Genomic DNA, 510,726 nt, shown 5'->3' on the forward strand with positions numbered 1-510,726 from the left:
TTACATCCTGGCTGTAACTGATAACCGGACGTCGTAAATCGAACCTCCAGTTCCAGCAAGTCCTCCAGCTCTAGCTCCAGTTGATTCTCTTCCATCACGAATGGTCATCATCGTAATTTTCCTCGCCATCCGATATGGAAAAGACAATCGAAACCGATGGTGTCAACGGTTCCAATGCAGAAACGGTGCCCTCGGTTTTCTCGATGTTTTCCATCCATATACAGCTGGACACTTCGGAAAAAATGTTGCCGTTGCAATGCCGAAATGAACCAATCGTGCAGTCAAAAACTGGTCGGCAAATCTGTCCCGTTGGAATAGATCCGGCCTGATCCGGCGAAATCGAGAAGCACAGGTTTCCTTTATGCACCGGAGTGCAACAACTGCTCCAATTTGGTCGGATCACGGGCTTTTCCCCTTGACCGCTTCCTATAAGACATAATACACTCGCGAATAATCTGGACCACACATTTTAAAAGTAATTTGAACTATTATTTCCGAATTTATGCGCGAAAACACCAAAAAATGACGCGAACTGTCGAGCGAACACATTTTAATTTACCGTCCGCCATTAACTGAAGCAAAACATTGGCAGTGTTGCGTGATTTATTATCGCGTTGGTTTTGAATGCAAAATGACATCGAATTTGTGTGATATTACGAAGTGGATGAGAATGACTTGGTTGCAGCTGTTTCTGTGTAATTTTCAATTTGTTTATATGTGAATATTACACAAATTCAATGTACTGGAAAATTGTAACGTTGTTTAGGTGTAATTTCAAGGCGATGTAATATAACATCCAGAAGATGCTATTTTGCATATAAAATTAGCGGTTACATCGGATTTTTTATACATCGACATGAAATACATCGATGCGAATTACATTATTTTTTGCTGTGAACATTTATTTATAATTATTGTTTTCTCAGGCCCCGTGTGTCGCAGCTAATATGTGAATAGTGTGCTGTGTTCATAAAAATCGTAAGAATGCAGCGCCACACTAAAAAACTGATTTCAAAATCGCGCGAGTTGAGGCGCGTCGCGAGTCTCACTGGCGCGATCCAGTTTGGTGGCGATGCGACAATATACACTGTAAGACCAAAGTACCCTTTAAAGGGTAAAAAAGTACCCACTTTGAGAGAAACTAGTTTAACTCATAAAAAGAGTAAAGGGCCTTTACTCATTAAAGAGTAAACGGCCTGTACGTCAGTTTAAGGAGTAAATTTTACCCACTATTCGGATTGGATTGATTTGGATAATGGGTAAAATACACCCTTTAATTGGCTTTCAAAAATAATTTTATTATCGGATTTCAATTAATGCACACATTAATATGCTGAAACTAATCAATGACTTCAGTGACAAACTGATTAACTTTATTCAATCATTTATTATATGCCACATAAAGTAGAATCGTGATAAGATGTTATCCAGCTCATGATGTATACGTCGCCCCAGAACATCGTGATATTCATGTGCCCAATGTGTTCGAGCCGCCGATTGAGAACATTCCATGTTCCGATAGAATATTTTGGTGTATACCCTGAATTTAAACCATAATGTATATTCTATTAGCTTATTTATAGGATAGTCAACAAATTTTATTGTTCTTACCTACATTTCAAACTTGTTGATCCATCGGTCTAAAAATTTTATTCCAACTGTGGAGATGCATTGGCTATATGGACAAGATAAAGTCAATTTTCACCCATTAAAGAGTAAACCCTCGGAACTCGAAAATGGGCAAATAATACCCTTTATTCAGAAATAAAAATTACCCATTATTTTGACAGCTCCATATATCATCAAAAAGTGGGCATTTTTTACACTTTAATGGGTACTGCCGAGTTTACAGTGTAAGCGCCGCAATAATTTTGTTTCTCCGTGCAGGGCTGCAATCATTCCGTTCGTTTTTTGCCTCATCGTTCTCTCGTTTCGCTCGACCGTGTAACGCCGCTTTCGGGCGAAAACAACGACGGCGACGGCGACTCGCCGTCGGCGAGTGGCGAAGCGATTTCTCCGTTTTCTTCTTCAGTATGAGTCAGTATTCCGGTGTGGCATGTTGTGCGTCCGATTCTAGTTTTCGCGTGTGGAATTTTGTCTCCCGTGTCTCTCTTGAGAAATTCAAATTATTGATGGCAGTATAGAAATCCGTGTCCGTGAGTGGGACCAGAAGTGCGTCGCGTAATATTTTGGCGTTCGTGGGCGGTTTTTGTTTGATTGTGGGTGGTTTAGTGTCCTCGCAAGATGAAAGCCAAGTGCAAAATTCGCATATAAATTACTGCTAGAGAGAAAACAAAATTGGATCAAGAAGCCAAGGCGCAGACTTCGGTCGACGAATATTGGACGGGTGTGAGAAAGAGAGGGGTGTGTTGCCCGTTTTTGGAAAACGTGTGCTGGTGCGAGGGAGAGCGGTGTTCTCCACTTGTGTGTGAAGAGTGTTTTCTTCTTGACAACGGGGTCGTGCAAAGAGGTGCCAAGAAGGGGGGAAACTTCGACGGGGCGTTTCTCTTGCTCTGTTGATTTGATTGTGTTTTTGATTTGAAAAATTTAGTGAAAGGAAATTCCTTCCCGATATTTTAATTGTGTGCTTTTTATCAATCGTTTTAAACGGGAATACCAAGATTAAGTTAATGAATGATTTGATGTGAATTTTATGAAGAGTGCAATCACTTTGTGAATAGAATAAAAGTGTCACTAGCAATTGAAACTAGAAGCAAAGTTGTTTTGAAGGATATCGTAAACAATCAGAAGGATTAATTGGCAAATCGGCAAATCCTGCTCCAAGTGACGACAACAATCAGTGTTACTGTATTTCTTTTGAAATAATACAACAGGAACAACATCAGCATCTTCAAAATGGGTTGGGGAATCGATCTATGGGTAAGTGATTTGCATATGAAAAACAATAAACACAAAAATTATGTTCACTTCAGGCATGGACGTAGCTAGGATTTCCATCAGGGAGGATGGCGAGCGACCTTAACTGCCCATAACTGCATATTTGTAACATTCGACAAAAGTAGGCATTGAGTAAATGGAATATCAAGTGTGCATTTTATGGCAGTATGAGAGGAAACTAAAATTTCAAAAAATTACCAGGAACTCAAAAGTGCTTATTTGAGGCTGATATTTTGTACAACTCATATCGCATACTAGGTGAATAGTCAAAAAATAATCTGATACCGTGGACGTACCATATTTGACGCGGTTAAGAAAATTCTAAATTCAAACACTTGTCAAATCGTCTAAATCTATCCGATTTTGTTGAAATTTGAACCTATGATAGCTCAACTATTATAGAATTAGGGAAAAATCAGTAAAACAATATTGAACGATTTTTTCTTTACGTTTGTTTCACTTTTTGTGGAACACATTAGGTTCCTTAATTGACGCATCAATTCTTCAATGTGCCTAATTTGACGCACTATGTTCCTTATTTGACGCACTTACAAATAATTGCTAAAGTTTAAAATATACAAGAGTTTCAGTATTCAAAAGTTCAATTAATTGAAAAAAGCGTTTTAGAGAGGACATAAAAGTTAGAACCTTTGGAAAAAGTTTTGAATGACGTCATTCGGTAGTCACTTTTGCTATGCGTTTAGTTAGTGTAGAAAATAAAACCGGCGATTGAGTTCAATCCATAGTTAAGCATTATTGTTTAGTTTAATGTATTTTCGTCGTGATATCAAACAAGGGAAAGGTTTGGAAACTACGTTGCGCTGGAACGGGGAAGGTAGTTGCTAAAATAAGGACAAATTGGTCAAAAACTAGAACGAAAACAACCGGTTCCAAAAATGGCCGTTTGATAATCTTCGTTACTTATAACACGTGAACTACGCCTACTTGTCCCATGTTCTATGTCACCTATATGGACCGCGGGACAAATATGCGTAGAACCAACGGCAGTATAGGCCTCGAAATAGATCGAGAACCATATATGGGTCATACATTAAGTACGTCATGTTATTAGGGGGAAGGAGGTGTTCTGCAAGATGTGACGAATCATACAAGTTTTTTAAAGGCTTCATATAAAAAGTGTGAAGTAGGGCGGATGGGCGGGGTTTTTGTAGAAAATGGTATGTTTTTGTGACACGTATCTCGTGGACACCCCCTATTGTATAAATTATACGAAACAAACCATTGAACCTACAACTCACCTCCTGACGCATTTATTGAAGCTTCCTTGAAACATTAGGGGACGTCCATAAACCGCGATAAATTGTACAATTTTCAACCCCTCTCAACCTTGGCCACATTTATTTTATGAAAAGTGCGAATATTTTGTACGAATCGTTGCGTTTCTCTGAACCTCCTCCTCTTCCTGAAAACGTGACGTAATCTATGGATGACCCTTTACATGTAATTACATAAAGCCTTGGATTGTTCTGCGGACGGATTTTTCGAATGCAAGCACCATAAATATTTATTTTCCTATTTTCGATTCAACAAAACATGCTGAACAAAATAGCAAATAATTAGGAACATTGTGTGCCTAACTTGACGCACAAGGTTTTCATACAAAAATATGTCTTGAAGCTTAAAAGTAGAAAACTTTCGACGTCAATTCATGAATAAAAGAATATTACTGACTGTTGTTGATGATATTGCTGTAAAACAGCACAATAATTTCACGAAAATTGATCAACAATAGTTAGCACATTCACTTAGGAATGAAAAAATTTACGCACTTGTCGGATGCATTTCCAAATAAATTTTATTTTTTAACTATTATCAATCAAATATAAACTTTTTTCGATTGGAATCCTTCAATAACAAGTAAATAAAGATTAAGCAATACATTTTCGAGTGCTAGTCTGATCTAGAATTAATTTATGATAACATTAATTAGAAAATGCGTCAAGTTTGGACCCGCGTCAAATATGGTACGTTCACGGTAGCAATTTCATTGCTATTACATTACGAGGCTCATTAATAATCTCAATGTGACTGTTATGCGGTTATAATTACCAATGTGACAAAACAACTTGGTATTTTTTTCGAATTTTCTAGAACAATCTTACAGATTTCAATAAGTTGATCGAAAGTATTTATCATTTGATGACTCTCCCCGGTATTAACTCTAATTTGTCAAAAATGTCGAATATGACTGTTATGCAGTTATGGGCAGTTAAGGCCCATGTAAACACGAAGCAAATGTCAAAAAAGAAAAAGCAGTTTTTGCCGTTAAAATCGACAAATCGAAAAAAACAAAAAAATAAAAACAGCCTTTCTTTTTTTGCAAATAAAACAGCTGTGTGTGTGTGTGTGTGTGTGTGTTTTTTTTTTTTTTTTTTTTCATGCAACTAGGAGTTTAAAAATCTTCATAGACTGGCCTGTATTTGTTCGTGCTCATGCCAGTGTAATTTTTGGCGCGGTGTGGGATCCACTTAGTGCCTTCCCCACTAAAAACACTCTCCTAGGTTTAGTACCATCACCATCACCCTCCGGAACTACCTTCCGGTATTACTTCGAAGGGGAGGACAACGTGCTGAGCGCACCACTTCAATTTGTTATTCTACATGCTGAGCCCTTCGGCTCCTGAGCCCTTCGGCTCCTGAGCCCTCGGCTCCTGAGCCCTTCGACTCCTGTTAGCAGTTTTAAAACCGTTCAACGACGTGCCTCATGCTGAGCCCTTCGGCTCCACTCGTTAGTAATTTGTTAATACCTATTTTCGCCCTTTGGCGACCCGTCAATTTGTTAGTACCTACATGCAACATTCTGAGCCCTTCGGCTCCAGTTTGTGCACCACTCTGAGCTCATACAAAGCCCGCACTCGTACGGTTACGGCGACTATCTCCTTTCCATAGTTCAGCTGGTAAGATGCCGAGGTCGGTCCAACGATTCCGGTTGAGCATAACTTCCGGTTCGTAGGCGCCCCGACTATTCAATACCAGCGTTCCGACGTATTCTACTCGACCAGTCCCCGACGGTGGACCTAACCTACACCGACGGAGAGTTCCCCGGCGGTGGAATTTCTCCCGATACCGATTCTTCTACTTCTACGATACGAGCCGACCGGAGGGGTGCCGAAGTCAGTCCAGCGATTCCGGTGGAGCCTAGCTTCACTGGTGCCCCGACGACCCTCAACCGTCGCTATGACACGTCTACTCAACTAGTCCCCGGCGGTGAACCTAGCCTACACCGACGAAGAATTCCCCGGCGATGGAAGTTCTTCCGATACCGATTCTTCTTCTGATGCTGCTACTGCTGCTCTTTAATTTTTTACGGGCCGACCGGTAGGGTGCCGGAGTCAGTCCAGCGATTCCGGTGGAGGCTAACTTCCGGTTCACTGGTGCTCCTACGACCCGGGACCGGTGCTACGTCGCGTCTACTCAGCTAGTCCCCGGCGGTGGATCTAGCCTACTCCGGCGGAGAGTTCCCCGGCAAAGGAATATCTCCCGGAACCGAGCAGTATCACTTTCCCTTCGTCCGCACTTTTAGAGTGTCGAATACAGTCCGGCGCCCTTCTTCGTTCGGCAGGGCTGCCTACGTCATCTGACGCTGCTCCTCTCGCCATGTCCGCTGTAGTGTTGACATAATCTGAACAACAGATCGGTTCACCGCGTTCCACTTATCTTCATTACTACACATCTTTAGGACGATATTTTCCACGTTCACGTCGTCTCCGACGATGGCAGTCATTTCGCTTCGCTGCTGTGCAAACCGTGGGCAAGTAAAGACTACGTGCTCTGGTGTTTCTTCTATGTCTCGGCATTCAGGGCACAACGGTGACCTTGCGTGGCCGAACCTGTGCAAGTACTGCTTAAAGCAGCCATGACCAGACAGGAATTGCGTCAGTTGAAAATTAATCTCGCCGTGCGCTCTAGTGGTCCATATCGACACGTTTGGAATCAGTCGGTAAGTCCACCTGCCCTTCTCTGCGTTGTTCCATTGCTGCTGCCATTTACTAAGCGTGTTGGCTCTCGCTCTGTTCCGGCCTCTCCCTGTGGCTCGATCCCTGTAGCACTCGCTATCCTCCTCCAGTAGAAGGCAGATAGGAATCATTCCGGCTATTACGTGCACGGCGTGCGATGATATCGTTCGATACGCACTCGCTACACGCATTGCCATCAGCCTAAACGTACGGTTCAACTGGGCACGATTTCGTCCTGTCTTCAGTGCCGCCGACCACGCTGGAGCTGCATACCGGATGATCGACGTTGACACGCTCGCCAGTAGCCTCCTCTTGCTACTGGTAATCGCAGAATTGTTAGGCATAATTCGGGATAAGGCCGATATCACCTTTGTCGCCTTATTGCAGACGTAGTCGACGTGACTGTTGAAATTCAAACGGTCGTCCAACATCACGCCCAGGTGTTTCACTTCTCGCTTCGAGTTTATGATGCACTCACCGACCATGATGCTCACATTTTGTACTGCCTTCCGGTTACTGATCATAACCAATTCAGTCTTTTGATGGGCCAACGCTTGCTTCTTCTCTCGCATCCAATTTTCCACGGCATCTATCGCCTCCGTTGCCAGTACCTCCACCTCTTCCCGTGATTCGCCGATCACTACAAGCACTACATCGTCCGCAAAACCGACAATCTTGACTCCTCTGGGCAGGTTCAGCTTCAGCACTTCATCGTACATGACATTCCAAAGGGTGGGACCCAAGATGGATCCCTGTGGAACGCCCGCCGTAACCAACAGATTTCTGATCCCGGCATCTGTTTCATATATCAGTGTCCGGTTCTGAAAATAGCTTTTCAGAATCTGACATAGATACTTAGGCACCCTCAACCTGTGCAACGAGTCGGCAATTGCTACCCAGATGGCGCTGTTGAAAGCGTTTTTAACGTCAAGAGTGACAACCGCACAATATCGGTTCCCTCTCCTCTGCTGCTTCTGTGCCGTCTCCATGGTTTCCACTACCATTCGGATGGCATCTATCGTAGATCTACCTTTCCGGAATCCATACTGCATGTTCGATAGACCGTTCTCGTTCTCCGTATACTTCGTAAGCCTGTTAAGAATCACTCTCTCCAACAGTTTTCCGACAGTATCCAACAAGCATATCGGCCTATATGCAGAAGGATCGCCGGGCGGCTTACCTGGCTTTGGTAGCAGCACCAGCTTTTGTCGCTTCCAAATGTCGGGAAAGTTTCCGTCCTCCATACATTTTTGCAGTGTAGTCCTGAACATGTCTGGATTCTCCTGGATTGCCGTTTTAAGGGCCAAGTTTGGAATCCCGTCCGGACCCGGTGCCTTCTTCACTGGTAAGGCTTTCGATACCACGACCAGTTCCTCGTTCGTTACACGGGTCTCTTCGTCGTGTACATCCTGTTCATCGTACGGTGTAGGTGGCCAGACCGTAGGCTCGTGCGTCGGAAAAAGAGTTTCGATAATAACCTTCATTTTCTCCGGACATCTGTCGGGTGGTATTGCTGGACCTTTCATCTTTGCCATGGCCACTTTGTAGGCATTCCCCCACGGGTTTTCGTTGGCATTGCGGTAGAGCTCTTCCAGGCACGCTTTCTTGCTGAGCTTGATTGCCTTGTTGAGTGCGGCCCTTGCCGCCCTATAGGGCAATCTTCTTTCTTCTCTTTCGACGTTGTTGCTAGCCCTCTGCATCCTCCTCCTAGCTTGGAAGCAATGTGCGCGTAGGTCACCGATCGTCGAATTCCACCAGTAGGCTGGTCGTCGACAGTTTCTAGGTTTCCCCATCCTCGGCATAGTTGCATCGCACGCCCGCGATAGGGCTGCAGTCAACTCCTCTGCGCTTAGGTTTACTAAGTTATTCTCACGCCTCATCGCTTCCACGAACACGTCCTTGTTAAAAATCTCTGTTTTCCACCTCCGCTCGTATATCTGGGCTCCACTCGATTCCATCTGCAAACAGTGCCCAAAGCGGTACCGAATCGCTTGATGGTCGCTGTGGGTGTAATCCTCGCATACTCTCCAGTTCATATCACGTATCATTCCTGGGCTGCAGAAAGTGACATCGATGATAGACTCTCGACCATCCTTACGGTAGGTGGTGGTGGTACCGTCATTGGCGAGATCGACGTTCAACTTAGCTAGGGCCTCCAGAAGGCTGCTCCCCCTTGGGTTCGTGAAGCGGCTGCCCCATTCGACCGCCCAAGCATTGAAGTCTCCAGCTACTACCACTGGTCTTCGGTCGGTTAGCTCTTCCGTCAGTTTGTCCAACATCCGGTTGAACTGTTCGATCGTCCATCGTGGAGGTGCATAACAACTACAGATGAAGACACCGTTGATTTTGGCTATAACGAATCCTTCATCTGCGCAGTGCACCACTTCTTGAATGGGGTATTTTCCCACTGTCCATATCGCTGCAGTTTTGGTTCCGTCTGATATCCAGTTTCCATCTCCGGGTGGAATTTGGTATGGCTCCGAAATTATCGCAACATCGCATCTATGTTCCGCAACAGATTGCCGCAGAAGATGTTGTGCCGTATCACAGTGGTTGAGGTTGATTTGCACTACCTCCACTGGGACTTCGTTGCTCTCGCTCGTTTGGAGGCTGGGCATCTGCTACCGCCTGTAGGGTGTTCGTTATCCCCCGTAGCAGCGCAAATTAGGCATTTCGGAGGCTTCGAGCAATCCTTTGCCTTGTGACCTTCCTCGCCACACCTTCTGCATAGTTTGCTCCTATCCGGCCCTTGGCAATTCCGTGCGAAGTGACCAAAGCCCAGACACTTGAAGCACACGTCCGGTTGCTGGGAAACGCTCAGCGGGCACACAGACCAGCCCACACATACTTTCTCCACTCTCAACGCTTTATTAGCTGCATCTACTGGCAGCTTAATTGATGCTACCTTCGTGCCATCAGGCCCATTCCTGATACGGATGGTCATCTGGACCTCTCCTAGCTCGCATTGCTCCTTCAGGGCTAATTTTACTTCCTCCTCCGTGGTAATCTCGTCCAGATCTTTACACAGGAGAGTCGCTTCCGGGCACAAGGCTCTTACTTCCACCTTGTTTCCGAGAGCTTTCTCGGTAAGCTCCTTGTACGAGATGCTGCCTGCCTTGGGATCTCTTTTCAGCTCAAAGAGCATCTCTCCATTACGAGTGCGCCTGACCTTTTGCACGTCTTCCCCTAGCTCCTTAAGATCCGGGTTCATCCGCATAGCGCGTAGAACTTCGGCGTACGAGTCGTCACTCGCTTTGACGATGAGAGCCTCGCTCTTATTCCTCGTCCTGACGACCTTACGTTTTTCGGGCGGTTTTTTCTTGCTCGCTTTCTCCTTCTTTCTATTCTTTTTGCCAACGACCTGCCATTCAGTGTGGCTGTTTACCACGTCGGTTGCTTCTGGTGGTGGTTTAGCTCCAGTGACACGGACATCCTTGTGTCTCTTGGGACCACCTGGTCTGACATCTCCAGGCGATGCCCTTGGCCTCTTCGGTGTGAAGAAGGGCGTGGACTGCACCCCTGGGGGGATACTTCTCGCCGCGCTGACCTCCCTCGTAGCTGTGTCGGCTTCTGCCCTTCGCATTTCCGCTGCGCGACATGCCTCTAAGGCAGTTTTAACCGCTAACAACTCCTTCTCCCCTGCTTCTGCTCTCTGCACTACGTTTTTCCACTCCTTTACAGCTGAACCAAGAGCGCCTTGGAGCTTAATCACCAACGCCTTGATGTCTTTGTGCACGTTACTTCTCTTATCCACATACTCGTGCAGCTCGTCCACCAACTTTTTCGCTGTCTCTACCCTCGGTTGTTGTGGTGGTTTCGTCCACACGCTATACTGCTGCTGACCCTGCTGCTGACCCTGCTGCTCGTTCGTGGGCTGCTTTTGCACCTGCTGGGTTTGCGGCGGCGGTGTCCTCACCAATCCACTCTTGACAAACGGATTTGTCACTTCTTCCTCAACTTCAATTACGCTTACTTCCATTCTTCAGGGTCCCCCCTCCGAGCCGCTATCTCCATCCGCCGTACGTAGTCGCCTTTACGATCCCATGGTTATCTGTACCTGCAAGCAACTATACCTGCAAGCATTGAGGCCATGCGAGGGTTGACACGGACCCTTATGGGGGCCGGGTACAGTGCCAGATCGGCGTAGATCGGGAATGTTCCATCCGAACCTACGTACTCATCAGAACTGATGGACAGATTTCGAACGTATCCGGAGGCCTGCCAAGGTTTTAACGGGACGGAGGCAATCGAACCATGAGCCCACTCGCCGTTTCAGGTCGGTGTCACCCTTCCTTAATCAGGGAGCAGAATGGCCCGACTGTCAGCCCAATAACGCCATCCAATCCGTGATCCGTAGCTTGTCCGTTGTTGAACGCCTTCACCAGTATACCATAATCAGGATGTTACTGGCATCGATCCTGATGTGCCGGTTGGCACTCCAATGGTTGAGCTATGGCACTTTGAAAGCGGTGCCAGGCCGCTTGTACGGAGTTGCTTGCGGATATGTGGCTTTTTGCAGAGATCCAACAGAGCCCACTGTTGAACCCCCACCACATCCTAGGCATCCTCTGCTTGAGCTAACTGGGAGGAGCTCGGTCACTTCTCGAGAGAAGTGCCAAAAGGTGGTAATCCATACGGATGCATGGAGTTTTTTCGCTTAAGAAATGCTTCCTAAGCTCCCACCCGACTCGCAGAGGGGGGGTTCGTCAAGCCCCTGGACTCCTGTCCCTGCTGCCCATGTGTGTGTGTGTGTGTGTGTGTGTGTGTGTGTGTGTGTGTGTGTGTGTGTGTGTGTGTGTGTTTTTTTTTTTTTCATGCAACTCTAGGAGTTAAAAAAATCTTCTTAAGACTGGCCTGTATTTGTTCATGCTCATGCCACAGTGTATGGTTTGGCACTGTGTGGGATTCGCAATGGGGCGCCTACCCACTAAAAAACAGTCTCCTAGGTACACCGTCACCGTAAAGAATTCTTCTCCGGCACCACCTTGCGGTATTACTTCGAAGAAGAGGCGACACATGCTACGCGCACCCTTCATTAAGCCCTTCGGCTCCATAATTAATTTGTTAGTTCCATTATTAATTTGTTTCGCTTTCAGCGAATGCCATGCCATGCTGAGCCCTTCGGCTCCCATTAATAATTTGTTAGTATTCCTAGTTTGTGATCTAAACATGCCATATTCAGCCCTTCGGCTCACGATACCATGGGTGCCAGAAACTCCCAGGCGAAGGAAGTTCTCTCGGTGCTGGACGCGTGCCATTTAGCACTCCAGGTTCTCACGCACTACTCGGATAGTCCCCGGCGGTGAATCTACCCTACCCCGACGAAGAGTTCCCCGGAGGTGGAAGTTCTTCCGGTACCGATGCTGCCCGGATAGGTGCCAAGGTCGATCCTGCGATTCCGGTTGGTGGATGACTTCCGGTTCACATGTGCCCTGACGACCAATTTGGCAAGACAATTCACACCGTCTTCAGCTCAAGGCTGCACAGACTGAACAATCACAAACATTAGGCAACGGACAACACGAAACACCCAGTAGCCCAATGATGAATTTTTCGTTTGACGAAAAGTTTCTACCGACTGGAGTGGGAATCGAACCCACACTTCATGGCACAATATGCCTAAACGACTGACGCCGCTAACCGCACGGCCACGAAGCCTACAACTTCCGGTGCTTTTCCACGATCTACTCGGTCCGGTCCCCGATCATGCATACCTACCGGTTGGGTGCCGAGGTCGGTTCGGCGATTCCGGTTGGAGACTGAGTTTGTGCGCGGCTCGGGCAGTATACGACCGGGCTACGAAACCCGACCCGAGTTGTCGCCGTGCGCACTTGCTTGTTCCTCCCTCCACTTCCGCTGAAGCAATGACATTATTTTCGTCACCGCCATGTTCACCGCGTTCCACATCATCTCATCGCTACACATTCTATCCACTACGTTGTCTACGGTTACGTCAGCACCGCAGACCGCTGTCATCTCGCTACGTTCCGCAGCAAAACGTGGACACTCGAAAATGACGTGTTCCGGCGACTCCTCTACGACTGGGCACTCAGCGCAGAGCGGCGACTCTGCGTGGCCGAACCTGTGCAGATATTTCTTGAAGCAGCCGTGACCTGACAAGAACTGCGTCAAGTGGAAGTTGACTTCTCCATGGGATCTGCTCACCCATTTCGCCAGATTTGGAATAAGGCGATAAGTCCACCTTCCCTTCTCAGTGGTATCCCACTCGCGTTGCCATTTCACCATCGTGTCGGCTCGGGCAATCTTCCGGGCTCCTCCAGTACTACTAGCTTCGTAGCACTCCTTATCCTCTTCCAAAACGAAGCCGATAGGGGCCATTCCGGCAATCACGCATACTGCCTCCGAAGATATAGTTCGGTAGGCACTCGCTACCCGCATGGCCATCAGCCTATACGTGCTGCTAAGCTTGACTCGGTTCCTCTTCGTCTTCATTGCGGTTCCCCACGCCGGGCTAGCGTACCTCAGGATCGACGTAGCCACGCTAGACAATAGCCTCCGCTTACTGCTGCAAATCGCCGAGTTATTCGGCATGATCCTGGACAGCGCCGTGGCTGCCCTCGCTGCTTTCTCGCACGCGTAATCGACATGGCAGTTAAAGTTCAGCCGATCGTCGATCATTACGCCGAGGTGTTTTAGCTCCCGCTTTGAGGCTATGGTGTGTTCTCCCACTGTAATCTCAGCCTTTTGCACCACTTTTCGGTTGCTGATAAGCAACAGCTCCGTTTTTTGGTGTGCTATCACCAGTTTCTTCTCGTACATCCAGTTTTCGACTGCGTCCACTGCTTCTGTAGCGAGAACCTCCACACTTTCCAGTGAGTCACCAATGACCACAAGCGTGATGTCGTCTGCAAATCCAACGATTTTGACGCCTGTTGGCAGCCTAAGCGTCAGCACTCCGTCGTACATAGCATTCCACAACGTTGGACCCAGGATAGAGCCCTGTGGAACTCCCGCATTTACCGACCTCGACTTCTGTCCTTCGCTAGTGCTGTAGCTCAAGACCCGGTTTTTGAAGTAGCTTCCTAGTATCTTGCACAGATAATCCGGAACCTTCATTTTATGTGTGTGTGTGTGTGTGTGTGTGTGTGTGTGTGTGTGTGTGTTTTTTTTTTTTTTTTTTCATGCATCTCTAGGAGTTAAAAAAATCTTCTCAAGACTGGCCTGTATTTGTTCATGCTCATGCCACAGTGTATGGTTTGGCACTGTGTGGGATTCGCAATGGGGCGCCTACCCACTAAAAAACAGTCTCCTAGGTACACCGTCACCGTAAAGAATTCTTCTCCGGCACCACCTTGCGGTATTACTTCGAAGAAGAGGCGACACATGCTACGCGCACCCTTCATTAAGCCCTTCGGCTCCCTCATTAATTTGTTAGTTCCTAATCCATGCCATGCTGAGCCCTTCGGCTCCCATTAATAATTTGTTAGTATTCCTTTTGTGATCTAAACATGCCATATTCAGCCATTCGGCTCACGATACCATGGGTGCCAGAAACTCCCTGACGAAGGAAGTTCTCTCGGTGCTGGACGCATGCCATTTAGCACTCCAGGTTCTCGCGCACTATTCGGATAGTCCCCGGCGGTGAATCTACCCTACCCCGACGAAGACTTCCCCGGAGGTGGAAGTTCTTCCGGTACCGATGCTGCCCGGATAGGTGCCAAGGTCGATCCTGCGATTCCGGTTGGTGGATGACTTCCGGTTCACAGGTGCCCTGACGACCAATTTGGCAAGACAATTTACACCGTCTTCAGCTCAAGGCTGCACAGACTGAACAATCACAAACATTAGGCAACGGACAACACGAAACACCCAGTAGCCCAATGATGAATTTTTCGTTTGACGAAAAGTTTCCACCGACTGGAGTGGGAATCGAACCCACACTTCATGGCACAATATGCCTAAACGACTGACGCCGCTAACCGCACGGCCACGAAGCCTACAATTTCCGGGGCTTTTCCACGATCTACTCGGTCTTGTCCCCGACGGTGGATCAAGCTTACCTACCGGTTGGGTGCCGAGGTCGGTTCGGCGATTCCGGTTGGAGACTGACTTCCGGTTCACCGGCTTGTTCCTCCCTCCACTTCCGCTGAAGCAATGACATTATTTTCGTCACCGCCATGTTCACCGCGTTCCACATCACCTCATCGCTACACATTCTATCCACTACGTTGTCTACGGTTACGTCAGCACCGCAGACCGCTGTCATCTCGCTACGTTCCGTAGCAAAACGTGGACACTCGAAAATGACGTGTTCCGGCGACTCCTCTACGACTGGGCACTCAGCGCAGAGCGGCGACTCTGCGTGGCCGAACCTGTGCAGATATTTCTTGAAGCAGCCGTGACCTGACAAGAACTGCGTCAAGTGGAAGTTGACTTCTCCATGGGATCTGCTCACCCATTTCGCCAGATTCGGAATAAGGCGATAAGTCCACCTTCCCTTCTCAGCGGTATCCCACTCGCGTTGCCATTTCACCATCGTGTCGGCTCGGGCAATCTTCCGGGCTCCTCTAGTACTACTAGCTTCGTAGCACTCCTTATCCTCTTCCAAAACGTAGCCGATAGGGACCATTCCGGCAATCACGCATACTGCCTCCGAAGATATGGTTCGGTAGGCACTCGCTACCCGCATGGCCATCAGCCTATACGTGCTGCTAAGCTTGACTCGGTTCCTCTTCGTCTTCATTGCGGTTCCCCACGCCGGGCTAGCGTACCTCAGGATCGACGTAGCCACGCTAGACAATAGCCTCCGCTTACTGCTGCAAATCGCCGAGTTATTCGGCATGATCCTGGACAGCGCCGTGACTGCCCTTGCTGCTTTCTCGCACGCGTAATCGACATGGCAGTTGAAGTTCAGCCGATCGTCGATCATTACGCCGAGGTGTTTTAGCTCCCGCTTTGAGGCTATGGTGTGTTCTCCCACTGTAATCTCAGCCTTCTGCACCACTTTTCGATTGCTGATAAGCAACAGCTCCGTTTTTTGGTGGGCTATCACCAGTTTCTTCTCGTACATCCAGTTTTCGACTGCGTCCACTGCTTCTGTAGCGAGAACCTCCACCCTTTCCAGTGAGTCACCAATGACCACAAGCGTGATGTCGTCTGCAAATCCAACGATTTTGACGCCTGTTGGCAGCCTAAGCGTCAGCACTCCGTCGTACATAGCATTCCACAACGTTGGACCCAGGATAGAGCCCTGTGGAACTCCCGCATTTACCGACCTCGTCTTCTGTCCTTCGCTAGTGCTGTAGCTCAAGACCCGGTTTTCAAAGTAGCTTCCTAGTATCTTGCACAGATAATCCGGAACCTTCATTTTATGTAACGCCACAGCAATGGCTTCCCAGCTTGCACTGTTAAAGGCGTTTCTCACATCTATCGTCACGACAGCACAGTAACGGTTACCTCTACGTTTTTTTGTCCTTGCTTTGTCGGCTGTGTCAATCACTGTTTTGATGGCATCTACCGTTGACTTTCCTTTCCGGAATCCATACTGCCACTCCGACAGTCCACGCTCTCCCTCAGTGAACGCCATCAGTCTATTGAGGATGATCCTCTCCAACAGCTTTCCGAGTGTGTCAAGCAAACATATCGGCCGAAACGAGCCTGGTTCACCGGGGGGCTTACCCGGTTTCGGTAGCAGAACCAGTTTTTGCCTTTTCCACTGTGCTGGGAAATGTCCCTCATCTAAGCAGATCTGGAGTGATGTCCGGAACATATCTGGGTTGGCCGTGATAGCTGCTTTCAACGCTACGTTGGGGATACCATCAGGGCCAGGCGCTTTCTTCGGCTTCATTTTCTTGGCCGCCTCTATAAGCTCCTCATTGGTAATGATTGCTCTTTCTTCACCTTCCTGGCCATACGGTGTCGGTGGCCAGACCGTTGGCGCGTGTTGTGGGAACAACCCGTCGACGATAATCTGCAACTTCTCTGGGCATGTTTCAGCGGGTACGGCTGGACCACTGATCTTGGCCATCGCCACCCTGTATGCATCTCCCCACGGATTTGCATTGGCATCGCGACACAACTCCTTGAAGCACGTTCTCTTGCTCAGCGAAATTTCTCTTTTCAGATCGGCTTTCGCCGCCCTCAATGTTACTCTTCGCTCTTCCCTCTCACCATCGGTTTTGGCTCTTTGCATCCGTCTCCTGGCTTGGAGACATCTTTTGCGGAGGTTGCCAAGTGTCTCATTCCACCAGTATACCGGACGACGTCTGTATTTCGGCTCGACCTTCCGTGGCATGGCAATGTCGCATGCTCGTACCATCGCAGCCGTTAACTCCTCCGATCTCAAGTTCAGAACCTGCTCTTCTCTTCTGAGGGCTTCCACGAAAAGCTCTTCGTTAAAACGTTTCGTTTTCCACATCTGCTCATGAGGTGTACTCGCTCTCTGTGAGCATTGTGTTCTTCCACCAATTCTATACCGGACCTCCTGATGATCGCTATGAGTGTACCCATCGCAGACTCTCCAGTTCAGGCCTCCCGTCAACACAGGACTACAGAAAGTGATGTCGATTATTGATTCCCGGCCATCTCTACGGTAGGTGCTGGTTGTTCCTTCGTTACCCAAGTCTACGTCCAGCCTTGCCAGCGCTTCTAGTAGACTACGCCCTCTTGGGTTGGTGAGACGGCTGCCCCACTCAACTGCCCAAGCATTGAAGTCGCCAGCGATGACGACTGGTCTCCGGTCGGCTAGCTTATCGGTTAGCTCGTCCAGCATCTCGTTGAACTGGTCCAATGTCCAGCGGGGGGGTGCGTAGCAGCTACACACGTACACATCGTTAAGCTTTGCAATAACGAAGCCTTCGTCCGCCTGGAACACTATTTCCTGGATAGGATACCTCCCCATCGTCCAGATTGCCGCTGTCTTCGCCTTATCAGCGATCCAGTTACCGTTTCCAGCTGGTACTCGATACGGCTCGGCAAGGATAGCTACGTCGCACTTCGATTCCGATACGGACTTCCACAGCAGCTGTTGCGCTGTGTCACAGTGGTTGAGGTTTAGCTGAGTTACCTCCACTGCGGTTTAGAATTTCTCGCTTGCTTGAAGGCCGGACACTTAGGGCCTCCCGTTGCGTGTCTGTTGCGACTTTTGTCCTTGCAGATCAGGCACCTTTGCTTATTGTTGCAATCTTGCGCCTTGTGACCTTCGTCGCCACACCATCTACAGAGCTTACTTCTGTCTGGTCCTTCGCAGTTCCGTGCCAGGTGGCCGTATTCCAGGCACCTGTAGCATCCCTCCGGTCTCTGGGAGATCTTCAGTGGACATACTGAACAACCGACTCGAATTTTCCCGACTTCCAGCGCTTTGTTGGCTGCGTCTACTGGGAGCTTTATGGACGCCGCCTGTGTACCAAGCGGTGCTCTTCTTAGCCGTACTGTCATCTGCACCGTTTCCAGATCGCACTGCTCCTTTATGGCGGTCCTCACTTCCTCTTCGGTGGTGATCCAATCCAGATCCCGCAATTGGAGTGTCACTTCAGGGCACATGGCTTTCACCTGCACCTTTTCGCCCATGACTCTCTCGGTTAGCTCTTTGTATGTCGAGCTTTTGTTCACCGAGTCTTTTTTTAGCTCGATGAGCATGTCTCCCGTCTGGGTGCGTCTGATCTTCTGAACGTCGGCACTAAACTCCTTTAGTTGAGGGTCCGTCCTCATGGCCCGCAAGACTTCAGCATAAGTGTCCTCGCTAGTTTTGACGACAACAGCTTCGCATTTTGCCTTCTTCCTGATTGGCCTTTGCTTTCTGGCACTCTCCTGTTTGCCTCTCTTCTTCTTGTTCCGGACCTCTTGCCATGGGATATCGCCAGGTCCCCCTCTGAGCACTTCATCCGCCGGTTTTGGATTTACGTTTTTCGGCTTCTTGGATACAGCCTGTCTTTCGTCTCCTGGTGACGACCTATGTCTTTTGGGGGTGAAACTTGGCGTAGTTCCTATTCCCGCTGACCTTTCTTTCCCCTTGCTGTCTTTCCGAGGGGCTATGCCGGTTTTTTCCGGCTGCACTACCGCAGCTGCCAGGGCCTTTTTGGTCGCCGCTAACTCGGTTTCAACAGCTTCAATCCTCTGCATCACTTTCCTCCAGTCCTTGACGGCGGATCCGAGGGTTCCTTGAATCCTTGCCACGAGGTCCTTAATGTCTTTGTGCACGTTGTGCCTCTTATCGACGAATTCCCGAAGCTCATCTACGACGGTTTTCGCCGCTTCCACCTTCGATTGCCTCGGGGGTAACTTCCACGCACTTTGCAGCTGATGTTGCTGCTGTCTCTCACGCTGCTCCTGCTCACTTTGCGACTTATCCCGCCGCTCCTGTTCACGTGTTCGCTGCTCGTGCAGCTCATCTTCGCTCTGCTGGTGTTCCAGCTGCTGCTGTTCCAGCTCCTGCTGTTGGCATTGCTTCGGTGGCGACCTCGGCAAGCCACTTTTTGCGAACGGATTCGCTGTTTCACCTACGTTGATGTTGTTAACTTCCATGCTTAAGGGTCCCCCCTCCAAGCCGCTATCTCCACCCGTCGTAAGTAGTCGTCCTTGTGATCCCATGGCTACCTTTGCTTGCAGTGAGGTCCACGCGAGGGCTGACACGGTCCTTCATGGGGTACCGGGTTCAGAGCCAGATCGACGCTAGTCAGGAATATCCATCTGAGCCTACTTCCACCAGCTAAGGTGGCGAGCTTTGAACGTACTAGGAGGCCTGCCACGGTTTTAACGGGACGGGGGCAACCGTTCCATTAGCCCACCTGCCGTTTCAGAATAGTGTCACCCATTCTTACTAAGGAAGTGGAATAGAGCGATTGTCAGCTCTATAACGTCGTGTTGATACAGTCCTTGACCTTGTCCTTGTCCTTGCAGCCAGTATGCCGTAATTAGGATCTTACTGGCATCGATCCTAATGTGCCGGTTGGCACTCCAATGGTTGGGCTAAGGCACTTTGAAAGCGGTACCAGGTCGCTTGTTCAGGGTTACTTACAGATATGTGGTTTTTTGTAGAGATTCACCAGAGCCCACTGATGAACCCCCGCCACATCCTAGGTAGACCGTGCTTGAGCCCCTGGTCAGATGGACCAGACGCTCGGCCACCTCCCGAAGGAAGTACCAAAGGTGGTATTCCATACGGCTGTATGTATGAGTTTCGCTTGGAAAGGGTAAAAATCCCAAGCTTCCACCTGGCACCTCCTCACTCTAGCTGATGTCAGAAGGACAACAGTGCCCAGGTTGCACTACCAGCTAAGTACGCAACCCTTAGCTGGCGGTCTTTGTCATCGTTAGACCCGTGGAAGCGTGAGGTAGGGGCTTGTGAGGACCAGAGCTATGTTGGACGCTCCTTCCTGGTTGTCGACTCACCATTTTGCAACCCGTGTGTGTGTGTGTGTGTGTGTGTGTGTGTTTTTTTTTTTTTTTTTTTTTTTTTTTTTTTTTTTTTTTTTTTTTTTTTTTTTCTATGCAATGGGGGGATAATCTGCTCAACAGACGCCGTGTGGGGTTAGGGACCATTTACTACATGCAAGCAGTAAACAGGACTACACCCCCGACCCACTAAACCATTTCCATTGCCGCCAAACCCTTCGTCTCTCCGGGACCACCAAGAAGGCATTGCTTCGGAGAGGGGCTATTGCACATCGCATCCTCCAGGTTAGCTGCGTAGCCATGCAGCAACGAACATCGATGACACGCTTAGGGGGGTCCACCAAGGTAGCATGCTGGCGCTTTGCCAGCTTCCCAGGTGGTCCTCACCTCCCGTTGTCCGCTGAAAGCGGGCAGGGTCGACCACTACGCCCGCGCCCAGCTGCACCGCAGGTATCAAGAACTGATACTGCGGGCTTCGCAATTTGACCTACTGAAGGCTCAGGCCCTATCAGCTAGCACCAGCTGGGATTGCTGACGAAGGGGCCTCCACATGCCCCGAACAACCAGAGGCTCGTACCAACCCAGTAGGCCGGCGCTACGACAGCAGCGCTACCAGGATGTTCTCCCCGCGGCCACTTAATCGCTGTAAGGGTCGATTTCGACCGTAGGGCACCGGTATGACCTACGTAGCCGACTGCGAACCCTTGGACCACCTGTTGTTTAGCGTCTGCACTAGCCACTCCTCGAGTCCACTCGCCACCTCCTTTGCAGTTCCGAGACGATGTGGGTGATAGCCGATGAAACGGCATTCCAGCCAAACTCGTCTTCACACATCCTCTGGACCAAATTGTCCGGAGTCGTGTCCCGACCGCATGTGGCTAACATGCGGTCACGCATTGTGCGGAAACGCGGGCACACGAACAAAACGTGTTCCGCCGTTTCCTCTAAACCTGCACAAACTGGACATTCGGGAGAACCCGCATGACCGAAACGGTGTAGATACTGTCTAAAGCAACCATGGCCCGAAAGGACCTGTGTCAGGTGGAATGTTAGTTCCCCATGGCGCCTATTGACCCAGATATCTAACCTCGGAATCAACCTGTGAGTCCACACTCCCTTGGTGGAACTGTCCCACGCACGCTGCCATTTGACCATGGAGGCCAGTCTGGCAGTCCTGCGTATGCCTCTTGTGCCGCGCATTTCGAAGCACTCTATGTCTTCCATGATAAGGATACCAATAGGCACCATACCGGTGATGACGCAGAGTGCATCGTGTGACACGGTACGGTACGCGCTCGCAACCCTCAGGCACATTAGCCTATAAGTACTCTCTAGCTTGCTACGGTAGCTCTTGGCACTTAAGGCCGTGCCCCAAGCCGGGCCACCATACCTCAGTATGGACGAGGCGACACTGGCCAGAAGCTTTCGCTTGCTGGCGTACACCGCAGAGCTATTGGACATCATCCGGGACAGTGCCACAATAGCTGTGGAGGCTCTCTTGCAGGCATAATCGACGTGGCTACCGAAGGTAAGCTTATCGTCGATCATCACCCCCAAGTGTTTGACGGAGCGCTTCGAAGTGATCGTGCAGTCGCCTACACTGATCACCGCTTGCTGCACCGACTTTCGGTTGTTGACAACAACCGCCTCAGTTTTGTGGTGAGCCAATTCCAGTTTCCTGGAGCTCATCCACTCCTCCACAATTGCGATCGAGTGGGCTGCAGTCAATTCCACTTCTTCGATCGATTCACCGTAGACCTCCAGCGTAATATCGTCGGCAAAGCCAACGATGACCACACCCGCCGGGAATTTTAATCTCAACACCTCGTCGTACATGACATTCCATAACACCGGACCCAGGATGGAACCTTGCGGGACTCCTGAGGTTATGTGAAAGCACTTCCGACCCACCTCTGTGTCATAGACTAATACCCGATTCTGGAAGTAACTTCCGAGAATCTTGTACAGGTACTCGGGTATCCCCAGACGCAGGAGCGCATCGGCAATAGCCGCCCAACTGGCACTATTAAATGCGTTCCTTACATCCAGAGTCACTACTGCGCAGTAGCGAATCCCCCTCCTCTTACGCTGGAGTGCTATCTCAGCGGTTTTCTTAACCGTCAGAATAGCGTCTACGGTGGACTTCCCTTTCCGGAAGCCGAACTGGTTGCTTGAGAGACCATTTACACTCTCAGTGTACCTCAACAGTCTGTTGAGGATGATCTTCTCGAGCACCTTCCCCGCCGTGTCAATCAAGCATATTGGTCTATACGCCGACGGGTCACCAGGTGGTTTCCCCGCCTTTGGCAATAGTACCAGGCTCTGCCTCTTCCACGCATCTGGAAATACTCCCTCGTCCAGGCATATCTGCATAGCAGATCTGAACATACCGGGAGCTTCCAAGATTGCGACTTTGAGGGCCAGGTTTGGAACTCCGTCCGGACCTGGTGCCTTCCCCATGCTTAGGGATTTTGCAATCCCTACAAGTTCCTCATCGGTTACTCTATCCTCATCGCCAGCCCCAATCCCCGGCTGTCCTACAAAAGGAGGCCATGGGCTAGGGTTGTGGCGCGGAAAGAGCCCCTCGATGATCCCCTCCAGCATCTGTGGAGATTGCTCCGTAGGAGCAATTGCACCTCTTGTCTTCGCCATAACGATCCTGTAGGCATCACCCCACGGGTTCGCGTTGGCACTCTGACAGAGTCTCTCAAAGCAGGCCTTTTTGCTTGCCCTTATCTCGGACTTCAGCGCGACTTTGGCAGCGGTGAACACCGCCCGTCGTTCTTCACGCTCCTGCTCGGTACGTGCTCGCTGCATCCGCCTCCTGGCCCGTAGGCAGGCACGGCGCAGGTTCGCAATTGCTTGAGTCCACCAGTACGTCGGTGGTCTCCCATTTCTAGGGTGGACTTTCCTAGGCATGGTCGCATCGCACGCACGCGAAAGCACCGCTACCAGTTCGTCCCCGCTTAGGCCGAGTAGGTTACGCTCACGACGGAGCGCCTCCCTAAGTACTTCGTCATTGAAGTACGATGTCTTCCACCTACGAGGGCTTGGCCGTGACCTAGCCGCTTCCTCTACGCGCTGCCTGCTGTTGTTGTAGTCGATACTGTAGCGAACCGCCAGGTGGTCGCTGTGAGTGTAGGCATTGTCTACCCTCCAGTTCGAACTACTCGTTAGGCCAGGACTACAAAAAGTAACGTCGATAATCGACTCCGCTCCGTTTCGGCTGAAGGTACTTTTGGTACCAACATTAGCCAGATCGACATCTAGCACGGCCAGTGCCTCTAGCAGGATTTGACCTCGCTGGTTCGTGATACGGCTTCCCCATTCCACGGCCCAGGCATTGAAGTCACCCGCTATTACTACTGGCCTTCGCCCTGTCAACACGGTCGTCATGCAGTCCAGCATCTGCGTGAACCGCTCGGTCGACCAACTCGGAGGCGCATAGCAGCTACAAAAGAGGACCCCGTTTACCTTGGCGATCACGAAGCCCTCGTAGGTAGTAGACACCAACTCCTGGACGGGGTATTTACCCGTCGTCCATATCGCCGCCATTTTTCCGGATCCATCCACGACCCAGTTGCCGTTGCCGGCGGGTACTCGGTATGGGTCCGATATGATGGCGATGTCCGTCCCCCACTCAGCAACTGCCTGGTACAGCAGTTGCTGAGCTGCGTCACAGTGGTTCAGGTTCAGCTGCGTTACCTGCACTGTGACTTTTCGTTAATGGCTCGTTTGAAGGTCGGGCATCTTGAGCCTCCCGTGGGATGATTGTTGTTCACGGACTTGCCGGAACAAATCAAGCACTTGGGAGGGTTCTTGCAGCCTAGTGCCTTATGACCTTCCTCACCACAACGCCTACACAACTTGGTCCTATCAGGGCCTTTACAGCCCCAGGACTTGTGTCCTGGTTCCCTACACCTAAAGCAGATCACCGGTTGCTCATGTATGTTCAGTGAGCATACTGACCAACCAACCTTGATCTTGCCTACCTTAGCGGACTTATTTGCGTCCGCCACAGGTAGGTGTACTAAGGCCACCTGAGTACCTGCCGGACCTTTCCGTAGCTGAACGGCAGCGGTGGGCACCTGAATCTCGCACTGTTGCCGCAGTGCTGTGACGAGCTCTTCTGCGTTGGTGATCTCGTCAAGGTTCATCACCATCACTGACTGCGTCAGAGCCCTCACTTCGACACCCTCGCCAAGGACCTCTTCCGCCAAACTTTTGTAGGCGGCGCCCTTGCGCTCCTTGTCGCGCTTAAGCTCGAGAATCATTTCACCTGTACGAGTGCGTCTGACACTGCGTACGTCGGCTCCAAGATCTGCGAACTTCGCGTCACTGCGCATCGCCTTCAGGACTTCCGAGTACTTGGACTCTTCCGTCTTGATGATGATCGCATCACCCTTTTCGCGCTTGGCACCTACCCTCCTACTTTTCTTAGGCCTGGTATCCCTGCGCTCCTGAACTTCCTGCTTCTCCTTCTTCTTCTTTCTCACTACGGTTGTCCAGGGGGCGTCCCCCCCCTGATCCGCCCTAACCTGTGGTGATTGAGGACCTCTCAAAGGTCGCAACCCCCTGTTCCCATCACTCCGTGAGGGGCCAGCCTTTTCGGGCCCACCCTTCTCGGCTTTCCGGGACGCCTGGCTGGGGTCCGATTTTCCGGCACTTCTGCCGGTTTTCGGGGTTAATATCCGCCTGGCCTTGCGAGCACCGCCGGGTAGCTCCTCCCCTGACGGCTGCCTCGCGCGCTTCTGCGATTGCTTGTTGTAAGCATTCGCTTCCGCACTTTTGGGGCTACCCGCGAAGACGAAGGGCTCCGTCTGGGTAGACTTCGGCACCTTCAATTCCACGGGTTCTGCCGCAGCCACAGTCGCCATGGGTTCAGCATGGTTCTGCTTGGCCGCGAACATCGACTTACGAAGTCTGAACAGGGCCTGCTTGAGGTCCTTGCTGATGTTAGACTTCGAGGACGCAAAGTCAATTATGGAGTCGAGCTGCTGTGCAGCCACTTCCATCGCAGAGAGCCCATCTCTACTTTTATTGATGGCCCTCATCAACCACGCTCCATCCATAACCTCACCCGATGCGTTAGCCGGGGATGAAATATGGTTTCCAGCACTGGCACTACGTGCACTGCTGCCTCCTCCTGCTTCTGCTCTCCTCAACGGAGACCTAGCTAACCCACTTCTTGCGAAGGGGTTCGCTTCCCTACTACTGCTACTACCTGCACTACTACTATTATTTTGATTTTGGTTTAAGTTTGTATTCATGATTGGATCCCACGAGTAGCACGGGAAAAAAGGTCCACCACGCCAGACCCCTGCATTAACGCGGTAAGGGACAAAATACTGTGAGGGGTGCCCAGGTGCCCCACAGGCTCCGTTAACGGCCGAACATCTTTTTCACCCCTTCGACCATTCATTCCTCAGCACGGTTTTTCGCATCACACCTTGAATTGGGGTTACCCCGTTTGGTGGACTCTTACCACCGGAACAGGTCGTCCGTAGTTCTATTCTATACGCCGGAACTACACGGCTCGTGTGTGTGTGTGTGTGTGTGTGTGTGTGTGTGTGTGTGTGTGTGTGTGTGTGTGTGTGTGTGTGTGTGTGTGTGTTTTTTTTTTTTTTTTTTTTTTTTTTTTTTTTTTTTTTTTTTTTTTTTTTTTTTTTTTTTTTTTTAGTTTTAGAAGGTGGTAAATTACATTTACGAACTAACCCAGCGTTTCACGTTCGATATGGAGGCTAGTCATATCGAATTCGTCCATCGTGCGCCAGAGTGTCGGACTCTTTTATACCGACTAAAGTCCACCTTCGCCCACGAGCCATTCCCCCCGGAACTGCCTCTTGGCATTACTTCATGGGGGAGGCTATTGTGCTAACCACTGCACTGCTCCTTGCTTCTTACGCTCCTGTACTTCCCTTGCTCTCTTCGTACTGCTGGCATCACGCCAGGGCCATGTTTCAGCTGCCGCTTCTGTCATTGCTACGCTTCGTTGCTCTACTGCGACGTGTTTGGGGCTGGCATCTCGCCAGAGCCCTGCGCAACTTTTGCGCCTGCTGCTAATCCGCCGATTCTCGAGTTCTCCAGGTTGGACCAGTTGGATGCCGAGGTCGGTCCACCGATTCCGGTTGGAGGGTAGCTTCCGGTTCACTGGCGCCCCGACGACCCAAAACTGGTGGTTGTCACGATCGCTACTCGGCATAGTCCCCGACGGTGGATCTAGCCTACACCAGCGGAGAGTTCCTAACGTAGGAATGTCTCCCGAAACCGTTAACGTTACGCGTTTGTTCCTTCTTCACTGCTGCTGACCGGTGAAGTGCCGAGGTCGATCCAGCGATTCCGGTTGGAGGATGGCTTCCGGTTCACTGGTGCCCCGACGACTTAAGCCGGTGACTCGCTACGGACTACTCAGAATAGTCCCCGACGGTGGATCTATCCTACTCCGACGAAGATTTCCCCGACGGCGGAAGATCTCCCGAACCGATGCTTTCCGGGCTGATGCCGAGGTCGGTTCTGCGATTCCGGTGGAGAGAAACTTCCGGTTCACAGGCGCCTCGACGACCATTTGCCGGTGCAACTACGCGTTCTACTCAGTTAGTCCCCGACGGTGAACTTAACCTACTCCGAAGCTGACCGGGCAGATGCCGAGGTCGGCCCTGCGATTCCGGTGGAGGGAAACTTCCGGTTCACAGGCGCCCCGACTACCATTTGCCGGAGCTGTTTCGCGATCTACTCGACTAGTCCCCGGCGGAAGGACATAGCCTACTCCGACGCGATGTTGGTCGGTAAGTGCCGAGGTCGGTCCTGCAATTCCGGTTGGAGGATGACTTCCGGTTTGCAGGCGCCTCGACGACTTATTACCGATGTTACGTTACTCCCGCTCTACTCGGTCTAGTCCCCGGCGGAGGATCTAGCCTACTCCGGTCGCGCCCGTAGGTCTCCTTCATATGCTCGCTTCAACAGCCTGGCTTGTCAAGCGCCAAGGTCGGTCCGCCGATTCCGGCTGCCCCAACGATTCAGAGCCATGTGCTGTCCGCTGTGTTGGGTTCCGCTGCTCCTCTCGCCATCTTCGTTGTAAAAGAGACATCATCTGAACGATAGTCGTGTTTACCGCGTCCCATTTCTCTTCGTCGGCACACATTCGTTGGACGATATTGTGCACATTAACGTCATTGCCGACGACGGATGTCATCTCGGCTCGCTCATGCTCGAAGCGCGGACATTCGAAGACCACGTGTTCAGAGGTTTCGTCAGCATCGCCGCACCCGGTGCATAACGGCGATCTTGCATGTCCAAACCTATTGAGGTATTTCTTGAAACAGCCATGACCAGACAAAAACTGCGTCAAGTGGAAATTCACTTCTCCGTGTTTTCTGTTTACCCACGTCGACAGGCACGGAATTAGACGGTGGGTCCATCTACCGTTCTCAGCGCTATCCCACTGCTGTTGCCATTTCCTCATGGTTTCATCCCGGGCTCTTTTCCGAATTCCCCGCGTGCTTCGGTCCCTGTAGCACTCGCTGTCCTCTTCGAGTTGAAGGCTTATAGGGATCAATCCTGCAATCACACAGACTGCCTCCGATGAAATCGTACGATACGCGCTCGCCACACGCATGGCCATCAGTCTGAACGTACTGTTCAGCCGGGAGCGGTTCCTCTTCGTCTGCAGTGCTGTCACCCACACGGGGCCAGCGTATCTGAGTACCGACGTCGACACGCTCGCCAGTAGTCGCTTCTTGCTGCTGCTGATCGCTGAGTTGTTGGGCATGATCCGGGATAGAGCTGATATCACCTTCACGGCCCTCTCACATGTATAATCGACATGGCTGTTGAAGCTCAGCCGATCATCGATCATCACTCCTAGGTGTCTGACTTCCCGCTTTGCGTCGATGGTACACTGTCCAACCGAGATTCTCGCCTTCTGCACTGCCTTTCGGTTGCTTATCATCACAACTTCGGTTTTGTGATGGGCTAACGCAAGCTTCTTCCCTCGCATCCATTCTTCCACGGCGTCTACTGCTTCGGTAGCAAGTATCTCTACTTCCTCTAGTGATTCGCCGATGACTACGAGCACCACGTCATCCGCGAAGCCGACGATCTTCACACCCCGGGGGAAGCTCAGCTTCAACACTCCATCATACATAGCGTTCCAGAGAGTCGGGCCAAGAATAGAACCCTGTGGGACGCCCGCTGTGACTGTCGTGCACCTTTTCCCAGCGTCTGTTTCATAGATCAGTGTACGATTTTGAAAGTAGCTCCTCAAAATCTTACAAAGGTACTCGGGAACCTCCAATCTGTGTAGCGATTCAGCGATCGCAGCCCAACTGGCACTGTTGAAGGCATTTTTTACGTCTAGAGTGACCACACCGCAGTACCGATTTCCTCTCCTCTTTTGCTTCCGCGCCGTCTCCATAGCTTCCACGACCGTTCGGATGGCATCGATGGTGGATCTACCCTTCCGAAAGCCGAACTGCATGTCGCACAGGCCGTTTTCTCCCTCCGTGTATTTCGTAAGCCTGTTTAGGATTACTCGCTCCAGCACTTTGCCAACTGTGTCCAGCAGACATATCGGTCTATATGCTGAAGGATCTCCAGGAGGCTTGCCTGGTTTAGGCAGCAACACCAGCTTTTGTCGCTTCCAAATGTCGGGGAAGTTACCCTCCTCGATACATTTTTGCAGCACGGTCCTGAACATATCCGGGTTTTCTTGGATTGCTGCTTTCAGAGCTACGTTGGGGATACCGTCTGGTCCCGGAGCCTTCCTGGTTTTTAAGGCTTTTGCCACCGCGATCAGCTCATCGTTCGTTACCTGGGCTTCTTCTTCGTCGTTCTCTTGTGCTCCGTAAGGTGTGGACGGCCAGCTCGTCGGTTCGTGCCGGGGGAACAGCACTTCAATGATGGTCTTCATCTTCTCCGGACACCTATCGGGTGGTACAGCTGGGCCCCTCAACTTCGCCATTGCAACTCTGTAGGCGTCACCCCACGGGTTTGAATTGGCGTTGCGACAGAGCTCCTCCAGACAGGCTTTCTTGCTGAGCCGGATTTCCCTGTTGAGAGCGGTTTTTGCCGCCTTGTACGCTGGTCTTCGATCTGCTCTTTCAGCGTCGTTGCGGGCTCTCTGCATCATTCTCCTAGCCCGAAAGCAGCTTGTACGCAGATCGGCAATCGTCGAGTTCCACCAATAAGCTGGGCGGCGACCATGTCGCGGTTTACCTTCCTTCTGCATGGTTGCATCGCACGCTCGTGCTAATGCCGCTGTCAACTCATTCGCAGTAAAGTGCTGAGCATTGCGCTCCAGTCTCAACGCTTCAACAAACACCTCCTTGTCAAACTGCGACGTTTTCCACCTTCGCTCCTTTGATGGAATCGCACGCGCTTCCAACTGCCGTCCGCTACCAATATTGTATCGAAGCGCTTGGTGGTCACTGTGCGTATACTCCTCACTCACTCGCCAGTTCAAACTTCCTGAAAGCCCAGGGCTACAGAAAGTTACGTCAATAATTGACTCTCGACAATCCCGACGGTATGTGCTGGTGGTACCATCGTTGGCGACATCGACGTTTAGCCTTGCCAAGGCCTCCAGTAGACTGCTCCCTCTTGAGTTGGTGAAGCGACTGCCCCATTCTATGGCCCACGCGTTGAAATCGCCGGCTATGACGACTGGTCTGCGGTCTGTGAGCTCTTCCGTCAGCTTGTCGAGCATCTCGTTGAACTGGTCAATAGACCATCGCGGGGGTGCGTAGCAGCTACAGAAGAAGACTCCGTTAATTTTGGCTATAACAAAGCCTTCATCTGCACGATGTACCACTTCCTGGAAAGGATATCTTCCCACCGTCCATATCGCCACTGATTTTGCGTTGTCTGCTATCCAGTTCCCATCGCCGGCCGGGACACGGTATGGCTCCGAGATGATAGCCACATCGCACTTGTACTCCGCCACAGATTGCCTTAGCAAGTGTTGTGCTGTGTCACAGTGGTTGAGGTTAATTTGAATTACCTCCACTGTGGTTTGGTAGCAGTCGCCTTTATGAAGGCCGGGCATCGCAGGCCTCCTGTAACGTGGTTGTTATTCTCTCCGTTAGCGCAGATCATGCACTTTGGAGGCTTCCGGCAGGCTTGCGCCTTGTGGCCTTCTTCTCCGCACCTTCTGCATAAATTACCTCTGTCAGGCCCCTTGCAGAATCTAGCAAGATGGCCGTACTCGTGGCATCTATAGCACGCTTCCGGTTTCTGAGAGACGCTCAGTGGACATACCGACCAGCCTACTTTAATCTTCTCCGTTTTTAGTGCCTTGACGGCCGCTTCAATCGGAAGCCTAATTGATGCTATTAGCATTCCGGATGGCCCCTTCCTTATGCGGATCTGCATCTGCACTTCCCCTAGCTTGCACTGCTCTTTCATGGCAACCCTTACATCGTCGTCCGTAGAGATTGCGTCCAAGTTCTTGCATTCAAGGACTGCCTCCGGACACACGGCTCTCACTTCTACCGTATTACCCATGGCTTTCTCGGCGAGCTCTTTGTAGGAAGAGCTGCTGGCCATCGGGTCTCGTTTTAGCTCCAGGATCATATCTCCGGTGCGGGTGCGCCTGACTTTCCGCACGTCTGACCCCAGCTGTTCGAGCTCCGGGTTTGTCCGCATTGCACGGAGAACCTTCTCGTACGAGTCATCGCTTGCCTTGACTATAAGCGCCTCGCCTCTCTTCCGGCCCTTGAAGAGGCTTTGTTTTTCGGACCTGCTCTTGGTTTTCGTCTTCCGATTTTTTGCCTTGACGATTTCCCATGGGGTATCGTTGCCTTCCTTGGTGGTTGCTGCGTTCGCTGGGCCTGACTCGTTCGCGCGAGTGTCCTTATGTTTTTTGGAACCACCCGGTCTTGCATCTCCTGGTGATGCTCTTGGCCTCTTCGGTGTGAAGGGCACGCTCTCCGTCCTCTGGGATTTGTCCCTCTTTGCGTTGGTTTCCCTCGCAAAAGTAATTGGCACCGCCGTTTGTTGAATCGGCACTTGTCTTATTTCTAAGGCAGTCTTGGCCGCCGACAACTCCTTCTCAGTCGATTCCACTTTCTGTGCAACGGCCGTCCATTCCTTGACAGCTAGTCCAAGGGTTCCTTGGATCTTCAACACCAAAGTCTTGATGTCTTTGTGCACATTACTTCTTTTATCGACGAACTCGTGCAATTCGTCCACCAGTTTCTTGGCTGCTACAACTCTCGGTAGCTTTGGCACCTTCGTCCATGCACTGACCTGAGCCTGTTGCTGCTGCTGAAGCTGTTGCTGCTGCTCTCGAGGCTGCTGCTGCTGCTGCTGCTGTTGAAGCTGCCGCTGTATCTGCTGCTCCTCCTCATTGCGCTGCTGCTGCCCTAGCTGCGATGGTGGTGACCGTACTAAGCCACCTTTGGCGAAGGGGTTCGCCGCGCCTTCTTCGATTTCAATTATACTCTCTTCCATTCTTCAGGGTCCCCCCTCTGGGCCGCTATCATTTCCCGCCGTACGTAGTCGCCTTTCATGATCCCATGGTTATCTTTGCAAGCAGGGAGGCCATGCAAGGGTTGACACGATCCCTTATGAGAATCGTGTTCAGAGCCGGATCGGCGTAGATCGGGGTTTAGTCATCCGAGCCTAGTACTCATCACTTAAGATGGACGGGATCCGAACGTATCCAGAAGCCTGCCAAGGTTTTACCGGGACGGGGGCAATCGCACCATTAGCCTATTCGCCGTTTCAAGATGGTATCACCCAGCTCTGTGTCGCAATGTGGTGTGTAATCCGTAATCCGTGTCCTGTCCGTTGTTCTGCGCCGTGACCAGTATACCATAATCAGGATCCATCCTGATGTGCCGGTTGGCACTCCAGAGGGCTAAGGTACTTTGAAAGCGGTACCAGGTCGCTTGTTCAGGGTTACTTGCAGATATGTGGTTTTTTTGTAGAGATTCACCAGAGCCCACTGATGAACCCCCGCCACATCCTAGGTAGACCATGCTTGAGCCCCTGGTCAGATGGACCAGACGCTCAGCCACCTCCCGAAGGAAGTACTAAAGGTGGTATTCCATACGGCTGTATGTACGAGTTTCGCTTGGAAAAGGTAGGAATCCCAAGCTCCCACCTGGCACCCCCTCACTCTAGCTGATGTCAGAAGGACAACAGTGCCCAGGTTGCACTACCAGCTAAGTACGCAACCCTTAGCTGGCGGTCTTTGTCATCGTTAGACCCGTGGAAGCGTGAGGTAGGGGCTTGTGAGGACCAGAGCTATGTTGGTCGCTCCATCCTAGTTGTCGACTCACCATTTTGCAACCCGTGTGTGTGTGTGTGTGTGTGTGTGTGTGTGTGTGTGTGTGTGTGTGTTTTATTCGAATAAATCGAATCTTTATGGATCAGTCCTTGGATCAGTCTCTATGAAAACTGTTCATAGTGCAGAGATTCTGTGATCGCTTGCGTAAAATTCATAAAATTTATGAAGTTTATTCAATGATTTTTCCAGGCCCAAGTAAAAATGAGGCAAATGCCAAAAATAAATAAGCAGTTTTCGCCATTTAAATCAACAAACGAAATTTACTTTTCCATTTTTGACATTAAATCAAATTTTGATTCCTTAGAAGTTCATTAAATAAACTTCATAAATTTTATGAATTTTACGCAAGCGATCACAGAACCTCTGCACTATGAGCAGTTTTCATATAGACTAATGGCTAAAAATGTTGTCGCCGTCTCTCATGTCATATTTATAAGTTTTTGTGATACAAATTTGATTTTCTGATTCTGTTTTCAAAAAACAAGTTTTCGCGACAAGCTTTTGAATAAGGCCTATAGTGAAATAATGAGTTTTGTTACTAAAAATGTGTATAGGCCACTTATTCAATTGGCTTGTATCCAGTTTTCAACATATTCTGATTCTTCGAAATGGGTTAGGAAATCGATCTATGGGTAACTAATTTCAATTTGCATATGACACAGGGCTGGTAGTAGGTCTCTTTTTAGAGAAAAAAAAAGTCTATTTTCGTCAAAATGGTCTTTAAATTCACAATTTTTATTGACTTTGCTGAAATTAATGATTCGAAATCCAATCAGAAATGTTGATAGAAATTAATTTGATAAAATTTCGAAGTGCTTTTTCAAACTTTGGGGATGAACCTGCATACGGCAGAAAATGGTTTTTCAGGATTCCCTTCCGGATGTTTTCCACCAATTCTTGAGTTCCAACGATTAACACTACTCTAGTAGATCTTTCAAAAATTCTTACAGGAGTTCTTCCAAGACCAACGGTTTAATTAAAAGTTCTTACGTCAATTTTTCAGTTATTTTTCCAGTCATTTTCGTATGAATTCTTTCGTGGATTCATTTATAGTTTTTCTCAGGAATTGTTCCTGGGATCAATACTGAAAGTCTATTTTAATCCTTAACATCATTAAGTTCTTCTAAAAATGTATCTATCAATTTCGCCAACATTTAATCCATGAATTATGTACTCTGCAGTTCGTCTAAACAATGCTCGAGTAAATTTCCAATTTTAAAAACTCCATGGATTCTTCAAAATTTAATGTGAGATTTCACACTAACAAAGACTACAGCAATTATTCCCAAAATTTCTACAAGTTTCTTCAGGGATTCTGTTTAATGTTTTACAAGGAATGCCTCCAGAAAATCTGCAGGATTTTATCCAAATATTGAATTGATTATTGTTTATAAATTATTATCAAATCATCATGATATTGTTTTAAGACTTCCTCAAAAGTGTTTTTACGAAATTCCTCGCAAGAGTCCATCAAGAATTTCTACAGAAGTGTCATAGGATATTACCAAAGGACTTGTTATAGTTATACGTCCAGGTTTTTTTCAGAGATTTCTCTAATTATGTCTTATAAAATGTTCTTAAAAAATCTTTGAAAAAAAAAATCTAAAAGAATTTTATTTGGACTTTCTGCAGAAATGATAGAAGGAATCTTTGAAGTAATCTGTTAGGTATGCTTAGAGAAATGTTTGGTTGAAATATTTGGAAAAAGTGAACCACAATTCTGAAGAAAACCTTAGAAATCAGTGGGGCCATTTCAGGTGAAGTGCTTAACTGCCCATAAACGCATAACTGTCCCATGTGAATAGGAAATCCAGCAAACATGGGACTGACATGCGTTTATGGGCAGTTAAGTTCTTGATAATGTTCTAAACGGATTTAGTTGTAGGCGAACTCCTAGCGAAATTGATTAGAGAATCGCTGAAGGAACTCCAGGATTTTCGTGGGAAATTTGTTAAAGAATTTTTGGAGGAATTCCTGAAAAAATTCATGGTGCGCTTGAATTATTTCTGGGGAAATACTTTAAAAAAATCCAGGTTGAATCCTCAAGCTGAAAAATCTCGGAATCAAAAGATGGCCGATTTGTGCCCCTACTCACGTGTGCCTCTGAGGCACTAAACTGGAGAAATAGTTGGGAAACGTTTCTGATCTTCTTATTTTAAGCTCTCTGCGCCAACATAAAAAGTGTACGGTTGTTGGATGCTTTTTTCGCTAAATTTATGCCTTTGAAGTTTTAGTGCAATCTTAGAAGTTGATTCCTAACTGTTTTACCTTAAAGGTACCTTAAACTGATTTCATGGAGGAATTTCTTTAAAATGCCGTTAATCATGAATTCTTTGGGCAAATACCTGCATTAGCTTCTGATGAAATTTCTGAAAAAAAATAAAAAAAATGCATACAGCAATACGAGCAGTAATATTTGTAGTTCCTAAAAAAAACTAAATATATTCATAACAAATGTGTGACCGGCTTTTCTGAAAATTATCATATTCTGATGACTGTTTGTATTATTTTTTTCGGTCTTTATTTTCAATCATAAGTAAAGTTCCCATTTCAAAGGCACTCAGATGCTACCAGCCCTGATGTCAGGGATAGTAGCGAATCATGTTTCAGTGAGTTAGTCGCAAATTTCAACCTGGTCACTAAAAAGTCATTATGTATTTGCAACAAAAAGTCACTTTTTACCAGTAAACTGGTCTCTATTTTCGTGATCTGGTTATAAACGGATAGACATCGTTATAATTATTTTTTATAAAAAGCTGCTAGACTTTAGAAACCTCTTTGGGGTCGTCCATTAATTAGGTAAGGGTTTATGGGGGGAGTAGGGGCATTTTGAAATTTCTTACGTGCCATACAAATTATTTTTAATTTTCATACAAAAAATCTTACTAGGGGGGGAGGGGGTGTCTAAAAACCCCCTAATTGTCTTACTTAATTAATGGATCGCCCCTTTTCTGACAAAATAGAAGCCAAAAAGAGACCTAACCTGAATCAAGAAAACCAAACGAAACCTAACTGGAACCAGGAGATAAGTTTGATTCCTCATAGAATCAAACCAGACCTCTGAATAAGAATATTTGAAAGACTTTTTTGTTGGGATTTCATCGTGACACAACGTTAAGTAATACTGTTCATAACACTGTATGCTTTTTTCATGTCTTTCGCTAGGAATTGCATGAGCAATTAATTCAAAGAGCTGCCCAAAGATTCAGATACACACTTATAGTTGTGTTTGGCTGATAGTCATGCTTTTACCGAGATCCGCACAGCCGAGCAATCACCAATTGGATTTTGACTGAAATGTCAACAAAAAAGTTTGTTTATGGTAGCATCTTTGGGTACCGCTGACATCAAATGTCACTTTTGCTGAGATGTTAGCAAACGAACTTGAACCGAGATTTGCACAGCTGAGAACGGCATTCCGAGTTAAGTGTGTATTACCCTGAAGATTTCTTTAAGAATTCTTTTACCTCGAGAATACAAACTGGATTTTCTAAGAAATTCTTAAAAATTACCTCAGAAATTCCATCAGCAATTCCTCCAAGATTATTTCAAGAAAGTTGTAAGTCTTTTAGGATAATATGCGGTGATTCTTCCATCGATTTCCGTAGGATATCTTCCAAGATTCCCGCTTAGAACATTAGAATTGAACCAAAAATTTCTCCAGAGATGCCTCCATGAAGTTCTTATAATTTCCAACAAAATTGTCGTTCAGGACATTTTTATTCTAATGATATCTTTCGCAATTACTCTTTATACTTTCTTAGATGTCTTTAGGAATTTCTCTAGTAATATTTTGAGATATTTTTAAAGAAGTCTTAAAGTTTTTGTCATCCTTGAGTTGTCTCCAGGGAAATGCCGAGATATATTTTGGAAATTAAAGTAATTTTTGGAAAAACGTGGGGTGTTTTTTTAAGAAACCTGTGATAAATGTGTAAGTTCTAAAATCACCCTTGATGAATAAGTATTTCTGAAAGAACTCATGGACTCTTTGGGAAGTTTTAGGAGATTTCTTGCATAAATTGGTAAGAAACATGAAAAAATACACGAATCACCGAATTATATCCAGCAGAATTTCCTGAAGAAAATTGTGTAGGCATGAAGGATTTCCAGGAAAAATTTCTTTAGGGCTAACGTGTGGAACATTACACATACTTTTGAAGATTGGATATAGATGTTATGAAGACATTAATTGAGAAATGTTTGGATGATATACTGGAGAAATTAAAAAAAAAAACATATGTAAGCCTTTACTTTTTTTTCTAGATGATTCTTTGTGTTGAATCACAGGTCGTATTTATTGAGGAATTCTAAGAAAAATTCTTAATAGATTTTCTCGAATAACCCACCGTTATTTGTAGCAACTATGGATAAGAAGACGAATGAATTGTATGGTTTTTAAAAATAAAACTCTGAACAAATTTCTTCAAAAACTCTGCAACATTTGTGGAATTTTTGGGAAAAATTTCTGTAGGAATCTTTGGAAGATCTCCTAGAGTAACTACTGGAGAAGTCAGCTAAAGGAAAAGCAAATTAATGAAGTTAGTGCGTTGTAGTGCCCAATGATTTTCTAGGGCAAATTCTGGAGAAATTCCTCTAAGCATCCACAGAAAGATCGCTGCAAAATTTTCTGGGCGAATTGGTATAGAAATCGCTAGAAGAATTTTTGAAGAGATCCCTGTTGGAGTTCCTGAAAGTATTACAGATGAAAATTCTAAAGAAATCATTAGGATTATTTCTGAAGCTTATTGGAGAAATATGTGAAGAAATTTTTGTAAAACTAGTTAAATGGTCACGTCAATCTATCAGTTCGACTATTATTATCTCTTATTTTTTTCGGTTGGGAGAAATATTCAACCTATTTAGTTTCTGAAAGAGTCTGAGCAGAACTCTTTCGGAAGATAAGCTAGAGACTCTCAGGATTTCTAAACGAAAGAAAGAATCAAAGAGTACATCAGAAACTCGCCCAAGAAATATGCTTAAATTTTAGTTCAAAGCTCAGTAAGAAATACGTCCAGTATTTGTTATTTCAGAAATAACAATAGAAGTTTTTTTCTTTTATACAAATAACTTGAACAATCATTTGTAATTGTGTCAATAGTGATATGAATTTTCGACAATTGAAACGTTCAGTTTGAATCTAGATTTTATAATATGCATCGAATTGTTTTCTACTAATGTACAGTCACACAACATCGGATTCGATTTATCGCGAGTTCGTCGAAAATTATTGGTAATCAATTACAATCCATTCTTCCATTTCCCAGCACCATTCTAAGGACCTTTCTAACATTAAGAGGCTCTCTTTGTTCACTTTTGCCTTGATAAACAACTGAGCTGCATTAACCTCTTTTATTGCGTTTTTGTATGAAGCGCTATCCAAAGACATTGTTTCGATCTATAGTGAAAGACTTCTCAAAAGCTTTAGTTTTGCACTATTTTAATCGAAAGAGAGCGAAAAAGGAGAGAAGACGGGGTTGGTGGTCTGATGGCTACCGCTTCTGCTTCATATGCAGAAGGTCATGGGTTCAATCCCAGGCCCGTCCCTTTCCTCGTACTTTGTAGTTGTATATCTCACACTTTGCTTCTATCTTCCATTCTAAATATATCACACTCAAACTATTCGTTCATAGCAAACGCTAGAACCAGAGACGGACAAGTAACCGTTTCCCTAACGCTTCCTTCCTACTTCCACGCGCACGCCTTTCTTACGCCTGATACATAGGCAGTCTGCTAACCACAAAAGCAAACCTCTCTGCCATGCCTTTCCCCCAATCCATACACTCCCGCATGAACTGACGTGGATGCAGTGGAATATACGGTCTACGTGGGAGTCAGTTCAATGCATCATCAATTCCTCCCCCTTCCCCTCATTGGTCTGCATTCTGACGTGGCAGGTGCCATTGTTGCCTAAAAATAGAAGATCACCAGCACTTATACACTGAGGATGCCTGTTAGTCCCAAGCAGTCATTCGGTTGGTTCCTTGTGTAAGTGCAGCTGATCTGGCGATACTGGAGTGCATCCACGGGCGGCCAATCAAGCTCAAGCTCAAGCTCAAGCTCGAAAGAGAGCGAAAAAGGAGAGAAGCGCTGTCTTCAATTCTCCATGGCCATAAGTACATCAATAGATAGTACAATTTATTCTAGAGCATTATCACTTAGCGAGATAAATTTGATCATGAAGATAAAATAAAATCGTCCCTCCCGAAACAGTTGTTACAACCGAATCTCACCCGGACAGATAACAGTTAAGGAATAATTCAAATTACAATGGTTCCTTACATTTAACTTCACACGATATGTAGATGGGTTAATGTCCATGGTTATAGAGAAAGTATTTTCTGCATCTCTTTTTTGGACTAGTGAGGCGGATCCTGGTCTTGGAACTTTCGATTCAATTCTACAGGATTTTTTAAATCTATTGAATTTATATTTGGATACAATATGCTTTTTACCGAAGTACTTTTCATCCCACAATTTTAGACGGTTTTCTTCAAGTAATGATAGTGTCCAAATAGTTCTTTAACCTAATACTTGTAGTTTTGAAGTCACTTTCTAGTAACTATTTGGTCAGTCATTATTTTGCTTATTTTAGTCAATGAAGTCACTACAGTATTTCCGCTTCCAGCCCTATATATGAAAATCAACACAAAATCATGTCCACCTCAAATGATCAAACTGGATTCCAACACTTTCGAGCAGTCTCCCCAAATCCGTGTAAAAATGAGCTCAATGACAGACAATATCGGGAAAAGTGGCGCGGCGATGATGGACCACACGTCCAAGTCCAACAACAGAGAGACAGCACAGAAGGTGCCAGCCAAAAGCGGAGAGTGAAAAAATAAAATCCAGTTCATTGCGAAATTAATTTGAGCCCATTTTGCGCGGCTTCAAGTCGAGTGGTTTCTCCGGTGGTGCCAACACTCTGTCCAATGATTTTATTTCTTTCGGCTTCAAGCTGCTCGAAAAATATGTTTTCTTTTTCGGGATGAATGGGATATGGGTTGAGATCGTGAGAGGGTTGCCAATTTTTGTCTCGGTTATTGTTTTGCTGCTTAAAATTATAGTGCTAGTTTCTTAAAAATCTCCATTTTAAATGGAAAGTCGAAAAGTTTCTTTGTTTTAGCAATATAATATGTAAAATCATAATCTCAATTTTCCGGTATCATCCAAATAATTCCAATATACTTACAGTTTTATTATTAAGTATTATTAAATATCGCTTAACTTTTTAAAAGGACCTATCTAACATTGACAGGCTCTCTTGGGGCCTTCCTTAGCCGAGTGGTTAGAGTCCGCGGCTACAAAGCACAGCCATGCTGAGTGTCTGGGTTCGCTTCCCGGTCGGTCCAGGATCTTTTCGTAATGGAAATTTCCTTGACTTCCCTGGGCATAGAGTACCTGCCCCACGATACGAATGCGAAATGGGAAACTTTGGCAAAGAAAGCTCTCAGTTAATAACTGTGGAAGTACTCATAAGAACACTAAGCTGAGAAGTAGGCTTTGTCCCAGTGGGGACGTAAAGACAATAAGAAGAAGAAGGTTTTCTTTGTTTACTTTCTCTTTACATTAACCTCTTCTGTTGCGTTTTTTGTATGAAACGCTTTCCTAGGACATTGTCTTTTGATCGACAGTGAAAAAAACAATTGGTGGAGAGTTTGCTTTTCAATTTAGTGCTCAAGAGTTCTTCCACAGTTTTTAACTGACAAGGGAAGGTCACGATGGTGTTACACGGGGTTTTCAACCGGACTATTTTTGTTAGATTCTACATGTCGAAATATGAAAAACCCCAAAGCCTTTCGGGTGATGGACCAGTGGTGTAGCCAGGAGGGACTCTGAAAGGGGCAATTTTGTACGTATATTATATTATTAAGCAAATTGCAAATTTGACAAAAATATTTTTTTAGTATCTATTGTGATGGTAGAGAACGGAATTGACATTAATGTATGTTTAAAATGTATTTTCCATGCCATTGGCGTAACTAACATGGAATATGGGCACTCAAACAAATTTGGTTTAATTAGAACAGTATACCAATACTGAACCCATCTCGATTGCGCCTATGGCATGGAAAATACATTTTAAACATACATTCATATCAATTCTATTCTCTACTATCACAATAGATATTAAAAAAATATTTTTGCCAAATTTCCAATTAGCTTAATAATATAATATACGTACAAAATTGCCCCTTTCAGAGTCCCTCCTGGCTACAGCACTGGTCCATCACCCGAAAGGCTTTGGGGTTTTTCATATTTCGACATGTAGAATCTAACAAAAATAGTCCGGTTGAAAACCCCGTGTAACACCATCGTGACCTTCCCTTGTGAGTCACTTGATTGCCTATTTTTGCAATGATATAAAGATAAATCAATTATATTCACTTATATTCTAGATGATTGGCAACACTCTTAAAGCTCTATAAATTTCTGCTGCATCTCGGTGCACCAACACTCACGCACATAGATCTGCTCGAAAAAACCCTTCGCAGAAGAGCCTGCCCATCATACGCTAAAAACATTTTGCAATATTCTAGCGTTGCTCTCGTCTGGTTTATGTATTGGTGTTGGGAAACCTGTCAAGACCTCAAAATATTACGCGATGTGAAGACCCTCGCTGGCATGGGAGTGAATAACCTACAAAACGAAAAAAAACAACAACAATTGAACCAAGATGATGGAGGGTTTAAAGAGAGAAACATCAAACAGGCGGCAAAGAGGTGGTTATGCCCATTCGTGGGATTAACGAGTCCAAGCGAAAAGAGAATGGAATTATAATAACATTAGACCGGGTTTCCAACAGCAGCAGCAGCACCACCACCAACAGATAGCTAGTGCCTACTTACTAGAGCAGGAATCTGTAAATGGGCTCTCTGGGAACTCTCTCGATCCGGCTCACACGGGAGACTTCAGATAGACGAGGAATTTGATGATGTGGACATTCGGAAAATGCGAATGGAATCTTGGAACCTCTAGGGAACTAATAAGTGGTAATGCGGGGGTTTGAACTTAGCTCAATGTGAAAAAATAGCGTTTTATTAATTCTGCAACGCGGAACAAAATCTCTTAGTAATCCACTGAAATTTGTTGAAATGCGAGCTTCGAAATACTTGCCAAGGCTACTTCAATCCAGTGATGTGAGGTCATCCAAACTTATGCTGAACCGCAACCAATAAACATAATTTAGTCGACAGGGCTGGTGGGAAGTTTCGTTTTAGAGACCTTGTCACTATTTTAATGCAAGTCTCTAAAAATATACTCAATTTTTATTGGAAGGTCTTAAATGTCTCTTTTTTCCTTCCAGTTAATCTTTGTGTAAATTCTTGAAGCTCTTGAAATTCCTACGGGTCTACTGCATAGTTTTTTAAAGAATTCCCTCTAATAACGATTCCTAACCTCAAATCAACCTGTTCAACAAATAGAAATTCTTATGGTTCAGCTACGCATTTTTAGCTAATGAGTAGAGAATTCTCGCGTAAATTTTCAACAGGACCTGTGCAATAGGGTGCGGCTTATTTTTCGAAAGTTCTCAAAGCCAAAAATTCGTGTGCTCTTCTGAATTTAAATTACTTAAAAAAGGAAACCTGAAATTTTGAGCCAAAAATATTAAGATTTTCGAGGTGGCGCAAGCGACTTGAAGGTGAATTTTCAAGTTATGAAATATGACTTAAGTGAAGTTATCATAACTTTGTTATTTTTCAACCAATGTTGAAGCATAATTCTCTTCAAAATTAAATTTATGAAAAGTTTGTAGAACATCAAAAATCCTAACAAGTTTAGTTAAAAGTAGTTTTCTCCAAATTTTTCCTCTTTGATAAACAAATTATCTTTGTTTGACCATAACTTCATAAATACTTAACCGATTGCAAAACTTTTTGCATGCTTTTGTAGCAAATTTAGTTGTTTTTACATTGTAGGCACAATAAATCAATTTAAAAAATAGTTTTAACTTAGTTATTCAACAAAAACTGTCCAAAAACATGAATTTTCAGTGGAAAACATCATATATTTTTTTTAATTTTTACCAGTTTACCGTTAATACTTCAGCTAAAACTAGATGTTCTCATTTGTTATAGCTTCAAAAAGGTCTCTGAAGCAATTTTTCATAAATTTTCTATGAAAAATACTTTTTTTTAATTATATGCATCATACTTGTAATTTTAACAAGATGCTTTATGAACAATTATACAATACTCGTTTACTTTTTCAAATCGACGTAAGTAACTTCCTAACGGTTTTGAGAAAATTAATTCAGAAGAATCACAACATGTCTTCTAAAACTGTTTTAAAATGAATCACCTTTTCACATTTTTTCGCCGTGTACATCGCTTAAACTTTGCATACAATCAGCTCGCGTTCAAAAACTAGGTAGTTTCTTTTATTTCCCACAAAAATAATTATAACAAAATGATAAGCCGATTCATTCAATTACTTTCGTCGTTTTTCTACCAGTGTAAAATCGGCTCAAGTAGTGTTTTGTTTTGATTCGTGGTTAAGTCACTTTGTCTCTCCATACAACGGAGCGGCGAATGTAGTGGTTGGGTTGCGAAAGTTCGAAATCTTACTTTCGTCGTTTTGTAAATCCAGAAATTAAACGTTCTAAAAGTGAAAAATCGACTTGGTTCAGAGCAAAATGTGTAGAATTTCGCCTGCGAAACACGGAGAATCGATAAAGTAAGTTTGTATACTTTTTTGACTTGAGTCTGTTTGAATAAGTTATCGAGAATAGTAGAAATGGTGGGCCCAGATAGCCGTAGTGGTAAACGCGCAGCTATTCAGCATGACCATGCTGAGGGTCGTGGGTTCGAATCCCGCTGGTCGAGGATCTTTTCGTAAAGGAAATTTTCTCGATTCCCAGGGCATAGAGTATCTTCGTACCTGCCAACCTGCCACACGATGTACACATGCAAAAATGGTCATTGGCAAAGTAAGCTCTCAGTTAATAACTGTGGAAGTGCTCATTAGAACACTAATCTGAGAAGCAGGCTTTGTCCCAGTTGGGACGTAACGCCAGAAAGAAGAAGAAGAAGAAATGTAATTTCCGGCGAAAAAAAAATACGAAAAAGATTGATATCTTTCATTGAAAAATCACATTTTTGGATAATTTTTGTTAAATAACTAAGTCAAAACATTTTTAAATTGAATTTGTTGTAAACACAGTTTTAGAAAAACTAAATTGGCTTCAAAAGAATGGTAAAAGATCTGGAATCAGATGCGTACTTAGAATTATTATCAAACAAAAAGATAAAACTACTTTTAATCCAGACAAGTTTTGATTTTGGATAAACATGATGTTCTACAAACTTTTCATAAATTTAATTTTGAAGAGAATGATGCTAAGAGCTTTAAAATTGGTAATAAAAAAACGAAGTTATGATGACTTCACTGAAGGTCATATTTCATGACTTGCAAATTCACCTTCAAGTCGCTAGCGCCACCTCTAAATCTTAATATTTTTGGCTCAAAATTTGAGGTGTCCCTTTCTATGTGACTTGAATTCAGAAGAGCACACGAATTTTGGGTGTTGAGAACTTTCGAAAAATTAGTCGCACCCTACTGTGCAAAAATGAGAGATTGTCTCCTCTTTCGCTCTCTTTTGACTATAGCAGTGCAATATTAAGGCTTTTGGGAAGTTTTTGCTATAGATCGAATAAAAAATGCCCTTGGCTAGCATTTCATACAACAACGCGACAGGAGATGGTAATGTGGCTTTGTCTTTGATTAAAAAGAAAGTCCACAGCCTCTCAATGTTACATAGTTTCTTTTGAATAGTTAAGCAAGAATTCCTAGCCAAATCTTTTATTTAGGCTTCATGCTCTAAATAAGACGATGCTGCAATATTTGTATACGTTGACCAAGTAAAAAGGAATATTTTAAGCTTCCACTGTTTCCTTCACAGATTGCTCGAAAAAAAAAGTAAGCTTCAGAGATTTGTCAGGCATCTGTTCCTTAATACATGTAGAAACTCGTCAAGAGATTTCTCGCGATTCCTCCAGCAATTCTATTTCCCTTTGATTTCCTTCAGACTTACTTCCAGTAACTACAGATTTCTCCAATTATTTTCAATAGTATCTTTGAAAAATTCCTGCGGAATTTCCTAATGGAAAATCTATTCAGCTTTTAGTTTGAATTAAAGCAAGTCGTTTAGGAAATATTTTCACAATTATCGCTTAATTATGATCTCGCCCTAAAGGTCATTGGCAATAAAGTATGTAGCTTATTGTTACTGAGTCAACGAAGGGATTTTTAACAACATTCCAATGAAGTGAAGCTCCTTCTCTATCTCCCAGTGGTTATAGTTTTTATCTTGGTCCATTCATTTTCTTAAAAATAACTAGCTACACGTTCGATTATCAATCGCTTTTTGGGCGAGATCATAGGTTATGCGAGGATTACAAGAATTCCTCAAGAAGTCTCTATCAGCTGCCGTGGGAAGCCATATTCAAGAATTGATTGTAACAGGAATTTCTTCTGCGATTGTTTCACTAAATCTTTCAGGAACTCTTCCATGAACTCATCAGCAAATTCTAACATGGCGAATTCCTTATGAAACTTTTCCATGAATTTCCTCCTGAGATTTCTTAAGAGATTTCACCTTCATTTCATTCAGGAACTACTCCTGCAGTCTCTTCAAAGATTCCTCCAATAATCTTTCAGGTAAATTTTCCATTGATTCTTGTTTAAATGGTATTTACGACTAATATGTTGGATGTTTTAGGTTAAAATTGGCAGTTCAGTCTACTGCAAACTAGGTAACGTATACCAGTTATGGCCATAGTGGTTCTTTATTTCGCTATATATTTTTTTGTTATTTAAAACATTAAAAAAGATTGGAAATATGAAAGCGTTCGAAATTCCACGTATGGTCAATTAGGGAACCACTATAGTCATAACTTGTACACTTTTCTTAGTTGTCCAGAAGACCGAACTGCCAATTTTAACCCAAACAATGAACTCTCGAAAATTCACTTAGGGGCTTACGACAGAAATGCTACAGCCATTATTCCTGTAATTCTTCAGATTATTTCTACATGAATGTTAATGCTGCCGTTTGGTAACTTTTCTAATAACTATTTCAGATTTTTTTTTCTAAGAATCATCCAAGACTTCCTCAAAGGTTAAGAAGTTCCTTCAACGATCCTGGCATGAATTCTCTCCACTCCTGAACGAGTTTATTATGTATTTCAGTAATAATTGCTTTACGGATTACTTCAGGATTTTCTTGAAAAAAAACCTTCAGTAAAAAATCCCTGACTTCCAATAAATTCTGAAAAAAAAATCGTTGGCAATTATCTGAAGGGAATTTTTTTTTTAAATTTCTGGATAAATTCTTTGTGGACTTTACTAAAAGATTTTTAAAAGAGTCTGTAAAATAATTCCTGATAGGCCTTTGGGAATGTTTTCTGATATAATTCCTAATAAAAATTGAGAAAATCTCTGTAGGAATCTTTGCAGTAATTTCTACAGATATCCTTAGAGAAATTACTGGTTGAATTCTTGAAGAAGTCCTTAACAAAAAAATAGAGTCCTAAATAAACATAAGTATTTCTCAGAACAATTCCTATAAAAATTCCTTCACAAATTCTTGAATAAATCTCTGGAGAGTGTCAGAAATAATTTCTAAAGGTATTCTTGAAAAATTTCTCGGGTGAATTTTTGAAAGTGTTCGATAAAAAAAAGACGAATTCCTTAGAAACTTCATGAAAGAATCGCTAGAGCGACTCCTGAAGTAATCTTCGGAGTAGGATCTGTATGAAACTCTGAGTAAACAACTAAATTACATTATGATGGTATTACTGGAAAAAGAATCATAGAATACTCGCGGCTCCTGCTTAAAACGGCCAATGATCGGATCTCTCTCTCCATCAAGAGGGCCTACTGTCGGAAAATTTCGCAAACTGTAATTGGGCTAGCATGGTAAATGCCAATAACTCTTTCTTGCTCATTCGTTGACAACCAAAAGGGCCTAGCCTTGAGCCATGACGCGCTAACAAAATTCATGTTGGCCTATAAAAAAGGCCCATGCCTGGTTGAAAATCGAAAAGCAATTAATCTCATCATTTTTTCCACATTTTTTGAAGTTTTCGAATAAAATCGATTAATAACGTGTGATCATAGTCACTCAATGAACAAGAAATCACATTGATTGACTTGAATACTGAGAAATAGGAATTGAAAATGTGATGAACAACATTTTCATCGATTTTTTCATAATCAACGATCTGACCCTTTTTAATTGTTATACAAAGATGGCTGTCACAATGGCCGACTTGTGATCCCACTCGCGTTTTGAAAGGAACTAAACTGGAGAAATCGTAGGCAAACGTTCCTGATCTTCTTATTTTAAGCTATTGTTAGTGCACAACGTAACGCTAGTGTAACGTAATGTCACGAGGAATCCAAAGAGAATTTCGTAGAAATAGCTTCTGAGATATTGGAACCAGGAAATATGTATTCCTAAATTATAACACCCATTACTCAGAAAATCCGGCCAGACGATTTTCTGAGGGATGCGTGTTATAATTTAGGAATATTTCCTGGTCCTAATCTTGTATATTTTTTGGTTCCTATTCAGTCTCTTCTGGGTCTCTTTTTTTACACATGAGGTCTCTAAGATACCTACTATTTAGGCACTTAGTCGCTACCAGCCCTGTGTAAACCGGGAAATGCATCGAAGTCAAGAGTTCAACCAAATTTCTCACCCACAGTTCCGCTTTTGAGAACGCTGTATTTTTTTTTATTTCATTCACGTTACTTGTTTTAAATGTCACGGTCTCATGATTCCCCGATTCTGGTGTTGCCTCTTGACAACGTTTGTATATTCCTGTTTTGATCTGACGAAACGCTTCACTTAGCACCGCTTGAGTCGACTTGATTCTGATGTTTGGATGGATTTTTTTCGAAATGAAGTCGTCAAGTGACGCAGGAATAGAGGCTTCAATTGTTCTTGAGAGAAGCTCGCAAATTGTACGGTATGAAGGTTCGACGGTGAAATTCAATCGGAAAGCTTCAATGCAAATGCACTTGTGTACATTAGCATGCATCATGTTTGGCGTAATCAGTGTAACTGCACTCCCCTTTGGGGGGCCGGATATCTGGCGGTTGCGTAAATGATTGCGTACTGAAGGCATCGACCATGAAATGACGCTTTTTCCGGAATTATTAGAGTCGCTGATAGTGTACAAAGGGTGTTCCATTGCGAACTTTTTCCACTAACCTATATGGATAATTCAACTATGCATGGTAATACTTTGCTTGAATCTCCCCTACCGTGCAGGACTCTTCCTGGACAGCATTCAAACAATGAACATTCTAGAACACTATTTTGAAACGAATCTTTGGTCTTTGGCGAGAATCTGATGGCACAAGTACATTGCTCAACAATGTCTGGCTGCTCTGGCCTTTAATAGAATCCGGAACATGGCTCTCTTAGAAATCTGGACAGTACCGTAATTTCGGGTGAAATTGATCACTTTTCACTGTTTTCCATGTCTATTTTCTATGATGTTGCTAATTCCAAACAACTTAATGCAGAAAAACAAGTACGACGGTGAGCCTCATTGGCTTATATACTGAAATTTTCATACAGTTGTTATTTTAGTGCTGAAAATTGTCTCTAAAATAAAAAATCAAGGAATTCCATTTCGGGGTGAAATTGATCACCTGTCAAAGCAATTATGGTTAGTTTTGAAATCAACTTTACTTATTTGATTTGGGCTTCCTGAATACAAATATGTTTGCCAAATTCTTAACAATGCAAAATTTGTGGAAATAATAAACAATTAATTTTCAACAATACCACAGAAAACGCCTAAATGTAGGCAATTTCAAAAGGAATATTCTGATATCTATAAAAAATTCAATTATTACAACAAAATTAACAAATTGATACGAATGTTGATGATAAAATTCGTTTTGAGGATATATTTCAAGCATCCTTACAAATTTTCAGGTTGACAGCATGTTCAAATCCTTGTTTAAAACTTTAAGTTTATCGATGTCTGCCAATACCACACAGAACACGATTATGGAATTTTCTATTATTTTCATAGAAATAAACATTCCTTAACACATAAAACTTCACAACATGCAATTCGACAATAGTTAAGACAAACAATGTTCATTTACTGTAGGTTGCAATGATTTCTGTGCTCTTTAAGAGGGAAATTAAATCGTGTGACACGGTGATCAATTTCACCCTGCTGATCAATTTCACCCGAATTTACGGTACTTTCAAATAATATTATGGAGATGTTGGACAGAATCCTATGCGGTTTCTTACAAAATTCTGTAAAAAAAACGGCCCAAATGATTTAGTAGTAGAGCGAGTAGTTAGAGAGTCTCTCATTGTTACATAGCTCCTTTAGTAAAATTATGCGTGAATGAAGATAATTCTATAAATTTTCAGCTGGCTATTATTCCATTGCTGGAAATAAATTGACTGAATCAGATCAAAGTGGGCATCGCATGACTTCATTGTCTCTGAGTCACTTGTTCCAATTTTGAAGTGCTTGGTGAAGCTTCAGATCAATTCTTGAATGTTGACTTAACAAAAGTAATACTGAAATCGAAGTTATGTCGCCAAAACATATTTGTATAATACGGAGTCATCACTTGGGTGGCATTGACAATATAGTTTAGACTCTAAGCTTAATTGCAGCATTTTATTCAATGCATTGACATTGCACTCATCAGACTGCTTATAAGAAATGTTTTAAAAGTAGATTTTTTTATATAGAGCTGTAACATTTTCTAAACACACAATGAACCATATAAATTCCAGCTTAAAAATTTAAGGCCTTAGCTTTATTTCTTCATGAAGAGCTGTTACGCAATCTTCGTTACATCCAGTGCAAATCTGACGAATACTCTGCGATCAGGAGAAAATTGCAGCCCATTTTCCATTATTTCCATTAAAATTAAATTAATTATTCAACCGATGTGTTTCAATTTCATCTATTGCGTCTCCTCCATCCAAACACTGAGTATGAGCCGAACCATGATGGTCACCACGGCCAAAGGTCGAAAACCTCCAGCTATGTACACTCACTTGGACTGCTGTCTACCAGTCATATCCACCTTACTTTACTGCTCTCCACTGAACAAATATGTCTGATTCATCGAGAGCACTTTCAATACTGGACTCAGCTGCATTTCTACTGAAGCTGAAGTCATTTTGCTCTTATCGCTCCGAGCATAGCCCGCCTTCGTCGCGGCATTGGTTCGATTTTCATTTCGAACGTTTTCTATTTTTGCTTCGTTTGGTACCTACAAGTCATGGTGGCGCCATCTACTTTTTAAAGGGAACGGACAGCGAATTTTTGGATCGCGCTGCTCTTGGATTAACCAATCCGTTCGAATACCATTAGTTTCCACTTGAGCTGTTCGGAGTACTGACCTTCGAAATTTTCAGTTGCATGTTTGTGCAGCTGGTTGTATTTGACAGGTGCTTCTAAAAATTGGGTCTCGTTCCATTTTTTTTCCAATTCGGTTTATAGTAACCGAAACATTGCGTTCCATGAATCAGTAAACAATGCACAGTTCATTCTACGCTTTCTTATCTCCCACGCTCACGCTGGAGTTGCTTATCGAGACTGGGCTTTTTTACACAAGTATATATGTACATATTTTGTTTTGTTAAGTTGACTCGTGCCGTATGCGTTTTGGAATCGAGGTGGGGTTGAGCAATTTCGAAACAGGGAAATTGATAAGAGGTCTTTTCTCTCTTCGTTGTTTGCTTACTGCACCTTCGTTATGGTAGTTTTAGGTAGAAATAGATGATTAAATTGTTTTACCATGATTCACTTTGCAGGGCTGGAAGCAGGTCTCTTTATAGATCAGGTATCAGAATTTGGGCTCAGGCGGCACGTTCCCCTACAAATGGGAGATTTGTGCCTCGCACGTCATAGCCATTCATCACTTACCCGATGGGAAAAGGACTAGGAAAACAAGGAGAAAGGAAAGGAAACTTGTAAGGGATGATTAGATTCATACAAACACCCTGGAAGGATGCTTGTAAGAATTGATGAGCATCAAATTTCACTTCTGCACCCCCGGAGGGATACTGAAAATGATTTCTAAACAAATTCTCACACTCTATGATGACGTTACATAATCTACCACAGCAGAAGATGCTTTGCCCTTTAGAGTACGAGAACCTGTACTATTTCAGAGAACACGACAAGAAACTATATGAAAACCCGTAGTTTATCAAAAAGTTTCGTCCTTAAAGGAGGATTGAATAACAATCACAAATACTGAAAAAGAACGGAGCTGTCCTTTTCAGTATATGTGTCTTTTTTATCCTTCTGAAGTTTCCAAAACAGCTGAATTATGGGAAACCATACGATTAGACACCGTTTTGATTTAAATCTTCAACAGCAAATGCAGCAAATACTGCACTGGTGAAGATTATAAATTTATTAATGAATTTGTAATCAAATGGCACCTTTTCATTTATTATTAGCAAACTTCATTTGAGCCAGTCTTGGCTTTCCTGGTTTCCAGTTGAAACCAGATTTTCCAAGTCTGAGCTCAAAATCGAAGAATGATAAGATTAATGAATTAGGTGCCGTATGATATTGCAAGACGTTTAAATCCTTCATCAGTTCATCATTCATCGCATTCATAAAATATGCTTTTTAAGCCTTATTTGCAAACGCAATGAAGTTCTTGAACTGCTAGTTTTACCAAACAGAGATTATACCGAACAAAGCAGCTTTGCGGTATTTATCTCTCTGGGTTTTCGCATAGTTTTTGCCTTTGGCGGCTAAACTAAGATCACCACTATTCGTGGCCAAGGGCTTCACACATTGTAGTTCTTTTCCAACATGCAGTATTTCTCCTTTAGCACGTCCAGTAAATGCTTTAGAAGAACTCTCTGAATGCTGCACGGAACTACTAAAGGATTTAGCTAAAAGCTCAGCTATTATACCAAAACTAATATAATCGCAAAGTCAAAATAATCAAACGTCCAGAGTCAGAAAAAAAAATTGCCTACTTCTGATCGTCTAATTATAATTGTTGTTGAACCAACAAAAAACTGTTGGCGAAAAATTGAACGCCAAAAGCTATAGCAAAGAGTCTATACAAAATCATAAACGAATTGCACTACAGGGATAAAGTCAAGGCGCACATTTTGCTATACACCTTTAAATACCCCACGTAGTACAAGAAGCTCAAAAATTATAATGCACTCTTATACTCTCATGTAGAGAAAAATTTAGTTTGCAATACATGCAATAAATCATAACGCTGTATTCCAACCAAACGACGAACATTTACTGTCATACGTTTCCCATGAACATATACAGCTTTATGTTATTTTAGTGGAAATACCAAATAGTGAACAATTTGTAATACAGGGATATTTTACCGACGCACATAATGTCATGCACCCGAAAGATACCCCATTCAAACAAGTGATCATAAAAATAATTCCACTCTTCCACTCTCAAAAAGAGGCTAATCAATCAACAATACTTTCGTTCGCACGGTTATATTGATGTACCATATACCCCCACAGATGCACGCTACCCTGTAGGTAGGTAGTGTCAATAGGAGATACATTGTTGAGCGCATAGTTTTGTACTTCAGCTGCCCCATCGCAGCCAGCTGCGTACAGAACTATGTTGCTCCATCGGGCTGTAGTTTTTACACACGGCTATAACAGAGCCCGAAATAAATGAGTTACACTAGCACATTGAAGATAACTCAGGTCAAGCTAACTACCCTTATAAGTGAAATAAGATGAGATGTTCTCATATACAAGTAAGGTGCCGCACTTTCTACGTGTGAGGTAGAAATTAGCTATTGCACTAAATGACGAAGTTGCGCTTCACAAACTAGAAATATTGCTTTCACTATATTTCTATTTAGACGGGTCAGAGACACTTCACTTTTCTTCACCCGTTAACACAGTGGTAATACACTTTTTAGAACTCATTGCCTGAAGGGCAATTGAAGGATGACACCAAAATAATATTAATTAAACTGGTACATCATACAGCAAGCGTCCACTACCCAACGGCACTACCACATTACTCTGCACTGGGCTGCACCATTTTGCATGAGTCTGCAAAGATTGATCGTTGCTGTTCTTTTATGCTGAAGATTGATCTGAGCTAACCTAACCGTAGCCACTACCCAAACTAGGCAGGATTAAGCTTTTTGCAATCTCAGCACGAAAAAGACCAGCAACGAAAAAACCAGATCGGTATCTATTAAAAGTCGCCAAAGGCGAAAAAGCACAGAATACACTGTGTAAAACGCATAATGCGAATCCATATAGTTGATAATTTAAATTAAATGTCAACATATTCATAATCCCACCCTTATTAAGCCTCAGGATAGAGACTGAAGAAGGGCAGCCGATTATCTCGGAGAAACACAAGGTCACCTGCACCATTGCTCCGGGTAGCACAGGAAGGACTCAATACTGTGGAGGGCGCCCTGGTACCCCACAGGCTCCGTTGGCGGTTAGGTTTTATTTAGACCCCCCTAACCATTCATTCCTAGGCACGGTACGCATCACACCATGAATTAGGGGTCACCTGTTAGGTGGACTTTTACCACCGGAACAGGTAGTCCGTAGTGTTAATTCTTAGCCAGTTGAAACAACCGCTACCGACACTACGCGGCTATCTAGGCTGCTCGGGAAAAGGAGGTTAATATTGATGATTAACTCCTGACGTGCCCAAGCAGCCGGCACAAGTATATATGTACATATTTTGTTTTGTTAAGTTGACTCGTGCCGTATGCGTTTTGGAATCGAGGTGGGGTTGAGCAATTTCGAAACAGGGAAATTGATAAGAGGTCTTTTCTCTCTTCGTTGTTTGCTTACTGCACCTTCGTTATGGTAGTTTTAGGTAGAAATAGATGATTAAATTGTTTTACCATGATTCACTTTGCAGGGCTGGAAGCAGGTCTCTTTATAGATACTTTGTCAATGTAACCAATATTGTCTCTAAAGTTATTTCTTCCTTCTTCCATTGAACACTTGTGTAAAATTTAAGAGGCTCCATTGAAACCTTCCACAGGTTCTTCCGAAAAAAAAGCTTTAGCGTGAGGTTTATCCTCAGATTTCTTCAGGAATACGTTCAAGGACGCCTCCAGGGATCACTGCAGAAATTCCTTTAAATATACCTCCACCAATTGTCCTAGAAGCTATTAACTACAGTAGTTTCCGCAGGGATTACTCTGATCAATTTTCCAGAAGCCTATCCACAAAGATTTGTGCACTGAATCTTTCGCCGATTTCTCCAGTTGTCTCTAAGAGATCTTCGAAAGATTCCTACAAATGTTTGTTCGAGAGTTTTCGATGCAATTTACAAAAATACCTACCGGAGATCCTACGTTGATTTTTTCAGTTATTCTTCCTGCCGTTTTTATATAAATTCATTCACAATTTCTCTCAGGATTTGAATCAGAGATCTTCCAGGAAATCTTCAATAAAGTCGACAAATTCCCCATGGAGTGCCTTCAGAACTCTGGGTATTTCTACAGCACTTCATCCAGTAGTTGCTGTAGCAGTTCATCTAAACATTTATCGAGTAATTTCTCAAATAATTTCTCAACGCATTCTTTAAAAGTTCATTTAACACTTCTCACCAGCAAATACTACAGAAAGTCGCCCAGTTATTCCTCTGACCATTCCTGCACAAATTTCTTAAGGAATTCCATTTTATGTTTTTCTTCAGAAAACCGCGTAGGGAATTTATTCAAGGATTCGATTTATATTTTCTTCGACAATTTATCTAGAAAATCTTCCAAGACTTCCTTAAGAATCCAAAAGTTCCTTCATTATTACTTGGCAAGAGTTTCTACAGAGTTATCATTAGAAATACTTCAGAATTTCCTTTAAGAATGACTCCCTTTTTTAACAATTTTTCCTAAAATTTCTGAGAAATTTCTTTGTTAGTTCCCTGAAGACATTCATAAAATTTTCCTGGATAAATTCTTGAAGAATTTCTTTGGAAATTTATTTCCAGAGAATTTCTGCAAGAACTCCTGTGGAAAAAATAGAAATATTCTTGATTGAAATTATAGTAAAATCCTGAATGACAATTTTGGAGAAAATCATAACATATCTCTGAAGGCATCTCTGATGAAACTACTGATTGATTTTAAAAAGATCATAAACGGAAATATTGTAGAAAGTCCTAGTAAAATCGATGGATGGATGCCTGGAAAAGTTTTTCGGAAATTCCTGGTGAAATCTCTGGAGTAATTTTAGGAGGTATACTAAGAATAAATTCCAGGTTATAAGGTAATCCTTGAAAATCCGTAAATTTCACTAAATGAACTTTTGAACAAAACTTCGGAATTTAAGAGACCAAAGTCAAAGTGAAAGTTTTGTTAATAAAGATAATACATAATAATACTTATCTTCGGAATAATTCTGAAGGAAACTTTGGCAACATTTATTGAATTTATTTCTGATGAAATTCATGGAGATAATTATGAAAAATTCATACAGTAATGCGAGTAGTAATACTTGTCGTAATGCTTCATGGCATTGTAGAAACTCTTTAAAATATTCTTAGTAAATTGTTTGGTCGTATACTGTAATCAATTTTCATAATGAATTTCCTGATGTTTAATTGGTTCCAGCTTAGTCCCTTTTCGGTCTCTTTTTGGTTCCTGCTTGGCTTCTTTTTTTCTGGCATTAGTTAGAGATCTTATTTTCTTATCTCAGTTCCTATTTTTATTTTTTACCTTACACTTGGTCGCCCTAACCAGCCCTGACTTAGCGGTAAAGGATTGTAAGTAAATTTAATCACGTATGTATGGGAAATTTATTGTACTGGAATGCAGATTAGATTACAGCTTTGACTCGTGGGTCCGCTTTTTATCGATTATAAGGCAGTGTCAATTTCCATAACAATATATTTTTCGTTTCAAATATCTTGACAACTATTTTTTAAGCAGTTTGATACTTTCTAATCTTGTTCACAATCCATATGGACCATTATAAATATAATTTGACGAGTCTGGACCAATTCTTGTGTTATCAAAATGTCATTTTAGGAAAATAATAGATAAATAAGCTTGAACAAGGCTTTCTCATTCACACAACACACACGATTTTGTCGTTCGAGGAAGATAATGAGTCACGAAAGAGAAAGAAGGAAGACTCACACCATACTCTGTTTGGTGTCGAACACTGAGTGTAACCACCTGTTACATTCACTGACATCCTGATAAATAAACAAAAGCGAATATATTCCATCTTCTGTACTATGTTTGCAACCGTAGCCGTATTTTGATAAATCAATCAATTATAATTAGATTGCTGAGGATTACATTACCTGATACCATGGAAGTGTCAACCAAATTTAAGCAAAACGTGATCTCCCTTGATCTGGCTTGATATCGTTGTCGTCTGTATGAGCAACTACTCTGGATCGTTCTTTCGTCACCAAGCATGAGAGTGTATACAAATTCGTAGGGATCTCTGATTGCGAAGTGACACAAACTGTTATGGATCACGAATTGTTAAACCAATGTCGCTATAAAAACATTGCCTAATGAAGTGTACGACTGTGGGTGTAATTGTTACTAACTAAAAATTCAGATGTTTTTACACGCTCTAAGACATTAAAAATTTTGCAAGTTGAACAAAAATTTGAATTAACACATTTTTTTCACACAATATCGATGAACGAAATTTTCAAAATGGTTTTGTTTATTACTCCAGTCACCTACACCCGATTGCTTCATTGACAAGAGCCGCGCAAAAATGTCACATCGACAGTGCGGCGCACCTCCTCACGAGCTCATTAAATACGATCCACATCGTAGCAAGTACCTACGGGTAACCCATGTTTCACCGAGTTGCATTTTTTCGCGTAATCCTATCCTCCAGCTTCAGTCGCGTCGTCATCGTTGTCGCCGCCGCCGCCACTATAGTTACTCGCTCGAATGCAGTCCTCGTAATCGAATTATGTAAATTGTATATATTATTGGGCTCACAGTGCTACCGCTCGGTGGCTCAGTCCTACAGGTACATTGGCGTTAAGTCGTTTGTGCATTGGTGCCCAAATTGTGCTTGGAATGGTAAGGGTTCATTGTTCATGTATTTAAAAAAAATGTATTTAAAAAAAATCTAAATATGGCATATTTTGCAGAAAAATTGTTATAGACTCAGGAAAGAGTCATTTGTGCCAGTGATGGATGATCAATTTGGTGAGCTCGTTTTATGTTCTTATTTTAAATGTGTGCTCTAACATTGGGGAAAGAAAGCTACATCTGTTGGTTCCTCGTGCAACTTCGATTATTCTGGTCAACCATGAAGTAGCAATCACGTACCGTACGGTCAATGCTCATGCTCATGTTCATAGAAAAGAATTATTTTGGTAATTTGTATTGTATTGCACAAAATCAATGACAGTGGGAATCGAGCCTTCTCTGTATGCATCAAGCTTGCATGCTAATTTATCTCAGCAAAACAACCAACTTCTATAAAAAATATCTACGAAGAAAAAAAATGCACCCAAAAATCAGCACACTCTTGTATGCAGTAATAAGCAAGAGCCACTATCGAATACCGTTTTGTTTTATATTCCGAACACTTAAGGTTTGCAGTCACTTTTGATGCATCTTATTGGAATTCAATAGCATAATTGCCTGGCATTTTTCGAATATCTAGTTAAATCTCTGTACAAAATCGAGTTTGTGAATTATGAGTCTGTTCGAAATTCAAGACAAAACGGTTTGTTGCCACGCGAAAGCAGCAATCCAATTTCGAACCTCCTCGAATCCATCATATCGCTGTGCGATCACAATTGTAAATAGCGCAAGCCGAAGCAAGTCCAGGTCGCTCGCCATCAGACAGACATCAGAAGGCATCAGATTTCGTTGTCGCGGCTGTCAGATCAGCACTCTTGTTGCACTGAATAATGGATGTACCTACTTGCGCTATAAAATGTAAAGTAACTTTGTTATGATTGTTTCTGGATGGTTGTGCCTTTTCGAGCGGGTTTGTTTTGAAACACTAAATGAGACGTCGAAGGCAATTCGTTAAATGCAAGAGAATAAATAAAACGACAATTATGTTTTAATGTAGTGAGTTCGTAACACTCCCGTTTTGATCCTACTCAAAAAAGCGAAGCACAATATGCTTTCTTATTTTTATATTTTTGTAGCATGTAAGACAGTGGTGTTAGTGTAATGTGGCCCGCACGATTAGATTTCAGGATGACATGGATGGACAACATGTAAAATAATTGAATGATTATCAGGTATTGAAATAAAATCATCTGAATTTCAACTATCAATTATATCTGAACAACGATTCCCTTAGTATCAGCTCCAAAGAAGAGGAAATAGTATGATAGAAAACTTCATAGCTTTCTAAGAATCATAATGTTTGCAAAGGCTGGACCGGCAATGAAAGCACATTTTAGATGTATAATGTTTGATGATTCAGGGGCGAATCTGGTTGTTTTACAGATGTTTCTTTAAATTTGTCTGAGTTGATTGACAGCGGTTGACTGTCAAGCAATTTGGTAATTTGTTAGCTGAATCTTAGTCAAACTTTCTAAAATTTTCAAGTTTCTCCAAGTTTAGGGAACTTTTGTTTTATATTTTGAAAATCGAATTCAAATTCTTTAATGTTTGAATTGAATTGTTTTCGTCATGTTTTGATAAATCTAAAATCTCCTAACTATTAATATTTTTCTGAACTTTCTTGAGGCAGCATACATTTGTAACGTAATACTAAAATTGGAAATGTGACATCCCTTCCCTCTCTCCGTGACGCGATATGCATGAAAAATTATCATAGTTTTGTGTGAATCGTAACGTGTGTGGATATCAACATCCCCCCCTTTGAGCTTTACGTTATTTGTGGACGGTGCCTTATACATGCGGCCCGCACCAAACTCTGTAAGCACCACAGTGACCCGCATAATCAGTTAGGCTGAGGATCACTGATGTAAGAGAACATGATTTTATAGAAAGAAAAAATCAAACGATGCACCAATCGTTTGATTTTCGATAGGATAAATGTACCATAGCTCTTACACCAAGTTTTTATTCCCAGAGTCGGTAAACACAAATTTAGCTAGTAGTATTTATTACTGGCTTCTTTGGTAATCAGATTTTTTTTTGCTGAAATTTTCAGCACATTGTTATCAAAGTCCAGTTTGCCCTCGCATGTCACATTATTGCATTTTTGATTTATACAAATTGAAAGTTTTAATCCTCCGATACAGTAGATAAAGTGCTCAGTAAAAAATTTGAAAGCGATTACTAAACGTCAGAGATTTAAAAAGGAAATTGCTGGAATTTTGGAATTTTTTGAAACTTGCGATGTCATTTCCGTACGTAAAGAATATTAACAAACAGAGAAACAACGTTTAGGTTTGTTTATTATTATTTTTTTTTTTTTTGATTTCTTTATTAGTATCATTCCAAACATTACATTCATTTATATTTCTTATATCTAGGTGTTCTGTGTTATTTGACAACACTATCATCCTAATTTGGTAAAACAAATTTAAGATTTTATTAACATTTTGTTAACAACATATTACATTTCATTTGCCGTAGCAGTTCAGTTTTTTTACAGGTGAGTTGATTTCACCTGCTTATAAGAGAAAAAAACACGTTTTCAATTTACTTAACCTAACTTAACCTAAACATATAACGCATTAATCGTGGCAATAGAAGATTGTAACGATTTTTGCCTGAAATTATTAATGATTGTATTTGACATTTGTTCCAATGTTTCAACATTGGATATTCTATGTAACTCATTGGTACTATACCAGGGAGGAAGCTTCAGAATCATTTTCAAAATTTTATTTTGAATTCTCTGCAGAGCTTTCTTCCTGGTATTACAACAGCTAGTCCATATTGGTACAGCATACAACATGGCTGGCCTGAAAATTTGTTTGAATATCAACAGCTTGTTCTTAAGACAAAGTTTTGATTTTCTATTAATAAGGGGATAGAGACATTTTACATATTTATTACATTTGGCTTGAATGCCCTCAATGTGATTTTTGAAAGTTAAATTCTTATCTAGCATGAGCCCTAGATACTTAACTTCATCTGACCAATTTATTGGAACCCCTCTCATCGTGACAACATGTCTACTTGAAGGTTTCAAATAAAGAGCTTTTGGTTTATGTGGGAATATTACTAGTTGAGTTTTGGAAGCATTAGGAGAAATCTACCATTTTTGTAAGTATGAAGAAAAAATATCCAAACTTTTTTGCAATCGACTACAGATGACACGCAGGCTTCGTCCTTTGGCGGAGAGGCCTGTGTCATCCGCAAACAAAGATTTTTGACATCCCTGAGGTAGCTCAGGTAAGTCAGATGTGAAAATATTGTATAATATTGGTCCCAAAATGCTGCCTTGAGGAACACCAGCTCTTACAGGAAGTCTTTCAGATCTGGAGTTCTGATAATTAACCTGAAGTGTACGATTTGACAGATAACTTTGAATTATTCTAACAATGTATGTTGGAAAATTAAAGTTTTTTTAATTTTACAATCAAACCTTCATGCCAAACACTGTCGAATGCTTTTTCTATGTCTAGAAGAGCAAGACCAGTAGAATAGCCTTCAGATTTGTTGGAACGGATCAAATTTGTTACACGTAAAAGTTGATGAGTGGTCGAATGTCCATGGCGGAATCCGAACTGTTCATTGGCAAAAATTGAATTTTCGTTGATGTGGGCCATCATTCTGTTCAAAATAACCTTTTCAAAAAGTTTACTGATGGAGGAAAGCAAACTGATTGGACGATAGCTAGAAGCTTCTGCAGGATTTTTGTCTGGTTTTAAAATTGGAACAACCTTAGCATTTTTCCATTTGTCAGGAAAATATGCTAATTGAAAACATTTGTTAAATATATCAACTAAAAATGATAAGCTACTTTCTGGAAGTTTCTTGATGAGGATGTAGAAAATTCCATCATCGCCAGAAGCTTTCATGTTTTTGAATTTTTTAATAATAGTTCTCACTTCTTCCAAATCAGTCTCCCAGGCATTTTCGAAAACGTTCTCTTGATTGAGAATATTTTCGAACTCCTGAGTAACTTCATTTTCAATTGGACTAGTAAGTCCTAAATTAAAATTGTGCGCACTTTCAAACTGCATAGCAAGTTTTTGAGCTTTTTCGCAATTAGTTAGTAATAATTTGTTTTCCTCTTTCAATGCCGGTATTGGCTTCTGAGTTTTTTCAAGATTTTCGATAATTTCCAAAAGGGCTTAGGGCCAGGGTCCAATTGAGAAATTTTATTTTCAAAATTTTTGTTTCTTAATTGAGCAAAACGTTTCTTGATTTCTTTCTGCAAATCCTGCCATATAATTTTCATAGCAGGATCGCGAGTGCGTTGAAATTGCCTTCTCCTCACGTTTTTAAGACGGATCAAGAGTTTAAGATCATCGTCTATAATCACGGATTCAAATTTTACTTCACATTTTGGAATTGCAATGCTCCGGGCTTCAACAATGGAATTTGTTAAAGTTTCAAGAGCATTGTCAATATCAATTTTAGTTTCTAAAGAAATGTTAACATCAAGATTGGAGTCAACATACGTTTTATATATATTCCAGTCGGCTCGTAAATAATTGAAAGTGGAGCTGATAGGATTGAGAATCGCTTCTTGGGATATTTGAAATGTAACAGGGACATGATCAAAATCAAAATCAGCATGAGTAATCAGTTGGCTACAAAGATGACTAGAGTCGGTTAAGACCAAATCAATCGTAGATGGATTTCTAGAAGAGGAAAAACATGTGGGGCTATCAGGGTATTGAATTGAGAAATATCCTGTAGAGCACTCATCAAATAAAATTCTGCCGTTGGAATTACTTTGAGAATTATTCCATGACCGATGTTTGGCATTAAAGTCACCAATGACAAAAAATTTTGACTTATTGCGAGTCAATTTACGCAAGTCAGTTTGGAGCAAATTAACTTGCTGTCCAGAGCATTGAAAAGGCAAATAGGCAGCTATGAAAGTGTATTTACCAAACTGTGTTTCAACAGAAACACCTAAAGTTTCAAAAACTTTAGTTTCAAATGATGAAAACAGTTGATGTTTTATACGCCTGTGAATGATGATTGCAACTCCCCCACATGCCCCATCAAGTCGATCATTACGATAAACAAAAAAGTTAGGATCTCTTTTGAGTTTAGATCCAGGTTTTAAATACGTTTCGGTAATAACTGCTATATGCACGTTATTAACCGTAAGAAAATTAAACAGCTCGTCCTCTTTACCATTCAGAGAACGAGCATTCCAATTTAAAATATTTAAATTATTATTTGGATCCATTAGAAAAACGTAATCCAATAACAATTTGATTTGTAAATTTTACACCTACTTGGACTGCTTCAGTCATAGTGGTGGCTTTGAACATTGCATCAATCATTAGATTCAATTGTTCAGTTAGAAAATTAAAATCAGAGGCAGACATGTCATGTGGTTTCCCATTGGAATTTCCGGTAGACGAAGAAGCGGAGTTACCTGTGGCGGTAGGGTTTTTTCCATTTGATTTGAAACAAGTAGAATGGGTACCCATGGATCGAACAGGGGAGGAGTTCGAATTTCCTGCTACGATATCGGCAAAGGATTTACCGTGGGTAGATACATTCGAAATAGAAAGATTCGAACGGCTACCCGACGGATTAAAATTAGTTTGTGAATGAGCATGATTATGATCTTCCTGATGGGTATGATTCATGATCAAGCGATCGTTAACTGAAAAATGAGCATTGTTCGATACTCTACCAGGCAAATTCCGGAAACGACCGTTATCGTAACGGATATTATCTTTCATCTGCCTGGCACGAGCCTCAATGACCTTTTTGCGTGAAGGACAATTCCAAAAATTGGACTTATGGTTAGCCCCGCAATTACAACATATGAATTTGGTGGTATCTTCCTTCACTGGATAGACGTCTTTGGCGTGAGAGCCTGGGCTAGAGGCTGCTTTGATTTGGTGTTCGGAAAATTTGTCTAGAGCATCGAACTGATTGCTCATTTCGATACAATTATTCATTTCACCCTTGGAAGAAAGTTCGCATTCCGGGGAAGCGTCCTTTCTTCCATTCTTGCCACGTGTAGTGAGAGTTTTAAAACCCACTTTTTTGGAAGGAAGTAGTGAATTCAGAGATTCACCCTTCCTTTTGTTTGTTGTTGATACCATGTTTAATTAATAAACGAAAGAAGACGTGACCTTCGAAAGGTTTTTTCCCAAGACGGTGTCCAAGAAGGATTACCACCGCTAGCTTTCGCCAACGGGTCCAACGAAAAATCGAAGGCACGGGTCCAAACAAGGATCGAAAAGGGATCAATAGTAGAAAAAATAGTACTGAAAAGTACTGTTTTAGTAGCACTGAAAAGTACCGTTTTTAATTTTAGCACTGAAAAGTACTGTTTTTGTAGCACTGAAAAGTACTGTTTTATTGCTTTAGGTAGTTTTTAAGAAAACTTCCAAGAGCAGAGAGAATTCGTGTACGCACAGCACGAAGGTACGATGCGCACTGGAGGTTTGTTTATTTATCCTAGGATATAGTTTCCCAAACCGTGGGTTGTAACTCTCCGGCTGTCGTGGGTCTCTGTGACTCTGGAGGGTCTTGAGTAATATTCTTATTTTATATTTGTTCACACAAAGTTGAGTGATATACAAAAAGCAGAATCTTGCAGTTCTTTCTCAAGATGAGTTTTGTTCTAAGTTCACTATCAACATTTTATAAAATCGTCATTTGGACATCAATTTAAACAGTGTTTAACAAATTATTTGGTACCTACAACAAACTGTAAACAAACAGATATAGACTAATATTGAATAATAATTGTATCTTTTCTTGAGTTTTATCATAAGTTATTACTAACTATATTTGATTGTTTCTGCCGTGGTTTGATTTACAATTAAAATCAAGTATTTTTCTACAAAATGTATTTTGATATTTGTGCCACAAAAGAAGTATGTTTCTTAGAGTGTCTCAAAATTTCACTTTGTTGGTAAACTTCGGGGCACAACCTCCAAATGCTGGCTAAGGATATTACAATCAGGCTTGGGAACTGTGACCACTATTTACCACATTTCATCGATTCTGCCAGTCAACCAAAACACGAAGCATCAGCAGCATCAATACCATCAGGCGTTGCGCTGCCAACGGTTCACACACTGCTTGAATGTTTTTGTCTCTCCACTAAGATCGTTTTCGGGCAGCCATCTTGAGGTGAATGAATGGAAAAAATGTTAAATAATTCAATCGCTAATATTTCGCTTGTGTTTTCAACTAATTGAAATCTATTAGAGCTAATAGCAAGAGCACAATCATTCCGTTGCGATACATATAAACAAATTCATTTTCATGCTGCCTTTATCGAGCAAAAATTCAAAACCGCGAAAACCGGAAAAATCGTGTCACCACTGTGCTCGAGTCATTTCGCATTCGGGTTTGAAAAAACGTTGGGAAGAAGAAGATTACAGTTTTGAAGAGCCGTGACATTTTTTTGTTTTGAACGGTCATGGTTTGCTTTGGATTTTGATGGTCGTGTAGAAAAATGTGAATGTCGAGGTGGTAAATGTTTGCTACAGTACATTTCCCATCCCTGATTACAATCATTCTTTTGTTTGGGGGGTACTCTGAGAAATGACGTTTAGAGGATGCCTTTGGAGATTTTTGAAAAAAAGTTGGATTTACGTGAGTAATATCAAACAAATATTTCTAGTTCAGCAAAATTTCGTAAAACTCATTATTTCAATATTTTTTGCAGATCTATTATTGGGGTCAAAGCTACCTTGAAAAAATTATATAATTTTATGTTTTGCACGAAAATTTTGCATACTGATTTTCTGAATGTTCGAATACCATGATTTTTTAACACATTTTTTTGTTCGTCAAAAGTGGGTATCAAACTTTGCGCTTGCATTTTCCTTTATTGAAGGAAAGCATAGCATAGCATAGCATAGCATAGACTGACTGTACATGTCAATGGTTGCTACTCCGTGATTGATCGGAACTGGTAAGAATTGCACTACGATCCAAATGAATAAGGGATGGGAGTTTCTGCTTACTCTCGAAGTGCAATTTTAGCAGATCTAATATTATTGATCAATAACGGCGCCGGCCAAGTCCTTACAGTCAGTTGGGATGGGGAAGGAATGTTAGGGTGTAATGATTGTTGCTTCTAGAGACCGAGAATACCTCTGCATCTCCACAATCACCACGGGAAGGGTGTTTATTAGTGAGGGAGGAAAAGATCTGGGAGTCACCTCTGGTCGGTGATGCGATCCATGGACAATGGGGAAATATACGACTTATATTTAAAGCTAGTTTTGTATTTTTGTCTCGAGAAGTTTTTGGTTTTTGGAAACTTTAAAAAATACGTCAACATCTATAATGTCGAACAATTCAAAAGACGTTTTTATTAATGACGAAAACTGAAAATTTCATGTATGTATTTTAAATTATATGAAACAGGAATAATGCCGACACTTGTAGTGACGAACCATACATAGTTTGTTTGAAAATGACATATGAGTATTACTGTGCATTTTGTCTCGATATGGTAGAAGTTTTAAAAAATACGTCAACATTCACAATGTCGAACAATTCAAAAGATAATTTTCAATAATGTCAAAAAGAGAAAAATATATGTATATTGAAATTGTATAAGAAAATAGCATAATGCCGACACTTATAGTGACGAACCATACAAAGTTTGTTTTAATATAACATAAAAGTTACGCTTTCAAGAAAAAATGTGTTATCATAAGCATGAAACGAACTCACCAGTTGGTAATCCATTCTCGACTGAACATAAAACTGACACTGTCAGCTAAACTTCTTGGCGTTCCGAAAACAAACCGTCTTGCTTGGGCCTTTCCAAATACCTACCCAGCAAGACGCTCCAAAACAGGAAAAAAAAAAAAAAAAAATTCTCCGGCGACGAAAACACGCGAAATTGTGAGCAAAATCGATTGGACGACGCAAAACCGAACTGTCCTGCTTGGGCCTCACGAAGCACTACCCAGCAAGACGCTCCAAAACAGGGGAAAAAAAAAACTCCAGCGACGAAAACGCGCGAAATCGTGAGCAAAATATATCGGACGACGCAAAACCCAACTGTCCTGCTTGGGCCTCACGAAGCACTACCCAGCAAGACGCTCCAAAACAGGGAAAAAAAAAAATTCTCCGGTGATGAAAACGCGCGAAATTGTGAGCAAAATCGATTGGACGACGCAAAACCGAACTGTCCTGCTTGGGCCTCACGAAGCACTACCCAGCAAGACGCTCCAAAACAGGGGAAAAAAAAAACTCCAGCGACGAAAACGCGCGAAATCGTGAGCAAAATATATCGGACGACGCAAAACCGAACTGTCCTGCTTGGGCTTCACGAAGCACTACCCAGCAAGACGCTCCAAAACAGGGAAAAAAACAAATTCTTCGGTGGCGAAAACGCGTGAAATCGTGAGCAAAATATATCGGACGACGCAAAACCGAACTGTCCTGCTTGGGCCTCACGAAGCTCTACCCAGCAAGACGCTCCAAAACAGGAAAAAAAATTCTCCGGCGACGAAAACGCGCGAAATTGTGAGCAAAATCGATTGGACGACGCAAAACCGAACTGTCCTGCTTGGGCCTCACGAAGCACTTTCCTTTATTGAAGGAAAGATGAGAAATTCTGTGTGGAAAGACTTTACCGAAGACATCATACCCCTCATTTTACCAGTTTTATAGTTATTCAAAATTTACTGAGAACAGAAATGTAGTCTTTCTATGTATTTTTTGCAGAATATCATTAAAATTGTTATTCAATTTCCAAAATATGTCCTCATAAACCTGGATAAAATCCAATGGCACATCGTATTTGATATATAATTGTAATTAAGTAAAGCTGGATTCATAATTTGATGGCCAGGTTTTAGTTATGTGGTTTCGTACAAGACAACTTTTGAAATAATATAACAGTTATTTACTTCATGTTAAACGTCGATCATGTCAAATGTATTATGCGAAAAGTTCTTATGTAGAATATGTTTATTCAAAAAGCATCACCCGCAGTTCTGAATACTTGGAAAAAAATTTACAGCTACTTGTGAGCTTACTTAGAGCAGTGGTTCCAAACCTTTTTGGAGCTGCGATCCCCTTTGAAACTTTACAAAAATCTGAAAATGGATATTCCTGAAATCGAAGTTATTGAAAATAAAAGATTTGTCCATAGCATAAGCACTGAGTGAGTTGAACTTAATATAGTTTAAAATTAGAATCAAATTGAATAAACTTACACATCGATAGACATTCACCTAAGATCTCACGAAGCACCCAAAAACATCTAGCACCGACTCTGTTTACACGATTAGGAAAACCGGCCAAGGATCTCGGAATGAATCAAACGGTATACTTGGCAGGCGCACCCAAAAATGACGTATCTTATGAACCTCGAATAATAAAAAAATTCTTCTATGATCCTCTGGAAAAGTGCACCTAAATCCGGCAACAAATCTTGCTGGTCAGATTCTTGGAAAGATTTCAACACAAAATCTTTCAGCAATTCATCTAATAAATTCGAAGGTGTTTCGTAAGGTTTCCTTGAATTATCATAAAAGTTTTGTTTTGTAATATTTAATGTATTTCCTCGGGTATTACCAACCAAAGTTTTGCTATCTTTTTGTTATTATATATTGCATTATTACAAAAGTATTGTTAGGTATCCATCGAACATCGCTCCTGGAAGCTGCTATGCATATTTTTAGAGACTTGCTCATGGTCTTCTCAGAAACAAATTATCGACCGTTAAAAACTTCGAAAACCTTGTGTGGTATTCATCTAGAATCTTCTACAAAGAATTAGATTAAGAAAAACTTGAGTGGAAACATTGAAGAATTTCGTATTTCGTATTTTTTTTCGTAAGGACCTCGCTATAATGCTTACAATATTTTTGGTGTAATTATTATTATTATTTATCTTTATTAGGGAGATTTTCAGCCCTTGGCTGGTTCATCTCCGCTTTCTGGTGTAATCAAGAGTCAAGCCAAAAATGTGCCTAAATTTTTCTACAAATACCTTCAGGAACGACCCAAGTTTCATTTGCAAGTTCGTGCTGAAAAAATATTTGAGCTACGCTGGTCAGGTAAATTTACTTGGTCTGCATTCTCAAAAATTTGTAGCATAAAAGTAATCGAAAGTAACAGTCTTTCGAAAAAATGTGAAAGTTTCATTAGATTTAATCAATAATCAATTTCAATACTAATGTACAATGGCTTCACGGACCCCCTGAAGGACCGCAACCATACCCTGGGGATTCGCAGACCATCGGTTGGGAAACCCTGACTTAGCGGATGAAGCTTAAGCAATAATTATTCAAAACTTGAATGTGAAAAATTGAATTAAAAAGAAATGTAATAAATAAGTTTTTATAATAATGTTAATGATTAATAATTTAACGAGGAAGAAAAAATATAAATAGCTTAAAACCGTCTATCAAATAATGAATCCAGCATCAATAACAAAATTATTTTAAATATGGTGCGCCACTCGATTTTCTTCGGTTTATGTGAACATATGTTGAAAATTGGATCACATTTGTATGATGTACTGCAAAAAAATAAAAAAAAGTCGAAATTTTTGCTCGCAGTAAATCTTGAATAACTCCAAAACGCATAAAACAAGGGGTATGATGTCTTTGACATAGATTTTACTTTAAAATGTTTATGTCTTTTGAAAAGTAATTAATAATACAAGCGTTAAGATGATAAAAAATAAAAATGTACTAAAAAATCATAATTTCGAAAGTTTAAAGAATAAGTGTGCAAAATGTTCGTGTAAAACATACAGTCAAATGGTTTTTCCCAGATAGCGTAGACCTTAAACAATTGACGGGGTTGGTGGTCTGATGGCTACCGCTTCTGCTTCATATGCAGGTCATGGGTTCAATCCCAGGCCCGTCCCTTTCCTCGTACTTTGTAGTTGTATATCTCTCACTTGCTTCTATCTTCCATTCTAAATATATCACACTCAAACTATTCGTTCATAGCAAACGCTAGAACCAGAGACAGACAAGACACCGTTTCCCTAACGCTTCCTACTTCCACGCGCACGCCTTACTTACGCCTGATATATAGGCAGTCTGCTAAAACCACAAAAGCAAACCTCTCTGCCATGCCTTTCCCCCAATCCATACACTCCCGCATGAACTGACGTGGATGCAGTGGAATATACGGTCTACGTGGGAGTCAGTTCGATGCATCATCAATTCCTCCCCCTTCCCCTCATTGGTCTGCATTCTGACGTGGCAGGTGCCATTGTTGCCTAAAAATAGAAGATCACCAGCACTTATACACTGAGGATGCCTGTTAGTCCCAAGCAGTCATTCGGTTGGTTCCTTGTGTAAGTGCAGCTGATCTGGCGATACTGGAGTGCATCCACGGGCGGCCAATCAAGCTCAAGCTCAAGCTCAAGCTCAAGATAGCGTAGACCTTAAACAATCCGCAAAAAATATATAAACTATGGGTTTTACGAAATTTTGGTTAACTAGAACTATGAATTGTGTTTCACTTAACTCACGAAAATCGAACTTTTTTTCAACATTCCTATTGTAACATACTTAGCTACCATGTGAAGGTTGAGCCTCCAAATTTTCCGGCAAAGTGCTCAGCGAATACTTAACGGATTCAAAGGATTTTTTGTCGGTATACTGGTACACATATCTGGTTCCTAGAAGTGGTCAGAGGAACTCGGGAATAATCCTGTGGCCGGAGTTATTCCGGTGGGCCACTGAGTAAAATCGGATAAAAAAGGGCGATTTTTTGGGACATGGAAAGACTTGTTGGATACAAGGCCGTTTTAATTCTATAAAAGTAGTGATCAAACATAATAGTTCACTTAAATGAGTTCCCCTCAGCTTGGCACAGATGTTAAGATACAGGCGGCCTGGGGATCCGAAAATGATCATTTTAGGATTAATTAAACACAGGACACATGGTTATTCAATTCAATCGTTTCTCAAAAGGTCTACGCTGATGCGAATTTCTTAAAACTTCTTGATATAATGACTACATTATAACCGATTCCTGAAATAATCTGTGACTTGAAATTTGCCTACCTCCAGGGGCACAGAGGTATAGAATCCTTGTCACCCGACCTGACCCAGTAACCCACCGGAATAACTTTGGCCACAAAAACATTCCTAAGATCCTTTGATCACTTTCAAAAACTAGATAGAGTAAAGTGGGGCAAAAGTTCGAGTGGGGTAAGAGTTTCTTTTTAAGATTTCTAGCTCAATTCAAAACAAATCTTATAAATGTCGTGGTGGTTCGAATGCTATTCAAGTAAGGTACTTTCATTCCAAATATCATAAAAATCGATTGAGATTTGGAAAAGTCATGGCTATTTGTAGTTTTTCGACGTGAATATTGTAATTTCCGAAAGATTGACGGTTCGCTCACTGTGGATCCCATAGAAACACTGAGTGAAATGCTGAGGACTCACGTCCCTGATTCAATCCCTGAAGCGAGCGTGAACGCTAATGGCGACAGACATGGCGTCTCTGGTCAACAAGAGCTCCTGCCTTATCCTTGTACAGCTCCGTATCTCTTCATGAAGTCTGCGGGAGCGTTTAGCTTCTGCTAGAACCTCCACGTTCATGAGTCCGGAACAACTGCTCCATCTCTAAGCTCTCACTATACTCCAGTAGTCCTCAAGAATGGCTCCATATCGTGGCGACATCCGGTTGCTTTAGCCGCTATAGGCCGTCATACAGGGGCGGCCGTCGGTACCGATCATCGTTGATGATTGATATTTTTTGAGGGCAGTTTGGCCCAGCCTAGGGCTGAACATAGCAATAATAGAGAAAAAAATGTTAGCATCGCGATAGGTCCTTGAGTTGATAATGTCGGAGAAGTGTCCTACATCAATCAGAACGTGGTCTATTTATGATTCTCTCTGCTGTGGTGGTCTCCAGATGTACCGATATTGAAGGCTGTGCTGAATGTAGATACTACGAATGGCCATTTTCTTGGCGACGGCGATCTCGATTAGTCGTAGATCATTCTCCTTCGTCAGTCGGTGGGCGCTGAACTGTCCAACAGCTGGTTTGAATTCCAGTGTCAACTTTTCACACTTCCCATAAGAAATCGATGTAGACAATGAAATAAGGATTACATTCTTCTTATTTTCCTGTCAGAGTCTGCTTCTCAGCTTAGTGTTCTTATGAGCACTTCCACAGTTATTAACTGAGAGCATTCTTTGCCAAAGTTGTCATTTTCGAATTCATATATCGTGTGCCAGGTGCAATCAAGGTGAAACTTCAATTACGGAAAGAACCTGGATCGACCGGGAATCTAAACCAGGCACCCTTGCTTTGAAGCATTACCACTGTGCTAAGGAAGGCTCAGGAATTAAAAATCCGAAATTAAAAAAAATATATGGGATACTGATGCAGGTGACCTCAATTTACAATACAAAAGCTCAAGAACTATAGGTACTATAGACCTATACTTACTCTACAAACACTATTCTAGCTAACGTCGTGTTTCCTTAAGGCCACGAATCGTTGCGCCTTTTCATCTCTCGAATGCTAAAGCTTCTCTCGCTGGCAGAATTATGCCACCGAGTTTGCTTCAATTGAAAACAGGTTCTCCGCAACAACGAACTGCGCGCGCACATACACACAATATAACTGCCATCCAACACATCGCAACTCTTGGAATGCATGCGCGGCGGCGACTTACCATACGAGCGATCGACGAAGGCGATATTTACCTGCTTTATTGCGCTTTACGCGATATGACAAAGCGAATGCGCCAAGACGTGACCAAAACCAACAGACCAGACCGCAATCGACCACAGCTCAAGATCCGTCTCGTTCTCGTTCAGAGCCACGTCCATATTGAAATGTACCCATAATTGGAACTACCTGCTTGTTGCAGCAACAACAACAGCATTCATTACCTGCCACTCGGTCAAACAATTTTTCGAAAGGAACACCTGATTTAATATTTGTTCGCTACCAGGGCAATGCGATAGAGAAGCCGATCGGTTGCGGTGTCCCAGGGCTGGTAACAGGTCTCTTTTTGGAGACTTGGTCACTATTGCAACGTAAGTCTCTAAATCGTCTCTGTTATTAATGAACAGTCTCTGAAGTATTAATTTTAACCAAAAATGGTTTCTAAAGTCCCTTTATAAAGTATGACGCGACTATTGCACAAGTTCTTTAGGAATGTCTTCTCAAGATTCCTTGAAAAAAAGCTTCAAGTTATTTCATGTAGTCGACATCCTCCTAAAAGACAGGGAATTTAATTTCCGACCTGAAATGTCAGAAATTCCTTAACAAATTTAAGCTGGAATTCTTCGTGGAGTTTCTCCAGACATTTATCTAGGAATTCCAAAGTATTTCACATAAGAATTACTCCGGTTCTTAAAACATTTATTCGGTAAAATCACCATGCATTCTTCAAACGGAATTTCGTCTGATGTTCTTCAAGCACTTCCTTCAGATTATTATTCAGAGATTCGAATGATGTTTATCCAAGAAAACGTTTACGTTTTTCACTTGAGTCCAAAAGTTCTTTCAAGAGATACATGTAGAAGTTCATCAAGAGTTATTTTAGAACTTATACAAGTTTAATTAAAGATTATTTGAGGATTTTTTTGAAAAAGATGTCCCGATTTTTTCAAAATACTTTGGAGTTTCTTGTTGTTTATTTCTATTGTCTTTTCGGCTCCCTTTTGGTTCATTTTTTGTCTCATTTTTAAACAAGATATCTCTAAAGTTCCTATTTTCAAAACAGTTGCTGCCATCCCTGCGAACCAACCTTCCGACCAACCAATTGGTCGTGCATTCTAATTGCCTTTCAACGTTTCATGGAAAGTTTGTTCAGGTTTCCGCAGACCGCAGTCGCGTATCTAAAAAGTCATCGCGCTGACGCTGATTATTGATGCGAACCGGATTTGTCCCTAAATGGAAAGAAAGGTCCACACCACCACGGTCAAACTTTAGCTCTCTAGACCTAGACACTAAATGGATTTTAAGGGGTCACAGCAGTGCAACAGGTACGGCTCCGTGGTTGACCTTCACCGGGTGACCACATAAACGGAGCACGATGTTTTGTGATCGAGAGTTCTTGTTATTGACTTGATACACTCGAGTTAAATCGCCGAAGAGAATCGTACAGGGGAACCGGTTTATAGGGAAAAGAATTATTGTGTATAAGCATATTAGTGATGTCTACTGGTTTCTTTGAAACTAATTCAATGGCATTAAATGGCTGAGCAGTTGTCCGAGTTTGCTTTGAACATTCAAGGTTATTTATAACACTGATACAAAAATTATTGCAAATGAGCTAATAAAAACTGATACCGTAGCTTAGAGCAAAATGAATGATTTTCACGATTTTTACATGCTTGGGTTATATGATTCAATCGCAACAAACTAAATGCAAAAAATAAGTACTATGATGATCCTCTTATATTTTGAGTGTACACAAATCTTCCATCAAAACATTATTTCAGTGTTCGAAATCATCTACAAAATAAAAAATTACGGAAGAAAATGATCGTTTGTTCCAAAAATAACTCTTTATGCTAATTTTTGGATGTTCGATTTTGAGTACGCTTGCCAAAATCTTACCATTTAAATATTTGTGGCGAAATTAGGATATTAGGAAGAATATTTCATCGAAATAAACAACCATAACCCATGTAATCTCAGGAAACAATATTTTGAAGAGAGTCTGTTGTGAAAAAATGAAGAAAATTGGTGCAACCGTTTTTCAGTAATGAGCATTTATGTTTCTGACTTTAGCCGTATAAGCATCATGAAAATTAAAAAAAAACATAATTTTGTTATTTTTAATTTCTTGGAGGAAACTCAACCGATTTGTATGATTTTTTCAGAGAAGTTTTTTAAAACTTGTATAATTTATAGAATCTACTAAAACATATTTGCTGCCAAAGAAACTTTCTATGTAAACGTAAATAATTTAGTGATAGAGAAGGGGTTCAAAATTTTCATTCGATCTTCGATTTCAAAGTAATCAGTGTTCCGTCACCTGCGGCTGAACTAGATCTACAGTGGAAATGAAAACCACATTCAAGTTAAATGTGATATTTCACCATTACGAGTGAGAGTTTTTACCTCACTTGTTGAAACCTAACCCGTCATTTTCCAGCTACGAAACGAATAATACATTACGATTCTTCTCGCCGTAAAATCCGGGAAACCATACCATAAAACCTCAAACCATGAAACCACACTTGGAAGTCACCCAGAAAGAGCCCATCATCATACCCAGGAGGTATGATGATGGCCTCTTCGTGCGTGTGAAATACCATTTCATGGTTTCCCATGTTTGCATTCGGTTGGAAATCACGAAGTTGACCGTGACAGTTCAATTCAATGCATCTCGGTGTTCTAATACCAAACTCTTACAATTTAACAACAAAGCCATCCAGCAGAATCCCGCTCGACACAAACGGAGCATCTCTCTACAATCCGATAATTGTATCCAACAAGCAAACTACAGAAGATGACATAATGTTTTAATTATGCGCTACTTTTGTTGACTTGGTCACGGTTTCAGTCACTTCTCATAGTGCACTGTGCACTAACCCGACCAGTGGATTACAACCGAATTGTAACTAGTTTTGTTATTCAGTAAGCACGTTTTTTCTAACACTGCTGATCCATTTATGATATTTTTTTCTGAATGACTATACTATAACGTCCAGCAAAACAATGAAGTAAAGAACGTGTTCAAACATAAATCAAGTACAAAAAAAAGTATAATAGATAGTCATATCGTGAGTTTTGATTTTTGATTAGCTCCTTATGGTCGTTTGTACGTAAATTCGTCGTTCTCCAAGAATTTGTAAAGGTTTTTTCTTGCAAAGACTTCGATCGGTATTCACAGAATAACATATTATAGCAATAGTTCATAGCAAAAAATGCAATTTCATTGCAGCAGTGTTGTCAATTTTGAGAATTTTTCATTGTGCTCAATGTTTTTTTTTTCGCTATTATGCTTTAAATATAATGTATACCTGAATATTATAGGCCCCCAATAAGCAATTCTATAAAAGCGTATGTAATTTTTCATAAAAATACTAAATGAGTACTTTCGTCAGGACATACTTAAACCTTCACTGTGCTGTGTGCCGACATCGAAGTTTAAAAGTAGCTTTGCAATCGTTCGATCAATTTTGATAAAATTATCAGGAAAAATTATAAATGAGTTATACTTTTGATTCATGCATTGAAAATTTCGAATCCGGTGATGGTTTTTGACTTGATTTTTTGGGGTACCTAGTGTATTTCTAAATGAAAATGATGAGGACATTGAAGATAACTTACCGAACTTTTTTTTTTAATTAGTGTAAAATTGATCTGTTTAGCAGAATTTTCGAATCTATGACAAAAGGTCGAAAGACAAAAGGCCGAAAGGACAGAAGGTCGAAAGACAAAAGGTCGAAAGGACAAAAGGTCGAAGAACAAAAAAGAAGGGACAAAAGGTCGAAAATCTTTTTTCAAAGAAGGAAAAATTTCCCACCAAGGAAATCGCTTTCGACCTTTTGTCCTTTCGACGTTTTGTCTTTCGACCTTTTGTCCATAAACCGAATGTACCATCTGTTTTAGTTCGGAGAATGTTGCATGCCAATACGGCAAATGGGGGATTTGCAAAGAAACCACTATAGTCATAAATGTGAAAGAGCTTGTAAAACACTAAATTGAAAGAAGGCTCTATTCCGATTGGGTTGTTAGGCCAAACAGAAAAAGATGCATATAAGGAGATTTATATTCAATTCTGTGCGAAAAATCAATTCAAACCGTCACACGACAACTGCACAACAGCTCCCAAAAGTGGCCATCGCAAGCCTTTCTGTCGTAAAGTTACCACCCTTACACTTTCCTACATGAACTGACGTAGATGCAGGGGTATACCCGGTCTACAGTGGGCCAATTTTAAATGCATCATCAATTCCTCCCCCTTACACTCATTGGTCTGCACTCTGGTGCAGCAGGTGCCATTTTGCCTAGAAATAGAAGATCACCAGCACTTATACACTGTGGGTGTCTGTTAAGACGGTTCAAAATTAAAAAAAAAAAAAAGTTTGAAAATACAAACCCCCATATCTTCCTTATCATCCTTACCATAAAAAAAATGTTGACATGTGTTGATTTAAAGGTGGCCCAAAGACGATGTAGGTTTACATGGAAATTACTATGGAGAAATTTTGAAAAATGTTCCAAACACGTTAGTACTGGAATATAAGTACAAACTCATCACCCTGCAGTATAAACTCATTCTTCAAATCATAATAAAGGAATTTGCTGAAGAGACCAATTAAATCCGACGGATAAGAGAAGAATTATGCATGAGTTTGTTTGCTATTATTTAGCTTCATATGGTATCTTATTCTTCTTCTTCTTTCTGGACGTCCCTACTGGGACAGAGCCTGCTACTCAGCTTAGAGTTCTTATGAGCACTTCCACAGTTATTAACTGAGAGCTTACTTTGCCAATGACATATGGGAACCAAAAAGGATTTGTTCCTTCAGCGACATCCTTCATTAAGGCTCGTAGAAAGAGTCTTCACAATGAGATGATAAATTTTTACTTACATTTCAATGCTAATCTGTTAGCAACATTTTTCAAAATTTCTCCAAAGTAATTTTTATATAAATCTACATTATCTTTGGGCCTCCTTTGAATCAACGCTGAAAAAGTTGAAAATTTTACAGAACCCTATTTTTATGGTAAGGATGGCAAGGAAGATATGAGAGATTAGTTTTTCATATATCTTTAAATTTCGAATCGCCCTACTGTAATAAATTTTTGTAGTAATACACTGGTCGGGAACCGAAATGATGTCTATCCCCTCAGTGCACGCCGACTTGGCCCTGGTACCAATCGGTCGATGGTGCTGCCTTCATGACTTTCAACCCCGTTTCGCGGTACAAGATTTCATCTCTTGTTTGGATGTGCCGGTCGACACCGTTTTCTCGTGATAGTCGGTGCCTCATCATCTCGACTCGACTGCCTGCCGACTGTGTGAAATCACCTTGTAAGTCGCCTCGCCGCCATGTCGCTTGTCCAACCCAAAGTGCATGTTTAGCACGGTGCCTTCGAAAATGAAGTTACGTCACCAAGACTTGGGCGAAACTGCTTGGACCTGAGATGGCCTTAAGGGGCAAGGGTTGGATTTCTGGGAAGGATCGTCAGAATCCCACTCGATTTTATTCGGTTTGATGCGAGGAGCGTGATTCTATTAAATGCCATTCATGATTGATTATATTTGTGTAGACGTGTAGACAGTATACTCATGGTCTGATTTTTCTTCTTTTTTGCAGGTAAGACCCTTTTTTGAGACATGTCAAGGTTGACCGGCCCTCAAGGATTGGATTGGATTAAATGTTTCTGAAATGGGGTCGCTGAAACTTTGTTTGTAAGGCGAAGTGTTTATTACTGATAGGATCAACCAGAAATACGAAAATTTTTCAGTAACAGTTAATAATTCTTGCCAAATCTTCTATTCTATCGCTCATCCAAACACTTATCGATTGACAACTTCATATCACACTTGTTTTTCTCAGGATAAATAGAGATGCACAAACATAATCGTCGTTCTCGAAATAATATTTTTTTTTTTTTTTACTTTTGTTCAAATCTGCATGTTAAGATCTTTCAAAGACGTATATTATCTCTGTACATTCCCACGAACACGCAATACGCATTTTAAGAGTGATTTCGGGTATATTCTGAAAGGGCCTCTCTGATCCTACTTTACTAGCCATAAAAGGGCCTAACTAAAAATTGACACCAAAACTAGATTCTACTCAATCTTTTTTTTTTCTTATTTTCCTTATATTTCATCGTTATTTTGTGTTTTTCTCACATAATCGTTCAAGCATTTTGCAAAACTGCTCAATTATCAATAAAAGTGACTTATCGCAAAGGGCCGTATTGAAACCATATTGATTCTAAGGGCCTAACTAGAACTATGCTGAAACAAAGGGTAAAATTTCTAGGGTCTTACTGATTTGAAAAATCGAAATAGGACCAATCTGAAAGTGATATTGGAATTTGATATTTAAAAAACGAGTTTGAGATGATATTTACGAATAAGGTACAGAACATTTGCACACGGATTTTCTTAATGCTTACGCTAAATACAAAGTTGTAATCAAATTATTTGCTATACTTATTCTGAGCACCACTATCTAAAAGAATACTCTTCACGACCACCGCGTTGGAACAATGCCAAAGCACAAAGTCGCCGTTTCTATATCCGCTCGTCGGTGGTGGTTTCAACGATAGTTTTCGAATTGTCACGTCGCAACTGCAATCTGCAAACGAGCAAGCAAGCCAGCATCCACCATGATATCGATCTTTGTCACCTAGAGGTGCATGTGTACGTACTGTTTGTATCAAAATGTGTCTCTCAACATTGGATCGAATTTCCTCTCTAGTTTGACTACATCGTCGTACCCACGTGGTACCATGCGAAACTACTATGTGCAGCTAGAGTAACATATAAACATAGGCCAGAAGGCATTGAACTGCCGCCATTCAGTCAACACAATATTCACTTGAGTATAAACATAGCCACATGAATACAGTATTGGGCAATAGATTTGTAACTTCCACGTGTTTTTGTACAAACTAGTCATCTTTAGAGGGTTAGATCTGAGCTATGATGGGACCCAAAGTGAATGATTTTTTGTGGTTTTTCATAAATAACTTGAATTTTAACATATGTTTTTAGGTGTTTTTTTTTTTTCAATTACGATTTAAAGCGTAACAATCGCTTGACTAATTTGATTTTTTTTGACAAATTTTCATAATTTACATAACATAAAAAATTGAAGAAATAGTTCCATACTATCTTCAGCAAAGTTATAAGTTTAGACGACATGAACAAGTTTGTTAAAGACAGTTTTTGTGCAGCGCTTAGTTCAAATTTGAGATCTAACCTGTCACAGTTGATCATATTGTATGTAAAATCTATAGATATAATTGCAAATGCACCGTCCAATACTGTATGAGAGAGGGTCCCGCTGCTGGGTTGATGTGAGCATTGGCAGTATAACAATAGAAAGCGCTTCGGCACTCTAACTGGTGTAGATTTGAATCATCGCAGAAAGAGCAGAGAAAATGTATTATTTAAAAATGGCATGTTGCCAATGTCTGTTAATTGAGCGGCTTCTAAGGGCACTGTACGAACACAGTAGTACAGTTCCTGTTTGGGCTCGGCCCACACTCAGAATTGCCGGTTACTATACTCCTACGGGAGATGCAGATCGATGATATTGCTTTTTCCATTTCAAGCATACCGAGCGAATGAAACATGTTTACCTATTAATGTACGATGCTGCATACAGGGCTGGTAGCTGGACTTTTTTTTTTTTTGATACTTGATCATTAGTCAAATCAAAAGTCTGTATTTTTAAGGGAAGGTCAATTAAGTTGCTTTTTGAACCCAAATTTCTTTGAGCCATTATTTTCGTATTCTAAGTCTAAGAGCTCAAAAAAAGCTTCAGAGACATTTATGCGATTATTCTCATGAAATTTCTTCGCAAAAAGAAGGGAAAGCTTCATGTATTCATAACATTTGTGCTAGAAATTTCTCGCGTAACTTTTCAAGAGTACCTATGTAACAATGAGCGATTCTCTCCTATCTCGCACACTTTCGATTATAACAGTGCAATACTAAAGCTAAAGGAAGTTTTTCATTATAGATAGAAAAACAATGTTCTTGGTTAGCGTTTCATACAAAAAACTCAATAGAAGAGGTTGTTGTGGTGCAGTTCTAGAAGGTACGCGAGAAGGATATTAGTATTTTATTTCAAGCACTTCTTCTGGCATCCTTACAGAAATTTCTCGAGAGATTCCTCATAAATTCGTCCAGAAATTCCTCCAAATCTTCTTCTTCTTCTTTCTGGCATTACGTCCCCACTGGGACAGAGCCTGCTTCTCAGCTTAGTGTTCTTGTGAGCATTTCCACAGTTATTAACTGAGAGCTTACTGTGCCAATGACCATTTATGCATGCGTATATCGTGTGGCAGGTACGAAGATACTCTATGCCCTGGGAAGTCGAGAACATTTCCAGACCGAAAAGATCCTCGACCGGTGGGATTCGAACCCACGACCCTCAGCTTGGTCTTGCTGAATAGCTGCGCGTTTACTGCTACGGCTATCTGGGCCCCTCCAAATACATTTTTAATAATTGTTTAGCAAAATTTCTACATGATTTGCTTTGGGAAATAGTCCCTAATACGGCTCAAGGATTTCCTACAGAGATTTTTCCTCCAATTCTTTCACCGATTGTTTTAGATGTTACTCTAGCAGATCTTCCAAAGATTCATACAGGAGTTTTTGCAAGAAAATCTTCAAAAGTTAATACTAAAATTTTTAAAGGAATTTATTAAGGGATTTTCCAGGAAACCCTACAATAATACATCAAGAAACTTCTTCGCTGCTTTTTCTAATTATTTTTTCTTGAATTAATCCATGGTTTGTCTCAGGAATTGAACCGAGTTGCGTCCAGGAATTATTCCAAGAAATCTATTTTAAACTTTTCTTGGAATTTCTTAATAAATTCGAACGGAGGATCCTCATTAAGATTCTAAGTTATTCAGGAAATTTCTCCTAAAATGGGGGAAATTCACTTGTTTTAGTAATACTTCCGTGGTTTTTTTTTTCAGATATTTCTCCAATATTTTTTGAAGAATACCCTCATATAACTCCCTAAAGATATACCTGGATAAATTCTTCGAAATCTTCTTTTGAAATTTAATCAAATAATTGCTAGAGGACATCACGGAGGAGTTTAAAGGAAAATCTATGAAGTAATTTCTGAATGTAACCTTAGAGAATCTCTTGTTTGTAATCTGTAAGAAATCATTAACGTCATTTTTAGAGAAAACTCTTAAAAATCATTACTGGAGAATCTCTTCAATAAAAAAAAAATAATTCAATCCAGTAATTCAATCTCTAGAGATTTCTGGGGTTATTCTTAGAAAAAAAAAACAGATTGAATTCTTGAATAAATCAAAAAGGAATTCTTTAAGAAAGCCGTTAAATAATCACTAAATTAATTTCTGTAGGAATCTTCGGAGCAATACCTGATTTTTTGGATAAATACCTGAATTAGTTCCTGAGGAATAAAATACCTTCCGGTTCCTATTTATATTATTTTTGTTTTCGTGGTTCCTGTATGGCATTTTCTTGGTTCCTGTTTGATCTTATTTTCAAGCATCAGGATTCATACAAGTTCTTATTTTCAAGCCACTCAATCGCTACCAGCCCTGAATGATGTGCTGCATCTCGTTTCCCAGAAGACTGCCACGGAGTAACACAATTTCCTTTCGACGATCAGCAGTAGCCCGGTTTCGGTCCCGTCATCTGTTAGCCATCCAACTCATCATCGTCATCGTCGTCGCCGTCGTCGTCACCGCGTCGCCACCCATAAGAAACCTATAAACAGTCCGCCAACAGTAATACCAATGACTAATGGGAGCATGCAGCCGGTCATGGGGGTTCGAAAATATAATAACCCCTTCCGTTGTTCTCGATGAGTTCAACATAGGTACTCCGGTACTGGCTTATGTAGAACTTTGCTCTGGGATTTCCAATGTAAACAAACCGTTTTATTGTTCTTAGTTGAAACTTGTTTACCAAGTTCGAAAAATGACGCGTCCATGAACGTATAACCAGAGGATTTACTGCATGGTTAGTTATTCATACAGTATTAGACAACATATCTTCAACTTTCTCGAATTTACATAAAAAAATAAAGGCTACACGTCAAATCTGTTCAGCAATATTTTTATAATGGACATAAACAAACAAAAAGCCAATGATTTTTTAGCCGAAATTTTTAGAATTGCTTAAAGTGTTTTTTGTGTAGATTTTGAGGAAAATCGTTTATTATTTTTGAGACCTTAAGAGAAAATAATCTACAATGTATGTGAAGGATTACAATAAAAGGAGGTGTAAATGACAAAAAAACCTTGTTTAGAGGAAAACAACTTTGAAGTTTTCCAGCAATTTCTCATTTCATACAAACTGTAAACCAAAAAACAGGCCAATTTTCTACGAGTTACGCTATTACGCTAAAATACTGTTCGAAAATCTTAAAACAATAGATATTTTTAAAAACTCAACTCAAATCTTTTGCATTTGGATTGTATTGTAAAAAAATGCATTCAAATCGATCCTCAAATCCCGATCCAAAGTTGAAGTGGTCAACTAGTATAGACAACCAAAAATGTTGCTAATATCTTGTCCAATACTGTATGGATGATCAAGTGTTTCAACCAATCGCATCGAACGCATCACAATGTATCGCGGTAGTACTCCGCACCTGAAAACAATTAACATTTTCAATGAGATTTGTTTTTGAGCAGTATTTTGCTTAAAACAAAATGATTTATTCTCGATGTGCTCATTTTAGCATATTATTAACCAACAACGGTACCGGCCAAGTCCTTACAGTCAGTCGGGATGAAGAAAGAATGTGAGCGTGTAATGATTGTTGCGTTTAGAGACCGAGATTACCTCTGCAATGCAGAGTCTGCATCTCCACAATCATCACGGGAAGGGTGTTTATTAGTGGTCGGTGATCCGATCCATGGATATAACCCCTCAATGTCTTGGAAGAGGAACCTGGGAATCTTTGCAAGTCGTTTGAAAAAAAATCCCAGCTCTCTAGCTCAACTTTCAGGACCAAAAAATGGCCATTCGAAATCATTTCGAGAAAACGATGGTAACCATTTTGAAGCTAATCATTGCAAGTCATTTAAAAAAAATCTCAGCTCTCTAGCTCAATTTTCACGAAATGTCCGCTTTTACGAATGTTCCGGATCTTCCGAAGAACCTAGAAATGGCCATTGGAGATAATAACGAAGCTATGATGGTACACTATGGGGCCTTCCTTAGTCGAGTGGTTAGAGCCCGCGGCTCAAAGCAAAGCCATACTGAAGGTGTCTGGTGTAATGGAAATTTCCTTGACTTCCCTGGGCATAGAGTATAATCGTGCCTGCCACACGATACACGAATGCGAAAATGGCAAATTTGGCAAAGAAAGCTCTCAGTTAATAATTGTGGAAGTGCCCATAAGAACACTAAGCTGCGAAGCAGGCTCTTTCCCAGTGAGGACGTTAATGCCAAGAAGAAGAAGATGGTACACTATCTTAAAGCTCATCATCGCAAGTCGTTTGAAAAAAAAACAGCTCTCTAGGTAAACATTTAGGATATGTCCACTTCTACGGGTGTTCCGGATCTTCCGGAAAACAGGCCAGCAAATGGCGATATCATTTCGAGGCAATGATGAATGAATGAATGAATGAAAAACATCCCAGCTCTCTAGATCAACTTTCAGGATATGTCCTGCTTTACGGATGTTCCGGATCTTCCGGAGGACCAAGAAATGACCATTCGAGGTGACGATGATATACTATTTTGAAGGTCATCATTGCAAATCGTTTGAAAAAATCCCATCAATTTTCATGAAATGTCCACTTTTACGGATGTTCTGGAGGATAATTTCCGTTTGCTGTTAACTTAGAGGGGTTTAAACACCATTTATCATCATTGCAAGTCGTTTGAAAAAATCCCATCAATTTTCATGAAAGTCCACTTCTACGGATGTTCCGGAGGATCCATTTGCTGTTAAATTAGAGGGGTTTAAACACCATTTAGGGGAATTAGGGGCATAATGGACACGTTAAGAAAATGTTCTTTTTAAGACCATAAAATGGCAATGTTTTAAATTTATCCCCGGCTAGTTTACAAGTTTAATGTTAGTACAACGTGCTATATTCATTCGTGGTAATAAAAATATATCATATGTCAGAAAAACGAGATAGAAAATTGGGTCGAATACAAGGCTGGTAAAAAGGTATCGGGGCAAAATGAACACTTACGTGAAATTTCGTGATTCCAATATGTTTAATGACTGTCAATCGTCCCGATTTGTAGAAGGGCTCTCCCTTAATCATAATAGCTAAAAAGAACCTCTCTGGATTCGTTACTTCGCTAAAAAATTAGATTCAACAATCGCCTTGCTTATATGACAATTTGAAACTGAGAACAACTCAAAAGTCAAATTTAAAAGGACAATTGAAGCAAAACGTAAACTTTTATACCGTCAGATATTCCAAATGCAATACAGATTTCATGAAGTCTATGAAGTTTTGACGAAGTATGCATATTATCAGAGATCACCCCATGTGTTCATTATGCCCCCAATCCTCCTACTATGATTAATCTGTTCAGAAAAGGAAGTTGATCGATATTTTACCCGACCTGACCCAGAAGGACACCGGAAAAACTCCGGCCATAGGAAATAAAGTGGTTTACTTGTGCCAGCATATGAAACTAGAAGCCTTTGGATTGCATTTAGTGAAAACGCATCTAAATCAGTTGAATTGAACGTTTACAATAACAATTTGAAGAAATCGTAACCCGGTCGGATACGGGTTAATATGCTATCTCCATACAAAATTGTTCGTCTTTCATATGGCAAGATAGCATAAACACTCGCATAATATTTATTGAGTTATGTAGTCAATTATGCAAATAAATTAGCAAATGGCCGGTTAACTGGCTCACAAGCTCACTGAAATCGGTGAATAATACATTGTCAATAGCCAGTAACTCAAAAACCTCCAAAACAGCAATGGATTCTGCAGTGTTAAATTAAGTAATTGCAGTTATATTGTGATTGAGACCAAAAATGCTGTGCTGTGTTATTTACATAATATAAATTTCTCAAGAACTCATTTTGGAGATGAAATGGTCGGCGTTAAGTCAGAGAAAAATGGGTTCAAAGTCTAACGCTCTGTAAGTTTTGAACTCGTTTAAATTTTGGTTCAATATTTCTACACATTTTTTTTTTCTATTTGTGTTACTTTCAAACAATATAATGTGAAGTGATAATCATGAAAAATCATAGTTCAAACCTCTGATAGAACAATTTTTTGATGGACTATGTGTACTTGGTCCACTCTGACTGAACTAAAGACCACCGTTCAGTGAGTTGGTTCACTCTGACTGAACAATTTCTAGAAAAATAAAAATCATTCAATCGGTCAAACTGGGTGCATATCTCTAAGATAAGCAGATTATCAAGACCCTTCGACACCAGTATCATAAATTCGTCAATAATCCATATCGTCAATACCGAAATCATTGGCATTACGATAGCTTGAAAATAATGTTTTTCAGGGTCAGGGCATTGAAGACCAGAAATATTCAAATATGTGTTCAGTCAGAGTGGACCAAGTGAAAATCTTGAGTACCGACCTAAATATACTGGTCCAATAAGCAGGGTCTAGCACATTCCGTACATACACCATAGAACTACCATAAACTTCTATCGGACTCTGAAATTGACTCAAAAAATGCAATAATCAATCTGTTTATTACTTTTCAACACTTGGTCCGCTCTGTCTGCATAGAAATCGATGCAATTTCTGACCACCCATCCAAATATGGTAAATGGTCAAAAATAAAAAATAAAAATTAAGTAATAATTATAAATTTCTATTGATGGATAAGTAGAAGAATCATTCCATGCCGAAAAATCTGACAAATCTCTTGAAATGTTTTACATTTTCTCCTATTCCTCGGCGCGCTGATCATTTTCGCTATTATGGTATTAAGCACTTGGTCCACTATGACTGCACATTTTTATCGATTTTATTGATCATCCAAAGTAAATGTGTTACATATGACGGATTCCATGTCAAATCGGTCAGTCACAGAACTCGACCATCTTCGATTTGGATTAAATTTTGCACATGTTTTTGGTATGGTAGAATAAGTATTTTCCATAGAAAAATTGATTATTTTGACTCAAGTGTAACTTTTGAAAATGGCCTATAATTTTTTGCATGCAACTTATTTGAAAAATTCTAACTCCGAAACTGTTGATTTTAGAGAAAAATGTTCTATGAAGAAGTTGTAGTGAACCGTTTGGACTACATGAAAAAAATATACACTGAAAAAATATTTTATTTATTTTCATAGAAAAATCAAAAATAAAACTAAAATTTTAAATTACTCAAAAACCCCATTATTAATATTTTTTAAATTTTCGCCATAGAATCTTAATAGTAAACAGATGTTTAGCACAAAGTTTCATGATGGAGAAATTTTTAATAAAAAAGTTTTTCTAAGATCAACTTTTGGTCGATTTTCAAAATTTTGATTTTTTGGTAAAATAAATACGTTCTGATGATACAGTAAGCATCTTGAAATGATTCTAAGCCATAATGATTATATGAATAATTTCTCTAAAAGTAGCCATTTTCGAATTATATCGAGTTTAATGCAAAAAATATTGTTTAAAGATTAAAATAGGCCATTTTCATAAGTTATTCACGTTTCTCCATTAAAACTAGTACGTTTTCGACTGTAAAGACCATATTTCTTTCCACTAACTTATTTTTCTTGATGGAGAATCACGAATAACTAATGAAAATGGCCTATTTATTTATTAATATATATTATATAATATATATATATAATATATATATATAATATATATATAATATATATATAATATTATTTAAATAATATTTTTTGCATTAAACTCGATATAATTCGAAAATGGCTACTTCTGGAGAAATTATTCATATAACAATTATGGTTTAGAATCATTTCAAGATGCTTACTGTATCATCAGATAAATACGTTTTGACAAAAAATCAAAAGTTTGAAAATTGACCAAAAGTTGTTCTTAGAAAAACTTTTTTATTAAAAATTTCTCCATCATGAAACTTTGTCTCAAACATCTGTTTACTATCAAGATTCTATGGTGAAAATTTAAAAATGGGGTTTTTGTGTAAATTAAAATTTAAGTTTTATTTTTGAATTTTTCATGAAAATGAATAAAATATTTTTTCAGTGTATATTTTTTTCTTATAGTCCAAACGGTTCACTACAACTTCTTCATAGAATATTTTTCTCTAAAATCAACAGTTTCGGAGTTAGAATTTTTCAAACAAGATGCCTGCAAAAATTTATAGGTCATTTTCAAAAGTTACACAAAAACGCTTATTCTACCATACCAAAAACATGTGTAAAATTTAATCCAAATCGACGACTAACGAGCACGATTTTTATTTTTTTCGACTCATTCTGGATGGAATTCGTCATATCTCTCGCAGTTTACAGCATTCATCAAATCTGGTCAAAGTGAAACGGAGGTAAGGTAATTTCGCATCAAACGAGAGAATAATCCAATTTTCCCAAGTTTTGTACTTGGTCCCCTCTGACTTAACGCCGACCAAATGAAGACATTCTGTCATCATCATTGAAGGAATTCCTTCCATAATATCTGAGGTTATGGCTTTCAGTCTTAAATAAAACTCAAAAACGGATTTAAGACTGAAAGCCATAACCTCAAACATCAACATAACAGACCTCCAAGAAATTTCATAAAATCTTACACTCTTTCATTTAGTTTTAATCATGTTTTAGAAATGTCTCTATATGCCATAAGAAAAAGTAATGTGTGATATAATTGATGAATTCTAAAAGTGTCTCATTAATAATTCCTTGAGCAGATAAGATGGAATTTCTGCAAGAATTCACGGAATATTCCTAGTAAAAATCCGCGGCTTTTCAACAGGTTCATTGGGATTTCTGTTACAGATCCTGTTTGTTGATGATTCATGAGATTTCTAAGTTTAAAAATAACGGACGGCCAAATATTATCTACAAACTGCATCTCATCAAGGTATTTTTCTTCTTTCATCTTTTCGGCATTACGTCCTCACTGGGACAGAGCCTGCTTCTCAGCTTAGTCTTTAATGAGCACTTCCACAATTATTAACTGAGAGCTTTCTTTGCCAAAGTTGCCATTTTCGCATTCGCATATCGTGTAGCAAGTACGATGATACTCTATGTCCAGGGAAATCAGGGGAATTTCCGCTACGAAAAGATTCTGGACCGACCGGGAATCGAACCCATACACCTTTAGCATGGCTTTCTTTATTGCCGTGGACTGCAACCACTCGGCTAACGAAGACCCCTCTCATCAAGGTGCTAACCTATTTAATCATCAAACTGAAAAAAAAACTTTATTGTGCTTTTCAATCTACGATCAACCTGTGAATAGTTCTTCCTGTTTAGTAAGATTCATTCACACAGTAATTCATCCAAAGTGCCACTAATTTCTCATCCACTCCAACGACCTCATTTACCTTTGGATGGTGCATGGGATCGGCCACTCGGTGTTCATAAAAAACTAAACTGATGAATAAAAAGCTTGCCGAAAATTCCAAGCGCCTTCTACCTTCGCATGAATTGTTATGGAACAGGGGAAAAGCACACGCAAACTGGTTCATCAATGATGTTGATTTATTAGTGGTAAGAGTTTTGTATTCTCTTGAATCGGTGATCTCCCGTATCATGAAATCAAAAACTAACCTTAACCAATATTAAATTATGTGAAAAATATACGTTTTATAGAGAAACCCCGACTAAAGGTTCGTCAAATTTGAATAATTATAAAGTTTGTAATACAAACTAACTAGAACAATTTAACTTTTACAAGCAGTTTTCGTGTACACATTCTAAAATGCAATAGCAAGACTTAGTTTCTAAACCACTTCAATATTTCTTACATTAAAATACATCTTTCAATATCGTCATGCATATACCAGAAATACAAAAGTTTGGATCACTGTGAGTTTCCCGGAGGTTGCGTGCACATTTCGAAGAAAGTAAGACGGAAAACCAATCAACCGTAGAAAGGTGCATGTATGTGTGTGTTTGGGTCCGGATGGTAGGGTCAGAGAGACGATGAAAGAAAAACAAACAAACAAATCTATTTCTAGTGAGGGTGAGAGAGGTTAGGAGCGCTGGGAATGGAATCGATTTGTAGAAAATAACAATAACTCTGAATTTGCCGGGAAGCCGGTCTTCGACCGAGTGCAACGTATCGAGTCTAGATGTGTGAGAAAGTCGGAGAATATTTTCCCATGATTTAAAGCAGATCACACCCGATTTTCGGGCAAAGCCGGTCGGAATTCGAAAAAGTGTTTTTTACTACTGGATATGGTGAGCTAATATCAAATGAAAGAGAGTTCGATTCAATGTTTATTCTTTTGGGTTGCGTTATGAAGAAATTTCAAAATAATTGTTGACAGCTCTATATGATTTCTGATAACCCTCAAATGGCCTTTTATGAAATTGCAAAAAAATTGTGTATTCAACTCGCTTAAGCACGCGTCGTAAGCCTCGTTGGACTCGTGCTGTCAGAATCATCATTCTTCGTCAATTTTGAACTTACGGTTAATTTTCAAATCAACCCGGCTTGATCGTTATCGTGTCATCATTCTTCTTCATATAATCGCAAAACCAACGATCTTGCACGACGTAGAATTCTAATTCCTAGCACATGCCACCCGATAAAATTTGCATAAACAGCGTAATTCCAGTGGCTGTGGAATTTCACGTTTCCCAGTTCTTTCTACGATGGGCCGCCGTCGTCCAGCAAACCAAACATTCATAGCCCAGCGAATTGGTTGATTGAAATGCGCACCAACATAATCCGATTTCACAGCATAAGCTGGGTTGGTTTTTTTTTCGACCCTCGCCACATTTATGCCCTATCCATCGATGCCATTGTTTCTAACACCGCGCGATTTATAGCGGTTAAGCGTTTCCCTCACGCAGATCGCATATATTTTCAACAAAGCCCGATCGGACGGCGTGTCAAGTTTCGTTGATTTTCCAACGGTCAGAATCCGATACCTATTGTCTGGTTTGAATCCGCGAAACTTCACACCCGCCGACACCACCCAGGTAAGGTAGATGTACCACTAATGCGCATGAAATCTTTCAGTGTTCATTAAATCGCTTTGAAATTTTGTGGCAACATTCTCAAAAAAACTCAAAAATTACTGAGAAATAAGAAAACAAAAACACTTGTCTTAAAAATTTATCTCATTTACAACTAATTTTAAATTTTGTTTCCTAAATTCGCCACCTTCCACAAGAATTTAATATAGGTGCGAATTCAGGAAACGAAATTTAAAATATGGTGCAAGCGATCCAGTTTGCGCTACTCTAAATTGCAATGCAAAAAAAGCTTTCCTTTAACGTATATACAGTATTCAAAAGTCCTTTTCCTTAGGGTGGCGAATACCGTTGCACCTACCCCATGTCCCGCGGTATTGTAATTCTGCCATTTCGATTATCACCGCGTAACTTTCCTTTTCGTATGTCTTCCTTCGGTTCCTCTATTAAACCGCCCGGTAGTAACCTCCGATCGAAATATTTGACATAAAGTCACGAAAAAGCCACGAGTTCATTCAACACGTACTTTCCGACTGAAACAAAAGCACCAACTCAGCGGTATGCTAAATACGTTATTGTTTTCTTGGGCTGTTACGCTCGTTTGGAACTCAACCACCGCCGTCACGAACGGTGAAATGTTGAACGTTTGGCGGTTGGTAGGGAGGGGCGAACGATATGGTGCCCAAGCGAGAAGAAAACTCGACGAATGAGTATGCTATCATTTTGTTTGAAATAATTTCAATAACGATCGCACAGTGATGTATTCTGAAAATTTCGTTGGTCAAAATCTTGTTCACAAAGGCTAACATAAAAATATGACTGTGATCTTGTAGTGTCCGCAGTCTAAGGAAATCAAAATGGAAAGTTTCGGCATTTTGTATTAGGTCTTTATTAAAGGTTTAATACAAGCTTACGAAACTTTGACCAAAACAAAACTTTTTATTTGGATTTCCATAGAAAGCCAAAAAATCACAATTAGTGTCCTTCCAGTTGAGTATCCTAGACCAATAAAAAATATATCTGCTCTAAGTGAACAACATAAGAACCCACAGATCTAGAATTTGCTTAGGGAGATGCATTAAGTACGTCTCGCAAAAAATGGCTACTTTTGACACCTCAACTGCCCTATGTCACCCCTATGTGACTTTGAACATTTTTTTATGAATAGTCATGCTTTGTTGAGTAAAGTAAATCTTGAATGCTTTATTCACAATTGGCCAAAAGTTCAGGAATTTTTGAGAACGCTCTACAAAATTACATTGAGTTTTTAATTGTTATTAGTAATATTTCAAATTTAGACATATTTTTCAAACCAAATAATGAACGATTTTCTCAAAATAGAAATTGTTCATTCATTCCTTGGTCTCCTTGGCCTTTTGATTTTTTTTTTGTAAATTCAGGTAATCCTTTAACAGTTCAGTACAAATAATTGCAGTAATTTCCATAGGGATCGCTCCAAAAAATCCTGAAGGACTCCATCCGAGATCTACTTTAGAGATTTTTTCACTGTCTTCTAGATACTCTAGGAAATTGATAGAAAGATTCAATTCACGAAGGTTTATTTTAGGGTTTTAGATGGAATTCATTAGATTTATTTTCCAGCAAATCCTACAAGAGTTTCTCCAGAAAATCCTACGCCTATTTCTCCAGTCATTCTACCAGACTACAAACAATTGATATTTCTTTAAAAAAATCGTCTCATGGATTTCTTCAGTATATCATTCAGGAATTACTACAGAAATTCTCAACATATTTGTTCAGGTATTCCTCATGAAGTTTACAACGGTTTGGAAAATCATTAAAATTGTTCTACGGGCAACGTCTCGCTTGAGAAATTGTCTGAAGAATCGCTAGATATATTCCGGTCAAAATTTATTGAGGGCCTCCTTGTTAAATATCTAGAGGAATTCCTTAAAAAATCCTGGGAAAAATCTGTGGAAATAACTTTAGATAATTTCCCGTATGAAAAACGATAGTGTTTGTTTTCCAAAACGAATTCCAAAGTACAACGCGATGATCATGAAAGAAATCCTTGAGTAGTCCATGGAAGTTTCACTGTACAATTCCTGGAGAAATCGTCACACGCTATGTCTGAACCAGACGATTATAAAAATCGAATATACATCGGGTTTTTCCTCGCTAGAGTTTAGTATTTGGGTTATATTTTCATAATCGGAAGGTTTTAAAATATTCCATCGGTGAAATTTAGATTTTTTCCTCTTTTAAGCTATTTTTCATACTAAAACCGATGAAAATCCCATTCTCACTGCATTTCAGCCCATACGAAATGTATGGAAAGAAATTCACCGATAGAATATTTTTAAACCTTCCGATTATGAAAATATAGACCAAATACTGATCCCTTGCGAGAAAAAACCTGATGTACATTCGATTTTTATAATCGTCTGGTTCAGACATAGCGTGCGTCAGTAAGCATCTGTCTGAAATTCTTAGAGAAAAATCATGAAAAAAACATCGCAAAAATCATGAAAAAAACATCAGCAACATCGCATACCCACACGTTTTACTATACATCAAAAAGAGATGTGATGAAATGCTATTGACAAATTCCATCCAGAATGAGCCGAAAAAAATTAAAATCGTGCTTGATAATCTTCGATTTGGATCAAATTTTGCACATGTTTCTGGTATGGTAGAATAAGTGTTTTCCATAGAAAAATCGATCAATTTGACTCGAGAATATCTTTTAAAAATGGCCTTTAAATTTTTGCATGCAACTTATTTGAAATTTTTTTACTCCGAAACTGTTGGTTTTAAATAAAAATGTTCTATGAAGAAGTTGTAGTAGACCGAAAAAAAATGTACACTGAAAAAATATTTTATGTTTTTTCATTGAAAATTCAGAATTTAAACCTTAATTTTAGTTTGAACTTGAGCTTGAGCTTGATTGGTCGCCCGTAAATGCTACTCCAGTATCGCCAGATCAGCTGCACTTACACAAGGAACCAACCGAATGACTGCTTGGGACTAACAAGCATCCTCAGTGTATAAGGGCTGGTGATCTTCTATTTTTAGCGACAATGGTGCCTGCCACGTCAGAATGCAGACCAATGTGGGGAAGGGGGAGGAATTGATGATGCATTATACTGGCTCCCACGTAGACCGTATATACCACTGCATCTACGCCAGTTCATGCGGGAGTGTATGGATCAGGGGAAAGGCATAGCAGAGAGGTTTGCTTTTGTGGTTAGCAGACTGCCTATGAATCAGGCGTAAGGAAAGGCATGTGCGTGGAAGAATGGAAGCGTTAAGGAAAAGGTTTCTTGTCCGTCTCTGGTTCTAGCGTTTGCTATGAACGAATAGTTTGAGTGTGTAATATTTAGAATGGAAGATAGAAGCAAGTGAGAGATATACAACTACAAAGTACGACGAAAGGGACGGGCCTGGGATTGAACCCATGACCTTCTGCTTATGAAGCAGAAGCGGTAGCCATCAGACCACCAACCCCGTCTCAATTTAAACCTGAATTTTAGTTTACACAAAAATGTAATTTTTGATATTTTTCAAATTTTTACTATAGAATCTTGATAGTAAACAGATGTTTGGGACAAAGTTACATGATGGAGAAATTTCCAATTTAAAAAGTTTTCTAAGAACAACTTTTTGCCCGTTTTTGAAAGTTTTGATTTTTTGTCGAAATAAATAAGTTCTGATGAATCTCGAAATTATTCTGAACCATAATGATTATCCTGATCTCTTCTCTAGATGTAGCCATTTCCGAATTATACATAGTTTAATGCAAAAAAAAAAATTAAAATAAATAATAAAATAGACCATTTTTATTAGTTATTCGCGATTCTTCATCAAGGAAAATAAGTAAGTGAAAAAAATATGGTCTTCACTCTCGAAAACGTATTATTATTGATGGAGAATCGCGAATAGTTAAAAAAAATGGACTATTGTAATATTTTAATAGTATTTTTTTCGCTTTAAACCTGACATAATTTGAAAATGGATACTTCTAGAGAAGATAATGATAATGGTTTAGAATCATTTCGAAATTTTTATTGCATCATCAAAACGTATTTATTTTGACCAAAACAAAAACAAAATTTTAAAAATTAAAAAACTTTTTCATTAAAAACTTCTCCATCATGAAACTTTGTCCCAAACATTTGATCACTATCAAGATTCTATGGTGAAAATCAAAAAAATATTAAAAATGGGGTGTTGGTGTAATTTAAAATTTGAGTTTTATTTTCAAATTTTCCATGAAAAAAAAAACATAAAATATTTTTTTAGTGTATATTTTTTTCTAGAAGCCCAAACGGTTCAATACAACTTCCTCATAAAACATTTTTAAAAGTTATTCTAGAGTCAAAATGATCGATTTTTCTATGGAAAACACTTTCTCTACCATACCAAATTTGACCGATTTGTCATGGAATTCGTCTATTGAATTATTTTTTTTTTTTATAGAATAAAGGCATAAAGTATCATTAGACGGTACACAGTGGCACACGGTCGAACAAAACGTCAAAAATTCATGTTCTAAAATCACTTGTTAATATTTTTATAAACTTCTATACCATTGAGTGAGGATTTCTCAAAATTTGAGATTGATCTCTTCTGTTTTCGATTTTTGGCAGCATCGAAAGTGTGGGAAAGTCAGGAAAATTGGACTGCTAAATTTTCATCAATAGTAAACTTCAAACCGCTGTATCTCAACGAAATCATAAACGATTTAAGCTTAATAGGCGTAGTTTTAAGCCTTTGATTTGACTATGAATACATAATTTTTAGCATATCAAGTTATTATAGCAAAAACCATTTTTTTTTTACAATCTATCTCCAAAATGTTGGTTAATTTTCAAAACTTCGTTCATATTTCAAATCTGTATAATGTGTCGTAACTCTTTAAAACTTACTGAAATTACTAAACGGAAGTTTATTTTCGTACCTCTAGTTCAGGTTTATCCATGTTAAATCTAATGTTAAATTTCTGCATTAAAACCATTTTTTTTTGTAAGAATAGCCTTTTTTATTCGTTTGGATGAAAAAACTTAATTTGGACAATTTTCACTAGAAAATCGAATTTTCAAATTGACATTTATTTCCAACGGGATGATATTAGGTATCCAAGATAGTTGATAGATTACAATTATCAAGCGGTTTGGGAAGTATTTGAAGTTTTGTTCAACCTTTGTATGAAGGCCACCACTGTGCGGTGTTTGGTCTAATGGCTACCGCTTCTGCTTTATATGCAAAAGGTCATCGGTTCAATCCATTTCCTCGTATTTTGTATTTATATTTTTCACTTGCTTCTATCTTCTACTTATAATCTATCACACTCCAAACAATTCGTTCATAGCAAACGCTAGAACCAGAGACGGCAAGAAACCGTTTCCATACGCTTCCATTCTTTCATCATTATAGCACGTCTTTACTTACGCCTGATGCATAGGAAGTCTGCTAACCAACAAGCAAGCCTCTTTGCCATAAAATAACCTCCTCTACACCTTCCCGCATGAACTAACGTAAATGCAGTTGTATATCCGGTCTACAGGGTGATTACTATATCCTGTCAGTAAAATAAGTAATCATAGAAAAAAAAATGGTTAAATTAATTTTAATTACAAGTGCTTTAAGTAAGTTTAGGACATCTATAACATTTGTCTTTGCTGTACATAGATAACAAATTATTTTTTTTATCTCAATTTCCAGCCACAAGCATTGTTTCAGAAGCATTACAGTTAACACGCACGTTATTCAAAAGCATAAGTTTTAACTAAAAAATACATATTTTTTTCGCTAAAATTTTCCATAATCAGTCTCATTCTATTCCCTAGTAAGTCTAAAAGATTGTGGTAACATGCTGTTTCAATCAGGCATTTTTTCAGCGTGCCAGGTGCAATGCCTTTAAAACAACACATATGACTAAAAACTAAGGTAAATGCAAAAAGATTTAATCTTTACTTTGTCAAAACAAACTTTATAGATGTGCAAAACAGGATGTACACCGGAAAATAAAATTCATACATACATCTTTTATCTACGAACATTTACTTTACTGACAGGAATTAGTAATCACCCTGTACTGTGGGAGCCAGTTCTAAATGCATCATCAATCCCTCCCTCTTCCCCTGCATTCTGACGCAGCAGGCGCCATTAAGAGGGCCTATAATCGTAAAATTTCGCAAACTGTCATTGCCCTTAGCATGGTGAGAGGCCAATGACTCTCTCTTGCTCATCCGCTGGAGAGCAAAAGGACCAAGGCACGCTAACATAATTCAAGTTAACCTATAAAAAGATCGATGATAGGTTGAAAATCGAAAATAGACCAAGTATTTAAACTCAAAATGTTTTCCACATTTTGGCATTGGCAGTTTTCAGAATAAAATTTATTTTTAACCTGAAGTAATATTAAATCTTCACTCAATAAGCAAGCAATCACATTGGTTGCGTTGAATACTGAGAAATAGGAATGGAAAATGTAGTGGTCAATATTAAACTCGATTTTTCAGAGAATCATCGATATGAGGATTGGACCTTTTGAATTGTTAGGCAAAAACTAGATCTAACGTCTTCCGATTTAAATTATTTTTTACTGTGTTCTTCTCATTAAATGACATCAATGTTATGCTGACCATTGTCAAAAAATCTCAAATCATGTGGCAAAAAAAAGATAACTAGAAAAACATTCAAAGAATCCAATTTTTCCAGTTGAATTCAGCAAATAACCCCTTGTGCAACGTTACGTCACACATTACGACGTAGTGAAAATGCAATCGAAAATTACCGCCAAACGCTGGGTGCATACAAAAATTACAGCAGGGGCACATCGCGTCGGCAGAAGTGCAGTGCCTCGTCGTTGGAGGTTGATCTTCTTCAGATGCTTTGTTTTCTTGAGTGACATGACGTACTATGTATGTATGTATGTGTGTGTATGTGTGTGTGTGTGTGCGCAAAAAAATGCACAATAAATTTGTTTGCCAACCGGCATACATACACATCGCCCACAGTTATCGGTGAAACTGAATGGATTCCGTGTCGTTTTTTTTTTCTTCTGCCAATTGTGTTTTTACAATTGGCGCTATTTAGCTCTCCAAATAGATCGAAAAGGGTGTAGCAGTTTCGGCCCTGCTTTACCCGCGCACGTGTTGATCGTGCTGAATGAGGTGAAATTTGAAGCCAGCTGAGCATATTTAGGAATATTAATTGGTGATAATTGGGCTTTCGTAGTGGAATGTTTCGGAATAGCTGAATCGTGATTTGAAAGGAATGAGAGACTCCTCAACAAGCAAAATTGATACAAGTGATTGGTTATTTGGTGCTGTATAATTTTGTGTCGGCTGCAACACAATTGCCTTAGATTCCTTTGTTTGAAAGAGATCTATACGGTTATTGGTGGTATCTGCCTAAAATTTGAATCATCCTTCAGAATCATGTACGTTTTGCATCGAATTTCCGAATGCTTCGTAAGCCGGAAACTGGCCTTTTTCACGGTGTTTTTCAACCAAATTTCATTTTTTTCGTCTTGAGTCCATAATTAAGATTCTTCTACATTTTCCATGCATAAGAGTTACCGAAAAAAAGTTTTGAAGTAAATTCTCGGCAAAAGCCTGAGGACATTTTTTTTTATTTGTTTATATACTTGAGTTTAGTGACTGCTAGAGATTTTGTTGAATTTCTATGGACCGCGGAATTTGTGTATAATCTCAAAGAAGGACACAACTCTGAAAAAATCATTCAAATTGTCGTAGCGGTAAACGCGCAGCTATTCAGCAAGACTATGGTGGGGATCGTGCGCTCGAATCCCGCCGTACAAGGATTTTTTTTCGGGAAGGAATTTTTCTCGACTTCCCAAGGCATAGACTATCTTCGTATTTGCCAATCAATTGGCAAAAAAATTCTCAGTTATCAACTGTGAAAGTGGTAATAAAAACTGAAAATGAGGCATCAAGTTGGCATGTAACGCCAGGAAGAAGTAGAATAACTCTGTAGATTGTGAACCACTGCTCTAATAATTTACCTGGGTTGCCTACATGATTAGCGTTCCTCCACAATTATTTCTAAGTCTAACCCATAATACTATAAACTATATGTAACCACCAGTAAATCTACACCCAAGCGGTTCTCCTACGACACTGCATTCCAGTGCTAAAGGTACAACATATTTAAGACCCCTTTAGAAATACGCAACTCAGCCAGCTCAGCCAGTTTATAACAGGCTTACGGTACTAACCGGGTGACCATGTTGCATATAACCGTGCCAGATTTATCATAGGAACACGTAAGACTAAGACGCTGAAAGCGTTGAAATGTGCCAATTGACGCTAAACTTGCTGGAACTCTGGCATATTTCTTTGGCACTTCCTCACCGACGTCCCATCCCTGTTTTAAATCAAGAACATCGCGATTCATCACGAGCAGTGACTAGATAGAGTGCTGAACTAAATATGTTGCTGCTGTCGTCACCTTCTGCCTAACAACGTAGTGTTGTGATTTAGCGCTACACTCCAGTCAACAGCTATTTGCGCGATTCTGTTGTAGAAATTTAAAGAGTCACTCTCCACGTTCACACTCGAAAAGCGGAAGTCGTAAATAAGTGAGTCAATAAACCTTGCTCCTTCGGACCAGTTGTAAGATGCACAATTCTGACTGACACGGTGTGGTCAGCGACCCAGTAAAAGACTTCTGTCCCTTCGTACACCGGTTCTATGTATCGCCTTCCACACTGCTGGCGAAAATTACCGGTTTTTTACCTATTGTATCGGCCGAAACCATTCAACTGCAAACGTCGTGTTCCGGAGAGGGGGTCTTAGGGCTACCTTAGGCGTGTCCGCGGACACGTGTGGTAAAATTTGTTGCCTTTTTCTCGCTTCGGTTGCAACAAACCGGGTGTTTAGCTTACTGAACCAATTTTCTCCACGAATAGGCCCGAAGGTTGATAAACTTTAAATCACAGCCTAACCTGGTTCTTGCGCTCGAAGCATATTGGTTTCCCAATAAAGTGGTTGGCTAAACATACACCAGGGCTGATTGCGGGTTTTTTCCTAGAGACTAGGTCAATATTTTAATGCAAGTTTCCATTTTTAATGAAAGTTGTCTACAGATTCTATCTCAACCAAAAAGCCATTTTTGCCCTCGTTCTGCTTGCATGAGCATCGATGACCATACAATTCGTAGTTGCTACTCCGTGTTTGACTAAAATAACCAAAATTGCAAAGGGAACCAATAGAAATAGCTTGAGAGTACCATACTATCTTCAATGTACAATTTCGAGGAGTCCAAGCTTAGTAATGTCGAAAATCGATGAAGAGAAATCGATCACTGCAGTTACGCCCTTATGTTACTGAACGCGAGAAAAGGTAAGGTAGGGAAAAATAACACGGTCTCCCGTGTCACCATAAGAATTTAAGTTTCTGCCACATAGTAGTAACTGTTAACAAAGAGATTCTCAAGGTTTCGATACAACCTCCAACTTTTCTTCTATTGGGTTTTTGAATTTTTCCAAAAGTTTCACATATTTTACACACAAAAGTATTTTTCATTGTTTTTCCACCTATAAATCGCGAGAATTCAGTATGAATCACCAAGAAAAATTGCTTATTGAAAGACGGATCCATTCTGCTTGCAATGAATTCTGGTGCAAAACTCTAGAAACTGTTTTTTTTTCTTTCTTTATTATTGACACTTTCAGCCCTAGGCTGGTTCATCTCATAACTCTAGAAACTTTTAGAGACTATTACTCGACTATTCCGCAAGTTCCTTAGGATTTTTTTTCTCAAATTCTTCGAGGGAAAGCCCCTTCTAGTGGTTTCTTATCTGGTATAATTTTAAAAACTTCCTAAGGATTCCTTAAAAATTCTACCAGACATTCCTGCTACTGTTCTCCAGAATTTGGTCCGAGAAATATTTAAGCTCTCCAAGACTTCGTCTTCCAGTAATTTCCACAGTCTTTGATCCTAAAAAATCCCAGCGAGTATACCAAGATTTTCTCCACACATTTTTCCGCTGACTCTTCCAGCGATGTTTCCAGTTAGTTCTCTAGAAAATCTTCTAAAGATTCGTACAGGAGTTGTTCCAAGAAAATCTTCAAAGAGTTTTTGAAGATAGTTTCCAGGGATTTTTCCTCAGATACAAGTGTTCTACTCTGATTTATTTATAAAATCCTCTAAGCAACTCTAGGGTTTTCAAAAACCTCACTGAAACTTCTGAAACATTCTTTGCATTTCTCTGGAGACATCCCTAGAAGAATTCATAGGGAAATTTATTGAATACTTCCTTGGAAAATTTCTCAAACAATTTCAGGAGGCATTCTTTAAGCAATCTTTAGAGAAATTCCTGGTTCAAATCTTGATCCTGATTGACTATTTTGTAGGAAATCCGAAGAACACAAATATTGGAGAAAGTCTTACGGAAATCGATGGAGGTATCACTAGCAGTGCTGTTCAATGTTAAAATTTAGGAAATTTCAAAATGCTTGTTGCACCCTTGAATGTGGAATACAGCATCAGTAAACATTGCTAATCGATAGTAATTCGGAAAATGTCACCAGCAGTAAAAAACATTTCCTAATTGCTTTTTTCACGGAGAACGATGATATTAGCAATATTCAATTGTTGAAGTCACTTGATAAATTCAACAGCCCTGATTACCACATATATTTTTGGAGAAAAATCTAGAAAAAAAAATCATAGAATCTTTAGAAAAATTCCTGATGAAGTCTGTGAGGCAATTCATGTGGTTCTTCCTAGGGTTAACCTTAAAAAAAACCTTATTGAATTCTCAAAGATATCTAACACAAAATTCTTAGAAATATTACTTAGGAAGTTCGTACTCTTATAAATTCTTAATGCAATTCCAAGAAAAAATCATGAAAATTCATACAGTAATACATACTGTCTTAATGTCTAGAGGAATTCAAAAAAATATATACTTAGAGAAATATCTAGTCTGATTGTGGAAAGAATCAAACATTCAACTCCTGGTTCATTTAAGGTTTGTTAATGTTTTCTTGGTTCCTGTTTGGTCTTTTTTTGTGACAAAGAATTTCTCGCTAAACATTACTAAAGGATCTATGTACATATGAGAGATTCTCTCCTCTCTCGCTCTCTTTCGATTATTAAAGTGAAATACTAAAGTTTTTGGGAAGTTTTTCACTATAGATCTAAAGGCAATTATCTTGACTAGTGTTTCATACAAAAAACGCAACATAGGAGGTTAATGTGACTCAGTTGTTGATTAAAGAGAAAGTGAACAAAGAGAGCCTCTCAATGTTAGATAGGTCCTTTAGAAACGTTGCGCGAGATTTCTAAAGTTCCTATTTTCAAGAACTTCTGTCGCTACCAGCCCTGGTACACACACCGACCTGCTCGAGCTTCAGTATCTAGAGGCAACACATAATTATTTGCTTTTAATGGGCTGTGCACGATAGGTTTTACGGGTAGGGTTTGTCAAGGGGAAGAAAAACACTATTTTCGTCACTGTCGTGTTCTATATTTATGTGCCAGGAGCCTTGATGGATATCGCCAGATTGGTAAAGCACCATCAGCCACTTACTTGCGGAGGAGAAATTTCACCACAAGAAGCTGTCATTACCAGCCACCATAGCCACGAAACATACATTGTAGCAAGTTACAAGAAGCAATGTGTATATTCAGCTCTCGATTGGAACGTAAATAATACTAATAATGTGACACGACATGACCCACTTTTCGTCAACTGGAATTTTCGCCGCCTAGCTTTCAGTGTGTACGCTTGAATGATTTTGTTGGGATAATAATATAGACAAGAAGGATTCAGGTGGAACGAGAGAGCCATACCCGGAAGAAAACCATTTAGTGCTAGTAGCAAGGGTGGAAACGATCACTTGTAGGCATCAGAGACCTATTTTGAATGTATATAAAAGACTGGTGAACGATGCTTTTGATAGCACATTAATAAGACAGATGCACCGGTTTTTGCCATAGAAGGAATTTATTGGATAGACGCACCGATATTCGCCATAGTACCAGTATTCGCCACCCCAGATTAGAACCGTTCTAAGATGTAAACGGGCATAAATAATTTAGTGTGTTTAAAATCATTTTGGACTGTCGTGTTCGCAGTAAAGTATTTATGATAGACCAATAGATTACTCGGCAAACTTTTAGAAGAACTGAAGATCCATCGTTGATATTAGTCATCCGACCGACATCAGTTTTGAAAATAAAACATTTCCATCAATGACTCACCTATGCTATACCAGATGACGTTAAGTTTCGTCAGCAAATTTTTAGTTGCAGCGTCATGGGATACTTCGAACAATTGTGCAAAATACTCCGTTATCACGCAATGCACCATTAGCTTCTAGGAACTTCAGCAAGAAATTTCGTGATAAACATTCACGAACCGATCATTCAGCTTCAAAGTGTACTGTATCCGTAAAGGCATAACTGTCCTTTTTTGCATCGCATCAATCATGTTTTAATATATGCTGTACTACGCATATCGAAATTAACCAACTTTGTTTGAAAATATAATGAATGTAGTCCTATAATGAGAAATAAAGGCATAACAATCTGTATCAGAGGCGTCGCGTCCACATGTGCAACATGTGCACTGCACAGGTGGGAGCTCGTTCATCCTAGCCACCTACAATATGTACTATTTTTAAAGTACAATTCAATAATTTTCTTAATAAAATTTAATTTATTCCTTTTCAATTATCTCTCATTGATAGCTTGCAACGGAATTTTCATCTAGCAAAATATCTGTTGTTAAATTTTTGCTATGCAAATAAAATGAAAATGCTGTTTTGACGCACGATCTGGGACCTAAGTTTTTCTTCGCGCTCATCGCGATGCATGCTACGCAACACTTTGTTCCACGCTACACTTCGTTGCTGTGACGCTGAAAACCAACGCGTGCACTCTCATCGGGAAACGCGCTGCCTTGTATCGTACACGCAGTTCTGTCTATGTGGTAGAAAGCATTTTGAACTGCAAATGCGAGTGTGTAAGTAGCCAAAGCGCAAACTCTGGCCGGTGCACAGTCTTGCTACATCAATCAACTCGATCAGTGCAAGCGTGCGGATGAGAGAGATAAGAGAAAAATCAATCTACGAGAGAGATATATTTCGCTTGCTCTTTTTTTACCCTAGCGCCTTCAGCATTACTAAGCTTGGGGTATGAAAGTAGATTAGGTGCGATTTTTCCGATTTTTCAGGCGGCTGTCGATAGGAAGTTTTTTCAAGCTTGGCACTCAGTACTCGCGCTGCTATTTTCTGTTCAGTACTGGTTAAAAACCTCGCTTTTAACATACAGTATAAGCGCGGTGGTACTTGCAAGCGATAGTCAATCAGATGACAACCTGAAAATTAACTCAAGAGTGGTTGTACAATCATCGCCAGCATCTTGACGCTTGTGGTGTGTTTTAAAAGCGAGCATGTTTCACGATGCGTGCACTCAGTACACGATGCTACCGATCTTTTAATTATATGTAAAGATATGTAAGCTATGATTACAGCAATATTGCGCATTTCTTGCACCACTGGACTATCGTAGAAGTTTTTACAAGTGCGGAAACGTTAATAAAAGTGCGCATTTGCATCTAATCGTGAAGGTGTCTTCGAGGGACCGTAATTTCGGGTGAAATTGATCACTTATCAATGCGATTGTGGTTAGTTTTCATAACAACTCTACATAATAAATTTTAGGTTCCTGAATCCGAATATGCTTGCCAAATTCTTGACAATACAATATTTATAGAAATAATGAATATTTAAATTTCAAGAATAACGCAGAAAGCGCCTAAAAGTATGCAATTTCCTAAGGAATTTCCTGATATCTAACAGGAAATCCATTTATTTCAACCATATCAGCGAATTGGTACGAGTTTTGGTTATGCAATCTAGTTTGGGGATATTGCTTAAGCAGAGGCGTCGCGTGCACTTATAATTTAGTGTCATTTTATGTTTGTCATTATTGGGTACCTTGGGTTCAAACCATTTTTTTTAAGTTAATAAACCAGTGGTCACTGACCGTCGTTTTCGAATACAATTTTCTTCTGATCTTTCAGTTGATTCAAAATATTTAAGACTAATCGAGTTGTTTACTTTAATATGCTTGCCAAATTCTTGACAATACAATATTTATAGAAATAATGAATATTTAAATTTCAAGAATAACGCAGAAAGCGCCTAAAAGTATGCAATTTCCTAAGGAATTTCCTGATATCTAACAGGAAATCCATTTATTTCAACCATATCAGCGAATTGGTACGAGTTTTGGTTATGCAATCTAGTTTGGGGATATTGCTTAAGTATACTCACAAACTTTCAGGATTATACCATGTCCAAATCCTTGTCTAGAATTAGAAGTTTATTGACGTTTGTCAATACTGCACCGTATATGGTTTTGAAATTTTGCATTATTTTCATAGAAATGAACATTTTTGAACGCAAATAAAACTTCACAACACATAATTTGGACATACTTACGACAAACAACGTTCATTCACTGCAGGTTACATTGATATTTGTGCTCCATTAGGAAGAAATAAAATCGAGTGTCACAGTGATCAATTTCACCCTACTGATCGATTTCACCCGAATTTACGGGACTTATTCTTCGCACATCAAAGAATAAGTGCTCTGAAGACACTAACATGATTTGAAGCTATCCCGCACTTTTATTCACACTTTCGCACTTATGAGACTGCACTTCGCAGTCCAGTGGTCAAAGAAATACCCAATATTAGCTAGAATCCATCATACCTAAACCTAAAATTATTTTCATACTCAATTTAACAATTTTACCATAATGATGACTAATCGTTAAAATTGAAAAATTGTTTGTTGAGTTGAAAAATTAAACTAAACAACTCGATTAGTCTTAAATATTTTGAATCAACTGAAAGATCAGAAGAAAATTGTGTTCGAAAACGACGGTCAGTGACCACTGGTTTATTAACTTAAAAAAAATGGTTTGAACCCAAGGTACCCAATAACGACAAACATAAAATGACATTAAATTATAAGTGCACAGGTTGATAATTAGATCACGCGACGCCTCTGATCTGTATACAGTATTGTCCCGATTTTGTCAGCCCCCGATTTTGTCAGCCTATTTTAAATTTGTCTATAAATTGTTATCGTCATGTTTTGAAAAGTAGCAAAATGAGTTATCTGTGCGGTGGTGCTAAATGAATATGGCATGCAAAATGTTCTAGAAAATTATGAACATTTGTATGAGAAGACAAACTACAAACTTTGCGCGCTATATTCTCAATGCCTACTTTTGCCATATGGGGCAGTTATGCTTTTATGGACAGTGTTTGTTATTTTAGTTGAGAAATTTACAAGGATTTTAATATTTTTTTAAAATCTAGAAGAAACTTGTGCCTAATTACTGTTAAATTATTTTTTTTTGTTAAGCGAAATCATACTGGTATATATGTAACGATCCTTAAATATCAGAACCCTCGGTTTTCTTGTTGATTCGTGGTTTATTAGATTATTTGAAACCAAAGGAAATAATAGAAAACAAAAAATTTAAACATTTCAGTTGTTGCAATTCTGGGGGAGAAAAAATCTCATTGTGAATCCGTTTCCAGAAACCTCAATTAGTCTGCTTCCTGCTATTAAATCAAAACAAAAACGTAAACCATTCAGCCTGGCTAAAATTAAAAAGAATACAAAACCAAAAAAAACTCAATTCACTTCTCGATTGGAAGTAACGCAGTACCGTTCCTTCTGTGCGGCGAAACAAAAACAAAACTCCCCGGGAATATGAAGGTAAATATTTACGATAACGTATTCTCTGCAGAGCTGGCTACCAGACCATCGCATCATGCGGAAGAGTGTGAGTGTCTACGCGAGACCGAATTGAATTAATGAAGTTTAACGATCCTACTTTTTCAATGCGAAACGTTTAGCCAGAGAAGTGCTACTGGCAAAATAAACGAACATACACATCCAGACAGACGCCGGTCGGTTTTCGCCCAATGCCGACACCACATCCATGAGCATTAGGGTGGCTTATGGTTGTCAATCTACAAAAATCTTAAGTAACGCCTCCCAAATTTATTCGATTGAATAGAAGATACTGTGAAAGTTTGAACGGAATCCGTCTACTCTTATTTTTTTTTGGTGTGGGGGAGTGGGGTCTGCTGAACGTGATTGAAGTTTGTATGAAGAAAATAGACTAAATATATGAAAAAAAAAACGATTCTAGTTACATTTTCGACCATAGATGGTGTTCTAGTCGATGATTTCATTTTTGATTTGAAGAGTCTTCTCAAATTTTCACAGAAGCTTATGTGGGATCCAAATGAACATATTTGGGGAGTGTTATTTAAAATTATTATAAGTTGGTTTTTTCTATAAAAAGAGCCACCTCAATAAACATCCATAGGGCTGAAAAATAAAGGCGTATTGTGCCGGTCGGCGAGTTGAAGGACCCACCACGAATCGATGCCGAGTCTGCCGACGTCGACGTTGACAGTGTCGTCCACCGTATGGCCATCATCCTTGACTTGATTCATTTGCCTGCGATGTGCGAGGAAAATACGCTGATGGCAATGGGAGACAGTTTGATGATATCACGCTTCAGCCAGACCCGATGTAGACGTTTTCAGTCCGGATGGCTTCGGTATAGGATGAAGCTTGATTGTTCTAAATTCACACAGCGGAAAAAAAGCTACAATTAAAATTCATCTAAAATAAAAATATAAGTTTTAGACGAAATTGTGATATTTTTCTTTATAAGTTCAAAATAAGAAAGTTATCGGCTCATATTACAGGAACTTTCATAAGACATTTTATCGCATTAGTTTTAACAGTGCAGTCTTAGCACGTATAATGTCATTACATACTTTGCAGTTGGTACCACGAATAGTAAATGCGAAATATCCCCAAGCGAAGGTGTGAAAAAATGAAGACAGTTTTCCGCTTCCCTAGCGATAATGCTGGCGACATAGGAAAAGGATGCAACTTTTTATCATTCTCCTCTATACGAAGCTTTTCCTCGGCTCCAGACGGTTCGTTATCAACTTAATTAAACTGAATTTGCCTCGGTGTTCTCGTTGTGGAAACTATTCTTCAAGCGAAACTTTAATCACTTCGAATCGATCTAAACTGTTTAGTAGATATGGTTCCTTGACGTCCTCTCATTGCATTGCTCATTGAGAAAAAAGGAACAATATTGATCAAAGCAAAAAAATTATCAATTTGCATAGAAAACTCTCAGTTAATAACCGTGGAAGTGCGCATAAGAACACTAAGCTGAGAAGCAGAATCTGTCCAAGTGGGGACGTTACACCAGAAAGAAGATGAAGAATATTTCGATCCCTCAAAAAGCTTTGTAACATATAAATGCAAATGCTTCTATAACACCTTTTTTATTGATTGGTAGATCTGTTATCCCGCACGTTCTATAGCAAAAAAAAAAAAAAATTGCATAGCAAAACGTAATACTGTCCAAACCTGATTCATAAAAATGCTCGAAGCTAGCGCACCTGTTTGTATGTACATGAGATAAGTAGCAAAAAGTACCGCAACGCATCTTGAAAGCATACCAATTGATCGAAACTAAGTTGTTTATACGCTTTTGTAGGTTCTGTTTTGATCAAACTGAATAGAAGCCACTGTGTTCAAATGGTTCTGTTATTCACTTTAAAGTTCACATGGGCTCTCTTTAGACTTAGGCGAATATCTGTTTGAAGAGGTTGGGCGACAAAACGTCGAATGCCAACACGTCGAAAAGAAAGAAATTGATGGAAAAGAAATTTCTTGGGAGAATTATTCTCTTCCCAAAGAATAAATAACACTGCGGAATCTGTTTTTGTCTCAAGCACCAAAATACTGCTATTTGCTAAATTAAGGGTTGCAGAATCCATTCCCGGTTTGCAAAATATCATAGCACGTCTGGTTTTTAAGACATTGACTGTTGAAAGTGCAAAATTTGGCTGTTTGCCAGCTTGTATGGCTTTATTCGCTTAGTTTGCCACAGAATTCAAATTTAATGTGTGAAACAATTATTATCAACAAGATCTACAGTATGGCCCATAAAAAAATGCGAAAATTGTTTGAACGTGAATATAGCATCTACAGGCGTTATTTTCATTGTTTTTGATAGTGAATGTCATTTCTGATTATTGTAGTATATTCTGACACAACTTCGCTATCCAGGACAATGTTTGTCATATTTTTCTTACTATCCTAAATAATGTACTTAAGCAAATAAATTCAAATGTTTTGTCCGCCCAAAGCTAGAAACAGCGTCTGATTGTCGTATACTCTGGTGATAAACTTTCCACCTTCAAAAATCACACTTTATTGTTGAAAATTTTAGTTTAGATAAATACGGTGTACTATAACAGATTTTTGAGGATGAAATTTGTTCTAATGGTTAGAGACAACTAATATCAATACTAGCTCATAGGTTTTGAGCAAAACGGAGCCGCTTATCACACTTATATGAACGTTCAAAGCTCTCCAAAATGAGCCGTTTTCTCAAAAATATGTTTAAGTCTTCAATTACCCAGGTATGAACCTATTCTATCATTTGATATGGGTGTATGTTGGAAACAAGGCCTGTGAAAAATCCCACGCCAGCGTGAATGTTTTAGAAGCTTTCATTACAAAGATATTGAACTCGACGTCCGCATAATAAAATTTGAAGATATGCTTCCAATTTCTCTCTGGTAAGGTGAAAGTAACAGATATAAATCATATCCAAAGCGAAAAACTGAGTCTAAATAGTTTTAACAATACAAGTAATGAATAATATTTATATTTCATTCACATTTTCTTATTAAAAACTACCATAAAACATGTTATGACGATTTTCGCATTTTTTATGGGCCATACTGTACAACTTCTTCATACACACATTTTTGGAGAAAATTGAACATTACTTTAACGAAAAACTGAAAACAAAAAAGTTAAACCAACAAAAATTTAGATCCACCCTTTAAAAGTTTGAATTTTGAATAAATTTATCAAGAACAAATAAAGAGTTAGATCAAAAGCCCAGTTGTTCTTAATAACATTTTGAACAAGGTTGCTCAATAACCCAACCACAAATGTTCTCAAACAAAAAAGTTCGATTCCAAATTTAATCCTAAATAACAAACACCTTATCCATTTTTTCCAAATAGATTAATTAATTACAAACACTTCCTAGAAGACATCATCTCTGAAAACAACGAGAACAGAGAAAACATTTTTTTTTTTCTCATTAAATCAAGCATAATTTCTCAAAACGGCGCAACTAACACTCGGAAGGATTCGAGGAAAATGCGATGCAATAATAAAAATAAAATATAAATATAAAATGTTTTGAGTTTTTTTTTATTGCTGTATCTACTATAAATTGAAAAAAGAACACTGCTTCTAACCAATATTAATCAATTCCGATTTGTTTTAAATTAGATTGAAAAACTGGTAGAATCATCAAATAAACCCTTTTGCTTAGTGCTTCCTACATACACCATGATTTGTCGACATCATACCATGATTCTTGCATACGCCTTGCTTGATGCGTCAGTTTGACAGTTCGATTTGCACATGCGTCACATTAGATGAACCGGTATTGTTTTTAAGATGCAAATACGTCAGTTTGTAAATAACTTACTGCAGCACCGCCCGGAGCAAAAGTAGATGGGAAAGAGTTCTTTTGAGAAATTTGGTGACAAATATTGTCTAAAACCTAATACTGATGATGGACCCCATCAGTTTGCCGACCTGTGGGAATCCGAATCTCTCGATTTCCAACATATTTAGTGATTCGGAAACAGTATTACGTACCTCTGAATTAATATTTTATGTTTTGATTCTGCATATAGGTCGCTTTACTATTAGCTGTGCTTGCATGAAAAATGTTGGAAGCGTAGAGTGTATGTAGCCAAATTAAAAACACTGAGTAAAGTGCACATAGGACACAATTTTTTTTTAAGTTAAAAGAAATGTTTTAGGGATACTTTTGTAGACACAATTTGTAGATTATGCGTTTGTCGAGCCCTTGCAAAGCAAATCTCGATTTGTTTATTTTTGCATATACGTCGGATTGAAAAATTATGCTTGAAATTGTCGATTCAGTCCAATTCAGAGCAGCAATCAAAGCTTAAGGTGATTATAGAACGAAGCCACACCTACAATTTTCAAGAGCATAAGACATGAGAACCAAACAGCGCTCCGCGTTGAAAATTTATCCCATTGGTCACCACCAGCAAGCAAGTAATTTGATTGATTTTCAACGTGAACTGTTCTCAGGTTCTCCAGTATTGTGCACTTGAAAATTCGAAGTTTGGCTTCGTTTTATAATTACCTTAAGCTAATGCGCAAAATACGTAATATACGTAATATTTGAATGAACCCTTATGGGATCCACTACACGAAAACATCAACGTTAAGAAAAGAGGACATATTTTCATCTTTTTCAACGTATATTATATGTCTAAGGATGCATTTCGGATACGAAATGTGACACTTTACGCTTTCACCATCATCGATTGTTGTCAGTGACGTCAGTGCCATTGGTATGTAAAGATATCGATCGATTTTTGACGCCGTGTTCAAGTCACAATGATGATTGAGAAATGCTTTTATTTTGAATTGATCCAATTTGCGGCAACGACAAAGCCGTTCGCAACATTTTTAATCGCGGCTCCGTTATTTATAATTAACGCTTTTACAAAGCTCTGATCTGACACTGTTCGAAAGAGAGAAAGCGCATAATAACAGAAGATGTTTTTTTTTAAGCAAATCAAACCGATAGCTTTATCGAACAATGGAAGCGTACGATAGCGAAATTTCAAGTCGCCACGAGCTTGAGTTTGGTAGTATTTGAAATAAGTCACATGTTTTCTGCTATGCGTATTAAGAAAGGAAGTTTGCTTCTGTGTCAGTTGCTCTCGTGTTGCATACCCAGACTCCAATCAACGTAATTTGATTTAATTGAACCAATTACAGTGTGTTTTCTTGGCTTGGTAGTAAACATTGCAGCAGAAATGACGAATTTATGAAGGTACTTGCCCAATCTGATCGTTGTGGTTTGTTAAGTATACAACTGAACGAAATTCTTTCGGATTAAGTATAATCCCAAGAGCACAACTTTGCACGTCATATCAATTTTACTTGACAGAGCAATGTTACCAAGCGCAAAGCGGTAATCTCAAACCGGTTTGAAAGCTATGTGCAATGATTGAACCCCAAATCGCCATGGGACTTCAGCACAGCGCACACCTACCAAGATCATAAACTGATTGGTCAGTTTCATGAGAGCACGATGATGGCAGAAGAGAATAAGCACCAAAACCGTTGCGCAACTCGCCGCTTACCTCTCGCTCTACTGGAGAGCAATTGCTAGATTGCCCCACGCTTAAGCAGAAGATCATACGGTGATGGTAGCAAACGTGGTCGTCTCCTAAACTGTTGGTTTTGGCAAGTCTAGCTAATGGGCTTCTTGCGGTTTACCACTAGTAGCGAAATTAGGGGAGTTACTCGAACCAGCTGAATAATGGCAGCTGCAGAAAAAATGCAGTAAAAAACGCAGGTTAAGGAGAATATGCAAACTTGATTGGCAAAGCTAACCTTGTGCGTATGACGCAAAGCATTGTAGAATTAGTTTTATTTTTTATATGATTTATACTTTTCGCTATATGCTCATGTGAGAAGGATTTCAATAGATAGAAAAACAATCGCAGGCAATTGTTACAAAAACGAATCGTAATTCTACAACTAAGTTACGCAAAACTATACACATAAAACAGAGCTCCTCTAAACCAACATGTATGAAAATTGGAAGGTCCAGACGTGACCGATATTTAACAATAGAGTTTGCAAGAACATTTTTGTAGAAGTTCTCTTTGGATTTTCTGGATGAATCATTGAGAAAATTCCTGGAATCCTGGAGGATTGCAAGTACAATTCATGGAAGGTCTCCTGTAGAGATTATTGAGTCAATTACTGGAGGAGCTCGTGGAGGAATCCTTGTGAAAAGTTTTGAAGAAATTCCTGAATAAAATCTAGGCAAATCGACGGCAAATTATTTGATGAATTCATTGTGAAATCTATTGAAAAAATTTCAAATGGATTTCTGGAGAAATTTCCGAATGAAATCATAAATAACACTAAAAGAATTCTTCCTCGAAGAACTCCTTGCGGAATCCTAAAGGCAATACAGAGAATATTTTTAGAAGAGGTCCCTGATACACACTCTTAAAAATAATGAACATTACTGTGGACGTTATTCTTGTTATGACCAAATGACACACGATGTGAGTGATGAAACGACACTAAAACGTGATCTTGGAGATGTATTGAACAAAAAAAAGGAAATTTACATGTTAAGTGACACGGAAACGATGGCACTATGATCGACATTTATCGAATTAAACATTATCATGGCAAAAATTCTACACAAATATTCTACATTCGTCGCGCTTCTTTTATGTGCATCCAAAAAACGTAAAATCCTAGATAAAATCACACGATTTTTTGAGAGTTTGTAATTACATCAGTAATTCATGGAGGCACAAGTATACGATTTCTAGGAGCAATCCATTTAAAAGTGCATAGAAAAAACTATGTAATAATCTCACTGGACATTCCTTGCTAAACCTTTATAAAAACTACTGGAAGTATATCTGTAGAAACTAGTAGGTAGTAGGTTCATTGAAAATATAGTTGTACCTGAAGAATATGTGAAGGAGTTTGTACAAGAATTTTTAAATTTATTTCTGAACGAATCCCAAACAGAATTCCTGGAAAAATCTCGGAAGGTGAAACCTTTAGATTATCACTTGTATAGATTATTGATGCAAATATTGGAGCTCATGAAGAAAATAGTGGAAGAATTTTTGGAGAATTTCTTGAAGGAATTTCTAGAGGAATCGCATAAGGGGGCGTTCACAAATTACGTAACGCTCTAGGGGACGGGGGGAGTAGGCTCAAGCGTTACGGCTCAGGTGGCAGGGGGTCGAAAATTTCCAAATTTCGCGTTACGTAATAAATGGACGCTGCCTGAGGATTTCATTCCTAGAAAAATCATAGGAAAATTTTCAAAGAAAGGTTGATAGAAACATTAAGCAATCCTTGAAGAAAACAGTGGACGAATTCTTCCATGATAAATACATTAAGAAGTTCCTTGAAGATTGTCTAGATGAAATTCTGACGCAATCCATGATATCCTTGCAGGGATTCCTAAGGTAATTACAGCAGGAAATCATGTGAGCAGGATCCAAGGGGTGCCAAGGGGGCAAATGTCCCAAGCCCCCGATCAAAGGGGCCAACGAGATGTGAAAAAGAGTTATACACAATGAATCGAATTATTTTTTTACAATCATAATTTTAAAGTTAAAATACAAATCCAATACAATTTCTAACAGAGATATGATGCCATGAGAATATGTTATTTTATAGTTATTAGTAATGAAAACCGTCAAGGTTATATCAAAACTTTAAAACTCTTCTCGGGTTAATATACAGCAAACTATCACAGTATTCTGGAAAGATACAATCAACATTACAGTCCTCTATCAGGATAGGATCTTGAAAAGACGAAGATACCGGGTAATTTATCATTTTCTTGATTTTAGTACCATGGTACTGTAACTACTATTCTTACAACCACATCTGTAATTTCATTTTAAATTAGGTTTTTCCATATTCTACGTACTTTTTATAATTTGTGCCAGATTTTCATAATTTTGTATTGCACATTTTCATGGTTGTTGTTTTATTATTGCAAATTGTACTATGAGCTTAGAATTTACCATAATTTTGACCCAAATCTACAAAATTGAAATACATTTATATGATAACACTGCGGAACACGTTTTTGTCTCCAGCACCAAAATACCGCTATTCACTTAATTAAGGGTTGCTGAATCCATTGCCGTTTTCAGAAATATCATAGCACGTCTAGTTTTTGAGATATTGACTGTTGAAAATGCAAAACATGACTATTTCAGGCAACTTGCATGCAAGTTTGCCAGCTTGTAAGGTGAAATATTGGCTTAATTTGCCACAGAATTCAAACTTTATGTGTATAACAATACTTATCATCAAAGTTTGTATTACTTTCGATACAGAAAAGTTATTTTTTGATGGTTTAAAGAATTGTTGTATTTTGCCATATAGAAGAAACGAAGAATTTTGTATGGAGACTGCAAGCATGTTAAAAAAATCGGTTTAATCGATATTTAATAGCGCAATTTCAATCAAATTATGTCTGAAATGAAAGTTTAAGTTCTATTTTGCATGTTTGGTGAATTAGATTACAAAAAAGTTTGATAAATTGTACCTTAAATTTCATGTGAACATTAATAAAACCAGTGTTTTATACAACTTTGGCGACCTGTAGCTAAAAATTGTGACGTGCTGGAACATTTCTTAGAATGGCACCAGATTCAGCAACCCCAAACCTACTAGAGACACATAATTTGATCCTTGAGACACGCAAAAATGTCATTTTTGTTACGCTGTGTAATAGATCTTCGTGCTATTTAGTGTAATATCTAGAAGTAGACGAAAAACCGAATTTAGTACTATACTATTTAATTCCTCTAGAGTTTGTACCCTTTGACAGATACGCGTATTCCGATCTCAACTGTGAAGCCGTCTTCAGTGTCGTGTACTAGACTCGACTTGCATTTATATTTTTCCTGATACATACATTACTAGCCCAAGTGGATAGATTATCAATATAATTTCGCTGTTGTATTTGCAAGATTTTCGCTTGAGGGCTATTTTCAGAGACTATAACATCATCTAAAAGTTGTCTAGTATCTATTCTAGTCTAGTCTAGTGTCTATTGACAGTATCTGGAACATTAAAATTATAAAGCAAGGGGCTAAGACATGAGCCTGCCACAAAAATTCAATCCATGAGCCTTGGAAAAGGCTCATAAATGTAGTTGGTTCTGGAAGTTGTAAGTTTACCGAGAGTAAGCTCAATCGTTTGTTTCTTTACCGTTATAAAAAATCTAGTTCAGTATAGGAAAACATATTGTTCAATCCATTTACGAGAGGATCATTATTTTTAACAATAAATGAAAAAATTTCTACACATTAACATAAGGTATTTATTCGATTTTCTTAATAACGACTGTCGGTTATATTCATTGAATGCCAATATCTGCAGCAAAATTTAAAAAAAAAAAAAGATATTAAAATTATCTTTGCTGTTGTTTTTAAAGTGTCAACGAATCATATAGTCTTAATTTCTTGATTCTTGACTTGATTGAGAACGATTCAGTCAAAATTCAATCTCAATTCAATCTCATCATCTATTATGTAAAACTTTTCAAGTTTTTTATATAGATGATTTATTTTACGCAACATTCACGAAGTGATATGGGTATAGTCAAATTAGAGTAGTACTACAATTTTACTGATATTTTATTTTCATGATATTATTCTTTCATATGCCTAGCGTTTAACGCTCATTTTAAGCGAAGAAACCCAAATCCGGCACTGCATGTGAGCATCAGAGAAAGATATCTTGAAAAAATCTTTGTTGGAAGTCTTGTGAGATTCCAACAGGAATTCCTAACAAAATTCATGTAGTAACTCTTGGAAGTAAAGCCTCTAAATTTCTTGGGATAATTCTTAGAATAATCTCAGAGAAGTTCCTAGAGAAATTCTTAGTGAATGCTTGAAGTAATCAAAAAAATAATTTCAATCAAAGAGGAATCACTCGAAAAAATTTTAGAGGCTATCCTAAATGAATCCTTAATATAATTCAGGTATTCCAGGAAAACTTCCTGAAACTACCTACATTGATACAATGTTGACTACAGCGTAGCGTTACGCCTTTACCGGGCGTTGTGTAGAGCTCCATCTCCGTCGGTATTAGGCGATATTTCTCCAGTTACCTCGAACTACCTGGTTACCTGGATCAATGCTGAACATAAATTCACAATTCTTCCTTCCGACATTCGCACTAAGTGACCAACCCACTGAAGTCTGCCGTATTTTATACACTCTTTAAGCACTTGACAACAAGTTATTCATGCGTTTTTTGCACACACCATTATCCGCAGCACTTTACGTTCGAAAACACCGAAGGCTTTCCGAACTGCCCTTTTTCAAAGTCCACGCGCTGTGCCCGTAAGGAGCCACTGAGAAGCATCAATGTTTTATATGGGACGATTTTTTTCATTAGCAAGTCAAGGAGCATACGCGACCGTGTAATGATAGTACCTTTACTCTGTAGATCATCTCCTTATAACACCCTCGAGTGCAATGTGGAGCAGTCAACTCCAAAGTGCATCTTTTTGCATCAATCAGTCTTAACGCCACAAAGGTTGACACCTTGTCTACAATAATGGATTTCGAACCAGTCAGCGTTGCACGTATTAGTTTCGCCGGAAAACCATGTTCAGATATTATCTGCCACAGTTAATTTCTTTACACTGAATCGTACGCTGCCTTGAAACCATTAAATAATCAGATGCTCAGTCTGCAAGTCATACTTCCGAAATTTACCTGAGATTCATTTCAAGATAAACAATTGTTCTTTGTGGAGCGGCTCTTACAACAACCAGCCTGGTATTCGCCGACGAAGGACTCCTAGAACGGTATCAATCTGTGAAACAGGATGTGTGATAGTACTTGTAAATCGAATTCAGCATGGTAATCCCTCAGTAATTTGCGCACGCAGTCTGTGCCCTTTCATGTAGATTGAGCATATAAGACCAGATGAAGCGTATGAGAAGCAGATGAAGCGAGTTTTTCGGTGGAAACCGGTAAGCAACCGAATCTCTGTGGTAAGAATGAACGGAAGTTCTTCAACTACAGCCTGATAAGCATATATGCGTCAACCAACTATGAGGCCGATGACATGTAGGATGAGTTCCATAAAAGCCTAGATAAGGCCTACGGAGAGTTTCCAAAACACGATGTAAATGATGTCAATGATTTCAGTTGTTCTAAGCATAGGAATCATTCAACGAAGGTCTAACTCTTATCCCGTACAGTAAAAGGTATCTATATGTATGTGGCTTGCGTTACACATGACCACAATACAGTACAATATACCGTCCTCATCTAACCGTTAGAAACATATTCTAATTAAAGCCCACCGAAAAGTCTGCTACCAAAATCACCGAAAGCAAAATATTTATAAATTCAAGAATATGCTAATTACACCCAACGATTGTACCGCTAGCTACATTTACCGGTCGCAGTGAGCTATCTAACTGCTTACTGCCCTTCCGCATTCGCACCATCTGTTTGCGTGACGATACCGTATGTTTCGTTGCGTTCCCGTCACATTAGACGATTCTTTACCGTCTGTCATGCATTTCTTCAAAAACAAAGAAAAAGTAGGTACATGTTATGTGCGCGTCTTACATCTGGGATATCACTTTTCTTGCTGTTCGGTGAGAGGGATTCCCCAAAACAGACCGATTCACAGCCGAATCGTCGTCACCGTGAGCTCCTTTTTCTCCTGCTAAGAGTTTCCCAAAATAGCATCATTTTGCTTCGTTGTCGTCGCCAGACAGATACACTAAACAGATCGCAATATCCGTTACAGGTCATTTGCGGTGACTGTTGCATGACTCGCGCTCTCAAGCAGGAATTTCTCAACGATTATTATTGTCTCGGGTAAGAGCTGCTCCCCCTTTTTTACAGTTCAACATACCTTACTACCCAGTGGATACGTTTGTGTGTTGGAGAGGACAGACTGACCCAGATTCAGGGCTACCACCGACGCTTCATTCTTTCATAATCATCATTTTTACCAGCATCAAAACATACCGTCGACGTCGTCAAGCTCCATTGTCATCATCATCTCGTCTCTCGCCGAGAAGATGGCTTGTTGTAATAAACACTCCGTGATGCACAGCGAGCGCACAACGTACAAATGTTGGTCATAAGTAGTTGCATTGTTTCGTAGCCGATGAAGATAAAAAAATCGATGTTTAAAACAACTCTGATGATCTGAAGATCTGTTTCACTGTGTATCAGAAATAAGAATTCATATATCTTTGTGTAAAATTGCCCAAATAAAACCATAGCAAACCAAATGATTTGGAATATTTGTGACACATTTAGGGGTAAATGATCCTTGAAATGCTTTTCCTAGATGTCTTACACAAGGTTTAAAAAATTCAAAATTTTTGGAGGAGTTTTATGTTAAACAATTTTTGACATTCTCAGATGGAAATCATGTCAAATATGATTTTAAGGTCTACTCGAATGAGACCGATTGATTTGGCTGAGATTTGGTACATAAACAGTGGTTTTATAGAACAACATTCAAAATAGTTGATTTTAGCTGACATTTCTGATTTTTAATGGTTCATGTAAACCTACATGATGTAAAAAATCGAAATATACAACAATCGATAAAAAAATGGAGAACTGCTATTCAGTACAAAAAAAGCCAGAAAAAATATCAGTGAAAGAATTCGCGAACTTCATATTTTTGGCCATCTTTGAACGACTGTGTGACGTGCCGACAGCAGCGCTAAACGCGGGTGGTTTGAATGCGGAATACAAAGCCCAGCTGTAACCCGCAGTCGACCGACCACGGCCAACAACACTACTACAATAACCTCGGAAAACTCCATGGCTAATTTCTTTCTCTTCTCGTTGCTCTCTTCTTGCAGGTGAGTTCGGAACGGATATGGAATATTAATGCGAAGGCATTGCATCATTTGTCGAAGCGGCTGTATTTAGCGAGGTAAAGAAGTGCCGTTTCTGCCAGGAGCTGCTGCGGTCGATGCAGTGGACCAATAAATCATTGTGGAATCTGGAAACTGTGAACGTTGTGCGTTGCACTACGGTTTTGATTGTGTTCATATTTTACGATAATTTTAATATTAGCAAATTACTCATGAAGATATTTCTATCCAGTGAGTATGTTTAGCAGATGATTTTAAACAGTCTCTTAAGGAGTTCAAATAATCATTAGAACTCTTGCATAAATAAATCTAAATTTATTGAAAATTAAACGTAGCTGGAATAGTTTTACCAAGTCACAAAATATCCATCCATATCCAAGACTTATTCGACTGGTCAAAATGGTCAAGATTCTCATAGAAATTTGGAAAAGATTGTTATAGAATGCAGAGCATGAATCAAAAATTTGAGACTATAATAATCCTGGGAGGAGCTATACAGAGTCTTAATCAGGATTTACATAGAATTCCCAAAGAAAATTGATCATGATCTCATAAGGATAGTGGCGCAACCAACCAGGGGTTTTGGGGGTCACAGAGCAGAACATTGTTATAAGAATTATCAAATATATTTTTGAAAATCAACACGAAAATTCACAAACACCGGAGGAGTGAGTAGTATTAAAAATCATGTTGTTTCAAGTTGTGACTTTCTAATTGGAAAACTTTCGTGGTATTTGAAAAAAAAGTAATTTGCTCGCTTTTCTTATAAACAAGTTACAGGTTTTCGAAGAGAAGTTTGTCAACGTGAATTTCCGGAGAATCAATTATTTAGTTTTTAATGATTATAAATATACATCTTATGAGATATTAAAGTAGATCGTAGTTCCTTTGCTACGCTGAAATATTACAAATTTTCGTTTACAATCTGGAAATGCTTCAATATCTTTAATTATGATTTGCCTTCGAAAAACTACTAATGATAGTCGCCATACTTTTTACTGCGCCTTACGCTAAAAGATCATTCTGTTCGTTGAAAAATTTGAAAACTTATGTAAGGAACAGAACAGACGAAGAGTGATTAAACGCTATCACGCCAATGTATGTGCTTGCATCCAAATGTAGCTTGAATGAACTTTCAAACAAACTACTAAAAATGTAAATTTAAACCATATCAGAGCAATCCCGTTTAGCCATCCATATTTTAAAAGTATAATCTAGGACAATGTTTGTAAAGAACAAAATATATTTAAAAAGTGGAATCTAGGAAAATGTTTGTAAAGTAATTTTTCCTATACCCAACAGACATATTTCGGAGAACTTTCAATACATTTCAACAGGTACAACAGATTTTCTTTGAGCAGCGTTGTTAATTTATATAAAAATGTATGCCCAGGGTAGAAACGTAAAGCTTAATTTTGCATATGGTGTTACGTTTTTTCTTCAATGTTAGTCTAGCAGTATTTAAAAAATGTTCTGTACGATTTTTTTTTTACATCTGTTTTACATATGGAAAAAAATATTTACGGAATTCTTAGCAAGATACCACATTGTCCAAACACAAAGAACCCTTGGCAAAGTTTTCTATATTCTACCATCCTGGAAAAAAATCTTGTTTTGAATACTATTTTTCAGGGAACGACGGACGAGATCAATAGAGAATCCTTGGAGGGATACCAGGTTGGCCAACGAATAGGGTAAAACGAAAAAATAAACGGTAATTTGAATCTATCAGAAAAGAGACGGGAAAACCGGGACTTTAAAATGATCACAGGAAAAATCGTTTCGAGGGAACACTTTCAAGCTCTAAATCTACAAACCACCGAAAACAAGTTATAAAAATTCGTTGTATTTAAATATATGTGATCTTGGACAGATAACGTCCATTGGAATGTATTTAATATTAACAATTTACCTTCTACTTTGTAACACTATCAGAAACTAATAGAGACATAGTAGTTGGGTTCAGATTGGGTATCACTTTTAGTACTGCATTTGGTCCCTGCAAAAGTACTCAAGTTTGACAGACCGCAGTATACTTTTCACGGCATTCTAGATTCTGCTCTATTCCCTTAGGTGCCATAAAATTTTGGGCAACTGCAAGAAACACAAAGGTTTCGTCTTTGAAACTATGCTTCTTAAATGTATTTAACTGCTTTGAAAAATTAACAAAGTTTCAAAACTGTTTTTCAAATTTTCCAGTTACTGAGTAAAATTTGTTTTCTCTGGATAATATATAGGTTTCAAATCATAGTTCGATAATTTATTGCAGGAAGTTTTAGCATAGTTGTGTGAGTAGTAGCAAAGTTGTATAAGGTTAAAAAAAACGTTTTAATTACTATTATCATTGCGTCAATCAGTGGTGAATAAGAGTATCTTGTAGTGTTTCATATTGACTACTAAACATAGCAAACTTTGCGATATCAGCGCCATCACGATGCTGCTACTTTTGTTGTCCCATGTCTTAGTTAGAGTTTTAGGTTCTAGACAGTTTGAAATACCAATGTCAAATATCAAATAACTAAAAATAGAGAAAACTAAAAAGTAGATTGGAGTAGCATGTACCTTTTAATTCCGCCCTTAATGCTTATCTTTGACAGATACGCGTATTTCGACTGCTACTAAAATATAGGTTCTTCAAAGTAGCTCAAAAAACCCTGCCGAAGAAAAGCAAAAGTTCCAAGAATAGAATACGACTCCGTATTTGCACATTTGAAAATCGGGAGAAGTTTGCAAAATATACAGAAAAAATCGGTAAAAAAGTAGAAATTTCAAAATGGAAATTTAGTGGGCATCCAGGGATTTGTACATCGTTCAACGCAGGGTTCTGAAATAAATTAACAGGAAAGTAACAACATGAGTCAGAAGCAATATAACTGTCAAAAAATATTTTTTCTCAATTTCTCAAACTAGGTATAGTGTATAGTGAGAAATTTCTGAAGATATTATTTACCGCTTCTTCGCTAGATTCTTGATAACTTCAATGGAAAACCCAATACAAATTTATTTCAAGTTTTTTTTCAGGTATTCTATGACAGATTCTACCTCCCAACGGGCTGGTAATCTTTTTGGAGAAATGGTCACTATTTTAATGAAGGTCACAAAAAAATAAAAACAAACTTTAGTGTAAAGTTTTATTCTCTAGTTTTATTTGATGGTCTATAAAGTATCTTTTTTAACGAAAATATCACTCTTTTCCTTCTTTGAAGTGAATCCTGGTGCTCCAGATATACCTTGCACAGATTCCCGGAGGAAAAGTTGATGGAATTTTTCAATTAATTTATATTACAGATAGAGATATCTTTCGGAATTCCAAGAGCTTCTCCATGGATCACTCTCTGAAATTCCTCTACAAGCCTATCTGAACACTCCACAGAATTTTTAAGCACTCCAATGCTACAACCTCCAGATTCCGTCGATAATTCATTTAAAGTGTCCCCAAGGAATTGCTCTGAAAAGTTCATTACGGGAAAGCTTTTGGGATCTCTTCCAGGAATTATTCTATAAATTAAACCATGAGTTCCTTGCGAATGACCGCATTTGCGGTTAAAGCCTCGTTAAACTAACGAACGAACGAACGTTAGTTTCTTGAAATGAGCCTTCAGAAACTTCTCTTGTATTTCTCCAGAATTCCATCCAGGGATTACACCTGCAGTTCTTTCAATCACTCCTCGAAGAAATGATCAAATAACACCTTCATGGATTCTTTAAAAGCTTCTTGATAGTTTCACACCAATCAATATCGTTCTTTCAAGGAATCCCTTCAGAAAAATCCTGTAGGATATTATCCAAGGATTTGATTTACTATTTTTGCAATTATTATCTTAAAAATTAATCTAGAATATCCTCCAAAACTTCTTCAAGAGTTCAGTGATGCTTGCTGGAATTCATTAGATTTTTTAGGATAGCTCCTTGATTTTTTTCAGTAATTTCTTTGAATTTGGCAGAAATCGAAAATTTTGGATGAAATAGATCCATGAGCAGGAAAATCAATGGATTAATTCCTGTAAGAATTAAGACTTTCTTTAGAAATTTCTGAGAAAAAAAATTGAGAAACTCTAGTCTGTGTAAACATTAAAATAACTTATTTAAGTACTAAATATCCTCTGCTAAACTATCAGTATTTTGCAATTAACTCCGTCATAGTCGTTGTCGCATCTCTACAAAATCGTTTGACGACAAAACGGACAACGTTATCAGTCTGGAAAACCACTTCCCCAACAGTGCAATCATATTCAACTCCATGACGCAAAGTGTCGCAAATGCAACCACGGACATAAAAGGCACTCTCATTTGTTTGCCATGTGTGCAATCAACCATACTAAACCACAAGCAGACGAGTGGTACCTTAGGGCGGTTCATAATTCAAAAAAGTTCGGAAGTCCAATTTCCTTTATCTTTTTTACCAGTCTTGTGATAAAAAATGTATTTTGTCAAGTTTTCAACTTTTTCGCGCTTAAATGTAATTAAACCCTCTGAGAAGAATCTCAATAAAGAGAATCAAAGAAGTAGATTTGAGTATTGTAGGGGGATTAGGGGCATAATGAACATACGGGGCGAAATGGACACCCTCTCAATATCTGATAATACACATATTTCATCAAAAGTTCATTCACTGCATGAAATCTGTAATGCATTTGAAATGCTTGACGGTAAAAAAAAAATATTTTTTGCTTCAATTGTTCTTTAAAATTTGACTTAAAATTTTTCTCAGTTTCAAATTGGCATATAAGCAAGACCGTGGAAGAATCTAATTTTTGAGCAAAGTAACGAACCCAGAAAGGTTCTTTTTAGCTATTATGATTGAGGGAGAGTCCTTTTGCATATCGGAATGATTGACAGTCATTAAATATGTTGGAATAACTAAATTTCATACAGGTGTTCATTTCGCCCCGATACCTTTTTACCAGCCTTGTTTTCGACCCAATTTTCTATCTCGCTTTTCTGACATATGATATGATTTTTATCACTATGAATGAATGTGGCACGTCGTACTAACATCAAACTTGAAAACTAGCCGGGGGTAAATTAAAAACATTGCCATTTAAGGGTCTTAAAACGAACATTTGCTTAACGTGTCCATTATGCCCCTATTTCCCCTATCTTTTAATTCCGCCTGCGAGTAACTGGCAATGAAAAAGACTACAAGTGGTAGTCTAAATACGCGTATCTGTCCAAAGATGGGCAATTAGGGCGGAATTAAAAGGAACAATACTCAAATCTACTTTTTTGATTCTCAGTTTTTTTAGTTGAGATTTAAAAGTGGCCCAATGATGATGGATTACTATGAAGAAATTTCGGAAAAAGTACAGCATTAAGCTGAAAATTTCACAGAACACTATTTTAAACTCAGGGATGGTAAGGAATATAAGGTACCGTGGGGTAAGTGGATACAGAAAAATCAATAGTTAACTTCATTGTTATGTACAGCTAATGTGAATAGTTTAACTCAAACTTTTTTCTGTGGATAACAAATAAGGGACTATTATACTTCAAATCGTCATTTATTTCGATTTTTCTGATTGTTATGTATTGAGAATGAGAGACTTAAAAATTTGCGCCAAATGATCCGCTTGCCGCACCATGGTGGGGTAAGTGGATCACCATTAAAAAAAATCTGTTCTCGAAACAAATGTAGTATGATTATGTTTAATAAGAATGATATTACCCTCGCACTTGTTATTAGTGCTAGTAATGTTACATTTTATTACTTTAAAATTAAAAAGTATCTTTATTTAATCAAAATATAATAAAAAGTATGTATAAATTAGTTCATACTAATTAAAACAAAACAAAAACATTGTAACTAGAAAAATTTGGAGAAAATTCATCCATTTATACGCATAAGTTATTCAGAAGTATTGTGGGATTATTCCTAACGATATTTTCGAAAAGCACTCTTGGTTTAAAAATATTAGTTACATTAACATTTGAATAACAAACTGAAATCCTTCTGTTTTATTTATGAATATATGGGTATCATCTGTCTAGAACAATTTATATGGTAAAATCATGTACGAGACTATGCTTTCGATTGGAAAATTAGTATATTTTGCTCTTTTATAACTCAGCTTAGATAAACCACGAAAAGTTTCGTGTGAATTTTGAAATTATTATTCTTTTTATATTTTTTTTTATACCAGAAAGGTTAATAAAACTTTTAGGTGGATTAATTCAAATTTTCTATGGTCAATTTAACAAATTCAAGCTGGGAATGGAACAAAATAAAGGAAAACAACATTTGCGGGTATTAAAGCTTATTAAAATTCTCCTAAGCAGTCTGCCAATAAATGATAATTATTCTTGATCCACTTACCCCACCCCATTAAAAAGTAGGGGTAAGTGTACCATGTCCAATATATTTGTATTTATTCATAAAAATGACATAGTTTTCATTGTGATTCATTCAATTAGAACTGAAATGCTCACCATGTGTCGAAAAAAATAATAGAATTTGATTTTAGACAGAGATACAATGGATTTTTGATTGATGGAAAACAATTTTCAAATTAATTACTTTTTGCAGCTAACAAGTTTGCTTGTGTTAGTGTACGTGTTGTACCAGTTTTGCAATAGTATCAGTTTGGGCGTAAGAATATAACCTAAAACGAAGCAATGGTGCGAAAACATTCAACATATTCAAGTATTTAGGCTTTATATTGACAAATGATCCACTTACCCCACTGATACACTTCCCCCACTGTACCTTATGGAAGATTCGATTTTCAAACATTTTTGAATCTTGAACTGCCCTAGTAGTACACAGTACATAGAGTCGCGTCTCGCATTAATTCAATTTTATGTTGCAACATTTATGGGCACTGTCGCTTCTACAAACTCGCACGTCCTGTGCACTTCCTTGTCGTGCTGTTTATTGTTATTGGCGGTTAGTTTCTTCGTAGCGTGTCCTCACACCCCATCATGAATGCAATTCCATTTCAATGGATGCATAAAGACTAAAGAGGTAGACTGCAGCAGTTTTATGGCCAACAAAACCATACGTTCGAGTTGTAGGAGTGTATTATAATCGTTTGAAACTTCTTATCACAAACTTTGCTTGATGGTTGCAGCTTGAATCGCTTCCTACGATTCCAACTTCACAATTTCAAATGGAATTCCCTAACTTTCCGACATTCAATACCGTCAGATGAGACTACTTTGGAGACTCGTCATTCGCCCTCATTCAACCACACGCTCGAAATAGTATTGACTCTCAATAGTTTCGAAGACAGCCCTTTTTGTCCTAAAAGTGCTACCAATGCATAATTTTATTTATTGATGGATTTGTATCATATTTTACTCACTTGTTATGTGAATGTACATCTTAGATATATGCAAAAAAATCGAATCCTATCCATATGTTTTACCGTTACCAATGGTTTAAATTGAAGAATGACGAACTAGTATCAAAAGAAGCCCCGTCTGACGGTACTAGCATTTACAATGCGCACACTCTCCAGGAAACTCACTCAAACATACTCCCGTTTCAATAACACAAGTTCAACGGGTTAGTCATCACGCAATGAGTTTCCGCACAGGACGAACAATTCGAGCAGTTTGGGTGGGTGGCCTATATTTACATCGGAGCAACCCCCTGGAACACAGCACCATGATGACTAATCTTTCGCATCTCGCAAAGTTGTGTTTGTGTGTTCGACCTTGTCACCCAACGCAGACACGTATCGTATCGTACCCACTTCCCGTAATTGGCAATGATATCAAGGATATTCCGGTACACACAAGCTCTTCCATAGCTGCGTCGTTTCTACGTCTCGTCTCGCTTTGTTTACTATTAGAGCCATGTTGGAAGGGCTCGGACGAGATCGAAACACAACACTGGATGAGTCATCATCCAGTTGCTTCACGTTTCCCTACTGAGGACTGTTAATTTTATAAAGTGGACGCCTTGTACATGCTATATCTTTTTAATTTATTATTTAGTTTTTATTTTCAAAAAGGGCTTGTACTTTAATTACACTTTCAATAAAAAAGCCCCTTAAAAATATTCAAGTTTGTTCTAGCAATATTTTAAAAATATAAAAAAATAGATTCATTTTATGACGGAAAAATATTTTAATTTGAAAGTATCTGAAATGAGTGGAACTTTACACTCTGATATAAGTAATAATATAGCCCTAATATGAGAAACAACCTACAGACTCCCAAAAAAATCATGTGATTTACGTCTTTTATATGCATTCCATATAATAGGAGCGAGCCGAATAACACAAATTTGTGTCGAATTTTGACTACGTTAGTGTCTGATTCGGGAAATGTCGATCACAGTTCCATCGTTTTCGTGCCCTTTTAACATGTACAATTACATGTTTTGTTCAATTTTCTTCAAGGACACGTTTTTGTGTCGTTCCATTACTTACATTTGTAATTCTGTCATAACCAAAATTACGTCCACATTATTTTCATTTTATTCAATGTTATTTTTGAAATACAATAGAAAATCTTCAAAATTGGCATCACTGATGCAATAAAATCACATATTTTTCTATATATTATTTCCATAACTAGTTATTTCAATGAAAATCAAAATGTTTTTCAAGCTAAAGCATGTTTTAAATCTTCTGATTCTATAACATAGTATAACAATAATTGAAGGAAACCGATTTTGATATCATTCATAAATAAAAATTATATAAACAAAGTGTCCACTTTATAAAATGGACAGTCTTTGACTCAAAGAGGCAAAGCGATAATGCTCGTTTCGAATTTGCTTCCTGATTCTCGGCTGAATTGGAAACAAGTGAGTGAGAAGCTCCTCTTGGTAGAGATGTTATTCGTCATCCTTTATGTTGCGTTTCAACCTTGTGAACATAACAACAATAATGGGATGCAATTTAGCCATTCTTGTGTACGTGTTGAGGCACGTGACCGAAATGATGTTTTGATATCATTTCTGGTTGAACCTGCTTTTCCGAAGGACAATGGAAACGTGAAGAAATTACACACCCGGTATGCTTTATTGGTACTATCGTCTTGCTTGTTTGTTATTCGTTTCCTGGGGGTTGGAAGAAATGCTACTGGGGTTCGCAACTTTTGGGAATTTAAGGGTGCGCCGGAACGAACGCTAACGATGTTTCGTTGATTGGTAAACTGAATTTCATTGATCGAAACGTGCTTATGTGCAGAAACGGGGCTTTCCAGAATAATTCTGTACTACCTATGAAATACTCTGTACTTTCAAACATTACATTCATTAATTATATATAGGTGTTCTGTGTTAGACAACACTAGCATCCTAATTGGACAGAAATAAATTAAGCTTTTAATTAATATTTTGTTGACAAAAAATTACATTTAATTTGCTTTAGCATGGTTTCAACATTAGATATTATAAGTAACTTATTAGTACTATACCAGGGAGGGAACTCCAGAATTATTTTTTGTTTTATCTTCTGCAGAGCTTTCTTCTTGGTATTACAACAGCTAGTCCATATTGGTACATCATACAACATGGCTGGTTCTTTTTTATATTTTTATATGAGTGAATACAGACATTTTATATATTTGTTACATTAGGCTTGAATGCCCTCATTGTGATTTTTGAAAGTTAAATTTAAATCTAGCATGAGCCCTAGATGATTCTATGACATTTCCCGGAATTACCCATTTCCCGGAATGCATCAAAAATAAACTTTTGCGGTTTTTTTTTTTTGGCGGTCAAAATGTCATAACTGAACGGCTTACAAGAGCCCTAATATTCGTAGCGATTAACGCGCAACTATTCAGCTAGACCACAGCTAAGTGTCGCGAATTCCAATCCCACTGGTCGAGGATCGTTTTTGGTAAGAAAACCCTTCTGCTTTCGAGAACATAGAGTTTTTTTTGTCAATTATCGAAGAATATTCTCAGTTAATCACTGTGAATGTGCTAATTTGAACCTAAGACAAGACGTGTCAGGTCAAAGTACAAAAACGAAACCAATTGCCTGTCAAAAAAGATCACTTCTCATTGGTCGTTTTGGCAAAGGCCTACTTTCACATCGATGAGTTGGATTGCAACAGGGCACTTTTTTGCTAGCCTGGCCGTGTTACTAGTTCATAAATGAGAATTTTCATCAAACATTGAAAATTTATCATGAAATATTTTTGTTTCTAACCCATTTATATTCGATGTTAGGTTTACTGCATGTGCTCCTACAATGATAAAATGAATTAAAATACTTAACTGAGAGCAATATAATAGAAATTGCGTCAATTTTCTCTAAAAATTTCGTCATTTTTTTCATATAAACCATGTTTAAAAAAGCATACATCGTCTATTGTACAGAATGCATGAAGCTTGCAAGATGCAACCAAATTTTGACCCATGTTATTTGAATTTGTTCGCCAGATTTGCTTAAAAAGGATACTGGCTTTTGTAAATAAATAAATAAATAGAAAGAAAAAGAAGAAAATGATACCTAAGACAAGACTTGCCAGGTTAATGTGCAAAAATGAAACCAATTGCCTGTCAAAAATACCACTTCTCATTGGTCGTTTTGGCAAAGGCCTACTTCCACATTTTTGAATTGAATTGTAACAGGGAAATTTGTTGGTATTTCAGCAGTGTTGCTAGTTTGTAAACTAGGTTTTCTAAAAAAAGTTTTTACATTTTTCATGAAACAATTTTATTCCAAATCTAATTGAATATAATGTTGTCTAGCCCAACGAGTCCTGCTCATCTCTCCAAAAAAAAAAAATGCAAATTTAAATAGTAAATCAGATTTTTTAAATAGCTTGCATCCTATAGTGCACTAATTGGTCCCCCAAGGAACATCGGAATATATTCTAAACTTGATCACCAATGATTAATATCAACACGGATTTTTAAACTAGAAGAGTTTTTTGAGATCTTGTGAAAAAATTGTTCAAAAATATCGAGAAACAAAAAAAGCTATCGCTATTTGAATATTTTTTAACGGTAAAAATGAAGCTGTCGTTAGAGGGGTTAACTAGGTTTAAAATGTAACAAGGACTAATAAGTGTCCCTTTGATCACTATGACATCCTGTTCTCTTAATTTCAATCTTTACTCCATAACGCACCACGAAAAGGTAATCTACCCGCGTTATGGGTTGTGCTGGTGGTTCCATTGCATGGTTAACATGGTTAACATTATGTTTGATGAGGGGCGCCATCACTGAGTAAATACCCGAGGAGGAACAAATAACTCCCCAATAACTTATGCATACCATTTTTTGGTATCATACCAAAATTAGGTATTGTTCAGTTGTCAATACCTTAATTTGGTATTATAATGGTATTGAAAAAAATCTTTAAAACAATTAAAAATACTTCATTGAGGTATTAAACAGCTATTGAGGTCGGCTGGAGGTATTGAACTACAATTGAAAAATTTCATTTTTATATGAAAATCCATCAAGTATTATTGAGGTATTACAATACCTGATCTAGTTATCAGTTTGGTGTTCGTAGAATATGCTTGAGATATTATTTGAGGTATTTTACCTCTTATGCAGGGCTAATTCATACCTCATTCAGGTATGTAGTATTGGAAATTATCTGGTATGGAATACCTCAATTTGGTATTCAGTAGTTATTTTCTTCTGCTCGAAGAGGAACAAATAACTCCTCAATAACTTATGAGTACCATATTTTGGTATCATACCAAAATTAGGTATTGTTCAGTTGTCAATACCTCAATTTGGTATTATAATGGTATTGCGAAAACTGTTTAAAAAAATCAATAATACTTCATTGAGGTATTCGACAGCTATTGAGGACTGCTTGAGGTATTGAACTATTATTGAAAAATTTCACTTTCATATGAAAATCCATCACGTATTATTTAGGTATTACAATACCTGACCGAATTATCAGTTTGGTATCAGTAGAACATGTTTGAGATATTATTTGAGGTATTTTACCTCTTATGCAGGGCTCATTCATACCTCATTCAGGTTGTTAGTATTGTAAATTGTCTGGTATGGAATACCTCAGTTTGGTATTCAGTAGCACTTTTCTTCTGCTCGGGATTAGATACTTCCGTCAATCTCTGAGGAATCGAAACAAAAACTGTACATAAATCGATACTTCAATACCTTTCAAAGGAAATGGAGTAATGCGACATGCACTATACACTAAGGATATGACTAATGCCACAATGAATGAAAATAATTATTACAGTGGTTCGTCTAAACAGAAAAAGAAAGAACACTTAAATGTGCCATAACAATTTCACACAACTTTCGTATTGTTATGGGCCATTTTTTAAATGAATTTTAGCTAATTTTGTAACATACTTTCAGAAACTAAAGTCAAATTTTGATGAAATCAAAAATGTAGCACTGTTAATTTACACAGAGTGTTCGCCATCATCACTAAACTGTAACCATTCGCTGTAATTGCAGCTCTCTGAATTACTAGCCCTCTCAAATAGTGCATCATAGTTGCGTCTACCCGGTAGGGGAAGGGGTGGTAAAATGAACACCCTAAGAAAAATATCTTGTTTCTGATAGAAAAACGAGAAATTTGTATAGTTCTATCGCACAACATCAAAAATAGGGATGTACTCTATAGCAGAGACATGGATTCAGACTAAAATAGCTAAATTTTCACATATTTTCATCGCTATCAAAAAGGGATGCAAATGTTCATTTTACCTGCACTATGTGGGTAAAATGAACAGCGGTTGGTGGTAAAACGAACACCATGCAAAAAACGTGAGCAAAACAAATATTTCTGAAAATTTTCATTGCCCCACCGAAAATACATCCATTAATGATTGTAACCCATTCAAAAAGAACTCTCAAGATATCAGATTTGACATCATCTTCTTCTTCTTCTTTCTGGCGTTACGTCCCAACTGGGACAAAGCCTGCTTCTCAGATTAGTGTTCTTATGAGCACTTCCACAGTTGTTAACTGAGAGCTTTCTTTGCCGATTGACCATTTTTGCATGTGTATATCGTGTGGCAGGTACGAAGATACTTCTATGCCCTGGGAATCGAGAAAATTTCCTTTACGAAGAGATCCTCGACCAGTGGGATTCGAACCCACGACCCTCAGCATGGTCATGCTGAATAGCTGCGCGTTTACCGCTACGGCTATCTGGGCCCCAATGCCCAGATTTGACATCATATCATAATAATATTCACGTCACTGAAAAACCTCAGGTCTTCCGAGCTAAAAGTTACGTCAGTTCTAATTTTCAAACGTGGTTTTCTAAAATCTTAGCTTTCGTTGATATTTTCACTTCAATTGACCTACATATCAACTCGAACACTCAGATTTATGCTCTAAATCGTCCGTACGTGATAAAAATTAATCGAAATTTGTTTTTTCTCGGTAAAAGGCACGGTGTTCATTTTACCACCCCTGTTCATTTTACGACCACTTCCCCTATTACGTTCTGCACATGAGAGCGAATAAGACGCTCATCCGCCATTCACCGAGTGGGCGTCTGTTTCGCAAGCACAAACAATCAACCAATCAATCTAATTTGCCTGCTTATGCCAGCATGATGGCTAACCCGAGAAGTACGTTCTTCCTTCCTTAAGATTGTCGCTTGGAAGAAAGATAGTTAGTATCTTTTTTACAGACGACGTGGACTGGTCTTGACGAATGTGTGTTTGTATTGAAGTAAAAACCCGATACTTGACATCGGTGAAGGTCAATAGTCATTGAGTAGCATGTAGATACGACCAGCTTGGTGGGGAAATTTCTACGATTATTACAATAACTGATGGAACAGCTTAATATCCATTCCAGGGCTGGTAGCAGGCTTTTTTTCTAGAGACTTGGTCGTTATTTTGACGCGTCTCCAAAATGTCTCCATTTCTAATGGAGAGTCTCAAGCATAGCATAGACTGACTGTACATGTCAATGATTACTACTACGTGATTGATCGGAACTGGCAAGTATTGCACTTCGATCGAAATGAATAAGGGCTGGGACTTTTCGATTACTATCGAAGTGCACATTTTATCAGCTCTCATATTATTTGTCTAATGATTGTTGCTTCTAGAAACCATTAATACCTCTGCATCTCTAGAATCACCGCGGGGAGGGTATTGCTTAGTGAGGGAGGAAAAAGATCTGGGAGTCACCTCGTTGATGCGATCCATAGATAAGGAGGAAAAATACGACTCTTATATAATTTTGTATTTTTGCCTCTTGTTGAAAAGATATTGGAAGAAAATAAAAAAAAAAGTAAATCAATATTCATAACTTCAATAGTTCGAAAGGGTATTTTTTTGTAATGACGTAAAAAAGGTATGTGTATATTAAAATTACATGAAACAGAAATAAGGGTTTATGTCGACACTTGTAGTGACGCACCATCCATAGTTTGTTTGTGAATCTCATAAACATCGTAACATTTCCATGATAAAAATGTGCTATCATAAACATCCTCGACTAAACACACATATTTTTTTTGCAACGCGATCCGGCCACGATTGATCCACTACGCGAAACACAAAAACGCGTGTAATTTATTGAATTACACTGCGGAACACGTTCTTGTCTCCAGCATCAAAATACCTCTATATACTTAATTAAGGGTTGCTGAATCCATTGCCGTTTACAGAAATATCATAGCACGTCTAGTTTTTGAGATATTGGTTGTTGAAAAGGCAAAATTAGACTATTTCAGCCAACTTGCATGCAAGTTTGCCAGCTTGTAAGGCAATTTACTTGCTTAATTTGCCACAGAATTCAAACTTTATGTGTTAAACAATGCTTATCATCAAAGTTTATAATACTTTTGATGCGACAATGTTATTTTTTGATGGTTTAGAAAAGTATTGAATTGTATTTTGCCATATAAGAGAAACGAAGAATTTTGTATGGAGACTACAAGCATGTTGAAAAAAAAACGGTTTATTCTAAATTTAATCGTGAAAATTGAACTAAAATATATCGAAAACGAAAATTTAAATCCTCTCTTGCATGCTTGGTGGATAAGATCACAAAAATGTTTGATAAAATATACTTCAAATATTAGGTAAACATCAATAAAACCAATGTTTTATGCAACTTTGACGATCTGTATCTAAAAATTGTGACGTGCTGGGAAATTTCTGAGAACGGCATCAGATTCAGTAACCCCACATCTACTAGAGACACATAATTTGATCCTTGAGACACTCAAAAATGTCATTTTTGTTGCGCTGTCTTATCCTTTAAAAAATCAAATTCTTGAAGTTATCTTGAACGACAATAAAGGAGTAGGGGGATTAGGGGCATAATGAACATACGGGGCGAAATGGACACCCTCTCAATATCTGATAATACACATATTTCATCAAAAGTTCATTCACTGCATGAAATCTGTAATGCATTTGAAATGCTTGACGGTAAACAAAATTATTTTTTGCTTCAATTGTTCTTTAAAATTTGACTTAAAATTTTTCTCAGTTTCAAATTGGCATATAAGCAAGACCGTGGAAGAATCTAATTTTTGAGCAAAGTAACGAACCCAGAAAGGTTCTTTTTAGCTAGTATGATTGAGGGAGAGTCCTTTTGCATATCGGAATGATTGACAGTCATTAAATATGTTGGAATAACTAAATTTCATACAGGTGTTCATTTCGCCCCGATACCTTTTTACCAGCATTGTTTTCGACCCAATTTTCTATCTCGCTTTTCTGACATATGATATGATTTTTATCACTATGAATGAATGTGGCACGTCGTACTAACATCAAACTTGAAAACTAGCCGGGGGTAAATTAAAAACATTGCCATTTAAGGGTCTTAAAACGAACATTTGCTTAACGTGTCCATTATGCCCCTATTTCCCCTAATTCATTGATAAGGCCATCAAATGATCAACTAATGAAATCCTGAAGAAATTTTTGTATCAGTACCCGAAGAAAACTCTGGGCTTTTGTTACTTTTGATTGACTTCGGCAGGGTTTTGTACCAAACTTATATACCGTTTTGTCTCAAATTCCTAACAGATTTATATTCCAAACACTCGGTTTTTGTATGGCGATGTGGTTAAAATGTTTCGCTGAAATATGTCATCACATTACTAGAAAATTGCAGTCAATTACAATTCAATTTAATCTTCTTCAAATCTACTTTATACGTCTGGAGTAGTGATGATTCTCTAGTTCGAGGCCAGTAAAACTAGCTCAGATAAATTTATTTGCAATATAATTCATATGAATACGATTTATTCGTGCTGTTCGGAATATGAGACAGAATGAACACAGTGTTCGGCATTTGAGTCAAAATGTTGTTCTAAACTTTCACGTAAAATCAATACTAAACAAGTTTACATAAACATTTTTATCGGCTCATCCAACAATTAACAGTTGAACTTCGTGAATAAAATTTAAATTTTCACAAATATGAGCTAATTTATTCCCACCAGATACATTTGAAGTCACTGTTGGCCTTAAGTGTTCAGAAGATGAGTCAAAACTGTACCCTACTTGAATTAGTTTCTAATAAACTTCGAGGAAAAAAAAAAGAAAAATAAAATCAACACTAAGAAAAGCACTAATTTGACGAGTAAAACTAACTACTATAAAAATATGAAACAGCCATAGAGATCCAAATGTCTGGCCTGATTATTATGAAAACATTTATCTCTTTGTTCCTATTTGGATTATCTTTGTTTTTTTTGGTTTCTGTTTGGTTCCTGCATGAAATCTCTAAAGTTCCTATTTTTTAGACACCTAGTCGCTACCAGCCCTGCGTCCCATGCCGGAAGCATTTTGGGCAGATTGGGTTATTTTCATTCCTGCCATTTAGGTTCAGGTTACAACATGCTGGTTGATGTCAATAAAGCCGGCTGAACCGTTATGGCCTCCTTTTTCGCGCCGACTATTTATGACGGACGGCCGGCTACCTACCAAGGTGGTCAACGACTTTCTTGTCAAAAACGCCGCATTGCAACAGGTTTGAATTATCTCGGCCTTCAGTGCCGCCCGATAATAACGTCCCCACTTTGCGTCATCTTCTTGCCACTTCGGTCACCTTGCCTCGATGACGACAAGTGATCATCCAACGCCTCGCTTCCATTCAAAAGTGAACGAAAAAGAAAGTGAAAAAGCGTTTCTCATTAAAAGTAGTCGAGGTAGGGTGGGTGTACCAGTGTTCGTCAGTATTCTAAGAAAAAGCACTTTTTATAAATAAGTCAATTGACCTTTGAATATTCTCATTACACAAAAAAAAAAAAGCTTTCAATCCATGTTTAGTAGGAGGAATATTAGAAATTATCATAAACTTTATCATTGCATTGAATTTAGTTTATTTTCCAGCATTCGCTATCTGCGTTGATTTATTATGGAAGGTGGTGAATTAGGCGGCATCCATTTATTACGTAACGCTAAAATTTGAAATTTTTGACCCCCCCTCCGTAACGCTTTTTGTATGAAAAATTTCAAATTTTTGTATGGACCGTAACGCTTGAGCCTACTCCCCCCCTCCCCCTAGAGCGTTACGTAATTTGTGGATGCCGCCTTAGGGAACAACATGGCGAAATAAGGTGCAAAAGAGAAAAGTAAAATTTGAATCCGTGATTATAGACGACGATCTTAAACTCTTGATCCATCTTAAAAACGTGAGGAGAAGGCAATTTCAACGCACTCGCGATTCTGTTATGAAAATTATATGGCAGGATCTGCAGAAATAAATTAAAAAACGATTTTCACAATCAAGAAACAAAAAAATTGAAAATAAAATTTCTCAACTGGACCCTGGCCCCAAGCCCTTTTGGAAATTATCTAATATTTTGAAAAAAAAAAAACCTCAAAAGCCAATACCGGCATTGAAAGAGGATAACAAATTATTACTAATTAATTGCGAAAAAGCTCAAAAACTTGCTATGCAGTTAGAAAGTGCGCATAATTTTAATTTAGAAAATCAAGTTACTCAGGACTTCGAAAATATTCTCAATTAAGAGAACGTTTTCGAAAATTCCTGGGAGACTGATTTGGAAGAAGTGTGAACTATTATAAAAAAAAATATGAAAGCTTCTGGCGATGATGGAATTTTCTACATCCTCATCAAGAAACTTCCAGTAAGTAGCTTATAATTCTTAGTTGATATATTTAACAAATGTATTCAATTGGCATATTTTCCTGACAAATGGGAAAAAGCTAAGGTTGTTCCAATTTTAAAACTAGACAAAAATCCTGCAGAAGCTTTTAGCTATCGTCCAATCAGTTTGCTTTCCTCCATCAGTAAACTTTTTGAAAAGGTCATTTTGAACAGAATGATAGTCCACATCAATGAAAATTCAATTTTTGCCAATGAACAGTTCGGATTCCGCCATGGACATTCGACCACTCATCAACTTTTACGTGTAACAAATTTAACAAATGGAACGAATCCAACAAATCTGAATGCTATTCTACTTGTCTTGCTCTTCTAGACATAGAAAAAGCATTTGAAAATCTTTGGCATGAGGGCTTGATTGTAAAATTACAAAACTTTAATTTTCCAACACACATTGTTAGAATAATTCAAAGTTATTTATCAAATCGTACACTTCAGGCTAATTATCAGAACTCCAGGTCTGAAAGACTCAAGGCAGCTTTTTGGTACCAATATTATACAATATTTTCACATCTGACTTACCTGAATTACCTCAGAGATGTCAAAAATCCTTGTTTGCTGATGACACAAGCCCCTCCGCCAAAGGACGAAGCCTGCGGTAGATTGCAAAAAAGTTATAAGCAATATTTTTTTCTTCATACTTGCAAAAATGGAAGATTTCTCCTAATACTTCCAAAACTCAACTAATAATATTACCACATAAACCAAAAGCTCTTTATTTGAAACCCTCAAGTAGACATGTTGTTACGATGAGAGGGGTTCCAATAAATTGTTCAGATGAATTTAAGTATCTAGGGCTCATGCTAGATAAAAAAATAACTTTCAAAAATCACATTGAGGCTTGAATGTCCAAATGTAACAAATATGTAAAATGTCTGTATCCACTTATTAACAGAAAATCGAAACTTTGTCTCAGGAACAAGCTCTTGATCTTTTTGAAATTTTCAAGCCAGCCATGGTGTATGCTGTACCAATATAGACTAGCTGTTGTAATACCAGGAAGAAAGCTCCTCAGAGGATTCAAAATAAAATTTTGTAAATGATTTTGAAGCTCCTTCCCTAGTATAGCACTAATGAGTTACATAGAATATCCAATGTTGCAACATTGGAAAAATGTCAAATAAAATAAATCATAATTTCAGACAAAAATCGTTGCAATCTTCTATTTCCACGATTAATGTGTTGTATATTGTTAAGTTAGTTTAAGAACATTTAAAAAAGTGCAAAAGAGAAAAAGAGTAGAAATTGAAAAAATATATATATTGAATAAATTTTAAGGTTAATGAGTATGTTGCTATATAATTTCAAAGTGATTCAATGAATATTAAACAGTTAAGCATATTTGTGCTGCAAAACGGTATACAATCTGGAGTGGCAAATTATGGTACTTTAACGAATACTGGAACATCTACCCTATCTGCAAGCAGACAAAAAACTTCGCTTTGCCTGTTGTGGTGGAGCAATGGCCAAGTCGTCGACTTCGTTGTTCGTGGATGGATTGGATTTTGTTTTATCAACATTCCCTTGTTTATCACGTGCACTCGATCGCGCTGAGTCGTTCAGGTTCAGCAGAGGTTTTGTTCCGCTTGTTTTTGGGGATGCAGAGTCTACGGTTGTTTGGGACCAGAAATAGGAGAAAAAAGGTAAACAAAGCCTCGCTGAAGAAAGCGTCACTGTCGGGCTCTTGGGTGCGACTTACACCATGCCATTACTACAGTTATTATGAGGGCTCAAGAGATTAGCGGAGACCTTTCCCACTCGTATGCTGTAGGCTGATTAATAAAGAAAACATGATGTGAATATTCACTTCATGACCGCTGCCAATATTTGATTGTGTTTTGTATGATAGTAAGGTAAGCTCTTTTATAAACGAGAGTAAAAAGAAATAACTTCGGACTGAGAAAATTGAAATCTAGTCATTAGGCTGTAATAAGTTTACTTAAGCAATATTTTCTGCTCTCAATATCAGTATTGTTGAATATGGAAGAGCTAAAGCAAAGAGAATAATCGATTTTTAGGTGCTCCTTCACGATTGACTAGAACTTCAGCAAAATTCTATAGACTTCAAATTTCTCAAAAAAAAATGATAGCCTAAATGAAAAATCTTCTAATTATTTTAAGACTGGTGGAAACGATACCTAAAATAAATCCAAATCTTGGAAATATTCTAAAAAAATGAGTTTGACTTGAAATTGCTTACACAACTCCTTCACAGATCATCAGAAATTCATTCTATAATCCATTTAGGAACCCCAAAAAATCACCAATATATTTTTTTGTGATTAAAATATTGATAGGAATTCTTCCAAGATTCCTTCAGCAGTTCAACGCAGATCGCTGCAATAATTTCCACAGGCATTCTTTAAGAATTCTTCAACGTATTGCTATAAAAATGGGTCCCACTTTTTTGGAGAATATCCTCCTAATAGTTTGCGGTAAATATACGGTACAAATATACACGGTAAATTCCTGGAAGAAAATAGTTTAGGAATTTTTAAACCTTATAGGAATTCCTCCGAAAATTCTCACTCTTATTCGTGCAATAATTATTCGAACTATTTAAACTGAAATTAAACAAAAAAAACTCCTCTACGCATGACTATAGAAAAAACTAGGACTAGTCCAGCAAATTCTCAAAGTATTTTTCCACCTGATTGCTAAAATAATTTATCCAGAGATTCTTAAAGGAGATCTACGAGATATGCATACAGATACTTCTGGAAGATTTCTCAGTAAATTGTAGAGCGTTAATAGCGTCAAAAGTTGAAAAAAGTGAGGTAATCTTATGAGAATTATTTAAAATAAACCTAGGACGGACGGGAGAAAATTCAGTTTGTGAATGATGTTCCGCTTTTTTCAAATGTTAGTCTACATTCCAGCATTTTTTTTAGTTTGATCCAGCAATTTCTACATTTTTTTCCAGGAATGTATGTTCGATCTAAGTTTTTCCAGGGTTGCGTTGTACACTATTTGAATATTAACACTACATTTCACTTTGCAAAAAAATAAGGGAAAAGGATGATACAATTACTTAAAAAAATACCTAGAAAGATGAGCAAATTCCGTTAAATTCTAATATTTTGTTTATCTTGTGACACTCAGGATGCTTTCCTTAATTTCTGAAAATTATCTGTAGGATAACAATTTTATAATAACCTAACGGGGTTGGTGGTCTAATGGCTACCGCTTCTGCTTCATAAGCAGAAGTTCATAAATTCAATCCCACGTCCATCCTTTTCCTCGTGCTTTGTAGTTGTATCTTTCACTTGCTTCTATCTTCCACTCTGAATCTATCATCTAGTTCATAGCATTCGCTAGAACCAGAGACAGACAAAATAATCGTTTCCCTATGCTGCCGTCATTATAGCACGCCTTTCCTTACGCCTGATACATAAGCAGTCTGCTGTTTGGTTAGCAAACCTCTCTGCCATACAAACCAGCCCTACACTTTTCCGTATCATCTGGCGTGAATACAGGGGTATATCCGGTCTACTGTGGGCCAGTTTAAAATGCATCATCAATTCCTCCCCCTTCCCCTTATTGGTCTGAATTCTGACGAGGCAGGCGCCATTATTGCATAAAAATAAAAGATCGCCAACATTTATACACTGAGGATGTCTGTTAGTCCCAAGCAGGTTGTTTCCTTGTGAAAATGCAGCTGATCTGGCGATAATGGAGTAGCAACCACGGGCGGCCAATCAAGCTCAAGCTTCCTGGTTGAATTTAGGAAGAAATCATGAAAAATAGTCTTAAATAAATGCCTAGGAAGTAGGAGAACATGCTAGAAAATCCATGGAAGAATCGCTGGAGCAACTCCTGTAGTATTTATCAAAGATCTATGATTTCCTCTCGCTGCCAGTGATCAGTTTCGTTGACACGAATGATTTGTGGAACATAGTTCTAGATTCCGTGATGTTTATTCATATTCGTAAAGCTTGTTTTGGAATGCGAAAAGGATGTTCCCATTTTCTCGAACAGTTATATTTGCAGGTGTGACAAACAGTTTAAAATATCTGTAACCAATGCAATATTTAGGAAGGGTTGAGAAGAAGCTATTCATGATTACGAACAACGCGTTGCAATTAATCTGCTTACTAGTAGATACCTTTAGGTGGCACAACCATCATTCCAGTACCTCCCCCAACAGATCAAACAACGACATAATTCAAATGCAATTAATTTCTCTTCATACAGGATAGGCCCTTGTCCCGTTACATCGTCACACATGCATTTTAAGCTACCATGAAAAACCGGTTGACCCGAGAATGTGTTAATAGTTTGACATCAAGGGTAGCATCGCAAGTTGACCTTGCATGCAAATCCCCGGTCCCATTTAGTTAGCCTTACCCATGTTAGCGGAAGTGCGGCGAAATACTTTTAAACCTCTTTACGTTCTCGTCGTTCGGCCATCTGATGCGGTAACAGCTGTTGTCGGTATATATTCCTCTCTCATTGGCTTAACAATTTTCATTGCACATACGAGTCATGAATATTCACAAACGAGGGAATCAAATACCCCTTCCATCGAGTTTATTTAGGGTTCGTACATGATTGCTGAATTATGTAACACGATCTGCGGAAGCGGAGTGGGTAGTCTGTCAGGGGCAAGCATTTGGTCAATCCAGATTTTTTTCAGCGATTTTATAAAAGCATATCTGGAGTACTTCCTTTTCCGTGCATTTTAAATTTGTTATTTTGTCGTTTGAAGCTGATTACATGACATGACGGCTATAACAAAAACACTTCTCTTAAGGATTAAGATTTATGATTATTACACAACAAACTATACGCTTCGGTTATTTCGCGGATTCTCTGTCAAATTTCACCGTATTCTCAACATCTGGACGTTCGATGAAAAATCTGTTAAATAGTTGAACAAAATCATGAAGAAAAACTTGAAAATGGTCCATCCGGGGATTGATCTCTCGGTTTACCGATCTGGATGCACGCTTATTACCACTAAAGCAGCTTTCGCTACGTTTTGGTGGGGTGTAAAAACTGAAACAAAAGTAGCTCATGTCTGTCAAAGCGGCTTTCAAATGTGTATTAGTATTTTACTGATTTATAATAAATTTGTTTGTTTTTATGGATTTTGTCGGTAAAATAATTGATTTTACAGAAAAATATGTATTGTTCTTGTTTAAAGTTCAAATTCGGCGATTTCTTACATAGGATACAGCTATTTATTTTAAGTAGTATTCATCATTATATGTAGCGTGTTAAGTATAATGAAAAATATTCATACAATTTTTTTTGATTATGAGCAAATAAACTGCTCTTGAAATAATAAAAATTGAAGTTTCTTTCAGTTTATTGAATATTTAACTTCCCGGGCATGCTCACCACTATTTAATACGCAAAAGTTATTAAACACTATTGTTTTGAAACTCAATGAAGATGAGCTTTCTTTTCCTTCCCGTGTGCATTTAACTCCGCTTTCCTCTTTTGGCTTATGAATCATTGACTAACATTTTCCAAACAATAAAAACCATTCCTATGTCGTCTTACTCACGAATCACTCGCCGAGTTCTTTGGATCAAAGATTGAGCGGGGCGAGTCGGAAAGCATACTATAATTTTCTTCACAATCGCCACCACCAAGCCAACATGTGACATTGAATTATTTCAATATGGCTGTAGACAGCGCGGAACACACAAGGCGCAAATCCGAGATGACATCAACAACGGGGACACCGGGGGAGTTATTGGTTGATGTGGCTGACTGAGAAAAGGGAAAATCATAAATAAAGAAGCTATTATTCCGGGCGATCGTCGTTGTCTGTCGTCTAATCAACTTACGAAACCGCACATCCACTTTTGTTGATTATTTAGCATTAAACTGTCAACCTCGGGAAGAAGGTACAAGCACGGCTGAAATCGTCATATTTTTAGATATAAACATCTCCATATAGACACAACTTAATATTTCTGACTTAAATACACTCAGCGAAATGAGAATGGCACCACCCAGTTAGCCATGGGGAAAAGAGGGTTAATCATCCACCTTTCGCTCGATTAGTTTACACATACAGCTGAACATAATCTGTGACTAAATGTATAGAATTCCCGCTGAACTTTACTAAGGGACCTATGTAATAATGAGGGATTGATTTTCAATCATAATCCTGTCTGAAGGGTCAAAAACCAATGGCGGACCCGTAAGCAGAAATACTTAGGCGAAATCAGCGAGGGAGAAAAAAAACTTCTTCGTGAAGTAAGTTCCCACAAACAGTCCTACAATCAAGCCCTTGTTTGCCAGAAATACGCAATAGATGGGAAAAAGAGCCCGCGCTTTCTCCACGAAATATTAGCGACAGAAAGTTGACAGTTTCACAGCCATATAATTCTGATTATGCCAAATCTCTGTTATACGAAATATTCACGTCAAATATTATGAGAATGTTCCACCTTTTGCAATTTTTTTCATAAATCTAGACTAAAATTTGCTTGGTCCTCAAAGTCAAAACTCACTACATTCGAATCTATTTTTTACATTATCCGGTGCCAATAAAATAGAAAGATGCAGAATATTGTATTGCTCAGCTTCGAATTCTAATCAATGTACTTTTCCCTCAACACAATCATAATCTAACTTTTCAGCCTTAAAAATGTGTCATTCCTTTCCCAGTAGAATTAAGTGGGGCATAAGTTCGACCTCAGTGGAATAATCAATACTTCCAAATAAATACAACACAGTGAACCTTCAACATGTTGGCTACATTTTTTTCTGAACAAATTTGTGTCAAAATACTTACCCATTATACCTAACTAACAGTTTTAAAATATATTGTCTTAACAAACTTTTGCACCACCGGTGCAAGAGTTCTAATCTAGTTGTGAGGCAAAAGTTCGCTGGCAGAAACACAAAATATTGTTACGTATATGACAGGCATACTTTATTCACGCCATAAACTTTTGTTTGCAGAAAAATACTTACTAAATTTTCATCAAAATTTACCCAAAACAGGGTTAATTGAATTATATCGAAAAATATCAGTTTCTGAGACTTCAGTTTACAAGTTTGCAATTCCATGCAATGAAACTTTGAACGAAAATTACAAAATTACAAAAACAACAATAACTTTTCCAAAACTCAATCGATTTCTTTAATGTTTGGAGTTTAAGTCCCTTACTTGAATAGTATTCGAACCATCATGACATTTGAAACATTTGTTTTGAATTTAGCTAGTGTAGCTCAAGCTGGAGCACATTGCGGGCCAATCATGCTTTTTCATCAGCGCAGCGGGCCGCATGAGGAAATGTGGATCGTTTTATCAAAATATGTATGCATTTCAAGCGTATGCTTGAATTAAGGCGAACGTAACGGTAGTGAATGATCGACTGTCGAAGTTGCTTAGTATTCTTCTAGGCATAGAAAGGATAAAATGTTTTGTGAATTTCGGAGAAAGTTCCGATTTTCGGAGAGTAAGTTCTCCTAGAATGATCAATATATTTTTATAGTTTTATTTTTCTTCTGTGAATAAAGAAGACAAGATTCATGTTTGTAAGCATGTTTCCATCTCAGGACGTAAGATTACTAAGTAAGGCTAAGTAAAAGTTTAAGTTTAAGTTTCCAGATAAGTATATTTACAGTATTGGACAAAACATTTGCAACTTTTTCGATTTTCCATACAAAATGACCAACTTTGGTAAGCTAGATCTCAGTTATTTATGGACCGATTTGAATAAAAATTTCACAGAACACAGAACTTGAATTTTAACATATATCACGAGTTTATAAGTAATAACGGTTTGAGTAAAGTGTAATTTTCGACGAAAAATTCAAAACTTTTTATCTCAAAATCTGATAGCCCTACACAAAAACTGTCTTCAGCAAACTTATTCATCTCGTCAAAATCTACAACTTTGCTGAAGATACCATGAAGCTATTCCTTCCAGGGTGACCAGCACACCGGGAAATCGGGAAAACCGGGAAAAAGCCGGGAATTTCGAATCACCGGGAGAAAACCGGGAAATATACGGGAATTTCAATTAGCACCGGGAAAATTTTGCATACCAAGTAACGTTTTAACCAGCACGATCTATATTTTAGTGGATTTTTACAAAAGCTTCTGAATTCGCATCCCAAGTTAGTCAATAAAATCAAGAACATATTCTTGTATGTTACCACTTGCCCTAATCCAGTAAATCAGTGTTCCTCAGCCTAACTGACTAGGCGGGCCAATCCAATACCTACATTCAAATTATGACGCGGGCCGCCAGTTATGTTAGGATATATTTTAACGACTTTTTTGTGAATCTTTTCTTATAAACAGGAAGATAATATTTCCGAGATCTTCAAAGCTCTCCCCAAAAAAGAGAACATCTTGATCACAACGATTCAGGAAGCGTTAATAGCATTAAATGTCTGGATTCTCGTGAATTTCATTGATTCTTCGAACTTGGTAAATCTTTTATTTTATCAACCAAGTCAAACATAAAAACCAAAGTGCATTTGGAGAAATGTTTGAGGTTTTCTTCACGGCTATGACACATTTTAGCCATAAAAGCTGAATGTTGAAGCGCGAAGCAAAGCAATTTTGAGAAATTTCGAATTTCGCAGCCTCCTTCCTTTTTGGACCAATTTTAAGATTTGATGAACCTTAGATGGTTAAACAGAACTCGAGCTATTCTTAAGCTGATAAATACAGCCCATATCTCGTTGATTCCTGTTAAAGTGAATTCGATTGTTGGACATGTAGAAATGATAATAATTTGCAAGAACGGACTCTTTTAAAACATGTTACACAAAACCGAGCTCTGCTGGACCAACACATCTGTGAGTATGAGTAATTATCACACATGCTAATATATCGATTTTGTGCTGATTTATGTTTCAATTTCACAAAATTTATGTCACATTGAGATGCCTGCGCATAAATTTCATTACACTGTAGGTGTGGATGAGTGTCCTTAAAATGTTTCAGCTCACACGAAATTTGAAAGAATTTCACACAATACGTGTTATGAGGGATGTGTTGGTCCAGAAGAGCTAAATTTTTTGCGAATTGCGAATTTCTTCGTTTAAGCGTGGAAGAAATAAAAAAGTGTCATCAGGAATTTACTACTTGCGGGCCCCTTCACCCTTGACATTAACATTCAAAATCTGTTCGCGGGCCGCACAAAATGGTCTCAAGGGCCGCAGTTTGGTGACCACTGCAGTAAATAATTAGCCAGTAAATTAAAAACTTTTAATGAAGAAACATCTGTTCATGTAGTTTTATGAAGCATTTTATTTTAAAAACTACAATTTTTGGATGTTATAAATTTCTCTAAGCAAGCTTGCATTTCACTTATATAAAAAAATGCGTTTACAACATAAGATATTCATTGAAGATTTGCCATTCGCTACTTGTTTGGGCTTGGTAAAAATAGTATAAAATTCTAATTCATTTCAGAATTATGATTAGAATTATTTTTTATCAGAAACAATTGGCCTGAGAAAATGTTGTGGGGATAAAATATAACAAAACATTCTATGCTGATGACCATGGAACGAAATGTTGAACAATTGATAAATTCATTTTTATGTCTATAAAATCTGTGACCGTTCAAAATTTAAACTGTGATTCATTCGAAGATTGGCTCGATCCTATCGTATAAACAAGGGTCAAATTTTTTTAACACTGAAATTTTCCATACTTACCGTCGTAAAATATTGCTTCATAGATCAAACTGGAATTTAGCAGAATCAGTATAAGCCCAACAAATTAGAATGCGCAGCAGCTGGACCCTGGCAGCACTGGCTGAGGGAAGGTTGTGCATTTTTAATGTGGTACTCAAATAGTGAAAAAATGTGGAAATATCAAAGTAAAATCGACGAAAAATACATATCCGAACGTAGAGAAGAGCAAAGTCGCGAGTGCAAGTTAAATTTCAGTTGGAAAATGGATGAAAAGTTGATAATTTAGAAGTTAAAAAAGTGCAATTGATGTGAAAATAAGAAATCATTGGCGACAGCATGCGCGGGGGAAGCGATTAGTGTATGAGTGAACGCGGTCTCAGTAGTAGTGGTAGTGAAAGGTAGGACGGGTGGATGTGGTGTGGTGAGAGAGGTGAACGTGTTGAGAATTTTTGCTTGCGAGTCTTACCCACACCAACTGATTAAAGTGATCTTTCGGAAGCGGGAAAGAGAAGCGGGTATGAGCAAGATGACGGTACGATAAGAAAACTGGGCATGTACAGTGGTGTTCAATTGGAGTGTTGCAAATTTAATACAGTGCCCGTTCGATTTTGGCAACTCTACCGTCCGATCTTCATTTGGAGAAGCCCAGCAAGCGGTTACAGTTTTCGCATAGCAGAAGTGTTTTTTTGGCTTTCGGTTCGTCGGAATGGAAGTTTTTTTTTCGGTTTTCGGGCAGTGCAGTTTGAGAAGCCCAACAAGTGGATTTGATTTTCGTATCACTTTATCGGAGGAGTGGAAGTTTGTTTTTTTTCTCGGTTTTTGAACAGTTTCGCATAAATGATACTTTAAAGCTAACGGTGAAATAGTTCGACGACATCGTTGCGACGACCAGCTTCAAAATGATACAAGGATGGAGGAAAACCGGTGAGATCTTTTCATGATGACTTGTGGTATTTTATTATATTTCCAATGTTATATGCATTTTGGGTTGGGTGCGACCATCAGGGCACCCGATTGAAGCGAGATGGATAGGAAGAGTGAAACTGTCAACTTCCTATCGCTAACATTTCGTGGAAAAAGGGCGGGCTCTTCTTCCCATCTATTGGGTCTTTCTGATAAGCAAGGGCTTGATTGTACGACTGTTCGTGTGAACTTACTTTTGGAAGGAGATTTTTTTTCCTTGCGGGTTTCGCGTAAGTGTCTCTGCTTACGGGTCCGCCATTCGTTTTTGGCCCTTCAGACAGGAGTATGATTGAATACGAATAGTCATACAATCTTGAACAAATTGTTTTGTTAGAATAGGCCATTGCTACCGGTGGATACCTTGCTACAATAGATGGCAGCCTATAGCATCATCATCACAAATTAGAATGCGCAGCAAAAAATCTGATTTCCGTATACCCCTAATAGAAATGCTTTGGTTTATGACCAAAAAAATATTAAAAAATTAAAAGTCGTTTGAAATGGTAAAAAAAATCGTAAGAATGTTTCTTATCATATCATTAAACCGGGAATATTTTTGAAATACCGGGAAAAAATCGGGAGAAAACCGGGAATTTGAAACTGACTTTTCACTGGCCACCCTGGTCCTTCAATATGTTTAGTTATGTCAATTATAAAAAATCGTCAAAAAATTCACTTTAGTCAAACCGTTACTGCTTTTCAACTTGTGATTGGAAAAATCACTCAAAAATATATGTTAAAATTCAAGTTATGTCTGATATTCTGTGAAAATTTCATTCAAATCGGTCCATAAATAACCGAGATATAGTTTATCAAAATTGGTAATTTTGTATGGAAAATCTAAAAAGTTGCTATTGTTTTGTCCAATACTGTACAGGGGCGCTGTGACAGGGCGAGTTTTCTTTTTACATTTTACGCAGAATTAGAGAAAGAGTCACAGTCATGGAGTAGAATCCTTCATTGCGTATAAGATTTACCTGGGTAAGGATTTGTAAAGTAGATGAATCCTTCCATCTTTTTGTTTTAAATGTCATCTTCATATCGAAATTTTTAAGATCAACTTTGAGGCCTGTGCCATGTGCAGATACCCCTTTTGGGACGGATAATTTTTCATTTTTAAGGTGAAGATGAAACGAATCCAAACCTTAAATTTTCAAGAGCACAAATACGGAGAACCAAACTTCCGTTTGAGCTGAAAACTTAATCGATTGGTCAGTAGCTGGTGGTGACCAATGGATTAAGTTTTCGGTTCAAACTGGTGTTCGGTTCTTCAGATTGATGCTCTTGAAAATTTGAGGTTTTACTTCGATTCATCTTCTCCTTAAGGTCAAACTTCGCTAGGAAAAAACATCAACTTCTGTGACAGAGATACTTCACACAAACCACAAAGTGAAGAAAATATTTTACTGAAACTTTATCCATTCATTGCATGAGCATTTTTACTAATTATCATGAACGTTCACCATTATCAGGAATTTTTTTTCAGTTTTGGTAACATCACACTCAATTGGGTCCTAAAATTTTGAATGAAATCTCGTTTTTATTAAATAACACGAAAGAGCATGTTACTGCAACTACTTTTTCAATTTTTTCCCGCTCAAATAACGGCTTTATCATGTTTAAACTTTAATTTAAAAATTGGGTCCATAAATGAACCTGGACACTTTTAATCATGTTTGAAGTTCGCTTAGTCGACAAAAACACCACAGGGGGTTTAGTTTTAACACTGGGGTTGTTCCTATCTGACATTTCGGAAGGGACACGGAAAACAAAATATACCCAAAATTTGAGCTTAAGCCAAGGGGTGTGACAAAATCTAAAGAAACATGAAAAAATGTTTTTTGGACTTAAACCAACGGAAAACATTAAAAAATTTTGTAAACATGTGTTGTTGGCCTAAACTTGAACGTTTGGCATTAAAATTGGGACAGGGTTTTAGGACCCTATTCTCAACCATTGAGTTGTCCTCGAGAGCAAACTCCCTTGAAATCTGTTTCGCAAAATTCACGCATGAGATTTCGATGCAAAATCACTTGCTCACGTCGTCAAAAATGATTCAAGAATAAAACCTATCAGAAATCTGTTAAAAGCCAAAGTTATTGTTTGTATAAGGAAGGTTTGTAATATGTCTAGCAGAAAAACAAACATTTAATTAAGAATTCAGAATCTCGATTAATTTTAGGTTAGATTTGCATAGCCGAGCTCGAGAAACCAAATGAAATTTTTAGCAATCTCACAAACAACAATAAATAAGTTATGAAAACACATCGTTTTCGCTGCATTTGGGTAGTGAATGCTGCTTAAAATTAGATTCAAATTGTTGTAACATCATGTATGAATAACACATCTTGATTAATAGATTTACGTCGTTGCATATTTTTTCTTGTGTGTATTCAAATATTTTTAAAACAACATACACGATGCGAGTGAACTGTAGCAAAACGACTTCTTTTTCATAGTACATTTTAGCTGTACATTTTGTAATGCTATTTATTAGGGAATAACCTTAATGTATTACTAAATTAAGGAATACTTATATTGTTTATTCGGCAGGTTGGGCACTGACAAATAAACAATATAAGTATAAAAACTGATTACAAATGAAAGCAAAATAGTTTTTGCGTGTACATCTTCACTGGAAAGGTTAATACATTAATACTTAGTAGATGTCACAACCTCATCTAATGTGCCGATGCAATAATTGCTTGTGACGACTAGCGGCGAACGAAATCACACTGTCGAGAAAGTGTATCCTCTCAAATAAGCGGTCGCAACTTCAATCTTCACGGGTATGCGTGCTCCGAAGATCGCCGCATCGTCTGTGGAAAGGGGAACGATCAAGATCATTCATAAATCATTCAATGACATTGAAACGATCGGTCTCTGTGTGCGATCGAGTGTATATGTGCAGGTTTGCGTGGACTTTCAATGATGATGGGGCAGCTGTGGTTATGCGTGATCGAGCGTTTAGCTCGGGAAGTGATGCAGAAGAAATTTCATTATTATTCCTCGACGGTTTCCTTCGTGGAGACGACGATCCGGATGAAATCAGCTCTTATCATATCGTGCCCGCTCAAAACCGATCATCGTCATTATTAATCTTATTTTTCTTTCTGGCGTTACGTCCCAACTGAAACAGAGCCTGCTTCTCAGCTGGGTGTTCTTACTCAGTTATTAACTGACAGCTTTCTTTGCCAACTGACCATTTTTGCATATGTATCTTGTATGGTAAGTACGAAGATACTCTACGCCCTGGCAAGTCAAAAAAATTTCCTTTACGAAAAGATTCTCGCTTGGCCGGATTCGAATTCACGATCCTCAGTTTGGTCTTGCTGAATAGTTGCGCGTTTACCGGTACGGTTATTTGCGTCCCCCGTCGTTATTGATACGTGTATTGATTACCTCTGAGTGGTTGGTGCTCAAGCGTTCAACGAGCAAGTCTCCAAGTGTGTGGTAGATGTTTGGAAAGTTGAATTGACTTCGATCCATTCAACAACAACGGTGTTATTGGTTTACGCATTAATCGGGGCTGGTCACGGTGGTCGCGGCATGCATGTAAGCTATGCATAGCGAATGATTGTAATGGATTGCATACTGGGACACACGCACCAAGGCTGTAATTTTCAATGCGATGCAGCTTCTTAAGCGGTTCAACGGATCAGTGTTTAACATAAAAGTGGGACAAATTGTAGTTATATTCATCTAAATGGGTGTAACTGATTCTAAAAGATGCAAGAGTTACTTTCAGAGAATCTAAAGTGACTATTCCACAGGCTCTTAAGACATGTTTACTGTTTTTTAATGGAACTCTTTAAAGCTCTCTTCAGAAATTTCTCTAGAGTGTTTCCTTCACCAATTTTCCGAAGAATTCGAATACAAATTTCTACAGCTCTTAAAGGATCCATTAGAATGCTTCGAGGATTTGAAATCTCCATAGATTCCTAGTAAAGTTTATTTAAGGTATCACACCAGCAAATAATACAGCATCTATTTGTTTCAATAATTCATCCGATAGGGGACGGACCTGGTGTAGTGGTTAGAACACACGCCTCTCACGCCTGGGATCGAATCCCATCCCCGAGAAAGTCACTAAAAATTTCAGTGACGACTTCCTTCGGAAGGGAACTAAATCCGTTGGTCCCGAGATGAACTTGCCCAGGGCTAAAAATCTCGTTAATAAAGATAAAAAAAAATTCATCCGATGTTTTAAATCGAATTGCTTCAGAAAATCTGGCAGGATATTATCAAAAGATTCGATTGATTATTTTTCCAATAATCATCCTATTAACCTGTCTATAAAATCCTCCAAGACCTCCTCGAGAGTTGAGAAGTGGGAATGTTGAAGTTTTTGGAACCCTAGATGTTTCAACAGAGATAACTTAGTGATTTCCATCATAAATACCTCGCATTTTTTTCAGGAATTTCTGCATCCCGGGAAGAAAAGAAGAATAAAACCTTACTTTTTCCATAGAAAATGTTGGAAGATATTCCTATTACCTAATAGGATTACGGAATAAAAATAAAAATTCCCAGAGAAAAAAGAAGTAACAAACATTCGATTTTTTTCAGGGGAAAGAAATGAATCTCTCCATGTGAACCAAAATATCGAACTCTTTTGCTTCACCTTTTAAAAAAAAAACATCTATTTGGATTCATTTTACAATTTTTTGGTAAAGGTTCAAACTTACTTCGTCTTATAATTTTAGAAAAATTCAAAAAAAAAATGACGAGGGCCCAAACAATATCGCTTTCCAAGTACTCGATCGATCTTCGTTTGTCCGACAATGTGTCAACGATCGAACTTTGGATGTGCGGTCAAGAAGTCAATAAATCAAAAATCTCAACGAAGCGAAACACGCATTTCTGTCCGAAGTCACGCTCACATATTTATTAGACACATTTTCATCGGTTTTACTTTCAAATTTCATCCAACAAACCGAATTTATCACCGAAGAAATGATCAATCGTGACTATTTAGCTGTCCCATCGTGCTTCGCAGCCCAAGTTCCTCCATACATAGCAAATCATTCACCGAAACTCGGTCATCGCCAAATTATCACAGTTTTTCTCCTCCTCTGAGGTGCCAACTTCTCACGCATCCGTGATCACATCGGATCGCTTCTCAACCGATTCGGCGCACAGTGGTCCAAGGCTGCCCAAAAGTAAAAAAATAAGTTTGCCATTTCTTTCGCTGATATATTCCCTTACTTTATTTAGTATCACTCTGTAATTTCTCGAGGTTTTAGATAATTTGGTGTACATTTTGATATTTCATATCAAGTGAACTGTAGAGATGTCAGCTGACTCACCCAAACAGTTGTTTCTGAAACTAAATCGCAACGAAATCTAGCGAAATCGGTCTGACTCTCAAAAGTAGACCTTATTGACGGGATTGGTGGTCTAATGACTACCGCTGCTGCTTTATAAGCAGAGGATCATGGGTTCAAACCCAGGCCCGTTCCTTTCCTCGTACTTTGGAGTTGTATCTTTCACTTGCTTCTATCTTCTACTCTGAATCCATCACACTTAAACTTCGTTCATAACAATCGATAGAACCAGAGACAGGCAAGAAACCGTTTACATTTCTATTCTCCCATCCTTATAGCACGCCTTTTCTTACGCCTTACACATAGGCAGTCTGCTAACCATGACCTTACTCTTATACTTTCCCACATGAACTGGAGTAGATGCAGGGGTATATTCGGTCTACTGTGGGCCAGTTTTATGTGCAACATCAATTCGTCCCCTTGTCCTCATTGGTCTGCATTCTGACGCCACTATTGCCTTAAAATAGAAGATCACCAACACTTATACACTGAGGGTGTTTACTGGAGTACCAACCACGGGCGGCCAATCAAGCACCTATTGTCTATTTTGAAGATGTTTTGAATCTTGTTAGACTTTTGAGAATGATGAAAGAATTCAAGAATCATAAACAGTTTTCTCACGATATTCTACTTCAAATTGCTATGTAAATATTTTTCATTTTTATCAATTGCGACGTTGTTTATGAATAAAGATTTTTAGTCGATATTTGTGAGACTGGTACTTTTGGCCAACATTTGTATGTATCGCGGCCACGGTGGACTATGAGAAGAGTTTCGAGAGTGCAACAAGCGTGTTTGTTTTATATTGTTTTGATGTTTCCTATTTTTTATTCCGAATTTCGTAAACTATCGACCAACTTCGTCTGCAACAAGTCATCGCGATGCAGTCGATCGCTCGACTATGAATATAATATAATAAATTGCAGCAGCTTACTAGGCCGTCACCTCAAAAGCAAGACGGATTGCAATCACAGGTGGTGAAATGCTGTCGAGCTCAAAATCTCGGCCCCAATTTCGCAAAGCAGGATCGCGTGCTGTCGAAAGATTAATCTCCGACGATGCTGGCGACAGGTCTCTTCCAAACGGCAAGTCCAGTTAGAAGTGAAGTAGCCCTCACAGCCGGCTTTACTACGTTAGGTTGCGGAAGAAATACAATCTACACACTGTTTGGAAGAACGCGAGAACAGTTATAACCCGCGGAGGGAAACACGTTTGACGATGACGGCGTCTCAGCTCACTTGGCACTATCTCTCTTCATTGGGGTGGCCCATTTTTATATAAGGAAAAGAAAACTGTAGAAATCTGAAGTTACACCCCTAAATTTATTCACGTTTACCCCCGAAAGCTACTGTGAAAATTTGAGTGGAATCCGTCTATGGTCTTGTTGCAGTCTCTTCTATATGGATTGAAGACTCTTTGAATCAATAATGAAACAATATTCATTGAGTACAGTGCCATCTATGGTCGAAAACGTAATTAAATATGTTTTTCCCATATATTTCGTCGATTTTCCCCATACAAGTTTCAAACTTGTTTAACCCCCCGTTAGAATTGACGGATTCCGCTCATTTTTTTACGATAGCTTCTGGGGATCCAATGAACCAATTTGGGATGAAGCTAACTCAAAATTTTGTAGTTTAATCATTATAGGCCACCCTACTCAGCTATCGTAGCTGGACGGCCTACCACACCAGAATTTATTTTATTAAGTCAAATTAAATTCAACGTTTCCGTCATTGTGCATAGTGTTAAACCGGTCCAGAGGTGGATAAGAGGTGGAACCCTTCACTCTCCCTGGATTGGTGGTGCGCCTATCCAGTTTTGGCCACAAGTAGGACACTACATAGGCAAATCTTATTTGAACTGTGGTAGGACAAGCTGTTGACCAGAGAAGAAGCCCGTGGCTTTAGAAGGCTGTCTACAGCGCATCAGCATCTGTCCGGATAGGTTTACAACACACTTGTCCGAGGTCCGGTCATGTATGTTCCTTCCTACTCGATTGCGAACGGATGAGGAATGCAGGTATGCAGGTATCTATCGGAGATGAGTAGGAATGGATAAACAAGTATCAGAATAGCGAAAGAGGCTGCGATTGCAAAACCTGTAGGAGAATTGCAACGGGAACTTTAGATTCACCATAAGAAGATCATCATGATTTAGGATTACGATGCAACGCAACCTACGTTGGCGTGATTGCGCAAAGACGTATTGATTTGAAAGGCATTATCTAACTATCTGGCCCGATTGATTCGGTATGTTAGGCGAGTATTCAAGTTAAGGATACATTCCGTTTGTTAGTAGAGATACATTTTATTAGTTTTGCTAACAATAGACTTGCACTCCTTCTTTGTAAGAAGATGATTTTCAAGATTTCAGTCCGATTGTTGTATTAAAAACAGCCTTTTATTTTCTTATTTTGACGTTTCGAACCGTATAATTTTTCAAGCTTTCAAAATATTGGATGGTATGAAAAATCTCGGGGTCGAAATTCAAATCTCCTTTTAGTCATTTTTTAGAATTTTTCCAATTTCTATGAGAATACTTCGGTGAATTTTTCTTAGATTCCAGCTGGATATTTTCCGAAATGCTGCAGAAAATGTCAAATTTTTCATATCTCTTGCTTAAGGTGAAGATGAATCGAAGCCCAACTTAAAATTATCAAGAGCACGAATCTGGAGAACCGATCATTTGTTTGAGCTGAGAACTTAATCGATTGGTCACCAGATTGGTGGTAGTGACCAATCGATCAAGTTTTCAGCTTAAACGGATGTATGGTTTTCCAGATTTATGCTCTTGAAAATTCTATGTTTGGCTTCGATTCATCTTCACCTTAAATTATTTCACCCCGCTTTCCCGATCTAACTTCTAATGAATCGAGGATAACTTATTCAACTTAAAAAAATAAATCGTGAACAACTTGACTCCTCCCTTTGACTAATGTTGCATTTCCAAAGTTTTCCTCAAATAAAGTCGTGATTCAAGATTTGTTTGCAAAAAATATAACAGAACTTTGAGTGGCGAACTCGATAATAGCGAAAACCCCTTTAACGAGAGATAAATAATAATAATATAACAAACCTTCCTGGCTAATACAACAAGATTAGACTTTCCGACCGGTTTTACGGTTGAATCAGTTCCTTTGGCCGTGCGTGTGTGAGTGATTAAGCGCGTAAATCTCTAGCATGTATAGGACGTAGATCCCACCAGTTTTTATTTGAGCAATTAATTATCTTTTTCCCATGGTAGCTCCATTGGTTTTTGACGAACTTGAGATAAAGCGAATCAGATAAATACTATGCAACAATTTTTAAGGTTATAGGACATTTCCCAGAACATCAAGCCCCAGAATATCATTCCCTAGATAACCATTCCCCAGCATAGGACATTCCTCATAAACTTTTTTATATTTTTTATAGAGCCGAAAAAAATAAATTTGTTTTTATTCAGTTTTTTTCTGTCGCTTAAAAATGTCCGACGGCAATTCACACAAAATATTTGACGAAATAATATCATTACAGTCAACTCTCCTTTACTCAATATTCCATTTCTCGATATCGAGTTTGAGAACCTTAGTAAAAGTTGGTTTTCATGGCTAACTCGATGGTCCCTTCCATATCGAGTTAAAGAGAGTTGATTGTATTATGGATCTCAAGCAAATAAAATTGGAATTGAGTCCAACAAACATTTTTAAAAGATTCTACCCCATTACACCGAATGCCATTCACCCGAACGCCATTACCCCGAATTCCAAATCCCCGAACGACCCTCACCCCGAATGATATTTCCCCAAATTCCAATATCATGGGAGATAATTGTAAATTCGGGGAAATGGCATTCGGGTCGATGGAATTCGGAGTAATAGTATATTCGGGGCCATGGAATTCGGGGTGGCGGCATTCGGGTAAATGGTACTCGGGTAATGGGGTAGAGGAGGTGGTCTTGAAAATTCAAAAGAAATTGCTATGTGTTCCAGAACCGATTAAAATATTAAGCAGATAACACTGTTTAAAAGCTGTTTAAAAATTTTACAACTGTAATTGTGCTACTTTCACCCGAATGTCGTTTTTCCGAATGTCGTTTCTCCGAATGTCATTTCCCCGAGTGTCCGCTCTCCGAATAACCCGTTTCCCCGAAAGCCATTTCGGGCGGAAAGGGTGATATGTATTGTTGTAATATTCTTTATATTCTAAAAAAATTGATGGCATTCGTATATATAATTTTTTCTTTGCTCTTATAGCATATTCTTCCCTCTTTTGAACATTGGATGTTCTTCCTAGGTTTATTGTCTTCGTAATCATGTAGACTAATGAAACATATTATTTACACTAGAAAATATCCGTTGTCTTTCATAGCAAAACTTAATAGCTACAAAAGATCGTAGTCTGTGTGCACTAGGGTGGCCCGTATGGATCAGACTACAAAATAACTACTGTGAAAAATTGAACAGCATCCATTAACTCTAAGGAGGGGCTAAACGAGCTTGAATTTTTGTAAGAGGAAAATCGTACAAATGTATTAACATCGTCCAAACGGTTCTAATCACATTTCGGACTATGGGTGGCGCTTTATTTGATGAATGGCTTGAATTATTGATTCGAAGATTCCTCCAATTAATGAATAGAAGATTGTAACAAACCGGAACGACAAGACGTTAAAAAAAAAACAAAACAAAAAAGTTTTACCAATTCAAAATAAAATTTGGTTCTCCCCAGATTGTCTAGTTAAATGTATTCACTATTTACTATTCACTATTTGCCTAAATTTTACCAGCACAAAAATCTCTCATATTTTTTTCTGGGGAATGTCCCATTTCTATGATTGACTTTGATATGAGGGTTTTTTCTTGGCCGAATTTTATAAAATTGTGCAATAAGAAATGCTTTGATACGACGAAATTTGCGGCTAAAAAACCCTGCCGAAATGAATCAGAAGTTTGAATATCAGGATCCGACTGCCTACAGTGAGCATTCTTTCAGAGATTTCTCCAAGAAACAGGGTCTCCATTCATCCGGGAAAAGCGGGAAAAACCCGGAAATTACAAATGGACGGGAAATATCCGGGAATTTGGAGAACTCATCGGGAAGATATGTATTTCAAACATAAGACTTCTGGTTTGTTTTTCAATTTCAATCTCTATGGGCAAAACTAGAAAAAAAAATCAGTAGTTTTACTATTGCCAGTCACTCGTATTCGTACTCGTCACTCGTATCATGACCAACTTTTGGTGAGTTGGTAGAGAAATAGTTAGTCTTAATCGATTTTTAAAACATTTCTACAAGGGTACTTAGAGATTCCTGGAAAGGTTCTTGGAATGATGCTGGCTTGATTTCCATTTAGATTCATGGAAAAATTTTAACGAGATCTTTGCTGTAATACTATTAACGGAAATCGAATCGATAATTGACCAGTTTCTTGTAAGTTCATTCAGAAAGATCACTGGAGAGATTATTATTAGTAGATTGCTGACAAGTAGCTAATTTTAAGAAGGTTCTAGCAAAGATTCTTTGCTATTTTTGCTTAAAATTCTTATTAGATGCATAGAGTTTGGCAAAAAGCCGAGCCAAAAACATATTGGACAGATTTATTAGAAATTTTGTTTGGAGGATTTCTGGGATTAATGATAATACAGATTCTTTGCGAGAAGCTTTGTCTGGATTACTAGTTGGACTACTCCTTGATCTATGACAAAGTTCTTATGAGGCGTCTGACGAGATTTTGAATGGGCTTCAGCATATTTCCAACGAATTCTTCCAATCATCTCCAACAAATTTATTGATTTTTCATGAATCAAGATTTATGAGAAGTAAAGCCGTTGGTCCCGAGATGAGCTAGCCCAGGGCTAAAAATCTCGTTAATAAAGATAGAAAAAAATAAAAACAAAAAAAAGGGGGCCTTCTTTAGCCGAGTGGTTAGAGTCCGCGGCTACAAAGCAAAGCCATGCTGATGGTGTCTGGGTTCAATTCCCGGTCAGTCCTGGATCTTTTCGTAATGGAAATGTTCATGACTTACTTGGGCATAGAGTATCATCGTACCTGCATCGTGCAAGTGATCATTGAACACTAAGCTGAGAAGCAGGCTCTGTCCGAGTGAGGTCGTAATGCCAAGATTCGAGATTCGTCTTAATATTCCTGCTTTTTGTAGCTCCATCTAAGATTTCTTCATAGATTCTTCCATCGCGAGAAATTTCTCTGGAAATTTATTTTAAAAAATCCTTTATGAATTCCTCCAGGAATTTTTGTGACAATTGATCCTTTTTTTCAAGAGGGATACCTGCGCAAATTCTGACAGACTTGTTTACAAGGATGCCTCAAGATAATTTTTTGATTGCAAGAAATTATTCCTTGAATATGTTAACAGGTTTTATGAAAGAATTTCTCAAAGAAATATTTCAGGAATGATTTCTCTCAGATTTATTCTGGAATTTCTTCAGTAATTCCAAACCAAATTTCATAGAAATTTCCAGAATATATAGTCAATTGCACTGGGAATAGATTTCAGACATCTCCAGTACTGAATTTTCTTCATAGTCGTGCGTGATCATTACAACTAGGATAAGGAAACACTTTTTCTAAGCATGTACTTATATCCAATTATTTGCGTCAGCACTTGCCCAAATCGCATCTCCGTAAACGGTTTTAAACCTTGATGGGCGGAAATAACGATTCGCCAAATTACATCATTATCAACTGGTTTCCATGTCTCCCCTCTTCAAAATGACACAACACCGATCCAGAAAGTTGGGGAGACGGAACTTAAAGGGTGCGCAGTATTTTTTGTCAGAATATACTGTTTGTCAGTTGAATTATTACCCCTATATTAGCACGAAGGGTGAAACAAAGTGCTATTTGGTTAATTCGATATGATGGTTTCTAAGATTTTTATAATGAGATAACATAGCTAGATTTTTCACAGCTATAATTTTCGCATAATTTGTGAGTGGAGTAGCAACTGCGGGCGATCAATCATGCTCATGCTCATGCTCTTTTGTCTTTCGACCATTTGTCCATAAATCGCTCAATAACGACGATTAAAAAACACGCTATTGGTAGCCATTATGGCGTTATCATAAGTTAAGCGAGAATTGTGGAAGCGTGGTTTTCCAATAAATCAGAATTAAGACCAAAACTTCAAAACTCACTATCTGGTTATTGAATTTTTTGAAATAAAGCATGTGGTTGAAATAAAATGAGCATGAGCATGATTGACCGCCCGCAGTTGCTACTCCGATATTGCAAGAACAGCTGTACTTACACAGGGAACCAACAGATGCTACTTAGGATCAGTAGCATCTTCAATGTGTAAGTACTGGTGCTCTCATTATTATAACAAACAATACCGGCGCCGGCTGCGTCCAAATGCAGGACAATTTGGGAATGGGAGGGAAATGTTGACGTGTTACTTGCTTTATGGAAGCCGAGGAGTCCTCTGAACTTCCACAAGAAAACACTGGGAGTTTGGATATGGGAAAGGATTCGTTTTGGTAAACGATAAAGATATAATTTTAAATGAATTCGTGGACATATACACGGATGATCGATACCGATAGTGCGGTTACTACACAGCCAATTCAGATTACCGACCCCAGTAAAATTTTACTGGGTTTTGGAACTACGGTTTTTTCGGTAATTTTTACCGAAAAAAAAACCAGTAAACCAAAATATGTTTTGATTGATGGAATTTACTGACTTAGTCAGTAAAATTGTAAAGCGTTTTTACTGGCTTTCCAGTTTCACATGCTTCATGCTTTGCTTCTCCGGATACTTTTTTTTCAGAAACCAATACAAGTTAAACCCCAATCGACATGGACATGGACATCGACATGCATTCTTCGTGAGAATAAACATCTACGGTATGCTCATATCTCAGTGGAAGTAATCGAAAAATGTGTGACAAAATCATTATTTGGTTGGTTTACATACAAGCGGCAAACTCAATGATGCAGATGAATTCACCTCTTGTGTGGAAACCAACCAAATTTACCAACGTAAGCAGTTAAATCGTGCTGAGCCTTTTTGGTTGCTTAAAATATTTGAGTTTCTCACTAAATTTCGACTACTTACCACGAGAAAGCGCAAAATAGATGCAGAAAAAGTTTGGTTGCCAAAGCCGTGACTCCCGGCGCCGGACGATTTTACAGCAGGAGATTCTCATTTGACACTTTCCCGCATGCGCATCAGTTTGTTTTGATTTGATTTTGACGACAAGTCAGTAAAAAACATCAACTACTGAATAGTCGGTAATTGTTTTTACTGACTTTTCGGCCTGTTCGGTAATGTTGCAAAATTGCGTCTGACAGCTACCGTAGTTCAGTAAAAAGTAAAAAATATTACTGAACGTCAGAAGTTTTCAATCAAAAAGCTGAAAGTTCGGTATTTTTTATGATTTACAATTCGTACCCAGTATTAAAAATTACCGAACAAGCAAATCGTGATTGAGTGTGTATGCGAACCGGACACGATCCGAATTCCGTCGCTCGCCCTCAAAGGAGCATGCAACAGATTCAGCGGATCAAACACTACTGACGCGTCGATTCTTTTTTATTCACCCGCACACTTTTTCGTTTTTTTTTTTCTTCCGAAAAACGCGAACCGGACACAATTGATCCGGATTTCGTTGCTCGCTCTCAAAGGAGCATGCAACAGATTCAACGGATCAAACACTACTCGCATGTGGTTGAAATAAAATGAAAATTAAAGAAAGACTGAATGCTTCTCTAACAGGAATTACTGCTCACCCTGTACAACCATCGGGCACAATCAACCGAAGGGATTTAGATGGATGCATTTGTTTAACGAGAGATTAATTTATGCGTCCAGTCTCGTTTCGGAATTTGTCATCACCCACCAGATGTAAACGGGTGCCGGACCATGTCGCGTGCTATATCGTCGAATGGCGACACTCCCTTGTGAGTTCTGATATAGCCCCACAGGCGTTCGACGAGAGGGCGCCCACGACGACACGTTCCATTTCAATTATCATATTGGCTGTTTGGTAGCCGGGGTTCTGATTGGTGAACGAGGGGAATTTAATACTCTCAGGAACACGGACGCATCGTGAATTGCCTAATCCGATTATGGTGAGTGAAGGTTTCAATTGTCAATTTATTGGTTAACTTAACTAAAGAGATGATCCAAGAAGGGTCAAACTCATTCGATGGTTTCTTTGATTGATTTCTTCGAACTGGGTGAAGATGATCTGCAAAAATATATTGCAAATTGTGACTGAGGCACGCAATCTGACAAAATAATCTACGAGCTCTTTGTTGTGGCGGGTAGTTCAAAATTCCTGTTTGCGAAGAAGTTTAATGTTCCCCATTCCGTGCTGGTAATTAAGGCGTTATACACCGACAGCTGCCGCTGACACGCCTTTGTTGTTTTGCCCACTGCAATATGTGCAGTCTAGGCTTGTGGGCGCTTGGTCGTCTGGTCCAAACTTGTTGGACATCAGCGATTCTAAACTATATTTCTTTTACTGGATGAAGCGAACATATGTAGGGATGCTATCCCAGGGTGGTGCTCACTAGACCATTATTATAAAGAATATCCGTTAGAAAAAATCTCCATCAAATATGTGCTCACCGGTTGTTTTCTATGATTAAGTTAAGATTACTGAGGCATTCATTGATTATATTTCTGAATTTACTAGAAAGATCCTAGAAACTCATACCGGAACTACAAAAACAAAGTGTCAAAAACAACGGAATATTATGCAAAATGTACAACCCAAACGGATCGCACATGAGGAGAATCAGTAAAATGAAAAATCCAACTCATTCATAGCTTTCAACTAAAGCCGACATAACAGCCCTCAATGTATTCTATTTCCTCATGTTTTTTTTATCCACTAAGTAAAATGTTTTCTTTTTCCATTCAATGTTAAATGCCGGGACCTGACTCTAAAATAAAAACACTGTGAGAATGATAAAAATATGCAACACAGAGCGTGCATTCAAATTAGTCGCATACCAAACCTTTGCTCTACGCACAGGCTGTCTGTAACCTTTGCGCATCCATTGACGACGAGCGTTCGTGTGTCTCGCTGGAGTACACACAGGCCTTTGTTTTTGTTTGCAACCGATTTAGCACTGACACCTGGCAGCGTTCACTTGCCACATACTCACGTTCCATGTCATTCTATTTACGAGGAAGTGATCATGCCCCGAGTAGACGAAAATAGCCACTATTAGATATCAGTGGTCTGAATCTGAAATTTTCAGTATATCTAGGGTAAGTATATCAATCATATCCATAAGGATCTCCTATTTCGCCATACGTGATAATTAGATCGTAATTTTGAAAAGCTTTTCGTGCTTCTGCAGTAAGATATCAATTGATAAGGTGGGTGGTCTAATGACTACCGCTCCAGCTTCACAAGCAGAACGTCATGGGTTCAATCTCAGGCCCGTCCTTTCTTCGTACTTTGTAGTTGTATTTTCACTTGCTCTTTCTTCCGCTCCTAATCTATCACACTTAAAACTATTCGTTCATAGCAATCGCTAGAGCCAGAGACGGACAAGAAATCGTTTCCCTGCGCTTTCAGTCTTTCATAGCACGCCTTTCCTTCCTCCATACTTCTTTCCCGCATGAACTGGCGTGGATGCAGGGGTATATCCGGTGCTGTGGGCCAGTTTAAAATGCAACACTAATTTCTTCCCTTTCCTCTTATTGGTCTGCATTCTGACGTAGCAGACGCCATTGTTGCCCAAAATATAAGATCACCACCACTTATACACTGAGGGTGTCTGTTAGTCCCAAGCAGTCTTCTGGTTGGTTCCTTGTGTAAATGCAGCTGAGCTGATGATACAGGAGTAGCAATTACGAGCGGCCAATCAAGTTCAAGCTCATTCAGTAGTAACATAACAAATATATCTTGAAGCTAACCCATTCAAAATGATTCATAATGTAAAAGTTTTAAAAAAAATCCGCGTATGGCCAAATAGGGAATTACTATGGCCATAATTGGTACACTTACCCAATTTATGAGAGGCCTGTAGGTTTGTATAGATTCTTCAATTTTGTTTTCGTGGAGTTTTTCAAAATTTCTCTCTTGCTTTCGATGCAAGAAAATAACCTGGAAATCCAGTAGATAAATTTCTGTAGCATATTTTAGAAGAACTCTTTGGAAGAATTGCTTGAGAAATATTTTAATTCTTCTTCTTTTCCTGCTTGGCATTACTTCCGCACTGGGACAGAGATTGCTTCTAAGCTAACCAATCGGGAATCGATCCCAGACACTTTCAGTCTTGCTTTGCTCTGTAGCTGTAGATGTTACCGCTAAGGAAGACTTTGGAAGGTCTTTAAAGTAATTGCAGCAATTATTATGCAGAAAAGCAACTATGAAATCAACATCTGATTTCTTTTGTTATAGAATCCTTGAATAAATTCCTAAACAAATATTATCAAAGGAATATCAAGATGAAGTACTCGACAACTTACTATTACTTTTTTTAATTTCTTAAGAAATTCTTGAAAAAATTGTGCCAGTAAGTTCTGCTTATATCATTGAAAGAATACTATTCGTAATACTTGATAGGAAGGGTAAGCGTCACCGGCCAGACAGTGATATAACAGTGACTTTAGTGGCTAAAAAATGCTGTACATGATTCGTGTGGTCATGAAGCGTCGAAAATCACAAAGTCATTTTTACGTCGTTTTTTAATCAACACGGTTTTTTGAATTAACGAGGTTTTTTTACGCAGACGTCGACTGACGTAAAAAAACCTTAGTGGAAATCTCCCTGATATAAAATAGATTGGGTAGATGATAGCCAGTAGAGAGTTTCTGTGAATTCAAAATCCATGAACCCTGGTAAAAAAAAGACTTGTTAAAGATCTTCTGGCGATTTTTTTAAGTGCTTATTACATCATTGATGTCCCAGTTACATGACTGACAGAAACCAGAAATCAATAACAAAAAAGGATCCCATTGTTTTAGGCTTAAGTTGCTGTTTGACGGATTTTCAATCCAGGATTACACTGTTTGTGAAAAATTGACCATGTCGAAAATCGTGATCAAGACACTAAAAATTGACTCGTTACAGTCCCGCTATCTAGAATAAGCCCTACAAGAAAGAGAAACTGCTGCGATAACCTTGAAGAAATCCTAACCGAATTCTTGGAAATCTTCATTTAGTAATCAAGATAGAATATCTGGAATTGTAATGTAGAAAATCATGGCGTAAGTCATTAAGGCTCCCGAGATTCCTACGCGACTTCTCATTGGGTTGCTTCAAAAGTTCCCCACTTTTTAGATGAGAATAAGCTTTAGGAATTCTTTTGGAGATTCGTACAGAGACTCCTTTGGAATACATGCAAAGACTGCTTCATTGATCCCTCCAGTATTTTCTTTAGAAGTTTCTCAGGAACTCTCCCAGGAATTGGACCGAAGTTTCCTCAACGAATTTCCATGGGATACTTAAGAAAATTCTCCAGCATTGCTCTAGAAAATCCTTCGACGGTTCAACGCTGGCATCTCCATTGATTTCCACAGGGATACCATAAAAATTTCCTCTGAACATTATCCCCGGCTTTTCTCCAGAAATTCATTTATTGTTTTTCTACAAACGATTTTCCAGAGCTTCCTGCAGGAATTCTTCCAGGAAAAATCACAAATTATCACAGATGTTTGTTTGGGTTTTTTTTTTCAGAAAAATTCTATAGGAATTCCTTAAAAAGTACCTGTGCTGATTTTCGGCAATTTTTCCAGACATTTAAATTTGATTTCTATCAACGGATTCGTTTAGAAAATTCACACGGGAATTGTTTTTGGAAAATCTATTAGGAGTTTTTCAAGGAATTTCTACAGTGATTGCAACGTAAGATCTCTACAAAAGTTTCTCCAGAAATACTCAATGCATTCGTCCAGGGATCCCTCATGAAGTTTCTCCAGATATTGCTCTTGCAGTTTTGCAGTTTTGCAGATAATGATCTTAAGTTTCATTTAGGGTTTCCACTCTAACTACAACAAATTTGATTATTTACCTACAAATTTAATAAATTTCAATCAAATATCGTTTCTTTACAACACTGAAACGTCCTACTCAAAAATTTTCCTATCGTCTTTATTTCGAATATAAACCTATCGGACGGTAGCCCCAAGTCACACCGAATGTTTGCGCCCAGTATGGTTGCATTTCCATACAGTACCTGTCAGCTACCCGTTTTCATGCCACCGCAATCGACTCTTCCCAGACGACGCCCATAGATTAATTGAGTTGTCCAACAACCTCCCACTCAAAACTCTTCATCTGTCGATGCCCTGTTTTGCAATGATGAGCACTTCTCCCTCCAAAACCGACTGATTGACGGCTAAATCTTGGCGCAGCTTTCAGACGTGCATACACATAAGCAAGCCTCAGTTGAATAACAAGAAACAAGTGATGTCAGCGTTGAGCTTGCTGTCATTATTCGCGTGTGCTTTACTGCACACATGTGTATTTAACTTTTCATTTGACGTGCACAATTTTAAGTGCCAGTTGAGAAGATTAAAATGATTTTCTTCAATCTTCAATCCATCGTCATCATTATGATACACCCCCACCAACAACTATTTGTGGTTTCCCTCCGACCGAGCCGCGTGAAGTTCGTTCATCTTTTCGTTTGTCATTTCTTGCATTCGTCAACTAGACTTCCACGCGCGGATTTTGATCGTTTCCAGCAGCATTTTTTTTTGTCTCGCCTCCTTCATTGAAAATTCCAATGTCAATGTTGAGTCACATACACGCGGAGCTTCCAAGTAGCGAATGTGAATGTACAGTGACGGATAAATCTTTGAGACCTTCTAAAACTAAAATGTTCATACAGTAAGGCACATAATAAACGCGAATATTTTCATTTAATGGAAAATTAAAACGAATCATTAATCTTAAGTTGTAAGTTTAAACTTCCTTCCTCAGCCGAATGGTTTGAGTCCGCGGCTACAAAGCAAAGCCATGCTGAAGGTGTCTGGGTTCGATTCCCGGTCGATCCAGGATCTTTTCGTAATGGAAACATCCTTGACTTCCCTGAGCATAAAGTATCATCGCATCTGTCACACGATATACGAATGCAAAAATGGAAACATTGGCAAAGAAAGCTCTCAGTTAATAACTTTGGAAGTGCCCATTGAACACTAAGCTGAGAAGCATGCTCTGTCTTACTTCGGACGTAATGCCAAGAGGAGAAAAAGACTTACAATCACAATGGCAATATGGCAATAGAGTATAGCAATCCAGCGATTAGGATTTTTTTCATTGAGGTGATCTTAAAATTTTGTCCGTCGCTGTAAATACATACGCAAGGCACACTTCTGTTTTAGGCAACACTCGGCGCGCTCTCTGTTCCGTCAATTTGTTTACGGAGCAAGATTACGATGACGAGACGCTTCGTTTCACCGTTCAAATACCTGCCTGCTGGTGTGTCGAGTGGGATCGTTGCCATTTAGCCGGTGGATCGGACGCGTTTTGTGGTGGAATTTTTGCGAACTTTTTGCGTAGGCCCAAATCCCCTGATCAATGGAGTGCTTGGCGTAGTTTGTGCTGAATATGTATGCGTTTTATACTTGAGATGACGTTATAGGTACGACGGAGTGGAATCTCGGCGAATATTCGCTTTTTTGGCAATGGGGAAGTTTGTGTTTGAGTCACAAGCTTCATAGTTTATCTGACTAATGATTTAAGCGATTGCTGGTGTCCAATATTGATACGTTCGCAGAAATTAAACCTTCTATCTGTGTTACGTGTGTTGGAGTCATTCTTGGGTGATAACTTTTCAAAATTTGACCGTATTTAGTCGTTTTAGGAACAACTCATGGCTTAACATAGTTTATTTCTGAAGGAAAATGTAAGAATATTTTAATATTAATAAGAATAATATGATATTGCAAACAACTTACAAAACAGCAAAATTTTCGAAACGCTTATATCTTAGAAACTTTTTTCATACTTTTATTAGTAGTATTTAAGTTTTGCAGGAAGGGAAGAGCTGCTTTTTTTTAGTCCGAAATTGAGCTTAACTCTCTAATACCCAAATTTTTATTTTCGATCTAAATGTTTAGTTATCTAAAATCATTCTAAACACGTTTTAAGCAGTGATTTATTTTTATTCGCAAATCTATGAATTTTGTTTTTTTTTTATTTTTATAATTTTTATTTCTAAACATCCCTATTCTTTTTCATTTTTTCTTGAAGCCTCTTCTAGTTACTGAGTTTTGGCAATAATAAAAATTCAAGCTTTTACAGCACTTTTAAAAACATTACATTTTTAATATTAAAAAGACAATTTACACCGTCTTCAGCACATAAGCTGCACAGACTGAACGATCACTAGCATTAGGCAACGGACAACACGAAACACCCAGTAGCCCAGCGATGAATTTTTCGTTTGACGAAAAGTTTCCACCGACTGGAGTGGGAATCGAATCCACACTCCGTGGCACAATACGCCTAGACGACTGACGCCGCTAACCACAAGGCCACGAAGCCGTAGAAATATGTTTATTTTCTGTAATTGACGGAAAAACTGGTTTGAAATTATTTTAATACCTTCAAACTGTTCTTCTGTGATAGGTTGAAAAGAGAAAAATATAAAAGGTACGATTTTTTTTATATTACACGTTAAATGATCCCCAGGCATTTGTAAGTTATATAAGAAGAAGAACAGGGGCCCAGATAGCCGTAGCGATAAACGCGCAGCTATTCAGCAAGACCAAGCTGAGGGTCGTGGGTTCGAATCCCACCGGTCGAATATCTTTTCGGGTTGAAAATTTTCTCGACATCCCAGGGCATAGAGTATCTTCGTACCTTGCACACGATATACACATGCAAAAATGGTCAATCGGCATAGAAAGCTCTCAGTTAATAACTGTGGAAGTGCTCATAAGAACATTAAGCTGAGAAGCAGGCTTTGTCCCAGTGGGGACGTAACGCCAGAAAGAAGAAGATAAGAAGAAGAACACAATTTTTCAAACAATTTTCAAAAATACAAAAAAGTTTCAAATGTTATAAAAAACTTTTCTTATATGCGTGTTATGAGTCAAGGTTTAAGCCAAAAATAAAATCATTTTGATTTCCGAGCTACAAAAAAAATACACAAAATCCTAAAGTGTACCCCGTCTAAAGGCGGGGTTGGGTATTAGAGGGTAAATGGTGCTGACACAAAAAAAAATATGTTCAGATTCACGTTAGACGTGTCTGCCGATAACTGCATAACTTTTGCACTTTTATATATTTCGAGTCTATCCAAACAAGTATCCAAAACATGAGTACATGTTACCGTCATAATACAATTTTCAAATTTGTTTATGAAATTCCGATAAAACACCAATAACTTTTAATAACTATAGGGCAAATGGTGGTAAAATTAACACCTCAAGGATTTCATATGAGTAATTCTCGCTGAGACCGGCCCACTATTTACACTTGGTCTTTCAAAATGTTCAAATGTATGCTATTTCGAAAGCTCCTATCGATTAAGTAAAGAAACTGCGTTCGGTTGGTCAAATGGATAGTTATAATTAAAACATTTTTTGAGGATACCTCGATTTTCGTCAATTCTTGACTCACTCAAACTGCCATAACTCAGAAATTTATTCAACAACCTTTTCACAATAACATGGTTTTGGAGACAGAAAACATAGGAGCTTCATTCGAAAAAGTAAAAAGATTTAGTGGCCGTATTGAATTTGGGCGCCATATTGGATTTTATCAGAAAAACTGAATTATCATTGTGTTCGATTGTAAAAGTTTTTGCATCATTGGAAAGCTGAGCTGATTTTACATAAAATATGATACAATTTTCAGAATTTCTAGACCTCCCTTCCTCCTCTCTCAAGACTAATCCCAATACCTGATACATGCATTGTCACACTTTCATTGACCCCTTTCTCTCACATGGACGTCATTTTTGAATGACCCTTAGCAACAATGCAATGTTTATAATATCTCATGTAAGTCATTGTAGAGATAACTTTTTTCAATTCAAATACGTCATAGCGTGCGTAAAGCGCACCACCATTATCTGATCGCAAATTGTACCAGCGCGATAAAAAATTATCAACAAAATCGCACATACAGTATTGGACAAAACATTTGCAATTTTTTCAATTTTCCATACAAAATAGTCAACTTCGGTAGGCTAGTTTAGTTGTTTATAGACCGATTTGAATTAAATGTTCATAGCACGTCAGATATAACTTTATATAATTTTAATATATATTTTTCAGCGATTTTTCCAATCACGAATTCAAAAGCAGTAACGGTTTAATTAAAGTGACTTTTTTTGACAACTTTTAATAATTTACGTAACTCAAAAAGTTGGAGGAATAGCTTTATAGTATCTTGAGCAAGTTTGTTTATTTAGACAATATAAGCAAGTTTGCCGAAGATAGTTTCGTGTGGAATTTTCCTATTTTTAGATAAATCGTTTACAATTTATCGTCCAAAAATTCATTTCATTCATACCTTTATTGCTAATGAACTCGTGATTCGAAAAATCGCTCGAAAATATATGTTAAAATTCAAGTTGTATCTGACGTGCTTCGAAAATTTCATTCAAATCGGTCTATAAACAACTGAGATCTAGCCTACCAAAGTTGACCATTTTTAATGGAAAATTGAAAAAGTTGCAAATGTTTGGTCCAGTATTGTATCTGTTGATCAAAAAACATACACCTCTGATTTTTTCATATTTTGTGCAAAATTAGCTCAGCTTCCCAATGATGCAAAAACTTTTGAAATCGGTGGATACGAACACCATGATAATTCAGTTTATCTGATAAAAATCAATTTGGCGCCGGCGGCCAAATCCAATATGGCCGCCAAATATTTTTGTTTTTGCAAATGAAGCTCCTATGTTTTCTTTTTCTAAAACCATGTTATTGTAAAGAGGTTGTTGAAGAAATTTATGAATTATGGCAGTTTGAGTGAGCCATCGAGGGGTCCTCAAAAACTGTTTCAATCATAACTATCGAGGTGTCCATCAATTTGACCAACCGAACGCAGTTTCTTTACTTACTCGACAGGAGCATTTGAAATAGCATAAATTTGAACATTTTGAAAGACCAAGTGTAAATAGTGGGCCGGTCTCAGCGCGAATTGCTCTTATAGTTTGTAATGTAAAAACGATAGATTTGTATGATTTTATTACACATAAAATCCTAGTTGGACTTTTTTTGTATTTCTTCTAGAGATAACTGAACAGGTTATAAGAAGATAGCTGATAGTGAGATTTTCTCGCTGAAAACAGGCCGCCATCGGCACCCATCGTTAGAATTCCAATTTTATGTCACTGATCGCTAGTTTTCGATAAAACTCAACCTTTCAGTCGTCACGCGGTTCGCCACCGTCAGAACCACCGCGCTGCTGTTGTAGCGAGGTTTTTTCAGCAGTGTTGTACAAAATACAACAGCGCGACGACTGAAGTGTTAAGGGTGGTCCTTTCGGTTTTCTCAAATTGGTAGACCCCTCGTACGCCAGATAGCTAAATAGTTTGCGAAAGAGCCCATTTTTTGATAAATATAGGGTATTTCTTCACGTGATATGTTTCATATTTTGCTTGGAACACATAGCAAACTTAGTGGCATCGTATAGAGAAAGGATATAGCTTTCATTTGAAGTTAAACAAGTTTTGGCGGCTATTTTGAATTGTGTTACAAAAATCGATTTTTTACCGCACCACTCGTGTTGAATTCTGAGATCACCATCAGAAAGGTGAGAAAAAATTAAGTAAGATAGGCTACAAAAACTAGGTGAGCAAAGGTATTTATACTACGAAATGAACGGTTTTCTAAATCATGTTCTACGATTTAAACGTATATGGCAAGTACAATCAATGCAAACATTATTTTTTGTACAACAAAGAAACAAGTTTTCAATCGTTGGTGTATTATTAGAGCTGAGTGAAGAATAAGTGTTTTTTTTTTGTTTTGAGTGAAAAAATCTGGCGGCCATCTTAGATTTTGACGCCATCTTGGTTTTAAATGGTAGAATGAGTTTAAACCTTGATAGCACTCAACATGTCGTATTTTAATGCAACCGTTACACTTACTCTTCTTTTTTTGACGTTACGTCCCTACTGGAACAGAGCCAGCAATTCAGCTTAACTGGCTTCACCCTTAAGTTTTATCGAAAACTAGTGATCAGTGACATAAATTGGAATGGCGGCGTGGTTTCAGCGAGAATTGTTCATATCTTATTATGCCAACTTTTCACTATGCGAAACGTCTTCACTTAAAATTGAGCGAAATGTCCTATCAACAGCCTAAACGTTAAAAGCCTCTCGTTGCTTGTGTAAGTAGGAACCCGAGAACTAAACGTGGTCAACAACACCCTCTACGCCTGTAGTTAATGTAGGACGAGTATCGCGCAACCCAACTCTCTTGCATCGTAAGATTAATTCACTTCAAACTCCCACGATTACGAAGATGACTACGACGTCCGAGGTTGGTTACAATAATGACAGCCAATGTGGCGTTTACTAATTGACCAACAGAATCAAACGGCAGGGGCAGTGAATCAATTATGAAGCGACACGCTCAGTCCCACTGGCATTATCATCTTCATTTAGGCAATCATTTTACGCAACAACAGATTGTCTATACTTGAATAGAATGTAACGATTTTTTGAGCTTTGCATTGAGATTTTTGGTAACTTTGTTCGGGTTGGTTGGTAAACATGTCCACTAAATTTTCAATTGTGATTAATAATAACCGATTTTTACCAAATTAAAAATCTGCAACAAGGTTTTGAAAACAGTACAATTGTAAAGTTAATACCAGATTTAATCCTTTTACGAAACTAAAATTAAAAATACTAAAAGCCAATGGATACAAAATTGGAATTAGATTGTATAGTAGGTATTAAATTGGGTTTTCAATTTCCTTTATCGCGTTTCGCGTATTACACATAATATGTAAAGGTAGTTAACCAGTGTATATCGATTGGAATAAAAAATCGAATTTGCTTATATTGATAGTTAGGCTATTCTCAAATGTTAAGCTGGGTTCACAATTAGACATTGAAACCTTTGGTAGTCACCATTCTCCGAGACAACATCAACCTTGAATATGATTCGCACTTAAACAACTAACTAAGGCGTACAATAGAATCCGAAACCATCATCATCACAGCAAAAATCGATAAACCAACTCTTCCGCTGCCCAAAAGTATGGGTAAACAATCTTAGCGATTGGCAATTTCCTTTCGCACTCGAGCGGACTCATCCGCCAATCATCGGTCTTTCGTCTTTTTGGCGTTACAGTGTATACAAACAACCGCCACAAACTCGTAATGACTTTATTATTAGTCGATCGAGTTTACGGTGCTACCGAACGAATGTGTCATTGATGTGTAAGATTGTAATAGAAATAGACATTAAGTTTAACCGAAATGAGAAAAAAAAACATTTCTTCGTCATCTGCCGAATGCTGCCATCCTAAATACGCTGTGTACAATAACCGACTTTGTAACAACACGTAGTAGAACATCTGACACGCTGTGCCGGCCAATTGGCCTCGGTCGAAAGCAAGCAGCGAAGGAAACGAAAATATAAATCATATCGCTCGTAAAAATCGGAAAACTGTTTGCACTCTCCAACTGTGACTGATTGGTAAACAATCTCTCCTCGCGTATTCTTTCGAGCACTGGCTGCACCACTGACTGCACGAATCTACGTACAGAGAATCGGGTTGTTCTCAAATTATGTGTACATAAACAGTTTTCGTTCGTTTACAGAAGGGGTATTTTATCGTCTTGGAGAGTTTCTTCTTTTGTTGTTCGATGTAGGTTGAGCTCATTTCCGGTGTGTTTTTAAACTGATATCAAATTTTGATTTTTCGTAGTTCTCAACTGTAGAACCAGGAGCCAACCATTGTCAAATTATATGTTCGCATTAGACACACAGGGCTTTGTCTACGCAGGTACCGCAATTTCACAAGATTCCGTAGAACTTGGAAATTGACCTTTTAGTTTAGTTTAGTTTCTGTCACTAAAAATATGCATTCTTCTGACGGGGTTGGTAGTCTAATGGCTATCGCTTCTGCTTCTCAAGCAGGAGGTCGTAGGTTCAATCCCAGGCCCGTCCCTTTCTCATCTTTGTAACGTTCTACCTAATAGCTCTCTATTCTCTCTATCTCTCTGCGCCGTTATGACGCAAACATTATCGGTTCTATCTATCGCTAGAACTGAATATATCGACTTAACCGCTTACCACAGTGGTATCCATACGGTCGAATACACCCATCCATCATTAACAAAACACTCCTACTTCCAAGGTAGCTGTGGGAAATGCAGGAGATTCTCCGGTTTTCTAGTAACAACGACTATCTAATTAACATTCCTTCCTATCCCCGATGGGCATAAGGACGTGGCCGGCGCCGTTATCAATCTAGAAATATCAAGGGTAGTGTAATTGCACATTGAAGATGGTAAAAAGCTAAAACCCAAGCTCCCATCTGAGTGGTTCTCTGTGCAAATATCACTATCCTGATTGATCACGGAGTAGCAACTACGAAGTGTATGTTCCATCAGTTGATCGTTTTTGATCGTTTTTTTTGATCACTAAAAATATGCATTCTTCAGTCAGAGTATATACAAATATTAAAAGGTTTTTTTTATCGAGCATTGAATTCTATTGCAGTAATTGACAAGGATAGCGAAGATGAGAATCGAAAATGGGATTTTCTATAATTCTATACGTATGGAAGTTGCTAACCCAACATTCAAAGTTGGCTACCTTGCATAAATTCACAAAATAAGCCCATGTTGAACGAAAAACAGAATTTTCATTTTTTTTAATGACAGGTCTCTATGATCTCATTTTTAAGCACTTTTTTATATCTTTTGAAGAATTTTTCTTCATTTTTTGCACATTTTTGAGTAATCTCGTGCCAACATTATAGGCGGAAATTATTTAACAACATCTGAACGATTCATGGACAAATTTTTAACCCTCAAAAGCCCGGGACGTAGCTTCAATTTTTAAATGGACACTATTCGTAGACTACAAGATCAATTGTGTAATTTGAAATAAATTCGAAAGTTAATGTGGTTAGTTGGTCTTACAATCTTTGGGTGGGACATCCCGTCTGACCCCTCCCCCTTTTCTGGCAACGAAAAAAGCGTGGACATGAGGGTATTTTTCGGATTCCAATTGTTTATTTTAGATATTTTTGAAACTAAACGCTCAGTTTAAAATGTTTTTTTTTTTTAACAAAATGTTAATTTTTTTTTGAGGACGTGGAACCGGTAGCGGATGTTCTTAATTATGATTTCATGGTGCCATGTTTGATGTTTCTTAGAAACCATATAACGCGACACATCAACTCACATCTACGCAATGAAATACCATTGGAACGTCAAATAACACTTTATACTTTCAATGGCCACATTGGACCGGTTCCGAATGCTCTGGATTGTGATTCAATGGTGTTTGATTACGTAGACACCAGCGGATTCCCCGAAGGTTTATCCTAGAGCTTTGTGAGAAATGTGTTCAAGATTTTTTCCAATTCCTCCATGAGTTCCTACGTTCATTTTTCAATCAATTCATCCAATTTTTTTCACAAAAAATCCTTTAATAATTTCTTCACGGATTCCCTTATAAATTGTTGTAGCCTCAAGAAAATCTATTAAGTTTTTTTCACGGATGCCTCTAGAAATTCGTCCAGAGTTTTCTTATCGAGTTCCTCCAGAGCTTTCTCTGGATTTTTATTTAGGAATTCTTTCAAAGGTGTCGAATAATTTCACGAGTGAATACTCCATTGAATCTTCGAAAGATATCAGGGAATGTTGCAGAAATAATGTAAGTAATTTCTCAGATTATTCCTTCACATATTTATTTTAAGATTTATTCTCACGAATTCTCATATTTATTCTCACGAATTCTTGCAACAATTTCAGAACAAAAAATCACTGACAATTACTTTTAAATTATGGTTTATCGTTCACGACCAACCAGCCGATTGAAAGTTTGAACAACTACCGTAAAACTAAACATTATATTTCAATACCTAATAAATAATGCGCTCTCGCCTAGGCATTGCATATAGAAAAAAAAGCGTTGTCTTCGGATGGGTAGCTATTTCTTCCGAAAGAGGTGCGCTTTGCGAAAGAGGACCATGTGATTATTGCTTTGAAATCAAATTCAAGTTACCTTCTGCATCCATGGATCCCCTCGTGGTGCAGCGGTAACGCGCCCTATCTAGTCAACAGGAAGTCATGAGTTCGATTCTCACCTAGAAGACGTATTACTTTTTTGCAATTTTCATTTCAATTTGTCCTATTTTTTCGATTGCAAGATATATGTAATGTTTAGTTTTAAGGTAGTTACTGACAATTGTTTGAAAGGGTTCATGGAGTTTATAGAAGGAAATCCTTGGAAGTTACACTGGATGAATTGTACGCAAATCTTAGGAAGAATTACTGAAAAAATGGAGCTAAAAATATCTCGATGAACTTCTAGAAGAATACCTACAGTAAATGTCGGATCAATTAATGGAGATATTCACTGAGGATTTCCTTGAGAAATGACGGATTGAATTTCAGAAAAAAAACTCCTGGCGTAAGTTCTGGGAATAACGAGAGAAAATTTTATGGTTAATTCTCAAAGTATTGTAAACATAAATCTTAAAATTATCAGAAAATGGAAAACAAAAACAAAGAAGTTATAGAGATTTGTCATATTTTTAAGTAAAAGGAAAATGCTGATTTGTTTTTTTTTTGCTATTTAATCACGCACGAATTTTCAGCGGATTTAAATCTATTCGGCGTGCGGAATTGGCGCAAAAAATTGTGTGGACCTTCCGTAACGATCCTGTACAACAGAGTGTTACAGAATTGCCCAGCATTAGATAAGTTTCAAATCCACATAATCTCAATTGTTCCGTTGCGTCATCTAACTCGCACATATTTTGACCAGTCCTGTCTTATCCAGCTCCATAGCAGGTTCATTTCGAAACCGTAACCCAAACCGGTCCACAAGATGCTGGCAACTGTACTTGACATCTAACTAATGGAAGACCTTTCTCAGGCTGCGTGGACTGTAACCGTAAACGGCAAACTGCATAGTTTCATCCCAAGCCCCGTACCCTTACGTATTGGACCAGTCCCAACGAAACTAGTTTTATGCATCGCTTAGTATCCCGATTCCGCATCAGTTCCATAACTTCAAATTTACATCAGTTTATGGTTGAAGAGTAGAAAAAAAAGCATCCAATTCACAGTGTCCGTGGCAGAAACCCTGTCGCCACGTTCCGGATAGTTAAACGTCTGCTGAACAGTTGGCAACGATCTGGTCGATGCCCAGAGCTTTGCGCACTTAAACAGATAAGCAGCCGGTGCCAGGCCGCCAAGTGTCCAGCCGAGCCCTGAGTTATTGACCGGAAAAATTAGTTTTCATGGCGTTGTTTGTTGGCGGCGCTCTGCAATCCGGGCTACAAACGACGACGCTTATGGACAAGTCCAGTAGCCCGCGCGAGTGTGTGTAATCGACGAAAAAATATAACCAGCTGAAATGTGTCTCGTGAACGGCGGAGGTGCATGCATTACGCCATGAAGTAAGCCATGCAATGCACAGTGGTCCACCGGGCAGATTTACGAGGAAAGATGCATTTGAAATATTATAAATGCTTTAGACAAAAACTGTCTTTGATATTATATATTAGTTAGGCCCTTTGTTAAGCGTTTTTAAGAATTTGGACAGCCCATATTTTCTTAGTTTCTGGTTGCAAGTTGTGGGACCTAAGCTGGTTACGTAGTCCGTGAAAGGCGTCGTTGTCACATGTCACAAGTGTTCCAAGGTAAACAAATTCTTCAACGACTTCAAACACTACCTCAGAACCTACACCGCCTCTATCTCTACCTGCAAGCATATACTTCGTTTTGGTAGAATTAATAATCAGGCCTATTCTCACTCTCTCCATCTTCAGAGGCAGGAAGGCCTCCTCCAATGACCTGCGAGCGATTCCAATAAGGTCGATATCATCCGCGTCAGCCATCATACCATCCAGCGTTGCACGTATCAGCCTAATTAGTTTCACCGGAAAACCATGTTTAGACATTTTCTGTCATAGCTTATTTCTTTTCACTGAATCGCACGCCACCTAACCAATCGATAAACAGATGGTGTATCTGCAAGTTATACTCCCGGAATTTATCTAGGATCATCCGCAAAGTGAACATCTGGTCCGATGTCGAACGGCCCTCACAAAAACCAGCTTGACATTCCCCGCTAGCATGTTCGAGAAAACTTTTAAAACTATTTAGAACCAGAGCTACAAGTCCATTTCTGATGAAGGTGGATGGTTGTGATGGATATGACCGTGGTTACCATGTAAAGAACAAACGGACAATGCTGTATTGTGACAGAACCGAAGAGGCAGCGCCTTTAACACCGATGTAGGTAGCGGACCCTTGTTAGGTGGCCTATCAGAGACTCTTCACCAAACAAGAAAGGCATATTTAAGATATTTGAATTGAAAACGTTGGAGCCAGAAAACCAGTAAATGGTCTACATTTCATCGTAAACATCGTAAATCTGCTTTCTGGACCATAGTGCAATGACGAAGGCCACGACAACACAACGGATACAGATTGTCTCGTTTTCCAGTTGGCGATCGCCCATCATATGAAAGAGGGCAATGAAAAAATATATTATTGCATACCACTCAAACGAGATCAATGCACCAGCTCACTCGCTGCGATGGGCCTAACTGATGCTGATGACGACGATGGTGATGATGATGATGATAGTACTGATGTGCTGCATGATGAGGTGGCGCTCTCTGGTTTTCCAAAGACCTTGAAAGTCGCCGATGGGAGTTGAGTAGAAAACTGGGAGAGCTGATTTTTTAAAACTAAAAATGGAATGCGCATTGAATTAAAAACACGAAGAAGCACTTTAAAATTATTTTTGTTAATAATTAGTTTGGTATTACTTTATGTAAAATTTTAAATCAGTGCTAAGTTACTATATTGAGAAATAGTTTGTTATTATTTTGTCATATTTAAGCAAGTTTTAACGTGCTACTATTTACTTCACGTTTTCTGATAAGGGACTACATATCTTTGGGATGGAATTCGATCTCAAATCCTACACCTTGTGATAGTATAAATGCTAGGGGAAAGTGGGGCAGTTTGGCCACCTTAAGGAAGTACTGAAAATACTGAGCATAAGCATGAGCATTGATGACCGTACAATTCGTAGTTGCTACTCCGTGATTGACCAGAACAATCGAAATTGCACAAGGAACCAACAGATGGAGCTTGGGAGTAGCTTACTATATTCAATGTATAATTTCGAGAATTCTAAATATTTTTTTTTATTAAGACACTCCGTGCTCGTGGCCACTACTGTGCCGGAATCAGTTGATCTGAAGCTTCCTCTTTACCGATACAGATCTATTTTCAACTTATCTATATTTACATCTTATTTTCACTCTCTCCTACTCTTTTACTCCCACACCGAGCAGGTAGGAGAGAGAGCTCTGTTGTTAGTGAGGCTAGCTGCCTGCGAAGAGGGTCAGTTTGTCTCAGTCACCATCTGATACTGACGGAGGATGGATGTGCTCCCCAAAGCACGGTCCTCCGTGAGGCGTCTTCTGGTGGCTGGACGGGTTTTTTGTGGAGGGGCTGGGAATCGAACCCATGACCTTCCGCTTATGAAGCGAAAGCGTTACCTCAAGGCTACAGACCCCCCTCATTCTAAATATTATAAAGTCAATAACGACGCAGGCCACGTCCTTACGGTCATCGGGGAAGGGAAGGAATGTCAATATGACATCCATTGTTACTAAAGACCGTATATACCTCTGCATCTTCATGGTTGTCACGGGAAGGAGTTTTTGTTAGTGAGAAGGATTCAGAAGCTACACTATCTGGATTCACTTTGGTAAGTGTTGCGATTCGTGTAGCCTCAATTTAAAAAGCTATCCATTTACATAGTCTCCTTAAACTTTATACTTCTGCACTAAAATTTGTCGACACCTTCAGTGACGAACCATTCAAAGAGTTAGTTGCGTTTGGTAAGTGAAATAATCTTCTATTAGTCTGTGGAAAAAAAACGTCGACACGTCGTGTGTCGAACTATTCAAAGTTGGTTTTTGTAATTACAAATAGAGGTAAATGTATGTGTCCTACAATATGTATGATGTAAAATATGAATCATAGTACGCCGACACTTGAAGTGTCGAACCAGTCATTATTTAATGAACACATAAATAAATGCTACATTCATTCCGTTTTTACAATAAAGATGTGAAAAAGCACTGCCCAGCAAGACGCGCGTAAACAGGCAAAAAACAACTACTTGGCGAAAACAAAAACTTCTCGGCCGACGCCAAAACTAACGGCTTTACAAAGCACTACCCAGCAAGACGCGCGAAAACAGGAAAAAACACTTCTCGACCGACGCGAAAACGAGCCGTCCTGCTTGAGCTTCATAAAGCATTACCCAGCAAGACGCGCGAAAACAGAAAAAAAAACACCTCTCGGCCGACGTAAAACCGCGCGAAGACGGAAACTTCTCGGCCGACGCGAAAACGAACCGTCCTGCTTGAGCTTCACAAAGCACTACCCTGCAAGACACGCGAAAACAGGAAACAAGACACGCAAAAATAGGAAAAACACTTCTCGGCCGACGCAAAAACGCGCGAAGACGAAAACTTCTCGGCCGATGCGAAAACGAACCGTCCTGCTTGGGCTTCACAAAGCACTGCCCAGCAAGACGCGCGAAAACAGGAAAAAAAACTACTCGGTGGACGCAAAAACGCGCGAAAACGAAAACTTCTCGGCCGACGCCAAAACGGACGGCTTTACACCCAGCAAGACGCGCGAAAACAGAAAAAAACACTTCTCGGCCGACGCGAAAACGATGCGTCGATGCGAAATCAAACCGTCCTGCTTGGGCTTCACAAAGCACTGCCTTAAGTACTGAAAATACTGTGAAAATACTAATGAATAAATATCCGCATGAATTCTGCTATCTTTACGAATGAATGAATGATTTAAAAAAATGAATTTTTCATGTTGATTTTTTACCATTGGAGTGATATGAGCAACCTATTTTTGATTGTAAACGACATAGTTTAACCAAAAATTTAACTAGTTTTTTCATCACACTTGAAAAATATTGGTAACAGCAGTGGCGATTTCCTAACCTCAAATCTACCTGTTCCACGATTAGAAATTCTTGAACTTCAGCAACAAATTTGCATTCAATGAGTAGAGATTTGTTAGAAAGGACGATTTTGATCATAAACTTTTTGGTTTATGATCTAAATTTGTCGAAATAGTCATTTTTAGGGTCGTAGAACAGGTAGAAAGTGAGGTTACGAGTCGCCACTGGGTAACAGTAATAGTAGTATAACTGTTCGTGCATAACGATCAAATAAAAATACTGTTAAAAATCATAAAATCATGAAATTTGGAAGAAATTTCCGCAGCAGTATACACAGTTTTTTACTTTATTTATTTCTCTTTCTATGAGTTTAGAACTCTGACATATATTATGTCTATTGCTTCATTTCCTTGTTAGCTTCGGGGCTACATGCTATTCATGATGAAATTTTAAGAATTCATGCGGTTTTTAAGGAGTCATCATTCCACTTCAGTGGAGAAATTGCCCAACTATTAATTGAAAAATAGGTCTGAAGAAAAAAAAATAGCAAAAACTCATAGTCGCCATTTATAGTGATCATGTCACATTGAATATCTTATCTAATCTAATCTAAGTGCTTGCACAGCCAATATTGAAAACCATCCTGGAAACACCGAAATATCTTCCAGTATTTTCTTGTCAGCATTAATATTTGTAGTATATCAATGATTTGATACAAATATTAAAATGGCCAGGCCCACTGTTATAGTGATCATGTCACATTGAGTATTCATAAAAAAACTAATAATACTCTACAGCAGTTAAGTATTAGGTATAGATAGAAAAAGTAATAAACGTTACAAAATTTTCATATTTGTCAAGGAAACCACAAATTAGTTCACATTAAAAAGACATGTACATTCAAGTGACTGCCTTCGGCAGACCTGCTTTCTACTAACAGGCGAAACAAAATTTGCATAGCAATCTGACTGCTTTATTGGCTATTTTTCTTAAAAGATTTCCAACCGCAAATCACACCTCTGACAGTCATGTTTTATGCATGGTCGTGGCTCTCCGAGAGATTTTTACGTCGCTTTGTTACAAGGTCGAGGAAAGTGCCAAAAATTTTGGTATTCGACGATATATACATATATTTTGACTAACAAAACTCCATCTCGGATGCGGTAAGCTTTGTTAGCAAGCAGTGAAAGTCAATTAATTTGATAATTTGTGCAATAAATTTGTTTTGGTGGTAAAGTTGTGTCTGTTGATACGAGCTGTGAGCGTGGTGGGAACCCCTGCTTCAAGGGAAATCAATGCAACAGGGGTTATCAACACACTTTTTCAGGGTCGTTCACAATAGTTTTCTCCCGGACAATCTTACCTTTTATACTTGGTGACAAAGCGGACAATACAATAACAAAATGGCGGAAACAAGATTTTCTCTAAATGGAGTAAACTAAGAACAAAAGTTAGGGTTTAGCAGGCCATACATTTTATTTAAAAAAAAGCTAATGTTATGTAATTTTCGTGCACTAATTTCGTTTTATTTACATTTTTTACAAGTTTGGGAGCTCACCGTTGCGGCCGTTTGATGTGATGGTCGACATGCTGGAACCTCGTAGGGGGGGATCTTCTTCTTCTTGCTGGATCGTCTTCTTCTTGCTTCTTCCTCTTATTCTTCTTCTTCTCCTTCTTTCACTCTTACTCCAATTTGAATTAGAACTTCCTATTCTTATTTTCCCACACTTGGCAAGGGAATCTTCACGGTTTACCGACGGTTTGGCCAATGTAACGGGGGCCACAGTTCCGAGTCCGGGGAGCGGTACCAATCGCGCGCGCACTTCACTGTGTGGTCTTTTCCAAGCGAGCTAGCACCATTTTGAGCACGACAGTTCAGTCTTTGCGAAACACCACTTTTTCTATCGGCTCGACCACAATTCTTCACTGCAGCTATTGTTCATTAAAAGTCTTTCACCACTCGCTCGCTTGATTTTTCGTACGTTGGTGATCAAAGAGATATTAACGCGGTTGAGATTAACTTCACAAACATTCGGTGCACATTCTCAACCGTTCGTGGTGATTATCTCAATTGATCCGTACTGTTTAGCTTTTTAGGTGTTTTAATTCAGTGGTGTTTTAGCTGTTTTTAATTACACCTTTTAGTCCGTAAGTTTTATTTTAGATTTAGGATTTAGTTTTAAATTTTATCCATTGACCTTCACTTACGCGAAACTACTACGGTTAGTTATAGAGGCGAACTAAACCGCGAACCGTCACTGTCTTCGCTCCTCCGGACTTTGTACAAAATAAGAGAGCGCACCCTATTTCGAGTGCGCTATTTATAGTTCATGACGATCTTCCATTTCATTGTCAAGGTCTAGACGATCATGATGACGATGACATACGTGGACACGAAGAAGGACGAACGATGACAGTTGATCGGCAAAAGCTTACACTCTAAAAGGGGCTTGGTTGATATCCTATACTAAATTACACACTTACTCCGACAAAGTGGCTGCATGCTTTGCCTTAACAAAATTCAAATTTCCTGCTACTTGTTTCCGCATAATTTAATAATCAAATATATGAATGTAAATAAATATTCTGAATAAATAAATAAATAAATATATTCTTGTAAATAAACAATCTGAGTAAATAAATAATCTGTGTAAATAAATAATCTGTGTAAATAATAATGTAAATATATAATCGAAATAATGTAAATAATCTAATTAATAAATGAATGAATAAATAAATAAATAAATAAACAAATAAATAAATAGGTAAATAAATAAATAAATAAATCTAAACTACGATCGGAGTAAGGTGACAAACAAAATAAATATTTTTCTGAAAGACATCAACCAAGAGACTACTAAATACAAAATAAACGTCACTCAAACACTAATTGAAGCGGAGACAGACATTTATTTCACATTTAGACATTTAAATTTTTAAGACAGCACAAAACATATATTACATCATATTGTTGCTAAACCTCTAACTTGCTTTCTCACCAAGTATTTTATTGTGACCCGAAATGAACGGTCACACTGTAAAGCATGTTCCATCTGGTGTCAACCGATGCCTATCGGATCAATGCGCATACTTAGCGGTGTCATATTTGAATATTACGGTTTATCAGATCTGCTGTAGCTAATCCGTGTATTCTGAACTTCGAATCAAGTCTTTGAGTTGGTATATCTTTGTGGGGTAGGTTGGAGGAATAAAATATGCACATTAGTTATCATTTCGATTGAAATCTTCTCTGCTACTCAGCTTCAAAAGCAATTAGGCCAAGTAAAGGGATTTTAACAGTTATAGGAAACGGTCATCACCTTCAAATTCCAACAGTTAATTGATTCATCTGCGTTACCTATCCCTAACAAATGAGGTCCAATCAAAGAAATTAATAAATATGCCGTCAAGCTGGTACATAATCTACTCGATTCGGTTTGACTCTTTCAACTTGGGAGCTATCTGCGATATAAGCCGATCGGAGGAAATCGTAACGTGACCACAATAATGGCTGCGATGATGAGATATCGGTATTGTTTCGGGTTGCCCGACCTTAAGCTTTGGGCGATTGATTTTTCAGCCGATTGTTAATCGAGGTTTTTGTTAACTCGCGATTCAATAGGCTAATGTTCGGACGTTTCTACTTCAATCTCGTCGGTCCGAATAGATTATTGAAGGAAAAAAGAAATGCTACAAATTTAGCCGAACACAAAGTATCACTGGTTTGGGTTTCCTTCTGCTACTCGTCATATAAGAGTACCTTCAGAAGTGGCAACAATTATTGTTTTTCGATGAACGATCGTTTGATTAACAATCATACCTATCACTAGGAAAATTTGTTCCTACCGCTAGGTTAAGCAATCATTTAAATTTTGTCAATTCGAATGGTGATCCCAATGTTGCTGCGGGTATACATAATTTCATCTCCGCCTCTTCATCAACAGGAAATCCCCGAAAACTCTGCCGTGATCTGAGTATTATTTCACATTACCTAATGTCATTCGTTTGTTTAAACTTAAGCCAAGCGAACTGTAAATGAACTGAAACAATAACAATGCAACACAAGCGAAGCATTTGTCTAAGCTGTGGTCAGAAATAACATATGAATCTATCCTGTTAATTTTTAAAATGTTTGCCAAAAACCATCAACAACACAAGCATCTACGAACAGACGAAATTAATATTTGCATATCCGCTTTTGACTATCCACTATGTGATAATTAAATCTCCGGCGCTAAACCTGCCAGATGGTTTTTTCTCATCTTACTGCGGCTTAAAAAATCTTGAAAATCCGCCAGACTGTGACTGCTAAAAGCCGCAATTGGTTTTCAATTTTAAGTGTTGTTTTGCGTTCGCTGGTCCCGCGAGCTTCTTCCAAGCTACCCATTGTGGGCATGTGTGTATCTTATCTTAATTTCTTTCGTCTGACCGGTCGGTGACGACAACCGGTTCTCCAACCTTCATCCATCCCAGGGAACATTCCACAGTTGGGGTGGTGCACTTGACTTCGACGCCACTGAGCACAGTGTATCGGTTGCGAAATTGATAGTGTAAATTTCACAAGTGTGTGGGGTTCGACTTTCAAGAATGGATACCATTCCTACGTACGTTTTTCGATCTCAAGTGGGTAAACGAAGCTTAAGTAGTTAACCTTTACCATCAATGAGATATTAACCTTGCTGGAATAACTGTTCTGGTATTGGAAACGATGAATGGGAAATTTTAACTTTCTTGAATTGGCTAATTTACACGGAGCCATATAACAACCTAACTTTGACTAAATTTGGCTCTTCCGAGGAATAACCCTAATTTGTCTAAACTGACAGGGTGGCCACCGAACCGGGAGAAACGGGAAAAGCGGGAACAATACGGAAATTTCAATCCATCGGAAAAATACTGGAAAAACCGGGAATTTGAGATGGTCATCAGGAAAATAATTTCGAACGTTTAAGCTCCAAATCTACAGAACCACCAAAAATACAGGGGATAGGCAAAATTTTGCCTAATTTCAAATGCTCATAAGTTTATGAAAACATTATGGAATTGGAAGAATCTGGAAGCAATCGACGAAAAAAGTGGTCTAATTTGGACTTGCTTGGCCATGCATATTGGCCACTGAACACCGAAGATGTTCCGGATTTTCCGAGGTCATGTTTAAATAGCAGTTTTTATGTCGCTTAAATCTATATAAATAAAAATGGAGTGGTGTTTGTATGTCACGAAATGGCTTCCGAACGGGTCAACGGATTTGAATGATAATTGTTCCGTTTTGATTGGCAAGGGTTCCGACGTGTTTGTGCTCATAAAAATCCCAGGTTATTCAACGGAAAAGTTGGAAAACGAGCGTGAAAGGAACTGTCATTCTGTATGGGACATTCCATAGCGTTTTTCAACAGCCTACTTGATGGCAAGACGAAGTTTACATATATTTTACTAGTGGTCCCGGCAAACGTCGTCTCTCCATCAAGTAGGCTGCTAAAAAATGGCATGCGATCCCCACACAAAATGACACCTTAGTTTTCTCGCGTTTATCCGACTTTTTCGAAAACTATTTTTGTTTTTCTACGTACATACGGCGTACACGTACACGTCGAAGCTCTTAATTCAGGTTATAGTTAGAGATTTTGGTAAATCCGCTTACTCGTTCGCAAACTATTTCGTGGCATACACATACCATTTCATTTTTATATATTTTATTAGGTGCTGGACCATTAGGCCAAAGTATCTTCTTCTTGGCATTAACGTCCCCACTGGGACAGAGCCTGCTTATCAGCTTAGTGTACTTATGAGCACTTCCACAGTTATTAACTGAGAGCTTTCTATGCCAAAATTGCCATTTTCGCATTCGTATATCGTGTGGCAGGTACGAATATACTCTATGCCCATGATGTCAAGAAAATTTCCATTACGAAAAGATCCTGGACCGACCGGGAATTGAACCCAGACACCTTCAACATGGCTTTGCTTTGTAGCCGCGGACTCTAACCACTCAGCTAAGGAAGACCCCAGTATGTTAGGTCGAAGTTAGACCGATCGTGTCATTAGATCGAATGAGTTAAAAACGAAGAAAGAATAGCCGATAAAAAAAGGGAACAATTTCTTATTTCTTTTGAGTTTCGAATGTTTTGACCTAATATAACTCATTCGATTAAATTACCAATTCTGCCTAACTTACTTTGGTCCAACGTACTTCGGCCCAATGACATGACACCATTTTATTACATTTAACATAAATTCAATGCCACACAATGTACGGACATTGTGATTATACTCACTCCATGTACATGATAATGCACGGTACGGTTAGTTTGCGTAGTTTTCATATTTTTTACAAAACCAACATCAAAATCTTTCACATCAAATGATGTAAAAAAAAGGCGCTGCCTTGATTGTTCTTAGCTATGCAAATAATTAATCTTAGCTGTGCGGCCGACCCTACCTCAACAAATTTAAACCAAAATCCGTGAACCATCGCCGAAGTAAAACCTTTTAATGGGCCTGTTTTGCTGTGTTCACAACTGAAATCCTAATAAATTGAAGAAAAGTGATATTTCTCTCATTAATATCTCAGCTCCCAGACAATATTTTTTTTACGAAAATATTTCGAATAAATAATGCAATTGGTTTCAGGTGTTAGGGTAAATATGGTACATATATTTGAGATTGAATGCTTACCAAAGCATGACCTGGAAAATCAATTTTCATAGAGTTTTTAAGGTTCTGTAGATAAGTAAAACTGTTTTTAATTTTTCAAAACTAATACCACACGAATGACCAATAGAACTCATAGAAAAATGATAAGACACTAGAAAAATGCTTTTGAATCACCTGCATACAGCGTCAAAATGACTATTCGACAATGATTTTTCATCAGGGCTTACTTGAAATGATCGATTTCTCTTCATCGACTTTCTCTTTAGCTAATAACTTGGCCAAGCAACTGTTTTTGAATGCTATTTTTTATTCAATAAAAGCTACTCATTGTCCTTTATCAAGCTGCATCGTGAAATATTGTGAAAATCGATTGTGTTTCGTGTACTAATCCAAAGAGAAAATCGACGAATAGAAATCAATCACCGCAGATACGCCTGTATGGCACTAAACGCGTGATTTCTCTTCATCGTTGCTTTCTTCACATTATTACAACACTTCAATGTTTTACGACGAAGAATCACCGAATCTTACTATTAGCGTTAGAGAGTTATTATTATCAGCGAAAGAAAGGATCGATGAAGTCAGATAAACCCTTATGAAACAACAGTGTCGAATTTTCATAATTTCCTATGAGAAGATCTAACAGAATCTGGTAGAAACAATGAAGTTGCTTTGTGTTACAAAAATGCTAATTTTTTTTTTTTTTTTAGGTTTGAGCATCATTACTTTTGGAACATTATTTTTTCTGGGACACGATAACCAGTATTCGCAACTTTAAGAAAAAAAATTCTTATTTTTTATATAAATCAATCAAAAGAGTTTTGCATACTGCCAATACGTTAAACGAGTTTCAATCCGGGATTAAAACATGATGATTAATGATCCACTATTCGCCAGTACTGGATCTTTGATCACCATGTTTTTAATCTTAGTTCCTGATTTTGCCACTTAGCGGGATTTGGGGCAAGTGTGCCACCTTAAGCAAATTGTTCTCTAATTTTGTCTAAAGCTTAAAAAACCCGCCAATTCAGCCTCACGATGTTAGTTTCACATCTTTTCATAAGCACTGTGCCATTTAAAAAGAAAATAATTTCAAAAAGTATTAGTTTTGGAGCTCCTCAAATATCATCCAAAATATCCTGATTTTCAACACTATGGGGCAAGTGTGCCACTCTTATGGGGCAAGACGGCCATCGAATGAACATTCAAGTAATTCTACTTGTAATGAAATTTTCATTATTTCCTGTTAATATTGCTAACAAAGCAGAGCCTAATTGACAATTTTAAAAATATTTTTAGGTTTACCGTCATGAGGGGATGCTTTATAACAAGGTTCATCACATGTGGAACTCTCTACTAGTCAATTCGAATAACTAAAATCGTTTTTTTTTTGTCTCCATTCAATGCGATATATGAATTACTCTTTCATTATGGAGGATCTGTATAAAATTACACTAGATCAGCACTAAATAAAGGTAAAATATTGATGAAAATAAGTAAAATAGTTCTTAAAGCGCCAAAAACCATGTTATTATCGAATATTTGGAGAAATAAAATATTGTGGGAGCAAAAATGTTCGCTATTCCTTTTCTACGCTTCAAAAACCACTACTGGTGCCTCATTTTGGTTCATTATCATGATTTGGTTGATGATGTTTACATTTTTATGAATTTCACCCCAACCATTTTTGTTTACCAAATAGGTGGCACACTTGCCCCAAAAAGTATAAATTTCAACCAAAATGGATTTTGTATGTAAATCTAAATATTTTTTTCGTTCAAATGCCACAATTACTTACACATTTGTATAGCTTCACAATGTACAGTACGTTTGAAAAATTCATTATTAATTTACCTCTCACCATGCTATTTAGAAACAACGAAATCTTATAAAAAATCACTGAAATTTTATGGTTTTCACAAAAGTCGATGTAAATACGTGAAAAATAGAGCAATTTGCGTCATATTTTGACCATTGTATTATGGACTATAAGGGAACATATTGTTAAGCTCAAATAAAAAATATAGTTTGTAGTTTTTACAAAAATCAGGGGTGGCACACTTGCCCCTATGGCACACTTGCCCCAAATTCCGCTACATGTATTTCTTCTGGAAGGTGGTTAATTCATGAACACCATAGCGAAATAAGATGCAAAGGAGCAAAATTTTTAAGCAAAATAATTTTTTTCTATGATTCTAAGTTTTTGAGAAAGTTTCCACATGATTTTAAAGTGATCGTGCGCTGTAAAGCGGTGGATATTCCGGGGTAGCCACTGTACCATGGTGATTAACGGTAGGGTAGAATCACCGGTTTTGATCAGCCTAAGGGAAATTAAAAAAAAAAATATCTGGAGAGCCGTACGTCAAATGAAAGCTTTCAATCCATATTATGTATGAAATATGTCGGAACTGAGCCTAAACCTTATTTGAAACCTTATCTAAACATTAAAAAAACGCGTTGGTTAAGGTGAAGATTAATCGAAGCCAAACTTCAAATTTTCAAGAGCACAAATCTGGAGCACCGAACATCCGTTTGAGCTGAAAACCTAATCGATTGGTCACCACCAGCTAGTGACTAATCGATCAAGTTTTCAGTTTAAACGGAATTTTGATTCTTCAGACTTGTGGTTTTGAAACTTTGAAGTTTAGCTTCAATCCATCTACACCTTAATATAGGAACAAGAACCAGTTTCAGCCACATTCTTAACTTCGGCTCTTGAATTGGCCAATCACATTGATTTCTAATGAGAGTGGCCAAATAAAGACCCTGACCAATTTAGGTATATAGAAGTTAAAACTAATGTGAAAATTATGTTTATCTTTCATATATTGGATCGAATCGGAATATAAATGAATATGGCTTTCTCATGTGAATGTGTTCTACTAAACACTTCATGTTTCACGCTAATTGTCTATGTAAAACGGTGTATAATCCACTGTGGCTGCAATTAGAGCTATGGCCTACATCTATCCTAATGGACATTTCGCATAAAACAGTTTTGTACGAAAAGGTTGCACTCTACAGAAGGCAAGCAAATAATTCTCTGTTGACCAAATTTACATAATGCGAAAAAAACATCTTTGTTTTAACAATTATAACATGTACAAGATTCGGCTTTGAAAGTCATTCCTCCTCCTGCTGTTCTTCAGATCGATAAAGCAACTCACAATGGTTTCAACGTGCTCTCTAATCCCACCATTCTAAGGTGATTATAGAACGAAGCCACACCTCAAATTTTCAAAAGCACAAGACTTGAGAACCAAACAGCGCTCCACGTTGAAAATTTATCCCATTGGTCACCACCAGCTAGCAAGCAATTTGATTGATTTTCATCGCGAACTGTTGTCAGATTCTCTCGTCTTGTGCATTTGAAAATTCAGAGTTTGGCTTCGTTTTATAATCACCTTAAAGTTTAGTTTTCCAAAAATAATAGCACTATGGCAGGAATGTTAATTTGAAGACTGCCACATTATTCAATCCAATACCGTCTTGAATGCCATTATCTTCTCAAGCGAACGTCTGTTTATTATCCTATTATTTGGCACTTCTATTCTTTTCCCCTTTTTCGATTTTCCACATAGATTAGCATAAATTATGTGTGTTAAGGACAAGGTTGTGGTGTTTTAGAAAGATTTATCAAAATCGTTGGCTTTTAGTCATTATGCCGTATTTTGAAGAGCACATATGTCCGAAAATTGAGCTAATCTGGTAATCATACTCGTTATTTTCTTACAAAAGACGCAATAGCAATGAATTAACTGATATAGCCAAACTTTAAAATCTGATAACAATGCCTTTGCAACGCCCCTCAACCAGTCTTCCTCTAATCAAGAAAACATCTCACGACACGAACGCATAAAATTTAGCCACAAAATTACTAATCGCTTTCGTCTCGCCTTTTTTTTTCTCCCACTCAATTTCAGGATCAGTACGAGAACCTGGCGACACACACACAGAAAGGGATTGATTTTTTAGAACGATATGGTAATTTTATTCGTGATCGAAGTGCCATTGAAGTCGAATACGCCGGAAAGCTAAGGTGAGTTTGCTGAATTTGGAACTTGTATGTGTATGGGTTTGTGGTTTCATAAACTGCTGGTGACCTAAGAACGCGCGATGATTTATGGGATGGAAGCCGGATAATTATAGTACCCAAAGCCATTGGCCGCGTGCGCGTCGGAACGAATTTTGGGTGTTTTGTTTGAGTTTCGCAGGGTTTGAATTATGAGCTCTCTTCAGAGCGAAAACGATTTTTTGGGTGTGCCAGTAAATGGACCTAAGGCAGTTTATCTTTCTCAATTTCTGACCCTGAAAGCGGTAGCTGGAAGTGACAAAGCTATGGGCACACGAGACCATTGTTAATTATCTGGACAGTGGTAGTTGATGAAGAATACAAAGTGATAATTTTAATGAAAAATTATCTTCGCTTTGTGGCATTTTAGGGTCCATGTATTATTTTGGTCTTATTAGATTGCACAATTTTGAGTAAGGGTATATTGTTCCAAACACTTCCATTTGAGAAATATTTGAAATTCAATATTATACCATTTTTTGTCAAAAAATTGCGATGAAAATTTCCGGTCGACCCTTTAAGACAAATTTTCAAAATCAGCGCTGTTAAATGTCGTGGATATCACTTGACGTTGACAATAGAATTGAAATCCAAACAAAACAATTCAGTAGGCATTGGCTGTTTATTTCGCCCCGTATTCTCCATATTCCGTCAAACAATTCCTACCGACATGTTCATCCAATTCAACACTCCGATTGAAATTCAAAATTTACCATTCACGTAAACTACCCACCATAAGTATAGGATCGCGTATTGCAACACTCATACTGAATATTGCAGCACCTTTAAAAGTTTAGCATCACCTAAAATGAATATTGTCTCGTGATTCTGAAGTGCTAGATCATTGTATTTTTGAGGTCATCTTAAAAAATACGTCTTTAAGGTGAAGATGAATCGAAGCCAAAGTACAAATTTTCAAGAGCACGGATCTGGAGAACCAAACATTCGTTTGAGCTGAAAACCTAATCGATTCTTCACCACCAGCTAGTGACCAATCGATTAAGTTTTCAACTTAAACGGATGTTTGGTTTTCCAGATCCGTGCTCTTGAAAATTTGAAGTTTGGCTTCGATTCATCTTCACCTTAAGCCCCTGCGATTTTTATTTTTATTGAAACAATCTTTATCATAGGATTTTGGGTGATGCTAAACTTGAAAGTGCTGCAATACTCAGTATTGCAACGATTCCATATTTATGGTGGGTAGTGTACCTACTTAGCATTCAACTAAAAGTGATAGTATTTGCACGTCCTTACCATTTGCACTCACACAATTTCCCTTTGCGAATCGCATTTATTAATCCACCGGAGCGGTCTGTTTGGCACTTGAACTCATTTCGTCGGGTTTTATGACTGGCGTGCCCATTCGTTGCATTTCGTTAGGATTGGCAGTAATTCACACTTTCTGCGTGCCTCGCCGGTCTGACGGTTGAATATTCCACTCGGTCGAATGCGTGCGTCGCCGTGTTCCCAATGTCAGCCTCATTGCATTTTTTGGCACCACCCAGGAACGGTACATAAAGCTTTCAAGGCTAAATGCAGTCGGCAACACTTCGCCGTTTTCACTCCTATCCAAATGCCTGCGGGGAAACTCTCCCAGCTAGTTGCGAATATTTATAATTACATACAACGTGAGTTGTTGGGTTGGTACGTTGATGCGCAGTCCGGCTAAATGTGCAGCTAAATATCCATGAACCATATATATTAGGGTGGCCTATAATGCATGGACCATGGTCAAACTACCAATATACAGTGCTGTTCTGAATAATAGCAGCGCATGTCGATTTTCATACAAAATGCTCAACTTTGACATGCTGTAGTTTTGTTCCCTTTCAAGCAATCGAGCTGACTAGAGTTTTCATTCCCGAGAACATTTCCCGGGAATTTAGATTTCCCGGGATTCCCGTTTCCCGGGAAATGATTTTCTGTTTCCCGGGAATCCCGTATTTCCCGGGAAGCTTTACAAATAAAGAAATTACTATCTATTTTCGAACAAAACCATCGTATCATTTACTTATCATATAATTGTAACCAATGAACTCACTACATCACTAGTTATATTTCGATGCTGATTTTTTGTTTTTTTTTTTGTAATGAAAAACATGGTCATAAAATAGATATCGTTTTTGACAATCATAAAATAGATATCGTTGTGACAACAGTCACAATTTTTAATATAAAGACTCAAGTTTGATCAAGAATAAACTCTACGAGGACTTTAACTTAATGCTATAAAATATGTTGTTCTGAAGCCTAGCGTTTGAAATGAAGCTAACATTTCTTTAGAGAAACATGAATAAATTACTCACAAAGAAGAGAAATAACCAACAAATTTACTGGTATAAAAAACATATAGGGTCGACGAAACCGCATGACTAAGAACAAATATTCGAATAAAATCGAAAAATAAAGCCAGTGCACAGTGGGACGGATTGAGGTTTTAGGAGGAAAGATGGAACTCACGCCTTCAATTGCGATTTTACGTAAAAATGATGTTCTACAAAGTTGTTTCTATTATAAAAACAATTTTTTTGGTCGGAACGAAAATTAGGGTGGCCCTATGTAAAAAAAGATAACCATCAAAACTTTTTTATTTTAAGGAACACTGATAAAGTTTGTTCTACAAAGTTGAATATCGAAAAATTTCAAGCTGATTTGATAAAAAAAGTTTTTTCCTAGCTCAAAAATTGACCGTTTTAGAGCATTTTTCGCTATTGTTTTTATATAAGAAACAACTTTGTAGAATATCATTTTTACGTAAAATCGCAACTGAAGGCGTGAGTTCCATCTTTCCTCCTAAAACCCCTATCCGTCCCACTGTGCAGTGGCATTGTTTTTACGTCTGAAAGCTTTTTATCACGGTTTTGTGAAAAAAAAATACGAAAACAATTTTTCTTGTATTTATTGTCGCTTGTGCTACTATAGCCTATAATACAAAGCAGAATACAAATCAAAACCGTGTTTTAGAAAACTTTTACATATTTGCTTTAAAAAGTGGATCAAAAGATTCAAAAAAGTTCTAATTTAATTAATTATTTTGTTTTATGAAAAATAGTTTTTCTTAGTACAATAGGTTTCCTAAAGATGCAAGGGAGCTAAAGTAAATTAAAGTACGATCAATTTTTTTTAACAAAATCGAGTTGTGTATCAATGGTACTTAGGTAAATGGTTCCTGAGCTTCATGTTAAAAATATTTTGCAACGATTTGTAGTAAAACGGCCGTAAAAAGCTACTAGTGCGAGAATAGGGGATTGTCTACTAAGGGAACCCCGACCCTACACGAAATACGAATAATTTGAAAAATAAAATTCCACCTAATTTGCTTTATTTTCACGTTTTTCAGAATTTCCCGGGATCCCGGGATTTCCCGGGAAATGGTAATTTTATTTCCCGTTTCCCGGGAAATCAAATCCCGGGAAATTTGAAAACTCTAGAGCTGACATTCTCTCCACAGAACTACAAATATGATCAATTTCGTAACTACAAAATTTCAGTTTTTTCTGAGACCCTGCCGAAAAGTGAGACACTAGGTGAAATTTTTCGAAAAAATAGCAGTTTTTCATTTTAAAAATTTTTTTTCTACAAATATTTGAAACATTTTCGTTTTAGGTGTAGGTTTGATAAGTAGGAGGAGATTGTTCCAATGGTAAGTGATATACAATTTAAAACTCTAATGTCAAGCCGAAATTCAAATTTTTAAAACTGCTATTTTTTCGAACAATTTCACCTAGTATCTCACTTTCCGGCAGGGGCTTAGAAAATTTTGAAATTTTGTGTTTACAAAATTGAACATATTTGTAGTTCTGTGGAGAAAATTTCAACTCGATTGCTTGAAAGGGAACAAAACTACAGCATGTCAAAGTTGAGCATTTTGTATGAAAACCGACATGTGCTGCTATTATTCAGAACAGCGCTGTACGTCCATATATGTTCATTTAGACCACCAGCAGCTACTGTGAAACTTTAAGTGAAATCCTTCAACTTTAAAGTATGTTGTAAAAAAGTTTGAAGTTTACAGAAAATTGATTAAAAACTGGCAAAAATTACATTTTAGACGAAAGGGTGCACTGTAAACGATGAAATTCTTTCGTTAGTGACTTGGAAATACTCCTATCAATAGAGAATAGATTGCATCAATTTGATACAAGAGAGAAAAGGCTGCAACAATTGAACTCTCGAAAAAAAAATTATAAATGTGATATTGGGTCTTATTACTTTCTAATGTAAGAAATAGTTTCTATTACCTACCTTTAAAGCTTTGTTTAACACTTACAAAAGGTTTCTGTTTCTAAAGTTTAATTAATGCGTGAATAACTTATGTGTCAATCCTAGAATTAAAACGCAACAATGCTTCATCATCCAAATATGTTACATGGTACTTTTCATTCAAGTTCTCGTTTCTTCGTTTCAAAACAAAAAATAACTTGAAAATATTATGAATTTTGTCTTTAAATATTGTTTGACATATAAAGTTTGAATACTGTGGTAAATTGAGTTATTTAATCGCCATACATATTGATACACTTGCATACAAGTTGGTTGAAATCGACATATTCTGCATTCTCAACAATACCTCAGAAACTAGATGTGCTATGATATTTTGGAAAACGGCAATAGATTAAGCAACCCTAAATTAAGTAAACAGCGTTATATTTGTGCTTGTCACAAAAATATGCATTGTTGTAAAAGGATATAGGGTGTCTCCAAAAGTATGGGCACAGCTTTGATAACTCAAACTTATAATATATCAATTTCTATGTTAGCACTAAAACTTCAAAGGCACAAATCTCGCGAAGAATGCATCCAACAACAGTGAACTTTCTATTTTGACTTTGTGCACTAGCAGAAAGTTTAAAATAAGAAGATCAGAAATGTTTGGTAACTCTAGTTTAGTGCCTTTGAAATCGTGAGAAGAGGCACAAGTCGGCCATTGTGACGGCCATCTTTGTATTCCAAGATGTTTCATCTTAAAATGGCAATATGGTAAACTCGTGCCCATACTTTCTGGAACACCATCAAGGATTTCGTAATAGTAGTTTACGGATCAAGTTGCAGAATAATGATTTTTACAGCACGATTCGTAAAATTATCCTTGTTGAGTAGAATAATTACGTCGAGTGCTGTAAAAATCGAGTTCTTTAACGAGTTACGTACAACATTTTTTGCAATTTCGTAGAAGACCACTTGAGAGTATCAGAAATAATATCGGAATGCATTCACCATCATTTTACAATTTCTGAAAAATGGTTTTGTAATGATTCATTACGCAACTCAAAACATGGCTACTTTTCACACTTCTTTATTTGATTAGCGGTTCTTTCGAGTTTTACCTTCCTCAGAATTTTTGGCAATATGTTAAACACAGAGAATGATCACTTTTCATGGATTATAGTTAATCATCACTTTTAATGGATTATAGTTAATTTTAGTTCAGCACCCTGTCACCAAAGACTATTTTTGCACCTTTTTGAACTGCATTACTTTTCGGGGAAATGGCTTTCGGGGAAACGGGTCATTTGGGAAACTGGCATTCGGGGAAAAGTAGCACAATCGTTTTGGCCATACGCCAGTTGTAGCCATACTGGATTATACACCGGCTTCGTAGTCGTGCGGTTAGTGTCACCGAGGCATTTAGCCGCATCGTGCTAAGGAGTGTGGGTTCGATTCCCGCCTCAGGCCGAAAACTTTTCGAGAGGAATGTTTTCCGATTGTGCCACTGGGCGTTGCATGCTAGTCCGTTGTCTAGTGTGGTGCTTCCTTCAAAGGGCAAACAGCCCACTGGAAGCATTAACGTGTAGTGTCTTTAAATAGCCAATCAGCATGAAACCTTTTGCGTTCAGTAGATCACATTCACATGATAGAGCTACATTAATTTACTCGTCCGGATTGTTTTAAAACATAAGAACAACAATTGATTTATCTTATAATGTTAACTCCCATACACCTAATTTACCTAGGGTACTCCTAATATGGCCACTCTCCTAAGAAATCAATGCGATTGATCAATTTAGGAGCCCAAAATAAGTATCTGGCCGCAACTGGTTCTGGTGGTCTATATTGACCAACAATATTTTCGAAGCGAAACGTTGGTTTTAGCTCAGTTTCGATATTTACACACATAATATGGATTGAAAGCTTGCATTTGACATATTTACAGTATAAATACAACTTCCCCTATATTTTTTATTAACATTTTCTCTTAGGCTGGCCAAAATTTTCCATGTATTCCGCAACAAAATCGAGCTTCAATCAGTAAATAATAAGGAAATTATTCTAATGATTCCTCCGATGCGTGTTATATGAATGCAGGCGGATAAATGGAATGAAATTATGGCTCGTGTGTCAATGATCGTTAAATTTTCCAAAGCCTGATTCTGCTGAGTATCTCTGCTGAAGGCACCAACCTTCTAGCTAATGAGCATCTTGAGGTAGAGACGATTGAAGATTTCTTTTTACTTGCGCCACCTAGCGGGAGAATTCTCAATCAGATTTTTAACCGCGGGATAGCTTTTGATCTGCTGAACAGCTTTGCCGAAGACATCAACCTTCTAGTTGAAAAGGATCTAAAGATACAGACAATTAAAGAAAATTTGTTGCTAGCGCCATCTAAGGACTGTTCATTTAAGAAAGTGGACACCTAAATATTAGCATTTTGTTGTAAAAATTCCATAAAAACATGTTTATTTTGACAGCAGACAAAAGTTGACATAAAAAAATTATAAATTCTAAACGATGGGTCGAATTGACATGGCGACTCTCAATTTTTTTCTGCACAAATGGTGTACAGAAAAACTGCCGTTCCGAGATTTGGCTTAAATCGCGAAGTGTCCAAATTGAATTTTTTCAACGCTGTGGCCAAAACAGATATTCCTTACGACGTACGATACATCCCAACAGAAAAATTTGGGAAAAATGATTTGGTATGGCAAGTAGTTTGCTCCTGCGGTATGAAAGTACTACATATTTCACGACGGGTTCAATCAACGGCGAAAATTACAGAACTGAATGCATTAAAAAATGGCTTCTGCCCATCTACTGAAAGCATACCATGCCTCCATTGTTTTTGCCAGACCTAGCATCGGCTCACTATGCTTCAGCTACTTTGGAGATGCTCAAGAAGGAACAAGTCGAATTTGTAGAAAAATGATCGAATCCATCAAATTGCTCAGAACTACGCCTCATTGAAACATATTGGGCAATAATCAAACGGCATCTTAAGAAGGATGGAAGAGAAGCAAGCTCCATGATTTTTTCAAGAAAATGTGGTCAGCAGTTCAAAAAGCAGTTCGAAAAGTTCCGAAAAAAGTTGTGCAGAATTTTATGGGAGGTATCAAAAAAAAGTAAGAGCATTCTCCAGCAATGCTCAATAAATGTTCAAATTTATGTGAATTTGATCGAAATTACGTTGATTTCCATGTATTTTAGGTAAACTCATGAATTTGTTCGAAAATAAACAGTTTACTGTAAAAAACACGTGTCCACTTTCTTAAATGAACAGTCCTTATCGGATAATTATCATTCATACTTTTCACCGTCATATAGCCCTAATTCTGCTGAACGGCTTTGCTAAAGATACCAACCTTCCAGCTAATAACGATCTTAAGAAAGATACAGGCAACTGACGAAAATTTGATAGCGCCCCCTAGCGGGAAATTTTGTTCAATTGAATTTTTAACCTCCAGATAGCCATAAATCTGTTGAATATCTTTGCCGAAGAAGCCAACCTTCTAGCTTTAAAGGATGGTAGTAAAGATTGAAGATTTCTCTCTACTAGCGCCACCTGGCGAATGAATTTCCAATCAGACTATATACCGCCAGACTGTTCTTGATCTGCTGAACAGCTTTGCCGAAGACACCAACGTTCTAGCTGATAAGGATCTTGAGATACAAATGATAGAATAAAATTTGTCACTATTGGATGCGGATGAATTCTCAATAGGGATTTTTAATCGCCAGATATCCCTTTGATCTGCTGAATAACTTTGCCAAAGACACCAATGTCTCATTTTTTATGTCATTCTTGATCAAAATCCATAAAAAATTATCAAGTAGTTTAATGTCGAGAGGAATCGCTAGAAAATAATTCTTAATCCTTTATTTTTTAATTTTACAAGCAGGTAGTCTACAAAGTCTCTGGTTCCACAGCTTGATTTTTTTTTCATATGAAAATGGGCCACCTATACATAGTATAGATTGAAGTGCAAATGCCCCATGACCACGTAGGACACATCATGTTTATTAACGTCCAATGCAGATAAGGGTCTTTGATGGTCTAGTTTTCTAGATGATGCACTGCCAGTCAAAAAATGTCAGATTCGTTTTTCAAACTGCTAGATGATATTTCAATAGCGAATAGAATGTATCATGTATCAACTGTGCAAATGATCATTGCAATACTAAAGTGAAGAGGCAGTGCGAGTGTAGAACCATAAGATCGCATCTATTCTGCAGCTAGCTAAACAGACGTGAGACTTATATTTAGAATCCACTTGAACTTGGCAGTACGGTTGAAATTGAAGGTGGCGCGCATCTGCCAATTAATGACCCGGAGAAAACTGGAATGATCGTTTGTGCTTTTTTTGTAAAGTTATTGTAAGGTATTTCACGTCTTCGTCATCTAGGAATTCTTTTGATGGCACCAGATTTTCCTCGATCGAAGTTTAGAGAATGCCAAAAACATGTCACAAGAAACCCCGGCTGACGGTACTGAAATTTACGAGAGTCTACGATGTTGTCAAACTTGGACATTAAATGACTAACACTGAATTGAATTCCATTTGCGATATTCAGAGAAGTCGTAAACGAGTAATACCATTCAGACCAAAACGAATATTTGCTTCTAACAAACAATAAACAAATGCTTCGCTCGATTTCGAAGACTCATGGATACCTTGTCTGTCGCTGTTTTCTAACCATTTATTTATCGAAATGAGTGATGTAGGTGTCTGTATTGTAAATATTTGTTTACTCGCGATCCGACATGAAACGGTGACTCATTAAAATTCCATTCATGTCAACCGTAATACTTGCAAAAAGTGGCAGACTATCAACACGGGACAATCATACTTTGAATAGTGTTCAAAATGTGCAGACTTAAACGAGAAAAACTCGGTTACCGAACCAATCGAAATGATTTATGATCATAGCTTTGTAATTGATCTTCTGAATGTGTTAAAAAATCTTCTGGGCGTATTTATCCATTTGTGTTCTGCAGATTTCCACAAGCCTTTACCTACCTCACTATTGTTGAATGTAAGTCGGTTTTTTTTTCTCCGTCTGCAAATTGTTTATTTATTTAACATCTTCAACCCGGTCACGCAAAACACATCACATAAACAACGAGTGACGAACTTTTGTTTTCATCCACTTTTGATCGTGTCATGGTATATTGAAGTTTTAAGTACAACTAAAATTACACGAATAATGCAGCAGTGAGCGGTAGTCCCCGGTCGTCATCATTTTGTCCTCGTCGTTTGTTGCACTGTTATGAAATTGGCACATCAGCACCATCAGCCCGCACATTTTGAACTGTACGCTATGCATAGTTAAACGGTATTATGTCAGACTTCACTCAGTGACTGAGTTTCGTGGAATAGCATTATTTACGACTTTTTGTCTTTGCTGTACAACGATGATTTGTACTAAAAGTTCTCAATTCAGTCAAAATAGAAGTACAAAGGGATAGGCAACTTAAAATAGTTCATATTATTCGCATAAACATTGTGACATTTTTGTTGAACCAACAATCACGTTTTGTTGAATTGACTATGATACTGATTAAATCTATGTCAACAATCATTCTTGTTCAATTATATCTTAATAGTGTATATTTCCGGATAAACGATCATGATTTCGACAAAACTGACAAAATGTACACAACCCTAGAAAGTATGTTATTCAAACTGTAGCTTTAATTGTTGATTAGCTACACATAAACTTTTTCCCTATCATATTTTTTTTGTTTAAGGCACTCCGTGCTCGTGGCCACTACTGTGCCGGAATCAGTTTTATCTGTATCTTCCTTACCGATACAGTTCTATTTTTAACTATTTTACATCTGCTTTCACTCTCTTCTGCTCTTTTGCTCTCACACCGAGCAGGTAGGAGAGTGCTCTGCTGTTGGTCCAATCGAATTTCCATAAGCCATAGTCCATTGCTCTTGCGGTGGTTCGTTTTGCCGTGTTCCTGAGTCGTTTGAGGCTAGCTGCCTGCGAAGTGGGTCAGTTTGTCTCAGTCACCATCTGATACTGACGGAGAATGGATGTGCTCCGTGCGGCGTCTTCTGGTGGCTGGACGGGTTATTTTTTGGAGGTGCTGGGAATTGAATCCATGACCTTCCGCTTATGAAGCGAAAGCGTAACCTCAAGGCTACGGACCCCCCAACTTTATCATAAATTTGACAAACCGAAATTTGATAGAGACGAGACATCACTTCATGCTAAACAACACATTTCATTGATTACGCCTGTGTTTCTGTTTGTCAAAGTGATGGACGAATATGATAACGAAATCAAAACACGGCGATAGTAAACGGCGACATTGCAAACAAAAGTTCTGACATTCTCGAGTACGTTACAGGCGAAACTTAGTGAACATTTTTTTTTACCGAAAAAGCAAAGGAAACTGGAAGAGATATGTGTGGTATTCTTATGGGTTTCCAAAATTGAATTTATGAAATGTGAGTTTCCCTAAAGATTTGAGTTCGAGGATATGTTCTCCAATTGGGATTTGAAGTTGTACTTGCCAATTTTATTCGTCATTTTCTCATTATTATTGATTTGTCAATTCAGCCCTAACCGCAAATCTCTCTCGATATAAAGTATTTAGAGTGATTTACATCCTAAACTTAGAAAGTGCAAATTTTATGGGAATTTAGGTAGACACGTTTTAGGCGCAACCAATTCAGTAAGACCAAGCTGGGCATGGACACTATTGTAGTTCAAGTCTCCTAAAAGTCTATTAATCGTAGGTCTCTAAAGTATCTTTTTTAAGCAAAATGGTCTTTACAATCACTTATATATTTTTCACAAATTTCACATAAAACCACTTTTAATAAAATTTGAGATATTTCTTAAAATGTGAAATGGAATTGGTGCACGAAATATTGCAGCATCTCCGAAATATCAAAATTATCGGAAAAAAATCTTCGAGTAATCAATTGAAAACTCAAATTCCGGTGTGGTTTTTAAAAGCCATTTATTTATATTATTGACTTTATTTGTAATAAATCTTCGAGCTGTTTAGTAGTGAGTGCTTCGTGAAGCCCAAGCAGGATGGATCGTTGTTGCGTCGTCGGATAGGTTTTGTTCTCGGTTTCGCGCGTGTTTTCGTCGATGGAGAAAATTTTTTCCCCTGTTTTCAAGCGTCTTGCTGGGTAGTGCTTCGTGAAGCCCAAGCAGGATGGATCGTTGTTGCGTCGTCGGATAGGTTTTGTTCTCGGTTTCGCGCGTGTTTTCATCGTCGTCTGAGAAAAATTTTTCCCCTGTTTTCAAGCGTCTTGCTGGGTAGTGCTTCGTGAAGCCCAAGCAGGATGGATCGTTGTTGCGTCGACGGATAGGTTTTGTTCTCGGTTTCGCGCGTGTTTTCGTCGTCGGAGAACTTCTTTTTTCCCTGTTTTCGCGCGTCTTGCTGGATAGTGCTTGTTTGTTTCGGGACGCCCTGTTTTCGCGCGTCTTGCTGGATAGTGCTTGTTTGTTTTCGGGACGCCAAGAAGCTTTTCTGTTCGCACTGTGTTGCGAAGAGATATTTGTGTTCAGTCGAGGATGGATTACCAACTGGTGAGTTCGTTTCATGCTTATGATAACACATTTTTTCTTGAAAGTGTAACTTTTGTGTAATATTAAAACAAACTTTGTTTGGTTCGTCACTATAAGTGTCGGCATTATGCTTGTTTTACACAATTTTAATATACATATATTTTTCTCTTTTTTTACATTATTAAAAATATCTTTTGAAATGTTCGACATTGTGAATGTTGACGTATTTAAAAAAAAAATTCTACCATCTCGAGACTAAAATGCACAGTAATACTCATATGTAATTTTCAAACAAACTATGTATGGTTCGTCACTACAAGTGTCGGCATTATTGCTGTTTCATATGATTTAAAATATATAATGTAATTCTCAGTTTTCGCTATTAATAAAAACTTCTTTTGAATTGTTTGATATTATAGATGTTGACGTTTTTTTTTTTTTGAATCTACTACTAAAAACTTCTCGAGACAAAAATACAAAACTAGTTTTAAATGTAAGTCGTATAATTCCCCCTTGTCCATGGATCGCATCACCGACCAAAGGTGACTCCCAGATCTTTTCCTCCCCCACTAATAAACACCCTTCCCGTGGTGATTGTGGAGATGCAGAGGTATTCTCGGTCTCTAGAAGCAACAATCATTACACCCTAACATTCCTTCCCCATCCCAACTGTCTGTAAGGACTTGGCCGGCGCCGTTATTGATCAATAATATTAGATCTGCTAAAATTGCACTTCGAGAGTAAGCGGAAACTCCCATCCCTTATTCATTTGGATCCCAGTGCAATTCTTACCAGTTCCGATCAATCACGGAGTAGCAACCATTGACATGTACAGTCAGTCTATGCTATGCTATGCTATGCTAATAAATCTTCGAGCTGTTTAGTAGAATACCTATAAGTAGATGAAAAAAACGAATTTAGTACTATACCATTTAATTCCACTAGAGTTTGTATCCTTTGACAGATACGCGTATTTCGACCTCAACTGTAAGGCCGTCTTCAGTGTCACTGCGACACTGAGGACGGCCTTACAGTTGAGGTCGAAATACGCGTATCTGTCAAAGGATACAAACTCTAGTGACTTTATTTGCTTCAGGGAATTCTTTTATTGACGCTTCTAGATCTGTCTTAGCCTCAGGAATTCATCACGCCTTAATTTGGCGTTATTATGGTATTGAACATATTATTGAAAAAACTATCTCATTGAGGTATTTGAAAGCTATTGTGGACTGCTTGACAGTATTGGACTACTGTCGAAAAAAATCACTTCTGTATGAAAATTCATTATGTATAATGTTGGTATTGCAATGACTGATCCAAATTGCATACCTCATATTCAGGTGGTAAATATTGAAAATAATCTGCTGGGCTGGAAGGAAGTCCCTTCTTAGTGACATGGTCACTATTTTTGACCTGGTCAATAAAAAGTCAATATTCGCAATAAAAAGTCACTAAAATCGCTTTTTATTACAAAAATGTCCCTATAGATATTTGGGGTCTGAGGATAAAAACAAACTATACTTTGGTCTAGCTTTCTAAATTTAGACAGCTCGCGTGACTTGCTCCTGCGGGCGCGGGTGATGTGAGCAGGATCAATCGTGTCGCTCGTCGCTCGCGTGGCATGATTAATTAGTGGCGCGGATCGCGAAGCAGGTAGTAGTGTTTGATCCTTTGCTCGCGTCAAAATATTTATCATGGTCTAATCGCTAATCAAAGTGAATCCTGTGACCCAACGATCCTCCCCATTAACAAACATCCCTCCCAGTAACCTTTGTGGAGGTGCAGAGGCAAACACGGTCTCCAAATAGCAAAGGTTACACACTAACATTCCTTCCTCTAATCCCACCTGACTGCAAGGACGTGGCCGGCGCCGTTATTGACCCTGTATAAATAGAGGCACTGAATAATGCACACTGAAGATGATTATGGCCAATCCCAGCCGAACTTCTAGTGCATTTTCACTGACTTCGGTCAATCACGGAATAGCAACCATTGATATGTGTAGTCAGTCTAAGCTAAGCTCTAGCTAAGCTAAGTGTTGGGGCAGGTTCGCGATTTCCGTTGGAATTGGAACGGTGGAGAAAAACGGCCACTTGCTGTCGCTAGTCGGCAAATGTTTTATTCGCCTATATTGAAGTCCAGTGATGAAAAATTTGGTATCTTTGAAAACAATAATCAACTATAGGAGATATTTTCGCAAAAAAACTTATTAGCTGGGAATTGCTTTTATGTGCGAAACATCAAGGAAACAGTCAATAAGAAATTGGTCTGCCTAGATCAAAACAATAGATACTTACTATCTAGTCGAGCAACAATCGCTTATTTCGGATGCAATGCTCCTTATATTTCTAGATGAACCCTGACACCATTTATTGAAGGCTAAAAAAAGAAAACACATGTTTTCTAGCCGTCGAATGAAGAAGATAATCTTTTGAAGGGAATGAAGAACGAAAAAACCAACAAATTGACTTATCCATCCATGAACTGAGCTCTAAGGGTGAAGGGCGGGTGTCAAATGAGAGTAAAATTGAATAGCCGCCAACCTCAGTCCAGAACCACTTTTATGGCTTAACGTGGAAAAGTAAAAATTATTATACGCAAAATTACAGGTAATAAATGCGCTGGAAAAATATTGTTTGCAATCAGTTATTTACTACTCGCTACTGCAGTGCGTTGTTGCCAATTTAATCAGAAAATTCTACTAAATTCCCAAAATTAATATCTTCGAGAAAATTGATTACGCCTTCACCACTGTTTGGTCGTATTTTTGTATGGTTGTTTACTTTTTAGAACCAGCGACACGTTGAGGTAGCAGTAAAGAGCCTCCCTTGCTGAACTCACTCGTCCAAGAATTGTGACATTTGAGCGGGCATGCTCCCCAGCTATTCTGGTCCGCTCTACAGTATGGCCCATAAAAAATGCGAAAATTGTTTGAGCGTGAATATAGCATCCACAAGCGATATTTTTATTGTTTTTGCTAGTCAATGTAATTTCTGATTATTGTAGTATATTCCGACATAACTTCGCTATCCAGGACAATTTTTGTCATATTTTTCTTACTGTTCTAAATAATGTAATCAAGCAAAGAAGCTCAAAGGTTTTGTCCGCCCAAAGCAAGAAACAGCGTCTGATTGTCGTATACTCTGGTTTGTTTGATATCAGAGGATGGAGGAGTGCTTGAAAAACATGTTTTTCATGATCACAATAAAATATTTTGCCAGAGTCATAGTTTCTAGGGCATTTGCGTCTTATAGGTTTGATATGCCTTTATTTTTTGTTAAAGTTGAATAAAAAATATATGCGGAGGCCTGTAACAGATTTTTGAGTATGAAATTTGTTCCTTCGGTTAGAGACAACTTATATCAATACTAGCTCAAAGGTTTTGACCAAAACAGAACCGCTTATCACACTTATATGAAGGTTCAATCAAAGCTCTCCTAAATGATCCGTTTTTTCGAAAGTATGTTTAACCCTCTAATACCCAACCCCGCCTTTAGACGGGGTACACTTTGGAATTTTGTGTAATTTTTCGTAGCTCGGAAATCAAAATGATTTTATTTTTTGCTTATACCTTGACTCATAACACGCATATAAGAAAAGTTTTTTATGACTTTTGAAACTTTTTTGTATTTTTAGAAATTGTTTGAAAAATTGCATTCTTATATAACCTACAAATGCCTGGGCTTCATTTAATGTGTAATATAGAAAATCGTACCTTTTATATTTTTCTACGATTAACCTATCACAAAAGAAGAGCCTAGTGGTATTAAAATCATTTCAAACCTGTTTTTCCGTTAGTTATACGGAAAATAAAATACGCTCCGAAAAAAAATTAAAAATTTAATATTTTTAAAAATACCGTAACAATTTAAATTTTTATTATTGCCAAAAATCAACAACTAGAAAAGGCTTCAAGAAAAAATGAAAAAAGCTAGGGATGTTCAAAAATAAAAATTATAAAAATCAAAAACCAAAATTTTAAAATTTGCGAATAAAAATAAATAAATGCCCAAAACGTGTTTAGAACGATTTTAGACAACGAAAAATAATACTCAAATCGAAAATAAAAATTTGGGTATTAGAGGGTTAAGTCTCCAATGACCCAGGTATTAACCAATTCTATCATTTGATATGGGCGTATGCTGAAAACAAGACCTGTGAAGAAGCTGACACCATCGTTGATTTTATAGAAGCTTTCATCACACAGATATTGAACTCGACTTCCGCATGATAAAATTTGAATGTATGCTTCCAATTCCTCTTTGGTAAGATGAAAGTAACAGATAAAAATCATGTCCAAAGCGAAAAACTGAGTCTAAATAGATTATACAATACAAGTAATGAATAATATTTATGTTTCATTCACATTTTTCATGTAAAAACTACCATTAAACATGATATGACGATTTTCGCATTGGACTGAAGGACTATCTTTTGATTAGCACTAACGAAATTCTGATATTGCCAAATATATATTTCGATCGCTGTCAGATCCGAGCCACATTGTATGGTACTAACTTGACCCAGAAAAAATATTTTGATAGTTATGTTTTCATTATCAGCTGGCAAGTTTTAAAGAATCTTTTTCAAGACTATTCTGAAACATCTGTAGGTTAATAATCAAATTGTTTGACGAAAGATTTTATTTATTTTTGGTATAAAGGGTGTAAGTGTGCAAATTTGTACATGTACATGTATGGAAATGTATGTATGTCTGTATCTTACTTACGTGGTAGAGCAGAAAATTGAATTGAAGTCAAAAAATGATTAAGTTCTGGCATGCATCTTTCGCCTCTGAAATTTGTATTCTTCATGTTGCAATTTCTTTATCAGGGTACGTCCATAAATTACGTCACACAAAGTTTCGCCATGTTCATCGTCCTCTATTTTCCTCTATATCACACTTTTCGCATGGATTTCAATTTTTATATGGGTAGTCACGTTTCCTTGTAATCCCCTCCTTCCTCTTCTGTACGTGACGTAATTTATGAATTTTGTTTTGAATAGAGTTAGAAATCTTAAAAAGAAACTTTTGTCCCACTCGAACTTCTGCCCCACTTTACTCTGGGACAAAAATGTTTTCTTAGCATTTAAACAAAAACTTATACACTACTACGCCCTTACATAAGAAAAAGGATAAGATTTTATTTTCCATGCAATGAAAGTTCAACCACAAATTCATCAACGAATTTTTAATTATTCTATCAAAATTGATTCCACTGAAACGATTTTACCCCGAATGCCATCACCCCGGATCCCAAATCCTCGAACGACCCATAACCCCGAATTTAAATATAATGATGGAATGTCATCAATGTCTTAATGTCAAGATGATTGTAAACTTGTGGAAATAGCATTCGGGGTGATGACATTCGGGGTAATGGGGTAGAATCGTAATACGTCCAGAAATTCATTCAGGAGATCTTGCAATGATTCCTATAGAAAATTCTCATGGATTTCTCAACAAACTCGTTCTCTTATTGACCTCATCTCAAACGCTCATCAAGGTTTACAAATCCCAGTGAACTCTCAGCAGCTGTATACTTCGGTGATCTAAATTCAAGAAACTTGGTAAATTTTTAATGTTTGAATAATTGACGCTTCAGGCTGTGATTTGCTTGCATTTGTTCTCTTATGGAATAGTATGAATCGTGTATCCTTGCTTTTCTGTTTTTCAACCGTTCCAACCCCAGAATTCATTCATCACTCAATGCAGCGTACAGTTAGCAAAGTCAGGAATTACCCACCCTTCCGTCGCAGGTACCACGAGAAACATACCATTGCCTAAGTGTAACTCTGCTGAAATAGAGCACAGGTTATTGCCCCACTTTGCACTACAGGGCCCAGCTATGAGGAAACTTTTTTTTTCCATGCTCTCGTCAAAGCCGCCGTTTGGTCGCAGTTCGTACAGTTTGTTGACCGCCGTGTGGTGGACGCACGCGATCACTTCAAAACATGACAAACCGCGACCAGTGCAGTACCTACAGTTGATTCGAAAAAGAAATTATACGAATTAAGCGCATACATGTTGTAAGAATTGCTCCTGTTATTATTGCTGTTTGTCGGTGAACCCACGCACTCAACTACCTGGTGTGGTGTTGTAGATATGTGTTACTGCTACTAACCAGCATGTGTGACTGAGCTAAAACCCACCTCCACCTTGCACATAAATACAGAAAGTGAGAGTTGTTGCCTTCCTCCACAATCATAACAAACTAATGTTCTTGTTTTTGTCGGCGTTTTTTTGTTGTTGAAGTTTGTTACAAGCTGTAACTTTAATTGATAGCTAGATACAGCACTTCGTTAGAATTCAGCGGAGTCGGCACTCCCAAACTGTCAACAGTTAGCTATGCAACCAGCATCAGACGAGTCGAATTTGATTAACTGGGAAATGTACTTTTAAATTTTCACCCGTATGTACTAAGTTCATGAAAAAAATACAGTTACCAGATGATGATAAATATTTGTTGTTTAATTAATTATGTTTTATCTTTCATTAACTTTTATCAAACAGATTGTTTAAAAAAATTATTACTATGACATTATTTGATAGCTTTTTGATTTGTTGCCATAGAGAATGGTGCTCTTACCGATAACTTGAATACTTTTAAATGACATTTTTGATTTTGGAGTACTAATCAACTCCAAGAAGCATTGGCGCAAACTGTGGAGAAGTGCAACAAACTGGTTTCCAGTTCACACCTACACCTAACGCGTCACGTCGGTTTAGCTGAAGTGTTGTCGTGCGAATATGATATTGATACAACTCAGGAAAGTTTCTCGTTTAATTTCGCCATCACTCGAAATAATTGATAGCTACAACCATCCGGTACGATAGTCTTTGTTTTTGTTCAGGAATTACGTCAATCGGGCGAAAGACGCCTATAAGTTGCTAAGAGTTAATTTACAAGCGCGGTGATAAACGATAGTATGCAATAGAGTAAAATGGGACAAAATATCGAACTTAGTGGAGTATTAAACATTTTCAGAAAGTTTCAAAGTAAGAAATATCACACATACACACAGTGGAACAAACTTATGACCCATTTCGAGCCAAATCGTATTCCGCGCTGGCAGCTTCCTCTCAAATTTGAATGAAAGTTTCTGAATGTGTTGAACTTGACTAACTAAGCCACTTTGAATATTTAGTTTTTTTTTTTCCAAAATTAATGAGGACCATCATTTGAAAAGGGCCAATCTTAGTTTTTTGAAAATTGTTCGAAAAGTGGTAACTCATACAAAAAAGGTGTGGTATGGATGACTTGTGGATAATTGTCTTAAATTTTGAGTAAAAATAGTGAAAATAAATCTCATTCGTGACCTACACTGGAATAAAATAGTTTTCAAAATTTAAAGAAGATCCAAAAAAGTTGTTTTGTTTTTATTTTGATGAATTTTGTCTAAAGACAGTTTATGATGGTAACTATCAACCGTCCATAAATCGCAAGATTCGCTTTTAGGGAAAAAAAGTTTTTCTAACAAAAACTCTTTCTTGTCTTAAATAAAATTATTTAGAATATAATTTGCATACAAAACTAAACAAGTGAAATTCTCAATTATCTCAGAATTCATTGATGTTCAATAAGGGAGTCAATTTGGTCTAATCAGTTTACTCTAAATAAACAGGAATTTCATATAAAAATTGTCTAATATGTGGCCCACTGAAAAAAAATGAGTTTGAATGTTTAAAATCGAATGAAGAGAAAGGTCAGTTTTCATTTAATGAAATTTTGTCTCTTACTACCAACTGTCCTTATATCGCAAGATGGACTCGAGGGAAAATGTGATAATATGTGAGAAAAACAAAATGCTATTTCATTTTTCAATTATCTGATATCGGTTGGATATCGACAATGTCATATCCACCGAAAAGCTAAACATTACATATAATTTGCAATTGGATTAGATGGACAAATTGATGTGAAGATTTGCGAAAAAGTTACACGTCTTCTCAGTGAGAATCGAACTCACGACTCCCTGATCTCTAGTTAGGGCGCGTTACCCCTACGCCATGAGAGGACTCATGAACGCAGAAGTTGACCTGAATTCGATTTCAGCTCAATAATCACGTGGTCCTTTTTCGCAAAGTGCACCTCTTTTGGGAGAATTAGATGCCCATCCAAACACAACGCTTTCTATATATGTATCCAATGCCTAGCCCGAGAGCGCTTTTTTTTAGGTATGGAAATAACACACTACACTAGCCAGCAACTGCGCTGACTGAAGTTTCTATTGTGTGGGCTTCCAATGGGTCGCGACGTTCTCAAACGACCGGTTACGGAACATGAGTCCGTTGCTCGATAAATACTTGTTTTTGGGTAGTTGTTTAACTTCTACTCGGCTGGTTAGCCGTAAACCACGATTCATAATTAAAAACGCGTTGGCAGATGATTTTATAACCTTACTAAGGGGTGGAATAGCACGGTTGTCACCTCTGTAGCGTGGTTCCTATGCGTGGTCCGTAGTCGTGTCCATGTTCTTATGCTGCCAGTCTGCCATAATCAGGATTGCTGGCCTGGATCCTAATGCGCCGGGTGGTGATAGGCTAAAGTACTTTGAAAGCGGTACGGGTCGGTTGTACGGAGACTTGCTTGCGAACCTATGCGATTTTTGTAGAAGTTCAACAGAGCCCTGCATTGAACCCCCTCCACGTCCTAAACAACCTCCCCTTGGGCTGACTGGAAAACTTGTGGGCTTCGTAGCCATGCGGTTAGCGGCGTCAGTCGTTTAGGCGTATTGTTCTACGGAGTATTAATTCGATTCCCGCCCCAATCGGAGATAATTTTTCGACAAACGAAAAAATTTTCACTGGTCGTTAATGCTAGTTATGTTCAGACTGTGCTGAAGACGGTGTAAATTATCTTAAAACAAACGGTAAACCGCATCCAGGGCCCGGTCAAGCGGGAATGTTTCTGTGGCCGGAGTTATTCCGGTGGGTCAATGAGTCAGGTCGGGTGAAAAGGTTGTGCTTTTTGTGCCCTGACAAAAATATTCGAATCCGTTAAGTACTCGTCAAGCGGTGAGGGTTTTAGTATTTTTGCTTTCACTCTGACCTATTCGGATTAATTACATAAGGGTTTATAAAAGGAGGGGGGTTTGAGATTTCTTACGTCTGATACAGGGGGAGGTGGTTTTGAAAAATCCCTAAAAATGTCTGACAGCCCCTTGAGAATAGAGTATATGTGTGCTCACCACACGACATGCAAATTCAGAAATGACCAATTGGCTGAGGAAGCTCTCACTTGATCAATATGAAAGTGCTCATAGAACATTAAGCTGTGAAGCAGGTTATGTACCAGTGGGCTTGAAACGTTATAAAAAATAGGAAGAAAAAGCAGAAAAAAGCTCTCTAAACAGTGAAAATACTAACTAGAACGCTAAGCTGAAGAGACAAGCCAAGTTTCAATGTGGACGCAAACTTACAAGTTGACTAATCGAATTGGAATCCAGAAAAAGATACACTATGCATTATTTTATTTGTTTATCAAAAACAAAGTACTCAATTGAATCACCATACACACTTGAACTTGAATTAAGGTTCACAATGGATGTCTACCGAGCCATCGAGGGCGGCATAGTAATCAAACCCTGCCAACCTCTAAGATCCCATTCAGGCATAACTGTAGAACATGGTCGACTATTCATGGGGAAGGCGTGCTTCCCTGGAGCGCGTTTTAGCTAGCGCCCAAGCTGCAGTATTCGCTCGTCATTGTCATACCGTGCGCCAACTTCCTCAGTGTGTCACTCAGCTTGAGGTGGAAGTTCCGTTCCAATCGAGTTGTATTACCCTACACCATGACTAAAGAATGCAACGAGTTTCACGCTTCCCATCAGACATGTCCGAACCGGTGTATGTATCCAGTGCTGGATTTGGGTTATGGGGGCCTCCATATACTTCAAGCACACAATTAAAGAATTTTGTCAATTTATTTCTAGGGAGCCCCAATAGTTTTTGAAAACTAACTCTAAAACAATGTTCAAGATATATAATTTATGAATACATTGCCACATGAAATCATAAATGAAAGATGTTGATTGACCAAAACCACATTATGAGATTCAGATACAAAGAATGGAAAGTATCTTTTCAAATAACTATTCTACCTTTGTTGCAAGTTGATATCAACTATTGACTTTCACGCGAGAGACCCTCTAATCGGAAGGCCCGCTCCCTTTGCCCCCCCCCATCAAATCCGGTTCTGTATGTATCGTACATTTCAATGTCATCATTGCCATCACCATCAAAGTAATTTGTATTAGCATTGGGTCTGTGGGACACCAGTAATTTGTAAAGGTGTTTTTTCTCTATTTCCTTCTGCTGGATTATCAAGACTTCACCATCGGCATCGTCGGCGATGCGAAGAGGTGTGCACGAGTTGAGCTTTGGGGCTAAAAATGACGGATCTTTTCGGTTGATTGGACACGATCTTCACCGTTGTCATTTAACCCACGATATTCACGTTTCCACCGAGAAGTTCTAAACATAGTCATCAACCTCGAACGGGAAAATGTATGAACCAACTCCGAAGGCGCTTTGGGGCTTACACTTTACTTAGGTAATTGCAGTAATGAACCTAGATTGGCGACACCTGATCGCAACCATTCGCAGGTTGCGCTAGCTTGAACGTGTTGCCCTGCTTAGTTCCCTTCAAATAACTGTCCCTAACAGTTATGAACCACAGCTATTCAAAGAAATATATTTTTATTGATTTTCAATATCTTTTCTTCAACAATTTATACTCATTGAGCTTTTCTTTTCTTCCCATTCCAGGCGGCTTGTCAAAAACTATCAACCAAAAAAGAGCAAAGAAGACGAAGAAAACGAGTAAGTATTGCTGAAGTGAAGGGGAAATAGTGATGTGATTAAAAATCCGTTAGAGACCATCATAATAGTAACTGACTGACTGATTGACTTACAAACCACATTAACTGGTGCTAGGGTCGCTTTGGTTGAGCCCTTTTGAATGAAGGTTTTTTCTTTGTTCAGATTAAATTTCGAACGGGAGATGGAATGCTTCAATGCGTAAGAAGCTCAATCAAGTGCAATAACTGGATTTCGGTGGATTAATATGCCATGGAAACATTTATGTGAGCGGGATTTTGTTAATTTGGTTTATTATTGGGTGCGAATATATTATACCTGGTTAGTGGAAGATGAGACATTCGATTTGATTGATTGTCTTTGAGTGCTTCACGTACAATTATTTCACATAGTTACGTTATGATATATCATGGAAATTGCAAAGAGCAAAGAGAAGATACAAAATGAGAAAAAACAAAACTGGGAAAATATTTAAACAGCATTGACTTATCACCTTTTTTTAGTTTAGTATCATTCCTAACATTACATTCATTTCTTATATTTAGGTGTTCTACACTATCATCCTAATTTGGTAAAACAAATTAAATATTGTATTAACGTTTTGTTAACAATATATTACATTTTCATTTGCCGTAGCAGTTCAGATTTTTTACAGGGATTTCACCTGCTTATAAGAGAAAAAAACACGTTTTCAATTTACTTAACCTAACTTAACCTAAACATATAACGCATTAATCGTGGCAATAGAAGATTGTAACGATTTTTGCCTGAAATTATTAATTATTTTATTTGACATTTGTTCCAATGTTTCAACATTGGATATTCTATTCAACTCCTTGGTACTATATCAGGGATGAAGCTTCAGAATCATCTTCAAAATTTTATTTTTAATTCTCTGCAGAGCTTTCTTTCTGGTATTACAACAGCTAGTCCATATTGGTACAGCATACAACATGGCTGGCCTGAAAATTTGTTTGAATATCAAAAGCTTGTTCTTAAGACAAAGTCTTGATTTTCTATGAATAAGGGGATAGAGACATTTTACCGTTTTGACTCATATTCCGAACACTTAAGGTCAGCAGTGACTTCAAATGCATCTGATAGGCATAAATTAGTTAATACTTGTGAAAATTTAAATTTTTTCACAAAGTCTAACCCTTAGCTGTTGCGTGTACCGAAAAAAATATTTATTTAAACTTGTTCACTATTGTTTTTACGTTAAGGTATGGAACAACATTTTGATTCAAATGCCGAACACTGTGTTCATTCTGTCTCATATTCCGAACACCTTGACTCAAATTCCGAACAGCACGAATAAATCGTGTTTAAATGAATAATTTCGCAAATAAATTTATCTGAGCTAGTCGAACTGGTCTTGAACTAGAGAATCATCACTACTTCAGAGCTATAAAATAAATTTAAAGACGTTAAAATTTAATTGCAATTGACAGCCATTTCGTAGTAATTTGATGACATATTTCAGCGAAACATTTCAACCAAATCGCCATACAAAAACCGAGTGTTCGGAATATGAGTCTGTTCGGAATTTGAGACAAAACGGTACATATTTGTTACATTTGGCTTGAAGGCCCTCAATGTGATTTTTGAAAGTTAAATTCATATCTAGCATAAGCCTTACTTAACTTCATCTGACCAATTTATTGGAACCCCTCTCAACGTAGCAACATGTCTACTTGAAAGTTTTGAATATAGAGCTTTTGGTTTATGTGGGAATATTATTAGTTGAGTTTTGGAAACATTAGGAGAAATCTTCCATTTTTGCAAGTATGAAAAAAAATATCCAAACTTTTTTTACAATCGACTACAGATAACACGCAGGCTTCGTCCTTTGGCGGAGAGGCCTTTGTCATCAACAAACAAAGATTTTTGACATCCCTGAGGTAACTCAGGTAAGTCAGATGTGAAAATATTGTATAATATTGGTCCCAAAATGCTGCCTTGAGGAACACCAGCTCTTACAGGAAGTCTTTCAAACCTGGAGTTCTGATAACTAACCTGAAATGTACGATTTGACAGATAACTTTGAATTATTCTAACAATGTATGTTGGAAAATTAGGGTTTTCTAATTTTACGAGCAAGCCTTCATGCCAAACACTGTCGAATGCTTTTTCTATATCTAGAAGAGCAAGACCAGTAGAATAGCCTTCAGATTTGTTGGGACGGATCAAATTTGTTACACGTAAAATTTGATGAGTGGTCGAATGTCCATGGCGGAATCCGAACTGTTCATCGGCAAAAAATAAATTTTCTGATTGGATGACAGCTAGAAACTTCTGCATGATTTTTGTCTTAAAATTTAAGGTTTTAAAATTAGTACAACTTTAGCATTTTTCCATTTGTCCGGAAAATATGCAACTGAAAACATTTGTTAAATATATCAACTAATAATGATAAGCTACTTTCTGGAAGTTTCTTGATGAGGATGTAGAAAATTCCATCATCGCCTGGAGCTTTCATATTTTTGAATTTTTCAATAATAGTTCTCACTTCTTCCAAAACAGTCCCCCAGGAATTTTCGAAAGCGTTCTCTTGATTGAGAATATTTTCGAAGTCCTGAGTAACTTGATTTACTATTGGACTAGTAAGGCCTAAATTAAAATTATGCGCGCTTTCAAACTGCATAGCCAGTTTTTTTAGCTTTTTCGTAATTAGTTAGTAATAATTTGTTTTCCTCTTTCAATGCCGGTATTGGCTCCTGAGGTTTTTTTTTAATATTAGATAATTTCCAAAAGGGCTTATTTGGCTGATCACCTATTTTTATCTTCCCTCCGCCTCCTCAGATTCTCCTCCTTCCAAGCATTCAAATGTGTCCTCAAAGAAGTGGCAGACCTCGCCGGGCAACGGGAAGTTGTTGCTGAAAACCTCCAGTTACAAGTCCTCCAGGGTATTAGTCTATTGGCCAAAAATCTGCGCGATGAGCGCAAAAAGTCCCTCACCGAGGGTGCTCTGCTCACACAGAACCTCAACAGTCAAATAGCAGCCTTAGACCGAGCGAAACGAAACTACGAGAAAGCGTTTCGAGAGGCAGAAAAATCTATCGATAGCTACCAGAGGGCGGATGCTGACCTGAACCTGAGTAGGGCCGAGGTGGAGAAGCAGCGAAACAACATGAACATCCGCTGTGGTCAGTCGGAGGATGCGAAAAACGAATATGCCAACCAGCTGCAAAAGACCAACAAACTGCAGCAGACACACTTTGAATCATCGTTGCCAGAGGTATGGGTTCGGATCCACAAGCGAAAGCTAAAGGGCTCACAGTTTGGAGAAATTAGATTAACGATTTACGATCATGTCTTTGACAGGTTTTTAACCGATTACAAGAGCTGGACGAGAAGAGAACACGAGGACTGAAGGAATTCATTAAGGGTGCAGCGGATGTGGAATCGGCCGTGGCACCCATCATCGCGAGGTGCCTTGAGGGCATGGTCAAAGCAGCGGACGCCATCAACGAGAAGGAAGACTCACTAAAAGTCATAGAAAAGTAAGTCGACTTCGAAATTGAAAGTTTTGCTAGGTTTTTAGGGGTGATATAATTTAACGATTTTTTCGCCGTTTCGGAAAAGGTATCAATCGGGCTTTCAACCTCCGGGGGATTTGCCGTTCGAGGATCTCTCGAAGGCGGACTCGGACACCTCTAACAACTCGCAAACCTACACCTCAACTGGTCGACTGAATCACCTCACGGCGAAAGGCACGACGTCCCAGAAGCTGAAAAAGCGCGTTGGAATCTTCGGGTATTTTGCCAGCAATAAGGTAAGATAGTCTTTTTCTTGCGTGTGTGCCGGCCGTCAATATTTTGTTATAGCTTGATTTAAGAAAAGGCTTTTGATATCGTTCTACCCCGTGTCTAACCATAACCTGTTTAAAAACCATCACTGTTGTCCCATATGTACAGATAAACAACATCAATATTGTACCCAGTAGATTTTTTTACTTAACCCTCTCTTCCCACGACTTTGATCGATATAAAACTATCATCGATCATTTGATATTAATCTCCTATATGCATTTTTCAAAGATTGTCGTCATCATTATCATAATTAACTTTTTGGAGAATTCTTGGGATGTATCATCTTACCATGAATAATGCAAAGCTGGTAAAAATTCGCTACGAATATTACGAAAAATCTGCCAAAAAACTACAAGTTTTTGCCAGGAATTCTCCGCGGATTTCTTAAGTAAATCACCCATGGATACCACTACGAATTCCCCCAAGAATTCCTCTAGGGATTCCTCTCTAAGTGATAATATGGTCCATTGGAAGCATCAACGTGTTGATGTCGTTTAACAAAATCTATGAATTTTCCAGTGATTCCTCCTGTTAAGAAACCTAAACTGCCTCTATTCGCATAACTGTCTCATGTATATAGAAGTTTCCATAGAACATGGGACAGTTATGCGAATATTGTCAGCAAAGCTTCTTTTGAAACTAGGGATTTTTTGATGACATGTAAGAATTTCACATAAGGAAGTCTTCTACTTATTCGTCAAAAAATTTATTAAGGCATTCCCTTTATAATCAATCTAAAAATTGCTGTCGGAGTCCTCTTGGGTTTATTACCGGAATCAACATAAGATTTTTGCAACAAGAATAGGAGGTGACAATGTCTTTGTTGCTGCGTGTTAGGTGACAATTGATTCACTGAGCAGGAGAATGATTGCTGAGATAGGGTATAACAAGTATTTTAGTGAACATAAGAATACTAAGAAGACTTTTCATCGTACAGTGCCCGTTCGATGTTGACTCGGTTTGAATTTGGCAACACAGAAATCCATGTACACAAAAATGGATCATGGTCAGTCACAAATCCTGTCAATCTCAATGTTTCTGTGGGCCTTTTTAAGGCTTACCATATTGAAAATAGGTAAATTTAACTCGTGGTAATTATTACGGTGATACAAGTTTTAATAAAAACAACATAACATTTTGGAACGGTTCAATTCAGGCAACATGAAATTTTTTTGCATGTTGCCAAAATCGAACAGGCACTGTATACTCTTTCAGTTTTTGCGATGTTTTTACACTTATGTTTTACAAAATACAACAGCGTGGCCTTCTGTAATTCGGCTTTTTGTGATTCGTCCTTCTGTGATTCGGCCTTTTGTATGTTTCGGCCATTTGTGCTTTCGGCCTTTTGTGATTCGGCCTTTTGTGGTAGACCCGTTATAACTGCTTTGAGCTTTGATACTAGAACTGCTCCTCATGTTGAGATTCCTAAACTAATTTTATTGGAAGTCATCATGTAGAAGTTTTCTCTAATTTAGCCAAGATCTCTTCACAGGATTTGTCCAATCTTTGGAGATATGCTTGAAAACCAGCCTAAAGAAATTAACGTTAGATTTCGGAGAAGTTTCTGAAGGTACCTTGAGATTTTAGTGATCAAGGAGATTTTTTTAATCTTAGAATAGTTGCTTGTGTTGATGTTGAAACAATTCCAGAATTTTGTCCCACATAATTTTAGAAGGAATAATTCGTGGAGGAGTACTTTGGATTGAATTTTGAACTATTGGATAGATTTAATTCTTAACCTCCAGAGAAAGGATTCGTGGAGGAATTCTTTGTACCATTCATGGAGTACTAAGTTATGAAAGAATCCCAGAAGCATTACCAAGTCCGATAAAATACATTATAGATAATTCAAAAACAAAGAAATATACAAATTTTAGAGTTTTCCTCTGACCAACACCCAAAACGAAAGAAAAGGCTGAAAATTTAGTTATACGTCGGAAAATCAGCTATCTATAATTGACGAAGTAAGATTAGCCCCAAAAGAACAGTCTCAAACACGTAAAGCCGTAAACCAAGAAATCGTTCAAGTGGCCGATTAGCAAAAACATTGGTATAGCATGTCATACGGACATGAACACATTTTCGCTCATTTTCCTATCGTTGGTTGTTATCTTGTCACATTTCTTTCTACCACCACAAAAGCTGATAAGAATGTCGAGAGTATATTTGAGGTAGCAGTACAAACAGAAGCTTGTTATAAATTTAGGAGAATTTATCGATGCTTTTCTGCTCCGGTACAAATAAATGCGTTTCCTTTTCACCAATTTCTGACCAAAAACGAACATCTCAATCTAAAAACGTGTTTACATTTTCCTTTCTTTCGCCCTGGACTTTGCGCCACTGCATCGTATGTCTGTATTTTGGTTCCGTTTGGCGTGATGCGTGGATTGTGTTCGACTAACCCGAATCACGTGATAACATGAAAACAAACTCCTTCGTCTTGCTCGCGTATCGGAAAAAAAATCGACAACGACCAAAAACCGAAACGCAATCAACCAACTGTTGTTTCGGAACGCTGTGAGTATTCCTTGTGCTGAGTGTTTAAGTGTGCGTAATTCGAACTCCAGCCGCTAGACGGCTATCACATACTGCACTTTTCGCTTACTTGTGATAACAGACAAAACACACAAAATCAAATCAACTTGCTGCCTCGTGGGGTGGTGGAAAGGCTCTACCTATCAGTTCACCGAATCAAACACAGTTACAGACTTAAATACACCCTCTACGACACAGTTATGGCAAGCCGTGAAACTTGCAGACGCTTTCAATGTTGTGATTTTTGCTCCTTATCGCTTTTATGCTTCATTCACTTTCCATATCTGGGCATTGAGAGGGCATTCGAATGTGGTGCGTGCTGAATAAACTATTGCATTGTGTGGATGCAAACATATCCGGAATTGTGTATGTTATATTTCGAGGTATAGATTTTTAAAGCTAATATCTTTGTACACATGTAGCATTTTCTCTTGTTTGAAGAACCGTAAATAAATATTTTGTTAATAATGTTACAATTGCAGGTGTAATCAATCAATGATCTAATGCTGTTGTCAACATGCGATAATTTGATAGCAATTTTGGGTTTATGTAGAAGTACACTTGTATCGTCATTACCAATATTGTGATGAATTTATATCACATCCACAAAATAATAAATAGAATGATGAGCTAATTCCCGTCGTATTTAGCTCCGATCAGACCAGTTAGGTTCAAGCTCTCGCTGCAACCAGACGTGTTTTCAATCTCCCTCCGTATCGTTTTTTTTTTTCTCGTCTCGCTTCTAGTCTCCCACTGCGGTGCGGAGAACGTTTCTAGCGTCAGACTTTTTGGCGACAATAAGTATTGTGCTATCCAACGCGCTAGCAACTATGACCGCCGTGCGTGCCTGTGAAAATACTTTCAAGGTAGACTTGTCGAACTTTCCCAAGCGCCCTTCGTTCGAAGAAATCCATGGATTCATACATGAGACGATTGGTCTAACCGTGAAACAAGTGCTGCGCCTGCAGATGAACCACGCACAAAATTGTGCGTATATTAAGTGCCGTGACCTGAAGACTGCTCAGGATGTGGTTGACCGTCACAACAACCGACACGAGTTCGAAGTTAACATGCCTCAGTTATTAATGAAAGAGAAAGTAAACAAAGAGAGCCTCTCAATGTTAGATAGGTCCTTTAGTAATGTTCCGCGAGAAATGATAAACACCGTTGAATTCGCTTCTACTGCTGCTGTTGCTGATGCTGCCAGTGCCACTGCCCCCGCTGCCACCGATGTCACTGCTGTTGATGCTGCTACTGCTGTTGTTGTTCCTGTTGTCGCTGATGGTACACTGGTGGATCAATCCACCCAACAAGATGCGCAGACTCGCCCTGATGCCAACGTTACTGCGCCCTGTCATGTGAGTGCGTTTAAGATTCCCACAAATCCCAGAGAATAACGAATCGTCCACCGAAAGTGGACCAGTCACAAAAGTCAAACGTGCAAGGGGGCGTCCGAAAAAACAGAAACTAGACGTCACTTCACCCGTATTTGTCGATTTTGCCTAAAAATACTAACGACTTTCTAAAAGTTATCCGATGATCCTAAACTAATCATATCCTAATTATTAACCTCGAGTCAGCCGCGAGTATGTTCGGCTCCCCGTCTTGTAACACGATATTATGAACCACCCTATCCGAAGCTACAATATTGGTTCGATCAATATCAACGCTGTGTCCAATCCAAACAAAATTGCTTCTCTCCGCTCATTCGTTCGTTTGGTCGATTTAGATATTTTTCTCCTATAAGAGGTTGAATCCACAAATTTGTGTATCCCTGGTTATAACGTTATTACCAATATAGACGAGAACAAAGGAGGAACCGCAATCGCTCTAGAAGTCCATATACCTTATTCTAATATCAACAGAAGTCTAAATAGTCGTATCCTAACAGTTAAGGTTTCTGATTCCATTACAATCTGCAATGTTTACGCGTATTCTGGCACCCAAAACTTTTCTGCTCGTGATAAACTATTCAGAGAACAGCTACTCTTCTACCTGCAAAATGCTGCCGCACATCTAATACTGGGCGGTCGTGATCGCTGCCAAGGACGCCACAGGGACAAGCAATTTTAGCATGTCTCTGAAGCATTTAGTAGATAGCTCCATTGATTACAGTTTTATTCGCCCAAACTCTGCCTCTCGTTTAGATCGGATATACGTTTCAAGGTCGCTTGTTCCGCATCTCCGCTCTTCTGAATTGTTAGCTTCGTCCTTTTCAGATCATAAGGCGTGTGAGATTCGTTGCTGTCTTCCAAATCTTGGCAAACCACACGGAAGAGGTAATTGGTCCATCCGTGCGCATGTTCTCAATGAAGAAAATTTAGATGAGGTTCGACAAAAGTGGAATCGTTGGTTGCGCGACCGTCGTAACTATAACAGTTGGATGTCATGGTGGATTGCATGTGCTAAGCCGAAAATTAGGTTTTTTTTCAGATGAAAACAAATGAATCCTTTCGAGAATTTTACGCAATCAACGAACTGTTGTATCGTCGACTACGAGATGCGTATAGTGAATTATACCAAAACCCCAAACTATCTAAAGTCAACGAAATTAAAGCCAAAATGATGCAAGTTCAAAGCCGCATCTCCAAAGCATACGAACGTTTTGTCTGTGGCGAAAAAGTATCTGTTTTCCAAATAGCTGAATGTTATAGGAAGAAAACTGTGATCAATTCTATTCGACATCAGGAGCATTGCCTCACAGATGTTTCTGAGATAGAAAATCATGTTTATGAGTTTTTCAAAGATTTGTATACTGCAGAGGCCCTCGATGATAATGAAAATTTTCCAACCACTCGAGTGATCCCTCCAGACTCTAATACAAATAATGCCATGATGAACGAAATCACAATCGCGGAAATTTTCTTCGCAATCAGAGAAAGTGCTTCTAGAAAATCACCCGGGAACGATGGAATTCCTAAAGAGCCTTCAATTTTGATATTATTTATCCTCAACTAAACTTGATTATGAACGAAGCTTTAAGAGGAAACATTCCTGCGCATTTTGTTGAAGGAGTTATCGTTTTGTGTAGGAAGAAATCGAATGACAAAACGATAAAAGGATATAGGCCAATCAGTCTCCTAAACTATGACTATAAGCTTCTCTCAAGAATTCTGAAACAGCGATTAGAAAAAGTTATGATTGAAAATAATGTTCTAACTTCTAGTCAAAAATGTTCAAATTCCGAACGTAACATCTTTGATACGATTCACTCCATCAAAGATCGTATTGCTGAGCTCAATTGCCGCCGTGTTTCCGGAAAACTGATTTCGTTTGACCTCGATCATGCATTTGATCGAGTCAGTAAAGATTTTCTATTGGTTGTGATGCGGAACTTTCATTTGAATCAAAAATTCGTAGAACTCTTAGGGAAGATTATGTCCGCTTCAAGCTCTCGCTTGCTCATAAATGGAAATCTAACTCCTAAGTGCCCAATCCAACGCTCCGTCCGACAAGGAGACCCCCTGAGTATGCATCTTTTTGTCCTTTACCTCCATCCCCTCCTGGTCAAGTTAGGCACCATCTGCAATCACCCGTTGGATTTAGTAGTAGCGTATGCTGATGATGTATCGATTGTGAACTGACATACGCAAACTGAACATCATTAAGCATGCATTTCTGGACTTCGGCCGGTGCTCAGGGTCGCTTTTGAATTTCGACAAATCGTTTGCTGTTAACATCGGGATCCAACGAAGCAACAATGATTCTGTCTGGCCACGAGTGTGTGAATCCGTCAAGATACTTGGAGTAACATTCTTCAACTCGCAGAAGAAAACAATTCATTGATTTGAACTGGAGCGAGGCTATTAGGAATACGTCTCGGTTAATGTGGTTGTTCAAACCAAGAAATCTAAATCTACAGCAGAAGGTGGTGGTGCTTAATATGTTTGTAACATCGAAGCTATGGTTTCTGGCATCTGTGATTAGTATTCCAAATCAAGCAGTGGCACGTATTACTTCTCACATAGGAAACTTCATCTGTCCAAAAACCTGGGTGGCCTCAACATGCATCTCCCGATGCATAAATACAAGGCTTTGCTGATCACGAGGTTTCTAAAAGAACAGCAACATACACCTTTTGCTAGATGCTTTAACCACTACCTTCAGAATCCTCCCAACGTATCTGCGATCGCCGCACTCTATCATTGTTTGAAAAGCATTGCAAAGATACTTCCCTACATTCCTGGGCAAATTAAGGAAAACCCTTCGACAGCTGCTCCCGTGAAAAATTAAAACAGCCAAAAATAGTTGAAGAAGAATTCAATTCAAGAAGAATTTTTGCCAGTGACTATGAATGTGTCGAATGACTTTGAGTGTCCATCAATCCGGAAAAACGAAAAAAAAACGGGAAATACAAAAGGCTGGGAAAAATTCGGCAAATACCCGGCAATTTGAACGAACAACAATTTCAAGCTTATGGACGAAACAAGAAAACTGCCTGACAATTCGAAACTTGTTATTTATTTTATCAAAATCCTAAGTAGGGAATTGTTCGATTGTAGATTATTCTAACAATTCTTACCGATTTCTTGTGAAATGCTTTGTAGATTTATTGCGGAAAGATATTGAACAAATTCAAAGGAGATTTTATAAATCATCAACATTTTCCTGGCAATGATCTTGGTGAGAATCCTAGCAATGTTCTTGGTGAGATGCTTGATAGATTTCCATTTCGATTCATGGCAAATTTTTGATAGGATCTTTGCAGGGATCTTCACAGGAATCGAGGCAGTAATGGAACAACATTTTGATTCAAATGCCGAACACTGTGTTTATTCTGTCACATATTCCGAACACCTTGATTCAAATTCCGAACAGCATGGCATGGATCAAACGTATTCAAATGAATAATTTCGCAAATCAATTCATTTAACCCGTATAGGCCTGAGTGAAAGCAAAAATTCTAAAAGCCTCACCGCTCAGCGAATTCTTAATGGATTCAAATGATTTTTTGTCAGTATACTGGCACATATATCTAGTTTCTAGAAGTGGACAGAAGAACGCGGAAATATTCTTGTGGTCAAAGTTATTCCGGTGGATCACTGGGTCAGGTCGGGTGAGAAGGGTACTGTACGTATGTGCCCCTTGAGGTAGGCAAATTTCAAGTCATATATTTTTTCCGGAATCGGTTATAATGTGGCCACTACATGACGGAATTTTAAGAAAATTGCATCAGTGTAAACGTTTTGAGAAACGATTGAATTGGATAACTATGAGTATTGCATTTGATTTATCCTACAAATGAGCATTTTTGGGTCCTTACATGCCTCAAACTTACGATAACGTGGCCAATTTGTATCTGAACATCTGTGACAAGCTTATGGGAATGCAATTTAGTGCACAATTATGTTTGATTTCTTCTTTTCGAGAATTGAAACGAATTAGTATCCAACAAATCTATAGCCGGTTCTCCCAGGCATTACGTCCGAATGACCACATCCGGTATATTTTAAACGGTGCACAACTCTTCATTTATAATGTTGAATGTCAATTCTTAATGATTTATGCAAATGAAAATGATTGTCATTGCAAATAAATAAAGGTAACTTTGCATGTCCCAAAAGACCAACCGAAAGTGACCCACCGGAATAACTCCGGTCACAGGAATATTTCCGAGTTCCTCTGGCCACTTCTAGAAACTAGATTTGTGGGCCAGTGAACTGACAAAAAATCATTTGAATCTGTTAAGAATTCTCTGAGCGGTGAGAGTTTCAGTATTTTTGCTTCCACTCAGGCCTATACGGGTTAAGCTAGTGTTACTGGTCTCGAACTAGAGAATCATCACTACTCCCGAGGAATAGAAAAGATTTGAAGACGTTAAAATTGAGTTGCAAATGACTACCATTTTCTGATAATTTGGTGACATATTTCAGCGAAACATTTCAACCAAATCGCCATACAAATAGTGAGTGTTTGGAATATGAGTCTGTTCGGATTTTGAGACAAAACGGTATTCTTGGGCAGTTTTTTTAGTTCTAGATGAGATTCTTGGCCAAATAAATTCACCGGGGAATAGTAAAATGCATTGTTGGCGAGTTGGCTATTCAACTTTGCCGTTTTGTGAAAATATATTATAAATCAAGAAACACAGAGCAAAATCAAATTTTACTTTTGCGCCCATGAAGCTGTCTAAGGTATCCAAAAGACCCATGAAAATGAATGGTGCATAGTTTTTTATTTGCACGAGAACGCAGTAGTTAATAAAACTTTTAAGAAGAAGCATACTGATGCACTTGAAAGTTCCGTTCAGTTAACGATCACTTATAAACGAAATAAAAAACTCCATCATTGAAAAACATAATTTATTTGAATAAAACTTAAACTTTCATAATGGAATATTTGATATTGGAATAGTTTCAGCATGCGTTAAAAAATGTCTTGAAGTGTATGAATTGCTATTGAATAGAAAACATTTTAAAATGTTGTAGCCATACAAAATGAGAGTATTTCTTGAACCTAGAATTATTTTGTGATTCCTGAAAAAACCTGGAAATATCAGGGAATTTAATTTCGGTAAACGAGTAGACACCCTGTCTTGGCACTTTTGATTCACTTCGGCAGTGGGTTTTTTGAAAGCTACATTATATTTTTTTATATTTGGCCACAATATGCGTCGTACTAAAGTGCTTCTTATTGCAAAATTTTAGACAATTCGGCCGAGAAGAACCCCCCATGCCGAAGTAAATCATGGAAGTGCCCAAATAGCTCTCTACTCTAAATTAAAACCGTCTGAAACCAAACATTTTTTCTCCATATTCATTGTTGTTCATTACATGAAGTACTTACAAAAAAATGCTACCGCGTTTAGAATTTTTTTCTAAATTTCTTAAAAGTAAGTTACATATAAACCTGCAACGTCTTAGGGCCCACCTTGAAACTACAATCAAAACGGCTGGAAATTTGACAGAATTCAGTTTCGTCATGAAGACTGTAAGTCAGGGGGGAAACTACGTTGTAATTTGGACCCCCCCCCCCTCTTTTACTCTGCATATTATTTTGTGATAAGAGTTGGGCGTGGGTGCGAAAGTAAGAGTAACATCACAGACAAACAGACGTAACCCTTTCATCATACAGCAAAAGAGTATTTTCATCGTACAGCTAAGTAACGTTCAATTCTACTATATTTTTGGTAGTTGGCTAGTGCCTCCCTTGTGGCGCCCGCATCGTTTTTGCTTGAGTTTCATGGTTGCACATTACCGCCGCACCAAGTTCTCGGTTAGCCAAATACAGTGTTTCTAGCATTGAGCGTAAATGTTCGCCTGACAATGTTTACAATTGATAACACTTCTAGCTATTACGTCTGTTTGTCTGTAACACTACAGCTTGTCGTCATCGATGACGATGTGTAAGCATCGTCATGAGCGACGTGACCAGCCAGACCGGACACATTTGAGGGCAACCGGAAGCAGCGTTTTCCGACATTTCGCTTCATAACTTTATTTTCACGCCGCGTCGCCAGACTAGTTGGCTCTTTTGCGTTGTTAATGCGATCTCATCGCATGACGCCACTCCACAATAGCTTTGCAAAGGGATTCGATGGGCCATATAAAACGTACCATTTCTGACTGAGAATGATTTGAATTGATTTGAAACATTGTCAGCTTCGATGTAACGTGTAACTGAATATGTGTCATTGTCATTTATTGGTCTTTTTCATTGATTTAAAACATGGTCAGGTTCAATTTCGGTAATTACTGAATATGTTTGAATCAGTTTTTTTTTTTTTTTTTAAGGCACTCCGTGCTCTTGGCCACTGTGCCGGAATCAGTTTATCTGTATCTTCCTTACCGATACAGTTCTATTTTTAGCTAATCTATATTTACATCTGCTTTCACTCTCTTCTGCTCTTTTGCTCTCACACCGAGCAGGTAGGAGAGTGCTCTGCTGTTGGTCCAATCGATTTCCATAAGCCATAGTCAATTGCTCTTGCGGTGGTTCGTTTTGCCGTGTTCCTGAGTCGTTTGAGGCTAGCTGCCTGCGAAGTGGGTCAGTTTGTCTCAGTCACAATCTGGTACTGACGGAGGATGGATGTGTTCCCCTAAGCACGGTCCTCCGTGCGGCGTCTTCTGGTGGCTGGTCGGGTTATTTTTTTGGAGGGGCTGGGAATTGAATCCATGACCTTCCGCTTATGAAGCGAAAGCGTTACCTCAAGGCTACGGACCCCCCTATGTTTGAATCAGTTGAACAAAATAATACATGTGCTACTGTTTCAAATATGGCATATTTCAGAGACATTTTCATCGATATTAAAACTTTTTATACGAACTCTCTTTAAATCGAAATTCCATATCTGAATATCGAATTATAGAATTGTAGTAATGAATAAGCACCGGTTGTGGCCATAGCGTCAATAGTAGTGGATTAAACATCGATTTACACAGCAAATTAGCATATAGCATTTCGTGTTTATCAGAACACATTCACATGACAGAGCTAAATGTTTTTTTTATTCGTCAGTATTGATCCAAAAAATAAAAGAGAAAAAACTACAACAAAAAAGGTAGATATTGATGACTGCCTGGAACGTCAGCAACATTTGAAGAATAATATGTTGTGTGGTAGCGCTCAGAAGTTATTGTGGTAATTATTTTTTTTATTAAACTTATTTCCTCTACTCAATAATTAAGGAAAAATAAATACAATTCAACTAATTTTACGAAGCTGAGGGAAAGACTGAGTTGTCTAAAATTTGAATTATGTGGTTTAACAGCCCACAATATAATCAACCTGAGCCTAAGCTTGAGCTTGAGCTTGAGCTTGAGCTTGATTGGCCGCCCGTGGATGCACTCCAGTATCGCCAGATCAGCTGCACTTACACAAGGAACCAACCGAATGACTGCTTGGGACTAACGGGCATCCTCAGTGTATAAATGCTGGTGATCTTCTATTTTTAGGCAACAATGGCACCTGCCACGTCAGAATGCAGACCAATGAGGGAAGGGGGAGGAATTGATGATGCATTGAACTGACTCCCACGTAGACCGTATATTCCACTGCATCCACGTCAGTTCATGCGGGAGTGTATGGATTGGGGGAAAGGCATGGCAGAGAGGTTTGCTTTTGTGGTTAGCAGACTGCCTATGTATCAGGCGTAAGAAAGGCGTGCGCGTGGAAGTAGGAAGCGTTAGGGAAACGGTTTCTTGTCCGTCTCTGGTTCTAGCGTTTGCTATGAACGAATAGTTTGAGTGTGATATATTTAGAATGGAAGATAGAAGCAAGTGAGAGATATACAACTACAAAGTACGAGGAAAGGGACGGGCCTGGGATTGAACCCATGACCTTCTGCATATGAAGCAGAAGCGGTAGCCATCAGACCACCAACCCCGTCTAATATAATCAACCTGAGCCTAAAAACTTAAAAGTTAGGAATAGATTTTAAACGTTTCCACTGCTTGCCATAACAGCTTATCAATTGCGCACGTTCAGATTCCTACAAAACATGCTTCAAATTCTGGTAAAATTGTCAGTTTGCTTGGTAGTCTTCCATTCTAATGACTTTATTGTAATTGAAGATGTAAAAACGAAAACCGTATATTTCCCTTATTAATTGTGTCTCTTTCTTGCTTTCTTTTTTTTTCCTTTGCGGTCGACCGACCTTCGCCAAATCACCGTATCGTGTTCACGTGTGTTGATTGCTATGATAATACCATGCATAAAAAATATATATTTCGGTAAAAAATCATTGGACCTCCCAAAAATTGTTTCGAAATTCAAAATTGACTCGTCTTAACCTTGTTATGATACGTATACCAATTTGTAAATAACAGAAGATTGTTGAAGCCTGCATCCAAGTGAAGGTATGCTAATATTTGTTTGCCGTGATGTTAATATTATTTTTCTTTACTTTGGAATCAGCTCAGACAGAAATGTGAATGCTTTGAGTGATGATTGAAACTGTACTGGTGCTGTTCTGAATTTAGTTCCCAAATATCTCCTGAATACTAACATGCCTCAAACTCAAACCTGTATCGTGTGTGTGAGAGCGTCAGTATATAAGTTGTGTTAGAAGTGTGATGTGTTTCGTGTTTATTTATCACTAACTTTCGTATAGTCAAAATTTGTGTGAATTGTACAAAATTTTGATGCATGAAGCAAATTTTCCGTAAATTTTGATTTTGTTTCAGCGTGTAGAACCCACTTCCACTGACAACTAATCCCTTTTCGTTACTATTCCAGAACAACCTCTCGACGGACGGTATGAAGGAAGATTTCAGTGATCTACCACCGACGCAGCGGCGGAAAAAGCTAGCCGGGAAAGTGCAAGAACTGCAGCAGAAAGTGGCGCAGGAGCAGGCCGCCAGTGAAGGACTGATGAAGATGAAGGGAGTTTACGAAGCCAACTCATTGCTTGGTGATCCGCGATCGGTGGAAGAACAGCTAAACGAATCGGTCAACAAGCTAGACAAACTAAGAATGGAACTCCAGCGATATCAAAAGCTGCTCGATCAAGCCAACAGTCAAACCATCGTACAACACAGTCCGCAAGCGAACCGAGTGATACAAAATGGACAACGGTCCTCCAGGTAAGTGCGAAACAACGGAATGGACAAGAATGCACGCATGTTACCACAAACGACTAACCCGTAACCAGTCTTTCAAATTACAGACATTCCAACGGGAGCAATCATCACGACCACCATAATGATGACCACGGCGAAGACCATCCCGATCACGACGCTGGCAGTTTAAGCAGGTCAGCATCAGAGAGTAGTGTACAGCAAGCGCAAAATGGGCTTAATATTAACAATAACGGGTATAAATTGAATTCTTACAATTTTTATACATACAGATTTCCATCCTTGGCAAAACCAAAATATTTTTCTGCATCGTTCATTTTTCATCCAGATTACTGTTTGATAGAGTTATTCATTATTCCCCTTTTTTTCCTCATCCAAATCAAAAGACCGTATAGTTTTCCGTTGCATTCGTTCATCAGTCATACATTGAATCGATTAGTAGATATTGGAGTCATGTTCATGTAACTAACCAAATCATTTTCATATTGTGATTGCATGTTTGTGCAGTGTGCGAATTTAAACTTTTGTTCTATTTTCGGGTATAGGTACCTACTTGTTTTACTGCATCAGTTGTAGTTTATATTTTTTTATATTCGATTTCAATAGATTAAAATAAAAGTAAAAGCATTTTTTGCAAGAAATGTTGAAGAACCTCAAAAAAGGCCTAAGGTGTAGAGACTAGATGGGTCATTTATGCAATATATAGGGAACCCCAATAGTCATAGCGGTAAACGAACAGCTAATCAGCAAGGCCATGCAGAGTGGCGAGCGCGCCATTTTGCATAACGGAAATTTGGAATAATCAAAATTATACACGCAACGAACAGCTTTAGGCATCGCTTTAGCATTTCCCAATTTCAAGACCTCAATAGGCACGTGGCGTATGCATGGACCTATCAATCGCAAAGTTCTTGGATTGATCCCAGGTCGCCACGAAAACTGTTTTTGCTTGAAAGTTTTCGTTTCTTAAGCCAAGCTTATGAAATTCTATGTGATTGAAATTGAGTTAAAAAAAAAACTAAAATGTATACAGGTAAGGAAAAATTAGCTTTGGAGGGTACCTAAATTAGAAAGAACCGCTGGAGCATCCAGCATATTCGTTGTTCTGTTAATCATCGAACAATATCTAAAGCCCCTTTTTCATGTTTCGCATTGCAATGAATCTTAATTAATTTACATTGAGACTCCAGAGGTTACGACGCGACTATTCCATAGATTTCTCGTGGAATTCTTCAGGAATTCTAGAGACTCATTCACAGGGTGTCTACTTCCTGGAAAAACCTGGAATTATCAGGGAATTTTATTGATCCTGGGAAAAACCTGGAATACTCAGGGAATTTCAGCCACAATCAGAGAAATTATTTTAAATCACTAAATGGAATTTGAACATTCTGCACAAAATATAGATAAGTATAAAAAATCGGCTGCATCAATTAAGTGTAGAACTAGCCCTCGTGCGTTAAAATACACTCAAATAAAGAATTAAAAAAAAAAAAAAAAAAAAAAAGGCTGCATCAATTTGGGCTGTTCAGTTTTGGGTATTAATTGTTTAGTGACTTTGTTTAAATTCCTGTTGTTTCAGGACTTTAGATTATCGAGCTGGTAAAGGCCAGATCAGTCCCCAGTTCCATTTGAGTGTAGTCCATGGTTGAGAACTTTCCAAAATTTTCTACAAAAATGCTTTTAACGCCAATTTAAAATAATAAAATTTGTAGGTAAGGGCAAAATTAGAACAGGTGCAAAAAATAGTTAAGATACTCTCTTAGATATCATTTAGCGAGAAATTCAAAACGTCCTCCAGAGAAACTTTCAGGGTAAGGTACCAAGGTCCATAAATCTCATTCCCATTTTAACAAAAATATTGTTGTTTTTAGCTCATATTCATAAAAAAAGTTCTGTGATTTACAGATATGCTATAAATCACACAGATGCAGGAAAGCTTTCCATAAAAAAATGAGAAGATCAGGGATGGTAGCGACAGAGTGTCTCAAAAGTAGGAACTTTTGAGAACTCATACTTCAAAAAGAGAGCAAAAAAGACCGAAGTGGGACCAAAAAAAACACAAATATACGAATTGGATTTTTTTTTCAGAAAATATGGCCAGACAGTTATCTATGGAATAGCGACAAATAGTACTTGTGACAAAGCGATAAATATTAGTGTACGATTTTTTTCCAGATTGTTTCCAGGAATTTCAACTAAAAATAATTCAGGTATTGGGCCAAAATTTCCTTCAGGCATTACTCCGATGCTTTCTTCAGAAATTGATCATTGAAGGTAACTTTTCCGGCGCTCATCGCACCAAAACAAAAGCGCCACCGTATGTGGGATTTAACATTGTGACAGCATTGCTGTTCTGATAAACACCCAAGACTACGGTGGCGTTATCTATGCTTTTCGAAGTGGCCGTTTTGGTTATTTTAATGATCCATTCATTTATTGATTGTTGGACGGCCTTCTTAAAAAAATTAACGTGCCTTATATAGTTTATACTAAGAGATTTCTTCAGAAAATCCAACATTAATTTTTGCAGGTATTTCTCTTAAGTTTCCTAGTTCTAAATGATTGCATTTGTAAAGTCAATCGAGAATTTTTGGAAAAAAATGCTATAGTGATTTGTAGACGAAATGTTAAAGAAATTCATAGGAAAAAAACTGAATGAATTCCTGGAAGAAGATTGATTGATTGATTGATATCCTGCAATAATCCAAGTATATTTTTTTAACAATTGCAATGTTTAAACCAGTAGTCTCAGTAAATTCGAAAAATTATTAGGATTTCTGAATACCTATGTCATTTTCCTCTGATCAGACTTTACTGATTATTAGTGCTTTCAGATCATTTGATAAGTTTTCCTAGTATTCGAATAAATTAAACAAAAAGCGCTCTTATTTTTTTTCATTTTTTATGCCGTTCAATCATTTTGAACAAACATTTTTGAATTAAAAAGACAAATAAACATTTTCTATCAACTGAAAAGTTCATATATTGAGTTTTTCTTTGTAGATTTCTAAATTTTCTAAAATTTATCCAATAACCATGATGTTCATGACAAATGAATGAAAACGCTTTGAAATTGAACATAAGTTATTTTTATATAAACATATAAAGGTAATTTTAATGAATTTTTAGTCATTTTGAATCAAGTGTTCTTTAACTATTCATGCCTTTCAGAATATTTCTTGAACCGGGATTTGTTTTGTAAAACCTGGGTAGACACCTCAGAACTTTCTTCAGGAATACATACGTACAAAGATTGCTCCAGGGATCTTCCAATAAAGTTTATAAAGATTCCTCTAGCAATTTTTCCAGGAATTCGCCTTGAAGTTTCTTCAAAATTTGCTCCAGAAAATCCTTTAGCAATTCAATATTCTTTTTAAAAATCTTGTACCAGTTTCTCCAGTTATTACTCTGAGATACCTAAAAAATATTCCTAGAAATTGTTCCAGGATAATTAGCAAATATTTATTGTAGAATTGAAGCTCTCGTGGTCATTTTTCAGAAACAATTATAGTCGTTTTCAGGGCCAGCCCTTCAAAAATTATCCCACAGATAATCGCAGGAATTGCTCCATAAATTCTTCCAGCAATTTGGGTTAATTCTAAGAGTGGCGTGAGGTGATAATTGTCGGCCTCGTATAGCGAGGTGACAATTGTCGACTCGAGTGAAGTGACTCTCCATTTGATTTGTACCCACCGTGCATTTCACTCGAGCCGATAATTCTCATCTCACGCCACTCGTGGAATAAGCCCAATTATTCCACAAAATCTATTGGATCTTCTTCCAGGAATTTCGCAATAAGTGCAACCACGGATTCCTCATTAATTTCTTCAGAAATTTAGAATTCTTTCCTTGAATTATTATTAAAGTAAATTCTTCATGGATTCTTCAATTCAAAAATTCATTAAGGTTTTAATATTATTAATTTCTCCAGAAATCTCGAATTCTTCCAAAGATTTCTTGAATTATTTTTGAATTAAATTCTCCATTCTTCAATTTAAAAATTCATTCAGGGTTCAACAATTTATAATGTATTTAATCAGTGATATCTTTAGGTCCTAAAGTTTAGGATTTCGTTTAGGAACATATGTCGGGTTTGTTTTCATGAATTTCCTCCAATTAGTTCAGAATTTGTTTCTTAGCATCTCCTTGGACAAATTCCTAGATATATGTAAGAGTTCTTTAAGGACTTTTTTGGGAAAATTTCTGAGGGTATCATTGGAAAATAATCTGATTGAATTTTTCATGGTATCTCAAACGAAAATCTTGGAGGATTTCCTTGAAAATTGATGAAGAAATCGCTGAATAAACTCTTGAAGAAATTTTCGAATTTATAGCTGTTATACGAAACTTTTATCAAATACCTGTACAATATTATGATGATTTTTATAAGAAAATCATTTAACACATGTAGTAATATTTGATTTAACGTCCCGATATATCCACTCAAAAACTTTTAGAAAGACGCTTCGAGAGATGTCTGGCCGGATTCTCTGCAGAATGTTTTTTGAAACATGGTTCCTGTTCTGTCTCTTTTTGGTTTAGTAATTTAGTCATGTGGTCTCTGAAGTACCTATTTTTAGTCACCCAGCCCTGAAGCGATCGCATCGGCATATTACTCTTCATTAATTGACATTTTGATTACTAAATAAAAATTTAAAAACGACTCCAACAATAGATGAACACTAGGTACGTTATTCTCAATCACAAATCCTTACCATGATCGAAAATACCTATATTCTTGTTTCAATCAATTGACAAGTCACATGTCGATTGTATGCTGGCTTAACGGCACGCCCCTATTTTGAGGGGCCCCGTACTTCATTTCACACCGGGCCCCAAAAACCCTACTTACGCCACTTAAACCGGCTCCAGCTTGGGCTCAGTTTATAGCTACTATGCGATCTAGGTCCAGTTATGGGAAATTCAATAATCTGAATATTAGAAATACATGCATTTTCTTATTCATATTCGATTTCATGTTACAAACCATCCATTTCTGTTGCTTTTCTTGATAAACTTTCGCTTTAGCAACGTTTCCATTCTCACTAAGTAATCAATTAGCATGCATGCCAAAAGGAATGCGAGCCATTGAAATGAAATGGTAGTCAAACTTTACCAACGTTTCGCATTTTTCGACCATTGCAGTAGTTCAGCTAGTCCGGAGAGTGGTCTTGGAACGTCCCATACGTCACTACCCGGCTCCGGTCAGGGTAGCACCAACGATCAGCCCATCAACGACGAAATGTATTACGAAGCCGAAGCTTTACCACCGTTAGGCACCTGCAAAGCATTATATCCATTCGATGGTAAAAGAACGATTCGTTGTAAACGGGGCGCATCTTGACGCAACTTTTATTTGAATCTTTCAGCGACGAGTGAGGGAAGCATTCCAATGTCCGAAGGCGAGGAGCTGCTGGTGATAGAACTGGATCAAGGGGACGGTTGGACCCGAGTGCGACGGTTATGCGGTCCCAACGGCTGGGAAGAAGGATTTGTTCCAACTAGCTATATTGAAAGTACGCTATATGCGTAGGTGAGTATCCTGAAGCATTTTCAGACTGCTGGAAGTAGCTAACAAAGACGAGTCTTTTTCACAGTGTTGATCACAACGCATCATCGAACCGTAATGCTTAGTAAGTCGTAATGATAAGCGATAGTAGTATCGTGTTTTATTACATTCAACTGTGCTTGTTAATAACCACGAATACACAACAGTGTGGCAAATGTTGACGTACAGCAAACGATGCATTAACTCCTGTAAATATCTAAATAAATTCCTTAAGCTAAAAAGTGCAAACTTCAAAAAGAAAGCTACTATGAATGAGATAGTAGGGCATACCTACCAAGGAGCGTTCAGAGTTGAGAACCTAACAAAATCAATTAACATGTAAGATTATGATAAATTATTACTTTTGTATTTGTTCTGGTAAATGTGCAAAACAGTCAACTGCTCTATCGGTTGGTTCAGAAAGTTTCAGCTTTCTTTATTTGATGGGCTAACGAAGGAACGAACTCGAATTCGCTGCATCGTTAACCGAGAAAACCTTATTATTACAGTATACTTTAACATGCGATAGTAGATCAATTTAGCTTAGTTATATGACAAACGGTCTGTTTTTATTCAATTGAACGTGCGCCTGAACGAATGAGCGAGTCGAAAGGAATGCTAGAAATCGCGAACATCAATGCTCAAAACGATAAGATTTATTTTTGTTTTATTAATTTTGTAATATAGTAAACATTAAAAATCCATTAATCAATCAAAAAGCGAAAGAAGGAATTGCAAGTTCATTTCTTTCAGAAAATGTCGCTAACATTGCCATTAATCATTACAAAAATGAGAAAACAAAATTTAGAAAAGTCATTTAATTTTCCTTTCTTTGAAAGAAATATTGCATATTAAAAAGCTTCGCCCATATCTATAATTACAAAGTAACAATCGAAACAACTGTGTATGACAACAAGATATAACTGCTACCTACTGAATCAGATGTGAAAAAATAGAGCATTATATTGTTACGAAACATCAATACCTGAGCAGTCAGAATACTATTACCTATCTGTAATGCAACGATTAGGACTACAGATTGTTTCAATCCCATTCACAACCGAACCTACAGTCATCAAGACCTGCATTGGAACATCAAATAAACTCAAAACAAATATCCAATTGAATCAACGGACAGGTTACGAATTATTGGAAAGAAATGTCCTCACTATAGTAGCAGTTTTTATTAATGTCAAGTCGGTTTTTGTTATCTCAAATTTCGACAGTCAACGGTGAACTTTCAAATCGAAGCTCAAACTTCTATATTAGGATGAAGGTTGTTCCTATAAAAACGATTTTTGTCTGATAACGGCGAATTGCGTCGGATACGAATAAAATTGTACAGACGACCGTCTCAAGCTCAGAATCAACAGGATAAAAAACTACTTTGACACTCTCATGATTCACTTTGATTTTCTGAAATCTTGCAATAAGGAGCACTTACATACAACGCTTATTTTTTGTTTTTAAAATCTTAAATGTTAATTGTCGTCAAGTCTTAACAAAATTAGGCTGTTTAATCATAGTTCTAGTTCATTTTCTTTTTCTTGTTTTTGAAAGTATTTATTGATCATTACGTTAATATGTGCTTAAAGAGATGAGTAATTTTCCTTGTCTGTTCGGATACTTCTCAAATTTTCAGGGATTAAATATGTTTTGGCATAATTTATCTATTGAGGCCCCCAAGCTGAATACTCGTACATTTCTCTTAACACTGCTCATTAGATCTTGGACGAGGCTTTGCCCAACTTTCTTACACAATTTCTCCCAGTTTTTCTTCAAAGCTTCATCGGTTTTGAATGTTTTTCCGGTTTTCTTCAACTTCTTCTTCATTATCGCTCAAAACTTTTCGATCGTACGAAGTTCTGGTGTATTTGACGGGTTCGCCTCCTTCGGGACCACATTAACGCCCTTCGCTTCGAAGCAATCCATTACAGGCTTGGCGCAAAGGCACGAAGCGAGATCCGGCCAGAACAGCGTGGGACCACGGTGAGAGCGGAGGAAGGACAGCAAGCGCTTCTGCAAGCATTCCTCTCGATAAAGCTGCCCACTTATGGTGCAGGTTGTAACAAACGGCTTGCTGTACTGTCGGCACTCACAGATCGCCTGCCACAACAGGTACTTCTTCGCGAATTTGTCCATCTTTCTCTTCCGGGACCTCCATGCGGGACGTACCGACAAACACTTTGTTTGGTGCCCGCCTTGATGTATGTCTCGTCGTCTACGACAAGACAGCCTGGCTTGACCATCCACTCACGGCACTGCTTCCGCGCACGCAATTTGGCCACCGTGTTTTGCTTGTCAGTCCGGTTTGGCGCCTTCCTGAACTTAAAAACACGTAGCCCCCAGCCCGCTTCATGGTCTGCTGGACGAACCACTTCGATGAATTGACCTTTTTGGCCACGTCTCGGGTGAAAAGGATCGGGTTATTCTTAAAGTACAGCCTTGTCTTCCGCGCCTTCTCTGGGTATTTCGTTTTCGACCGCTTCAAGCGCGCCGCTCGATGGTCTTCGTCTCCTGGAACATCTTCACAACGCGGGACACGGTGGAATAGTGGATTCCAAGCCTTTTGCCTATCCATATGTGTGACTGACCAGGATTACCGATCACCGCACCCAAGATTTGCTGGTGTAGCTCTGCATCTTGAAAACTACTTGACATATCGCAGTAAAATCTCGCACACATTAACATAACAGTCTAAACTAGTATTACCCAAAATTCATTTACCCACGAGGTAGAAAGTTACACCCAAAACAAAGTGTCGTATTTTTTTCCGAGTTCAATCTTTATCTATCCATCATATTCTCTATATCCAGATCGAAAATTTTTGTGCAATAACCAAGTCAGTTGAAATCGAAATATGCATACAAACTCTAGTGGAAATAAATGGTGTAGTACTGAATTAGGTTTTCCTTTATTTGTTATGGGTTTTTTGTTTTTTTGTTTGTACATTAGTGATGCAAATTTTGAAATGTATGCTCCCCTATGCTTAAACGACTTATATTATGGTAAATAGCATCCTCCCAAAGTTTGATATGAATCGGAAGAAATTTGACTGTGCACAGGCCATTTGAAGTTTATACGGAGATTACTATGGAAAACGCCATCCTTTTGTGTTCAGCCCTCTATCTCTTCGTCATAATGATTTATGGAAAAGTGATCACAATCTTCTCATGTGAAATCCTTTCAGCTACAACTTTGTCGAAGACTACATTTTGATTGGACGTCAGGATAAATTGCTATTAATAATCAAAAACTGGGTATGCATTTTGCATGCTAAACCAACCGCCCGGCAGGCAACAGTGGTGCTCCTGGTGGGTAGAATACATCAAAGTAATCCAGGCTTCTATGTTCTGCAGCAAAAAAGCAGTGTTGCTCAGAAAGTAAGTGACTGATGGTTAAGACTTTGTTATCAAGAATAACAAATTATCCTTACGTCCCATCAAAATGTGGCCTTTGGCAAAGTTGTAGCTGGGAAGATTTCACATGAGAACAGTGTATTCACTTTTTCATAGTAATTTCCATATAAACTTCAAATGGCGTGTGTACATTCAATTTTCTTTCAAATCACTTCAAATTATGGGAGAATGATTTTCATCATAATTGACACCGTCTAAGCATAGGGCAGCAAAAATTTCAAAATTTGCATCAGTCTAGTGTACATGTAACTTTTGTAAAGAAATTTGCAAGCAAGGTCTTATGACTAGCACTAGGATGATATCCAGGTTTTTTTCGATATTTCTATCGTATTATTTTTCGCAATAATAATCCGAGTCAAACAGTCGATAACCAATATAGTTTGAGTAATATTAATCGATCCAGAATGCAACTTTTCATTCAGAAACAGCGTGATCTGATCTCGTTGGCTTTCATTCAACAGTATCAACGAACTAAAGATTGCCCTCAGATATTGGTACCACTTATCATGAGCAGAATGACGTCCTATGGTGAGCTTTTTGTCTACTATTCTTTCCAAAATCATATTGGGTAATAGCACCCGTGAAAGAATGGTGGAAGCGTTGGACTGGGCGTTCATATTCGTTGAGTTACTAAGTACCGAGATGAGCAATTCTACGGGGAAATAGTCCATGAGATGTGCATCGATAATAGAGGGTGAGAATAGCCGTTCCTCGAGGGCTTCTACTCGTTGTCTGCGAATAAATTCTGCTTTCCATCGGAGACCACATTGCTTGAACCATTTGAGACGTGGTATAGTAGCTGGAAGTAATCCGAATATATTCTGGCTGCCATCTATTGCTACTAGCTGACGTAGATGTTCTTCAAGCTCGGCACCATATGGGTTTAACATATTATGATCGTTGAATTTCTGCAAGTAAGACACTACAATTAGTCAAACATTCTTATTAAGATAATTGGTTTCCTTACCGCTATTGCCTCCAGTACATATTTCTTAAGGAATTTTGGAATCGTGTAATGCTTGAGAGAACAAATCTTTAACAGTGTGTTGATATTCATCATAAGACTCGTACATCTTACTGAATCGCAATTCCACTCATTGTGGGCCGTCTCGAAGTAGGTAACCAACAAAATCAACCATAAATTGGAAGCTGATGTAGCTTGTGCTGATAGATAACAAATTTCAAAATTGCTCGTCATTACCTCTGGCCAATTTACGCCGAGAACTATGCCATATATCATAATCTTCAGATCTACGAATGCTTCGTTTTCTGTACCGTACTCAAACTGCCATACGTAATGAGATAGAATAACCGATACTACATCATTGAAAGTTGTTGCTTCCAACGGAAAGATTTTATCCGTCACATATCGATAAAGCATTTTTATAGATTCTGCTAAGCCATTACCACGATCCAAGAGTTGTTCAATAATAGAGAGTTTCAGACCCAACTCCAATTCTTGTTGCAGCATGTTGTTAACGATTTCCAACAATGACTCGATGATCTCCGGATTTTGTGGCAATTCGCATACATATATATCAAATATGATACCGTAGATGGTGATAATTCGGTGTTCCATCCAATAATATCTTTGATCTGGATCAGGAATCATAAAGACCTGCATCAAACTGAGGGCAAGTTTGGACAGATAAGAGCATTTGGTCATAAGATTATTACAATAAGCACGAATTAAGGAGCAGCCTGCGGTTATTATCTTCCGTAGAATTTTGAGATCTGCTGTTCCACGTGCTTTGGGTGTCATATGTTGTGCAACGTTCAGGGTCTGAAGGATAAGTTCTATTACATGTTGTTCTTGACCGTTCATTTCGCCTATCTGTTCAGAAATGAGCATCACCAAATGGAACAGCATCGTGAATGGAAAATCAGAAACCATCTGTCCAATCAAGTGGCATTTCTGATGGAACCTGTTGAAAAAGGTGATCAATTAGTTTGAACTCAATGCAATTTTTATGGTGGTTCTCTGAAATAAAAAAAAAATGTTAGTACTTCCAGGATAGAGTAAGGCAGAGAAAGATAGCCTTGTTTTTTTTTTCGAACAAATGGGACGTGAACACCGTTTTTAAGAGTAGTTGTTCGACAATCTTACAACATGTCCTTCCCAGCATACCCTTCCAGCTTTAGCCAACATCAGTATACTTCGCCGTTCGCCGTAGAGTTTAGTGAGCAGGGTAACGGACGTATTATGGACCCATTAACGCGCAATCATTATCTTCATCGAAATTTCAAGTTTTTCTGCACAAATTTGAAATTTATTCGCTGAAAATATGTACATTGTAGGGCCTTCCTTAGCCGAGTGGTTAGAGTCCGCGGCTACAAAGCAAAGCCATGCTGAAGGTGTCTTTGGTTCGATTCCCGGTCGGTCCAGGATCTTTTCGTAATGGAAATTTCCTTGACTTCCCTGGACATAAAGTATCATCGTACCTGCCACACGATATACGAATGCGAAAATGGCAACTTTGGCAAAGAAAGCTCTCAGTTAATAACTGTGGAAGTGTTCATAAGAACACTAAGCTGAGAAGCAGGCTCTGTCCCAGTGAGGACGTTAATGCCAAGAAGAAGATGATGTACACTGTGTTTCGGTTGGAGAATAGAATACAGTAAACACATTTTCATTAAAACTTTGTTGATTTTAAACAAAAAAAAAAGGCTTTTGAAAATTCTAAAATTGTTGACGGATCCTGTCCCATCTCATAAATCTTCCGAATGGCTCGATAGCATTGGTGTCTGTGAGAGTTACTGCTTCTCAACAGAGCTGTCAGATAATTTGACAAAATATCTATATCCACCAGATTAGAAAATCTGTGTCCATATAAAAATTGTTGAAAGAAAATTGAATCAGTGTCAGAATAAAAAAAAAATCTGTGTAATACAGATAAATCTGTATATGTGGCAGCCCTGTTCCTCAACGCTTTCACGTCACGTACCATACGAAAGAGTGAATAGAGCTTAGTGACATTTGAACACGCACGTAGACTAGCATACGCTCGTCATACACAGTTTGTTTTTGTTTTCCTCAAAGAAACTTGCACACGCTTTCCAGACTCATCAAAATGCATAAGGAAATATTACCCAATTTGAAAAATTTAAACCCGTTTTCTGCGTGTTTTTCGAGACTGAGTGCTACTACATCTACATTAGGGTACCCATACCATTCTAGGACAGGACGTGACAGCTCAACTAAGACTGCCCCGGCGTTGTTTTTCAGTCGATAACCTTGACGATATAAAAGCCAGTGCTACCAGTATCCTTTTTAAATAAATCTTGTGAACATATTCAAATATCAAGATTCATAATGTTGTTGTTTACTGCACGCTTCATTCACACAGTGCAATAGAGGATGTTATCTTATTTAAAAATCAGGCTTATATTCAAAACCGGCGAGATTTTTAGAGAAAGTTGACACAATTTCCATTATTTTGCTTTCATTTATGCATGTTTTAATTATTTTTGCATTGTAAAATCACATGCGGTAAACTTAACATCGAATATAAATGGATTTGAAACAAAAAGATTTCATGAAAAATTTCCTAACTTTTGATAAAAACTCTAACTTATGAACTAGCAACACGGCCAGGTTAGCAACAAAGTGCCCTGTTGTAATCCAACTCAACGATGTGAAAGAAGGCCTTTGCCAAACCGACCAATGAGAAGTGGTCTTTTTTGACAGGCAATTGGTTTCATTTTTGTACTTCGACCTGACACGTCTTGTCTTATGTCGAATTCGTTTTTGAACCTAGGTTGGAACTGGCGCAACCCGTTCTGAATCACAGTTTCCACCCCAACCCGATTCAGGTTCGACGGAACTACAATTTATTTGACATTGGTTTGTTTATGTGTTGATCACCGACCCAGTTCCTAAAAACGAAAACGACATTAGATACCATTGGGCGTGAAAACCACTATAGAACCTTCATAGGGCTCTCCAAATGTGATGTGCCATTAACTGGTATGCTTCACGAACTGTTACACTCCCTGATTATGGTTCGATCGGCTCATTCGAATCAAAATCCAGCAAATCCATACTCTGCTAAAATTTTTCATAATTTGCATAATTCAGTGCAGTAAAGTAGCCCGTTACATGACAGATTGGCGTGATGAAAAAACAACCTATTAGATGAAAAATTGCAAACAGTAGTAGTAGTAGTTAGTAGAGCCCCATAGTGGTTTCTGCGCTCGTGTACATACACGGTATATGTTACCAACACTACTTAAAAATTGCTGGTGGAAAATATAAACAAGGATCAGCTGTTCCCAGCAAAATCTAATGACAGTATTTTCAACCAGCAAATTTGCGCTTGTGTTCGTAACACCGCTCGGCGAGAGCTCAATAGGCCTCTGCACAAAAATCTTTCTCTCTCGTTTACTCCTTCACAGAATTTGTAAACAACAAGATCAGTAAATGTCAAAATCCCATACAAAATCAAAACATTGCAGAGCCCCATGGGTCACTGCACAAAAACTTCATCTCTCACTTTCACTCTTACAAAAAATGTGTAAACAACAAGGCCAGTAAACGTCAAAATCCCATGCAAAATCAAAACAGTGCGGAGCCCTAATATTACGATTAACGCAACAGCATGGTGCAGGTCGTGTATTTTATCCAATGAGGCTTGTGGATACAATGACATAATGACGGTATTTTTATGATTTTCATGCTTACCGTTCTAGACACTGTGTCAGCAGTTGAATAGTTTTCACTCTCTCACGATGAATGTCCTCGCGGCTGTGAAAGAAAAATGGCATGTAACGAAAAAGCCGCCTGAACACGTTTATCGACAGCGCCACGAACGAGTCACATTCCATCAGTACGCCCAGGATTTCGCTACTCAGAAGAATTGCTTCCGGATCCGAAGAGAAACAGCCTGCCAGCGTTGCTACAATCTGTTGATGGCCAATTCCAGGCGGCGTGTTGAGTTCCATAACTTGCCTGCGTAAATCGCGTAACTGTTTTTTCTTGTCCGATAACGATGGAGGTGCGGTTTTCTTTATATTTTCCATTTCTCAGGATTTACAGCTAAGAACGCAAGGATTTTCAAACACGTGTTCGTTTCAAAATTTGAAAATACACTGTGACTGCAGAAACTAACACGCTTAAATAAAGTTACACAAAATTGACAATTCGCACAAAATCAAGGTCTTCTGGACCAACAACCCGAATGATTAAAAAAGCAATTGGCTTGTTTAGGGGTATCTTGTTTCTTATATATTCTGATTCTACGTTAAAAACTGAGCCAGAATCCAAAGTTTCATAATTTTCCGTGCGTTGAAACTATTTTTAAAACACGTTTGAATTTAGTATGTAAATCGCGTTTGAATCACCCCTCTTTTACTCCGGGACGAGCTGTCATTATGTAAATGGAAATGTCATTGAGTCGACGGAATTAAATCTATTTTAATCACTAGTGGTCCCGGAAAACTTCGTCTTGCCATCAAGTAGGCTGTTGAAAAACGCTATGGATCGTCGCATATACAATGACGGTTCCGTTCACGCTCGTTTTTCCCCACTTTTCCGGTGAATATCCTGGGATTTTTATACATACAAACACGTCGGAACCCTTGAGGAACAAAACGGAGAAATTATCATTCAAATACGTTGACCCGTTCGTTAGCCATTTCGTGACTTACAAACACCACTCCATTTTTATTTATATATATATATTTACTATATCAAAATTAAGATATTAAAGCGCAATAAAATCGTGTTACACTTGGAAAGCTGTGGTCTTTCGAGCAAGCTACAAAAAAATGCGATTTTTTCATCACTTAACAACCCAATTGGATGTTCAGTTTCAACCATTATGTAATGCATACGCGATTCAGTCGACGTTTTGAAAGTTCTTCAAACTTAAATTTGAGTACTGCATTTAGTTTTCACCCACGGTTGGGTTGTTTCGCTTCTCTCGCAACGGAATTGTTGTCAACAAAAGAGAGAGACGCACCGACCCATGTCCGTGGAATAAACTAAATTTGAGTTCTTTCGAGCTTACCTAAGTTTAAATTGTTTTAACCCTCTACGGAGACTTCGAAAGCTAATGCTGGGTAGAAACTTTTTTGAATTGAGTTGTTTTTTTTTTTCGCTGAAACGAAAACTACCCACTGAGAGCTAAATGCCAGCTAATACCACGTTCAGACTACGCTCTATATATCTGTATATCACGTAATATAGCAAGATGATATCCCATTGGTGATCTAACGCAAAGCTATAATGCATAGATGGCGCTCTTCTAGAATAGGGATTAGTGTATCCTAATCAAAATTTATAGTGGTAACTTTGGAAGAAAAATCACCTCAATCATTTAACTGACAAGATTTTTGCAATTTAAGGCACAGGAAACCGTAAATATTCATTTCAATTTGAAAAACTTTCGCAACCTAACCTCACTTTTGATCGCCAATATTATGAAAGGTGTTCACACTGCGCTGAGATGATATAACTTGAGTTTATCTTAGCGACCAAGCATAACAATAATATTGATGTGAAAAATGTTTTGAGGGATTTGATCTGAATTTGCATTTACTTCATTAAAATATGCAACCCCTCCTTCTGGGATTCTACCGGACTCTTTTTGGAGCTCTTCTAGATTTATATTGGATTACTTGCGGACTTCTTTCGGATTTCATGTGGGATTTTTCCGAATTCCATCTGAGGTTCGTCCGACTTCATCAAGATTTCTAATGGAATCGTTCGGGCATACTTCCGGAATCCACCTGGGATTTTTTAAACTCCCTCCGGCATTGAAGAATTAGTTATCTGTAGGATTCTCATGAAAATCGTCCAAAATGCTTCCAAAGTGCTTCTTGAATCATTCCAGGATGCATGCAGGATCCTCTAGAGATACTTCCAGAATCGTTTCTGGTTGTTTCCAGAATCCTTTCGGATGCTTCTAGAATCGTTTCAGGATGCATCTACAATCCTTTTAGGATGCTTCCACAATCGCTTCTAGAATCCTGTCAGGATGCTCTCAGGATACTTCCAGGATGTTTCCAGGATCCTTTGAGGATGCTTCCAGGATCATTTCAGGATGTTTCCAGGATCCAGTCAGGATGCTCTCAGGATCCTTTGAGGATGCATTCAGGATCATTTCAGAATGCTTCCAGGATTATTTCTGGATAATTACAGGATGCTTCAAGGATCCTCTCCGAATGCTGTAGGATTCTGCTGAGAATTCTTCTAGTATCCTTTCAAAATACTAGAAGAATCCTCTCAGAATGCTGCAATGATCCACTCATGATGCTAGAAGAATCCTTTCAGAAAACTAGAAGAATCCTCTCAGGATGCTATGATAATCTACTCAGGATGCTAGCAGAATCCTTCCATGATGCTAGAAGAAATCTTTCAGGATGCAAGAAGAATCCTTTTAGGATGCTGGAAGATTTTTTTTTCTGGATGATAGAGGAAATACTCTTAGGATGCCAGAAGAATACATTTGAATGCTTCAGGATCCTTTGGGCTCATTTACATATTTCATAACGCTGAAGGGGGTGGGTGGGTGTCATCATGATGTAACGGCTCATACAAAATTTGCGGAATACTCATACAAAAAGTGTTACGAGGGGGTGGGTGGGTGTCAAAAAAGGCCATTTTCAGCGTTATGAAATGTGTGAATAAACCTCTTCGGGATGATTCTAGAATCCTTCCAGAATGCTTCCAAAATTCTTAGATGTTTTCAGACTTCCTTATGGATGAATCCTTGCGGAATGCTCGTGCGGAATTCTGGTTAAATTTCAGAAAAAAAAATCGTGGATGAAATTCGGTATAAGCATTAAGAAAATTTGTTTAAATGTTCTAGAGGGATTCGGGATGTGACCTGAAAGAATTTAGAATATTCTGGAACTGCCTATTTCTATTACATAGTACAGGTCCTGAAAAAAAAATTAATCATTCGTAGAAGAGAATCGTAGAAACTATCCGGATGAAAATGTTGATACGACTGAGCTGACAGTGTAATTATTTTTGTTCGTTTTGTTTTGATTCCGCGCGAAGCACATTTGCTAGCATAAAATATCGCCCAGCGCTATGTAGGCCGAGCTGCCAACCATGAATTTTCGATGCTATATCATGATCGGAACGTGATATCAACTATATCATGTTGGATTCGTAATATTGAATGACAGCTGATTTGTATGGGATATTAGGTAATATAGAAGTTGATATAGCTCATATATTACGAAACCTTCTATATCACGTAATATAAGTCCTAGTCTGAAACCCAAAATTTGGGTTAACCCACGGAAGAGCCGTATTGGCTTGTTTGTGGGTATCCTATTTTTACATATTCTGATTCTACGTTTAAATCTGAGCCAGAATATAAAATTTCATAACTTTCCGTGCCTTGAACTATTTTTAAAACACGTTTGAGTTTAATATGGAAATTGCTTTTGAATCACCCCTCGGCAAATTTTACTTCGGGACGAGCTGTCATTATGTAAATTGAAATGGCATTGAGTCAACGGAATGAAATCTTGTTTAATCATTTACTATATCAAAATTAAGATATTAAAGTGCAATAAAAGCGTGTTACACTTAAAAAAATGTACTCTTTCGATCGAGCTACAAAAAACTGTGAATTTTTCATCATTAAACAACCCAATTGGCTTATTTAGAGGTATCCAGTTTTTCACATATTCTGATTCTATTTCTATACGATAAAAATTGAGCTAGAACCAAAATGTTTGTTTTAACACCTTTGGAATCAGTATAGAAATCGCTTTTGAATCACCCCTTACTATTTTAGCTGAATATTCCCATTCTTGGAACTACCATACAATTCCAGAACAAATAACTATGTTTGTAGTACATCCCACCACAGTATGGTTCATTCACAAATTTCATAACGCCAAAAATGGTCATTTTTGATACCCACCTACCCCCTTGCAACACTTTTTGTATGAATATTTGGGGTGGTGTATGAACACCGTGCTTTTAACCGCCAAAAATCTAATTTGAATGAATTTTTATCACGCACGGATGATTTAGAGCATAAATCGGAGCGTTCGGGTTGATACGGTGGTCAATTCAAGTGAAAATATCAACGAAAACTAAAATTTTCTAGCCCAGGGCTAAAAATCTCGTTAATAAAGTCAAATCAATCAATCAATAAAATTTTAGAAAACTAGAACTGACGTAACTTTTAGCTCGGGAGTCTCGAGGTTTTTCGGTGAGGTGAATATCGTTACACAGACAAAATCGTTATGTTATGATGTCAAATCTGATACCTTCATATTTCCTTTTGAATGGGTAACAATAATCAATAGATATATTTTCAGGAATGCAATGAAAGTTTACAAAAATATTTGTTTGGCTCACTTCACACTCACACTAAAATGATCATTCACAACGTTTTTTGCTAGCGATAAAAAATATGTAATAATTCAGCTGTTTCAGTCTGAATCCGTATCGCTGCTATAGATAGCATCCCTATTTTTGATGTTGTGCGATAAAACTATAAAAAATCCTCGTTTTTTCTATCAGAAATAGATGATATCTTATGAGATGAACCGGATTAGGGCTGAAAGGGGTCATGCACAAATTACGTCACGCTCCGAGGGAGGGGGGAGAGGATCAAGGCAAGTGTGACAAGCCTTACAAAAATCTCGAAGGACTCATACAAAAAAGTGACAAAGGGGGGGGGGGTGAACAAAGTTGAAATTCAGCGTGACATAATATGTGTACCATTCCAAAGTCTCAATAATAAAGAAAGAAAATAAAAAAGATATCCTTAACCCTTCAGTCGTCGCGTGGTTTTCTACCATTAGAACCACCACGTGTTATTTCACCACTGTTGTACAAAATACAACAGCGCGACGACTGAAGTGTTAAGGTGTTCATTTAACCCCTTCCCCTACTGACTTTTGACAGGATCATTTTCATCAATTTGATTTTGACCACAGACATGGTAAAATAAAGCGCATTTTGATCTGCTGAATATTGCCGGCGCGAGCGCTTAAGAGGAAAATAACCATCATCGTTTTAGAAATTTTCAAAACCAGTTTTTTCGCTCAAATTTGAAGCAATGTTCATGAAAATCTATCATTGCATTACACTTGCTATCTATAATGCAATGATAGATTTTCATGAGAATTTCTTAAAAATTGAACGAAAAAACTGGTTTTTCATTTTTGATGATTGCTGATGATTGAATGATGGATTCTTGAGCCTTAAGATGAATATAAAACGAAGACAAACCTCGAATTTTCAAGAGCTTGTCTAGACAATCAAACAGCGCTCTGAGCTGAAAATTTGTTCGAATGACCATATATCATCAGTATGCAACCAATCGACCAAATTTTCAACACGAACGGTTTTCTGGTTCTCTATCTGTAAGGTTAAAAAAAATAGTTTGGTTTCGTTTTGTAATTGTAGTTAATTTAGAAGCGTCTTCTCGAGCCAAGATTAGACTAATAACTGACAGTATTTTTTTTTTTCGTTTCCATATCACATTTTCTCTAGGCCTGCTTATTATACGTTGTTGATTGAATAGATCATTTGTATTCTATTCATTACTTCCTCACATTATTCCCTTTTTCTACTCTTTTCCGAGTGTGTTCAATTTCCCATGTTTTATAATTTACACATTATACATACTTAAATAATAACTTATTCTATATTCTTTAAAAGGTTTGCTCAACTCGCGATTCGTTTTGCCAATGGACCTTTATTACTTTGATCGGTATAGGATACACACGTACATAAAATATTCAACTCAAAGCTAAATTCTTTGCATTGGTATACCTTTTGAGAAGCTTTCATAATTCATGTGAAGAAATTCGATTTGACATAGAAATTGGAATCTATGCGATAATAGAACGCATTTTCGTACTCTCTGATGTACTCGCTACTGCGTTGATTAACTCTGACAAAAACTAAATACTACGAAGAATTGGATTCCAAGAAAAGGTACAAATATGACCTTGCTGAGAAGATTGCAAAGTTTAACATCATAGTCTTCTGAGAATAACATTTTTATATCTTTGAACACAAGAAGACTTAGTAATCTAAACTGTTTGTCATCGAACTCAAATCGTCACAATTTTTGCTATCGATGTTCGGAATTCAGACCATAGAGTACTTTTTTTAAATTCTTCGTCTGTGTTTTTTTTGGATCTCTTTCCGATATATCTGCTTAGAGAATTATTATCTGCGTATCATTGGAATAGAGCAATAACATTTTCAATTATTATTTATCCTCTTTCTTATCCTCCTCCGACGCTAGTTGAGGTAATGTAATCTATTGTTGGGCTGAAGAACAACACGGCTGCGGTAAAGGACGAGTTCCGGTCCAAGCTTGTCGAACACGTTAATAAACACGAACTTCTTCACCGTATCATTTCGAAGATATGGGAAGAGCAACAATAGGGTCCTAAAGCCCTGTCCCAATTTTAGTGCCAAACGCTTAAGTTTAAGCCAAGAACACATGTTTACTCAATTTTCTAATGTTTTCCGTTGGTTTGAGCCCAAAAAACATTTTTTGAGATTTTGTCACATCCTTTGGCTTAAACTCAAATTTTGTGTGTATTTTGTTTTCCGTGCCCCTTACGAAATGTCAGATAGGAACAACCCCTGTGGTGTTTTTGTCGACTAAGCGAACGTCAAACATGATCAAAAGTGTCAAGGTTCATTTATGGACCAAATTTTTAAATTAAAGTTAAAACATGATATAGCCATTATTTGAGCCGGAAAAATTGTCAAAGTTGTTACAGTAACATGCTCTTTTGTGTTCTTACATAAAAACAAGATTTCATTAAAAATTTTAGGACCCAATTGTTTTCTAGTTGGTAGGATGGTCTCATTTACGCTTTGTACAAGAAAGTGCAACGACTGAAGCGTGCAGCTACCGAAATTTACCACACATAATTCGGCGTACAAATCATGTCTGGAATTCTTTTAAATAGATTGAGACTGCTTGAGGAGTCCTACGTCGGTGTATACCAAGCTGGTTTTTTTTAAAGAATCAATCAATTACCCTGTGTCCAATACTATATAAATTATGGGATTACAACTTGCAGACTAATTATCTGTTTGTAGCTTTCAAAGGTGCGTATGGATTAGTGAAGACAAACTATGGCCGAACATGGATTTCCGGCAAAGTTGATTGGACTGATTCGTGCAACGATTGTAGAATCGAAATCATATATACGATATTTCGTCATTGTTCATAACTTAAGATGAATTTAAGCAGGCTTAAATTTTAACAAAGCGCTCGAAGGTGTCATTATTACACGTTCCCAAAAAACAGTACCATTATCCTTATATGCTTCTTGGCTTTGCGTACGATAACGATTCATCGGGATTGGCCGTCGAGGAGTGGACGAAGTATTCCTGCCTTTCACGAGAGAAACAACGGACTCACTATCAGCACCACAAAGACGAAGTACATGATAGCTGATGGTCAGCGCTGGCCCGGTCGGACGGAGGTGGATATTGTCAAGCGTATAAAACACGGTAGGCTGCGATTGACTGGTCACATTGCCCGTATGCCGGAAGAACGTAAATCAAATAAAATAGAGATCAGAGAATATTTTATAGAAGTAACGAGTCTTAACAGAGATCTAGGAGAGAAAGCATATTATAGCACCCGTTGTTTTATTCTAAGTTTCCATAAATTTGTCCGCCTGTCCCGCCGTCAAGAGCCTTCCCAGTTGCTATCTGTCGTCTTTGTAATTAATTTAGAAGCGTCTTCGCGAGCCAAGATTAGACTAATAACTGACAGTATGTTTGTTATTTCGTTTCCATATCACATTTTCTCTAGGCCTGCTTATTATACGTTGTTGATTGAATTAGTAGTTTACGGAACAAGTTGCAGAATGATGATTTTTACAGCACGAGTAAAAAGTGCTGTAAAAATCGAGTTCTGCAACGAGTTACGTACAACATTTTTTTGCAATTTCGTAGAAGAGCACACGATGGTATAATAAATTATATAGGAATGCGTACACTAACTTTTTACAAATTGTTGTGATATGATTCATTACGCAACTCAAAACAGTTGCGTAATGAGAAAGCGTTGCGTAATGAATCATTACAGCACTGGTTTCAGTTAGGTAATGACTATTTCCGTACTGCATACTTCAGTGCAGGAAAGTAGGCCGTTTCATGACAGATTGGCGTGATGAAAAACATTTGGTGGGTGGGTGTAGAAAATGACCATTTTTGGCTTTATGAAATTTGTGAACAAACCCATTACTTCCTCACACTAAGTTAACCCTAAAATGTTTGTTTTTACAGCACAGTTTTTTTTGCGTGCAGATGTCGCAATCTCAAAATTTGTACTTTTGTTTTTCCGTGTAAAACTTTTGACACGAGTCTACTTTATCGGCTTTTGTCTCATGTAGTGGTGCTTTGTTTACACACTGTAGTAACTTGTGTGAGTGTCGACTTGCTTTGCTTTGCTTACGCGTGTTGTTTGCGTGCGTTCATTCGTTCGTTCGTTTCAGTTTGAGTGCAGCTTTCAGCCTTGACGTTTCTACGATTTTATTTTGTGAACCGTGTGCTCGAGCGAGTGTATGGGAATACTTACCTACCTTCTTGATTTTACTTCAAACTAGTTTAATCGAAAATAAGCTCTGGTCCTCGCGTAACAACTCGTGACGATTATCTGGAACGGGATTTCTGTGTCGGGAACCGCGGGTCGCTATTATTATTGGTGAAAAAGGTGATCCCGTGGGCATATATGCGATAAGAGTTGTGTTCGACGGCAGAATGCTTCCGGGTGCTTCCTGATTTATGTGGATTTCATTATTCCCCCATCGCAGTGGTATCGATATCTTCCGTCGAGGCCCCACCAGAAGCAGCTTGAAGTCTGCTCACGTCGAGTGTGTTAAGGTGTAAACAAGCCATCAGAGAGGTAGAAAGGAAAAGGTGCTGAATTCAAGGTGAAATAAAACTTTCCAGCTTCTAGCTAATGCCCTGAAGAAAGTTTCTTGGAAGAATAGAATCAGCAAAGGTAGTGATTGTGATTGTGATCCTCTGGAAGCGAAGTGCACATATTCCTCAAATACTTGGAATCCATCCTAATTCTTTGGGACCGTAAAAAGTGGTTCCGCATCGGTGCTTTGCTGTGAAACTGAAACGACAACCAGGAAACGGTGGCAGTCTAACCTGAGATTCGAGCAAGATGGCAGATCAGGAATCGGACATGGAATACTCATCCGATAATGACGAGTTTGAGGATTACTACAATTCAGGTGAGTGTCCTATCATTTTCGCTTTCCTATGTAGGTATTACGAAATTTGTATCGTAACCCGTTTCAACAGGGAAAGGTTCACAACATATATTGGAACTTGTGTATTTTTTTCTTCTTGTTTCTGACGGGCACGGTCCGTAGGATACGGCAGTGCTTCCAGATAGGTCTAACTTTGGAATTTCAATTCAAGTCTTTGAAAAGTCTTTAAGTCATTTAAAGTCCCTTTTTCAACTCAAAAGGTCTCTATTGAGAGGTGAATTATTCATGAACAAAACTTGTTATTTTGTTATTTATTTTGTTTGAAATAAGAGTTCTCATAACTAAAATTTGCTCCTGAATTACCATTTGAATGGCATTCCAAACCAGTGTGCATCGTGATCGTACCCTCGTGTTGGGCGTACACAAATTCTTTCTGTTTTGGAAGTTTTTCAAACTACCTAAAGCAATAAAACAGTGCTTCTCAGCGTCCCTTTTTTCTACCTATTGATCCTTTTCGATCCTTGTTTGGACCCGTTTGCGAAAGCTGGCCGTATTAACCCTTCTCGGACACCGTCTTGGGAAAACATCTCTTAGAAGGTCACGTTTTCTTTCGTTTATTCACTAAACATGGTTGCTATTACAAACGAAATGAAGGGTGAATCTCTGAACTCACAACTTCCTTCCAAAAAAGTGGGATAACAAACTGTCACTAAACGTGGCAAGGATAAAATAATGGACGTTTCTCAGGAATGCGAGCTTGCTTCCAAGTGTGATGAAATGGTTAATGTTGATATTTGCGTAGATATGAGTAATCAGTTCGAGACACATTTTCCGAACATTAAATTGAAGCAACCTATAGTCCAGTCTTTTTAATTCAAGTGAGGAAGCAATGAATGCTACCATTAATTTGGGGGATTTAAGCAGGAGATCTTGAACTTCATTGGAGGAGTCAAGGTTCTCTCCAAAATAGCAAAGAAAAGAAACTGTCGTGTTTTGCCAGAAACACTTATAGATCGCAAACTTCTTCTCGAACGTCTTGAAGAGATGAAGCCCAATTTTTCTACTTATGACGACAAAATTGGACGTTTGTTCAAGGTCCTCTGGAAAGGTCTCTCATGTGGCTATAAGTCACCTGAAGAGATCAAAAATAGAATAAATGATTTACTTGGATTTTACCCAAACCAAGTAATTATTATGAAAAAGAGAATCCAATCTGGCATTGTTATTATTATTATAGCTTTATTAAGGAGATTTTGTCGGCTGCTTGGGCACGTCAGGAGCTAATCATCAATATTAACCTCCTTTTCCCGAGCAGCCTAGATAGCCGCGTAGTGTCGGTAGCGGTTGTTTCAACTGGCTAAGAATTAACACTACGGACTGCCTGTTCCGGTGGTAAAAGCGTAAATGCGTTTTACACAGTGTATTCTGTGCTCTTTCGCCTTTGGCGACTTTAAATAGATACCGATCTGGTTTTTTCGTTGCTGGTCTTTTTCGTGCTGAGATTGCAAAAAGCTTAATCCTGCCTAGTTTGGGTAGTGGCTACGGTTAGGTTAGCTCAGATCAATCTTCAGCATAAAAGAACAGCAACGATCAATCTTTGCAGACTCATGCAAAATGGTGCAGCCCAAGTGGCGCTAGTTCAAGAACCCTACTTTCGTAGAGGAAACTTCTATCTAGGTAACCTTGTGGACCCAGTTTTTGCTACTTTCAGCAAACTTGAAATGGCAAACTCGCGCTCCATGCCCCGCGCATGCGTGCTCGTAAATAAAGCAATCGTTGCTACACTCATTTCTGAGTTGACGACCAGAGATGTATGTGCTGTCACAATCGATGTTTCTGTTGGTGACCTCAACAGGAAATACGTCTATTGTTCGGTATATTTACCACATGATGAACCATCCCCAACGGATGACTTCAAACGAGTTGTCGTACACTGCGTAACAAAAGGCCTTCCGCTGATTGTAGGCAGTGATGCCAATGCTCATCACATCATCTGGGGCAGCTCAGATATCAATTTGAGAGCCTCCAGTCTGATGGAATACTTAAGTAGTACAGACCTTGGATTACTTAACATAGGCAATCGCCCAACCTTCATGGTTTCTAATAAAGAAGAAGTGTTAGACATAACGCTCTGCTCGAATAGAATCAGTCACGAGTTGACGAATTGGCATGTATCAGATGAGGAATCATTATCTGATCATCGCTACATCTTCTTTGAACATTCAAATGTAACTGCGCAGACTTTGCGTTTTAGGAATCCCCGATCAACAAACTGGGAACTCTATATTGAATTGGTTGCGACCAAATTTCATGGATATTCTCCGTCCATTGAAAATCCAAGTTATCTGGATGATGCCGTTGATACTACAACATCCTACATTATGGAAGCTTTTGAAGAAGCATGTCCTCTGCGGTCTGTAAAGACTACAAGAGGGACCCCATGGTGGAATTCCGATCTGACTAGACTCCGAGCTAGACTCAGGAAACAATGTAGAAGGAGTTGGAACAGACGCCGTTCAGCTGGATCAGAGTCGTTCAAGTCGGCTCGCAAGGCTTACAAGAAGGCTCTTCGTTCTGCTGAACGATCCGGCTGGAAAAACCTTTGTACAAATGTTTCCAGTTTGAGTGAAGTCAGTCGGCTGAACAAAATCCTTGCAAAATCTAAGGATTTCCAAGTGAACGAAATTCGCTTACCTAATGGTGACTTTACTTCTTCCGATGAAGAAGTTTTAGAATGTCTATTCAATACACGCTTCCCCGGATGTGTGGACATAGCATCTACGGATGAACCAAATGTCTTTTCATGTAGTTACGAGTCTCTGGCCTCGGTTCGCAGTATCGTAACTACTGAATCGATTCAATGGGCACTTAATAGTTTTGCTCCTTTCAAATCTCCAGGAGCGGATGGGATTTATCCTGTTCTGCTCCAAAATGGGTTTGAGTTTATCAAACATGTTTTGAAAAAGCTACTTGTAAGCAGTTTTGCTACCGGGTATATTCCCAGATCCTGGCGTGATATTACTGTAAAGTTTATCCCGAAAGGAGGCCGTGCGTCGTATGAAGAAGCGAAGAGTTTTAGACCAATCAGTCTGACCTCTTTTCTTCTGAAATGTCTGGAACGCATTATCGCTCATCACATCCGTGATGTTTATTTGGCAAACATACCTCTTCATGTGAATCAACATGCTTACCAATCTGGAAAGTCCACGGTGACTCTTTTACACAAAGTTGTATACGATATCGAGAAAGCATTCGCTCAGAAGCAATCCTGCTTGGGTGTTTTCTTGGATATTGAGGGTGTCTTTGATAACGTGTCTTTCGATGCCATATTGGAAGCAGCACAAAACCATGGGCTACCTACAATGATTACCAATTGGATTCATCAAATGCTCAAAAACCGAAATCTCTTCTCGACATTGCGTCAAGCAGCGATTCGAAAATTGAGTGTTTGCGGATGCCCCCAAGGGGGAGTCTTGTCACCACTTTTGTGGAATCTCGTAGCAGATACGCTATTGAGGCAACTCAATAATAGCGGTTTTCCAACATATGGATTTGCCGACGACTATCTAGCTCTGATAGTTGGTATGTGCATAAGCACCCTATTCGACCTGATGCAAAGTGCTCTTCAGGTAGTCGAGAATTGGTGTCGCCAATATGGCCTTTCGGTTAACCCGAATAAAACATCTATTGTTCTTTTTACGGAAAGACGAAACCGCGATGGAATTCGACCTTTACGTCTTTTTGGCACTGATATTAATGTGACTGATTAAGTAAAGTATGTCGGAGTCATTCTAGATTCCAAACTTTCATGGACACCTCACATTGATTTCAGAGTCAAAAAAGCTTGCATGGCCTTCGGTCAATGCCGGCGAACCTTTGGTAAAACTTGGGGCCTCAAACCCAAATATATCAACTGGATTTACACAACAGTTGTTCGACCAATATTGGCATATGGATGTCTTGTGTGGTGGCAAAAGGGCGAAGTGAGAACAATCCAATCAAAATTGGGCCATCTCCAAAGGATGTGCTTGATGGCGATGTCTGGTGCGTTCTCTACAACTCCCACAGCAGCGCTCGAGGCCCTTTTCGACGTTGCGCCACTACACATATATCTTAAACAAGAAGCACTTTCTTGCTCTTACCGTTTATGGGTACTGGATCTACTGGAGAAAAATCCAGTGAATCGTAGATCTACACACACTTCGTTGTTTCCACTTTTGGTGAATTGGGACAAAATTGTCCTTGCTCCAAGTGATCTCACAATTGCTTGTCACTTTCCTTTCAGGACATTTATCACACAATTCCCTTCACGGGAAGAGTGGACGTCTGGCTATTTGGAAAGAAGTATATCAAACAATATAGTATGTTACACTGATGACTCCCTTCTTGAAGGTAGAGCTGGTGCAGGAGTATATTCTCGTGAGCTAAGGCTGAATCAGTTTTACTCACTTGGTAGAAACTGCACCATTTTTCAGGCGGAAATATTTGCCCTTATGTGTGGAGTGCAATCAGCACTTCAACAGCGCGTAATGGGTAAAGTCATATACTTCTGTTCAGATAGTCAAGCTGCTATAAAAGCTCTCGCTTCGGCCAACTCAAGGTCGAAGCTTGTTATCGCATGTCGAACTCAAATTGAGGAACTGAATTCAGTCAACTCTGTAACTCTTGTATGGGTACCTGGCCATTCTTCCATCGCTGGAAATGAATTGGCTGATGAGCTAGCTCGCGATGGAGCATCGCATGACTTCATTGGCCCTGAACCGGCTATTCCAATTTCGAAGTGCTGGGTGAAGCTTCAGATAAATTCTTGGGCGGCAACTCAGCACAAGCAATATTGGAATAGTTTGGAGTCATGTCGTCAAACAAAATTGTACATTACTGAGCCATCTCCAAGGGTGGCGAAGTAGTTAACAAATCTGTCAAAGCAGAATTGCAGTCTCTTGGTCAGAGCGTTGACAGGCCACTGCCGACTCAACTATCACATGGCAAATATTCAGCGTGCTGACTCATTTGTGTGTGATAGTTGCAACTCCGATTATGGAACTTCGTATCACCTGATATGTAACTGTCCAGTTTTTGCGCAAATGCGATTCCAATTACTTGGTAAACACTTATTAAGTGAAACTGAATTCAGAAGCCTGAATCTTCAGGACATTCTGTTATTCTTAACCCGCTGTTGTAATGAGCTATAGGCTCTCTTTACGCTCTTGCGTTTTGCAGTGTCCTTTTTAGGGTGCTGTTCGAACCCATTGTGGTATGGAGCTACATGCTCTCAATTCGCTTATGCGATTTTCCCTCTTCAAGGGACCCCACTCCTATTTCCTCCCATCTTTCCCTTCCCTTTCCTCTCCCATCGGGTAGATGATGAAATAGGCTCAAATATGGCGATGGCACAAATCTCCCAACTGGTGGGGAACGTGCCTTTGGAGCCGGCCTTCTGATACCTGATACCACCTGAAGAGATCAAAAATAGAATAAATGATTTACTTGGATTTTACCCAAACCAAGTAATTATTATGAAAAAGAGAATCCAATCTGGCATTGTTATTATTATTATAGCTTTATTAAGGAGATTTTCAGCCCTAGGCTGGTTCATCTCCGAATCTGGCATTGTTCGGAAAGGGCTTTCTCAAGAATATTATTTAGTTCACTTCAACAAAACTGATCTAAATAATATTAGTGCTTTAGAAAAAGCAAGACTTATGTTCGATGCCCTTGTGACATGGGAACAATTTCAGAAACCTTGATGACTCAATCAGGGTGTCTACTACCTGGAAAAACCTGGATCAGGGATTTTTATTCAACCTGGAAAAAACTGGAATTCTCAGGGAATTTCGGCTACACTCAGGGAAATTATTTTGAAACAGTTATAAATTGTAGAATATGTTGTTTTTATAGTACAAAATCTCCTCAATCACAATTCTTCTTTGGTGTTGGTCTCTAAAGTCTGTATTCCATAAAAAATATCGCTTAAGTCACTTTTTTAATCTGCTTGCAGTGAATAATGGTGCAAAATTCTAGAGAGACTCCAGAAAAAAACTTACAAAAACTATTAGACGACCATTTCACAAGTTCTTAATGACATTTTTCTCATATCTTGAGGAATGCTTTAGGCCAATGTCAGGAGTTCTAGTATATTTTTCCATTGATTTCAACTTGAATATTTTCAGAAATCCTAAAAACCCTAAAGCACTCCAACGCTTCCACAAAAGTTTATTCCAGAGGTTTTGGAAAAACTTTTTCGACATTTCCACGAAATCCTACAATAATTCCTAAGCCGATTTTTTCATTTATTTCAGGCATTTGCATGAGGATTTTTTTTTTCAAATATTCATCTATGATTTCTCACAGGAATAGCTCCAACAAGCCTTCAAGCATTATTCGATGATACCTATTATATTTTTTCCCAAGAGTTCCTCGATAAATTTGACCTAGAATTCATTATTAAGTTCCTCCAGAAATTGCTCTTGGAATTTCAAAATATTGTTGCTGCAGTTCAAACATTTCTATAACACATTTTAAATTGCATATAACACATTTAAAATTGCCTAATTCATCTATTGAAATTTATCAAGGCGTACTTAGAACTCACACAAGTTTTATCTTGGATTTTCTTTCGAAACTCAAGGCAGATTTTTTTTATTTTCTCCAGAACAATCTATAAAAATCTTTGAAATGAATACCAGCTTTCCCTGGATGAATGACCACAAAAAAATATTTGAAGACTTCATTGATAAATTTTTCAAAAGAACTGGTGGAATTCCTGGAGAAATTGATTTTTTGAAGATGCTCTGAACGGGAATGCTGGAGGAAGTCCTAGGGAAGTCAATGGAATAATTTTTTGATGGATGATTCCAGATGTGGTTATCCTAGGAAAAAATCCAGATTGAATTACACAGTTCGACAAAAAAAAGTTGATCTGAATGCACAGAGACCGAACAATATTACTTTTGTAGTAACCCATTTGATTTATTTTCATATTATGAATAACATGTTAAAATAAATAAAAATGCATCATCCACCATTCATCGAAATTTAGAATGGTTGCGCCCCTCGGTTTTTCGTCTCCTTCAGTTTGACAGCAGCGAATGCGCATTTAGACCTCGTATCTCTGGTTTCACTATTATCAGCTTCGCCGTTTTGCTACGCTCTTTCACACGAACCATCATCACTATCGCCCTTCTGCACTCTCAGTTTCAAATGCGGCCCTGCTGCCACACTCAATGTCAAATGCGCCCGGGGAGAAGATGGGCGAAATTGACATCAAAGTTCGTATGGAAAGAGAAAATTAAATGCACCTTTACGTTTTTCTCATCTTTTTCGCATAAAACGTTATTTTTTTTGTTAGGTGAATAATAGTAGTGGGCTGATAAAAAACGGTTGATTTTTGTTGTTGTCAAACTTGTTTTTTTTTTCAAGTGGGTAGCTAAAAATCATCTTTTCAAACATTACCGCACATTCGGCCGTGATATGTTTCTTCATTCAAGTGAAAAACAAAGTGAAATATCAATGCAAGGTGAAAATGGATAACTCAAAATGCGATTTGGTTAGAAGTATTTTGTGTAACATTTGTGGTTTTAACATGCCAAGACACAAGCAAATAAACTTCAATCCACTGGTAAGTGACAAGAACAAATACAAGTACTTTAGAAGGGATCCACAAATCAAAGATTTGTCTAAAATGAATCATTGTGTTTGCGATTCTACCCCATTACCCTGAATGCAAAAATTCTAAAGTGACGGAGCATCTGAAGGATCTTTTCCCAAAATTAAGTCACATGAAAGTTGAGATGGGCCTAAAATTCGAAATATATTTAAAACCACTGATTTTGATAACATATTAACAATTGATAAAAAATCTGCTTACCAAAATTTCAAACTTTTTTGTGCTGGTTTTCTGGGGAACCATAAAGCTAACAACCACAAAGAACTTACAAGTATCATGATGGCTAGCTATAAAATATTAAACATTAATGTTACATTCAAAATGCATTCTTTGATTTGTCATCTTGCAAGATTTCCTTCAAACCTTGGAAGTTTTTCAGACGAGCAGGGTGAGCGAGCACATTTAAATTTCAAGGACGTTGAACGACGGTTTAAAGGAAAAATAACGTCAATGCAATGGTAACATATTGTTGGGGATTAGTTCGACAAAAATATCCAGAAGGACATTAAAGACAATCACCAATCAAAACAAAATATTTCGTTGTTCAATACATGTAGAAAAAAGGTTGACAAAAAGTATCATGAGACATATATTCCATTTTATTTTTCTTAATCCGAAATTCTAATTTAAATTGTAGCAAAAGTATAAAAACGTGATGTACAAAAAATAATGCAGAAGATGATGTAGCTGCAAAAAAACTCTACTATTATCTCAAAAAATTGTAAAACAAACAATAAATTCGTTTTGAAAATGTATATTTTTGATATTTGTGAAAATGCTTAAAAGTCCAATAGCTGGTGGATGGTAGAATCACTAAAATCGCTTATTCCAACCTAGGACAGGACGTGACAGCTCAACTAAGACTGCCCAGTTGTTTTTCAGTCGATAACCTTGACGATACAAAAGTCAGTGCTACCAGTTTTCTTTTTAATCTTGTTTACGAATTCAAACATAAAGGCTCATAGTGCACGCTTCATTCATTTAATGCAATTGAGGATGCTATCTTTTGTAAAATTTGGTTGTATGAATGGAACCGGCGATATTTTTAGAAAAAAAATGGCGCTATTTCCATTATTTTGCTCTCAATTACGTATTTTTTTAATTTATTTTAGTATTGTAGGAGAGGGATTCCACGGAGGCATGCAAGTCGATTCTGATCGACCATTTCAAAAATATCTGAAACTTTGCACAGTTTTTCAGTTCCATCTAAATCGTCATTTTCCGATATCAAATCTTCAAGTTGAGTCACGACTAACTTTTCAAAAGGGTGTATGTGAAAATGGTTCAAAAATATTCAAAAAGCTGCACAGCAAAAACGGTTCGTTCGATTGTTAGACAACTAAAGAAACAAAGTTAGACAACTAAATAAAGATTCCAAAAAAAATACACACAGTAAAAAAAAAATTTTTTTGCATCAAAAAACATCATTTTTGTCACAAAAACTCAAATATCTCAAAACCCTATCGGAATACCAACGTAATTTTTTGAGGGAAAACGGTCCATTATATTAGCTATCTACCATAAAAATTTGGTGATGGTAAGCCAATAAACAAAAAAGTTATGACATTTCAAACATTTCACAAATTTGACACTTAGTGAAATTTTTTTTTTTTCATTGTTAATTTTTTTTAGGACCGCAGTTTGTTCCTGATTTTTTTGTTAAGGGTACCACATGAGGTTAACAAGTTGTTTTCATGATATTTTATTTAATTATTAATAAAATATCATGAAAACAACTTGTTAACCTCATGTGGTACCCTTAACAAAAAATTCAGCAACAAACTGCGGTCCTAAAAAAAATTAACAATGAAAAAAATTTTTTTTTCACTAAGTGTCAAATTTGTGAAATATTTGAAATGTCATAACTTTTTTGTTTATTGGCTTACCATCACCAAATTTTTATGGTAGATAGCTAATATAATGGACCGTTTTCCCTCAAAAAATTACGTTGGTATTCCGATAGGGTTTTGAGATATTTGAGTTTTTGTGACAAAAATGATGTTTTTTAATGCAAAAATTTTTTTTTTCTGTGTGTATTTTTTTTGGAATCTTTATTTAGTTGTCTAACTTTGTTTCTTTAGTTGTCTAACAATAGCATCTATTAGAAAGTTAGACGCGATCCAGTGTTGTGATCTAAAGTCTTGATAGTGTCATATTTTTTATTGTACGTAACTGAAGAAAAATTCTCTCAATAGTGTTGAAACCTTTTGATAAAAGAAACCTATAAGAAATCTAATATTGAAGACAAAAGCTACAAAAAAAGTTTTCTATACAGGTATACGACTAGTTTACCTGCAAAAAGTTTACCTCGTAGAGAACAAGGCGGGTCTATACCCAGGTGATCTAGTATACGTAAAGCAGGTCGGTTTTCTCGGCGCTGGTTTTCTCCACAAAGTTAAAATCTGATTACACCTGGGTATAGACCCGCCTTGGTAGAGAATAGACTTTGTTAATCATATTTGGGAGAAAGCGAGTAACTTCAACAACATCAAAAACATGATAGGTACATACTATGAACATACTCACGAAAAAGCTAAAAATATACTACCACTATGGTTATAAAAGATTTAATAGTAAAATTTTTCTTCAGTCAAGCAAACGACACCAAACTAGTCAGTAAAAACTTAAAAGTGATTTTGTTTATTAAAATCTAACGAGCAACATGAGTAGTCGCTTTCTCAACTGTTGCAGGCCGTTTGCAGAAAAAAAGTGTTCGAAAGAGCTACGAAATCTCACCGAAAGCACCATAGATAAACTGAAAGCGGCTGGTTATGCTCCAATGTCTACATTGAATACAAATTTACGCATTTGTACGTCCTGCCGTTTAAACGTTGACAAACGGGCAATCTGTACATCATCGGTGGATCAGGTTGCAGGAAGTTCGAAAACAACAACAACTGAGGAATTACTAGATGCACCGACAACAACTGAGGAGTTACCAGAAGTACCAAGTGCAGATAGTCTTGCCACGGTACCATCAGCGACATCTGTTTCAACAAATCAATCAGAAGATGAGTGCATCCAGAAGGTCAACATCGAACGCTTCAACGAAGGGATAGCTGGAATAAAAGTGACTCCGATTAAATGGACGAAGATGGGTTACGTCAATTATTCCGAGAAAAAATACCGTGAAATCAACGAAGCTGTACGAAGAAACCTCTTCAAATTAGGACCTGAGGATGTGGAAAATACAGACTACGATGAGGTAATTATGAATATGAAGGAAAGGTTCTCGAATCTAGCCACGACAAGGAAAGAAAAATTATTGATTTTGTCGATGCTGCCAAGCTCGTGGTCTATTCAAGACGCCATTGATGAGATCAAAACAAATAGAAATACAGCAAAAGAGGCAAAACAATTCAAAAATAACTGTCTTGCAACCAAAAATGCTAGGTCGAGTACTTCATTAACAGATGAGACAAAAGAAAAAAATAATTCAATATTTTGAAGACGATGAAGTAAGTAGAGCTATGCCTGGCCAAAAAGATTATGTATCTGTAAAAAAAGATGGAAAGCGTCAAGCAATCCAAAATCGATTAATAATGACTACTTTGAAAGAAGCGTATACACGCTTCAAGGAAATCAACGAAAATATTAAGGTAGGTTTTTCCTCATTTGCAAGCCTTCGTCCAAGGCAATGCAAGCTTCTATTCAATTCAGGAACACATAATGTTTGTGTGTGCACAACACACGAAAATATTAACCTAATCTTACATAGTTTGAAAAGAATCAATTTATCAAAGGATATTAAAATGTTAACTGGTAGTCTTTTGTGTGAAAATACAACATCAAATTGCTATCTACGATCTTGTTCGGATTGTCCAGATTCTTCATCATTGGAAAATACTTTATTCGCTGAGTTTGAAGAAAATTATATTGATCAGTTATCATTTGAGCAATGGGTGACCACGGATAGGTGTGACCTAGAAACTATTGTAAAACCTGTAGATGAGTTTGTGTCATTTTTTTGCTTGAAATTAGAAAGTTTAATTCCTCACGACTTTATTAAAACAGAGCAATCCCGCTTTTTAAAAAATACGAAAAATACATTTTTAGGTGAATTTTTAGTCATTTGTGATTTTTCTGAAAACTATAGCTTTGTATTGCAAGATGAAGTGCAGTCCCATCACTGGAACGTACAACAAGCTACAATTCATCCATTCGTTATTTATTTCAATGGAAGTACGCAAATTGAACATTTTAGTTTTATTGTAATTTCCGAAGATTTAAGACACGACTCAGTATCTGTAAATTTGTTCATTGCCACAATGATTAACTTTTTACGCGTTGATAAGGATAAAGAAATCAGAAAGATATTATATTTCATGTCTGATGGAGCAGCATCGCAGTACAAAAACCGTAAGAATTTTTCGAGCCTATGTCAATTTAAATCAAAGTACGGAATTGATGCAGAATGGCATTTCTTTGCTACGTCACATGGTAAAGGTCCTTGTGATGCTATTGGAGGAACCATAAAGCGCATGGCCACAAGAGCAAGTTTAGCCAAAGAACGTGAGCATCCAATTAAAACTGCAAAAGAACTATTTGATTGGGCGAATCGCAGAAAAGAAGAAGATTTAAAAAAATTAGCATTTTGTTTTACTACTACTGAAGAGTACGAATTAACGGCATCAGAGCTCAGCGAGCAATATAGTAACGCGAAAACGATCCAAGGAACCCAAAAATTTCACTGTTTCATTCCATTGTCAGAAAATAAAATTAAAGCAAAACTATACTCCAACTGTACTGATAATGATGCAAAAGTGTTCGATATTGTAAAAAAATTGAATAACAATAAATAAATAAATAAGTATTAATAAAATGTTTTCATGATCTCATAACGCATACCCAAATCCAAAACTTTTAAAGTTTATATATAACATTTAGAAACTCATCGATCATACTCTAAAAAAAATATCCTGGTAAACAAAATTTATTTTCGTGTAATCTGTTAATTCATTTTAATTTATACATATATACATATACATATAATATTTATACATATACATAATATTTATACATATAATATACATAATACTAATGAATACATGAAAACGACTTGTTTAATTCACGCAAGGTCCTTAACAATAAAATCAGCAACAAACTGCGGTTCCCGTAATAATTTACACCGAAAAAAAAAAAATTTCTACTAAATGTGAAAATTGTGACATGTTTGAAATGTCATAACTTTTTTGTTTATTGGTTTACCATCACCAAACGTTGGTATTCTGATAGGGTTTTGAGATATTTGAGTTTTTGTGTCAAAAATTATGTTTTTTTAATGCAAAAAAAAAATTTTTTTTTACTGTGTGTGTATTTTTTTTTTTTTTGGAATCTTTATTTAGTTGTCTTACTTTGTTTCTTTAGTTGTCTAACAATCGAACGAACCGTTTTTGCTGTGCATCTTTTTGAATATTTTTGAACCATTTTCACATACACCCTTTTGAAAAGTTAGTCGTGACTCAACTTGAAGATTTGATATCGGAAAATGACGATTTAGATGGAACTGGAAAACTGTGCAAAGTTTCAGCTCAATAGAAAAAAATGAATTAAAAAATTTACCAAATTTTGGTGCTGTTGCTTGGAATCACTCAGGAGCACAGTCAGTGCTACCAGTTTTCTTTTTAATCTTGTTTACGAATTCAAATATAAAGGCTCATAGTGCACGCTTCATTCATTTAATGCAATTGATGATGCTATCTTTTGTAAAATTTGGTTGTATGAATGGAACCGGCGATATTTTTAGAAAAAAAATGGCGCTATTTCCATTATTTTGCTCTCAATTACGTATTTTTTTATTTATTTTAGTATTGTAGGAGCACATGTGGTACACTTAACAACAAATATAAATAGATTTAAAAGAAAAAGGTTTCATGAAAACTTTCCAAACTTTCGATGAAAATTCTAATTTATGAACTAGCAACACGGCCGGGCAAGCAACAATGTGCCCTGTTGCAATCCAACTCAGCGATGTAGATGTAGGCCTTTGCCAAAACGAAGTGGTCTTTTTTGACAGGCAATTGGTTTCGTTTTTGTACTTTGACTTGTCACGTCTTGTCTTAGATTTCAACTATTTATATAAAATATTTCATCATTTGCAATACTTAAAAAAGGGGGTGTGGGGGAATCCATTCAAATCTTAATACACTCTTCATATTGAATTTCAAGTTTAAAAAAAAATATGGCACATGAATTCTGCTATCCTGAAAATAAAACACTGTGTCGGGTATAAAAGTATACAGGTTATTCTACTGGTCTTGCTCTTCTAGACATAGAAAAACGACAATGTTTGGGATGAAAGCTTGATTGAATTAAGAAAAACTTTAATTTCTCAACAAACATTGTTAGAATAATCTAAAGTTATCTGTCAAATCGTACACTTCAGGTTAATTATTAACAGAACTCCAAGTCTGAAAGATATCCTGTAAGAGCTGGTGTTCCTCAAGGCAGCATTTTGAAAACAAACATTTGGATTTCATCTCGCGAGATTGTTAGTTCTGAATGCAGCATTCGATAAGGAAATACATAATTTTATAATCGCATAAGCCACCAAGTAAAATATGAATTTTAATTTTGCGACGTCACATCCATCGACAATTTCTTTTGTGACTGTTCTCGTCGTTCGTGCGCGTTTGAAGCAAACTGGTTTAGTTTATTTCAAGCATGCACCTACAAACCATCAACAAAAAAACTTCTAGAATCTAGTCTACGGCTTAAAGGTTCCCGCGTTTTTCAACAATAGCAGTTGTATTGGACTAGTCCGCTCACAGTGACGATGTGGCGGCGGGCTTTGGCTGAAAATTAATGAGAAAAAAACTAAACGTTTTGCTTCTGGTTTCGTTCCATGTTTCTGAGAGGGAAGACATCATATTGGTAACCGCATTCAGCGAACGAAAGCGAAACGACGCGTGTTGTTGCTGTGTTATGCAGTCATAACGCAACTTTATGTATATGTTCCCCTGCATTGTGCTGTATTTGCGGCGGACATAAATTTATCGTTTCATGACATTTACATCCCTCTTCAGATCCAACTGCGCAACGTGTGCAGTGTCAGGTGTGGTATATGCTGGGGAAGGTTTAATCGTAGGTTCTACCTGTTGACGTGCCTATGTTTCTGTCGGGATGCATAAACTGCCTCCCGACAATCAATGATTGTCTGATAAACATATTCATCAACTAGTTTTATGTGGGCCTTCCTTAGCCGAGTGGTTAGAGTCCGTGGCTACAAAGCACAGCCATGCTGAAGGTGTTTGGGTTCGATTCCCGATCGGTCCAGGATCTTTTCGTAATGGAAATTTTCTTGACATCATGGGCATAGAGTATCATCGTACCTGCCACACGATATATGATTGCGAAAATGGCAACTTTGGAAAAGAAAACTCTCAGTTTATAACTGTGGAAGTGCTCATAAGAAAACTAAGTTGAGAAGCAGGCTCTGTCCCAGTGAGGCCTAATGCCAAGAAGAAGAAGGGCTGGTAGCGACTAAGTGTCTTGAAAGTTCAAATACCGACGAATACAAACCTGAGTCATTTCTTTTTTGAAACGTAAAAAAACATGAAGTCGTCGTAAAAAATAATACCGTCGTTGGGGGTGAGAATGGGTATGTACAATTTATTTATTGAATAACTATCGCAATTTAACTCCAATAAGCTTCAAATTTGGTGTGTATGTACTTTGATGGTACATTAACAACTGTTCAAAAAATTAAAGAAAAATATTTATTCACAGCGGCACCACAAGTGAATGAAAAATGACCCAATCTCACCCCATAGAGGGGGTGACATTGGGTCACTGTACAAGGTGTCCGCAAATTATCCGTACAAACATTGAAGACATGGCTCTATACAATCAAGCATTATAAATTCAATATTCTTGCATGGTTTTAAACATTGACTTATTATAGTCTTAAGAAATAAGTTTGACACATTTCCAATTTCAAACATTTGCAAAACCAAGTCAAATGTATTGAAGTGTCTTAAAATGAGCTGTTTTTCGAGCTTTAAGACGGAAGAGAAATGTCCATAGAACTTACTGGATCTGAACCATATAATTTCCTATTTTCAGTCTAACTTGAAGCCACTAAACTGCAGATAATTTCAAATGATAATAGGACATTTGGATTCATCTCTTTTAGATTTTAGGGATAACACACCTCCACTATAACTAGCGGCCCTCAGCAAAAACGTCTTCGAAAAATTTAAATTTGCCTATCTCTGTAACAAGCAATCATTTCGAAATTATTTGAAGTTGTATTTTGTGTAAACATATAGATGTATTATAAAAGGAATATGGACATTGATTTTTCATTGCTTTCAATGCGAAATCATCTTTCCAATATTTTGCTGTTCGGATAATTTGCGGACACCCTGTAATTAAAATAACTTGAAAAAACCGAATTTAGTAGTATACCATTTAATTCCACTAGAGTTTGTATCCTTTGACAGATACGCGTATTTCGACCTCAACTGTAAGGCCGTACTAGACTCGAGTCTAGTACACGACACTGAAGACGGCCTTACAGTTGAGGTCGAAATACGCGTATCTGTCAAAGGATACAAACTTTAGTGGAATTAAATGGTATAGTACTAAATTCGGTTTTTCATCTACTTATAGGTATTCTACTAAACAGCTCGAAGATTTATTATAAAATAACTTGTTTTTGAGAATATGATTGCAAAACCATTCACAGCTGAGAAATATTGATGAAATACGATGCAAGTAAGACGAAAAGATATCTAAAATGTTTCACAAGTATGATAAACCCACTTAAAAGAACGATTTTACCAACAAATTGAAGAGCTATGAGAAAAAATATATAAAACCCAACATTTACCGTCAAGTTTACATAAATTTTCTTATTTTTTCCCTCAAATTGTCTTCAAAGTCTCATCCCCTTTGCCATAAACCATATTCAGTTTCCCCAAAGGTGTACTGAAACAGTGATTATTTTAAACCTTCGCAAATAGTTAAATTTCGGTGCGACATACAACGATCAATACATTTCAGGCAGAGGTTCACATCATAATCCCGGTATTTCAGCGATCCAACTCATTTGTACTTCCGTGAAATGTTTGTTTAACATGAGAACACTGATAAATAATTAAATTCCAAAATAAAATCCATTTGATAAAATTTTACGATTTTGCTGCGCACGAAACACAGTTGCTGGTTTGAGAAATTGTCAAAATGCGTTGTATTGTCGTTCAATGCACGGAATACTCAAGTAGACTTGTTTGAAGTTTCAGAGATTCTGTGTTTAGAAAGAATAAACACATCTTAATGAAAAAAGAGAACACAGGCACCGTAAAATGTCAAAAAAGTGGACTTTCAATTTCATTTACTATCGCTCTTGCTTGACCCAATCTCACCCCCTTTTTTATGTTTTAGACACCGTACCGAAAAAAATGAAATTTTGGTGGAAAAATCAAATAGATTCCGGAAAATACGTGTGAAGTGTCATGGAGAGACTTTCTACCTGCTACTAATATAACGATAGAGGTTAAAGTACGTGCGTGATCCTTTGCACAGGAGAAATTTATTGTTGTAAATTTTATCTAATTTTAACATACAAGTTTATTGATTTAGTAAATAAAAACTACTATTTCTAAAAATGTATATTGTGATGCATTCCATGTAATAATATGTTCCCTGACATATGAATAATAAATTTTAGTAATATCAGCGTTATTAGCTGAAATATTGCATAAATCATATTTTTCCGTTTTGACCCAATCTCACCCCCTAGACCCATTGTCACACCCATCGACGGTACTCAAGGTTCTTCAAGGTTCTTACTTGAGAAAATCTAGTTTGATTTGAAGATTTTTTCCATAATCATTTCAACAATCAACCTAGAGAAACTTCCAAGACTTGCTCTGAGTTCATCAGATTTTCATACAGGTTTATCAGCGGTTATTTGAGAGGGTAGAAGCAAAGGGGTGTGTATGTGACCAAAACTATTTGTCAGAAAATCCACAATAGAAATTCAGCAATTTTTCATTCCATACAAATTATATGGAAGTAAAAAAATCAAAGGTATCTACACCTTAATGCTTTCCGTGGGCCCTTTGTTTGAAGCACACTACTAGACAAAGGACTAGCATGCAACGCCCAGTGGCACAATCGGAAACCATTCCTTACGAAATGTTTGCCGGACTGAAGCGGGATTCGAACCCACACTCCTTGACACGATACGGATAAATGCATGATGACACTAACCGCACGGCCATTACGCCCACAATATACATTTTTTTACCTAACTCAAAACCGACCAAAATGTCACTTACACCCCTTTTAACGATTTTCTTTTAAAATACTCTCGGATTTTTTTTCACGTATTCTCCTAATAATGAACTTAACTAAAGGACCTATGTAACACTGAGAGATTTTCTCCTGTCTCTTTCGATTATAACAGTACAATACTGAAGTTATGGAGAAGTTTTTCACTATAGATTTAAAAACAATATCTTTGGTTTGCATTTCATACAAAAGAGGTTAATGTGGCTCAGTTAATGATTGAAGAAAAGTAAGCAAAGAGAATCCCTCAGTGTCAGATAGGTCCTTTTGAAAAGTTAGGCGAGAATTCCTAGAGGACTTCCTTAAGAAATTCCGGGAAGAATATCTGAAGTAATTCCTGCACAGTAAAAAATAAATTAATATCGGTCGACGTACGTCCTATTTTTAATACGTAGCTAAAAATGTATCAACAATCGGACGTAAGTGTGTTTGACCACATCAATTATACAACAACAGTGCGCATCGTACCTTCGTGCTGTGCGTACACGAATTCTCTCTGCTCTTGGAAGTTTTCTTAAAAACTACCTAAAGCAATAAATCAGTACTTTTCAGTACTACTAACAGTACTTTTCAGTACTATTTTTTCTACTGTTGATCCCTTTACGATCCTTGTTTGGACCCGTGCCTTCGATTTTTCGTTGGACCCGTTGGCGAAAGCTAGCGGTGGTAATCCTTCTTGGACACTGTCTTGGGAAAAAACCTCTCGAAGGTCACGTCTTCTTTCGTTTATTAACTAAACATGGTATTAAAAACTAACAAAAGGAAGGGTGAATCTCTGAATTCACTACTTCCTTCCAAAAAAGTGGGTTTTAAAACTGTCACTACACGTGGCAAGAATGGAAGAAAGGACGCTTCCCCGGAATGCAAACTTTCTTCCAAGGGTGAAATGAATAATTGTATCGAAATGAGCAATCAGTTCGATGCTCTAGACAAATTTTCCGAACACCAAATCGAAGCAGCCTCTAGCCCAGGCTCTTTGTTTCAAGTGAGGAAGCAAAGAGTGCCGCCTATCGTGGTCAGTTGTTCCGAATTTGCGGGATTTAGGCAGGAGATCTTGAACTCCATTAGGGGAATCAAGGTTTCCTTCCAAATCGCAAAGAAAGGAGACTGTCGCGTTTTGCCGGAAACTCTTAAAGATCGTGAACTTCTTCTCAGACATCTTGAAGAGAAGAAGTACAATTTTTTTACTTATGACGACCAAACTGAACGTTTGTTCAAAGTTGTCTTGAAAGGTCTCTCAAGTGACTATAAGTCACTTGAAGAGATCAAAAATGGAATAAATGATTTACTTGGCTTTTCCCCAGTCCAAGTAATCATTATGAAAAAGAGAACCCAATCTGGCATTGTTCGGAAAGGGCTTTCTCAAGATTATTATTTAGTTCACTTTAACAAAAAAGAACTAAATAATATTAAAGCTTTAGAAAAAGCAAAACTTTTGTTCGATGTCCGTGTGACATGGGTACATTTACAGAAACCTGGAGGAAATTACCAGAACCCCACTCAGTGCCGTCGGTGCCAAAAGTGGGGTCATGGTACAAAAAATTGTCGCATGGATGCTAAATGCATGATTTGCGGAGGTTCTTCTCACGCTAAGGACGTCTGTCCTGTGAAAGAAGATACCAGAAAGTTTGAATGCACCAATTGCAAGGGCCCTCATAAAGCTAACTTTTGGGAATGCCCTTCACGCAAGGGTCATTGAGGCTCGTGCCAGGCAGATGAAAGATAATATCCGTTACGATAACGGTCGTTTCCGCAATTTGCCTGGTAGAGTATTTAAAACCTGGATCTAAACTCAAAAGAGATCCTAACTTTTTTGTTTATCGTAATGATCGACTTGATGGGGCGTGTGGGGGAGTTGCAATCATCATTCATAGGCGTATAAAACATCAACTGTTTTCATCATTTGAAACTAAAGTTTTTGAAACTTTAGGTGTTTCTGTTGAAACACAGTTTGGTAAATATACTTTCATAGCTGCCTATTTGCCTTTTCAATGCTCTGGACAGCAAGTTAATCTGCTCCAAACTGACTTGCGAAAATTGACTCGCAATAAGTCAGTAGTCATTGGTGACTTTAATGCCAAACATCGGTCATGGAATAATTCTCAAAGTAATTCCAACGGCAGAATTTTATTTGATGAGTGCTCTTCAGGTTATTTCTCAATTCAATACCCTGATAGCCCTACGTGTTTTTCCTCTTCTAGAAATCCATCTACGATTGACTTGGTCTTAACCGACTCTAGTCATCTTTGTAGCCAATTAGTTACTCATGCTGATTTTGATTCTGATCATGTCCCTATTACATTTCAAATATCCCAAGAAGCGATTCTAAATCCTGTCAGCTCCACTTTCAATTATTTACGAGCCGACTGGAATATATATAAAACGTATGTTGACTCTAATCTTGATGTTAACATTTCTTTAGAAACTAAACTTGATATTGACAATGCTCTTGAAACTTTAACAAATTCCATTGTTGAAGCCAGAAGCATTGCAATTCCAAAATGTGATGTAAAATTTGAATCCGTGATTATAGACGATGATCTTAAACTCTTGATCCGTCTTAAAAACGTGAGGAGAAGGCAATTTCAACGCACTCGCGATCCTGCTATGAAAATTATATGGCAGGATTTGCAGAAAGAAATCAAAAAGCCTTTTGCTCAATTAAGAATCAAACATTTTGAAAATAAAATTTCTCAATTGGACCCTGGCTCTAAGCCCTTTTGGAAATTATCTAAAATCTTGAAAAAACCTCAGAAGCCTATACCGGCATTAAAAGAGGAAAACAAATTATTACTAACTAATTGCGAAAAAGCTCAAAAACTTGCTATGCAGTTTGAAAGTGCGCACAATTTTAACTTAGGACTTACTAGTCCAATTGAAAATGAAGTTACTCAGGAGTTCGAAAATATTCTCAATCAAGAGAACGTTTTTGAAAATACCTGGGAGACTGATTTGGAAGAAGTGAGAACTATTATTAAAAAATTCAAAAATATGAAAGCTCCTGGCGATGATGGAATTTTCTACATCCTCATCAAGAAACTTCCAGAAAGTAGCTTATCATTTCTAGTTGATATATTTAACAAATGTTTTCAATTAGCATATTTTCCTGACAAATGGAAAAATGCTAAGGTTGTTCCAATTTTAAAACCAGACAAAAATCCTGCAGAAGCTTCTAGCTATCGTCCAATCAGTTTGCTTTCCTCCATCAGTAAACTTTTTGAAAAGGTTATTTTGAACAGAATGATGGCCCACATCAACGAAAATTCAATTTTTGCCAATGAACAGTTCGGATTCCGCCATGGACATTCGACCACTCATCAACTCTTACGTGTAACAAATTTGATCCGTTCCAACAAATCTGAAGGCTATTCTACTGGTCTTGCTCTTCTAGACATAGAAAAAGCATTCGACAGTGTTTGGCATGAAGGTTTGATCGTAAAATTGAAAAACTTTAATTTTCCAACATACATTGTTAGAATAATTCAAAGTTATCTGTCAAATCGTACACTTCAGGTTAATTATCAGAACTCCAGATCTGAAAGACTTCCTGTAAGAGCTGGTGTTCCTCAAGGCAGCATTTTGGGACCAATATTATACAATATTTTCACATCTGACTTACCTGAGTTACCTCAGGGATGTCAAAAATCTTTGTTTGCGGATGACACAGGCCTCTCCGCCAAAGGTCGAAGCCTGCGTGTCATCTGTAGTCGATTGCAAAAAAGTTTGGATATTTTTTCTTCATACTTGCAAAAATGGAAGATTTCTCCTAATGCTTCCAAAACTCAACTAATAATATTCCCAAATAAACCAACAGCTCTTTATTTGAAACCTTCAAGTAGACATGTTGTCACGATGAGAGGGATTCCAATAAATTGGTCAGATGAAGTTAAGTATCTAGGGCTCATGCTTGATAAGAATTTAACTTTCAAAAATCACATTGAGGGCATTCAAGCCAAATGTAATAAATATGTAAAATGTCTCTATCCCCTTATTAATAGAAAATCAAAACTTTGTCTTAAGAACAAGCTTTTGATATTCAAACAAATTTTCAGGCCAGCCATGTTGTATGCTGTACCAATATGGACTAGCTGTTGTAATACCAGGAAGAAAGCTCTGCAGAGAATTTAAAATATAATTTTGAAAATGATTCTGAGACTTCCTCCCTGGTATAGTACCAATGAGTTACATAGAATATCCAATGTTGAAACATTGGAACAAATGTCAAATAAAATAATAAATAATTTCAGGCAAAAATCGTTACAATCTTCTATTGCCACGATTAATGCGTTATATGTTTAGGGTAAGTTAGGTTAAGTATATTTAAAGCGTTTTTTTTCTCTTATAAGCAGGTGAAATCAACTCACCTGTAAAAAATCGGAACTGCTACGGCAAATGAAATGTTATATGTTGTTGACAAAATGGTAATAAAATCTTAAATTTGTTTTACCAAATTAGGATGATAGTGTTGTCTAATAACACAGAACACCTAGATATAAGAAATGAATGTAATGTTTGGAATGATACTAATAAAGAAATTAAAAAAAAATTATGCAACAATATTCCGCTCAAAACCGCTTGGAGTAGCAACACAAAACTTATAGCAAATTAAGCTCACTTCACTTAGCGTGGTGAGATGACCGAAAGCAGGTATCGGACGCAACCAGGGTTCAAAATTTTTGCAATTCTTCTTCTTCTTGGCATTACGTTTTCACTGGAACAGCTTCTCAGCTTAGTGTTCTTATGAACACTTTCACAGTTATTAACTGAGAGCTTTCTTTGCCAAAGTCGCCATTTTCGCATTCGTATATTGTGTGGTAGGTACGATGATACTTCATTCCCAGGGAAGTCAACGAAATTTCTTTGCGAAAAGATCCTGGACCGACCTAGAATCGAACCCAGACACCTTCAGCATGGCTTTGCTTTGTAGCCGCGCACCTTAACCACTCGGCTAAGGAAGGTCCCCTTAGTTTTTGCATACACTCAAAATAATCCAAACGTCATTGTTACGTGAAAACATACGGGGTTTTTTTCCATCGCACTTTTCACGTAGCTCTTACGTTAATCATAGGTAGCCCAGAATGAACGCATGAACTTTTGAACTTCGTTCATTCCACCGGCGCTACATGTAAGAGCTACGTGGATTTTCCGGTAGCCTTTACGAAGCGTTTTAATAGGACCTAGTTTTGCATTAAATTAACTAGAATAAAGACCAACCTTATCTCTAATAGGCTTTGGAAGAAAACTCATTCCCAATTGGAAAATGCAAACAAAACTAAAAGATTATGATATTTTTATATTCAATCTGAGCATTGTCAATCTTGTTTCCCAAATGTAGTGAGTTTGTTCTGTTTTGTTGCAGCCTTCGCGTGCTATAATTGATAGAGGTTATAAATCAGGTGTAAAATATCAAGTAATGCAGGGGTTCTTCGGTATTCAAAGCATATTTACCTTAAAATCAATCTAACACAGGATTTAAAGCTCAGCAGCTTCTGAAGTTCTGCAAAAAATCAAGCGGGCGCCATCTTAGGATTTGCGCTCAACACCGAATGTACGTACAATATGCAGATGTCAAAATGAACTTAGGCACCTACGTGAATTTCACGTAAGTGCGATAGGTAACCTCAGTAACAATAACCGATTCATTATTTGATGGTTATGAACGGCTTAGTGATCTTTATGTTAGTCAGGTGAAGTGGAGGCAAAATGAATTTGGAATGATCTACGTGATTATTCACGTAGCAATGACGTTTGGATTTTTTTTGAGTGTATGTATTGTCGATTTCTGAAACAAGTTCTATCGATTGCTAGATCTCGATTTTTAAATGTCATGAACTGGTTCTGTACGTTAATAAGGTGTTTGCGACGAAACTGATGTGCTTAGATCTCCAGAAACAAAATTGAAGAATCTCTAGAAATATTTTATAATTAATTCATAAAAATATACTAGGGAAATCTATGAAGACTGACGACTTTCATGAGAAATAAAATGAAGTAATTTTGGAAAGTAAATGTCCTTCGAAAAAAATCCAGGTCGAATTCTCGGAGTCTCGGAAAACTTGAAGGAAGCACTAGATGATGTTTTGCAGAAATTGTCGAAGTACTACTTGAAAGAATCGTTTCAAAATAACTGATGAAATTAATGGACAAAACCCTAAAAATATCTCTGAGTGGTGCCCCAGAGAATTCTAGTCCTGCCTATTTTCAAAACTGATTCTCTGTGGCCTAGGGTGCGGCTTATTTTTCAAAAGTTCTCAAAACCGAAATCGCGTATGCTCTTATGAATTCAAATCATATTAGAAGAGAAACCTCAAAGTTTGAGCCAAAAATATTAAGATTTCGTGACGCTTGCGGTCTTGGAGGTGAAATTTCAAGATATAAAAAATGGCCTACAGTAAAGTCACCATGTAAAAAGATTTAAAATCGGTTGAGTATGTATGAAGTTATGGTAAAACAAATATGAATTTAGTTTTTAATGAAAAAACATTTGGAGAAAACTACTTTCAACTTAGACTAGTTTCGATTTTAGACAAATTTGATGTTCTACAAAGTTTTCATAAATTTAATTTTTATGATAATGGTGCTAAAAGTTTCAAAACTTCACTGAAGGCCATTTTTTATAACTTGAAAATTCACCTTCAAGACGCTTGCGCAACCTCTAAATCTTAAATCTTAATATCTTTGGCTCAAACTTTAAGGTTTCTCTTCTAATGTGATGTGAATTCATAAGAGCACATGAATTGTTGGTTTTGGGAAAAAAGTTGAAATTTAGCGTGACATAATTTGTGTACCATCCCCTCTACAATGAATTCAACGGTGAAACAGAAATACTTGAATTCAGCTTATACAACAAGTAGCAGAGTAACAATTTCTGTCCCTGAGTAGTTGTTACGCCAAGAAGCACTATTAGGTGCGATGTGAGTCACAAATAATCTCTGAAAGAAAAGGCTTTTGATACCGGTTCACCTTGTTTAGTTCTTGAAACGACACTTTCTATGATTGGCTTCAATGTTATTCTATTGGATCAACGTTAGCCATTGATTTGCTGGAAGCTCAAAACAAGCTTGCTAAATAGTGCCATCAACTGAAAGTTCCATCGTTGACGCTCCCAAAGAAAATTATACCTATGGACAAACAATACCTTCAAGTGTACTTCTGTAGATTGAACGGTAGTTTATAGCTTTCGTACCTCGTACAATCGACCGTGTTGACGACAAGCACATGGAATCGAATGGGAGAGGTGTGCCATAAAATAGAAAAGAGCGGTTCCCATCACGACCTACCTTGAACTATTTTTTTTTCGTTCACTTCGATTCATCCACCGTCCACGGTTTCTCATCGAGGCTCGACTCGAATTCGGTAGACTTATTATTCGATTCGCCGTCTCCAGGCACTGCACAGAAGAGTAACTGGAATAAGCTCGTGGTCACAATTTCACTACTACTATTCTGAACACAACTGCAGATTAGGCCGTCCCTTATTTTTCGTTATTATAAAGTGCTCGTTTTGGTAAGAAAAAAATCAGGTAATAATTTGAAGTCCGTACGTGGACGCTAAGTGGCCCCCCAACGACCCTGAGGGTATCGGATGTAAATGACCCCCGTGCGCAAAATAGAAAGAAAATAAACCTTTATGCTGATTATCAATGCGCTCAGAAGAAACTGTTACTAGCGGCTTTTCGTACTCATGTTGCGTCCACTAGAGCAGCGAGATCGATTTTGCGCAAGGGGGTCATTTACACCCGATACCTTCAGGGCCGTTGGGGGACCACTTAGCGTCCACGTACGGACTTCAAATTTTTACCTGATTTTTTTCTTACCAAAACGAGCACTCTACAACAACAAACTTGTAACATTTCTCATTTTCGAAAAATAAGGGACGGCCTACTGTAGATACGTTACATTTTGGTTGAAAATTCTGTATCATTATTATAGCACAATTGAGAACTCACGTCAAAATAGAACTAACCTAAACATTCGTTAACCACAAATGGAAAATTGAAGCTCTATTCAAAAAATGTTTGATCCGAAATATCCAAGAACAGCTAAAAATCTAAATTTTCAACAAGGGAGGCTCTCCAATTCGTGCCACACAAAACTATTCCCCATCTGTTGCAAGAATATTTAAAAAATTGATCATCAAAAATAAACTCAAAAACTCTATAATAGCATGTTTTTGAATACAATTACTCACTGATAGTTGGATAGGTGTCCTGTGACGGCTCGAAATCAACCTTAATTGAACTATAACTGTTTTTCAGACAATTTTAACCTTGATTGGTCCCAAATTACTCCTGTGTGGCACTGCTTGTGTGTTGGTTGGGGCTTCTCTTCTTTGCGAGGAGGTTAGTGACACTTAGTTTGCATCGATATCGTTACGTATGGATTTGAACATTGGCAAAAGATTTCGCTTTGATGGTTTCTGCAAATGCTGATAACAAGCAAGCATGTAACACTGCCTGAGCCATTTGTTGCTGTATGATGCTTCACTTCAGTTGGTGTCTTCTCAGAGTTACATTGTGGCGACAGCGTAACATTTTGGTTCATATTCCGCTTTTCTGTGCTAGCACCCATATATTTATGTCTAACCGGTAGAACGGAGGTTATTCTTCGCAATTTATAGATTTATGTATCCCAATTTAAAGTCTGAAGACTGAATTCGATCCATCCAGGTAATTACTGTCATGGAAGCAGTACAAATGCAGAAGCTGAACGAAGCAGTACTCGTCCAAAGTTATACTAATGCTGACATGTTTGTTTTTAGAATTTCTGACGCAATCGCTAATTATAGATCATAAAATTAGATTGAAAATCGGCTATCGATACTGGTGTATAAATGTACTTCGTCGAGTATTACAGTTACCTGGTTTTCCAATGAATAAAGCTTGATTTGTTCATGTTTTCATTCGCCTTGAAAATAGTCTTAAGGTGAAAATAGAACGAATCCTTGTTTTTTTTCCAAGAGCTCAAATTTAGATAACAGTGATTCATTCTGAAAATTTGATTGATTGTTCTCTCGTTGATGGTAATGAATCAATCGTAATATTTTTAGATTTGTTCTCTTGAAGATTTGAACTGTGGTTCATTTCCACCTTAAACGTACATTTCGTACTGACGAAAAGACTTACTCCTTGCATGTACAGGTTCGTTTCAAATGTTACGGCAGAGATTAGGGCAGGAAATGTACAACACCTTCGTTCGCCAACAACATTGGCTCCTCGTAGATTGCGAACATTATGTCACAAAAAGAGAAACCTTTCAGGTGTGTACTTATGAATGCTTTTCAAACAATTTGCATTGTGTCTGGGGACTTGATTGACGCAACCTTCTGCTGTACGGGAAAAGCTGAGTGATGGAGGATGTTAAAGCATCGCGTGATGGTCTATATATTGTGTATTTCTTTCGCCAGTGGAAAGCGCGGTGAGTCTTCATAAGTTCGGAAGTGCGAATAGAAGTACGGAATTGCATCGAGTTGTGCTGATTTTTAAAGAGCATCTAATTGATTTACAAAAATATTGTTCGCATTGATTCAAACGCGCACTTTTAGTTTTTAGACATTACTGCGATAGTCCAATGGGGAATTAAACGGACAATACAAGTCTGCAATGACGATAACTTTTTCTGAGAGCTTTCTTTGTCAATTGACCATTGTTGCATTCTTATATCAGACAGGTACGAAGATGCTCTATTCTCTAACCGGTGGGATTCGAACCCACGACGGTAAGTAGATGATCCAATCGGCCAAATGACCCAGCATTAGATTGCTCAATGCTTTTGAAGTTTTTATGCAAAAATGGGCTAAATATTATGCACAAATGGAATGGTTTCATATTCATTGGACTAGGAGGTGTTGTAGATGTAAGATTTTCACCTTATTACTATGAATTTACGTAGGAATGCTTATGTGTAAGTGTAGTCAGTCTATTTTCTAGTCGATTGATATGATCTACAAAACCTCGGAAGTTAGAATAATCCGATGGTAATATATTGGCTCTATTCTCTAACCGGTGGGATTCGAACTCACGACGGTAAGTAACCTTAGCTTTCCATCTGTTCAATGGCCTCAAAAAATCAGAGCGCATTGTACCTTCGTGCTGTGCGTACACGAATTCTGGTTCTGGTAAGTTTTTTAAAAAAACTTCCTAAAGCAATAAAACAGTATTTCTCAGTGCTACAAAACCAGTACTTTTCAGTGATAAAACAGTAAACGTTATTTCTCAGTGCTACTAAAACAATCTTTCTTGGACACCGTCGTGGGAAACAACCTCTTAGGAGGTCTCGTCTTCTTTCGTTTATTCACTAAACATGGTTCAACAACAAACAAGAGGAAGGGTGAATTTCTGAATTCACAATTTCCTTCCAAAAAAGTGGGGTTTAAAACTGTCATTAAACGTGGCCAAAATGGAAGAAAGGATGTTTCTCCGGAATGCGCGATTTCTTCCAAGGGTTAATGGTTTATGTTAATAATTGCCTATCGTGGTCGGTTGTTCCTAATGTGGAGGATTTAGGCAGGAGATTTACTCCGTTAGGGGAATCAAGGTTTCCTTCCGAATCACAAAGAAAGGAGACGGTCGCGTTTTGTCGGAAACTCTTAAAGATCGCAAAATTCGTTTCAAACATCTTGAAGAGAAGAAGCACATTATTTTTTACTTATGACGACAACGTTTGTTCAAAGTCGTCTTGAAAGGTCTCTCATGTGACTATAAGACTTGAAGAGATCAAAATGGAATAAATGATACACTTGGATTTTACCTAGGTCATTATGAAAAAGAGAACCAATTTGACCTTCGATGGAAAGGGCTTTCTTTAGAATATTATTTAGTTGACTTTAACAAAAGTGATCTAAATAATATTAAAGCTTTAGAAAAAGTAAGACTTATATTCGATGTCCGTGTGACATGGGAACAATTTCAGAAAACTGAAGAAAATTGTCAGAACCCCACTCAATGTCATCGTTGCCAAAAGTGGAGCCATGATATAAAAAATTGCCACATGAATGTTAAATGCATGATTTGTGATGCATCTAATACCAAAAAGTTTGTATGCGCGAATTACGGGACAACCATAAGTCAAACTTTTTGGATTGCCCTTCGCGTAGACGAATCGTAGAGGCTCGTACCAGCCAGATGAACGATAACGTTTTTCGTTTCCGGAATTCCTCAGGCAGAATCTCCTACAATACTCATTTTTTAGTTAACGATCGCTTACCTAATAATCATACCCATCACTTAAATTATAATAATCATGCTCATTCACAGGCTTATTTTCTTCCGTCGGGAAGCCGTTCGAACCCTTTTTATTTCGAATGGATTTACCCACCGAAACTTGTAGAGTAAAGTGGGTCAAAAGGTCGAGTGGGGTAAGAGTTTCTTTTTAAGATTTCTAGCTCAATTCAAAACAAATCTTATAAATGTCATGGTGGTTCGAATGCTATTCAAGTAAGAGACTTTCAATCCAAATATCATAAAAATTGATTGAGATTTGGAAAAGTTATGGCTATTTGTTGTGAATATTGTAATTTTTGGTCAAACTTTCGTTGCATGGAACCAATTGAAGATAAAATCTTTTTCAATATTTTATGTGAGGGCGTTTCTAGGCCTATCATAAGGTTGCTTTGAGGTGTATTAGTTTTTGCATAAATGCTTGAAAACAATTTTTGGACCATAGTGGGGCAAAAGTTCGAATCAGCGGGGCAAAAGTTCGACCCATGTATAAAATCACGGAAACATTTGCAAATTGCCCAAATCCACATATTATCTTCAAATTTAGTTAAATTTGTATGATCGTGCGAAATCTGTCACCAAAAATTTACATTTCTACTTAGTTTTGCGAAAAACTGCTATTTTTGAGTATATTACAATTAACCCGGTTTTGGACATTTTTTTGATGAAAATTTAGTGTGTATTTTTCGTCAAACTTAAGTATACGGCTGGTGTAAATTATGCCTGTCATAAAAGGATCGATATTTTGTGTTTTAGCCAGAGAACTTTTGCCCCACACTAGATTCGAACTTTTGCCCCACCGGTGGGGCAAAAGTTCGAATAAGACAATCAATTTTGAAACTGTTATAACTAAAAATGGGTAAATATTTTGACACAAGTTTGTTCAGCAAAATTATAGCCAATATGTTGAAGGTTCACTGTATGGTATTTGTTTTGTTTGAACTGCTATTGTTTTCCTGGAAACTTTCATTATACCACTAAGGTCGAACTTTTGCCCCACCTTACTCTATGCCAATATTGTAACAGACAGTTTCAACCGTTCTAATTATTTCAAATAATATGGAAAAACCCCTGCCGCTGCAGGCAACTCCTATTCCATCTACGCATTACCAGTTCCAACAAATAATCATCAAATTTTATTAATTTATCATTAATTTTTTTAACGGCTAATAACATACATATAGCAGTTATTGCTGAAACTTATTTGTAACCTGGATCCAAACTCAAAAGAGATCCAAACTTTTTTGTTCATCGTAATGATCGACTTGATGGGGAATGTGGAGGAGTTGCAATCATCATTCATAGGTGTGTAAAGCATCAACTTATTTCGTCATTTGGAACTAAAGTTTTTGAAACTTTAGGTGTTTCTGTTGAAACACAGCTTGGTAAATATACTTTCATAGCTGCCTATTGGCCTTTTCAATGCTCTGGACAGCAAGTTAATTTGCTCCAAACTGACTTGCGAAAATTTACTCGCAATAAGTCAAAAAAAAAAAATATCATTGGTGACTTTAATGCCAAACATCGGTCATGGAATAATTCACAAAGTAATTCCAACGGCAGAATTTTATTTGATGAGTGCTCTTCAGGATATTTCTCAATTCAATACCCTGATAGCCCAACATGTTTTTCCTCTTCTAGAAATCCATCTACGATTGACTTGGTCGTAATCGACTCTAGTCATCTTTGTAGCCAATTAGTTACTCATGCTGATTTTGATTCTAATCATGACCCTGTTACATTTCAAATATCCCATGAAGCGATTTTTAATCCTATCACCTCCACTTTTAATTATTTTCAAGCTGACTGGAATATATATGGAACATATATTGACTCTGTTCTTGATGTTAGGTGTAAACAAAATTTTATATTGACAATTCTCTTGAAACTTTAACAAATTCCATTGTTGAAACCAGGAGCATTGCAATTCCAAAATGTGAATAAAAATTCGATTCCGTGATTATAGTCGATGATCTCAAACTCTTGATCCGTCTTAAAAACGTGAGGAGAAGGCAATTTCAACACACTCGCGATCCTGCTATGAAAATGATATGGCAGAATTTGCAAAAAGATATTCAAAACGGTTTTCCCAATTAAGAAAAAAAAATTCCTGGGAGGCTGATTTGGAAGAAGTGAGAGCTATTAATATAAAAAAAAAAAAACAAACAAAAATATGAAATCACCTGGCCTTGCCAAGGAACTTCCAGTGAGTAGCTTATCATTCTTGGTTGATATATTCAACAAATGTTTTCAGTTGGCACATTTCCCTAACAGATGGAGAAATACCAAGGTTGTACCAATTTTAAAGCGAAATAGAAACCCTGCATAAGCTTCTAGCTATCGTCCAATCAGCTTACTTTCCTCCATCAGTAAACTTTTTGAAAAGGTCATGATGGTTTAAATTAACGAAAATTCCATTTTTGCGAATGAACAGTTCGGATGCCGACATTCGACCACTCTTCAACTTTTACGTATAACAAATTTGAATCGTTCCAACGAATCTGAAGGCTATTCTACTGGTCTTGTTTCTCTAGACATAAAAGAAGCATTCAACAGTATTTGGCATGAAGGCTTGATTGTAAAATTAATAAAAAAATTTAATTTTCCAACATACATTTTACATGTTTCAACATTTGATAGTTTATATCACTCATATTAGTACTATACCAGAGAGGGAACTTCTAAATCATAGCTAGTCTTATTCTTCTTCTTCGTGGTATTACTTCCTCACTGAGATAGAGCCTGCCTATCAGCTCAGCCAGTGTCCTTATGAACTCTTCCACAGTTTGGTTTCTTTACCAAGGTTGCCATTTTCGCATTCGTATATCGTGTGGCAGGTAAGCTGATAGTCAATGCCCAGGGAAGTCAAGGAAATCTCCATTACGACCGGGAATCGAACCCAAACACCCTCAGTATGGCTGTGCTTGGTAGCCGTAGACTCTAACCAATCGGCTAAGGAGGGTCACCAAAAAATGTGCTCGATCTTCTAATCTCTTTGTGTGCCTTCAGCTTGTGCTGCGTAGGTAGTCAAAATCAAGTGCCGTTGATTTCGTTTTGTTCTCGGACGCGCAAATTGTCGGTCGTTTGTGGTGCATTCTATTCGAATGACTTAATATTCACCATGAATGCCGGTGAGATGTTTGTGAACACGGTTCAATTCCGTTTCCCAGTGGGTAGTCCACGACCCTCCTGGGTGGAAATTGCCAACTTTCTGAAACAGTTGGACACGGATCTGATGCTGATGGAATCAGCTTATAAAACGGCACACAACCGGTCGCTGTTCATAAAGTTTGTCTCTTTCAAGGCAATGGAGGATTCGTTGAGAAAAAATGCGGAACCACGGAAATTTTCTTACTCAAACGGTAAATTTGTAGAAGTCCGGATGTCAATCGCGGGGGCCAACATGCGGTATGTCCGTATTTTTGACCTTCCACCGGAGCTGAAGGACGACCGATTAGCATTGGTGCTGGGAGAATTCGGAAAAATTGATCGTGTGATCCGAGAAAAGTTTCCCACGGAACTAGGTCTCGATCACATGTACACTGGAGTACGAGGAGTGTACATGGAGGTCGAGAAAAGAATTCCACCGACAATAGAGGTTGTCGGCCTGAAAGGAAGAGTGTTTTATGAGGAGCTCAAAGACACTTGCTTTTTGTGCCAAGCGGAGGGACACCGGATGAATTCGTGCCCTCAACGTCGAACTCGGAAGAATGGTCAGCAAAAGGAACGACAGGAAAAGCCGGAGGATCGTTCTTATGCTGGTGTTGTGGCAGGAAAGGCCGCTGTGCCAGTTGAGCAGGTGTCATTGGATGAGACGGACAACGAAGTTATTGAAGTCTTAGAAGAAGAACTCATCGACCAGGAATCAGATGCTTCAGATACAGAACAGGATCCCCCCGAAACTAATGTGCAAGGAAGCAGGAGGTGTTACGAGCTAACGGCGGAAAAAGTGGAAATAGCGGCCAAGGCGATCCAAGAGTTGATGGGAAACCCACATGCCAACCAGCGACGAGCTCAATCTGCGGCTTCCCATTCAAGTTCTGGTTCCGGATCAGGTTCACGTCCGAAGAAAAAGTGTGCGCGTAAAGTTTTTTACTAGAAATTATTGAGTTTTTTATTTTTGAATATCTTGTTTAACTAATTGTTAAAAATGAGGTCGGCTCCGTAAAGTTTTTCATTAAACAAATGAGCCTAATAAATAAAACATTGGTAAAAAAAAAAGGAGGGTCACCAGCATACAACATGAACGGCCTGAAAATTTGTTTGAAGATCAAAAGCTTGTTCTAAAGACAAAGTTTCGATTTTCTGTTAATAAGTGGGTACAATATATATTATATATTCGTTTATTTTGGCTTGAATGTAATTATCAAAAGTTAAGTGCAGTTTGAGCGCAAGATACTTAACTCCATCTGAAAATTTTCTCAGAAAACCTCTTATAGTGACAACATATCAATAGAAGGTTTCAAACAAAGAGCTTTTAATTTATGTATAAATGTTACAGGTTGAGTTTTGGAAGCATTTGGAGAAATATTTCATTTTTGCAAGTATGAAGATCATATTGCCTTTAATTCTGATCATGTCCCTGTTACTTTTCAAATTGCCCATGCAATGATTATTAATCCTATTTATTAGTTCTACTTCCAATTTATTATTTCAGAGTTTACTGATTTATGAAACATATATCGTTAGAAATCTCGAACAAAAACTTTCATTGTTGAAGAAATGCATTTCACTACCAAAATGTAAAGGAGAATTTGTCTCAATTATTATAAGCCACGGATTTTGAGGCCTAAATGACCATAGCAGTAAACGCGAAGCTATTCAACTAAACCAAGCAGAGGGTCGCCCCTCGTGATGATGCAGTGTTTTACATCCTCATCAAGTAACTTGCAGGAAGTAGCTTATCGTTCTTGGTTAATATATTGCACAAATGTGTGACTAACAGAAAAGAGTTACAGATTATGTATGATACTATTGTTTTGTTCAGAATACGTAATACACTCCTATGCTAGATATACAGTTTTTAGGATCAGATAAAAGTGGTACATACTACTTATTTAAAAAAAATCAATCCAGTTCGACTAACTGACAAATGCATCCAGATGGCACAAAAACATTATCCGTTTTCGAGATCCTATTGTCATAATCGTATACCTCGAAGCGCACTTGAAGAAAATCCTGCTTGCATACTGCCCGATATCCCGCCCGAAGCTTTGAGGGGTCGATGTACGAGCATTCGCTGTCTTTTGAATTGCTAAAATAGATAATAAAAACTCGTACATACCTACAACCAAAATGATAGAATCATAAAAGATACTTACTCGCAAACTTCTCCGTAGTAAATTCGGTATGATTGCATCGCTGTAGGGATATTGTTTCCTAGTGTAAGATTAACGCGTTCTTCGTATACTCTTGATCTACACACTTCATATTTCGATGAAGATGGCACAATGAGAAGGCAGCAAATTATGCAGAATGCTGGTACAAAACCGCTCCCGCAAAACATTTTGATGAGACAGATTTCAAACGACTTGGACACAATTATTTTTCGTCAGATGTATCAAATATCCTTGTTGATTAATTATTTGTAACAAACCAATCAAGATCACTAATTCGAAGTAGATTACTTACGTCTAGAGCAGCTCGACTGAGAATGAATCAGAATCGGTGTTAAGTAAGAGTATTACTATGCTCGCGAGATTAATGTTTACGTAGAGTTATGTATGCTGAAAGATATCAGCAATCCAAGTACCGTAACGTCGGGCTAAGCTGTCCACTTTTGAATTTTATTTAATACTGAGTTTTACAGCCTCTGTGTTGATTTTTAATAGCTTTCGTTTGAATTTTATAAATAGTTTGCTAATTTTGTAAAAATATTTTTACCTATGGATCTAATGTTTGAGCACTGTGATAAAGCTTGTTAATCATAATGAATCTAGATACTAAATTCCACAAAGGTGTTTATTTTGCCTAAAGAATTTTGGGGCCTTCCTTAGCCGAGTGGTTAGAGTCCGCGGTTACAAAACAAAGTCATACTGAAGGTGTCTGGGTTCGATTCCCGGTCGGTCCAGGATCTTTTCGTAATGGCAATTTCCTTGACTTTGCTGGGCATAGAGTATCATCGTACCTACCACACGATATACAAATGCAAAAATGGCAACATTGGCTTAGAAGCAGGCTCTGTCCTAGTGGGGACGTAATGGAAAGAAGAAGAAGAAGACTATATTTTCCCTGCTTGGAAAATAGCAAAGATAAATAGAAAGCAATGCCATTTTGATCTTTAAACTTTAAACAATTATTCGCCTAATATGTATGTCATACCTTTAATCCGCTGTATCAATGAAAATAACACATGGTCAAAAAACTTCAATAATTTTCATGAACAGAATTGTTGTTTGTTATACGCGCTTATTCTATGAGAGAAGTGAAGTGAGAAATCAAGTTCTCGTGGTGACAAACTCCACTCAACATGACATTGTAAATCAAATGGGAACTGCCACTCATTGGGTGAGACCGAGCTTTCTTACTTAGCTCCGTGGAATAATCCCAGTTGACAATTTCGCAAAAACCTACGGTAGTTTTGGTCTCTGCAATCATACGGAGTTTGATAAGTTCCCTGATTCCCTGTGTCACCATTAGGGTGGTTCAAAATTCAAAAAAGAATCTAATCTCCCATATATTCCTTACATCCTTGCCATAAAACTAGTGTTCTGTGACATTTTCAGCTTTCTAAGTGGTGATTTGAAGGTGCTATCAATTTGTGTGATTTGTGCTAACGTAAGAACAACACGACATTCATGAAACGCGACGCGAGACAAGACATAACACTTATAGTTCTTGTCTCGCGTCGCGTTTCGTGAATGATTTTAAAGTGGATCAAAGACGATGTAGGTTTATATAAAAATTAATATGGTACAATTTGGAAAAAGGTTCCAAACACGTTAGTACTGGAATATAAGTACACACTTATCATCCTATAGTAAAAACTAATTCTTCAAACAATGATTAAGAAATTTGCTGAAGAGAGCTATTCAATCCGACCGATAGGAGAAGAGATATCCATGAGTTTGTTTGCTATTATTTTGCTTCATATGGGATTATTGCCCTGCAAACATCTTCAAAAATCCCAAACAAAATTAGCTCAAAAGGGATTTGTTTCTTCAGCAACATCCTTCATCAAGGTTTGGAAAAAAGAGTCATCAGGTTTATGATGATCAGGTTTTACTTGCATTATACTGCCGTGAATCGCAAGTCAGTCCCAACTGTAAAAAGTAGGCATTGAGAAAAACGACTGTGATGTTTCCAAACTCGTTTTCCATACAAATATTTAAATAATTTCAGAGGATTGGAATATGTTCAAATGATAATGTATCTTTTATAATTTGCTTTCCTCTAAGATATTTTTCCGAGAAAAAATATAAAGATTACACGGTGCGGAAAACTGTAGTTGGACTGATATGCGGTTATCTTTCATTAGGGGACAATTTGACTTGCTGTTTTTTTCCTATTTTTTCCAAACAAATCATATTGTCTCAATAGTGAAGCTGAAAGAGCATTGAAAGGTATGTTAAAAACTGAACTAAACTCAATTTTTCAAAAATGCAGATGGGACTGACTTTCGATTCACGGCAGTATAGTACTAGGGTGTTTGGAATATTTTTCAAATTTTTCCCATATCAATTTCCATATAATCCTACATGGTCTTTGGGCCACCATTAACCCTCTAATAGCCAAATTTCTATTTTCGATCTAAATATCATTATTCGTTATCTAAAATCGTTCTAAACACGTTTTGGGCAATAATTTATTTTTATTTGCAAATTTGAGAATTTTGATTTTTATAATTTTTATTTTTGAACATCCCTATCCTTTTTCATTTTTTCTTGAAGCCTCTGCTGATTACTAATTTTTGGAAATGATAAAAATTAAATTTTTACGGTACATTTGAAAATATTAAATTTTTCATTTTTTTTCTGGAGCATATTTTATCTTCCGTGTAACTAACGGAAAAACAGGTTTCAAATTATTTTAATACAGGGTGTCTACTACCTGGAAAAACCTGGAAAACCTGGAATTCTCAGGGAATTTTATTCAACCTGGAAAAACCTGGAATTCTCAGGGAATTTCGGCTACACTCAGGGAAATTATTTTGAAACAGTAATAGATGATAGAATATGTGGTTTTTGTGACAAAAAATCTCCTGAACCATAAATTTTGTCGGCTGCGCCGCTATCAAAACGCTGAACATGTCAGTCCTTTTAACGATTTTTAATTAATCAATATAAAACATGTTTAGACAACGATTTAGACCTTAAGGTTGTCAAATTGGTAAAATCAAGTACAGTTTCAGTTGGGTGTCGTTCATGAGCAGTTGTTAAGTAATTTTTCGCCTATCATACAAAATAAATAAACACCTGGTGCAAAATTCTAGAGGCTTCAGAGAAACCTACAAAACCTATTAGACGACTATTCCACAAGCTCTTAAATATATTTTTCTCATGTCTTCAGAATGCTTCAGGATTTCTAGTAATTTCTCCAGTGATTTCTTTTTGAATACTTTCATAATTTTTTTCAAGGATGCTACATGCGATTTTTCAATGGATGCTTAGAAGAATTTCTTCAGGATTTGTTCCAAAAATCTTGCAGCGCTCTAACGCTTCCACAAAAGTTTATTCGTTTCGACACTTTTCCACAAAAACCTACAATAATTCCCAAGCCGATTTTTTCATTTATTCCAGGCATTTTCATAAGGATTTTTTTTAAATGTTCATCCTCGATTACTTTCAGGAGTTGCTTAAAAGATTCTTCAGGCGTTATTCGATGACGTCTATTATAAACGTTTCAAAGAACTCCTTGATAAATTTGTTTCTAGGATTCCTCATTAAGTTCCTCCAGAAGTTTCTCTTGGAATGTCTCCAGCATATCATCAACATATTGTAGCTGCTTTGATATTTTTTGTGTAAATTTTCCCAATCTCCATAGATTTTTTTAAAACTTCATTCAAGGTTCAGGGATTTGGTCCAAATACTTCAATTAGTTTCTTCAAAACGTCTTGTAGAACATTATTTGGAGATAATATTTGTTTGTATTTTAGGATGAACTTCATCAAACATTTAGGAGGTCTTTTAGAGATCCTCGAAGGAACTCAAGGAAGTCGTACTTAGAACACACTTTCAAAATTCAACGCAGATTTTTTATTTTTTTCAAAACAATCTAAAAAAAATTGCTTGAAATTTTGATAAATAACTAGAAAATATATAAAGATTTCAACGAAAATTGTTCAAAAACCAAAATGGAGGAATTACTGTATGAATTTTTGAAGATACTCTAAACGGAAATGCTGGAGAATGTCCTAGAGAAATTAATGGAGTAATTTTTGGATGGATGATTCCTGATGTGGTTACCTTAGAAAAAATCCAGATTGAATTAATGAAGGTATAAAACAATTTTTTTTGGAAGAATTATTTAGAAACTTAATGAAAAATTTCAAAACAAACTCCTGAAGAGATCTGCGGAGTAATACGTGAAAGAAATATGTTCAATGTAGGGCCCATTCACAAATTTCATAACGCTGAAGGGGGTGGGTGAGTGTCCACATGACGTTACAGTTCATACAAAATTAGTAAAACGTTCATACAATAAGCGTTACAAAGGGTGGGTGGGTGTCAAAAATGTCCATTTTCAGCGTTATGAAATTTGTGAACAAACCCGTAGCAATCAAACGCTCATCTCGTGCTTCCAGTTAGGTATCTCTTATTATTCATAATATATGTGTGGTCTCGTTTTTTTAACTAGAAGTGTCTAAAGTAATAATTGCTAATACAATCATACTACCAGCCTTAATTTCCCCAGAGAAAAAATGCAAAACGCTCTCCAGAAAAATATTGTGGGTACGTCAATGAAGTCCATACATCTGAATCCCATTTTAAGAGAAAGGATATGAGAAAGGCCTTTTCAGATCATTGGATAAACATTCTTGTTTTTTTTTCCTAGATGAATTTATTTTCGAAGATACTTTTTATTTGAAAAAACAAGTTTTTATTCATGACGAATTCCATGTCAAATCGGTCAGTCACAGAACTCGACCATCTTCGATTTGGATTAAATTTTGCACATGTTTTTGGCATGATAGAATAAGTGTTTTCCATAGAAAAATTGATCATTTTGACTCAAGTTTAACTTTTGAAACTGGCTTACATTTTTTTGCATGCAACTTATTTGAAAAATTCATATTCATATTCAAATAAGTTGCATGCAAAAAAATGTAGGCCATTTTCAAAAGTTACACTTGAGTCAAAATGATCATTTTTTCTATGAAAAACATTTTTTCTACCATACCAAAAACATGTGCAAAATTTAATCCAAATCGAAGACTATCGAGCACGATTTTTAATTTTTTCGACTCATTCTGGATGGAATTCCTCTTATCTTAAATTAACTATTTGTATGCTTTGGAAAATTTATTTAACCTGTAATTATTTTTTGAAACCTGGAAAACTCAGGGAATTCCATTTCTGTAAATGAGTAGACACCCTGTAATACCATCAGGCTTTTCTTCTGTTATAGGTTGATTGTAGAAAAATATTAAAGATACATTTTTTTCAAAAGCCATAAAAAACATCCCTTATATGCGTATTTTGAGCCAAGGTTTAGACCAACAATAAAATAATATTGATTGCCGAGCTACGAAAAAATACACAAAATTGCAAAGTGTACCTGTCTAGGGGCCCAGATAGCCGTAGCGGTAAACGCGCAGCTATTCAGCATGACCATGCTGAGGGTCGTGGGTTCGAATCCCACTGGTCGAGGATCTATTCGTAAAGGAAATTTTCTCGATTCCGAGGGCATACAAGTATCTTCGTACCTGCCACACGATATACACATGCAAAAATGGTCAATCGGCAAAGAAATCTCTCAGTTAATAACTGTGGAAGTGGTCATAAGAACACTAATCTGAGAAGCAGGCTATGTCCCAGTTGGGACGTAACGCCAGAGAGAAGAAGACCCGTCTAAAGGCGGGGTATCAGAGGGTTAAATCAACACCGAAAAAGCTGAAAATTTCACAGAACACTATTTTTTATCGTAAGAAAGATATGGGAAATTGGATTTTAAACATTTTTAAATTTTGAACCGCCCTAGTCACCATATGTTTGCTGGAGATAATCCTTGATTGCTTACACATTTTACACTAGACTGGTCCAGCACAACATGTAAGAAAAGCAGAGTTGTCAAAATTCATCCGACAGGCTCAAACCTTAGGAAAAAAGAAAACTATGAAAGTTTCATTTATTTAACTTTAAAATCCCAAAAGTGCGTACAAAATTTCAAAAAGCTTGTAATATCTTGATATCGAGTTACAGAACCATAGTAAAAGTTGGTATTCATGGCTTGGTTGGTTTTCACCATCGAGCTGGTCCCTTTAATATCGAGTTATGGAGAGTTGACTATACTTTGAACACCCTATTTCATAAAGGATTGAAAGCTTTCATTTCATATCTAACTTTAGAACCAGTCTAATGTTACAACGTATGTTGTTCAAGAAGAAACGGCATTGAAAGTTGATATCGGATGGAGACCTCCATCATCGAGAATGATTCATACTATGTACAAGTTCGATAGGTCATTGCATAGCTCACCAATCGGTGGCAGCATCTTTCGGTTCGAAAAAAATGTTATCTATCTTCTATATAAATACACATGAAATTGAATTTATGTGTCACGATTTTACTCGAGAAGTGGTCATAGCCTGTAATGAACCTTAGATCTTTCCGGACAAACATAGGGAAATTGCCAAAGTTTTCTGTGCATTTTATTTTCATTTTTGTTGGATAAGAGTAGAGTAATAAGATGCGTGTTTCAATACTATATATTCAATCAAAATAAAAGGTGCTCTCGTGACATTTTTTAGGATGTGCAGGAATTGGTTTTCCACCGATTGTTGTCAACCTTGATGAAATGTAAAAATATGTTTTGATGAATTACGCGTTTTTATTATGTTGGTCCACTCTTTAATATCCGGGCTCACAGAGACAGTTCGTGACAGCAAAATCTCGGCTCACCTTGACGTACAGAAATTTGGTATCAGTTTCTCCCTCCCAGGTCATAGGAATCGAAAAGTTCTTTAACTGTTTTGTTAGTGTAGTACTGTGACGTGTTGGAAAAGTTGACAAATATGCCGGGAATGTCAAAAATTGGTACTGTCACTTTGTGTGGGAATTTTACTAAGCGTTAGGCGACTTTGTGTTTCTTTTGCCTTCTACTTTGCCAAGTTGTACCTTGGCTTTCTCGTCGTAGTCCTGCTTTCAACTTGAAATAAAACGACTACAAAACAAGGCTTCTGCTCCACACCGCAGGCTACTGACTATTGCTACCACGTCAGCACCTCTTACCTCTATCTTACAATATGTTTACCTCCAGACACCTCCGCTACAGGGTGTGTGATGTACCTGTTCCCCAACACCATCGTCACAGTGTCTAGGCGTTTGTCCACACTATTCTCACTTAAATTGATGTTGGTCGCCTCCTTTCTTGGCGGGAACCTTAGCCGGTTACTGATGGGTCCAGAAGCCTCTCCTTCACATTCCGATAGTTGTTTGTTTTGGTTGATCTCTCTTACACACTCAAACAGACTTTCAGAGTTCGGTAAAGCAATTTACCGAAACAGACCGGTAATTTCTAATATTACAGTTGTCTCGGTAATTACCAGCTAGATTACCGAAATTTGTAAATCAATCTACAGTATATCGGTGATTTCGTCCCATTTTAACGAGTACGGTAATTTAATTCACCGAAAATATCTGTAAAACGGAACGAACTGTCAACTCCGGCCTGTGACAGAAAAAGTCAAATACTTAGTGCAACGCAATTCTCCTGAAAGGCGCAACGAAGGCGATGGGTTACGAAATCAGCGTAATAATTCACCATAATTCATCAGAAACTGTTTGTAAGTATTCTTTAGCTCCGTGATCAGCAAATGGAGACAGATGTTTGTACAATTTCGTCGGTGTTTTCTTTCTAGAAGCAAACGTTCACTCCTCTTTCATCGAGCACCATGGAGGTCGAAATCGGAATGAGAGGACTGGCAAAACGTGCGGCGCTGGTGGAAATATTATACTCAATCGTGTAAAATGAATACAGGAATAAACGAATATTTTAATACAAATCGCATCAAATGGATGATGTTTTTTGTTTTTGTTTTGTTATTCATGGATCCAATAGCTGGGGAACGAAGCGGAAAAAAAATAAATTACCGTATAGATCGGTAGGTGGACCTAAAATTTACCGAAGCCGTCAGCAATTTTTGACGTTTCATGGCAAATCACATTTTACCGACCATTCGGTACTTTTTTCATTTACCGAACGCATTACCGGCTGTTCAGCTGTTGAGATTTCGGTAAACAAATTAACGACGTCGGTGATTTATTCTAAGTGTGTATGAGTCCCCCTTAGAGCCGCTATCCATCGCTTTTATGATCCTATGGTTATCGTTGATGTGATTTTCAAAAATTTATTTTTCAAAATTTTCAATTTCAATTTTCAAATTCTTTTTTTCGAATCCTCTGCAGACGTTTCTTTTTAGTATTACAACAGCTATTTCATATTGGTACAGCATACAACATGGCTGGCCTGAAATTTTGTTTGTTCTTAAGACACATTTTCGTTTTTCTGTTAATGAGTGGTTAAAGACATTTTACATATTTGTTAAATTTGGCTTGAATGCCATCAATGTGATTTTTTTGAAGGTAGTTTTTTATTTAGCATGAGTTCTAGATACTTAACTTCATCTGACCACTTTATTGAAACCTCTCTCATCTTGATAACATGTCTACTTCTTCTTTTTCTTGGCATTACGTTCTCACTGGGACAAAGCCTGCTTATCAGATTAGTGTTCAATGAGCACTTCCACAGTTATTAACTGAGAGCTTTCTTTGAAAATGTTTCCATTTTCGCATTCGTATATTGTGTGGAAGATACGATGATACTCTATGCCTAGGGTAGTCAAGAAAATTTCCATTAAGAAAAGATTCTGGATTGACTGGGAATCTAACCCAGACACCTTCAGCATGGCTTTGCTTTGTAGCCGCGGACTCTAACCACTCGGCTACTGTTTACAATCTACTACAGATGACACGCAGACGTCGTCCTTTGGCGAAGTGGCCTGTGTCATCCGCAAACAAGGATTTTTGACGTCCCTGAGGTAACTCAGATAAGTCAGATGTGAAAATATTGTATAATATTGGTTCCAAAATGCTGCCTTGAGGAACACCAACTGTTACAGGAAGTCTTTCAGACTTGGAGTTCTGATAATTAACCTGAAGTGTACGATTTGACAGATAACTTTGAATTATTCTAATAATGTATGGTGGGCTTCGTAGCCGTGCGGTTAGTGTCACCAGGCATTTAGCCGCATCGTGCTAGGGAGTGTGGGTTCGATTCCCGCCTCAGGCCGTTAAACTTTTCGTGAGGAATGTTTTCCGACTGTGCCATTGGGCGTTGCATGCTAGTCCGTTGTCTAGTGTGGTGCTTCCTTCAAAGGGCATAAATGCCCACTAGAAGCATTAACGTGTCAGCGTCTTAAAAAAAAAAAAAATCAAACCTTCACACCAAACACTGTCAAATGCTTTTTCTATGTCTAGAAGAGCAAGACCAGTAGAATAACCTTCAGATTTGTTGGAACGAATCAAATTTGTTACACGTAAAAGTTGATGAGTGGTCGAATGTCCATGGCGGAGTCCAAACTGTTCATTGGCAAAAAAATGAATTTTCGTTGATGTGGACCATCATTCTGTTCAAAATGACCTTTTCAAAAAGTTAACTGATGGAGGAAAGCAAACTGATTGGACGATAGCTAGAAACTTCTGCAGGATTTTTGTCTGGTTTTAAAATTGGTACAACCCGTTGGTACAAATTTTTCCATTTGTCAGAAAAATATGTTAATTGAAAACATTTGTTAAATATATCAACCAAGAATGATAAGCTAATTTCTGGAAGTTTCTTGATAAGGATGTATAAAATTCCATCATCGCCAGAAGCTTTCATATTTTTGAATTTTTTAATAATAGTTCTCACTTCTTCCAAAACAGTCTCCCAGGAATTTTCGAAAACGTTTTCTTGATTGAGAATATTTTCGAAGTCCTGAGTAACTTGATTTTCAATTCGACTATTAAGTCCTAAATTAAAATTGTGCGCGCTTTCAAACTGCATAGCAAGTTTTTGAGCTTTTTCGCAATTGGTTAGAAATACAGTAGTTTCTCGATTTTATCACTGCTCGTTTTAATATCGCTTCATTATATCACTCTCGATTTAGGCACGGTTTTATGTTCGAGTTTATCACGAAATAATAATTGTTTGAATTTCATACATTTTACAACGAAAAATAACCCTAATCAATCAGCATATATCTATTTAACCCATCTCTCACGTGCTTTTCATTTAGTTCGTTCAATTTCAAATCTTTTTTTCAAAATTTTTGTTTCTTAATTGTGCAAAACGTTCCTTGATTTCATTCTGCAAATCCTGCCATAGAATTTTCATAGCAGGATCGCGAGTGCGTTGAAATTGCCTTCTCCTTACGTTTTAAAGACGGATCAAGAGTTTAAGATCATCGTCTATAATCACAGATTCAAATTTTTGGAATTGCAATGCTCCTGCCTTCAACAATGGAATTTGTTAAAGTTTATAGTGATTATTAAGTGATATTATTAGTTTATTAAGTGATATTGCCAATATCAAGTTTTGTTTGTAAAGAAATGTTAACATCAAGATTAGAGTAAATATATGTTTCATATATATTCCAGTCGGCTCTTGAAAATAATTGAAAGTGGAGCTGATAGGATCGAGAATTGCTTCATGGTATATTTGAATGTAACAGAGGCTGTGGGCTTCGTGGCCGTGCGGTTAGTGTTATCAAGCATTTAGCCGCATCGAGTCAAGAGGTGTGGGTTCGATTCCCGCTTCAGTCCGCAAAACTTTTCGTCAGAGACGTACAGTTGTGTTCAGAATAATAGTAGTGAAAGCCGATTTTCATACAAAATGCTCAACTTTGGCATGCTGTAACTTCGTTTCTATACGAGCAATCGGCATGAAATTTTGGCAGTGAACTACAAATATGCTGAAATTCATTATCACAAAATTTTAAAATTTTCACACTACCGGCTAAAAAGTTAAGCACCAGGTGAAATCGCTCAAAATAATAGTAGTTTTTCTTTTGTAAATTTTTGTTCAGCAACAATTTAGTAAAAAATTGTATTGTCTATACATTTAAAGCTTGGGTGGAAATGGTTGAAACGATGTGTAAAGAAAAATTCTAAAATTCAAAATACAGCAGATATTTAAATTATTAAAACTACTATTATTTTGAGCGATTTCACCTGGTGCTTAACTTTTTAGCCGGTAGTGTGAAAATTTTAAAATTTTTTGATAATGAAATTGAGCATATTTGTTCACTGCCAAAATTTCATGCCGATTGCTCATATAGAAACAAAGTTACAGCATGCCAAAGTTGAGCATTTTGTATGAAAATCGGCTTTCACTACTATTATTCTGAACACAACTGTATTTCGACTGTGCCACTGAGCGTTGCATGCTAGTTCGTTGTCTAGTGTGATGCTTCCTTCAAAGGGCAAAGTTTCCACTGGAAGTATTTACGTGTTGGTGTCTTAAAAACAGGGACATGATCAGAATCAAAATCAGCATGAGTAACTAATTGACGACAAAGATGACTAGAGTCGGTTAAGACCAAATCAATCGTAGAAGGGTTTCTAGAAGAGGAAAAACATTTAGGGCTATCAGGGTATTGAATTGAAAAATATCCTGAAGAACACTCATCAAATAACATTCTGCCGTTGGAATTACTTTGAGAAGTACTCCATGTTTGGCATTAGAGTCACCAATTACAAAAAAAAAAAATTACTTATTGCGAGTCAATTTTCGCAAGTCAGTTTGGAGCAAATTAACTTGCTGTCCAGAGCATTGACACGGTTATATGAAAAATTTAGATTCTCGCTCCAGTCCACTTATTGGATTGCATTTAGGTCCCATAACAACTGTGCAAAATTTCAGCTCGATCGGAGAAACTATATTTTAGCGCCAGCCGTTCAAAGTTTGTATGGGATTTACTATGGGAAAACTTACTTTTGCAAAGAAAAATCGCCCATTGACCTCTATAAAAATTCTGAACACAGATCTCGATAGCTATTTCTACGATGAATAACATTGCCTAAGACTGCAAGACTGTCTTCGGCAATATTCTTCATCGTAAAAATACCTATCGAGGCCTGATAATTTTTATAGAGGTTAATGGGCGACCTCTGACGATTTTTCTTTGCAAAAGTAAGTTTTCCCATAGTAAATCCCATACAAACTTTGAACGGCTGGCGCTAAAATATAGTTTCTCCGATCGAGCTGAAATTTTGCACAGTTGTTATGGGACCTAAATGCAATCCAATAAGTGGACTGGAGCGAGAATCTAAATTTTGTCCCACACTAATAGGCAGCTATGAAAGTATATTTACCAAGCTGTGTTTCAACAAAAACACTTAAAGTTTCAAAAACTTTAGTTTCAAATGACGAAAAAAGTTGATGTTTTACACATGTTTCATACGCCTATGAATGATGATTCCAATCCCCCACATGCCCCATCAAGTCGATCATTACGATAAACATAAAAGTTAGGATCTTTTTTTAGTTTGGATCCAGGTTTTAAATAAGTTTCTGTAATAACTGCTATATGCACGTTATTAGCTGGAAGAAAATTAAACAGCTCGTCCTCTTTACCATTCAAAGAACGAGCATTCCAATTTAAAATATTTAAATTATTTTTTATTGGATCCATTAGAGAAACGTAATACAATTTGATTAGTAAATTTTACACCGATTTGGACTGCTTCAGTCATAGTGGTGGCTTTGAACATTGCATCAATCAATAGATTCAATTGTTCAGTAAGAAAATTAAAATCAGAGGCGACATATCACTTGAAGTGTGTACATTATCTGATGATTTTCCGTTAGAATTTTCGGTAGACGAAGAGGTGGAGTAGAAGTTTCCTGTGGCGGCCAGGTTTTTTTTTTTTTCCTTTGATTTTAAACAATTAGAACGAGTACTCGTAGTATAAAAAGGGGAGGAGTTCAAATTACCTGCTATGATATCGGCAAATGGTTTTCCTTGGGTAGATACATTCGAAATTAAAAGATTCGAACGGCTATCCGACGGATTAAAATTAGTTTGTGAACGAGCATGATTATAATATTCCTGATGGGTGTGATTCTTAAGCAAGCGATCGTTAACTGAAAAAATAGCATTATTCGATACTCTACCAGGGGAATTCCGGAAACGACCGTTATCGTAACGGCAATTACCGTTCATCTGCCTGGCACGAGCCTCGACAACTCGCCTACGCGAAGGGCATGCCCAAAAGTTTGACTTATGATGTCCCCCGCAATTTGCGCATATGAAATTATCGGTATCTTCCTTCACTGGACAGACATCCTTAGTGTGAGAAGAACCTCCGCAAATCATGCATTTAGCATCCATGCGACAATGTTTTGTACCATGACTCCACTTTTGGCATCGACGGCACTGAGTGGGGTTCTGGTAATTTCCTCCGGGTTTCTGGAAATGTTTCCATGTTACACGGACATCGCTTTTTCTAAAGCTTTAATATTATTTAGTTCTTTTTTGTTAAAGTGTACTAAATAATATTCTTGAGAAAGCCCTTTCCGAACAATGCCAGATTGGATATACTTTTTCATAATGATTACTTGGACTGGGGAAAATCCAAGTAAATCATTTATTCCATTTTTGATCTCTTCAGGGTACTTATGGTCACACGAGAGGCCCTTCAATACGTGTTTGAACAAACGTTCAGTTTTGTCGTCATGAGTCAAAAAAAAGTGCTTCTTCTCTTCAAGATGTTTGAGAAGAAGTTCACGATCTTTAAGAGTTTCCGGACTACGAAGCGACAATCTCTTTTCTTTGCTATTTGGAACCTTGATTCCCCTAATGCAGTTCAAGATCTCCTGCCTTAATCCCCCAAGTTCGGAACAATTGACCACGATAGGCGTCACTCTTTGCTTCCTCACTTAAATCAAAGAGGCTGGGCTAGAGACTGCTTCGATTTGGTGTTCGGAAAATTTGTCTAGAGCATCGAACTGATTGGTCATTTCGATACAATTATCAACATTATTCATTTCACCATTGGAAGAAAGTTCGCATTCCGGAGAAACGTCCTTTCTATCATTCTTGCCACGTTTAGTGACAGTTTGTTATCTCACTTTTTTGGAAGGAAGTTGTGAATTCAGAGATTCACCCTTCCTTTTGTTTGTAGTTGCAACCATGTTTAGTGAATAAACGAAAGAAGATGTGACCTTCGAGAGGTTTTTTTTTCCCAAAACGGGTCCTACGAAAAATCGAAGGCACGGGTCCAAACAAGGATCGTAAAAAGATCAATAGTAGAGAAAAAGTACTGAAAAGTACCCCTGCAAAGTACTGTTTTATTGCTTTAGGTAGTTTAAAAAAAAAAACTTCCAAGAGCAGAGAGAATTCGTGTACGTACAGCACGAAGATACGATGCAAACTATATTTGAATCCTTAAATTTTTCATCCGTGCAGCTTTGAAGTAGTTACTCCGTTTGGCAGTATATCAAACATTTTGCTTGATCTGCTTTACACACTAACAACTCTTCTCAAATAATAGCTAAAAAGTTAAACTAATTTTATATAAATCATGAATATAATAGTTTTCTTCTTTTTAAATTTCAACGATTCATGTGGGTTGTCATCTTGCCACTATTTTAGACCGACATTTAAAAAAGAGTTATTAAGTGAACATTTATTTTTATTTTTCTAAACTTTAGATGCTTGGAGGTTACAGTAATAATCTCAAACTTCAATCAGGTCTAAATCGAGCTCGTTCTTGGGCTGCTCATGTTGAACCGTCTGCCACTACATTTATTGAGCATCTGGAACGGTTGGAACGCTTAACATTTTTACTATTGGAGCAACTACTCTAACTAAGTACAAAGCATTTTTTGTATGCTTTACTTCATTGCTGTGTGTATGCTTTACTTCATTGCTATCAAATTTCACTTCAAAACACTATTTAAACATAAATTCATCTAAATTTTTCATAATGCCTTCAATTATTATTAATTTTGTCTATCACAATTTTACATCCAGATGGAATACATTTGGATTTGGATTCGGAATACATTTGAAATGTTGAATTATAATGAAAATCTTTCCCAATGATATATTGCCGCTGGCACACTCCTCGATGTCCTGGTCGGAAACGAAACATGTTTTGTGATGGATACCGGTCACTCGTTCTGCAAAAAAACAATTGGTTCAATGTTTGCATTTGTTTGCACTGAACGTTTTCACTGGCATTTTCCTCGAGTAAACTTACCCACAACTTCTTTCAGATTGGCACAGATCGATGATACTCGATTGTTCCTCCCGATAAAGGCAATCTGTTCGTTCTTGATCAATCCCGGTTTGCCGTTTGGCACTGGTTTCACCCAAATGAAGCATTTGGCGTGAAGCCAAAATTGTATCCAGTGCAGTTAGCATGATTACTAAATTAATTAATCCGTTCACATCCATCTTTGTGAGTTAACTGAACTAAATATGAAATACTTCCTTCCGCGATACTTCCTATCGGTAGCATGTGAGTAATAATGTTTCCGTTTGGAAATAAGAAATGGACTATGATGACGTTCTCAATCGCTGACGTAGAATGTATGACGACATGCCGCTCAATATAGTGACGTGGATCATATCCATTAGAGATCAAGTATGGATTTGTCACCAAGTGTTGGATTGATTATCAGCACATTTTTCATCTGTTGAACTTTGGGGCTTCTTAGAATCTAAAATGCATCGTGTCATAATTAACCAATCTAACGTAATAACTTTGTTATTTTTTACAATAGTTAGATATTTCAATATTACTTAGAGCCCATAACCTACGTAAATATTTCAGACTACAGATTTTGTCCATGTTTAGTTGCTGTTAATTAGTTAATCAGTCGGAACGGCGTTTTTTTCGTGTTAGTTCCATACGCCATTCCCGTTCCAAACTCAGAATACTCCCCATAAAATCATAACTCTCAATTTCCGCTGAAATCGCAGAACACAAATCAAAATTTCTGTTTTTTTACTGGAATCAAAGGATTTCAACTGGACCACCAGAACTAGTATCGCCATTTCCGATCACCAATTAGAATTGGAATGTTAACGATTTCTGAAGTTTCCAATAAATCTAACAATTCATATTGGAACCCTGAGAGTTCCTTCAAGATTTTCAGAAATTCCTTTCTAAAATCTCAGAATTCCAACCCATCGAAATCTCATAATTGTTTTCAGCAGTGGCGCGGGAAGTGGGAAGGACATATACTACGCACGAAAACACTTGGGTAGGACAGTCAAAGTATTGTCCTACTCACGATTCAATCAAACAAAAAACTGGATCAGCAGAAAAACGACCAACTTCGTAAGGTTTTTTAATGTATTCTCATGCATAGCAAAGTATGACATGGTTTCTACATGACCCCTAAAAGTTCTGGCTAGTGAGAAAAACGAGTGAGAATATCTCTAATGAAAATCATGGGAAACAAACTGTAATAATTGAGGGATTCCACGGAGGCATGCAAGTCGATTCTGATCGACCATTTCAAAAATATCTGAAACTTTGCACAGTTTTTCAGTTCCATCTAAATCGTCATTTTCCGATATTAAATCTTCAAGTTGAGTCACGACTAACTTTTCAAAAGGGTGTATATGTAAATGGTTCAAAAATATCCAAAAAGCTGCACAGCAAAAACGGTTCGTTCGATTGTTAGACAACTAAAGAAACAAAGTAAGACAACTAAATAAAGATTCAAAAAAAAAATACACACAGTAAAAAAATTTTTTTTTTGCTTTAAAAAACATCATTTTTGTCACAAAAACTCAAATATCTCAAAACCCTATCGGAATACCAACGTAATTTTTTGAGGGAAAACGGTCCATTATATTAGCTATCTACCATAAAAATTTGGTGATGGTAAGCCAATAAACAAAAAAGTTATGACATTTCAAATATTTCACAAATTTGACACTTAGTGAAATTTTTTTTTTTTTTTCATTGTTAATTTTTTTTAGAACCGCAGTTTGTTGCTGATTTTTTTGTGGGTACCACATGAGGTTAACAAGTTGTTTTCATGATATTTTATTTAATTATTCATAACTATTATAGCATCTATTAGAAAGTTAGACGCGATCCAGTGTTGTGATCTAAAGTCTTGATAGAGTGTCATATTTTTTATTGTACGTAACTGAAGAAAAATTCTCTCAATAGTGTTGAAACCTTTTGATAAAAGAAATCTAATATTGAAGACAAAAGCTACAAAAAAAGTTTTCTATACAGGTATACGACTAGTTTACCTGCAAAAAGTTTACCTCGTAGAGAACAAGGCCTTGCCTTGGCCCGCCTTGGTAGAGAATAGACTTTGTTAATCATATTTGGGAGAAAGCGAGTAACTTCAACAACATCAAAAACATGATAGGTACATACCATGAACATACTCACGAAAAAGCTAAAAATATACTACCACTATGGTTATAAAAGATTTAATTGTAAAATTTTTCTTCAGTCAAGCAAACGACACCAAACTAGTCAGTAAAAACTCAAAAGTGATTTTGTTTATTAAAATCTAACGAGCAACAAGAGTAGTCGCTTTCTCAACTGTTGCAGGCCGTTTGCAGAAAAAAAGTGTTCGAAAGAGCTACGAAATCTCACCGAAAGCACCATAGATAAACTGAAAGCGGCTGGTTATGCTCCAATGTCTACATTGAATACAAATTTACGCATTTGTACGTCCTGCCGTTTAAACGTTGACAAACGGGCAATCTGTACATCATCGGTGGATCAGGTTGCAGGAAGTTCGAAAACAACAACAACTGAGGAATTACTAGATGCACCGACAACAACTGAGGAGTTACCAGAAGTACCAAGTGCAGATAGTCTTGCCACGGTACCATTAGCGACATCTGTTTCAACAAATCAATCAGAAGATGAGTGCATCCAGAAGGTCAACATCGAACGCTTCAACGAAGGGATAGCTGGAATAAAAGTGACTCCGATTAAATGGACGAAGATGGGTTACGTCAATTATCCCGAGAAAAAATACCGTGAAATCAACGAAGCTGTACGAAGAAACCTCTTCAAATTAGGACCTGAGGATGTGGAAAATACACACTACGATGAAGTAATTATGAATATGAAGGAAAGGTTCTCGAATCTAGCCACGACAAGGAAAGAAAAATTATTGATTTTGTCGATGCTGCCAAGCTCGTGGTCTATTCAAGACGCCATTGATGAGTTCAAAACCAATAGAAATACAGCAAAAGAGGCAAAACAATTCAAAAATAACTGTCTTGCAACCAAAAATGCTAGGTCGAGTACTTCATTAACAGATGAGACAAAAGAAAAAATAATTCAATATTTTGAAGACGATGAAGTAAGTAGAGCTATGCCTGGCCAAAAAGATTATGTATCTGTAAAAAAAGATGGAAAGCGTCAAGCAATCCAAAAACGATTAATGATGACTACTTTGAAAGAAGCGTATACACGCTTCAAGGAAATTAACGAAAATATTAAGGTAGGTTTTTCCTCATTTGCAAGCCTTCGTCCAAGGCAATGCAAGCTTCTATCCAATTCAGGAACACATAATGTTTGTGTGTGCACAACACACGAAAATATTAACCTAATCTTACATAGTTTGAAAAGAATCAATTTATCAAAGGATATTAAAATGTTAACTGGTAGTCTTTTGTGTGAAAATACAGCATCAAATTGCTATCTACGATCTTGTTCGGATTGTCCAGATTCTTCATCATTGGAAAATACTTTATTCGCTGAGTTTGAAGAAAATTATATTGATCAGTTATCATTTGGGCAATGGGTGACCACGGATAGGTGTGACCTAGAAACTATTGTAAAACCTGTAGATGAGTTTGTGTCATTTTTTTGCTTGAAATTAGAAAGTTTAATTCCTCACGACTTTATTAAAACAAAGCAATCCCGCTTTTTAAAAAATACGAAAAATACATTACAAGATGGTGAATTTTTAGTCATTTGTGATTTTTCTGAAAACTATAGCTTTGTATTGCAAGATGAAGTGCAGTCCCATCACTGGAACGTACAACAAGCTACAATTCATCCATTCGTTATTTATTTCAATGGAAGTACGCAAATTGAACATTTTAGTTTTATTGTAATTTCCGAAGATTTAAGACACGACTCAGTATCTGTAAATTTGTTCATTGCCAAAATGATTAACTTTGTACGCGTTGATAAGGATAAAGAAATCAGAAAGATATATTTCATGTCTGATGGAGCAGCATCGCAGTACAAAAACCGTAAGAATTTTTCGAGCCTATGTCAATTTAAAGCAAAGTACGGAATTGATGCAGAATGGCATTTCTTTGCTACGTCACATGGCAAAGGTCCTTGTGATGCTATTGGAGGAACCATAAAGCGCATGGCCACATGAGCAAGTTTAGCCAAAGAACGTGAGCATCCAATTAAAACTGCAAAAGAACTATTTGATTGGGCGAATCACAGAAAAGAAGAAGATTTAACAAAATTATCATTTTGTTTTACTACTACTGAAGAGTACGAATTAACGGCATCAGAGCTCAGCGAGCAATATAATAACGCGAAAACGATCCAAGGAACCTAAAAATTTCACTGTTTCATTCCATTGTCAGAAAATAAAATTAAAGCAAAACTATACTCGAACTGTACTGATAATGATGCAAAAGTGTTCGATATTGTAAAAAAATTGAATAACAATAAATAAATAAATAAGTATTGATAAAATGTTTTCATGATCTCATAACGCATACCCAAATCCAAAACTTCTAAAGTTTATATATAACATTTAGAAACTCATCGATCATACTCTAAAAAAAAATATCCTTTTAAAAAAAAAATTTATTTTCGTGTAATCTGTTAATTCATTTTAATTTATACATATATACATATACATATAATATTTATACATATACATAATATTTATACATATAATATACATAATACTAATGAATACATGAAAACGACTTGTTTAATTCACGCAAGGCCCTTAACAATAAAATCAGCAACAAACTGCGGTTCCCGTAATAATTTACACCGAAAAAAAAAATTCAAATTCAAACATGTTTGAAATGTCATAACTTTTTTGTTTATTGGTTTACCATCACCAAATTTTTATGGTAGATAGCTAATATAATGGACTGTTTTCCCTCAAAAAATTACGTTGGTATTCCGATAGGGTTTTGAGATATTTGAGTTTTTGTGTCAAAAATTATGTTTTTTAATGCAAAAAAAAAAAAATTTTTACTGTGTGTATTTTTTTTTTGGAATCTTTATTTAGTTGTCTAACTTTGTTTCTTTAGTTGTCTAACAATCGAACAAACCGTTTTTGCTGTGCAGCTTTTTGAATATTTTTGAACCATTTTCACATACACCTTTTTGAAAAGTTAGTCGTGACTCAACTTGAAGATTTGATATCGGAAAATGACGATTTAGATGGAACTGGAAAACTGTGCAAAGTTTCAGCTCAATAGAAAAAAATGAATTAAAAAATTTACCAAATTTTGGTGCTGTTGCTTGGAATCACTCAATTGCTACAAGAAACTTGTTTAACCATTAGAAAAAATAAATGTAGCATTTCTGAATTAATCAATAAATGGTTCTACGGCCAACCCTGTATATGTCTGGGACAAATTCTCGTGAGCATTCTTGGAAGTAATTCTTGAGAAGTTTCTGGAATATCCATAGATAATTATCACAAGACTACTGTGAAATCTTTGGATGAAGTAATGAATTAATCGAATATCAGTCGCATCGTATTATAAATAGCACGAATGTGATAGTGCTAGAGATTTATGAAAGTGTGATCCCTCTTGATATAATCTACCAAAGCATTGCTGAATCTCTTGACGATTTTGAGAGTAATTTCTATAGAACTCCCAAAGCGCACTGTTTTGAAGTTCTTGGTTGATTCAGAATTGCCGTAGAAATTTCTGGAAGTAATTCTTAGTTAATTCCTTAAAAATTATTTGATCAAATTCCTTCGTGGCATCATTCATAGAAATATTTAGAGCAGATTATGTCGATTTTTCGAAAGAGATTTTTGCAGAATTGTTCAAGAAATTCGAGCGAAATATTTGTTGAAGTTTCTGCGCGGTGAGGCATTTTTCAAGCATCTTCAGTTTCTCCTGCAAACTTTTGCAAATAGCCGGGTCTCTTCTGTGCAAAGAAAAAAAAAATACTCAAATTCACAGAAGTTTTGCTGTTTATCCATTTGTTGTCTTGACATAAATGAGAAAATAGAACAACCACAGTGGTAGTAAAGGCAAGAAGTCTCTACTTCAAACGGAAGGTCGTCAGAGTATCTATTTCAACTAAAATGGTCTCTAAAGTCTCTCTTTTTCCTTATTTCTGAACCCTGATGCAGAATTGTGCAGGCTCTAAAGAAACTTTCAGAGTTCACTAATTCTTCAACCGAATTAACCACTTGATAGTCTTCAAAAAATCCTGCAAAAATTTCTTCACCTGTTCATGTGGATTCCTTCAGGAACTCATTCATGTTTCCTTCCTGAAATCTAAAATTTCTTGAGGGGTTCTTCGAGCAAATCTATTTTTTACAGGATTTTTTCCAGCATTTCCAGTATTACTCCTATAGTTTTACCAACCATTCCTTAAAAAGTTTCTCCAAAAATTCCCATGCAAACTGCAAAGCTTCATTTGAGTCTTCACACCAGTTTATACTGCAGCAATTTTTACAATAAATCCTCCGATTATTCCACAAATTTCTATACAGTTTCTGTCTAATGTTTTTCCAGAGATTTATTTAGATAGAAAATTCTGCAGAATACTATCCCGAGATTCGATTGTTTTTTTTTTATTATATCAGCAAATTATCTGGGAAATCTTCTAAAATTTCTTTAAGAGTCCAGGAATTATTTCAAAGAACCTTAAGAGTGACTTCAAAATTTATCCAAGTTTTGTCGGAGATTACCATACAAGTTTTTTTAATACCTCACTGATTTATTTTTCAGAAAAATTTCCCTGGCATTTCCCTGGAGACATTCCTGGAAAAACATTCGTTTTAACCGGGAATCTTGGAGGATGTCCCAGGAAAATCGATGGATGAATCACTGGATAGAATATTGGAGGAGTTATAACTTTCTTGAAAAATTTCTCGAAGAATTTTTGTAGGAATTCAGATTATTTCAGAAATATTTTTTAAGGAAATCCTGCTGGGGGGTCCGTAGCCTTGAGGTAACGCTTTCGCTTCATAAGCGGAAGGTCATGGATTCAATTCCCAGCCCCTCCAAAAAATAACCCGTCCAGCCACCAGAAGACGCCGCACGGAGGACCGTGCTTAGGGGAACACATCCATCCTCCGTCAGTATCAGATGGTGACTGAGACAAACTGACCCACTTCGCAGGCAGCTAGCCTCAAACGACTCAGGAACACGGCAAAACGAACCACCGCAAGAGCAATTTACTATGGCTTATGGAAATCGATTGGACCAACAGCAGAGCACTCTCCTACCTGCTCAGTGTGAGAGCAAAAGAGCAGAAGAGAGTGAAAGGAGATGTAAATATAGATTAGCTAAAAATAGAACTGTATCGGTAAGGAAGATACAGATAAACTGATCCCGGCACAGTAGTGGCCACGAGCACGGAGTGCCTTGAAAAAAAAAAAAAAAAAAAAAAAAGAAAAAAAAAAAAAAAAAAGGAAATCCAAACTCTTATCTCCTGGCTCCTAATAGATTTTATTTTCTTTTCTTGGTTCGTGTTTGGTTTCTCTTTGATTCCTTTTACAGTGGGATTCCGTTTTTGGCATGCTCCGTTTTTGGCATGCTCCATTTTTGGCACCCCCCGATTTTGGCAACAAAATGGATCCGTTTTTGGCAACATTTTTGATTACCTTTGAAATTTGTGTTTTTTTTGTAAATATCATCGTATCTTTTGTTCTAGTCTTTCCAAAAACCAAGTCAGCTTCAAGCTTACCCGTTCCAGAGCTAAATTGTTATCGATATTCTCTTAAATCGCACCAACCGCTAGGAGTACTACGGTGCTGTTATTTAGTTCTAGATGGTCGTGTGCTAACAACGTTCTATGAAGCCATTAATCTCTATGAGTAGGTACTCTTAGATACAACAAGAGTTCCAAGATCTTTGCTTAGGCATTCACGTTGTATGTCCAGCCCACTTGAGTATGCCGGTAGATGATACAGATAAAAAAAAAATATGTTTCTTCATATTTGGAACAGCTCGTTTGAACAAAGCACAAGAATTGACACAAAAGCAGCAAACCAAGCAAAAAGTCGTGTCTCTTAACTCGCTATGAAATTTAATGAAGTAAATAACGTATTTCAAGTGTCAACACAATACCTAGAGAAATAAATGACCCACCAACTTCTCATATAGACTCCCGTGTATAAGTTTGGGTTCACCCCCTAAAAAACATATAAAAATGTTCAGTCCATATCTCTGGGATTACACGTCCAATCAAGGATGGAAAAAAATCAGCTCTAACGACAAACAACACGGTATTTGAAAGGTCCAAGAGGGCCGTCGCTCTTGCAACAACATGATTTCAACACCTCGCCACACGCGCTGATCATCATCCGATGAACTGTTTGTCGTAGGACAAAGGGTTTGTCGGATATTGTAACATGTTGCGATTAATGCGAAAAAATTTAAAATTCGCGGATAAACTCTCTCACATACCATGTACGATTGACTTTCAGATTGAAGACGACAAGCTAGGAGACAAATCATGGAGTGCAATCAGAAATATCCTCCAAAATAATGACTTTGATTGGCGAACAATTGATCGTCAGCTCACAGACCAAGCGATTCATTTTTCGCGGAGTGGAGTTTGTTGTGATGTCTTGACGACTAATTCCATCCTTGCGTCCAATTCAAACTCTCTAAGCCGCATTCGAAAGGTAAAAGGTTATTCTTACTTCGTATGTATTTTTCCAAAAAACATTTGTTGAATTCTGTATACTAAATTTTTACTCAAAGTTGTGACATTTTTCAAAAAACACACTGAAAAAACAAAGCTGATTTCCTCCGCATTGGATCGACAAAAAAAATAAAATAAGGTGTCATTAGAATCGTAATCTTATATTCTTTGGAGAGCACTCATGAAATTTTTGCGCAAAAATCTGAAAACTATTCAAAATCAATGAAACAATCATTCAAGTCATCATGCAAAAGTTTGGGTTCACCCCTCAGTATGGTGTATCGTGCAAAAGTTTGGGCTCACCTGAGCCACACGCAATTGACATAGATGCTTGGGAAGAGTTTTTTGAAAACTTCTGAAAAAAATGTGTAAAAATATCGAGAAACAAAAAATTATCAAGGTTTGAATATTTTTATTGCGGTAAAAAAATAAGCTGCCGATAAAGGGGTTAATCAAGGATGTGAGCCTCATGAATAAATCAAAATGTTTCTTACGAGATCCTCGTTTCAGCGGAATTTGGAGATTGTTAGTGGTACTCTAGGAAGTCCTTATGAACTTTAGAGAATTTCCGCGATATCACAGCAGAATCTTGCTATTCCAAGCGATATTCGCAAAATTCCTAGCAAGTTATTGGATAGCCTAGCGAGACACTTCAGAGTTCTAGCGGGTTCCTGTGGAATCTTAACGGACACATGAAGATTCTTATTGGCTCTCGAGGATCCTGTAAATTTCTGTTAAATATATATGATTGATTTATAACGTATAAGCTCAACTTCTAAATACAATTAAATATCATTTCAAATTGAAGTGTTTCTCATCACTAATTTGTGTATTCTACGAAATAATGGTCTTCAATTAAGGGGTGCTCTTGCGGCTTGCGGGCCGCATTTTGAGCATCACGGTTCTGTTCTTTTTTTGTAATTAATTCTAGAAGAATCCATATTTCTATGGAAAATCCTTTTGAAGGCTTAGTCAATATTCTGTTTCGAAAATTATTATAGTCTTTGTGTACAGCAATTGATATTAAGCTGTTTCTGAGATGCCTTAGTATGCAAAAAATATAATCTTTGAGAGCCACTGACGCTTGAGCTTAAAATATGAACTGATTTGTTATGTTCAATGAATTAGAATTATCATCCAGTTCTGTAACACCTAGAACTGTTTTTGTAAATACATTCCTAAAGAAATATATTGCATTTCTGTATTCTTATACTATTAAAGGAATTTTTCAGTACTTGAATAAACGTCACTTATGCGATTATTGTTTTTATATTGCATGTGTAAACACATAGTTAATATAAAGTTTACAAAACGTCATTGAAGATATTTCAGCAATGAAAAGTATATGGAACGTCTGTCACAATTTATATGACGGGTTTATAGATAAATAGAATAGTCCTATCCCACGGAAATCTGCTTCGAAATGGATTGTTCGCAAATCTGGTCATCATTTGGTTCCATAATGATGATATAACAACGCCCAAATGATATTCTTGAAATAAAAAATGGGTTCCGATTTTGGCACGGTTCCGTTTTTGGCAACTGAAAATTTCGACTTTGTTGCCAAAAACGGAATCCCACTGTATATCTCTTTTTGGCAACAGGTCTTCTTTTTCCTATTTTTAAGGCACTCAGTCGCTACCCGACGAAAAGTCTTCTTAGTCTTATGGTAAAGGCTAGAATGAAATTGAGCAAAGTGATGACAGTGACAAAAACATAGTTTTGTGATAACACTGTGGAGCACCAAAATACCGCGATTTACTATAAATTAAGGGATGCTGAATCCATCGCCTCAAAAATAGCATAGCACGTCTAGTTTTTGAGATATTGATTGTTGAAAATGCAAAATTGGACTATTTCAGTCAACTTGCATGCAAATTTGCCAGCTTGTGTGGTTATTTAGTTGCTTAATTTGCCTTAGAATTCAAACTTCATGTATATAACAATACTTATCAATAAAGTTCATATTTTTTGCGATGCTCAAAAGATATTATTTGATGGTTCAGAAAAGTATTGTAGTATGCCATATAAGAGAAACGAAAAATTTGGCGACCAGTAGCTAAAAATTATGACATACAGGAACATTTCTGAAAACGGCATCAAATTCAGCAATCCCAAATCTACTAGAGGCACATAATTTAATCTTTGAGACACGCAAAAATGTCATTTTTGTTACACTGTGTAATCTACTTTGAAGTTTTTTCAGCAATTTTTCATTCTATAAACATTGTATGGAAGTCAAAAACATACCAGTCCTCCATGAATTATGCTATTTCGATCGAAATGTCACTTGCACCTCTTTGTGTTTGAGCCCCTCAAATATAGTAGCATTCAAATTCCAGGGTTATAAGTTTTCTGAAATTCAATGCACACAAAAAATACTAACATTTGTCCTACCCATGGTTCCGAACGTGACGCGCCTCTGGTTTTTAGGGTCTATGAACTCCCACCAGAATCACAGAATTCCAACTGGAGTCCTAGGAACTGCCCAAGGAAATTGCCATTAAAATCATGGACTTTAGGCGAAACTTCAAAACTTTCCACCATAGTTTTTTAGGAATCCAACAGTCCTTTCAATATATCTGAGAATTCATCGGAATTACAAGGAAATCCATAGAAACTTCTAAATTTCTACTAGAATCCATGGATACATTAACATCTTGGACATCCTGGCCTAAATATTAGAATACAAAACATAAAATGGGCCTTCCTTAGCCGAGTGGTTAGAGTCCGCGGCTACAAAGCAAAGCCATGCTGAAGGTGTCTGGGTTCGATTCCCGGTCAGCCTAGGATCTTTTCGTAATGGACATTTCCTTGACTTCCCTGGGCATAGAGTATCATCGTACCTGCCACACGATATACGAATGCGAAAATGGCAACTTAGGCAAAGAAAGCTCTCAGTTAATAATTGTGGGAGTGCTCATAAGAACACTAAGCTGAGAAGCAGGCTCTGTCCCAAGGAGGACACATTGTTAAGAAGAAGAATCATGAAATCAGAACTCTCACCGGATCTTCAATCAAAACTTAGCACTCTCAACGCAATCTGAACATTTATACCGGAATCTTAGAACTCCTTCCATTATTTCAGATCGTTAATTCGAATTCAACAATCTCACCAAAAACCTTAGAACATCCGCCAAAAACCACTGGAATTCCATGACTCCCATTGAAAATCCAAAATTTCTTTTGATTGCAATATCCCTCACCGGAATCTGGAATTTTTACCAGTATCCATGGAAAGTTTCTCCAGAATTTCCAGAAAATCCAATAATGTCTACTGATTTTCCACAAAGCGTGCGCGAAAAATGGTACCATTGCGGTATGACTGAAATACAGCTATTTTCACATGAAACCTCCTATGTAAATCCGAATTCATCGATGTCCTCTCCTACGCTGGACTAAGTTCATCATTTTTACTAATTTGGAGGGCTAACAATGGGATGACATTGTTTGTGATGGTAAGTGAAATTACCATGCAAAGACACTAAGAAGCCAAGGTTTTTCGAGTCAAACAAAAGCGGGAGTGGTATGTAGGGTAAAAACCCCCGAAAATGTTGGTACACTAACCTCTTTTCCATATTTTTTTGAGGAATTGGATTCGGGTTATTAATGAATGCGATCGAAGTATTTTTGTGAATTAAGCACTAAGATCCATCCTGCCACTTCACGGGTTTTTATTGGTAATCATAGTACTGAATTATTGATTAATAATAATACTACATATTAGCATATTAGAAGCACAACAAAATTTTGGAGCCCACGTGAGATAGATTCATAAATATAGCCTACCATCACATAATAGGCCAAGTTAGGCCGAACTCCATCTATTAAAAATGCTTATTAAATCGAGCTTCCAAAAATTATTTTTAACAGTAATTATTGGAATTTTAAGCTGTACGAAATACATATCAGAAAGGTAGATTATTATTATTATCTTCATTATCGTGATTTTAAGCCATAGGCTGTTGCATCTCCTAAAAAACAGTAGATGGAGAAGACCAACATACCTACCCCATCCATTTATTGCATCAATTACAGTTTCCTTTTCCTATCTTTCTTATTCTGCAGGCCTAGAAGATTGCGACATCGAGCAGATAGACCCGAAGCGATCTGACCCGGAATATTTCGTGTACGAATGTTTGAACGTCGAGGAGGTGGAAAAGCTGCTGAACGAATCAGTAGAACGACTAAGCAATCAACTTCATATCACACCCTCGCTGGCCAAGGTGCTACTCCACGAGACCAAATGGAACACTGCCGAGGTTGTGGAAAAATATCGAAACAACGCATCCAACCTACTTGTGAGTGCCCGTATCAAAGCTGCCCCATCGGTTATGGCATCGACTTCATCTGCTACCGTCGTACCCCTATTGGTTCCTAGCAGTAGTAGCAATTCGAGTGCAGTGCTCCTTCCAGTGTGCAGTATGATTCCAGCCACCGGTCCCATACCGGGCACTAGTGCGAAACCGACTATTCAAACCATGTCTTCATCTGCATATCGAACCCACCTTTGTCCAGTTTGCGTTACCGTCCAATCGATGGATAAATTTCATAGTCTATCCTGCCAGCATTCGTTCTGTCGGGACTGTTGGGCGATGCACTTCGAAATTCAAATCAGCCAGGGCATTTCCACGCAAATTGGCTGCATGGAGCAACGATGCGACGTTCGGGTGCCAGAAGATTTGGTATTGAACCTACTTAACCGGCCTATGTTGAGAGACAAGTACCAGCAGTTTGCCTTCGCCGACTACGTGAAATCGCATCCAGAGCTGCGATTTTGTCCCGGACCAAATTGTCAGGTAACTAGTTAGGGACGATCTCATGATACTCTTAGTTAGACCAGTGTTTCCCAAACTTTTATGGACTATCGCCCTCTTGAGGTCAACAGTTTTAGAAACCGCTCCTCTGATATGTACTAAGATATTTTTGAACTGTATAGTTTAAAATGATGATTGTATGCCCTATATATTGTCATAAGAGTACTTTTATCAAGTTTCCTCAACTCAGTTGTCCTTAGCTTATATGCTTATGCGGGCCTTAGTGCTTTCAAAACATAGCGCGGGTCGCAAGGTATCGGAGGGTTTATTTTTAAAACTTTTACGATAATGCAAAAAGACTCCTTTTTACTATTATTATTGATTCTTTATTATGGAAAAATTCAGGCCTAATTCATCCCCGCGTTGGAGATATGTCTAGGCTGCAATCTCATACAATACCCAGATAGCTCCTTAAAATGAGGAATTCAAACGCACTGGGATGTTAGTGACATTTCGGTCGGTTTTCATTTTAGTATACTGAATAGGGTGTCTGCTACCTGAAAAAAAACCCTGGAAAACCAGCAATTATCAGGGAATTTTATTCAACCTAGAAAAAACCTGGAATTCTCAGGAAATTTCGATCACAACCAGGGAAATTATTTTGAGGCAGTAATTCATGGTAGAATATGTTCACGACAACGATTTTTTGCGTCAAAACTTAGAGCAACTATTATTTGCAAGAAAATTCTCTTCAACAAAAAAAAAAAAATTGGCTGCGCCGCTATCAACTTACAATATGATCTTTTCAGTGAGGATCCTTTAGAGCATGAAATTTTATCGACTTACCAAAACATGATTCACGTTTTCAATATCTCTATATTGAATCAGTAAAGGAGTAACATATCTAGTGCCGGTTTCTTTTTAGAGAATAATTGGTCTATATTTTTATGCAAGTCTCTAGAAGTCTCTTTTTTATGGAAGATCTATTTTCACCAAAATGGTCTCTTAAGTCTCTTTTTTTCTTTTTCTTGCTTGTAGATAATTAATATGCAGAATGTCATCTCATATTTCTCAAAAACAGCTTCAGGAATTATCCTAGGATTTCATCTGAAATACTATCAGGAACTAGGATGCTGAGCTACTTGGGCACTTCCATAATTAACTTTGGTATGGGTTTTTTTTCTCGGCCTTTCTTCATGAAATTCCTCTACCAATTTTTCCAGTAATTTTTCAAAGGATGCTTAAATGCATTTCTTCAGAATTTATTTCAGAAAATTTTTGAAGTGTCAACGGTACTACCTCCAGTATTTTTTTCAGGGATTAATTTATTTTATTTTATTTTATTTATTTTATTGATGTACAAGGGGGTCAGGGGCCAAGTCTACAGCATAAGTTTGAAAACTCATACCGTCCATAATACACCGGGGGATTTGGAGTTTTGGAAGTAGGCAACGCAACATCTTTGACCAGAAGGTTCTTTAATTTTTGCTTTTACTCTAGACTTCCGCTATACGTATGAATGATGCAAGGTCGAAAGAACATGAATCAGTCATACATATAACGGTAGTGAAGTGTTTTGCCTAAGGACATGTGAAAGGAGGGATTTTGTGTGGTGTTTTGTAAATCGCTCTGTGGAACAAATTTGTTATTAGTTAAATAATAAGTTCATTTGATTTACCTTTCAATTAGTATTCAATGATTACAGAAACTTTATACTTAACAAAGGCGTGGAGTGCAGCAAGCTAGGTGGGCGGATCAAGTGCGTGTCGATTTGGCGAGCGTGGGGCAGAACCGAGGATGGAGAGATGCGACCGCAAACCGACGTTTTCTCGGCCATTACGCTGCCATGATAAGAGATGCCTTTCCTCTTCGATGAATTATTCCTCGAAGCGGATTAGATATGAAAACAAGGATAAAGAGAGAAGGAATGTTAGTGATTGTTACATGCTTTATGGCAGTATTGGCGTACATTGAAGTCATACAAAATTCGCTTTTTGGATTCCCACGATAACAATCCCTGAAACTAGTGATAAACAACAAAAAATGAATCCGAACGAGCGAGAACCTTGATGTTTCAATGTATGACAATCAAGCTTTTTGCATGTGAGAAGTTCTTGGTGATATTCTCACAACGGCCAACGACATGTTAGTAAGCTCAAAACGATTATTGTATTTGCAACTGTTAATTTAAATAGTTAAGCTAAGGGTCAGTTATTGTATATAACTTTATAGATAAGCGGAAGTAAAGCACGAACGCGAATCCATCCCATCTTCAAATACACAACACTTCATTCTGGAACTTTAGAACGTCTATGTTGTAACTTGTTTACACAAGAAATCTGCCTCGACCGAGTTGGCAGAACGCTCCCCCCCCCCAAAGGACAGGGAACTAATTTCCACTACTACGCTCACGGTAATTATGTTATGATCGTTAGAATAAAAACGATAGAGGTTACTACTACATAACAGAAATACTACTCAAAGAACGCTAATGTCGGCAGTGTTGGTGTGATAAATGCAAAGTAGTGCAAAAATGCTTAGAGAATTAAATAAGTTATAAATTACAACATTTTGTTCAACAATATTATATTATAAAAGATATTTAAAAATGAAACATTTCAGTAACAACAGTGCCATCAGTTTTCTAATTATTATACATATATCAGTAACACTACTAAACTATCTCTAATACCGCTACAACCTACCTTACTAAATAACGCAAGACCGTAAAATGCCGTAATTCAGAACATTTTGCAATATTTCTCAAAAATCGTAAATTATTGTTAATGATAATTTTAATTGGAATTATGATGCATTACCAGCATATACAAATAGCGGTATGGGCAAATTTCAATTTTTTCTTAAATTTCAACAAATTTTATACCAAATACGCTTACGGATTTAGGCGATGCGCTGAATTACGGCACCTTACGGTTTTACTAAGGTAATAATTACTACATTGTTAGTAAACCTAACATAAATGCCTATTTTCAATGACCTGTGAGACGCAGAGACCACCCGCACCCACTCTTGCGCCTCGTGGTCTACTGAAAAAGATTTATGTGTATTGAACTAATACTACTATTAGAAATAGTGCTACTGAAGAAGGTGATCGTTGGTTTCCCAGTCTTGTTAGTGATTTGAGTGTTAGTAGAGACTGGTAGTAGGCCCTGCCGGTCCCTCCAGCATTACGCGTAGTTATCTGGTGTTAGATCATGCGACAGTAACTAAACTCATGCTGAAGGTGTGATAAATCAAGTGTAAAATATATTTAAGCATTGAAACACATGTCATTATTTAACTTAAAACTATTAGACTAGCTTACATTTTATAAGTTATAATTACGATAAATTTTCGCGATCAATATATTAGCATTAGAGAAATTTTTCACAATATCAACAATATGTAATCACTTGATGAATCACCGTCAATCCCATCACCTATGGACAGGGCAGCATTTTTTCAGGGATTAATTTGAACAATTTTACAAAGATTATCCTAGGACATCCTCCAGATATTTTTTCACTAATTTTTCAACCGAATTCCCCAGTTGTTGCTCTAAGAGATCTCCATTTTTAGGGATTTCCTCCTTTTTTCATAGGAATTCCTTCACAAAAACCTGCGGGATGTTATCCAGAGATTCAATTGATTTTCTTTTCTTTTTTTTTTCAATTATCTTAGCAATAATCTAGAAAATTTTGTGAAATTTGCTCAAGAGTAAATTTTGTCTAGAAATCCTTATTCATCAAGGGTGACCTAAAAACTTACATAAGTTTTAACAGAATTTACCCTGAGATTTGCTTTAGGAATACGTCACGAAGTCACCCGGCCAAGTAATTAGTCATAGAGAAAATGTCAATATTGAGAAATCGATCACTGCAGATACGCCTTTATGACGCAATATATGGTCAGTGTTGAATCAAACAACCTTGAAAATCTAGCAAAATGCTACATCAAATTGGATTTTTTCGACGAGATGTTTAAAATTCAAACATTAAAATATAGCAGCTACAGGGATTGAATACAGAGAAAATTGAGAGAATCTCTCACGTATCGCTCTCTGTAACTATCATAACATGCTGCACATTATGAGAGACTGTTTATCGTATACTGCTACAACTTTGATCAGATTGGGGGGATAGTAGTGCATGATAAAACACCTCTAAACATGCTCCAAGCCTGGGGGACACTATTGCTTTTGGAAGTTCGTGGATTGTTTATCGTGCTAGTAAAGAAAAACACCTATCCCCAACGGTAAACAAGCGAGAAAAATGGATTTTATCATCGCTCTCTCTTTGGGGCTCTCGCTCACTGCTTCCATTTATCAGACTTGTTACACCTTGCGATACAATGACGATCGTGGACCGTAACAGATGTGATGTTTTTCTTTGCTTGCCTTGATCGTGCTTCATACTCAAATGAGAGCGAATTCTGCAATGCCTGAGCAGCTAATAATGCGATTATTTTGTTATCTCATCTTCTTCTTCTTGGCATTACGTCCCCACTGGGGAGCTGCTTCTCAGCTTAGTGTTTTAATGAGCACTTCCACAGTTATTAACTGAGAGCTTTCTTTACCAAACTTGTTATTTTCGCATTATTATATCGTGATGCAGGTATGATGATACTCTATACCCAAGGAAGTCATAAAAATTTCCATTATGAAAAGATCCTGAACCGACCGGGAATCGAACCCGTACACCTTCAGCATGGCTTTGCTTTGTAGCCGCGGACTCTGTCTCATATTCTTGGATTTGTTTTTCTCGAACCATTAAAAGCACTTTGTCCGGACTGACATAGATATCCATGTTTGCAAGAGCTAATTCGCCAACTTTGGGAACCACTGGAATAGGCAAATGATATTGTTACAAAAATAACGAATCCTCAATAATCAGGTCACTTTTTCAGATAATCATTCGCAGTGCGGATATCAGCCCGAAGAAGGCTATCTGCAAGATTTGTATGACCTCGTTCTGTTTCCGCTGCGGGACTGACTATCACGCTCCAACCGATTGCCAAATCATCCGCAAGTGGCTAACCAAATGTGCCGACGATAGTGAAACGGCCAACTACATCAGTGCCCATACGAAGGACTGTCCCAAGTGTCACATTTGCATCGAAAAGAACGGTGGCTGTAATCATATGCAGTGCTTCAACTGTAAGCACGACTTTTGCTGGATGTGCCTTGGAGATTGGAAGGCCCATGGATCGGAATATTACGAATGTTCGCGCTACAAGGAAAATCCCAACATTGCCCACGAATCCGTACATGCACAGGTATTTTCAAAATTGAGCTTAATATCGAATTAGAAGCGAATTACATATAGGGGAAAGCGGGGCAGTATGGTCATACGGGGTAAAATGGGCCACCTTTTATTTGAGCTTAAAACACAGATTTTGATCTCAATCACCTTAGGACCTTATAAAGTATGCTTCAATTAGTCACCACCGTGAAAACTATTACTATTACTTTTCTCAAATCTAGGCCCGCGAAGCACTCAAAAAGTACCTTCATTACTACGAACGATGGGAAAACCATTCGAAATCGCTCCAACTCGAAGAACAGACACTGGACCGCATGAAGACCCGCATCAACGAGAAAGTCATGAAGGGTCTCGGAACCTGGATCGACTGGCAGTATCTGTTCGATGCGGCCGCTCTCCTGGCAAAATGTCGATACACGCTTCAATATACCTATCCCTACGCGTACTTCATGGAGGCAGGGTCCCGAAAGGATCTCTTCGAGTACCAACAAGTAAGTAACCCGAAACGAGTTGAAAAAATAATGTTACACCAACCAAACTTGGTTGAAGCGTAGCACCTCGCAATTGCTGGACTATTGGAGAGCTACCGTAAAAAGGGGTCAATAGAAAAAGTGGGCGAATAGAAGCAAACCGACCTACAGTTAAAAGTGCGATTATTATGTAATAATAAACATTAAAAACCTATTTATTTTTTATTAGTTCAATAGCAACTATTTTCAAATTAATTTTGCTACATTCCTCATAAAAAAATTAGAAGAAAATATTGAAATCTCATTTTTTTCCGATAGCTTGAAACATCCGCCATTTTTGTCGATCACTAACATGATCAAAAATTGAAATTGTTTTAAATATTTTTATTTCTACGCTAGGTAGGTAAATATATTTGAATGTTTCTTTATGATGGTGTTGAAAAAGTGTTCCAGGTATTGCCCAATACTGAAGAGCCCAAATGTTTGCGCGATAGCTCAAATATAAGAGTATATTTGTAGTTCTCTCTGTGAGTGTGATCCAACTAACACCCACTGTCCGGCAGTAATATTATGAAAAAAAAGTTTCTGCAATGCTTTTGCAGAAAGCTTTAGCATGTACGGCCTCTGGAGTTCCGCAAATGGTGATGCTCAGATGTATGAAGCCGGCCCTTCTTCTATGTTTTCTGTCGATGGAGCTCTTTTGGAGTTTGCTCGTCGCTCTGACATCTTAGAATGGGTCACGTGATCACTTCACACTCCCCCTACCGGATGTCATGGATTTAAGACGTGTAGATGAGGCTTCGGATAGTCGGGGCCCCCCTGGTGCGGAAGTCATGACCCAACCGGAACTAGGGAACACCCTTCGGCGCCCGAAGACTGACTCTAAAATTCCTCGTGTACTAACTGACTCCCAACGCACTTCTCACGATGTTATGATCTACTACCAAAACGCTGGCGGAATGAATTGCGACATTAATAGTTACCTTTTGGCGACTTCCGACGATTGTTTCGACATTATTGTTCTAACGGAAACATGGCTCGATTCCCGTACTTTTTCCAGTCATGTTTTCGGACCTTCATATGAGGTGTTCCGATGTGATCGTAGCGCTAGAAACAGTACCAAATCTGTTGGTGGAGGCGTTCTTGTATCGGTCAAGAAAAAATTGAAATCTAAGCCTATTGATAACGACTCTTGGGCTAGTATCGAGCAAGTGTGGGTGAAGATCGAGTTCTCCGGTCGTAACCTATTTTTGTGTGGGATTTACATCCCCCCGGACCGAACGCGAGATATGGCTTCAATCGAAACACATAACCAGTCCATAATTCATATTTCTGCCGCAGCGAATCCCGAAGACGAGATTGTTGTTGTTGGCGATTTTAATCTTCCCGGAATATCCTGGCAAACTTGCGGCAATGGTTTCATGCACCCAAATCTTGGCCGTTCTTCTATCCATGCCGCTGCGTCCCGACTTCTTGATTGTTACAGTACTGCTACGCTGCGACAAATTAACAATGTACTCAACGAAAACAATCGCTGTCTTGACCTTTGCTTTGTTAGTGCGCGGGATGTGGCACCGCTGATAACTTCGGCCCCCGTCGCCTTGGTGAAGAATGTTGCCCATCATCGTCCACTGATTATCGCTCTTCAACACAACGAAATTCGCCACAGTGAATCCATCTCTCCAGTTTACTACGATTTTCGTAACGCTGACCAACAGAGTATAGCGGAGTTTCTTTCATCTGTGGATTGGCTTCACGTACTCGACTCCGATGATGTTGACACCGCTGCTTTGACATTATCTCACGTAATCGAACACGCTATCGAAAGGCATGTGCCCAAGAAAGTTCATTCTTCTTCGGGTCCTCCGTGGCAAACCCGCGAGCTACGCCATCTGAAGACTTCAAAAAGAGCTGCTCTGAGACTCTATTCCAAACACCGCACGCCTTCACTTCGAGATCACTAGGCAAGAGTCAATAATGCTTACAAGAACGCTAGTCGACGTTGTTATAAACGGTATCAGCAGCAGGTTCAGCTGAATCTAAAATCGAAACCGAAATCATGCTGGAGATATGTAAACAAACAACGGAAGCAATCTGGTCTCCCCTCCGTTATGAAGCTAGATGAAGAGGTAGCTTCCGATTGGTATGATATCTGCACCCTTTTTGCTAAAAAATTCTCCAGCGTTTTCTGCGAAGAGGAGTTATCCGAAGAACACGTTGCGAATGTTGCAAACAACGTACCTTTGTTCGGTGAAATGTTCAACATGCTCACTGTCGATGATAATATGATCATCGAGGCGGCTGCACGGTGAAGATCATCGTTGAACCCCGGTCCCGATGGAATTCCATCTGTTTTGCTGAAGGCGCACATCGTCAATTTGCTGGTTCCTATACGCCATGTATTCAACCTATCGTTAAATAGTGGACGATTTCCTGCGGCCTGGAAAACTACTACGTTTCCTGTGCATAAAAAAGGCGATCGTAAGGATGTCAATAATTATCGAGGAATTTCAGCACTTTGGTGTATTTATAAGCTCTTCGAGTTGATAGTCATGAAAGCAATGCTGTTCCCCTGTAAACACTACATTAGTGAGGATCAACACGGATTCGTATCGGGGCGTTCCACATCGACCAACCTGTTGTGCCTTACTTCACACATTGCCGACAGCTTTGCTGATCGAGCCCAGACGGATGTGATCTATACCGACTTGACCGCTGCGTTCGACAAAATAAACCACGCAATAACTGTCGCTAAGTTGGAAAGGCTCGGTGTCGGGGGCCTAATGTTGCGCTGGTTCAGCTCGTATCTGACTGATCGTCGCTTGACTGTGGAGTTGGCAGGATTCTCTTCCGAATCTTTCACGGCAACTTCCGGAGTACCTCAAGGAAGCCATTTGGGACCCCTGATTTTTTTGCTGTACTTCAACGATGTCAACACAGTAATTAAAAGACCTCGATTATCTTATGCAGATGATCTAAAACTGTTTCTGCGGGTCCGTACCATCGCCGACGCCGTTGCTCTTCAACATGATTTAGATGTTTTTGTAGTTTGGTGGACATGAATCGATTGACAGTTAATCCTGAGAAATGCTCGATTATCTCATTCTCACGCAAACTGCAGCCCATCCTGTTCTGTTACCAGCTCAAGGGAAAGGTGCTTCAACGAGTACAAGATTTTAAAGATCTTGGCTTTATTCTGGATGCTCAGTTGACGTTCAAACACCATCTGTCCTATGTCATCGAGAAAGCCTCCAGGACATTGGGTTTTATCTTCCGTATTGCCAAGGATTTCACGGATCCATATTGTCTCAAATCTTTGTACTGCTCATTAGTTCGGGCCACACTTGAATATTGCTCCGCAGTTTGGCATCCGTATTACCGTAACGGCGTGGAGAGGATAGAGTCAGTGCAACGTCGCTTCATCCGTTATGCTCTCCGTCGACTTCCATGGCGAGACCCGTTCCGGTTGCCTAGCTACCAAAGTAGGTGTCAACTCATTCAACTGGAATCACTGCAGACCCGTAGAGACGTCAATAGAGCGATGGTAGTGGCTGACTTGCTTTCAGGAAGAATAGACTGTCCTGCGCTCCTGGAATTCATCAATGCGAGTGCTCACTCCAGGACGTTGCGTAACAATGCTATGTTGAGGTTACCATTGCGACGAACTAACTATGGCCAAAACAGTGCTATGGTCGGTCTTCAACGCGTGTTCAATAGGGTTGCTGAAGGGTTTGAATTTCACCTGTCCCGTCAAGTAATACGTCGTAACTATGTAGAAATTTTATCCCGACTCTCTGTGTGAATATTTGAGACTTTCATTTGTTTTTTTTTTTTTTGACATTTTGTTGCCTTGTTTTGTTAAGTTTCAACTTAGTATTTTACTGTATTTTTTAGTTTAAAACATCATTGGGGCTTACTGTCTGTTGGTGTATAAATAAATAAATAGATAAATAGAACCCCTTCTGAAACAATAAGAGCACATTTGTAGTTCTCTGTCAAAATTCCATGCCAATTGTTACAGTTTGCAAAATCCCTATAGAAATGTTTGCAGTAATTTCCAAAGGGTTCTTAGAGAAATTACTGGCAGAAAACCTTGGTGGTAAACCTAGGGAAACCTTCTTCAAGAAATTTCCGAGGACATTTTGTTTTGTATTGTATTTTTTTTTTTATTTCAATCTCCTTGACAGGCTCAGCTGGAAGCGGAAATCGAAAACCTTTCGTGGAAAGTGGAAAGAGCGGAAACCACCGATCGGGGCGATCTGGAAAACCAAATGGACGTTGCTGAGAAACGAAGAACCACCCTGCTAAAAGATTTCTTTCCAACCGAAGCGTGAGCCGCCACCAGGGATAGGAACGAGATAGATTTTAAAGCAACGCCTAGAGGTAAATGAACGAAAACTGAGATATTAAAATTATTCCTCCATAACGCCCACCTTGTTGTCCCTGTCGTATTAGTAGGGTTATATGTGCGTCCTTAAGACGCGTGAGAAATATTTTTGTAGAATAGAAATGTGACACTTTTTTTCCTTCCGTTTCGATGTGTGCGTAGTCCCTTAATGAAATTTTCCCCTATTGATTTTGAAACTATTTTTTAAGTGTTCTAAATTTTATATATTTGAGGCGGGGGCAAACCGTTTCTCGATTTGGATTTCGGTTTAGCTCTGTAAATGTAAAAAAAAGTAAAATCACATTTTTAATCATTGAAATTTGTTCTCAAATTTGATATTCCTATGATTGCACCAAATGATCTTGAGGCATAAGATAAACTGTATGATAAAGCAAGATAATGATAACGAATTTTCAATCCGAAGCTGCATAATTAGACGCAGTTAGTTGCCGCCACACCCTAGGCTTCTGACGTGTACTAGATTAAATAAAAAGCAAAATTCGACGTTCGACTTCTATCTCGAAACAACGTGTCGATAAATTGTAAGGCAGTATGAACTATTTATTCATTTATACTACGAACTATGATTGTATATGGTAGCAAAGTAAAGAGTACTTTAATCAGAATTACAGAGCATAAAAATAAAACTTCGAACATCAATGCTAGCCGCATAATTAATAATGTGCTCAATTTATCTAAAACCTACCGAAATCCTATTTTTATTCGAAACTCGTCGGCCAGTGATAGCTTTGGCAAGGATAGATCCCACTAAACAACTATACAAGTGCTCGTGCTCGAACTGTAGCAAAAACATAAATTTATTTTTGAAATACAGTAGGATTTCAATTTTGGCAACAAAGTAGAAATTTTCAGTTGCTAAAAACGGAACCGTGCCAAAATCGGAACCCATTTATATTTCATCAATCGGTTTAAAGAATATCATTGATATTAAGACTTCGGAACTGTCCTTTTTGAGGCTGATTTCTGTAAGGTAGGCCAATGCTATCAATCTATAGACCCGTAATATTAATTATGACAGTCGTTCCACATACTTATTGCCCAAATGTATTCAAGGATTTTATAAGCATCATCTTCATGTATACTATTTGTATGTATGGGTCATGTAAAACAATAATCGCATAAGTGACCTTTAATCAAGAACAAGACGTTTCCTCAAAACTTTGAGAGATCACTCAAATACAATACATGTCATAAGAAACGTATTTACGAAAAAAAAAAAAACATTGTTGGTGTTACAAATACGAATCAATGAGCTTTCAATTCTATGAACGTGCAGTTCATCTTTTGAACTCTAGCGTCAAATTTGACACCATCCGGTAAATTTGAAATAACTTTTCAAAATTTTTGTTTCGTTCAAAGTAAGGCATCTCATAATGAATGATTAACTACAGTTGAAAGATCAAACGAACATCTGAAACCAAATGCTGTCCACAGAAATTATGGTATTTTTTAAACATTATTGACGAAGCTTCATAAGGATTTTCCATAGAAATATGAATATGGATGGCATAGATAAATTGGAATAGAACAGTGGCGCTCATTCTGTGGCCCGCAGGCCAAATAAGGTCCTCATCCATACGGAATCAACGGAAATTCGTAGGATCCTGCTGACAGCCCAAGACTTCAACATTAATCTTTAGATGCTCGTTATGGAACTGCAGAAGCCCGTTAGGACTCTGAAGTATTTCGCTGGGAATCTACAGGATGCCGCCTAGGATTCTTCGCATCTCGCTAAGGATTCTGATAGGAATTGACATCTGCTCAGGAGCTCGATAGGAATTTGGAGGATATTGCTTAGGATATTCGATGCGATGGATATTGCTTAGGATATCGATGCGAAATTCTCAAAAGTCTATTAGGATTACTAGGATTTTATTCGAAATCCTCGAAACTTCATAAAAACTCAAAACAGCAGTAGAAATACAAAATATTCCCAAGGAATTCACAGGACGGCCTAGAAATCTTAGGAGTTTCACGCAACAGCTCAAATAACCAATTATACTTTCTCAGTATCCCGTAAGAAACTCCTAATGGTCGCTATAAGTCCTCAGATTTCACTTAGTAACCTCAAGCATCTGCTCAAAAATCTGAAAAAAAAAATAGAATCCCGTAAGGATTCTCCAGAATTGATATGGCTCGCGTTGTATTCCAGACTGAACACCACAAGTATAGAATGTTGGATCCTAATTTAAAAAAATCGAAAGTCTTGCAGGACCTCAACTAAATAGAGAACGTAGGGTAGATGTACCAGTTATAGCCATAGTTGATCCTTATTTCGCCAAACGTAATAATTTGAATGTTTCCACTTTTCGAAAGATTTTGTGTGTTTTAGCAGTAAGATATAGAATATATCTAGATGTAAAAACATTCAAAAAGATTAAAAATGTGAAAGTTTATGAAATTTGACACATGACCAAATAGGGAACCATTATGGCCATAACTGGTACACTTTCCCTAGCTCTAAATAAGGAACCTAAAGAAGCAACATAAATACTCATACCACAGTCAAATAACTACAAAACACAACTAACTATACACAAAAGGTTCTACTCAGGGTGTCTACTCATTTACAGAAATGGAATTCCCTGAGTTTTCCAGGTTTCAAAAAATAATTACAGGTTAAATAAATTTTCCAAAGCATACAAATAGTTAATTTAAGATAAGAGGAATTCCATCCAGAATGAGTCGAAAAAATTAAAAATCGTGCTCGATAGTCTTCGATTTGGATTAAATTTTGCACATGTTTTTGGTATGGTAGAAAACATGTTTTTCATAGAAAAAATGATCATTTTGACTCAAGTGTAACTTTTGAAAATGGCCTACATTTTTTTGCATGCAACTTATTTGAATATGAATATGAATTTTTCAAATAAGTTGCATGCAAAAAAATGTAAGCCAGTTTCAAAAGTTAAACTTGAGTCAAAATGATCAATTTTTCTATGGAAAACACTTATTCTATCATGCCAAAAACATGTGCAAAATTTAATCCAAATCGAAGATGGTCGAGTTCTGTGACTGACCGATTTGACATGGAATTCGTCATGAATAAAAACTTGTTTTTTCAAATAAAAAGTATCTTCGAAAATAAATTCATCTAGGAAAAAAAAACAAGAATGTTTATCCAATGATCTGAAAAGGCCTTTCTCATATCCTTTCTCTTAAAATGGGATTCAGATGTATGGACTTCATTGACGTACCCACAATATTTTTCTGGAGAGCGTTTTGCATTTTTTCTCTGGGGAAATTAAGGCTGGTAGTATGATTGTATTAGCAATTATTACTTTAGACACTTCTAGTTAAAAAAACGAGACCACACATATATTATGAATAATAAGAGATACCTAACTGGAAGCACGAGATGAGCGTTTGATTGCTACGGGTTTGTTCACAAATTTCATAACGCTGAAAATGGACATTTTTGACACCCACCCACCCTTTGTAACGCTTATTGTATGAACGTTTTACTAATTTTGTATGAACTGTAACGTCATGTGGACACTCACCCACCCCCTTCAGCGTTATGAAATTTGTGAATGGGCCCTACATTGAACATATTTCTTTCACGTATTACTCCGCAGATCTCTTCAGGAGTTTGTTTTGAAATTTTTCATTAAGTTTCTAAATAATTCTTCCAAAAAAAATTGTTTTATACCTTCATTAATTCAATCTGGATTTTTTCTAAGGTAACCACATCAGGAATCATCCATCCAAAAATTACTCCATTAATTTCTCTAGGACATTCTCCAGCATTTCCGTTTAGAGTATCTTCAAAAATTCATACAGTAATTCCTCCATTTTGGTTTTTGAACAATTTTCGTTGAAATCTTTATATATTTTCTAGTTATTTATCAAAATTTCAAGCAATTTTTTTTAGATTGTTTTGAAAAAAATAAAAAATCTGCGTTGAATTTTGAAAGTGTGTTCTAAGTACGACTTCCTTGAGTTCCTTCGAGGATCTCTAAAAGACCTCCTAAATGTTTGATGAAGTTCATCCTAAAATACAAACAAATATTATCTCCAAATAATGTTCTACAAGACGTTTTGAAGAAACTAATTGAAGTATTTGGACCAAATCCCTGAACCTTGAATGAAGTTTTAAAAAAATCTATGGAGATTGGGAAAATTTACACAAAAAATATCAAAGCAGCTACAATATGTTGATGATATGCTGGAGACATTCCAAGAGAAACTTCTGGAGGAACTTAATGAGGAATCCTAGAAACAAATTTATCAAGGAGTTCTTTGAAACGTTTATAATAGACGTCATCGAATAACGCCTGAAGAATCTTTTAAGCAACTCCTGAAAGTAATCGAGGATGAACATTTAAAAAAAATCCTTATGAAAATGCCTGGAATAAATGAAAAAATCGGCTTGGGAATTATTGTAGGTTTTTGTGGAAAAGTGTCGAAACGAATAAACTTTTGTGGAAGCGTTAGAGCGCTGCAAGATTTTTGGAACAAATCCTGAAGAAATTCTTCTAAGCATCCATTGAAAAATCGCATGTAGCATCCTTGGAAAAAATTATGAAAGTATTCAAAAAGAAATCACTGGAGAAATTACTAGAAATCCTGAAGCATTCTGAAGACATGAGAAAAATATATTTAAGAGCTTGTGGAATAGTCGTCTAATAGGTTTTGTAGGTTTCTCTGAAGCCTCTAGAATTTTGCACCAGGTGTTTATTTATTTTGTATGATAGGCGAAAAATTACTTAACAACTGCTCATGAACGACACCCAACTGAAACTGTACTTGATTTTACCAATTTGACAACCTTAAGGTCTAAATCGTTGTCTAAACATGTTTTATATTGATTAATTAAAAATCGTTAAAAGGACTGACATGTTCAGCGTTTTGATAGCGGCGCAGCCGACAAAATTTATGGTTCAGGAGATTTTTTGTCACAAAAACCACATATTCTATCATCTATTACTGTTTCAAAATAATTTCCCTGAGTGTAGCCGAAATTCCCTGAGAATTCCAGGTTTTTCCAGGTTGAATAAAATTCCCTGAGAATTCCAGGTTTTCCAGGTTTTTCCAGGTAGTAGACACCCTGCTACTGTATTTTCAGGATAGCATAGCATAGACTGACTGTAGGGGGGCTGGGGGCAAGAAGGACACCTTAAGATATATAGGTTCAAATCATGTTTGATTAGCACAATTTTTGAAGATTATTCCAGTGTAGGGGCAAGCTCAGCTCTTGTTCTAAATGATGTTATCGATATATTACAAAAATATAAGAAACACATGATGATTTGAGATTTTTGAAAATGTCCCTTCTTATGAGGTTTTTAAACGAGGCACGGGGCAAGAGTGCCACTCGTATGGGGCAAGAAGACCACCAGAGTAAAATCCCACAAATTTTGTATATTTTTATTTCCCCGCCTAAAGGATAAATTGTAGAGTAAGTAAAGATAAAAACTGAGGGATAAAAGTTGACTTATAGTTAAAAAGAAATTTTACGAAATTAATTTAGTTTTCATCTCATTTGACTGTAACAATAATGGTAAACATTTTCAGAAACCATTTTGAATGTCCAAGATGGTTTATTTTGATTTTATTTGGTAGGAAATATTGATTGAATGCAATATTAATCCCTCTACCGGCAGCTTCATTTTTTACCGCAAAATTCAAATTCAAATCGTTAGAACTTTTTTGTTTTTTAATATTTTTGCACCATTTTTTCACAAGCTCTCAAAAAACACTTCTAGTTTTAGGATCTGTGTCGATATTGATCATTGGTCATCAGGTTTAGTAGATATTCCAAAATTCCTTGGGGGACCGACCCGTAACTAAAACCCCCCGTTAATTTCTCAGGCTACAGTATTTCAAACGTATTCGGATATTCACCCTTCAGAACAATACATTAATGAGAGTATGTTGTGAAAAAAATGAAGCAATTTGGTGCAGCCGTCTTTGAGTAATGGCCATTTAGGTTTCTGGAACCACGCTGGCCAAATAAAAATCTTAAAAACTTCAAAAAACATCATATCGTAATTTTTAGATATCTCCAAGAATACTGAACCGATTTGTATGATTTTTTCAGAGAAGCTCCTTATTACCTGGCATTATATAGCCTACATTTTATTTTTTTGATAAATTGATCAAAAACAAAATGGCCGCCAGAGACATTTTGTATGGAAAATGTCGGTCCCCCAAGGAACATCGGAATATCTTTAAAACCAGATGACCAATAATTAATATCGACACGGATTTCGAAACTAGAAGAGTTTTTTGAGAACTTGTGAAAAAATGGTGCAAAAATATTGAAAAACAAAAAAGTTATAACGATTTGAATTTGAATTTTGCGGTAAAAAATGAAGCTGCCGGTAGAGGGGTTAAACAAGAAAAATAAAAGTTCATTTGATTCTATATGAGAAAATTGTGGTGTCCCTCTTGCCCCATAAGACATACTTTTATTATATATGTAAAATTTAATGTCAAAAGGACTTTTTCGAAAAAAATACCTCACAGCCAGGGATTGAATCCTGAGAAAATTGAGAGAATCTCTCACGTATCGCTCTCTGTAACTATCATAACATGCTGCACATTATGAGAGACTGTTTATTGTATACTGCTACAACTTTGATCAGATTGGGGGGATAGTAGTGCATGATAAAACCCCTCTAAACATGCTCCAAGCCTGGGGGACACTATTGCTATTGGAAGTTCGTGGATTGTTTATCGTGCCAGTAAAGAAAAACACCTATCCCCAACGGTAAACAAGCGAGAAAAATGGATTTTATCATCGCTCTCTCTTTGGGGCTCCCGCTCGCTGCTTCCATTTATCAGACTTGTTACACCTTGCGATACAATGACGATCGTGGACCGCAACATATGAGATGTTTTTCTTTGCTTGCTTTGATCGTGCTTCATACTCAAATGAGAACGAATTCTGCAATGCCTGCTCACAGCTATATTAAACAATTGAAAATCATCAATACTGTGCGGAAAAATCAATATGTTTTGTATTTATTGGGAGTCAAACCTTGTTTTCCAGTCTTACATTCTTATAATATTTCGCATATTTTGCGTTGGTGAGTTAAAGACATTTTTCTATTTTTTTGTACTAAACATTTTTAACTGTAATATTTACACAACCCTCAATTAGTACTCAGTTTATACTTATCCTGCGTTAAACATCAAAAAATTGATTGGCACTCTTGCCCCGGGTGTCCTTCTTGCCCCATGTCCCCCTACATGTCAATGGTTGCTACTCCGTGATTGATCGGAACTGGTAAGAATTGCACTACGATCAAAATGAATAAGGAATGGGAGTGTCCGCTTATTCTCGAAGTACAATTTTTGCAGCTCTTATATTATTGATCATTAACGGCGCCGGCCAAGTCCTTACAGTCAGTTGGGATGGAGAAGGAATGTTAGGGAGTAATGATTGTTGCTTCTAGAGACCGAGAATACCTCTGCATCTCCACAATCACCACGGGAAGGGTATTCATTAGTGAGGGAGGAAAAGATCTGGGAGTCACCAATGGTCAGTGATGCGATCCATGAATAAGGAGGAAAAATACAACTTAAAGCTAGTTTTACATTTTGTCTCGAGAAGTTTTTGGCAGAAGATTTAAAAAATACGTCAGCATCTATAATGCCGAACCATTCAAAAGATGTTTTTAGTAACAGCGAAAAGAGAAAAATATATGTATATATTTTAAATAATATGAAACAGGAATGATGCCGACATTTGTAACGAAGAACCATACATAGTTTGTTTGAAAATTACAGAAGAGTAACGCTGTACATTTTTGTCTCGAGATGAAAAGTTTTTGATAGGAGTTTTAAAATATACGTCAACATCCATAATGTCGAACCATTCAAAAGATGTTTTTAGTAATGTTAAAGAGAGAAAATATATGTTAATTGAAATTATATAAAACAGACATAATGCCGACACTTGCGGTGACGAACCATACTCCAGTGCACTGTGACGTCACGCATCAATTTTGACAGGTACTGGTCCTGTTGTTTACAGTTTGGACTTTGTACTTTTTTCGAATCATTCTTAATTTTGTGAAAGTTTGCTGCGAGGAGGGGTCAAATCCACTGCAGATACCCACGGATCGTATTATTCTATCTTCCCACCGTGGAAAATCGTCACCATCAGCATGCATGTGATAAAAATGCGAAGATGAAAAAATGATGGAAAAAACGACTAAGTCCGAAACGTAAACAACAGGACCAGCAGCTGTCAAATAAGTGAGGTTAGGCTCGTCATATGCAGCGCTCTATACAAAGTTTGTTTGAATTTTACATAAAATTAACGCTGTCATGAAAAAATGTGTCATTATAAGCATGAAACGAGCTCACCAGTTGGTAATCCATCCTCGACTTAACACAAGTGTTGGATTGTTTCGCGGTCTTCAGCAATGTGCTTCATCGTAAAAATACCTATCGAAGTCTGTGTTTAGCATTTTTAAAGAGGTCAACATAGAGGCGATTTTTCTTTGCAAAGGTAAGTTTTCCCATAGTAAATCCCATACAAACTTTGAACGGCTGGCGCGTAAATATAGTTTCACCGATCGAGTTAAAATTTTGCAGTTGTTATGGGGCCTAAATGCAATCCAAAAAGTGGACTGGAGCGGGAATCTAAATTTTGTCCCACACTAGTGCACAAAGTCAAAATAAAAAGTGCACCGTTGTTGGATGCTTCCTTCGCGAGATTAGTGCCTCCAGTGCAATCTTAGAAGCTTGATTCCAAACTGTTTCACATTAATGATTTGCAATAAGGGCTGCATTTACTACGGACGAAATTCACCACTCTACTAGCACCATCGATTTCTTCCAACAAAAAGGTTTTCATATTGCGATAAGTTTTTTGTTTTTTTTTTTTTGGCACCATTTTTTTATAAGTTTAAAGAAAACACTTCTATTTTTGGAATAAGTGTCGATTTTATTGATTGGTCGTCTGGATCCAGTGATATTCCCAAATTCCTTGGGGGACCGACGCGTAGCAATAGCCCACGGTAATATCTCAGGCTACATATTTTTTTCTCGCGTTCGGTTGTTCATTTTTTGAAACAATTTATGTCTTAAGAAATGAAACGATTTGGTGCAACCGTTTTTGAGATATGAGCATTTATGTTTGTGATACCACTCTGGACGAAGGAGGATCTTGAAAATTACAAAACACACCATATTTTAATCTTAAGATTGCTTGGAGAAGAATCAACCGATTTGTATGATTTTTTTTGCAAAGAAGCTCCTCATTATCTAACATTGTACAGCTCATATTTTATTTTTTTGATAAATTGGCCAAAACAAAATGGCCAAAGAAATTTTATATGGGTATTGTCCCCCAAGGAACATCAGAGTCAAAAGAGTGGCGAAAATCGTGAATGATTTTCAGAACATTCTGTAAGAAATCCTGACAGAATTCAAAGTTCAAAACCAAACGAAAAATAGAAACTCATGCTAAATTTGTGACATAATTTCTGTAAATTTAAACCAATTCTCTCCAATAAACATTTAGGTGAATGTTGCGCATAAAGAATTAGAATATGATTCCATGCTTACTTCAAATATCTATATTTCAATGGAACGATTCAATAAATGAATTACTGAAAATATTCATCACTCAGTGGCGTCTCGTAACCTCACGTGTTATCTTATCTTCGACCTTGAACATTACTAATGTTTCATGCTTAGATTACAAAGCAAACAGTAACCGATAGAAATCGCATATTTGTGGCTGAAATCAATGAACATGTGGATTTGACGTTAGGTAATCGCCTCTGATCTCACTATTGGGTAATTTTTATCTTCCAACAATGTTCAAAAGTTCATCATAGAAACGTGTTTTTTATAGAAATAATTGAAGAAAGTTGTGGAAAAAAGCAATGTCAAGAGTAAATCAATGGAAAATGTATTGTTTATTCGTTGGAATTCCGAATGTAATTTATGAAATGATTTCCAGAAAAATAAGTACTGGCTGTTAAAGTCCTGGACGAGTTTCTTACAAACTCAGAATTTTTTGGATGTAATTCCTAGCCGTCTCTGGCTTATCTTCCGAAGCAGTTTTGATGATGCTTTATGAGAAAGCTAGTCTAGGATTTCTTCTAAAGCCGTAGATTACTCAGATCAGATATTGGTCTTGGTTTTTATCAAAATTTTATAAAATATTTCGGACGAAAAATTCATCCCAGGGTTGCTTTCTGAGTTTTGCCAGAATCTTCTCCAAAACTTTTCCCAGGAAATTTTTACATTTTCCGTTGGAAATGTCTACGGAATATTTCCAGAAAGTTAGCCAAGAGTATATATTTTTACTTGATTCAAGAATCTTGACGCTTTGATTTTCCAAAACACACTATACCCAACAAACATTAGTAGCTGAATAACAGTTTATTCAGCTGATATATGTTTAAAAGTGGTTGGTTCAACCCTTAATCCGTGGAAATGTTTGTTGGGTATGTAATTGTCTTTATAATAACAAATATCTATTTCTTTCTGTTTGTGTTTGAAAAGCTAACCCAGCCAAAAATATTATATTTCATTATCATCAGATCACGGAAAAAGTGACTTTAGTGACCATTTTCCTGAAAAAAGTGACTTTAGTGACTTTTTGTTGGAAATAGTGACTTTTAAGTGACCAGGTCGAAAAAAGTGACTTGCTACCAGCCCTGGTTATGTAACTTTACACGATTTGAATGATTCCTTTATGTCCATGTGAATTTTAAAATGATTTGACAACAAAGATTTTCTTGAGAATTTTGGAATTTTAGCTAGAAATCTCTATCCTATGAAGGAATCTTGAGATTACAGCAATTGTGGAAATATAAAGTTCCTAACATTTTCAAGATTCCAGTACTGAGAGTTTGATGAAATAGCGGTAGAATTTTGAGATTTCTCTGCGAATAAAAAAAAAAAACTGCATGTTGAACTCCGATGATGATGGATATGGAATTCTTAGTATTTCTGTGGTATTCTCGTTATTTCGGTAGGTTTCCTGGTGGTATCCCTGGAATTCTTAGAAATAAAAATAAATTCTCACAATAGTGGCTGAAATAATGATTTTCTTTTACATTTTTACATTTAGACATTCAAAGTTTTATACTATTGAAGATTTCCTCTGAAATACCAACGTAACTGGAAATCAAAGGGATCTAAAGTTTGCAAGAATTCCAAAGATTCGGAATCTGAGAATCTGGGATGTCAGTCAGTCAGTCTTTCTTAAATGAAATTAATAATTACTTTTTAATAAGCTGAAATCCATCCGACATCCGAGAATTCTTAAGAAACAACATAATTATCATAATGCCAGATTGATCATAATTATCGTAATGAGTATCTTCGTGCCTGCCACACGATATTCACATGCAAAATTGTCAATTCACATTGAAAGCTCTCAGTTAAAAACTGTGTTCGTACTCATAAAAACACTAAGCTGAGAATTAGGCTCTGTCCCAAGTGGGACGTAGCGCCAGATAGAATACCAAATCTCTCAAATAAATTCAAAATTCCTTATCGGAATCTCAGAATTCTTTTCGAAATATCAAAATTTCTACGGAAATCTCAAAATACCTTTTGAAATATCATAGCTGACATCGTTTTTTTTCCATGATATTGACTCAAATTTTAATTATTCCATTCATTTCAACAAGCTTAAAGCATGAGTAGCAACCTCTGAAGCTAACTACCAGTAGCCAGAGTCTATGAATAAAGAGTTGCGCGAAGAGTGAAACCAAATCTACCTATCGAACTGTCAAACCGTCTACCTATCGAGCAGCCCAGCAAAACAGATAGGGGCTATATTCAAAGACGAAGAAGAACAAGCACTTGAAGAAGTCTCTTCGCGCAACTCTGTGTATATAGACTCTGCCAGTAGCTTTGTAGTAAATGCAGGTAAATGCTACCTTTATTCATAGCAACGCGTTGTTTGTAGTATGTTCGAAAGGTGTAGAAAGAGAAATGACAAAAACATGTTCCACTCGTGTTCCACATATAGCGTTTACTACCGATAATGTAGTAAACTCTGCTACATTTTATTCATACCGCCCATTGTTGCGATATATCGCATACTCGTTACATGCGGAGGGGCACGTTCCCTGTCAATATAATATGGAGAATAGGCCTTTTCATGTGACAGGTCCGTCTATGCATTTGTTTACATCGGTAGAGGACCGGTGCATACACGAAGCTGTCATTTTCATAGAAGAACTGTCAAAGAGCTTCCCAATCATCTGTTTTGGAACGTCATGTGAATAGGCCTATGTGTGCGGATGCCTATGGCTGTCACTCACATTAGCGGAATTTGGGGCAAGTGTGCCACTTTAAGCAAATTGTTCTCTAACTTTGCTTAAAGCTTATAAAATCCACAAATTTAACGTCATGATGTAAGTTTCACATCTTTTCATAGCCACTGTGCCATTTAAAAAGTAAATAACTTCAAAAAGTATTAGTTTTAAAGCTTCTCAAATATCATCCAAAATAACCTATTTTTCGACACTATGGGGCAAGTGTGCCACCCAATTGGGGCAAGACGGCCACCGAATGTACATCGCATGGAATTCTACTTGTAATGGAATTTTCTTTATTTCCTATTAATATTACTTACAAAGCATACGCTAATCGATAATTTAAAAAATAATTTTAAGTTTACCGTAATAAGGGGATGCTTTATAACAAGGCACAAAACATGTGTAACTCTCTATTATTCAATTCGAATAGCTAAAATGGTTATTATTGTCTCCATTCAATACAAAATATGTATTACGCTTATATTACTGCGAATATGTATAATATTACACTAGATCAGCACTAAATAACGGTAAAATATTGATGTAGATATCTGAAACGGTACTTAATAAGCCGAAAAACATGTTATTATTAAATATCTTTGAGAAAAAATCACTTTGGGGGCAAAAATGTCGGTTATTCCCCTACTATACTTCAGAAACCACTACTGGTGCCTCATTTTGGCTTATTATTATGATTTTGTTTACATGTTGTTTACATGATGTTTACATTTTTATAAATTTCAATCCAACAATTTGCGTTTACCAGATAGGTGGCACACTTGCCCCAATAAGTATAGATTTCAACCAAACTGGATTTCGTATGTAAAAATGAATATTTTTTTCGTTCAAATGTCACAATAACTTACACATTTGAATAGTTTCACAATGTACAGTACGTTAGAAAAATCTGTTAATTACTTACCTCTTACCATGCTATTTAAAAACAACGAAATCTTATAAAAATCCACTAAAATTTGGTTGTCTTTGCACAGGTCGATGTAAATACGTACAAAATAGAGCAATTTTCATCATATTTCGATCATTGTATTGTGAACTATAAGGGAACATATTGTTAAGCTCAAAGAGAAAACATATATTGTAGTTTTTATAAAAAGCAGGGGTGGCACACTTGCCCCAATGTCCGCAATGGCTGCAGAGGATTAGCCTTGCCGAGGCTCTGGTCCCCTGTAACATTGTTTAAGTCGGCTAGGAGAAGCAGTTTGCCTAGGCTACTTCTGCTACATGTGTTGTGCTGTATGCACTGGCCCCTCCCCGAAGAAACACCGTAAGGTGGTTCCGGGGTGATAACGGTCTGAGGCCTAGGGTAATGTCGGTGCACTCTGCACAACAATTGAGCAATTCAATAGGAAGGCTAGTTTTAGTGAGTAGTCGTTGGTGCGGCATCCCCACACTCCCTGAGTAACCTTCTCATGCGTCTGTTTGCACATTTCCCGCTTGTAAAAAAAAGACCTGCAGATGGCGGTAGTGTGAAACGTCAAACACGAAGCGCGGCTCTGGTTGTGAGGTTTGAAACATAGCGAATAGTACAAACTGCAAAACGGTAGACCGCAAAATGATTCAAACCGCGAAATGTCGGATGACCGGTTTTACCTTAAAAGTGGAGCCAAAGTAACTAACCTATTGGGACATTTTTTATGATGGGATCATTCGGATGAAGAACAGTCAAACGAACATAGGATATTTTAATGACTATAAGCTTCTATATGTAATTTTTATTTGATTGTGTTGTAATAATAGGAAGGCATATATAAAAAGGGTGGAAAATCTAAACTATTCCATGTGTCAAATTGCTATAACGAAAACATTTGCGCTGCTGGTGTTGCAGGAAGGCAAACTTCAAAGGAAACGAACGTGTCATCAAATGTGTTTGTTCTAGCATTGAAACTAGCTGATAGGTATACTCGAAAGAAAAAACAAACTGGGGTAGTAGTTCAGGGAGGTTCAAACTTAAACTATGAATCAATCATGTGTCGCACAGCGTAATGAATTGGTGTAACCTGTCAACGTAATTAAACTCTCTGTCATTCTTTCTTCGCCTCGCACCAACCGTCTATCTATTACTCTTTTCTTTGACTCATCTAAAAACAATAGTTAGGTAAAAAGTGTTACCTTTTGTCTAACGCTTATTAAAACATTATTTTTTCCTCTGCACCTTGTAGAGACTTTTTCTTACATTTGCACTGAGTTGTATAGCTAAATAGAACTGTTTTACAGCATTGCTTCTTACTTCATTCGATCGGTTTCAAACTGACTCTCTTCTATCATCAATGTTTCATTTTTTTCTTTATTACTGCTCTCCTATAACTTCTTCTGTTGATTCTCAGTTTCACACTTAGGTAACGGTTGCACGTTCCTGCTTTATCACCAGCCATTTGAATGTATGTGGGAGTTGCATGCGATTCTTTAAAGGTTACGTTCTGTGTGGAAACAATCTTCTTGGAAGCCTTCCAGCGTCGGAAACGTGAACTTTAAGCACATATTGTTACATTTTCCTGTCAAAAAGAAAAACTTTGGCTGCTATTCGCCAAGAGTTGTTACTGTGGTTTCATATATGTTGGGCTGTGAGCTTAGTTTTTTTTATTAGCTCAAGGGAAAGTGTTAGAATATGGTTTTGATTACTGCAAGTGAAGTTTAGTGTTTTTTTGCTTTCCTCGTGTTGTCTTTAGGTGTTGTGCAAGCATCGCAGCAATGTCTGTCTACCAGCATCCGATAGTGACGAATGGATGTATTCGTTATCATTTTTTAGAGCCCTAAGTCTTATACGTATGTGTTTGCTTCTTATCATTTTAGTGGTTGGGTGATCTCGCTCGGAGATAGCATTCTTTACTGAATGGTTATGAAAATGCACGAATGTTTTCGATACGATGAATCACCCCACAGCACAAGTTCTACTCACTATGTGTTAGTAAAAAGTAAACCTAAACCTGAATTTGAAGATCAAATAAAACCTATTCTGTATAATGAATTGTTCGAGGGAAACGCTCACGAGTCATAGCATAATCGTATGACCTTACACGGTGTTGTGGAATTTTGCATTCGACGAGAAGTCACAGGCTTTTTTGCGCTCTGTTTCAAATCACAAGTGGAAGACCTTTGAGTATGCTCTTTTTTGCAAATATGGCTGCTCGATGATGATACACCGTGCAGGTATTCATCAGTTCCTTTCAACGATCAATTGTTATAAACACTTTTAAGCGAAATCTTTACCTTTTCAGTCGTACATTTTTCGAAAAAGAGGCGACTCTGCAGCTAATGATGTGCTAATGCTGTTATCGCTCAAGAAATCAAGCCTCTTGGTGTATCATGTATGGCATATTGCAGTTTGACATATCGTGTGTTGAACTGAGAAGTTATTTCGATAATATCACATAAATCGACTTCATGCCATATGACTCGACAGAGGCGATCCTTATTAAACTTATCACACCTTTTCCGCTTTTGCCTACTAGAACAGTTTCTGGCTTGATGATTATATTTATGCTTATTTGTGTCTCTCTACATATGTTATACTATACTGCTATTAGAGCGATTAAGGGTCAATAGGTTCGATCCCTTTCATTTTTGTCAATTTTTAATTTTACTACCAGTTCTCGTATTAAGCATTACTTGGTTTTTCATTCTTCTGAAGACTAGCACAAATAGGAGCAAATAGTTTCTGGGATCTTTCTTTTTATTTTTTTTATCAGAAAATGGCAAACATTTTACTTTTTCCTTGTTTGAAAAAAGAATGAAGAAAACAAGTTATACACACAACGAGGGTAAACGAAGATGTTTGTGGTGTGAGTGTGTGGTGAGATCATAAAACCACATACGTTGTAGTAGTAAATTGTTACGAGATTGTAACCCTAAGGCGTTATTGGCTGGTTTGACTAAAACGTAAAGTAATTGGAAAACAAACTCTAACTAAATTCTAATGGTTTCATGCTTTCCTTGCTTTGCTGAGATTAGGCTTTCATTTATGTTTGCGCTGCATCAAGAGCAACGTGCAATTTTTTTCTCTGAATGTTCGATGATCTAGGAACTGTAGCCCGAACTTTGACATTTCTGACATGTTAATTTGAATAACCTTCTACGATAATTATGATTTAGCAATGCATGTGAATAGTACAATATATGTTTTTGGGTGAGTGCGAGACCAAAACGACGCGACTAATGCATTTGGAGTTTTGGAACGCGTTGAAGATCTACGCTTGGCATGAGGTGTAGATTACCTACTTCGTTACGGCAAATCATAAATCATCATATTTAAAATTCATCATGGCAAAACAAATACTAGATTAGGTCCGGGAGTCGATGTGCTTTGCTTGTTGCTACTACGTTGTGTAACTGCGCGTACGCTTATTGTAAGAAATGTTGCTTCATTGTGTTTCACTGATCGGATGTTTGTCGCGATTTTGATTTATTTTTAAGTGTACATCTAAATTAGTGTATTCTAATACTTCTAGTGCTAGTTTATAACGCAATGGTACATTTACAGTGTTGATCATTTGTTGGACTGTCAGGTTCTTAATTACTGTTCGTAGGAGGAAAATGTGTCATTTCGAATAATGGTTAAGTAATAAATATCTAGTCAATATTTTTTTGTCATTTCAGAATCAAGTTCAAGGTTTGAACGAGCTTATGACCTTCTTGGTAAGTTCTACAATTTTTAAAATATTAATCCGTAAAAATAACTATCACATATGTTAGCAAATAGGAAATTTTGCGGATAGATCATACTATTTTCTGCAGTATGACCATTTTCAAGAAACATGAATATTTGTTTTGACCACTGTTAACCCATCGGTATGTTATATTATAGGAAATTACCTCAGAATTTTCTCTTTTCTTGTCTAATGGCTACCGCTTTTGTTTACTAGACAGAAGGTCATGAATCCAATCCCAGCCCAGCAAATACCTTCTCACTAACAGCATCAGGGATTGAATTCGGAGAGAATTGAAAATATCTCTCACTTTTACCCCTGACTGTTGGGTTAATTCTACGAGTGGCGTGACGTGAGAATTGTCAGTCTCAGCGAGGTGACAATTCCAGACTCGAGTGAAGTAACTTTCCATTTGATTTGCACGGCGAGTCACTTCACTCGAGTCGAGAATAGTCACCTCGCTATATGATACCGACAATTGTCACTTCAAGCCACTCGTAGAATAAACCCATGTACCACATAAGAATTTGTGCGGATTGCTAAATTTAAATGGTAAATTGATGTTCATGGGACGATTTTTCGAAAGCTTTTTGAAGCACTTCAATTATGTATGTATTTTTCATTAATATTGAATCTATGTTTCTATTCTTCGTGAGAGCTTTGGATTATTGTGCCTAACTATGCCAGTCGTTTGAGTATGACTTTCATAGAGTAATGGTTGGATTCTCGCTTTTGTTGAATGAAACTTTTGTCGAAAGAAAAATCCTTCTTAACTTCTAACTTCTCTGGTTGTCATATATAATTAAGTAATGGTGTATTAAGGTTACGCAGAACCTTGATACACCAAGCAAATTTGCACGAAGGGAATTTAGCAGTGATAAATGCTCTTGTAATTGGAGCACTTATCGCAAGTCTCTGACATAATACATGAACAAAGTAGGTAAATCGAGCTACCCATGTCTGAACACGGTGATAAGGTCTCCATAAGCCTCCATAAGTTTGATGGTTCACTCACTGCGTGTTCTAGTAAAATGTTGAAAACATACTTTCTTTGTTTGAATACTTGAAGTGAGTGTAAGTACAGAAGTAGCTAGCGTTGACGGTCTCAGTTCTGAATGGGGTTTAACCAAGAGATTCAGCAAACAAACAAGGCGCAATAAAGGCTGCAAAGGAGGCCTTTACTTGAGCTATGATTCAATCGTCACCGTAACGGTTGCAACGGGTTTACTACTTTCAAGACATTTAAATCTACTGACATGAAAGGATTTTTCCAGTCCTTATCCAGGAAGAGGAATTCCAGTCATTCAACTTCTAAGGGCACATTCCAATTGGTTGGCGTAAAACTCGATAGAATTAAATACCACAAAACTGAGAAGCAATACCAAACTAACCCTTAAGCATTTGAATGGGTAAATTTTTTTTTCGGTTATGCTGAAAATCATAGAGAAGGTACTGGGCGCGAACGTTCAAAATGTCTCTAAAACTCAAGTTCAAATATTACGGTTAGGATCGAAAAGGGTAGGGTTCGCAATCGTAATTTCTGTACATCGTTCGATCAATGTTGTACGATTTTGTGATAATAAAAAAGCCACAACTTTCGCACCAATAAAGAACGGCGTTCCAGATATAAAACAATTTTCATTGATTTTTTTAGAGGAAATTTGTTAAATTTAAAAGGAACTGAAAAGAATATAGTTTTTAGGTTTAAAGTACGTCCTGATGGAAGTACTAATATAATATTTGCATAAAAATACCATAGGTCTTCATAGAGTTGCTTATTTAGTCCCTACGTCATATTTAAAGCAAAATGGAGAAAGCGCAATGAAAATCGTCTAAATTGACAACACTGCTGAATGAAATTAAATTTATGTTCCATGTATTTTTTTTCAAAATATGAGAAATACTTGGAGAAAAACGTTTACCTGCTTTAAAAAGTATAAGATTTCCGAATAGAACGACCATAATGATTTAAATGTATACTTTAGAATGCCGTTTTCACTCGGATATTCATATGAACATCCATTAGTAATCTAAAACAATTCTGAACACGCATTTTACTTTACCTTTTTGCTGGCCATAAATGAATAAATCACTAGAGTGACCTAATGTAAGGAATTTAATAGAATATCATAAGTGGTTTTAAAGCTCTGCCTCCAGTCAAATAGTAAGGAGTACCAACATACAATTTGTTCTTAAAATGAAGATTTTTGTTATGTCAAAAATAATGTTCAACTTTAAAAACAGTTTATTGAGTTTTTGGAAAAACTATTTAGTTCTTCGCGCATTTTGTAAGATCTTATATATTCATAAAATCGTAGAGTAGCAGTTGAACGATGCACAAAAAACTGATAAAAATTTCAAAAAATAAATAAGTGAGTTATAGGATAAACTACAGTCACTCTATTCACAGTCTGGCAAACAGAAAATCCCATGAACTGACAACGTTATAGTCTCACTAAAATGGCTGGCAACTGAGCAAAACGTTTAAGTCTTGAAGTGACCTTCTTGTTTGAACAATGACAAAATAATATTTTTTTCTCGATCAACCAATGGGTCTCATAAAGGTCAAATTTCGCCGAATATTTTTGAGCTGCACTTTGTTGTAAAACCAATAAAGTTTCGTTAATGTGTCCTTCAATGCGAATTATTTTTTTTATTACTCTGATTCAAATATTTCTACGGTTACAATACTGCCCACCGATTCAAGCACTGTCTACCTGTCATGTTTGATTGGCTCTTATAGTTCTATTCGCCAGACTGTGAATAGAGTGACTGAAGGATAAACAAGGTGTCTGTGTGTCACGTACAATGTACAACTTCGAACTGTTACTGGGAAATCACCCATCACGCAGACAACCGCTTCAGAAAGGAACACACGTCTTCCTTTGTAATCCACTCCACCATGACTGATTGATCGGCGAGCAACGATCGGGCCGAGACAACACAAACACTCTGATGTAATCTCGCCCCACACAGTGTCCACTTTATAAAATATTTACAGTACCATGACCCCACAGTTATGGATCAAATAGTGTGGAGTCCAACCTATAAAATTCAATAAAACGACATGGAAAACGTAAAATTGTAATTTAAAAGCACGAATCGAATCGTTTCAAATTGGAACTTCGGTTAGTAAACTGTTTTGAGTGTAATATTTACATAGGATTGCATAAAAATTAAAAATTGTGTCGGTTCCTGAAAACCATATTATGGATCAATTTTCATATTATGGATCAAATTGTGACATATTACGGATCAGTGCGCAAAATCAAGATATTTTCAACTCAATGCATCTGTATTGCATGGTATGGCGAAAGTTAACAATGTGTCATATATTACTGCAAAAAATAGCAGTGTTAGAGCTGGAAACAAGGGTAAAATGCCCTTTTTTTGTGATACTGCATTGTAGTAACTGAGACATGAACTGTTTCCGCTCCACACCAAGTTTTCCACCCATTTTTGTCTGCTAAAATTTGAAATTTACAAGCCTTTTTTTATCCTTAGTGCTGTTGTCTAAAAATGTCGAATCCAATGCATAAAATAGCAGAAATCTACATTCTTTGGAAGTGATCCATAACCGTGGTAAACAATCATTTCCTGGTCCATATTATGGATCACTAGTTAGAAGTGCTAATATTCGGTATTTTGAATAAAAATTCAAGTAAAATGTTTTCCAAAGATGAATTTATACTAAATCGAAGCGAACGAGCATAAAACATGCTATAACATTTGAATTTTACCACCTGTGGGAGCTTATGAATGCTGACGGCACTTCTTACAGAAAACGACCATATAATGATAGCTGTGTGGTACCAACTAAACATTTGCCAAAAACACCGTTATTTAGCGGTTGAATGTTGTGCTCAACATTACAAATGGTGGAAGACAAATAGTATAACATGGGAAAAATATGTTTTACGCCAACGTTTATGTTTTGAGCGAGTTATCCGATGTTGAACGCCAAAGTGATCCGTCACTGTGGGTGATCCGTAACTGTGTGGGCATGGTACTTAGTGACGAAAGTTAGTAAGCAAATCTCTGTACTGGCAAACCTATGCGTCTACAATCGTGTTAATCTATACTGAATCAAAGAGTATATGGGTCTAGTGGGCCCGTTTGATAAATCAAATAAATAAATAGATCCGCCAATAAGTTCATTTATCGGTTTTGAGCCATTCTTCGACATTTCAAACTGTTCGTGGGAGCTGAACAATGACTGTTTAGTAAGCATTCAATACCAATTGGAACAAATAGTTTTCAGCATTGGTCATTCCATAAAAAATAAAAAGCTATCAAGTAACTTTCTTGACTAAGCTGCTTTTATTTTTTTTAACAGCCTTATTGTTTGCTCGACGTTTCGACATGGGAATTGCGACTTCCTAAAGGGGTAAACGACAACGTGTCGAAACCTCGGGCAAATAATAATGCCGTTGTAAAAGTAAAGATAATTAACGTACGAAGTCATCTTTTATTTTCTCCCAATGTAAAAAGCTAAAATAGAAATTGCACTGCGATTTGATGCATCTTTCGCGATATGAGTGCCTTTGAAGTTTTGGCACATTATTGTATTTGGTTTCTAAGCTGTTTTACCTTAATAAAACGTTACATATGCTTTTCTAATTATCGAAAAACCTAATAGCATTGTAAATTCTTCGATGCTCAACCATGATTCGAAATGGTGTTTTCCTACTACAATCATCATAAACAAAAAGCAATAAAAAATCGTTTCAAAACCAAACAAATGACACATCGATATATCATTCCTCATTCGTTAGTCCTTTTTTCCCTTTTCTTAGATTAACCATTCTTCATCCGTCGCAGTGTGCTGTCGGGAGAAACCCTGCTCATGTCCCGGAAAAATATCACATCAGGTTGCTGAACGAATACGAAAACTTCACGACTTTCGTAATCACAATCCTTTCACTTTATTATCTTGGTCTCTCATCTTTTCGCCTTATCGACTTTTCAATATTCTAACTAATGATCCTTCTTTGTTTCGTACTTCCATCTATATATCAGCTTCTATAACAGAGACTCACTCCCAAAAAATGGGCGCGCCTAATCATCTTTCACGATCCTTTACAGCACACACAGTGTAGTGTTGTAAGAAGAAAACGAAACAGTGTGACATGGGTTCGCACGGGACGACCACTACCACGCAAATATAAGTAACATGCTATGCTTATCAACAATCAGAATTCCCTCTTTGTGTTCCTTACATTCCTAGTCAACTTCAACTGCATCAACAACTGAACCGTGTTGTGCCTTTCGTACTATTCAATAGTAAAAAAAATCAGTTAGAGAAAGCCTTTGCGTTAATCTACTGCAACGTTCGCAGTAGTTTCCTTTTTTACTCACTAGAATCCTAATAATAGTAGAACTGTTTCAACATATTCATTGCCGTGTTTTTTTTTATCAGTAATACTCTCTGAGTATTCTTATAGTAGTGTACTGCCATCAACGTTGCATTTTGGCTGTCGTATCTAGTTTTGATTAGAGTTACTGTTTGCTGCTCATGGTCAAGCATTATTGAGGTGGCGTTGTTGGTGTCCTACAATCAACGGAGTCGTCAGCAGCAGCAGAATCGGACGCGGAAGGACTCTTAGCTATAGCCTGTTCTGGGGATTCCCCACTCAGTGGGGATCCCCGCCGTGCGTTCCATTATGTACTGTGGTTGTTGTTGAAGGGGGGGATGTGGAATAATGGGGATAGGATCTTGTGCGGTAGGTTTGGGATGTGGGAGATATGTGGATGATGGAAGTTTACCTGATGGTGGAGGTCTGCCGTAACGTGATCCTGGTGCGGAAGGTGTGAGGATATCAGGTGATGTGAGAGTTGCTGCTGGAGATGGATGGGTAAATTGTGCTGCTGCTGGAGCGTAAGGTGTTGATGACCAACTGGAGAATGTTGTTGCTGGTGAGCAGCCGATTGTTGCTGTTGTTGTTGTTGTTGCTGCTGCTGTTGCTGTTGTTGTTGCTGCTGTTGATGTTGTGTGATCACAGCTGGAGGAGTGTGTTGTTGCTGGTGGCCGGTTGTAGGATGATGAATGTGGCTCGTGCTTAAGGTATGACCGTTACCTATCGTCGAAGCAGATGAGATCACCGAAGTCAGTATCGCCGACGGTATGTGCATTTGTGGCTGGGATTGACTGTGAGGTATGGTGATGTGCTGGGCAATTCCCGGATTAGAGCTGCCATCCATATCGATTTCGCTCTTTATGTTGATCTGTTCCAGCTTAAGGCCATGGTTCCCATTGTTCAGCTCATTGCACTGCTTGGTGTGCCTTTCAAATTCGAGGATATTCTCGAACTGCATTTTGCAGGTTTGACAATTGTACAGAATCCTAGTTGGAATAGAAAAAAATGTTTTTAATTCGAAGGTCCCACAATTGATTATAGTTTTTTCTGTTAAAGTTCCGAATCAGTATGAACCAAACATAGATAGTTATCATTGTAGATCAATTATGTGTGATGTGTGTCATCATTATAGGAAAACAGGAAGCAATAGTCCACAGATACGGAGCATAGCGTTGTTGACGGTGCAATACGTAGTTTGTTGCTACAACATAACTGACCTGAATGATTCTATAACATTCCCCAGAAAACCATTCCCCCGAAAACCATTCCCCAGAATTCCGTTCCCCAGAATGAACCATTCCCCAGAAAATCGTTCCCCAGAATGTAACATTCCCCAGAATTCCATTCCCCAGAATGCACCATTCCCCAGAAAGCAATATGAATATCCATGTTTTTCTTTTTTTTTAATTATTGCTTTGCGTGAGTCACTTATGTGGGGGCGCAGATAGCCGTAGCGGTAAAAGCGCAGCTATTCAGCAAGACCAAGATGAGGGTCGTGGGTTCGAATCCCACCGGTCGAGGATCTTTTCGGGTTGGAAATTTTCTCGTCTTCCCAGGGCATAGAGTATCTTCGTACCTGCCACACGATATACGCATGCAAAAATGGTCATTGGCATAGTAAGCTCTCAGTTAATAACTGTGGAAGTGCTCATAAGAACACTAAGCTGAGAAGCAGGCTCTGTCCCAGTAGGGACGTAACGCCAGAAAAGAGGAAGAAGAGTCACTTATGTGACAGGATAAGGTCTGGTGTGACAAAACAAATATGTAGGTAGGAGGGTTAGGGACATAATGAACACACGGGGCGAAATGGACACCCCCTTACTCTCTGGGAATATGCATATTTCAGCAAAACTTTATTAACTGTACGAAATCTGTATTGTATATGAACGTTTAGACGGTATAACAGTTTACGCTTTGCTTCATTTGTCCTCTGAAATTCTACTATATTTTTTTCTCAGCTTCAACTTAGTTTATAAGCAAAGCGAAGGAAGCGGTGGATTTAATTTTAGAGCAAAGAAACATATTTCCATTCTATGTAAAATAAGCATTTACCTAATGTGTCCAATATGCCCCTAATCCCCCTATTCATGAGTATTTTGCATATTATAATAATACACGCTTCTTTTAATACATTCCCATAAAATATACAGACTATATGCTTATTTTTGCATATATAGTGATGCACCCTTCTTTCAGTAATATCTCATTAATGATATAGGCAAAATATATCGATGGAGAGCCCATATAGCGTAAGGTCACTTGGCATAAAATGATTTAGTATAAAGCCGTTTGCCATCCAGCCATACTTATGCTCCTTCTTTTCAAAAAGGATGTTCTTCATGTCATGCCAAATGGTCATTGGCCAAATGACCATTATATCAAATGGTCCTTGATCATTTAATCAATCATGCCAAATGCCTTCTTGCCATTTGGTATCCTTACGGAAAAATTTGTCTATATCGTCAACAGGATAAGACTGAAAGAAGGGTGTATCACTATTTTGTGCAAAATTAAACAAGTCATTTGTAATTTAGACTTGACGCAAAGAAGGGCGTATCATTTTAATGTGCAGAATAGTAAGTTCTTATTCTGCCGAGTTTACGTAATCATTATATCGGAAACGTATAATATCAGTGGCGATTTCCTAACCTCAAATCTATCTGTTCCACGAATAGAAATTCTTGAATTTCAGCAACAAATTCGCATGCAATGAGTAGAGATTTGTTAGAATGGACGATTTCAATAACTAACTTTTTGATTTATAATCTAAATTTGCCGAAATAGTCGTTTTCAGAGTCGTAGAACAGATAAAAAGTGAGGTTACGAGTCGCCACTGTATAATATGATACTACGAACGTCTTTATTCTAATCGGTGTAGCCCTAAAAAGTAAGAGATGATGCACCTTCTTAAAACATTGATGAAAAGCTGCATATATCACTACATTTGATAAAATTGGACATACATGTGAAATTATACATTTGGAAACTACTATACCGAAAGAAGGGTGTAGCTCTATTTTGTGCAGAGTAGCGATGAGTTGTATATTCTTTTAAATAAATATTGGATATTGTGTTTCCCCATAGACTGATCTATCAGTCTTCATAAGTGCCAATAAAAGTGAAACTACTGTGATAGTTCATTTGCAAATGAAATTTAAATTATGCGTAAAGTGTTCATAATTAGCAGCACCAATGCTAATCTTCTCATGTACTTGTAAACAACTTTGTATGGAGTTTAATTTTCAAGTTTTTTAAATAGATTATTTCAAAACTTTAAAGTAGGTATGTAATTTTCTGGGGAATGGTTCATTCTGGGGATTGGTTTTCTGGGGAATGGTTCATTCTGGGGAGTGAAATTCTGGGGAATGGTACATTCTGGGGAATGAGATTCTGGGGAATGGAATTCTGGGGAATGGGTTTCGGGGGAATGGTTTTCTGGGGAATGTTATAGAATCGACCTGAATAATTAAATTTGCACATTTAATGTACAGTCTCGAGAATTACAAACATCGCAACCTTACGTTTATCGAGAAAGGGAAGGATTATTAGTGTGACACCAGTTGCTACTAGAAATCTAGTGAATCTATGACAAAAGGTCGAAAGAACAGAAGTTCGAAAGACAAAAGGTCGAAAGGACAAAAGGTCGAAAACAAATTTTCAAAGGAAAAATTTCCCACCGAACAAATCATTTTCGACATTTTGTCCATGAGCCTTCGTTGGCATGAATAATTTGTCAGATGAGCAGCATGTTTTTACTTAACAGATGCTGTAATATGTTGTAATTTTTACGTTTCCTGTTTTTGCGCATGTTAGAAACACATTACAAATTAATCGTCTCATAGGGTTGGTTTGTAATTTGAAATGTCATTCTTGCATATCCCGTTTGTATTTTGTAAAAAATGTTACTTAAAATTTCCTTAAAAACATTTTAGAAAAACATGTTGTGAGCAGTTCTACACTATACTATCCTCACGGGGCAACATGAGCCACCATAATAATTCTGACAGCTTGCAAATTTTCGTGATGAAGTAGCTTCAACCGACAAAGACCATATTGCCTCGTTTCTTTTGTACATGTTTTACATTAAGTTTTTCAATGATTTTTCTAGGATCTATACAATTCCTTGCACAATATGCCCATTAGGGTGCGGCTTATTTTTCAAAAGTTCTCAAAATCAAAAAATCGTGTGCTCTATTGATTTCAAATCACATTGAAAGAGAAACCTCAAAATCTGAGCCAAAAATATTAACTTTTAGGTGGCGCAAGTATCTTGAAGGTGAGTTTTCAAGTTATAAAAAATGACCTTCAGTGAAATAAACATAACTTTGTTATTTTTCAACCAATTTTGAAACTTAGCACCATTATTTTCCAGAATAAATTTAAGAAAACTTTGTAGAACATTACATTTGTCTAAAATCAAAACGAGTCTTAGTTAAAAATACTTTTATCCAATTTTTTCCTCATTTTACTAAAAAAATATTTTTGTTTGACCATAACATTATAAATACTCAACCGATTCCGAATCTTTTTACATGAAGCAAATTTAGTTTGCAAACTGCTAATATAATACATTTTTCTTAAAAATGGTATTGACTTAGTTATTCAACAAAAACTACCCCTAAACGTATTTTTTAATGAAAAAATCAAATTTCTTTGGATTATTTAAGTTTTTCCGCCAGAAATTGCATTTTTTCTATAAAACTTTAATTAATAGAGCATCTTAAGCCTTAATTACGAGTTGAATAGTGCATATATTTTTTAACATTACAAACATATTTTTGTTTCAAAATTATTTTAGAACTGTTGCAAAGTCCTTCACAATGGTTGAACAAATGAGAAAAAACCAGTTTCAGCTTTAGAGATAATATTTAATTGGCAAACATTAAAAAAAAAAACTGGCATTTTTCGTTACAATATCATGTTTTTTGTGCAGTTTTTGCTGAAAACTAGGTCAAAACATTTTTTAATGAAATGTGATGTATAAATAGTTTGAAAACAATTGAATTAGCTTCAAAAGCATGTAAAAAGATTTAGAGTCGGTTGAGTAATCATGAAGTTAAGGTCAAATAAAGTTGACATTTTTAGTAAAATGAGCGTAATTTTTTTTTGCAAAATTGTATGATCTGTATTATATGATTCTAATAATAATCAAGTGGATAGTTTACGCAATATTTCGTCCTGGATTATTTGTTTAATATAACTTAGAAGTTGTTTATAGAATGTTGTGACTTTCTTTATTGAAAAGATCTCAAGTTATTTCCCAGTTCAGGTCAATTAGAGCACTCGAACCTAAAATCAAAGCCTCCAAGCCCCCAAAACTATCGATGCGTACTTTACCACTGTCCAGCGCTGTGAAGATGTCTGTTTTCGTGCATTCGTATCGTGGACTATTCCTTCCTAACAACATTAAAAAGAACAAAGCAAATACTTACATCATAACCTGGCCATTTTGTTGCTGCTGCTTCATGGACTGCTTCTGGTGGACCAACAGATGTTTCTTCAGATTCGAATATTGCGAGTACGACTTGGAGCACAGTGGACATGTGTGCGGACGAATTCCGAGATGCACCATCTCATGCTTCTTAAGATTGGCACGTTGCGAGAATGCTTTATCACAGCTCTTGCATTTGAATGGTTTTTCACCTGGTTGTAATGAAATATGTTCACATTAGTAATATTTTCACAATACCTCTAACGAATAGAGAAAAGGTGAAACGGATGAGCATCAAATCGAACTAGTTTGAAAATGTGCGTCTGATAAAGGTTACTAAACCATGAATTCTTTAGATAGTTCCATTAAAATTTCCACTTCCTGGTAGAGAAACCCGATCTGATGCTCATCAACGGTAACAGACACTACGTGAAAACACAGAATAGAGGAATGTTAATGGAAATACACAACTATACTCAGACAGAAAAAATGAATGCTGATTACTGTTAAACTCGTTAAACGTAAATAATAAGGAGAAAACATTAATTTAACTATTATTTACCAGTGTGCAGCATTTGGTGCTTGACCATGTTAGCCTGCTGGGCAAAAGCCTTGTCACAAGTGGGACATTTGTATGGTTTAATTCCTACACAGGTGTGAACCGCGGCAACCGAAAATTGAGACAGAGAAATGTAATTAAAGAAACAGCCTCGCAGCTAGGCATCGGGCGCAATTCTATTACCGCTGTGCAGCATCTGATGCTTGACCATATTGGCTTGCTGTGCGAATGCTTTGTCGCACACTGAGCATTTGTAGGGTTTCACTCCTAAGCAGAGAAAGGAATACATTATGACACTTTGTGATCGCTGAGTTTTGGCAAGTTCATTTCGTTTAATTACCAGTGTGAAGCATCTGATGCTTGACCATGTTCGCTTGCTGGGCAAAAGCTTTACCACACGTACTGCACTTGTACGGTTTAATACCTAAGAAACGCGAAAAACAAAACCCCTAGTTTAGCAAGTTTCGCCGATTTTTGCTTTACTCAGTTCTGATGCTTATTCGTTTCTACCTATTATATATTAGTTTACTAGCATATTGTTAGGTTTATTTTTAATTACCAGTATGAAGCATCTGATGCTTAACCATGTTGGCTTGTTGGGCGAACGCTTTACCGCACGTGCTACATTTGTATGGTTTTAGTCCTGTCGAAATGATTTGGAGAAAGAAATGTTTTTAACTTGTTTTTTTTTTCTGCTGTATCTTATATAATTCTTCATGATATAGTCTTCTGTACTGAGCTTAAATGTAATGACACTAATGGCAGATGCATGAAAGTTTTGTATATTGATGTATTTTTCGTTTGTATTTGACCTAAAATATTATGAACTAAATATTGCACTGAGTCAAACATACTTAAGTTTTCCATAAACCATGACTTGAGCAATCAAATTATGATATCATTAAACATCTAACCAGTTTGCAAACGAGATCATAAGCCTTAGTTATAATTGAGATCTATGAACTATTTAAGGATTATGTTTTAAATTCGTTTTCTTAGCCGACGCAAAAAATAGTTGCTTCCCTATTTTATTTTGCCACACACTTTACGTCCACTGCAATTCCACCTATCGTTAAATCGATCCAGGAGAAATTAGGTATGTGGGTAATAAGTTTATATTGAGTCTCAGTCACAAAGTGATTTCACCCCATCAAATGCAATTGCAATGGAATAAAAGTGACGGTAGCGTCAAATAGAAGACCTGACTGTACATTTATCAACTTATTCACTAAATCTAGAAAAAGTAACTATTGGTCCAGGTACATTCTAAAAATAAGATTCCTCTAAATTTCGTAAATTTGATTGAAATTCGATAAGCTTGTATCCTTGGCTAACGGAGCGATTATTCAAGCAATTTATGAAAACTTCTTGTATTTCTTTATTTATTTTTAAGAAACTTATGAAACTTATGATATTGTTTTCAAAACGGTTAGGGTTATTTGCCTATCATTGCAGTAATATGTAAATTTCAGGGTAGCGTGGAGCATTTGTAAGACATAGAATATAGCTTAAATCACGAAAATTTTACTAGAATAATGCGATTCGTTTCATGAAATGCTATGCTGGCACAAGACCGCAATAATAGGCGAAAGACCTTAAGTGTTCAATGAAATTATAATTTACTTATTTTATATGTCGTAATTTAGAGAAAACTTAAGTATTTTCGGCTCAATCTACACAAGCGGCTGAATAATTTTAAGCCAGAGTTACTTAAACTTTTTCAGATCATAGTCCACTTGAACATATTAAACGCTCTTGAGACCCATTTTGTTTCTCAACCTATGTCATGATTCTATTTGTTACTCCAATTGTATTAGTTTAAACCTGTCCGTATTATTCTTAACCCTCTAATACCCAAATTTTTATTTTCGATCTAAATATCATTTTTCGTTATCTAAAATCGTTCTAAACACGTTTTGGGCAATTATTTATTTTTATTCGCAAATCTATGAATTTTGGTTTTTAATTTTTATAATTTTTATTTTTGAACATCCCTATCCTTTTTTATTTTTTCTTGAAGCCTCTCCTGAGTACTGATTTTTGGCAATAATAAAAAATCAAATTTTTACGGTACTTTTGAAAATATTATTTTTTTAATTTTTTTTTCTGAAGCATATTTTATTTTCCGTGTAACTAACGGAAAAACAGATTGGAAATTATTTCAATACCATCAGGCTCTTCTTCTGTGATAGGTTGATTGTAGAAAAATATTAGAGATACGATTTTTTATATTACACGTTATATTAACCCCAGGCATTTGTAGGTTATATAAAAACAATTTTTCAAATATTTTTCAAAAATTCAAAATTGTTTCAAAAGTCATAAAGAACTTCCCTAATATGCGTGTTATGAGCCAAGGTTTAAACCAAAAATAAAATCATTTTTATTTTCGAGCTACAAAAAAATACACAAATTTGCAAAGTGTACCCCGTCTAAAGGCGGGGTTGGGTATTAGAGGGTTAATTGCTTCGGGGATGGAGGAGTTTGGGAAATCCATCTATTTACCAATCTTTAAAATCCATATCTGATGAGAATAGAGTTCTGCCAAGTTCTGTCAATCGTTTTAAACAGGATTTAAAGGCGGTTAAAGCCATAGTTTCTATAGAAATGTATATGACGAAACCAAAACATTACTTCTACAACGCAATATTATTATATTTTTAATAAAGCAAAATGATAAAAGAACAAATCTCTTCAGATTTTTGCATAAGTTTACTGGTTAAGTAGATGAAAAAACGAATTTAGTACTATACCATTTAATTCCACTAGAGTGTGTATTCTTTGACAGATACGTGTATTTCGAATTCAACTGTAAGGTCGTCTTCAGTGTCGGGTACTAGACTCAACTTAGTTGCTTAAGGTGATTATAAAACGAAGCCAAACTTTGAATTTTCAAGTACGCAAGACTGGAGAATCTGGCAACAGTTTGCGCTGAAAATCAATCAAATTACTCGCTTCCTGATGGTGCCCAATGGGATAAATGTTCAACGCGGAGCGCTTTTTGGTTCTCAAGTCTTGTGCTCTTGAAAATTTGAGGTCTGGCTTTGTTCTATAATCACCTTAAGGAACATTTTTTTATATGTTTGTATAAGTTTACTGTACCACATGAAGCTAAATAACAGCAAGAACATTTATGGATATCACTTATCCCAACCTTGGAAAGGAATGACTATGTACAGCAGCTTTTATTATCATGTTTTGAAGAATTAGTTTGCACTTAGAGATAATAAGCTTGTAGTTTGTTTTTTTTTTAATCGATTTTACTTATTTTTTAATTTTTATATAAATTTACACCAACATTAAATTACTCCCGAAAATGGTGAACATTTGACAGAGCTCTATTGTTATCATAAGCTTCTTTAAGGAAGCTATGGCAGATTGGATTTTTTTCTTTGTAAGATTGAATTAATTTCGAATAATTATTTTTGTATGAATCACCCTTGACCACGAGGAGACGGTTTTTAAAATCCAAAGAAGACAAGGTGTGGTAACAACCTTTCTTCTTTCGAAACAGTGGATTTTTATATGTTTGCAAATGTAAATTATACACGTTTTCGTGAATTATTGGAGATAAAGAGAAGCACAAGAAAACAAATTAGTTCGCAATAAAATCTTCACACTCGTATTGCATGCCATCTTCCATCATGTAAAATATGCACGTATATCGCCACCACTTTTGTACGTATAAATCCCTTTCGCAAAATTGTACATGTGAAATTTTGGTCATAGAAGAATCGCGCAACGAAAAAGGTAAGTACGTTATACGTACATTCTGATTGTCTGGGTTTACTGGCTAGTGGTGAACAATCGATACAATGTTCACCGTTATTTGGTTTCTAGATTTGGTCTTTTAAAAATTCCAGGTGTGGCTTCAATTCACCTTCACCTTAAAATTTGTTGATAGTCGAGATAATTATCCGTTGATAGTCCAAATCCCATTGGATACTATCCTACGACATGGTTATATGGAATGGCCTTCTCTACTTTTCATCATAGCAAAACATTTACAACACAGAGAGAACATAAAGAAACGTAAAATAAAAGATAAAAAGGAAAGCAAATATTACCGGTATGGAGCATCTGATGCTTCATCATGTTCGCCTGCTGGGCAAAAGCTTTTCCACAGGTTGGACATTTGTACGGTTTGACTCCTGCAATTTGGTTGGGTTTTTTTAATCGTTATTACACAGATCGTAGCGGTTCATTCGGAAGGATGGATGGTTGGCGCAAGAAGGAGAAATACAACGAAGAAAAACAGAATTACGAAAATGTACAAAAATGAAAGGGCTAACAAATGGGAAATGTAGAAAGCATACTATGTTAGTATAAAGAAGTGAAATCGGATTTTTGGTTTTTATTTTACTGCTTTTTTGTTGTGTTTATTAAATAATTCAAATATGTATTTTGCTTTTCTTCGTTTGAAATACGGCGAATTTGGATGCTCATCCGCGCGGGAAACATTCAGCGGTTTTTTGTTTTAATACAGGTGAGAAGAGTGAGATCTTCGAGATGCAATAATCTAGTCAACTTAAGCGTTCTAAGATTTACCGGTATGAAGCATCTGATGCTTGACCATGTTTGCCTGCTGTGCAAATGCCTTGCCACACGTGGAACACTTGTAAGGTTTTACTCCTAAAATAGGATGTGGGGAGTTTTCGATTTTTTTTTCAAAATTGGCAAATTAATGGAAGGAAAAATGGGAGAAAACAGACGGTCGAATATTAGTGTATTCTCCATACGATTATTTTTGTATTGAGACTTTGTATAGGAAGTTTATTGGCAAGGATAAAGCTTTTATACCTGACGTATAGAATCAATTACTAAAATAAATGGGACTTACCAGTATGAAGCATCTGATGTTTAACCATATTGGCTTGTTGAGTAAATGCTTTGTCACATACAGGACATTTATAAGGTTTTAAGCCTGAAATTACAAAATAAAAGTATTGTCATTTTAAAGCTTACTACAATACATTATTTAAGTATCTTGATTTTAGATCTACGCTTTCCGTCTAATGTGAATATAGAGCCACAATAGTGCCCTGGGATATTTAATATCTAATATGAAAATTTTGACGTCTGAATTATTGAAAACGTCAAAAAGAGGTCAAAATCTCTACAATAAGATAATATTATAAGATATAAGTTTACTAGAACATTCTCAATGACCCAATACTGTAACTATTGATGAACAAATAACTATTGATTAACAATCAAAACTTTGTCACGCCTTCGATAAATTTAGACAATTTTCAACAACTAATGTTAAAGCTTATTTTGTTCTGAGCATTTGTTCAAAACACTGAAAACAGTCATGGGCGGAAAGGGATTAATAAATAGAGATAGAAAACTATAGAGGACGAATGTCGCTGCTGTTCCCATTGTTCTCGCTCAGAAACATGTCGGGTACATAACTATCAAACTGCATACGTTGACATTTATAGCCCCGCCTATCTCCGCAAGCAAAAGATGTTCCGACGGCGACGCCAGCGACATTCTTCTTCTATTCTATTGATTAATACGACGTATGACTGATGCAATGGAACTCTACTTGTTACTAGAAATGTGGAATATTGATGATGATGATGATTGATGAAGTAAAAATCAGCGACATTTACCGGTATGAAGCATCTGATGTTTAACCATGTTGGCGTGTTGAGTGAAGGCCTTTTGGCACACTGGACACTTATAAGGCTTCAAACCTGCAAAGTTAGCCGTCGGTGAAACGAGAAAAGAAAAACAGAGCAAAATTCAAGATCAACTTTGTCACCGGTTTATATGGTTTAGGGTAAGGATGAGCGAGTGGTGAAAATGATTAGGACATGTAACTTGATTAAGAATGATAAACTAGTAGTACTGTCTAGATGTTGCGTGGGGTTTCAGTTCCTTGGGACAGGACACTTTACGTACCTGTGTGTAGCATCTGATGTTTGATCATGTTGGCGTGCTGCGAAAATGCTTTCTGACAAACGGGACATTTGTAAGGTTTAAGCCCTGAAATTGAAACAAATCGTTAATATCGCGAAATCAAAGTTTAATCTTGAATTAAAAAAAAAACAAAACTAGTTTATGTTTCTAAGAAATAAATTGGATTCACAGGGTTTGGACGAACGGATTGTTGAGAGATGAATAAAAGAAGTAAGGTTAAATTTCTAATCAAAACTCAAATATATAAAACAAGGAGTGAATGTTGAAAAAGCAACATAAATTATAAGACAATCAAAATATTGAAATTAGATTTACCGGTATGCAATAGTTGATGCTTTAACATATTTGCCTGCTGTGTGAAGCACTTTTCACAAATTGGACATTTGAATGGTTTCAATCCTGATTTTAGCGATTGCGTCATGGGATGAGAATAGAAATATAGAGAACAAAATTTATTCTTAGATTCATTAGTTTTCTTTGATTCATCTCTGATGCTAGATAACATTTTTGAAAGTTCAAAGAATGTTCAAATCAGTACGACAGAACTAGAAATGTGTAAGACGGCGATAAGGGTAGGATCACGATACGACACGACAGTCATGCAAATGAAAGTAGGTACTGTTCTGTGCATATTCTTTTATAAGGTGCAGTGGTAAGAACACACGACTTTCACGTCGAGGACCGAGATTGTTACTTATGATGTTAAGTTTGATCTTTCTAGCTAAGGGCTAAAAACCTCATTAATAAACAATCACCGCACATGAAATATCCCTTAAAGAGTGCAAAGAATATTCAGTTTTTGTCTCTCAGAACAATTTACAAATATGTAATACTACTAAGGCGTCAAGAGTGTACTATGGCTCAGAAAGCAGATTTAGTCGGAAATATGCATTTAGAGCTCTGGAATGAAACTTTAGACAAAGTTATATGTAACAGTTAGGCCCTTTGTTTAGTGTAATTCAAAATGAAAGTGCTTCACATTTACATAGAAATGAAATAGACAACTTTCTTATTTATAGAAATTATGATATACATGTTGTAGACCATTCAATTTCAAACAACTTTGCCAAAAAAACTGCTCTTAAATGGATCATTGAAGGTAGTTTTTGTCAGTGCTCACCGCATCAAAACAAAGGCGCCACTGTATATGGGATTTAATATTGTGACAGCATTGCTGTTCTGTCAAACACATAAGGCTACGGTGGCGCTATCTATGCTTTCCATAGCGCCCGTTTTGGTTATTATAATGATCCATTGATCGATTGAATTCTTTTTCCAATGCTGACACAGGATGGTCCACAGAAACCGATCTTTTGGCTCCAGCGTTTTTAATTCTAATATCTCATCAAAGTAGTCCATGAACCACTAGTAGAACTTTAAGAAACGCGTTATTTGGTGAAAGGTGAGAGAGGAACTCGTTAGGGCGTCTGTACCAGTGATAGAGCTAGTTTTTCATATCTGAATACGTCATTCGAAAGCTGTTCTATTATATTTCACGTAAAAAATCTAATCTTAGAACGATAAAATCATTGAATCTTTCAAAAATAATTTCCACCATAACTGGAACATGTTCCAGTAATAGTGGTATTTGCTAACAGCTGTCCCTATAATAGTGGTTTACATTGATTTCCCATTGAGATTCACTATTATATAGGGTGTCCATTCAAAATCAGTTTTCAAATTCCCGGATTTTTCCCGGATGTGCAAAAAATTGAAAAGATGACAAACTGATCCTGCGACTTGATATTTTCGTTTTTTATCTAAATATTCATGAGTTTTTTTTTTAATTTTATTTACATAATACTGTCCGATTAAAAATGGCTTGAATTTTGGAAAAGTTTTGGACAAAAAGGTTTGAAATATTTGTTACGATATCTAAAAGACTATTCTCTCCCAAGAATCGAAAGGAAATTTAAAAAGATTTGCGAATTATATGACCAGTTTTCAGCTTTGTGTATCTAAGCTTAGACTTCTACAAAAGAGATTTTCTGATTAGAAAATCACAACCGTTCTAAATATAATCAACTAAACTGTAAACAAAACATTTGTTTCCCTCTTTTGAATGCCGGTATTCAAAAGACTAAAGAATTACCACCTAACCACAAATGGTCTGGATCCATCGCCAGCTTTTCAGGCGAATCCTTACGTGACCTTATACCCCTCCCAACCCCCACTTCCGTAGCACTTATGAGGGCGTCACTGAGTCGGTGGCCTCTCATTGAGTAAGTGCTGCATCAACATTTCCTTCCCCTATCCCAAGTTAAAGTAAAGATGAACGTGGCCAGGAATAGCAGTACTCATGCTTTTGGTAATATTGTTCAAGATTGGGCCAAGGTTTACTCCCCAGCCTTGTTCCTGAAAGCAGTCTGGATGAGATGATCAAATGACACATGAATATTGCCAGTATCCAATCTACGAAGTATACCGTAACTACGCTAACGCTAACTTAGACTTGTACAAAATCTGAACATCTAAAATTGGACTATATTTCTACAAATGGGCAAAATTCAATAGCCATTCGTCTTAGAATGCCTTCGGAATAATGCATTAGACATGGCCCATGGATAGTTTCTGGAGAAATTCTTGATCTGGTGAAACTCGTGTTGGATCCAAGATGAGATCTTTTCAACAGAAATGATATCTCCAAATACATGTTATTGTTCATATATAAAGCTGACTTAAACTTTTGCTAAAAATCCAAGATTATATATTCCAAGCAGTATTAGATTTTATCAAAAACATAACAAAAATCTAGCCAAGAGTACCTAAAGGATCTTGCTATTTATTTATCCATCAAAGATCTTGCTATAAATTTTTGAATGGACTTTGATGGGGGTGATTGGAAAAAATCTAATACCCTTCTATGAATGGTTTAAGTTAGTCAAGATGCGTAGTACAAGTCGTTTGTCGTGCACCTCCCAGAAAAAAAATGCATACATACAGTATCGGACATATAAAATGCACCAAAGCCGATTTCCCATACAAAATGGTCAACTTCAGAGAGCTATATCTCCACCGTTTCTCAACCGATTCTTTTCATTTTTTCTGTGACGACTACAAATTTCCTCAATTTTTGAAAACTAATGTAAAATTTGTGTGAAAACTATTGATTCAAAAGTTACAGATAGGTTGAATTTTGACATAAAAAATGCACCAAGACACAAAGTGATGTAGCAGAAAAACTACGCGTCGTAGCATCTTGGTGTCTTCAGCGCATTTGTTCATTGCGTGATAAGGATCAAATGCGCTGAAGACACCGAAAGGATACGACGTATATTTTGTCTGATACATAACTTTTTGTCTTGGTGCATTTTTTGTGTCAAAATTCAACCTATCTGTAACTTTTAAACTAATAGTTTTCACACAAATTTTTCAATAGTTATCAAAAATTGAGTTAATTTGTAGTTCGTCACAGAAAAAATGAGAAAAATTGGTTGAGAAACGGCGGAGATATAGTTCTCTGAAGTTGCCCATTTTGTATGGGAAAACGGCTTTGGTGCATTTTATATGTCCGATACTGTAAATTGAAACAAATCAGTAGTCTGATGCTTGAAATACCTATTTTCCCGGTGTGATATTCAAATTCCCGGGTATTTTCCGTATGTTTCCCGTTCATTTGTAATTCCCGTGTTTTTCCTGCTTTTCCCGGATTGATGGACACCCTGATTATAGGAACGTACTGGTGCAAAGGAGTAAACAAGTTAAGGTTTTTAATTGTTTTCTACTGTTTCCTTACTAATTTCCAAGATTTTATTTTTACATATTCATATCATTCTGACAAGGGCCGTATAGTGGTTATCACGCCCAATGGTATGGGTGCCCTAGTGTAGATGTAGTTGTGAACCTTAGAGGAAAACAATATGCACTCTGTCTCGGAAAACACCCAGAATCCGGGTGTAAATTTTTCAAATTGGGTAATATTTCCATATGCATTTTATTGAGTCTGGAAAACGTGTGCAAGTTTCCTTGAGGAAAACAAAAACAATCTGTGTATGACGAGCGTTTGCTAGTCTACGTGTGTTCAAATGTCACTAAGCTCTATTAGAAAAATACACATACAAATAAAAATTGCCTATAACACGCTCGAAACTGTACTACCCTCCCTACCACTATTATTGGGACACACTATAGAGCTTAGTGACATTTGAACACACGTAGACTAGCATACGCTCGTCATACACAGTTTGTTTATGTTTTCCTCAAAGAAACTTGCACACGCTTTCCAGACTCATCAAAATGCATATGGAAATATTACCTAGTTTGAAAAATTTATACACGGATTCTGGGTGTTTTTCGAGACAGAGTGCATATTGTTTTCCTCTAAGGTTCACAACTACATCTACACTAGGGCACCCATACCATCGGGCGTGAAAACCACTATACCACTGGATCAGACACCTTATCTCTTTCCTTTTGCAAGTTTTGTTATTTTTCTTAAACTAAAAAATACAGAAAAAGTTTTTGAAAAATGCGTTTCTACCATGGTTTTAACTTTTTGCTTGCCCCACTTGTGGTTTGTCGTTTTCAACAGTAAATTGATGAGCTAACAGTTATATTTACGATTTATCACCCCTATTCTTGTTTACGTACGAATGCGCTTTCGATCGAAAACCCTTTCGCATTCTCGTTTACGCCAGCAAAATCAAATGGGCAATGGATTCGAACGAATAGGATTCGATCGAAAGTTGGATCCGCCGTAAACAAGAATGAGGGTGTATATGTATTTAACATTTGTTGAGGAGTCCCAATGAGCAACAAAATAAGTAACATGTAAACAAAAACAATTCTTCTGTTCAGTTATGTTTGTTCAAATGATTCGACAACATTGTAACTACAACTTTTTCATTGTTAGTTCTTACATCACGAGACATCAATTGCATTTCTGCTCTATAGAATTTTAACAGATCGTTATTTGTTTATGAGAAGGTCGCATATGATGTCGGATAAATCCTCGGAAGAAATCATTCCTTGGAACGGAATCCTTCAACAAAGTATTTAGAACTTTTTTATACCCCATTTTTATGTTCAGAACTAGCTTTACATCGACATTCCACGTTATTTTCTTGCGGTTTCTTATAGGGTGCAGAGCTACTTGGGCACTTTTATGATTTACTTTGGCATGAGGGGTCTTTCTCTACCGTTTTATCTAAATCTTTGCAATAAGCAGCACTTTAATACAACGCATATTGCAGCTAAATATGAGCTCAGTAACTATGAAAAACCTGCCGGAGTGGATTAAGGGGTCTATTTTGTAAATCGAGCAGGTTCATGTGACTCGTCTGTAATCATTGTCGACTGCCATAGTAATCCAGTCATATAGAGTGACAACTGTCGAAAAACTCGAGTGACAGAGCCGTGTCGAGCGAAATTTTTGGTCGACAATGACTTCAGTCGATTCGTTTTTGATCGACTCGACTTATAAAAAAGACCCCTAAAAGTGCCAAGAATAGGATCAGGCTCCCAATTGGAACTTTTCATTCAACGTCTTCCTTTGAATCGACTGTCCGAAATAAATACATAAATATCGTAAATATTTTTTAAAAGCTTTTAAGTAAAACGTGAAAGGGGCCTTCCTTAGCCGAGTGGTTAGAGTCCTCGGCTACAAAGCAAAGCCATGCTGCAGGTGTCTGGGTTCAATTCCCGGTCGGTCCAGAATCTTTTCGTAATGGAAATTCCCTTGACTCCCTTGGGCATAGAGTATCATCGTCCCTGCGACACGAGATACGAATGCGAAAATGGCAACTAAGTTAATAACTGTGGAAGTGCTCATTGAACACTAATTTGAGAAACAGGCTCTGTCCCAGTAAGGACGTAATGCCAAGAAGAAGTAAAGTGTTTCTTAAATTATCAGCACGTTCTGTTGTTCTATGATAATTGCGAACCTTGTTTACTTATAGCTATCTAAAGAGCACACACAAATTCAAACTCTAATGAGAAACTTTTCAATAGCCCCACGTGATTCGAAAATTTTAATTTTTGAACATCCTTATACTTTTTCTTTCGTAATGTTCAGGATGGCCAAAAATGCTTACGCATGATTTCAACACGTTAATTCACATATTCAGTAAAATATACAAATTATTTTCACTTACCCCATTCAGTGTTGGTAGACTCACTCTCAAATCTCAATCATTACGCTCTCCCGTAAGAGCAAACTCATTAGAGATCTGCTTCGCAAATCTCACGCTTGAGATTTTGATGCAAAATCACTCAATCAACTCAAACCGTAAAAAATGATTCAGTCGCAAAACCCGTTAAAAACTCGTGAAACCCAAATGGTTAAATTATAGTAATCCTTTCTAACGTAAACAACACGTTAGAAAGGATTACTATAATTTAACCAGACTAACAATAAATTATTGCCGTGTGTGAGTAAACTGTGGGAATACGAGACAATGAATCAAAAAGGTGAGCCAACTCATCCATGATTTTTTGACTGCTCACATTGACAACTCACGCATGAAAAATCTCAAGCGTGAGTTATGGGAAATTGAGTTTTTCACAACACTGACCCAATTTATCCACTTGCCCCGCGGTACCTTAGATGAGTTATTTTTGCATCTCTTATAAAACGCATTGGAAAACAATTGCATTTTTATGAGAAAAATTTGCGTTTTTTTGAGGTCTAAAATCGTCGTTTTAATGTTTCATTCATTGAAGGGTTTCCTAAAGCAAATAAGTTCAACCCTTTTTTACCACGACTTTGATTTATGTACTTCATTATAAAAAAATGTTTGAATAATGTTGCAAATGTGCTGCAAATCAATGAAGCTCTGGAACCACCATGGAAAAGAGAAGATTAAATGTAGAAAGATTAATCTCTACTTTATTGTTCATTCGATTTAATAAACAATGACATGCTAGAGGCTATTATGAACAAAGGATTGTTTTCAATAACATATCTGGATGTTCAGTAACAGAAGATTTTTTTTTCGTTTGAGAGCCAACATTTTTTGAAAGGATGAATTAAACTTTCCAGTTACTTCCCAGTTTCTTTTGACAGTAGTGAAAAGATTAAACAAATGTTTCGATCGCTAACCATAATGTTGTGAGAAAAGCAAAACATTTTAAAGAATCATATTGTAACGAAGTTAAAATTAAATCATTGTTATTTTTAAAACATGTCAATGAAAGTTACTTGTTTGTGAATTACAATATTTACAAACATAATGATTTTCTACAACTTATGGTTTGTGGATTTATAGCTTGAGAATGTTCAATTTTTCCGGCGACTATCTCAAATTCCCGGGTTTTTCCGTCTTTTTCCCGGTGGCTGTCTTTTACCCGCTTTTCCCGTTTTTCCTGGTTCGGTGGCCACCCTGAACATCTGAGTTTGTAGAAACAAGCAAGTAATATTAAATTTACAGATAAGAAATTATTTGACGAAAAATTCAGTGTATTTGATTAGTTGTCCCGCATAGGTAGTGCACGGTACTATGGCTATCACTTGTATTTATTCAATTTTACAGATTAACGTATTTTTTCTGGGTTCCATAATAATGCTAACGTGATATCAATGTCCGGTTATAAAGGACATATTTTTACTCCATGTATAATATATAATATAAGGTACCGCGGGGCAAGTGGGTAAATGGGGTAAATGAAAATAATTGGTATATTTTACTGAATATGTGAATTAATGTGTTAAACTCATGCGTAAACCTTTGAGGCCATTAAGAACATTACCATAGGTAAGAGATTTATGAGATTTTTCAGTCATCATTGCATAATAGAGCGAAAGATTGTTAACCTGTCAACTATCACTCCGTAATAAGTTGGCGGCGTGCAATCTTGTTTTGAAATTTTCAGCGGAAAATAGTTGCGTAAAATAATTTTCTGTACCATTTCTAAGTTGTCCCCTCAGACAGTTTTAAACTGCAATAAAAACAAGTTTATGAATTAATTCGACGTAAACCTAAAAATAACTAAATTGAAACATCGTCAAATTTCTAATTACGTGGGGCAAGTGAAAAGTTTCTCATTAGAGATTGAATTTGTGTTTTCTCTTCAGGTGGCTATAAGTATACAAGGTTCGCAATTATCATAGAACAACAGAACGTGCTGATAATTCAAGAAACACTATACTCGAAGCGTTAAAAGCTATTATCATGACCAAATCATAGAACTTCTCTAAAAAAAGGTTGCCAAATATTACGATATTAATATATTTACTTCGGACAGCCTATTAAATGGAAGACGTTGATTGAAAAGTTTCAATATGAGAGAACGCACGCAAATCTCTTGGAATGTCTGTGTAAAACTAGTTCAAAACATAAAAAATGGGGTATAGGTCTATCCACATAAAAAGTTTATTGAAGGATTCCGTTTGATTTCTCTCGAAGAGTTATCCGACGTCATATCCGATTGTCTTAAAAAAAATAACGAGCGGTGGAAATTGCAGAAATGCAATTGCTGTCCCATGATGTAAGAACTAACATTGGAAATATTGCAGTTATAATGTTGTCGAATCATTTCAACAAACCTAACTGAACAGAAGAAAATTCAAGTAACAAGCATAAAATTTTCTTTGTTTACATGTTACTTATGTTATTGTTTATTGGGACGCAATAACAAATGTTAAAGGTAATAGAAATCGTGAATATAATTGTTAGTTTTTGAATTTATTGTTCAAAACAATAAACTTTTCACTTGCCCCACTTGTGGGGCAAGAGAAAAGTAAAGAGACGTTTTTCAAAAACTTTTTTTGTACTTTTTTCTTCAATTTTACATAAAAATCAATTTCATCATACTGCTTATATTTGGTGGTACTCAAGATAAAAAATATACACTACCTCATTTGTTTTAATTTAAAGTCTCTAGAATTTGTTAAATCCCAACTATGCGAAATTCATTACCCACTTGCCTCACGGTACCTTATATAATAATATATTGTATATATTATCTTGCAATGTTTTGCTAGGTTTTCTCGGCCTTATAAAGGGTTAAGGAGCTAAATTACTTAGATTAGTTAACCCCCTATCCCGGAACCGGTTCGCATACATCATAAAGTTTATATAATATTTATCATGTAACTAATGTTCAATAGTGTTTATCACATAACTCACCGTTATGCACCAGATCGTGCCGCTGCAGATTAGCCAACTGTGTAAAACCCTTATTACAAATCTGGCATACAAATGGACCTGTGAAGAAATAACGTAAACAAAGCCACATTAGTCATTCATCTGAACCGAAGCCGTTTTCCGCAGCATCCTTACGGTCGCCAGTGTGGGCCTTGGTGTGCTTCCACATTGAACTATGGCTGGGGAATTCTTTGCCACAGATCTCGCACTTAAACTTGTTTTCAGTCAGATGTTTGGTGCGATGCTGTTGCATCTCTTCCATCGTATCGAAACGCTGATATTGGGTGGATTGTTGTTTGCGTTGTTCGCACACAATTCACAAGTGCGTGTGAAGGAGCATGGAAGAAACAAAAAAAACATGATCAAAAGAATTATTCGATCGGACGATCTATGAGTTAGGAACTATCGGTATGGGACTTTTCCATTCTACGCATCATTCTCTACGCCCAGTTGTGTAGGAGAGAAAGGAGTGCATAAGGGAGAGCGCGTAAAGGAGTAAAGCAGTGACTCAAGAACAGGTTCCCTCTTCAGAACGCGAAACGAGACGATATAACAAAGGAGTAGTATACAGTGATTCAAGCTCATATTCGTACAGGGCACTGTTTTCACATCTACTTGGCGAAAAACTGTCGAATGATATCGACTTTGAAATAGGTACTTTACCTATTGATCGGTAATAAACTGTTTTCATTTCATTCAACTGTTTTTATTGATAGGTGAAATTGGATCAAATTTATGCTCCACAATTATTGATAAAGTATTTTGAATTCAATTATCATTTGATAGTTTTTCACCAACCTAATGTGAAAACAGTACCCTGTACGAATATGAAATTGAGTCACTGTAGATGTGATGCGGATAGGGAGGTGATAGGGAGAATTTAGGAACGGTGCGATGGTTGACTTTAGAGGAGGATCTACAACATTTAGATAAAAGGATTGACTGCGGCGCGCGATGCATGGAGGGATTTGTTTTTACTTCTTGCGCTTGGATAGTTTGTGGCGATGATTCTTACCTTTCTGCACTGAGGGCATTTGATCTTGTTCAGATTGATTAATGTATTTCCTAGCGAAAGTGACACTGCCAGGGGATGCTTGTGTTCTGTCATGGGATCCTGAACGAGTATCTCCGAGCGCGCCAGTGACATTGCGAGAGCTTGCTTGTGGTCTGTCATGGGATCCTGGACCAGCATCTCTGAACGCGCTAGTGACACTGCGAGGGCATGTTTGTTGTCCACCATCGGATCCTGAGCCAGCATCTCCGTACGAGAAAGTTCGATCTCTCCATCCTCGAAAGTTGGTTGCTAGCGAAGAGATCGGTAAATGATATTTGTTAATATTCAAACAATTTCTCTTCGATTGTTGATTTTTTGTTATGTATCACTGATTTTAGATTTTTCCTTGAATTATGGTATAATTGCACGCTTCATAGTGGTATTCTAGCTCGCTTCAAATGATTTGGAAAACTTTTTTATTTTTTTGAAGTGCAGATTTATTTTGAATGCACGGTGAATGGTGACTTGATGGTACTTCTCGGCGCCCCGAAAACGAAACGTCTTGCTTGGGCTTTCGAAAACACTGCCCAGCAAAATGCGCGAAACAAAATACAAACTCCCGGCGTCCCGAAAACGAAGTCTATTTGTCCAAAATAATTTAAAAATAAAAGAAAAACATAATTTTTCCTATAGTTTTAATTTCTATATATCTATTTGGCTACGGTCTTCCTAATTTGGCCATTCTCGTGAAAAATCAATATGATTGGACAATTTGAGAACCGAAGTTAGGAATGTGGCTGAAACTGGTTCTAGTGGCCTATATTAACGCAATTTTCAGTGCGAAAATAAGGTTTATGCTCAGTTTAGATATTTTCATACATAACACGCTATGTCTAAATCAGCAGATTGTGGAAATCGAATTTACCTCGGATTTTTCCCCGCTAGATATCAGTACTTATTTGGTCTGTAATTTCATAATTGGAAGGTTTCAAAATATTCTATAGGTTGAATTTTTCCCATACATTTTGTATGGACTGAAATGTGTAGGAAAACGTGCTTTTCGTTTATTTTCATAGGCTGTATATGAAAAAATAGCTAAAAGTGAAAAAAAAAATAATTCAAATTTCACCGATGGAATAATTTAAATCCTTGCTATTATGAAAATATAACCGAATTACTGAGCTCTAGCGGAAACAAAATCCGAGATACATTCGATTTCCATAATCTGCCGGTTTAGACATAGCGTGCATAATATGGATTGAATGCTTTCATTTGGCGTATTTGCAGTACATGTATGGTTTTCCATATTAATTTTTTAATTATTTTCTCTTAGGATCAAAAAAAAATCAATCAACTTCGTGATTGCAACTCCGTGATCAGGATAGTGATATTGCACAGAGAACCACTCAGATGAAGCTTGGGTTTTAGCTTTTTTCCATCTTTAATGTACAATCACGCACTACCTATGAAATTTCTTGATTGATAACAGCACCGGCCATGTCTTTATGTCCATCGGAGAGGGGAAGGATTGTTAATTAGTTAGCCATTGTTACTAGAAAACCGGAGAATCTCCTACATTTCCCACACCTACCTTGGAAATAGGAGTGTTTTGTTAGTGATGAATGAGATATTCGACCGTATGGATACCACTGTGGTAAGCGGTTAAGTCGATATATTCAATTCTAGCGATAGATAGAACTGATGATGTTTGCGCCATAATGGCGCAGAGAGATAGAGAAAGATAGCTATTAGGAAGAGTGTTACAAATATGTTGAAGGGACGGGCCTGGGATTGAACCCACGACCTTCTGCTTGCAAAGCAGAAGCGATAGCCATTAGACCACCAACGCCGTCTTTTTTAATTATTTTCTCTTAGGGTGGCCAAATTAATGCTTCTACACTACACCGACAGAGTTACTTGTTACTTGTTAGAAACGCTTTTACGACGCTTTAACCGGCTACCTCGTTTTCTTTGGCAAGCATTCCCATAACAACTGTTGCTGTTGTACTATTATCGGTAACTCGAAATTACCTGCTTTTTGAGCCGCATTCATTTCAATTAATGACAATTTTCATCAGTCTTGGAAATCTTATTAGGGGGAAACTGACAGGCCAAACAATAATCTGAATGTATTAGTCCATATTTAGTAGGAACAATGTTGACACTGAGCACCATTTTCTTGGATAGAAAATCGCACTCTGGCATATGGACTATCGAAATATATAAAATTTCTTTTTGGAAATTCACTATAATGAATCGGATTGATTTTTTTCTATCTTTATTAACGAGATTTGTAAACCTATTTCTTGCATAACTTATAATCTCGCCCTATTAATTGACAAACATGAAAAATATCATCACTGGGAGATAGCGGATGATGTTCTCTTCATCGTAGCATTGTCGTTTATTTAAAGGCTCACCCGCCGTACCCAGCTTAAGGCTCAAGAATCCATCATTCAATCATCACTAATCATCAAGAATGGAAAACCAGTTTTTTCGTTTAAATTCAATTGAATCCTCATGAAAATCTATCATCGCATTACAGATAGCAAGTACAATGCCATGATAGATTATCTTGAACATTGCTTCAATTTTGAGCGAAAAAACTGGTTTTGAAAATTTGTAAAACGATGATGGTTATTTTCCTCTTAAGGTGATTATAGAACGAAGCCACACCTCAAATTTTCAAAAGCACAAGACTTGAGAACCAAACAGCGCACCGCGTAAAAAATCTATCCCATTGGTCACCACCAGCAAGCAAGCAAGTTGATTGGTTTTCAACGCGATCTGTTGTCAGATACTCTCGTCTTGTGCACTTGAAAATTCAAAGTCTGGCTTCGTTTTATAATCACCTTAACAGAGCCGATTTCTACTTCCTAAAGGTACAGTACCTTTAATTAATTTTTGTTTGGGTAAATTATTCTTTTCAGCAGAAAGTGAATCGATTTCCGCATGATCGGTGTTTGGGGAACACTTATCAGAGCAAGTTTTTTTCGCTGCACTCTCTTTGCTAGCCCGCCTTGATCGCCGTCGATTGTTTGTTGTTCCATTTTTGAATCTGGACATTTGCTGCCAGAATGGACCGGTTTGGCGGCAGGATTTAGGCTGGTCAATGTAGCGGGATTTGGGGCAAGTGTGCCACCTTAAGCAAATTGTTCTCTAACTTTGTCTAAAGCTTAAAAAACCCGCCAGTTCAGCCTCACGATGTTAGTTTCACATCTTTTCATAAGCACTTGCCATTTAAAAAGAAAATAATTTCAAAAAGTATTAGTTTTGGAGCTCCTCAAATATCATCCAAAATACACTGATTTTCAACGCTATGGGGCAAATGTGCCACCCTTATGGGGCAAGACGGCCATCGAATGAACGTTCATGTAATTCTACTTGTAATGAAATTTTCATTATTTCCTTTTAATATTGCTAACAAAGCAGAGCCTAATTGGCAATTTTAAAAATATTTTTAGGTTTACCGTTCTGAGGGGATGCTTTATAACAAGGTTCATCACATGCGTAACTCTCTACTAGTCAATTCGAATAACTAAAATCGTTATTTTTGTCTCCATTCAAGGCGATATATGAATTTCTCTTTCATTATAGAGGATCTGTATAATATCACACTAGATCAGTACTAAATAAAGGTAAAATATTGATGAAAATAAGTAAAATAATTCTTAAAACGCCTAAAACCATGTTATTATCGAATATTTGGAGAAAAAATCATTGTGGGAGCAAAAATGTTCGCTATTTCTCTTCTACACTCCAAAAACCACTACTGGTGCCTCATTTTGGTTCATTATCATGATTTTGTTGATGATGTTTACATTTTTATGAATTTTACTCCAACCATTTTTGTTTACCAAATAGGTGGCACACTTGCCCCAAAAAGTATAGATTTCAACCAAACTGGATTTTGTATGTAAAACTAAATATTTTTTTCGTTCGAATGCCACAATTACTTACTCATTTGTATAGCTTCACAATGTACAGTACGTTTGAAAAATTCGTTATTAATTTACCTCTCACCATGCTATTTAGAAACAATGAAATCTTATAAAAAATCACTGATATTTTATGGTTTTCACAAAAGTCGATGTAAATACGTGAAAAATAGAGCAATTTGCGTCATATTTTGACCATTGTATTATGGACTATAAGGGAACATATTGTTAAGCTCAAATAAAAAATATAGTTTGTAGTTTTTACAAAAATCATGGGTGGCACACTTGCCCCTATGGCACACTTGCCCCAAATTCCGCTAAGACACCCTTGTTGTCTCATTTCCAATGGTAATGATTGAAGGAATGTGACGAAGTAAGTTCACCGTCAGGACTCGCACTCCGTTTGATATGCCGGGAAAACAGTGCTTCCATTTTTCATTTTTTGTTCAAATGAGTAGAAAATTTTCTTTTAAAGTTTAAAGATTCGTATTAAAAAAAAAATGGTTAATAGATAGATAATCAGAAAAGCATGAGACATCTACCAATCATACTTAGTTGAAATCTTCAAACACTGAAGTTAGATACTGAACTACCTCAGAAATGATTTCACAAATTTCAGCCGCAAACTATAAACATCCACCATAATCTCATCATGAATTTTTAGTGTTTATTTAAAAAAAAAACTGAACAATACTTTACGAAATTTTAAATTCTGAGGATTTTTATACATAGTAATATATAGTTTACTCTGCCATGGAAAACAGCGTTTTCTTAATGGTTAACTGCTAGGTATATAGAAAATTTGATTACCCATTTCGCTCAGAAAACATATTGCATTCAATGTAAACATCATAGATATTTTTTCACTGACCTGTAGTAAAATTCCCTGACTTTCCAGATCAAAAGAAATGGATTCCCTGATATTCCCTGAATTTCCAGATTTTTCCAGGTAGTCGACACCCTGAATATGAGATAACTCTACACTTTCAATATACAGTATCATACAGTATATTTTGAAAAGTTACAAAGTTAAAATATGGCAGACTCTGAGAAACAGAAACTTTGTAATTGCGTAATTCAAAACTACTGAGTTGATGTATGTTTAATCGAATTGTATATGACTTTCGTGACATGATTTGGCAAATCCGCGATTTTCGCGACAGTTTTTCGTTCACTCGCGATTTTCGCGTCTGACGGCACAAATCTGCGACAAATCCGAGAAATCCGCGAGAATCGCGAAATTCGCGACTGTTGTAACAGCCCTGTGCTTATTAAAATATGTAGAATAAAAATAAATATTTAAAAATAATATATGAATCACCGAAATGTCCCGTTCAGTATTCGCTGAGCGGTGAGAATTTTTGTATTTTTCTTTTCACACAGGCCTAGGTATATCGTTTTGCAAATTTTTGTTTAGAAACAATTTTGTATAAAACTGGTTTGTCTATATATTTGTTGTTTGAGTGGAAATTGTTGAAACGATGAGTAAAGAAAAATTTCTTATTTTCTTCAAAACTTAAAATACAGTCGGTATTTAAATTACTGAAACTGCTATTATTTTATATTATTACAATTTTTATGTCATTTTTGTTGTAGTAGGCGTTGAAATGGCAAGAAGTTGTTTTTTCAAGATCTACTAACATTTTCCTCTATTTTCAGAAAAGAAATTTTCAAGCGATTTGAAGATTGAACTCGGGTCATTTGTGATTCGAGTAGCTGATTTTCATTCTTCCTGTGTGGTGCGGCAGTGGACTTTTTCCTGTGTGGTGTGGCGGAAGGTTTTCGAGTCGGCATTATACTTGTGGAGCGTGTAAATCTCGAGAATGAAATGGAGTCCTCTGTTAAAATTACATGCAGATTGCTCATAGAATAAGAAAAAGTTGCAACATGCCGAAGTTAGGCATTTTATATGAAAATCGACTTTCACTACTATTATTCTGAGAACAACTGTATTTATACGAAAAATCATATTTTACTCGCATCGGAGTTCAGATTTGATAGATTTTATTAAGTCCAATGAAAATTATATTAATTTTTAATTAGATTTAATTACCATATGAAAGTAATTTGATTTTTTTTTTTACACTTGTTATCCATTTGGTAAGTAATTTATTTTATTTAGTTTTGGGCTTAAAATTCACGTGATTTTTTTTTTCAGTACCATACCCACACAGTTACGGATCACCCACAGTGACGGATCACTTTGTCGTTCAACATCGGATAACTCGCTCAAAACATAAACGTTGACGTAAAACATATTTTTCCCATGTTATACTATTTGTCTTCTACCATTTGTAATGTTAAGCACAACATTCGACCGCTAAATAACGGTGTATTTGACAAATGTTTAGTTGGTACCACACAGCTATCATTATATGGTCGTTTTCTGTAAGAAGTGCCGTCAGCATTCATAAGCTCCCACAGGTGGTAAAATTCAAATGTTATAGCATATTTTATGCTCGTTCGCTTCGATTTAGTATGAATTCATCTTTGGAAAACATTTTTCTTGATTGTTGATTCTAAATATTGAATATTAGCACTTCTAACTAGTGATCCATAATATGGACCAGGAAATGATCGTTTACCACGGTTATGGATCACTTCCAAAGAATGTAGATTTCTGCTATTTTGTGCATTGGATTCGACATTTTCAGACAATAGCACTAAGGATAAAACTAATTAAACATCAAGGTTTGTAAATTTCATTTTTAGCAGACAAAAATGGGTGGTAAACTTGGTGTATAGCGAAAACAGTTCATGCCTCAGTTACTACAATACAGTATCACAAAAAAAAGGCCATTTAACCCTTGGTTCCAGCTCTAACACTGCTATTTTTTGCAGTAATATATGACACATTGTTAACTTTCGCTATACCATGCAATACAGATGCATTGAGTTGAAAATCTCTTGATTTTGCGCACTGATCCGTAATATGTCACATTTTGATCCATAATATGAAAATTGATCCATAATATGGTTTTCAGGAACCGATACAATTTTTAATTTTTATGCAATCCTATGTAAATATTACACTCAAAACAGTTTACTAACTGAAGTTCCAATTTGAAACGATTCGATTCGTGCTTTTATATTACAATTTTACGTTTTCCATGTCGTTTTATTGAATTTTATAGGTTGGACTCCACACTATTTGATCCATAACTGTGGGGTCATGGTAAATGTTTACCGACAGTACTACAACAAAATAACCTCTACGAATATTAATGTAGACGTAGAGCTAAGATGACATTGAAAGTACATAGTAAGCAGATGAAACGTTTGAAGAATATGGCGAAGTATTAGGTCCCTCTCAAATCACTTCAACGAAGAATTTTTTTTTAAGAAATCTGCCAGCTTCTTGAACGTTATAGGTATTTATTTTTGAAATTTCATTTTGGATAATCAATGATGTAGCAAAAGCTGTTCATTTTTATTAAAGAAGCAATTATAATTTGAGTATATTATTTTCACACAAAAGTTCCCCACAGGTGGGGCAAAAGTTCGAATCTAGTGTGAAACAAAAGTTCGTTGGCTAAAACACAAAATATCAATACTTTTATGCCAGGCACACTTTAAACCAGCCGTAAACTTATGTTTACCGAAAAATACACACTAAATTTTCATCAAAAAATGCCCAAAACAGGGTTAATTGTAATACACCAAAAAAATAGCAGTTTTTTACAAAACTAAGTGAAAATGTAAAATTTTTGTGACATTTTTCGCACGATCAGGCAAATTTCGCTAAATTTGAAGATAATATGTAGATTTCAGAAAATTTGAAAAATTTTCCGTCGGTTTATACATGGGTCGAACTTTTGCCCCGCAGATTCGAACTTTTGCCCCGCTATGGGCCAAAAATTGATTCCAACTATTTATGGAAAAACTAATACACGTCAAAGCATCCTTATGATAGGCCTAGAAACGCCCTTAAATAAAATATTGAAACATATTTTATCTTCATTTGGTTCCATGCATCGAAAGTTTGACCAAATATTACAATATTAACGTCGAAAAACAACAAATAGCCATAACTTTTCCAAATCTCAATCGATTTTTATGATATTTGGAGTGAAAGTCTCTTACTTGAATAGCATTCAAACCACCATGACATTTCTAAGTTTTGATTTGATTTGAGCTAGAAGTCTTAAAAAGAAACTCTTGCCCCACTCGAACTTTTGCCCCACTTTACTCTAGTCTATTTGTCTGAAAGCTATGTTAATGATGAAGGATTTCTATTTAGATATCTTTTATACTATATAGGATGTCTAAAATAAGAGTTTATATGAAAAGCTATCTGTTTATTGTGTTAAATATTACGTGACATGTTTTTATGTGTAGCTCGTGCAACCATACGCGGATGTTTAGGGGTCCAGCAAGCACAAAAAATACATCCTATCAGGAGCCGGGGCGTCTTCGTCTGCCCATCATTAAACTGATGAGAACGGACAAACATCATAGCTGCGGTTCAGCTACCACCCCCTACCCGCACCAATACATAGCGCCACGATCCGGTGCTAAGCCCCGAGACCAGTGAACAATATTAGCTGTGTTCAATGACTTTGATCGAACTTGCTCGGGGTTGGTTGTACTAGCTCGTATTTTTTGTCAACAAATAACTGTCAAAGCTACTTCGAGCAACTCCAAGCTGCTTTCTCAATGAACGCTCTTTTTACTCTTTTTACTAATTTACCGGAATTCCACGTGAAAAAAAAATTCGCGCACTTAACAATCCGTATCGCTTCGGAATTTTGCTTTTTTTCTCAATGTTTACGTTTTTAAACGTCAAAAACACGAGCTACTGCGAGCTGGTTGAACTAGCTCGGACTCTAGCTTCCAACCTGTTTCGAGCGACTCGGAGTTGGTTGGACTCGGCTCAATGAACACAAACCCGAGCGACTCGAAGTAGGTTGGAGTGGCTCAATGAACACCAAAAGCTGACTCGCAAGTGGTTGCAACCAAGTTCGAGCAGCTCGTTGAACACAGCTATTATGTTCCCTAATACATACATTCAAGGCGAGGCTGCCGGTCTCCTTTGGGATAAAGATTGCATCCCAAAAATAAACCAAAAAATGCAATTTTTTTGTGAATTTTCAATCAAAACAACAATCTAATCGACTCTAGCTGAGACTGATTACATGAGCATTTTGCTCCATTTTTAACGAGGAGCTGCTGCAAACGCGAGACATTTTTTGTTACCCTTCCAATATTGCTCCTATACGAAACTCACCGCGTGCTGCAGCAAAAGCAGCAGCAGCAGCAGTGTGCAGGAATTTATTTGTGAGCCTTCATCTTTTTTTTCGCTCGCTCGCGTTTCCTTTTCCCTTTTTATGCTCGTCGTCGCATGGTTTACACCATCATGAATAGGGAAAAAAAGTATCCCCAATGATACACTTTTATTTTCCACCTGAGCATAAGGAGCCCAAATTCGGGCCGAGCAATCATGGAAGACGAATCGGAACGAAAAAGAAGCTGCATGGTACTTACCAGAGGATAAAACATTATTTTGAATTAAAAATCCACCTTACGAAACTAAGCCGACACTAAAAAGCTGAATGTTTTCCGGAAATAAACGCAGTAAATGCCACCGCAATTGAACACCCAATCGATTTACGAGCAATTCGCGAAACGTTGTGTAGAATTACTACAAAAATTATAAAGAAACCGAAAAACTAAAACTGTGTGGTGCTGCTTGTGCTCTGTTGTAGGAAAAATATGTCTTTCCTATCACACACTACACTACTATTCTTTCTTCACGTCTTTACTCTTGATCGGCCACAGCATCGAATCGAATGGTGCTTTTTCCTCTTCTCCCTGGCTGGCTGGCGGCGCACCACACGCTTCACACTTGTGTGCGTGTCAACTCGAAGCGGCAAAAGACGGCGGGGGCGAAATTGTGACGTACGAAGCGAAAATTGACGCACCAACGGGCGGTGGCCCAGGTGGCAGAGCTGGGAATATGTCACTTTTCGCGTTGCGTGACGGCGTCCATATGCGTTGCGCAACAGCGTGTGCCACTCCAAAGCAGGGTGGGAGTGAGGATACGATGTGCTCGAGTCCAGAGGTGCGGTTGCAGTCTCTGGTTTATTCATATATTTCATGACGTTGGATGGGGTGTGTGGATATCCTTTTGATGTTACGGCTCATACACAATTTGTGGAATGTTCATACAAAATGTGTGAGGAGGGGGTGGATGGGTGTCAAAAATTGTCATTTTCAGCGTTATGAAATATGTGAATAAACCTTTTCATTCGCTACACTGAGAACAGTGTTGCGGTTGAAAATACAGTCGAATTTCGTTCGTTGCACTATCTCTAAGTGAGCTACGTTTTAATTGGGCTCCCGTTAGTTGGGCTATAGTCCACCTAAAACAAAGGCAAACGTCTTTTTCTGACATAAGACGTAATTAAAAAATGTTGGTAGCTCTGTTTTTCTTTTGTTCTTTGTTATTTGACATTATGAGCTGATTAGTGAAAGTCTTTCACTAAAGCCAAAGACAAATTAAAGACCTTCATGTCCCTTGCAAATGCCTAAAATTTTATGGCTCATAAGGTAATCTAGAATGCCGTGAAAAGTGTACTGCGAAGTGTCAAACTTGGGTACCTTTTGCACTACCGAGGGACCAAATGCAGTACTAGAAGTGGTACCCAATCTGAGCGCGAGTGCGACGGACCTGCTAAAGCCCCACGCACAATGTGAGCGGCAGCGCGGTACAACGGCATTACGGCAAGCCCGTCTTGAGCTACACTCTACTTGTCAAGTGAATGTTGAAAAGGATTTAGTCAACATGGGATTGATAACTAAAGTGTAGATCAAGATCAGAGGCGCGTCCACGTTTGAAATCATGGGTAGGACAAATGTTAGCAAATATTTGAAGCTAAGAAAAAAATTAACCTTGGACTGGAAATTAAAAGTTTGAGAGGCTCAAACGCAAAGGGATGTAAGTGGCATTTTGGTCCGTTCTGAGTTAAGTTGAGTTAAGTAAATTCTACTGATTCCAAGCACTCTAACAATATTTTCAGGCAATTTTGCCACTCGTGTTCCACTTTTACTGACTCCCGAACAAATTGTATAGAATGAAAAATTGCTGAGAAAACTTCAAAATAGTTTTTGTCACTGACACTTTCTTTCTTCTAACACCCCATTTTCATGCTAATTGTTATCACAAGAAAGCTTTTCGTCTTTATAAAGCTGGTAGTGACTAGGAAATTGAAGACGTTATGTTAGAAAACCTAAAAAACGTAAAAGAAACCAAAATGAGGCCGAAAAGAGACAGGAGCCAGGAAAACAAGGCGAAATCAAATAGGAGTCAGGAAATAAGAGTTCGACTCATCGTAACATCAGAAAAGACATTTATCTAAGATCTAAGCCTTTTTTCTTCGTGACATTACGACAAGTATTACTGTATATGTTTTTTATGATTTTCTCTAGGAATTACATCAGAAATTGATTCAAGTATTTGTTGAAATGTTCAGATATTTCAAAAGAAAATCATTTAGTGTTTATTTCCAAATGAATTTCTCCGAGAATTTTGTTTTGTTTGAATCTTGAGGTATCCAAGATCTTAACCTGGATTTTCCCAAGAAGAACCATACAAATGGAATTTTTCCAAATATGATTTCAGAAATCATCTGAATTCCTCCAAAAATTCCTAAGGAACTTTTTTTTCAAGATTTTATCCAGTGATTCATCTATCGATATCCCTGGAATATCGTTCAAATTTCCAGTCAGAACGTCTTCTAATACAATCAATAACTCCTCCAGAAATTTCTAAGGATTCCTTTTAATTTTTTTTTCAAGATTTATATATGATTTCAACTAGGGCTTTCTTTAAAAGAACTTTTTAGAAAATTCTCTAGAGATTCCTTCTAAGATTTCTTCAAAAATTGCCATAGTAATTTTTGAGATTTTCTCAAGAAAGTATTGAATGTTTTTTTTCGGGAATTATTCCACGTACTGAAAAATAAATCCGTGGAGTATTTCTAAAAAAATCCTAGAGAAACCTCTGGTAAAACCTAATTAACAAGTATCTCTGACATAGCGCCTGAGCTAATGAGGAAGTTTTAGAACATTTTCTAGAAAATTTGCTAAGATAATCGAAAAAATATATCAATCGGATCTCAGGATAGTATTCCGCAGGGTTTTCTAAAGAAACTTCTATAATGAAGATTGCATGGGACTTTTTTGCGAAACTTTTTGAGAAATGTTTGGTAAAACTGCAGGAGTAATAATTGGATTAAATGCTGAAAAAAATCATAGAAAAATTGATTTGTTCGAAACCTTTTTAAGGAATTTTGGATTTCTACGAGGAAACATGGATATTTTTTTTTTGAAGAAACCCACATGAACAAGTGGGGGAATTCTTGCAGGTTCTTTTTGAGAAAAAAAAACCCTTTTGATATAAATACTTTGGAATAAACCTTTGAAGATTTTCTCAGAAGAAATTCTGTAGAAATCATTAGAGGTCCTTCGAGATTAACAACTGGAGAATTCGGGTAGAAGTAAAAATATCTGGATGAGATTCAAGGATAGTCTTGAAAAAAAAAATCAAAGTGTTAACTGTTAAAATTACTGGAGGTACCAGCTTTGGAATTCTCAAGTTTTTTGGAGCTAATTCTGGAAAAAATCTTTTGAGTATCCTTTGAAAAACCAATGGAAGAATTTTTGGGAAAATTGGTAGAATTTATGGAGAGATCCGTGTAGGAGACCCTGAAAGTATCCTAAATAAAATCCCTATGATAAATCCTGAAGCTGATCGAGTTTGTGTGTATATCGATCAGATGATAAATACAGTCGACTCTCCACATCTCGATGTTCTACATCTCGATATCTCTCCCTATGTCGATGATCCCATAAGTCCCTTCAGTCTGCATACATTTTCACTCTCCATATCTCGATATCCTCCTTATCTCGATATCTCCATATCTCGATGTGTTTCTGTTGATTGTTTGTTCTCAATTTTCTCTCCGTATGTCGATATGACCAATATCGAAGGTTACTAGACCAAAGTTTTGGGATTCAAAACAAATTGTTTGTGTATTACTTTTTTTCAATCTAGTATTCATCAAAAATTTGTTCTTTGTCTCGATCTCTCCCTATCTCGATGGTCCCTTCGATAACGAGATGTGGAGAGGCAACTGTAGTTTAGTTTATTTTTCAAGTTTTCTGCTGATTTTATTTTTTGTTGAATCGTGGGTAGGACAATCCTTTGACTGTCCTACCCAGGTGTTTTTGTGCGTAGTACATGTCCTACCTGTCCCACCCACTTCCCGCGCCACTGATCAAGATAGGCATGCCGTTTTGCCGTTGTACCGCGTTGCCGTTCACATTGTGCTTGGGGCCTAAGTGGGCTACAGGTTTAGTGTAACGAACGAAAGTTGGCTGTACTATATTGCGGCGCTTATTTTAAATCCACATCCAGCGGTGGCGGTAACGCGCAGATAATATGCGCCTATTCACAAATTTCATAACTCTAAAAGGGTGTGTGGGTGTCCAAAAAATGTTACTGCTCGTACTAAAATATCAGGATATTCTTACAAAAAGCATTACACAGGGGTGGGTGGATGGCAAAAATGGTGATTTTTAGCATTCTGAAATTTGTGAATAAACCCTATGCGCGTAATTCAATAGAAACGTCAAAATTCAAGTAGATTTGGATTTTTTTCGATCTGCAAGGATGCGAATGTTCCGAATTCGCAAAATCTTGAAAATTGAGTATGAGTTACACAAATTCGAGCTCTTCTAGGCTAATACATCTGGTTTGTAATATTAAATAACACATGTTAAAAAAACTGCTCCTGAGATTGGTTATTTTTGCAAAGCATAGGACACACGAAGAAGCTCCGCAATACCAAGGGTTCATTCACAAATTTCGTAACGCCGTAACCACCTCTCCGTAACGCTTTTTGTATGAATACTTTTCAAATTTTGTATGACCTTGAAACTAAGCGTTAAATTATACAGTGCCAGGCCAATTCAGGACACAAGAGACTCTACGGCAATCCCAGCGTCGGCCAGCTACTGGGTAATCAAGGGCTTCGCGTACAAAAAAACTAACTCCAGGGAACTTTCACTTTACTAGTGCATTTATTATAATTTCCTAATTGTGGCGTGTGCGTGTTGTTATGTGTTTTCCAATTGAGTGTAAATTTGTTTAGTGTGACCTATTCTACTTTGTACCGGTACATACCGCTGCCGTTGGTAGATGGTTGGACGAATGGCTGACACAGCGATACCAATCCTGCTGTGCGGTCGGAACTCTCACCGGAACGGCGAAGTGGCGAGGTACGGACGGATACTTACAGGTCCGTTGACGGGCCAGTGGGCGTTGCTGGACGATGGGGTGCAGACGTCTTCCCTCTTAGACGCAATTGGCCGGCCGTGGCATGGCCACCTGGCTTAATTTTAATTAATCTTAATTTTGAACGTGAGCAAACTGCGTGCAAAAATTTAAGCGATGTCCGCAGCGAGTCGCTTCGCTATATTGCGCATTAAAGCCCTCCATCGTGTACATTATGCGCAAATTGGTCAAAAATCAAACTTTGCGCGTTGGTTAACACATTTTTCAACGCGAAGTAGTAAATTCGACAGAATAAGGATCCTACAGAAATGAGGACAAACTTTTTTTTTTGCTCAATGTCCAAGCGTCGCGACTAATATTAAATATAAGTCACGACGCTTGGAGATTGAAAAAAATAAATATAAATTTTGAATAGCGGCTGTGTTCAAGAACATCGTAAGCATGGAGCGCCACACCTAGAAACTGATTTAAAAATGCGGCAAGTTGAGGCGCATCGCGGGTCACACTAGTGCGATCAAGTTTGGAGCCATTCACATATTTCATAACGCTGGGTGGGTGTCTTCAAGGTGACAAAATTCAGAAAATATTCTTACAAAATGCGTTATGAGGGGGTGGGTGGGTGCTGGAAATGGCCATATTTGGCGTTATGAAATTTGTGAACAAACCCTTTGATGACCACGCGATAATAATAGTTGAGTCTAATCGGGGGAAAATGTCACTGCAACATTATGCTTGGAAGGATGTCAACATTATCACAGAAAATTTAATCTAGAGTTTATTTACAAATTTCATAACTCCAAAAATGGTTATTTTCAACCCCCACCTACATATCGAACATGTAAGAATATTTTCCGAATTTTGTAAGACCTGTAACATTTTGAAGACACCCACCCAAGCCCTTCAGCGTTATGAAATGTGTGAATGGGCCCCTAAAGGGTTCATTCACAAATTTCATAACGCCGAAAATGGCCATTTTTGATACCCACCCACCCCCTCATAACCCTTTCTGTATGAACATCTTACAAATTTTGTATGAGCTGTAACATCTTAAAGACACCCACCCACCCCCTTCAGCGTTATGAAATTTGTGAATAAGCCCAAACGTGAAAAATAGCATATTTTAATACAGTACCAAAATTACGGCCTAACTGACAAATGTAAACAAATTAAGATTCATCTAACAGTTTATTTGATAAATTACAATCATATAATACACAGCTGTTCCTTAAAAATAACGTTTTCCACGAAACAAGTGAGAAAAACATAAAGGCACATTTGATATTCTCTTTCGATACGAACTCTGATGTCAATTTCGCCCATCTGTATTGATTTCGTAAATATCGTTGATCGGAAGTGATCCACCCCTTGAGTGTGACACGCGGAAGGATCGATGTTGTAGTGCGACAAGTTTTTCACACGATGCTGCAATCGTAAAATATGCCACATGTGTCAGCATTTGACAAACCGGGCGAAAAAAATGACATAATTTGGTAACCGTGATGGTAGCCTAATCAACCAATCCAGTGATGCCAGGTTGGAAGACATGTCTTCCATTGGAAGACATTTGAGTGGCGTGGAAGACATTTGGAAGACGGAAGATTTTTGGAAGACTTCAGAATTTGTGAAGACATTTGGAAGACAATTTTAAATCATTGTCAGTTTAAAAATTTCAAGATTTGGAAAAGGAACATATGAGTTGGAAATTACAGAAACTCTTCTGAAAGAACTTTGCACGTTTAATCAAACTATTGCGATCCCTTTCCGATTTCCGTTGTAATTTCTCCAAGTATTCCTTCAAATGTTGATCTGAAAATTCTGACAAAGATTCTGCCAGATTCTCTTTTAAAATCTCTTGCAAAGATTTATCAAGACATTCTAGTAATCTTTTAAGTATTATTCCATCAAAGTTATTCCGGGATTCCTACAAGGACTTTTTGAAATCTGTTTCACTGTTTCTCGTGTATTTTTTTTTCACGAATTCATAAAAATATATTATTTATATATTATATATATTATTTTTTTCCTGAGATTGCTAATTTTTGCTTCTTAAAATTAGCCCAGGGATCTTTGGGATATTACTGGTTTGATACATGTCTGTTTATCAGTTCGGATTTTTTCCTCTGATACTGCCACTGTCTCTAGTTCCTACTCATTTGAGGTAAGTAAAAATAGGAACAATATTCCACATATAAAATATTCCATCGCAGTTGATATTTAAACAACATGTATTCCTCTTCCAGTGATTCCTCCGGCTATTTCTTCGGGGAATCCTTTAGGAACTCATACAGGGCACCTCTAGGAATCATCAGGGTATTTCTCCGCGAAATTCTTTAGGAATTCGTCCAAGGATTCAACCACGAATTCCTATGGAAATATATTTATATATTACACAACGAAGTCCGCCTACAGATATCTCCAGGAGCTTTTCCAAGAATTCTACTGAAGTTCCTCCGATTTGTCCAACAGAATTTCCTACGAAAACTCCACTTGGGATGTCTTTCAGGCATTCATCCAGGAGTTTGCTGCAGGAATACCTCCAGGGATTTGCTGCAGGAATTTCTCTAGGGATTTGCTCCAGAAATCTCTTTGGGTATGTCTTTCCTTCAGAAACTTTTCTCCACGGATATCGTGCAAAAATTTCCCGGAGATTTCCTCCAGCAATTACTTTTAGGATTTTCTCCAGAAATTTCTGTGGGGATTTGCACCAGGATTTTTTCTGGAGTTTAAATCCAGGAATTCCCTCGGGGATTTTTCCGGAAATTTGTTCCAACAATTCCTTTGGGTATTTTTTCCAGAAACTCCTCCGATGATGTTTCCAACAACTGCTCCGGGGATTTCCTCAGTGGATTCCGTCCAGAAATTCCTCTGGGGATTTCGTCTAGAAATTCATTAAGATGTTCCCGCGTGGATGCTCTACAGAAATTCCTTCGGAGACTTTTTCAGAGAATTTATCCGAAAATTCCTTACAGGAATATCTCTGAAGATTTGCACCAGGAGTTTCTCCGGAGATTTCATCCAGGGAAACCCTGGGTATTTCATCTTGTAATTCATTCCGGGGATTTTCTCCACACATTGTTTCGGTGATTTTTCCAGAGAATATTTCAAAAGATTTCCTTTCATTTGCTCTAGAAATTCCTCCGAGGATTTCAAGGATTACTTCGGGGATATCCCCCAACATTTATTCCGGGGATTTGCTCCAGGAATTCCTCCAGAAAATTCCCTGGAGATTTCCATCAGATTTTTTCCGGGGATTTGCTACAAGAATCCCTTCGGGGATTTCCACTAGGCATTTCTCCGTAGATTTTTCCCTAGAATTCCTCAGGAGATTCTTTTGGAGCTCCTCCACAGTTCGTCCTGAAGTTTTTTTTTTATATCTCCAGGAAGTCTCCAGAGTTCCTCAAGTACAGTCAAACGATTCTATGACATTTCCCGGAAAACCATTTCCCGGAATGCCGTTTCCCGGAAATCATGTCCCGGAATGACCCATTTCCCGGAAACCCATTTCCCGGAATGCCAATTCCCTGAATGCACCAAAAATAAACTTTTGCGGATATTGTTTTTTTACTGATGGTTAACAAGAGCCCTAATATTCGTAGCGATTACGGCGCAACTGTTCAGCAAGACCTCAGCTAAGTATCGCAGGTTTCAATTCCGCCGATCAAGATTTTTTCTGGATTGGAAAATTCTACCTTCAAGGGCATAGAGTTGCTTTGTCAATTGGCGAAGAATATTCTCAGTTAATCAATGTGGGAACGCTAAAAATGAACATTGAGCCGAGAAGTAGGCTTTGTCGCAATTAGAATGTCATGCCAGAAAGAAACACTATCACAGTATAACATTCAGATTAGTGTCTTATTCCAAAACAGCGGAAGGAGTTGAAGGAAGCGTCACAAGCCTTACAACATTGACAAGAAGGGAGTTGCTCCATATGTCAAAATTGTGAGTGACATAATTTGTGTATAATCCAGGGTTGTGAAAAGTCATGGAATTCACGCTACAGTAGCCAAGCAGAGCAAATCGCAGTTAGCGAAGCCAGTGAAATTCATGCCTATCGCTGCTGTAGGCAAAATGCCTAGAATGTAATAACCCGTTGCTAAAGGGCAACCCGAAACTACTGTAGAAAAATGTTCTATTTTCCAGAGAATTTCCCGCATTTTCAGCCTTTGTTGATTTAGTGCACTCAAAATAGGCTACTTGACTTGAATCACGTATTCAAACTACTGTAGTGAAAAGAGCTATGAGAATTTCGCGAAATTCAAGTTTACTACTATTACCATTCCCAGCCCTGGTTTGATCTAATAACTCAACAGAATAACCTTAGTTTGAAAGAAGGGACAATTTATGATGTTTAAGGTGAAGATGAATCGAAGCCAAACCTCAAATTTTCAAGAGCACGGATCTGGAGAATCAAACATCCGTTTAAGCTGAAAACTTAATCGATTGGTCACTAGCTGGTGGTGACCAATCGATTAGGTTTTCAGCTCAAACGGGTGTTTGGTTCTCCAGATCCGTGCTCTTGAAAATTTGAACTTTGGCTTCGTTTCATCTTCACCTTAATATTAGCAGCCTTCCTGCCAAAAATGTTTCTGTCGGTATAATTCGGAAGAACAGCAAGTTTTCAAAAGAAGGGTGATTCTCTATGAAAATGACAGTAGCTTTGATTGGAATTCATATTGATGGATTTGTTTATCAGTTTGAACATTATTATTTGTTTTAATAGCATTACTCGAAAGAACAACCTATGTATGAAAGAAGGGCAATTATACAATGAAAATAAAGAAACTGTGGACAATAATAACTATTCCAGAATAACATGAAATAGACTGATCAAAAAGTTTCTCACAGGCTGCACATAGATGGTACAGAGGTTTAAAATGTCTTGAGATTGTTTAGTCTTACAGTAAGTCTACAGTTGGAAATCTTTCAAAGGGATATGAGATCCAGAAAATTAGGTGAATTTGGTTTGAAAAACAAAGATCCCACCCGTTCAAAATTTCGATCTAATAAAACATCTAGCCCAACCCTTAACCTAGCTCACGAACTGAGAATATAGTGGATAAAATCATTAATTTATTACGTTGCTTTTGATAGTTTTCTGTTCTGAGATTTCCACCAAGTTTTATCGCAGGCTTGAGAATCATTGTATCATTGAACGAAACCAGTCAATCAAAGTATGCTAGTAGGGTACAACGCTTTGAAAAATATCCGAAAACAACAGCCTATCGATGATTCTTTGTGAAATTCAGTAATGTGACAGCTGCGGAACGTAGAATGGAATGTTATCTTTACAGTTGTAATATATTTCAAAATTACTTTCCCAAAGGTTTTATTTTTTTAGGATTCGCTGGAATATGTCTTATTAATGTTCTACTATTAGTCATATCAGATTATCAAATATAAGGACAAACGTTATAATCGCGCTGCCTGTTGCTAAATTATTAAATTTTTAAATAGTTTAATTCATCATAACAAAATTGTTGTGGATGAAATTAAGCATTGAAATATCGATGAAGTATTACCACCTTGCGGGGTGACATTGGGCCTATGGGGTATCTTTGACTATTTTTCTCGATCAAACTCGTGGCTGGCATGAACGTCGAAAAGCTTATCTATGACAATATAGTGGCTATTTACAAAGTATTCATGGAACTAATCACATTGTTTTAATGATTCTGATATTATTTTCCTTTGAAAAATGGTATAGAACCAAAAATTATTTATTTTATGTGGTAATGAATAGTTTTCCGGGAAGTGGATTATTCCGGGAAATGGTTTTCCGGGAAATGGGTCATTCCGGGAAATGTCTTTCCGGGAAATGGGGTATCCGGGAAATGATTTCCGGGAAATGTCTTTCCGGGAAATGGTATAGAACCAGGTCCGTCACACTCGAGCTCAGATTGGGTACCACTTCTAGTACTGCATTTCGTCCCTCGGTAGTACAAAAGGTACCCAAGCTTGACAGATCGCAGTACACTTTTCACGGCATTCTAGATTACCTTATGAGCCATAAAATTTTGGGCAACTGCAAGGGACATGGAGGTCTTTAATTTGTCTTTGATAGAACCCAGTCAAACCTCCCTGAGTCATATCTGAAAAGACTACCGACTCATGGAAATACCGAGCCATGGAACCAAAGACAAATTAAAGACCCCCATGTCCTTTGCAGTTGCTCAAAATTTTATGGCTCATAAGGTAATCTAGAATGCCGTTCAAAGTGTACTGCGATCTGTCAAACTTGGGTACCTTTTGCACTACCGAGGGACCAAATGCAGTACTAGAAGTGGTACCCAATCTGAGTCCGAGTGTGACGGACCTGATGGAACAGAAATGCTTTGGAAAGTTGTATGAGGGGACCATCATAGTAACCACGAAATAATGAGTTTTTGTGTGATTTCATGTGTCAATATCGGAAATGCTCCAGAGCTCCTCTAGGAGATCTTCTGAAGTTGCTTCGAAAAAGCCACTACATTCCCTCCGCGAGTTTGTCAAGTTCCTCAGGAAATTTCTAAAAAAAAAGTTGTCCGGGAATATCTCCAGACTTACTCAAGGAATTCATCCAGAGTTCCTTCCAATTATTTCCAAGTCCTTCAAGAAATTATTTCGGATTTTCTCTAGCAATTCTTCTGGATTTCGTCCAGCAACGAAACGAAACGTCTTCCCGATTTTTACAGGCAGTTCTTCTAGATTTTTTTTTCCAGAAATTCCTGTGGAGTTCCTCCAGCAATTCCTTGAAAGTTCCTCCGTAAATCCTGGAATGTTCTCCGAAGTAAATCAAGCAATTTCCCCGGAATTGCTTTATAAACGCCTCCGGAATTCCTCCTAGAATTGCTTCATAGATCCTCCAGAAGCTCCAGGAGGAACTCCAGAGGAATTGCTGAAGGAACTTCGGAAGAATTGCTGGAAGACTCGCAAAGGAATTCATGGGGGAACTCCGAAAAAAAATCCTGGAGGAATTTTTGAAAGAACTGCGCAACAATTCCTAAAGGAGCTATGAAGGAAATCCAAAGTACTTCCCGGTGGAGCTTTGGAGGAACTTCAGAGGATATACTGGATTAATTTATGGAGAAAATCCCTTTGAGGTCGTCCGGGGATTTATTTCTGGAGTAAATGTTTCCAGAGAAATTGCTATTTGAAATCCCCTGGGGAATTTCTGGAGAAAATCCCCGGAGGAATTCTGTCAGGATTTTCTAAAGCAAATTGCCAGATGATATCCTCGGAGGAATTCCTGGATGAATTCCCCGGAAGAATTTCCGGACGAAATCGCCGGAAAAAGTTCTGGAGGAGAAAAAATCTCAGGAGAAATTCTCTGAAAAATCCCCGAAGGAATTTCTTAGTGAATTTCTGGACGAACTCCTGGAGGAAATCTCCGAATGAATTCCTGGACGAATTCTTAAACTAATGAAATCTTGGTACCTTCTAGAGTAAATCCCCGGAAGTATTTTTGGACACAATTCCTAGAGTAATAGCTTTTGAAAATCCTCTGAGAAATTCCTGGAGAAAATGTCCGGAGGAGTTCCTAGGGATATCTCCGGAGAAATGCTTGAAATCCCCGAAGGAAACCCCAGAGGAACTCCTGGAGAAAATAATCGGATAAATTCCTGGTTTAAATCCTTAGAGAAATTCCCGGAGGAAATCTCCTGAAAAATCCCCGAAAGAATTTCTGAGGAAAATCCTCAGAGGAATTCCTTAATGAATTTCTGGACGAAATCCCCAGAGAAAATCCTGGACCAAATCCCCGCAGAAATTGCTTTCCGAAATCCTCTGAGGAATTCCTGGTGCAAATCGTGGACGAAATCCACAGAGGAATTGCTATTGGAAATCACATGAGAAATTCCAGGAGAAAATCCCAGAGGAGTTCTTGGGGTAAGCTTCGGTGGTATTCTTGGAAAAAATCTCCCGAGGAATTTCTGGAGCCGTCCAGATCGGAAATTCCATTCGAGCTCCACTGGGAGCTCCTTCGAAAAATCCTCTGGAGTTCCACCGGAAATATCTTCGGATTCTCACCATAGTTCCTCCATGAATTTAATAGGAGTTCAGACATCAAGGAATCCACCAGTAATTCCTCGGGAAATCCTCCAGAGATTCTCCAAGCAATTCTCCGAAATTCGTCCAGGAATTTGTTAGAGTTTCTCCTAGAATTATATCTGAAATACCTACGGATTCCTTACTTTCAAAAATACCTCCGGTATTTTTTTCGTAGTTTCTACAGAAATTCTTCCTGGGTTCCTCCAGGAATTCCTCCGGAGTTTCTCTGAATATTCCTTCAGTCTTCCTCCAGGACTTACTCCAAAGTTCCTCCGGAAATCCTCCACGGTTACTCAGGGAATTCTTCCACAATTGATCTGGGAATTTCTCCACAGTTTCTCCAGGAATTCCTCCAGCGTTTTTCCAGAAATTCTCCCAAAGTTCATCTGGAGCTCCACTGGAAATTTATTAAAAGTTTTCCGAAAAAAGCGAGTTTTTTTCAACGAAATAGAACAGCGCAACGATTGAAGAGTAAAACGAAATTAAAAGAATTTTCAGGGATATTTCATATGTTATCTGTGGACAAATCCCTCAATGCTTTTCATCAGGAACCTTCAGAGAAATCTCTAGCGAATACAATCCTTGGTGGAATCTATGGCAGGAAATTCAGGTAGGAATCCTTGCAGTTAATAGTGCTGATAGTTTCTAAAAAATGCTAAAAGGAGTTCTAGAGTAACTTGTTCGAAAACTGTTTACGAAATGTTCAAGATCGTGAGAAGAATTCATCGAGGAGTACATGAGATTGAGATTTTCTAAAAAGTCTGAATAAAACCATGAAAAATTATTAATTTTTTGCTAGAATTTCTGTAGATTGCTATAGGGAAAAGTGGGCGTGTTTAGAAAATTTGTATACAAATTTCTGGAGGAATTCCTGGAGAAATTCTTTGTGAAATTCCGGGATAAATTGGTGCAGAAATCCCTGATTAGACATTTGAAGAAATTCGTGGACGAAGAACAAAAAGTTTCTCGATGATTGGCTTGGAATATCATATAACATTTCTGAAGGAACTCGTAAAGAAGTATACTGCTAGAATTTTTTTTTAATTGAATTGTTCATTTAATTTATCGGTTTTGCAATGCTTAGAGAAATACATTTAAATTATCTTGGAAGAATCCTTCCATATTCTTTTAGATACATTTCATGTTACATCACTAGAGAATTCCGTGAATGAATTAATGTAGATATATTTTCAAGGGTTCATGTAGCAATCTGTGAAGGTATTTTCTGGTTGAACTCCTGATAAATTCTCAAGAATATTTTTGTCATATCCAAGGGAACTTTCGATTATATTGAAATCTGTTCGAAAATAAAACCAAGCACAAGTCAGCTATTGCCTGACAATCATGGTTTTAGAACAATATGCTAGAGGAACTAGCTATGGAGGATATCTTTGAAGAAAATCCTCAACAATAATGACAAACATGATAAAGGAGCGCCTAATTTTCTGACTTACCACGCCTAACTAATAATGGAGCAAATGTCACAACTGAAAAATCAGTTTTCTGTGTTAAAACCAACAAATTAAAAAAAAAAAGAAATACATAGCAGTTTTGGTTTGAAAGTAAAACAAATGTGTGTATTTATTTTTTCAAAATTTGGGATTTTGAAGCAGAAAACTGTTTTTCTTTACAGTTCTCACATTTGCTCCATTTTTACTTGGGCCTCAACCCGAAAATTTGGACTTCATAAAGATACCATTATAATTGAAAAGTTTTAAGTGGAAGACATTGGAAGACATTTTTCCATGCAATTGGAAGACATTGGAAAAAATCACCTGGCATCCCTGAACCAATCAGCAATCGATCCGGTCTCGGCGACAGTCGCTTTTGGTGTTCTTCCTGCGTGCGCGAAAGAAGAGTTTCTAGCTCGAGAATAAAACTTAATATTTTTTGGAATTATTCAGATTAAATTCGTAGTTATCCGCGGACCACACGCAAAACGTGATTGTGTATAAGTACTTTGACAAAAATGGTGGAACAACAGAAACAAAGAATCGAGCTGGAATTGTCTCGCCGCGTAGATGAATTGGACCGCACAATCTTGCGTAAGATGCAGGTAGGTGCCGTCTTGTTTACATGATACAGTTTCGCATGTGATTCAGTAGTAGGGTAAGAGCACCAATCTTCGATTCATCTCCTGATAAAATATGAAACTACAATAAATTTTACTGAAAAAATATATTTTCCAACAGGTATATTTTTCAATTCACTTACAATCTGTTCTTTTGTTCAATTGAATTAATTGTAAAAGGCATTTTTACAATAAAAACGGGGGTTGTTATGTTTCTTTACACAACCTTAACGGGCTGTCCCGTCGTATTGTTGAACATGCTCATTTTTCCCTATTTTCAAAAATTAAAAGTTTCATAGGCATATTTGAGTATTTTCACAATATAATAATTAGAGATTTAGAGAATTATTCATCTATTTTTAGTACTAAGCTTGTTAAGTTTGGTCAAGAAAAAAATTAATGCTCATCGCCAATAGTCGATTTTTGAAAAGTAGATTATATATTAGAACAAAACATTTTGTAAAATTTTAAACTTTCAGATTTATTGGACTCTTTTCAGTCCACAGAAAATCGCTTTTTGTCTATATTTGCGGCATATGGTATTTTGAATAGTAATCTCGAAATATCTTCAAACAGAAGTACCATAAGTAGGGGTTACATTGATCAGTTGTTTTGTATATTTCTTGAAGAATATGTTCTAAAGTGGAAATAATGAAAGTTTTATATTTTTATAATAATTACATAAGAAAAAGTTGAAATTTAGCGTGACATAATTTGTGTACCATCCCATATTCAAATTTCAAATTTCGCTTTCAAGTACATGGAAGGTTAGCGTGGTAATTATGAAAGGCTTATTTCAAATATCATTGGAAAATGAACTATCGCAGTAGTTTCACTTATTGTTGACATGAAGATTGACACTTATGAAGACTGATTGAGCAGTCTAGAGGGAAACACAATGTCCAATATTTATTAAAAAATACTCACCACTATTCTGCACAAAAAAGAGCTACACCCTTCATTCTATATAGTTCCAAATGTATGTGAAATGTTCAATTTTTATATATTATAAATATACAATATAGTGATCTATCTAGCTTTTCATCAAATTTTTAAAAAGGGTGCATCACAGCTTACTTCTAGGTGCTGCCCGGGCTACCCCAAATGGAATAAAGACGTTCATAATGATACATGTCCCCGATCCAATTAGAAAAAGTGCTTTCTTGATCGTTTCCTTGCAGAAATTTCCCATACATCAAAATAGGCCAAGAAATTACTTTTCTAGCAGCAAATTAGGCTTGAAACGATACATCTTTCTTTACATCAAATATAAAAATATGTATGAAATAATTTATCGTTACATTGCGTTTACCTAATGCGTAGATAAACGTATAGACAAAAATAGGACGTCAATTAACCCTCTAATACCCAGCCCCGCCTTTAGACACACCTTTGGAGTTTTGTATTTTTTTTCCTTAGCTCGAAAATCAAAATGATTTTTTTGCGATTCCGTTGCAAATCAATCAATTTTTCATTGATGAGTGCATTAAAAGCAGACCTTTCCTACCAAAAAAAAACAATGCTGAAAAGTGCTACTTTTCAGCACTGTTTTCGGTGATGAAAAGTAGCACTTTTCAGTACTGTTTGGAAGGCGTCAGCCAAATATCCCAGTCTATTCAGCCATAGCATCTGATTTTATGTGTTGTGCGATCCAGATACGAGACTGGTGATATTGTCGGCTTGATAAAAAGTTAGAATAAGTTTCTCTCCGAAGTTTTATTTTTATCAGAATTTATGCGAGATACCTAACTTGGATTATAACTCCGAATCTGTTGATTTTAGAGAAAATTGTTTTATGAAGAAGTTGTAGTGAACCACTTGACTATAAGAAAAAAAAATATATGCTGAAAAAATTTTTATACATTTTCATGAAAAATTCGAAAATAAAACTTAAATTTTAAATTAAACAAAAACCCCATTTTTAATATTTTTTAAATTTTCTCCATAGAATCTTGATAGTAATCAGATGTTTGAGACAAAGTTTCATGATGGAGAAATTATTAATAAAAATGTTTTTCTAAGAACAATTTTCGAACGATTTTTTTGGCAAAATTAATACGTTCTGTGATACAATAAGAATCTCGAAATGATTCTGAACCATAATGATAATTTCTCTAGAAGTAGCCATTTTCGAAAAATATTGTTCTTCTTCTTGGCATTACGTACCCACTGGGACAGAGCCGGCTGCTCAGCTTAGTGTTCTTATGAGCACTTCCACAGTTGTTAACTGAGAGCTTTCTTTGCCTAAGTTGCCATTTTCGCATTCGTATATCGTGTGGCAGGTACGATGATACTCTATGTCCAGGGAAGTCAAGGAAATTTCCATTACGAAAAGATCCTGGACCGACCGGGAATCGAACCCAGACGTTAGTTACACGGAAAATAAAATATGTTCCAGAAAAAAATAAGAAAGTTTATATTTTCAAAAGTATTGCAAAATATCAATTTTTTATTGTCAAACATCGGTACGCAGAAGAAAAGATTTCAAGAAAAAAAAAACGAAAAAAGATAGGGATGCTCAAAAATGAAAATTAGAAAAATAAAAAACCAAATACAGTTAATTCTCCCTTACTCGATATTCCGTATCTCGATATCGAGTTAGAGAACCATAGTAAAAGTTTGTTTTCATGGCTAACTCGATGGTCCCTTGGAACGCAGTTGCACTGCTTTTGTGTTCTGTAACTCGATACCTCCCTAACTCGATGGTCCCTTCAATATCGAGTAAGGGAGAGATGACTGTACATAAATTTGCGAATAAAAATAAATCATTTCCAAAACGTGTTTAAATCGATTATAGATAGCAAAAAATGATATTAGGAACGAAAATCATTTTTTTTGTATTGAAGGGTTAATAAACATTTTTTTAGAAAATCATATGTTAGTCTGTCACATGCATATTCCTAGTAAACGCCATATACATCAATGCTCGCGAAACTTTTCTAAAGGACCTAACATTGAGAGGCTCTCTTTTTTACTTTCTCTTTAATGAATAACTGAGTCACATTAATTTATTCTGTTGAGTTTTTTTTGTATGATACGCAAGTCAAGGAAATAGCCTTTCGGCCTACTATTTTACCGACAAAATTCGTAAAATCTACTATTTTACCGGAAAAAAATCGTGAAAAAATCAATTTACTGTAACCCTGTGAAATACTGACGAACAGTTCGATAACAGAACAGCATTATTTTTACCGAACTTCTTGTTCTGTTCTGCACACTTAAACGGTTTCGCCGAGAACCCAACAGCTGATATCTCGGTAATAATTTAACGAATCTCGGTAAAACTTTTACCGAGATCTCGGTAAACGTTTGCCGAATCTCGGTAACGTTCGCCGAGATCTCGGCAAAAAATTCGGATTGCCGAAATCTCGGTAAAATAAGTACCGAGATTCGGCGTTAAAAATTACCGGATTCTCAGCTGTTGGGTTCTCGGCGAAAAGTTTTACTGAGGTCGGTGAAATAATTTAAGTGTGTGTGAACAAGAACTTTAATATTTATTTAGAGACGTTTCTTATTATTAGAATTAAATTAGGATTTCTGTTAAAAACTGAACATTTTGGTTTATTTCGGCTTCTCGTGTTTGCTCGTGGTAGTTCAATTTAAATCTGTTGGGATTTCTGCGGATTTACCGAACCGGGAATACTTCACTTCTGTAATATCGATGGACAGCCGCTCTTGCAGGCACGAGCTACTTTTGTTTAAGTTGTTGCAAACCACTAACAAGCAGTGAAAGCTGGCTTAGTAGTAGTAGCAAGGTTGCTTCCTGATCAGTAGGTTGGAAGTTCGATTCCCAGTCGAACAATTTTCAAGTTTTTCTTTATGGTTTTGTTCACAGATTTTACTGATTATTCAGTGATTTTTCACCGGACCTACAGCTGTTGAGATTACGGTGAAATTTTACCGTAATTCTTATTTTATTAAGTGTGTATTAGAGTGATGCAAATTTTGAAATGTTGGCTCCCCTATGCTTAAACGATTTATATTATGGTAAATAGCATCCTCCCAAAGTTTGAAATTATTCGGAAGAAATTTGACTGTGCACAAGCCATTTGAAGTTAATATGGAGATTAGTATGGAAAAGGCCAACTTTTTGTGTTCACGCCTCTACACTGAGGAAAGCAAACGTAAGACTGTCATAAGATTTGCTTATGGAATTACGACACAAGAAAAATCTTTGAAATTCATAAGACCATCGTATGGATTTCGGCAGATGTTGTTTCCATAATACACCTCGAAGGAATTTCGTAAGATGATCTTATGAACCAGCATTGACTTGATAACAAAATCCATAGATAGTCTTATGAATTACGTTCTGATCCATTCTTGGTTCCATAAGACTGTCTTGTGTAATTTGAGCTTTAGATTATAAATTTCAATGAATGAATAATACTAATCCGCGTTGAAAAATAGGTTAACCAACATGGGAAAATCAAATTTTCATCCATTTTGTCGTGTCGCAATTCGATTAAAGCACTTTACTGTAAGCATTAGAATCGATTTGCGATACTACAAAATGGATGATAATTCGATTTTCTCTAGTTGGCTAACCTATTTTGAACGCGAAGAAGTATATCATAGCAGCGAAACATTAATGAGAAAAGTTGTGAAGAACGCCTGAATTGGTGCAGGTTTACGTTAGGGGCGGATTAATGGATGAGGGGGGTTTGTGATTTCTTACGCGTCATACAAATTGTTTTGAATTTTCAGTCAAAAATCTTATTCTTTGGATCCAATTCCTTAATCTGATCGAAAGAAAGTGTTAGTTACAGCGGAATTGATGATAAATAGAAAATATTTACCCTTTGATGCATTAGAAACGGAGTCAGCCAGCGACAAATCAGCAAACACGTCCATTTCGGAAGCCATATTGAATTTCTGATAGTGAAATGGCTGTACCGAGAAAATTTGCCTCACGTGGTTCTTCACAATGATGAACAATGGGGTTCATAAGCGTTCTTATAACATTGACAATTGATTGTTATGAAAAAATTACACTTGTCTTATGAATCTCAATCTCGTCGAATGAAATACGCAAGTGTCTTATGAACCAACAAAAAAATAATAAAAAACGCGTTCATTAGTGTGATCTTATGAAAATCATGCGAGATTTTTGCCTCAGTGTATCTCTTCGACATAATATTTTATGGAAAAGTGAATAACTTTGCTGAAGACCACATTTTGATAGGACTTAAGGATAAATTGCTACACTGAGGAAAGCAAACGTAAGACTGTCATAAGATTTGCTTATGGAATTACGACACAAGAAAAATCTTTGAAATTCATAAGACCATCGTATGGATTTCGGCAGATGTTGTTTCCATAATACACCTCGAAGGAATTTCGTAAGATGATCTTATGAACCAGCATTGACTTGATAACAAAATCCATAGATAGTCTTATGAATTACGTTCTGATCCATTCTTGGTTCCATAAGACTGTCTTGTGTAATTTGAGCTTTAGATTATAAATTTCAATGAATGAATAATACTAATCCGCGTTGAAAAATAGGTTAACCAACATGGGAAAATCAAATTTTCATCCATTTTGTCGTGTCGCAATTCGATTAAAGCACTTTACTGTAAGCATTAGAATCGATTTGCGATACTACAAAATGGATGATAATTCGATTTTCTCTAGTTGGCTAACCTATTTTGAACGCGAAGAAGTATATCATAGCAGCGAAACATTAATGAGAAAAGTTGTGAAGAACGCCTGAATTGGTGCAGGTTTACGTTAGGGGCGGATTAATGGATGAGGGGGGTTTGTGATTTCTTACGCGTCATACAAATTGTTTTGAATTTTCAGTCAAAAATCTTATTCTTTGGATCCAATTCCTTAATCTGATCGAAAGAAAGTGTTAGTTACAGCGGAATTGATGATAAATAGAAAATATTTACCCTTTGATGCATTAGAAACGGAGTCAGCCAGCGACAAATCAGCAAACACGTCCATTTCGGAAGCCATATTGAATTTCTGATAGTGAAATGGCTGTACCGAGAAAATTTGCCTCACGTGGTTCTTCACAATGATGAACAATGGGGTTCATAAGCGTTCTTATGACATTGACAATTGATTGTTATGAAAAAATTACACTTGTCTTATGAATCTCAATCTCGTCGAATGAAATACGCAAGTGTCTTATGAACCAACAAAAAAATAATAAAAAACGCGTTCATTAGTGTGATCTTATGAAAATCATGCGAGATTTTTGCCTCAGTGTATTCCTAATCATAAACTAGGTTTGCATTTTGCATGCTTAACCAACTGCTGGGCAGGCAACAGTGGTGCTCCTGGCGGGTAGAATAGATCAAAGTAATCCATGCTACTATGTTCTACAGCAAAACAGCAGTGTTGCTCTGAAAGTAATTGAATGGTAATCTCAGCATGACTTACACTTTGTTATCAATAATAACAAATTATCCTTAAGTCCCATCAAAATGTGGTCTTCGGCAAAGTTGTAGCTGGGATTTCACATGAGTAGAGTTTGTTCACTTTTCCATAAATTATTATTACGAGCGGTTAGAGGACTGAACACAAAAGGTTGGTCTTTTCCATAGTAATTTCCATGGAAAGTTCAAATGGCCTGTGCACAACCAAATTTCTTCCAAATCAGTTCAAATTTTGGGAGAATGATTTTCATCATAATTGACACCGTTTAAGCATAGGGGAGCAAAAACTTCAAAATTTGCATCAGTCTAGTGTGTATACTGGGGTGAAATTAACATGTAATGGGGGATATAATGAACACCATTCAAATTTAACGGGTTGCGGTTTATAGTTCTTTTTGGCCAACTACCCATATGCTTATTTCTGCACATCATTAGTAGTAATCCCGTAGAAGCGTGATTTCAAATCCTGGGTGTACTGCACCTGTTCGTTTTCCGGCTCCATAGAAAATAGAGCTTTCTTCAAACATCAGCCCTTTTCTCTTCAGAAGCAGTTTAATCTATCTGGCCAGAGCGATTCTCGAAATCTGGTACATGATCCATGCAGATCTCACAGATTTGGGCTGTTAAAAACTAAAAAAGGCTGAAAATCCAATCTCCCATATCCTCTCCTTAAAAAGAGTGTTCTGTGAAATTTTTAGCTTTTTCGTTAGTGATTTAAAGGTAGTCCAACGACGATGCAGGTTCATATAGAAATTACTATGGAGAAATTTTGAAAATTGTTCCAAAAACGTTAGTACTGGAATGTAAGTACAAGCTTATTATCTAGTGGTGAAAACTCATTCTTCAATCCATAATTAAGAAAATTGCTGAAGAGAGCAATTCAAACCGATGGATGGGAGGAGAGATATGCAAAAATTTGTTTGCTATTATCTAGCTTTATATGGTCCTGCAACCTTGTGCACGAATTATAAACAAAACTAGCTTTAAAAGGATTTGTTTCTTCAGCAACATCCTTCATTAAAGTTTGAAAAATTAGTTTCCCGATCAGTCCAGAATCTTTTCGTTAAGGAAATTTCCTTGACTTCCCGGGGTATAGAGTATCATCGTACACACGATATACGACTGCGAAAATGGCAACTTTGGCAAAAAAAAGCTTTCAGGCAACAATTGTGGAAGTGATCATTGAATACTAAGCTGAGAAGCAGGCACTGTCCCTGTGGGGACGTAATTTAATGTCAAGTAGAAGAAGAAGAAGCTTAGAATCCATAGAGGTCTACAAGCAAACTGCCACGACTACCAACGCACGACCAATATTACACAAAATAGATTTCCTGATAATGAAAACGTATCGATGTTTGTTTGACGTCATTTGAACTGTCAGCTAAGGGGTCGTCCATAAATGACGTAGCATTTTAGGGGGGAGGGGGGTCTTTACGAATTTGTGACGATGTGTGACGAGGGGGAGGGAGGGGTCCCAACTAGCGGACGTAGCATTGTAATTCTGTCGGTAAAAAGAGTAACTCTGAAAAAAATTACAAACAGTTTCTTATCAAACTTTTTTGTTCGACTTAAAAAACTTTAGTAATGAACGGATGATTAAGATTTAAAACACTAATACGATAAGATTTAAAATTATCTAAGAAATGTTAAATTTTCTTAATAAATGCAATCAAATAGATTTTATAAAGCTTTTAATAGTTATGTGAACGTTAAACAAACTATTAAATTGAACAAACTGAAAGCTTTGTAAGTTAATTGAAAATCAATGCTTTGTCGAATTGAAAACATTGTTTTCTTATGTGTTAAGAAATCAATCGTTTATTGTTATTTTCTAATGGAACTTTGATTCACAAAATGCTCATTTAGGCAATTTTATTATTGTAGTAAAATAAGACATTTGTTCAGTAGATTACACGTTCAACGTTGCAAGAGATCTCTACTCCATCAACTCATTGATTTGTTTTGATATATCGATGTTCTTGATGGAACAGACTGGATGATAATGTTGTTGAAATTGCCCTACCATTCAGTTTTGTAAATCACTCGATAATTCAACGAAATAGCATTTTCATTATTCATTGTTTGTTTTGTGTAAGAATATTTCAGTATGGGGAACGCTAAAAAAGTTTAGTTCAAATATTAATAAAGATGGTTGTATACAAATCGCTTCGAAACATTCCAAATATTACAATTCTAATCATTTCTCTATCTGATCACTGTTTGCTAAATAAATTTGGATTTATATAATAATGACGAAGATCCATTCTCAATAAAGATATTTTGTTTTGGATTTTCACTGAAACTGAAATATGTTGCTTGTCCACAAAAATTAAAAAAAATCCTTTGTTCAATACATTATAAAATATTTTGAGCCCTTACTCATTATTGTCTGCTTTATAATAAACGATTAAAGATTTTTTATTTTTTTGTACATGTTTTCGATTTTCATTGTTACAACTTCAAAAGTTACTGCAAATCCAATTTAACCTGTATGTCTGGAAACCAAAATTATGAAACAAAAACAGAAAATAAGTTTATTTAAACTGTTCTCCAAATGACTTTCAAGCGCTACGGTTTATCAAACTGTTATTTGACAGATTGTCCTGACGTTTCAGTTAGTAACAAATGTCAAACTTTGTTTTAAATTTCTGGATTTTATTTTTTATTTTATCTCAATCTCTGAGAAAAACAAATAACAAATATGGGGGGGGGGGGGTTCTTGATATGCTATGTATTTTCATAGGGGGGTATCAGCATTTGTGACGAAATGCTACGAGGGGGGAGGGGGGTGTAAAAAATCAATGAAAAAATGCTACGTCATTTATGGACGGCCCCTAACGTTAGTTTACAAAGAAGTTGCTCGGCAGCATTCCTGTTTATGTTTTCTTTCCCACAGCAAACAAAAGCAATGTTTTGACAGTTCTCACAGCAAACAAAGAAAAATTTGTCAACTTTACACGACTACTTTTTTTTGCTTTTTGCAGTAGCAGAAGGAGGAGATAAATAAGGACAAGGCAGAGGCGACTCGTAACCTCACTTTCTACCTGTTCTACGAATCTTAGGTTAATTTAGACTACAAATCAAACAGTAAATTATTGGAATCGTCTTTTCTAACAAATCACTTCTCAATATATGCAATTTTGTAGCTGAAACTTTTGAATTTCTATTCGTGGAACAGGTAGATTTGAGGTTAGGGAATCGCCACTGGGACAAGGAAAAATAAAATAAGAAGATCGATTTCATACGTTCGTTATTTCTGCAGATTAGTGCCTTTGAAATCGGGAGTAGGGGCACAATCTAATCATTGCGAGAGCCAGTTTTGGATTTTGACATGTTATGACCTTTATACCATAGCTCATTAATATATTACATTGTAATGTCCACATTTGTTCAATGAAGCGCTAATGCGATCCCATCTTCCAGGGTGAAATGCACGAATGTGCAGCACGTTGTTGTAGGGACAGCAATGCCAGCATGGACTCTGTACAGCGCTGCATAGAAGCCTGCTCAACACCGGTACAACGCGCTCAGCAACACGTAGAAACCGAACTAGGCAATTTCAATAATCGACTGCAACGTTGTGTCATGGATTGTAACGATTCCATCAAAGATAAAATGGGTCCGAAACCGTCCGATGAGGACATTTCCAAGTACACCGCGATGTTCGAACGCTGTGCAATCAAGTGCGTCGACAAACATGTAGATTTATTGCCCGGATTGTTCAAATCCATGCATCAGGTGCTAGGGAACAAATGATTCTAGCGTTAAAACTATTAAGGCCCACTTGTGTTCTCTGATTGGGTTTTTGTACAGAATTTGGTTACTAAAACCAATTAAAACGATGCATTTCACAGTTGACATCATCTAGTGTTACCGTTAAAATATGTTTGGGAATATATTAAAAATGTACAATGAATATATTATGTCTTTTTTAAATAGATAGTGAAAGAAATCCATGTTTTGTTGAAAAGCCAATTTTGCAGTTTTAAAAACAAAAAAATAAAGTTAAAATCTAATTTTTGCCCTCCTCAATGCTGCACTAATCTTCGCACCTCCATACAAAAAAATACTAATTTAGGGGGATGGACCTGGTGTAGGGGTTAGAACACACACCTCTCACGCCGAGGGCTTAGACTTATGATTTAGAATTTTATAGTGACAACTTCCTTCTGTAGGAGGGAAATAAAGCCGTTGGTCCCGAGATGTACTAGCCCAGGGCTAAAAATCAGTGTATTACGTCACTTTGTCTGTAGTATCACTCTATAAGTAATCAAGGTTCGAGATAAAAGCGTTAAAAATTTTCCCTCAGGTTATTTAGCGATTCAAAGTCCAATTTTGAGACAAACTACATATTTTTTGGCGGTTTTGAGTTCCCTGGAAAACTTTTTTTAAGACTTATGCTTCTTCCTGACAGTTTTTTTTCCAGAATTAGCGATGTTAAAAATAATCATGAGTCTGAATAATGATTATAGTCTATTTTTTGGTTGGGAAAATGGATTATAAATGTTATCACTGATTTTTACTTCTTTTAATCATCGGAAATTCTCTCCAGACCTATCACCTAGAAGACTTATGTTGCCATGACCAACTAAAGAGCCAGCTGAAATCATCCGTTCTTTGAAACACATGCTTTTCTTTCGTGTTATCATATTGCTGCAACAATATTTAAGGCTGAGTAGCCCGTCATTCGTTTTGGCATCAATGATGACTTTTCAGCTTGCATTTCAAAGTGATAAAACTCAGTCTTGATAGTTTATATTGACTTGAAAAAGTATCACTGTACTCACTAACATGCATAAAGTATGTTGATACTTTTTCAGCTGTGTCAGTGCAAAACCTATTGATTTTCTTTGATTCGAAATCGTGAGATGAATTAGCAACAATCATCAACGACGCGTACAAATTTCAATGACGGCCTAAACAGGACGCCATCTTGGTTGAAGCAGAGGAATTAATTTTTCATCTTGTTTGCATTTTTTCATGCACAATGCACAATAAAACGATTAGATTTAACCTACATTGCACAGTTAAAAATAATGAAGATTACACGTCCTGTAAACTTCATTTATGCGATGTAAATATGACGTCATGTAAATTTCAGTTAGAAATCATGTAAAAATGTGTTATATGTCATGTAATCACTCAGGATCGTGCTAGATTACATGACATATAATCGAAGTTTACATGACATCTCATGTAAATATCCATGATATTCCACGCTCCAATTATGTGCATTATATGTCTCAGAAATTTACACATTTCGTTCGAACTGTGTAGCAAGATAAAGCAATGTCACATGAAAAAAAAATGTTTTGTATCCTACAAACTGCGCCTCGTACCTAATGACCTTTTTTTAACAAATTTCAAATCCCCTATGCACGATCAGTATGCGCTTCTCTTGCTATCCGAATGAGATTTTCGATTGTTTTAGATGGAAAAATATCAAACTTGTTCTATCAAAACACATTTATTTTTCTCACAACATATCACCAAACATATGTTTTAAACTGCGATTTGATGTTTTGTATAGTTTGCTACCTATGTTTGTTTTAAGCCTCAGGCAAAATCTTTATATTCAATGCTCTCCGAACAACAGTGTTTTAAGAAGCACATGCCACTAAAAAATAAGAAATCAATTGAATTTAGCTCCATTATGCTCGGTTGAGGTTACATCGATTGAATGAAAAAGCTGATGGTACTACCAGGGATTGAATCCTCAGAAAATTGAGAGAATCTCTCACGTATCGCTCTCTGACTTTATCATAATATGCTGCACATTATGAGAGACTGTTTATCGTATACTGCTACAACTTTGATCAGATTGGGGGGATAGTAGTGCATGATAAAACCCCTCTAAACATGCCCCCAACCTAGGGGCACTATTGCTATTGGAAGTTCGTGGATTGTTTATCGTACCAGTAATGAAAAACACCTACTCCCAACGGTAAACAAGCGAGAAACATGGATTTAATCATCACTCTTTCTTTGGGGCTCTTGTTCGCTGCTTCCATTTATCAGACTTGTTACAACTTGTGATACATTGACGATCGTGGACTGCAACAGATGGGATGTTTTTCTTTGCTTGCTTTGATCGTGCTCAAATGAGAGCGAATTCTGCAATGCCTGGGTACTACATAAAATACACGTAGAAAGATACGTGTACGTAGGAGGGCTAATTGTTCACTGAAAACATAAAAGCAGAAGATGCCGGTATGGACAATTTTACTAATTTAGTAACGCAAAAAAAAACTATTTTAACGTAGATCCAAACCAATTCGTATGAATATTCTACAAATTTGTTACATGCTAACGAAAAGTTCAACCTAAATGTGGGAATAATGTGGCAAATAACGTTAGGGAAGGTTAAAGTAAACGTCAAGTATTTTGAAATATAATATTCTTTTAGTATATTTTAGCTTTCATTATATAACAAAATTAAATGCAATTATAAATTGTGGTCTTAGCTATTATACAATTTTCAATAATTCTTGAATGGTTAAGTTACCGAATAAGGTAAACCTACTTTCTAAAAACCTATTACATCTAAAATCGCTTGAATAATTGAACAACTTTTCATTCAAATGTCTCACTCTTACATTTCCGTGCTTTTGAAGCTTTTCACAGTCGCTTGGTTATTGGGTTGAGTGATAATCCTGTATTTTTCAGTTTTCCTAGAATAAGAAAATTCAAACGTTACGTTGATTGTTCTAATGCGTAATATGAAAAGTAAGGCTATACCTGAGCTTCCCTTTTGCCATATTTGCTCCAGAAAGTGACCTTGCACTTGGTTCGCTTGCCAGTCTGTTTATTGAAAATGGAACACGTGTCGAAAGGAGGACAGTACAAGTGCAACGATACTGCGACGTCCGAATGGCTAGGATTTTCAACTCGATGAAGTCCAAGGTTATCGTTGATATAGCACACTCCATTCGTCTCCATAGTGGATCGAGAGATTTCCTCTAGCTCCTCGCCATCGTATTCAATCTCACCCGAGCCGTTACTATTTCCAATGTCGGCTTTATTATCTTCGTTAACAGTTTTATCCTTGGGCCACGCGAAACGAACCTCGTTCAGTTGTCCTTTGAGCATCTTCATGAAACAATGCGAGTCGGCATGGTCGTGGATGGCCGAGGCGTGCCCTTCGTTCCAACAGAGGATCATCAGGTTGAATTTTCCATTCCCAGCATCAACAAGATTGCGAGTGTACCTGTGAGAACGACAAAAAATAAGAAGATATCGTTTACCTGGTTTATCAAAGTAGAAAAAACGACGCGGTGATGACGTGTATACCGGTTTAGCGACCAAAACAAGAACACGTTAACATTGTCTACGCAGCTACTATGCTGTTTTCGTAAACAGTGTTTATATAATAAAAGTATGACGTATTATTTGGATTGTGTTTGATAAGATGTAGTGACCAGCCTCTTTTCTTCATGGTCACTTAATCAATCAAATATTATTAAGATAATAAAGTCTGCCCAAAACACCCCTCTTTGTATGCGATTTGGAGATATTGGATCTGGAACTTCTAGCTGAGCTATTTGTACAGTTGATAACACGTGGTTGGGTTTCTAATGTGGATGATACGCAGACAAAAATCCCCAGAAACTCTGGTATTTCCAAACAAAAGTAGCGCGTAGCTCAAAGACCTTTATCTGGCTCTAAGCCAAGAACAACATTTAACAGTTTAAATCTAACGAAAAAGGTTGATTCTTAGTGCCAGTTGTTGTTCACCACATCGCATTTATTTCAATTAAAGAGTATAAACTATTATTTTGTCCCTTATTGTGAACATGACTCAGATCCGGGGTACTTTGAATCAAGCATGTCAGCCTTTATGATTCGCTGACCAAATCATAGAAACAATATTGTTCGGTCAGTGCGAATCGTACCCTCGTGCTGTGCGTACAAAAATTCTCTCTGCTCTTGGAAGTTTTTAAAACTACCTTAAGCAATAAAACAGTACTTATCAGTGCTACAAAAACAGTACTTTTCAGTGCTACAAAAACGGTACTTTCAGTGCTACAAAAAACAGTACTTTTCAGTACTGTTTTTCTACTATTGATCCCTTATCGATCCTTGTTTGGACCCGTGCCTTCGATTTTTCACTGGGCCCGTTAGCGAAAGCTAGCGATGGTGATCCTTCTTGGATACCGTCTTGTAAAAACATCTTTTCGAAGATCACGTCATCTTTCGTTTATTCATTGAACATAGTTGCAAACACGAACAAAAAGAAGGGTGAATCTCTGAATTCACAACTTCCTTGCAAAAAAATGGCTTTTAAAACTGTCACTAAACCTAGCGAAAATGGAAGAAAGGACGATTCTCCGGGATGCGCGCTTTCTTCCAAAGGATGGATTATATTGATTATGTTGATAATTGCATCGAAATAAGAAATCAGGCCAGGCGCTTTGGTTCAAGTGAGGAAACAAAGAGTGCCGCCTATCGTGGTCAGTTGTTTCGAATTTGGGGGATTTAGGCAGGATATCTTAAACTTCATTAGGGGAATCAAAATTTCCTTTCAAAGAAAAGATACTATCGCTGAAAATTGTAAATATTGTGAACTTTTTCTCAAACATCTTGAAGAGAAGGAGCACATTTTTTACTTATGGCGACAAAACTTAACATTTGTATAAAGTCGTCTTGAAATGCCTCTCAAGATATTATAAGTCACATGAAGTGATAAAAAATGCAATAAATGATTTACTTGGATTCTCTCCAGTCCTAGTAATCATTATGAAAAAGAGAACCAAATTTGGCATTGTTCGGAAAGGGCTTTCTCAAGAATATAGTTCAGCTTTTGAAAAAACAAGATTTATGTTCGATGTTGGGAACATTTCCAGAAACCTGGAAGAAATTTTCAAAACCCCACTCACTGCTGTCGGTACCAAAAAGGCTAAATGCATGATTTGCGGAGGGTCTTCTCACGCTAAGGACGTTTGTCCTGTGAAGGAAGATACAAAAAAGTTTGTATGCGCAAATTGCGTGGGCGACCATAAGTCTAACTTTTGGGAATGCCCTTCGCGTAAACGAATCGTTAAGACTCGTACCAGGCAGATGAAGCAACATTTTTCGTAGCCGGAATTCCCCAGGCACAATCTTCAACAATTATCATTTTTTGGTTAACAGTCGCTTGAATAATAATCATATCCATCAGGAAGAATATAATCCGTCGGATGGATTTACACAAGGAAACTCCTAAGCCAATATTATAGCAGGCAGTTTCAATTCCTCCCCTTCAAATTGTCTTTCTATGGATAACCGTTCCAATTGTTTAAAATCAAATAGAAATTCCTCTGTCGCCGCAAGTAACTTCTATTTCGCCTCTTCACTACGGATAACCTCAACAAAAATCAGAAAATGCACCTAATTCTAGTAAAATGTCACCCACTGATTTTGATTTTTTAACTGAACTATTGAATCAAATGATTGGTGCAATGTTCAAAATCACCACTATAGCTGAAGCAGTCCAAGTAGATGTAAAATTTACTAATGAAATTGTTATTGGATTACGTTTTCCTAATGGATCCAAATATTATTAAAACTATTTTAAATTGGAATGCTCGTTCTTTGAATGGTAAAGAGGACGACCTGTTTAATTTTTTAACGGCTAATCACATATTACTGAAACTTATTTTAAACCTGGATCCAAACTTTTTTGTTTATCGTAATGAACGACTAGATGTGGCATGCATGCTATCATCATTCATCCTTTTTTTCGTCATTTGAAACCAAAGTTTTGAAACGTTGGGTATTTTTTTTGAGCTTGGTAAATATACTTTTATAGCGGCTTGTTTGCCTTTTCAATGCACTGGACTGCAAGTTAATTTGCTTCGAACAGACTTGCCTAAATTGACTCACAAGTCAAACTTTTTTTGTCATTGGTGACTTTAATTCAAAACATCCCTTATGAAATAATTCGCAAAGTAATTCCAACAGCAAAATTTTATTTGATGCGTGCTCTTCAGGATATTTCTCAATTCAATACCCTGATAGCCGTACATATTTTTCCTCTTCTAGAAACCCTTCTTTGATTGATTTGGTCTTAACCGGCTCTAGTCACCTTTGTAGCCAACGGTTACTCATGCCGATTTTGATTCTGATAATGTCCCTGACTACCATTCAAATATCCCATGAAGCGATTCTCAATCCTATCAGCCCTACTTTCAACTATTTTAGAGCCGACTGGAATATATATATAAAACATATCGATAGTAACCTTGATGTTGACATTTCTTTACAAACAAAATTTGATATTGACAATGCTCTTGAAACTTTAACAAATTCAATTGTTGAAGCCAGGGGCATTGCGATTCCAAAATGTGAAGTAAACTTTGAATCCGTGATTATAGACGACCTTAAACTCTTGATCCGTCTTGAAAACGTGAGGAGAAGACAATTTCAGCGCACACGCGATCCACCTATAAAAATTATATGGCTCGGTTGTTTTGTTCTCTAAATTTGTACTCTTGAAAATTCTGGGTATGGCTTGGATTGACAACTTTGGCAAAGAAGTCTCTTTGGATGTGTTCATAAGAAAATTAAGGTGAGACGCTGGCTCTCTCCCAGCGAGGACATAATGCCAGAAAGAAGATGCTTTTAGCCAAATGTTAGTAGTAAATTAATTTAGTTTTATCAAATTATGTTGCCTAACACAGAACACCAAGATAAAAGAAATGAATGTAATGTTCGACATTATACTTAACCTGTATGGGCCTGAGTGAAAGAAAAACAACTAAAACTCTCACCGCTCAGCGAATACATAACGGATTTCAATCATTTTTGGTCAGTATGGTCGTACACGTATCTAGTTACGAAAAGTGGCCAGAGGAACTCGGGAATGTTCCTGTGGCCGGAGTTATTCCGGTGGGTCACTGGGTCAGGTCAGGTGAAAAGGGTGCTTTGCGTTTCAACAGCCTACTTGATGGCAAGACAAAGTTTGCCAGGCCCACTAGTTTTCAATAAAGTGGCCAATTTGTATCTAAACATCTGTGCCAAGCTTATGGGAATGCGTTTTAGTGAACTATTATGTTTGATCTCTACTTTTCGAGAATTGAAACGGTTAAGTATCCAACAAATCTATAACTGATTCTTCCGGGTATTAAGTCCGAGTGGCCACATCCGGTACATTCTAAACGGTCCAAAACTCTTTAACTATACTGTTGAATATAAGATTTTAATAATTTATGCAAATTTTAATGGATGTCATTGCAAATAAATAAAGATAACTTGGCATGTCCCAAAAAATAGACGTTTTTCACCCGACTTGACCCAGTAACCCACCGGAACAACTCCAGCCACAGGAACATTCCCGAGTTCCTCTGGCCACGTCTAGAAATTAGATATATGTGCCAGTATACTGACATAAAATATTTAAAAAATATCCGTCAAGTCTTTGCTGAGCGGTGAGAGTTTTAGTATTTTTGCTTTCACTTAGGCCTATATGGGTTAAAGGTAATACAATAACATTGTTTCTAACTATAGATTTTTTAAGTAGAATCAGGAAGAAATACAAGTTGTTTAATCATTCATTAATCCAGCTAAGATACTGTTCCTATCTTGTAGAGTAGAGGTTGCTGTTGCTTCCCAATGACATATATGAAATTCCTTTCGAATAGGTGAATTCCACCTCCGAGTATGTGAGTTACCCCAGCCACTTGCTGTTCGCTTTTCTCCACTCTCTAGAAGGCACTCGCAACTCAATCCGACTAACGCGGAATTGATATGGATGAAAGAGCTTTGTTATCAACGGGATTACAAAGGAACATTTCCAAGCTAAATCAACGGCGTTCGCGCTGTCTCCAGGGCACACTCTTCGTCGGGGGGGAAGTTTACTTCACTTGATACACGCGGACATTGATGTGTTATATTTTTTCTTGATGTAGATAACAGGTGCACAGCTGAGGTGTTTTGATGCTTTCCGCAAGGCAAATAAATAGCAACTCAATCAATCATGTTTTGATTAGCGGGACAAGCTTTATACTATATCTTTTAGACAAAGGATTCGATACAAGGTTCAATGATTTTAGTTTTTCATTTTTAGGCTTAAGTTAATGTTTGATTTGACTTCATAAGATATAAAAAGTTTAAAAAAAATTCCCGGATTAGTTCTAAATCTTAAGGTATGATACAAATACTTTAAATTTTGAATTGTTTGTTTTTAGAGATTAATGCTTAGCCCTATTCTCAATTTTCATGGGCGGCTTCTTCTCCTCAAATTTTACTTAACTCAGATTACTTATTCTGGAACTATTTGGCCGCCATCTTGATTTTAAGTAGTTAAACATGCTCTTCAGCTTGTTAGCTCTCATCATGTTTAATTTGGTTTGATACAGGGCTGCCTAACGACTCCATTTGGTGCGGCACGTGGAAGAATTGAAGATTCTTTTCATATTAGGCCCGTTTATTATTGTACCAACTTAATGCTGGCACTATGGGCGATCAGGTGGCCAATAATCGAAAAAATGACTCGTTCTGATAGGTTCTTCTGGTACATCAATACATAGTAAAAACTTATATTAAAATATTCCTGGAATACTAGAGCAAGATCCTTTGTAGTTTCATTGATACAGTATGCTAAAGTTGGAGTTTTTAAGAAAAACCGAGAACTACACTGAAAAAAACATATTCGATTTTTACCGAAACTTTGTCCCAAGTTGTCCCAGGCTAAATTTCATGTCCAAGGTTATTCGAAGATGTAAGCTAAAGGATCGTGAAGAATTTAGCTGCACATATTTGCACTTTTTTCAATATTTTTGTGTTTTTTTCTTCAATATCAGCTAAAGATAATTTCAGGGGATTATTGAATATCGCTAAATGATTTATATCATCATTATTATGTAAGTTTTAGTATTTATAATGGTTTTCACAACGTTAATTGCATAAATGGCCTATATGCATCATTAGTGAAAAATGTTTTTTTCGCTGTAAGCCCTTTTCAAAAGTTGGTCTTGAAAACCTGTTCATTGTAAACAAAATATCAAATTTGTATACCAAAACTCATAAATATGACATGAGATGGCAAACATATTTTTGACCGCCATTCTATATGGAAACCGCTCATAGTGGCTGGTTAGAACATACCAATGCTTACTATTTTAGTTTTCAATTTAGCTCAAAGCTAATATTTAGGTAAGTTATTATTTAAATTATATTTTCAAATTTTCTTGAATATATACATACTGAAAGTCTTTACTTCAAATTTGAAGAACTTCTGGATGTTTTTCAGCTAGATTATTAACACTGCACTTAGATTTTAGGCACTGTCGAGTTTCAACAACGGTTTAAATTCTACACATAAATCTAACTTGAGAAGATTTGAGGTTCATTATATATAAAAAAAAACAAGTTTAAAATATTAATCTTGTTGAAATTAACAACAATTTTTCTACCATGATTTGAATTGACCGACTATATCTGAGGTTGCCGGAAGGGTGCGATGGGCAGGGCATGTTGCAAGACTACCGGACAACAACCCTGCAAAAGATGGTGTTCGCGTCAAATCCAGTTGGCACAAGAAGGCGGGGAGCACAGCGAGCGAGGTGGCTTGATCAGGTGCAACAGAGACACAGCCATGGACCGAGTAAATTGGCGTAACATCGTTAACGAGGTTTTATCAAATTAATTGATGTGACACCAACTAAATAAATAAATAATATCTGAGGTTGCAAATGGGTTATTTTTTTCGAAATCAGTAACTACTGCATAGTATCCATCTGAATCTTTTTGCCTCAAGTTCGTCAAATATCAATAAAGCTTCGAAGAAACCGTGGGATAAGAGAGGATCATAGATCCTAAATTTTCGGAGGCTACTCAGAACCTGACCTAGAACCGTATGCGCGATATTTTGAGCCATCATAACATAACGAATAACTATCAATATCAACCACGTGCTCGGCAGCTTACCTGAAACGGTCAAACTTGGCAAACTTTCGCCATTCGGAGGGGTTCGACTGATAGCTGAGCATGAGATGATTTACGAACTCGATGTTGACGCGGTCGGAGGCGAAGGCATCGTGCAGGGCGCTGATAAGGTCTGTTAGTGTTGCACATGTCGGAGCATTCTTTAGCGGTTTCTCGATTCCGGTGAATGTCTTGGTGAGCTCGCGAAGGTAATGGTCCCTGTCCGGATCGTTATTGGCGATTTTGTTATTGTTGTTGTTGTTAACGGCGTCCTCGATCAGCATCACTGACGTCATTGTGGTTTTACTGTGAGATGTTCCTGCTCGCGTTTTGCAGTACGATCACAATAAAAAACAAGGATTACGATGGTAGTGCTGTTTTTGTTGTTGATAAAGCCAAGATGTGTGGAAGCTTTTCCGAATTATTATTCGCTGTGAATAAAAGAAAGTAAATCTATGTTTTATTTTCGATCCGTTTTTTTGGTTTTTATTATCTGACGTCACTTGCACAAAAAAAAACAGATTGGAAATGCCCAGCAAGTTGCCATTAGCAATTCACATTGCCATACCCAACGTAGTAATATAAGCAAATAAAAATATTCTATTTTCGGTTTTAATAATATTATTGCATTTTTGCATGTTTTTCTTATTCATATTCGACAGATGAATATGTATTACCTATGTTGTTTAATTTCACATAGGATTTTGTATGGAGGTTTAGGTTTACAATATGCCTTACTTTCCAAAAGAAATAAGAAGGTTAAATTACTGTTTAAAAAGTTACAGCCTTTTAATTGTTTAATCCTTTAGGGGATTCAACTCTTGAAAATCGTGAACTTTTTCTCAAACATGTTGAATAGGATAAGCACCCATATTTTCCTTATGACGACAAAACTGAACGTTTGTTCAAGGGCGTCTTGAAAGGTCTCCCAAGTGACTGTAAGTCACCTGAAGAGATAAAAAATTGAATAATGATTTACTTGGATTTTCGTCAGTCCAAGTAATCATTATGGAAAAGAGAGCCCCTGGCATTTGTGGGAAAAGTCTTTCTCAAGAATATTATTTAGTTCACTTTAAGGGGGCAAGATCCGTCATTGATTTCGGTATTTTCAAAAGCAGTTTTTTCGTTCAAAATCAAGAACATTTACAGGAAAATGTGTTCACTGTATTCTATTCTCCAACCGAAACACAGTGAACACATTTTCATCGAATAAATTTAAGTTTTGAACAGAAAAACTGCTTTTGAAGTATCGATGATGACGATGATTACGATGACAGAGCGTTGATCGTTAACAAAAAAAAATCATTGTTGGAAGAACGTTCCAGGTGGTTTCTGAACAGTATACCAGGCTGAAACGTGAAACAGATCGAGTTGGATTGAAGATAAATACGTCGAAGACGAAATATCTGCTGGCTGGAGGAACCAAGCGCGATAGAGCTCGCATTGGCAGACGCGTGATGGTCGACGGGGACGAGTTCGAGGTGGTGGGCGAATTTGTCTACCTCGGATCATTGATAACGTCGGATAACAACTGCAGCAGAGAAATTCGAAGACGTATAATTGCCGGAAGTCGTGCTTACTACGGACTCCACAAGACCTTGCGGTCTGGTAAACTTCACTTCCGTACTAAGTGTACCATGTACAAGACGCTGATAAGGCCGGTAGTCCTCTACGGGTTTGAGACGTGGACAATCCTCGAAGAGGACCTGCGCAACTCTACGGTGAACCCAGTATCCAGAAAGTCGCCAAAGCTGGAATGGTAGTTCTCAGGCGGGACACGTTGTGAGAATGCCGGACAACAACCCACAAAAATTGTGTTCACCTCAAATCCGGCCGGTACAAGACGAAGGGGAGCGCAACGAGCTAGGTGGTTTGACCAAGTGGAGCAGGATCTTGGAAGTGTGGGGCGATCAAGAAATTGGAGGTTAGCAGCCATGAACCGAGTTAGTTGGCGGAACATTGTGGCGCAGGTCATGTCTTGACGGACGTAGAGCCAACAAAAGTAAAGTAAGTATAGTAAGTACAACAAAAGTAAAGTAAGTAAAGTAAGTAACAAAAAAAAATCTAAATAATATTAAAGCTTTAGAAAAAGTAAGACTTATGTTCGATGTCTTGTGACATGGGAACATTTCCAGAAACCTGGAGGAAATTTCCAGAATCCCACTCAGTGCCGTCGGTGCCAAAAGTAGGGTCATGAAACAAAACATTTATTTGCGGAGGTTCTCCGCACGCTAAGGACGTCTGTCCTGTGAAAGATGATACCACAAAGTTTGTATGCGCGAATTGTGGGGGCCATCATAAGTCAAACTTTTGGAATTGCCCTTCGCGTAGGCGAGTCGTCGAGGCGCGTTTTTGCTTTTCGTTTTCGGAATATCTCTGGTAGAGTATCGAACAATGTTCATTTTTTTATTGATTGACAATCATACCCATCTGGAAGATTATAAACATGCTCATTCACAAACTAATTTAATTCCGTCGGGTAGCCGTTCGAATCTTTTAATTTCGAATGGATCTACCCAGAATCCTATGCCGATATTGTAACAGGTAATTTAAACTCCTCCCCTTTTCATACTCCGACTAACCGTTCTAAATGTTTCAAATCAAATGAAATAAAAAAAACCCTGCTGCCACAGTAAACTTCTACTCCACCTCTTCGTCTACCGCAAATTCTAACGGGAAATCATCAGATACAGTGGGGATTCGTTCGTTGGAGCTTCGTTACATGGAATGACTCGATGGTTGGATGTTCGTTGGTTGGAAAATATTCCAACTTAAAAGCACTCGAATGTCAAGAGTAGAGTAGATGTCAAACAGACTTTGACGTCTGAGCACCGTCGTATAGAACTCTCCATATATAGAACAAATGTGCATGTATATGTGCGAATCGTGACGTTTTGCTCTCTAGATGCGTGAGTGTGGTGCATTTTCACCAGCTATCAGTCGTTCCAACTAACGGGTCGGATTCGTTAGATGGAAGGCATTCGTGTTCCAACCAGCGAATATCCGCTGTAATGTACCCACTTCAAGTAACATATCTCCCTTTGATTTTATTTTTCTAACTGAACAATTGAATCAAACGATTGATGCAATGTTCAAAATCACCACTATGACTGAACTTGGACTGCGTTGGTGTAAAATTTACTAATCAAATTGTTATTGGATTACGTTTTTCTAATGGATCCAAATAATAATTTTAATATTTTAAATTGTAATGCTCGTTCTTTGAATGTAAAGAGGGCGAGCTGTTCAATTTTCTTACAGCTAATATCATATATATATATATATATATATATATATAGCTGTTATTACTGAAACTTATTTGAAACCTGGACCTAAACTAAAAAAAATCAAACTTTTTTGTTTATCGTAATGACTGACTTGATAGGGCATGTGGGGGAGTTGCAAATATAATTCATAGGCTCTTATACGCCATCACCTTTTATCGTCATTAGAAACCAAAGTTTTTGAAACTTTAGGTGTTTTTGTTGTTTGTTCATAGCTACCTATTTGCTTTTTCAATGCTATGGGCAGCAAGTTAATTTATTCCACACTGACTTGCAAAAATTGACTAACAATAAGTCAATTTTTTTGTCATTAGTGACTTTAACGCCAAACATCGGTCATGGAATAATTCTCAAAGTAATTCCAAAGGCAAAATATTATTTGATGAGTGCTCTTCAGGATATTTCAAATTCAATAATCTGATAGCTCTACTTGTTTTTCCTCTTCTAGAAAACCTTCTACGCTTGATTTGGTCTTAACCGACTCAGTCACCTTTGTAGCCTCACACTGATTTTGATTCTGATCGTGTCCCTGTTACATTCCAAATATCCAATGTTAATATTCTAATATGAAGCGATTCTTAATCCAATCCTTAACCAAACTTGATTTTTGATCGAAACTATAACTAATTCCATTGTTGAAGCAAGTTGCATTGTAATACCAAAATGTGAACTAAATTTCGAACCCGGGATTATAGACGATGATCTTAAACTCTTGTTTCATCTTAAAAACGTGAGGAGAAGTCATTTTCAAAGCACTCGCGATCCTGCTATGAAAATTATAAAACGGACATAAATCCGGCAAAAGCTTCTAAGCTTTTTCAAAAGGTAATTTTGAACAATATGATGGTCAACATCAACGAAAATTCCAATTAAATTGCCAATAAACAGTTCGAATTCCGACATAGACATTCGACCGGTGTAAAAAAAATGATTCGTTCCAATACATTTGAAGGTTTTATTCTACTGGTATTGCTCTTCTAGACATAGAAAAAGCATTCGATAGTGTTTGGTATGAAGGTTTGATTGTAAAATAAAAATAAAAAAAACTTTGATTTTCTATCATACATTGTTAGAAACATTTAAAGTTAACTGTCAAATCGTACACTACAGGTTAATTATCAGAACTCAAAGTCTGAAAGACTTCCTGTGAGAGTTGATGTTCCTCAAGGCAGAATTTTGGCCTGGGAACAATATTATACAATATTTTCACATCTGACTTTCCTGAGTTATCCCAGGAATGTCAAAAATCATTGTTGGCGGATGAAACAGACTTCTCCGTCATTGTTTGCAAAAATATTTGGGATATTTTATCTTCACACTTACAATCCTCTGCAGAGGATTCAAACAGAAAATTTGAAAGTGATTTTAAAGCTCCCTCCTACTGAGTTACATAGAATATCCAGTGTTAAAGCATTGGAACAACTGTCAATTATAATTATGCTAATAAACGAAATAAAAAAAATGTATAGCTCATAAAAAATGCGTGAACTTGAATTAAGCGCACACAAGCGTTATGTTTATTATTTTTGTAGGTGAGTGTTATTTTTGATTGATGTACTTCATTTTGACATGACTTCGCCAAGCAGGATGATTTGTTTTCTAATAACCTTGTTAATGTACTTAAGCAAAAAAGATCGGAGGTTTTGTTGGGACAACTTAGATTGGTTAAAATTAAAATATTACTTAGATAAACAAAGACTCACGGATTTTCAGCAAGACAAGCCACATATCACTTCTAAACAATGAAAACTTCAATTACGGTCCTCCAGAATAGGAATTTTAAGCTAAAATATGTTTGGGTCTCCCGCACTCCAAATATTAATCTCTTCTATCATTTGACATGCGCGAATGTTCGAGACAAGACCTGTGAAGAATCTCACCCCATCTATCGTTACGTTTCAAAGATTACATCACGAAGATGATTCCATGTCTAGATGATAACTGTAGAAGGTATGCTTCCAAATCCCCTTTTTTATAAAAAGAGAGTGTCAGATAAAAGACTTCTGTCAGAAACAAAAAAAAAAACGGAGTCTGGGATGAAACAAATATTTTTTATTCGTTTTTAGTTTTCCATGTGAAGACTATCATTCAATGATGGTTTTCGCATTTATTTTATTGGTCATACTGAACAAATGCAAAAATGACTATTGGCAAAGAAAGCTCTCATCTGATGTCTGTGAAAGCGATAATAGAACACTAAACTGAACGTGCGTTGTTCAAGTTGGGACGTAATTCCAGGAAGAAAAAGAAGATAATTTGGACGACTCAGAAAATCTACTTTATATTTCATAATTTTGAAAAAGTAGCAACTTGCTTAAAAAGTACACGAAGTTCATGATTTGCCCAATAGGCATAACTACCTATAGTTTAAATTGGTAACGAAACTGTAATTAAAAAGCTTCGCAGTGTCCGTCCAGTCCAGTCACCTTTGAGGGATTCCCCCATAATTGTTGAGCTGCGAATTGGGTCCTAAAGCCCTGTCCCAATTTTAGTATCAAACGCTTAAGTTGAGGGCAAAAACACATGTTTACTCAATTTTTAAATGATTTTCATTTGTTTAAGTCCAAAAAACATTTTTTTATGATTTTGTCCCACCCTTTGGTTTAAACTCAAATTTTGGGTATATTTTGTTTTCCGTGTCCCTGCTGAAATGTCAGATAGGAACAACCCCAGTGTTAAAACTATATGCCCTGTGGCATTTTTGTCGAAACTGTGAATGTCAAACATGATCACAAGTGTCAAGGTTCATATTTGGAATCATTTTTAAAATTGAAGTTTAAAAATGTTATAGCCGTTATTCGAGTTAGAAAAAAATGCTAAAGTAGTTGCAAGAACATGCTCTTTCGTATTATTAAATAAAAATAAGAATTCATTAAACATTTTAGGACCCAATTGGCGATCCTGGTAACTAGCCAAACTCTCAAAAAGGGCGTTATCAATATGGCAGCAATAAGGAGCCAACAAATACTTCAACGATGTGCAAAGTTTGTTTGCTTACTTCGAGTTGAAGGATGTATCATCAAGTGTGGGGATCGTATAATATGTGCGAGTATAATCACTCTTGGATTACAACCAATTAAAGACCGAGTGCTATCAAAACAAGCCACTTCGCTTCTACACTCTCAACTTCGGATTGTGGTGCGGCGTGGGTGAGGTAAACACTTTTGGAAGGTGGGCAATTAATTGTAGCTACCAAGAAGCAATTCAGATAACCCTGTCTACACATGTTTTGATTCAGCAAAACTTTAAAATGTTTATATAATTAACATGGACTAGCATAGTTGTAATAAGGTACAGTGGGGGAAGTGTATCAGTGGGGTAAGTGGATCATTTGTCCATGTTAAGCATAAATACTTGAATATGTTGAATGTTTTTGCTCCATTGTTTCGTTTTAGGTTATATTCTTACGTTCACACTGATACTATTGCAAAACTGGTACTACGCGTACACTAACACAAGCAAACTTGTTAGTTGCAAAAATTAATTAATTTCAAAATGGTTTACCATCAATCAAGAATCCATTGTACCTCTGTCTAGAATCAAATACTATTAGTTTTTTCGACACATAGTGAGCATTTCAGTTCTAATTGAATGAATCACAATGAAAAATATGTGATTTTTATAAATAAATACAGATATATTACACATGGTACACTTACCCCTACTTTTTAATGGGGTGGGGTAAGTGGATCAAGTATTATTATCATTTATTGGCAGACTATTTACGAGAATTTTAATAAGTTTTAATATCTGCAAATGTTTTTTCCCCCACCATGGTGGGGCAAGTGGATCATTTGGCGTAAATTTTAAAGTCCCTCATACTCAATACATAACAATCAGAAAAATCGAAATAATCGATGATTTGAAGTATATTAGTCCCTCATTTGTTATCCACAGAAAAAAGTTTGAATTACATCATTCACGTTAGCTGTACATAAACATGAAGTTGACTATTGATTTTTCTGTATCTGTGAAATTGATCATTTTTCACTGTTTTCTTGGTATGCTTTCTAAACTGTTATCAATATCATACAACTGAATGCAGGAAAACAAGTACGACGGTGAACCTCATTGGCTCATGTACCGAAATTTTTCAACAAATGTGATGTTAGTGCCAAAAATCTGGTCTAAAATTAAAAAAACGGAGAATCCCATTTCGGGGTGAAATTGATCACTTGTCAATGTTATTATTGTTAGTTTCGAAATCAACTTTACATACTTAATTTGGGCCTCCTGAATCCAAATCTGCTTGCCAAATTCTTAACAAGACAATATTTATGGAAATAATCAATAATTAAATTTCAAGAATACCACGAAAAACGCCTAAATGTAGGCAATTTCCAAAGGATTTCCCTACTTTGTTGCAGAAAATTGAATTTTTCAACAAAACGAGCAAATTGGTAAGAGTTTTGATGGTTAAATCTGTTTTGGAGATATATTGTTAGCATCCTCACAAACTTTCAGGTTTACACCATGTCCAAATCCTTGTTTAGAACTAGAAGTTTATAGATGATGATCAATTTCACACTAAACTTGATTCTAGAATTTTACATTATTTTCATATAAATAAACATTCTGTTGCACAAAAAACTTCACTATACACAATAAGACATTATTTAAGACAAACAACGTTCATTTGCTATAAGTTGCAATGAGCTTGGTGCACTATTAGTAAGAAATAAAATCGCGTGACACGGTGATCAATTTCACCCTACTGATCAATTACACCCGAATTTACGGTACACTCTATATAAGTAGTTACCTCATCTTCAAATGGATTGTGGCAAAATAAAAGTTTTATTCGATTTTACATAGTTTGTTCCGTATGTAATGCTGAAAATGTACTTAGTAGCGATTGCTGGCGCACTTCATATGCACTCAATAATTTCGTTTCATGCTGCATGGCATACATGTATGCTACTGTCTATTCTAGCGTTAAGTGTTAATTGGAGAAGCTTTTCTTTTTGTCATCGATCGCGCGAAACAGAATTCCAGTGCTTTATGGCGGTTTCACTTATCATAAAGGTGATAATGAATTTGATTGTAAACAAAGATTTGCTTAAATTGGTTCCAGGTGAAATTTGGCATAGGCGGCTCATAAAGATTTATGGTTTTGATTCTTTCCTTTTGTTGATTGATAAGTGTGGAAAAATAATTGCTTATTGACCACCACGACGTTACGATTATACAGCTTAATTGCAGAGCATTCGAGCGCTTCAAATCTTGGTACTAGGTACTCCACTATATATAGAGTAGATCATGATGGGTACTTAGAACTCCTATGGTTGATCATGAGGATACCATCAAGCGGGGATTTTTGATAACATTTAAATTCAAAAGAGCTTCGTGCAGCATGAACAGTGTATAAATATTCAGAAATCTTTCAAAATAATAAAACTTATCAATTAAGTTGAAACAGTCCGGAATCCAGCTTCAATTTTGCACAAATCTCAAGAAGCAGACAACCAATAACCGACAATGTTATTTGAGCTTTGTGCACTAGCAGCAGAAAGTTGAAAGTAATAAGATCAGAAACGATGATTTACTAGATCTTTAGTTTAGTGCCTTTGAAATCGGCCATTGTGACGTCAATCTTTGGATTTCGAAATCAGAGTGTTTCCTTACATAAAAGGAGTCAGTCCTTTTGGTCGATAACAGTCTCTGGATCAAACATTAACTTAATTGGCTCAGAATACTAAAGAAGTTGTAAAATCTACCACGTTTCCAAATATGTACTATGCGATCCGAGTTCTCCGTTCTTGAACAAATCTCAAACGTTTTTCTTCAAAAATTTTGATCTGTTTTCCCAAAATAACATATAATGGAAGTCATACATGAGAAAATTCTTTTTTTTTTGTAAAGTTTTTCTATTGTGTTGTGAAAAGGCTTTTGGAAATAACGCATTTTTCTATACTGTGCTTTTAGTTTATCAGGAAGGCCAAGTATGTGGCCAAGCTAGGACTGTTCATTTAAGAAAGTGGACACCTGATAATTTACATTTTAATGTGAAAATTCCATGAAAAAAGTTCAAATTTTGTTTCAGTGTTTGAGTACACACTGAAACAAAATTTATTTTTTTTTCAAGGTGTTTTTTTACAGCAAAAAAAGTTGACATCAAAACAGTTGTAAATCCTGAGCGTTTAGTCGGATTAACATGGCGACACGCAGATTTATTCTGTACAAACGGCGTTCAGAAAAGCTGTCGTTCCGAGATTTTACTTCAATCGCAATGTGTTCAAATTCCAATTGTTCAATGCTGTGGCGAAAACAGATGTTCCTGACGACGTACGATATATCCGAACAGACAAATTTGGGAAAAAGGTTCTGGTATGGCGAGCAATTTGCTCAATTTGAATCTTTAATACTCAATTTTCTTGCTATCTGAAATCAATCTAAACACGGTTTGATAAATTATTTTAACATAATTTGGTTCATTTTGACTCCCACGAAATATAAGAGGTATGCTGAAATTGATTTTTATGTAAATTTGAAAAAATACAGACATGTTTTTTTAATTTTTCTAGTGTTTATTTTTGATCATCTATATCCAAACGCAAAAATCGTGAGTGAATAAAAAAGTGTCGTGAAAATCGCGGATTTGCCAAATCATTTCGTGGCATGATTTCACATACTAATCGATTACACACATTCAGTTGTGTAATTTTGAATTACGCACTTCTAATTTTACATATGTTATAAAGTTTCTATTTTGCAGTGTCTTTGCAAATTATAATCTATGTAACTATTGTAAATTATGATTGTGTATACAGGGTGTCCTCGTATTATCCGTACAAACTTTGAAGACATGTAAATTATGTAACTAAGATGAACAAACTGGTCATTCCTACCGTAAGGACATTCACCGCTCATTTAACAGCATTTCAAAATGTAAAATTTTGTCAAAAATCGGCTGTTTGACATTTTTGCACTAGACGCAAGATTCAACATTTGTTTTTGTAGGAAAAAAGTTGGAATGTGAACGCTCATCCGAAATATGAGGCCCTATATACAGCACTAGTTGAAATTAATTTGCTTCCACTAGCTGGTTGTATTCTTTATACTATAGTTCGACAACATATTGAGCCGTGGCAGCCAAGGGGCATTTTTCGACCTGCCATAATAAAATCATTACCGCCTTAAAGAGCCTGAAATTTTTTTTATTAATTATCTATAATATAAAATCATACGAATTTCATTCTGGTACAATCCATTTTGGTATACTAATAAATGCTAATAACTTTTATTGTGAAAATTTGCTCAGGTTTTTTTTTTTTAAATAATTCAATGAGCGGTGAATGGCGTCCTTACGTTACATGGTTTAATATTTTGACCTATCATCATGTTCTTAAGCTGTTAGTTTGACACATTTATGATTAAAAAAAATGGTAGAACTAAGACATATGTATTGAGTGGTCTTAGGAAATATTGTTTTTCAAGCTTTATGACGAATTAGAAATGTCATTGGAACTCACTAGATTTTAATTCTAATATATTTTATTTCCACTAGATTTCAATTCTATTATATTTTATATTCTTTTATAACCCTGAAAATCATCAAAAAAAATTAAAAGTATGCACTCATATTAGAATTTGGAGAAAAAAGCAACTATAAAATTGCTAGCGACTTTCGGCTCCCCGACAATTTTTAATGTGTCCTTTCAGTCAGTTTGAAATCATTTAGAATTACAATTCTCGTGAACATATAGATGCATTGAAAAAGGTACATGAACACTGGGTAATAGGAAAAAAAGCATTTAACTTTACTACATGTAGCATCTACTCAAAAACAAAATCCACAAAGTTTACTACACTTTTGGTATGAACAAAAAACCTTTTGAACATGTAGTACGTACTGCTTTCGAACAAGAGCTTGGTACCATGATTTGACATCAAAGATTTTTCTTAGAATTTTGGAATTTTAGCTCCTATGGAGAGATCTAGAGATGATAGCAACATAAAATTATGAAATTACTAATTTTTTTAGATTCCGGTACTGACATTTAGATTTAAAATCCAAAAATCTTATTTTTGAAATCCAAATTATCTTATTCTTACAGAAATACCTTCTCAAAGATACCAAAATAATTTCAAAAGATCAATAACCGAATCAAATACCGGAATTTCAATATTTCCACAATAATCCCAGAATGCCTTAAATAACCCCAGAATTATTATGATAAATCTAGAATGTCTATCGAAACCTCAGAATTTCCTCAGAACTTTGAATGGTTCGTCACTCCCAGTGTCGGCATTGTTTTTTTTCCTTTTTTTCGTAATTACTTAAAAATATTATATTTACTACCATGTTTATATTTCACAAATGATTGTTTATCATGGTCTAATCACTTATCAAAGTTAATCCGGTGAACAGTGTTGAACGCGTTCAGTTTGCGTTCAAGTCCAAACCTTTGAATGAGGGATCAAGTAGGCTTGAACATTGAGCAGTTCAAAATCTGAACGAAATGAAAACTCTCTTCATGGCCGATATACGACATATTTCAATGCGAAAGTTTTGCAGAGATGTTAAGAAACATTTTATGTTCTATATACTCCTAGTGATGTGAATTCAATATGCTCTGATGTAGTTTTTTCGGGTTTTTAACTTAATTGTGCGTTTTGAAATGAATGGACCGTTGATTAGCAGGTGCAGAATCATGCTCGAAAGCCATGAACTTAAATTTGAAGTGGTTATTGCTTCTTCAAGTAGAGCTCACTAATCCCCGTGATAAATCCGGAATTACGGTAATGTTCGAATCGGCGACCGTAGTTTCAAAAACTAGAAAACTTTGGCGATCAACCCTGAAAATACGACGGAACTTCATTGAAAACCGGATGAAAAAAAGTATTTTGAAGTTGAAAAGTTTAATCAAACTTGACGTCATGTACGTCCGTCAGGTGTTAATATGAATGCACTCCGATAATACAAATACATAGCACAGGTTGTGTTACACATGGGATGTAAAGCCAACATAAAAAATATACAAAATGATTTTCAAAAACCACATCCAATCAAAAATGCGTACTGAATATTTTGTTCGAGGTTAGCGCTGCGAATTGTGACAGTTATGTGTAGAAATACAGTAGCGGAACATGCGTTATGGTTGAAAATTCAACAATAGGACAAATTGACTTGATTTTTTTTTCATTGAGTTTCCGAACAAATTTGATTTGTTGTTAGTGCTTTCCAAAACTGTAGGTGAAAGAAAAACTACACAACTAGGGTTGTCATGTCTATGACGACTCAAACCAGCCGACGGTGTTTTGAAAAAAAAAACCTGAAGTTCGTCGACACAAAAGTCAATTTGAACAATTGAGATGTAAAATTGTGAAAAATAACGGAATAGTTCTGGTAGGCATCTAAGAAAGCCGAATGAGATGTAAAGTTTTTTTTTTTTTTTTTTTTTTTTTTTTTTTTTTTTTTTTTTTTTTTTTTTTAATTTCTTTATTAGTATCATTCCAAACATTACATTCATTTCTTATATCTAGGTGTTCTGTGTTATTAGACAACACTATCATCCTAATTTGGTAAAACAAATTTAAGATTTAATTAACATTTTGTTAACAACATATTACATTTCAGTTGCCGTAGCAGTTCAGTTTTTTTACAGGTGAGTTGATTTCACTTGCTTATAAGAGAAAAAAAAACGTTTTTAATATACTTAACCTAACTTAACCTAAACATATAACGCATTAATCGTGGCAATAGAAGATTGTAACGATTTTTGCCTGAAATTATTTATTATTTTATTTGACATTTGTTCCAATGTTTCAACATTGGATATTCTATGTAACTCATTGGTACTATACCAGGGAGGAAGTCTCAGAATCATTTTCAAAATTTTATTTTGAATTCTCTGCAGAGCTTTCTTCCTGGTATTACAACAGCTAGTCCATATTGGTACAGCATACAACATGGCTGGCCTGAAAATTTGTTTGAATATCAACAGCTTGTTCTTAAGACAAAGTTTTGATTTTCTATTAATAAGGGGATAGAGACATTTTACATATTTATTACATTTGGCTTGAATGCCCTCAATGTGATTTTTGAAAGTTAAATTCTTATCTAGCATGAGCCCTAGATACTTAACTTCATCTGACCAATTTATTGGAACCCCTCTCATCGTGACAACATGTCTACTTGAAGGTTTCAAATAAAGAGCTTTTGGTTTATGTGGGAATATTATTAGTTGAGTTTTGGAAGCATTAGGAGAAATCTTCCATTTTTGCAAGTATGAAGAAAAAATATCCAAACTTTTTTGCAATCGACTACAGATGACACGCAGGCTTCGTCCTCTGGCGGAGAGGCCTGTGTGATCCGCAAATAAAGATTTTTGACATCCCTGAGGTAACTCAGGTAAGTCAGATGTGAAAATATTGTATAATATTGGTCCCAAAATGCTGCCTTGAGGAACACCAGCTCTTACAGGAAGTCTTTCAGATCTGGAGTTTTGATAATTAACCTGAAGTGTACGATTTGACAGATAACTTTGAATTATTCTAACAATGTATGTTGGAAAATTAAAGTTTTTTAATTTTACAATCAAACCTTCATGCCAAACACTGTCGAATGCTTTTTCTATGTCTAGAAGAGCAAGACCAGTAGAATAGCCTTCAGATTTGTTGGAACGGATCAAATTTGTTACACGTAAAAGTTGATGAGTGGTCGAATGTCCATGGCGGAATCCGAACTGTTCACTGGCAAAAATTGAATTTTCGTTGATGTGGGCCATCATTCTGTTCAAAATAACCTTTTCAAAAAGTTTACTGATGGAGGAAAGCAAACTGATTGGACGATAGCTAGAAGCTTCTGCAGGATTTTTGTCTGGTTTTAAAATTGGAACAACCTTAGCATTTTTCCATTTGTCAGGAAAATATGCTAATTGAAAACATTTGTTAAATATATCAACTAAAAATGATAAGCTACTTTCTGGAAGTTTCTTGATGAGGATGTAGAAAATTCCATCATCGCCAGGAGCTTTCATGTTTTTGAATTTTTTAATAATAGTTCTCACTTCTTCCAAATCAGTCTCCCAGGCATTTTCGAAAACGTTCTCTTGATTGAGAATATTTTCGAACTCCTGAGTAACTTCATTTTCAATTGGACTAGTAAGTCCTAAATTAAAATTGTGCGCACTTTCAAACTGCATAGCAAGTTTTTGAGCTTTTTCGCAATTAGTTAGTAATAATTTGTTTTCCTCTTTCAATGCCGGTATTGGCTTCTGAGGTTTTTTCAAGATTTTCGATAATTTCCAAAAGGGCTTAGAGCCAGGGTCCAATTGAGAAATTTTATTTTCAAAATTTTTGTTTCTTAATTGAGCAAAACGTTTCTTGATTTCTTTCTGCAAATCCTGCCATATAATTTTCATAGCAGGATCGCGAGTGCGTTGAAATTGCCTTCTCCTCACGTTTTTAAGACGGATCAAGAGTTTAAGATCATCGTCTATAATCACGGATTCAAATTTTACTTCACATTTTGGAATTGCAGTGCTCCGGGCTTCAACAATGGAATTTGTTAAAGTTTCAAGAGCATTGTCAATATCAAGTTTAGTTTCTAAAGAAATGTTAACATCAAGATTAGAGTCAACATACGTTTCATATATATTCCAGTCGGCTCGTAAATAATTGAAAGTGGAGCTGATAGGATTGAGAATCGCTTCTTGGGATATTTGAAATGTAACAGGGACATGATCAGAATCAAAATCAGCATGAGTAATCAGTTGGCTACAAAGATGACTAGAGTCGGTTAAGACCAAATCAATCGTAGATGGATTTCTAGAAGAGGAAAAACATGTGGGGCTATCAGGGTATTGAATTGAGAAATATCCTGAAGAGCACTCATCAAATAAAATTCTGCCGTTGGAATTACTTTGAGAATTATTCCATGACCGATGTTTGGCATTAAAGTCACCAATGACAAAAAATTTTGACTTATTGCGAGTCAATTTTCGCAAGTCAGTTTGGAGCAAATTAACTTGCTGTCCAGAGCATTGAAAAGGCAAATAGGCAGCTATGAAAGTATATTTACCAAACTGTGTTTCAACAGAAACACCTAAAGTTTCAAAAACTTTAGTTTCAAATGATGAAAACAGTTGATGTTTTATACGCCTATGAATGATGATTGCAACTCCCCCACATGCCCCATCAATTCTATCATTACGATAAACAAAAAAGTTAGGATCTCTTTTGAGTTTAGATCCAGGTTTTAAATACGTTTCGGTAATAACTGCTATTTGCACGTTATTAACCGTAAGAAAGTTAAACAGCTCGTCCTCTTTACCATTCAGAGAACGAGCATTCCAATTTAAAATATTTAAATTATTATTTGGATCCATTAGAAAAACGTAATCCAATAACAATTTGGTTTGTAAATTTTACACCTACTTGGACTGCTTCAGTCATAGTGGAGGCTTTGAACATTGCATCAATCATTAGATTCAATTGTTCAGTTAGAAAATTAAAATCAGAGGCAGACATGTCATGTGATTTCCCATTAGAATTTCCGGTAGACGAAGAAGCGGAGTTACCTGTGGCGGTAGGGTTTTTTCCATTTGATTTGAAACAAGTAGAATGGGTACCAATTGATCGAACAGGGGAGGAGGTAGAATTTCCTGCTACGATATCGGCAAAGGATTTACCGTGGGTAGATACATTCGAAATTGAAAGATTCGAACGGCTACCCGACGGATTAAAATTAGTTTGTGAATGAGCATGATTATGATCTTCCTGATGGGTATGATTCATGATCAAGCGATCGTTAACTGAAAAATGAGCATTGTTCGATACTCTACCAGGCAAATTCCGGAAACGACCGTTATCGTAACGGATATTATCTTTCATCTGCCTGGCACGAGCCTCAATGACCCTTTTGCGTGAAGGACAATTCCAAAAATTGGACTTATGATTAGCCCCGCAATTACAGCATATGAATTTGGTGGTATCTTCCTTCACTGGACAGACGTCTTTGGCGTGAGAAGAACCTCCGCAAATCATGCATTTAGCATCCATGCGACAATTTTTTGTACCATGACCCCACTTTTGGCACCGACGGCACTGAGTGGGGTTCTGGTAATTTCCTCCAGGTTTCTGGAAATGTTCCCATGTCACACGGACATCAAACAAAAGTTTTGCTTTATCTAAAGCTTTAATGTTATTTAGTTCTTTTTTGTTAAAGTGAACTAAATAAAATTCTTGAGAAAGCCCTTTCCGAACAATGCCAGATTGGGTTCTCTTTTTCATAATGATTACTTGGACTGGGGAAAATCCAAGTAAATCATTTATTCCATTTTTGATCTCTTCAGGTGATTTATAGTCACTTGAGAGACCTTTCAAGACAACTTTGAACAAACGTTCAGTTTTGTCGTCATAAGTAAAAAATTTGTGCTTCTTCTCTTCAAGATGTTTGAGAAGAAGTTCACGATCTTTAAGAGTTTCCGGCAAAACGCGACAGTCTTCTTTCTTTGCGATTTGGAAGGAAACCTTGATTCCCCTAATGGAGTTCAAGATCTCCTGCCTAAATCCCGCAAATTCGGAACAACTGACCACGATAGGCGGCACTCTTTGCTTCCTCACTTGAATCAAAGAGCCTGGGCTAGAGGCTGCATCGATTTGGTGTTCGGAAAATTTGTCTAGAGCATCGAACTGATTGCTCATTTCGATACAATTATTCATTTCACCCTTGGAAGAAAGTTCGCATTCCGGGGAAACGTCCTTTCTTCCATTCTTGCCACGTGTAGTGACAGTTTTAAAACCCACTTTTTTGGAAGGAAGTAGTGAATTCAGAGATTCACCCTTCCTTTTGTTAGTTGTTGATACCATGTTTAGTTAATAAACGAAAGAAGACGTGACCTTCGAGAGGTTTTTTCCCTAGACGGTGTCCAAGTAGGATTACCACCGCTAGCTTTCGCCAACGGGTCCAACGAAAAATCGAAGGCACGGGTCCAAACAAGGATCGTAAAGGGATCAATAGTAGAAAAAATAGTACTGAAAAGTACTGTTTTGGTAGCACTGAAAAGTACCGTTTTTAATTTTAGCACTGAAAAGTACTGTTTTTGTAGCACTGAAAAGTACTGTTTTATTGCTTTAGGTAGTTTTTAAGAAAACTTCCAAGAGCAGAGAGAATTCGTGTACGTACAGCACGAAGGTACGATGCGCACTGATGAGATGTAAAGTTGTGAAGGAGAATGTGGGGTAGGCTGACCATACGTACCGTATTTAACGGGACAGTACCGTTTTTATCCCCTCGACGGACTGTCCCGTCGTTTTATGGAAAATGCTCGAATTGTCCCGTATTTGAGGAAATGGAGAATTGGCATATAATTTTCAACACCAGTACATAAAAAATGAAAATAACAACATAACAAACAGTTTATAGAAATATTTCATTCAGAGATTATTGTCTTACTCATGTATTTTCCAAGCAATTATATAGTTTCTCAAACAGAGTTAAACTTGATCCGTACATGCTTCTGCTTAACTTTTTGCGTTTCTTTACTCTTATTTATTCCAAATTTTGGTGGATTCCAAAATACAGATCTTCATAAGATAATTTTTCATATAATACCTAAAATGATAAAGTACAACTATGTGTTTACTTCTGAAACCGAATTGATTGGGTTAACTATTTAAAAAGTGGATATATCAATAAAGTAATGAAAAATTACGTTTGAATTTGAAAAATTGAAAAGTTTAAAGATTTTTATTTAGGAAATTTCTTAAAAACGCTGCTTCTCGGAAATCAAAGCATGAGCTTCAAGGTTCTTAAGTGATTTTTATTGAATCATACAGGCATGTAGCTCGGGATTGCATAATCTGGCTCTCCTACTTTCCCTCGAATGGGGGTTTCCCGAATGTCGTTCTCCCAACGCCTGTTCTCAGAATGCTAGTTCTCCGAAAACCCAGTTTTTTCCGAATAGCTCAGTTCTTCGAAAAGTTCTAACACTCATAATTGTCATAACCTTTTGCATTTCAAGGTGGTGAATAATATGTATTTTTGGCAATATGTATTTAGTCGAGAATGATCAAATATCTCTTTCTTTGGTAGCTTATCGATCTTTCTAATTCAACACTATCTCACTACCTAGGCAGAAGCAAAGTTCTGACCATTAAATCGAGATATTGATTTGATTGACATAAGAGATTAAAGATCTGAAATAATATCAAAAATTTATTCCTGGAACTTCTGAGCCATAGATAAATTTAATGTTGGAAGATCTAAAGAATAGCTCGCTGATATTGGTGAGATCTTATAAAAGCTAAATTCTTCTTCTTCTTGGCATTAACGTCCTCACTGGGACAGAGACTGCTTCTCAGCTTAGTGTTCTTATGAGCACTTCCACAGTTCTTAACTGAGAACTTTCTTTGCCAAAGTTGCCATTTTCGCATTCGTATATCGTGTGGCAGGTACGATGATATTTTATGCCCAGGGAAGTCAAGGAACCAAGACACCTTCAGCATGGCTTTGCTTTGTAGCCGCGGACTTTAACCACTCGGCTAAGGAAGGCCCCCATAAAAGCTAAATATGATATGCTAATAGTAATGCGCAGTTCCCACCTTACTGGACCCCGCACTTCATAAGTGCGAGCGGGTTCATAAGTGCGGAAACGTCAAACGTATTGTTTTTGACGTTGGCGGGAAAGAAAACGCAGTGAATCGGTTTCACGCTAATGAAAATTGTTTACGTTTTAACAAAACCATGTGCTTTCAGCAGGGTTGCTAGTCTGTTCGTTTCACTTGTTTTACAAAAAAAAACCTGTTTGTAAATGATTTGTGAAAGTATTTCTGCCACTTATAATAAGCTTGTTTGACTATAATTAATTGTTGCAATTATGCAGTCAGCTAATCGCATTTGGATAGAAAAGCTCCGTAATTTGTCGCGTAAATCTACACGTGAACGACTTTGGGTATGGATCCATTTGCAAGGAAAAATATTTGGAGCCACTGTTTGGCGAGCTTCAAAGTGCGGTTTACTACTTTCCCAATAATCCATCTATCAAAGCAAATCACAATATTCCAGAAGTAAATTTTAGATAATATTTTCGGATCTTTTATTTCTATTATTATTATTATCTTTATTAACGAGATTTGCAGCCCGAGGCTGGCTCATCTCGGCCCTCTTTTATTTCTTATATCTTTCAAGTTAATATTACTTTTGTATGTCCATATCAAAATTTGCTATTACTTAGCTTTTTTCGCCTGCTTGGGTAAAGACTATTATTGCACTTTTTTGAGCTGAATTGCTTTACAAGGGAACGGGTCATTCGGGGAAATGGTTTCGGAAAAACGGGCCATTCGGGGAACTAGAATTCGGGGAAAAGTAGCACAATCGTATACTCTATGTCTATTAAAATTGTCCCGTTTTTGTTTTTTATTTGTCCCGTTTTTATCTGGTTGGCTTATGGTCAGCCTAATGTGGGGTCGTGACGGACTTTGGTTTCAGGTTGGCCGACGGCTCTGCAGAATCTTTACCCGTTCTGTGGCATAGTTGGTAAAGGCGCCCAGTCTAGCGTATTGGGAGTAGTGAGATCGAAGCCCACCAGAACGATTCCATTAAAATACGGAACACGTTTTTGTCTCAAGCATGAAAATACCGCTATTTACATAACTAAGGATTGCTGAATCCATTGTCGTTTTCAAAAATGTCATAACACGTCTAGTTTTTGAAATATTGCCTGCTGAAAATGCAAAATTTTACTATATCAGCCAACTTGCATGCAAGATTGCCAGCTTGTATGGCAATTTATTTGCTTAATTTGCCACAAAACTCAAACTTCATGCATTAAACAACACTTATCATAAGAGTTCTTAATATTTTTGGTGCTTTAAAGTTATTCTTTGGGGGTTTAGAAAAGTATTGTATTTTGCCATATGAGAGAAACGAAAAATGTTGTATGGATACAGCAAGGATGTTGAAAAAATCAACTTACTGTAAATTGAATAGTTCAATTTCAACCAAATTATATCTTAAATGAAAGTTCAAGTCCTATTATGCAAGCTTTGTTGATAAGATTACAAAAAAGTTTGATAAATCATACTTTAAATTTCATGTAAACATCAATAAAATCAGTGTTTCATACAACTTTGGCGACCTGTAACTAACAATTGTGATGTGCTGGAACATTTCTGAGAACGGCATCAAATTCAGCAACCCCAAATCTACTAGAGACACATAATTTGATGATTGAGTCATTTTTGTTACGCTGTGTTATTTTTGACAATTTTACATCTCAATCTGTCAACATTGACTTCTTTGTCTACGAACTTTAGCCTTTTTCTTTCAAAAATAAACTGTTTGATGGCAAAAAGTCGAAATGCACAATAAGCAACATGGGACAATTATGCTTATAACGGCAGTACAGACATGGAATCAAACGCAGTTATCGTCTGCTGAAAATTGTCGGTGCAAGCCCTTAAGTTAACCCCCTAAAATGGTAGTTTTCACCGCACTTTTTTTTTGCCTGCGGTTGATTGCTGTGGTCATGCTTGCACCGTTTAGCTAAGATTTTTTACAGTTGGATATAGGGGAAAAAGGGATAATATGCGGTTCCAAGGAAAAATTCAATTTCATCGAATATGTTATTAACATTGGGTTTACAGAAAAGTCGCAAAAGTAAACTGGTAATTACTAAAATCAGTCATTTGAATCAAATATTGATTTCCAAAACTGCAGAGTACAACGCGCCACTCAGTTCCGAACGGATGTTTTATTGTGGCTACAGTCAACTGTCCCTTACTCGATATTCAGTGTTTCTATATCGAGTTAGAGAACCATAGTAAACATTGGTTTTCATGGCTACCTCGAAGGTCCCTTGGATCGCATTTGCACTAGTTTTCTGTTCTGTAAATCATTACCTCCCTCATCCAATATAGAGCTATGGAGTGTTGACTGTACTTGTCAAATTCTTATGTATGCAGCAGATACTATGCAGTTATATGTCTCGTTCTCGTTTGAATTAGGAATGTTGCGGTACAAATTGTATTTCAACCTCGGTATCTGAGCAACCAAGGTTTCCAGAACGTATATTTGATTTTTTTAGAAAATTGAAAAAAAAATCACGAGTCGTTGAACTATATGATCGAATTTTACTAAAATACCTTGTATCTTGGAAATATTGCGAAAGGGCGTTTTAAGGTGAAGATAAATCGAAACCAAAGTTCAAATTTTCAAGAGCACGGATCTGGAGAACCAATCATCCGTTTGAGCTGAAATCCTAATCGATTGATCACCACCAGCTAGTGACCAATCGATTAAGTTTTCACCTCAAACGGATGCTTGGTTCTCCAGATCCGTGCTCTTGAAAATTTGAAGTTTAGCTTCGATTCATCTTCACCTTAACCGACGGCGCACCTAGTTTCCCTAATGAACTTTCACCTTTTGTTTCTTCATATTACGATTATTTTCACAATACAAAGTTTGATTTGAATTCTTATCGTCTCTAAAATTTCTGAGTGTGGCAACCAAGATGATTTCAATTTTGAATCAATCGTTTGATCACTAATTAACCCTTCTACTGGCAGCATCACTTTTAAACCACAAAAAAATGATTCGCGATGACTTTTTCTATTTTCAATATTTTTGCATTATTTTTTCACCAGATCTAAATGAACTATTCTATTTTTAGAATCTGTGTCGATATTGGTCATTTGGGTTTAAAGATATTCATAAATTCTGTATAAAATTCTTTTGACCGCTATTTTGTTTTTAACCAATTAAAAAAATAAGATGCGTTAGCCACAATGTCAGGTATTAAGAAGCTTCTTACCAAAAGATCGGTTGTGCTATCTCTAATAAAACTTAAAATCATCAAATGATGTTTTTTGAAGTTTTTACCATGTTTATACAGCCAGACTGGAACCAAATACATAAATGTTCATTACTCTCAAGGGGTTTCACAAATCTGCTTCATTTTTTTCGCAACAGATTCTCATCAATAGTTTGAAAGTTTTTTAATTTTTTTAAAAACAAGTAACTGAGCAAGTATATGAGTGAGGCCGACGCTCCCAAGGAATTTTGAGAAGTTGAGAAAATGAAGCGAAATTATCTAAAAACAAAAAAATATGGCTTTTCAAATATGTTTATGTGATAAAAAAATGATGCTGCTAATAGAGGCGTTCATAAAGTAAAGTAAATTCTTAGAATCCGTTGAATATGAATTGTACAATGTCACTTCAGCTCCATTTAAATCATGATTGAAGTAAATACTGTTTACAACTCCATTACCCACGGCTAATGATCACCCGGCGAAACAGTGCCTAATCGCACAAAACCAGTTCTACAGTCCACATTTCCTAAATATGTAATGCATTTCCGACTTCTCTCAGCATATATTTGGACTGATCGTTACCAATGGTGGCATATCACTCCACAAACGCCACTTCACTATAAATGAAGAATGCACATAACAACATGAGCCTTATGTTTACCTGTTGCGGTGATGTGCTTTGCTCCTTCTTCAGCAAGTGATTTGATTTATTTCCAGTTTTTTCCTCGTACTTATGATGCGTTCTTCTGTACGCTTGTGCAGATTTTCCTTTTTAACTTTCTTGAAACTTGTAACCGACTTCTTCGCAACTAATTATTAAATCACACAAAGCTTGGTTGAATGGCAGCGTGGCTACGTGTAAGGCACAAGGTTGCAGTTGCAACAGAAATGCACGTGATTAGTATTTATCTCTCGATACACTTTGTCAATTTTCCTTCAGATATTTGAAATACCTTTTTTTCTTGTGACTATTCAAAGGTATGCTCACTTGTACTATCCGTTTTCTTCATGTTTCTGAGGCGCGACTTTATCACGATGTTTCCGTCTCGACGTTCGGTTGGTGACTGAAGTGCTGGACCGAGAGGCAGCGAAAATTTAACTTTTTTGCAAAACGAAATTACTCCTATCAGGCTCCCGTGTAAGCGGTTAAGCCCAACGACTCGCGAACGCGGTGAGCCACCGTTCAGTACAGCAGTACAGTGACAAACCGGACGCAACCGTGGGTCCGTTCGCTCCCCGGTGTGTAACTTTTTGGATCAGGGGTTTTAAGATCGCACCCTGCCGAGCACGGAACAAACATTCGGATGAAATTTAACTGTTTTTCTTTTTAATCTTGGCTAAGCTCAAGCTACTGCATTTTTTATCTCTTTATTTTTGTTTCTCTATTGTAATTTTATTTATGGGGTAAATGAAAGCTAGCAAAAAATATTAGGTAAAAGAAGAAAAAACGCTTATTCGTATAAGTAATAGATAGTTTAAGGAGTTCATTTTTTGTTTCCTGCGAAATCAGGAAAAAATAAAGAATTAGAAAGGTATTATTATTTTCCAAATTTAAGATCCAAAACGATTATAAGATAACTTAGAGGATTGATTTTTATTCATTAGGTACCGTAATCCGGGGTATCAATGATCAGCGGGGTAACATTGATCGGAATGACTAATCTCATCAAAAGTTCTTATTATCATTTATTAAAGAAACATTTCCAAATCAAGAATGGTGCTTCTCTTTCTTATATTCATGAGCTAATAAAAGTCAATATTTTTGCGAAAATTGCGTTTACCTTATGCGTACATTTGTCAACTTTTCGAAATAATGATTTTAATTGTTAAGGATGACACTACCGAAGATTCATGTCTCACATAAGTTCTGCAAACGATATAAGCAAGAAAAATGTGGTTCTTACTAAAAATGACATCGCCAAAAACGATTCCGTTGTCAAAACTTTTATAAGTATGCTCAATTAGGCAGCATTATCGAATTACTGATAAGAACTTATAATACCCTTAGGAAATTGCCTATCTTCAGGCATATTCCGTGGTTCAAGGTGTTTTTAATTTCAAAATAACTCAAAAAGTAAATAACTTGTAAGCGTTTGGCCTTCATATTCGGCTTCAGGGGCCATGGTTTAAGTAAATACCGACATTTGCAGTATAACCGAACGTTGTTTACATAGGTGATCAATGTTACCCCATATCAGCTAAATAAAAAAATCACCTAAAACATTTTTTTTAACATGCTTAAATCTTTCAATAAACGAAATACAGTATATAGTATCGAGCTATGGGTGGCAGAATTTGTTTTGAAAATATAAAATTTGCAGCATTTGCATTTTAAAACTAAATATTAAAGAAAAATGATCAAAAACGACTATAAGATAATTTAGAGGATTGATTATTTAACCTAGTTTTCGTTTGGCTGAAAATGAATTTGAAGATCAACAGCGCCGGACAACTTTCAATACAGGGTATCGTCAAAACTTGAATGATCATGATCTAATCATCTTTATCACTAGTAAATGACACTACTTCGAAGAGCAACACTACATGTTTAAGAATTTCATACAACGCATTTTATATTTTACTAACAATGGATTTTAAATCAGTTGAGTTTTTCGCATTTGTAGTAATTGTGTGACAGTTTCGTATAGCTCGGTTCAATAAAAATAAGGAAAAAACATTCGGATCAATAATTTTTCTATTTTGCTGGATTGCGTTCCGAGTGGAAAACGTCGTTGTCACATGTCACAAGTGTTCCAAGATAAACAAATTCTTCAACAACTTCAAACTCTATCTCTACCTGCAACCATGTACTTCGTTTTGGTAGAATTAATGGTCAGGCCTATCCTCGCTGTCTCCCGCTTCAGAGGCACGAAGGCCTCTTCCACTGACCTGCGATCGATTCCAATTAGGTCTATATCGTCCGCAAAGCCAATGAGCATGTGCGACCTTGTGATAATAATACCATTTCTCTACACGCCAGATCTCCTAATAGCACCCTCGAGTGCAATATTAAACAGTAAATTCGAAAGTGCGTCTCCCTGCTTCAACCCGTCTAACGTCACGAACGTCCAATCAGATTACGATATCTATATAATTAAAAATGGAAATCTGTTTGTTTGTCACAAAATGGCTTACGAACGGGTTAACGAATTTGAATGATTTTTCCTCCGTTTAGTTCGTCAAAGGTTCCGATGTGTTTGTGTGTATAGAAAATCGACGATATCAGGATATCGGGAAAGTTGTTAAAACGAGAGTGAACACAACTGTCATTTTGTATGGGACATAGCTTTTTTCAACAGCCTACTTGATGGCATGGTGAAGTTTGCCGGGACAACTAGTAAATAATGAATAAAATAAAAAATACAGCCATCTCTCCCTTACTCGATATTCTGTACCTCGATATTTCCCCTAACTCGATGGAATGCGTGGTCCCTTCAATCTAGCATGCTTTGATACCTCTGTAACTCGATACCTCTCTAACTCGATGTTCCCTAACTCGATGCTATCTGTTTTAAATTCCCAAGTAAGTTTACCTCTCTAACTTGATATTTTCATGAAAAGTTCCAAATGTCCTCCAAACGTTAATAAATTTCATGAATTTGATTATTATGATTAAATTGATAGTAAAATTAAGCTTTACAGCCAATTTCTGGGTGCTAAAATTTTTAATTTTTGCAGATTGGTAAAAAAGTGTCACATAGGTAAATGTGGCAAAATTGTTTTATTATTTACGTAAAAATAACTATTCAGAATGTATTTTGTCAAAATAATAAAAAAATGAAATTTTGAAAAATATGTGTTCTGTATCTCGATACCTCCCTAACTCGATGGTCCCTTCAATATCGAGTAAGGGAGAGTTAACTGTATAACAAAAACAAGATGTCGAATAAAAAGTATAACAAGAAAAAGATGTCTACTTTATAAAATGAACAGTCCTTATGTATTTAAATATTGATTCAGCAAAGTTGCTTTTTTTAAAACGACACCGGCACGTTAATGCTCCCAGTGGACGATTAAGTCCTTTGAAGGAAGCTCCACACAAGACAACGGACTAGCACGCAACGCCCAGCGACACAGTCGAAACACGTTCCTGACGAAAAGTTTTCCGGACTGAAGCGGGAATCGAACCCACACTGCTTGACGCGATGCGGATAAATGCTTGGTAACACTAACCGCAGGGCCACGAAGCCCACAAATGATAAAGAGCATTTTTTGTGGAGGACAAGTGCATGCTCCTGTTAGGCGAGTGACGGAATCAGGATCAATCTTGTCCGGTTCGTGATGTGTGAGTACGAATAGATATTCGTGTTCAGTCGAGTATGGATTGCTAACCGGTGTGAGCTCGTTTCATGCTTATGGTAGCACATTTTCATGGTGGCAACGTTACATTTACACTGAGAGGCAAAATAAAGTGCCCACCTCACCAGTTTTCGAATTTCTCTCATTGATTTGGTTCAAATTAAAGTTAACACACTTAAATCATTTTTGATATTTTATTTTTGATATTCTTTTAAAGTTGCACTTACGAAATGTTGATAAAAAAAAAGAATTTTACTCAAAGAAAAAGAAAATCAATTTGTATTGAAAAAAAAAAATAGTGACAAAATAAAGTGCCCACTTCCTTCTTGGCCCCAGAAAAGATGATTTAAGAAAAATAAAAAGCAATTTAATAGTTAATGTGTCCTCCTTTGGCCTTAAGGACTTGCTGGAGGCGTTTCGGCATGCTTTTCACCAGGTTTTGTAGGTGTTATGGTTCTAGTTCTTCCCAGGCGCGCTCCTAGGCTTCAAAATAAATATTTTTGTTGGTAACACCAGTTTTGTCAACCCTGGCATCGAGAATCGCCCACAAATTCTCGATGGGGTTGAAGTCTGGGCTTTGTGGAGGCCATTCCAGCGGTTTAATCCGACAAGATCGGAGGAAAGACTTGGTCTTCTTGGCAGTATGCTTCGGGTCGTTGTTCTAGAGAAATATGAATTTCTCTTCAAGGCCCGTCTGGATCAGCGAAATCTCCAGATTTTCCCGCAAGATGTTGATGTAGGAATCTGCCGTCATTATTCCGTCGATTTTCACGAGGCTTCCTACTCCACTCCATGAAAAACACCCCCAGACCATCACATTTCCTCCTCCATGCTTCACCGTTTCTTGGATGTGGCGCTCTGCACCACACACGAGCCCGCCGCTTTCGGTTAAACAGCTCGAGCTTCAGGAGCGCTACATCCAAGGAACGGTGAAGCATGGAGGTGTGATGTGATGAAATGCGATGGCACTTCTACAGCTGTGAACTCAACAAGTTGTCTTCACCAATTATTATTTTTTGCATTGTTTATATCGTGAGGCAAACGCAAAGATGCGGCTATTTGTCTGTAATCCTGAAAAAAAAAACAGCATTTCATTATTACAGAAAATATCAGATATTTAAAATGATTGTGAAATAAACACCCGAAATTTGCAAAGTGCTCTGCCGCATTAGATGCTTGAAAACCTTGTTGTAAATCTGATTCTCATAGACCCATCTGTTGAATCAATCAGCACCTTTGCGCGCTGTTATGCTGATATATAGTTGAATCGGTAGCATGGGTGTAGTGCCTTATCAATGAGGTTTTTCGTGGTCTATAATTCTGTGCACATTGTACCTAACCGAACGCAATCATGAATTTATTGGTGGGTCCGTGGACTGCAATGTGTATACCACACGCGAGATTATACTGTGTCTTGTACTGCTCGGTGTAATGTAGTAGGCAGATTCTCGTAAGGTAGGTTGGCACATCTATCAGTGAGCCTTCGCATACTGATAGATGTGCGTCTTCGTTTGTTTGCATGGGTGTTTTAACAGCGTCGTCTAGACTATGATCTTAACAGGCGGGGTTCGTATTAAGTTGCTGTTAATTCTACTCCTCAAAGAATATCTCTGTAGATAGGAGCCAAACTTAGTTGAATGATAAAAAATGAATATTTAATGCAATATCCAGAGGAATTCCAGAACACCCTGGAGAAACGCACGGAATTCGTTTTTGATTTATAAATTGAAAATATGAAATTAATTGCTAAGTCATTCGTAGTAGAATTTTTTGAAGGGAATACTTTTTTTACATATTAATTTTCTTCATGGCGTTACGTCGTTATTGGGGCAAAGTCTGCCTCTCAGCAAAAAACGGATCCATACATTTTTAGATACTACTGGGATTTTATTTTAACTCCTTTAACTTTTCAAAGAAAGTCGCTTGAGAATGTTTCCAAAAAAAAACCCTCCAACAAACACTACTAAAGCATAGTTACTTTATCATATGAATTCCTTCAAGAATTACAAAAGTTGCTCTAAATTTCCTCCAGAGATTATTCGAGGAAATCTTTTAAACTTCGGGCTGTCGCGCTGTTGTATTTTGTACAACAGTTGTGATTTATATGCTATCATTTTGCAACAAAGATATCTATCAACACCAAACAAAAATGTATTTCTCAAGAATCTTCTCAAGAACAATACTCGACAGTTTTTATTTACAGTATGGCCCTTTATAAAGCGGTAAAATCAACAAATGTACATAGTATCGCCTAATAATGAACGCACTATATATAGTTCGACCTATATATAGTAGACCTATATATAGTAGAGATAATTCAGAAGCTTGGGGTCTTCAGTAAAGTTGTTCTGGAGGTGAAGCGCTATATGCTGGTACCTTATTTAATTCTGAATTTGACTGCTGTGTGGCACTAGTGGGCATGAAACTTTTACTTTTGTTTTGCAGATATTTCTGGAACATGACCATTTAGAAGGATGCGTCTTCTGCAAAGTTGTTCAGTAAGTTACGGATCATCATTGTTCGAGCTACTTGATTCAAAATTTTGCCTCCAGGCGGCGCTAGTGAGCATGAAACTTTTGTTTTATAGATATCTCAGTACCCTGACCACTAAGAAAGATGGCGTCTTCGGCAAAGTAGCTCAGTTGCTCAAGGGCTATCGTTATTTGAGCCAAGAAATAGGATATTTTGCCAGCATGAAACTTTTGTTTTGCGGATACTGCAGGATCCTGACTTTTTAGACAGCTGGCATCTTCGCAAAAAATGCTCAGAAGCTCAGGGACTATCATTATTTTACCAAATCTCGAACTTCAAGGATTAAACAAAGAAAGAATGTGAGCTACTGAACAACTCTGCCGCAGACGCCATCTCTCTAAGTGATCAAGCTCCTGAGATATTTGCAAAACAAATGTTTTATGCTCACTAGCGCCACCTGGTGGCAAAATGTGGAATCAACTAGCTTGAACAAGGATAGTCCTTGAATTACCGAACAAGTTTGTCGAAGACGCCATCTTGCTAAGTGGTCAGGATCCTGAGATCTGCAAAACAAACATTTCATGCTCACTAACGCCATCGAGTGGCAAAATCCCGAATTTCTTGGCTAAAATAATGATAGACCTTGAGCTACAGAACAATTTTGCCGAAAATGTCATCTTTCTAAGTGGTCAGACACCTGGGACATTCGCAAAACTAAGGATGTTGTATAAAGTACAACACGCGACCAGTGTTGCGATGGATCTTCTTCGTGAACAATGATCGACGCATCTTCGCGATCCAACATTCGCCAAAATTCATTTTTCATTTTTGCGTCGCGAAGAGCATCGCAAATAGCGAACGGATGCAACGCCGAAGAAGCATAATGAACACACCGATAAGTGGTTCACGAAGCCTTTCCACTCGTAGGATTCATTTATCCACGCGATGTTCATTCTCGTGATTCATTGCAAGGTTGCTTCTTCTCGTAAAGTCAAGCAAACATTCCACGCTAAGCCAGCTTCACGCAGCGCATGTGTTAAAATTACATAGAATGAGGCAACCAATACAGAACTGGCTGACTGAGTGAAAATTCTGTGCAGGTCGCACTCATTCTGTGAGTTGCCGACGTGTTGGCCTTCGGCTGTGCGGGGATCGATGGAAACGGAACTGTCAATGATCTCCCGCGCGGCAGCAAACAGTTGGCCGTTGGTAAGATGGGGAGTTTTCTGTGAAGTTTTCTAGCAAAAAGCCGGAACATGGTCGCAAATGCGAAAGTTTTTTCCCCATTTGCTTCCGCTTCGGCTATTCAAATGAAAAAAATCTCTGAAAAACTTTAAATTGGAATGTTTTTTATGTTTTCAGAAGCAAAACAAAAATGGAAGCGCATTCCAAGCGTTCCTCCTCTGTGCGCATTTCACTCATTCAGTTTTGTTTACCACCGTTTGCACAAAACTGTGTACAGCCCCTTTGTACAGAATCTGTGCTGCCCGAAAAGAGGCCGATTTTGTGCGCTCGGCACTCATTTTTGAGCGGAGCCGTTAAAAATGCTGCTGTGAGCCCGCATGAAGATGATCGAAATGAATATTTTTCTGCTCTTCGCGAAGAACAGGCAGCGTGGATCGTACCGTTCACATTACCGAGTGATGGAAAATCACCCGATGATAGCGTCGGGAGAAACAGCGATCCGAAAATGAAACACGAACGAATGAAGCTCCCGAACGGTTGTTTGTGTTTATTCGCCGATTCTGTTTTGATGCCTACGAAAATTCATCGTGCCTCGCGTTTCCGATCGTTGTTCAGCAACATAGGCCAGGGGAAGTGGTTCACCTAGAGTGAATTTCTGTCAAAGAAAAAGTAGATTTTGTATGAGATTTGACAGAAAAATGAATGACAAGTTCATCCACTTCTCCTGGCCTATTGCACTCGACTACTCGCGTTACAAAAATTCGCGCGACAACTGAAAGATTAAGAACTCTTCCGGAATTCATTGCCTTTCCAGTCGTCGCGCGGTTCGCTACCGTCAAAACCACCACCCTGCTATTGTGAAAGAGTAGCGAGGTTTTTTTAATAGTGTTGTACAAAATACAACAGCGCGACGACTGAAGTGTTAAGTAATTCAACCATAAAGATTCTTTAGATTTGTTTTATAGGAATTTCTCAAGCGTTTCATCCAAGGATTACTCCTGCAGTTCTTCTAAACATTTCTCAAGAAATTCCAAGAAATCTCCATGAAATCTTTGAAAGTTTGTATGAGGTTCCACACCAGTCAACACTACAGTGATTTTTGTTGTAATTCTCCCAATCATTACCATATAAATTTCTTTAGGGATCCCGTCCGATGCTTTTAAAGAAATTGATCCAAAAAATACTGGGGGATATTATCCAGAGATTCAATTGACTTTTTTTTTTCAATTATCTTAGCAATTTATCTAGGAAATCTTCTCAAGAGTCCAGGCGTTCTTTCATTGATCATTGTATAAGAAAATAGAAAAAAAAATCTTAGAGTTTTTCTTTAAACATACCCAACTAGAAACTGGAGGAATTCCTAAATATTTCTTATGAAGAATCTCTGCAGTATTTCTTGAAGGTACCAAATTCTAGTGGAATTCTTAAAGAAATCTCGAAAGATTATTTTGTTAGAAATCCTTTGAAGCTTCTGTAGAAAAGTTACTGGTGTAATTTTTGAAAATGTTCTTAACGGGACTCTTTCCTAGGGAAATCGATGGAACAATCCCTAAATACAATCCTGGAGAGACTTTCTCGAAAAATCTCTGAGGTAATTTTTGTTATTATTCTTGAGATGTCTAAAACGAAATTCTTGGAGGATTTTTTAGGGGAATAAACACTAAATGAACTCTTTGAAAAAGACTAGTAGATTCACTGAGTAGAAACAAGTGGCGACAATCTTATTTTTATATGATTTTTACGTTACCATAACAAGGAATACCTCTTTTGTAACAATGGTATCAACAATCTAAATCCAGCTTCATTTTCGTAAAATTTACAAGTGAAAGTAGGCGTTGTGAAGCATTGCATTTGCCACCGAAAAGTGAATCTTGTAAGATACTGTATTAGAAGCCTAAGGTAACTTTGCTCTTAAATAATCACTATAATAATGACTATTGAAAGTAAGACGCTGAGATCAATCATTAGGGTACACTTGCTAGTTTCGAGAAATTGTTGAACAGACAAGGAAAGTGACTTTTTCTTTAACCTTCCAGTCGTCGCGCGGTTTACAACCGTCAGAACCAGCACGCTGCTGTTGTTTATTTATTTATTTCGTCTCCGAATGAATCGTACAGACTACCAAAAAGTACTTATAATCTAGGATACTACAAAATTTCATACATACACCAAAAAGGGAACATATACAGCAATCAAAAAACAATCAATTTATAGGTAACAATTACAAATCAGACTGAATTGTTCGTTGTCCGATATGAAGGTCTCCACACGGGATTGGAGTAGTCTCGAAACTCGCGGCATTTTACACCAATCGGCCAATTACATGTTGTTAAGACGGAATTTCGATATTTTGCATCAAGGACGACTTTGAACGACACATAATCGTACGTGGAAAGATCTTTCCACGATGAAACCAAGCATTTCACGTTCAAAACTTGATCGGCTCCAATCGTTTCGCAAACCATTTGCTCGACTTCATCCACCGTGACGTCATTCGCTATGTTGGAGATAAACAGTTGTAGATTCGAATTGATCGTTGCATCAGGAGTGTGGTCGATGATTTTTGTTGAAGTAAGCGGTGATTTCGATGTAGGCGAAGAACTAGAAGCTAGGTCAAACTTGAAATCGTTCGGTGCTGTGGTATGTGTAGAAATTGACGGCAGATCAGAGATCACCTTGCTGATACGTTCTACCTCCAATTTCAAACACTGGACGTCTTCCTTCGTTGCATAGTTGCTTTCTTCATTCCTAGTTGTCGAACTTTTGTAGCGACCGTTCTCTGTGAACGGAAAGCGAGGTTTTTTCAACAGTGTTATACAAAATACAACAGCGCGACATGTGAAGTGTTAAGGATATATGAACGTAATCTATCTATCTAGGCAAAGTGTACCAGTTATGGCCATAGTGGTTCCCTATTTGGCCATATGTGAAATTTCGAGAACCTTTACATATTTAATCTTTTCGAATGTTTTAACATCAAGATATATCTTATATCTTACTGCTAAAACATACAAAACCTTTCAAAAAGTGGAAACATTCAAGTTATCCCGTATGGCCAAATAGGGAACCACTATGGCCATAATTGGTACACTTACCCTATCTTTCTTCTAGTAGATAAATAAAAATGGAGTGGTGTTTGTATGTCACGAAATGACTTGAGAGCGGGTCAACGGATTGACGCAAGTTTTTCCCTGTTACACTCCTCAAGTGATGCGACCTGTTCGTGCGAGGAAAAATTTCGGGAAAATCTCCGGAATAATTGAGAAAACGGGAGAAGACTAAGGTGTCATTTTGTAGGGGGAATTCTTGACGTTTTCCAACAGCCTACTTGATGGCAAGACGAAGTTTGCCGGGACCACTAGTGACCAATAAATACTTTTAACAACAAAAAACGAAATTAACTAGAACTACTACTAAACAGCCAATTTTGTTAAGACTTGACGACAATTGACATTTAAGATTCTAATCTTACGTAATAGACAGGAGTAACCATGATAGCACTAAAATGACAAATTATTCAAAACCATTTCGACTAGACAGTATTAGTAATGACACTACTACCCTACTATTTCAAACAAATTCTGATGGAGCTGCTAATTTTCACAATGCTTCCTTTTCTCAGAAGCAAGGTAATATGGGTATTTTTCAAAAACTACCACGTCATAATACGAATAAAAAAACAGTGTTAATGTGGGCACCATAGCCTAGTCCGTCTGAGTATTGGTCCTGGTAGAGGGGAAACTTGGTAAAAACCAGACCGAGGGTTCAGCCTTGACAAGTTAAGCTGTCAGGCAGCTCCAACTAAATACCGTACAAAAAAATGTATATCTAAATCTTTTAACAAACACCTGAAAACATTGTTGATGAAATTGTTAGAAAAATAATGATAAAAACATACAGTCTAACACTTGTCGCAATGGCACGAAAAAATCTCAAAAATATTCTTAGAAAAATGTATGGTCTGATTCTATTGGGATTACTAGTTATACTAACTTTTATATTATGGTTTCTGTTATGTTTCTTTTTAGATTGTTAGATTTCGTTTTGGTTTTTGTTTGGTCTCTTTTTTTTCAGGCAAGAGGTTTCTAAAAGTTTCTACTTTCAATACACTCAGCCGTTACCAGCCCTGCAAAACTTAAAATAACTTCTTGTATACAAAAAGTTAACCTAGGTGCCGCGTATACGTTTTTTGTTTTCAAATTCTGGTTTCATAAGGCAAATTTATGAATTTCAACCCGATTTCTTGTGGCGAATTTTCATAAGGGGTTCCTATGTTTATCGATAGTCCATTTGCCTGAGTGTAGGTAATACTAGGTATATTGACAAACACATTTTTTGAATTTTGTTTACTTAAATTTTTACTAAAAAAATTGACATTTTTTAAAAAACACCTTGAGAAAACATGGCTGATTTTCTCAGCATTGGATCGACCAAAATTTGAAATTAGTATGGCATTAGAACCGTAATCTTTTATTCCGACTTTCTAGAGACTTTAGAATAGAAACCGTAAGTCAGGTCTGCCCAACCTTTTTCAACCGCGGGCCATATCTCAGAAATAATATTCCGCGGCGGGCCAAACTATTTTAATTTTTTTTAACCCAATAAGAAAAACCAAAACTGTTTGGGAAAAATTGACGACATAATTGTTTTTCAACATCCTACTTTGGATTCAGTACAAAACCCACTCAGTACCTATTCTATAATGATTTTGTGAAAGAGTTGTGTTCAAGAGTATATCAGAACTTAGTTCAGGAATCGTCGAAAATCCTGCTCTAAATACTATATAAGAATCATGTCAAAGATGTTGTAAGAATCCTACACAGAATTTGGTTACAAACCCACTCATCGTTATTTAAAAATCCTGTCTAGAGTTATTTGAGAATTCTGCATAACATTTTGTGAAAATCCAACGCAGGTTTCTGTAAAAATTGTTTGCAGTCCTCAGAATTTATGTGTGTGTGTGTGATCCATCTAACCCCCACTGTCCGGCAATGGTATTATGGAAAAAAGTTTTCAGCAAAACTGCTTAGATCCTACATTTTTGCAAAAAACTTCAGTCCGGGAGTTAGAAGGTGATAGCTCTATTGCAGATCCTGTGACCCATTTCAGAATGGCTGGAGAGACACGTCCATTCAGAAGTCACTTTCACTAACAACAAGCCCCGCATGTATGCATAACCGTTATCAAATGGATAATGATAATACATACACACTTCCTGTTTCAAAGATGTTTGCTTTGAAACTGGCGCGTATTTAATATTTAGGTATCGATAAATATGTAATCAGAACAATCTCACCAAAATCCATCCAATGCGGCGTTGTCATCAAAACCACTCAGCAATCGATTAGGTATCTATTTCCTTCTCCTCGTGGCACATATAATATTTGTCGGTGGTAGACCACATTGGGTTCCTTTTCACCACCATTTCTATTTCTTACTTACTACGAATTTATAAAACTTTACCACTTAACATAATCACAAAATCATAATTTTGTTTTTATTCCTCCGAACCATCCGTCCGGGTGGCGTAGTACCGTCAACCGAAACACAAACGCAATCGGGAAAAAAATCACGTGGATGCACAAATATTAACAAAGCCAATTAGCCAAAGCGATATCACACTGAACGCGTCTGAGAGGTTTATTCACTTTTTAATATCTACGTTTTTTGAAAATTCACTTCCCAATTGCAATCCGGATGGCGTAGCACTAGTTAAGTTATCGGCAAAATCGCAAAAACGAGAGAACGAAAAAAAAAGCGTGGAGCAAAACAAAACACGACCGTTCGCGGCAACGCCTACTGCGATTTCCAGTTTGCAGTCCTCAGAATTTATATTCTAAAATCGTTTTCTGGAAAATGTGAGGCAGTTGTCCAGGATTTTATATGAATCCTATTATTTGGTCAGAAATACACCTGGATACCTTGTGAAAATTTGAATCTGTGGCTTCTGCTGCTAATGTTTTTGTGAGTCTGATCATCAAGTCTATCAATCAATCAATAGAATAATAATCAGATCAAATAGATCAATAATCAATAGAATAATCAAGTCTTTGAGATGATAATTTGTGCGACCAAATTAGCCTTTTCTCTTCATTTTTTTTCTATCAAATATGGAAAAAAATCATGACAGAGTGCTATTTTTTTTCTGTCTTTATTAACGAGATTTTTAGCCCTGGGCTAGTTCATCTCGGGACCAACGGCTTTACTTTCCTTCCGAAGGAAGTCGTCACTGAAATTTTTAGTCACTATCTCGGGGATGGGATTCGATTCCAGGTCCTCGGCGTGAGAGGCGTTTTTTTCTAACCACTACACCAGGTCCGTCCCCAGAGTGCTATTTTAATCTTAAATAAATTAATGTCATTATCAAAATGTGTGCCTTCATGAAACCCAAATTGATTCTCGTAAGGTAGATTTACATGTAGAATATTTTTTTCAGTGCTGCCAAATTTTTAAGTTTTTTAATTTTAAATCATTGAAGAAATCAGATAAATTTAGAAAAAGTGAAAACTAACGTAGTGAATTACCTCACTGAAATACTAGCTGGAAGTTTAATCGAAGGTATTGATAATGATCCTTAGTATGTTCAAATTTTAATTAAGTACAACAGTCAACTTACCAGATATGAGAAGATTCCCCAAACTCTTCGCGGGCCGCACAAACGACGTCGAGGGCCGTACGTTGGGCAGCCCTAATCTGAAAAAAGACCTGCTATCAGCCCTGACTTGATGAATCACTATGGACGATCAGGTGGCCAATAATCGAAATAATGACTTGTTCTAATAGGTTCTACTGGTACATCAATACATAGTAAACACTTATATTAAGATATTCCTAGAATACTAGAGCAAAATCCTTTGTAGTTTCATTGAAAAAGTATGCCAAAGTTAAAGTTTTTTAGAAAAACAAAGAATTCAGTACAAATTTAAGGTATACGTTGGATGGAATATACTGCAGAATTGTAATTTTTCATACAAAACTTTATATATTATTCGAAAGCTTACTAAAAAAGCTATCTTAGAAAAATAAAACGACATAAAAATTTGTACTTTAGTTCAGGTAAATGTGGGAACGACACTAAAAGAAAAACATATTCGATTTTTTACCGAAACTTTACATATCCCATACTTTTTTGTTGCAGGTTAAAATACATTTCCAACGTTATTTAAAGATGTGAACTAAAGGATTGTGAAGAATTTAGCTGCACATATTTGCACTTTTTTCAGTTAGGTATCATTGACTTTTTTTTCAATATTTTGCCTGTTTTTCTGAATATAATTTCAGGGGATAATTGCATATCGCTAAATGATTATTATCATCATTCCTATTATGAAAGTTTTATTATTTATAATGATTTTCACATCGTTAATTGCATAAGTCATAAGTTGGTCTCCAAAACTTGTTCATTGGAAACAAAATATAAAAATTTGTATCAAAAAACTCCTAAATATGGCATGAGATGGCAAAACTATGAGGGCCCAGATAGCCGTAGCGGTAAACGAGCAGCTATTCAGCATGACCATGCTGAGGGTCGTGGGTTCGAATCCCACTGGTCGAGGATCTTTTCGTAAAGGAAATTTTTTCTCGATTCCCAGGGCATAGAAGTATTTTCGTACCTGCCAAACGATATACCTACACATGCAAAAATGGTCAATCGGCATAGAAAGCTCTCAGTTAATAACTGTGGAAGTGCTCATAAGAACACTAATCTGAGAAGCAGGCTTTGTCCCAGTTGGGACGTAACGCCAGAAAGAAGAAGAAGATGGCAAAACTATTTTTGGTCGCCATTCTATATGGAAACAGTTCATAGTGGGATTCCGCTCAAACTTTCAGAGCAGCTTCTGGGAAGTCCATATGCAAAAAATTTGGAGGTAGAACTGAAGATTTTGCAATTCAATATTTATGGACCAGTGGCTGGTAAAAAAGATATGGAAGACTACATTTTCCAATTTTTTTTTAAATAATCCTAATGGGCCACCCTAGTGCTTAGCATGCACCGCAACCTTTAATAATTGTAATTTGTACTTCGTCGAAACAAGAAGGCGTTCGGATAGTTTTCAAAATAATGGGAAGAGTTTTGAATGCAGTTGATAATTGTTATTTGTCCATAAGCATTATGCAAGCGATCAGTTATGTAGGTAAATATAATTAGGACAATTTGCAATTACATACACTTGTTCGCAGCATATAGTTTAGATTGCTTTACAAGCAAACAATAGGAAATGAGAAGTGATTTTTTGAATGGATTTCCTAGCGGCAATAAGTCTTATCGATTACTCCTGGTGGTCTGACGGAAGGATTTTTCTATTTCGAACTGTCGCACATCAGCCCTCTGGAGGAAGTCTTGCCTTTCCAGGTAGCCGTCTTTGCCTTTATTGTGCGTTTGCAGTTCCTCTTCGATTCCTTGAGAGCGCTTAAAACTGTTCCAATCAAGTTTCGTCTTCTCTAGGGTGCTTAGCTTGTTCTTCTTGCCAATTTGACCTAATACTGCTCCGAGTCCCCCTCCAGAAGGACGTCCACTGAACGGTTTGGCTGGGCCAGCATTTCCATTGGATGATCCCAAAGCGGCCTTTCCAATTGGTTTGACTGATTGTCCAGCTGGACTTTTGGAAACCTCTTCCGTCACTTCAACAGCTTCTCCGGCAAATTCGAATATTTTCGTGACTGTTGCAATTTTATTTGGTTCTGGTGTAGTTTTTGTGGTCTCTGGAGTCTTTCGGGGTAGTTCCTTTTTAGTAGAAGTAGCCGTTTTAGGCTCAGAGATTTTAGGGCCATTAGAATTTCCGGTACCTGCTAGAAAATCCGCCCAAAGAGCATCAGTCAATCGTTCCTCGTCTTCGTCGTCCTCTTTCAAATTTTCATCGCCAGTGGATTCTTTCTTCTCTTTAGTTGCAGAGTTATCAACCTTGGCTTTCTTGTTACCGGCCTTTTTGGACTTTTGCTTTCGTTTTCTTCCCCCACCGCCAGTTTCCTCGCCATCGTCTTCTGCGTCGTGGCCTTCCAAATTGTCGTCGGAATCTACTTCACTCGCGGAGTCATCTTCAACTTTATCGGGTCGGAAATCTTCATCACTAGCGTCACTGTCGCTTGGATAATCCTCGGGATCCATTTGAATCTAAGAGAAATCGAACGGAAAATAAGCGTTGGTGTATTAAAACTATTGTAAAACAAGGCATATGTTGCAGCGTCTCGAAGTTTTGCTGTGGTGTCTTGGAATTGTTCCTTGTTATTTACTACTTACCTTTAGCTAATGACTGCTTTTTCGCAAAGCAAACGATGCCTTTCCGACTGATACAGCTTCCAGACGTTCAGATTCAACAATGAATCTTTCCTGCTTTACTTTCCGGGATGGATGGTGGATTGGATTTGGATTATGCGTTCTTTTGTTGTCGGAGTTGAGGACTGTGTGCTTGGTGTGCTTCACTCAATAGTTGGCTTCACTAACACAAGCAAACGCGGAAACTGTCACAACATTGTCGGATTGACACTGAAACAAATTTACTCGATACGAGTACAGTGACTCAACCTCATTTTCGTACGGGGCACTGTTTCCGAATCAAGTAGGTTTAAAACTTTTAAATGATTCACGCCCGCATAGTAAAATACAATTTGTTACACTTTCCAAACAACATGTTTGTTATATCTGGAAGGGTTAATGTTCCACAAACAGTTGCTATTTCATTGAACAATATGAAACGCAAAAATAATTACTATTAAAAGCGGTTTGAGTAATGTATCCCAAATTGTGACAATAAAATATAGTGGACGAATATAGTTGGATAATATAAAAATAAAAACTCGTCAGATATAAATTTGCACAACACAATTACACATGAAAATTTTACAATACAAAACTTAATTTCAACAGTTTGGGAAACTGTTGCAAGCTTTGGTATTTGCAAGTGTTGATTTATGCACGTTTGAAAAGTACATCAGTGGCAAGAAGTAAAATAATTTAAAATCTATCTTTTTTTATTGAAACGATGCACACAACATCTATAGTTACATTTTAAAACTTCTGTATTTTTGTCTTTTCAGTCAAAAAGTGCAAAATAGAAAATAAAAATAAATATATATTTTTTCATTTTACGAATAATATACAGTCACTGAGTAGATGATTTTTGAGCGTGTATTTTTCGCGAATCGAAAAAAAAACAAATAAAATGTTGACTTTGCAAATTTGCTCCGTTTTTTTGTCCCAGAAAGATTGCAATAAAAACTGCTGCCGTCTATTTTCGTGCCTGTTGCAAGCTTTGGTATTTGCAAGTGTTGATTTATGCACGTTTGAAAAGTACATCAGTGGCAAGAAGTAAAATAATTTAAAATCTATCTTTTTTTATTGAAACGATGCACACAACATCTATAGTTACATTTTAAAACTTCTGTATTTTTGTCTTTTCAGTCAAAAAGTGCAAAATAGAAAATAAAAATAAATATATATTTTTTCATTTTACGAATAATATACAGTCACTGAGTAGATGATTTTTGAGCGTGTATTTTTCGCGAATCGAAAAAAAACAAATAAAATGTTGACTTTGCAAATTTGCTCCGTTTTTTTGTCCCAGAAAGATTGCAATAAAAACTGCTGCCGTCTATTTTCGTGCCACATTATTGGAAAAAAGACAAAACGTAGGTATTTCAACGTGTCCTTAAGTTATAACGGTATTTACGGCATTTGTTATTGCAGGTTTAGGAACCGGATCAACACTAATAGGCAACATCGAATAGAATCCAGCTACCTGGTAAGTCGGTGGCCGTAAGAAGAACAGGCGTTGGAAGCTTCGAATGCCGATGCAGTTCCTTCGAATCCCCCCCTGTCTACAGTAGTTCCTACCCACAACAAAACAGCAGTTATTACCAGAAGGTGGTCCCAGAAAAGATGCCGACTCTTGCTAAAACTGTCCTGTGCCAACAGAAGCGACCAGCGCTTTTCCGAAGTTTTGATACGCACAGAAGGCAACTTACGGCAATGCAATTCATAAGGAGTCAGTCCGGAACATGATGCGCAACAAAACAACTAAAAAAATATGTTGGTGAAACGCGAAGCTGTTATCAACTCGGGACTGCAATCATCTATTATTTTTAGAAATGGAATTTAGTTCAATGTATTTGAGATAGCTTAAGGTTTAATAAAAAAAAAACAAAAAATTCTCATATTTGGTATGAACGTTTAGTTTCATTATTTCTTCTTCAATTAAGTCGAAAATAATTATAATTATTCTTATAATATGAACATATCAGTCCAGTAAGGCATACGGTTGAACAATCATAACCAACCACAAACCACTTATTACACATACATTACTTTTCTTATTTCTATTTTATAGTTCAACTATTTTCTAACTATTTGCGTTAATGTGAATTTTGTGAAAAGGCACAATATAACCATCATTTGGCAAACTGTAAATGAAAAATTTTGTTCGAGAAAACAGACGTTTTCAAATGGTTACATAACTTAACCGCCCATTTTCCACATTGTGATTTTCCCGATTACCATTCACCAAACTGTCAAACCAGTTTGTGAAAGGGTTGGTTTATTGTTATTTTGGATGTCATTTGGAACTATTCTAATATTGTCGTTAATGGTTATGAACAGTTAGGGAAACAGTAGAAATACGGTTCATGATTATGCGGGTGGACTTCGATATACGAAGGTCGTAGGTGTCATCTATTGCTTGGCAATCATGAACTTTATTTATTCGTTAAAATCCTTGGAATAATGGAAAAGTATTGAGTTTGTGTTCAAAATTGAGCCAATCCCATATTCGTACACTTAACGAAAATCAAACATACAACATTCAAAACTATTTTTTTATATGCTGGATGATTGCTCAATATCTTCATTACGTTGTTCAGATGTAGTAGACGTACCAGATATGAGAAGATTCCTCAAACTCTTCTCGGGCCGCACAAACGACGTCGAGGGCCGTACGTTGGGCAGCCCTAATCTGAAGAAAGACTGCTATCAGCCCTGACTTGATGAATCATTATGGGCGATCAGGTGGTCAATAATCGAAATAATGACTTGTTTTAATAGGTTCTACTGGTTCATCAATACATAGTAAACACTTATATTAAGATATTCCTGCAATACTAGAGCAAAATCCTTTGTAGTTTCATTGAAAAAGTATGCCAAAGTTAAAGTGTTTTAGAAAAAAAAAAAGAATTCAGTACAAATTTAAGGTATACGTTGGATGGAATATACTGCAGAATTGTAGTTATTCATACAAAACTTTATATACTATTCGAAAGCTTACTAAAAAAGCTGTCTTAGAAAAATAAAACGACATAAAAAATTGTACTTTAGTTCGGGTTAATGTGGGAACGACACTAAAAAAACATATTCGATTTTTTACCGAAACTTTACATATCCCATACTTTTTTGTCGCAGGTTAAAATACATTTCCAACGTTATTTAAAGATGTGAACTAAAGGATTGTGAAGAATTTAGCTGCACATATTTGCACTTTTTTCAGTTAGGTATCATTGACTTTTTTTTCAATATTTTGCCTGTTTTTCTGAATATAATTTCAGGGGATAATTGCATATCGCTAAATGATTATTATCATCATTATTATGAAAGTTTTATTATTTATAATGATTTTCACATCGTTAATTGCATAAGTCATAAGTTGGTCTCCAAAACTTGTTCATTGGAAACAAAATATACAATTTGTATAAAAAAACTCCTAAATATGGCATGAGATGGCAAAACTATGAGGGCCCAGATAGCCGTAGCGGTAAACGCGCAGCTATTCAGCATGACCATGCTGAGGGTCGTGGGTTCGAATCCCACTGGTCGAGGATCTTTTCGTAAAGGAAATTTTCTCGATTCCCAGGGCATAGAAGTATTTTCGTACCTGCCAAACGATATACCTACACATGCAAAAATGGTCAATCGGCATAGAAAGCTCTCAGTTAATAACTGTGGAAGTGCTCATAAGAACACTAATCTGAGAAGCAGGCTTTGTCCCAGTTGGGACGTAACGCCAGAAAGAAGAAGAAGATGGCAGTACATTTGGAAAAAAGAAAAATACCACTTTTTCAATGTGTTTTGCTAAAAGCAATCTAGTAAGTCGAATAATAACGTAATTTTTTCAAGTTCAATTAATTAACAATGATTACTACGATACTGAAAGAGTTTTAAGAACTTATAATCAGTTTTAGAGTACTTACGAATAGATATCGGTATATCATACTTCACAATCTTGATTAATATAACATTTATAAAAAAATATAAACCAAAAATTTTAATCAATTTCTTTCAGTTTGGCCAGGTCCGTCCCACTCGGGCTCAGATTGGGTACCACTTCTAGTACTGCATTTGGTCCCTCGGTAGTGCAAAAGGTACCCAAGTTTGACAGATCGCAGTACACTTTGAACGGCATTCTAGATTACCTTATGAGCCATAAAATTTTGGGCAGCTGCAAGGGACATGGGGGTCTTTAATTTGTCTTTGGTTTGGCTCTTAAATGGATGTAAATAATCCATAGTTAATGTTCCTATTTAAAAATTGCGCAATTATTATTTTTATTTCATATTTTACTACCAAACATTATCATAGAGATTGATAAAATGAATATGATTGCCGTAACCACAACACATGCGTTATTTGAAATGGTGAAAATAACAGGTTATATTCTAATAAAAAGTATATCAATGCGCTCCGCTCATTCGGAATATTTTATATTTTTATTATAAAATAAGTAAACCGCAGAATAGGGCTCTATTTTGAGTATAATTTAAATATGAATTTAAAAATAATTGAGTATTGAGATAACATGAATGATGTGAAGGTATGTACATCATAGTGTAGGGTACTGTGTTGTAAAACGAAGTTCTTATTTAAAATTATTTCTACAGACAATTTTGAAATTGACCTTTAACTGTTGTTTAGAACGAAAATTTGGTTTAAATTGTTTGAAAATAACATTTCAAAAGAGTTTTGAAGTTATGATATAACAATTTGCTAAACTCAAAGATAATTAAAACTTTTTATGATTTTTGTAAACTGAATATATTTTAACCAAAACTCTTTCAGTGCTTACGAATATATATTTTTAGATTGAATTCTACAACAAAAATGAATGCTATTGTTAGAATTATTGGATTTTATAGCAAAAATAATTGAAAACTGGTATTTCTTATAATTTTACCTAAGTTTCATGTATGTCCGCTTATAAGTTGTCCAAATGTACTCTACTACGTCTGAGCAACGTAATATAGCACTTGAGCAATCAAATAAAGCATTAATATGCAGTTTCAAATGTTGTACGTTTGAATTGGGTCCTAAAATTTTTAATGAAATCTTGTTTTTATTTAATAACACGAAAAAGCATGTTACTGTAACTACTTTAGCATGCTCAAATAATGGCTATATCATGTTTAAACTTTAATTTAAAAATTTGTTCCATAAATGAACCTTGACACTTGTGATCATGTTTGACGTTCGCTTAGTCGACAAAAACACCACAGGGGTTTTAGTTCGACCACTGGGGTTGTTCCTATCTGACATTTCGTAAGGGACACGAAAAACAAAATACACCCAAAATTTGAGTTTAAGTCAAAGGATGTGACAAAATCTAAAAAAATGTGTTTTGGGCTTAAACTAACGGAAAACATTAGAAAATTGAGTAAACATGCGTTTTTGGCCCAAACTTGAGCGTTTGGCACTAAAATTTGGACAGGGCTTTAGGACCCTATTTTTGCGTTATGAAATGTGTGAATAAACCCAAATCTGAGTTGTTTCAACGCAAAACCGTAGTTAAGCCCAATAACGCAAATTTGACTAAATTTCCAAGGCCTCCAAATTTGGCTTATTGGGCCAAATTACCCCCATTGGGTAGGTGCAGCTCTCTCTGTTTTTGACAACATTGGTGGGGAAGAGAGAGTATACCGAGAGATTTTGGGTTGAGAGAATGATCGATATCTATCGATATATTGCTACGCTCATTTTAAATCCACATCCAGCGGCGGCAGTAACGCGCAGAAGATAAATATGCGCGCAATTCAAACGCAACGTCAAAATAGGCTTGGATTTTTTCGTTCTTCAAGGACGCAAATGTTTCAAATTTGATAAATCTGAAACATTTGGTGATTTTTATTATTGTCGCACCGCCACCAAACCGGATCGCGCTAGTGAAACTCGCGACGCGTCTCAACTCGCCGCATTTTGAAATAAGTTTTTTTAGTGTGGCACTGCATTCTTACGATTTTTATTACAACAGCGCACTATTCAAATATTAGCTGCGACGCACGGTGCCCGAGAAAAAAATAATTATAAATAAATGTTGGTCTTGATTTCTACCGGATACATAATATCACTTTTCAGATAATCGCATTACTTGGATATATCTTTCAGAGCACAATAGATATTGTCTGTCTCAAGATAAATCCAATTATGGCGATAATCTGCCCATGTCTTCAAATATAAGCGCAGCGGTCACTGATCATACAGAACCTCCAACTTCCAAACACAGTACATGCACTAGACAGTAAGCACACTCATCGTGTTCAGTTGCTCCTGATATTTATCACTAATACATAGATACACTTCTGTCATTTTGCGAAAACCAAGTGCTTTCAATTTGGACGGGAAAATTTTTCCATTCATTTCACCCTGCGGGTGTCAGTTCACTGTACCGGGCGTACGACCGCCGCCGGACTCTAAAAAAACATAAGATGATCAATACTTAATTTTGGGTAAAGTCAACTAAAAAATTAGGTAAAATGTTTTTTTCGTGCACTTTTCAGCGTTTTGTCGGAGTTCAGAATGTGACAGACAGCGTTTGGGGCCTTTATGGGGCAGAATCCCGATAAACGTCAAGCTCGATGGTCTCGTCGCTTCTTGAAAAAGCAAAACAAAAAAAAAATCATAAAGTTCGAAGAGGCTCGCGAGCCAGTCAGTGAGTGGACCGATGGATGGACGACGACAAAAATGTTTTTCCTCCTCTATCAATGATCGCGACGTCGCCTTTTTTCCTAATAGTGCGTGTGCCATTTTTGATGCGAAAAAATATCCCAACAACGGAATAACGCGAAACTTATACGGTTGGTGAGAAATTGTGATTGTTTTGTAGTTTGTTTTTATGCCAGCGCCCCATTTTGGAACTTCCGTCAAAATCTGGTTCAAAGACTATCCTGTTCCTGTGTGTGATTATGTTTGGGAAGGGTCAATGAAGGAAGAGAAAACTCGAATTCTTCATCGATGCTGAGGCGGTTTGTTAGTCACATTAGTTAATCGTTTATGTGGACAAGTGCACCGTAGATAGATAACGTTGAACGAAAGCGAAAAAAAATCGAACGTGAAAAGCTAACATAATGGAAGAGGAGCAAACATAAAGAGTGCTCAGTGAAACGAAAGTGAATTTGACCAAGAGTGATTATGAAAACATTCCTTTTGGCTCTCCAAGGCTGTTGGGTACGAAATTACTACTGCTGCTTTTGCTGGTGGCATACGGGGAACGGCTGTGGTGGCAGTATTTCGGAACAAGGCGGATAGGGCAAGCCTTCGAGGACACTTGCAAGGCCACTACTAGCCTGGGCGATTGGCAGCAGAAATAAAGGAATAAAACAACGAGTATAGCAGCGCTCCGTACCGAGTCCCTAAATGTACGCAGTAAAACGAAAATCTAAGGTCATCGCAAAAGTCGAAAGCAATAACTGATACAAAGGTAAGGATCCTCTATACCTAGGAAACGGATGAGAATCTGGCAGTTTTTTTCAGATTCAAATATGGAATAGCATTAATTTAGCATTTTGTGTTGACGTTTCCGCTTCGGTCCAAGACGGTATTTTGTTTTGTGCCAGATAAATAAATCGATTGTGTCGAGGTACCGAAGCATAGAGGTTTTCAAACTAGTAGCCCCAAGTCACTAGGATTGTTTCTTAAAGAATGCAATTCGTATTGACATAAATTTTGGACATTGGCAAAACTTCAGGCCATAACTGACCATAACTGCATATTTGTAACATTCGACAAAAGTAGGCATTGAGTAAATAAAATACCAACACACCTAGATTAAATTACTGGGGTCGGTAAAATTTTACTGGGTTTTGGAACTACCGAAAAAGTCAGTAAAATGAAAATTGTCGCCACGCGTAATTGAAAAGCAAATTTCACCATATTTTATTTTTTACCGATATATGACATAAAAAGAAAGCTCTCTGCAAAATTTCAGTGAAAAATCTCTGTTTTTCAATTTCTGACATTTTATTTTAGTTTACAGACTTTTTCGGTAGTTCCAAAACCCAGTTATTTTTACCGAACAGATTGAGTGTGAAGTGTGCATTTTACGACAGTATGAAAATAAACTAAAATTTCTAAAGATTACCGAGAACTCAAAAGTGCTTATTTGAGGCTGAAATTTTGTACACCTTATATTGTATATTGGGTAAATAGTCAAAAAATAATTCTGGTATAAATATCATAGCTACTACATTACGAGGCTCATGTTCTCTATGAGACTGTTATGCGGTTACAATTAACCAATGTAACAAAACAACTTGATATTTTTTTTCGAATTTTCTAGAACAATCTCACAGATTTAACTTACTGATCGAAAGTGTTTATCAATTTATGACTCTGCACGGTATTAACTTAACTTAATTGACAAAAATGTCGAATGTGGCAAATTTGCAGTAATGGGCAGTGAAGTGACCAGATGTTTTTCGCTCCAACGCGGGAGAAAATTATTCCAGATCAAGTACGTACATGTTCTACAGTGTAAAACATGTTGCAAAGTGCAAAGCTTAAAAGCAAAGGTCGTTGTTGGTTAAACTTGCTTGGGTTTATGCAGTAATGCTGGTTATAATTCATCTCGTCATGAAACATTGTCTAGTGGGCTTGCTATTTATGTTGAGCTAAAGTGACCAGGTATTATATTGCTCTAAAGCGGGACAATTTTCATATTTCCGATTATTTCGATACTTCCGGGAAACTTTCATGTGTATATTTTTCTTTCTATATCTGTTCAATTTCGTTTCTTTTTCTTAATTTAAAGATTAAATTCCATTTTGACGACTTCAAAAAATGTTTTTATAACCTACTTGCTTTCTTGAAGGATATATAATAATCACTAACAGAATCCTTAAAATCACCAGACTAGATGATATTTTAGCCATGTGAAATGCCGTGAATCGCAAGTCAGTCCCATCTGCATTTTCGTCAAAATTGAGTTGAGTTCAGTTTTCAACATCTCTTTCAATGCTCTTTCAGCTGCACTAATGAGATAGTAAGATTTATTCGGAAAAAGTTGGAAAAAACAGCGAGTCAAATTGTCCCATAATGAAAAGTAACCGCATATCAGTCCAACTACAGAGTTTCGCACCGTGGAACACAAAAATGTAACTAGTTTTGATAATTTTTATATTTTTCTTGGAACGATATCGTAGTTAAAAGCAAGTTGTGAAAGTGAAAGTTTCATAAGGAGAATGCTTTGCGAGGACCCAAGCAGTCCAATTCATTTTCGCGCGCTCGGAGTGTTTTTCGCTGGCTTCGTTCGTTTGCCCAGTGCTTTGCGAGGACCCAAGCAGTCCGATTCATTTTCGCGCGCTCGGAGTGTGTTTTCGGTGGCTTCGATCGCTTGGGTAGTGCTTTGCGAAGACTCAAGCTGTCCGATTCATTTTTCGCGCGCTCGGAGTGTTTTTGTTTTTCAGTTAGCACTTCATTCGCGCGCCATCGGAGTTATTTTATATTCATGCTTATACGTGTTGGCGCTGCGATTGTAACTGTTCAGTCGAGGGTGGATTAGTAATTGGTGAGCTCGTTTGATGCTTGTAATAACACATTTGTATCATGACATGTATTTTTTTATGAATTTGTTGAACAAACTTTGAAAAGTTCGTCACTTTAAGTGTTGACATAAGCGCTTATTCATGTTTTATAAAATTTCGAGATTCAAACCTTTGAATAGTTCAATGTTGATGATGTCGACGCATTGATAGATAACTTTTTAAACAGAGGTTACATGAATCGCATCACTTACCAAGGTGAATCCTGATCATGTAGCTTTGAAGCCCTCCCACTAACAAAACTCCTTCCCGTGGCAACCATGAAGATGCAGAGGTATACTCGGTCTTTAGTAACTTTGGATGTCACACTAACATTCTTTCCCTTCCCCGATGACCGTAAGGACGTGGCCGGCGCCGTTATTGACATTACTAATTTCAGAGTCCTCAAAATATACATTGAAGATGGTATGCTACTCCCAAGCTACGTCTGTTGATTCCGTGTACAATTTCGATGATTCTAGTCAATCACGGAGTAGCAACCAGTGTTGACCAGACTCATTTGCCCGAAATTCGGATTGTGAAGCCATGAACTGTTATAACTGTGCGTTGTATTCCTGAGATGGAGGGGGAGGTGGTTGGGCTTGAGTGTTGCACATGGGATCCGACAGTTTCGATCTCGGTGGGCCGCAATTCAAGTTTCGGTGAAATGATTCGCACTCACTCACTCACTCATTTCATTTCACCGAAACTTGAATTGTGGCTCTCTGGGATCAAAATTGATCGATTTTATGTGCAGTACTCAAGCTTAACCATCTGTTTTTCTATCTTATGAGGATAGAGCATGGTTGTAGTAGTTCGAGGCTTCGTAGTTCGGAAAATGTTATTTTCGGGGAAATGAGTCTGAACAACACTGGTAGCAACTACGAATTGTACGGTCATTAATGCTCATTCTCAGTTGTGAAAGTTTCATAAGGATTGAAACATGATTGGAACATGTTTCAATCCTTATGAAACTTTCACAACTGGGAATTTTTTGAATATTCGTATGAAAAACGAGTTTGAAAACTTGACAGCCCATTTTCTCAATGCCTATTTTTTACATATGCGACTGACTTGCGATTCACGGCAGTGAATATAAATCAAGAACTCCTACACAATTCTGATCTTTCTTATGTAATTTAGGCACAGATATTTCATCAAATAGGTAAGCTCTATTATAACGGCAAGTAATGTAAACATAATTTTGTCCAGAATGTTTGCTGGGAATTGTTGGGAAACGTACTTCAACGCTTCCCAGCAATTATTTAAAAGCTCTTATAAGCGGTTTCTTCACCACCGCTTAGGCCTTAAACCTGGTTTAATCGTATGGGTAAATGTGGTTTACGGCTTAAGCGAAGGTGAAGAAAATGGCCCTTACTGTAGTCTGAAACACCGGCAAAATTGCCAGTCTGACTAAGCGCCGCAGTGCCTTAATCGGGACTTTTTTTCTCGCAAGAAAGAAAACACACGGGTGGAATTACTGTTCCACTAAACACTACTTTATTACTTCACTAACAGAGCTTTAGCCAGCTCATAATGCCCTGGGCTTGGCATTATATTTTCAGTTAGCGATGATCTTAAATCATTGCTGTATTTTGTAATGTTGATTAGAGGTTGCACGAACTTAAAAACAATGGCCAAGTTTTTATTATAATCAGTTTTTTGTATTCTGATTTAGTGATCCTATTCAAACTACTACATAATACGGTTACCATTCATTAAAATCATTCATACTCCAGGAAAATATAATCTCAAGCTGGTGAGAAGATTACAAACTGATGGTGGCTGACCCTTGAATGTGCAATGTGGGTTAGTATATGGGAAATGCCATTGACGGTTTGTAATCTTCTACGAGGTTTTCGAGATCCAACAGGGCGCGTGCACCGGGTTGTGGATATGAGCAAAGGGCGATCAGTACTAGCATCCACTTAAATAATAAGACCAAATTCCGTTCTTTGACTAGTTGATGTTATGTGATCTCCTATGGTGTTGTAATACTATAAAGTATTTAACTCTCTGGGAATTCTGGATTTGATATTAATTTTTCACTTAATAAATATAAAATGTTTAATCATGCTTAATAAACACAAAGCACTTTCACTGCAGTAATAAATCTAATCCATCAATTATTTGTATTTGACAAGATTTTGAAGAAAATCAATGAGTGAAAGAACTACTTATTAAATAAGCCACATCAGCTAAGTCCATACATACCTATACAAATGTTAGTCATAGGGTCATGGCGAGTGTTATGTATGGAGCAATTCTCGCTGAAACCAGGCCGCCATCGGCACGCATCGTTAGAATTCCAATTTTATGTCACTGATCGCTAGTTTTCGATAAAACTTAAGGGTGGTCCTTTCGGTTTTCTCAAATTTGTGGACCCCTCGTTCGCCAGCTAGCTAAACAGTTTGCGAAAAAGCACATTTTTTGATAAATCTAAGGTATTTCACCACGTGATATGTCTGATAATTCTCTTGAAACACATAGTAAACTTAATGACATCGTATAGAAGAAGGATGTAGCTTTCATTTGATGGGAAAAAATTTTTGTCCGCCATTTTGAATTTGGCCGCCATCTTGAATTTCGTCAGGAAAACCGTTTTTTCACCATTAGCGCACCGCTCGTTTTGAATTCTGAGGTCACCATCAGAAAGCTGAGAAAAAACTGAGTAAGATAGGCTACAGAAACTAGGTGTGCAATGGTATTTACCCTATGAAATGAACGATTTTTTAAATCATGTTCTACAATTTTGACGTATATGGCGAGTGCAATCAATGCAATTATCATTGTTCGTACAACAAAGTAATATGTTTTCAATTGCTGGTTCATTTTTCGAGTTGAGTGAAGAATAGGATATTAATTTGGAGTGAAAAAAAAACTGGCGGCCATCTTGTATTTCGACGCCATCTTGGTTTTGAGCTTAAAAATTAATATTTTACCGTGTTGGCTATATTTTGAGGCTTGCGTTGAAAACCCAATCAGGTTTTTCATCCTATAATTTCCAGCATTGGCATTACATCCCCATTGTGACATAGCCTGCTTCTCAGCTTTTTAATTCTGACATTTTTTATATGTGTTTCGCGCTGCTGTCAATAAATCAGTGAAACGTGCATGGCGGTCGCAATGAAAGCAAACATCGCTTACAGCTCTACAGTACAATCGCTCATTATTGCAGTTGAATGGAGAACAATGCTATCAATAAAAAATATATAATTTTAATGATATTTCACTATTAGAAATCCATCACCAGTCTCACCTTGTTCGCACCAACAGGATATATTGTGATGCATTGTTGGGAACTTAAAATGAAAAATATGAGTTGAATTAGCTATCAAGTATGTATTATGATTAGGAATAGTAAATAGGTGTACTTCAATCAATTTATAAGTTTTTATTTTCTAGCAAATTTTTACGAATTTCACAATATTTTTAATTCTTCATATACATTTGAGTTCATTATATCGATAAAAATAATCATAACAATGTTACCTTAAATTATACAAAACACATCCTTATTATTTACTTTTGAGGTTTTGCACTATACTCTCGGTACTCTTCGAATATCTTTCAGATATTAGTTTGTATTCGTCTTGTGGTAGAAAAAAGTGGTACATATGTGTACCTTTTATTGCTTGAACATTCTCCATTCGAAGCTTGAGTTTGGCCAAGGATGCCTCGTATTCGATTTGTTCAACGTAGCTGAAAGACATCGTTTCGCCTTGATGCTCAACAGCCCAGTCATAGAATGTCGAAGCATCGGATATTAGATTGTCTCTATTTGGCGCCAAGCTGTATTTATACGCAGCACGTTTGATCGTTCCCGCCACTCCATCACATGGACACTTTCCGTGAGAACTGGCGTGGAAATTCCATTCCACATTCATTTGAAAATCCTTCTTCATAAATGTGATATTTGTGAAATTATACTTATTTTTATATGGGCTGCCAGCTCCATCTGTAAACACGTGGGTCGTTGTTATCTGTGCAAAGTTTGTCTTAATGAAATCAAATAATTTTCTAAAACAGCAGTGCACCAAAACGTTGTTATGCTCGAGAACGGAAGAAATAATGATTAATGTTTTATGATGAAGCTTTCCGTCGACATTGTAGTACAGCACAAATGGATGAATTGTTACCATTTCCCTCACGAAATGGTGCGATTGTATCTCGTTCTGGACAGTAATTTTGTAGTTTTCTGCGAAGTCGGCGTGTACGATAGCCTCGTTTGGTTTCAGATTTGACTTTAGCTCGAAAATATAGGCTTTTTGTGCCTGCGGATATTAGAAGTATAATATATTGAGGCAATGAGTTTTTTAAACCTATGTACCTTCGTGATAAAAAAATGCGGCAAAAACCCGTTGAGCAAACTGCTGAAATTATCTACGAACTCTTCGGGTGTGCTTGTGGTGTTATCAACTAATTGATAGTGGTTTTCAATTTGAATTCAATTTTTAAACTTGATGATTTCAAGAGGAAAATTTACGATTTCTTCCAACAATTTATCACTGAACTCGCTCAAATCAGGACATTTTTCGCATTCCAAAAAATAGCATTGTGGAGAAGGGCTTTTACATATCAAATTATTAGCAATTAACTCGTTCAGGCAACTATCTTTCATCATCCCTAAGGCTTTTACAGCACGCAAGAATAATTCAATATTCTCATGCTTCATGCATACACAAACAGTATGCGTACCGGAGCTCCCGGTAAGTACACATTCCGGTGGTCGCAATTTGGCAAACGAAGAGAATCCAATTTTTGAATCTGGCGAAAGCTCTTTGAAGTTTGCAAATATTTCGTTGAGTGACCCAAGAAGCAAACGTTTTTGCCTGCATTCCCGACCGCTGGACGTTTTGACACTGATTTTATCTCGAACACCGGGCATTAACGTACTGCATGCCAAAAAGTATTGTTTTGCCTTTTCTTGAGCCTCCTTTTCTGAATCTAAGATTGATGTACCTGGATCTGGAAGTTTCAAAATACCTTTTGTGGCACGAACTTTTTGGGATTTTTCAACAAACCATTTACCTGCAGAATTTAGTCAAATAAGATCAAGACGCTTATTATAATTAGCATACTTACTGCATCCAGTTTCATCCATCATTTTCTGTCTACTCCAAGAAGGCGTGAGCAAAGTTAAAATTTGAAATTTGATGGGTTTTGATGCTGTTTTACAATTATCGATCATGTCTTTGATAACAGGTACGTCAGTGTCTTCATAATAAACCGGACAATCAACTTTCAATAAATGTTTAAGTGCATCCACCGCTTGCTTAAGCATTTGACACCGGAAGTTTTTTAATCTTAATTCTCTGACACGGAAATTTTGAATGCCAAGTCGCAATAGAATGTCCATCATGCTTTGAAACGCTTCCGCACTAATGTTTGCACTGTGTTCCATACAATCCTCAATTTCGTTTTCAACAACGTCCATCGGATCCATAGGAACAGTATTCTGCTGACGCGTCACTTCTACACGGCAAGATACACATATTTTGTCTCGAAGGTTAGGAACAATCGCAGATTCAATTGATTCGACAGAATCAATTACTTTTTGTGTAACTTTCGTTATTTTAATAGTTTTTCTCCGGTTAGCTTTCGCAAGCGGATTACAGCAGAATGACTTTTTAGGTACCACAATCTCGCGATTCTTCGACATGTTGACGGAATTTCAATTCAACGGATGTACAAATCAATGAACTGGCTTCCGCAGTTTTAAAGAAATACTTGCCTTCTTCTTTGCAATGAAACTGATGATTGAAAGGATAAGCCTGTGATTTAAACCATATGTCCTGTTGCTCACTGGGAGCGCGATGGTTATGGTAAAGTCCGCAAGTGGATTTTTCTGCGGCTGGAAATTTGCTTGACTTCGATAAAGGATTTCAACCTGAATCAGGGTTTGAATAATAAATGATTACAGCAATATGATATTTTTTCAACGGGTGCATCGAAATATAAATCGTTGGTGCGAACAGGGCAAAAATCGGGATTTTCTAAAAGTAAGATGACATCCAAAATTAAAATGGGTGCCATTTTTTCTCAATAAAAGTACTGTTCTTCATTCAATTCTATAGAATAATGAGCGATTGTAGCTCTACAGTACAAACGATTGTAGCTCTACAGTATAAGCGATGTTTGCTTTCATTGCGACCGCCATGCACGTTTCACTGATTTATTGACAGCAGCGCGAAACACATATAAAAAAATGTCAGAATTAAAAAGCTGAGAAGCAGGCTATGTCACAATGGGGATGTAATGCCAATGCTGGAAATTATAGGATGAAAAACCTGATTGGGTTTTCAACGCAAGCCTCAAAATATAGCCAAAATATATAGTAAAATATTAATTTTTAAGCTCAAAACCAAGATGGCGTCGAAATACAAGATGGCCGCCAGTTTTTTTTTTCACTCCAAATTAATATCCTATTCTTCACTCAACTCGAAAAATGAACCAGCAATTGAAAACATATTACTTTGTTGTACGAACAATGATAATTGCATTGATTGCACTCGCCATATACGTCAAAATTGTAGAACATGATTTAAAAAATCGTTCATTTCATAGGGTAAATACCATTGCACACCTAGTTTCTGTAGCCTATCTTACTCAGTTTTTTCTCAGCTTTCTGATGGTGACCTCAGAATTCAAAACGAGCGGTGCGCTAATGGTGAAAAAACGGTTTTTCTGACGAAATCCAAGATGGCGGCCAAATTCAAAATGGCGGCCAAAAATTTTTTCCCATCAAATGAAAGCTACATCCTTCCTCTATACGATGCCATTAAGTTTACTATGTGTTTCAAGAGAAATATCAGACATATCACGTGGTGAAATACCTTAGATTTATCAAAAAATGTGCTTTTTCGCAAACTGTTTAGCTAGCTGGCGAACGAGGGGTCCACAAATTTGAGAAAACCGAAAGGACCACCCTTAAGTTTTATCGAAAACTAGCGATCAGTGACATAAAATTGGAATTCTAACGATGCGTGCCGATGGCGGCCTGGTTTCAGCGAGAATTGCTCATGGTAATAGTTGATTCTTATCTAATGGAGGTAGTACAAGACCACGCGGACAATTTCGAAACAAATTGGTGAGCAGTCCATCAGGGTTTCGGCGTGCGTGGTTGTCTGGTTCTTTAGTTTTGTGCTCTTGTAGGATTGAGATTTTACCTCTCTTCATCTTCATCTTGAATTGACTGCAGAGACCTTGGATACACAAATCATTTCTGGGATTCAACAATAGTTATACTGGTAGTTCACTTGTTTTTTTAGGCACTTTGAGGATTCTATTGTCTGTAACGACAAATAACAATTAAGATATACATAGTCTGACAAATAAATTTTTAACATGGGATTGTATGACAATCCCAAGTTAAAAATTTATTTGTCAGACTATGTATATCTTAATTGTTATTTGTCGTTACAGAAAAGATAATCCTCAAAGTGCCTAAAAAAGCAAGTGAACTACCAGTATAACTATTGACATGACATGACATGACATGACAGAGTACAACAACATTCAACAAAACTTCAATACACTTAGTTTCGATGAATAGTTAAGCAGTGATTGATTGATTGCTTTACTACTTGTTTCGCTACATAAGTTGATGTTTTAATCTAACATCTCTTATGTTGCTATTCAAAGTTTATTTTTTAAATTTATTAGATTTGATCAGTAGTTTTAATATATTTTTTCAAATTTTGTTTTTTTTTGCATATATATTTTTATATGTTAAAAATACTATTTCAATGTTGAATCACTTTGCTCCTAGGCTCTAAAATAAATAATAAAATTGTTTGACCTACGGATTCATTACATTTTGCAGCATTATTAGCATTATTGTGTCAAGTCTATCCTATTTACCTAACACCCAAGCCAATCCTATTTGCCTTCTCAAATGGCGTTTACGTGGTCAGCATAGATTTTTCAGCCATTACCCCTCCTATCATCGGCTTTGGATTGACTTGCGCTCTTATTGCCCCACCAAACGCTGCAAAAGTAAAATGAAGATGATTTTTTTTTCTTTTACGTACCGATTTGTAATCAGTATTGTTTTTTCTCAATTTAAATATATATAATAAGGACTGTTCATTTTCTAAAGTGGACACTAGGGTGCCGGTGCCATTAGTGAACAACCTAAGCTATAAAAAATCATAACAAAATAACGAAAAGCCTTAACAGAGATCTTTTGGCGTCAACAGAAAGATTTCAACCTCTACTATATGGGAAAAAAGTAAAAAGAGTGATAAAACTAATTTTTAACATAAAATCGCTTGAGCCACTATTGGTACACGTGTTCCAGTAGTTACGCTAGTGCTCCAGTGGTAGACGTTCGGGAATTTTAAACAAAATGGTAAATTTTTACATAGGTTTAACATTTTTCCCTCGGAACAGCAACTAATATCTTTCGAATGCAGCATAAAGATCATCTCTGGGACTTTTCTTCATTTTTCCATCCGTTGATCCACTATTGGAACACGACGGAAACTATTACTGCAAGGAAGCAATTTTTTGCATAAACTTATTTATTCATATGACTTTTTGATAGAATAAAAAGCTGAAACTTGGCAAATCGACTAAACTAGAGGTGTTCCATCCACCAAAAATAACACATGTCGTTTTTATCGAAAAATGTACACTTTATTCCATAGTCCAATCTACTGGTACATTACAACCATTGGTACCGGCACCCTACATCTTTTTTTGTTTATTGATAAATCGTTACGGTTTTCTGTGCATCGTTCAACTATTATTCTAGATTGTTATGAAAATAGTTTTGGTTGCAGAACTCAATAGTTTTTCCAAAAAATCCCAAGAAAAACTGTTCGTCAAAGTTAAGCATTATTTATCGCATAAAACTCCTTTTTATGAACCAATTGTATGTTGGTATCCTTTATCATTCTACTTAGGGTAGCGCTTTAAAAAAAATCAATATTACTCAACCTTTCTCTGACACCAGGTCATTCTAGTGATTCATCCTTCATGGCCAAATTTACCAAAACACGGTCCTTTTACTCCCAGCAAAACAGTAAAGTAAAAATGTTGTTAAAAAATGGTATAGATTACTAAAGAAACTATATTTGTATAAAAGAGAGCTAAATCAAGAACCGCAACCGCATTCTTAGGTATATATTTTTCTCTTCATTGTCGTTTTATAAAAAAAAATCCTATACTTTTAACCCGTATAGGCCTGAGTGAAAGCAATAATACTTAACCCCCACCGCTCAGCGAATACATAACGGATTTAAAAAATATTTTGTCAGCATACTGGCTCACATATCTAGTTTTTTAAAGTGGCCAGAGGAACTCGGGAATATTCCTGTGGCCGGAGTTATTCCAGTGAGTCACCTGGTCAAGTCGGGTAAAAAGGACGATTTTTTTTGGGACGTGTCAAGTTAGCTTTATTTATTTATTTATTTATTTATTTATTTATTTATTTATTTATTTATTTATTTATTTATTTATTTATTTATTTATTTATTTATTTATTTATTTATTTATTTATTTATTTCGTCAAGCATAGGTAGACTACATACAATAATAACAATACTTTCTTACATGCTATGGATTACTTCTATTGTTCTTTAGTTGTGTTTTAAGCTGCTCTTTGGACATACTAATGCCAATGAATTCGCAATATACATTATACTGACGCATCATACGGTTTATTGGTCCGTTTTGAGCATAATGCGTTCTGCATAATTTTTCTGAAAATAATTTTCTTGTTCTTAAATGCCGAGAGGGTGTGTAGAAGTTTAGTTGAGAAAGAAGTGCAGCAGAGTCTACACGATTCGAAATAATGTTGTTTATAAAGAGAATCATTGCGAATTCCCGGCGTTGCTTAAGTGTTTCCAAGTTGATGAGCATGCAGCGTGCTTCATACGACGGAAGTGGCAGTACAGTCCAATTCAATTTCCGAAGGGCGTATAAAAGGAATTGCTTCTGTACTGATTCTATGCGTTCTTCGTGTACGACATGATACGGGTTCCATACTAGGTGACAGTATTCCAGAATTGGTCTTACATATGTAGTATACAATAGTTTAATAGTATATGGATCTTGAAAATTGTTGCTGAACCTCTTAATGAAGCCAAGCATGCTGTTTGCTTTGTTTATTATGGAATTATAATGTTCTACAAAAGTGAGTTTAGAGTCTAGGATTACGCCCAAATCCCTTACAATTTTACACTTCTGCACTACTTGATTTCCTAAAAATACTTCAATTGGTGGTGTTACATATTTTGGACTAAATGCTATTGAATTACATTTTTTGATATTGAGCTGAAGTAAACTTTTTTGGCACCAAGTGAAGAATAAGTTAATGTCATTCTGGAATTCTTCTGCTTCGCTAGAATTACTTACTTCCATGGATTGAAAATATTTTTCTCTAGATAAATTGGTGAAAAACGATTTTATGATGTCTGGGAAATTGTTGCTCCAAAAATAATTTGATATTTTTCAGCAGACTTCTGATTAATGATGCTTTCGAAGGACAAGCATTTTTTGAAAATAAAAACTATAGATTGTTGTATTTTCCAGCCAATTTCTAATAATCATAGGTTTTGATAACCTCCAAAAACACTGCGGAACACGTTATTGTCTCCAGCACCAAAATACCGCTATTCACTTAATTAAGGCTTGCTGAATCCATAGCCGTTTTCAGAAATATCATAGCACGTCTAGTTTTTGAGGTATTGACTGTTGAAAATGCAGAAAAAAATTGACTATTTCACCCAACTTGCATGCAAGTTTGCCAGCTTGTACGGCAATTTATTTGCTTAATTTGCCACAGAATTTAAAATGTATGTGTTTAACAACACTTTTTATCAAAGTTTATTATACTTTCGATGCGGAAAAGTTATTTTTTGATGGTTTAGAATATTATTGTATTTTTCCATATAAGAGAAACGAAGAATTTTCTATGGAGACTGCATGCATGTTGAAAAAATCGGTTTAATCGAAATTTAATCGTGCAATTTCAATCAAATTATATCAGGAATGAAAGTTTAAGTTCTATTTTGCATGTTTGGTGGATTAGATCACAAAAATTATAGATAAATTGTACTTCAAATTTCATGTAAACATAAATAAAACCAGTGTTTTATACAACTTTGGCGACCTGTAGCTAAAAATTGTGACGTGTTGGAACATTTCTGAGAATGGCATCAGATTCAGCAACTCCAAATCTACTAGAGACACATAATTTGATTCAGAGAAGTCTCAATAGATTTCAGATATAATTGGTCGGTGTTCAGACAGACCAGACAAGATGATATTTTGGCCTTGTAAATATTAATCAAGAACTCCTGATATTTATCGTGCCCTATCTAGTGAACAGGGAGTCGTGAGCTCGTTTCTTACCGAGAAAACGTGTAACTTTTTGCAAATTTCACATCAATTTGTCCATTTAATTCGTTAAGATTGTTTCTGGCACTTGCATGAACATCACCTGGTCTTAACCACTGAAACTGGTTAACTCTGTTCTGTTGCTAAACAACTATTTAGCAACTGGCAAGCCCATAAATATAAAAAGTTTACAATGTATGGTAACGTTTAAAAATATACATTTTAATATTATTGCATCAACATAGACATTAGTAACAAGTTCTCTAGAAATGAAGGACATTTTCATGATTTGAGTGAAACGCAGGACATTGCGCGGGACATATGTTCAAAATGCAGGACGTCTGGTCACTTCATGTTAAGTGTTAAAAGTGGTTTGACTTTTGCCGTGTTAACCTTCCTTGTACATTGGCGTCATTTTTGGCCAATCGGCACGATAAAGAAGCTGGAACTTTGTAGGTAAAAGAGATAGAAATCTGAATTTTTTTTGACTTTTCCTAACTTCTGGAAACGAGCTTTTTTGGGCTAAAAGAAGCTTTCAGCTAGTAACGGCGCTACAAAATAAAAGTGATATATTAAGGGTCAACAATGACCCATGAAACGCTTTTAAAAATCATTTTTCAAACCGGTTTTCGTTCTTTTAGTTTTATGTGAAAGATATGAAACCCTAGAATAGAAATACGGACGAAATGTGTATACATATACGACCATCCTGGGTACAAGGGCGCCTGGATTCATATTTATAAGTTTATACGCATGTATGGTACGACGTTTCAAATTTCATGGTGTTTCATAGCTTAGCTTAGCTTAGACTGACTACACATATCAATGGTTGCTATTCCGTGATTGACCGAAGTCAGTGAAAATGCACAAAGAATCAACTAGAAGTTCGACTGGGATTGGCCATAATCTTCTTCAGTGTGCATAATTCAGTGCCTCTATTTATACAGGGTCAATAACGGCGCCGGCCACGTCCTTGCAGTCAGGTGGGATTGGGGGAAGGAATGTTAGTGTGTAACCTTTGCTTTTTGGAGACCGTGTTTGCCTCTGCATCTCCACAAAGGTTACTGGGAGGGATGTTTGTTAATGGGGAGAGGATCGTTGGGTCATAGGATTCACTTTGATAAGCGATTAGACCATGATAAACAATGATTTGTGAGATGTATACATGCTTATACGTAAATATAATATTTTCATTTGATATGAACAATTTCTATGTAGAGGAAAATTATGCCGACACTTGAGGTGACGAACCATTCAAAGTTTGTTGAACAAATACCTAAATGTAACATTCCTACAGCTGTCAGGACGAAAGCATGTGTTATTGTATTTTACTTATTTGAAAAGAAACAAAAAACTCGATTGGTTGGGACATCATAGAACACTCTTATTCTTATGCCGACACTTACAGTGGCGAACCATCCAAAGTTTGTTGAATAAAGTGAACCTTTCGCAAGTCTACACTTGTAGTGTCGAACCATTCAAAGTTTTTTTAATTACAAAAATAAAGGTATATAAGAGGTGTTCTGAAAAAATATGTTAAACATAAATAAATCATGAATCAGAGTTTGTGTCGACACTCACAGTGACGAACCATCCATAGTTTGTTGAAAAATCATATTTACATCCCACCATTGTAACGATTGAATGTGCAGTCATACATATTTTATAGATTAGAAATAGTAGCATGAAACGAGCTCACCAATTGATCCGTTAACCTTGACTGATCAGCCACAATCCACTTTCGGCTTCACTCGTTTGCTCGGCTATAAAAAAGCACTCAGGAAAAAAAAATAAGCGCGCGACCCAAAAAGAATAAAAAAAAAACTGTTCGGGCTTTCTTGACGGACTGCCCAGGAGCAAGCGTCAAGGTCGAAGGATCAAACAGAACTAACCGATCGCGGCACTTTTTCAGTTACTCCAACCGAACTCACCGATCACGCCACTTTTTCACTTACGAGACCGACGTGCGACATTTTTAATCCTGCCCTCGTCGCTCGCCCCGGCAAAAGCAAGTGTTAAGGTCGAAAGATCGAACAGAACTAACCGATCGCGGCACTTTTTCACTTTCTTCAACCGAACTCACCGATCACGCCACTTTTTCACTTACGAGACCGACGCGCGACATGGTCGATCCTGCCCTCGTCGCTCGCCCCGGCAAAAGCAAGTGTCAAGGTCGAAAGATCAAACAGAACTAACCGATCGCGGCACTTTTTCACTTTCTTCAACCGAACTCACCGATCACGCCACTTTTTCACTTACGAGACCGACGCGCGACATGTTTGATCCTGCGCTCGTCGCTTGCCCGGGGAAAAGCAAGTGTCAAGGTCGAAAGATCAAACAGAACTAACCGAACGCGGCACTTTTTCACTTTCTTCAACCGAACTCACCGATCACGCCACTTTTTCACTTACGAGACCGACGCGCGACATGTTTGATCCTGCCCTCGTCGCTCGCCCCGGCAAAAGCAAGTGTCAAGGTCGAAAGATCAAACAGAACTCAGTACGACGTTTCAAATTTCATGGTGTTTCATTCCGATTAATAAAAGCATCAAGAGGGCCAACAATTAGATTTAGTCGGAATATTCCGGAACCGGATTCGGTAGGGTTGATGTGAACATTTTTATATAGTTCCGTCATGCTACGGCTCACAATTCATGATTCAGCTTGAATTTTTTTTATTGTTTTGTAAGCACGAACATACTATATTCCCAGGGAAATCTAGAAAATTTACATTACGAAAAGATCATCGACCGATGGAATTCGAACCCACGATGCTCAGCTTAATCTTGCTGAATATATACACGTTTACCGTTATGGCTATCTAAACTATCTGGACACCATGCAAAACACCACACATGTTTTTTTCTTTTTATCATTCGAAAGTCATAATTCATGTTTTCACCTAATACAAAAAAAAAACATCGCTGACGAATTATAACTTTTGGCAAAAATCATATAAGATAATATAATCCAATAAATACTCCAGGAAAACCTCCAGAGATTCCTTCGAAATTTCCTATTGGAATTTTTTTTTCTGAAGAAATTTCGGAGGGAATGCCTTTAGTGATTGGGATTTCTACAGGAATATCTGCAGCCTCAGAGAACTTTAAGCGATTTCTCTTGATGTTCCTTTGGTTTTTTTCCCAGAGACTCCTATAAGGATTTCTCAAGTAAATCTCTACTGAGATTATTGCAAAGATGCTGTCGAGGCTTTCTCCAGGTTACACTACAATAATTTCTTCAAGGATTATTTCAGATGTGATGTGATGTGATCTAGTGATTTCTCCAGAAATATTGATATTCTTCTAGGAATTATTCCTGAGATTCTATTCCAGGGATCGCTACAGGAATTCTATCAGCAATTCATTCAAAGATTCCAACATAATTTCGTATGTTCTCTGGAAGAATCCCTGGAGAATCCTTGGAGCTATCCCAGGAAGAATTACAGGCGTGGTAGCGAGTCACTTTTTAGTGACTTGGTCACTCATTGAAAAGTCACTATTTGCAGCGAAAAGTCACTAAAGTAACTTTTTTTAGTCACTATTCTCGTAATCTAAAGCAAACATTTTTTTAACAGCTTCAAAGTGTCTAGGGAGGTAAGGATTATTTGCTAACTTTCTGGTTGAATTCAGGTGAATATTGCACAGACATTTCTGACAGAGTATCTGGAATATATTTGTTGGGTTCTATGATAAAAACTATTGGTGATGGTTTGAAACTCTTTTACGTATTCGAACCCTTTGAGCAAAATCTCAATAAAGAGAATCAAATTGGAAGATTTGAGTAATTGTACATTTAAATTCCGACCTAATTAATGCCAACTCAATCCCTGACAGGTCTGCTGAGTTTAGTTAAATGATTTTCTGGATAAATCAACTAAGAATAGCCTAAAGGAACCTTTAACCTACGTTTTGAAGAAAACTCAATTAATGTCTTTCAATAACGAAGCCTGACATTTTTTCTGAAATTATAACCAGAAATTATTCATTAAATTTGCCAGAAACTAGTTCAGGAATTTAGCTTATGATAGTTTACCAAGAAACTGGTTTAGAAATTTATAAAAAAAAAATAATTTTACGAGAATTTTGACAAACCCGAGGATTTATCCTACCCTTTTATCTCTGCGATTTTGAACGACTATTCCTATTCCAAATACGCGCTTTAGAAAAGAAATAGGCATGAGAATTTTCATGAGATATTTTATTTCAAATTTACTTTATTTAAATTTATTAAAAAATTACATGTTATTTTATTCCCCACGTAATTGAATTCTAAACATGTAACCAATTCAGCTATTGGGTCACCAAGTGGCTCGGTAGCTTAGTTGGTAAAGCGCTGGTGTAGCATACAAGAGACCTGAGTTTGAATCCTAGCCGAGCACGTGATTTTTTTTTATAATATCACCCTTGATTTGTCCATCTTTACCACGCGTAATGAGTTAATTAATCCAATTTAATGTTTTTTCGTTGACTGTCAATCGTTGGAATTTAATACACATTTTTGTTTCTGTTGGTTTTAGTAGTGTATAAAAATTATGTACCACCCGACGAGATTATTTCTGTGGCATACTACACTTGATTTGCCGTAGAAGTTCAGAATTTCTACAGGTCATTGAATCCACTTGCTTATAAGAGAAACAAAATCGCTTTCAATTAACTTAGCCTAAATATGATTTTTCAAGTATTTTATAACATCGTTTAGTTATTTAGTTAGAAAATATATAAAATCCTTAATGTCAAGCAAGAACGTTCATTTACCATAGTCTTTAGAATGAAATTTGGGAATACCGTCAGACGGGGTTACTTTCGAATCCGGGGTCTACTTTGGACATTCGCATTTGGATTTGGCACATATGAAGAAGGTATCGACCGTGATTGTGTTTCAAATTATTTGTTATGGCTATATCGGTCATGCGACTCGAATGCAAAAGGAGAATATTTTTTTAGAAAGGATAAAATGAATAGGTGGATAGGCGCCGCCTATCAAGATCTTCTTCTTCTTCTTTTTGGCGTTACGTCCCAACTGGGACAAAGCCTGCTTCTCAGCTTCCTATGAGCACTTCCACAGTTATTAACTGAGAGCTTTCTTTGCCAATTGACCATTTTTGCATGTGTATATCGTGTGGCAGGTACGAAGATACTCTATGCCCTGGGAATCGAGAAAATTTCCAACCCGAAAAGATCCTCGATCGGTGGGATTCGAACCCACGACCCTCAGCTCAAGGCCTATCAAGATATTATCAAGATAAAGACAAGATTGAAATTAATTAGATGGTGACGGATATAGCTAAACCAAATAATGTGGAAATTTTGGATTTATTGGCAGCATAAATATTGATCTGAGAAACTCAACAAGCAGATATTTTTTTTTTAACAACTTCGGCAATAACAGGAAAATCAAGAAAATATTTCAAAAAATTCTGAACGAATGTCCCAAGTAACCAGTAAGCACGATAATGCGGCACGGTAACAGCATTATATGCGCATATAGGGTAATCATTTGATGCTTGTCAGTTTTATATACGCATATAATGCTATTATAATGCCAGAAAAGGCGAAATAGCGTGCCATTATAATGCGAAGATATAACCGTGCTTCTCGGCATCACTAGTGCTGATATAAGACCACGTGAGAAACGTCAGTTGTTTTCGCCAGGTTTTTCGGGCGAATATTTTGTGCTTTCGCGTACGCAGCCAGAGAGCTTTCGTGTATGCGGCCAAGCAGCTGGTACACGAGGTAAATAAATAAATGAATGAAAATGGAAACCTCGAATAGTATGCAAAATGTAATAAAATGATTGAGATAGTATTCTCCGTATCAGACTTATTCATTTTGGTGGTTTTCATCCTTTTGAGGACTTGAAATTGCCACATATTGATCCTTGTTTTATGATGATGAAATTCCTAATTTTGCGTCTCGAACCTGCGACACCTGTATTGTTGAGTTGTTGAAGTTCTGCTCCTTTGCTCCTTCGCCCACATAAGATGAATAGTATTGGAAGGAAAAGTGACCAATTTAAACCACCACTTTTCCCCGTCATAAAACCTGCAATTGTAGTAGTGAGAAGACTTATGTTTGACTCCCTCTCACCACTATATGTAAACACAAAGCACGTGGTATATCTGTCAAAACACTGGATGGAATTTAAACAGGCCCTGTATGCGAATATAGAACCAATATAGTGCTTATTTAATGCCCGTATGCATCAGGCTTAGAAGCATTAATGATGCTGTAATAGTGTTTCTATGCAGCGGAAGTGCTGTTATAAGGTGTGTAAGCATTTGTGGTGCTATTATAATGCATGTACGCATTTATGATGCTGATTAAGGGCTTATTATTAGTGCCAATGGTTACTTGGGATTACCAAGGTACAAAACTTTTGAATGCCAGTACGTTAATTCTTGAGTTTTTTTTTATTTAGAGCATAGCATTATGTCTGACAAATAAGGTTAGGCGAATTCCTGCCTAATATTTTTGAAGTTCTGTTTTACTTAGATTTAGGTTTAATTTGAACGTAGATTCAGATTATGTATACAATTAAATACGCCTTAACAACTTAATTATGATTCACAAAGAAAGGAATACGAAAATCCTCGAGTTGATTTTTGATCGATCCTGATTCAAATGTTGAATTGTTCACTAAAAAGGTAAAACTGAATTGAATAATTAATTAATAATTGAGCAATTCGTTCCATCGGACCTACTGGCCTGGCCTCACAGTTCATGTCCCCTGAAGGGTATGCATTCATTAAGGGCAATAACTCGTATCGATTCGTTTTGCGAATAGTCATCATCGTAGGATATCTACGAGCCAGTCCATAATTTTCATATTGTAGTAGAAAATTGAAAACCGATTGTAGTACATAGGGTGGGTCATCTGGTATCCGGTATTTATCCGAAAACTGGGCACTGGGCACGCCTAGAATTTGTACACAATGAACAATACACAATTTAATATGGGAAAACCTAAAAAAGTTGTAAAATTGTTCGTTAAAAAGTTATAATCCTTGAAAGACTGGTTATCCTGACATGAATTTTAAAGTTTTTCGTAAATAGGTACATATCTGTTTTAAACTTTCGGTCTCTATTGGAACAGATCCAAATCAACAAAATTACATTTTGTTTGTATCGTTACATGTAGGGTTTGGTTGTACCTTGCCTCTCAATTTGTCAGCACTACTAGCGCTTAGGGGCTGTCCATTAATTATGTAAGGGTTTATGGGGGGAGGGGGGGGGGGGTTTGAGATTTCTTACGCGCCATACAATTTATTTTTAATTTTCATACAAAAAATCTTACCATAGGGGGAGGGGGGGTTGTAAAACCCCGAAAATTGTCTTACGTAATTAATGGATCGCCCCTTATCATGTGCGTACGTCCTTCGTTGGTGATACAGTCGAGTGCCATATATATATATATATATATATATATATATATATATATATATATATATATACCTACACTTAACAAAAGAGGACTGAAGTATCTGGCAAGCGTTTTATGCAGTCTTCTATGGATTGGCGAAGGGCAGTCAATAATAAGAAATTAGAAACCGCAAAGACATTGTGTTATTTTAGACTGATCTTACACTATTATAGTATACCGAGTTCATGGACCGAAAGTTGGGAATCACTCATCAATAAAATTTATTGTTCGCTTTCGTGAAAAACAAAATAAATTAAATTGATCCGACGTAATTACTAGTCATGCACCAATCATAATTGCATTCGTATACATCTATTTTTTAACAACATTCTACTTAGAACGTTAATGATGCTATTCAATACTTGGTGTAGGTTTTTTTCGCAAAAATTTCCAAGGTGGTATAGGCTTAGCGATTCAGCAAGATCGTACTAAGAGTGGTGGGTTCGCCTCTGCCTCTATGCAACTTTAAAAAGCAGCAAATCGTTGTCGCACCTTCCTCTAATGGAAATAAGATTACTACAGTACTTAAGACTAACGTCAACGTTTTTGTTTTTTTTATTCGATGATGAAAGGTCACAACCAGTGTAGCAAATGAGTCATAAAGCAGTTAAAACATAAGCAGTTTTATATGATGGTTATAGTTGCAGCACAGACAAACAGACGCAATAGCTAGAACAATAATTAAATTAAAACATAGTCACATGAATATTGAAGCCTAAATGCTGAAAATACTGTTTTCTACAATCAGACACTAGGTTTCGATAGTGCAAAAAGTCAAACCCGAACAAAATCTATACGAACGCTACGATTGGGCCGTTGGACAACAACCAATGAGCACTATTTTGCTTCACGACAACAATATTCCGAGTGTTCCATCTGTTTGTCTGTGGCTGCAGGGTTTTTCTTTTATCGGAACTTGATAATCTAGTCTAGGTCTAGTTGCATAGCTTGTCTGATTCATTTAACTCAATGTACATCTTGTAATCTTATAGGAACGTTTTAAAATAAGGACGTTATCCCGACTTATTTTTGAGTTCTTGGAACGGGCTCGGTAGTTTTATGACAATCGCTTCTGCTTCATAAACAGAGGGTCATTGCTCACCTCGACAGGTCTCTAAAATCTCTTTTCTTTTATTTAGCTTGCAAAGGATCGTGATGCAAAATTCTAGAGGTTCCAGAGCAAACTTCAGAACCTCTTACGCGACTCTTCATTAGGTTATTGTGGAATTTCTTCTGAGATTCCTCGAGTAAAAGTTTCTGGAATTCTTCTAAAGATGTCTCCGGAGATTTGCCGTCATTGAAATTTGTACGCGTCGTTGATGATTGTTGCTAATTCATCTGATGATTGATGCTAATTCATCTTGCTTCTGTGTAACGGTTCTTGCCAATAAGTTTACGTGACGTTAAAAATAAATTTACAATTACAGTCATCTCTCCCTTACTCGATATTCTGTATCTCGATGTTTCCCCTAACTCGATGGAATGCGCGGTCCCTTCAATCTAGCATCACGGTGCTCCCCACACCGTTATTATCAGAAAAAAATCTCCATCAAATCTGTGCTCACCAGTCGTTTTCTATAGCTTAGTTGCATGTCTGGGCAAAATTTAAAAAAAAAATCGTTGGGCCCGTTTTGAAGTTACGCCCTTTTGACTGTGTAAGTCCTCTAATTCAAAGGAAATCTGAGATATTTAAACGGATTTTCATTGGCCGTGATTATCAGAAGAAATATATCATAAAAATTTGGTTCAAAGTTGGTTTGTTTAATTATTTGTAACACCTTTGTGAAGCTTTGTATAAGATAATAGACAAAATTAGGAGTTACGCCCTATTTGAGGTGTAACCATTGGAAACACTAGTTTCAAATAGATTATTTGGACATTCGAATACCGATAAAGATGTTCAAATAATTCCAATGACACATTGCACTTAAATATCACCAAAGTCTTTCACAATTGATTTTTTTTTGCAAAGGCTCAAGCGCTTTAAGGCATTACGGAGCCTTTTTATAGGACATTATTATTGAGCTTGAGCTTGAGCTTGAGCTTGATTGGCCGCCCGTGGATGCACTCCAGTATCGCCAGATCAGCTGCACTTACACAAGGAACCAACCGAATGACTGCTTGGGACTAACAGGCATCCTCAGTGTATAAGTGCTGGTGATCTTCTATTTTTAGGCAACAATGGCACCTGCCACGTCAGAATGCAGACCAATGAGGGGAAGGGGGAGGAATTGATGATGCATTGAACTGACTCCCACGTAGACCGTATATTCCACTGCATCCACGTCAGTTCATGCGGGAGTGTATGGATTGGGGGGAAAGGCATGGCAGAGAGGTTTGCTTTTGTGGTTAGCAGACTGCCTATGTATCAGGCGTAAGAAAGGCGTGCGCGTGGAAGTAGGAAGCGTTAGGGAAACGGTTTCTTGTCCGTCTCTGGTTCTAGCGTTTGCTATGAACGAATAGTTTGAATGTGATATATTTAGAATGGAAGATAGAAGCAAGTGAGAGATATACAACTACAAAGTACTAGGAAAGGGACGGGCCTGGGATTGAACCCATGACCTTCTGCATATGAAGCAGAAGCGGTAGCCATCAGACCACCAACCCCGTCACATTTTATAGGACATTATTATTATTCAAAAAATATTGTTATAGCCCAACTAGCAACCCCTTCAGCTGTTCCGGCTAACTTTGTACTGCCCTAGAACTTAAACTTCAATCGCTGAGTAATGGACTACTGGCCAAACTATAGAACTCTAGATCACTGTCGATAATTTTGTGATCATTTGTAGCATACATTACTACATTTAGATTTTGCACAAATCTGCAATTTTTCCTTTGAATTTCCCGTTTTTTTCGATTACATAAACATATTAGAGCCCTGAATAAATACAATAGTGAGCGAATTGAATTAATCAATTAACTCATTCTCAAGCTAACTCGTGAAGAGAAAGTCTCAGTTTTTGAAATACGCTTAAATGAAATAAGAAAAAATATTTGGTTTCATTGATTTTAAAATCATAACACTTGCAAAGCTCAATGTTACATGTCTTTCTTAAGTACCATAATTTCGGGTGAAATTGATCATTTTTAACGGTTTTTCTAGTCTGTTTTCTATAATGTTAACAACGCCTAACAATAGGGCGATTCAAATTTCAAAAATGTTTGAAAATCCAATCTCCCATATGCTCCTTACCATCCTTACCATAAAAATAGTGTTCAGTGAAATTTTCAGCTTTCTAGGTGGTGATTTAAAGGTGGCCCAAAGACAATGTAGGTTTGTATGGAATTTACTATGGAGAAATTTTGAGAAATGTTCCAAACACGCTAGTACTGAAATGTAAGTAGAAAATTATCATCCTATATTAAAAACTTATTCTTTATACCTAAATAAAGGATGTTGCTGAAGAAACAAATCTGTTTTGATTTTGTACGGGATTTTTGTACATGTTTGCAGGGTTTTAATCCTATATTAAGCTAAATAATAGCAAACAAACTCATGAATATCTCTTCTGCTATCAGTCGGATTGAATTTCTCTCTTCAGCAAATTTCTTTATTATGGTTTGAAGAATGAGTTATTACTATGGGATAATAAGTTTGTATTTACATTACAAAACTAGCGTGTTTGGAACATATCTCAAAATTTCTCCATAGTAATTTCCATATAAACCTACATTGTCTTTGGGCCACCTTTAAATCACCACCTAGAAAGCTGAAAATTTCATAGAACCCTAATTTTATGGTAAGGATGGTAAGAAACATATGGGAGATTGGATTCTCAAACATTTTTAAATATTGAACCGCCCTAGCCTAACAACTAAATGCAGGAAAACAAGTACGAAGGTGAGCCTCATCGACTGATGTGCTAAAATTTTCTAACAAATGTCATTTTAGTGTTAACAAATATCTCTAAAATAAAAAATCAGGGATCTCATTTCGGGGTGAAATTGATCACTTGTCAATGCCATTATTGTTAGTTTTCAAAACAACTCTACATGATAAATTTGAGCTCCCTGAATCAGAATATGCTTGTTAAATTCTTAACAATGCAATATTTAAATAAATAACGAATAGTTAAATTTCAAGAATAACACGAAAAACGCCTAAATGTATGCAATTTCTTAAGGAATTCAATGATATCTAACAGAAATACAATTATTTCAACCATTTGAACTAATTGGTACGAGTTTTGGTGATGAAATCTGGTTTGGGGATGTATCTCAAGCATCTTTCAGGTTTATACCATGTTCAAATCCTTGCTTAGAAATAGAAGTTTATATGTGTTTGCAGTATTGCACCGTGCATGATTTTGAAATTTTACATTATTTTCATAGTATAGTGATCCCTCCATGACTCGATGTTCCATGACTCGATATCGACTCATGGAACCGTACTGGAAACAAAATTTCATGGTTACTATGATGGTCCCTTCAAACAGCTTTCCAAAGGATTGCTGTTCCATGACTCGATATTTCCATGAGTCGATGGTCCCTTCAATATCGACTCATGGAGGTTTCACTGTAATAAACATTCTTCTACGCAAAAAAAACAACACACAATTTGACAATAGTTACGACAAACAACATTAATTTACTGCAGCTTACATTGATATTTATGCTCAATTACGAATAAATAAAATTGTGTGATACGATGATCAATTTCACCCTTGTGATCAATTACACCAGATTTTACGGTATCTACCCTCTCTTGAAAAGTACTTGTTTAATTAATTATGATGGTAGTTTACGGCGAACCAACCAAGTAGAAGTTTAACAACTACTGAATACAAAATCCCGCATTTCTTCAACCCGAGTTTCCTCACACTGAACACACTGTTACGCTAAATGCTATTGTCACGAATATATTATTATCTCAAATGACATTGTCCCGTGATAATGGAATTCGAAGTAATGCCATTCTTGGAACTGGAACTCGCGGTGATGGTCTTCAGTTATTCCGGATAATGGAATTTAAAGTTAAGGGGTATAATTTTAAAAAGATATATTAAATATGATAAAAATATAGGTGTTCAAGGATTCTACGTAAATTCCCGTTTTGGTTACTGAAAAATCGTAAATTGTCCTGTGGCATTGTTGATTACCTGCTAGTCTACCTATCAAAATATGGTTTGAATTCAACATAAACTGAAGATTTATGGCGCCGTTCATTAATACCTTAAGGGGTAAGGGGTGGTTGAGTATTTTTACGCGCCATACAAATATTTTTTTAATTTTCATACAAACAATCTTACTATGGGGGGGAGGTTGAAAATCTCCTGAAAATGTTTTACGTGATTGATGGAATGCCCCATATGTAAACTTTTATTTTGATAGCGAACTGTGCTTGTTAAGTAACGACACACAAGCTGTTATGACCCTTCACAAACGAAAACAAATCATACTTTGGAAGCAACACAAAGTTTTTCAAGCTGACGAAGAAAAATATTCAAAACTGAGCTCTGAAAATGCTACAAATTTGAATTCCATTTAATAAAAGAATAACGGATGTTTTAAACTTTGCATTATTTTCTTCCATTTTGTATCGCTGCTTTCTACGTCGTTAATTTTATTATATTCCATACACTGCTACCCATAACCGAAAACTCAACTCGTAAAGTACATCTTGACGTATGCTTCAATTCGATATACAACAGGTAGCAATCTGTAACATGTTAAATAATCTGAATCGTGAGTACATGGGTTCACCATATTTATTCACCAGAATATTGTGCTAGGGTAGAAGCACCGGTTTTGGTCATACGCCAATTGTAGCCATAGGGGATAATACACCGTTTTACATAGCCAATCAGCATGAAATCTTTTGTGTTCGATAGACCACATTCACATGATAGAGCTACATTCATTTACTCGTCCAAATTGATTCAAAACATAAGAAAAACAATTCATTTTCCTTATAATTTTAACTCCCATAGGGGAATTCGGGGTAAAACCGACACCCTAAGCTTACTGATAAAATGTGTGTACTTTCGCTTGTTAAACGAATCTAAAATTGTTGTAGAATCACATATTGGTTATAAATCTATCAATCCTTGCGATCGCTGGATGATATATTAAGGTTATATAGTGATTCAAATCGAATTGATATTTCATCATTTTTAGGTAAGACAACTGAGAGTGCGGGTAAGATCGACACCCTGTTGGGGTAAAACCGACACATCCACTTTAAGTAGAATTTATACGTTGTGAACATCACCATCACATTGAATATTTAAAAGCATGCTTTAAACATGACTTTCGACATTCATGACCCCTTCCTCCAAAGGATTATTCACATATTACGTAAATTATTAAGGAGAGGCCTAAGATCTACTAAATATATGTGAATATTTCAAATGTCCCATGCTAAGATAATAAAGTTGGGGTGAATACAAATGGTAATTATTCATTTGTGTTCATTGAATGTTTACGAAGATGAAGTTCTAGCGAATGATTGGTATTGAAAATAAATACTGTTTTATTTTAACAAAACAGAAAAGTGTAATTATTTTGAGACAATAAAAGCTGTCGAACCCTATGATCCGCAAATAAACAATAAGATTATTTCAAATTCTATTCATTCTACAATTTTATAAGAGAAACGTTTCTTCAAGCTTCATCAAATAAGTTGAAACGTGATAACAAAGAAATATGTTTTTTAATACTTAATGATGGCTTGTGGCAAGTCATACAGCGTCATATTTTACATGTTAACAAGTTCGCCATCCGTGAACTTCACTGGAATTCGAAAATAAATACTCATATAAACTACAGAGATAGTCTTACGATTAGAAAGATTCCCTGAAGTTAGATTATGAAACAAAGAAAGGTGTCGATTTTACCCCAAATGAAAGTGTCGATCTTACCCCGAGTGGACATTTATTTTTCAATAGCGTTTTCAGCTGTCGAAAAACCAAAAATTAATTTCTCCTTCATGTTGTATCAACGTAATAATAGTAAATGATGATGTAGACGCAGAACAAATAATGACATTTTGAAAATTTTACATGCGAAATAGTTAAAGAATAACAGCGAAATATTGCAACTGCTGTTGTTTCATTGTTATCCAATATGATTTTGTTGTTTATTTTGACAGTTTATTGGTAGCGTCAGTTGTAATGTCATCCGAAACACAACATTTTACAAGTTAAGATAGAGCGTGGTGGAAACTGCATGAAAATCTGCTCAAAACATGAAAAATCAAAGGGTGTCGAGCTTACCCACAGTGTCGGTTTTACCCTGATTTCCCCTACACCTACACACTTAATCGTAGAATTTCATTTCGGTAAACTTAAATGCCGAATTCAGCCGGTAAAACATATTTTTACCGAAATCTCGTTCAATTATGACAGATGAGCGATGTTGACAGATGCAAATTGACGAAAATCGGTAGTTTTCATAAAAAACTGAGACTCGGTAATCTATTTTACCAAAACAATCAGCAAACAAATATTTTTACTGAATTTCGGCAAAGTGCATCTGTCAACACCGAAAAGAGCTGCAGAAATCGACATGTGCTCGAAATGTTTTGAAACGTTCGTGGAAAGAGGGAGAGTGCCTATATGTAAGTATTCACATAACTTATTGTATTATAGCGTACATTTGTGCCTATAAATGATTCATTCAGACGAGTCAGCTCAGTTAATGCTGTTTTTATTACACTTCTAGGAATATTTCCCGGGAACTACTTGGAACAATGGAAGTGCAGCGAAAGTGGTTGTGCTGCTATCATTTGCTTCAAATAGAAAAACACTAAATTTCATCAATTTTGTGAAAATTTAGATGTGTTCTGAGGTGGTATTTTATAACACAATTATATAGGTATATAATTTTAATAAAATTTGTTATGATCATTGAAATTTATGTGTGGTTTTTTCTTCTTCTTATTCTTCTTCCAATCGAAAAAAATTACCATTTACTTTTAGGGACTCCTTCAGGAATCTCAGACTCTATCCCAGTTGGTACGTAAACGCCAGAAATAAGGAGAAGTTGCTTATAATTCACATTTACAAGAATTAGTCGAAATAATCCCTAAAGTAACCGAAACTTCGATTTGCAAATGTGCAATTGTTTCGCTTTGGTACATAGACAATGAAGGAAAAGACACGTTGGTTGATCGAATAGGCATAATTTCCTTCTGCTACTTGACATTTCTTTTGAAACGATGAACTTTGAGTGTCTTTCGTAGATAATCGGGTAAGCTGATTGGAACGGCTTATCATTGTTGACGGTGATACATACGTTGTTATATGATTCACATTGTCGTTATTCCGCGCTTCATTCATTATCAACACACCCAATGGAAACCAATTCTGTGTAACTGATCGTGCCCATTGTCTTGCCATTTTTTAAATCTTTCGATTCTGGGTTGGGTTGCGGAATGCAACTCGAAAAATATTTCGAATGTCCATGTCGGAAACCGAACTGTTCAATGGGAAAAATTAAATCTTCGTTGATGTGGACCGCATTCTGTTCAAAATGACCTTTTCAAAAAGTTTACTGTTGGAGGAAAGCAAATTGATGGGACAATAGCTAGAGGCTTCTGCAGGATTTTTGTCCGATTTTAAAATTAGTACAACCTTGGTATTTTTTCATTTGTTCAGGAAAATATGCCAACTGAAAACATTTGTCAAATATATCAACCAAGAATGATAAGCTACTCGCTGGAAGTTTCTTGATTCATCCTCATCAAATTCCATCATCGCCAGGGGCTTTCTTATTTTTGATTTTTTTAAATAATAGTTCTCACTTCTTCCAAATCAGTCTACCAGGAATTTTCGAAAACGTTCTCTTGATTGGGAATGTTTTCGAAGTCCTGAGTAACTTGATTTTCTATTGGACTAGTAAGTCCTAAATAGAAATTGTGCGCGGTTTCAAATTGAATAGCAAGTTTTTGAGCTTTTTCGCAATTGGTTAGTAATAATTTGTTTTCCTCTTTCAATGCCGGTATTGGCTTCTGAGGTTTTTTTTCAAAATTTTAGATAATTACCAAAAGGGCTTAAAGCCAGGGTCCAATTGAGAAATTTTATTTTTTTGCAAAACGTTTCTTGATTTATTTCTGCAAATACTGCCATATAATTTTCATAGCAGAATCGCGAGTGCGTTGAAATTGCCTTCTCCTCACGTTTTTAAGATGGATCAAGAGTTTAAGATCATCGTTTATAATAATGGATTCAAATTTTACTTCACATTTTGGGATTGCAATGCTCCTGGCTTCAACAATGGAATTTGTTAAAGTTTTAAGAGCATTGTCAATATCAAGTTTTGTGTGTAAAGAAATGTATGTTGCATATATATCCAACTCGGCTCGAAAATAATTGAAAGTGGAGCTGAAAGGATTGAGAATCGCTTCATGGGATATTTGAAACGTAACAGGGACATGATCAGACTCAAAAGCAGCATGAGTAACTAATTGGCTACAAACATGACTAGAGTCGGTTAAGACCAAATCAATCGTAGATTGATTTCTAGAAGAGGAAAAACACGTAGGGCTATCAGGCTATTGAATTGAGAAATATCCTGAAGAGCACTCATCAAATAAAATTCTGCCGTTGGAATTACTTTGAGAATTATTCCATGACCGATGTTTGGCATTAAAGTCACCAATGTCTAAAATTTTTGACTTATATTGCGAGTCAATTTTTGCAAGTCAGGTTGGAGCAAATTAACTTGCTGTCCAGAGGCAAATAGGCAGCTATGGAAGTATATTTACCAAGCTGTGTTTCAACAGAAACACCTAAAGTTTAGTTTCAAATGACGAAAACAGTTGATGTTTTATACGTCTATGAATGATAATTGCAACTCCCCCACATGCCCCATCAAGTCGATCATTACGTTAGGATCTTTTTTAAGTATGGATCTTGGTTTTAAATATGTTTCAGTAATAACGGCTATATGCACGTTATTAGCTGTAAGAAAATTAAACAGCTCGTCCTCTTTACCATTCAGAGAACGAGAATTCCAATTAAAAATATTTCAATTATTATTTGGATCCATTAGAAAAACGTAATCCAATAACAATTTGATTAGTAAATTTTACACCAACTTGGACTGCTTCAGCCATAGTGGTGGCTTTGAACATTGCATCAATCATTAGATTCAATTGTTCAGTTGGAAAGTTAAAATCAGAGGCAGACATATCACTTGAAGTGGGTTCATTATCTGATGATTTTCCGTTAGAATTTAGGTAGACGAAGAAGCGGAGTAGATGTTACCTGTGGCGGCAGGGTTTTCTCCATTTGATTTCAAACAAGTAGAATGGGTACTCATAATACGAATAGGGGAGGAGTTCAAATTACCTGCTACGATATCGGCAAAGGATTTTCCTTGGGTAGATACATTCGAAATTAAAAGATTCGAACGGCTACCCGACGGATTAAAATTACTTTGGGAATGAGCCTGATTATGATCTTCATGATGGGTATGATTCTTGATCAAGCAATCGTTAACTGAAGAATGAGCGGAAACGACCGTTGTGTTAACGGATATTATCTTTCATCTGCCTGGCACGAGCCTCGACGACTCGCCTATGCGAAGGGCAAGGCCAAGAATTGGACTTATGATTACCCTTTCAATTGGCGCATATGAATTTATCGGTATCGGGTACCCCGTTGGTTTGACCACATTTAATCTGAACACTTTTTAATTTGTACCCCTCTAATTTGCACACCGTTCAGATTAAAAATGGTTCAAACGTCATTTAGCTCATGGAACGGAGTAAAGTGAAATGGAACGCTGTAGAACGAAACACAGAATCAAAACAAAACAGTGAAAGAGGTAATCAAAAACACGGTTCTGGGGTGACTAGAAGTTCAAATTAAAAATGAACCCCGATGGTTTGCATGAGGTGCTGTTCAAATTAGCGGGGTTGCACGGTATCTTCCTTCACTGGACAGACGTCCTTGGCGTGAGAAGAACCTCCGCAAATCATGCATTTTTTTGTACCATGACCCCATTTTTGGCACCGACGGCACTGAGTGAGGTTTTGGTAATTTCCTCCAGGTTTCTGGACATGTTCCCACGTCACACGAACATCGAACAAAAGTCTAGCTTTTTCTAAAGCTTTAATATTATTTAGATCTTTTTCGTTAAAGTGAACTAAATAATATTCTTGAGAAAGCCCTTTCCGAACAACGCCAGATTGGGTTCTCTTTTTCATAATGACTTGGACTGGTGAAAATCCAAGTTAATCATTTATTCCATTTTTGATCTCTTCAGGTGACTTATAGTCACTTGAGAAACCTTTCAAGACGACTTTGAACAAACGTTCAGTTTTGTCGTCATAAGTAAAAAAAATGTGCTTCTTCTCATTAAGATGTTTGAGAAGAAGTTCGCGAACTTTAAGAGTTTCCGGCAAAACGCGACAGTCTCCTTTCTTTGCGATTTGGAGGGAAACCTTGATTCCTCTAATGGAGTTCAAGATCTCCTGCCTAAATCCCCAAATTCGGAACAACTGACCACGATAGGCGGCACTCTTTGCTTCCTCACTTGAATCAAAGAGCCTGGGCTAGAGGCTGCTTGGATTTGGTGTACGGAAAATTTGTCTAAAGCATCGAACTGATTGCTCATTTCGATACAATTATCAACATTATTCATTTCACCCTTGGAAGAAAGTTCGCATTCCGGGGAAGCGTCCTTTCTTCCATTCTTGCCACGTTTAGTGACAGTTTTAAATCCCACTTTTTTGGAAGGAAGTTGTGAATGCAGAGATTCATCCTTTCTTTTGTTTGTAGTTGCAACCATGTTTAGTGAATAAACGAAAGAAGACGTGACCTTCGAAAGGTTTTTTTCCCAAGATGGTGTCCAAGAAAAATTATCACCTCTAGCTTTCGCTAACGGGTCCAACGAAAAATCGAAGGCACGGGTCCAAACAAGGATCATAAAGGGATCAATAGTAGAAAAAATAGTACTGAAAAGTACTTTTTTAGTAGCACTGAGAAGTACCGTTTTTTTTATTTTAGCACTGAAAAGTACTATTTTAGTAGCACTGGAAAGTGCCGTTTTTTATTTTAGCACTGAATAGTACTGTTTTTGTAGCACTGAAAAGTACTGTTTATTGCTTTAGGTAGTTTAAAAAAAACTTCCAAGAGCAGAGATAATTCGTGTACGCACATTACGGAGGTACTATGCGCACTGTTCCCGGAAATCCTTGAGAACTCCAAAGCTACTATCTTTTGTAATTTTCTCAGGGATTACCTTGATTTTCTTATCCACTACAATCCTATAATTTCCACCAGATATTTTTCACTAATCCTTCAGCTGAATTCTGCGGTTGTTACTCTAGTAGATCTCCTTAGATTTCTACAAAATTTCTTTATCAGATTGTTTTGAAAAAAAAAATGGTTCAGGGGTTTTTCAAGAAACTTTGTAAGAATTCCTCCGCCTGTTCATGATAAAAATCCTTCAATAATTCATCCACAATTTCTCTCAGAAACCCAAAATTCTTCAAGGAGTTCTTCGAAAAAATCTGTTTTTTTTTTTCTAGGAATTTCTCCAGTATTTCATCCAAGTATTACTCCTGCAGTTTTTCCAAACATTTTTTAAAAAGTTTCTCAAAAAAATCCCATGCAACCGTCAAAAAATTATTTGAGTTTTCAAACCAGCTAATACTGCAATGATGTTCCCAATAATTCGTGCGATCATTTCTACACAAACTGCTGTAGAGATTCTGTCTAATATTTTTCGAGAAATTCCTTTCGAAAACCCTGGGAAATACTATCCCGATATTTGATTGATTTATTTTAATTATCTTAGGAAATACAAAAACTTCCTCAAGAGTCCAGGCGTTATTTCAGAGATTATTGTTCATTAACAGTGACTTTAGAACTTCCACTAGTTTTATATGAGGTTACTTCAGGATTTCCTTGGCATTTACCTGGAGACATTACTTGAAAAAAAAAAACTTTATTATTTAGATCACTTTTGTTATAGTGAACCATATAACATTCTTGAGAAAGACCTTTCCGACGAGTGTCAGATAGGGTTCTCTTTTTCATGATGATTACTTGTACTGGGGAACATCCCCAAGTAAATCATTCATTCTATTTTTGATCTCCTCAGGTGACTTATAGTCACTTGGTCAGTGGTTACGCCTTAAGCGATGGTGAAGAAATCGGCCCTAAGTGACCTACGCTATAGTCTACTTCTTCCCAACAAAATGTCAACCTAGAGTTGGCTAAAACAATAGATTTGATAGCAGCGTGACTATCAGAAAAAATCTTTTGCTTTCCCCATTACATGCTGTTGAAGTGTTGTTTGCACTCCAAAAATAAAAGCAAATTTGTCTGCCTGAAAACGGTACAGTATATGCTAAGTGAGCAAAATTGATGTAGCATTAGATCACGAGAAAGGCGCCATCAGTTAGATATACTTCTTAGACAGCCAGGTATCCTAAAGGGATTTGCATGGGAAATTTCCTCCAAGAGAAGTTGCAAGCATGTGTGATTCACTATGGGGTCTTCCTTAATTGGTCAGATGAAGTTAAGTATCTAGGGCTCATTCTACGGCAAATGAAATGTAATATGTTGTTAACAAAATGTTAATAAAATCTTGTTTTACCAAATTAGGATGATAGTGTTGTCTAATAACACCTAGATATAAAAAAATGAATGTAATGTTTGGAATGACACTAATAAAGAAATTAAAAAAAAAAAAAAACAAAAAAAAATGGGGCCTTCCTTAGCCGAGTGATTAGAGTCCGCGGCTACAAAACAAAGCCATGCAAGTCATGTACTGCAAGTGTTTATTAAGAAATAGGAGTAAGCAATAGTATGGAAATGTTTTTAGAAACAATACAAAAATTTCAAGATTTATTTTAACATAAGGACTTGGGATCGTGATTTTGGTAATATAAACATTATTTTCTTTTTACTTCCATTTTCTATGTACTGTCATCGAAGGCAACATTGAAAAGCTTCTTGGATAATTATAAAGAATTTCAAATTCAAAATTTCGGTCTTTAGATGATTGTATAGACGTGGCCAAGGCCATAATTCTGGACAAACATTTCAAAAGGGCACATCGACATTGGTAAACATTGGCTTTGCAAGACGCTGTTGAGCCCAATTCAACTCGATCACGCTCACCAATACCACTATCAGGAAGAGCTAACACCAATCTTTCTGATAGTGGTGTTAGTTTGCGTGGGCGGGCTAAAAAGGGCTCAACAGCAACGTTTCTAAAAAAAGGCTCAAGACCTCTTGGGCCCTTTTCAAATGTTTGTCCAGAATTGACTTTATGTACCCTATATTGCCCGTATAGACGTGTTTAGCCTAATTAAAAGAAATATAATTTTAAGACTGACAAAGTCGGCCAAAAAAATGAAGACAAAATCGGGTGCTGACAAAATCAGGCCATTACTGTATTCAGAGACGCGTCCACGTTTGAAGGGGTAGGACAAACGTTGGAAAATATGTTGTGCAAAGTGAAGTTAAAAAAAATAACCCTGGACTGGAAATTGAAAGTTACTATTTGATGAGCCCAAACGCAAAGGGGTGCCATTGTGGTCGGTTTTGAGTTGAGTTGAGTTAAGGATATTCTACTGTTTCAAAGTGTTCTAACGATATTCTCAGTTGATTTTTCTGCTCAAGAGGAAAAATAACATAATTCTTAGAAGACTTGCTCATTTGTTTGAGTCCTACACAATTTGTATAGAATAAAAGAAAATGCTGAAAAACCTTCAAATTAGATTTTCTCAAAACTAGTTTTTTATCACTGACACCCCTTTACTTTTAAACCCCTCACGTTCATGCCACTCGTTACTAGAAGACTAGGAAAGCTTTTTGTCTTTACACAGCGGGTAGCGACTGATTGCCTTAAAAATAGTAAATTTGAGACCTGTTTCCAGAAAAGAGATCTGATAGGTACCAAAAAAGGCCGAAAAGAAACCTAACAGGAATCAAAAATGAAAATGAAATCTGAGGAGCCAGGAGATAAGAGTTTAATTTTTCATAGCATGAGAACAGACATTTTCATAAGACCCTTTTACGTGTATTTACAATTCCTGGTGACATAACGACTGCAATTGTATCCCGAATTTTCCTAGGTAATTTCTCCAAGAATTCTATTTAGGATACCTCAAGAATTCAACCTGGGTTTTCCCAATAAAAACCACAGAAATGGAAAAAAAATCTTTGAAGTTTTCAAGAAAATAATAATTCCTTCTAAATTTTATAAAATTGATTCCTCCATAAATTTCCCTGGGACATCCTCCGAGATTCCGGGTCAAAATGTCTTCTGAAATTCAGTCAATAACTTCTCCAGAAATATCTGGTGACATATTTAAAATGTCTCTCTAGATACCTTGCGCAATTGCTACAGAGGTTCCTTCTAAGATTTCTTCAGAAATTCCTTCAGTAATTCTTTGAAATGTTCTCAAATAAGTCTTGACAGCTTTTTAAAGGAATTCTTCCAGGAATGTCTCCTGGGAAATGCCAAGAAAACTTTCCTGAAAATTGAATCCGTGAGATGTTTCTTAAGCAAATTTCCAGAGTAGCCTCTGAAACAACTTGTGTAAGTTTTTAACTCACCCTTAATGACCAAGGATCGCTTAAAGAATTCCCTGGACTCTTGAGGAAGTTTTAGCAGAATTCCTAGATAATTTTCTAAGTTAATCGAAAAAAAAAACAATCGAATCTAGAGATACTTTTCGCAGGAGTTTCTAATGAAACTTCTCAGGAAACATTGGACAGCATTTGTATAGAAATGTATAGGAATGGTCGATAGAATTGCAGTAGTATAACTATATACAATTTTTCACTATTATAATGCTTTACGCTTTTTCTTGGGGAATTTCGGTTGAAATAGATACTTTAGAGACCTTCCATTGAAATTATAGACGTTTTAGACTTGTATTATAATAGAGACCAAGCGTCTAAAAAGAAATTTATTACCATTCCTTTCTTAATGATCATTCTTTGGATTAAATTTTGTTATCTTTCATATTAAAAATAAGAATATCCTTTATATTTATATCATTTTTAAATCATTTTTATCAAACAAATTTTACAAAAATAGATCAAATTGCTGGCCTTTACAACCAATGAGGTCGTTCTAGTACTTTTTTTTAATCGTGGGTAGGACAATCCTTGGACTGTCCTACCCAGATGTTTTTGTGCGTAGTACATGTCCTACCTGTCCTACCCACTTCCCGCTTTTTTTTAAATCTTTATTTGAGTGTATTTTAACGCACGAGGGCCTATTACTGTTGGTTTTAACACTTTTTGAACTTTTCTATGATTTACTCAAAGTTTAGAATCAAAGTTTAATGAATTATTTTAGAAGATTTTGGCCCTTAAACATATTTTATTGACAATTTTCTTCAATTATTGAAAATTTATACCGCAATCAATCTGGATATTTATTCTTTAAAATATTCCCTTGTTTATAAGAGTCTCAAATAGATCATTACTTAACAAATTAACTAAGGTACCCCGGGGTAAGTGAGAATACGGGGTAAGTGGGACCTTCCGTCATAGCTCGTTTAGGAAAAGTTTTTCAAGGGGGTATTCTTCTAGAAAGTTGAAGATACAACAATAAGGAATGTATTTAGTACAAAAAATATTGTAATTTTTATTACCATTTGCTCCTTGTAACATTTGTCAGCTCAGCGCCATTTTTAACTTGTATGATAAATTATGACACGTTTCACGTTCTGCATTGGCTCGCAAAAAATAATTGTGTCATGAATCGAATTACCATCGGTTAGTTACTACTTTAAGTATTATTACAAGCTGCTTACGATAAACAGGTATTTTCTTTTAATTTCATATGAAAATTTCTATGGTCTAACTTACCCTAAAATATCTTAATACCCGGGGTAAGTGGGACCTATCAAAACAAGCACCAGAACTAAAACTTTTCCTACACGTTTCAAACATTTTCTTAGAGAGTAGCATTAAAACATTCACACGAATGATTTATATCAAAAAATAAAATCAATCTTACGTAATTGCTTAAAAAGACGAAAAAATGCTATTTTTTTCTGAATATTTTTTTTTTTTTTAAATACGAATTGAAAATTGAGTGAAGATAGAAATAAAATTAATACATCGTGAGAACAATTACTTTTCTATTTTTATTGAACTTTATTTGTTATTTCTACCAAAATCAGTAGTTGCGGAAAACAATTTCATTCCATTAAGTGATTTTCCGCCATGCATAACAATAATAACAGAACATATTCAAAAATTCGTCAATTATTAAAAGTTTACTTGCTGCATTTCGATTGATAACTTATATATGATATATTTTGAACGGGTCTACCCAGTTTGGCATAATGCCATTTGGCATAATGCCGTTTGGCATACAGTTGTTTGGCATAATAGTCGTTTGGCATAATGGTCGTTTGGCATAATTTGAAAAAGGAAGATACTGCAGTGGTACAGTAAAATGCCGTACCATAAGATGCGTCATAAAACTACATGTTCCTTTTTTTTTCAAATGGCATGGAATAATTTAGGCGTTGGATATATTTTTGTTAAAAATGCGCCATAATATCCCGGACTTAATGACCCCGGAAGTAATGTATGATGCAATTCCAAAAGAGCTTTATTGGATATTGGTTTCCTTGAAAAATGATGATTAAGGAGTATGTCTTACAGGCATTGCAGAATCCGCTCTCATTTGAGTATGGAGCACGATCAAAGCAAGCAAAGAAAAACATCCCATCTGTTGCGGTCCACGATCGTCATTGCATCGCAAGGTGTAACAAGTCTGATAAATGGAAGCAGCGAGCGAGTGTCCCAAAGAGAGAGCGATGATAAAATCCATTTTTCTCGCTTGTTTACTGTTGGGGATAGGTGTTTTTCTTTACTGGCACGATAAACAATCCACGAACTTCCAATAGCAATAGTGTCCCCCAGGCTTGGAGCATGTTTAAAGGGGTTTTATCATGCACTACTATCCCCCCAATCTGATCAAAGTTGTAGCATTATACGATAAACAGTCTCTCATAATGTGCAGCATGTTATGATAGTTACAGAGAGCGATACGTGAGAGATTCTCTCAATTTTCTCAGGATTCAATCCCTGATGTCTTATCACTAACTGACAACGGAATGTACGATCGTGAGCAGTTTATACACACCCCTTTGCTTAATGGAAGGAATTTGATCAAATTCAATGTTCAAAGTATCAAAGTATGCCAAACGGCTATTTTGCCAAATGGCGATTATGCCAAACGACCGTTATGCCAAATGGAATTATGTCAAACAGCTATTATGCCAAACGACTGTATGCCAAACGGGGTAGACCCATTTTGAACATGTAAACATGATAATAAATTTTCGAGCTGTTTAGTAGAATACCTATAAGTAGATGAAAAAACCGAAATTAGTACTATACCATTTAATTTCGCTAGAGTTTGTATCCTTTGACAGATACGCGTATTTCGACCTGAACTGTAAGGCCGTCTTCAGTGTCGTGTACTAGACTCGACAGTCGAGTCTAGTACACGACACTGAAGACGGCCTTACAGTTGAGGTTGAAATACGCGTATCTGTCAAAGGATAGAACTCTTGTGGAATTAAATGGTATAGTACTAAATTCGGTTTTTTCATCTAATCATGTAAACATGCTTTTTGTGAGAAATTTTCAGTTAAAATTCAATGCGATATGACGTATTATTAAATCTCGCATACTCTGAGATAACGCCCTAAAAGCTATTGGTAGCCACGTGTGTAGCTCGTTGTTTCTGAGCAAATGAAAGAATAAGCATCCAAACCAACATCACGGGCAGGTAGATAATGAGCCTTTCTTCCCCATTGCGTTGTTAAATAACATGAAAATCCAATCAAATGCTCAGAAACAACGAGCTACACACATGGTTACCAATGGCTTTTAGGGCGAGATCAGAAGTTATGCGAGAAATGTAGGGTTTCTTCCTAACACGTAACGTAGTTTATGGCTGATCCCTTACGTACATCAAATATGTACTCAAACTAAAATATCTATGATTTATCAATCCTATTATTGCAACGGTTGACTTACTGAAGTGATTTTACGCACGAAACTGGATGGGTCCCACTTGCCCCGTTTAGCGAGGCAACTGCGTCTAATGGCTCATTGTACATCTTTTTTCTAAGGTTTTCACAATTTCGAAATTATTGCACACACCAGCAAATGTGTTGCCACAATGTGACCGTGTTGTTGAATTTGCAAAATATTTACATTTGAAAATTATTCTGAACAATTTGTTTGAACTATCGTTTTTTATGTCCCACTTGCGCCGGGATACCTTAATAATTTGAAAATAAGGTATAGATACAAGCTTCAACATGCGTGGTTTTGTTTCATTTTCACCTTAAAATTATTTATTTTGCAGGATTCTTCATTTCCATGGAGAAAAGAAAATCGAAATATCAAAAGTTGAGTTGAAATACCTTCAACTAGCAAAATAAAAAGCCGGGAAAATTCTGGAAACTATACCGGCAAAACCGGGATAAAAGCGGGAATTTCAAAATGGTAATTTGGTGGCCACCCTGGTATAATCGTACCTGCCACACGATATACGAATGCGAAAATAGCAACTTTGACAAAGAAAGCTCTCAGTTAATAACTGTGGAAGTGCTTATAAGAACACTAAGCTGAGAAGCATTCTCTGTCCCAGTGAGAACGTTAATGCCAAGAAGAAAAGAAGATGCGTGATCCACTATTATTTAACGTTTGGGTCCATTCAATTTTATAGTGTAGTGTCTCAACTTATATGGTATACCGTCCACTGTAATAATAATGTACTAAAATAATTTACATTTAATTTGTCTCAGTGTATCTTTCAAATTTTCTCTATTAATATTTCAACTATTTCAAACTTTCTTATATGTTGTAGACTGTGTAGTACTTGTTTTAACTGTTTTCTTCTCTTTCTGTGTCATTGTAGAAACGCACGATGGTGCACAGTGGTGCGTATCTATCGCACTATCTGCTGCGACCACCTCCGTCATCGTCAGCAATATCTCAGCTGTATTCTACCGCCATCAATGCTAGTAGCTGTCGCTGTCGGAAAACTACTGTCTTTCGAAAGGCAACCGACACATCGGCTCCGCTGCTCAAATATCGAAATTCGTCAATTCAAATAGTGGTTGCCGCGGAAAAAGAACTAAGATCGCTTGATCTGTATCTACGAAAACTAGCAAAGGCGGTCTCATCTACACTTGAGAGGGACTCGGTCTGCAAAGCGCAGCTTCTCTTACTTGACCAGTCGAGATTGGGTTGAGTCCTGGTCACCGAGTGGAACATTTGGCGACTCATAGGGACGGATCTCGAGCGACAACTGACAACTAACACATAAAACAGGCGTTCGAGGGTGATTTAGAGATTAGTAGATCTAGAGTTCTTAGGAATAAGAGCAACGGGAAGTGAGGGATAATCAAGACGGTATCTCAACCGGCAAAAGCAATGTATTCCGAAACAATCTCGGAATTGGACACGATAGCCAATGTGATCGGTCTGCGGGGAGTAGGAACGAGTACATTAACAAAGTTTGTCGATATGTGGTATCACGTCTTCCTGTGGGCTCTGTTTTCGTCGATTGTTATCCATACCGGTGCGGCGGTAATTGCGTTTGTCACGCTACGCAAGCACAAATTTGGTCGATTCTTCTCAATTTTTATCCTAGTAATGGGTGTTGTTTCTCCGGTTACCGGAGGCACCGTCAGTAGTGCCACCATTGCCTTTGTACATAGAGCCTCGAATTTACCAATGTCGCCAATCCTGGCGATGGTATACGGCGTTGGACAGACTATACTGTCTGCTTGTCTCGGGTTCACGCGGCTACTGGCAACACTGTAAATGCTATTGGCATATCCTGCATATGGTCTGCCAGAGCAGACAACATCCCACTCAAATACAAATACATCCATACATGTAAATTAAACACATCTAAATTATTGTACTAGTGGAAATTCTAAATAGATCAAACACGTTAGCCATTTTACGATAGTCCAGTTTTTATCAAAATGCGCAAGAGAAGAAGGAAAAAAACGAATGAAATGCATCCTTAGGGACAACCATACAAGGGCCATACAACTTGACACGACACAAGATAAGGTTGATACCTATGATACAATGATACAAACGTCAGCTAATGTGTTGTAACGAGCAAAAATAGAAGACGACAAAGCGAAGACTAAAACAGAAATGAGCCACTAGCAGTAAACGGATGCGAGAAAAGGAAGAAAAAAGAGACAGAATCGATTACTATACATAGTCAAAACAACAAGAAATGAAATAGTGATATATACCTAAAACAAGTAATTAAAACTAATTAGTAGAAAAAATTAAATGGGAAAAAGAGCAAATCTAGTTAAAGCAAATCAAACGCCACTAAAACAAAACCTAAATGTGCTATTTACCGACCATTATCGTCGTTATCATTATGGTACCGGATATTGCGCTTTCGATACAGTCGCCTGTTTTGTGTTCCACCTTTTTCCCATTTCTGTCACGGATGCTGCTATAATTGCATCACTGTCCATCATATCTCTAATGTAGGAGAGAAAAAAAAAAACACTGCAAACTACTATTTATTTGTCATTTTGTGCTTTCTGCAATTGCCTATCTCTCTCATTATTGTTTTCTGTCAGCTTTTAAACTAGTAGGTATAAATGTATTCACTCATGTTTTCCTTTTTTCTTGCTCCTTGTGTACGATTGTTCTTTCGACATTCTATGTAGAAATAGTGAGTTATGTTTTGTATATTAGTTCCACTAGTTTGATTCTATCTCTGCATATTCATTAGGTAGAGTGGGCTTGTATGTATATTTTTGCTTAGATGATGAGAAAAAGAGAGAGGAAAAGTCGAGATTAATCCAATATGTATCTGTATTGCTATGCGAAAAAAAGTGTAGGAACAAAATCAGTAACTGATAATTTTGAACGTGGTTTAGGAAACGGTGATTTACGCTAGAGGAAAATGAACGATAAGCATCAATCAGGAAGTTAGGAAGATTTTTGTGTTAAAGCCACAGTCGAATTCTCTTAAACTAGAGATATGTAATAATTTGCGAATAAAATAATGGCCACACAAAATCTATAAACAGCTACACTCCCTCTTTGATGCATAAAATGGAGCAGGTTTTAATCATAACAAATAAATAAAAGTCAATGAATCGATAGTAAAAAGATTGTTTTATTAATGTTCATGGCCTTTGCAATCAACTTCAGAGAAACACACGTAACACTTTTCACTTTCCATCGACCCCCTTTTTCAAACGGTTGATTCAAAAATGTAGTTTATCATCATTAGGCTACACACATCGTTTTTCTTCGCGTTTAGACTTTCTAACACTTCCGTCGTCTAGTACCCAGTGCATATATCGTTGAGCGATTATGCTTTTGCAACGATGATTTCGATTGCGTATGGCTCTGTCATCAGTGTTACGTCTGTTTGTCTGCAGATCAAGCCCAAGTAATTTATGCATTTAAATAGCTAACTTTATATAGCATTATTGTACATGTACAATTAAAGTTGATTTAAAGGGAGGAAAGGAACCCAAAAATTTCGACCTAATGTTACAAGATCAATATGAGCTCTAGTGCGGCGCTTTCCAACCTTAAATCAACTTTAATTGTATTTATACAGTAATGCTAGCTTTATATGTATACATTGCAGCTTGAGCACCATGGTTACTTGAAATGTTCCATCACAACCAAGAAAAAATGCACTCTTATCACACTGTCCATACGTCTGTTTGTTTGGATCTAAGTCGAGATTTCATTCGCGTAATATGACGACTTATGTCTATGCATTACATATTTCTCGCTAAATGCACATTTGCACAGGATTAACCTCGCGGTGAGCAATACTAATAGTAGGTATGGTTCCAGTTATGATGACATCGATCACGTAGTTTGCTAATGATCGGATATGGAGGCCTCCAGAACGAAACTTTTGGATAACCTTACGGCCCAAGGTAGGTTAAAGATTTCCTTTGCTTGTTTTGAATGAAAGTTAAATTCCGTTGTGTTCTATTGTACGGTTATTTATTTGTTAGCTTTTGTTTTGTATCCTTCTTCTGTGTTTTTTTTATAAAAATGTGTTCACTACCTTGAATTAGACCTTTCTTAGCCTAACGGTAAATTCCGCTGCAACAAAGCAAAGCTGTGTTGAAGGTGTCCGGGTTCGATTCCTGTCGGCCCAGGATCTTTTCTTAATGGAAACTTCCTTGGCTTTCCTGGGCATAGAGTATCATCGTACCTGCCACATGATATACGAATGCAAAATGGCAACTTTGGCAATGAAAGCTCTCAGGTGATAACTGTGGAAGTGCTCATAAGAACAGCTGAAACGCAAGCTCTGTCCCAGTGAGGGCGTAATGCCAAGAAGAAGAAGAAGAAGAACCATGAGATGCCATTAGTACCCAGACTCCACCCTGTACTAATTTTGGTACTGAAATTTTTCAGATTTTTTGGGAGAAAACTTTGAAAAAAAAAATCGCGGGGAATTGCTACGAAAAATTCTACACTAATCGCTAATGAAACTTATGTAAGTTCTAAGTATGCTTTGATGAATTTCTACGAGGATTTATAATATAATATCTATAATATAATCCTCTTGAAAATGATTGGCATAAAAGAAAAAATCAACGTAGGAAGTTATCTATCTGGTAAAATTAAGAACTGCACCAACGATTTTCAACCGACTACATTAATCTGTTAACTCAACCAAAACATAGTCAACATCACTACACAAGAAAATTTCTTCTGTTGATTTAACCAGAGTTGTAGTATTTTTGACTAGAAACATTCTTGATTTGAGAAGTTTAGCATCATACTTGTCACGGGTGTCACGGATTGAAATACAATGCTTTGTAGTGGATGCTACTATGGACATAGTCAAATTTACTGCACTGCTCAGTGATTTTCACCAGATTATAGTAAACTTAACAGATTTTTGTAGTCGGTTGAAAATCGTTGGTGCAGTTCTTAATTCTACCATGGATTCGGTAGATTATACAACAAAATTTGTTTGCGTGTGAGTTGTTGTCCTGCTCCTTTGCTCCTACGGCCACATAAGATGAATAGTATTGGAAAGAAAAGTTACCAATTTAAACCATCACTTTTCCCCGTCATAAAAACTGCAATTGTAGTAGTGAGAAGATTTATGTTTGACTCCCTCTTACCACTATATGCAAACACAAAGCACGTGGTATATCTGAGGGATTCCACGGAGGCATGCAAGTCGATTCTGATCGACCATTTCAAAAATATTTGAAACTTTGCACAGTTTTTCAGTTCCATCTAAATCGTCATTTTCCAATATCAAATCTTCAAGTTGAGTCACGACTAACTTTTCAAAAGGGTGTATGTGAAAATGGTTCAAAAATATTTAAAAAGCTGCACAGCAAAAACGGTTCGTTCGATTGTTAGACAACTAAAGAAACAAAGTTAGACAACTAAATAAAGATTCAAAAAAAAATACACACAGTAAAAAAAATTTTTTTTTGCATTAAAAAACATCATTTTTGTCACAAAAATATCTCAAAACCCTATCGGAATACCAACGTAATTTTTTGAGGGAAAACGGTCCATTATATTAGCTATCTACCATAAAAATTTGGTGATGGTAAGCCAATAAACAAAAAAGTTATGACATTTTAAATATTTCACAAATTTGACACTTAGTGAAAATTTTTTTTTCATTGTTAATTTTTTTTTAGGACCGCAGTTTGTTGCTGAATTTTTTGTTAAGGGTACCACATGAGGTTAACAAGTTGTTTTCATGATATTTTATTTAATTATTCATAACTATTATAGCATCTATTAGAAAGTTAGACGCGATCCAGTGTTGTGATCTAAAGTCTTGATAGTGTCATATTTTTTATTGTACGTAACTGAAGAAAAATTCTCTCAATAGTGTTGAAACCTTTTGATAAAAGAAACCTATAAGAAATCTAATATTGAAGACAAAAGCTACAAAAAAAGTTTTCTATACAGGTATACGACTAGTTTACCTGCAAAAAGTTTACCTCGTAGAGAACAAGGCGGGTCTATACCCAGGTGATCTAGTATACGTAAAGCAGGTCGGTTTTCTCGGCGCTGGTTTTCTCCACAAAGTTAAAATCTGATTACACCTGGGTATAGACCCGCCTTGGTAGAGAATAGACTTTGTTAATCATATTTGGGAGAAAGCGGGTAACTTCAACAACATCAAAAACATGATAGGTACATACCATGAACATACTCACGAAAAAGCTAAAAATATACTACCACTATGGTTATAAAAGATTTAATTGTAAAATTTTTCTTCAGTCAAGCAAACGACACCAAACTAGTTAGTAAAAACTTAAAAGTGATTTTGTTTATTGAAATCTAACGAGCAACATGAGTAGTCGCTTTCTCAACTGTTGCAGGCCGTTTGCAGAAAAAAAGTGTTCGAAAGAGCTACGAAATCTCACCGAAAGCACCATAGATAAACTGAAAGCGGCTGGTTATGCCCCAATGTCTACATTGAATACAAATTTACGCATTTGTACGTCCTGCCGTTTAAACGTTGACAAACGGGCAATCTGTACATCATCGGTGGATCAGGTTGCAGGAAGTTCGAAAACAACAACAACTGAGGAATTACTAGATGCACCGACAACAACTGAGGAGTTACCAGAAGTACCAAGTGCAGATAGTCTTGCCACGGTACCATCAGCGACATCTGTTTCAACAAATCAATCAGAAGATGAGTGCATCCAGAAGGTCAACATCGAACGCTTCAACTAAGGGATAGCTGGAATAAAAGTGACTCCGATTAAATGGACGAAGATGGGTTACGTCAATTATCCCGAGAAAAAATACCGTGAAATCAACGAAGCTGTACGAAGAAACCTCTTCAAATTAGGACCTGAGGATGTGGAAAATACAGACTACGATGAGGTAATTATGAATATGAAGGAAAGGTTCTCGAATCTAGCCACGACAAGGAAAGAAAAATTATTGATTTTGTCGATGCTGCCAAGCTCGTGGCCTATTCAAGACGCCATTGATGAGTTCAAAACCAATAGAAATACAGCAAAAGAGGCAAAACAATTCAAAAATAACTGTCTTGCAACCAAAAATGCTAGTTCGAGTACTTCATTAACAGATGAGACAAAAGAAAAAATAATTCAATATTTTGAAGACGATGAAGTAAGTAGAGCTATGCCTGGCCAAAAAGATCATGTATATGTAAAAAAAGATGGAAAGCGTCAAGCAATCCAAAAACGATTAATGATGACTACTTTGAAAGAAGCGTATACACGCTTCAAGGAAATTAACGAAAATATTAAGGTAGGTTTTTCCTCATTTGCAAGCCTTCGTCCAAGGCAATGCAAGCTTCTATCCAATTCAGGAACACATAATGTTTGTGTGTGCACAACACACGAAAATATTAACCTAATCTTACATAGTTTGAAAAGAATCAATTTATCAAAGGATATTAAAATGTTAACTGGTAGTCTTTTGTGTGAAAATACAACATCAAATTGCTATCTACGATCTTGTTCGGATTGTCCAGATTCTTCATCATTGGAAAATACTTTATTCGCTGTGTTTGAAGAAAATTATATTGATCAGTTATCATTTGAGCAATGGGTGACCACGGATAGGTGTGACCTAGAAACTATTGTAAAACCTGTAGATGAGTTTGTGTCATTTTTGTGTGTGTGTGTGTGTGTAATCCAACTAACACCCTTTGTCCGGCAGTGATATTATGGAAGAAATCTTTCTGCAATGTTTTTTGATGCTATTGCAGATAGCTTTAGTCCAGGAGTTAGAAGGTGATAGCTCTATTGCAGATCCAGTGACCCATTTCAGAATGGCTGGAGAGACACGTCCATTCAGAAGTCACCTTCACCAAAAATAAGCCCCGCATGTGTGCATTACCGTTATCAAATGGATAATGATAATACAAACACACTTCCAAATCCAAAGATATGCTTTTTTGGAACTGGCACGTATTTAGTATATTAAGGTAACAATACAGATTAGAACAATCTCACCAAATTCCTTGACTACGACGCTGTCGACCCAATAATTCGAAGCACTTCCTTCATATTTTCACTTAGTCAAACAAGACACTCGGTCATCGCTAAAGCGCAGGCCCAAGCGGTATTACTGTGCAAATTTTGTCGCGATTAACTCCCAAACATCGAGGCAAACATCAAACGTGATACACAATTTGCATTAAACACTGCGAAGCTACATCGGTGGCATTCAAAACCATCTAAGTACTACAATCGCAAAATTAGAGTTTCAAAATCAGCCGTACACCAACACAATACACTACCGATAATTAAAATCTTCACATATTTACTATTTTCGCACGGATTACGCCGGTGAAACTTCACAAAGCAGCACTTTTCTTCTAAATGTCGAGTTTGTGTCATTTTTTTGCTTGAAATTAGAAAGTTTAATTCCTCACGACTTTATTAAAACAGAGCAATCCCGCTTTTTAAAAAAATACGAAAAATACATTACAAGATGGTGAATTTTTAGTCATTTGTGATTTTTCTGAAAACTATAGCTTTGTATTGCAAGATGAAGTGCAGTCCCATCACTGGAGCGTACAACAAGCTACAATTCATCCATTCGTTATTTATTTCAATGGAAGTACGCAAATTGAACATTTTAGTTTTATTGTAATTTCCGAAGATTTAAGACACGACTCAGTATCTGTAAATTTGTTCATTGCCACAATGATTAACTTTTTACGCGTTGATAAGGATAAAGAAATCAGAAAGATATTATATTTCATGTCTGATGGAGCAGCATCGCAGTACAAAAACCGTAAGAATTTTTCGAACCTATGTCAATTTAAATCAAAGTACGGAATTGATGCAATATGGCATTTCTTTGCTACGTCACATGGCAAAGGTCCTTGTGATGCTATTGGAGGAACCATAAAGCGCATGGCCACAAGAGCAAGTTTAGCCAAAGAACGTGAGCATCCAATTAAAACTGCAAAAGAACTATTTGATTGGGCGAATCGCAGAAAAGAAGAAGATT

General features: G+C 37.4%; 7 protein-coding genes and 2 long non-coding RNA genes across 30 annotated transcripts; 4 read left to right on the forward strand and 5 right to left on the reverse strand.

Annotated features, from left to right (window-relative positions):
- Positions 1-2,018: 2,018 nt before the first annotated feature.
- LOC5569157 (formin-binding protein 1-like) lies at positions 2,019-236,760 on the forward strand. 11 transcript variants are annotated; one of them, XM_021842445.1, is made up of 12 exons: positions 2,019-2,880; positions 190,495-190,610; positions 213,168-213,221; positions 216,021-216,456; positions 216,543-216,721; positions 216,804-216,993; positions 229,333-229,362; positions 229,742-230,088; positions 230,157-230,318; positions 235,231-235,391; positions 235,455-235,618; positions 235,683-236,760. In XM_021842445.1, exons 1-11 carry the CDS (start codon positions 2,857-2,859, stop codon positions 235,616-235,618), a joined length of 1,863 nt encoding a protein of 620 aa, XP_021698137.1. In that variant the 5' UTR covers positions 2,019-2,856; the 3' UTR covers positions 235,683-236,760. The 11 variants fall into 11 exon arrangements, with proteins under 11 accessions (XP_021698137.1, XP_021698139.1, XP_021698143.1 ...); XM_021842447.1 differs by having other exon boundaries at positions 230,172-230,318; XM_021842451.1 differs by having other exon boundaries at positions 2,020-2,880; positions 230,157-230,258.
- Positions 236,761-252,489: 15,729 nt separating this feature from the next.
- LOC5572098 (potential E3 ubiquitin-protein ligase ariadne-2) lies at positions 252,490-326,995 on the forward strand. Its single transcript, XM_021842456.1, has 5 exons — positions 252,490-253,257; positions 315,515-316,245; positions 321,109-321,477; positions 321,686-321,955; positions 326,122-326,995. Exons 1-5 carry the CDS (start codon positions 253,188-253,190, stop codon positions 326,266-326,268), a joined length of 1,587 nt encoding a protein of 528 aa, XP_021698148.1. The 5' UTR covers positions 252,490-253,187; the 3' UTR covers positions 326,269-326,995.
- On the reverse strand, positions 287,378-288,218 carry LOC110676036. The gene is made up of 2 exons (XR_002500019.1): positions 287,738-288,218; positions 287,378-287,670 (listed from the first exon to the last, which is right to left on the reverse strand). It is a non-coding gene; the product is annotated as an uncharacterized LOC110676036 (long non-coding RNA).
- Positions 302,231-304,040, reverse strand: LOC110676035. The gene is made up of 2 exons (XR_002500018.1): positions 302,822-304,040; positions 302,231-302,741 (listed from the first exon to the last, which is right to left on the reverse strand). It is a non-coding gene; the product is annotated as an uncharacterized LOC110676035 (long non-coding RNA).
- Positions 326,996-348,152: 21,157 nt separating the features above from the next.
- LOC5569159 (zinc finger protein 260) lies at positions 348,153-380,376 on the reverse strand. 11 transcript variants are annotated; one of them, XM_021842457.1, is made up of 16 exons: positions 380,026-380,375; positions 370,625-370,912; positions 369,745-369,883; positions 369,592-369,669; positions 360,842-360,925; positions 360,509-360,592; positions 360,217-360,300; positions 359,439-359,522; positions 359,147-359,230; positions 358,666-358,749; positions 355,158-355,241; positions 354,939-355,022; positions 354,782-354,865; positions 354,602-354,685; positions 354,041-354,251; positions 348,153-349,594 (listed from the first exon to the last, which is right to left on the reverse strand). In XM_021842457.1, exons 1-16 carry the CDS (start codon positions 380,038-380,040, stop codon positions 348,913-348,915), a joined length of 2,253 nt encoding a protein of 750 aa, XP_021698149.1. In that variant the 5' UTR covers positions 380,041-380,375; the 3' UTR covers positions 348,153-348,912. The 11 variants fall into 11 exon arrangements, with proteins under 11 accessions (XP_021698149.1, XP_021698152.1, XP_021698150.1 ...); XM_021842460.1 differs by lacking the exon at positions 360,217-360,300 and having other exon boundaries at positions 380,026-380,376; XM_021842458.1 differs by lacking the exon at positions 360,842-360,925 and having other exon boundaries at positions 380,026-380,374.
- Positions 380,377-394,657: 14,281 nt separating this feature from the next.
- Positions 394,658-405,239, forward strand: LOC5569174 (protein FAM136A). Its single transcript, XM_001658301.2, has 2 exons — positions 394,658-394,919; positions 404,747-405,239. Exons 1-2 carry the CDS (start codon positions 394,833-394,835, stop codon positions 405,077-405,079), a joined length of 420 nt encoding a protein of 139 aa, XP_001658351.2. The 5' UTR covers positions 394,658-394,832; the 3' UTR covers positions 405,080-405,239.
- LOC5569164 (transmembrane protein 170A) lies at positions 394,843-504,873 on the forward strand. Of its 2 annotated transcripts, none has more exons than XM_021842481.1 (2): positions 394,843-394,919; positions 502,631-504,873. In XM_021842481.1, the coding sequence occupies exon 2, from the start codon at positions 503,149-503,151 to the stop codon at positions 503,539-503,541; it is 393 nt and encodes a 130-aa protein (XP_021698173.1). In that variant the 5' UTR covers positions 394,843-394,919; positions 502,631-503,148; the 3' UTR covers positions 503,542-504,873. The 2 variants fall into 2 exon arrangements, 1 of the variants encoding a protein (XP_021698173.1); XR_002500021.1 differs by lacking the exon at positions 394,843-394,919 and adding an exon at positions 461,034-461,893.
- Positions 407,714-438,432, reverse strand: LOC5569163 (cysteine dioxygenase type 1). Its single transcript, XM_021842479.1, has 4 exons — positions 437,929-438,432; positions 415,229-415,656; positions 408,062-408,530; positions 407,714-407,994 (listed from the first exon to the last, which is right to left on the reverse strand). The coding sequence occupies exons 2-4, from the start codon at positions 415,519-415,521 to the stop codon at positions 407,986-407,988; spliced, it is 771 nt and encodes a 256-aa protein (XP_021698171.1). The 5' UTR covers positions 415,522-415,656; positions 437,929-438,432; the 3' UTR covers positions 407,714-407,985.
- On the reverse strand, positions 453,296-454,632 carry LOC5569162 (craniofacial development protein 1). Its single transcript, XM_001658303.2, has 2 exons — positions 454,462-454,632; positions 453,296-454,335 (listed from the first exon to the last, which is right to left on the reverse strand). Exon 2 carries the CDS (start codon positions 454,327-454,329, stop codon positions 453,487-453,489), a length of 843 nt encoding a protein of 280 aa, XP_001658353.2. The 5' UTR covers positions 454,330-454,335; positions 454,462-454,632; the 3' UTR covers positions 453,296-453,486.
- Positions 504,874-510,726: the final 5,853 nt, after the last annotated feature.

This window comes from Aedes aegypti, chromosome 2 (assembly GCF_002204515.2).
Source record: "Aedes aegypti strain LVP_AGWG chromosome 2, AaegL5.0 Primary Assembly, whole genome shotgun sequence".
Lineage (NCBI taxonomy): Eukaryota > Metazoa > Arthropoda > Insecta > Diptera > Culicidae > Aedes > Aedes aegypti.

What these genes read in the sequence shown, in the direction of transcription:
- LOC5569162 (XM_001658303.2), bottom strand. Translation starts at nt 454,329, where the DNA reads ATGGATCCCGAGGATTATCCAAGCGACAGTGACGCTAGTGATGAAGAT.
- LOC5569159 (XM_021842457.1), bottom strand. An exon ending in GCATCAACTATTGCATACCG is followed by an intron (nt 360,593 to 360,841) that starts GTAAATCTAATT and finishes TTTCAATTTCAG; the next exon opens with GGCTTAAACCTTACAAATGT. An exon ending in ACATCAGATGCTTCATACTG is followed by an intron (nt 359,231 to 359,438) that starts GTAAGTCCCATT and finishes ATCCTATTTTAG; the next exon opens with GAGTAAAACCTTACAAGTGT.
- LOC5569157 (XM_021842445.1), top strand. Translation starts at nt 2,857, where the DNA reads ATGGGTTGGGGAATCGATCTATGG. An exon ending in AAGCCTGCATCCAAGTGAAG is followed by an intron (nt 229,363 to 229,741) that starts GTATGCTAATAT and finishes TTACTATTCCAG; the next exon opens with AACAACCTCTCGACGGACGG. An exon ending in AGCATTATATCCATTCGATG is followed by an intron (nt 235,392 to 235,454) that starts GTAAAAGAACGA and finishes TGAATCTTTCAG; the next exon opens with CGACGAGTGAGGGAAGCATT.
- LOC5569163 (XM_021842479.1), bottom strand. Translation starts at nt 415,521, where the DNA reads ATGACGTCAGTGATGCTGATCGAGGACGCCGTTAACAACAACAACAAT. An exon ending in GCCAAGTTTGACCGTTTCAG is followed by an intron (nt 408,531 to 415,228) that starts GTAAGCTGCCGA and finishes TCGTTCTCACAG; the next exon opens with GTACACTCGCAATCTTGTTG.
- LOC5572098 (XM_021842456.1), top strand. Translation starts at nt 253,188, where the DNA reads ATGGCAGATCAGGAATCGGACATGGAATACTCATCCGATAATGACGAG. An exon ending in GTCCCGGACCAAATTGTCAG is followed by an intron (nt 316,246 to 321,108) that starts GTAACTAGTTAG and finishes TCACTTTTTCAG; the next exon opens with ATAATCATTCGCAGTGCGGA. An exon ending in ATCTCTTCGAGTACCAACAA is followed by an intron (nt 321,956 to 326,121) that starts GTAAGTAACCCG and finishes TCTCCTTGACAG; the next exon opens with GCTCAGCTGGAAGCGGAAAT.
- LOC5569164 (XM_021842481.1), top strand. Translation starts at nt 503,149, where the DNA reads ATGTATTCCGAAACAATCTCGGAATTGGACACGATAGCCAATGTGATC.
- LOC5569174 (XM_001658301.2), top strand. Translation starts at nt 394,833, where the DNA reads ATGGTGGAACAACAGAAACAAAGAATCGAGCTGGAATTGTCTCGCCGC. An exon ending in CAATCTTGCGTAAGATGCAG is followed by an intron (nt 394,920 to 404,746) that starts GTAGGTGCCGTC and finishes CCCATCTTCCAG; the next exon opens with GGTGAAATGCACGAATGTGC.